Source organism: Zootoca vivipara, chromosome 12 (assembly GCF_965207765.1).
Source record: "Zootoca vivipara chromosome 12, rZooViv2.hap1.1, whole genome shotgun sequence".
In the NCBI taxonomy this organism is placed as follows: domain Eukaryota; kingdom Metazoa; phylum Chordata; class Lepidosauria; order Squamata; family Lacertidae; genus Zootoca; species Zootoca vivipara.
Window position 1 is genome coordinate 39,390,587 of NC_142595.1, and position 534,962 is coordinate 39,925,548.

Genomic DNA, 534,962 nt, shown 5'->3' on the forward strand with positions numbered 1-534,962 from the left:
TCACTGCTGGACTTTGTTCTTGGTCTTGGTTAGGTAAGTGTTCCTTGCCAGGGTTTCAGGCTGCAGCGCAGCCTGCTGGGCCTCCTGCAGCCAGAACCCAGCAACGGAGGCCGAATGGAGGCCGTGCTGGCGCCAGGGCCTAACTCCAGACAGCGGCACGGCCTACTGAGGCCTCATTCATATATGCCCAAAAAAGTTTGCAAGTAGTTCCGGGTTTGAAGTGTTCGTAATCCAAAAAGTTCGTTAACTGGGCTGTTCATAACCTGAGGGACCACTGCATATACAGCCTTTCTATTCTAGGAGTGCAAATTGATAACTATGAGGATGCTTATGGCACCGCTAATGGTTCCTCTTGCACAGAGAGTCACTCCCTTGTGTGGGAATGTTCAGGAATGTGGATGAGGAGATATTGTTAGATATATCCTATCCCCGCTTGCTCTAGCAAGCACCAAACTTTAGCAGAGTAAAAACATTCCCCTTTTGCAAAATGCACAGCAGAAAAGCGTTTGCGCAGGCTTGATTTAAGCCTGTAAAATAAAGTATATTTTCCTGGTATTTTCCCCTTTATCCCTCTTAAAAGAAAAGACACGACACAATGCTCTTAAAAGTATAAGATATGTTTACTTACAATCTTCCTGAGATACATCATACTCAAGAGGTAGACTTGCATAGGTAAAAAGTAATATATACATTGTGAAGTTCACTTATAGGAAGTGAGACTCCATCTCATCTCTCTCTAGGCTGGAGGCCTTGAGAGAGAGTAACCTCAGTAGATGTTGAGTCCTTGAAGTGAAGTGGTCCAAGAGTAAGAGTCCAAGAGAGGGAAATGGCTGCTTGCTTCAGAATTTATCTACCGCCTTTCCCATCTAATTAGCATGTGGAGGAACAGGAAACTAGGCTTAGTCATGTGTTCCTCCTCAGTCCTCCGAGTGGACTATCTAGGGATTGTTGTGACTTGACTGCATTTAACCCTTTGCATCCCACACCTTGCTGGCTCACCCTCGGAAGAGCATTTGGTTGCATCTGTGTGTGCGCGTGCGTGTAAAGCTTGCACCTGTTGAATGTCTGCCTGTCATGCGTTGAAAGCTTCTGACATGGGAGGGGGGAAAATTAAGTGGCGGGCTAGAGGTTCGCCCCGTCAGTCTATCAGAAAACTCAAGCGGAATATATGAAAGTCTCGCGCCTTAGGTTTATAGAAAAGGGATGACTTCTTTCGAGGTTTACAAGAACAAACCAGTGCGTCTGAGAGATTTACAAGAACAGACAAGTGCCTGGCTGTTCGCATGGCTTTCCTCTTTATTTCTTACAAACCTGCTCCGTCCCCCACTGGCAGAGGAAGGGGAATGGGGAGCACACCACCCCCTGAACCATCGGGGAGGGGGTACCATTACGGCCACCCCCGGACACAGGCTGTGCAAACCCCCACTGCGCAAGACACCCCCCCGCAAGACACACACCACACCCCAACGGGCAGCACCCCATGCCCCCAGGATGTGCGCCACACTCTCCCAGGCGGCGTGTCATGCCCCCGGGACACATGCCACACCCCTGTGGGTGGTGTGCCACGCCACTGGGGCATGCGTCACGCCCCCCAGGACACGCGCTAGCCACGCTCCCACCTGCTCTCTGCCCAGGACCGGCTCTAGGTAGAGTCCCGGTGGTGTGGGGCACCGGGCTGGCAGGCAGGGCACTGCGCGGCAAAGCCGCGCAGAAGCCATGCTGCGCCCTGCAAGGGCGGGGGCGGCGGAGCAATCTCCACCCCTCAGCGCCAGGGCGCTGGACCTGCTCGAGACTGCCCTGTCTCTGCCCCCGGTGTCGGAGCGTGCAGCTTCACCACTGCCGTTCCCCCAAGTTCCCCCAGCCCTAAAGGTAAAGGTACCCCTGACTATTAGGTCCAGTCGTGGACGACTCTGGGGTTGCAGCACTCATCTCATTCTATAGGCTGAGGGAGCCGGCAGACAGCTTCCGGATAATGTGGCCAGCATGACTAAGCCGCTTCTGGCGAACCAGAGCAGTGCATGGAAACGCCGTTTACCTTCCCACTGGAGCGGTACCTATTTATCTACTTGCACTTTGACGTGCTTTCGAACTGCTAGGTGGGCAGGAGCTGGGACCGAACAATGGGAGCTCACCCCGTCACGGGGAATCAAACTGCCGACCTTCTAATCGGCAAGCCCTAGGCTCTGTGGTTTACAGTGCCACAGAATTTCACTCCTGCAAAAGCTGTGTGCTGCAGACCCAAGTGTCCCTATTTTCAAAGGACAGTTCCGGATTTACAGGTTACTGATTTGATCTTGGAAGGTCCCGGTTTTCCTTAGGATGTCCCTATTTTCATCGGAGAAATATTGGAGGGTATGGAGTTTTGCGACCCCCTAGCCAAGGAGATATAACTAAGGAATCTAAAGGCAGCCTTGCATAGTTTTTTTTTAAAAAAGGTTAATGTTTTATTATTATTTTTATATATGTTGGAAGCCGCTCAGAGTGGCTGGGGAAACAGAGTCAGATGGACGGGGCATAAATAATGTTGTTGTTACAAAATAAAAAAATTCCTTCCAGCAGCACCTTAGAGACCAACTAAGTTTGTCATTGGTATGAGCTTTCGTGTGCATGCACACTTCTTCATATACCAAGTTGTTGTTGTTATTCCCCTATTTTCATCAGAGAAATGTTGGAGGGTAGGCCTGCAACAACTTGGTGCCTGGAAGCCTTTTGCAAGCGCGTGATCGTGCAAAAGCTTATGTTGTTGTTGTTTAGTCGTTCAGTCGTGTCCGACCCTTCGTGACCCCATGGACCATAGCACGCCAGGCACTCCTGTCTTGCACTGCCCCCCCCCCGCAGTTTGGTCAAACTCATGTTCGTAGCTTCGAGAACACTGTCCAACCATCTCGTCCTCTGTCGTCCCCTTCTCCTAGTGCCCTCAATCTTTCCCAACACCAGGGTCTTTTCCAGGGAGTCTTCTTTTCTCATGAGGTGGCCAAAGTATTGGAGCCTCAGCTTCACGATCTGTCCTTCCAGCGAGCACTCAGGGCTGATTTCCTTAAGAATGGATAGGTTTGATCTTCTTGCAGCCCATGGGACTCTCAAGAGTCTCCTCCAGCACCATTATACTGTACAGTAATGGTAAAGTCCGTCTCCGCCCAGCGCGCTGAGAAAAAGGACAGAGGAAAGAGCGGGAGAGTGCATTGTAACTATGCATGCATTGTAACTTTCACTCAGGTCACGCCTCTCTCCTCCTGCTGCACCAATCGGAGTCCGAAATCTCCCCCCCTCCCCGCGGCCAACGCAGCCCGGGCTTTGTATCAGGCACTATGCCCGCTTTCAATTTTGCAGCTTCCGCGAAGCGAGGTTGATTTCTTGGTGGTGGCTCTGAAGGCGCGCCATGGCGAAGAGCGCCCGGGACTGCCTGCTGGACAGCTTGGAGAACTTGGAGGAGAGCGAGCTGAAGAAGCTGAAGGTCAAGCTGAACGAATTCCCCGTGCGCAATGGCTACTCCAACATCCCCCGAGGGAAGCTGCAGAAGGCGGATGCGCTGGACCTGAAAGATCTTCTGGTCAGCTACTACACCGAGGAGTACGCCGTGCAGTTGACCGCCGAGGTGCTGGAAGCCATTAACTGCAAGGACCGCGCCGAGGAGCTACGGGCCGCCACCGGGAACAGTAAGGAGCGGCTGGGGAGGGAGAGCGGCGCCCGATCCTAAGGATCGCGAAGGTGGGTCTGGAGGGGAGCCAAACTTTCGCCTAGTCCCGAGTTCGGCGGGTTTGCAGCTGCTGCTGCTGCAGCCAGAGGAGATCTTCCGGAGGTGGGAAGAGGCGGTAAAGCTGGCTGAGGTTCATGGGCGCTTTTGCCACACATACTTAAGCAAAATTGGGGAGTGTGGGCCCTTCCACTTAAAAGCCTCTTCTCGCCGCGTAACTTGCCCTTTTCGCTTCTCTCCCTCTCGCTTTGTAACTGCGTGAAGTCAAACAAGGAGAATAAACTGCGATGAGAGAGGATTTCAAAATGAAATAGTAACTCTCTGATCGCTCATCTGCAGAACAGTTTTATTTGCCTTGAAGTAACTGAGAATTACATTACAGAGAGAATAAGATAGAAAATAATAAATCTTTTGTAAGCAAGGACTGTCATGCACCAAGCTTGAAGACTTTTTAAAAATGCATTCGTGGCTTTTTTTCTGCTTTCCTGGAAATGCCTCCGTTCAGTTGCTGTTGCTTTCGCTTTCGTGTATTTCATAACGATATTTCCATCTATGGACTTTAGAAACTGCCTTGTTCTTCTTAACTCATTCTTTACTTATATTCTGCCCCACGAGGGCTAAACTTAGTACTGCAACGAACTCCCGGATTTGCTCAGGTTTAAGTGAGCAATTTCCCACTATGAGACATTTCAACCTTAAAGCCATTATTTCATTTCCTGATTTGCTTTAGAAATGCAAGGCTGCTTCTCAGCTCATGCCAGAGAGGTTGCAGCAGCAATAAAAAGGAAGAACCAAACTGCTGATAGGCAGCTCTGAAAAATATGGATTGAACTTTGCCAGTTTATACTTGTTGGCACAGGGTGGGGCACAAGCACATCAGTGTCACCAAGAAACGAGGGAACAATTCCATGGAATAATTCCGATGACATGAAAAAACATGCATAGTTAGAGAAAGGATGGAGAAAATGTGTTCAGCTTCACTTCTTTAAAATATTTTTAATGGAAAGCTATTTAAGATCTTTTTCTTTAAGAGGGCCAAAATTTGCACCCAGGTTTTTTATGTCCCCTTGCACCACTGTCAGGGGCCAAGAGTAAGCAGTACTCATGAGAGCAAACTAAATTCACTCCTTCTAAACTGTGTCCACTCATGTGTAATCCATGGGGGCAGATCTGCCCAATAGATTCTCCTCGCCTCCGTGCTCCGTATTAGGAATTAAAAACGCAAAAGACGCCATAGAAAGTGACATGTTTAAGTTTCCCCTCTAGTTATGCCGTGGTTGGGCCTTTGATGCAATCATGAATGGGGGAAATGGAGGGCTGTTTATGTCCTCTTTGAGAAAGGTGTATGTACTCTTGAAGCTGACAGGTTCACCAGGTGGCAGCAGCAATAAAATACAGTCAATGACCAGACTGCTGATTTGCAGTGCTGAAAAATACAGGTTGAACTTTGTCCCTTTGTACTTGCTTGGATCATTATGGACAGGACTTATAGCTCTACGCTTCCTCCCCACCCTCCATTACCAACAACAGCAACCAACACATCTTCCATCAGTTTTGGTGTTTGCCAGTCCTGGTTTAATGGAGCCCATTAAATGAGGCCCAGACAACTCTAAATCTGCTCTGAGAAATAGCTGGCCTTTGATAACATTAGCCAATAATAAAAGACACACACAAAAATCCTTACAAAATATTCTTTTGTTTCCTGTTTACTTGAACTCTAAAAAAAGGTTTACATTGACAGCTTGATTTAATTGTAACGTTTTAAGATCTAATAGGCCACAAGTTGTTGTGAACCTGAAGTAATTGCATGTGGAAATTGGCTCCAAAAGCCTCTCCCATCCATCCAGTTCCACAAATTTAAGGTAAAAAATAGGATGGATGGAAGAACCTTTGCTCTATACAAATTTCTCTCTTTTCTATTGTGCCTCTTCCTGGCTTCTCTGGCTCCCACACTTGGGTATGGAACCTTTTGAGAATTCTGACATGAATCTAGGATACCCCATACTTTTCCTTCTGTGATCACATTTGCTTGTTTTGCACCTTTACAAATGCATTTTTTTCTCTATTGTCTCTCTGATATTTGCAGTTCAGTTCAGACCCCTGTGCCTTGCACCAATGCCTCTCGAGTCATAGTGTCGTCAAGGCGGGTCAAGTTGCTGTCATTATTTATTGGTTGATATACTGCTTAAGGCCTAAACTGGCTTTTAAGCAGTTCTCAAAACTTAAAAGCCAAATACAGAAAAACAATTCAAAAACAATTAGAATAAAATGAAACAGGCTCATAAAAACAATAGCACAGTAAAAAAAATCCAGGTTGAGGGACCAGTAAAATGCTGTTGTGTTGGCAACTGACACAGGAAATCCCACAAGCATCGCTCCCCTTCCCTGGCTGTAAATGTGAAATACAGTAGTAAATAATTAATTGCTTGGCAATTTGCTGCCATTTCATGATACTCCAAATTACGATGACGCCTCACTCTCCCCAATGATAGGGCTGGCCCCAGCGTTGGCTCCCTTGCACCTGCTCTCACTTACTGATTTTCAGCTTTATACTTCTTCAACAGTTATGGCTTTGCCCAAAGAATTCTGGGAACTGTAGGCAGATGAGCTACTAGGAATGCTCTGTTAGCAATTGCACCCCTTCATGGAACTACAATTCCCAGGGCGTGGGGGAGGAGGGAATGAGTTGGGCAACCAGTTTTAAGCCTGCAATGTGAACGTGTAGCAAGAGTTCCATTCTTTCTCTCTTTCCTGGCAGGGCCGCTGCTTCGAAACTCTTCCAACGTGCACTTCATTGAGCGGCACAGGGAGGCCCTAATCCAACGGACCACCCCAGTGGAACCGGTGCTGGATAAATTGTATGGCTCTGTCCTCACTAATGAGCAATACCAAAAAATCACTGCCAAGGAAACTAACCCAGAGAAGATGCGAGAGCTCTACAAGCTTGTGCCAAGCTGGAACCTCCGGTGCAAGGATATGCTGTATGAGGCACTGAAGGCCAATATCCCATTCGTCGTGGAAGACCTGGAAGGGCGATGAGGCCTCAAGGGAAGGCAGAAGGCAAGACCCTTTCAGGGCACCAGAAATCCACCTCCCTATTGCCAGGGGACTCCTACAGACAAAGCCATACCATGTATTTTCCCAAGCACTCACTATGCTCCAACCAGGACACCGTGCAAAGGCAAGAATAACCTGCAGCCATAAGCAGGGGTCTCACAGTCAGAGCTGCTGTGCAACCTTGGAAGGCAAGGGGGGAACCTGGTTCTGTTGTTCAGGCCTTTGGGGTGGGGCAGGGAACAGTTTTCAACATATATCCTAACACAACGCAGTGGTTCTAACTAGGCCTGCCAGGCCTCCCCATTTGGTTCACCCTGCTCTTTTGGCAAAGCCACACCCACCCGCCATGTACCTGCTGTCAGGCTTGGGGCAGGTAAAGATGCAGCTGGGCCATGCAAGGGCTCCCTGTCGCTTGATTGGAGGCAGCATCTGTGCAGTGGCACCTTGGTTCTCAAACTTAATCCGTTCCGGAAGTCCATTCCAAAACCAAAGCGTTCCAAAACCAAGGCACGCTTTCCCATAGAAAGTAATGCAAAATGGATTAATCTGTTCCAGACAATTAAAAACAACCCCTAAAACGGCAATTTAACATGAATTTTTCTATCTAACATGACCATTGATCCCTAAAATGAAAGCAATAAACAGTGTACTGCAGTCACACAATCAATCAATCAATCAGTAGCTGAACTGGGTTCCACACAGTCACAAAAACAAAACAAAAAGAGCCGCAAAAAGAAAAACGCAAAATAAAATAAATAGCAAAAGCAGACAGACCTCAGCGTAACACTCAAAACGGAAGCGTAGCACTCCAATCGGAAGTGTAACACTCAAAACCGAAGCATGGCACTCAAATCGGAAGTGTGGCACTCAAAACGGAGCACTTTCAGCTTCTGAAAAAAGTTTGCAAACCGGAACACTTAACTTCTGGGTTTGCAGTGTTTGGGTTCCACGTTGTTTGAGTACCAAGGCATTCGAGAACCAAGGTATCATTGTATAACACTTTGCAAGCTGCAATGAATGTTGGGGCTTGCTCAGCACTGTGCTAGGGAAACCTGATGATCAGCTGATAATTGGGGATTCTGGGCCCATTGCTATACCGAATGGGATCACCTGACTTCATTGTGACAATGGGTGATTGACATGTGGGGGGACTGAATCACAGAGTAGATGGATAGACCCATTCATTCTCTCCAAATTTCTTTCAGAACCACTCACTCTTTTGTGCTGGTAAGAGTGGAAGCTCAAGAGGTCCTTGCCAGGCCTTTTGGGGTTTTAAAAAGTCCACTTTTGAATCCCCAAATTTATGCACTTCACAGTTCAGGCAAGGAAGAAGGTGGCCGTTATAGGCACAGCCCAGTGTGAGCATCTTGAGTCATTTGGGTGTGAGATGATGCAAGAGTAGCAATCTGAACCCTTTAGGGCAGGAATATCTGGCATGTTGCTCTCCAGATGTTTTGCTCCACAGCTCCCATCAGCCCAACCAACAGGGGTAGAGGGGCCAGGTAAGCGGTGCTGAAAAAGAGAACATCAGTTTGCGTATAGTGATTTATATGCATGGGTGCAAATTTAGAAATAATTACTACAGTTTAAATAAAAATACATATCATGGTGGGGATGGCAGTCAGGCTAGGCTGCCTGCTCACCTACCTGCCAGGTGCTGCTGACACTGGACGGACAACTTCAAAGCTACCCATCTTTCTTTTTATGGTTCTTTATCTTAAAGCAGACTTGGACTGGGAAGTCCTCAAAAAGAGGACAGTCCTCTTTAATGGCTACCCTACGCCAGTAGTCAGGTGTGCGGGGAGTTGTAGTCCACCACACTGGCTAATCCCGCTCTATGGGGTGTCATTTTGTTTTGTATTCTGGGTAGAAAGCAGCTCTGAAGGCGAGCCCCTTGGTGCGGTTGTCAGGTTTCCTGGATTCCAGGCTTTCCTTCCAGTGCCCAGGTAGCACAATATTCTCCAATCTAGCTGTGAATCCCTATTGTGAATACCATTCCCTGCTCACGCCTCCCAGCGCCTTTCAAAGGAATAAGGAAGGGGCACAAAGGGTGAAATTAGGTTTTTGTCATGATAGCACATGATCTTGTAAATTGCTTTGAGGCGTTTCTTTAAACATCCATCAGCCCCAGCCAGCAAGGCCAGTGATCAGGGCTGATGGGAGTGGTGCAGAGTAACAATAAATGTTAAGAACTAAAATAAAGTTTTGAATACACAAGTTTTGATGCAAATCACTGTGGTACAAGGAGCCATCTTTGCCTCTCCTTGTTGTCATTCCTAGTTGTCATTCCATTAATCAGGCTGTTCTTGTCAATATTCCCTAAGATGTACCAACACAATGTGAATTTTTATGAAACTGGGAACAAAAACATGCTGCATCAACTCAGTATTTTATTACATGTAAAAAAAAGATATGGAGAAGGAATGTTTGTGGAGCGATGTTATATGCGCCTTACAGGTGGATTTTAGTAAATGTGACCTTCCTAATTCCAAGTTTGCTGTGTCCTCATTGGGTGAGAAGGTTGGGTGGAGTGGGGTTCGGCAACCCAGGAATTTCCTTGGAGATCAGTTCTGAGAAGTTCAGGACAGGGGGGGTTCTCATTGTGCAAGCAACTGCCAGCAACTGCATCCTTGGATTTCTTCAAGTCTATTATTGGGCTGGTCCCAGAGTATGCTCTGAAGGCACATGAGGCTACAAAAATGTTAATGATTATGCGATATATGAAATAGCTTAAATGCCTTGCAGAAGCTAAGCAGGTCTAAATCTGGTCAGTGCCTGGATAGTACTATAATACAATCTTGGACTTTAGGGCAGAAGAAAGGTGGCGTATGAATGTAAGAGAATAAACAAGAATAAAGCTACCAGTACAATTTCATGCATTTATACTCAAAAGTAGGTATTGTTATGCTACTACATAACTTTGACCACTGTCCTAAACACATTTACTAGCAGTTTGAAAACAAACACGTTGAACTGAATCCTAAGGATATCTGGCTCTTGTTAATTCTTGGGCAATGCACACCGATTCCCAGAGTGATTTAACTAGTGGTGTAGCCCTCTTCCCAGTAAATGGGGGATTTTATAGGGTTGCCATATTTCCTAACACCTGCAAAGCTGCTGAGCCTTTTTTGACATATGGAAAGCCTAGGATTATGGCTCTGTTAGGGGTACAGGGGCCTCCTCACAAGTGATCCACCTGGACTGGAGAGACAGTAAAAGGTAAAGGACCCCTGGACAGTTATGTCCAGTCAAAGGTGACTATGGGCTTGCGGCATTCATCCCGCTTTCAGGCTGAGTGAGCCGACATATGTCCACAAAAACAAACCCGTGTTGCAATACAGAATAATCTGCTCAAATACAGCTGCAACACATGGCTCTATACCTTTAAAAAATTTTTTACATTGTCCTTAATTATTTGTTCTTTCCCGCACCTGTGGATAACCTTTTAAGTTCTTTTCATCTCTTTTATCAGTATCAGTTAGCTAGACTGGTTAGTGAGCTCTGATCCACAAGTATTATATTTACCTGTATGGATATTTTATCTAAAACTAGTTACAGGTAGGTAGCCGTGTTGGTCTGATGCAGTCAAAACAAAATAAAAAAATCCTCCCAGTAGCACCTTAGAGACCAACAAAGTTTGTCATAGGTATGATATTTCGTGTATCTGAAGAAGTGTGCATGCACACGAAAGCTCATACCTATGACAAACTTTGTTGGTCTCTAATGTGCTACTGGGATGATTTTTTTAAATTTTGTTTTGACTATCTAAAACTATTTGGTATGTATTCCTCATTTATTATTTATTCATTATTTAATATGCAGGTTGCTCAGTATTATTTTTGTTGCCATTCACTGTATGTAATGTATTCAATTTCATCATCAGCTGACGAAGATTCCTCTTCGAAACAGTTGATTCAAACTGGATCTACTGTCTTGGACATGATCCATTGAAAGGCGTCGCGGTGTTCCTCGCCAGCAATTCATTTTGTTGACTGCTTCTTGGTTATGGACCAATATATATATTATTTTGAAGCTGATGAATTGTAAATTTTGAATGACATTCTACTACTACTAATAATAATGTGTTTACTATATTCATTAGCCACATGTTGCAGCTGTATTTGAGCAGACATTTGTCCACAGACAGCTTTTGGGTCATGCGACCAGCATGACTAACCCGCTTCTGGACAAACGGAACACTGTGACGGAAACCAGAGCGCACGGAAACGCTGTTTGCCTTCCCGCTGCAGTGGTACCTATTTTATCTATTTGCACTGGTATGCTTTCAAACTGCTAGGTTGGCAGGAGCTGGGACCGAGCAACAGGAGCTCACTGCCTCGTGGTGATTCGAACCGCCGACCTTCTGATCGGCAAGCTCAAGACGCTCAGTGGTTTAGAGTAGACCACATTGCCACCCACGCTGTTTGACAGTGGAACAGACTCCCACAAGAGGTGGCGGGCTCTCCTTCATTGGAGGTTTTTAAACAGACGTTGGACAGCCATCTGTCACGGATGCTTGGGTTGCGATTCATACATTTTGCACCAGGTGACCCTCAGGATTACTTCCAACTCTGTACAATTCTATGACCCCTACTTCCAGGTCCCTAACCAAGACAGGCAGCGATGTGTGTGTTCTTACCCCTAACACAAACTGGGTTCAGGCCCATCCTATACAGTACAGTTCTGATCTCCTGGAAAAAACAAGTCGGCTGAATTAGAGACATTGTTAAATATTCTTCCCTTGCGGGAACAATGAAATTACTCGGTTACCACATCCACTCAGATAAAGCTCGGATATTCCACATAATCCAAAATTACTACAAAACACTAATTAAAACAATGCAATATGATACAATATAACAAGTAAAATAAGATGACTTCAAAGTCCCGACTTTCCATTTAAGGCCAAAATCGCTCTAGGGAAGAAACTGTTCTTGAAATGGCTCATTCTTGCCTGCATTGTTCTATATCCCGATGGCAGGAGCTTGAATAAATGGTGATCAGGGTGCATTGGATCTCTTGATATGTCTAGTGCTTTTCTATGGCACCTGGTGGAGGTGTTCTAAGGTGGAGAGTGAGCAGCCAATAATGCTCTCTGCTGTTTTAATAATTCTGCACAGCCCTGTCCTATCCTGAGAAGTACAGCTTCCGTACCACACACATAAACCATACGTGAGCACGCTCTGTATGGCACAGTGATAGAAGGCAAGCAGCAGCTTTTGTGGAATATGGTTTTTCCTTAGAATTCTCAAAAAGTACAGTCTCTGCTGCGCCTTCTTCACAAGCCCCCTTGTATTAACACTCCAGGACAGATCCTCCTGTAGCTCAATGCCTAGAAATCTAAACCCTCTCCACACAGATTCCGTCGATCAAAAGTGGCTGGATCAAAAGTGGCTGGGCCTCGTTCTTCTGTCTCCTAAAGTCCACCACAAGCTCATCTTATTTTGCTTGTTATATTGTATCATATTGCATTGTTTTAATTAGTGTTTTGTAGTAATTTTCTTTGTATTTATGAGCAAGTTATTAACTCTGCACCACTCTGTCAGCCGTTTCACCCTCCTTATCAGAGATGAGCCCGATCACGGTTGTGTCATCTGCAAATTTGACAACCCTATTTCTAGGGTGAGCCACTCTGGGCGGCTTCCAACAGAAAAATGAAATAAAATAATCTATTAAACATTGGTTACAGGTAGGTAGCCGTGTTGGTCTGGATCGAAGTAAAATAAAAAAAATTCCTTCAGTAGCACCTTAAAGACCAACTAAGTTTTTATTTTGGTATGAGCTTTCGTGTGCATGCACACTTCTTCAGAACCTGAAGAATTCTGAAGAAGTGTGCATGCACACGAAAGCTCATACCAAAATAAAAACTTAGTTGGTCTTTAAGGTGCTACTGAAGGAATTTTTTTTATTTTACTATTAAACATTAAAAGCCTCCCTAAACAGGGCTGCCTTCAGATGTCTTCTAAAAATCTGGTGTTCCTGTGTTAGTCCTAAACATATTAGAGGTATAAGGGCTTAGGGGTGGGGGGGTTAGGGGTGCGGATAACTGCCATGGAAGAAGAGCTTAGAAACCCAGACAACCCTTTGTTGTCTACGTATTCCCTTCCCAGGACGGTGAGGCGGAATCTTTCTGGAGAAACGATGCGGGCTGCAACCTTCTGGAGGAGACAGCGGCGGCGGCTTTGTCTCGGGGACGCGCGTGTCGCAGCCCTCGAGTGGCCTCTGTCCTTTTAACCGCCGCAAATCCGACGCCGCCTCCTGGCACTGCGGCGAGCGAGCGGAGGGATGGGAAGGGGAGGGCTGGGCGGCGCCCTCCCGCGCAAGGGGAACGCCTGATGCCAGGATGGGATTTCCTGGGGACGGCCTTCGACGGGGCACACGGCCGCCTCTTGCGCCCGCAGTTGGGGGTTTCCCGGGAGTCTGGTGAGCGATTGCGAGCCTTCCTTGGGGGGGGGGCTGGTGTGGGGGAGGGAAGTGGGGAGGATCGGGTTGCTTTTCCGGGTTGGGGGGGGAGTTGCTACTGAGAAACAATAGGAAGGGGACAGGAATCGCGCTCTGCAGTCGCCTGGAGCTCTGCAAAAAAAAAAAAAGAGGGAGGGGATGGGGAAGGTTGTTGCTTGATCCTCCCCCGCCCCCGGTCTTCTTAGCCTGCACTGCAATCTCTTTGGAGGCCATTGCACGGAAACGCACCCCAGGACTTTGTTTCCCTTTCCCGCGCACTCCCTCCTTTTCCACACACACACACCCAACCTCACCCCATCTCAGTGATCCATGCGTGCAGCGCTGTGGGGCTGGAAAGAAGGGCGGGTAGGGGTTGTGTGGTCTTGCCCACCCTCTTCTCAAACTGGGGTGGCAGTCGCTTAAGGAAGGCGAGGAGAGGAGAGGGCAGGAGTCGTCTCTAGGGATTGATCCTCATCCTGTCGGTGGCTTTCCTTGATTTCCCGTCTCTGGCGATCTGTGGCTTCCCCTCTCCCTCTATAGGGGGTGGGCGTGCGCTGTAAGTATCGGTTTCATATTTTGCTCACAAAACCGAGCTGGTTTGTTTGGATTTCCCCCCCGCCCCCCCCGCTCTGGTCTGCTTCTTCCTTTCACAGTGACTCATTCTCTTTGAACTGCCGTCGTTGGCGGAAGCCGCAATTTGATATGGCGGGGTCAACCAACAGCAGGGAAGTTTTGCAGCTGGCTTCATTGTGGCTTGCGATCAGGGCAAGTGATTCAGAGGACACGGTTGCCGTAAGCGGCGTGCAGAACAAAACAAATGGCTAGCCATGGGCCGTGACATGCGAATAGGCCTTCTGCATTAGCTCCATTTTTAACTCGCTGTTAGGACCTCCTGCCCTGTCAACCTACCGTAGTTGATCGCAGAGGGTTCTATATATTTTTTTATTTACTCTAGCCTTCTGATTGTTTTGGTTGCCTTTTTCCGCACCTTTTCCAGCTCTACATGCACGTTGCCAGCCACCCTATGCTAGCCTAGCTTTATTTACTGTGACTAATACCTATGCAATTATCTTAATGACTGGTATTATGTTTATAGTAACTATAGAAAGTTCCACAGGCTATATGTTCTGAGGAATTGCACATTCATGATTGATTGTGTGTGTAGCAATAATTGTTTTCCCCTACATTGAAACATGCTTAGAACAGAGAGTGGACATGAAATCTTGATTCTGCATCTCTCACTAGCAGGTTTTCAGCTCAGCAAAGTGTGTTTTGCTCTTCTGGATGGCCCAGGTTGATGGAAATTATGTCCCAGAATTTCAGATTTCTGAGGATGGGGAGATCCCAAGGGGAACAATCTTTTCAGGTGAGAAATTGGGCATGATCACACTGTATTATTGACGAAAAATTATAATGCAATTATATAGCCCAATTAATTCACTCCAGATTGACAGATTCACTTCAGTTCTCTTAAAATAGGTTAACGGAATCATTGCCACAGGGGAATATTCACTTATTCAGATTTTTGGAACATAGTTTGTATTGTAGTCCTATTACAGAAATGTTAGTCTACTACACACCTCAGGAACACACAGTCATTTCTTTGTAGTGGTGGTGTTACTAATTCTCATTTATTATTATTAGATTTTACACTTGTCCTTCACCCATAAGGTCCCAGGGCAGGTTGCAACAACATAACATATAAGATTAAAAGCAGTTTTAAAATTTGCAATCTGAAGAATTGGGTCTCCCTCTCTCGTGTCAAAGGCCAAAGTAAATAGTGCATGTTCAGCATATGACTGTATATACTGTACCCAACAGTGAATCCCTCCTTTAATTTGGCTGAATAAATACTTGCACATGTATGTGTGGTCTGTACTTTGTGCTCCAAACCATCCCCCAAAACATATTCTATGACCTGGATGCCCATACAGTGGTACCTCGACAACTGAACGACTTGACTTCCGAAGGTTTTGACTTCCAAAGTCGACAACCCCGGAAGTCTTTTTGCGGCATGCACAGTCGACGCATGCACAGAAGCGCGATTTCGCGCTTCTGTGCATGCATCGACTGTGCGTGCCGCAAAAAGATTTCGCGCTTCACGCATGCGCAGAACGGGTGCTTCAAGAACCGAAGACTTTGACCTACAAAGACAGCCGCGGAATGGATCGTCTTCGTAAGTCAAGGTACCACTGTATTCTGAAATCAGAATGAATTATGCAAACTATGCATGCCTATGCATAAATACTAAGTTTTACATAATTTCTTCTGTTTCTGGGGCTGAAGCTTTGCTAAAAGATGGAATTTTTGATTAAGAAGTGAAGAAACACTGGGGGGAAATTAAATGAGGAAATTGAGATGTTTCCAAGCTCCTTTTCAAAAACTATGAGCAGTAGAAACTTAGTTTTTGCTGGTTGTTGCCAAATCCAGTGCTAGACAGAAAATGCAAAGGTTTCAGCTGAACTCCATAACTTGTTTTTAGTATCAGTCTTCAGCCCTGGAACATGTGTGGTATTATTAGACTTACCTTTGAGTATATGTATGTTCATGTTCTATCAAATATTATGTTTAATTACATGTTATTCTTACCCTTATCCTCACTACAGCGAGGGAGGTTAAGCTGAGAGAGAGCGATTTGATCAGCCACCCAGTGAGCTTTCAGGCTGAGTGTAAATTTGACCCTCGATCTCCCCGGTCATAGTCCATCCCTCGTAACAATTACATAACAGTTGTATACAACTGGGAATAGGGTGCACTGCAAGATATCAGGAGCTGCTTCCATGGTGGGAGCCCCAGCATCTCCCCTTACGACCCACCCACCTCCTACAGTTCTTAAGCAGGGCATCAATCTTGCGATCAATTTCCTGGTGTCAGCTGATTGGCTGTTTTTCACATGACAGAAGCCTGAGCAAAGTGAACAACTGGTCTGACGTAGCCTGGGATTTCCTAATCTCTGATGGCAACTTGTCCTCAATACCGGCAGGGAGCCAAGCTTTCTAAAGTACATATGGGGCTGAGATGCTAATAATATTGTCCACACAGGTGACGGGATGGTGAACGAGGAAGTGGGATTCCTTCCCAATGCGGCAGCTGTGGAAAATGCCCCCCGAACCCTTCAGAACATCTGCCGGGTAAACCCCCCGCCGTTCAGGCGTCGCCGCAGGAGATCGAACGCGCCGGCCATGGGGGGTTACATCAATGCCCTGGGCATCTTAGAGGCCCCGCCGAGCTCGCCCCGGCGTGCGCCCGAGAGGCCTTTCCACTGCACGGATTGCGGGAAGAGCTTCTCTCAGAGCTCCAACCTGATTGAGCACCAGAGGATCCACACGGGGGAGCGCCCCTTCACGTGCAGCGAGTGCGAGAAGAGCTTCAGCCGCAGCAGCACCCTGGTGGAGCACCAGCGCACACACACCGGCGAGAAGCCTTACACGTGCCTGGAGTGCGGGCGGGGCTTCAGCCGCAGCAGCACCCTGGTGGAGCACCAGCGCACCCACACCGGCGAGACGCCCTTCCCGTGCCGGGAGTGCGGGAAGGCCTTCAGCCGCACCTCCAACCTCATGAAGCACCTGCGCACCCACTCCGGGGAGAAGCCCTACACCTGTGCCCTGTGCGGCAAGTGCTTCTCGCTGAGCTCCAACCTGCTGAAGCACGAGCGCACCCACTCCGGGGAGAAGCCCTTCCCCTGCGCCCTGTGCGGCAAGCGCTTCAAGAAGAAGACCCACCTGGTGTCCCATCACCGGGTGCACACCGGGGAGCGGCCCTACCGCTGCGAGGAGTGCGGCAAGTGCTTCTCCCAGAGCTCCATCCTGATCGAGCACCAGCGCATCCACACCGGGGAGAAGCCCTACAAGTGCGCGGACTGCGGGAAGGGCTTCTGCGTCAGCTCAAACCTCATCAAGCACCAGAGGATCCACACGGGGGAGAAGCCGTACACCTGCTCGGTCTGTGGCAAAGCCTTCCGCTATAAGCCGCAGTTCACCCGTCACCAGAAACAGGCGCACCCGGCTGAGGAGGAGCCGGTGGCCACACTCGCCTTGCACCCCTGGGAGGAGACGCCCCCTCTGCTGCAAAATATCTGAGAAAGCATAGAGCAGGGCTGCCCTGCAGTTTCTTTATGATAGTAGCCCCTTTCACTTGCTTCCTGTCTCTCCCTCTAGGCCCCTTTAGAGCTGTGTCCCAGGCCTCTTTGACTAGCTTTAGCTCCTTGAACTTAAGAGCTTCTGATCGGACTCTCTACTTCATTCCTGCATTGCAAGGGGTTGGAATGGATGACCCTTGGTGTCCCTCCCAGCTCTACACTTCTATGATTCGACTCTGCTCCCATCAGATCTCTTCCCTGATCGTGACGGGCAGAGCTCACCCTGGCCATTTATGTGCTCCACCGTAGGTTGAGGTTGAGCACTCAAATTAAGAGTCCCAGCACGCACTTGTTGGAGCTCCAGAGCTTTCTCCCAAGTCCAGTGTTCGCTGTCATGGTTCTCATGCCCAGCATATGTAGCCATGTTGCAGGTGTGTGAGCAGTTGCACACCTCTGGAGAGTAGTACTTTCCTCCAGGTCACTAGGTGAAAAAGCATTAATCAAATGGAAGAGAATGGTTCTTTTTCTCCTGGTACTAACAGCAGAAAGTGGTCCAGTGAGCTAATGCTCTCTGTGTGCTAACCTGCCAATCTATCCTACTAGTTGCCTAACCCCTGCTTCTATGCTCTTCTCTCTCACTCACTTCATTCCTCTGCCTCCTCCTTACTCTTTATTACTCCTGCAGAGTATGCAGGTCCGTTTCACAGCCTGGCCCTGCTTCTCAAGACTTCTAGCTTGGCTTGCTGCAAAAGTGAAACTGGCAAAGGGCTTCTATACGCTTTGCCTTCAAGCCAATCAGTTTCAGCTCCCTGTGATAGGACAAAAGAGTGCTCCTCCTTTGTGTGCTGAAGCGCACATCGTCCCGCCTTTGGAGCGAGAGCGGGAGATCTTTGGCCCTCCAGCTGCTGCTGAACTACAGCTCCCATCAGCCCCAGCAAACATGGCCAACAGCTGGTGGTGGTAGAAGGGCCAAAGCTTCCACACATCTGCATGAGAGCAAAGGTGCAGAACCTGCTCTCCCCCCCCCCCCACAGCTTCCGTCATCCCCAATCATTGGCCATGCTGGCTGAGGCTGTTGGAGTTCAACATCTGGAAGGCTGCAAGGTCCTCAACGCTTCTTTAGAGGGAGCAGGGAATTTGAGTTGTGATTTCTAAGACTTTCCTGGAGAGGCTTCAAGATGAATGTGACCTCCCTTTTGGTTTCTCTCCGGGTCCCCTCTTTGCAGCTTGCACTGGCGTCCAGTGTGGGCACTGTGGGGAGTCGGGTCATTCACCATCCATGATGCCAAGGACACTACCGGCAACAACATGCACACAATCACATTTCAGATAGCACTTCAAATCAAAATGCCCCTGTGAGCTGGGCATGGAATGACATGTTCCCAGTGACAAGCAGATTTGAAAAATAAAAATAAAAATGCAATATCCTCCTAACAAAAAGCACTTCCCCAAGGAGTGAGGGGTTTGGAGCCCTCACACCAAAGGAGAAACTCAACACACATTTGTTGTGCTCGTGAGCATCCAGACTATCCGGACAGTCCCCAAAGCTTGACTTAAGCTTCTCTCCTTGTCAGCAGCAAGGAGATTTTATTAAGAGCATTAAACAAATGATGTATTGCTGCCTTAAAGTCATAGAGCAATTCTGAAAGAGTTGTAGTGTGAGTTGTGGCGGAATGGTGCCTGATGATGATTCTGGTTCATCATGGGTTAATCTATCACTCCCATTATAGGCAGGTGTTCCCTGGGAGGCGGAGCTAGAGGGGATTCTAAATGGCAGTTGGGGAGTTGGGGAGAGTGGAGTGTTAGAAAGAGATGCAGGAGCTGTGTTAACAAGTCTGTGTTATATGAAAAGAAGATATGTGCTTTTAAGAACCAGAGAAATTCATGTTTATAAGTTAAATAATAAAGTTAAATGTGCTTAAACGTTCACTGACTCGGCAGTGTCTCAGTACCTTCAGAGGTGTGACAAAGAGGGGAGAACAAAGCTTTCCTGTGGAAGAGGAAACTGTTTGCTTTTTCTCTTGTCATACAAAGGGCTGGTTAGCGAAGCCGAAGGAGCCACATAGTTGCCTAAGAGAGAGGTACATTGTAGCAGTAGGGATCCCAGGGAGGGAGACCCCACTGGTGGCAATAGGTTTCGAACGCAGTGCCTGAGGTACCCTGGAGATAAGTCCAATTTGGACACTGGAGGTTTTTTCTCCTGTTTGTAAGGAAGCACAGGGAGAGCCTCTGATGTTAAAGCAGTGAAGGGGGGGATCCATCACATGAGTCTGTAGCAGCCCTGGTCTCCTTTGGAAGGAAGGGCGGTATATAAAGAAAAAAAGAGGGAAAGAGCATAAAGTTCTCATGTACCATAATACCATATGGTATTACTCATACCATAATAAATCAATTGGTTTTTAAGGTGCAACAGGCTCTTTGGTTTTATTTTTTGACTCCCTTTGAAACTGTGTTTTTATTCCATGTACCAACTGCCCTTGAGAAAAATCAATTGTGAACAAATTGTGTATACTTAACCCCCCTTCATTGTAAGTTACCAAAATAAATGTTTTCACTCAGCAGTTCATTCTTGACCATCCTTTTGTCTAACTGTTTTGTGTAGGTGGAAGAGAGGAACATCCAAAACATGTGGAGAATCATACAATCATACAAAGCTGTCATGTGTTCTCCCTTGTAAGACCTACAGTCACTGAGGACTCTTCCATGAAGCAGCTCCATTAATTTATTTATATACACCACTTGATCCAAAATAGTTTTCTAAGTGGTATGGAAGTATGTTTATTTATTTAAGTCATTTATATAATGCTTAATTTGCATTTCTAAGCAGCATACATAAAAGTAAATCACACATAGTAAAACAATTAAAAGTCGCCGTAAAGGTAATGACTACCTCAAAATATAGAGTCTAACAACCAATTATGCAAGCATTTAAATAAAAACAGTTCAAATGTTTAATAAAGTAATGCTGTTAAAATAACACAGCAATTAAAACGAGTGGCTCAAGTGTTCAATGGGATTGCTGTGTAAATGGGAGTGCCATCTTGAAAAGCAGTTAAGAAGTTGGATTTCTTGACTGAAGGTCACATACAAATACTGTAGTAGTAAGGCAAGAACTCAGGCCGCCATAATAATGTATCCCTGTTGATGGTTCAAATGATACAATAGTTTCAAATAATAATCTCTTCTGTGGTTGGATTTTATTATAGAGTTTATAGTACGTCAGATGAAGTGTATATACCAGGACTTGCTGATGAAGAATCTCCGAAACAGGGCCCTCTTCCAACCACAGAAGAGACTATTTGAAACTATTGTATCATTGAACCACCAACAGGGATACATTATTATGGCGGCCTGAGTTCTTGCCTTACTACGATTTGTATGTGATATTGAAAAGCAGGACATTTTTTAAAATTTTTAACACTTTCATTTAACACATTTACGGTATATTTCACCTTTCTCCCAAGTCAGAATTCAAGGTGACTTGCAACATGTAAAAACATCAATGATAAAATACAGATCAAAATAAAGAAACTAGTTCAAAACAATAATTAAAATGCATCAGGATGCATTCTGATTATTTTAGAGACCAACTAAGTTTGTCATAGGTATGAGCTTTCGTGTGCATGCACACTTCTTCAGATACTTTTCGTGCATGCACACGAAAGCTCATACCTATGACAAACTTGGTTGGTCTCTAAGGTGCTACTGGAAGGAATTTTTTTTTAATTTTTTGTTTCAACTGTCAGACCAACACGGCTACCTACCTGTATCTGATTATTTTGTTCATTAAATTTGTTTACTGCCCTTCATCCAAAGACTGGCTTGATAGGTGATGCTCACGCAGCTGCTGGCAAGCTCAAGAGACAGGGCCTTTTTGGTGGTGGTCCACAGCTGTGGAACTCAGTTTCAAATTACTTGCACCTTGTTCAGGCATTTAAGCAAAACAGAAAGACCTTTCCCTTCACTCCTACCTTCAATAAAGGCTTTGAATGGCTTAACCAGAACAGTTTCCCTTAGTAGCATATTCCTTTCTGAAGTGCCTGCATTACTATTGTTGATGTGCATCCACAGCTAAACATTTTTTTAAAGCTAAACTATGCAGCTTATAAAAATATTCTTAATTAGACAAACAAACCAAATATATATGGCACCTCTTGCGTTTCAGCAGGAATTGCACCAGCAAAAAGGGGAAAAAAGCACTTTGCTTCACAAGAAGCTGGTACTATTATTATTTATTCATTAAATTTATATATTGCCCTTCAGAGATCACAGTGGCACAACTTTTACTTACTTACTTACTTCATAAACTGCCCCTTCATCTGAATATCATATATCTGCTATTTTCTCTGACGGGGGGTACAGATAAAACAGGTAATAGCTAAAAAACGAGGGTGGGTGGGGAAGGAACAAAAACTACAAAACAGTTAAACGTTAATAGAATCGAAAGTAGGTAGATTGATCGATTAAAACGTACAGATAATTTTTTAAAATAATTTTTATTAATTTTCAATTTTCGTCCAATAATAGCCTCATTATAACAATGCCAAATTATAACACAGTTACTAATACCAGTCATTCAAATACCAAATTATATAATTTAGGTCCCCCCCACCCCCAACCTGCGTGCTAGAATTTAAGGTTTGGTGATTTTCTTTATTTCTATGTCCCGAAATTCCTGTTTTCAATTACATTCCGGTCAAAACAATAAAATCCTTATGCAACAAGTGGAATATTAATAAATCATTTATCGTACAGATAACTAACGGGGGCGGGGGGAAGCTTCCCCAACCCTAACCTAGTGGATTCCCCTTTTTAATAAGAAAGAGGAGGACCTGTTCATTCTCTTAGCTACGTGGATATGGCAAACAACGGCTTGCTTTGTTTCATTTGGCCGCCTAAAACAAGGGACCCCTTTCCAGGATCTGCGCCCCAGACAAAAGCAACTTGGGGGCCCAGGAGGCTCCAGGCCTCGCGCGTTCCCTCCGGTATCCCGGCAACCGCCTCCAGGACCCCCCCTCCCTCCTCTCTGGTCCAGGTTCCCTCTGCATCACGTGGACGCCTGTGAGGATGTGACGTCATCTCTGGGTTCCCTCCTCCTCCGCTGGCGTTACCGACTCGCCAGCCTGCAAGGTTGTGGCAACTGCTGCCCGCGGGTGGCTTTTTTTTTTGCAACGGACCTCGCTTCCGTCTGCAGTGGGGAGTTCGTGAGAAAAGTCTCCCGGAAGATGGAAGGGGAGAGCTCGCAAGGTGCGGAAGGGAGGGAGAAATCCCCCGACCAAGGTAAGTAAGGGGGGAGCAAATCTCCGTTAGGGAGCAACGTTGGGAAAAGAAAAGGGGTGCGGTGGGGTGCAGCCAGAAGCTCAATGTTAGGTTGCAATTTAAAAAATAAAAAATTCCCCGAGTGAAGGGTTCGCGATCGCGATCGCGTTCTGCCCCACCGAACAAAACAAAAAAAGGAGCAAGCAAGCGAATGCCTTTTTTCTGTTAAAGGCAGCTAGTGTCGAAATTCTGGAAGCACAAGCTTTCTGAGTTGCACAGCTATGGTCGGACAGTGTTCTTGAAACTGCCAACGTGAGTCTGACCAAACTGTGGGAGGCAGTGGAAGACAGGAGTGCCTGGCGTGCTCTGGTCCATGGGGTCATGAAGAGTCGGACACGACAAAAAGATGAAACAACAACAGGTGTTCAGGACAGAAACATTATATGAACATGCATGAATGCATAGATTTTAGGGGGTATCTTACACGCCCAGGTTAATGGAGATGCATGGGATAAAAAGAATATTCAACTTAATCCATTTTGTGTGAGCAGTTATACTGATAAGCTAGGCAGCTTTAGAGATGCACAGGATCCTCTCCCCCCTCCTCCTGCACAAGACACTGTACTGTATTATTAAAAGTTTCTCAAGATTAAGACTGGCATTTAATTTAGTGATCTGATACAGGTTCATATTTTAGCAACCCAGGCAATCGGGGTGGGAGTAAAGTATAAGCAGTGATAAAGAACATAGACATATGGCCCTGAATGTTCTCTCATCCTAGGGAAAGCTCTCTGAGCACTGTAAGCTGGCATGTCAGTGGCTGAATCTCAGCACCCTAAGGTAGCTTTCCATAATAATGTGTCAATGGCTTCTTTGTTCTCAAAAGGGATATTGCACTGAATATTCTTCACTACCTAGATCACACATCCCCAACTGCAGCCCTCCAGATGTTTTGGCCTACAACTCCCATGATCCCTAGCTAACAGGACCAGTGGTCAGGGAAGATGGGAATTGTAGTCCAAAACATCTGGAGGGCCAAGGTTTGGGGATGCCTGACCTAGATAGTCAGTTTCCTTCACAGGTTCTACTTCTTCTGCTTTGTTCCTCTCAGCAGATGCTGGATTTGAAAGCCAGGCGGAGGCAGAAGATCTCAGAATAGAAGCCCCTGAAGGAAGAGGAGAGATGCAGGCGCTGGAAATGACTTTGAGCACTGAGCAGAGAGGAGAAGCACCAAAGAGCAGCAGAGGTGCTGGAAGACACCTGATGGACCGAGATGGTGAGGACACAACAGAGGCCGAGCCACATCCTCCAACCAGTTCCCAGAGTCCAAATGACTGCAACAGTCAGCCAAAGGTAGAGGAACAGAGATGGAGGAGCCAGGTGAGAAAGCGCCGGGCAAAGGAGACTTCCTATGATCCTCCAGGTTTTATCAACCTTTTGGGTATCCTGGAACCTCCTCCTCCCCCTGCCCCCCGCAAGCCGGTGGTGAAGCCCTACCACTGCACCGAGTGCGGGAAGAGCTTTTCGCAGAGCTCTGTGCTCATTGAACACCAGAGAATCCATACCGGGGAGCGCCCCTTTGTGTGCAACGTGTGCGGGAAACGCTTCTCCCAAAGCTCCACCCTGATGGGGCACCAGAGGATCCACACTGGCGAGAAGCCCTTTGCCTGCCCCGAGTGCGGGCGAGGCTTCAGCCGGAGCTCCGCCCTGACAGAACACCAGCGCACCCACACCGGCGAGACGCCCTTCCCGTGCCGGGAGTGCGGGAAGGCCTTCAGCCGCACCTCCAACCTGGTGAAGCACCTGCGCACCCACTCCGGGGAGAAGCCCTACACCTGCACCCTCTGCGGGAAACGCTTCTCCCTGAGCTCCAACCTGCTGAAGCACGAGCGCACCCACTCCGGGGAGAAGCCCTTCCCCTGCCCGCTCTGCGGCAAGTGCTTCAAGAAGAAGACCCACCTGGTTTCCCACAATCGGGTGCACACCGGGGAGCGGCCCTACCGCTGCGAAGAGTGCGGCAAGTGCTTCTCTCAGAGCTCCTCCCTCATCGAGCACCAGCGCATCCACACCGGGGAGAAGCCCTACAAGTGTGCCCAGTGCGGCCGAGGGTTCTATGTCAACTCCAAGCTCGTCAAGCACCAGAGGATCCACACGGGCGAAAAACCCTATGCCTGCTCTGCTTGCGGGAAGGCCTTCCGGTACAAGCAGCAGTTCCCGCGCCACGTGGCCCACGTCCACCCTGGGGAGGAACAGGTGTCTGTGCTCACCTTGGGCCCCAGTGTTAACGTGCTGCTCTCATAGAGCTGAAACAGGCCCCTGGCCTTTGGGGCTTCAGGTCCCCTGGCTTCCAATGAAAGGCATCCTGCAGTGCCAAATTTGGTAACTCTGTAGCCTGTCCGGTCTACCCTCTCATTGTGAAGCGGCTCCTGGGACCTCCAAGGGTCATTCTAGTGGCATAAAGACAGTCAGTGGCTCACAAGACTCGTTCCATCCTCCTGTAGAGGAGCTGTTTCCTGAAATGATGAGGGTGAGCAGCATTCATGGCTTGTCATTGGGAAAGGGGCTGAAGAAATCAAGGCCGCTTTGCTTCAGGGGGGTCCCAGACTAGTGTAAATATGCAGTAGCACCAAGGACAGCGGTAACCTGAGATCTTGTTTCAGAGGGGAATCTTGATCACTGCAGTGATTCCGTTACTGCCCATGCATTGTTTTATGAGGGGTATGGAGCGCAAAACGGTTCGCTACTGATACTGTGCCTTTCCGTTCCGTGAGGGTATCCCTGGTATCCGCCAGCAGCTCCCTTGTGGCATTTGTCCTTTCCGTCCTCGTTTTGAGGAAAGGCAAAAGGATTTCACGAGGGCCTCTTTTTCTCCTTTCCCTTCTTAGTTTGCAGTATTGCCGCATAAGTTAGGCAAGTGTGTATTTCCTAGGCCTTGTTTCATTTCTCAAGGAAAGGCAAAATCATAGTGTGCAGTTCTTTACCATATTATCTAAGAGACAGCCAGTTAATCTTTCAAGGACGTTTTTTCCATCAGTGTTGTGAAGGTCATTCTGAGAATGCATTTCTGTTGTCAAATGGAGGAGAACAGCAAACGAGTTCTGAGGTAAAAACTTCTACTGGTTTTAATGGTGATGGGGCCCCTCTGTTTGGTATTCAAGGCAATCCCTACATAGCCAGCATGTGAAATACTGAGGGTATCCATCTTGGTTGAGAGAAAATGCATTTTGACTGTTAATGGGTCTTTAGGATAACCATGGTAGCCTCCAAATGTTGCCCAGTTCTCACTGCGCGAGTCCAACTGAGTAAGCCATTCTTCTAGATCAGGCTGGGAGACCTTTTTCCAGTCCCAGGGCCTCGTTCCCTCATGGACAACCTTTGGGCTGCAGCATGGAAGGGAGGGCTGCAACAGATGTGACTAGATTCCAACCAAGCAAAAGTCACCAAGAAATGGTACACGCACAAATGTACTTTTCAGTCCAAGCAAGTAAGAGACATTATAACAGTTAAAGAGCACATTCCAATCTGACCAACATGGTCTGGGAAGTCTCAAGGGTCAAATAGAGATGACTAGAGGGCCACATTTAGGGTCAAAAAACAGCAAAGTGTGGTTCCTTTGTCCTCCTAGCAGACATAAAATTGCTAGACAAACAGAGTTACCTTTGGGGGGCGGAAATTGGGTATGATCCTGTCCAAGCCAAACACATCAAGTTCCACCTATTTCAGGAGAGAGGAGTTCATTGTTTCTCCCACTATAATCACAGACTTTAAGTTGTTAACTTTGGCTGGATTGTGAGAATTAGGAACGTAGGCGGCAGCCTTATACTGAGTCAGAGTATTGGCCCGTCTAGCTCAGTTTTGCCTCCACTGACTGGCAGTGGTTCTCTAGGTCAGTGGTTTTCAACCAGTGTGTCATGGCACCCTGGGATTCCTTGAATGATGGTCAGCGGTGCTGCAGGCAACACTGGCCTCTGTCCCTCTTCCCTCCCTCCCTCTGATGCCCTCTCGTGTCTCTGCCTCCTAAAGGCTTGCACAGCTGTATGTTGCGGCAGCCCTGGCTACAAGCTCCCTAGGTGAATGGTGCCTTTGTAGCTGGCCAGAGGGTGCTTCCCAGGCCCCTGTGGGGCAGTGTGAGGAGGTGCCTCTCACTGGGGCGGGGGGGGAGGGAGCTCAGAGACCAGGGGCAGCAGCTGTGGCTGCCTAGATGATTCCCAAGGAGAGGGGAGAAGAAAAGCTGAGGGAACACTCCACAGGGAGGGTGTTTGAAAAGGGGTGAGAGGCTGCCCGCTCTGCAGGCAAGAGGTGACATAACTGGGCTCCTGAGCCCCACAGGGGTGCCGCAGAAAGTATGTAGTTGGTCAAGGGAGCCGTGGACCCAAAAATGTTGAAAACTTCTGCTCTAGGTTTTCAGAGATGCCCAGGGAGTGAACCTGGGGCCTTCTTTATGCAAAACAAATCTCTACTGAACTAAAGCTCTTCCTCCCTTTTATTATTTTCTCCCCCTTTTCCAAAAACTCATTTGAGCAAGAAGTCACTCCTGCATCCCTCACTTAATTGCATTTAATTGAGGAGTTTGTCCTTTCCAGCAGAGAATTTCCTTGAATCATAAAGATCTTCACAAGGTCAGAATTTCATGAGGACTAGGATGGAAAAGCAAAGCTGTTCTACAGTTGAATGAATAGCAGGCATGCAAACCCTAAGCCACTTACCTGGAGGTCAGTTCCACTGGATTCCAGCAGGCAGCTGTGGTGAAACCACCACAGGGTGAGTATTAAATGCTCAGACGTACCTCAGACAACCAGTGAAAGCAGACTTCACTGTGTTGGGTAAGACATTTGAAAGATGGAGTGAGCTAAGTGAGTAGCAAGCAATCATGGCCATCTGCAGGGGGAGGGCAAGGGCAGCAGCTGTTCCCCCAGATGAGACAAACTCTCCAAATTCCCAGCTTGTGTTAAAAAAATAGAAGCACTTGAGGAACCCAAGATATGAGGCAAAGCACGTCAACACTAGGCACTGTCTTTGGTGGTGAGTTGTGGTTTTGTTTAGTTTTTGAGAAAGTAGATTGCCCCTGCCTTTCAGTGTTTTTAGCCAATGAATGAGGTCATAGTCGTGATAGACATTTGGGAAAGCAGATCTGGCCAATTAGACATAAAGGAGGCTAGAGTGAAACACCCATTGTCGAGGCCAGTCTTTCTTATATAGTGTTCAGCAAAACCCTGAGGTTCCACAAAGCAATCTAAGAAGCAAGTTGTAATGATGGGCATGCATGTCAGCTGCAGCCATTAAGTGCACTGCTGAAGCAACAGTCTTGGAAACTGTTATTATTTTTATTGTTGTTGTTATTTATTAAATTTGTATACCACCCTATACCTGCAGGTCTCAGGGTGGTTCCCTTCCCTTTCTTTCTTTCATTCCCTTGCAATTTCCAGGGGTTATATTTCAGTGGCACCCAACAGCACAGGCAGGGCTGTATGGCTTCCCTGGCTTCCTAATGCCATGCAGCAGAGCCAATCTGCCACTCCTCACTGCCTTGCCTCCTTCTAGGTAACCAGGATTAACCAGAATTGGGGAAATGTCCAGGGAAATCCAGACATTAACAACAGTGTCGTTTTTGCCAATTTCCCTTAAAAATAGCTCAATAACGTCTTTTTTGTGATTTTGCCCCAAAAGCTCAACAACTTTGCCCCCCAAAAGTTAAACTTTTGTGTCTGGATTTTCACTTTTTGAAATATGGCAACCCTGGGTAAGCATCCCACTATCCTTCCAGCACTGACCCTCCAGTGGTCTAGCGTCGGGGGAGGGGGCCCATGGCCCTGGGCGCGAAATTCTGAGAGGATACAAGAAGGCACCCCCAGGACAGCTGAATTCCACTGCTTCGTGTAATTTATTCTGTAGTCAATTTTGAGGGATTGACTCTGCTCATCTCCTTATTTTTCTGTGCAAATCCAAATTGGTTCAGCAGATCTGTGAGTAAATGTTATAGTCAGCAATTGAAGCAATGAAGAAATCGACACAGGAAGCTGCATTATACTGAGTCAGACCATTGGTCCATCTAGCTCAGTACTGTATACACTGACTGGTGGACATCCTAAGATGTCACACAGGGATTTCAAGGATTTCAGACAGAGCACATTCCCAGTACTACCTAGAGATGTCTAGGATTGAACCAGGGACCTTCTGCATGCAAAGCAATTGCTCTAGCCATGCCCCTTCCACCAAATGGCATGATGCTCAGTTGCCCAGATTGTGAAGCTAACAAATCAAAAAGAAGATAGACAAGGCAATTCCTACAAGAGATCTGAGAAATGTAGCCAAACTTGACATAACAGCACCTGGTCAATATGGAATCAGATTCCAAACATTTTACTCCAAAATAATCAAAGTATGTGTTTAATAACACCAACTTAAGCCTTATTTTAATTTCTGCTGGCTCTGTTAATAGGGAGCAATAGAGGTACCTACTTTCCCATTTAAGTGTGTTAGGTAAAAATAATAACAACTTAATTTACTTAGTGTTATCCTCCACAAAAGAGTAAAAAGGCTGTGTGGAATATCTGCCCTGTGTGTTTTAATAGTTTTGTACTGATTGTGTTTCAGACTGTGACTGTTTTCTTTCTAACCGCCCCCCCCCCTTAATGGCTCATTAAAAACCATAATTTCACACAACCTAAATGTTCTGGCTTTGTCTGCAACGCAGGGTTTGTTCTATCCACAAATAACACTGCATTTAGTTACGAGGGGGCCATTGGGGTGCATTCTGGAACAATGTATTTGAGATATATTGTGGGAGGCCTTCGAGCACTAATTCCCAACTATTTACTGTAATTTTAAAAGGTCTCCTGTGAAATCAAAGCACACACATGCCTACTGTGGCTTTGCATGATATATCATTTTGGATTTCTCTTCCAGTCCGCCTTTATTCAGGGCAGGTAATCCAGGTCTTTGTATGTATCAGAATTGACTGGGCATTAAATCCCCATTTCATTATTTGAGATACCTGCATCCCACTTTTCTAGTTCAGACGGAGGTGGCTAATATCAACTTTTTTAAAAAAAAGCACACAGAGCTATGAAGCATAGAAATACAAGAGATAGAGCCATTGCACACCTTCAGAGGAAGGTGTGTGTTGCATCTCTGAATGAGATATGCTCTGGACTTTGCTTGCTCCACTCAAGTTTCAGCTGGGAGGAACAAGGTTGGGTAATTTGCACTGGATGTGACTGCCTCATACAAGCGTACCCAGTGCAGAGGCTATGCTCTCTTACCCATCCTCTGGGAAGGCTGCCTGTTGCATCTCTGTGAGTCACTGCGCTACACTTGCCTCCTCCATAACTCCTGAGCAGGGCCGGATTTAGCTTTGATGAGGCCCTAAGCTACTGAAGGGGTAATGGGGCCCTTTATATGTCCAGCTGTCCTTTGTCAACAACAAACTGTGGCTGTTTTTTGTTGTTGAATAGGTATCTAAAGCCATTTACACATAACAAAATATGTGCTTTATCAAAGTAATTGTTGAACTGAAATACAATTAAGAAGTATATTAATAGTGAAATACACTTAAGAAGTATATTAATAGTGAAATAATTATTAAGCTCTAACTTAAAATGATTTTTTATTCATAACAAACTTAATAATGCAAACACACTGGCATTTGGCAATAACAAAAGTTCCTTTAGAAGCACAATTTACAAAGACTCATAATCTAGTCACTGGAAACTTGCTATAACATGAAATATTAATAGGTGTAAATATATTATGCAAACTACTAATAATTATAAATAGCAGAATGTAGGCACCCTATAGTATAAAGAAATGAGCAAACCAGTTATATTTTAGGGAGCAGGCTAGCAGACCATCATAGGAGCCTACACAAAACAAAACAAAACACTGTTGCTGTATGTAGGTTTTATTTTATTTGTTTTTATCTTTTATTTTGGAAATGTACGTCCAGGTTTTTTTTTATTGGGGGGGGGGGCAAACAGTGGGACCCTAAGCTATAGCTTGTTTAGCTTATGCGTAAATCGGCACTGCTCCTGAACGTATTGACTTGGAGGCAAGTTCAGTGGGACTTACTCCTAGGTAAGCGTTCATAGGATTGCCGCCTTAGGGAAGTACATGGGGGGTGTTTTTCTTAGAGTGGCTTGTTTTTATTCCTGAGTGATCTAAAAGAACAATTTTTTAAAACCTGAGATTTACAGCGCCCATTTCAGCCCAAAGTGACCCTCAACTTGGAAGCAGGAGTCTAGTAGTCGGTACCCGGTTTTATTTCGGGGAAGCAAGATCACCTTGCCCAGCCTCCCCACCTCCAGAGCCCGCATTGTCGCCTAGAGAGCTCCAGGCTTAAAGCGCCTGGCGCGGTGCATGCTGGGAGAGGGCCGCGGCTTTACCTTAATAGCTCTGGAGCCCGGCCTAACCTGACTTAAAACGGGCGCTTACGCGGCTTCTCCGTCTCCTAGCAACGTTCCGCCGCGCTGAGCGGCCTCTCGCGAGCGCCTTGCGTCACATGACCAGTGTAGCTGCTGACGCCATATTCTCGCGCCACCACCGTACGACAGTACCCCCCCTCCTTTTTTTGTTTCTTGTTTTAATCCGAAGAATTCACTTCCGGTTTGGGCCTTGGGAGGTTGGCGGGACCGTTAGGCGCGGGGGAAAGGGCGCGTGGGTTGTGAGCGCGAGTTCTCGCGGTGGCGGTTGTCATGGCAGCGGCTGCGGGGCCTGGAGGAGGCGAAGCGGCCTCGGCCTCCGCTGCTGACGAAGGCGGCGGCGGCTCGGACAGGGGGAGCCCCCCCGGCTCGGACCCACGACGCCTGGGGCCGGGGGGGCGAGAGGAAGAGGAGGCGCCGGGGCAAGGCAGCGCGGGGGGCCCGGCCAACCAAAGCCACGCGCCCTCGTCGTCGCCGCCGCCCCGCGAAGCCGAGGTCACCGTGGAGATCGGGGAGACTTACCTGTGTCGGCGCGGGGACGGGACATGGCGTAAGTACGTCTCCAGGACAACAGGAACGGCTCCCTCATCTCCCCCCCCCCCCAAAAAAAATCACCTGCTCGTCCCCAGGACAGTGGTGGCTCCGTCCAGGTGCCGTTGGCCTCCCCGTCAGCCCCATCCAGCATGGCCAGTGGTCAGGGATGATGGGAGTTGTAGTCCAGCAGCATATGGAGGGGGCCACAAGATCCTCGCTTATGTTGCATCACCGAGGCTTCTATGACCCTGCATTACTCCTCATGACAGCTGTTGTTTATTCAAAGCTTTTCTACTACCGCTAGTTGTTGTTGTTGTATAATTTTGATTGTTTTAAACATTTCCAAGGCAATCATTCCAAGGGGGGTGGGAAAGCATAATGAAACCCATGGCAAAGTTATATCGCACAGCAGCAAAATGGAGCAAAATAGAATGTGTTGTTATAAAATAAAAACGTTTCACCCAATCAAGCACAAACATGAGGTCACTACTAAAAGGTTCTGTTCCTGGTGGACATAAGCTGTCCCCTCAAACAAGCAGCAGGATATCAAAATGATGACCTGTGGCTGTGATCCTGTGTCCACTAACTTAAGAGTATATCTCATTAAATGCTATTGGACAACCTTTTGGGGTGTACATAGGTTTAGCCAGTGCATATTCTAGTTCTTCCTGTGTTGTATCATCCCTTAAAGTAGCCTTTTCAGAGAGTACTGTAGAGTTTTATGTGAAGACTTCTCTCTGCATACCTGCACTTCTGCAACATTGTGGCTCCCACAATCAAGGGTATAGGTTGGCTGCTCTTTTCTTCTGGAGTGCCCAATCTGTATTTTCCCTCAGTGTTTTTGCCACATTTGGATCTGAAAGATTCTTGTTAAAATATACTGAAATAAAAATGGACTAAGGCACTTTGACATACTTCCATTTTGTGCCTGTTACTTGGAAATTTTTAAAATTCTGTTATATCTTTAGCTCTACTGTCCAGTGCAGAATAATATATTTGGGCTACTCAAATGGGCTCTTGCTTTGACAAAACATGCACATCTGCACCCATGACCAACTATCACAGGTCCTTTCCACTTTTGCAGCTTGGTTGTGAGGAGTTTGGCAGAGGTGTATTAGAGTGAAACACTGTTATTAGATTCTTTTTTGGTCTTTCCTAATCTGAGATTAACTAGATTGAGTGTTGTCTTTCTTCCAGATTCTGCAGAAGTGATTCAGTCGCGGATCAATGAGCAAGAAGCCAGGGAGGAGTTTTATGTGCACTATGTTGGGTGTAAGTATCTTTTTGAGGTTTTCCATGTCTGCTGATGTGGTGGGGAGGAAGTGTGAGATGCCTTTATGGTCCAGAGGTAGCCCACATGATGTCCCCCAGATGTTGCTGGACTCCCATGCTTGCTGGGGTTGTTGGGAGTTGTAGTCCAGCAATATCTGGAAGACACCACACAGGCTACTCCTGGAATAAGAGCAGGTAATTCCTTCCTAACCCATCCAGAGTCCCTTTTATGCATATAAATGTTAGAGCTTATACTGAAATTGCATATCTTTCCAGGGATCTTACACTGATCCAAAAAATTATCAGCAGTCTAGATGGACAGGCAGATATTATATATATATATATATATATATATATATATATATATATATATATATATACTTGTTTTGTGGAGGTTTCGTAAAAATAACTTTTATTATTATTATTATTATTTGCCCATGAAGGGAGTGAAGTATCAAATAAGGTTAGCAATTGCACTCCTGTGTGTTATGTCCTTTCCACAAGAGAAAAGGACATGAAAATTTTCTTGAATTTACATCCCCTGCTGTCCTGAATTCATTGCAACTAGTGTTAAATGACATGTTCTTAAAAGTGATCTCTTCAGTCACCTGGAGTGATAAAACACCTGAGAACTATTAGAGTGATACTGTTGTTAGTAGGAGGGGAAGTGATCTCCAGTGGGTTAGATCAAGGGCAGATGGAATGGGAGATGTTTTAACCTTCAGCTGAATAACGTTTGGAGAAGCAGCTTCAAACTCTTTTTTATGATTGGTGGAAGATCTGTGACGGATACATATTTCTTCTCCTAATTTGCAGTCAATCGGCGTCTGGATGAGTGGGTGGACAAAAACCGCCTGGCCCTCACCAAGACAGTAAAAGATGCAGTACAGAAGAACACAGATCAGTACATGAATGAACTGTCTGAACAGCCAGAGCGCAAGATCACTCGGAACCAGAAGCGCAAACATGATGAAATCAACCATGTGCAAAAGGTGATGCTGGAAGATACACGGCTGGGGAGATTGAACTCTACTACAGAGTGTCAGTTCCGAGGCTGGTATCACCCAGGGTGTCTGGTTGTACCTCTGGAGCTATTCCTAACATCAGTCTGGCACTAGGGGATAGTGTTTTTAGGGAGTCTTGTCCAAGTAGGAATTGAACATTTGGCCACCTTGCTGTCTTTCCATTGCAGACATATGCTGAGATGGATCCCACCACAGCAGCTTTGGAGAAGGAGCACGAAGCAGTGAGTATTCACTAGCACTTGACCTGTCTTGTTGCCAGAATTAGGCAGAGAAAAGAACACAGCTGTGTTTAGTGGCTCCAGCTATTCTTCTCTCTCCTCAGATCACCAAGGTGAAATACGTGGACAAAATTCATATTGGGAACTATGAAATTGACGCTTGGTATTTCTCACCATTCCCAGAAGACTATGGGAAGCAGCCCAAGCTGTGGATCTGCGAGTACTGCCTCAAGTACATGAAATTTGAGAAGACATACCGCTATCATCTGGTACGCAAACGGAATGGGAGCTGTTGGGGATAGAGATGTATGAGAAAATCTGCTTCCCTAGTTAATGTTGTTATTAATGGACCACCCTGAAGATTTCAAGAGCTTCAGAATTCATTTATTTAAAGTACAGTGGTACCTCGGGTTAAGAACTTAATTCGTTCTGGAGGTCCGTTCTTAACCTGAAACTTTTCTTAACCTGAGGTACTACTTTAGTTAATGGGGCCTCCCGCTGCCACTGCACAATTTCTGTTCTCATCCTGAAGCAAAGTTCTTAACCCGAGGTACTATTTCTGGGTTAGCAGAGTCTGTAACCTGAAGCGTCTGTAACCCGAGGTACCACTGTATTTCTCTACTTTTCAGGTGGACTTCACAAAGCAGTTTACATAAAATTGTTAAAACAATAAAGATCCATAACATTTGAATAATTAAAAAATTAAAAAGAGATGGGTGAAGGAAACCCTTTTTTAAAAGCCCTGTGCTGCTGCTTTTTTCTTCCATCAGTAGAAGATGGTTTGTCAGAAGCTGCTGCATTGGTAGTCGAGGGAGATGGGTGGGGTATAAATAATAAATTATTATTATTATTATTATTATTGAGACCATGACGGGGGGCTGGATGTTGGTAGTTTACCAAGTTGTTGGTTTCCCCCTCCCCTCAAATAAGAAAAGTAGAGGCTGTTGGCCTTACCAGAACCCAGACAATTGGGGAAATTGTTGAAGCTGTATTGAGCAGCCCCAAGCAGTGGAATTGCTCAGAAGAATGCAGATTCATCTCTCTCTCTCTCTCTCTCTCTCTTGTTCAGGGACAGTGTCAGTGGCGGCAACCGCCAGGGAAGGAGATCTATCGCAAAAACAACATTTCAGTGTATGAGGTGGATGGCAAAGATCACAAGGTAGGGGTCCCAGCTTTTGTTTCTGTTTTCCACTACATCAGAAACCTGTTAGTTGCTATCCAACCTATCTTCCAAATAATTTCAGAGCCATGCCTCTACAAATATGAGCCCAATCTCTCCAACGGGCTATGAATAGTCATTAACATGTAAGCTCCTTCCAGAACTCCTCTTACTGTATCTTTGTGATTGAGGCAGCTTTTCATTTCTTGCTTTGGGTAGACTTACAAGGTTGGAGCACTCGCGTATAGAAATGATTTCCTGAGATTTCCAGTAATGGGGTTAGTGTCACTATCTATTCAGAAGAGAGTGATCCAATATAGAAACAGCTTTATCCAATCCTACTGGTCACGTGAAATTGAGGGCCATCACTGCTTACGTGATGGATGGGAATTTTAGGTTGCTTACAGAGTGCTCAGTGATATCCTAATTAACAGGCAAGATAATAGCTGACAGCAAATAGCACCAATATTGTGAGAGACCATTCAGCGCAAGGCCTGTGGGGTATGCCAGAGAACTTTTAACATGGAAATGGCCCAGAAGATCAACTGTCTCATGTAAACCCCTGACTCTGACCCTTGGCTTGGTTGCTAGGCTTGAAAACATCTAAGAGTACAGACTTTTGCCAGTTCAGACATTGCAATATGTCCTCTTGATTTATTTTTTTATGTGTGTCAATTAATAAATTGAGATTTGATCGTACTCTATAACTTCATTGAGGATTTTCTTAGAACAAAGTTGCAGGTTGAAATGAAATAATGTTTTCTGGGAAGAGGGGGTATTTAAAGATTTTGGGGGTATCCTCCATAGGGCACCTCTTTCCCTGGATTGGGAAATGAACTTACATTCACTGTTTCCTTCTTGCTGCTGTATTTATTTACTGGTGTTTGCTTCTCTCCCCCAGATTTACTGCCAGAATTTGTGTCTCTTAGCCAAACTGTTCCTAGACCACAAGACTCTCTACTTTGATGTGGAGCCTTTTGTCTTCTACATTCTCACTGAGGTCGACAGGCAAGGGGCTCATATAGTCGGCTACTTCTCCAAGGTGCTGGCCTGGCATAGGATGAGTGTTGCGAGAGGGTTCTAGCTGAACTTTAGAAGGGGCGTAAAAAGGAGGATGAGCAGTCATGATACTACTTTCCTTAAAACTAAATTCTGAATCCAGTAAAAATGAAAATTCTCATACGTCTGTTTATTTTGTATAACTTATTTTCCTTCTGCCATGGATGAGAGGAGGGTGATTGTGTGCTGGAAATCCTCCTCATCCTCCTTTTGAGTTCTGAGATATCACCAAAGTTACCTGTTTGCTAACATATACTCAAGATAGTTCACAGTATAATGCCTTACAGTTGAATAGATGTAATTCCAAAGAGACGATGGGTGGGATGAAAGAGGAAAATAAGTGAATTTAAATACTATGGCCACTGCAGGAGAGATTCTAGGGGCGGAAAGACACTAAGTGACACTTGCTTCCTGCTAGCCCAATAGAATAGGTTCTGCTGTATCACCTCTCCCACTAATGTAACCAGGTGAAATGGCTGCTGCTGAGAACAGATCTTGCTTTCAAAACAGTGAAAGCTGTGGTACTTGGGATTCATGAATCCCATGTCCAGTACAATATTCCCTGCTCCCTCATTTCACTTCTTTGTTTGATTTTCTGCCATCAGGAGAAGGAGTCGCCAGATGGCAACAATGTTGCCTGCATCCTCACCTTGCCCCCATACCAAAGAAGGGGCTATGGGAAGTTCCTCATTGCTTTCAGTAAGTTTGATTCTTTCAGTCATGTGCGATAACCACCAAAAGAAGTAGATTCACAACCTCTTAATCTCTTCCAGTTGCTGGAAATGAGGATAGTGCCTTCACTTAACCAGAACAGACTAGAAGTAACTGTGCAACATACGCCCTTGTATTCCACTTCAGTTAATCCAGTGTTTCTCAACCTTTTTTGGGCCAAGGCACACTTGTTCCATGAAAAAAATCACGAGGCACACCACCATTAAAAAAGTTAAAAAATTTAACTCTGTGCCGCCCTATATTGACTATATAATTATGACTGTAAGAAACACTTGCCAATTGCTGTGTTGGTTGCAATCTCCTGTAATAAGGCTTCACAAGCCGCTGATTTCTCTGCCAGCACAATCCTTTGCTCAGCAAGTTTCAGGTTGAGCTCATCCAGCCAGCTTCTTTAAGTTTGTCTAAAACCACCCTCCCGTGGTGGTGGCTGTTGAGAGCTGCGCTCGCTCCGCGTCGTGACCCGGCCGGCTTCCTTTCCGGCGGGTCAGTGATATTGGCGGCCGCCAGGCACGTGACAATGCAAATCACCCTTCTCGTCGCCGCACGTTGCGGCACACCAGCCAGCGTCTCGCGGCACACTAGTGTGCCGCGGAACAGCGGTTGAGAAACGCTGAGTAAATCTGCTATTATTTGGCTTCCTCTGATTCTGCACTGTATTACCAGATGGAACAATGTTTTAAACTGTAATTGCTTTCAGAAAGTTATAACTGCTTTAGAATGTTTTTGTTTTTTGAATTCTGATTTGGAACTAGAATTTCCACCCTTAAAATTGCACTAACTAAAAGTGGGGAGGAATCTGCTCTTTTTAACATGTTGACACCTCCCACACTCTTGGTTAAGTTAAAGGGTTTTAGGGGTAACTGAGTATGTGCCCTAAGATCTTCTGGAGGGCTCAGTTGAGAGTGAGCCTTCTTTACTGGGGCCGAGCTTTACCCAGGGGGAGCAGCTGCAAACGCATAGCTCTTGAGATGTCTGGATTCTGAGTTGTGACTGCTTATTGACATTAATCCTAAAGCTCTTGTTCCTCAGGCTATGAGCTCTCCAAACTGGAAAGCACAGTGGGCTCCCCAGAGAAGCCCCTCTCAGATCTAGGCAAGCTGAGCTACCGTAGCTACTGGTCGTGGGTCTTGCTAGAGATCCTCCGGGACTTCCGAGGTACCCTCTCCATCAAAGACCTCAGGTGAGAAAGAGTCCAGCTTGCTAGTAAGATGTGCTGTTTTGAGTAACAGTGCCCTCTAATTCCCCATTGTTGCTGAGAAGCACATATGCTTCTGTGATTTTGAGTGGTTTTCATAAGACCTCCCAGTTAAAATTGCCGGTCGCTGACCTTGCCTTGTTTTTCACTCCCCTACCCATTGCTTTCCTCCCCACTCCCCGGTGCAGTCAGATGACAAGCATCACACAAAATGACATCATCAGTACGCTGCAGTCTCTGAACATGGTCAAGTACTGGAAGGGGCAGCATGTTATCTGCGTCACACCCAAGCTGGTCGAGGAGCATCTCAAAAGTGCCCAGTACAAGAAGCCTCCCATCACAGGTACCATGGGAAGGGCAGTAGTTGTATCCTAAACTTGGTGGTGATTTACAGGAGTCTTTTACTCAAAAGCAAAGAATTGGCAGCCTAGTTCAAATCATTATGTGACATATAAGACCTGCCCAAACCCCACTCTCTTGGGTTGCATCTTGGATCTTACTGTTGTCTTTTGAGTTGTCAGGTCACAATGGCAGAATTGCCCTCTCAGGTTTTAGAGTCACTAGAGCTCTTGATTCCTTGTACACAGGGTAAAGGTAAAGGTAAAGGGACCCCTGACCATTAGGTCCAGTCATGACCGACTCTGGGGTTGCGATGTTCATCTTGCTTTATTGGCCAAGGAAGCAGGCGTACAGCTTCCAGGTCATGTGGCCCGCATGACTAAGCCAGCTTCTGGCGAACCAGAGCAGCACACGGAAACGCCGTTTACCTTCCCACCAGAGTGGTACCTATATATCTACTTGCATTTTGACGTGCTTTCAAACTGCTAGGTTGGCAGGAACTGGGACCGAGTTGGGACCGGGAGCTCGCCCCGTCGCGGGGTTTTGAACCGCCGATCTTCTGATTGGCAGTCTTGCACAATCCCAGCTCTTTATTTTTTGGCTTTTTTCTTCAGTTTCATGTTTTCTCCCTACAGGCGAAACTCGGAAAATTAGAATATCGTCGAAAAGTGCATTTATTTCAGTAATGCAACTTACTATTTTTTATTTTAATTTTATTTTTTACAAATGCTTTCTTTTGTAAATTCCACAGTACAGTAATAAAACAAACAGTTACAATACTACAAAAATAAACATCACTATTACATTTCATTAATTACATTCCATTTATAATTGACGTGCCTAACGACAAATAATTACAATTACAACAAATAAAGGCTTGACATATCTTGCTTTGCATGTCATGCACCTAAGTTGCATTACTGAAATAAATGCACTTTTTGATGATATTCTAATTTTCCAAGTTTCACCTGTACACATTAAACTTCTACAGGTGTTTTATCTTAACATATGAAGTGAGTGGGGGAGCTGCTACAAAGAGCACAGTAGTGTTTCTTCTTCCACCAGTGATGTGTAATTTTGGAGGCTTTCACTTTGGAATGTTGCCCTCTAACTTGTGGAGATGGCAACAGAGGAGAGCTAGAACATTTGTCTCCGTCTCTCTCGCACATCCCTTCACGTGTCAATATGAAGACAGAACTCCTGAAGAGGACCATTGTTTCCCCAGGTTCCTGCTTTTCAGCCTCCCTTGGTTTGCCACATTTCTTTTAGTCTCTTGACTGCTCACCTGCCTCACCATAGCATATAGCTTCTCCTTTAGTACTTTAAGATAATCTGAGATGGGCTTGGTGCATACTTCAATCTCCTGCCATTTTCCTTACGTCTCATTCTTAATCTTGCCAAGTCTCACCTCATTTTAGTCTCCTTGTCTCTGAGTTCCTTGTCCTTTTTTGCTTCCTTGTGACTTGGAACCTTCTCCGAGTTTTTGCCCTCCCTGTATGAGGTTTTATTGCCATTCAAACTGACAACCTCATTTTCTCTCAAAAGTTGGACTGAAAACTGCTTACATAAGGAACTAAACATTCCATTCTTTGTTACTGCACCACCTCAGCCAGTCTGGCCAGCTGCTTCACTTTAACAAGCACAATACAATACTATGAGAGTAGTTTATATTGCATGTCTGTCTGTAAGATCACCATATGAGTATGCAAATTTTGGGACAAAAGTTGACAGCAAGAGAGTCTCAGCCCCCCCCCCCCCATCTAGTTTCAAGTCTTCAAAATACGTGGATGCTGTCTGGCTGTTTCAGAAACCATAGAATGGAGATGTTTGTGACAAAGAATTAACGTGTTTCTACTTGTCCCTTTCAGTTAATACTGTATTCTTTCCTGTTACAACTGAGCTGGGAAATAGCATGTCTAATTCCAGTCCTTTCTGCTGCTATAACATTTGCAATAAGATATTCATATTCCTTGGAAGCTGAATCACCAGTGCAATTTAAATGTGGATAGGCTTAACTACTTTGCTTAATCAAATCTGAATGCAAACTTTATAGAATATTTGTCTCCCCTCTCCCCACGTACAGTTCTCTACATTTAAATCTGTTCCCGTGATAATTGGGTAGTATCCAACTAAATAGATCCACTAGCGCAAGGGCTTCCCTTTCCCCATGCACCCTCCATGTCCCCCTGATTCTGTACTGGGGATTCACCCTAACCCTCTGGAGCAGACATGGGGAAGGGTAGAGAGAAGAGGGAGGGGAATATCCTTTGTGCAGCCAAAAGCTAGTTGGATACCACCCACCTCCTGCTTTTGCTTTGTTCATTCTGTCATGGAGTGTGCCAGGCATTGCTGAGTGCAAACACAGAGCCACCTTGTGAGAGGTCAGGAAGTCAGAACCACTTTCAGTGGTTTCAGGTTTTGATCCCTGCTGAAAGAAGCATTGTTTGCCCCGGTGGGGCTGCTGACGTGCCAGTCAGTGCCAGTTATGTAAGAGGAGCTGCAGACAGAGTGCCAGTTTCCCCTTCTGAGCCTCTCTCTTTTTTAAAAGGAGCTGCTTGCTGTCAGTTGTTGCAGAGGAGCAATCTGCAGGGTGGGGCATGAAGGCTGATTATCAGCCACTTTCAAGATAAACGGGAGTATCATTTGCTTCTCTGAAATGCAGTTGTTTCCAGGATGGGTAGAACAGCAAACAGGCTGTCATAGAAGCTAAAATTATTTTGTCTCAGCAATCAGTATTTGCCTTTGTTACAATCCCAAGGCATTATTTCATTCATATTGGCATTCTACTGCTGCATTAAAAAAACGTTTAGCATTTTGAACTGGGATAGCCTTTTGAGACGCTTGTGTCAGCATTCTTAGCTGGCTAAAAGGCAGCACTGCTGCTTGTCCACCTGTCTCAAGTGCCTGCTCTACACCTATTGACTTTGCTTTTCCCTCCCCTCCTTCTTCGTCCCCCTCCAGTGGATTCCCTCTGTCTGCGATGGGCACCTCCAAAACACAAGCAAGCCAAGATTTCCAAGAAGTGAAGGAGAAACTGATCTAAGCAACGGAAGCAGCTCGGCTTCAATACACACCCACCCTTCGTTTTAAGAGATTGTCTAAGGCATTCTTTCTGGTATTGCATTGATCAGACATGTCTTGGAACAGATGTTTTCAGGGTGGCGGGGAGAGAAGGGTTGTTAGCAGTGTGACGCCAACTTTACTGTGCTCCACTAGAGTGAAGACTTCCCACTTCCTCCCCCACCCTCATCTCGCCTCCTGTCCCTTTCTGATTCTGCATGGCAAACTCCTTCCTTTTGGCTAAACCTGCTGTCTTGCTCTTGTAGGGTAGTAGAATTGGTGGCTTCCGTCTTAACCGGAAGAGGAAGGGGATACACACCTTCTCATCTGTTGTTTGTCACTGGCCCTGAGTTTCTGAGCTGCTCTAGCACAAAACCTTGGACTGCCTCTACTTCCATTGTCAGGCAGGTAGAGCAAAACAGGAGCAGTAAACACACATGAGGCAGGATATTTGGGAAGCAGTTAGTCAGCAAACATTGCAGATGGGGGGGATTCACTTTTAGCTATGACAGCTACCAACAGTTTGGAAAAAGAAGACTTGATTGTAGTTGCAATTTAGTTTTCCGCAGTCAAATTGCAATTTAGATCCATCACAGTCGAGAGTTTTGAGAGGGGCATGCCAAAGGGGGGCATTGTCAGAATTGTGCAAAGAAGCGCTTCATGCTCCCCTCAGCAGACGAGAGCACGACTGTGCAGAGTTGGGTTTGAAGCTGAAATTAAAAGCATGGATTTCCAAGAAACACAGCAGCTGAGAAGTCATTGTGCCACACCTGCCCTTGAGAATATCCCTGGCAGCTGTAGTGTCATAGCTAACAGGGTATCTGGCCTTTTGGGTTGACCTAGTTTATTTTTATTTTCTGCGGAGACCCTACATGAATGGGATGGTTCTAAATGCAACTATGATGTGGGGTTGTCTTAACCCAGGGGAATGTACAACCTCCAAACTGGAGGAAACCGAACAGTGGGATATTGTGGGTTAGTTGGTTCTGACAAGTTGCCCTACCATTGTATGAGCTACCTTTGCCAGAAATAAAATGAGAAGGAACTTTCTCAGAAGAATCGACATTCTCTTGGACAAAGCGCAGTAGAAGTAATGGAACCGAAGAGGGAGGCTGCCGCTGTTCTTCACATTCACAGAGATGCTTGCACCCCTTCTACACTGGGACTAGTTGAAAAGGAAGTCGGTATCAGTAGGGTGGGGCTGCATTTGATATTATGGGAGAAACTATCCACATGATGGTTCTGCTACAGATATTAGATTCATAGTCCATGTATGCAGTGTGTTTTCTTTTACTTTTCAGAAATATTTTAATTAATAAAACCACAAAACAAAGTATCTTTCTACGCTGCTTGTGTAATGATGGAATTATGCTGAGCACAGGCTTGGGTGGGGGAGGGAAGTTCTGGGCAAGGTGTGGAGGCCTTAGGCCATACTGGAAACATATATTCAGGATCCTGGAAATCTGCCACTGTCCACTTTATTGCTGTACTACCTGTACTGTACTGTGAAGTAAGAGAGCCAAAGCAGGCCCCTGTTGAGTGCAAATGTGTCGTCTGATATCCTGGCATCACTTGTTCATGTATATGTTTCTAGAATAGAAACACACCATGAAGGGAGTGACTGCTTTAGAAAGTGAAGCAGGAATTCCTCTGACAGCCTTCCTTGATCTGTAACTCAAAGAGGCACTTCACCTTGATGCAGCTTCTGTTGTAGCATGGTGTAAGCCAGGCATCCCCAAACTTCGGCCCTCCAGATGTTTTGGCACTACAATTCCCACCCCACCCCCCAACCACTGGTCCTGTTAGCTAGGGATCATGGGAGTTGTAGGCCAAAACCTCTGGAGGGCCGCAGTTTGGGGATGCCTGGTGTAAGCTGTACCAGATGAAATTCTGAATTTGGTGTAAGTTCTAAACCTGTAGGGTTCAAGGGAGTGATAATTCAACAACAGCTGGAATGCTTAAAAATATAGCTTCACTTCTTAAAATGACACTCAACATTTGCAGAATACCATCTATATGCCAGATTTCTTTCTAGCCAATTTATTTTGTGGACTTGCTGCTTATTCAGCATTGCTCACAGGATTTAAACAGGGTAAATTATATCGGGATTACCATTTAGGCTGCAATCCTAAACCCACTTACTTGGTAAGTGCCATTGAACCCAGTAGCATTTTCTTATGAGTAGACATGGTTAGGCATGTGTTTTTTGTAGCATAAGCACATTCTAGTCTATATAAAGTAGTGGCACAATATATGTGTTGTTAATCGTTAGAATCATGTTTTTGTCTTATAATTTGTGTGTTATTGCAAAGGAGTGCAGTCTTATCATGATTTAATTTCATGTAAGTGAAAGAACCAACAGCTTGCTTTGTGGTGTCGATAATTATTTTACAGGAATGGCTTAGAGGTGGGTACTAATGCAATCCTCTGCATTTTTATTGAGCTGTGAGTGTGTTCTGTGCAACTTACTCTCATCATGTTTAGTTAGGTGCTAAATATTTTTTTACGGTTGCCGTGCTTAGGTGTCCACAGTATCTTTGCCAGGAAGGTGGATAGGGCGGAAACCAGGCTTTAGCCTTTCCTGTGAACTTGGCTGCCATGCCACTGGACCAGCTGTAACAGAATGCATGGCTTATGGAGTGCATTCTGTCACCTTAGTGACTTATCTTGCTGGGACTCTGGTTGGTTCATCTTCCGTTCCAGTAGAAAACGGAGCAACTCCCATAAGCCTGAGAATCTGGTCTCATCATTATGCAGCCACTGCCAAGGGGATTTCCCCCCCAATTCTGTACAAAGGTATTTCAAGTGTTGCAAGCAGCCCCTTAACATGTTGAATTTGTCTCTGGATTCAGTGGTGGAAGTTAACACAACTACTACCTTCACTTTAGAATTACCATTCGCTTTATTAAAAACCCTTCATTGTGAGAGCAACATCTGATTCTCATCCTTCCCAATAAACAAATAGATGCTTACATACTTGTTTTAAAAAGATGTGCAAATACAGGTTGTCAGGGAAGACCAATAATATGTCTGTGACTCAGCGGCAGCAAACTTATGTAAAGCATCCCATTCCATTTCTGCCTCACATGCAAGTCATGCTGCACCATAAATAAATCTTCAAGCTAAGGCAGGACATTTCATTTAGCAGTAATGCTGCCCTGATTATTTTTCCTACAAGTTTTTATCACACACACACACACACACACACACACATATATATATATATATATATATATATATACATACATACACACACTCCACCAGTGGAGAGATTCATTGATCACACACAGAAACATAAGTGAGGCTACCATTCAAATAATCCAAGCCGGTCGAAGGAAGTTGCAGTCCGGTCAGCACACAAAGATGACTAAGTCCCCAGCCAGGGGTCAAAATGTGGCAGCTAATTGAGAAACAGGGTTCAGTCCCGTAATTCCTCTATCTTTTCAGTCTGAGCTTCAAGGAGGCATCAGGAAAACATGATGTCTTAGTTGCCCCATAAGGATCCTGGAAGCAAAGAGCAGATTTGGTGCCATGGAACCACCTGGAGTGTTACAGGTCCCCTAGAGACTGATGCTGCTTCCACAGACACATCGCTGAGTGTCACTTCTTTAACACTGGTCTTGATCCAATCACTGTGGACTACTGAGGCTTTAACACAAAGGCTGCGTTGGTTGGGCTCCCTACATGACACCCCACAGCTCACTACCTCCAGCCAGTAGGCAAGCTTGGAGAGGGGGTCCCCCCCATGTCAGCATAGAAGGGGGTGTTTGAGGGTATAGTTTATAGCGAATTGCCCAACTCCATGAGGTATCAGAATCACTGGACCCTAAGAAACGGGTGTAGGGTTCAGCTAACTGATTTGGCTTAGAGGGAGCCAGCTCACATTCTAGGATGAGACCAAGCAGCAAAAACACTGGTGTGGAGCCTCTCAGGACTGAAGCTGCAATGGTTTGCAGGAGCAAAGACCACAAAAAGAACCAAGAAGGCATTCTGTTACAGGCTGGAAAGGTTGGAGGGAAGCTGAGGGGCGATTACCAGAAGGCAGATTGAGAGAAAGGGATTTGGGTGAAGAATACATTGGTAACAACCCTGAAATCCAGGATTAATGAGAACCAAGACCCAGAGAACAGATCAGGTATTGGCATGATGAGGAGACAAAGACAGAACTTCACAACTTAATGTGAGTCTGCCCTCAACTAAGAGGCAAGGGGGTGGTTGCCATTTCTGGCTTCTGCAATTATGCTGAGGCAGGGTAAGTTCTCCAGCAGCAGGCTCATGGGATTGGCATAAATTAACGTCAAAGGGAACAAAAGGGAAGAATGAAACAGCAAGTTGGAATGTAAGGTATATATACTAAGCAGACCTCGAGTGCACATTGGACTGAACCTTCATGGCTTGGCGGAACCCTCTGCTCCATAACAAGGCTGCCGTTTTGTAATCATACCAAGAGCATCACATGCTTCCAGAGAGCAAAGCAAAAAAACCTGAGACATGGCAGAACGTGAAATAGTGGGACCACCCACTTGAGCATGGAGTAGGAAGGGACTGCTCTCCCCCCGCTACACAATCAGTCATTTGGCCTGCTTGAGGCACGATTTATAAGAAATAGTGGAAGGTCTGAAGGAAGAGGACAAGAAGAGGCAGGCTGGACATGCAGGCCCAGGACGCAGCACTCCCCGAGGCAGGGTTTGTCGGGTTGATGGGACGGGACCAGCCTGGCTGAGGCTGGATGTCATCGTAAGGTCCAGGCCGCCGAGTGCCAGGAGTGTCGGAGCACATGCCCTCCTCTGAAATGGGCTGCTCGTCGGAGGTCACTTGGCTGAGCTGCACCTCTGGAACATTGGCCTGAATCCAGTCGGCATAGGTTGAGATGCGGCTGTAGATACCAGGCCTGTTGGGGGCTCCACATTCATCCCCCCAACTCACCACTCCGGCCAGCAGCCAAGCATTGCCAATACGACAGGAAAGGGGTCCTCCAGAGTCACCCTAGGGGGGGGGAATTGTTATTAGATTGGGAATAAATAATAATAATTCATATGCCACCCATCTGACTGCATTGCCCCAATAACCCAGCCACTCTGGCTTCCAACTAATTATAAAACCACTGTAAAACAGAACACTATAAAACTTCCTTATACAGGTGTCTTTTAAAAGTCACATCATTGTTTATTTCCTTGACATCTGACTGGAGGGCGTTCCACAGTGCAGGCGCAACTACTGAAAAGGCCCTCTGTTTCCCTGTAACCTCACTTCTCTCAATGAGGGAAGCGCCAGAAGGCTGACTGTGAGCAGCTGGACATGAGAATACTCATCCACAGGCAGCTATTTGGAAGGATCCAAGTGAGTTAAGGGGGTTGGCATTACCCAAAGTACACCCTCAAGAACTATTCAATGTGGTCCCCACCTACATTGCGATGGAGAAACCCTAGCCCATCAGCCAATCGTAGCCTGCCAGGGCTTCCAGCTAAGCCCACAAGGCAGTTTTTCCAGAACCACCCTGGAATCAGGTGTCAATCAGGTAACCTAAGCTGAGAGGCAGGAGTTTGGTCCTGCTTGGTTCAGTCAGGTGAGCAAGTTTCCTGTCAGGAACTCATTGGCACAGGTGATCCCTGCAGAAATCAGGATCAAACACTCCTGCCCATCCGCTGAAGGGCAAGGGGTTCAATCCTGCTTTTTGACTATCTCCTCCTCTCCCCTGCTAGCCAACTTCGATAAAATCTCAGGTGGCTGACAGGTGAGTGAGTGGTTTTGCTCACCTAGCAAATTTGGCCAGCTAGAGCAGTCAGGGAGGGAGAAAAAGATCTGGCTCACTGGGCCAAAAAAGGACTCTGTACCCTGTTCTACCTGGAATAAAGATGGCGCAATTGAGGGGGCAGGACTTGGCAAGAACTGACCCCAGCTTCTGTCGCATGATCTCTTATAGACACAAGTATAGTGAATTGCCCGAGAAGGGCTACAAAGTGCCTCATAACCAAGGGTAAAAAGGGGCATAGTGCATGTTTATACAAGAAAAGGGGGTTCTAATCCATGAGTTGCTACAGCACAATCTTTTCCAGGCATCTATGCAATGTATAAACGGGTGCTGGCTGAAGCTAAACATCAAAAGGCCATCTCCCTTGGCCTTTTGTACAGTGCAGAATTTGGCTCTCACTGCCTCATTCTAAAATGCCACCCCCTTTCCTCAACGGACAGACATTCCCAGCCTCCCCCTCTCCTCCTGCCTGATCTCACCTGGCATGCATCCTTCATCCCCTCAGCAAAGCCAGCACAGATCATGTCATCATGGACGGTGAGGGGATCCTCGGGATCAGGGTTTCGCTTGTACAGGCACTTGCAAGTGTCTGTCCCGATAATGGGCACTTCAAGCTGCTGTAGCGTCTTGGGTGTGGGGAGGCTTGCTAAAGGAAGAAACGAAACTCAGTCAGTTCCCAGATGTGGAGAAAGGCTGTCCTGCAGTGGGGGACTGGTAGGGCAGGAGGCCAACAGTAGGGGCAGCCAGCACCAATGGCGGGCAAAGGCAAGGCAATCTAATTTTGTCCCCATCTTCCTCTCTGCCCAGTTCTATGAGGAGCAACAGAGTCCAAGGAGGAGGAGGAGGAAGCTGACAGCTGGTGCCACGCCTGGTCTGATTGGAAGCAAGGTTGCAGAGCAAGTGGGGGCTGGCTAAGGGCAGGCAGAGGTTGGTGGGACAGCTCCCCATTCACTCTAATGGTCTAGCCTATTTTTGTGTCCTGGGTGGCTGGGTCTTTGCCTTTGTGCTGGGAGTGCAGGTGGATAAGTGCCTCATCATTCTGGAAGCCAGACTCTATACGGACTCCTTTCCTACAGAGCTGAGGCTCTGTCTGCATCAAGATATGGACGAGAAAGAGAGGCACTCATTCCATATGCAGAGGCAACCACATGCTCTAGGCCTGAGCTTCCATGCTGAGATATGAAGGGAGGCCTTTTTGGGTGGAGGGGATGGAGGAGAGAGCCCTGACTGCACAAGGGAAACGGCATTACAGAGGATTAGCTGTGCCCCCCCCCCTATTCCAAATGTAGTCGTATCATAGTGCCAGAACAAGTTCCGTCACTCTAAGGACCATGATTCCAATAGGAAAACAATTTCTTGCTTACTGGAAACAAGCACGTTCCCCCAGCCGGTGACGGTACACTTCATGCCGGCTGGGAAGACAACAGAAGGTGCAGGCAGGCAGATGGGCCGGATTGTGCGGCTGTAGTTCACTGCCTTCTTGAGCTTCACCAGGGCAATGTCCCCTTTAGAGCCTTCTTCTTCCACGTAGTCAGGGTGCTTAATCACTTGCTCCACCTGCATAACTTCCAGGCCGTCTGGGGGGTCATTCAGCTGATGGGCCCCCAGGACAACATCGTAGTCTGCAATGTCAGATCTCCTGCAAAAAGGAGAAAAAGCAACATGCTTGTATTAAAATGCATTTCTAAGATGCAAAAGGAGGTCGTTGCTAAGGATCTAAGTCAGTACCTGTGCTAGGGTTCACATATCCAATAGGAGCCAGACTGATGTCTTTGGCACATGGGGAGGGAGAGAAACCAATAGTCTTCCATTTAATTCTGCCCCAGAAACTAGTATTTAGAGGTGAACTTTTCTTAACGTGGTGGAGGTTCCATTTAACCTGCATGGAGAGCAGTCATGGATTGACCTTTGTTTATGGCATTTGTATGCTGCCCTATAAAGTTATCTGGGATGCTTATGATAAATAAGAAAACCATTTTGAAATGGTTTTCTTTTTGAAACCATGAATTCAAAAAGATAAATATGTGAAAAACACACAGCCCAAATTAAGGCAATATATTTCAAAAATTGAAGGACCCAGATTGCAAGAGTTATTTAGAAAATCTTCTGAAACTAGAAATACCACAAATATAGCACCAAGCATATACAGGCTGGCCAATGGGAAGCCTGCTCCATTGGCCAGGGGGCCACTACTGAAAAGGCCCTCTCCCTGGTGGTTGTAGAGGTCCATTCTTCATGAATGTGTCTCCCCATTTTTCAGAAGCAATCTAGTAAGGGCTGTCCAAGTTAGAGATTCAGAACCATAAGAAGGGAAAGCAGAGACCTTGAAGTTGCTTGTTAACAAGTTAGCACTAGGCAGACACACAAGGGTATATTTTTGTCTGTCCTGGACTCTATAGGTAATGATTAAAATCTAACATAGCATAGTTCCTATGAGACTAAGCAGTGAGTTGGGCAGTGGGAAGGATCATGTCTCCAGCGCAAATCTTGCCTCTGCCATAGGTGGTGTTGTGAAAAACATTCTCTCTCACTATCTGAAAAAAATATATAATAGCACTGGCCCACCTTTCAGGGTCTTTTCATATTTCACATACAGGTGAAACTCGGAAAATTAGAATATCGTCGAAAAGTGCACTTATTTCAGTAATGCAACAAAAGGTGAAACCAATATATGAGATAAATGCATGACATGCAAAGCAAAATATGTCAAGCCTTTATTTGTTGTAATTATTTGTCGTTAGGCGGGTCAATTATAAATGGAATGTAATTAATGAAATGTAATAGCGATGTTTACTGTATTTTTGTTTATTTTTGTATTATTGTAACTATTTGTTGTATTACTGTGGAATTTCCAAAAGAAAGCATTTGTAAAAATTAAAAAATAAAAAGTTGCATTAGTGAAATAAATGCACTTTTCGATGATATTCTAATTTTCCAAGTTTCACCTGTATGTTATCTTCTGGCAGTGCTCTAAACAGTGCTCAGAAGCACCATGCAAATGCTAAAGCCAATATTTTTAGCATCCTCATCAGTAAACCGAGCTCTAGAATTATGAGAAGGCTGCAGGATAGTGTCAGCATGCCTCACCAGCTTTCTATTATTTAAACCCCCTGTCCCAAAGGCATTGCCTGCTCTCTTCCCCAACACCCCCAACGGCATCTTATTCTGTGGATGCCTTGCACTTACGCAGGGAAGCAATGTGCCGCTGTGACTAGCCACTGGGGGGCAATGAGAGATGCTCCGCAGAGGTGACGGTTGCTGCTGCTGCTGCTCAGGGATACCTGCCAGGGCCACTGTCCATGCTGGGCGTTCATGCCACCCATGATTCTCCCCATAGCGGGCACTCCACAGAATCCTGCAGACATAAAGACATTTTGCAGAGTGAAAATGCATTCTAGAACTCACCCATGTTCTTTTGTACATGTATCAGACAACATGATGGGCTTGTGTACCCACGGCTCTGCATCATATTATGTTTCTCCTTCTGTGTGGGGAAGGGCCATGGCTCGCCGGAAGGGCATCTATCTACCTTGCATGTGGAAGTTCCCAAGTTCAATCCCCGGTGTCTCCAGGTAGGGCCAGGGAATTCTGCCCAAAATCCCAGACAGCCATCAGGACTCAGTGTAAACAATACTGAGCTAAAGTGACCAAACGGTTTGACTTGCTTTAAGGAAGCTTCCTATGTTATTAGTTCATATAATTTATATACTGCTTGACTGTAAGAAGAACCCTAAAAGAGGTTCCTATATGCTTCTGGAGCTCCCACCATTCAATAAGAGGTAGAAAAGGCATTCTGAAAATCTCTCAGAACTGCATTTTAAAATATGGAAGTCTATATTTGTAGTTCTTATATGGCTGCGGAGATGTGACTGAATGTGTATGCACAATGCCTACTGAAATCTCACAAGGCCATGGAGCAACTGAAGAAGATTTCTACTGTGTTGAAGGCAGGGTTTTAGTGTCTATAAACAGTTGCTTTCTAGACTCTAGAAAGTGTATTTGGAACCCAAATAATAATTGGTGTGAGCAGAGGGAGGGTGGGTTAAATTAATATGTGATAGAATAGGGAAGGTAATCAATTTATGTCCACTGTTTCCATATTTAATGGTGTGCAGTGTTGTTCTTTAAAAAATAAAATAAAAATTCACACCCACTCATGCAAAATTCAGATATCTTATATCTTACCTTGTTGGGTGCTGTTGGCTCCAATGGCTGCAGAGTGGGAGCATGAGAAGAATACTGTGAAATTAAAAAAAGACTTAGAGTTATAAAGACAAGTTGCATTGTTTTGATTACAATAAAACAAATAGCACTTAAATATTTTCACATTAAATATATATATACATAAAAACAAATTACTTGAAAACTCTTTCCAACTATGACCTGGTTTGCACTTCAACACTAAAATGATCCATGGCTTAGCCTTAACACAATGAGCAAACATGCTGGCCCCTGGAAAAGGATCCTAGCTGCTGTGCTCCTCCTCTGCACCTCTTGTTGCTGTGCTGTTCTGAGCCAAGCCATGGTTTGGCTTATCATGTCCAAACCCAGGCTCATGGTCTCCTCTCTTGCTCCAGCAAAGGGTGAGCTATAACCAAGGTTTGTTCTAGGGTTTACAGCTTATGGGTTTGGACATGCTAAACTAAAGTTGAACTCAAAGAAGTGCAACAGCAGAGGAGGAAGACAGAAGCTGCTGTGATCCCCTCTTCAGGAGCCTGCATGTTGGCTTATTTGCCTTAAGCCATGGTTTAGCATGCACTGCTCTGGTTTGCCAGAAGCGGCTTTGTCATGCTGGCCACATGACCTGGAAGCTGTATGCCGGCTCCCTCGGCCAGTAAAGTGAGATGAGCGCCGCAACCCCAGAGTCGGTCACGACTGGACCTAATGGTCAGGGGTCCCTTTACTTCTACCTTTACATATGAACCAACATTTGTCTGATCAAGATCCCACTTTCATGTTTCTGTTTCCGAGTACTGTAAAGTCTGCAGGCCTCACTTTGTCTCAAGTAATCAAACACAAGAATCCTGTCCTCCACATTGATCTGTTAAAATTCACTAAAACCCTTGCCCATCCTAGAGTTGCTGGAATATTTCTTAGAATTTTGGAGAAATCAAGCAGAGTACTTGTTCCGATTGTATGATTTCAGGCTCCAGAGAGAGAGAGAGAGAGAGAGAGAGAGAGAGAGAGAGAGAGAGAGAGAGATCCCTCAAGGAGAAAGGAAAATTCTGCACACAGGACAAGGCTAAGTACAACCCTTCTTTTAACATGCTATTGTTTCAGTGGAATAGCATTTCAACTTGAAACCGGCATGGCAGCCATCAGTGGTGCAGCTTAAGAAAAGCTCTACCAAAATACCACTTGATTCTGCCAATCGTATAGGCTGGCGCTTCAATCCCAGGTCAGAAAGGTCAGATAGTAAGGCAGGTGAATGCAAATGAGCAGCAGTCAGAAATTACACAGGAATAACCTTCCCTCGCTGCTGCACCTCCAGACCAGGAAGCTGCACCTGCAGAATTTTTCCTCTGTTGCAATAGACACAGCTTGCCACCCAGGGGAAAAGAAAAAGAGGTGGCTGCAAAAGTACAGTAATGGTTTCTGAGCACATCTGGCCCCATGCATGTTTCACTTTGGAAATTACACACCAGGGGACGTCGTCATGCTGACGAAGAGAGAAAGGCGATTTCTCCCAGGCCATTTCTGACGTTTCCTCCTTAGGCTGCACTTTCTACAGCCTATGAGAAGGAAGCCAGGGTGTGCCTCTCTGCTCCTGCTGCTCCAGTTTCTCTTGCCACAGTTCTGCTTCCCAAGAATTTGTTTCCCGCCCTGCTTGTCAGCCTGGATTGGCTTTCTAAAATCCTGCAATGCCAATGATTTCTGGGAGATGAGTCTGAGCAGACTTGGCAGAGCATCCAGCTAGCAGGTCACTTGGGGACACGGAGAGGGAGAAGAGGGGAACTTGAATAGGCAAATGAGAATGAAGAAGTTCTTGACAGTTTCCCGAAGGCAACATCAAGGATAAGGCTATACATCATATTTAGCCCCTCTACAAGGCTCAAGCTGTCAGGGCTTGTGTTTTCACACATTTTTGTTTTTCAAATGTCAGGTGCTTTGTGCTTATGGGGAAAAAAATATGGACAGCACTGGCCATTTCATTTCCTGACTTTTTTGCTAAAAGCAAAATTGGGTGTCTGAGCAAACTACCACTGCTGATCCTAGAGGATCAGTAGCCATTGACAGTCTTATCCAGGGGTCCCCAAATTTACCCAGCTTTGGGCCGGTTCCTCCGGCGCCGATAGCGCGGCGGGCCGAAGAGTGGGGGAGCATGCGCAGACGTCATTTCCGGTGCACTTCTGGGTCGGCGTGGCTTCAGAAATAGCTTGTGCGTATGGGAGCGCGTTCCCCCGCCCTCCAGCCCACGCGTGTGCACAAACTATTTCTGGCGCTGCGCTGACCTGAAGATGGGCAACTGTGGTGCGGCGCACTGATAAGAATGGTGCCAGGGTTGGCGGGGGGCGCATCCAGCCCCCGGGCCTTAGTTTGGGGACCCTTGGTCTTATCTTATCCATTTGTCTATTGCACTCTTGACTCCATCAAAGTTGATGACCACCTTGTGGCATTCCAGGGAAGGTCTTCCTTTTAGCTTCTAAGGTGGCATTGCAAACTTTCAACCAACTGAATATGTGCCTTTCACAACAGGTCAGTATGCAGACATGAATGGGAAATATCAGTAAGTATTTCCATGCTGTCCAAAACTTCCTCTACCCGTTTCTGCACCCTGAGCAGTAAGGATGGGGAATGGGCCCTACAGATGCTGTTGGTACTCCCATCAGTCCCAGCCAACATAGCTAATGGTCAGGGATGGGAGTCATGGCCCTCCAGATGTTGGTGCCCTACAGGTTCCCTATCCCTATCTTAGAGACACAAGAGCAGGCCAGGTGGTTTCTTTCTGGTTCTCTGGATGATCAAACACTGGGCAAGCAGATATCTAAAATGCACCTCAGAGCAATATGGTTTTGTCACAACTACCGGTAGTCTGAAAACTGAAATGGCTCTTTGAGGAATAAAGAGCATCTTAGCCATTAAACCCCAGTGGTCTGTTTGTTGACCTCCTCTTTCATAATTAAAATATGACTTGGTGCCAAAGTTTACATGCTGTTGCCACAGCAAGTCCCTTGAGGTCCTACTAAGTTTCCAACTTATAAGGGGCCAGCGCTCTAGGGGCTGCTGGTTCCAATCTGGAAAGGGCATATTCTGGTCAAGTTTTACTTACAATTTACTTACTTTTGTACCTCAAAGGGGCTTACGGAATTAAAACAACAATTGAAATAGGAAGTATGCAGAATTATCAGAAGCACAAATCAATCGGAAGGAGCAGCAGATAAAAGACATATCCAAAGCTACATTAAACAAATACAAGTGTGGTATAAAAGGCAGGCTGAAACAAAGCAAGTCTTCAATAAACCCTAGAAGAAAAAGGTCCAGCAAAAATTCACAGGGAGAGAATTTTGCAGCACCATTACTGGAAAGGCCATGTCATGGGAGCTCTGATACAAGTAGACAAAGAATGCCTAAACCACATTTGATGCCCAAAGCATTTCTCTCTCTCCTTAACAGACATTTGCGGTTGGCCTCATCTTTTATCTTCCAGCTACATAATGTTGAACACGAGAATTAGCAGGTTTCGAACTGAGCTCTCAAGCATGAAAATCCTCTTCCAAGATGCCCAGTTGTGTTCTGTTGGTAGATGGAGGTGAGGAGGAAACTCAGCAACTGCTCAGAGGCACTCTTGATCAGGCATCCCCAAACTTCGGCCCTCCAGATGTTTTGGACTACAATTCCCATCTTCCCCAACCACTGGTCCTGTTAGCTAGGGATCATGGGAGTTGTAGGCCAAAACATCTGGAGGGCTGCAGTTTGGGGATACCTGCTCTTGATCCTTCACGTGTTCTAGTCCGGTTTATGGGACAGAGCCCCACCCACCCCTGGCTCAAACCATCCCCTATCTCCAATCTACCTACGATCCATTCCATTCCCCCCCCCCCAATATTTTCAATGATGATTCCTTGATAGCAAGGGTAAGGAAGCTCCAGGGAGGCTGTAATATTCTCCAGTTTGCCCATCCCCACCATGTTCCATTTTGGGAATGCCATGACTCATTCCAAACAAAAGTACTTTTGAGCCACCAACTCTGACCTCCTGTGAGTGCTCTTAAGTGAAAACATATAGCAACCCTCTAGGGGGCGCTACATTCAGCATGCACCTAGCCTCCATTTGCCCTCAAAATAACCTAGGTTTGGGCCAGATTTTGGTGAACTCACTCAGCTGATCAAAACAACAACAACAACAACAACAAGAGCCCTCCACCCACAAAGGCCCCACAAAACATCACAGCTTCAACAAGCTGGTTCCAGGCATCCTGGCCAGTCCTCATACACACACTGCTTGCTATTTTGGCTCCGCCATCAAGAGGTTGCGGTGAGATGAGCAAGTAGGGCATTTAAAAATAGAGGCAGGCTCAACTGGTTGGGTAACCTACCAATGACGTCCGAGCCTGCCACACCCTCAGAGACAAAATGTCACAGAAAGAAACCAGCCTGAACTATCCTTGCCCTCTTGCTCTGCCCCACCTCCTGGGGTCAGCCCTGTCAGGCAGGGCACACCTGCAGGACACCAGGCAGTTGAAGGTGGCCTTCTCAATTCACCCCCAGGGCAAATTTGCGCCATTCAGTGGGGTTCCCATCAATACACTTCCAACATGTCATATTTTGACCTGGATGGTTCCAGTTTGACTTGTTCTCTTTCTAGAGGGGTGGGGGAAGCAACTACAGAATGCCTTTTCCTGCCTTTACACCTTTCACAGCTACATGACGGACAGAATTTCAATATAGGTGAAGCTTTACGGGAAATTGAGTTGCAGTAACAGGGAAAGATGCCCCACAGTAAAATGTCTGTCTCCCTGTTAGGAACGTGGAGGATGTTTACAGGCGATTCGCATGAGGGATGTATTAGCAGAGATTTGCTGAAGAACAAAAAAAGCTTCAGGGGGAAACCGGAAGAGAGGGCAATCCCCCGAAACAGCTCAGTGAAGACCAAATGAGCTCATTGGCAACAGACCAAGCATCTGTTGAGAGGGGAACAGGGAACCTAGGGCAAGGGAATGGCGTATCCTAGAAAAAGACACGACTGACTAGTATCCTGAACAGCAGCACTACAGCAATTTATTGCAGGTTCTACAATAAACTTGAACTACCCTGATTCTGTACTGCCTGCTTTGCAAGTTTCCCTGTGAATACTGAAACAAGTTTCTAAGGAGAGAGGTGCCAGGAGAAGAAGATACCACTCTACAATCCCAGGGATAGAACCTGGCCATAATTCTTTAGTGGAAAGAAATAAGTACTCTGCACATGCTCAGAGGTGGCCTTTATTATCATATTCTAGGGATGGAGCATTGCTGCTGAATTCAAGCGTCAGAATTCCACCTTAATAAGCCTTGGTCAAATAAATTCCAGCCGAGACACCCTGGATCTTGTTCCCTTATTACTGTACATTTGGAAACAGAGTCAGACTCTTGCCAGAGGCTGAGGTCAGTACTGGACCCACACTCCAGTGCTGGATCATATCCTGTCCGTCTCCTACACACACACACACACACACACACACACTCCTTCCAGCTACTTTTCCCAAGGGTGTCAGGTTACAAAAGAGTTTCGGGGTTGTTAGAGGATAGATAACGGAAGTTTCACAAGTGGGTTGCGCTGTTTGAAAAAGAGTGTTGAGAGTGTTCTCGGAGCAGCAAAAAAAAGGCTTTATGCCCTTTGGCTCCTAGGCCAGATTTGTCCACCAGCTCACTAGACCCCACTGTGTTCCCAAGCCTTTGAGAAAGGACTCAGCCCAAGAGTCTTATTCTTTGACAAAAGAACAACTAACACCAGTTCCCACTTATCTTGGAGAAGACAATAGGGTGTTTGATTAGAGAGTATGCCTTCCATTGAGCACCATCTGTAGGTAACTTTTCTATATAGAGTTGCAACCTTTTCCTCCCTGGCAGCAACTCCTGTGCTTTTAACAGCTGCATGGCAGGAAGAAATTCAGCAGGTGCAGTTCTCTTTCCAGTATGAAGTTGCAGCATGAAATTATGAACAATTCACTTATGCAGCTTCTCCTGTTTTCCATTAAAGTCACAGGAGCTCCGACAGAGGAAGGGGGGAAAAAACCCACCATGGCAAAGTTCCCTCCCTCCCTCCCTCCTCCTTTACTTGGGACAGGTCCCAAGGAAGATACTTCTCTTCTTCCCCTTCCCTTTCTCTGTGTGTTTTCCCAAGACTGAAAAGACCTTTGTCCTCTAGGAATGTGGCACCTATTCCACCCCCAACCATGCATACACTGCTTTCAAGAAGGAAGGAAAGGAAGGAAGGCTGGGGTGTGTTTGTGTCAATTCTGCACTTTAAAAAGCCATCAGACCACCAGTCACACGCACACACACACACCCCTACCTCCCCTCCACACATAAACAGAACCTGTTCACCAACCACCAACTTAAACGTGCCACGCCGGCTTGTCATATGTTCCATTATTTTCGAGGATTCCTTTTAACAGTTGTCATGGTTTCCCTCCTTACAATTTAAGAGTGCAATAAAACTCATCTAGGGGGCATAATGAATCATCATACGTGCTGATAAATTTTGGGGCGTGTTAATTTTTTTAACAATTTGGCACTGCTCTGGAATTCAGTTTTAAGCTCTACATATGTCACACGGTGATGATTTTTTAAAAAATGGTGCGGAGCCACAAACCCCGACAAGAATCCCGTTGAGCATGTCCAGAATACCTTTTCTTGTGTACAACAGCTACACTCAGCCTCTGCAGATCCTAGGTACAGGGGTGGCCAACGCTAAAACAACAGATCTTCCAAACCAGTGCGAGTCCCCCACACCTCCCTTTTGAGATTGGCATATATAGCCACGGGTTAGTATTGAGGTAGAATGAATCACTCCACAGATACCATGACCAAACGCCATGCTATCCTACCGCCACCCCAACGCATAACACAGAATGGCTCAGCTTTGAGGTTGCCTCAATGTGCTCTGACCAAGTCACACGGGCTAATCTATTGCTCCAAGCAAGCAGGTGGCTGGGAGTCTCACAAAGCCACCCCAATGAGGACTTGAAACTTGGCCCCCATTGCATCGCACCTTCACCACGCGCACTTCCAGACAGCAGCTCTTCCCCCTCGTGCTTGCCAAACCGGCCACGGCTCTGAAAATGGGAGAGCAAGAGACGGGAAACGGCCGGCATAGCTGCCAAGTTATCCCTTTTTTTAAGGGATTTTCCCTTATGCTGAATAGGCTTCCTCGCGAGAAAAGGGAAAACTTGGCAGCTATGGGCCAAAGGGCTGGGCGCGGGTGGCGGAACGCAGCACCCAACCCGCACCCCGGTGCTAGGAAAGGATGAGGGCGGGAGGGAGGCGACGGAGGCCGCTAAATCTCGGGGGAGAGAGGCGCTTCTTTTTGTCCCGGTACTCACCAGAGCCGAAGAGCAGCAGGCCCAGGCCTCCCAGTAAACTCCCCATTTCCTTTGGTCCCCGGTGCGTTGCCGAAACCCGCAGCTGAAGTCAGGTGTGTGTGTGCAAGGGAGCGAGAGCGCGCCAGGTGAGCTCCTCCAGGTAGTCCCGACGGCAGGTGGAATGAAGGAGGGAGGCTGCGCTCGGGACTCTGCCTTCCTCGGCTGATGGACAAGTTACCCAACCTGCTGGTGACGGGACGGGCTCGCAGCCAGAGCCAGTCAGCTGCCTCTCCCGTGGCTCGTTTGCATGTTTTTACCTTGCTCACCTGCCTGCCCAGGCTCGGCTGCTTCGCCCCGCCTCCTCCTTTGAACTTGGTGACTTTTTCCAGGCCTGTCACGCCTTTGTTGTCTTGGGGGTGGGTAGGTGGTTTTTTTTGGGGGGGGCATGCTAGACCGACGGCCTTCTCAACCTGGGGTCGCCCTAAGATGTTGTTGAACTACAGCTCCCATCATTCCTAGCCAGTGGGGCCAGGGGCCAGGCATGGTGGGAATTGTGATTCAAGGGCATCTGCGCAGCCAAGAAGTGTGTAAGGAGACAGGAGAGGCCCCCCCAACATTTTAACATAGGAATGCCCATCTGGTCCAGTATTATTTGCTTTGTTTGGTTGAGGGCCCTTAAGGCAACAGCTTGTTGTGGTGTTAATTTGGGGGGGGGACCAACCAAGAGGTTAGATATGTAAATAAGAGGAGGGGGAAGGGGAGACCTTCCAAGTGAAGCTGATTTTCTCTGCTAGTGTTAAATAAACAGCTATGAGAGGTGCTACTGGCCCTTCCTGTGGGGTGAGAGGCTGGCCTACTTCATTGTAACCATAAGTGGCTTGCAAACTTCTTTAGGCCACTGCCCGCTTGGTTCCATAAACTCAAACTCATCCCCAGTGCACCCTCTAAAAAGCGTTATCCAGAAGAGCATTTTGCACAGCCCACTGACGAAGACAATCGCAATAACATTCCAAACAGTGACAATTCATTGCATTTATTCAAAGTCCATTTAAAGCTATTTAATTTAGTTAATGAAACGGGTGAACTTGATTAATACCAGCATTTCAAAGTCTGAATGTTATTTACCCCTCCCACACACCCCTGCTGCCCACTTGTCACTTAGCACCTGCCTAGATAACCCTACCACCACCACCTACTTTGGGAACCACTGATCTAACCTTTTACTTGTATTATTTTAATCAAAGGTTTATGCACACACAAACAAAAATTATAGACTCTTAGGCATGAGACACTGGGAGTCCAACTCCCATTAGCCCCAGCCAGTATGGCCATTGGTCAGGGATTTGTAGTTGAGTGAGGGCCACAGGCTTTCCCTCCCCCCCCACCTGCACATCAAATAGTTCAAGGCAGGCTCCAGAACACCTCAGATTTGTTGTCCCTTGTTTGTTTGGGTTCTTAACACTGAATATGGCCCGTGATGAGAGCCACAATCTGATGTAAAGTGTTGGCATCATCTGTGAGAGCCTAACTTCTTGATGTTGAATTATATCCTTTCCTTGTTTCTAAAACACTGTGGGGTGGGGGTGGGGGTGGGGAGAAACTTCTTCTTCTTCTTCTTCTTCGATAACTCATACAGTTCTTTCCACACATATTTTAACGTGATGCTTCTGCGCTCCCGTTTTAAAGATGAGTGCACTTAGTCAAAAGGTGCAGGTGATGTAAGCCTCTGTCAAGGTGAATAATGCAATAATACACATAGCAGCATGACAAAGCACAGCTCGTGCTTCGCTGCATTTTGAGTACTCTTACAATGACCACACTGGTTCCCATGATCACACTGAAATCCTGGTAGTACAGCAAAGCTCCCAATTGTGTGTGATTGTATTGTGCACTGCAGCATTGGACTGTTCCCTGCAGCACTGGCAAATGCAGAGTATTGGAGGATTTCTAATCATATTGCTCATGCTTTTGCAGGGTCCTTCTTCACAATAGTTGCCCACCAGTGCAATGCCTGCAGCTCTTCATAGTCAAATAATGTATTTCATAGTTATTTTAATCATAGGGAACAAGTCCCACAGGGTTGTTGTGGGGACAAAAAGGATTAACTTTGCACATTAAAGTGAATTATCACCATCACTTAACACACAGACACACATTCTGTCCCACTACTGTCTGGGCTGCTGGGCTGTCATGGAATGTTCACAAATGGTCTAAGTGCTCATGGGTAAGATATTAGCAATACAACGATGGTGAAGAGTGCAGTTTCTGAGAGTGAGGTGAAAGGTTCGTTTTGACTATGAGAAAAAAAGCTTAAGGACCAAGAAGATTTTTTATATTAATGGAAATACAGGAAGAAGGACAGGATGCTTGGAGCAACTCAGGTGCAAGATAAAGGGGAAGTATGGAAAGAGAGAAGTGCTTTGAGACCGAGGGGCTATAAATCAGGAAGGCAAAAGGGAATGCAACAACAAAAAAGGCAGGAGAGAACGGCAGGACTGAACTTAACAGGTTTATTTGAATGAAGAAGACGTATTTTGAGCCCCTCATCATATCATATCACTTACCATTTTTTCCATCTTTTTTTTACTTGGCTTGTAACGCCGCACGTTCTCACGGTATGGACGCCACTTTAATCCCCGTACATTCCAGGAGTTCCCAAGCTTTGTGTTGCTTGTCAAATGACACGCGCAAAAGTCTGACTCAGTGTCTCTCAGGAAGCGAGTGGAAAATTAAAGGTTTCCTGTCCCGCTGCACGTGAACTGGGGCCCATCACCTCGTGGGCGGGCAGGTGCCTCAGGGGACAAGAAAGGAAGAGGCAGGAGCCTTCTCCAGTTCTCCTACCTAGCGGCAGCTGCCCTCAGGGCTGAAATGGTCCTCTGTAGGGCATGTTGTTTTTTGCCAGGTAGGTGTGAAGGAAGTTTTCTGTTTCTCAGTAATGTGATGGAGCAGTTGACTTGATTAGAGAGAGAAAACAGATTCAAATTTCTGCCTAGCTATGAAGTTTTGTAAAGCAGGCCTTGGCTCAGCCGTTATCTCTCACACTAACCCAATTTCACACGGCTATTGTGACGAGCTTTTTGGGGAAGATACAAGATTGTGATGTGATATAATGTGATATGTATGAGGTCTGTTTCAATCAGGAATCACCACCCTTTTTGGAGTGATGGGCGCATACAGTAATTTGTGGGCAACACGCACACACACACACACACACACACACACACCGTATTCTCTTGGCTACAGTTTCTTTCATGCCTTATTTTGGAGGACGGCCCTCTGTACATATCGGCAGGTGAGCTCCACATTGGCAACTCCAAATCAATTTCAGGAGGAACAAGTCCTCCATTGAAAATTTGATTCAAAGCTTTTTTTTCATCCCGGCAGGGCTGCTGTAGCTCCAATCACTTCATGAAAGGGAAAAATTCGACAGGTGAAGCTTTTATCCCATCACTTTCTTACCTGGATAAAAAAAAGTGGCACCTGATGAAAGTCTGCCTATCACACAGCAACTCAGATACAATGTGGTGGGGGGGTGGGGGTGGAACGTGATGACTGGGTGCATCTTTTTTGTAACATACAGTTAATGACTCACACTTGCATGCATGAAAGGGTCGACCTGAGTGAAAATTACCAGGGGGTGGGTTTGGGCAGGCTCCCTCCTCTCTCGCTCTCTGCCGTTCCTGGAACAAGCAGAAGCCAAGCAATGGCGCATAGCTGCAAGGGAAAAAAGTGCATGAATGGAGATAGTGTCTGCAGACAGTGTCAGATTTAGAATTGTGTGGGTGGTTTCCCTGCACAGGGCACCAAGCTGAGGGGGCACAAAATTGAGAAGATCCATCATTGAGAAGATTCATTTGGGGTGCCAAATTTTGGCCTCACTCAGAGCGCCATACTACCAAAGATTACAAAATCCCCCCCCCCCATCCTGCTGCAAACTGCAGGATTCTTTTGTAGGAAACCTATTTATTTCTTTTAAAGTCATTTGGAACATTTTTCCCTTCTTCATTTTACTGCCAAAAGATGGAGACTTCTGTGCTGTAAGTCGTGAATTTCTGTAAGTAAAATCTTCACTTATTTGTAATGCTAAGTGCCTGTCATTTATTCTAGCCAAAGTATTTTTGTGGTGGAAAGTTATTTAAAGGTGGACAAGGGCAAATGTAAAATCTAACCAAGTTTTAATGTGCTTCAGGCATTTGCCATTGTACTAACTCTGCTTTGAGAGAGTAAGCATCTCTCTTCCAAACTTCTGCCAACGTATGTGTTCATGGTCACAGAGCTTTAATTTCTTTGCAACCTGTGTGGTTGTGGAGGCTGCATTGTTAAAGTGCTAACAAGGGGCAGTAATCCAGTAAAGTGCTAAACTAGTCACAGCAAGGAAGGTGTGATCTGGTCTCACTGTCCCCTTAGACATAAAAAGCCAAAGAAGTGATGGGAATAGCAGCACTCAGAGATGTGTTAACAGTGTAGCTGGGCACTTCAATAAGCACCCCCCACCCCACCCTGTATCTCATGCTGTCCCCCACCCAAAACACCCAATGAACCAGGAAGCGAGCAAATGGGGAGGCAATAGAAGAGGATGATGCAGAAGGGTGGGATCTTATTTCCTCTTAACACACCCATGCTAGTTCAAATAATCCTGATTTACATTATGGCATACAATCTCAGAACCGGAACATAGGAAAGCACATATTGATAAAGCCTTTTTCATAAAATAGGAATAGTGCCAAAAAATAAATGCACATTGCTGGGGCAAGGGCTGCCCCTTGGAAGTTGCTTTGAAGCGAATGGCTTCAGCACACGAATAGATTTGCCAGGCTGGGAACCTGGATACTCTCTTAACTTTGGACACTGTCAGCATAGCAAGAGAGAGACCTAAGGCTTGAGGTTGTACTTGACTTGAATGGCAGCTGAGGGAGGGAGCTTCTCATGTCCTTAGTGGCATGCATAGAATCACCAGGTGGTGTCTAAGGCAGCGCAAGGCCGACAGGCATGTATGGTGGGAACACCAGAGAAGCCCTTGTTGGTGGTCTAGGCTGGTCCTTTTTCTGTTTCCCTTTTGCCAGCAGGCAGATACCTTTTTGTCTAGACAGGCCATGGGCCACTAACTGGCTGCTTCAGGGTCTGTCAGTGGTGGGTGTTGTAGGTTTTCTTCACTTACTTTGCTTTTAAATGCTTTTAAGCTACTTTGATTCTGTGTTTTTAATGTGGTTACTCACGTGTCTCTTACATATTTACAACTGATTGGTATGTGTGTTTTTAGCTGTGTTTGTGTGAGCCTTGGGCCCTGCACGGAGAGAAAAGTGGATATAAAATAAATGAACAAATGAAGCATTTGCGCTGAATACAGAAGGGCCCTTGCTCAGTCCACAACATCTCCAAGCAGGAGAGACCCTTGTCTGAAATCCTGGAGGGCTGCTTCTAGTCTGTGTAGAACTGAGCCAGATGGACCAATGTTCCGACACTGTATAATACAGAGTCTGTATATTATATTCTTGATTTGGCAACTCTAGCCTGAAATTAAGCCCTAATGACAGAAGTGCCTTGGAGCACATGCAGAGTGTCTTTGCTTCAGCGTGCCAGCTTACTCAGTCTCTTCTGAAATTAGGGAGAAAGACTTCCCTGTCCAATAAGGTAATGAATAAGGCATAAATAAAACATCTGAAAAGTAACAGTGCCAGGATAATTTATAGGTCTGCCACACCACTCTTGCTCCTGTACCTGGTACATTGACATTTATCTAGTGGGGCTTTTCTAATGTCTCTAAGCCGAGAAAACATCCTTAATTTCTGTGCTTCAGGCTGATGTTCAAGACACGGCAGCGGAGCAAGTTTAAAAGGAAAAAGGAAATGTCATGGGCAATTCTGGGTTTCACCGGATTGCTATTTGGTAGGGTTACTCTCCACCTGATCTACTTCCACAAAGCCTTTCTTAGGCTTGTTCTGCTCTGTGCTCCTGCTGCTCATAGAAAAGACAAGGACTCCTTTGGCTTGCTAAACTCAAACAGAACAGATTGCCGAAATCCCAGATTTGCAGCCGTTATCTCCAAATGTCAATGCCACCTGACCTCAGCACCAGCTGTCCAGCCTACCTCCAGAGAACTGGGAACAGTTACGACTGGCTCCTGTAGATGTGGGGATCTTAAAATTACCTTTTTGTGTCATAAATGCGAGTGAGTGTAGGGAATTGAGAGTCCTGGTGTGTGGGTGTCTATAAGCCCCCTGCCTTTACAGGTGCTGTCACGGGAGGGTTACTGGCTACTCACAGCAATGACACCTCAGACCTCCGTGTCTTTTGGATTTTTATTGTGCATATTATTTACAGTGCAGCAGAGCCTCATATCATCACGTCTAGCTACCGTCTCCAGATTCACCCAATACCTGTTTCCGGGATCTTTGCCAGCATAACAGTCTTGGAGCTCCACCTCTCCTTTCCCTGTGCTTGCGTAATGCAAACCTCCTGAGTTCTGGTAGGAACTTGAAGGGACGCCCCTTGGCTTGCCCTCCGCTGGAGTTGCCTGAACTCACTTTCCCCTCCCTGCCTGCTGGCCTTGGCCTTGATGCTGTCAGAGCCCCGGCGCCCCCTGCTTCCCAGCTTCTCTCTGTCTTCCTCTATCTCACTGGAGCCCCCCTCCTTCCAGGCACCTTGCTGTAAGGGAGGTGGTCGGCTTCTGCCCGACCCCTCAGTTACAGGTTTGAAAGGCCCTTCATTTCAGCTTGAGGGCCACATGCCCTGATGTGCAGCCTCCCAAGGGCCACAGGCAGGGCAATGGTATATTACTTTTATGCTGTAGCCTAGTTTCTATACACATTCAAACAACAAACAGGACATTATCAAGAGTTCAAGGACGCAATCCAGCCAAGCAAAAACAGTGTGAAGCAGGACCGTTGAGAGGCATGGCCTAGGGAGGTGAGGCATACCGGTAGTTAAGGATTGTGACTTGGAAGAGTGTCTTGAGATCCAGGTAAGAGTCCCGTGGGCCTGATTCTAAACCCCACCCCCCTCTTCTTCCTCAATCAATGCTTGTCTTCTTCCCTGCCTCTGTCCTGCCTCTCTTACTTACAAGGAAGGTCCAACCTGCTACAAATGGGCTGCATTGCCCTGAGCTCTGTGCCTCCTGTCTAATGACCAGTCCATTTATGGGACTGCAGAATGTATTCTTAGGATACGCATCAGTTTCTAAATTTTCCAACCCGCAGCAGAGTGAGGCAACGTTTTATGAAGTTGACTTTTCCTTGTTCCCTGTGTGAGAAGTCATATAACTGCAGGCCCCAAATCACTGAGAGATGATAAATTCTCTGCTCAGGAGTGAGCCTCCCACCCCAGGAGTTTCCATTTTCGTATGTGCTTTGTTTGAGATCCGTATGATAAAGTGGAGGAGACGTTTTTCCGAGGGCAAGTAAGGGCACATCACCAGTTAGGAAGTGAGAATTGGGTTACACCAACACAATCAGGAGATGCTGGTAAATGCAAGGGTGTTCATTGAGGGGAGGAGTCCCCCTCTTCAATGAACCATAAAGGTGGGAAAATTTAAAATAAAGGTGGGAAAATTTCTAGCATTTGTGGAATCTGACCTATGGGGTAGAGACTATTTTTCTCTTTTTTGGGGGATGAGAAACTACTCTTCCTCTCTTTTCAGTTTTTCACTTTGCTACCCCCCCAAAAAAACCCCCTTCCAATGGGTGTCAAGGAGATGAGATTTTAAAATTGGGGATCTTCTATGTGCCACCTATAGGCTGGGAATACCAAGCCCCACCCCAGATTGAAGTGTCAAATTCCATTCTCCAGAGCCAGCATGTGCAATTGTTAACACAGTGCGAAAACACATTTGTATCATGCAGCCATCCAAAAAAGTATGTCACCAACTTGAAATGTTTGGAAAGCTCTGATCTAGCCAGTGTCCTTTGATGCAATACGACCCAGAACTCATTGAAGGAAAGGAGATATATAAATGCAAAAGAAAGTCTTGGGATGGATTTACAGGCATCCCCAAACTGCGGACCTCCAGATGTGTTGGCCTACAACTCCCATGATCCCTAGCTAACAGGACCAGTGGTCAGGGATGGGAATTGTAGTCCAAAACATCTAGAGGGCCAAAGTTTGGGGATGCCTGGATTATCATGTTTGGACAAGGATTAACATAAAAGGTGCTTTAGCTCAAACATGCCTGGGAATCTCTCCATTGCTGGTGGCCATGCTGCAAATACTCAATAGGATTTGAAATGCAGTCTCCCAGCTCACATCTGTTATCTCAGTTTTACACCTCCAGGACTGAAGTCTGGCTTTCAGGGCTGAACTTTGCTGGGCCCAAGTTCCCACTGTTGTTTCAGTGCTCAAAAGACTCTCCCAAGAGGCCTTTACTCAAAATGACAGGTGGCATACTTCTGGGGTGGAAGGACTAAAATCGATTGCATTATTTCAGCTAAAGTTCACTGTGGCTTAATTTAAGAACAGAGTTCTGCTGGAACTAGTCAAAAGCAGTTCAACATCCTGTTCTCAGAGGCCTATGGGAAGCCTGCAAGCAAAACGCAGCATTCTCCCCCCTGCAACGCAGGAAATCATGCCCACAGCCTTCACTGGGTGGGTTTAACTTTGATTGTTTTAAAAGAGAATTAGGCAAAGTTGGATTTGAGCCCAAGCAGCCTTGGAACATACATAATTAGAATACATGGGAGAGTACCTTCATACATCACCACCCACCCTTACAAGAGTAACACCTGGGATTAGGAGAGTTTTCAGGTCTAAGGTAGTTACCTTCAAAGGCAGCTGCATCCCTATGAAGTTGATCCTTGTGTCTGCCTCCCCATCACCTTTTCCAGATCAAAGCTAGGAACCCACACAAGGTACAAGTGGCAAATCCAGTTCTTCAGCACAAACATATCTCCCCTTCACCCCAGGACTAGTGTGCTTATCTCCATTCTTGGTCTTGGCCAAGAATAACATTTTTCCAGGAGCCACTAGAAACTGGTTTTACAAGCCTGGATGCACAAAGACCGCATGCCAGACAGATGAATGTACCTTAAGGGAGAATAACTTTGGGTAATAATTACAAAAGCTGCCAAGTTTCTTCTGACACTTTGCTTAGTAAAGGTTTTATATACAGTACATGCCCAGAGTGAACATAAGACAGAAATGAAGAAAACCAGAACTTGTGTGTGTTGTAAAAGTTTTCAGCCCAGCAAGATAATTTGTCCCAAAGGGAATTTAGCTGTATTATTACATTCAAATCCCCTCTTGCCCTGCAAAATATTGGCCCTTTTAAAAGTCACACCGTGGGGCCCCTTTCTTATCCCTCCTACATCCCAGAGTTGTGTATCACTAGTTCCAACTTTGATCTCTTAAAATGTAGTAGCTAGAATGTTGGGCCAATTCCAAAATTAAAGAGTATTGTGTATGACACCTGTTGTTCTGCCTTTCTTCAAAAAAAGTCTGCAACCTTAGGCTGAAGATACTTGCAGCTGACCCTCACTCACAAACTGAGGTTCATGCCTAAGCAGGTATATGAACCCAGGTATCTGATCTAAAGCCCACAATCTGTTGTTACATCAGTGATCATTGCCACAACCTGCTCCTGTTGTTTTGAGTCTACTTAATCCTCAAAAGATCATCTACATTACCAAAATCCCCTTTACTCAACCCTTAGTCACAAAGGGAATTGGTGGAATGCAGAGGGTTAACATGACAAGTGACATCACCACTGTTGTTACATAATGTCCAAAGGCAGACCGCACAGCAGATTGGATTCCCCGACAGCCGGAAACAGGCTATTATAGAACATCGTGGCCTCCAGTAATTGAGTAGTTAATTTACACGGCATCACTATTAACATCTTTCCATCCTGGAAGACGGAAGCAATTAATTGTGCAGATCTGTTCTCAGGCAGATGCAGCTGTCTCTAGGCTAAGGGAAGGTGGCTTTTACAGAAGGCTGGATGCTCTGCCCAAGGCTAACCACCTCCAGGGAGGAATGACCAGGCAACAGCTGCACACAGAGAAAGTCTTATCATAAAACGGAGGTTATCACTTGCATCCAGATTCAAACAATGGGGAGGGGGGCAGTTCCCAACAGATCTACTGTTGTATTTGTATGGTCTATGCTGAACCTGTTAGGCCACTGATGTGCCATGTAGAAAGACAAACCATTTTAAGCATAGATAACTTGTTCAGGGTTTCAGAACCGTGTCAGAATTTGAGATTTCTTACATGCATGTTCCAGTAGGGATAGTGGAAAGGCGCAGGCACGCGCACACGTGTGTGCATTCTCTTAAGTAGAAGCTGGACACTAATACAACAGGGCCTAGTTGAGGGTAATGAAACAGCAAAGGACCACTGAAGACGGATAAAGGACAGCGTGAAGGCCATTTTTGAGGAAAAGCTGCACTTGGGCTGTTGTACTATTTCAGTGGACAGGTTGAGACTTGCATGATTGTTCAACCCAACACCAAAACCTGCCTACAAGGAACATGCCAGAGAGTAATTTCAGCAAAGCCTTCTCCCTGGCATGAGCACTGTTGCTGCTTTTTGTATGGAAGATAATTTAGCAATAAGAGCCTTCATAGTCAAGGCCAGATTACAAATCTATCAAAGTCAATGAGTGTCCAAAGTACCAGTAGAGCCCACTCAGATGTTATAAAACCAAGCAAAATGAAAATACAAAGACTGGTTTGTGACTTAAAAAGTTTGGCTTTAGGCATCAAGCTTCGTTGCCTGTTCATTTGAGTCACAAAGGTCAAAGTACACTATTACGCGATGCAAAGCATTAATGAACTGTGCTAGCTGCACACCAAATTAACTTAGCAAAGGCTGGATTTAGTAGAGTGCAGTCAATGCTACTTCAAGACTACAAAACAGCAGTGTTTAACAGAGGATGTAAAAAGGCTTTGGCCTTAATATCCACGTTTCTGACAGTCAAGTGCAATTGTAATTATGGCCGACTTATCTCTCTCTCTCTCTCTCTCTGTGTGTGTGTGTGTGTGTGTGTGTGTGTGTGTGTGTGTGTGTAGTAAACAGCACTAGAGGAAATTGCCTCCCCCCTCATGCTTTTGAGACTTTTGTATCCAAATCACTATGAATAGCGTACATTTCAACGGCATTCCATGGAGATTTCATCAACAGCAGTGTATACATTGAGTCAGCGTCATCAGTGTTAACAGTGTAGCTAGACTTGTGCTTATTTATGTATGAATTTAGGCTTAAGCCATAGGTATGTGAACCTCACAATGGCAAGGGAAGGACTCTTAAGCACGCCACATTGAAGAATTTTGGCTGCATTCTTAAAAATGAGAAGGAAGTGAAACACTTCCACCCACCATGGAACAGCCACTGCCTTGGTATGCAAAAATACTTAATAGCAAAGGCTTATGTACTGAGATTTACCAAATCACATTAAATGAAGCACTCGCATGCTCTTATCAATTCACAGACATTACTGGTCTTGAGTAATAAGTAGCATGGACAGCTATACAACCCTCCTTTCATAAACACTACCAGATGATTCAAGAGTGAGTTGTTAAACATCACATGCCTACCATTAAACAGATTATGCTTTTAGCTATTTCTTGCTAAATCAAAACTAATGCAAGAGTCAAAAAGTGAGTTTTTCAGTTGAATGCAAACCTCCTCTCATACTACAACAGTTGAGATACTGTGCAGATTTGTTTTATAGTACTTCACATTTTCAAAATTATGTTTTAAAGTTGGAAAATTTATACAAATACAAAAGCTTTTCAAACAATGCTTTTTAAAGTCTTGTTACTTTTACAAAGTAAAATAAAACAATGTTATTTTTCAGAATTGACTGAAAACATCTTTATTATTCAAGTGCCCTATCCCACCCCACCCAGCAGTTATACATGCATGACTAAAACATATTGGCTTTTAAATGTATAGGATTACTTCCAAATACAGTCAACATAAAATAGAAGGGAATACAAAGTTTGTACACAAACGCAGCAAGGAATACACAAGTTTGCAACAAAGTTGGACATCATACAAAATAAAAAAGTTTATAAATTCACATGGTCTGGGATCCTATGCAGGCTCAATAGGGTCTCTCACGCCGGTCCTGCCTGTGGTCCCCTCTGCAAAGGAGACAGGAAAGAGTATACATTTTGAATTTGCATATTTGTATTGTTTGTTATATAATAATTATCAATAGCCGCAAGGTTAGGCTGCAAACCCAGGAAGTGGATCCAACCATCACAACATGGGTAGGCAAACTAAGGCCCAGGGCCGGATCTGGGAATCAGCATGTTTTTACGTGAGTAGAATATGTCCTTTTATTTAAAATGCATCTCTGGGTTATTTGTGGGGCATAGGAATTCGTTCACCCCCCAAAAAAATATAGTCCGCCCCCCCCCCAAGGTCTGAGGGACAGTGGACCGGCCCCCTGCTGAAAGTTTGCTGACCCGAGTCACAACCTCAGCCTCCCCCCCTTTCACTCAGAAACAGAACCCTTAGATTCCTATTCCTGAGCCTTTACAACATCCACCACTGAAGTAACCTTTACCTCGAATCCATTTTTCCTGGTCCAAAGCTGCCTCTGTCTCCGCCTCTTCCGCCTCTGAATCCTCCCCGGTCTCCGCCCCTGCCTCCCCGGAAGCCACCTCTGTCAAAGCCTCCTCTGCCCCCGCGTCGTTCTTCACCAAATCCACCCCCTGGGGAAAAAGCAGATTTGTATTGTGCAACTGTTCTGACATGAGAAATGTGCTTTTCTCACTGATGCCGTTGTGCCAATTAGGCAAACTATCTCACAGACGAACAAAAAGAATCTGCCGGCAAGGGAACACAGGGATATACAGTAATTTGTTTCACACAGACAGAAAAGTAAAACCTTAAACTTACCCATGTGTGGTCCTCCAGGCCCATCTGGCTTTGGTGCCTTACACTGGTTGCATTCATTACGCCATGAGAAGTTCATATTTTCACATGTCCTAAAAACACATTTGGGGAAGACAGATGATTTAGAGTTCCAATAGTCATTAACCCCATTTCTACCTTCATATCTAAACAACTAAGGAGCTGCTTACGGGTTGGGGCATTTCCAGTCTCCTGCACGTTGCTGACCACCTCCTCCACTGGGGAAGCCCCCCCTGCTGCCCCCGCTGGAACCACTGCTGCTGCCGCCACCTCCGCCGCCACCAAATCCACCACGGCCCATAGGTCCTAAAGGAAAGAGCCATGTAAAAATCAGTGGCAGCAGCCAAGTGAAAGTGATTTTTTGCAGAATGTTTCCTTGCTGATAAACATCTCATACTAGGTTACCTTTCTTCCCTATACAGACTGCAATTGTCTCCGAAAATTTTTACACATCACTTGGGAAGACAGGCAAACTAATATCAGTGTACTGGAAGAAGCAAAGATCACCAGTGTAGAAGCAATGATTCTTCAACATCAACTTTGTTGGACTGGTCATGTTGTGTGGATGCCTGATGATTGTCTTCCAAAGCAACTACTCTATTCCGAACTTAAAAATGGAAAGCGTAATGCTGGTGGTCAACAAAAGAGGTTTAAAGACTGTCTCAAGACAAATCTTTAAAAATGTAGAATAAACACTGACAACTGGGAAACACTGGCTTGCGAGTGCTCCAGTTGGAGAACAGCCTTTACCAAAGGTGTCATGGACTTTGAAGACACTTGAACTCAGGACGCAAGGGAGAAACGTGCTACGAAGGAGGCACGCTTGGCAAATCCACACTGTGATAAACTCCCGCCTGGAAACAAATATCCCCACTGTGGAAGGACATGTGGATCCAGAATTGGCCTCCACAGTCACTTACGGACTCATTGTTTATGGAAGACAATCTTACTCGGCTACCAGTGATCGCCAAAGACAAGACCCATACATCAACTCCCCCCTATTTCAGAATGGCTGCACAACACAAGTTGGTCCTCCTCCCCCTCCCTTGCTGAAACTCAATACAGGTATAACAAAAGCCAATACTGCTACAAGCAACACACTTCACTACTTATCAACCACAGCAATAACGTGGCATATACCTCCTCTACCGCCACGGCCTCTTCCTCCGCGGCCATTGCCGCCGCCCCCACCTCTGTTGAAGTCTGCCCGCCGGGTAGCAAATGATACTTTGATAGGGTTGCCGGAGAATTCTTTTCCTGGTTAAGAGAAGAGCAGGGGAAAAGATTAAATTTTCCCCAGTATAAAGATAGAAGGCTATTATTTCACTATTCTCTCCTCTAATTTCAATATTTATTCATCAATTTATATATCTCTCATCCTTTTCCCCCAAGCCGCCTAGTAGTGGAGACAGAAAGAAGCCTTCCAAGTACAAGCATAGGAACTCTCTCAAAATCCACCTCAGCAGCCAAAAAGTAATTCAAAGTCAGCACCATACCATCAAACCAGTCAATGGCAGCCTTTGCAGATGGAGGATCATCAAAGGAAACAGTGGCCTCTCCTTTCAGTTTTCCTGTCTCGCGATCGGTGTACAGGTTGATCATAGGCTGTCCTGTTTTCTTGTTTGTCTGTTTACAAAAATACACACACACACACACACAAAAGATTTTTGGAATAATAAATTTTCAGAGTAGTTTTTACAGTTATATCAAAAATTACTGATTTGGTTGTACTATTAGAAATACAAACAGATAATTATCAAATTATTGTGAGGTTTAATAAGTTAACTGTTGATATTTGGACAACTTTTCTGCTGTACTTTATTGGAAGGAGAAAAACAATCATTTCATTAACAACAATTTAAGCAATTTATTTAACTAAGCATATGTATCCATGTTTGTTAACTGATGTGGTTAAACGATTAAAAAAACAACTTAGACTGAGTTTTAGCACACATGAAAAACTTAAAACAAATCCTTATTTCCTGATGAATAGCCTTTGGACTATAATGTAACTTAAATAGAAAACTATCTTTAGAAAGATGTTTCCTCCAAAAGCATTTTATTTTAAAAATCCAATTTAAACAATAAAAATCTGATTTAAATAAAAAAAAAATCCAATTGGTACATCCTACCTAGTGCAGGCTTTTTAAAATTCGTAATGGGATCATCTCACAGGCATAACTAGCACAATTTACCTTAATGATGCCAATCTGCTTGAAGTAATCTGCTACCGACTCAATGGTTACGTTTTCACCAAGTCCCTGAACAAAGATGGTGTTGTTGTCTGAGTTATCCTGCTCGCCACCTGCAAGGAATGAGAATTAGCTCTATCTTCCATCATAATTTCTGCTTCCTTATAAAGTTCTTCCTACAGCCTCTAAATGAAAGTTCCAAACTTGTACTCCAATGAATACTGAACCACATGAAGCAGTTATCCAAACTGAGACAAAATTTTGGTTACACTGTCCAAAGACCTCAGTTGAACAGAACTCAAATCTGCACATTATCTTGCACATTTCATATATTTTGCAGTTTACAAAGTTTGTGGGTTTTTAAAAGGCAACTTGATTAAACTCTGTGCTGTTCACAGTAATGCAAAAAAAGGTTTTAAGTGTTAGAAAAGCAGTCTAAGGACACCATAGGCTTCTCTGGTTTTCCTTTGACATTTGTATCCCTCTCTTCAAACTGGAAGCCTGGAAATACTTTCCCACTAGCTTCACATTCAGGTTTGCAGCCACTTACCAGAATCATGGCGTGATCCTTGATCCCGTGGTCCTTTTGCACATGAAAATAAGGAAGGAGAGATTCAGTTAGCGAGTGAGAACTTCCAACCTGTTTTCTCACATCAGCACCACCATCACGACCACATCAGAAACAGGCCAGTGTTGGAACATGTGCTGTTCCAAGGTGCATTTTAGTGCAAAAGAAACACTCCCCTTCAGTCAGAAGTGGTCCACGTCTTAATTACAAGACTGCTTACTGCAAACCCAGTTTACAACTCTTTCCTCCAGGTCATACTAGACCTATTTTTTGCAGCTCTGCAGGGAGGCACATGGCCTCCAGACACACACCCAGAACACCATTGGAGAACCACTATTTTGACATATTTTATAGCATACATTATAGCCACTGCTACCCAGAGTCTTCTACTGACCCTTGTTCAGTCTTTTAAGTCTCCAGCACCATTGCAATCTATTCTGGATTTGGTTCATGAGACGAGACACTTTAACTTATGCACAGAGAACAAACCACCTTACACCATAGTACACATTTTGAATAAGCCCTTTAAAAATGAGAGCTTTATGTTCTTAGAAACCATCTGGTTATTTACTTGCATCACCACTCTACTATTAACATATTCTACACGTGTATATATGTATAAATATATTTACCATTTTGATACCTTTTATTGGACCCAATCTTAAATTTTTGAAAGCATATGCCCAACACTGGTCTCAAATGCATTATCAATCCTATATAAGTGTGTTTTACTGATCATGCCAAGCCTTTTTCAGCAAACCCTATGGGAACGGTTCCTTAAAAACAATTCTTTTGATTTGGTACAATCATGTTCAAAATGACCATTTGTGAAACTTCGTAATGTTATAACCAAACTCTCTTAAAATAGAAGCCCATGAAACCACTTATTTGTGAAAGAGCTCTTAAGAGTTTCATACAAACAAAGTTACACTTCCAAGTTTGAAGGGAGCGGTCCCTCCCTTGATTCCTGTACCAGTAACTTTTTAAGCAAGGTACCATAAACCTTTGTTTTACCATGTTTCCTCAGGACTGCATGCACTTCCATTAACACACTTTAACCCAACGTTCTCGTGTGTTTTTTAAAGGAGAGACAACAAACAAAACCAACACTTACAAAGTGATTTTCTCTCTCACATTCTCCCACAAAACACATCTTTTGGATTATTGATTTTCTCCCATCTTGTTGCAAAACATACAACCAAAATGTACTGTATTGGCACCAAGAACTTGGCTGAGTAGAAAGCCCCATAATGTGGAAGTCAACACCACAGATACAACCAACCATTTTGGCATATGTGCCACAACAGGGGGTGCTCCCATAGGTTTTTATCTGATAAACGGTGGCTTTTCAAACTCTTTGGCATACAAACATCAGTCTCTCCGAAAAATAATATATAGAAATACACTTTTGCGGTTCAAGTTTTTGAACTCTTTGGACTTACCACCAAATTTATTGAAGCCACCACCTCGCTCACCACCGCTGAGGAGATAAGTTAGAAGATAATGATGCTTTTTTTTCCACGACTAAAAAGTTTTGTTGCTAGAAACTACACCAGATCCATTAAGATGCTGGCCAACACTTTTGTTTGGTTCTTCCTGAAGATCTACAGACAACCTGCTCCACCTTTTCCTTGCCCTCAGCAGTTGTTTTTTAAAAAATGGATCAATACACCCTTGAGAAGGTTTGCATATGAAACAGCTATAGTGTTTTGTCATTCTTGCTTCCGATCTTGAAACGTTACACGAGGCGTCGTGGTGCAGCTTTCGAGACAATGTTGGTTTCCTTGTTGCCGTCCTATTCTTGGCATGATTGGTGAACCAAGCTCGTTTTTAAAATATTGTATACCGTGCACGCTGTTAATTCCAGTTCACCCTTCTCAAGTTTGTGCCTTGTATTTTTGCAAAGCTTTTGTTGTTTACAACCCTAAATGCAGATAACTGCTTTGAAAGCACGTAAAAACCCATTCCCTCATCATAGCATATTCGTAATAGTACTGTATGTTATTTCAGCTCTAAAGACTGCATTATCTGCCTGCCATAAGATCTCTCTCCCTTCCTCAGACCCTTAACTAACATGTGGAAGGTGGAGATTTGATTAAAGTTCATTGACTTTCACACCTGTGGCACACAAAATGCAGAATTTGTTAACAGTGCAGGTATTGTTAACAGATCAACAACTTTTCATAAGCAAAAACACTTCAGCTGCCCCCACCTATACTCACCTCTCTACTATTTCATCTCTCCCAGTCAACAGGAGCCCAGAGCCAATGTTGCTTAGCAACCATTGCCTCGTCAAATACCAATTTTAACCACCCCTTCACAAAAAAGGAAGCATAACGCACACCCAACAACATTAAGGATACTGCTTTGCAACACATAAACCACAAGTACAGAAAGTCCAGCTGCTATGTGGGAAAACCAAAACACATCCTTTTAGCCTACATTGGCACCCATTACATGGCTAGACCACAGCATTATGAGCCCAATGAAAGCTGGCTTACAACCTGCATAGAAACTTTGTCTTGCAAAATCTCTTTACTGAAGAGATTCATATAACCTTTGAATTACCAGCCTATACAAACCAGGCCCCCTCAGTGCACCTCATCAGGTTAACACTGGGGGGTTGAAGGATAACCCTAGTTTCTAGATACCGATTTTCCCCCATAAGAAGTACTAAAGTTCTTGTATATATTTGTATGGAACTGCAACATTGCTCAAAGAGGACCATAATTCACCTTTGAAGAACAGTAATTATGTTCATATCAAGTGCGCCTTTTGAGGTTGTCAACAGATCCAAGCTGAATTACAAGATGAAAATACGATTGTTTTGCCCCATGCACAGACTTGTTACTGCAATGGTTGATTTTCAGAAAGTAAGAGTTTTTAACTCCTTCACATGCATACAAGGAACAAAAACCATTTTGACATCCATTTAGATTCACCCCATAGAGAAAAACACACTGACCCCTAGCAGCATACATGGTGGTAGCCCACCCTTGATTACCAACAATTCTATATATTTCAGCTGTTCACACACTGCACCCTCCCAGAAGAAGTTAGCTTTTATGGAAAGTACTAGGAGATGCTAATTAAAGAAACCCACTCCCTCTCCCACCACTATAGACTGGACACCTACCCCATGCCTCCACGACCACCTCTGCTGCCACCTCTTCCACCACTCCGATCAAAGCCACCTCTACCGTATCCGCCACCGCCACCTCCTCCACTGCCTCTTCCACGGTTGCGGTCTTGCTGGCTGCCATATCCTCCTTGATCCTGGCTGCCGTAGCCTCCTCCACTACCACCTCCACTCATGGAAGACTGATCCTGTCCATAGCCACCAGCTGAGAAAGTTTTTATAAAAAAGGGTGTTAGCAATAGCTCTTAGTTTCTGCTAGCGAAGAGGCCTGGATTTTTTTTGGCGGGGGGAAAAGAATGAAGATTCAACAGATGCCCTTGTTTCTCACTGGGCGGCAGCCATTGGCTTCTACAGACAGCACTGCATGAAATTTGACTCATATTACTCATTTTTGGCTTTTGGAGGTAAAAGGAAAGGAAAAAGTACTCACATCCACTACCACCACCACCTCCTCCACTGCTACTGCCACTGCCATACTGACTCTGCTGGCCGTAGCTTTGGGGTGGGTTGTAAGAAGGCTGCTGCCCATAGCTGCTCTGCTGTTGGCTGCCATAGCTGGACTGCTGACCATAGCCTCCACTCTGGGGTTGTCCGTAGGTAGAGGTCTGAGAGCTGGTACCGTAACTGCTGATTTCAAGGTGACACAAACGAAGGACAAAGAGTTCAATACACAGACCATACAATACTGTTCCGGCTTTATACAAAGGCTGAGACTTTAAGCTCCAGGATTCCATTCGGAATACTGCTTAAGAATTCAGGCTGACTGTATGACTAAAGAGCAGAGTACACCTGGGGTTTGATCAGACAAATTTCAGCAGGAGATTTAATGTTTTTTTTAAAAAAGTACAGCCTAAAGCCTATGATAAAGATTTACACCACTATCCCTGCTATGAGAAGTTGTTTAGGATTTCTCAACTATTACCTTCCAGTAGTGGAACTGGCTGGCTGTTGTGAGTAGCTGGGATAGGATGACTGCTGTCCATAGGACGTCTGAGAAGTCTGACTGCTGCCATATCCTGTTGATGAGCCGTAGGCCTGTGGTGTTGACTGGGTGCCATAGCCAGCTGTTCAGAAAAACAATTCACTCTTGTTAATCTCAAATGGCATGCAATTTGTGTAGCAATAACTAATCAGTTCTTCAATCATAATATGTAACCACACGGATGCATCCCGAGATGTGACCAAATTAAACAGTGCTGAGATGAGCATGCTAGATTCGAATCCCTGCTTGTGCTTGTGTCACCTTTTTGCTACTTAAGGATTGCAAAATGAAAAGGCTGCACATTACAGTGTCCGGAAAGGACACTTTAAGTAACTGTTTTCCTTCCAGCCTCCTAGCTCCAGAAAGACGTGTGCTTCACAGCTTAGCCAATTTCCTCTCATATTTTCCTATACAGTCACAAGGACAAAAAACAAGATAAGCTACAATACTCACAGCTTTGAGTCTGGCCGTAAGAAGAACTGTAACTACTTTGGCCATATCCAGAAGTATCTGCTGATTGTCCATAACCACCATAGCTCTGCTGCCCGTAGGGCTGGCTGGTTTGCTGAGAATAACCTTGTGTGGGTGGAGTTGGGTAGGCCCCATAACTAAGGAAAAGCAAGAGAGAGAAAAATTCAGCAAAGGAACATATAACTAAACTGTAAACTGAATTCACAATCTTGTATTCCCAACTAGAATCAAGGTCGTCACTACCATTGTCGCCTGTCTTTTCAAATCCAGTGTGCTATGTCAACTGGTAGGCATCTGACTGAACTACCCTGTTTCTCCGAAAATAAGACGTAGCCATAAAATAAGCCATAGCAGGATTTTTAAGCATTCCAGGAATATAAGCCATACCCCGAAAATAAGACATAGTGATAGGCGTAGCAGCAATGCCGGCCGCGGGGTACTTATTCACCTTGTTCAAAAGACTAATGGCCAGAAATAAATTCCAATGCCGATTCTATTCAGAGTAGACCCACTGAAGTTAATAAACATGACTAACTTAGGTTCATGAATTTCAGTGGGTCTAGTATAGGATTTAGTGACTATAAACCACAAGTTTTTAAAACGGGCCTACTTTTTTAGTTTCAACAAAAGGCAAGTAAAAGGTATGTGACTGAAGTTTATAATGTTATGAATGACATGAAGAGAAAAAAATTTTCTCCTCTTGACACCAGAACTTGTGGACAGCCAAGGAAGCTGTATGTTGAAAGATTCAGGACAGATAAACGAAAGCACTTGGAAGAGGCAGCAACGACCACAAATTTGGATGTCTTTAAAAGGGGATTGGACAAATTCCTGGAGAAGGCTATCAATGGCTACTAGCCATGATGGCAACGAAAGTTTTATAACGTATACACACTGAATAAGACAAAACCTTTTAAATATGATGTTACAGCTTCCCTGGGAATGGATAAAAGTAATCCATTTCAAAGTCTGCATACACTACAGCAAATTTTAACTATTTTTCTAATTTTGGAAACAGCAGTGTTTTATCAGCTTCTTCATGAGATGTTATTTTTTCCCAAAAAAATTTCCAGTACTAAAACTACTTGAAAATTAGGATTTTCTGGTATTGGCAAATTAAGTTTAATCAAACCACACGTCTGATCTTGTCTATCTATTCCTCTGGGAATAGCTCACAGCACCCTAACATCCTTCATGTTTTTACAAAGGTGACTAGCATGACCTACTTCAAGATTACAGAGACATAAACATGCAATACATGGAGGATGAATTATACAAGAGTTTATTTACCTTTGTGTCGCTGACTGGCTATAATCTGTAGAGGGACAAAACAAAAATGTTTAAACTATTTTAAGAGCAGATTCCACACAAGTTATCTAACTGCTACAGAGTAGAAATGATTCATGTGGGATGTTGGATAAGGTACATTTGTCAAAACTGACATACATGGATGCTTGCTTCAGGCATCTACGCACTATGTGCATGCACAGAAGTCCCATTCAAATCGAAAGTCAAAGTGTCAGGGGGGGGGCATGTGCACCCCTGCCTCTCTACACACTTTTAACTTTCAAGAATTCAGGCAAATACTAAGGAGAGGGTTCAGATTCTCATAGTAACACGTTCACCTATCCAATGGGTACGGCACAAAATATACATATGTATGGAACACTCTTGCTAGCTTCATTGTGGGTAAGAGAATCTATTTTAAAAAGCAAGGCTGTGAGGCATGAACTTTGTTGGACAAAATTAGGAATGAATAGCAACTGTGAACGTTGACACTTCTCATACGAAGCACTTATTACTTAGTTACATTTATGCCACTGTTGCCTTATTTTCAGGAATGTTCACAATAATCAAAACCAGCAGCTAAGAAAAACCCAAAAATTAATAACAAAACCCAATCATGTGGGCAGGAGGAAGTTGTGGTGTCATCAGAAAAAAAATGTGTATATATTCCCCTTCCCCCAGGGATTTCACAGCAATAATTCAATTTTTCCCCATCCAAAAAACCTAGTTTAAGTGATGGTTAAAGAGTCAATGTAATTCCATGGTCAGTACGGAGGGAAAGAAAACTGACACGAGTTTGTTATGACGCCGGATTGTTACAAACAGAGCAGCCTGGTCCTTATAGGACCTAAACCCGAGATTTTAAGGGGGGGCGGGCGCTCCCTGGGCGAGCGAGTGGCAGTGGAGTACGCGGGCGACTGACGTTTGAACTAACGAATGATAGCGGCAGGCGGCTTGGGGGGGGGGGTAGGGGAAAACACCCGGATGTAACACTGCGGCAAAGGCAAGCCTCACACGCACGCGCAACAACGTACGCGTTTCTCGCCTAGGCGGAAAAGCGCATGCGTGATCGCAATTTTTACCGCCCCCACCTCCAATAAACCTTGCTCCGCCGACCATCACGTCAGACTGGATTTTTCCACTGCCCATATGGCCCCCGTCCCCCGAGCAGCTCAGGGGACGACCGCGCGCATGCGCAGCTACATAACGGCCTAACCTCTCCGTGCCCCTGGTGTCTGACTAGGAAACCCCGTCCGCCTCTTCCCCGGCTTCCTAGTTCTCACGCTATCACAAAATGGCGGCAAACTGCGCAGTTTAGAGATTGCGGCGCGGGGTGGAGGAAAGAAAGAGGCCCTTCCTGCTCTCTAGATGGCGGGCCCGCTTTTCATCCGGCACCACTTCTACAATAACGTCCACCTTTTGCCCTCGACTTTATCGCCACCCCGTTATTTTTGGAACGAAAACCTCGAAGCCTCCATTTAAAAAGGGTCTTCTAGAACTTTTGTCTAAAGCAGACGGGGGAGGCCGGAGAACCCTCCGCCCACCATTCCTACCCCACTGACGGGAGAAGACAGACATTTCGCCTCCTACCCTGGAACTGCAAGAATTAAAAATCCACGCAAAAGCCCCGTTCCCCTTCACCTGCCACGTGCAGTGATTTCCCTATCGGAGATTTAGCCTGAAACCCACCCAAGCCCCTAGGAAGGAAGCCCCCGAGTCTCGTCAGGAGGCGAAAATAACCCAAGACAAAAACGCAGCTCCTCCTTCAATTTCCATTTCGCACTTAACATGCCAGAACCAACCACTAAGTCTGCTCCCCCTTCACATTCCCTTTTAAACCCTCAGGTTAAACCCTTTTAAACATAAATCGGCCTCCCGTTCCCCATCGTCTGCACAGCCACGAGGACCAAAAACTTAGCTCCCCTGGAGGAAAGAAAGCAAAGGCTGCGGGGAGTTTCCCGTTCCCCCTGTTGTGACCCCGGTTGAAACGCGCCCAACGCCCTCCACTGCGAACTCCCTTCCCGCGAGGCCCTTCTCACCGTTGGATGCCATGGCTGCAGCCCTCTAAGCTTCGCTCCTCGAACGGCCTACGTAGCAGCAGCCTCGTCTCTCTTTCCCGCCCCCACCCTTTGCCCCAAATATACCCTCCCCCTCCCGTTTCCTCTGGGCTGCACCATGTCACATCGCAAGAGGGGGGGAGAGAGAAAGAAGAACAGGCGTTTCTTTTGTGGAGATATATATATAAAATGCAGGACTCCTACGCTTCTCGTCGTAACCATGCCTTCGACTACCGAGGTGTCTCTTTTACATTTAGGATATGTGTGAGCCCGCCTGTTTAGGAATTAAGGGACGGCGGTTGCAATGAAACGGACTTCCAAAGGAATGTCGTTGGGGTCCCTGCTTATGTGTGCCACTGGCCTCCCCTGCTGCCCGAGAATGGTACAGTCCAGACTGCAGCGTGGGCGTGAGATTACGGAGGGAAACTGGAAGCAACCAAATTAACAAACGAGGGGGGAGGAGAGGGGGGTTCAGGATAGAATAAATGCATTTTATTGAGCCGTCTGTTCCAGCTTTTAAAAAAAGTGGGGGAAGAGTGTTGTAAAGCCTTAGAGATTTACTGTAATAATAATCCTTCCATGAACTAGATCCCACACTTAGATCTGGTGATGAGAACTCTATTCCACAAAGCCTTGTGTCACCCACTATAATTCTAAAATAAAAAATTGTCCAGTAGCAACTAAGAGACCAACTAAGTTTAAAAAGGGGCTTTAAAAAGAGGCTACCTACCTCACTATAATTGTGTTAGATTCTGCCATAGGACTCTTTCTTTTGTTTTGTTGTAACAGACCAACACGCTTGCCAATCGGGATTAAATTTAGGGGGTTAAAGGGTCTTTACAACAGACATGCAGTACTTCCAACGGGCAAGGCTTTGCAGTCTATTTTATCACAATAAAATACCACCATTGCTATTTTACAACTCTTTTACAGTGTGATTGCTACTCTTCATATTTCACAGGTGGGGATCTGAGAAAGTTTGGCTTGCCAACTAAGTTTCACACAACTGATCAAAGCAAATGAAATTTGTAAAATGCGACAGAACCATTCATGACTTCACACTTTCAAGAAACAAAGAGGCTGTCAAGCCAAAGCAGGTACCGTAGTTGGTGGGATCCCTCACTTCATTCTCACTCACAAAATCACAGAATTTGAATGATTCCAAGGGTCTTCGAGTCCAACTGCAGGAATCACAGCTGAGATGGACCTTAAAGCCTTTCCTCCAGATCTCAGATATGTGGTGGCTCATTGTGGTCACTTGGAGGGTGTGGGAGAGACATTCTGCGCATGCATGGAGGCACCACCGTCTTATTACTTCATTTGTTGAAGGCTCAGTCTAGAGATTTCAAATGGATTTGAGAACAAATTATGCAATGGCTCCCTGCCACCACCGTCTCCTGGTGTGAGGCCACCATTCTCTCCCATAATAACCTAACAACATAGGAAGAGCTTTCTGGATCAGGCCCATCAAGACCAGCATCCTGTTTGCACCATGGGCAGCCAGATGCCTCTTTTGGAAAACTGACAAGCAGGATTAGAGCACAAGAGCAACTCCCCTCCTACAATTTCCAGCAGCTGATATCCTATATAATAATGTCCAAGTTGTCCCTGCGTCCAGTTGTCCCGTGTGTCCCTGGGGTACTGCGCATGGGCCCCAGGGACACAGGGATTGGACAGCAGAGACGACGTACACACACGCGCGCGCGCTCTCCCCCCCCACCTACCGTTTCCCTGCGGCCGCTCCCAACAATCATTTAACGGGTGCTAAATTTAATGGGCGGCCTCTTGGTGGTGGTGGCGGCGGGGCAGGCCCAAGGTGGAGGTGCTACTCTTGCCGCCTCCTCCGCCGCCCGAAGAGCAGCCAGCGCAGCAGGCCGAGGGAAGCAGCCCCGGCAGCAGCTACACTCTGCAGGCCACGCTGCTGGCACTATTGTAGTGAGAGAGAGAGAGAGAGGCTGAGCGGGGGAGGAGCGGAAACAGGCAGAGACCACCCCCGGTGCCCATCTCCGAGCCCAACGGCCCCACTCGCAAACACAGGGGCTACTGGAGACAAAGGCGACCTAACCGAAGCCCCCCCCCCCATCCAAATAAACCCCCGACTGCCGCGCTTCCCATACGCAGCGCACTTTCAACCGACACACACACAAAGCGGGGTGGGGGTGGGGGAAGGAATTATTTGTTATAGAAGCCGGAACTGGCAGTTTTCAATGCGGTGTGAGGAAGGCCAAGTGACGGGCAAAGAGCAGAGCTGGGTGGGGGGCGAATGTGTGGGGTTGGAGGCGGTGGACTGGCAAGCGAGGAAGTTCCTTCCAAGGGGCGCCTTGAAGGAGCGGGCGGGAGAGAAGAAGCACGTCTTTTGCCAGCAGTACAATTCTCTGTCCGCTTACACAGCAGTAAACCCCGCTGTCCCTATAGGATTGCTTCTCCCTCCCCCCACCCGACAGAGCCGGCAACCCCGGGATGTTCTAGCGCCGGCATCCTCAGTCTGCCGATGTGAACAAGAGGGGAAGAGTGAGAGCTGTGGAATGCCATCCTGCAATGTTGAAATTGCCATTGTAATTTCCACTCCCTTCTCCGTTGCCTCGCTCGCTTTCTCACCTCCTTGAACCTCCCCCGCCCTGTCCTTCTTTCTTCCTCCCCCCCCTTTTCAGCGATCCTATTTTCCTCTCCCCCCCCCCCCTGCACTCTGGGGTCTGATTAAACGAGAAGGAAGTTTGGGAGTGGAGGCTGCGAAGCTCTCCCCACGTTGGCCAAAAAGAATCCTGCATTGCAGGGGGTTGGACTAGATGACCCTGGGAGTCCCTCCCAGCTCTATGATTCTATCCATGTATTCTGAATTAAGTGATCAGGCATTGCTAATGTAATCGTCTAACTGCGGTCACTGAACCCTCCTGTCCAAACTGTTCTAAGGCTGCACCTCCGCTGCCCTTAGTACACAAGTTAAACATTATGTCTTATCATTAAAAGCATTTCTTTCTTTCTAGAGAGAGAGGGAAAGCCGCAGCCCCGCTGCTCCTCTCACATATCTTCTAGCGCCCGTTATTGAACGGGCTGAAATACACTAGTTATTCAGAAGCATCTCTGCCTCTGACTGAGGCAGAGCAGACCCATCATAGCTAGCAGACATCAATAGATGTCTCCTCCATAAATTTGTCCAGTCCTCTTTTAAAACCACCAAGTTGTTGGCCACTCCTGCCTTCTGTGACTGTGACTTGCACTGCATGAAGCATCACAGCCCCTTCCCCGCACTCACCCGAGTCCTTGGATGATGGCCTCCTTCAGGCTCACCCAGGTCAAGCGACCAGAGTAGGTCCCTCCCTGCTGGGAGTCCACTGGGAGTGTCCGCTGAGTTTGGTACATCCAGTCCCTGTTTGCTGGAGGCCACTGCTGCTATGGCAGCTGGTCCTTGGCAAAAGAAGAGCCTGTTATAAGGCCTGCCTAGTTTCACTGGTCTTGCAGTGGCTAACCAGATGCCCACATGGAAAGTCCACAAGCAGGACCTGAGCACAATAGCAACTGGTATTCAGAGACCAAGGGTGGCCCATCCCATTTTGCCGCCTGAGGTGAAACAGGAAAGTGCTTCCCAGCATCCACACCCCTCACCATTTGCTGCCCCCACTGAAGCCTTGCTAGCTGAGGTCACACATGATTTTGCGGGCTCTTGTGAGATCTTGCCACCATATCCTCCAACTTTTTCTCCGATGAAAATAGGGATGTCTCCTTCTATAAAGATAATTTTACTATTTATACCTCACACATCTTACTGGGTTGCCCCAGCGACTCTGGGCAGCTTCCAACATATATAATAACTTAATAAAACATTAAACATTTTTTTTTAAAAAACCTTCCCTATACAGGAAAACTCCATACCCTCCAACATTTATCCAACAAAAATAGGGACATCATAGGGAAAAGCAGGACATTCCGGGATCTAATCAGAAGTCAGGACGGCTTCTCCAAGTCAGGGACATCCCTGGAAAATAGGGACACTTGGAGGGTCTGTCATAACTGCTTCTCCTCACTTCTCCGGCAGCGCTGGGGGCATCCATGGCACCACCCCTTGGAATTTGCCACCCAAGGCAGCTGTCTCAGTCTGCCTCATGGAGGGGCCGGCTCTAGGCATCTTGCCTCAGACACTGCACAGAGAATGCAGAAATTCTGGCTAGAAGCCTCAGACGGCCTCATGCGCCATGAATTGCTTGCATGATCTTACTAGGGTATGGTCACATAAATCTATCAAGCTTTTGGGCCTCCTAAACACCTGTTTATGAGTTGGGGTACCTATATCTGTCATGGATGCATTAGGGGGTTGGACTACTAGATCCTTCCAACTCTACAATTCTATGATTTTTTAAAAAATTATTACCAATGACATTTATGCTATTGAAACAAACAAATAAATAAATAAAATTCCTTCCAGTAACACCTTAGAGACCAACTAAGTGTGTCATAGGTATGAGCCTTCGTGCTCCCCCCCTAAATATTGTATTATCTTTTTAATTTTTTATTATCAGCAGCAGCTTTACTAATCAAAACTCTGATTTCTCTGTTGCAAAATCTATCATCTCTCTTCGCTCCCTTTTGACATTAGAAAACTTGTACAGTATAATACTCGCAAAGATTCAGACCCGAAGGTTGCTTCCTTTCCGCCTCACAACCCCCCCCCCTCTACTGCTGCGAAATGGTTCCTCCCGTTGAACTGCCGCTTTCTCTCGGTCTGCGTCCTTGAAACCGGTTCAATCTAGTTTAGAGGCCCGGCCTGTCGGCTTTTGAATGGCCTTCGGGCGTTGGCATGGTAACCGTGGAAATTAGGTCAGTGGCTCAGACAGAGAACATGGCTTCTTCACCTTGCATGGCGATGGCATGAGGCGGACGAAATAAATCTGCCACAATCGCAGGATCTTCCCCCCCCCCGCCCCGCCCCACGTATTGTGCAGTAATTAATAAGAAATTAACGACCTGGTCAGGCAGAAATGATCAGAAAGCTTCTTCCCAGTGAGGAAATGCAGTGTTAGGAGAAAGATTTGCCAATTACTGTATGCTTCTATTCCAGACACTGGGTTTCTGCTCCTGAAGGTGGCAAACCACCTATGAAATTTTGTTCCACCTCTTAACAGGCTTTATTATTCTGATTATAATCACTCAACATGCAGAATAATGCACCAGGCAAGTACAGGGAAGATTTCTGTTTCTTGAAAGGCTGAGCAAAAGCCATGACTCCCTGCACTGAGCATGCCCACCAATGAAATTTGGGAGGAATTTCCTGCTGTGTTCTGCAAGGGGGGACAGCTACCTACCCCACATGCTCGGTGCTGAAAGCTATTGGTTGGCACATGTGGCTCTGATTCTTCCAGGTCCTTCCATATTACTTCTTTTCAGAACTATTTTTATAGAAAACTAGCTGGCTCTGCCACGCATTGCGGTGGCTCAGTTTGTTAAATGGAGCCTCAGAGTCCCAATTCAGACTCCCCTCACCTTCAGAGTCCCCGTTTTTCGCGTGCTATGTTTACATAGGCGCATCCCTGTGTCTCCCCCCACCCTGTTCTGACCAATTACCTATCCCTGTCCCCTATTCTGCCCCCCATCCACCCCAGGCAAGCCCCTACCTCCACTTGGCCTAGTCTATAAAGCGGCCTAGTCTGGAAAGCAGAGCCTGTGCAGAGGGTAGGTTTCCTAGGTGTAGTACCAGTGTAGCCGTCACTAGAGGGTGCTGTGTTGCAATCTCTCCTGTTGCTCCGAGCATGCACTTGCGGGTGATTTGTGAGTTCTGGAACACGGGTTTTTGGGTTTTTTACGTGGTGTAGGTGTGACATCTGTCTTAGTAAACTTTATAAGATTAATCTCACGGTAGCATGGGACATTGTGTGCAAATTTGAACGCTATCAGTCAAGCGGTTTCAGTGAAATGTGGAAACACACCCACATGCCCTTTTTACATTTACAGTCATACCTCGGTTTAAGTACGCCTCGGTTTGAGTATTTTCAGTTTAAGTACTCCACGGAACGTCTGGAACAGATTAATCCACTTTCCATTACTTTCAATGGGAAAGTTCGCTTCAGGTTAGGTACGCGTCAGGTTAAGTACAGACTTCCGGAACCAATTGTGTTTGTAAACCGAGGTACCACTGTATCTATATATATATAAATGTAGAGGGTGCATGTTTGTTCTGTTGTGTCGTGGGTTTCTTAATAGTAGTCATTCAGTGACAACATCTTCATGATAACAGCTCTTTATTTAAGGCAACAAGACAAGACTGACTCTGAGGACAGGAAAGCTACATTTATAGGGACAGGGGACTAGCTAGAAAGGGATACATTTTGGAGGGAACAATATCAGGCAATCACAGTGCTGCCTTTTGGAGGGAACCAATAAGATAGAGGATCCAAATACAGCAGCTTAAATGAACCAATAGTAGCTGAACCAAAAGGCAGTTACTTTACCCTAAAGCACATACAGACAATAGTAATGCAGATACTGTATAAAATCCTTTGACTCAATACACAACATGTTCCAACAAACCTTTCTCCACAACCGCTTACCCAATCGTCCTCCAATTTGCCCACAACATCGGGAGCGCATGTGAGAGTGCCCCTATCCACTTACATTGTCCATACACACACCTAGGGCAGGTAGAAACCTGGATTTGTACACAAAAAAATTGCCCCCTCCAATGGACATCCAACAAACAACATCCAACATACTGCCAAAATCCCGCCCACTCCCCATCCACCCCACCAAACAAAATCCAACATACACCGTAAATCCCGCCCACTCCCCATCCACCCCACCAAACAAAATCAAACATACACCCAAAATCCCACCCACTCCCCACCCACCCCACCAAACAAAATCAAACATACACCCTAAATCCCGCCCACTGGCAAAGTAACAGCCACCTCGGGACACAGGCTCACCCCGGAGAACAGACCTCTGCCAGGGACCAGGCCACCCCAACAGTAGCTCGCTCCCCAAGGACCCCCTCCCGCCATGGAGGTACCTACCCCAGAGATCCCCCCACTCCCCAGAGATCCCCCCCCATAGGTCTCAGCCTTCACCATCCTACCCAATCCACAATCCGTGCCCTCCGCTCATATCTCGCCTGATCCACAATCGCTGCCCTCTGCGGAGATCTCCCCACCGACACGAAACAGTCCAGTGGGGCCTACAGGGGAGTCTGAAGGGGGACTCTGAGGATCCATTTCACAGACTAAACCACAGTGGGGCATACAGGGGACTCTGTGTTGGCGTATATATAAGCAGAGTAGCTATTGCGCAACAAAAAGCGGTTGGAGGAGACTTGCAGAGTATAAATAGGAGTGGATTTAATTAAAGAAAAATAACAACAAAAGTTACACTAATCGTAGTTACATAATTACAGAGACATGACCCATTCAACAACCAGAGGATATAAAGAAAAAAGTAAGATCATGATTCTAGCTGGAATGGCAGTTATTGCTCTAGGATGGAAATAAAAAAACTAAATGGAATATGGAAAAATGGAACGACTATGTTTTTGAATACGTACAATCAGAAATATTTGCACAGATAATGGTAGAGGATAGATGGGAAAATAAATGCCAAAAAATCACAAATAAGTGGACATTTTACAGGAACTGGATAGAAAGGGGGGAAGTCAACCCGAATATACAAGCACAAATGAATAGACTGTGTACATGGCTAAAGATTTGAAGAAGGAAGGCCTGACTAGGGAAGAGGCTGGGAAGGGAGGGGGAAGGATTAGGGGAGAAAAATGGACTTTGTTATGTAAGCCAGGGGTCAGCAAACTTTTTCAGCAGGGGGCCGGTCCACTGTCCCTCAGACCTTGTGGAGGGCCAGACTATATTTTGAAAAAAAAACACGAACGAATTCCTATGTCCCAAAAATAACCCAGAGATGTGTTTTAAATAAAAGGACACATTCTACTCATGTAAAAACATGATGATTCCTGGACCATCCGCGGGCCGGATTGAGAAGGCGACTGGGCCGCATCTGGCCCCCGGGCCTTAGTTTGGGGACCCCTGATGTAAGCTTTTTTTATGTAAGCCTTTACAGGAACTATATACAAAAATGTTATATTGTTATGCATTGTAGTATGAAAATTAAATAAAATTCAATTTAACAACCAGAGGATAAGAGCATCAGAGGGAGAGAGATGGATACTGAGCAAGGTATGCAGACCTCCTCTTATACTGTATGTCAGGCATCCCCAAACTGTGGCCCTCCAGATGTTTTGGCCTACAACTCCCATGATCCCTAGCTAACAGGACCAGTGGTCAGGGAAGATGGGAATTGTAGTCCAAAACATCTGGAGGGCCAAAGTTTGGGGATGTCTGCTGTATGTGATTGCTGACACACCCCAATCAGTACAACTTGACATGAGCTGCTGTGCTGTCCCACAGCTGCATAACTGGCCAGTACTGTACATCTTTTTCTTTCTTTTAAAGCAATACACAGTTCTGTGGAACAATGATGAACCTAGACTGTAAAACACTCAACACACTGAGGGCCCATTTAGGGCCTGCAGGAGGGTCTGAAGGGAGACTCTGAGGGCCCATTTCACAGACTAAGCCACAGCAACGCGTGGCAGGGCCAGCTAGTATATATATATATATATATAGAAGAGGTGCTGGAAATCATCCTCGAACAGCTGCTGAGAGAGATTTGCAAGTTTTTGGCAGCCTCTTTCCACCATCAAAGCCAGACTGAGGTGGGTTAGCAGCTACTAATGAGTGGAGAGAAAAAAGTACAGGTATTAGCAGTTTACAGTTCGGCGAAGACCAGGCTTAGATTTTGCACGGCTCTTGGCCAAGGGTGGGAACCTTAGGCCTGGGGAACCGAATCATGCTGCCAGTGCCCTCCAGGCCTATATGTCTGGCCCTTAGGTTTTCCCCTGTTATAAGAATTCTGAAGTCTCAAATATAAAATAAACCTTCATAAATGTACAAGGCAAACACATACATAAGTATATAAACCACATGTCTGAAATAGTACAGGAGAGCAATCCTGAAGCCATTTTGACTCTTCCCAAATCATATTCTGTGGACATGACCAGTGCTTTTTTTCTTTTAAAAAATGTTTAGGGGTACTCTCATTTTGATGCAAGAAAATAACCATTTTATAGTTCAAATTGGGGAAAATAAATACAGTAAATGGACAAAAGTACAGAGAACATGCATTATCTCATATAACACAGCTGACAGCTCACAGTAACTTCCACATTGCCATGAGGTTGTGTGCACTAACATTTTCCCGATTCCTCTGCATGCTGTTGGTGTCCGTCAGAGGTGGTAACAACGGAACTGACCAATCAGTGTGCTAGATTCCAACTCCTACTTCACATATTAAACACTCACTTCCATCTGAGACTCAGGAAACACTGTGATGATGATGATGATGATAATAATAATTATTATTATTATTTATTATTTGTACCCTGCCCATCTGGCTGTCTCCCCAGCCACTCTGTGACAGGAAATGAGGCCGCCATCGGAGGTAGCAATGGAACCGACGATTTATTTATTTTTAAGTTTCTTCTCCCGTTAGATTCACAAAATGTTTAGGGGTATGCATACCCCTGCATACCCCAATAAAAACAAGTGCTGGACATGACCAAACTAGAGTTATAGAAGACACCTGAAGGCAGCCCTGTTTAGGGAGGCTTTTAATGTTTAATAGATTATTGTATTTTATTTTTCTGTTGGAAGCTGCCCCGAGTGGCTGGGGAAACCCAGCCAGATGGGCGGGGTATAAATTATTATTATTATTATTATTATTATTATTATTATTATTATTTAGACATTGCTGAGACAAGAGTGCAAACATGCTGGGAATGTGGGTTTGGGAGAGCATGTGATGCTCAAAATCTTCCTGACACAGAAAGAAAGATATCATTCAGGGATTTAGAGGTGGGGTAGATAACTTGGTGCCCTCCAGATATTGAAGTCCAGTGCCCATCATCTCCAGACAGTTCCTCACCCCTGCTGTAGTGAGTATTCTGTTACAGCCCTTACAACAGATACCCTACATTTTTTCAAAAGGCATCAACCTCGCCGCATCTGTTAATAAGTTCCATTATTTCTTTAACCCTTCCTGCAGGCACCTGTAACCACCATCTGTTTAAATGATTTGTGGTGTTGAAATGCCACCTTGACAGAATGGATACAAAAACTTATGGAATATGCAGAAATGGTGAAACTTACCGGAAGAATAAGAAATCAAGATACAGTAACAAACTCTTTATAAAAGAATGGAAATGGTTTATTGAATATTTACAGATAATATTGTAAATAGATTAAAACATTAGCAGGATTATTGTAATACCCTGCAGTTTTATAAGAGCATATATATTTACAGTAGATTAAATGAATTTGGATATGCAGAAGATAGGAAAAAATAAATGTAAAGAACCACAGAAAGAGGGGGAAGGAAGTCAAATTTTGAAATGTTAAATGGATTGTAAAACCATTGTAAAACTAATGAAATGTAGAAATTTGAGAAGAATAAATATAAAACTATAAAGAAAGAAAAAATGCCACCTTGATAATGCTTTATGCCGACCTCCGACCTTCAGGTATACTGGGCCGAGGCCGTTTAGGGCTTTAAAGGTCAGTACCAGCACTTTGAATTGTGCTCAGAAATGTACTGGGAGAATGCAAAGGAGAAGGACTTCATAGCAGCCAAGGTTTGCCAGACAGGGTAATTCATTTAGCATTCATTACCAAATTTACCTCACAGTAACATGAAAATATCAAGTAATAAAAAATATTAAAAATTTAAAGTAAGAATCTCTGAAAAGATGAAGAAACAGCAATAGCATTTTTTTAAAGTGTCTTTCAAACAGCAAAGAGAGCAACACAAAAAGTTGAAATAGTTTTAAAGGAGTTAGCAACAGAGGAAAATGTGAAAAAGCTATCGTGACTAGAAAATTCTTAGCCATCAGGCAAAGTTACCTGTGATATTTCTAAGTGCTTCCTGGCCTCTGGTGATCAGATCTGAGGAGGGAACCTTCATCTCCATGGGAATTCCATTGTCTTGGCAACCACCAAAGGGATTTTCAGTTGTCATGGCAACAAAGGAGTCCCAAGTCCTAGCAACTGTCCCCACCCTCCAATCTGGTAAGAAAAGCTTTAAAAACCACCACAGGTGTTTTCTGGATGTGGAGACAACTGGATGTGAAGGCAACCTGGGATGCTAGGAATCTTGATCTTGCAAATCATTTAACATAGGTATGTACCTATGTTCATGTAGGAACCAGTTTAGTTTGGGACCAGTGCGCCGAAGGAAGAAAGACTGATGTAAAATTATGATGATTTTGTTCCCAGTTCTGGAAGGCAGAAAACAGTGAATGCATAAAACCATTGTTTTGTCTGTCCTGTTTCCTGATAAGGCATGAATTAGACTCCCCTGGTCACATTTGCTTCCCGTCTTTCTTACACTCGCAACCTCCTTTCAGCCATGGCATCTCTTTAAGTGTTGGTGTTGACCTTTAAAGGCCTAAACAGCCTCGGTCCAGAATACCTGAAGGAGCACCTCCAACCCCATCGTTCTGCCTGGACACTGAGGTCCAGCGCCGAGGGCCTTCTGGCGGTTCCCTCACTGCAAGAAGTGAGGTTACAGGGAACCAGGCAGAGGGCCTTCTCTGTGGAACGCCCTCCCACCAGATGTCAAGGAAATAAACAAGTATCTGACGTTTAGAAGACATCTGAAGGCAGCCCTGTTTAGGGAAGTTTTTAATGATTGATGTTTTGATGTATTTTTAATCTTTGTTGGAAGCTGCACAGAGTGGCTGGGGAAACCCAGCCAGATGGGCAGGGCATTATTATTATTATTATTATTATTATTATTATTATTATTATTATTATTGAATAATTTGATCCATTTTGAACTTTGTTGTGGGAAGGAAGGAAAATATCATTACTTCAACTTAACTAACTCCTCACCAAGAAACAGTTACTCTAGGTAAAATAGTAAATGCCTCTGATCCAACTCCTGTGGTAATTTATTTCCCTTTTGTAATTACTCTCAGTGTAATATTTATTTATTGCGTTTTTAAATTTATTATGTTAACCTTTTACAAAAACACTCAGCACCAATACCCTCTGTGTTCTCGGCCTGTTATGTGAGAATTGGCAGACCATTCCTTCTCCTTAACCCCTCACAGGGGTAGGTGAGCCATGTCAGTTGTGGTTCTCTCCTTTTCTCATTTTTATAACCAGAAATTCAGTTTTCCACATTTCTGCTGAAATTTGTATGTTGGGAAAAAAATCCTCTCATTTTAGTGTGAATTTATCTTAATAAACACATTTTTTGTATGCAGTTTTGACAAATATACCGTACTTTTCCATGTATAAGACTAGGTTTTTTTACTTTAAAATTATGTGAAAAACTGGGGTCATCTTATACACGGGGCAATCTCCCCCCCCCTATTTTCTTAAATTAGAGTGGCGTCTTATATTTTCTTAAATTAGGGGGCATCTTATACACTCATTTTTGCAAAAACAAATAGCTTACAAAAATACATTTAAACAATTAAAAACACACCACTAATGTTACAGATATCAACAAATGGTATTGGGCAGTAGGATCAGTGCTATTCATCTGGGAAAGCCTGGGCAAACAATACAGTTTTTAGTAAAAGTCAGGCAGCCCCAACAGTCGGTGCCTCCCCAGTCCTCGGTGGGAGAGCGTTCCAGAGGGAATGTTACCACCAGGTGGCCTTCCACAGCTCAGGCACCTTCAGCAAGGCCTCCTCTGACAATCTCTGGGATCTGCTGGATGCATATAGAGAAAGGGTGGGGAATCTCACCCATGCAGTTGACCTTAGGGCACTTAGCAATGATGGGAGGAGCCAGATGCAGCAAGTGAGTGGTGTCAGAGAAGCAAAAAGGAAGTACTTCAATGGATACAATTTTCACATGTATACTGTGAACAGGGCCGGATTAAGGTTTGATGAGACCCTAAGCATTTCTCAACCTTTTTTGGGCCACGGCACACTTGTTCCGTGAAAAAAATCACGAGGCACACCACCATTAAAAAAGTTAAAAAAATTAACTCTGTGCCGCCCTATATTATAATTATGACTGTAAGAAACACTTGCCAAATATTGCTTTCCGGCGGGTCAGCGCTGCCGAGTTCTTAAAAGATCCGGGTTTCTGATCCACCCCACCCGACCCCGCCGTCCCGTATTTTACCCTGTGCGTGTTCTCGGACTTGTGAGAGGACAATTTGGTCTTCATGCCTCCGTGAATTAGCAACAAACTACCTTTTGAATGATGGAGATTGAATATTTTAAAAGTAGCTACTTGAAGTCCGCTCGATTTTCCAAAAAAGAGACACACGTGCGGCACTATTAGCTGCTGGGGGCTGCCATCTTGGCTAAAGGATTCTGGGATGATCCTGTCACGTGAGGCATGGGGAAAATGGAAATAATGAAAGCTGATTGGTCTGTGGAAACTAGAAGGGGCGAAGAAATAGGACGCCCAGGGAGGTGGAGTTTGCAGCTGCAAAATCGCCCTTCTCGTCGCCGCACGTCGCGGCACACCAGCCAGCGTCTCGCGGCACACTAGTGTGCCGCGGAACAGCGGTTGAGAAACGCTGCCCTAAGCTACTGAAGGTAATGGGGAACTTTATATGTCCAGCTGTCCTTTGTCAACAACAAATTGTCGCCGTTTTTTGTGTTTAATATATGCTATATGGTATTTTATGGACCTAATAGGTATCTAAAGCCATTTGCTGTATGTAGATTTTATCTTATATTTTGGGAATGTACATCCAGGTTTTTTCCCCTTTACATTTTTTTGGGGGGCCCCAAGAGAGTGGGGCCCTAAGCTATAGCTTGTTTAGCTTATATGTAAATCTGGCACTGACTGTAAGCTGCATTCCAGCAACATGAAAACCAGAGGTCCATGCAAAAGCACAGCCCTTCATCCATGCAAGCAAGAGAGGTCACTGGAGTCGAAGGATACAATTCCAGCCTAGCAAAAGCCACTGAGGAAGGGGTGGTGGAGGATCAGTGAGGGGTTCAGGAGGGAGGGCACCCTGGGGACAGGAGGGCCTGAGGTTCCCCATCCCTGATAGAGTAGAAGTAGGGTTGCCAGACTCAATAGAGGACAGGACTTCTGTGCCTTTAATTGCCCTGCTCTCTTTTGAGTCTGGAAACCTTAAAGAGAAACCAGCAGACCCTTTGCTTGGAAATTAAACAAAGGGTCTGCTGGTTTCTCTTTAAGGTTTCCAGACTCAAAAGAGAGCAGGGCAATTAAAGGCACAGAAGTCCTGTCCTCTATTGAGTCTGGCAACCCTAAGTAGAAGGAAATAGTTTAGGTAACCTGGTTCTAATTTTCCTAATTTCCCCCCCCAGAATCTTTCCTCGGTTTTCCACCAGCTGTGTGAGCCAGTGCCAAGGTGTAGAGGTTGCCCTCAGCCGTTGTGGTGGCCGCAATCCTTGTACAAAAGAATACCCAATAACCAATTGCACACCTTGATAACAAAGGCTGCCTCCTCTCCCGTTGCATCATGGATTCCGCCTCTTTCCACTCTGAACAATCATTACATTCTGATCAGCTCCCATCCAGAGGCACAGATACCAGGGAGCTGTCTCAGAGACGTGGGAAGGAGCCAGACAAAACTAGCCAAGAACCACAGGGCCTGATGAGGCTCCGCCGTCCCCTGAGAGCACTGGCAGAGGTAAGAGCAGATGTCCACTGTCAGTGTCTGAATTCTCCTGCCCCCCCAGTCGAACCGTGCTATTATCAAGTCAACTGGCCACAAGGAGTGCTACAGAGGTGGGCAAAGGAGAAGGAGGACAGGGAGAGAAATCTTTGCCTGGATGACTGCCAAGACGCAGCCGTCATGGGAAGCAACACATCGGACGAAGTCCCTGGGGAACAGCCGTCGGCGTATGGGGAGTTGGAGGCTAAGAAAAGCGACTCCTGGAGTACCTACCACTGAAATGAAACCCCGACACAGGTGCTTCGACAAGAAACAATTGTGATAATATTGCCTGGTGTGGCAAGTACATAGTAAAGAATTTTCTGGTTTCTGTATTGGCTTGTTCTGGTTTAGTCTTCCGGGATTCAGGGCAGACCTGTGAAAGTGACTGGGTATAGTGGGGTCCCAACAGAGAAGAGCACAACCAGATACTGGGCATGCCAGGCTAATCTCAAGTTTGATGGGGTTCCTTTGTTTTAAACATGTTTGCACAGCACAAAATCTGCTTGAAAGCAGGCCTGGCATCTTAGAATCCAGAAGAGGCTGAGCAGGATTTGGCGCCAGTGTCGGGCCTCAGGGCTCTGCGTGGCCCCTGCCTCATCCCCTTGTATAAGCATGAAACAGTAGCAAGGAAGGTCTCAGGAGTTGTTGGTGGGCAGGAGATACAGCAGGTAATTGGGTAGAATCAGGATCTGTCAAAACATTGGCCAGCTGAAGCTGTGCTCACACACACTTAAGCCAGGCCATTTTCAGATATCCTGTTGATTGAGCGTTTTGTCTGCACAAAATATGTGGGGCGGTTAGAGGATCTTGGCTCTTTATCGGGCATTCACTCTGTTATAGAAAAAACCCCTGCTCTTTTTCCCTAATGGGGTATCCAACAGCCCATATAGAGTCCTTAAGTGGGTTCCCTATTGGTAGGAGAAAATAACAAGAGGACAACCAGAGAATATTGAGAAGCAAAGCAGCTAGTAAGCCTGATCTTTATTAAACTGTTGCAACAGGGTCCTCACTCACCACATGCAGGAGGGACCCCGAACAATGGTGCACAAGCCCTTATATAGACTTTTGAAATTGCCCACCCTGTGGCTCAAGACCACCCCCCAAAAACATCATACATACATCACAGAAGGCGCGGTCTACAGCAGAAATCCTGTTTGCCAGGATATCTGTTAATGGTCACTGATTGCTTTACTTGGGCAGCCTGGCCATTCTTTTGTGATGGTAGATACTTTAATTCCTGAAACCAGGTCACAGGCTCACCCTGTTGTTGTTGTTGTTGTTTAGTCGTTTAGTCGTGTCCGACTCTTCGTGACCCCATGGACCATAGCACGCCAGGCACTCCTGTCTTGCACTGCCTCCCGCAGTTTGGTCAAACTCATGTTTGTAGCTTCGAGAACACTGTCCAACCATCTTGTCTTCTGACGTCCCCTTCTCCTAGTGCCCTCAATCTTTCCCAACATCAGGGTCTTTTCCAAGGATTCTTCTCTTCTCATGAGGTGGCCAAAGTATTGGAGCCTCAGCTTCACAATCTGTCCTTCCAGGGAGCACTCAGGGCTGATTTCCTTAAGAATGGATAGGTTTGATCTTCTTGCAGTCCATGGGACTCTCAAGAGTCTCCTCCAGCACCACAATTCAAAAGCATCAATTCTTCGGCGATCAGCCTTCTTTATGGTCCAGCTCTCACTTCCATACATCACTACTGGGAAAACCATAGCTTTAACTATACGGACCTTTGTCGGCAAGGTGATGTCTCTGCTTTTTAAGATGCTGTCTAGGTTTGTCATTGCTTTTCTCCCAAGAAGCAGGCGTCTTTTAATTTCGTGACTGCTGTCACCATCTGCAGTGATCAAGGAGCCCAAGAAGGTGAAATCTCTCACTGCCTCCATTTCTTCCCCTTCTATTTGCCAGGAGGTGATGGGACCAGTGGCCATGATCTTGGTTTTTTTGATGTTGAGCTTCAGACCATATTTTGCGCTCTCCTCTTTCACCCTCATTAAAAGGTTCTTTAATTCCTCCTCGCTTTCTGCCATCAAGGTTGTGTCATCTGCATATCTGAGGTTGTTGATATTTCTTCCGGCAATCTTAATTCCGGCTTGGGATTCATCTAGTCCAGCCTTTCGCATGATGAATTCTGCATATAAGTTAAATAAGCAGGGAGACAATATACAACCTTGTCGTACTCCTTTCCCAATTTTGAACCAATCAGTTGTTCCATATCCAGTTCTAACTGTAGCTTCTTGTCCCACATAGAGATTTCTCAGGAGACAGATGAGGTGATCAGGCACTCCCATTTCTTTAAGAACTTGCCATAGTTTGCTGTGGTCGACACAGTCAAAGGCTTTTGCATAGTCAATGAAGCAGAAGTAGACGTTTTTCTGGAACTCTCTAGCTTTCTCCATAATCCAGCGCATGTTTGCTATTTGGTCTCTGGTTCCTCTGCCCTTTCGAAATCCAGCTTGCACTTCTGGGAGTTCTCGGTCCACATACTGCTTAAGCCTGCCTTGTAGAATTTTAAGCATAACCTTGCTAGCGTATGAAATGAGCACAATTGTGCGGTAGTTGGAGCATTCTTTGGCACTGCCCTTCTTTGGGATTGGGATGTAGAGTGATCTTCTCCAATCCTCTGGCCATTGCTGAGTTTTCCAAACTTGCTGGCATATTGGGTGTAGCACCTTAACAGCATCATCTTTTAAAATTTTAAATAGTTCAGCTGGGATATCATCACTTCCGCTGGCCTTGTTATTAGCAGTGCTTTCTAAGGCCCATTTGACTTCACTCTCCAAGATGTCTGGCTCAAGGTCAGCAACCACACTACCTGGGGTGTACGAGACCTCCATATCTTTCTGGTATAATTCCTCTGTGTATTCTTGCCACCTCTTCTTGATGTCTTCTGCTTCTGTTAGGTCCTTACCACTTTTGTCCTTGATTATGGTAATCTTTGTACGAAATGTTCCTTTCATGTCTCCAATTTTCTTGAACAGATCTCTGGTTTTCCCCATTCTATTGTTTTCCTCTATTTCTTTGCATTGCTCATTTAAGAAGACCCTCTTGTCTCTCCTTGCTGTTTTTTGGAAATCTGCATTCAGTTTCCTGTATCTTTCCCTTTCTCCCTTGCATTTTGCTTGCCTCCTCTCCTCCGCTATTTGTAAGGCCTCGTTGGACAGCCATTTTGCTTTCTTGCATTTCCTTTTCCTTGGGATGGTTTTTGTTGTTGCCTCCTGTATAATGTTACGAGCCTCCATCCATAGTTCTTCAGGCACTCTGTCCACCAAATCTAAATCCTTTAACCTGTTCCTCACTTCCACTGTGTATTCATAAGGGATTTGATTCAGATTGTATCTTACTGGCCCAGTGGTTTTTCCTACTTTCTTCAGTTTAAGCTGGAATTTTGCTATAAGAAGCTGATGATCTGAGTTACAGTCAGCTCCTGGTCTTGTTTTTGCTGACTGTATAGAGCTTCTCCATCTTTGGCTGCAGAGAATATAATCAATCTGATTTCGATGCTGCCCATTTGGTGATATCCATGTGTAGAGTCGTCTCTTGTGTTGTTGGAAGAGAGTGTTTGTGATGACCAGCTTGTTCTCTTGACAGAACTCTATTATCCTTTTCCCTGCTTCATTTTGAACTCCCAGGCCAAACTTGCCAGTTGTTCCTTTTATCTCTTGATTCCCTACTTTAGCATTCCAATCCCCTGTAATGAGAAGAACATCCTTCTTTGGTGTCATTTCTAGAAGGTGTTGTAGGTCTTCATAGAATTGGTCAATTTCACTTTCTTCAGCACCGGTAGTTGGTGCATAAACTTGGATTACCGTGATGTTAAAAGGTCTGCCTTGGATTCGTATCGAGATCATTCTGTCATTTTTGAGATTGCATCCCATTACAGCTTTTGCCACTCTTTTGTTGACTATGAGGGCCACTCCATTTCTACTACGGGATTCTTGCCCACAGTAGTAGATATGATAGTCATCCGAACTGAATTCGCCCATTCCCTTCCATTTTAGTTCACTGATGCCCAGGATGTCGATATTTATTCTTGTCATCTCATTTTTGACCACATCCAGCTTACCTCCACTCATGGTTCTTACATTCCAGGTTCCTATGCAATATTTTTCTTTACAGCATCGGACTTTCCTTTCGCTTCCAGGCATATCCGCAACTGAGCGTCCTTTCGGCTTTGGCCCAGCCACTTCATCAGCTCTGAATCTACTTGTACTTGTCCTCCGCTCTTCCTCAGTAGCATGTTGGACGCCTTCCGACCTGAGGGGCTCATCTTCCAGCGTCATAACTTTTATATGCCTGTTGTCTTTGTCCATGGAGTTTTCTTGGCAGGGATACTGGAGTGGCTTGCCAGTTCCTTCTCCAGGTGGATCACGTTTAGTCAAAACTCTCCACTATGACCTATCCATCTTGGGTGGCCCTGCATGGCATAGCTCATAGCTTCTCTGAGTTATTCAAGCCCCTTCGCCACGACAAGGCATTGATCCATGAAGGCTCACCCTATTCCTGCACAAATATGCCCTTAAGACAGGTAAGCAAAAGAAAATGGGAAGGCATTCCCATTTCCTTCCTCCTTGCAAAGAAATATTTGAGGTCAATTTGGGAAGAGTCAAAATGGCTTCAGGATTGCTCTCCTGTACTATTTCAGACACGTGGTTTATATCCTTATGTGTTTGCCTTGTGCAACATTTTATATTTTATATTTGGGACCTTAGAATTCTTATAACAAATCTGACTTGACTGCGGGGCAGTTACAGGGCGTTGCATCAAGCAAATGCTGTCCCCCTCTTTCCATTGCATTTCCCTCTCCTAATCACAAGCATTTCGCTTTACTTATCAGAAAAAGTCTGAGATTTTTGGTGGGGAGAGTGCACTTGTTGTGCAAGGGTTGCAAAGCAACTTTAATTGCACAGCTTTACCGACTGAATCCACCAAAATAGCAACAGGACAATCAGAAATGCTGTGCTCACATTCATAGCAACTTGTCTTCCATTGTGAAGAGGCTAGCTTAGCTTCCAGATCTGCTTATCGGCCATTTATCCTGGTTTGTTTGCAGACAGGTCAGCCAACACTTGGGTATTGAATGAGCACTCGTCCATATTTGTTTGTGAGGAGGTTAGATGGATTGTGAGGCTAGCAAATGTTTCTCATTTTCTGGGGCATTTCCCCATCACTGCAAGAAATCTGATCTTTTGGGGGATTGGGTTTGTTTTACAAGAGGGGTCATTCCATATCAAGTGATCCAATTTTCAGGTAAGATTCAGTCACATGCCAGCAAATTCAGGCTGTGCAATTAAAGCTGATTCTCACCTGAAAATAGTCACAGGCTAGAAGTGCCCTAGACTTCTCCCACCTCTCTCAGTGGAAGGTGGAGTTTTTTTAGGGGCCTCATAGATGCACCAAGTTCCCCACCACTGCCACAATGTGCATCAGGAAATGCAACCAAGCAGAAAGCCGTGCCCCCACCCACATGGAATCAAGCATCCAAACATACAGCCTATGAAATTATAAAACACTTTTTCTTTATTAGTGCTGCTGGAATAGGCAAACCCCCTGAGGACATTGGCTGAGGTGAGCCTTCGCTTTTCAGGGAATCCTCTTTAAGGGATTCTGACATTGGACTTTTGGCTCTCAGAGCTCCATGGTGAATGTCAGGGTAGTATCAGCCATCTTTCTTTGGTAATCTTCATTGAACCGCTCATTCTGAGCCACCGTGAAGTGATTCTTCCAGTCCCCAACTGTCCCTATAAAAGAAACACACACACTCCACTCAGCGTATTGGGTAGAAGTTTTCAGCGGCACTGTCTGCTTTTATCCGCATAAATTACCAGGGTGGGTATATTCACAGCGCTCAATGTCGTTAGGATGTAGCAGTAATCCCTCAACGAGAGATTTTTGCAAGGGCATGGGGGGTGTTCAAAGAAAGAGTCTCTATATGTTGGGGACTTAGACATCCTTCTTGTATTTTCATGATGATTTGTGGTCACTTGAGATACCACTTTCAATGCTGTGTGCGGCCGCAAACATTTTGGAGCGGTCACAATGCTTCATTTACCACAACTGAAATCCTGCAACTTTTTATACCACAAATGTCCTGGTTCATTTTTGTTCCAGTTTTGCCTCACTATATCCCTCCAGACAGCAAACATGGGGTAGCATGGCAGAACAATGAATAAACCCACCACCAATGAACATTAAAACACCAGTCTGGAGGGCCCTCTAAGGCAATGCCCGTTTCCTTCAGGTGGCGTGACTTGTGGGATTTCAACGTTCTGCCTCTTGAGCATGGTTGGCACCGTCCAAAATAAGGACGTTGAGGGAGAAGCCCTACCTTTCCGCATGAATGGGGAAATGGACAGGTCCATGACCGAGGGGGGCACGCCAGCCCGGTTGGCCATGGGGTTGTCTTTCATGACTTCGAAGGAAGTGTGGCGGACAATCTTGTCCACGGTCGCCTCATCCAGTTGCTTCCCTATGAATTGCATCACCTTCTGGATCTCACGCTTTGGGTCCTGTGTGGAGATGGAGAAAGTGCAGCAGGGATTGGCCTGAGAAAAAGGATGCCGGGAAGGGGCAGGGTGGCGCTGAGAACAAGATCATTTAGGAGAAGTGCCTTGGCCTCCGAAGCAGACAGATCTGCTTGTAAGTCTTCCGCAATCTGCCCATTTTTTCAAACTGGCCTACATGGATTTATAATAGTGTAAAAGCCAGAAGGAAACCACGTTAACAGATTTTATTCCTTGTTTGCAGGGCTTGTTGCTGTGGTCAGTATATTCTTGTCCTCCCTCAAACGCAGTCCCCCTCAACCGTGAATCCTCCCATCACCCCTAGCCATAGCCCACGCCGGCTGGTGGTGAAGCGGAGGGCGGGTTATAGGCCACGGTGAAGGCTGCTGTAGTGCCAAAGGGTACCTGGGACATGTGAGCAGTGCCTGCAGGATCAGGCCCGGTAGTGCTAACATAGAACAAGGAGGAGGCAGGCAGGCAAGATGGGAAACCAAGGTTGGAGACACAACACAGGATCTGTTGAAAGCTTACAACAGGCATAGGCAAACTCAGCCCTCCAGATGTTTTGAAACTACAATCCCCATCATCCCTGACCACTGGCCCTGATAGCTAGGGATGATGGGAGTTGTAGTCCCAAAACATCTGGAGGGCCGAGTTTGCCTATGCCTGGCTTAGAAAGTGGCAGGTGAAGGTGGGGAAAGAGGACCAAGGATAGGCAGGCAAATATGTTTGTGGAGCTGTCCCACCCCCTAGCTTACTAGAAGCCTCTTCCTGCTTCCTTTTGGCAAGAGATGAGGGAGAGGAGATGCCAGAGCCGCCATCTGATTCTCACCAGCAATTCATTCTGAGTGTGGCAGATGGGACAGGCTTTTTGACACTTTCTCCCCTATGCAGATTCACTCCACATCATCCCTGCACTATTGCCAGGGTGCAGAGCAGAGTCTGACCTCCGCAAGGGATGCTGTCCAGAAGGCCCCACCGCCCTCCTGAATTGCTCACCTTTTTTATGTCTTCATAGAAGAGGTAGAGCACACGGTGCGTGTCTTTTGCCTTCCACCAGCCTTTCACGTGATCGTACCACGGGCCCCAGCCCACTGGAAGACACAGAGTGGGGGCAATGAGGGGCACACTGACAAATCCCCCAGCAGCAGCAAAAAAAACCCCACAATGCAATCGCTGCTGCTGCCATCACCACCAAATGCAATTTATAAACACTGTCACCAACTGCATCTGACCTTTTCCTTATTCTAACTTTCTCACACATGCAAAGTGTTGTCATTGCTAGAATCAAAAAGATAAAGGAGGGAAGGGTGTGTTGTTTTTAACTCACCTTTGCCTGCCATGAAAGTCTCAAAATATTCCTGCCATGTTCCGGGGGCAGGTACCACCTTGCTCATCCTTTGGAAATGGAAATAGGACACCATGCAGTCCTTGGCATTCCTTGCCACGTAAAGGAACTGATTGGGGAAGGCAAACGGGAGACATTAATGCATTTAGCTAGGAGATTCAGACATTAACCAGCTTTTGCTCCAGGAAGCTCCAAGACGACAGATCTAGGGCTCACCTGAGTATCCACTTTCACCCTCTCTACCCTTTCTCTCCTTCGCTTTGCTTGCACAAAGACATTAGACAAGGGGTGCTTCCAAACTGAATGCCATCCAAAAATAATGACAGTCGTGTAAAGAAATATTCAGGTTGCATGATTATACAGGTGAAACTCGGAAAATCAGAATATCGTCAAAAAGTGCATTTATTTCAGTAATGTAACTTATTTTTTATTTTTATTTTAATTTTACAAATGCTTTCTTTTGGAAATTCCACAGTAATAAAACAAATAGTTACAATAATAGAAAAATAAACATTGCTATTACATTTCATTAATTGCATTCCATTTATAATTGACCCGCCTAACGACAAAACAACAAGTAAAGGCTTGACATACCTTGCTTTGCGTGTCATGCATCTATCTTATATATTGGTTTCACCTTTTAAGTTGCATTACTGAAATAAATGCACTTTTCGACGATATTCTAATTTCCCGAGTTTCACCTGTAGTTGTCTTGGAGGCAACACACTTTTCACAGACTTAAAGCAGCTTCCTACCACTTGCCAACAACTCAGGGAAGCGTTGTAACCTTTCCTAAACACGATCCCAGACTCCTCAGCTGGACACAGCGGCAAATAAAAGCCCTCCAAATTCTATGGGTTGCTTGCAGCTGTGATCAGTCTGCATCCCCGCAATTATTGGATTTTTTGCAATAAGGAAAGTGAAGGGGAAATGTACTGGAAAGTGCGGGCTAGCACTTGCTTTGATTGATGCAACATCATCTAACCTTCATAACAAGTCAGGATGAATGATTACTAAATCTATGTCTGCTAAGCTCGCCACAAAACTAATCAGGATGAATGGTCAATAAACAGGTCATCTGGAAGCACCCACATTCCGGTCTTCACAAAGCATTTGTTTTGATTCGTTTTCAGGGAGTTTATACAACAATGGCATCCATCCTGTTTTGTTGCATGGTGGTTATACATTTTGCCGCTCATCATTCATTCATCCCAAACTTTGCAGTGCATATCCCCATCACTTTCCAAACTGCAAAAAGCACTTCAATCTATTTTAACTGCTGGCAGGGACTGGGCAGAGAAGGAGTGGTGGAGACTGCTTCCCCATCCTGACCCTTCCAGGGAGGAGGAAGAGGAAGACAGTATAGATTTACAACAAGAGTTTGAGGGAGGTCACAGCTCACAAGGCAGATGAGGGGGAAAGTTGAGAAGTCATGGGAGAGCCAGAGCAATACCTGGCTGACACGGTGTCATTAGAAAGCATTCCAGACCCTCCATCTCCCAGAACCCGGCAAGGCTTAAAAGCAGGAGAGCAAAGAGCTCGAAGACAGAGGACATGTAGCAGCACCCATAGAGGAGACGATGAGAATGACGAATGAGGAAGTGGGAGAGATGTGTGGGGGGGTGGAGATTCATTTGGGACAATGCCATTATCCTAGAGCAGGCATCCCCAAACTTTGGCCCTCCAGATGTTTTGGACTACAATTCCCATCATCCCTGACCACTGGTCCTGTTAGCTAGGGATCATGGGAGTTGTAGGCCAAAACATCTGGAGGGCCAAAGTTTGGGGATGCTTGCCTTAGAGGCTAGATCAGGGGTCGGAAAGGTTTACCTTGCCTGGGCCGGTTCACTCCAGCGGAGATCCCTTCGTGGGCTGGATCGTGTGTCTGTGTGAGTGCGTGTGCGTGTGCCCACTATTTCCAGTGCCTGCGCAGATGTGATTTACGGCATCTGTGCATGCGCAGAATGATTTCTGGTGGCGTTGAAGCGAGTCCCTGCACAGCGCTATTTTAGCGCAGCATGCGGGGACTCACCGAGCGGGTGGCTCAGTTTGAGGGCAGCTTTTGGGCCAGTTAAACAACCCCTGTGGGCCACTTGTGGCCCATGGGCCTTAGGTTGCCTACTGCTGGACTAGATTCTATAGCCTCTTTCTGTAAAGACTGAAATAAAAAGGATGGTAAGAAACTTTTCCTTGTCTTTATACTTTTCTGGTCAACCACCCAGGATCTGCTGACAGCACGCTGACAACTGCCGAGATCTAATGTTCTGGCATGTGCCTGAATCCCTCGTTCAGGATACAGTACAGACAGTCTGCAGCTGACCCTACCTAGCAATGCAACAACATCATATATCCTTGGACCATTCTCTTGCAAAAGTCACAAGAGGCTGAGATGCACCCCATGGAGTCCAGACACCTCTTTGCCACGTGGTGGCAGCTGAACCACATAGGACATGTGCAACCATCCCACAACAAAAAGACTTTCATCACATCCAGACAAACATCTGGAAATGTGAAGTAGCTGCTCTGGCAGTTGGGTTGAATCTGGTTTACAAGCCAAGTGGTAGAGAGCAGCCGAAGGGCCAAATTCGGGAATGGGAAACCTGTGCCCCCCCCAGATGTTGTCAGATTCCAACTCCCATCCGCCCCAGCCAATGTAGCCAACCGTCAGGGATAATGGGAGCTGTAGTTCAACAACATCTGGAGGGCATCAGATGTTGAAATTAATTATGCAAATACAATTTTTTAAAAAATGTAACGAGTGGATGCTGAGGGTGCTGGAACTACAGGGGGTAGAAAGGGAGAGTTTAGCCATTGCAATGGAGGGGAGAAGGAGCAGTCCTGCTTAGGGTATCTCACAGCTGCTATTGACATTTTTTTATATATTAAAAAGCATGCATGCTGATTGCCTTCCTGAAATTAGCATGGCACCTAGTTTAGCCCTATGACCTACCTCTCTCAGAATGAAGCAAAAGGGTGTCTCTTCCCAAAGTGTGAGGGCCCCCTTTCCTATCCCTTACCTTGCAGTTCTGCTCCCAAAAGGACCGAGGGAGCAACTGCACAGGGAGATGGGTTTTCAGAGTCCGTGGAGAAGGCATCGCATTTGCTTGATCAACCCCTGCTCAAAGAAGAGTGAGGCATTAGTGGCAGAACAGGGATAGGAGATCATCCTGTTCCATTTTGGAGGGCAAAATGAATCCATTTCAAAATCCAAATCAAGTTACATGATTGGCCTTTCCAGGAGACCTGGGGAAGGTAGTTATGCTAAGAAACCCATTTTATAATGTTATAGGATTTGAAGGAAACTTATGGGTTCCAACCGAGCAGCCTTTTACAAGAGGGAAGCTGCTGAACTGGTCAGAATGGTCTCTTTTTCAAATCAAGGGCCCTGGCCAAGTCTGTTAAGCATCCTATCTGCACATGCCTAGAAGCTGGCGAAGACCAGGTATGTTGCCATAGAATAGGGTTACCAGACATCCCCAGTTCCCGGGGACAGTCCCCAGATTTGCAAATCTGTCCCCAGACAAATTCCGTCCCCGGAATGTCCCCAGATTTGCAAATATGTCCCCGGGAAACATGACAGCGGCAGCCTCAGCAGCCTGGAGCCAGTCTGGTAGCGCAGTTGGCTCTGGCTGGTTTCAGGAGCTGCTCGCTGCTGCCGCCATTGCCGAAAGGGAACTGGGGACATCTGACCGTACAGATCTCCTTCCCCCTTCCCCCTTTGTTTTGACAGATCAGGCAGGGGAGGCTCGGGAGTCGCGGGCGGGCAGCCATTGCCCAGGAGGGGCGCAAGGGGCGTGGTTTCTCTGCCGGGCAAGGTGCAAACATAAATGCACAGAGTTTTTCCCCTTCATTTCGACTGATCAGGGGAGGCTCGGGAGTTGCGGCCGGCCGGCTGTTGTCCAGTTTTTTAAAAACTCTGCGCATTTATGTTTCACAGGGTGCAAAAGAAGGGCTTTGCGCCTTTCCTGGCAGAGAAACCGCCCACCATCCGCCCCTCCTGGGCAACGGCTTCCCGCCCGCGACTCCCAAGCCTCCCCCGACCTGTCAAAACAAAGGGGAAAGGGGGAGGAGATCGGGGAATGCTCAGGAGTCAGGAGTGGGTGGCACGCCATTGCCCAGTTTTTTAAAAACTGCGCATTTATGTTTCACAGGGTGTGAAAGAAGGGCTTTGCGTCTTTATGCAATATGCATGTGTGCTTGGGCCTAGGGTCTTTTGCCTCACCATCTCCACTACTGACTCCCTGTTGCTACTCAGCTTCCAAAAAAAAAAAAAAAAGGGTCCCCAGATTCATTGAAAAAAATCTGGTAACTATACCATAGAAACAACTGGAGATGCTTCTGGGACGAGAAGAGTGGGCCTTTCCCCATCTCACCTGGCTGGATACCATGTCATCCTAGAAAGGAGGGGGGAGGCCAGGGGGGCTAGTCTGGGGTGAGTTTTGGCTGGGCTGGAAGCTAGAGAAAGACAGGGATAGAGGCTCCCTGGAAACCTAAAGGGGAGGGTCAAGATGTGTTGGAGGTGTTCCTGCTGAGAGCCTATGCTCAGGTTGCACATCTGTGCAAGTAAAACCATATACAGTGGTACCTCTGGATGTGAACGGGATCCGTTCCGGAGCCCCATTCGCAACCTGAGCCGTGTGCAACCTGAAGCGCCGAATCTGCGCATGCTTGCTGTGTGATTTGGCGCTTCTGCGCATGTGCGAATCGCCGAACCCGGAAGTAACCCATTCCGGTACTTCTGGGTTCGGCACGTTCGTATTCCGTGATGTATGCAACCCACAGCAAACGTAACCAGAGGTCTGACTGTATCCTAAAGATGCCACAGTCTCCAGTGACCTTCATTCCAAGGAAAATGAGTAAAAGCAGGCACCCCGGAAGTCTCTCCCCACTCAGAGATTGGGTTGGGCACCACAGGAATATGGATGGTGCTGTCTTTGTCACCTGAGGGCTGGGGTGGCCGTGCCCACTCAATGAATGGGTGGCGATGATGCACAGGGGCCCGCTGGCATTTCTCCAGGTCGCCTTCTTGTTGGATCATATCCACTATCTCTTGTATCCAGGTGGTACCTGGCATAACGCACAAAGAGAGAGAAGGAAAATCAGCGCTCAGATATTCAGGCCCAGTCTTTTGCCCAGGACCTCAGCTCTCTTGCCCTGTCTGCTGTCTAAAACTTCAATCCCCTTTCCCCTCTGCTTACCCTCTTCTGCATGCTGTATACAGCTCAGCACCCGTGTGACTCCAGCCACTGATGCATATTACTTTCCATCTATCACTATGAACTAGCAGGTGCAAAGTTGTGCTGTGGATCTGTGCCCAGAAAGTTTACAGTAATCAGTAGCACCGGTAGCTAATTATTCTGCAACCTGAATAGATTTTGCATATTTACCACTATGTGCCAACTCTGCACACTTTATACTGCTACTGCTAGCTGTAAGAAAGGGAGACAGAGAGACCTTTAAAGCCCTCTCTGCACACATGGTTTTAAGCACAGCATTCAAACTCACTAGGACTAGGAACTTGGTTTTTTAATAATAATAATAATAATAATAATAATAATAATAATAATAATACACAAAAGAGGAACCTAGAGATTCTGACCCCTATGCATGGAAAGATCACCACCCACAGCGCTGAATGTAATAATCGTCTACCTGGCACAGGTCCTCCAGATGTTTTGGGACTACAACTCCCATGATCCCCAGCTAACAGGACCAGTGGTCAAGGATGATGGGAATTGTAGTCCCAAAACATCTGGAGGGCCGAGTTTGCCTATGCCTGACCTAGCAGAACTGTCTTTCTGAAGGCAATATAGGACTCTTGCTGGACTAATCTTGAGTTTTGTGCTTCTGCAACTCCCAAACTGGGTCCAGCTTTGTCCCCGGATAATTACCTGATTTGGGATATGTACAAATGAGCAGGTCGTCTGGCTTCGCCTGGAAGCTCTGGATCCGGCCCCATTCCTGACAGGTAGCCTTTGCCAGGGGAATCCCATCCACTTCGCCCAGCTCGGGGCGCCCCTCTGGTTGGGCATCTTTCCCTTGTCCTGTAGGCATTGCTCTCTGCTGGGGAAACAAGACCCAAGGAAAATACAGCACCTTGCATTATTATGCGTCTCTGTCTTTGAGGGAACAGACCTTCCATGGTTGCATTCGGGATTCCGTATGCATTCGGGATACGGTTGCCATCTCTCTCTTTGTTATATATATCAGGACTCTTGAGCCTTTAACAACAACAACAGGCGTGCACAACACAGCTGGAGGTGGGTTTCTGAGAAGGGCTTCTTCACCTTTTTAATTTCTGCCTGCCAAAAGGCGCAAGAGAAAAAGGAAGGCAGGAAGAGAAGAGGATACAGTCCCAGTCCCTGTGCATCCCCATTGGACCCACAGCCTCGCCCAGATAGCCCTGCCCCCTCCACAACCTCTTCCCCACCTTGGCCTTTCCTCACCTTTCCATCCACCAGGGTGCTGGGTATTATAGCTATTTGGGGGGTTAAACTACAGCTCCCAGTTTTCTTTTCTGGGTGGATAAGTGTTTTAAATGTGTGGCGTGTGTGGGAATGTCGTGGATAGTAGGAAAGTATATATTGATTAAATATGATCCTTTCTCACTCACACTTGTGAGTTAGTAGCAGAGTACATTCCCCAGAATATTGTAGGAAGCTAGTTGGTAGATTCGCTGGAATCTCTTTACTTCAGCAATCCAATCTGGCTTGCCTAAAATGTTGCCTAAAATGATGTACTGTATCTATTCCAAATGATACCGAGGTAGGCAGAGACTCTGCAGCAGACAAACTTAAAATGTTATAGGTGCAGAAAAATGTAAATTGAACGGGGCGGGGAAGAAGGCTCAGGTGTGAGTTTGAAACACCCTAAAATTCCTTGTCCAAGCAGAGAGTGGGCACCCATTTGGGGTTTAGCAGGAACCTATTGAAACAGACCACTTAGATTTAGATTGTACTACATGAGGCTTGTATCCTGCTTGATTGTAATGAAGCCCCAAAGCGGTTTGGAAAAAGAAGCCCTTAGACAATCAAATCATCAGTATAAAAAAACACACCAAACCAATTCAGTTAAAAACAACTATTATTTTTTTTGAATTTATTTTTATTTTTATTTTTTTATTTTATAAGCTTAAAAATACAAAAAGGAAAAAAACACCCAAAACACAAACCTGAAAATGAATACAATACAAGCATACAAAAATATATATAAAAAATATAGAAAACCAAAACAACAATAAAAAAGAGAAAGAGAGAGAAAGACTCTAATTATCTAATTATCTATCATGTGTTCTTACATTGTTGACTTCCCCCAGTACTTCCCAACTGCGTTACAATGTATATCATCTTCAGTACTTTCTACATCTTGTTCCCAGTCTTATTTATAGGTTATATAAACATACTAGTGTCATTCAGCCCGTTTAGAAAATGGGCGCTAGAAGATATGTGAGAGGAGCAGCGGGGCTCGCTCTCCTGTTGTGCCCCGCGGCCGAGCGCATAGAGGGAGGGAAGACCGCGGCCTCGCCACTCCTCTCACGGGCTCCTCCGTCGCTGCTCCGCATCCTCTAGGCGCCCATGGAGGCCAGCCCCCTGAGGGCGAGGAGCTCAGGACGGGCAGAGGCCAGGGAAGGTGAGGCATGCTCGGGCCGGGCTGCTCCCGCTGCTGTTGTTACTGTCGCTGCCTCCGCCTCCTTCCTTCGCCAGAACAACGGAGGCTGGTGACGAAGGTGGCTCCGGGGGCGCCCATGGCTGTCATGGGGCCGAAGCTGGGGTGGCGGTGGTGGGAGGGGGCAGGGGCGGGGATCCTCTTGGCGCCCATGGAGGCCAGCGCTGGGAGCGGCCCGCTAGCACAGCCTCCGGCGCCGCACGAGAGTGTCCTGGGCGTGCAACCGAGATATTGTCTCTGCGTCCAATCCCTGTGTCCGTGGGGCACATGCACAGTAGCGCGGACACAGGGACACAGGGACTGGATGCAGAGACACTTGCATATTATTATATAGGATTCTTCTCTGCTTAACTTCACTGTCAAATAATATCTCTTTTTACTTCCTTAACATACCAATCAATTTTACCTTGACATTTATATCTATTTTAAACATCCAACAATTAATTCAAGCTGTAAGCTAAAAGCCAGTTCAAAACACATGCCAGCACATGTCTGGGTAGGTTCGCCTAAACAGAAATAGTTTCAGCAGGCACTGAAAAGAGTACTTGTACAGGGAAACCAGGGAGCATTTCAAAGTGTGGGTGCTGCCACTCTAAAAGACCAACTTATTGCCATTATTATTATTATTTTTACCTTTAGTCCTTGCAGAGTTGATGTTGAGTTTCAGAGACTTCCCTGTTAGCTCTTTCCCTGCAGCAGCCACAACTAGTGGGAAGGAAACCAGGTCTGATTGGTTCCTAGTTGAAAAGCTTGTACGGTCCCTCCCAGAAGAGGTGGGTTAAAAGCTTCTCCCTTCAAAGCTTTGCAGCGTAAAAGCTACAGAGTTAAACTTCCTAGGTACTTTTGGGTTTTTTTCTTAACAGTCTAACCAGGCAGTTAGCTGCCGTCTGCCTCCAGCCTTGACAAAACAGATTCCGCTCCTCAGCTGCCTTCAAAATTAAATAGGACCACAGCAGGTGACATCAGTTTTGCATTCCTGGAAATGTGAAGGATCACTGAGCTGGACTTATGCAGAGCACTGCCAGTAAGTTTGCTCTTCAAACTTGGGGGGGGGGGAGTTTGGCTTAAGGTCTTTTCCACACCATGCCAGCCTTTTGCTGGAGTTCACAGGGTGTCTTTGGGGAGGAGATCTCCTAGCAAGGAAGTGCCATATATACTGTATAGTTTGGTCTCCAGGGGATTAGAAGCAAATACATGATTTTGGGAATGCAGAATTCTTTCCCAGATTGCCTGCCGCTCTGGAAGGCTTGGACTACTGCAATGCGCTCTACGTGGGGCTACCTTTGAAGGTGACCCGGAAACTGCAACTAATCCAGAATGTGGCAGCTAGACTGGTGACTGGGAGCAGCCGCTGAGACCACATAAGACCGGTCTTGAAAGATCTACATTGGCTCCCAGTACGTTTCCAAGAGCACAATTCAAAGTGTTGGTGCTGACCTTTAAAGCCCTAAATGGCCTCGGTCCTATATACCTGAAGGAGCGTCTCCGCCCCCATTGTTGATGTTTGGAAATTCGGAGTGGTGGGAGGCACCAGCTGGGGAACCCCCAAGGGAAGAAGGCTCAGAGCCCAGGGAGTGGTGGCGGGACAACAATGAGTGGTCAGAGGGAGCAGACGGGGGGGGGATGTGTCAGAAGCTGAAGAGGTAGCAGGGCTTAGTGAGCAGGAAGAGTCTGTGGCACAGAGCAGTCCGGTATCAGAGGCAGAAGCGGAGGCTGGAGGGGGGGGGCAAGAGACAGAGATGAGGCAGGCCATTGAAGTACAGTGGAACCTCGGTTTATGAACACCTTGGTTTATGAATTTTCGGTTTATGAACGCCGCGGACCCATCTGGAATGGATTAATTCACTTTCCATTACTTTTAATGGGAAAGTTCGCTTCAGTTTATGAACGCTTCAGTTTATGAACAGACTTCCGGAACCAATTACACCCATGTTTCAGTTTATGAACGCTTCAGTTTAAGTACTTCGCGGACCCGTCTGGAACGGATTAATCCACTTTCCATTACTTTCAATGGGAAAGTTCACTTCAGTTTATGAACGGTTACTCTGCGGACCGTCTGGAACGGATTAATCCACTTTCCATTACTTTCAATGGGAAAGTTCGCTTCAGTTTATGAACGCTTCAGTTTATGAACAGACTTCCGGAACCAATTGTGTTCATAAACCGAGGTACCACTGTAGCTGGGGTGGGCCAGCTCCCCATTCCCCTGGTGTCCCAGAACCAAAAGAGGTATGAAGAGGGAGGAGCAAAGACAGATACAGTGACAGAGTCTCAGATTGCTTGGGAAGGACCTGGGGGAGGAAGATACTTAGGCAACTGTGGAAAGGCACACCCACTTCCGACAGCCACCAGCTCAGAAACAATGACTGCATGATTTTTGAACTGGATCATCAGTTGCGCGCAACGTTGAAACCCCCCCCCCCCCAATCACACTCATGAGCTGGTGCCTTTGCTGTGAGGTAGGTTAGGCTGAGAGAGATAACTAGGCCCAAGGTCACCCAGTGAGCTTCATGGCTGAAAGCAGGAATTTGAACCCGTGTCTCCTCAGTCCTGGTCCAACACTCTACTGCTACACCACCCTGGCTCTCTTGTTCTCACAGTGGCCAACCAGATGCCTGGAGGAAGCCCACAAGCAGGACATGAACACACCAGCGCTCTCTTAATCCTTGGTGATTCCTTGCGTACTGCCTCCAACAGCAGAGGTAGACACAGTTATTGTAGAAGTTGGAAGATGAGCTATTTCCACCTCCGCAGCTCGGCAGCACACATTTCACACTTGGGGCCTTGAAGGGAAACATGATGTCTCTTGCTTACGCACAATGGAGGACTAGAGAGACTGAGTGATCAGAAGTGACAGGCCAGCATCAGACAACACTGCGTTTATAGGCACAAAACCGCTTCGGAAATCCTTCAGAATAAGGCCTGGTGAACTCGTGGGGAGCTGCAGTCACACCCAGACTTGCTCAGTTCCTGTTAATTCCAGTGAAGCTTGGCTGAAGAACACTGAGTCCACAGGTCTGGCCTCTCCCTCCTTCCCTGCCTCCCTCCCTCTCCAAGCTTAAGCAGAAAAATCACATCATGGTAGGTCTCTGCCTCTGGGTGGAATTATTTGCCTCTTAAGACACCTTAATTTGCAGCTTATCACACCCAGAATTTAGTGGCACATACTCCTATAACATCAAACTTGTTCAGTTCAGTCTGCCAACACCATTGAACAGATTTAAAAGGAGAAAGTGGCAAAGAGTCTCCTAGACATAGCTACCGTATATTCTGGCATATAAGACGACTGGGCATATAAGACGACCCCCAACTTTTCCAGCTAAAATATAGAGTTTGGGATATACTTGCCATATAAGAAATATGACCCGGCGTATAAGACGACCCCCGATTTTTGAGAAGATTTTCCTGGGTCAAAAAGTAGACTTATACGCAGTACTTACATTGATCTGTCCAACAGCCAAGTGCTCTGGGACTCCTGGAAATGGCAAGTGTGGCCTCAGTGGCCAATCTGAGTTTCCTTTTTACATTGAAACATACTGTAGGTCATTTGATTGGCAGAACCCTGACCCAATCACCATTGCTAGCATCCAAGAGACTTCGCTTTCCACAACCTGTTTGAGCTTAAACCCAGTTCCAAAGTCCATCTGCTTGGTTTGATCAGCGATATGGTTATGAATTGTATCAAGAACCCCCCCTTGTTTGTTCCTGGGCAAACCTGCCTAGATCACCAATGATTTATAGCCATCTCTTTGCCTTTGACGCCTTTCTGCATTCAAACTGCACCTGTTTCATCTAAAGCATGGTGTTGTAGTTCTGTAGAAAGGCAGAGAAAGTTCTGTATGGGGGGGAAGTGGCAGAATCTCAAGCTGGGCACCAGTCATCTTGCTGCTGCGAAAACACACACCAGAGTCTCAATTTCTAACTCTCTCATATGATAACAAGCCCTGCTGGATTAGGCCAAAGGCCCATCTAGACCAGCATCCTGTTCTCACTGTGACCAACCAAGGGAACAAAAAGGAACCAAGCCCGACAGTGCTTTCCCCATTTGTATTCCCCAGCAGCAGGTATACTGGCCTCCAGCAGTAGAGGTAGAATGTCATACGGTAGCTATGGATAGCCCTGTGCTTCATGAATTTGTCTAATACTCTTTTAATAAACCCACTCAAGTTGGTGACCACCGCTACATCTTGCGGTAGAGAATTCTAGAGGTTAGCTAGACCCTTTGTGGAATAGCTCATCCTTTTTTTTTTAGGGCCCAAATTGTCTAGTATTCAGTTCCATCAAACACTTCGCACTAAATCAGGCATGTCCAAAGTCCGTTCCGGGGGCCTGATCTGGCCCGCCGGTCGGTTTAATCTAGCCCCTGTGTCAGTTTATTTCCTGGGGTAAAATCCCAAAAAAACCTCAACAACTTCAACCCTAGAAAAAGCTCAACAACTTCAATCCTACAAAAAGCTCAACAACTTTGGGGTAAAATCCTTTAAAAAGCTCAATAACAGCAATCCTAAAAAAAAGGATAAAAACTTTGGTTGGCCCACACGGCCCTTCACTTCATCAAATCTGGCCCTCTTTGAAAAAAGTTTGGACACCACTGTACTAAATGCTTTGTTTGCACTACACTGAATTGCTCGATATTATTCTTGGGATAAAATGCCCCTGCTTTTTCAACAAATTCAACTGAATTAAACTTACACATTAAGCACCAATCTAAAGGAGACCAGAGAGGACGCACTGATTACAGATCCATTACCAAAATTAAGCAGATAGGAATTGACTCACTTCCTAGGGTCATGCCCACGCCACAAAGTTATCCACAGTCAAATCCTTTTCCTGAAACTCTGGGCGTTGTTGTTTTGTGAAGAGAGGCTAGGGACTTCTGAAAGAGGATTATTTGCACCTCATCAGAATTCAAATTCCCAGGATTTCTGATAGGCAAAATGATACAAAACCAATGTGTGTAGCATTCATACAGCCTAATCGCTGGATCACATATTATACGTGGTAAACTTGCCATTTCTTTTTCGATAGGCTTGTTCCTGTGTTACACTAAAGACAGGTAGGTACAAGCTATCTCTCTCTACATGTGCCCAAGCCTTTATGCAGATACAGACTGCAAGACTGCTCAGCTCAACCACTTATGCCACACAGATCACGTTCTCCTTTAATATACCGGTAACTGGAAAACACTCCTAATTTCTCTCTGCATGGCTAGCACATCACACCAGGGGTTGTGGAAGCTTTATTAAATTTGTAGCCCAACGTGGGAAAGTAGACCATAGGAGAAAGAAAACACTAGGCCTAAACCTCCATTGCCTTGGGGCTATACTCATTTGTGAGAAAGATTTCAGGTGTAAACCCCAAGGAAAAATCCATACCCACTGCCTTGCAGGACATCTTCAGGAGAAGAAAAGGCTAAGTAGTAAATCCTACACAATTCTGGAGTGGAGTCCCTAGGACAATTGGTGAGACAAAAGTCTTCAGAAATTTATGGCTTTTTTTTTTTTACTTGCTACTGCAAACGTGGCCCACCTTCTGTTTATCTTATTGTGGTGTGCCAACAGATTGCAAATACTATTGGTCAGGGTCCAGGAAAACTAAAATAGTTAGCATAGCATAAACCCTGTTACTGAACGGGAGTAAAAGGTGTAAGATTAAGACTTCTTCTTCTTATTAATCTATTGTGTTTATGCCACCCATCTGACAGGGATTGCCCTGGGCGGTGTCTAACAAATTAAAACACAGTAAGACATCAAACATTTAAAACTTCCCTATATAGAATTTAATATAATAATAATAATAATAATAATAATAATAATAATAATAATAATAATTTTTTATTTATACCCTGCCCTCCCCAGTCAAAACCGGGCTCAGGGTAGCTGACACTAGTAAAATTACAATAAGACATAAAGAAAGAAAAACAATTAGTTAAAATACAGGTTAAAATACAATTTACATTTAAAATTTAAAATGCAGCCTCATTTTTAAAAAGGCCCAAGTCAAAAACCACAAGGGAGGAAAATTTAGGGACATTTGGGGAAAATACAACACTCCCCACCCCCAAATAACAAACTTAACTTAGCCCAAGTTAAAATACTTTACCAACACTCTTTGTCCCCCAGAAGAGATGTTGCTCAAGGCACCTGTCAGGAAAGTGCAAACTTTTCTTTAAAAAAAATGTTTTTTATTAAAGATATTTTGATTTACACGTGCATTGTCTCTTTTTTTTTTCAGGTCGTCAAGTCTTTTCTGTAGATCAGTAACATTCCATGTGCGATATTAGTCCTGTATATAGGTAGCATAACATTAGGGGATGGGGGGGATGGGGTGGTAAAACTAGGAAAGTGAAAAGTGAAAAGGTGAATGAAAAGGGACAGAGAAACAAATATAAAATAGTCTCCTGAGAAAGGTTCATTCCAACCTTGATTTTATATTTGACTGGCATTTTATCCAATCTAATTGCTCAGTTTGGTTGGCACTGTATCCATTTCTTATGCATCCATTACTTTAGAAGTAATGTTTTCTTTAAAAAATGGAAAGCATTCCATACCAAATAGGGAGTAAAAAAGATAGCAGCAGAAAATTGTGTGCTTTGGATTTTTTTTCTCCCTGACTTCAATGGGCTCTTTAAAAAAGAGCAATCGGTGCATAAGCCACCATTTTCTAAATATTCAGAAATAGGCAGATCTTTCCAAGCTCATAGCCTTAGCTTTTCCAGACAGTAGAGGAACAAGTCATGCATTAATTCTATTTTTCCCAGCACCGTGTTGACCAGGCTCTCCACAAATTCCTGGGCATCATTCATATGACTCAGGCATAAACACTCGCCCTTTGTGAGAAGACCGTCCTCTTCTGCTATATTCAGAAATGCCTCTCGGTTTCTTTGAAGAGCAAAATTTTCTGTTAACTTCCCTTTAGACTTCTTTATACGATCAGCAGGCTTTTCACCAGAAGGCAGAGATTCCAAACAAATGGAGCTGAGAACCAAGGGGAAGCAACATTAGAACACACACACACAATATCTGTTTCCAGGGCCTCCCACCTGTCAATCACCTGAAATTGCAGTAAGGTCATCTTACTGCCCTTTCAGCAGCCTGTATCACTCAAACCACACAGGCAAAGACACAGATGTGTTGCTTTTGGCAGGTGGCTGCATCTTGGCCTGCCCCACATCTGATGTCAAGCACAACGTTATGGGGGAGGGGGGAAACACGTAGGGCAAATGGGTTTGGCTCGGCCAAAATGACCTTATGGGCCGAATAAAGAGGCTTGCCAAGCCCCAACTGCTGCCATAAATCTAATAATAATCTAAGCAGTGATAAAATCCAAGGATCCATAGTACAAAATCTCCAACCACCCATTAAAAGCCATTAAAAAATGGGAGGTCTTCAATCCCTCTTAAACACTTGAAGGAACGAGGCCTGTGTGTGATGTAATCTGTTGGAGATGTCAAATACAACATTCCTTGTTTCCCTAGAGTGGACACAGACAGGGGGATGTCACTCCAGCCAGTATAACTTCCTGTTACACCAGGTAGGTGGGCGTGACCCTTGCCAACCCCACCAAAGGTCCAGTCATGCAGCCATCTTTCTCTCTTTGGATTCTCTTGGACTGCACGGCTGGCTCTTGGCCAGCAGCACATGGGATCAATCCCCATATGGGATGAATCCACACCTTTCTCTGTAACTGTAACTACAAGCTAAAGCCTGCCTTCAAATCATACCGTGAACTGAATGTAAGTAAAGTTCTTGTTGCTTTTAAGGAAAGACTGTTGTGTCTTTATTCTTTTGAGAGGGATCCAAAGGGGACTTACCAGGAACAAATCCAATCTGGGCGTGGCAGCCTGGATTGCTTAATTTAAAGAGATTCAAACGAATCTGCAAATTAGCTTCCTGCTGCATTGAGGGGAATGTGCTCTGCTACATGACTCACTAGCGTGAGTGAGGAAGGATAACATTTAGTCAATATATCCTCTCCTACTACCCACAACATTCCCACAGCCTAATACACAGCTCTTTTCTCTCTTTCCTTCTTAGGCTGCTGGTGGGGAGACCAGATTACTCTAGCTAGCTTGGAGATGGCTATAGGTCACCTCCTCCCCACCCTAAACCCATAGCTGCCAAGTCTCCCGTATTCCCTGGGAAACCCCCATTTTCCCAGCCGTTTCCTGCTGGCAGCCCGGATTAAAAAAACCCCGTAAATCCCCTGGATTCTTACCGGCCCAGGAAGACTCCTTCTGCGCATGTCTGGAGTCTCTGGACATGCACAGAAGCGATTTCTGACGCTGTGGCCATTTTGGAAATGGGCAGAGCATGTGTAGAAGCGACTTCCGGTGCCACTCTGCCCAGTTCCAAAATGGCCACAGCGTGACTTCCGGTGCCACGTCACGCCGATCCCAGATTTTTAAATCTGGGAGTTGGCACCTATGCCCTAAACCTCATTTCTGTCCGGTTAATCCTCTCCACCCTCTTCCAACTGTCAAGTTTCTATGGCCACCCTAACTGCCTTTAAATATTTCTTTCAACATCCCCCACTGCCCCGGCCTCGCCCACTTACTGTGGCATCTCATAGTCTCCTCTCCGCTTCAGATGTGTGCCCCAGACACAGTTCCTTACAACAACATCATTCCAACCCATCCCAAATGTTTAACTCAGCCTCTGAAAACCAGCCAGTAGCCCCACATTTACCATAATAACACCATTGCATTTCACATGCGGCCTCAACCATCCAACTCAACACTACTTCCTTGCTGCGGATAACAGCCCTGTCCCAATCAAACAAGTCTTTGCCCGAAACTGACCTGTACTTCATTTCCCCATATTCTTACTACTGGCTGCCCCTGGGAGACAGCAAATGAGAGAGAACAGAAGAAGGAGGTGGACGTCCAGTCCTGGTGTAAACATGGTCCTTAGCGGGGTCCTCCAGCAATACCTGTGTGATACTGGGCAATGCCTCCGCTCAACACTTGAGCACAGAAATTACCCTTTGGTAGCTGTTATTGAAGAAGCGTCTCTCTCCGAATCCTCTTTCGACTCCATGGCACAGGGCATGGCACAGTCCACTTCTGACCAAGGCCGCATTCTTCTACTCTGATATCCAGCCTGGTCCTCAGCGACCCTTAAAGGGAGGGCTTTTGCTAGAAAGCAAACGCAGAGAAAGAGCTTTATTTAATCAACCCAATGGCATATCTGCCCTGAGGAAACTGGCCAATTATGTGCCCACCAGCGAAAGCTGGTGGGGACTCTGTTTATGAGGAGAGTGGCTTCCCCGCTCTCTGGACCAACAGCAAAAGCCATGGTGGTTCTTAAGAGATTGATTCAAAATGTTGGTTATTAGTTGGGACCTAATAGCGAGGTCCCAACTAAAGAAGAATCATAGAATCATAGAATCATAGAATCATAGAGTTGGAAGAGACCACAAGGGCCATCCAGTCCAACCCCCTGCCAAGCAGGAAACACCATCAAAGCATTCCTGACAGATGGCTGTCAAGCCTCTGCTTAAAGACCTCCAAAGAAGGAGACTCCACCACACTCCTTGGCAGCAAATTCCACTGCCGAACAGCTCTTACTGTCAGGAAGTTCTTCCTAATGTTTAGGTGGAATTTTCTTTCTTGTAGTTTGAATCTGTTGCTCCGTGTCCGCTTCTCTGGAGCAGCAGAAAACAACCTTTCTCCCTCCTTTATATGACATCCTTTTATATATTTGAACATGGTTATCATATCACCCCTTAACCTTCTCTTCTCCAGGCTAAACATACCCAGCTCCCTAAGCCGTTCCTCATAAGGCATCGTTTCCAGGCCTTTGACCATTTTGGTTGCCCTCTTCTGGACACGTTCCAGCTTATCAGTATCCTTCTTGAACTGTGGTGCCCAGAACTGGACACAATACTCCAGGTGAGGTCTGACCAGAGCAGAATACAGTGGTACTATTACTTCCCTTGATCTAGATGCTATACTCCTATTGATGCAGCCCAGAATTGCATTAGCTATTTTAGCTGCTGCATCACACTGCTGACTCATGTCAAGTTTGTGGTCAACCAAAACTCCTAGATCCTTTTCACATGTACTGCTCTCAAGCCAGGTGTCTCCCATCCTGTATTTGTGCCTTTCATTTTTTTTGCCCAAGTGTAGTACTTTACATTTCTCCTTGTTAAAATTCATCTTGTTTGCTTTGGCCCAGTTGTCTAATCTGTTAAGGTCATTCTGAAGTGTGATCCTGTCCTCTGGGGTGTTAGCCACCCCTCCCAACTTGGTGTCATCTGCAAACTTGCTCAGGATTCCCTCAAGCCCATCATCCAAGTCATTGATAAAGATGTTGAACAAGACTGGGCCCAAGACAGAACCCTGTGGCACCCCACTAGTCACTACTCTCCAGGATGAGGAGGAGCCATTGATGAGCACCCTTTGGGTTCGGTCAGTAATCCAGCTACAAATCCACTGAATGGTAGCATTGTCTAGCCCACATTTTACCAGCTTCTTTACAAGAATATCATGGGGCACCTTGTCAAAGGCCTTGCTGAAATCAACTTAAAAATGATGGAATATGTGCAGCTTGCGGACCTAAGATTCAGAATAAGAGAAGAAGGACATACGTTTAAAGAAGATTGGAAAATGTTTATTGAATATATGGGAGGAAATTGTGTGCACTTGAAAACATTGGCAGCATTAAGATAAATTCAGCAGTGTAAATAAGTTCTGATGGATGGAATAATGGAATACTGAATGGTCTGGTTTATATAAAATATGCAGGGATTTATGTTATGCAAAATGAAACACGGAAAGAGAAGAAGGGAAGTTTCTGATATTTTAAGGTTGCTTAAATGAATATTCTAAATTGTAAAACATATATATATATATAGATTAAAATTATGTGTGTGTGTGTGTGTGTTGGTTATTACTCCCTAGCTCAACTCATTTGGCTCCTTCACTGTTGACATCTAGTTAACATCGTCCTGCTCAAATGTGCTTTTGGTACACAGAACTGAGATTGGTATTATTATTATTATTATCATGATCATCATCATCATCATTACTGAACCAAAAACAACCCTATGAAGTAGGCTGACAGTCTGTGGCTGGCCCAAGCTCACCCTGAGAGCTTCATGGCTGAGTAGGGATTTGAACCCAGGTCTCCTATTTCCTCATCCAACACGCTAACCATTCTACCACAATGGTCTGTTGGCCCCATTTATCCTGAGCTTCTTTTGTTGCCTTATTTTCTGCCGCAGTAATCTTTTTAAATTTATTGTTCTATTTTTAAAAAATAATAATCTTGCCAGGCATCTCGGCCAACACCATGAGGAACAGAAAGGCTTGGCCACCTCATGAGAAGAGAAGAATCCTTGGAAAAGACCCTGATGTTGGGAAAGATTGAGGGCACTAGGAGAAGGGGACGACAGAGGACAAGATGGTTGGACAGTGTTCTCGAAGCTACGAACATGAGTTTGACCAAACTACGGGAGGCAGTGCAAGACAGGAGTGCCTGGCGTGCTATGGTCCATGGGGTCACGAAGAGTCGGACACGACTAAACGACTAAACAACAACTGCTACCTAGTGGATGGTTGAGAATACAAAAATGATATTACTACCTTTTGCCAAACTATCCTGGACTTCACGAACAGCAGTCTCAATGTGCGGCATGTAGCAGGAATAGATTTCCTCCATCTCTTGGCTGCAAACTGAGCAAAGTTGAAAAGTAAACAAAAGAACGACACACTTTTCCTGCACAGCTCTGACAGGGTTTTCTATCCATTGGGTCAGTCCCAAAGCACTTATAAATTCACTCACAGAGTCACATTTTGTGTTTTCACTTCTGACATTAAGTCAGGGTCACCAGGGCTCAACCCCAAAATCTGTTTTCAGTGCCTGGGTTTATCTAATGAACAAGAGGACCTTTGAAAATGTGCCATGTGCCACAACACTTTCTCCTCCATAAGTGCATTTCTTTGGTCTCACAAGTTCTGGGGTTAAAGAAGGGCTTCTGAATCAGAAGACTCAACTTTCAAAGAGGATAGAGGTCTAGCCCCTTTAAAATAATAAGGACTGATAGTCAGGGGCAGAGGAGAGGAGAGGTCACGTTTACCCTTGAAGGATGGTCTCTGGGCCTTTTCTTTCTGCCAGCACCTTTTCATTAGGCCGATCAGATTTTCCAGTTTCTCCACCTCGTGTATCTTCCCCTCCAGCTCCCGGGTGTTTGGCCTTTGATTCTCTTGGATTTGCATTCCGAAGATGGAGGTGTCTCTCTGAGGGTTGGCTGAGCAGGGATGGATATCGAGGCATTCAACAGAACATCTCCAAGACATATCGCTTGACACAGTCGTAAGCAGGGGTGGGGAACCTTTGCCACATCAGGCCTCGCTATTTGGCCCACCGCCCTATAGGTGATGCAGCAAAGGGGAGGCTGGGGCAAAGGGGGATTGCAACCACCGACTGGCTAATTGCCGGAGCCTGCATGGTGCCATGCACAGTGCTTTGAATGCTCCAACCATCAGCTGATCACATGGACCACCTGACAGGTGGGAAGCCCCACCCACTTGTTACACTTGGGCCATGGGGGTGGGGATAAGAGATAAGAATCTGGCACACCAGCCAGATCCAGTCCCCCTCCCCTGGTCTCAAGGCAACTTTAATTGCACAAGCCTTCTTTTCCCAGTATGTGCTTGAGACTCCCTGCCACAAGATGCTGTAGACACCATTGGAAGGGTGGCCATTTTTCTCTTGTGTTGGCTTCTCAGGGCACAACTGCATTGAATACAGTGGTACCTCTGGTTAAGAACTTAATTCGTTCTGGAGGTCCGTTCTTAACCAGAAACTGTTCTTAACCTGAAGCACCACTTTAGCTAATGGGGCCTCTTGCTGCTGCTGCGCCGCCAGAGCACGATTTCTGTTCTCATCCTGAAGCAAAGTTCTCAACCCGAGGTACTATTTCTGGGTTAGCGGAGTTTGTAACCGGAAGCATTTGTAACCTGAAGCGTTTGTAACCCGAGGTACCACTGTATATATTCTCTGTAATTCAGACAGGCAGAAATAAGCCATAGGCAGAAAGAGCACAACTCACATGGATAAGGTTCCTTGCCGGTTAGCACTGAGAACATGAGGATCCCATAGCTGAAAAGAAAAAAGCAAGTTGATTAAAAGCCCCTCCCAACTTCAACTGAGATCTTTCCTCTTGCTGTGGGACAGCAATATCAGTGGTCCCATGCCGTTTTCCATCTCCTGGGCTTCTACATTATCCTGTGCTATAGGTTAGTCAGCAGAAGGAACGCCGCAAGAGAGAGGTTAACCCAGGCACCCCCAAACTGCGGCCCTCCAGATGTTTTGGCCTACAACTCCCATGATCCCTAGCTAACAGGACCAGTGGTCAGGGATGATGGGAATTGTAGTCCAAAACATCTGGAGGGCCAAAGTTTGGGGATGCCTGGGTTAACCAATGCCAGGCTCACTGCCTTCATTCATTCACACAAGAAGCAGCCTTAGCAATCTAGTGCCCTCCAGATGTTTTGGAGTACAAATGCTGCAAGCTCCAGCTGGGGCTGCTGGGAATTGTAGTCCCAACATCATCAGGATGTGCAAGAGTATCCAACCCACAATATACTCCAAAGATAGGCACATAAGGAGAGCCTTTCTGGATCAAGCCAATGGCCCATCTAGTTGAGCGTCTGGTTCCCACAGCAGCCAGCCAGGTGCCTAAAGGAAAACCAAACGCAGGGCCCAAGCACAAGACCGCTCTCTCATCCTGCAGTTTCCAGCAACTGGTATTCAGAAGCGCTACTGCCTCTGGCTGCTCCCACGAGGAACTGAGTTGTGTGTCATGCTAACCTTTTCCTAATTCTATAGCGCTCATGTAATTGCGCCAACCCCCTTGTGCCCCACAGCAGACGCTTCTGTCCACCTGTAGACATCTGTGGCTGGGTCTGGCTTGTAGGACTCGGCAAAGGCTTCGGGGGGCATGTATTCGAGCGTCCCGCCAGATACTTCTGCGCTTTCAGAGGGGAGAGGGGAGCGCCGAGACGTCCCAAACTTGGACAAGCCAAAATCGGCCACCTGAACGGGGGAGACAAGGCAAAACAGTTAAGAGAACTCCCAACTGGGACAACATAGGAAGCTGCCTCCTGCCAAGTCAGACTATTGGTCCACCTGGCTCAGTCATGTCCACACTGACTGGCAGCAGCTCTCCAGAGCTTCAAGAAAGGGGACATTCCCAATCCTACCTGGAGATGCTGGCGACTGAACTGCAGGTGCTCTGCCTCTGAGCGACAGCTCCTTCCCAAGATATTGAGTTACCTGTGCTATGTCCTCTTTAGGATTACTAACCACGTTGATGCTCCACAAGCAACTGGGTTTTGCACCACTGCTCTGCATAGCAGGCAGACTCTCATCACTGAGGGAGAAGGTAGCTTCCTTGGAATACAGCATTCCCTCTTCTTTTCTCCAAGCAGGATACACTCGTAAAGAAACTTTATATTACAGAATTGAAAAGTATCAGAAGTCTAAGAGTTGGGTAGGAGAGCTGGGGGGCAGGGAACACATCTGGCAGCCAATGTGCCACTCTGGTTTCAGGTAGTACATGGGTAGACGAGTCTTAAAAGCCCAGGACACAAATTTTCACAGCCCTCTAGCAATTGTGGTGGCTCATTTACCAGAACTAATGTATTTAGTCAAAACAAAATAAAAAAATCCTTCCAGTAGCACCTTAGAGACCAACTAAGTTTGTCATAGGTATTGGTCATAGGTTGGTCTCTAAGGTGCTACTGGAAGGATTTTTTTATTTTGTTTTGACTGCGTCAGACCAACATGGCTACCTACCTGTAATGTATTTAGTGTTAACTCTGGAAGTGTATACAGTGGTACCTCTACTTACGAATAACTCTACTTACGAATGTTTCTACTTACGAATGGAGCTCTGTCCGCCATCTTGGATGCGGTTTAGATAGGATTTTTTCTACTTACAAATTTTTTCTCCCAATGCATTCCTATGCGATTCGACTTACAAATTTTTTCTACTTACAAATGTGCGTTTGGAACGCATTGAATTCGTAAGTAGAGGTACCACTGTACTTGATTCTGAGCAAACAAAACCTCCTAGAGCAAAAAATATACATCAGTATGACACCCCCGCCAAACATCATAGAATTATATAATTGTAGAGTTGGAAGGGACCCCAAAAATCATCTAGTCCACCCATTGCAAATTATGACCATAAACCCTTCATTTAATGATATGGGACTCAGCTAGGCCACAGCCTCATTTTTTTACTTATAATATGCAAAATTTCTAATACTTCTAATACTAAAATTTCTCTTTGTTTTAAGGCAAGTGGCATAAGGAACAAAAGCTGAGCCTATCATCAGGATGAAACATCACCACTGCGGAAAGTAGAGATTGCTGGTGTCTGCTTCAGAGGAAGACAGCAGATGACAAATAATGTCCATGAAGCGGGAACACGAATCGGCTGATGCTAGGACTGACCCTGCAGTGGCACAGTTTTTAAAGGGACATGTGTTTGTTATGCCAGAAGCATTCAAATGAGTGTTTAATTATTCCAAAGCATGAAGGTTACATTACAATGGCGAAGAATCTTGCCATTTTTTGCAAGCTTCCAACAATTGTAAGGAATTTGGATCAATTGTAAACGATGGATGTGGTCATTTGCAACGGCACCGTGAACATGCAAGCTGCAAGAGCACATGGTCTGGCGCGGACTTGCTTCAGGAGGAGTTAGCAGGAAGCTCGAGAGGCCTGCTTACACCCAAGAACACATTTCAGAATCTCAGCAACTTGCAAGTACTCCATGACACGGTTGCCCGGAGTCACTCAGCCACTAGAGAAAAACTTTCCCAGAAGCAGAAAGGGAGCACTGACTTTGACTGGTTCCAATTAAAAAGAGAGAGAGAGAGAGAGAGAGTATGGCTCACCTTCACATTCAGAGCTTCATCCAGCAGGATGTTGCTGGGCTTGAGATCCAGGTGGAACCGCGGAGGATGGAGGCAGTGCAGGAAGTCTATCCCCAGGGCTACCTGGTAGAGGATGCGGATTCGCAGGGCCCAGGGCAAGGCACTGGACAGCAAGCCAGACAAGTTGCCATTCTCCACATACTCCATCACTAGGCCCACTTCATTTCCCTTCTCGTAGAGACCATAAAGACGAGGGATGGGGGCGAAAGAGGCCTCATCCATGAAGCGGGCTTCATTCAGGGCTTGCTGTCGGATGCAGGACACATTCACGCTGGGTGCATTGGTGCTGGAGTGTGAAAGAAAGTCCATGGTGAGAGTCGAAGGAAAAGTTACACAATACTGTTGAGACACAGACTCATTGAATGATGACCTCAAGATGGGGTTGCCTGCTCAGAAGGTTTCAAGAGCTCCTGAGTCTGTCAAGAGCTGGTCTGAGTAGGTTGGGAGGAGATATGGAAAGTTGTCTCACATCAAGTCAGATCAATGGTCCACCTAACTCAGTACAGTTGAAAACAGCCTTCACCAACCCGTTTCCCACCAGAGTTTTTGGACTATAACTCTTATCAGCCACAGGCAACATCTGGAGGGAACCAGGTTTGTGAAGGCCAGTCTACACTGACTAGCAGTGGCTCTTCCAAGGTCTCAGGTAGGCCTCTCTCCCAGTCTGACCTAGAAAGGCAGCTCTTCCTCCATGAACTCCATGAGTAAGGAGCGTTAGCTACAAAACTCTGAACATGGAACAAGGGAGTCTGAATTGGCCTGCCCTTGGGGTTTCCTTTGAAGGATCCAGGATACAACTTGGCACCATCCAAAGAAGTCACAACATACATTCCCAAACCCTTCAAACTGCTGAGGGCAGGGGCCTGGGATTTGGGACCTTGTGGGTGCAAGGCCGAGGCTCTGCCATATCTGTACAACCAATTCCACCCTCAACCACACACCCAACCACCAGCTTTACCGGTGGAACATCTTCAATGCCACAATCCCCTTTTCTTTGTGCTGAGCTCGGAAGACGGTACCGAAGCCCCCGCTGCCGATGTGTTGCAAGTTCTTCAAGCAGTTCTGGGGGATCCACTCGTGGAACATCTCCAGACCAGGCGTCCTTTTCGAAGCAGCATGTGCCCCTGGCAAAGTCTCTCCATTCTGACTTGTGCACAAAGCAGATCTTAAGGAGGGAGAAGGAGAGGAGAGAATACCATTTACATATGTTGAGATATAGTATGAAAACAAGTGTGTGGTGTGCCGGGTAGACTGGTGAGTTGGAGCTGAGTTCAAATCCCTCCTCAACTTGGCAACTCGACTCAAGCCAAAGTGGTCTACCATTTTGTTGCCCACAGTAGCCAACTAAAGGCCACCAGGAAGCTCTAGCAGCGCACAAAGAAGATGCACTTCTAAGGCATTGTTCCTTGCTATTTGGAGATATGCTGTCACCACACAGCTAAACCATCATGGCTAGCAACTTGTTGCAAATGAATGAGCCTAATCCCATTGGATGGCCATCATCTTAATGTTAAGATAAGCTAATGGCCTTTGCCACATTCGGTGACAGTGAGCTCCACAAATCAGTTGTCTGAAGAAACCCTTTTATCTCTCCTGATGCCTCTACCAACGCTCAGATTTCCCTGGGTTGCCCCTTCAAATCCCACCTGAAAAAAATCCATCTTTCCTACAAAGATTATGGCAGTCTGCATACCCTGCTGTAAATAACCCTAAGAATGTTTAAATGAAATTGATCCACATTCTTATTCCGTACTCTCCTATCCCAGCTATGACACATGTATTAAATTATAGATTGCAAGCCCCTCTTGGCCACTGTAAATTATCATGCGTACTGAGGGTGCTATACAGTCATACCTCATGTTGCGTCTGTTTCATGTTGCATCTTTTCGGGTTTTGCTCAGCGCTGAACCCGGATGTACCAGAACGGGTTACTTCCAGGTTTTGGTGCGCACGCATGCGCAGAACCACTAAACTGCGCTTTGCGCATGCGCAGAAGCGTCAAATCGTGACCCGCGAGTACGCAGATGCGGGTTGCAAACGCTACGGGTTGCGAACGTGCCTCCCACATGGATCACGTTCGCAACCCGAGTGTCCACTGTACAAGCCCAAATTAAGAACCACATTTTGTCTATCCACTTTCTCCACAGTGCAAAAGCACCAAGGGACAGAACAGCAGACGCCTGAGCTACAGCTCTGTTGCAGGCATAGTCTTCAACAAGGTGTGATGGTTGGCAACACTCATCGCTTAAGCACAGAGATCACCTTTTGGCGGCTCCTCCTGATGAAACTTCTCTCCCCAGATCCTCCTCTTCAATTACGGATACATCTCCTGCTAGCATGTGGGAGAGCTCATTTCTTAAATTCTGGAAATTTGCAGCTGCCTCTGGAAATCTCATTACAGGTGACCCTGCTGAGAGAAGTTGAGAGAGCGCAGAGATAAACCAGACTTACAGTGCCATCCTAACCGGTCTGCTCAGAAGTAGGTCCTACTGAACTCAATGGGCCTCCCTCTAAAGTTAGAGGAGTTAGGATTGCAGCCTTGAACGATGGTCTCTCTCTCTCCATACTTCATGTGTATGCATGCTGGTTAATATGTTTCGGATATACGCTTAGTACACTTAAGTTTTGGTTTTCATTTTCATACATTGGGCCTGCAACTTATGCTCACTTTACTTATGTGATCTTAACCTTATGCAGGTGGGGGGAAATAAATAAATGGAGGGGGGAAAGCAGCCACTCCCTGTTCTCAATTTATTTATTCTTCCCCCCACCTGCACACTCCCTGGGCTTTCCTGCTGTGGAGAGAGTTTTTTTAGTCTTCTGGCTTGCCTGCTAGCTTCTGGGAAGGAGGCAAAACCTTCTCAGAGCCCAGTAAGCAGCAAAAAGAAAGGAAGGATACAGGAAGAGTTATGGGAGTGAAAGTATTCCAGAAAGAACATTGTGATTCAAGATTATTGCCCTTCCTAAGCACTTTATCGAATAATGTTTTTCCTTAGGAACACACTTGACCTTAAACATCTCTTTAAAAAAACGAGAAAACGCTTTTGCAAGGCTTTCATCCTATCCAAAGTCGTTTGAGAGAAGGCCCCATTAAACTAAGCAGATTTATCTCAAAGTACCGGTAAGTATGCACAAATAGTGCTGTTAAGGTGTTCAAACCACAAATGCACCATGAGAAACATAAGTGCAGTGGCCTAGCGCAAAAATATTTCACTTCTGTCCAATTGTTCCATACAGCTGGCGGAAGCCCATATATAATGAAAGTGTTAATTTTTTTCAAAAACGTCCCTACTAGACGCTCCAAATAGGACTCATTGTAAGTCTGAACACTTCTGACAAAGGCATGTGCTGAATAACTGGCTGTTTAAGAGTAGAACGGTGTCTTACCAATTATAGCCAAAGGGTTTAACTCATCAATGTCTTCAACTTCTTCATTCTCTTGTCCATTCTCAATCATTCTCTTTCTGATGCGCTTTCTGTTGCCAACCATTTCGGTCGAAGTGGATACACACTTGAAATCTCCCACCCCAAGAGCATCAAATGATGCAGAGAGTGAGAGAGAGAATGAAATAAGACCCCCTTGTCTCAAATAGCGAAGCGAAGTAAAATCCCTCCCAAAGGAAGGAAATCTACAGGAGGCAACAAAGGACCCACTTCCATCTCTTTTTCTGTTTCCACACTGCCATTGTCCATGACCACACCAGCCTGGGGAACAACAAGAATCATAATGAAAATGCTCTCTATAGACGTCAATAAGCTGGGCCTTAAAAAATTCCTTCCCTAAATTAGGATTTATTTTCTACACTGGTATTATGAAACAGAATCAAGGGGAAGGTGAGGGGGAAACAAATTTGAAAATATGGAATCAGAGGCTGTTGGTGTAAAAGCTCTTCTCCCACCACTGCCTATTGTAATAAAGAGTTCTGATGCACCTGGCCCAGGTAAAATACAAAAATTCCCCCTTTCTCCGAAATTCTGAAAGATCCTCTTTCAGATGAGATACTCTGGACCAGTGGTCCTCAACCTTGGGCCTCCAGATGTTTTGAGACCACAATTCCCATCATCCCTGACCACTGGTCCTGCTAGCTAGGGATCATGGGAGTTGTAGGCCAAAAACATCTGGAGGCCCAAGGTTGAGGACCACTGCTCTGGACTACCACGAACAGTCTTCTTTCACCTCAGACTCCCCACACCCAGCTCAGTGTACACCCGGGGCTCCTCTCTCCTTACCATCGTTCTCTGTGATTTCCAGGAGATTCCTCTCCAGATCTCTTCGGTTGATGGATTTCAACACCATGAGGACGACCTCCACAGCGTAATGCTCGGTGTAGTAGCCAAGCAGCAGCCGGGTCAGGTCAATGCAATCCGCCTTCTCCAATCGCCCTCTGGGGATGTTGCTGTAGCCCTCCTTGACTGGGAGCGAGTTGAGATGGTACCTGAATTTCCTAAAATTGTACTCTTCCAAGTTCTCCAGGGTGTCCAAAAGGCAGCTGCGGATGGTCTTCACCACTATACTCCTTTTGCAACAAAATGGCAAAGCAGAAGAAACGTCAAAGTTAGGCAGGACGGGGGAACAGCCTCAGTCTGCTGCAAAACCAACAGCTCTGTGTGATGCTGGCTGGAGGTAAAGGGCATGTCAGCATGAAACCTATACTTTCTCAAGCTTTCTATCCCCAGGGATATGCCAACAACAAAACAGTGGGAGATTGAGGCAGAATTCACTGTAATCAGCTGGCAGTTACTGGCATTATATCTATTCCAGCTTCAAAAATGACTATTTGCTGCTGCATTTTCCTTGTGGCTCAGTTTCCATCAGACTAAGTGCAGGTATCTGCTCTGGAAGTATTGTGACAGCATCCCCGTTTTAGGCAGAATTTGTGGATCCTGAGAGTTATTATAGCCAATGCTAGTCTCAATGGGTCAAAACAGGCGCAGAGAAACAAATGGATATAATTAATTTAGGTTTGGAAATTGCAATAGGTTTACTCTGAGTAGAACTTAGTTGAATAAGTTGATCCTAAGTGAAGAAAGCGCTTCTTTTCCATTTTCTTTTCCTTCTCACCTCCATGTGCCTCTCAAAGTACTTTTACCCACCTCCTATAATTTCTTCTCCAATTCTCATTTCACACTGCTTCCACCTTATTCTACTTAATACAAAACAGCAACGGAGAGGGACGGTGTTGTAGCGGTAGCCGAGGTGTAAGTGTGGCATGGAGCAAGGAGCGCAATAAAGTTGTGTGGTTCTTGGCAACAGTTCCATCCATCGCTTAAGTACTGAGATTACCTCCTGGTGTTTGTTCCTGATGAAACCTTTCCTGCCATATTGTCTTTCGTCTCTACCAAATGAGATAACTCTCCATCCAGCACTTCAGTAACCTTGATTTTTAAGTTCTTGCAACTGGCAATGGTCTCTGTCTCTCCGATGGTTGCAGATGATTCTGTTAATAAAAAAAATAAAAATGAGAGATAAGAACAGCCTTACTGAAGAATCTTTCCTGTGCAGGTAGATCCTCACAGAAAACAAATTCAGAGTCTACTCAAGATTACTTTTCATCTGCAATCATGTAAAATAAAGAGAGTGTTTAAAAAAATGCCCTATTCGGATAATCTCAGCAGGTGGAAATCTTAAAAAGGTAAAGGGACCCCTGACCATTAGGTCCAGTCACAAACGACTCTGGGGTTGCGGCACTCATCTCGCTTTACTGGCCAAGGGAGCCGGCGTACAGCTTCCTGGTCATGTGGCCAGCATGACTAAGCTGCTTCTGGTGAACCAGAGCAGCGCACGGAAACACCGTTTACCTTCCCGCCGGAGCCGTACCTATTTATCTACTTGCACTTTGACATGCTTTCAAACTGCTAGGTTGGCAGGAGCAGGGACTGAACAATGGGAGCTCACCCCATCACAGGGATTTGAACCGCCTACCTTTTGATCGGCAAGCCCTAGGCTCTGTGGTTTAACCCACAGAGCCACCCACGTCCCATTGTGGAAATCTTAATCCCCTGCAATTAAGTGAAAACCGGTATCATTAGTGCCAATGAGCTGTTTATACATCCTTTACCTTAGCAGCCATTTGAAGTCTTTCCAAAATGTTCCAATGGAATGCTCAAATTGGCATTCATTCAACATTTATGTTAAACACCTGCATTTAATAACTAGTTATTTAAAAGGAGAAACCACTTCTTACCATTTATAGCTAAAGTATTTGATTGGTCAACTTCGACGTCTACTCTTTCTTGTCCATTTTCAACCATCCTCCTCCTAGTAATGCTTTTGCCATCGACTATCTCCGTTCTAGTGGATGCAAACCTGAAGTCTCCCATCCCACAGCTGTCAAATGAAGTGAAGAGCCGGAGAGAGAAGGAAGGATCTCTCAAAGAACGAAGTGAAGCAACATCTCTCTCAAAAGGAGGAAATCCACAGCAGGCGACAGAGGAACCTATTCCACCAATGTTTCTGTTTCCGCCCTGCCATTGCCCCTGACCAAAGCAGCCATCCAGCTGACCTGGGGGGGGGGGGCGGCGCAGGGGAACATTAGAAGAAAAGATCACATTGAAAAGGGTCTCTGATTAAAAAACCAAACAGCAGCACAGAATTCCCCCTGTAGGAACTGGTGGGTTATAATCCATAAGGGGAAAAAAAAACCTTGAAAAATTATTAATTAATGAAAATGCAGAGATTATAGAACAAAATTAATCTGGTAGGTGAAGTGAAAGAAAGGTTAAGTCCTAAGATAAGGTTACCAGATGTCCCCGTTTCCCGGGGACAGTCGCCGGATTTACAAATCAGTCCCCATACAAAATCCATTGAAGTTGAAAAGTGTCCCCGGATTCATTGAAAAAAAATCTGGTAACCTTATCCTAAGCAGGTCTGCTGACTTAGGAGTTTTCATCCACATCTACCTGCAGCAAGGAAGAGGGATACACTTGGGCCAGGTAAAAACCCCAAACTTTCCTACTTTAGCCTGTCCCACTATCAGACGAGATGATCTGGAGTGGTCTCACCGCGAGCCGTTCCCCCCCCCCCAGCCCGGTGTGCTTCTGCGACCCCCCGCCCCTCTCCTTACCACCACCGCCGCCTTTGACTTGCAGGAGCTTCTCCCGCAGGTCTCTCCGGTTGATGCATTCCAGCACCTTGAGCGTCACCTCTATAGCGCCATCCTCGGCGTAGTAGCCGAGCAGCAGTCGATACAGGTCGAAGACATCCGCCTTCTGCAGCCGCCCCTTGGGGATGCTCCTGTAGCCCTCCTCGGCCGGGAGCGCGTTCAGATGGAACTTGAACTGCTTCAGATCGTACTCCTTCAAGTCCTCCAGGGCGTCCGCAAGGCGGTCGCGTACGGTCCTCTCCTCCGCTGCCGCCGCCATCGGGCGCTCTTCCTTCCTCGTAGAAAGAAATGGCGAGGAGAAAGGGAACAAAGAGAAGTCCGACTCCGCTGCAAAACTTGTCCCCGACGGCTGCGGGGGGAAGAAGGCAGCAGCTTGAAACCCCGTCGGGTTGGGCGCCGTCTGTTAAAGGCAAAAGCACCAGAGATCCACTTTCGCTTTCAGCTCTCTCCTCGCTCCTCCCTTTGTCCCGGAAGTACAAAAGTAAAGCGGGCTGGCAGTGTAAACCGAGGAAGAAATCGGGCCCCAGGCAAGCCGGTGCAGCAAGAAGCGGAGCGCCAGATTTGGGCAGCGAGGGGGCGAGTCGAAGGAGACGATCTTTCTTTTTGTTGCAGCCTAGAAATCCAAAGCAGGCTTAGCCCCCAGCGCCTAACCCCGCAGTATGAAACCACGGACTACATTGCAAGGTTGTCGTACTTTCCCATACCCTCCGACATTTCTCCGATGGAAATAGAGACATCCTAAGGAAAAGCGGGACATTCCCGGATCAAATCAGAAACTGGGATGGGCTTCTGAAAATTTGGGACTGTCCCTGGAAAATAGGGACACTTGCAGGGTCAGCTTTCTTCTCATTGACTACTCAGTTGCTGGACGCTGGGCTGAGTTGCAGGACTGTCATTGCCAATTTGTTTCTATATCCACTGGCAGGGAAATTTTTTAAATGTTAAAACAGGAAACATTTATTACATTGACACTTAAAGCACACAACTTCCTCCCAAGAATCCTGAGAGATTTACTTGGTTTGATTTTGGTTGTGGCTAATGGGAGTTGTAGTCCAACACACCTGGAAGGCACCAAGATGACAAAGGCTGGTCTGGAACCTATGTACTTGGGAGACTGTATCTCCCGGTCAAAACAAAATAAAAAAATTCCTTCCAGCAGCACCTTAAAGACCAACTAAGTTTTTTATTTTGGTATGAGCTTTCGTGTGCATGCACACTTCTTCAGATACACTGAAATAGAGGTCCCCAGATGCTTATATGTAGAGAAAGGGTGTGTGGGGGTATATCACTCAGAGAAAGGGTGGGGGGGTGTATCTCCCGGCTTAAGCAACAGCGCTTGCAATGTTACCTGAACCAGTGGAGGGCCATCAGACAGAAAGGCAACCTTGTACCATGAGGGATGCAGATGCCGTGGCTACAACAAGCACAGATTTTATCACAAGTCAGAGAACTAGTTGGGTTAAGAGCTTTAGACAAACCCTTTGCAATCCTCTGCAAATATTTCAGTTCTGTGCAGATTGAGAAGATTGCACATTGTGCAAAATCATGCTCTCCAGCTGCTTTGAGGGTGTGGCAGTGCTCAGAATTGTGTGGGGAAATTACCTATTCCTGAGAACAGACCAGAAGTTGTATGCTTTAAATCCCTGGTTCTCAAACTTTCCCCCCTCACAAACCATTTAAAAATTGCTGATGTTTTTGGTGAATCACTTGGGTCCCCTGCCTGTTGCAGCAGTTGTGATGTGCTAGATGCTGTAAACGGCATTTCCGTGCGCTCTGGCTTCCGTCACGGTGTCCCGTTGCGCCAGAAGTGGTTTCGTCATGCTGGCCACATGACCCAGGAAGCTGTTTGCGGACAAACGCCAGTTCCCTCGGCCTGAAAGCAAGATGAGCGCCACACCTCATGGTCGCCTTTGACTGAACTTAACCATCCAGGGGTCCTTTACCTTTTCCCTAGATGTTGTATGTGCTGAGAACCATTGTGGTGTAAAGGTTAGAGCATTGGAATGGCACATAGGAGACCAGGACTCAACTCCCTATTCAGTCATGAGGCTCACTGGGTGCCCCTGGGTCAGTCACTGTCCCTCCGCCTGACCTACCTCAGAGGGTTGTTGTGAGGATAAAATGGGAAGGGGGACACCCATGTATGTCACCTTGAACTTCTCGGAGGAAACATCAGTATATAAATAGCTAATATTTTAGTTTTATTGCTTCTTTTATTATATTGCACTTTATTGTATTACCCATTTGAATTCTATAGAATTCAGATTGCGAATGGTCTTCCAGGATGAAGCTCCCCAACCACAGTTTGCAAACCCCAGGTCTAAACAACTGCTGTGCACCATTTCAGCAAAAAGTTGCCCTAAAAGTTGCCCACAGGTGTGTGCTACAATGTGCATGTCTGAACCCACATGTTTGTCCAGGATGGACCTAAAATAGGAATGGAACTTTTGGCACAGAGTCAGGGTGTGCACTCATTAAAATGCATTTATACCTTTAACCCTTATACCCAATAAAGAATTTGTCACACCAGGAAAGCATGAAAGATTGGTTTATTACATGGAAAAGAAAGACAATGAATATATGTGCTGCGTTAGGCTGTGGATTACAAAATATGGGGGCAGCCTATAATCATGGATACAAATTTAAAAATTTAAAAATTGTCCAGTAGCACCTTAGAGACCAACTAAGTTTGTTCTGGGTATAAGCTAGAGTAAAAAAGTCCCTCACTATGACCCCTCATTAAAAAGGCTAGAGAGTGAACAATACAGTGGTAACCTTGGTTCTCGAACTTAAAATCATAGAATCATAGAGTTGGAAGAGACCACAAGGGCCATCCAGTCCAACCCCCTGCCGAGCAGGAAACACCATCAAAGCATTCTTGACATATGCCTGTCAAGCCTCTGCTTAAAGACCTCCAAAGAAGGAGACTCCACCACACTCCTTGGTAGCAAATTCCACTGCCGAACAGCTCTTACTGTCAGGAAGTTCTTCCTAATGTTTAGGTGTTTAACTTAATCCTAATGTTTAACTTAATCCATTCCGGAAGTCCGTTTGACTTCCTAAATGTTCAAAAACCAAGGCGTGGCTTCTGATTGGTGCAGTTGCCCCAGAAACAATAGTTGGACATTCGGCTTTGAAAAACAGTTGAAAACTGGAACAGTTCCGGTATATAACAGTAGCCGCAAGGCTATTAATAGCAAAAAAAACTGGAAGAGCACCCAAATACCATCAAAATTTGAATGGTTAGCAAAATTAATAGAATACCAGAATGTGATAAGATTAATGGGAAACATCGGAAGGGTCTCGAAGGAAAAAACAGAAAAAGAATGGAAAAATTCAAGGAATGTCTTAAAAATTATATTATATTAAATTAAAGCAGATTTGACAACAGATTAAGAGAAGTCCTGAAATCAGAAACTAGGAGGATAAGAAATTAGAGGATGAAAATAAAATAACATGATATAATAATTGAAGTAAGATGAAATGAAATATTGATTTAAAAGAATATAAGATGTATGTATAAAGGAAACAATATGCAAGAGGTACAAAGGAAAGAAATATATACTATGGATTAGGTGATTGGAAGTCTAGCACAAGTGGTGGGTGGTGGAGGGTGATGAAGATGATTGGGATTTTGATTATAGTTATGTATTTGAATTTTGTATGTAAGATGAGATATGTAAGAAGAAAGAGGTATGTATGTTAATTGTATGTATGTTAATAGTATGCATGTTTGCCAATTGTTTTTAATTTCTTTCTAATACAATGATATTTTTTTTTTAAAAGGAACAGTTCTGGGTTTTTGGTGTTTGGGAACCGAAGCATTTGAGAACCAAGGTACCACTGTATGTATGTAATCTATAATATGATGGAGCACATATATCACATAATTAAGTGGTTATAGACAACTAAGAATGAGTATGGCTACTGACTGTATGACTACTTTAACTCAAGGCATTTACACTTTTACCATAATCTGAAAAATGAAAACACACCATTGTTTTACTAATTTTAACATGTAACCTTGCCATATTATGCACAGTCACATTATGTTTGGCAGCTGTGCAGAACGACTGAGATTTTCATACAAAAATGGCACACATTTATTTAACAAAAATGGATGCAATCTGTGAATGCAAAAACTTGTTTGAAACTTTTGTTTCCAGGACTTTAAGGCAAGCATTCTGATGACAGGGTTGGTTGCAACTTGTATCTCTCTTTTAAGGCCTGCAGTGCCTGCTCTTTGGTTATATTTCCCCAGTCCTCTGGCAGATCGGCTGGTTTAGAATTGTATTCTCTGGCAAAGTCATCACTGAACATTTTGAAAACGTACTTCCAGTAATCAGAAGCATTGATACTGGGATCTGGTTGTATGCACCAGTCTGGATAATATGCACGATAATCTTTGTATGGATAGAGTTCCCAATTTGTGTCCTGATTTCTGAAGTGAGCGTTTGATGCCACAGCAGTGGAACAGATATCATAAACAAGCTTTTTGGACACTATTTCTCTGTACTCTCCCAGTCCTTTAGGCCGATGGACAGTTGCAAAATGCTCTTGATGAGCACTCCCTCCAGCTTCACAGGGGACTTTGCAGAAAGGACACTGCTTCCCACAGCCAAACATTTGCTTGAAGATCTCATCTTGGGGCTTCACAGGCAGTTTGGAGAGTTTGGATTTGATATCCAAGTCTCTAAATCTGCTTAATATTTGTTCTTGCAAATTAGGAAGGAAGCTTTCAACAAAAGCAAAAAACTGGTCAGGATCAAATGCCTGTTTCATGTGTATCCCCACTAAACTATCCTTAGGAATGACTAACTCCTTCTGCATTTCTTGGGAAAAATCCTCCACAAATTTTGAGATTGTCTCAGCATCTTGATGCCTCAGCTTGTTCAATGTTTTTCTAATTCTGTCTAGTATTGCAGAGAAAATGTTTTCCTCCAGATTCTTCAGATCCTCATTTTTTGTATAGTAATCCACCAATCTTTTCAATATCCAACTCTTGACAAACTTTTCATAGGTTGTGATGTATTCAACATATTGGTCAAAATTCCATTCATTCAACAGATCTTTCAGGATAGTAAACTGGAATAAACTCCGAGAGCTAAAGTCAATGGACTGCTCACTATTGTGAAAGTTGTCCACTATTCCCACCCCAAGTCTATTGTTGACATAATTCACTATAGCAGGAAGGAGACACATTTCACAGAAATCTTTAGCTTGAGTTTGTTGGGCATCTTTTTCCTGATAAAGATCTCTGAAAATTGCAAAATAGTGGAGTTTCAGTTTTCCCAGGCGCATGTGAGGATCATTTTCCTTAACAAATTCTTCGTGTCTCATTTGAAATGCATGAGCTGCTTCTCCAAAGATGTGGAGCTTAAGGTCCACTTCAAAGTGAGGGGTTGTATGAAGCCTTTGAACATCAGGCTGTTGAAGCTTCTCATCGATCATACACAAAAGGTCAATGCAGTAGGTTTCATCATAATCTCCTTTAGAATTGAGCTTTTCATCAATATATGAAGTGCATTTGGACAACAAGGAGTTAGCAAAAACTTTTATTATATGCATATAATCCATTTGAGAATTCCAAGGACTCATACGTTTCCAAAATCGTGATTGTACATGGTCATTTTTAATTTCAAAAGTCTGTATTCTGCAATTTAACAACCCTCTTTTTCCTGCTAATTTTTGTGTGTATAGTTTCAAATGAGCGCAGAAATTCTTTCTCAGATATGACTCAACTTCTGCATATATTTCACGTTTCTCTAAGGAAATGGGTGGTATTTCCAACAAGGTTTCTCTCCACATTTTATCAAACTCTGTTTCTAATTCTTTTTCTTGTAATTTCTGCTTATTGCCTCTGCATTTTTCAAGTAGCCTATCAACCTTTCCTTCAATTGTTTTCTTGTATTCTGCTTGAAGAGCATCAGTTTTGTGTAGACTCTTTCTAATCTGAATGGCATCTTGCACTTTGTTAGAAGAATAATTTTCAAGTTCACGCTTGAGGCTGTGGGCACTCCTGACAAAATCCTCCTTGTACTTTTCTACCAGATGCAGATTTGCTGCTTCGCTCCCGAAGTATTTATTCAAACTCTCCAAAATCTGCTCTTCCCCACACAATAGTTTCTTTTGAAGTTCACATTTCAAATTATTGAAAGCAATTTTATCAGGTGACACATTCTGAATCAGAGTTTCCTGCTCAGATACCCAGAGGTGCATCTCTCTGCGGAAATCCCTGTCCCATTCAGAATATTTAATGGAGAGGTTGTTGTATGCTTCAGCTATAAGACTATTTTGGAAGCTAAAGATAAAGTTCTCGTGTTTCACAGCATTCCAGAGACTTTTCACCCATTCAATAAACTGAGGGATGTCCTTGGGAGGTATTTTACATGAGCGGTTCTTTATGAATTCAAATAGGTACTTCTTTAATTCAAGGACTTTTTCACTGTATCCCATGTTAACTGGGGCCATGGGTGGGACTCCATGCCAAAGACCTGGGATGTACCAATTGTGCATTTCTGGGTCATAGTCCATGATGTCTGAAAACTTGATATCCCTATTGAGTTTTTCCATTTTTGCTGCAGCCTGGGTCATTTCATTCAGCTGTTCCAAAAGGTGCTTCCTGTCCCTCATGTTCTGGTCATGTGCAGAAATGTCACTGACGTTCTGATGAACAAACTGGCAGTTGGGTTTTTGCCCAATCCCCTCCATCCTGAGGAAGGCATGGGTCACAATTTGCAGGATATCCTTCATTTCGGTGGCATTCTCCATGGCCATGTTGACAATGGTGATGTCGCTCAGCCCAATCACTAGAGTGGCCAACTCATTGTCATGCTGATAGCTGTCTTCCAGTTTGGCCAGTTCAGGGGCTTTCAAGCCCTCTGTGTCTATCACCAGGATGAAGTCACAGCCAAGATCCTGAGCCAAATTCTCTCTGACGTTAAGAAGCGTCATGAAGGCACCTCGTGTGCACCGTCCACTGCTGACAGCAAACTGCAGGCCAAACATGGTGTTCAGAAGAGTGGATTTCCCAGTGCTTTGCACCCCCAGAACGGTTATCACCATCATCTTAGATTTCCCCCTAAGTTTGATATTGAGTTTATTCAGAACATCAGTTATCCACTGCAAGGGGATGTTGGATGCATCACCATCAATGAGCTCTATGGGAAGCCCTTCAAGCAATAGTTCAGCTGCAATGCTTGGGAAATGGGCAAACTGCCTTTTGTTTTCAGCTATTTTGCCCTCTTTAACCATGGAGCATTCTGCCTCATAAATCTGCCCAAGCTCACGCATGAAATGCTCAACTCCCAAGGAAGAGGATGATATCAACTGGTCTACCTCTGCAACTTTCCGCCCATCATCTCCCAACTTCTTGCATTTCTCTTTATAGTCAGCACGCAACTTGGAAAGATTTCCCCTAGCAATATGGTCCAGGTTGAACTTCATCCATTTCAAGAAGTAATTCCTCTCTGCATCCTTCAAATGTTTTATGCCCTTGATGAAATTAATCAAACCAATGGGGAGATCACATTGACTCTGCTGCCTACGCAATTCCAACCATTTGCCTCTCAATTCTGATCTGTATTTTTCCGAAGGCATGTCCCCTTGTCTTTCCATTCTGCATAGTTCTTTCTCCACTTTGGCCAGATTTTTCCAGAGATCACCTTGGAGTATCAATGTTTCTTTCTTGTAAACTGCTACATCTTTTATCTCTCCTGAAATTTCTGTGGCACATCTGAGGGCATCCTGACATTCTTTGTGGTCTTCATCCACCTGGATTGTAAGTTCATGGGCCGTTGTACACATCTTATCAACACTTACACACTTAGGATTTGAGGCTATTATTTTTCCAACTGCAGCTCGAAGGAGTTCTACAAATACTGCTTTATTTGTTGTGGCAGTCTTTGCCAATATATGTGAATTGTCAAGTTTAATAACCGGTGCCAGTTTATTTAAGAATTCCAAGGTACAATCAGATTTTATACTGCGATCTTCCAAGATAAAGTAGAACTGAGTTGACAAGTCCTTCAGTGACGACAAGAGAGTATATTCTCTCTCGCCAATACATTCAGCAAATATGAAGACAGCTGAGGAGACCTGTGTTAAAAAGCTGAACTGCACCCAGTGAGACTCAACATCTCCACGGAGATTTGCAACAGCAACTGGCTCTGGGAAGAGATCTGTGTTCGTCCGTCCTCCTGGGAAATACCAGGCAATCTCTACAAGCCCATCAGAAATTTCCCGAGGGACGTTCCCACTTTCCATATCTCGGTGTAGAAAGAAATCATTATGCTGCTGGGAAGGGCTGAGGAACTCATTGAGGATTTTGGACTTGGATAGGTTACAGTTCCCCATCCGTACAAAGGAAACAGTTGGCATGGATGTCAAAACCAGGCTGTCCTCCCAAAATCCTCTGCTTTCAGCCAAGGAATGTGGCCTCCATATTTTCACAATGTCCCTCATGGCCCAGAGCATCAGGGTGCACTTGGAGGTCTTGAGGGGAGGGAGAATCAAAGGCAGGGCAAACTGGCACATGGACATTTTGAGGAGGATCTCCTGTTGGAGGAAACTGTCAGAACAAAGCAGAACAGCACAAAGGACATCAAGGGGGTTGACAGAATGACTCTCACCCATTTCAAGAGTAAAGAAAAAGTCCTTATCAATCCTCTCATTCCCCTCATCTCGTCTAAGTACTTGAAACAACCTGTTTGAAGCTGTTGCATCAGAAACAACTTGTTTGAAACTGGTGCTCCTGGCTGTCACATTCAGAGCCAATATCTTCCTCAGGAAATACCAAGGCAAATCTTCCCGGGTTTGAGGTGTGAATTCCTTCAGGCTCCCCGTATTGATTTCCAGGACTTCTTGGAGGGAGAGTGCCTTGTTTTCATGTTTTTCTAGATTTAATTCACACAGAATATCCATAACTGCTTTTCTTCTCTCTGTAGAAAATGAGAAATGTATTTACTAAATATTAAAATTGATAATAACATAAAAAACCATAATAACAAATAAACAAATCCCCCCCATTTAAAAGGTCATGGATTGTTTAATTAGCAAAAGGCCTGAGAGAAGAAAAATGTTTTTTGCCTGGAGCCTAAAGATCATAGCTGCCAAGTTATCCCTTTTTTAAAGGGATTTTCCCTTATGCTGAATAGGCTTCCTCGCGAGAAAAGGGAAAACCTGGCAGCTATGCTAAAGATATGTAACAAAGGCACCAGGCAAGCCTCCCTAGGGAGAGCATTGCACAAGTGGGGAGCCATAGCAGAAAAGGCCCGTTCTCATGTTGCCTCCCTCCAGACCTCTCATGGAGGAGGCACAAGAAGATGGTGATGGCAGGATCTGGGTCGCTTTGTATGAGGAGAGGTATTGTGGTCCTGAACTGTTTCACGATGGTCCTACTTGGTGGTTTCTGTTGAATGGTTTAGGTTTTGAGGTTCATTATTGTTTCAAAAGATGTGTGTCTCTTTAAAAGCCAGAAGTAAATGTCATGACCTAGTTTTGCAGCTGTGGGGCAGTGATGTTAAGTTTGTGTGAATCAAGCTGTGTCAGCAAGTGAATATTGTATATAAGAAGCGTTGTGTACCTCTTTCAGGACCCTGTTGGGTGGGTGGGTCATTGGATGGGTCATGTTCTGTAACGTTTTGTAGAGTAAATGTAACTTCTATTATTATTATTTAATTAAAACAATTCTCCTAATTATACACAGAATGTATAGTCTCCTCAGCATGCTTTCTGCAGCGCAGTTACTCAGTTGAATTTCCGCAACAGTTTCATGTAGTTGTTAAACAGCAAAGGAGATAAAATTGAACCCCAAGGAACTCCACATTGATGGTTCCATGGAGCTGAACAGCACCCCTAAGCATCACCGCAAAGCAGTGCCACCCACTCCTAGCTTGGACAGCCGCTCCGGAAGGATACTATGGTAGATGGTATCAGGGCCGTCTTAAGCATACCTGGTGCCATGGTGTGACGGATCCCTCCGGTGCCCCCCCCCCATTTCCCAGTGCGGCGGGTGGGTGGGCGCAGTGCGGCTGCTGCCTGGAGGGCCAGCATCCTGCGCCACCCAGCCTGGCCGTAGGGCCGGCCCTGGCCCAGGGGGCGCTGCCCGCCCCCTGTTGCGACGCCCCTGCACGCGGCAGAGGCGGCCCCAGGCCTGCGTGCCTCCGGAGAGTGGCCTGAAGCCGCTGAACAGCTGAGAGGCGTGCCTGGAGCTGCATCCAGCGGGCCTGGGGCGGCCTCCGCCACGCCTCTCAGCGGGCGCAGCGGGTGCAGCAGCGCCCCTGGTGGCCTGGCACCCTGGTGCCCCGCGCCACCAGACCTGGGCCTAGAGACAGCCCTGGATGGTATTGAAAGATTGAGAAGAATTTACAACAGGGGTGAGCAAACTTTTTCAGCAGGGGGCCAGTCCACTGTCCCTCAGGCCTTGTGCGGGGCCGGACTATTATTTTTTTGGGGGGGGGGGGAATTGAACGAATTCCTATGCCCCACAGATAACCCAGAGATGCATTTTAAATAAAAGGACACATTCTACTTGTGTAAAAACATGCTGATTCCCGGACCGTCCGCAGGCTGGATTTAGAAGGTGATTAGGCCGCATCTGGCCCCTGGGCCTTAGTTTGGGAACCCCAGACTTACAAGAACACATTTCCCCAATCTCTCTCCTGACAGAGGTCATCATACAGGATGAAAAAAGCAGTTTCTGTGCCAAAAACAGGCTAAAATCCCAATTGAGATGGATCTAGAAAGTCAGTTAACATCCTTCCTCTGCACATGACGTCTGTGTCTTGGGGTGATTTGAGGCTGTCATTATTTCTGGGTGGGAGTCAACCACCTATCGACAAATTCAGCTTGTGCAATTAAAAAGCAGATTTCTCACTCTTGTGCAACAGACCTGCATCCCCTAAAAGGTGGACTGTTTGGGAGAAGATGGGACAACAACATCAACATGTGACATAATGTTAAATATCACTGCACTCTTCTGTTATGTTCAATAAGATTTTTGAAAAGGACGCAGCTAAATTCCTTTGTGGGTTACTTTCCAGAGACCGCAGGCCAATGGTTGGGTGAGGACACAGAGGCAGAAGTGGGCAGAGCAATGGGGCTCTTTCCAGCCACGCAAAGCTAAACCTTTCTCCCCACACAACCCACCAGCACATCCCTCCATCCTCCCATCAAGGCAGGCATACAGCATTATTGCAGTTCAAGGACCCCTTCCAGCCAATCAAACACACCCAAGAGGAGCTCAGAGCAAGACTTGTGAGGGGATGGCCTGGAGAGACTTTCAAGGACTAGGTAGACAGACTCTTGTGGGCATGAAAGGGTTAACCTGAGCTCAGGTTGACAGTGTGTGTGGGGGTGGCAGAGCTCCCTCGAATTCTCTCCCCACCTCCTTCGGCTCCCAGCTACAAGAAAAACCCATGTAAACTGAATCTCCCCAAAAGGTTTTAACGCCTGCATGTTTGCTAACTCAAACATTGCATGATCCTCCTTTTCTAAGGAAACCAATAACTTTTAAAGTCATTTAGAACATTTTCCACCTTTGTTTTACTGCCAGTGGATGGAGACTTGTTTGCTGTAACTTCTGTAGACTCTAGGAGCAAAACATTCACGTACTTATTTTCAAAGATAAGTATACATAATTTATTATGGCCTAGTTGTTTTTTTTTGGCTGAGGAATGTTTGTATAAAGGTGGTTGAGGGTAGAAATAACTAATGCAGTATTAATGTGGTTGGGGCAATCACCGTTCTACTTAACTCAACCCATGTACTTCTCCAGCAGATCATGTCATTGCTCCTGCTCTGAAAAAAGAACCCCAGAGCTGCACCCCCTCACTTTCTCCCTTCATTACACCATTGATTAGGTGGGATTACCGATTTCAATATCTTTCTTCTCTTCCTCTGGGTGTTTCTGAATTTCACCTTCCTCTTTACCGACTGAGCAACCTAGAAACAAACAAGTCGGAATAGCAAAATGGGGCAGACATTATGAACATTTGCAATTATACAGTATGCGAGATCAGGGGATGGGAAACCTGTGGACACGCCCTCCCAAGGTTGTTGGACTACAATAGGCATGTCCAACTTCAAACAGGTTGTGATCCACTACCAGTATAACAAACCGGCAGTGATCTACCACCTTCTGAAGTCATTTAAGTTTATTTATTTATTTAATACCCAACAAACAAACAAACAAATAAATAAATAAATAAATAAAGGATCTTTACTTCACAGATACAGTAGTTATGTTTGGAGATCTTCGTGATGGATTCAAATTGTTAGTAGATGGACAAGGAACTAAACAAGCGAGAAAAGTCAAACAGACCTGGGGAGTCTGTTGGAGCGCACAGGGCTTCTCTCCACCCCCCCACCCCAAAAGGAGGCCTTTCTCTCGGAGGAGACTGTGGGTGGTCCTGAACTGTTTCAGGATGATCCTACTCAGTGGTTTCATGTAGATGTTAAACAGTATAGGGCAGGCACCCCCAAACTGTGACCCTCCAGACGTTTTGGCCTACAACTCCCATGATCCCTAGCTAAGAGGACCAGTGGTCAGGGATGATGTGATTTGTAGTCCAATACATCTGGAGGGCCGAAGGTTGGGGATGTCTGGTATAGGGGATAAAATTGAACCCTGAGGTACTCCACACTAAAGGTTCCATGGAGCTGAAGACCACTCCCTAAGCATACAGCATTTACTCTGCTACGAGACCATGAGATCTCTCTTCCAAAACTCTCTCTCCAACACACCCTACATTCCCTTTCCACTGTGATGATGATTAGGAGGGATTACCTGTGGTGGGGTGTTTATTCTCTTCCTCCAATTCTTCCGGAACACCAGCTTCTTTCTCTTGACTTGGACAACCTAGAGACAGAAGCTCACATTAGCACAACCATCTAAACCTGCCTTCCCCAGTGTTGCAACCTATTTATATATTTCCTATGAAACATCTCAGAGCGGTTTAGCAACAAAAGCTACATGCTGGGATAAGAATCACCACTAAAAAGCCATGTCCCCATTAAGGGACCAGCAATGGGACAGACCTTTCTGCACCTTAACCAATATTCGTAACAGCACCTGAAACCACACAGCAGCAGCGATGGGGAATGAAAGTGTACTTGTAAATCGTTAGTTCAGGAGCTCCTCAACTACACATGTACTTCTCCAGCAGATCATGTCATTGCAACAAAAGCTACATGCTGGGTGTAAGGGGGAAGGCATATAGAGAACAACCCCCCCTCCCCATCAGGAGCAGCTCGTCTCAGAGCAGCCACGAGAGTGAAGGGTCTGATGGGCAGAGCCAGGAAACGGATCACTGCCAGATTTTAATTCTGAAAGAAGATCACAGTCTCTTGGGAGTTGGCCACCCCTGGTATAGGGGATAAAATTGAACCCTGAGGTACTCCACACTAAAGGTTCCATGGAGCTGAAGAGCACTCCAACACACGCTATATTCCCTTTCCACTGTGATGATGATTAGGAGATATTACCTGTGATGGGATGTTGATTCTCTTCCTCCAATTCTTCCGGAACACCATCTTCTTTCTCTTGACTTGGACAACCTAGAGACAGAAACTCACATTAGCACAACCATCTAAACCTGCCTTCCCCAATGTTGCAACCTATTTATATATTTCCCATGTAACATCTCAAAGTGGTTTAACAACAAAAGCTACATGCTGGGTGTAAGGGGGAAGGCTTATAGAGAACAGCCCCCCCCCCATCAGGAGCAGCTCGTCTCAGAGCAGCCACGAGAGTGAAGGGTCTGATGGGCAGAGCCAGGAAACGGAAAGGGAGTGCCAGCCCTCTAGCAACATCCAAGAGCCCTTGCTCCATAGGCAGGGAGAGAGAGAGAGGGAGAAAGAGGGGACAAGAGTCAGTCAATCCGCAGACCATTCCCCCCGACACCAGAACTGAGGAGGCGGAGAAAAGGGAAACGCTTCACAGTTCCGAGGCTTTTATGTTGGTCCAAAACGCGAAGATCGCCAGTGCAGGAATCTGAGACGGAGTGAGCAGACATGAAACAGCCAGCTCATTACACTGTGAATAATGTGCACTAATAAAAGCTTCTGAAAGACAAGCATGTGGAGGGTCGTTACTCAAGAGTAGCCACAACAACCCTGACACTGGGATAAGAATCACCACTAAAAAGCCATGTCCCCATTAAGGGACCAGCAATGGGACAGACCTTTCTGCAGCCATAACCAATATTCGTAACAGCACCTGAAACCACACCGCAGCAGTGATGGGGAGCGAAAGTTTACTCGTAAATTCTGTGGGATGGAATACTGGGGCAGACAAATTACAACAGTTCCTAGAGTGTCCACTAAGAGGAACTCACCTGGAGGGACACCTGACTAAGTTCAGTTCCTGTTCCTCCAGGCATGCAGATGAGATGGATTAGCTGGCAGATAAAAGCCCCAAGCCAGGAGCCATTCTGTCTCTTAGCCATCTCTTCTTCAATGGGAACACATCTCCAGAGAATCTACAGTTAGGATGCTTCTGTCAGGAGATTCAGTTCCACCTTAAGACTTAGGCATGTTGCTGCTGATATATGTCACATGTCTAGGTATATCCGTTTGGACTTTTACTTTCAGTTCTGTTTCTGTTCTGAGTTCTGTTCTGAACTGTTTGATCTGATGGAAGAGAGAAAGCATCGTTCGCTCTCTCTTCATGCTGTAATATAGCTGTAAATAAACCACTTAAAAATGCCTCTCTGCTGCCTTATCATCTCCGCTGAAACTGCGTGGGCATCTCTGCTCATTGCGTGCTCAGGTTGCTGAGACCCTGAGTCGTGTTCCATGGGAATCACCGGGACTGTGGCGAAGAGGGAGCTGCCGGCTGGACCTCCCAATGGTGAAATCCCAACAGGTTCTCTCTCTCGGCCTGCTGCCAAGAGAAAGACCAGATGGAGCCTTACTCTACTAAGTAGACTCCAGATGTATATATTTGTAACTTTTCTACAGAAGCCTGCCTTTCTGAGATTATGCTGTTAACTCAGGATGAACTTGTAAGTAAACTCTTATTTTATAAACACTGTGTTGTGTATTTCTTTTAGGAGGGACAAAGGGATTTGCCAGGAAGTATAATATTGTTGTAGAGGTTCTACCAAACCTAATGCTCACGTTTTGCTGCGCACAAAAGGGGAATGTCACTCTGCTGATATTGGAAGCTTGATAACACAAGCTTGGATAGGATCTATCTAATAATATATCCTAATCCACATCCCTAACATTCCCACAAATTCGTTAGTTCAGGAGCTCCTCAACTACACATGTACTTCTCCAGCAGATCATGTCATTGCTCCTGCTCTGAAAAAAGAATCCCAGAGCTGCACCCCCCTCACTTTCTCCCTTCATTACACCATTGATTAGGTGGGATTACCTATTTCAAGATCTTTCTTCTCTTCCTCTGGGTGTTTCTGAATTTCACCTTCCTCTTCACTGACAGAGCAACCTAGAAACAAACAAGTCGGAATAGCAAAATGGGGTAGACATTCTGAACATTTGCAGTTATACAGTATGCGAGATCAGGAGATGGGAAACCTGTCAACACGCCCCCCCCCCCAACTGCAATAGGCATGTACAACTTCAAATAGGTTGTGATCTACTACCAGTATAACAAACTAGTAGTGACACAACATACAGGTATACCGTGTTTCTCACATTTTAAGATGTGCCTATAAAATAAGCCATGGCACGATTTTCTCAAGGCAATAAAATATAAGGCATTCCCCCAAAATAAGGCATGCTGGGGTACCGGTACTATACCATGCTGGGAGCAGGTCCGGATGGCACTTCCATAAGGAACACGAAAAGGAAGATGCCTGTCCTTGCCGGAAGCGGATGCGCAACGTGCGCCGCGTGGAGCTCAGATGGAGCGGGAGCCGGCAGAAGCTGCAGCACGCCCCGCGCCGAGCCCCGACCCAGCAGGACCCTGCACGACCCGCAGCTCGCGCCGCGCCAAGTCCTGACCCAGCGGGAGCCGGCAAAGGCAGCAGTGCGCGCTTTGCCGAGCCCCGACCCAGTGGGAGCCGGCAAAGGCAGCAGCGCGTGCTTTGCCGAGCCCCGACTGAGCGGGAGCCGGCAAAGGCAGCAGCGCACGCTTTGCCGAGCCCCGACTGAGCGGGAGCCGGCAAAGGCAGCAGCGCACGCTTTGCCGAGCCCCGACTGAGCGGGAGCCGGCAAAGCGCGCGCTGCTGCCTTTGCCGGCTCCCGCTGGGTCAGGGTGCGGCGCGCGCTGCTGCTCTTGCCGGGTCCCACTGGGTCGGGAGCCGACGGAGCGGGAGCCGGCAAAGGCAGAAGTGCACGCTTTGCCGAGCCCCGACCCACTGGGAGCCGGCAAAGGCAGCAGCGCGCGCTTTGCCGAGCTCCAACCCGGCGGCGGGACGCGACAAGAGCTGCAGCACGCGCCGCACCGAGCCCCGACCTGGCGGCGGGACCCGGCAAGAGCCGCAACGTGCACCACTTGGAGCCCCGACCCGGCGGCGGGACACAGCAGCGTGCCCTGCTGAAGCACCAACAAAGCGCCCAGCAGCGCAGTAGCAGCAGCAGCAGCCAGTTCCGGGCACCAAGCCACAGCAGGAAGAGGAGGTAATTTTTTAAAAATAAGACACCCTCGAAAATAAGCCATAGGCTTATTTTCTTAAGTAAAATAAATATAAGACGGTGTCTTAAAATGTGAGAAACACGGTACAAGATGGTACGGTCTAATTCAATAAATAAAAAAACAAAAAAAACTAGCAGTGAAGCCTTTGACTGTGTCGACCACAGCAAACTATGGCAAGTTCTTAAAGAAATGGGAGTGCCTGGTCACCTCATCTGTCTCCTGAGAAATCTCTATGTGGGACAAGAAGCTACAGTTAGAACTGGATATGGAACAATTGATTGGTTCAAAATTGGGAAAGGAGTACAATAAGGTTGTATATTGTCTCCCTGCTTATTTAACTTATATGCAGAATTCATCATGCGAAAGGCTGGACTAGATGAATCCCAAGCCGGAATTAAGATTGCCGGAAGAAATATCAACAACCTCAGATATGCAGATGACACAACCTTGATGGCAGAAAGTGAGGAGGAATTAAAGAACCTTTTAATGAGGGTGAAAGAGGAGAGCGCAAAATATGGTCTGAAGCTCAACATCAAAAAAACCAAGATCATGGCCACTGGTCCCATCACCTCCTGGCAAATAGAAGGGGAAGAAATGGAGGCAGTGAGAGATTTCACCTTCTTGGGCTCCTTGATCACTGCAGATGGTGACAGCAGTCAGGAAATTAAAAGACGCCTGCTTCTTGGGAGAAAAGCAATGACAAACCTAGACAGCATCTTAAAAAGCAGAGACATCACCTTGCCGACAAAGGTCCGTATAGTTAAAGCTATGGTTTTCCCAGTAGTGATGTATGGAAGTGAGAGCTGGACCATGAAGAAGGTTGATTGCCGAAGAATTGATACTTTTGAATTATGGTGCTGGAGGAGACTCTTGAGAGTCCCATGGACTGCAAGAAGATCAAACCTATCCATTCTGAAGGAAATCAGCCCTGAGTGCTCACTGGAAGGACAGGTCGTGAAGCTGAGGCTCCAATACTTTGGCCACCTCACGAGAAGAGAAGACTCCCTGGAAAAGACCCTGATGTTGGGAAAGATGGAGGGCACTAGGAGAAGGGGACGACAGAAGACGAGATGGTTGGACAGTGTTCTCAAAGCTATGAACATGAGTTTGACCAAACTGCGGGAGGCAGTGCAAGACAGGAGTGCCTGGCGTGCTATGGTCCATGGGGTCACGAAGAGTCGGACACGACTAAACGACTAAACAACAACAAAGCAGTGAACTACCACCCTCCAAAGTAATTTAAGTTAGTTTATTTTATTTTATTTATTTATTTAATAAATGCCCAATCAATCAATCAAATGGATCTTTATTTCACAGATACAGTAGTTATGTTTGGAGATCTTCGTGACGGATTCAAATTGTTAGTAGATGGACAAGGAACTAAACAAGTGAGAAAAGTCAAACAGACTTGGGGAGTCTGTTGAAGTGCACAGGGCTTCTATCCACCCCCCCACCCCAAAAGGAGGCCTTTCTCTCTGAGGAGACTGTGGGTGGTCCTGAACTGTTTCAGGATGATCCTACTCAGTGGTTTAATGTAGATGTTAAACAGTATAGGGGATAAAATTGAACCCTGAGGTAATCCACACTAAAGGTTCCATGGAGCTGAAGAGCACTCTCTAAGCATACAGCATTTACTCTGCTATGAGACCATGAGATCTCTCTTCCAAAACTCTCTCTCCAACACACCCTACATTCCCTTTCCACTGTGATGATGATTAGGAGGGATTACCTGTGGTGGGGTGTTTATTCTCTTCCTCCAATTCTTCCGGAACACCATCTTCTTTCTCTTGACTTGGACAACCTAGAGACAGAAGCTCACATTAGCACAACCATCTAAACCTGCCTTCCCCAATGTTGCAACCTATTTATATATTTCCCATGAAACATCTCAAAGCGGTTTAACAACAAAAGTTACACGTTGGAATCACCACTAAAAATCACCACTAAAAAGCCATGTCCCCATTAAGGGACCAGCAATGGGACAGACCTTTCTGCGCCTTAACCAATATTCGTAACAGCACCTGAAACCACACAGCAGCAGCAATGGGGAATGAAAGTGTACTTGTAAATCGTTAGTTCAGGAGCTCCTCAACTACACATGTACTTCTCCAGCAGATCATGTCATTGCTCCTGCTCTGAAAAAAGAACCCCAGAGCTGCACCCCTCACTTTCTCCCTTCATTACACCATTGATTAGGTGGGATTACCGATTTCAATATCTTTCTTCTCTTCCTCTGGGTGTTTCTGAATTTCACCTTCCTCTTCACCGACTGAGCAACCTAGAAACAAACAAGTCGGAATAGCAAAATGGGGCAGACATTATGAACATTTGCAGTTATACAGTATGCGAGATCAGGGGATGGGAAACCTGTGGACACGCCCTCCCAAGGTTGTTGGACTACAATAGGCATGTCCAGCGTCAAATAGGTTGTGATCTATTACCAGTATAAAAAACTGGCAGTGATCTACCACCCTCCAAAGTAATTTAAGTTTGTTTGTTTGTTTGTTTGTTTATTCATTTATTTGAAATCCAGTCAATCAATCAATCAAATGGATCTTTATTTAACAGATACAGTATTTAATCAAACATTATTTGTGTAGCCAACAGGCCATAGCATCAAAAGGACAAACACTAACAAAAATACATTACATATATGGTTACCAATAAAACCTATTAAACCTATTAAAACCCAAGGTAAAAGCTGGGTTATCATTCATCCTTCTGTCCCATGGCCGGTGACCTTCACCCTGGATGGTTACTCTATGGGGCCCAAATCTGGACGGGAAATCATTGTAGCACACTGGAAACGGTCCGGTCCAAATTTTTAAGACAGATTCTAGCCGTTCCACCATGTGCACCAAATGCGGCCCCACGACTGGAGACACGAACCTCAGATACAGTAGTTATGTTTGGATATATTTGTGACAGATTCAGTATGCTAGATCAGGATGAGAAACCCGTGGATACACCCTCCCAAGGTTCAACAACTTCCATCATTCTTGACTACTGGCCATGCTGGCTGGGGGTGAGGGGAGATGGGAGGGCCACAGGTCCCCCACTCCTGGAAAGAGATGCCAAGGCCTGGTTTCCAGCCACACTGACAAATATGGTGCCTGCTCTCCTCTTCCCTCTGGGGCACTGGGGAGGTACAAACAGTGGTCAACTAGGTTTTTATGTGGTGAAATTGCTGGCAATGCTCCTCATGCGATACTGGGGAGTTCACTGTATCCCACGGTGTCGCTTAAGTCCAAGGCTGCCTAAACCAGGCACAGGCAAACTCCAGCCCTCCATATGTTTCGGACTACAATTCCCATCATCCCTGACCACTGGTCCTGTTAGCTAGGGATGATGGGAATTGTTGTTTATGTTTCAAATGATTCCCATTATTGACAATGTGAGTGTATTTAAAGAGTGGCAAAAAGCATTATATAAGTTTATCTGGCAAGGGGAAAAACCTAGAATTAAATTTAAGCTATTAACAGATGAAAAAGATAGAGGTGGTTTCTCCTTGCCAGATCTAAAGATTTATTTTGAAGCTGCAGCTTTTTGTTGGTTGAAAGAATGGTTTATGTTGGAAAATGCAGATGTATTCGATTTGGAAGGGTTTGATAATGTATTTGGTTGGCATGCATATTTATGGTATGACTAGATGGCCCGACCACGCGTTGCTGTGGCTCATCCCTGTGATTGCCCCCACCATGTTCCGACCCATGACCTATTCTGCCCCCTCCTCCTCCCCAGATCATCCCTGTGACTCCCCCCACCCTGTCCTGACCCATGACCTATTCTGTCCCCTCCTCCCCCCAACCCCCGGGTCATCCCTGTGATTCCCCCCACTCTGTCCCGACCCATGACCTATTCTGTCCCCTCCCCCGGCTCATCCCTGTGACTGGCGACACCCTGTCCCAACCCATGACCTATCCTGCCCCCTCCTCCCCCCACCCCGGCTCATCCCTGTGATTGGCCCCACCCTGTCCTGACCCGGAAACGGTATGCAAACCTTCACATATCCGCATGTGACATTGTCTCCACATTTGAACGCAATCAGTCAAGCGGTTTCAGAGAAAGGTCCAGAGCCACAAACATGGGCCTTTTACATTTATATATATATAGATAAGATAAAGGCCCATAGAGGTTTTAAAAAACATATACCGTATATTCCGGCGTATAAGACGACTGGGCGTATAAGACGACCCCCAACTTTTCCAGTAAAATATAGAATTTGGGATATATTCGCCATATAAGAAATACGACCCGGCATATAAGACGACCCCCGCCTTTTGAGAAGATTTTCCTGGGTTAAAAAGTAGTCTTATACGCATGAATATACAGTAATTAGGAAATCATTGTTCAATGTTTGGTCTAGGTATAATGATTTATTAGAAAGGAAAACACCCAGGTAGATTTCACCATTGGAGACTAAGGTTGAATATGGAAGTTAATTGGTTAAATTATCAGGATTTGTTGGTGGAAGAGGATGGAAAATTTAAATTAAAAACGTATGACCAGCTTAAAGATAAGTTAAATGATTGGTTACAGTATTATCAGATCAATGAAATGTTTAGAATGGATAATAAAAAACTAGGTTTTCAAATAGAAAAATCCAGATTGGAGACGGAATTATTGGATAATAAGATGAAAAATCTCTCTAAGATGTATAAATTGTTGCTGGAATAGCATACAAAAGATGAAGAAGTAAAAGCAGTGATTGGGCTAAAGAGGTGGGACACAATATCATGATGAATGATTGGGAGATGTTATGGAAAAAAGGTTTAAAATTTACAGCATGTACTGCATTGAAAGAAAACATTATGAAAATGATGTATAGATGGAACTTATGATAAAGGTAAAGGGACCCCTGACCATTAGGTTAGGTCCGGTCGTGTTATTGGCCGAGGGAGCCAGCGTACAGCTTCCAGGTCATGTGGCCAGCATGACAAAGCTGCTTCTGGCAAACCAGAGCAGCACACGGAAACACTGTTTACCTTCCTGCTGTAGCGTTACCTATTTATCTACTTGGTTGGATGGAACTTAACACAGGTAAAATTAGCAAAAATGTATCGTACATCAGATAACAAATGCTGGAAATGTAAAGAGAAAGAAGGAACCTTTTTTCATATGTGGTGGACGTGTCCCAAAGTAAAAGACTTATGGGAAAGGATTTATAATGAAATGAAAAAAGCGTTGAAAGACACTTTTATCAAAAAACCAGAAGCCTTTCTGATTGGAATAATTGGGGAAGAAATCCCCAAAAAGGATGTGACATTCTTTTTGTATGCCACAACAGCTGCTAGGATATTACTTGCCAAGAACTGGAAGAATCAAGAAATACCAACTATAGATGAATGGCAAATGAAAATGATGGACTTTATGGAACTCGCCGAACTGACTGGGAGACTCTGTGACCAAGAGGAAGAGATGGTGGAAGAAGACTGGAATTTTTTTTAAAAAAAATATTCAAAAAAATTTGTAATATTAAAAAAAATTAGTGAAGAAGTAAGAGGCTTTTGGGGTAGAAGTAGGAATTTAGTTTAGTTTTTATAGTATAGTGTTAAGAGATATGAATATGAAGAAATATAGATGTTTAGGGAAGCTTTTAATGTTTAATAGATTATTGCATTTTAATGTTCTGTTGGAAGCCACCCAGAGTGGCTGGGGAAACTCAGCCAGATGGGCGGGGTATAAATAATATATTTTATTATTATTATTATTATTATTATTAGGATAAAGGATGAAAAGTAGAAGTGAAATTCAGATGGGGGGGATTTGGGGAAGTCACCAAACGATGTGTAAGAAAAATTATGAATTTGAATGAAATATCTATTTTGTTTTTCCTGTTTTATGTCTGTGTTTGTTTATAAAATGAATAAAAATGATTTTCTAAAAAAAATATCCAGTTGCAGCAGACTTAACTTAAACTTACAGTAACTTAAAATAAGACTAAACCTTAACACTACCGGTATCTATTTAGTGAATGGCAAGTGGGAGGTCATGCACAGCACACTCTATAAGCTCCTCCACTTCAGCAGTCTATTAAGAACTTTCCTTTTCAGTTCTCTAATGCCAAATCTCTCAGAGGTCCTGCATAACATGAAGGTATAATGATGATGATGATAATTTTATATTTGTACCCTGCCCATCTGGCTGAGTCTCCGCAGCCAGTCTGGGTGGCTCCCAATTGGGTATAAAACAATACAGCATTAAATATTAAATATTAAAAACTTCCCTAAACAGGGCTGCCTTCAGATGTCTTTTAAAAATAGGATAACTGCTTATTTCCTTAACATCTGATGGAAGGGTGTTCCACAGGGCGGGTGCCACTACCGTGAAGGCCCTCTGTCTAGTTCCCTGTAACCTCACTTCTCGCAATGAGGGAACTGCCAGAAGGCCCTCGGCGCTGGATCTCAGTGTCCGGGCTAAACGATGGGGGTGGAGACGCTCCTTCAGGTATACTGGACCGAGGCCGTTTAGGGCTTTAAAAGTCAGCACCAACACTTTGATTTGTGCTCAGAAACGTACTGGGAGCCAATGTAGGTCTTTCAGGACCGGTGTTATGTGGTCTCGGCGGCTGCTCCCAGTCACCAGTCTAGCTGCCGCATTCTGGGTTAGTTGTAGTTTCCGGGTCACCTTCAAAGGTAGCCCCACGTAGAGCGCATTGCAGTAGTCCAAGCGGGAGATAACCAGAGCATGCACCACTCTGGTGAGACAGTCTGCAGGCAGGTAGGGTCTCAGCCTGCGTACCAGATGGAACTGGTAGACAGCCACCTGGACACAGAATTAACCTGTGCCTCCATGGACAGCTGTGAGTCCAAAATGACTCCCAGGCTGCACACCTGGTGCTTCAGGGGCACAGTTACCCCATTCAGAACCAGTGAGTCCCCCACACCTGCCTGCCCGTCCCCCCAAAACAGTAGCTACTTCTGTCTTGTCAGAATTCAACCTCAATCTGAACACTCATCCCCCACCACCACCTTCTGGACATGGCCCCGGAGAAAGGAGCGGAACCACTGTATGACAGTGCCCCCAGCTCCCAGCCCCTCTAGACGGTCCAGAAGGATGTTATGGACAATGGTGTCAAAGGCCGCTGAGAGATCCAGCAGAACTAGGAAACTAGTCTCTTTTTTAAAAAATGCATTGGTTGCTCCACCCACGTTTGCCTTTGGTCCCACCCACCACCAGCAGGGAAGGTTGCCCAGAAAGGAATGCAGCCCTCAGGCAGAAAAATATTTTCCTGGCCCTGCCTCAAGGAAATAGGTTTTTAAAAGGCAAAACCAAACCAATAGCTCCAGCCTCTGCTGCCAAGTTGCAAACTTACCTGGATGGGATTCTGACATCAGCACTGAGTGGCCAGAACTCTGGAGCGGATTTTGAGTCTCATCTGTAAAGTGATAAGTGGTTTCTTAACTCATATGGCTGTTGTGATAACAAGGTTTGGGAAGAATGGTGAGACTCACTGTGTTTTTGAACTTGCAGGGCATGATTTGAACCAGGACATGTGACTTCTAAGCATTCCAGGAACTGGCAACAGGCGGCTTCTCCTTTTGCTTGTATCAGAATGAGCAATTCTCTACTTTTTTTCTTTGAGTCTTCATATTTCTCCAGGCCCTCATATTCTTCTTTTGTGATGACAGTCTCTGAGCGTAACTCATCTAAAACATAGTCTATGTCCTTCTGAAGTATATCAATTAATTGCTTTCTCCCTTTGCGTATAATTTCATAGCTGGAAATCATCTTTCAAAGCAGCAGTCTGTGAAAGAAACATTTTATTTAAAGAATAAGAGGAGGGGTGAAAGAATTAGAACCTGTTCAGCTTTCGGGTGGGATTCAGTTGCTTACCAGCAAATTTAATTTGTGCAATTTCATTTTTAGCACTTGCACCACAAACTCCCTCCCCTCCTCTCCTCTGCCAGACATTTTTGAGCCCTTGCCAAGGGGCTGTATTGGCGCCTCTGAAGGTGGAATAGACCATGGACCAGAAATGTTTTATTTTTGTTGCCTTTCACTCTCTGCCAGTGACTTCCTCCACTGGGGTCAGATGTGCTCTGTTCTGCCTGCCTCCCCTCCTCCATCTATTCTACAGGTACCTGCCTGCCTTCCTGCTCCCATTCACTGCTTTCTCTTCTGCCTTCTACTCTCCTCCCTCCCTCCCTTTTCCCTCCTCCTGCAACTCATGCCCACCCTCTCTGCCTTTTTTCATTCTGAGCTGCTCACACTGGGTAGGGGCCACACAGGGCTGCTGCAATGGCCCATGCTGGTTTTCTCCACCAGGGTGCCTGCATGTCTCATCGCTGCCCCCCCCCCCCCAGCAGCAGAGGAGCATCCCGAGTAGTGTACTGACAGCCAGCCACTCTGGGAGTAGCCAGGATTTTTTGGGGGGGGGTCCCAAAAAGTTGTTGAGCTTTTTCGGGGAGATTGCCCCCCCAAAGTTGTTGAACTGGGGGGACATTATGCTAGAGGGGCAGGATTGAGTGTTTTAATGCTTTTCAATACTATCTAAGGATCTGCAGCTAACAGGAAGTGGTGATTCACTCTGTGCTGTGAAATGCTTCTCTGCCTCTGCAGCAAAAACCTCAGTAAAAGACACAGAGCACAGCATTTTTTATGATCAGTTGGCAACCATACTGATTATGCCTACCAATTTTTCATTGCCTTGTATAGGTTTTCAAATAGTAAGAACACAATGCAACCAATTTCCAATATATATATATATATATAAAATCTATTTTGTGTTGTTCCCCACAATATAGATAGATTAGTTAGATAGATCGATAGATGATAGATAGATATGCTACTGAAGGGACCACCTATTTGGACACACAGTGGATACTAATATCACCCCAAATGTAGAGCGGGATCTATCACAATTGGAAATTCCATTCAATAAGGATGAGTTTGTGAAATGTACACAAACTCTAAACATTCACGTAAGATCTGTATGCTTTGCATCTCAGGTAGAAAGGAATAGAACCTACCTTCTTTTCTCTGTAGGAGCAGCAAAAAGACTTCTCAGCTCCAGCTAGCAAACACCTGTCCTTCTCCTATATTTATAGGCAGAAGAAAGTGTCTATATATATAGCAGAGAAAGTGAAATGTGAAACGGAAAGCTTCACTCTGAGATGGGTTCTGAGTTAACACATGACTTCTAGTGAACTGTTTCTGTTGCAATTCCTCCCCTCCCCAAAAAAAGAATGTGTAGCATCTGCCTGCATGTTTCCAGACTGGTAAGAGAAGGAAATTGAGTACAGCGTTTGGGCTGGGTGGGTTAAGTAGCTCTCTCCTCCATTACAAATACCAGCAGCAAAGAAATGGTGGAAAGGAATTGGCTCACGGCCCTTTGGAGTTGGGGGTTCAGTTAGTCCTTTGCAGAAAAAGGCAGGGTCTTTCCCCCCCTTTCATGCAGATATTTTAAAAGGGACCTGAAAGGTCAGAAAACTTGCAGATCTTTTAAACCTCTCAGGTGTGCAGAAAGCTCCTTCCTACCAAGCTAGACTCTAGCTCCGTGTTGCTGTCACTGAGGGACAGAGACTTAAGGATTTCAAGAAAGCCTTTTCCAGCCCTAGCTGGAATACCGTACATACAAAGCAAATGTTCTAACCCCTGAATCAGAGTCTTCCAATGGCCTGCAATAGTATGCTGTGCTGCGTGTCATCAAGAGAGCAATGAGGCTCTTGTGGGAAAGTTGTTAAATAGCTTCTGAATAGTATGATAGGGATGCTATTTTAATTAATCAGAAAGACCACATGTGAAAATTACCTGACGTATCAGGCACGTGTTGGGATGTGGGTGTAGGTCCCTGTTTCGAAAGACGCAGCATGGAATTCTGGAGCACAGCTTCTCCTAAAGACCCCAAACCAAAACTTAGGTTTGTGAGAAAAACTGTCTCCATAACATGCGCGCGCGGGGAGGGCGGCTCTTGCTTCGCTCCCGGCCTTCGGGAGTGCCGCCAGGAAGGTGAGTACTGGGAGGCCACTTCAGACGTTCTCGCCTTCACGCGTCTCTCGCTGGGCGCCCTTTCCGTGTCACAAGACCTTTGGCCTCAACCAGCGGCATCTGCCAAGCCGCAGAGACGGTGCTTTCGGAGGACGGCAGCCCCGCCCGCCCGCCCGCCCGCTTCCTTCCTTGCTTTTTTTTCGATGCTGCAGCCTCGCGCCTTTTGCTGGAAGGGGCCAGCAACTAGCTACGGTTTTGCCCTTTCTCCCTGCCCAGTCGCCCTCGGGTGGATTCCCCCCCCCCCGTGCCCGGCTCCTGAAGACTCTGCCGGGTCTGGGCGAAGGCGACCTGAAGAAGTTCGCGGGCAAACTCCGCGGGATCCCTGTCTTGAAAGGCTGTGCCCATTTCCGCGAAGAGTATCCTGGAGGAGGCTGATGCTTGGCGCCTTACAGTCCTGTTGATCAGCTACCACTCTGCGTCCTAGACGGGATGGCCGATGCACCGAGGGACGCCGACAAGGTCCTCTCCTTCGCCAGGCCAGGTAAACCTGTGTGCGTCCTGATCGTCCCAGGACAGAGTTGAGTCTCCCCTGGCAGCACATCTCTTGGCTGCACGTGCCTTCATATGCAAAGCCTGTTGATAGCAATCGGAAACACAGAAGCCACCTCCTAGGGGCCCGAGGTCTTTGGCCATAAGCGTAGCCAGGGGGGTGCAGGAGGGCAGCTGCCTCCGCCAAGTCAAGTCAAGCAATAAAAATACTTAACTGACCAATTGCGTCACAGGTAGAGCGGTTCTCCCTCCCCCCAACAAAAGTCCTGCCCTCCCCTAACATAAATCCTGGCTACGCCCTTATTTGAAGGCTGCCTCTTCCCCCAAGTTGATGGGCATTGCCATTCAAATGGTGTGTGTGTGTGTGTACGCACAGCATCATGTGCTTGATTATGCGGGGAGGGGGTTACCTGCCCCTCCCCCAATGTTTTATTCAAGTTGGCACCTCTGACTTCAGTAAAGAGTTACTATTACTCCTTAAGACGTTACAAATACCTTCAACACCCTTAGGATACACAGAACAGCAAAAATGAATGCAAGGAAATGCCTCACAGTCCTTTGGACTAGGCCGGGTTCGGGTTGTCCTATGCAGAAGGCAAGGTCTTATTCCGCTCGTGTTTTAGCACTGCAAATATTTAACAACAGGCCTGTAATAAGTTCAGAAAGCTTGCAGGCCTTTCCAGACTCTGGAACACCAGAGGTTCCCATCTAATATCTGAATTGGTTCATCTAGTTCAGGGGTCAGCAACCTTTTTCAGCCGTGGGCCGGTCCACCGTCCCTCAGACCATGTGGTGGGCCAGACTATATTTTGAACAAAAATATGGACGAATTCCTATGCCCCATAAATACCCCAGAGATGCATTTTAAATAAAAGGATACATTCTACTCATGTAAAAACACACCAATTCCTGGACTGTCCACGGGCCGGATTTAGAAGGCGATTGGGCCGCATCCGGCCCATGGGCCTTAGGTTGCCTACCCCTGATCTAGTTAGTCCAGGATTGGACCTGGGGGCTTCTGCATGCAAAGCATGTCTGTCATGGATATGGCATGGGAGTTATAGTATGCACAACTCTGAATCCTTGGTCAAGAGCAATGGATGTTGGGAGAGACAGCAAGAGCAGGCTGGGCCTTTAACAAAACTTGCTAAGTCCCTCTCTGCTAGCCCCAATTAGCTGCCTGCAAAGGAATGTGGTAACTGCCTTTGGCTGGAGAAGAAACACCAGTGTTCCCTATTTCCTTATGGTACGGATGGGAGGGGGTTTAATCACTCTATCCTGTCCACCTGGGGTCGGCTTGACCCTGATGAGTTGGGAGGGAATGAGAGAACTGCCTTACTATCTGCTAGTATTAGATCAGAGTGTGAAGTAAGACAGGTGAAGACAAATGGGCAACACCTGAAATCATTGGTAAACTGCTAATTGGAGCCTCATTTCCATTGGTGGGAAAACGGAACCCCACCTGACCCTTTCCCCATAACTTGGGAGTTCTAGCATTAGAACTTTGCATTTTGCCACTTGCAATTTTGCCAGAGCTTCTGCGAGTATGAAGCTGTGAGAGGAGAAGGGGGGCCTGCGGGCTGCGCCTTCTGAAAGCTTTGCAACAAGTTATATCTGCGTAACCGTATGTATCCTTTAGTTAGAGCAATTTGAATGCTTATGTTTATTATTTGCGATCTCTGTAACCTCACAAGAAATGTGCACTGCTATTTTTAAGTTGTATGTTTTACACTTTTTAATAAAGCCTTGAAAAGGTATATTTTGGTTTGGACCTTGAGTATTGTTCAGGGTGGGGCAACTAGTCCGGTCCCTTGACCCTTTGGTCGCATACTGAGTGTTGGGCTGCACAAGGGAGTGTGCCTGGGTTTGAGTAAAGAAACCAAACCAGTTGAATTTCTGCCTGCTTTATTAAGAGTAGACAGAGGCTTGCAACCTTGAACAAGGCGGAGAAGCTTTCCCTTTTGGGCTCTCTGGCCAGGTGCAAGTGAGAAAGGGTGGTGGCAGCGAACTACCGGGAAATTGTTTTGACTACGGCTCACAAGAGAAGTGCCGAGTTGTGTGTTTCCCACACGTTGCAAAAGCCAGGAGATTGGCTGGGGCAGGCAAGTGAGAGCCACCGACCATTACATGGCTGGCAGCGGTTGGGATTAGTCCACCCCTGGGCAGAAGTTACAATTTTTGAAGGATTATTTTATTCCTGAGGAAAGTTACGTTTTTTAGAGCGTGCACTATTTCTTTGAGAGTTACAGACTTTGGTAACTTGTTAGTTAGGATGGCTGAGTCTGCCAGGAGAGCTGAAGCTGAAGACTCTGCCGCCCAGACTTTGCAAACTGTTGACCAGTGGGGGCAGGGAGAAGATTCAACTTTTCACCCCTGCTCGTCCAAAGCACCAAGCCGGGCTGCGTCGAAGGCGTCCTCCCCCTTGTTCTCGGATGATGAGGAAGAAAAGGGAGAAGTGACCAGCTTACAGCACCCGGGAGTTACAGGAGTCCTGAGGCTGGGAGCCTCTGAGCCTCGCAGAATTCGAGAAGAGAGGGTAACATCCAGTTATCCCAGAGAGGCGTTTGCTGCAGTTTCTGAACCAGTGGTGCGGGTGAGAGAGAGAGAGATGGGACAAGCCCCTCACCGAGAGTATGTACCTGGGGACCCCACCGATTTTCCAACCCGGCACCGGCATGCAGCGGAGGCCCGTTCAGTTTTTCCAGAGGATTACATCTACAGGGAACTGCCCCGTCCGGCAAGAGAGAGGCGTGCAGCTGAGAGAGGCTACGAAGAGCCCGGGAGGTACGCCAGAGACAGCCGGGATGCAGAGTTCCTGAGACTGCCCAGCCCACCTAGAGCCGCTTCACTGGAGCGTTACTGGGAGCCAAGAAGGTTGCCTCCTCGGCAGATGGAGGACGACTACTTTATGCGTCCCAGAGCTTTGCATCTCCAAGACGGTGAAGGCAGGCCAGTGGAGAGTCGGGCGCCAACTTACCAGGACTACCCTCCGCCGGACCGGCGTGGTGAGTTTTCCAGAGGCGCGCCTCTACAGGTGACGCTGAGAGACTTTAATCTTAAACTGTTTCCTACCTATCAGCCTAAAATGGATGCCTTGAGTTATTTCACTCTGTTTGAATTAACTTGCCAAGAGCTGGACGTGCCACAAAGATTGTATATGTCTATTTTGAGAGCCCTCCTGTCTGGGGAGCTGGCAGATTTGATGGGACAGCTGCCCATCACTCATGCTTTTGATTATTTTGCCTTCAAAAGACTTGTCATGCAGAGGTTTTCTCTGTGTCCGGAAACGTATCGCAGAATGTTCCGGAAGGTGGAGCGTGGCCCCACAAGTGAAAGTCTACCTTGGGTTGCTGCTAAGCTTGCCCAGCATTTTGATTTTTGGATGTCTGCAGAGAATGTTACAACTTATGAAGGCTTGAGGCAGAAAATCATTATGGAGCAGTTTAATAGACACTTGCCTCCAGAATTGTCCAGTTTAGTGGCTGACAACAACCCGACCAGTTTTGAGCAGGCCGCGGCTCTTGCGGAAAATTTCAAATTAAATCGCACCCATTTGGGGAAGAGCCAGTCGAGTGGGAACCGGGCCGTTGCCCCCCCTTCAACTGAGAGGGCTGCTTCCCAACATAAAGTGGAGAAGGCTGCTTTCCAATCCACGCAAGGGAAAAGTTCCCCTTTTACTCCAAAAGGGACTGTGTCAGCTGGTGGCGACCAGGCGAAGGCAGTGCCAAGCACAGTTATTTGCTTCCAGTGCAAAAATCCGGGGCACGTTCGTTCAGCTTGCCCCCTGTTAAAAAACAAGCCTCGCCCTGCCTTTACTTCCACCCCAGCTGTGAGAACCGTGCAGCAGATGCCGGAAAATTGGGAGCCTGAAGTTGCGGCCCCAAAGAGCGAAGGGACTGTTAAGCCTGAGGGGAAGGACCCCGTGCCACAATCTGTCGCTGGAGCCCCTGCTGGCAGTGTTCCTGTTGCACCTGCTGTCCCTGTTGCCAATCTGAGACCTGTTGGAGCTCCTGCTATGTCAGCCCCACACATTGATTGGGCTAACATGGAGTTTAGTGCCCCAGTGCGCATAAACAGAATTCTAGTGACTGCGTATCGTGACACAGGCTCAGACATCACCAGCGTGTCCAAGGACTTGGTCCTGCCACAGCAATATCAACCAGAAATGATAAAAATTAACCCCTACGGTGTAGATCCAATCTATCAACCCACGGCTGTTGTTCATGTTGAATATGACTGCTATGCTGGGGAGCACAAGGTGATAGTGCACGACCCCCAGAACTGTTCGATACCTGCCCTTATTGGGAATGACATTGGTTACCGGGTTCACCAGCAGAAGCTTGCCGCAAAAGCCTCAGTTAAAGCTTCCGAGGGGGATGAGCTGGCCCCCCCCGCGCTTGCTGTTAGCTGGGAACCAGGAGGGAGCAGAGGAGGAGAAAGGAATGTCAAGCCTCTCTGCCGAGCAGGAGTTGCCTGCGTTGCCTGGACAACCGCTGGGAGAAGACTTCGTATCTTCAGAAGCTTTTGCAGAGGAGCAAAAGGCTGACCCCTCCCTGCAAGTTTGCCGGGATGCTGCAACAGCTGAGCCGAGGGGAGAGAAGCGAGTTTGCTTTCTGTATGAGAAGGGATTGCTTTACAGAAAGTTCTGGCCAAAGAAGACCGGGGACAAAGACTTTGTCCTGCAGTTGGTGGTTCCTGCGTCTCTACGTTCCAAGGTCCTTGATCTTTCTCATCAGGACGCCCTTGCAGGACACATGGGGGTAAAAAAGACTCTAGAGAAAATCTCACGTTATTTTTATTGGCCAGATATTCATCAGTCTGTTAAGATTTATGTTAGATCGTGTGAAGCATGCCAGAGGGTGGGGAATGTTAGGGATCTTGTTCCTCATACCTTGCAGAGTGTACCCATGGAGGTGGGGGTTTTTGAGAAGTTTGGGGTTGATCTTGTAGGTCCTTTGCCAAAAACCCGCTCTCATAAACAATACATTTGTTTTCTGATTTGTTATGCCTCCAGGTATGCCTGGGCAATGGCTATCCCTAACACCTCTGCTAAATGTTTGGTAAATGCCTTGATGTCTGCTTTTTGTACTTTGGGGATTCCAAAGGTTTTGGTGAGTGATCTGGGAACTAATTTTGTGGCAGAGCTGACTCAGAAGCTCTTCCAAGCAGCTAAGATACAGCACCATACCAGCATTGCTCACTGCCACCTGTCTAATGCAATGATAGAGAGACTTCAGGGGTCAATTGTTCAGATGCTTAGGAAGTATGCTTTTGCCCATGAGGCCAATTGGGACCAGCACCTTCCTCTGGTGGTTGCCGCGTATAATGACGCACAACAGAGCAGCCTGGGTTTTGCACCAAATCAGCTTGTATTTGGTCGTCATTTGTCCACCCCACTGTCCATGCTTAAAAGGGAGTGGGAAAATTCTGAACAGGATTTCAGGCTGCCTTCTGTTGCTGAGTATTTTGCTAATTTGAGACAGACCTTGTCTGAAGTCTGGCACCTAGCTAAAGAGAATCTGGAAAAGGCCAGAGTGGAGCAGAAACGCTTTTACGATGCAAAAGCTGTGCCCAAGGAGTTTGAGGTGGGGGACCGTGTTTTGATCCTACGGCCTACCCGTCCTCATAAGCTTGCTGTTCAGTGGAATGGGCCTGGGGTAATCCGAGCTAGGCTGAGCCCTGTGCGCTATTTGGTGAAATGGCTTGGCCTGGTGTGGGCGCTGTCGAAACTGAGGGGGTGCCTTTGGGGGTGCCCGTTTTGAGACTCGCCACTCTGTTGGCTGGAAAGGATGAAACACAGCAATCAGAAGCTGTTGCGCTGGAGTCTTACACTCCAGGATTACCAATTTTCGGTGACGCATATTAAAGGAAAGGATAATGTTGTGGCCGATTGCCTTTCCCGGATGCATAATGTAATGGAGTAAGTGGCTGCTATTAGGAATGGCTTGCTCCTAGACGGAACAGAACTACCTCGGTACTGAAGGTGTTGAAAACCAAGGGACTTCACCCATAGTTTTCATCTTGGGGGGAGGATGTCATGGATATGGCATGGGAGTTATAGTATGCACAACTCTGAATCCTTGGTCAAGAGCAATGGATGTTGGGAGAGACAGCAAGAGCAGGCTGGGCCTTTAACAAAACTTGCTAAGTCCCTCTCTGCTAGCCCCAATTAGCTGCCTGCAAAGGAATGTGGTAATTGCCTTCGGCTGGAGAAGAAACACCAGTGTTCCCTATTTCCTTATGGTACGGATGGGAGGGGGTTTAATCACTCTATCCTGTCCACCTGGGGTCGGCTTGACCCTGATGAGTTGGGAGGGAATGAGAGAACTGCCTTACTATCTGCTAGTATTAGATCAGAGTGTGAAGTAAGACAGGTGAAGACAAATGGGCAACACCTGAAATCATTGGTAAACTGCTAATTGGAGCCTCATTTCCATTGGTGGGAAAACGGAACCCCACCTGACCCTTTCCCCATAACTTGGGAGTTCTAGCATTAGAACTTTGCATTTTGCCACTTGCAATTTTGCCAGAGCTTCTGCGAGTATGAAGCTGTGAGAGGAGAAGGGGGGCCTGCGGGCTGCGCCTTCTGAAAGCTTTGCAACAAGTTATATCTGCGTAACCGTATGTATCCTTTAGTTAGAGCAATTTGAATGCTTATGTTTATTATTTGCGATCTCTGTAACCTCACAAGAAATGTGCACTGCTATTTTTAAGTTGTATGTTTTACACTTTTTAATAAAGCCTTGAAAAGGTATATTTTGGTTTGGACCTTGAGTATTGTTCAGGGTGGGGCAACTAGTCCGGTCCCTTGACCCTTTGGTCGCATACTGAGTGTTGGGCTGCACAAGGGAGTGTGCCTGGGTTTGAGTAAAGAAACCAAACCAGTTGAATTTCTGCCTGCTTTATTAAGAGTAGACAGAGGCTTGCAACCTTGAACAAGGCGGAGAAGCTTTCCCTTTTGGGCTCTCTGGCCAGGTGCAAGTGAGAAAGGGTGGTGGCAGCGAACTACCGGGAAATTGTTTTGACTACGGCTCACAAGAGAAGTGCCGAGTTGTGTGTTTCCCACACGTTGCAAAAGCCAGGAGATTGGCTGGGGCAGGCAAGTGAGAGCCACCGACCATTACAATGTCGCCTGCCACTCAGCCCAGCCTGACTTACCTTGACTTTGAAACTGCTAGGAAGGGAAGGGGAATACATACTATATTTTATGCTGGTAAATGTGGGCTCACTGGATCCAACCCCCCCCCCCCAATCAATATTATTACGCAAAACAGTGAGAAGAGCATTGCCTTCACATACCATTCTACTGAACACTCTGAAAATATTGAAGGAGTCTGAGCTAAAGAAGTTCAAGGGCAAACTCCACCATTTCCCCATCAAGAAGGGCTTTGTGAATATCTTAAAAGGAGTTGCTGGAGGAAGCAAGTGTTTCGGACCTCAGCCAGCTGCTCCTTGTCTACTATGGCCTATGGACTTCCGGTCTGCCGCGCTGGAATGGAGGCGCAGAAACCTCACGCTGCGAGGTTTCTGGCATCGCGGAGGGGGGGGAAATCCGCGGGGGCACGCGGATCCCCGTAAATACCCCTGGTTGAGCGTCCAGGGGGCAAATTTTGCCTGGCGGAGCTCCAGAAGCGACTCCTCAGCTGCCCGGGAAGCCCGCAAGAGCTCCTGAGAGTCAGCCGAGTGGCAGTCGCGGGAGCCATTTTAGGCATACCATCGTTACCTCCAAGAAGCGAAGCTCCGAGCCTCCAACCTGCAAGCGGTGGATTCTTCCTGAAAAAGTTATGATCTGGACGAAGTAAGTTGAAATTAATCAATTTGGAACAAGAATTTGGCAGTGGGAGGCGGAGATTAAAAAGGGAAGTCATCTCCCCCCGATTGAGTAATTAAAGATCGCAGCAAGCTAGAAAACCCAGAAATACTGTAAAAAGAACTTTTTCCTGAGGCAGAGTAAAGGAAAAAGTAAGCGGTGTATTTATCTCTGCAAAAGACTGAGATCTAGTATGAGAAAAGCCCCCTGCGAGCCTGGAGTCGGGTCAAAGGAAAGATCAGTCACTCTGCTGAATGACGTCACAATACAAAGGAATGTGTCTGGCTGAATGTGAGAGACTGAGAGCTGTAAACAGTGAAAGAGGACTTGTTTTGCTTTGAGGCTGCTCAGTATTGACTCTGAGGAAAAGAAGGAGTAAAGAGAGAGATTTTGACCAAGTGGGACTAGATTCCTGGCTTTTTGTTTGTTTGTTCACTTTTCATTTATATTGGACCAAAACATCAACTCCACTGCCTGTCTGCATAAAGATGGAGGAGGTCTTAGACAAAGGACTAGGAGAGAAGGTTCCAGAGAGTGGACAGGAAGTCACACAGTGGGACTTAATATTGGCAACAATTTTGGATCTTACTAAGCAAGTGAGTATCTCCAAGCTTGATGTAAATTTCCTGAGAGAAGAGACTGTGGAGACATTTGTTTCTGACTTTAAAACACAGGAACCAACAGAAATAGAAAATCAGGAGAAGGGAGAAGAAAAAAGATTGGAAGACCAGGACCGTGCTGGAGTGACGCATATAAAAAACCTAGAAGAGGAGAAAGATAATATTGAAGGACAATATGCTGAACCAATGGATTTACTTCCTGAAAAGAACACTGTTCTACTGGTGGGAGGGGTGGAACAGGGAGGAAAAGTAGGAGAAAACACTGTTTCACTGGTGAGAGAAGTGAAACAGGAGAGGGTAAAAGCAAAAAAGCACCCCAAAAAAGAGGCTGGGAAAATCAGCGCCCCGGTGAGAGAGGGGAGGATGCAAACAGTTGGGGGGCAGAAAGAGGATGAAAAGGTGCAAAGATATAAAGTGATGGGATCACAGAAGAGGGGGGCAAGAGTTCGGCAAAAGTTGGAATGGGACAGACTAGGGGTGGGTTGAGGGGTTCTGGATTATTTAGTATTGTCTGAAATAATATGGTCTGATCTCGGAATGTATTAAGGATTGTATGAAGAACCTGGCTGATACATCTGGAGACTTCGATTTCAGGGAAGGGGGGGTGGGAACTTTGTTGTGTGGGTGGAAGTAAATGGGTAATAAATTTGGATGCGAATCTTATATATTTTTGGGTAAGGGAAAGAGATTAGGGGTTAGATAATAATAATTTTGGAGAGAGGATGTTAAGAGAAAAGAGGTCAAAGTATAAGGAGAATGGATAATAGCAATGAAAAAGTTGAAACTTATAAAAAAGAATGTGAAGTTAGAATGGGAAAATGCGAGAACTATTTTTAACAATAAGAACTCAAGAAGGGGAAATGAGGAAGCCTGAATCTGTTTTTTTCTTTTTCTTTTTTTGATTGTTGTATTTTTCTTTTTTGTGCTTTTTTCTTTTTTCCTGTATTTCTTGTTAAAATCTAATAAAAATTATATTAGAAAAAAAGAAGAAGGGCTTTGTGAATATCTTAAAAGGAGTTGCTGGAGGAAGCAAGTGTTTCGGACCTCAGCCAGCTGCTCCTTGTCTACTATGGCCTGGATTATGCCTTGGAAGTGATGGCCAGAGTTCTGGAAGCCATCAACTGTGAGCCGCAGGCAGACAGAGAAGGTAAGGAATTTGGGAATAAATAGCCATTGGTTTTGAACAATGGAGATTTGAACCCCGAAAGAAGTTTTGGGTCACACCAAATAGCCACAATATGTAGAAAAAGAAAGAGGAAGAGAACATGTGTACCCCAAAATAAGCTTAGGGTCACTTCAGATAATTTACTCACTATCCAGGTTACTGTCCTCTACAAGGTGGCATTGAGTTGTCTCCAGCCCAATGCTTTTGGGAGGCACAAAATGCCATTAAGGGTGTCTGCCCATGCTAATAATAGCCAAACTGTGAAAGAAAGGAAGAGGAGGAAGGCAGGAAATAAAAGGTTATTTCCCACAAATTTGCTGTGCAGTGAGTTGAAATGCAGTTTCCTCTAGACAGTTTACAATTCCCCCCTAATATTTTCTGTAACAGTTTTACTTTAAAATATTTATTGCTTAAAACTGAAAATCTTCAAACCCATAGCCTATTAAAGGAGGGGAAATTGTGTTGTTTACTCAATCTGAAGGGGCCAACATTTGCTGCACAGATAAATTCTGCCTCCTTTGAACAACTTCCGGCCCTGCGGTTTAGATGCAGTCAAGCATGCTTTGACAATACAGACATTATATGGACTCTGCATTCAACTCCACTCCCACTTGCCATACACACTGGAAATATATTTATATATTTGGGGTGGGGGGTGGGGAGTCAGTGTGACCCCCCCCCCATGCCCGGGGCATTGGATGGAGAGTAAGAACATAAATTGTTTAGCGCCAATAAATGTTTTTTTTTGGGGGGGCAATTAAACAAATAAGACTTGGGGGAGGGAATAAACAACTACTATGGCTCTTTCCCACCCGCAGATGACCTGGTCATGCCCGCTGATGTGGACAGAATGGAGAGAGAGGTGGGAAAGGAAAAAGTGTGGTAAGCCCATTGCTATTTTGCTTGGCAAAGGGCTAGGACTCCGTTCTGGAAGCATTTCAGGTTAGTTGGCATGAGGCAACATTAGAAATTTCCTTGGGAGGGAGATTCAACTAGAAACAAGGATGGACAAATCTGTTACTGTGCTAACGTTTTGGGTGATAAGTAATAGTTTTCTGGTGAATGTGGGGAGACTCATCTTTGAAGAAATCTTGGGTGCAAGGCCAGAGGGCAACCTATCAGCCAGTTCAAGCTTCTGTAAGCTCAGCCATTGGTCATGCTTTGCAAGCAGAAAATGTCACTAAGGCCAAGCAATGGGGTACAGCTTGGAGAAAGATGCAGAATGGACCACAAAGACTAGATCTATTCTTGACAGTTATTAAAGTGGTGGCAAATCACATCATAGTTTCTTTTCATTATGGATTATTTAAGCATGTTTTTCGGGCGGCAGATGAGAGTCAGATTGCAGATGGCCGAGACGGTCGGTGAGGGCAGGAGACCAGGGGTGGGGAACCTCAGGCCCAGCTTGTATCCTAACCAGATTCTAAGGCTTTCTTCCCCTGATGCGTAAAACAAATTGGACATTTCTGCGACAGGCCACTGGAAGGAGTCGCAATCTCTGCTAAGAAGATTATCTGCAAGGGAAGAAAAGAATTAATTGAAATTCTTGGAAGAAACATTTTACATGTGTTATACTCTCACTATATTATCACATGGAAAGAATACTGGGACTTGTTGGAAGCAGAGGAAGACTCCAAGGAGAAAAGTAAAAAATTGCTGCGTATGATCCAGGAAAGGGGGGAGCAAGCTTGTTGCCGGTTCCTTGAATGTGTAGAAATGGAACATCTGGGTTCCATCCAGAATGTGCTGCTTGCAATACATGGTGAGTTTGGCTTCCTAAATTTCAAGGACAATGCAGCTTCCTCCTTCCTCATTGCAACAATCAATTCAGGTAAAGAATTGTATTTCTTTTACAGGCTCAGGGCAAGATCCAATCTGGACTTCTGGCCACTTAGGGCTACAGTTAAAATCCCCCCTGTTTGCAGAGGATGGAAGGAGCAGGAAGATGGAAAACCCAGCAGGTTCTGGGGAAAGTGACCGGGGTAGCTGGTGCCCCAGTGAGGTAAGAGGATGCAGTTTTTTTAATCATTTGCATTACCAACCTATAGTAATGCACTGGTACTTTTAAAGCAAAGGTTCCGAATCTGAATTTCCAGTTCATTGTGTACATTAATTAATAAACTTGCTGTTCAATTCCAAAGGCTGGTAGTAGCAAGGCTGCCTCTAGACAGGTGGCTGCTGGTGCCAAGAAATCGTCACACTTCTGCAGAATTGCCAGCGGCATTGCAGTGGACTTTCCATGATGTGATTCCTGTTTAGCAGGGGTCCTCAAACTTTTTAAACAGGGGGCCAGTTCATTGTCCCTCAGACACTGTTGGGGGACGGACTTTGGTTTGGAAAAAATGCGAACAAATTCCTAGGCACACTATTTTATTTGTAGTGCACAAAAAACAGGAAAAGCAATACAATATTTAAAATGAAGAACGATTTTAATCAACATAAACTTGTAAGTATTTCAATGGGAAGTAAGTGTGAGGGGCTTCCGGTCTGTCGCGCTGGCAGAATAGGACGCAGGGACTTCGCGCTCCGCAGAGCGAGCGGACTCCCCGCAAAAACACCGGGAAGAGCGTCCCGGTGGCATAGCCGCCCAGCTGTTGCTCCAGACGCGATTCCTCCGCTGCCCGAGAGCTCAGTAGAGCGATCGAGAGCCAGCGGAGTGGAGTCGCGGGAGCCATTTTGGGAATCATCTTACCTCCTTGAAGCGAAGCTCTGAGTCCTTAGCCTGCAAGTGGCGGATTCTTCCAAGAAAATAAAAGATTTCTACAAAGTAAGTGAAATCTCCATTTGGACTCTAAAAATATTAATTTGGAAAATAGGGAGAGATTCCAAAAAAATGGAAGTCGATCTCTTCCTAACGGTTAATTAAGAGGCGCACTAAATATTCCAAAGCCGAAAGGAAATTTATTTGCTTTTGCAACCCAAGAGAAAGAATGACTTTTTACCCCTTCCCAAGCCCTGGAGTCGGCACCCCTTGAGGAACAGCAAGAGTGCAAAGGGGGAAAGAGCTTTGACAGCTGTCAAAGCTGTCAAAAGATAAGAAAAATTTACAAAGAGTTTTTGAAAGTTTAATTGGCTACATGAATATGCTAAAGGTAAAGCATTCGGACATGATATGGTTTATATGTGGAAAAGTTAAAGACAATAGAAGGATTAGCCAAGATGGAGGAGAGCGTGTGGTGAATGGAAATTTCCAGCGTGCTCTGTCCCCTAATCTCCTGCCTGCTTGTGGTTAAAAGAAGGAATGAAAACAATGTATTCACCAAACTTCCAGGAGGTGGTGTTGATCTATTTGGGAATTTTGAAGGATATTCACAGGACATTGCAACACTCCAGTTCAACATGTACAGAGACTTTGTTTCAAGATCAGGATTTAGAGGACGATGCTGAAAGCCAGTTTAAGATTAAAGAGCAAGAAATTGATACTGCTAAAACTGAGTTGGATTACAAAAAACAGGTTTTGGAGGAAGTACAATAAGGACTTGGAAAGAAAGAAGACGAGATCAAGGAGCAACAAAATGAAATAAAGATTCAAGAAAAGAAGACCCCTGGAGGGACTGAAATTTGGAGATGTGTAATAGAGGGAAAGGAAAGGCAGAAAGAGTGTGGGACAGAGGCCTGGATTGGGAAATGGGAAAGATGTGGGGTGGGGTGAAAATTTTTAGCTAAGAGATATTTAGGCTGAATGAACAACGGTTTCTGAAATCTTGGCTTGTTAAAGGAAATGCTGATCCGATTGGGGGAAAGGTACCGGGGGGGGGGGGAAGGGGGGGGAGTAAAAGTAAATTGTTAAGATCTAGATTAGAGAAAGGAGTAGATACAAAAATGGAGTTTTCTGGAGGGAGAGAAGAATGGCTGGGGAAAGGAATTTTAGATTTGTATTAAATGCTTATGTTTTGATAGGTGTCTGGGCAGAGAGCCACCTTTCTTCCTCTCTTTGCTCGGAAGCACCTGGTGGCAGGGGGTGCTCTGATGGGGGAGGAGGGGGGGAGGGAAACCCAGACACAAAAATGGATCTCCTTTGGAAGGCCGCACCTCATGGGTTCCCCTCGTGGCAGGAGGGGACCCGTGGGGAGGGGGCACGAAGAAGGAGGAGGATAAAGTGAATATTTAAAGGAAAAGATTTTAGTCAAGAATAGAAAATCCGCCATAATTATGTCAAGAAATTAAGAAGACCAGGAAGATGAGATTCGAGGAACCCATAAGTACAATGTTAAGATATAAAAATTGGAAAATTTATTTGTTTGTTTTATATGTGTTTGTTCAAGGTACAGCTGGGGGAAACCCAAACCATGCTACTCTTCCGTACCTGGCCTCCTGGTGGCAGGGGGGGGCTGGGGGTGGAGGAGGGGTGGAGGATGAACTCAGCCTTAAAATGGACCCCTTCAGCTCTCAACGCCTACTGGTCCTACTGGTGGCAGAAGTGGACTGGTGGGGGGAGGGAGGATGGAGGGACAGAATATATACATAATGTTGTGTCTTGTTTTTGTCTATATAAAAAACTAATAAAAACAATTATAAAAAAGGGAAGTAAGTGTGAGTTGCAGCAGTCCTATGCAGGCAATTCCCCATTTACATGGGGATTACATTCCAAGGCACCGCACACCTTTGTGAAATTGTGTGCAATTGGAACACCAATGGAAAAGCCTACAAACACTTAGTTCCATCCCTGCCCCTTTTTGTGATGTTTTTAGGTGTTTCTTTTTAAAATATTTTTTTATTAAAGATTTTCTTGGTTTACAAAAGTATATGTCTTGTCTCTTTTTTCAGTTTGTAAAGTCTTTTCCACAGATCCGTTACATTTGTTATGATACGTTAGTGTTGATTATAGTATAAGGTCAGGGAGGGGAGAGGAAGGGTGATGTGGTGAAACTTAAATTATTTTTTTATAGTGTAGGTACCATCATGTGTTTTTTTACGGCATTTCTGATACAGCGTTTCTGAGTCACTTCTGGGTTTGGCATAATGCATGCATGAGCAGTCTCACACATATTGGACTAGCGTAAATGGGGAGTCACGGTGTGTGTGTGTGTGTGTGTGTGTGTGTGTGTCAGATACCGATAAAAATGCCCTGTTTTCAGATGGGAAAAAAGATCTGGTATCCACACTAATGGTCACCATTTCCTTGTAGCAGCTTCCAGAAAAAATCAAACCAGACGTGGTTTGGGACTCAGAAAGGGGTCACGAAGCATACAGGTGAGTGAAATCTCTCTTGGATCTTTTAAGGATTTCTCACATCAGGAAACAGTTTCTACTGTGAAATGAATTTTGGGATTCTGACCCTTTGGAATCCTCTCCCATTACACATTGGACAGGTGACATAGCTCTGAAGATCTTCTTCCTTCAAAAAGAGTTTAGATCTTCATCTCTCCACCTGCATTGGAAGTACTTTCAAATGCTTTTGTATATGGATTTTTTAAAATGTTTATATAGTTTTTTTTAAAAATAAATATGTAACTATTTTAAACTGTTTTTATACTTTTCCTTACCTCGTGGTTCTAAATGTTTTGTTTTCATAATTGTATATTTCATTGTTATAACCTGCCCTGGGCCCTTATGGAAAAGAGCAAGTAAGGAAGCTAAAACAAACAAATAAATTCTCCCCATCTGCATTTTATCCTGTTTTTTGCCAGCTCTTGGCCTATTCAAATAACAAATAGAGGGCTGACTATGGGGCAAACTAGATGTGATGGTGACTGTCCACTTTTTTATACCTGAGTTTCTCCCAATCACTTTAAAGAAGTAATGGAGGGGGGGCTAGGTCCAGTTCTTGAGCAAAAAAGGATACATGTTGTAGAATATTCACCATGAGAATTTTCACTGAAATGCTAACAGACACCAACACACTGGTGAAACAAGGTGAGTAGCTACTATCCAGTTTACTTTGCAGCCACTCAGGCATTTTAAAGTCACCTTTTCGGTATTGGAAGAAAACGTTTATTTATCTGGCCGTCTCTTAGTGAAAGCGCTTCTCTATGGCAAAATGCTTGAGTGCAACAGAGCGATGTTTACCCAGGCAATTTCCTTCCCTAAACTTACTCCTTACTCGGCATATGAAGGGTCTCCTTGCAGAAATATCGATTAGAACAGCAGAAGAAGTTCTCTTGATCCATGTTCAAACCGCTTCCCCTTTCATCTTCCCCTTTGTGCCATTCAGAGTGTGCTCCACAAAGGCTGCCTCCTTCCATTGTTGGAGATACAGATCTCATATGTGAAGTGAAAGAAGCTGTGACCATAACATACCACTTTGATTCGTGGCCGAAGCTCCTGGAAGAACAGACCACTGAGGAGTTGTATGTCGCTGGCCCTCTGCCCAACATTCAAGTGGATGTACCGTGTTTCTCCTAAAATAAGACGGGCCTTAAAAATAAGCCATGGCAGGCTTTTCATGAGTAGAATAAATATAAGACATACCCCGAAAATAAGCTGGGGGGGAGCAGGTCTGGCAAGGAAAGGAAGGCATTTAAGCGCCTTCGGAAGAGCCGGCAAGAGGCAACAGCGCGCTTGCTGGCGACCTTCTTCTTTTCATGCCACTTGCAGTGGCCGTCTCCATCGCCGCTGCCGTGCTTTGGGGCTTGGCGCGTGCCCACAGCCACCTCCGCAGCCCCTGAGAGGCGGGCTGATCGGGCGCCTCTTCGCCACCGCCACAGTGCTCAGGGCGCTCGCCCCCAGTCGCCCACGCAGATCCCGGGCTTCACCTGCAGCCACTGCTGCCTCTCACCAGGCTCTTCGCGCTGCGCTGTGCTCCCCGAAGCGGCTCCCGTGCAGCCGCCTCTTGCCGGTCCCTCCACTGCTGCTTCTCTCACAGCTGCCTCCGCGGCTGCTTCCTACTCCGCCAACGCGTTTAGATCCTTGGATCACGGCGTTTCTTCTGCTCCCCAGCAGCATGCAAATGGGAGGGCCGAAACCCCGCTGAGCTCCGCATCTCCGCAGTATTATTATTGTGCTTTGTTACAAGGGCAGCCTTGCCATTTTTATTTTCTGCTCCCCGGCTCTCAACGGGTCCCACGCGGTGCACTGCTGCCGGCTCTCACCGGGTCAGGGCTCGGCGCAGCATGCTGTTGCCAGCTCCTGCTCGAAAAAATAAGACATCCCCCGAAAATAAGCCATGGTGTGTTTTTTGGGAGGAAAAATAAATATAAGACGTGTCTTATTTTAGGAGAAACACAGTAGTAGAGGCTGTGGCAGCCATTCACATCCCTCACTTCTTGTCTCTTTCAGGTATGGTGGAGGGAAGGAAATCTTCCAAGTGTATAACCGTAAAAGGAGATCCTAAGCAGGAATAGCTTTCATTGACAGGCTAAGAACGCTATGGGGCCAGTGGTATTGGTTCCATGGCCCAATAGTGCTGGCTTTCCTGTGACTTGTATCATTTTTGTGCTACAGTGGAACCTCAGTTGTTGAATGCTTCGGAAGTTGATCATTTCGGCTTTTGAACGATGACAACCTGGAAGTGAATGCTTGTTTTCCAATGCGCCTTGGAAGTCAAATGGCTTCCGAAGCACTTTTCTCCATTTTTCACAATTCTTCCGACCGGCAATTCAGCCTCGGTTGTCAAACATTTTAGAAGTTGAACAGTCTTCCGGAACAGATTACATTCAACAACTGAGGTTCCACTATATATTTTAACTGTGCAATTCCCATTGTTTTCCGTGGTTTATCATATTTTGTTTGCAAGCTGCCTTGAGAGGATATTGTTCCATAAAATGACATAAACCAACTTTAATTGAGAAGAATGATGATGACAACATAAATACTTGCATGAAACAGGCAGGTTGAAGTGATGAGTTTCGTCACTCAGTCCAACATGAGTGACCAACCAATGGTCAGGGCCGGTGCTAGGGTTTTTTGCACCCTAGGTGAGATCACCTTCTGGCGCGCCCCCCCCCGGCAAATCATATTTCAAACACAGATGTTTGAACACAGAATGAAAAGCACAGAATTTGAAATTATTAATTTATTTTTTACAAATTGTGAAAACAAGTCATAAAACAATTTCTGATTTATTTTCTCAAACAGAACACAGTTTTAGCAGCATACATTATAATTAATAATAATAATGGCTTAAAATATAGGAATATGTAACTTGGAAATGTCTCTCTTTTCCACCCTCCTGAGGGGAGGAAAAACTTCATTCAAATGTCTCCTGAACTGAGAGACAGTATGTCAGTTATGAATAATAATAATAATAATAATAATAATGGTGGCTAATAAATATAGTATATAAAATAGAAGCCTGTTTCCCCCTCTCATGAGATGAGCTTCCTTCAAATGTGCCCTAAATACACAGCATGTATGTGGCTGTTATAATTATTACTACAGATGCACACAAGAGCAGCTAATAAATAGGAATATATTAAATAGAAACCTATCTTCCCCCTCCTGAGGGGAGTAAAGCTTCCTTCAATCATGTATTGAACTGGGAGACAGCATGTATGTGTGTCTGCTGTGATTATTATTAGACACACACATTACTAATAATGTTAATATAGAAATATTTATACTTTGCTTTCCCCCAAGGGAAGCTTCCTTTAAATGCATCCTAAATAGGGAGGCAGTGTATATATAAAGAAAAGCTATTTTTTTTAAAAAAAAAATCCTAAAATGCAATTGTTTGTGAGGGGTGGCATTACATTCGCTGGCTACTATGTACATATATGTTGTTCTGAATAAAAATAGCAGGCACAGGGAAACCTGCGAAGGGGGTGGCTTTACATACGCCACATACTTTATACATACCGTATATACGCGAGTATAAGCCGACCCGAATATAAGCCAAGGCACCTAATTTTACCTCAAAAAACTGGGAAAACTTACTGACCTGAGTGCAGCTACTGGTACTGTCAGTGTCAACTTTGGGTATTTTCACACCTGAGGTTTTTGTTATTTTTAATTGTTTTATAGCCTGCTTTTCAGCTTCAAAACAAGCTCCTCAATGTGAGAAACAAAAAAGTTAAGAACTACCGTACTTATATAAAAATAAATTACCGTAAAACAAAAATCATAAACAAATTTTTTTAGAGAAGCAAATCTATACATGCACTGGTAGTCATTAAAGTACCACAAGACTGTGGCTTTCATGAACCATTTCATCAGCTGCATGGTAAGCTGTTATGAGATGAGAGGCAGATATTTGCTATTACAAATTCAGGCTGGAAAGACTAGCAATGCAAGATGTATGGTAAGTGTTACTTTGCAGGGCACAACTTCAATTCAAGATCCACAATTTTTTAAAAAAAGTTATCTGAGTGGTCTCTGAATTCCTGCATTGCAGGGGGTTAGACTAGATGTCTTCAGGGTCCCTTCCAACTCTATGATTCTATAGTCGTGTCATCTATGATTCTGTGTCATTGACTGAACCTGGGACTTTCTGTCTACACAGCATGTGTTCTACCACTGAGTTGTGAACCTCCCCCCTTTTATTTTTAAAATCCTGTTGCATTAATACTGTCACAGCTGTGTAAAGCAGCCTTTGTCAACCTGGTGCCCTCCAAGAGACTTTGAATCAGCACCAACCAGCAAGAGATTTATTGTATTGAAGTATGTATTGAAGGGGGAGAGAACTGATATTGCAGCTATAGAACAGAAGCAAGCAAAAAAAAGGGGGGGGTGAATGAAAGAACAGTGCTCAAGAATGTGAAGGGTAGGTTTATATTGTAGCAGAGCAGAAAGAAGAACTGATTCAAGCTCCAGTTCTGACATGCGAGAAGAGAGGGGAGGGGGACAAAATCTCTCTCTCTCTCTCTCTCTCTCTCTCTCTCTCTCTCTCTCTCTCTCTCTGTGTGTGTGTGTGTGTGGCAAAGGGGGGCAGAGAGAAGAAGGATGCAATGAGGATGTGGGGGGGATAGAAGAAAAGGAGGACCAGTTTGAGAGGGAAACACCGTGAGGGGGGGAGTGAGGCGAAAACTGAAAATCCTAAAAGGAATTTGGGGGGAGGAGGAGTGTGGGGAAAGAGAGAGAGAGAAGCATGGGGAAAGGGGTGGAAAGAGAAAATAAAAGAGAAAAGTCATTATCAGGTTTGGAATTGGAAAACAGCCTTACATCCTGTGGAATAAACTTCAAATGGTAGATCTTGTTAAAGGAAACCACTTTTTTATCATTCAAACAAAAGGTCAAAACACCCCAACATTTAATTGTTATTTCCTCCACCCTGTCATCAAAAGGGGACAGGAAAAAGGACCTTATACATTTTATGAATGAATAACAGATGGGACTCTAAGACTGAGGAAACCCGTTTTCAGCTCCGGACTTCAAAGGCGCTATGCTAATCTGGGTTTACACTTTCAATTGACACTCTCCATTGGGAGAGATCAAATAAGACAATAGGTGTGTGCATTCCGAACCCGCTGATGTTACAATGGACTGATCAACGAAAAGCAGCCAGTAAGGAGGCCTTACTTTAACAATTAATATAAAATTGAGATTTTAACCAATTCACAAAATTCCAGTGCCAGCTCCCCTCTGCTACACAGAACTCATAAATAAAGCGAACCAAGAGCACTCGACCACCCTCCTACCCCTCTTTCCTGGGGGGGGGGGGAGAGACGAGCCCCCACCCCTTACACACCTCTCCCGCTCGTCCCCACCTCCGCCTCCCGAGCAGGAGAGGCAGCAGCAACACCATTTCAGCGGCTCCTCAAAAGCTGCCCTTTCTCGCAGCCGCGCCTCTCTCTTTCCCAGCAAGCGTGTCTCTTTAACCCCATCAGGGCTGGGCTGTCCGTGCCTCAGCCACCCAACTCTTCCATTTTTTTTTGAATAATTTTTATTAATTTTTAGGGAAAAAAAGAGAAAAAAAGAACACATACAAAGTATACAACATAAACTCTGTCCCTTCATTTTCCCTCCACCCACAAGCCCACCTCTGCCACCAGTGAGCCCCATGGGTATTGGGGAACGAAGGGGTCCATTTTAAGCTGGGTTTGACCTCCCCCCTCCTTCCTCCCCCCTCATCCCCCCCCTGCCACTGAGAGGACAAAGGCGGAGGATCTCTGGGGATTGGCTTATCCCCCAGCTATTTCTTCACTGTACTGGAAAAAGGAAAAACAAAGAAAAAAGGAGAGAGAGAGAGAAAAAGCAAAAATATGAAAAGGGGGAAAAAAAGGGAAGGGAAAAAAAAGAAAAAAGGAAAAATATTAATGGCTTCCACGACTCTCCTCCTCCTGGATTTCCCAACCTCTTTACATAGTTATGGCGGGTTTTCTAATCCAATTCAGAATCTTATTCTTATAATATTAACACAATCCTCCTCCTTCTTCATGCTGTCCCCCTCTGAGCCCCCCCCCCCTGCCACTGGGGTAGCCCGAGGAGTCCAGCAGTCAAAAGGTTCCATTTTTGTGTCTGGGTTTCCCTCCACCCTTCCCTCTCCCCTCAAGGCACCCCCTGCCACTGGGTACCAAGAGTAAGAAGGGGGAGACAGGCAGTTTTCCACCCAAACACCTGATCACCAAAATTATTCAAAAACAAACTCTAAGCATATTTCCTCAGCCATTCTTTTTACTCCCTCCAGAAAGCTCTTAACCTTAAACTATAAAAATCTCTCCTTCCCCCCCCCCCAATGTCCCTCCTCCCAATTGGATCAGCATATCCTTTAACAAGCCAAGATTCCGACACCGTTGTTCATAGATCAAAAACAGTACCTTAAACTAAAATTTTTACCCCACTCCAATTCTTTCCCACATCCACTTCCAGACCTCTGCTCCTCCCTCTTTCTGCCTTTCCCTCCCTTCACTAACACCATTCAACATTTCAGTCTCTCCAGGATTTTCACTTCCATCAATCTTCTCTTCACTTTGCTTCTCCTTATCGGCCTCATCTCTTTGTTCTGATCTTTGTTTTTCATCATCCAACACATATTTTTTATAGTCTGAATCAGTCTCCAAATTGTCCTCAGATTGTTGCTCCTCACACACAATCTCATAATCAAAATTGTCCTCTAAATCTTGCTCTTGCACCTCATTCTCCTTTTCTGTTGGATTGAAACATTGCCTTTCCTTGTAGATATCTTCCCATGTTTGTAGATAACCCAGCACAGCTTCCTGGAAAGCTCGAGAGAATTTTGTTTTCATAGTTCACTTGACCACAGGCAGACCAGAGATAAGGGCAGAAGGGTACTGGAAAATTCCTCTCTACAACGTTTTCGGCTCCATTTTGGCTGTTCTTATCCTTTGTCTTTAACCTCATCAGATTTCAAATTTACAGTCCGCTTAAATCCTTTTAAAACCTTTTGAATCAATTTTTCCAATTCACAGGAATAAAATCATCTTTCTTAGCCCTTTAACAACTTGACAGCTTTTGACAGCTGTCAAAACGTCCTCCCCCTTGTTGCTGCTGAACCTCGAGGGGCAACGACACCGGGGGGCTGGGGAGGTTTGGAAAAGTCTTTCTTTCTCTCGGGTCCGCAATCTCGAAAGAAGTTTTCCCTTTTCGGCTTGGGAATATTTAATGCGCCTCCCGATTGTCCATTTGGAAGAGATCGGCTTCCGTTACTTTAGAATCTCTTCCTATCTTCAAATTTAAAATTTTTAAGATCCGAATAGAGATTTAACTTACTTTGAGGAAGTCTTTTATTGCCTTCTTTTATTGCCTTTTATTGCCTTTTATTGCCTTGGAAGAATTCGCCGCTTGCAGGCTGAGGACTCGGAGCTTCACTTCAAGGAGGTAAGATGAAACCCAAAAATGGCTCCCGCGACTCCACTCCGCTGGCTCTCGATTGCTCTACTGAGCTCTCGGGCAGCAGAGGATTCGCGTTCGGAGCAAACAGCTGGGCACTTTGTCACCGAGACTCTCTACTCGGTGTTTTTTCGGGGAGTCCGCTCGCTCTGCGGACTTCCCCCCCCTCCACGAAGTCCCTGCGTCCAACTTCACCAGCGCGACGAATCGGAAGCCAGCCACCCAACTCTTCCAGCCTCGGCAAGTCCACCATTTCGGAGCTGGCGAGTGGGAAGCCCCGATAGGGTTAAAGAGGCAAAAAGGGGATGGGGAGCCGAGTCGCAGCAGCAGCCAGTGCCTCGTTGGCTCTCTTTGCCATGCACGGCAGTGCTTCGCTGTGCCCTGCAGGGAAGCGCCTCTGCAGCAGGAGCAAAAGCGGCGGCAGAGAGAGCATTTGCGAGTGGGGAGACTCACCAGCGCCCCCTCCAGGTTGCCGCCCTAGGGCCTAGGCAATCGCCTAGTTTGCCTATATACACGCACCGGCCCTGCAAATGGTGAAGCCATTATCTCAGGGTGGCAGGCTTGGGACTCTTCCTCCATGCCGCTAACTGCTTTGGCTTCCTCCCCCTGCAGGCCTTCTTTTGCTGGGGGTTGGGGAGGAGGCAGCATGAGGACGGCACTTTCTGTTTTGCCTCAGTGGCACATTGTGCTGGGCCAGCCCTGTTGTCCCCCAGACTCAAGTCCACACTTACAAAACATTTATCTATGCTTCCTTTGCGCTCCTTTTAGCTGAAGACCATTCCAGGGTCTACATTGCACATTTTGTCAAAGGGGAGATGAAGCTGGAGAAGCCAGACCGAGTGGAGCCTCATCACGCTGTGCTGGAAAACCCCAAGTTCTCTTCCCTGGGAATCATTTTCAAAAAGTGGTTTAAGCAAAAGATCAACACCGTGGCGAGGCTCTATCAGATACTTCGATTCAAAATGCCAATATTCCACCTATACCTCTTACCCAATGACCCCTCCCTAATAAAGGTAAGCGGGAATCCCCAAGTTTGATTTGCTTGGATCATTTTCTTGATCATACTAATCCTGACACAATAGCAATGCAGAAATCATGCACCAGGGTGTGCCATTGTTAGCGAACTGCTTTAGTTGGGCTTCAGCTAATTTACCAAACTTCTTGTTATTGTTTAGTCGTTTAGTCGTGTCCGACTCTTCGTGACCCCATGGACCAGAGCACGCCAGGCACTCCTGTTGTCACAGTGGCCGGAGTAGGCTACTTCAGAGTAACGACGCTACACAGCTCTGCATTTTATTCTTTTATTGGTGCTGCGTATTTACAGTGCTGAAGTCATTGCTATTTACACGGAGTGATGTGGTCAGTCGGTATCAGAACCTCCGAATGACTTTTGGCGCGTCTTTCCCCAACACAAAAGCCTTGGAAGCCCCATCCTCTTTCCCCTCCTCTTTCTGCGTAATTCCGGAGTTGGGGGGATGGGTCTCCCCCCCTTACTTGCCCCTTCCTGTCCCCCCTGGGACCCTGGCTCCGCTACCTTGCCTGAGCCTCGGACCCGACTTCCTGCTTCCCCACTGGAATCGGAGCTCCCTCTGCTTTCCCCTGTGGTCGGTGATGGGCTTGAACTCAGGAGGGGAGGGACTTCGCGATATCCCCTGTCCCTCACATCCACCCCCCTCCCAAGCTCCCCTTCTCCCCTCCTCAGGTCCCCCCCGTTGTCGGTGACGACTGGAAGCCTAAGAACTCAGTGCTTTCCGAGCCCGTTGGTGTGAACACCTCCCCCCAGTCCTTCGAGCCCCCCCCTTCCGCCTGGGAGGACTGGAATCCCAAAAAGTCCGTGGCGTCCGAGCTGGTGGGGGTAAAGATGTGCTGCCAATCTGCTTCTGCCTCTGACTGGGTGGATCTCGGTGACACCCATACCTCGTCTCCCGATTCCTCAAACTCCGCTTCCCAGCGCCATGGTGAGCTGCTCTCCTGTGCCTCCTCCTCCTCCCCCTCCCTTTCCATGTGCCAGGGCTTGGGTCTGTGGGGAAAGAGGGCGTGAAATTCTTCCACCAAGAATTCCTCCTGTATCTGAGTGGCTGGGACCCATTCATTCTGGGACGGTGGAGCGTCCTCCCATGCCATGAGGTACTCCAGGCCCCCCACCCCTCTCCGTGAATCAAGGATGGCCGTGGCTTCATTAAGTTGCTCCCTGCCTCCCCTCTCCCCCCCTCCCTCGGGGGTTTGTTCGCTGTCTCGGAGCCTGCTGCTTTCCCTGTACGGCGACAGCAGCGATCTATGAAACACTGGATGCACCCTCATTTCCTCTGGCAGTGCTAGCCTGTATGCCACCGGGTTGACCTGTTGCGTGACCGTGAAGGGGCCCAGCCGTCTGGGTGCCAGCTTTTTGCACCTCCCTCTGGTGGGAAGGCCCTCCGAGGACAACCAAACCTTGTCCCCCACCCTGATGACCTCCCCTTGTCGCCTGTGGCGATCTGCCCCCTTTTTGTACGCTTCCTTGGCCCTCTCCAAGTGTTCTCTGAGCTGCTGGTGCACCGTCTCCAGTTCCTCTGCCCAATCCTCTGCCTGCGGGCCCTCCTCCTCCTCCTCCCCCTCCCTCTCTGGGAAAGATCTGAGGTCGCGCCCGTAATTGGCCTTAAAGGGCGACACCCCTGTGGAGACGTGCACCGCATTGTTGTAGGCAAATTCTGCCAGTGGCAGGCGATCCACCCAGTCTGTTTGCCGCTGGCTGACGTAGCATCTCAGGTACTGCTGCAGAATGGCGTTGACCCTCTCCGCCTGTCCGTTGGTCTGCGGGTGTCTAGCCGTCGACAAGCTGACCTCCACCTGCAGGAGGTTCATGAGCCGCCGCCAGAACCTGGAAACAAATTGGCGGCCAAGATCCGAAATAACCCTTAAAGGTAATCCATGCAGTCGGAATACGTGGTCAACAAACAGTTTGGCTGTCTCTTCTGCCGAGACCGCCCTGGCACACGGTATAAAGTGGCACATTTTGGACATGAGGTCCACCACCACCAACACTGCGGTCTTGCCCCTGGAAGAAGGCAGATCTGTGATGAAGTCCATGGACACCACTTCCCACGGCCTGTGTGGTGTGGCTAAGGGCTCCAGCAATCCTGGTGGCGCTGCTCTGACCACCTTTGCCCGCTGGCAGGTGTCACAGCCCCGTACATAGTCTCGAACATCTTCCCGCACCCCTGGCCACCAGAAGTGTCTCATGACTAGGTGAGCGGTTTTGTCCCTTCCAAAATGACCCGCCGTTGGGTTGTCGTGCATCTGCTTGAGGACCGTACGTCGAAGCTGGGTGGTGGGCAGGTACAGTGCACCCTTGTAGAAAAGCAGCCCCCTGCGTTCTGCAAAGTCTTTTGCCTGCTCCCTCCCCCCTCTCAGTTCTCTGAAGATGCGGTTGGCAAATTCATCCGCTGCCGTCAGTGCTGTGAGTTCTGCCTCGCTCACCACTGCTGCTCCGCAGGACCATGCTGACGGGGGGAAAATGTGCCTGGGTGCTGGTGGCTCCTCCTCCTCCATGTACTCTGGCTTGCGGGAGAGGGCATCCGCCCTGACATTCTGCTCTCCCGGGATGTAGTGGATGGAGAAGTTGAAGTTCGAGAAGAACTCTGCCCACCGTATCTGCCGCTGGTTGAGCACCCTGGCAGTTCTCCAGAACTCCAGGTTCTTGTGGTCTGTGCACACCTGGATGGGGTGCTTGGCGCCCACCAGGAAGTGTCTCCAATGCTTGAATGCCGCGTGGATCGCAAGAAGTTCCTTATCAAACACCGTGTAGTTGCGCTCTGGCTGGGTCAACTTCCTGGAGAAGAAGGCACAGGGTCTCCACTCTCTGTTGGCGTCCAGTTGCAACAAAATGGCGCCCACAGCTTTATCAGAAGCATCTGTCTCAACGCGTAGGGGCGCGTCCTGAACCACGTGGAACAGGTTCTGGTCTGAGGCGAACACCCTCTTGAGGCTTTCGAACGCTGCTTGCGCCTCTGGTGTCCACCTGAACTTCTGCTTGCCTCTCAGGCAGTCAGTGACGGGAGCCGTAACGCGAGAGAAATTCTTGATGAACTTCCTGTAGAAGTTGGCGAAGCCTAGTAGGCGTTGGGCATCTTTGCGCGTCCTGGGGCTGTGCCAGTCCAGGATGGCCTGCACCTTGTCCTTGTCCATCGCCAGCCCCTTGTCGGACAGCTTGTAGCCCAGGAAGTCCACCTCTTTGGTGTGAAACTTGCACTTCTCCAGCTTCACATACAGGTGGTTCTCCTTCAGGCGCTGCAACACCTCCCTGACATCTTTCACATGCTGCACTGGGTCATTGGAATAGATAAGGATGTCATCCAGGAAGACCAAGCAGTTCTTGAAAAGGAGGGACCCCAGGACGTGGTGCATGAAGGCCTGGAAGCATGCTGAGCCGAAGGGCAACCCGAAGGGCATCACCAGATATTCAAAAGAGCCCAGAGGCGTGAACATCGTGGTTTTCCATTCATCGCCTTCCCGGATCCTGATCAAGTTGTACGCCCCCCGTAGGTCCAGCTTGGTGAAAATCTTGCCCCTGCGTGCCGCTGTCAGGAGATCGTCCACTCTGGGCATGGGGAAAGCCACTGGCTCTGTCACTGAATTCAGCCGTCTAAAATCCACCACAAGACGGCGCTGTTGCGTGTCTTTCTTGTCCACCCAGAAGACCGGGCTGCCCCCTGCTGCCTTGCTTTCTCTGATGAACCCCCGCTTGAGGTTCTTGTCGATGAAAGCACGCAGATCCTCCAGTTCCTGGTCTGACATGGCGTACAGCTTGGCTGGGGGTATCGTTGCCCCTGGCACCAGGTTGATCTGGCAGTCAAAAGGCCTGTGCGGGGGTAGGTGGTCGGACTCCGCTTCGCTGAAGACCTCCTGCAGGTCCCAGTACGGCTTGGGTATCGCCTCACCCCCTTTGACATGCATGGTGGCCACCGTGGCTATCGGAGGCCCCTCCCCTGGTTGGTGCTGCATGCAATGTTCCAGACAAAAGTCTGACCCAAACGTGATGCATCTCTGGTGCCAACTGATGGAGGGGTCGTGGCGCGCCAGCCAGCTCATGCCCAAGACGATGGGGGGGTCTGAGATGGTGGTGACGTTGAACGCCAGTGTCTCTGAGTGTCTTCCCACCGTCATTCTCATGGGGGGGGGGGTTTGATGTGTGATGGCCCCTCCCAGCAACTCTCTGCCGTCAATGGTTGCCACGTGCAGAGGAAAATCCAGCTGCAGAAGCTGGATCTGGTGCTCTTCTGCAAAGTTTCTCGAGAAGAAGTTGGCTGAGGCACCACTGTCAATTAAGGCAAGGACCGTCAGGGGATAGCCATTTGGGAGCGTTAGCGTGACTTCTAGAACCACTCCTGCTCTGGGAGGGGTGGGCTGGCTCTGCTCCTCTCTGTGCGGGTAGGCGGGCTGGGGCTGTTGTCTGCTGACTGTGCCTGGCTGCTGCCCCTTGTCTCCTGCAGCCAGGCTTTCCCGTTTCCCTGCTGTGGTGCTGCGTCAGTGGGGGAGGGCACCACCGTTCCCGCCTTTCCTTGCCACTCCCTGCGATGTGGGCAGTCTCTGACGAGATGCTGGGGGGAGTTGCAGAGAAAGCAATTCCCGCCCCTTCCCTCCTTGCGTCTTGGCGCCGCTGGGGTTTGAAAAGCCCGCGCGCGCGCGCTATCAATCTGCATGGGCTCCTGGTCCTGGCTGGCCCCAGGCGTGGCTTGAAAGGGTTGTTGGGGGAGTGGCTTCTCCTGCGACCGTGGGAACCAAGCCCGCTTTGCGCGCGTTGCTTGCTTGTCGCTCCACCGGGATTCCTGTCTCACCCCCACCGCCAGCGCCGCTTTGCTCAGCTGATCCATAGTACTGGGCTTTGGACCTCTCGAGAGCTCATCCTTCACCTCCTCGTGCAAACCCAAGTAGAACGCCGCTTGCATAGGAGGCGACTCTAGTTCCCACCCCAGTCTGTGCACCAGCATGGTGAATTTCGCCCAATATGCGCGAACTGTCATATTTCCTTGGCGTAAATTGTGCAGTTCCTCCTTAGTCTGGTCCATATGACTATCGGACGAATACATCGTTCTCAAACCTTCTAGAAATTGTTTGACATTTTTCATGCAAGGATTCTTGGTTGCGATTAACGGTCTTAGCCACTCCCTGGCTGCCCCGGTAAGGTGCTCCACAATAAACGCTACCCTGTGCTCATCATCGGGGAACTCATTATGGTGCAGCTCAAGAGCATACACGATCTCAGTCTCAAAGCCATGATATTCCTTCGGGTCTCCATTGAACTTGCTTACTAGGGTCCCGGCTCTCCTTCCTGGCAGCACTTGGACTTGGGGGGCCCCTCCCGCCTTGTCTTTCTCTGCATCCAGCTTGCTTTGGAGGTCTACCGCCACCGCCCTTAATTGCTGCTCTCTTTCCTGAAGCGCTCTCACCTGTTCCGCAAGTTGTAGCCGGTCGTCCTGGACCTTCTTAGTCTCTTCTTTAGCTGCCTTTAATTCCCCCTGCGCCTGCAGCGACAGCTGCTGCAGCTCTTCCTGGGCTTGCTCCGCGATCTGCCGCCATCTCTCCGCCTCTGACACGCTCATCCCGGCAACTCCAAAGTAGCCCAAAAAAAAGATTCGGAGGTTGCTGTCACAGTGGCCGGAGTAGGCTACTTCAGAGTAACGACGCTACGCAGCTCTGCATTTTATTCTTTTATTGGTGCTGCGTATTTACAGTGCTGAAGTCATTGCTATTTACACGGAGTGATGTGGTCAGTCGGTATCAGAACCTCCGAATGACTTTTGGCGCGTCTTTCCCCAACACAAAAGCCTTGGAAGCCCCATCCTCTTTCCCCTCCTCTTTCTGCGTAATTCCGGAGTTGGGGGGATGGGTCTCCCCCCCCTTACTTGCCCCTTCCTGTCCCCCCTGGGACCCTGGCTCCGCTACCTTGCCTGAGCCTCGGACCCGACTTCCTGCTTCCCCACTGGAATCGGAGCTCCCTCTGCTTTCCCCTGTGGTCGGTGATGGGCTTGAACTCAGGAGGGGAGGGACTTCGCGATATCCCCTGTCCCTCACACCCGTCTTGCACTGCCTCCCGCAGTTTGGTCAAACTCATGTTTGTAGCTTCAAGAACACTGTCCAGCCATCTCGTCCTCTGTCGTCCCCTTCTCCTTGTGCCCTCCATCTTTCTCAACATCAGGGTCTTTTCCAGGGAGTCTTCTCTTCTCATGAGGTGGCCAAAGTATTGGAGCCTCAGCTTCACGATCTGTCCTTCCAGTGAGCACTCGGGGCTGGTTTCCTTCAGAATGGATAGGTTTGATCTTCTTGCAGTCCATGGGACTCTCAAGAGTCTCCTCCAGCACCATAATTCAAAAGCATAAATTCTTCGGCGATCAGCCTTCTTTATGGTCCAGCTCTCACTTATAGCACAAACTTATAGCCGACATGAAAATGCCACTAGAGATGAGATTATCAGCTGCTCTTCACGAAGTTACTTTGGTTCCTAACAACAGTGGTGCTGAGAAGCTGCAGCAGTACATGGAGCTGTCTGCTGACCAAATGCAAGAGAAGTTCAACTTCACACTGGTGGAGAAGCGCACAAATAAACTCATCTGGAAGGCCCATGTGAAACGAGGTACGTATGACCGAGGGAAGATCACAAGGTTGGACCGTAGGTTGGGAGGCAGGATGGCAAAGGGCATCCCAGTCACATTCCCTCTTTGACTGCCTCTTTCTTGTTCTCTTGCAGAAGAGTTAGATCCAGGTCAGATGAATTCCTCTATTCTACACCCAGTACAAGGTAAGCAAGTTTTATTTCCCTGTAGTTATATCCCAGCTCCCTCCCAAGGGGGCACAGAGCTGTGGGAATGTTCAGGAATGTGGATGAGGAGATATTGTTTAATACTGTATATCCCATCCCCGCTTGCGCTAGCAAGCACCAAACTTTAGCAGAGTAAAAACATTCCCCTTTTGCAAAATGCACAGCAGAAAAGCGTTTGCGCAGGCTTGATTTAAGCCTATAAAATAAAGTGTATTTCCCTGGTATTTCCCCCTTTTTCCCTCTTAAAAGTATAAAAGATGTTTACTTACAAGCATCTCGAGGTACAACACACTCAAGAGGTAGACTTGCTTAGGTATAAAGTAAAATATACATTGTGAAGTTCACTTATAGGAAGTGAGACTCCATCTCATCTCTCTCTGGGCTGGAAGCCTAGAGGGAGACTCACTAAGATGTTGCTTCTTAGATGTGTGTAGTCCAAGAGGTCTGGTCCAAGAGAAGGAAATGGCTTCTCGCTAGTGAATTTATCTGCCTCTTCCCCAACTCATTTGCATGATGACTGCACTTAACCCTTTGCATCCCACAAACCCCTTCTCAGGCAATTCACAACATACACAAAAACATACATAAACAACTTTAATCAACCACCCAAGAGTCCCAGCTTGCCACGAAGATCCTGGAACTTCTCTCTTGGCAGGGGCTTTGTTAGAATGTCTGCAGTCATCTGTTCAGTGTTGCAGTAACACATTTCAACAAGTCCATCCTCGATCACCTGGCGTATGTAGTGGTACCTGACCCCAATGTGTTTAGTGCGTGCAAGGAACTTTTTGCTTTGTGTCAGCTTCATACTGCTCTGATTGTCCTCCATCAAGCTGACAGGTCCCTTCCTTGGCACGCCAAAGTCCTTCAGGAGTTGATCCAGCCAGGCGATCTCTCTGCAAGCCTCCAAAGTTGCAATGTATTGGGATTCTGAGGACGATAAAACTATACATTTATGTTTATAACTTCCTCATGCAATAGCTCCGTCCCCATACATAAAAACATAACCACTGGTGGACTTATAATCCTTATTATCCCCAGCCCAATCCGCGTCAGTGTACCCAAGCAGTTTAGGGTCTCTGACAGCTGGCAGTTTTAATTTACAGTTCATGGTTCCCTTTAGATAACGAACAACCCTCTTAACACCAGCCCAATCATGCTCAGTGGGACAACTTACTTTCCCACTTAGGATCCCCACTGCACTTGCCAGGTCAGGTCTGCATGTGGTAACCAAATACAAAAGTTTACCAATCGCTGACCCGTATTGCGTGTTGTTTGGCAGCAACTTTAAACCTTGTTGATTCTTCAAGAAGTCTGTGGCCATTGGTGTCGCAACTGGGTGTGCGTCCTGCATCTGCATGCTTTCAATCAGTTCAGTTATCTTTTGCCTTTGGCTGAGTAAGAACGATCCATCCTCTGCTCTCTCAACTTGAATTCCCAAGTAGTATTTCACTTTTCCTAGTTCCTTGACCTCTACTTCCCTGTTGAGATGCTTGACTATGTCTTTATAGTCCTTCTCATTTGACGTAGAAATTAAAAGGTCAACAAAGGCTAAAATATACAAAAATTGTTCATTCCTTTGTTTGGTGTACAAGCACTTATCAGCAGTCCCTTGCTTGTACCCAAGCTGCACCAGCATCTCATGGAGTTTCTGGTTCCAAGCCCTCGCTGCTTGCTTCAAACCATAAAGTCCTTTCTGCAGCTTGCACACTAGATGCACCTCATTTGGTTTAATGAAACCTTTGGGCTGCTTCATATAAATCTGCTCAGAAATTTCGCCGTGAAGAAAGGCTGTCGCAATGTCAATATGGTAAACCGACATTTGCTTAGATGCTGCAATACTTAAAAGTAGTCTGACACTGCTGTATCAAACTGTCGGTGCAAACACTTGATCATAATCCTCACCATACTTCTGGGAAAAACCTTGTGCCACAAGCCTAGCTTTGTAGCGTTGCACCTCCCCTTCTGAACCCTTTTTAACCTTGAACACCCATTTACTTCCAATTGCTTCCTTACCAGGAGGTAGTTCTGTGAGTGTCCAGGTCCTGTTCCGATGAAGTGCATCTATCTCCTCCTGAGCAGCTTTCCTCCAGAGACTGGCTTCATCTGGTGGCATCCTCTCTATCTCTTCCCATTTGGAAGGTTCCTGTGGAGACGCCGACCTTGTAAGGTAGGACAGCCGTAATGGTGGAACACCTCTGTAGGTTCTGGATGAGTGTCTGACCTCTGGTCTTTCGACTGCATCACCTTCCTCATCCTCCTCCAGCAGTGGTATATCCCCATACAGCTGCTCCTCATCCTCTTCATCTCTGGTGCTGCCAGGGGCCTGGACCTCCGCGGCTCCTTGGGTGTCACCTATAGGGGGTGTTACAACACTAGAAGGTGGATTAGTGCTTTGTATTGGTTCAAAAGGATAAAATACAAACTCCTCACTCCTTGGTTCCACACTTGCTTGATCCCTTTTGCTTGGTTGGGCCATCCTTGTAGACTGGTTCCGCTGGTTCTCTGAAATATTAAGCTCATATACACCATCCTTTAGTTTGCCTTCAACATAAACTTCATCATGCTTAGTCACGATACATTGCCCTTTTTCAAATGTAATTTTAAAACCTTTCCTGTCCAAACTGGACACGCTGAGTAAGTTGCAGTTAAGCTTTGGTGCAAACTTAACTTCGGTTATCTTAGTATTAATTGTTTCATGATCTACGTTGAATTTTAAATTCACAGTTCCTGCACCAATTGCCTTTACTACGTTGCCATCAGCAATTTCAATTTCAGAGGTTTCATCCTCATTTAGCTCATTAAAATACTCCTTTTCATAAGAAACATGTGAACTCGCTCCACTGTCAAGAATCCACTTATTGCGCTTATTTTCATGATTCTGGACAGCTAGACTCCTCTCCTGCATCAACATGGTTTGCTCACGACTCCCCTTCTTAACGCCTTGTGGTTTTGAGGGGTGGGATTCAACTTTATCCCCATTTGGACCCTTGCAGTTCCTTGCTATGTGGTCTTTGCCATTGCATTTGAAACAATTTATTTCTCTAGACCAGGGGTCCCCAGACTACGGCCCCCGGGCCGGATGCGGCCCAATTGGCCTCCCAATCCGGCCCGCGACGACCCCCACCGCCCGCTGCCGCCGCCCGCTCTTACGGCATGCAGCGCGGCGGCGATCTTCCAAATTGGAAAAAAAAAATCGCCGAAAATCCTTTGTGTTCATGCATATGGGCCTCTCCCGACCCAGAAGAGGTCATTTCCGGTGCACTTCCGGGTCGGGGGAGGCCCATACGCATGCGCACAAGTGATTTTCGACGATTTTTTTCGACCGGGAAGCGCGCCAGTGCGCCAGTAAGTGTGTGTGCGCATGCGCACGGGTGCGCACTCCCCCACCCTCCGGTCCGCTGTGCGCGCACTCCCCTGCCCTCCGGCCCACCACGCAGTCGGCGCGGCGGGCACCGGCCCAAAGCCCAGTAAGTCTGGGGACCCCTGCTCTAGACGTCTCTCTGGACTTTCCAAAATGCTTGGATGCATAGCTGCTATCCTTCCTCCTTGGATTCCTTTCTTGAGAATCAAGGCTATCTCTGCATTCCTCTCTTAAATGGTTGATGAGCTCCAGGGTGGATTTGATTTAAATCAAACTGATTTAAATCATGATTTAAATCACGATTTAAATCACTAGTCAGTAAGGCTTGATTTAAATCATAGTTTTCTACATAAAGACTAATTCTTGCTGGTATAACTTTAATATGCAAGTAGATGAAGATTTTTAGAATAACAACTTTTCATATTAGGTTACTCATTCATATTTGGACAACTTTACTGTTGTACTTAGGAAGGAGAAAAATAATCATTACCTTAATAATAACAATTTAAATAAATTTATTCAACCAAAACAATAACATTACAGCATATGTTATTTGCTTAAACAAACATCCATGTTTGTTAACTAATTTGGCTAAACAAAAACAAAATGTATATATTTTAAGAAACTTAGACTGTCAGCCCAGCCTACAAATGAAAAACTTAAATACTGTCCACTCCAAACAATCAGAAAAATATTGTTTCTATTCTATTCACTGAACTTCTTGAAACTTAGCACTGAAGGGATTGTTTCTGTATTCATAGGTTTGTAGAACAATAGGATTAAGGTCTTTTTCTCAACTCTGTTCATGTTATAACATTTTTGCTGTGAAGAAGAGGCATGTGATCTCTGTTGAGTCAAATTCAGTTTTGAGAACTGCAAAAGTAAACCAAGCACCTGTGATAATATCTTGTAGGCAGAGAAACTGCCCAATAATCTTACAAAAACCTCTGGAAGAGCATGACATTGTGAATGGATTAATGGAATTTATTTAACCAAAAAATTAAACATATACAACCTTATTCTACATAATTAAAAAAACTAATCTTAATTTCATGATGGAATAACCTTTGGATGGTAATATATTTTCCTCAATAAGCATTTTATTTAAAAAAAATCAATTTAAATTAAAAAAATCGATTTAAATCAAAAAAAATCCGATTTAAATCAAAAAAATCCGATTTTTTGATTTTTTTAAAAAAAATCATTGATTTTTATCCACCCTGATGAGCTCATTAAAAGTTAGATCTTTTGTGTGATCCATTATACTTTTAAATGGAGCAAATTCCGGTCCCAATGATGCAAGCATAAACGTTACTTTAGTCACATCATCAAAGGCTCTGGGAGTAAGGGCAATTCTTTGAACAATCTCAGAAAAATTCTTAAAATGCTCTGTAAACTCTTCTCTAGAATTCATCTTCAACTTGAGTAACTTATCCAACAAATATCTATAGGAACTCTCTGTAGATTGTGCATAAATGCGTTCAATGTCCTCTAGGATCTTAGATGCATCATTTTCAAAATTTATCATCGATAGATGCTCATTCCTCAAGTTGCTCAAAATTATGTGCTTGGCTTCATCATTTTTAATACTCCAAGCTTCTATCTTGGCTAAAGCTTCTTCATCGGTTCCTGTAGACTTTTCTTCCTTAATGGCCTGCAGAACACGCCCAGCAGCAAGATAAACTAAAATGTGCTGCTTCCACTGCACAAAATTATTGTCATCCAGCAGCATAAAACTTGGTCTTGCCTCACTACCAAAACTGGAGCTTGCCATCTTAAAACTTCAAAAATTCCCAAAATTCCCAAAATTCAAGATCTTTCAAAAATCAAAATCTCAAAAATATCTTCACTACCTCTGAGCTTTCTCAGTACTGTAAACTCTGAGGGAAGGGAGGGGTAGTTAATCCCCCAAGCACACTGCAGAACAAAGAGACCATGTGCTCAACCAGGAAATCTTAACTGGAAAAATCCTACAGAGTTCAAAATCACAATCCAAATCAATCCTTCAAAAATACACAATATGAGTCCTTGAAGTCCAATAGAGTCTGATCCAAGAGGAGGAAATGGCTTCTCACTAGTGAATTTATCTGCCACTTCCCCAACTCATTTGCATGTGGAGGAACAGGAAACCAAGCTAGTCCTCCAAGTGGACTCTCTAGGGATTGTTGTGACTTGACTGCACTTAACCCTTTGCATCCCACAAAAGCAAGGGCTGAGGCGCTAAAGAAAGCTTGTTCATGCATAATGAGATAAGAATCCAATGTCTTAATTCATCCCAGGGGGCTCCATGGTTTTAAGCTTGGTAATGAGTTTGAATTCAGCATCTTCTCTTTCCTGTCTGTTCCTGAAATTTTCCTGTAATAAAACAGCTGCTTTGAGATCTTGTATAGAATGTCCTGGGAGATTGAAGTGTTCTCGTACTGATTTCTTGTGGTTCCTGATGTCAGATTTATGTCTATTTATCCTTTGGCGTAGGGTTTGGCCTGTTTGTCCAATATAGAGAGCTGAAGGGCACTGTTGGCATTTGATGGCATACACAATGTTAGAAGATGAGCAATTAAATAGTCCTGAGATGGTATGTTGGATGTTGTTGGGGCCAGTAATGATGTTGTCTGGGTGTATGTGGCAGCAAATTTGGCATCTGGGTTCATTGCAGGCTCTGGTACCAGTGTCCATGTTAAGTCTGGTGGTTGTATTGTTGTGGGTGAGGAGTTGATTAAGATTGGGTGGCTGTCTGTAGGCAATGAAAGGTCTTCCTCCCAGAGCTTGAGAAAGGGAGCTGTCATTGTCCAGGAGAGGCTGTAGATCTCTGATGATGCGTTCTGATGAGGAAAGGAGAATTAGACCAGGGGGTCAGCAGGGGTCAGCAGGACCTATTTTGATGAAACCAGTAACAACCAAATGCTTTCCCCACCCCAGCCTGATCACGAAAAGAGATACCTTCGGGGACTGCTTCTTCTGTCTCTCCCAATACTCTTGGGCTTTCAGGCTTCTCCTCTGGAGGCAAACACTCTAGGGAGCAAGATACAAGCTGCATTAGTTCCCTTCCAACTGCACAGTTCTACGATTCCTGGTCCAAAAAGCCATGTTAACAAACATTCTAAAGCAAACCACAACAATCCACTTGTTAGTATGTCATTAACTGGGAATGTGGGCGTAGGACTAAAATGGCCGTCTGGATGCAAAAGCTCTCCGTGCAACAATGAGACCTGATAAGATAAAACAGAGAGTCCAAGTCTCCTCTTACCATCTCTTTTAAAGAATACACTAACCACTGCTGTTTCCTTTTTTTTATTCTCTCTAATCTTTATTAAGTATTTCGGATAAAATTACATATGTACAATCTGCACACACGTATCCATAAACAAAATGATTACAAATCGTAACTCACAACGTTCATGGCAAAAAAGAAGAAAGATCTCTAAACAAAGCATATAAACAATTTACAGTGATGTACATAGAAAAAGAGAGAAAAAGAAAAGAGAGGTAAAAATAGAGATAAGAGAGCAAAAGAAAGAAGAAAAAGAAAATGAAGAAAAGTGAGAAGAAAAGAGAAAGATCCTGACTTCCACTGCTTCCTCATGCAGTAAGTAAAATAATATATTTTTATCTTAACTGTCTTCTTATCCTTTGCCAATAATAAAGTCAATTTTTATGCTTCCATTCTTTAAAGCTTTCGTTTCGTCGATGACAGGGTTAGTCCAGACATAGCCAGATTTTGGTTCCCAGACCTTGTTTACCTAGATAATTGTTTAAATATCCCCATTGTTTTCTTATTATGATTTTTGGTTTGTTGTTAATTACATCTGTCAATTTTGCTAGTTCCAGATATTCACATATTTTATTAATCCATTCACCCTTTGTCGGGATATCTGTACTTTTCCATTTACTTGACACTAGCATTCTGGCAGCTGTTGAAGCGTACATAAAAATATTTTTCATCTCACCTGGAATCTCATTATATAGAATGCCTAATAGATACATTTCCGCCTTTTTAGGGAAAGACATTTTTATCATTTTTTTTATCTCTTCATGAATTAATTCCCAGAATTTTTTACTTATGGGACATGCCCACCATTGCATCTCCAGCATTTATTGCTGCATGAATTATTCATTTTTGCCAGTTTACTCGGCACCAGAATACACTAACCACTGCTGTTTCCTAACTCCCCTGCTGGAGCTGGGGTGGTGAGAAAGTCCACCCCCCCAATTCATCTGCCTTTGGGACATGTAGTTAAAACAAAAATGTAAAATGAAGATATTACTGATTACTAATATCCATGGGATTCCACTTGCCAAATGATCTCTCTTGTCTAATAGCAAACTCAACTAGTGAATGCAAAGGCTAGGTAGCCCAAACAGGGTTACAAGAGAGAGAAATGAGAGAGAGAAACAAAATAGTTTTATTAAGAACTAAAGGGGTAATCCTGCTCCAAACAAAACACAGACCAATGAACATTTAGTATACAGAACATAACAGTTAAGCTGAGCAAATACTTTGTGCTTTGTTCACTGAACCACTGAAGAATTGCAAAAAGGAATTACTTAAGAGGTGCTGCTCCACCATTTCATAGATCGTATTTGGGAAAACACACAGCAAGGCATTGCTCTTCCCTGAGGATCTCAGCAAGGGCGTTTGAAGTGGAGGGCGGAGTTCCCCGGGTTCCACTTGGGGTGTGTGTGACAAGATGGCCCCTGCCTCCCCCAGCTGTAGAGTGGCCGAGGGCGCATGCAGTCAGTATGGGTGCCGCTTGCACGGCATCCATACAGGATGCCTCTCACATGGCGACCGTACAGGCTGCTGCGCGTGCACACTCCGTAGGGATGCCACACATGCGCAGTCCGTACAGACATCACGCATGCGTCACTGGGCAGTTCGTCCCGCCCCTCGGAGTCCCACCCCGGGTGCTGGAGAGGGTTCCTTCACCACTGGATCTCAGAAAAGGAAACTGATGAAAAATACTTTGTTCAAACTCACCATGTACTGAATTTTACTTCCTCCTGCAGGTGGAAGTAAAAACAGATCCTCCTGCAAAATCCCAGTCGAAACATTTGCATCATTAGCATCCAATACAAAATGTGATACGTGCATTTTCTCTTGTGAAGTAATCTTGAGCAAAAGCCTTAAGCTCTCATACTTCACATTTGGTGCAATAGTCTCAATGTTGTTTTCACCTTGAACCTGTGAAAACCCTGTTGTGACCAGTTTGGCTGTGTGCCTCGTTACCTTGCCATGTTGGTCAGTTTCGGCCTTAAAGACCCACCTGCTATCTACCAGCTTCATTCCTGGGACCATTTTAACCAGTTCCCAGGTCTGATTCCTATCTAAGCAATCAATCTCTGCTTTCATGGCAGCTAGCCATGGTTGAGCATCTTTTGAGGTCATTTCCTGAACCTCCTTGAAGCTTGCAGGTTCAAAAACCTTTTCTGAGCTTCTAAGAACAGCAACAGCAGTCTTAGCAAACTCATCAGCAAATCTCTCAGGCTGTTTGCCTGTTGTGGCCTCTTCAGATTTGCAAACACTCATGTCCTCTTTCTCTGGAGAAAAATGACCAATGGTGAGCAGTGATTCTACCAATTCAGTGTCAGAGTCAACTGCAGGTCTGAGTGAGGTTTCAACACCTTCGTAGCCTGCTGCATCACCAGCCACAGCAGTACCACTACCTCCCACTGAATTAGAACCATCCTGATCATCATCTGCAGCTTGTGCTGCACCATTCTCACCTTGATGAATTACACCACCACTTGGGTGAATCACATCATTTGCATGAACCAGGAAAATTCCCCCACCTTCCTCCCACTTGGGATTGGTAGCACCACCTAGGTGAACCAGGGAAAATTCCTCCTTTACCACCCCCTTGGGATTGACATCACCAGCTGGGTGAACCATGGAAATACCTCCCATTTGCACGTTCTCTGGATTGGCACTGTGCAACAAGGGTGTAAGTCCCTGCTGCATTAATTCTCCAGAATTCCCAGCTCCCTCACACAAACCACCCTCCCAAGAACTTTTGGGACGTGAGAGATCCTTTTGAATTCACTTCTCATCCAGGAAAGCATCTAGCTCCTGAGAAGTGAATTCACCTTCACTGGGACCGGAGCATTTCACTCCAATGGGATTGGCACCATCATCACTCCTGGTGTACCTTTCCTCACTCTCTGAGGGAGTCAGTTGACCATCTTGGTCATTTGCAACCTCATCCACTGAAAGTGTCATTTGATCAGCTAGATCAATATGAATCACTTCACAGGGTGTGGAAGTCTGTCTGCTAGACAGCTTCCCATCATCAGCAATTACATTATTGCATTCTGCAAAAGAATCACAGGGTTGAACCTTTAAACCCTCTCTATTCTCCTCCTTGGACACCTCCTGCAAACCCAGGTGACCATTGGTGTGATCAAAACCACCTGTAAGAAGAAGCTGATTAGTGTTAGCATCACAGGCAACTTCAGGCATATCAACCACATTTTAATCAACATAATCAAAAGTAAACACATATTGATTATCAACTCTTGGAGCATTCAGAAATTCCTCATCGCCTTTCTTGATGAGACAGCTTCCATTTTCAAAAGAAATTCCATACCCTTCTTCAGACATCTGTGAAATGGAAAGCAAATTATTTTGTGCATCTTGCACATACAAAACATCACATAGTGTCAAGTTCAGTCCTCCTAAGTAAACATGTCCAGTTCCTTGCACACTTAAAAGTCCTTCACTAGACTTCACGAAACCATCCTGTGAAGAAAAGCAAGCAAACAAACTTCTGTCACTGCAAATGTGCTTCTGAACTGTGGAACTGACAACAAACTTGCGTTGAACTTTTCGAGCCAGCAAAGTCCCGTTTTGCTGCTGTGTGGGCTTCTGCTCCTGGCCGCCCCCCTTCTCCTTGCCTTGTGACACTGTTGTGGGCTGCAATTCTCCCCCCTTCGGCTGGGCCTTGTCTACAAGCTTCACTTTTGTGGGCATCTCCTTGCCCCTCCTTCGCGACAAAGCTGCACCTGCAGGCTTGTGTTTACGTCTCGGCTTCTGGAAAGACTTTGAAGACTGACCTTGGTTCCCACGGGACTGCACGGCTGTGTGGGATGATGACGCCATCTCTCCCTGAGATTTGCAACTGGCGCCCTCAGCCATTTCCATTGAAGCACTCTGTGCAGCCACTTGTTCCAGGTCTGACATGACAGCCAGCTCCTGCTGCAATTCCCAAGTGGCGCCCTCAGCTCTTGCATTCACTGGAGACTGCACCCCCACCAGGTCTGACATCACAGCCAGCTCTTCCTGTGGTTTGCAACCGGGTGCCCCAGCACTCCAGCAATAATTTGGGGAATCGCCATCACAGCTTCCTCCCCCTCCAACTGCTAGCTTCAACGATTCCCACATCTCGCAAGCCGAATTGCATGCACCGACGTAAATCAATGGTCCCGGACACAAACTTAGGATAATCATTCCTCTCGCAAAAGAATCATCTGACTTCCAGCTGGGGAATTGGTCTGGGGAATTATCCCTCCCCCTCTTGGCGGCAATTGTGTACCACACTCCTGCATCCTGCAGCCTCTTCTGTGTACACTTTGCCCATTTCTGATAATTTTCTCCTTGAAGGAAAATTATCTGTTCAGAGCCAGAGCTGTGCAAAAACTCCATTTTCCCTTCTCTCTTACTAACTGGGAAAATGCTGCAGCTCCTCACTGTCCACTGTCCTCACAGTCATTAATCACTGTGAAAGTTTTACTGCCCGCCATAAAACTTCAGGCTGCGCAGATCAAAGTCTCTTGCTTGCGTGCCTGCTGTGGCATGCTTGTAAAAGCTCCAGCTTTTACATACCTTCTCTCCTCTTTGTCCGATGTTACCAGCATCCTGTAGCTGCATTCGGAAAACGCTGCTGCCTTTCTGCTGCCTGGGTCAGAACACCAGCCAGTTCTGCGACCTTCTAGGCGATTAGCCATTCCATTACTGGGCCCGGAACCCTTTGTTGGCATAACCGCAGAAGACCTGGGCCACCAAGCCCCCCGGTAAGCCTCTGCCGGGTGTCTTCTCTCCTGCGGTAGCCAGCTGTAACACGATCCAGGCTCCTTGGAGTCTGGACACGTTATCTGCAGAGCTCATCTCCAGCGTTAGCGTGGTTTGGCAGCATCAGCAGCATCAGAGAAAAGTCAGAGAAGTTCTTGCATATATACAAGCGTTTATTCTAAAGCATCTCGGAAGCAAGACCAAATGTGTCTGTCTCCATCAGCAAAGCGAAAGCAACTAACATTACAATAGTACAACAAACGGAAATATACATCATGTGACACAGTCAACATCCTCTTCCAAGCCTGTTCCTGTTTAAGGTGGAACAGAATCTACTATGAAATCCTAACATAATCCAGCTGTACACAGCTTCTCAGTATATAAGCCAGCAATCAGAAACACCCTTCAGCAGTCTTAGCAATAGCATTATAACATCACAACTAGGAGAGCTTTTACAGCCTTTTACCTAACCTTTTTCAAATAGCTATGATATTCATTATTTGAACTGTCTCATAGGATTAGCTAACCTTTAGTTTAAACAAAACTTGAGTCTTATTTTGGGGGATTTTGCCCCAGACTGCGGTGTAGCTTTCAGTTCTTTTCAGAGTCTACAGTTCCTGTCTAGTTTTTGATAAGAAAACCTCAGCCCCTAAATATTTGGGAGATTTAAGCTAGTTTTGTTTTTTTTGAACAATTTTTAGTTTAGTTTTAATATCATTCACTTTATCAATATCTCGTTTCAGGGATTTATCACGATATAGTATTGTTTTTGCGCTGAGTACACAGCTTCCCAGCAGAAATAACCAAAACATCAGAAACCTTTCCCACGTAGAAAAAAACCTTCTAGAACACTCCTGAACTAATCAGAATAGGAAAGATCTCTACCCATCAGATCAATACTATATGTACTAAGAAATGAAAACTGACACATGGGAAGAAGGCACTAAGGCATTGCTTTCTTATGTTGGGTCCTCACTGCAGCGGGCAGCCATTTTCTCCCAACCTTAGCAGGAGTCAAAATGGTTTTTAACCCCCCCCACCCTCATCCCCAGTGAAAATAAAATTTTATTGTTTCTTTTGTTTCCTTTATTTATTTTATTTATGACTTTGACCCGTATGCCATACTGTCTCTTTTATTTAAAATATTTATATTAATCAGGCTTTTGGCTGATGAATATTCTACAGCCTTTTAAATGTGTTTGTGGGAAGGGGAGTGTTACTGTTTTGCTGTTCTGTTTTACTTGTTTACTTGGTTTTATCCTGTATTTTATTTTGTGAAGTGCCCTGGAATGTTATGACGAAGGGCGGTATATAAATCCAATGAAAAATAATATATATACCTATAACACTCTAGAAGCATAACTCCCTGGGGAAGTCACAGCAGTTTACAAAAAACAACCATAAATTAAACATTATTATAAATCAATATGAATATTTCATGTGGACATGCCATGGACCACCTAAATGAAGGTTGTGAACCAGTGCTGATCGATCCACTGACCAGTGTTTGGGAACCCCTAATATAGGAGAAATCCTAAGATCTCTGGTCCAAATCTAGTCATATATTGAGAATGTTTGCTGCCATGTACACAGCTATAGTTAACTTCATTAGGGGAAGAATGACTACCTGGGGTTAAAGATCGGGTTCCATGATCACTGCAGATGGTGACAGCAGTCACGCAATTAAAAGACGCCTGCTTCTTGGGAGAAAAGCAATGACAAACCTAGACAGCATCTTAAAAAGCAGAGACATCACCTTGCCGACAAAGGTCCGTATAGTTAAAGCTATGGTTTTCCCAGTGAGAAGTGGAAAGTGAGAGCTTTCCCAGTGGAAGTGAGAGTTGGACCATAAAGAAGGCTGATCACCAAAGATTTGATGCTTTTGAATTATGGTGCTGGAGGAGACTCCTGAGAGTCCCATGGATTGCAAGAAGATCAAACCTATCCATCATGAAGGAAATCAGCCCTGACGGCTCACTGGAAGGACAGATCGTGAAGCTGAGGCTCCAATACTTTGGCCACCTCATGAGAAGAGAAGACTCCCTGGAAAAGACCCTGATGTTGGGGAAGATGGAGGGCACAAGGAGAAGGGGACGACAGAGGACGAGATGGTTGGACAGTGTTCTCGAAGCTACGAACATGAATCTGACCAAACTGCGGGATGCAGTGGAAAACAGGAGTGCCTGGCGTGCTCTGGTCCATGGGGTCACAAAGAGTCGGACACGACTGAACGACTAAACAACAACAACAACGAACCCATCAACCTAACCTATTTGACAGGGTTGTTGCGAGCCTAGCCCCCCCCCCCCGATCCTGAATTCACTTTGGAATGAGTTGTTCCCTTCTGTCTCCCTCCCTGAGTCTGGGACATGAAGGTCTTTCCTGAGATTCAAGTGATCTGAAAGCATCAGATGAAAAGCAAACAATAACAAAACAAAAAGGTCAGATTGGGGGGGAAGCTCAAAACTTTGTCATTACAAATTCAATTTCCTTCTTTTTACAATTAACTGCAGGTGATGCCGAATGACTTCTGTTGAAGCAGGGTGGATAAAAATCAATGATTTTTTTTAAAAAAATTTTATTTAAATTTGATTTTTAAAACAAAATGCTTTTGGAGGAAAAAAAATTCTAAAGATAGTTTCCTATTAAAGTTGCATTATAGTCCAAAGGCTATTCATCAGGAAATAAGGATTTGTTTTTAAGTTTTTCATGTGTGCTAAAACTCAGTCTAATATTTTTTTAAAAAAATTGTTTAACCACATCAGTTAACAAACATGGATACATATGCTATACTGTAATGTTATTGTTTTAGTTATATAAATTGTTTAAATTGTTATTAAGGAAATGATTATTTTTCTCCTTCCAATAAAGTACAGCAAAGTTAACAAAATATAAAGAGTTAACCTCAAAATAATTTCATAATTATCTGCCCATGTATTTGTAATAGTATAACCAAATCAGTAATTTTTGATATAACGGTAAAAACTCTGAAAATTTATTATTCGAAAAATGAAACCTTCATCTGGTTGTAAATATTAAGATTATACTAGCAAGAATGAGTCTTTTTTGTAAAAAAAATATTTAAATCAAAGTCTTACTGACTAGTGATTTAAATCGATTTAAATCAAATCCACCCTGTGTTGAAGCAAAATCAAAAGCATCTGAAAATCAAAAGCTAAACTGCACCCAGTGTGATTCAATGTTTCCACCAGGGGTGTTTGTTCTAACCCCCCCCCCCCCATCTTTTGCCAAGGTTGTTGGGGCAAGTGTTTATCTTTATTGTGACTTTATATTGACTGCTCAATTGCTCTCTTCCCCTCATTGCTCTCATTGCTCCTAGGCAGTGCCGGGATCAGCTGGCTTTGCTCTGTTCGTTCCTTTTTTAAGCCCTCTGTTTCCTCAAGTTCATTTGAGCAGCTTGCCCTCTTTTGCTGTGCGGAGGCACTGCACGTGGCGCTGGGGAGTTTATGCAGGCTCTTTCGAGCTTGCATATTTTCTCTCTATTTCCATTTTGCTTATTTGCGTTATTCAGTGTTTGTTTAATTTGATTTAGGCTTGCTCAGTACCAGAGAGCAATAGTACTGGTGGCTGGTTCTTCAGTCACAGCGAACACGGCTTCTCTGGGTCCTAGTGCCCCAATACTTTTACAAGGTTTCGCTTGTACCGTGAGTCTATTGCTGGCAGTGGCTTATGTTTATAAGTGACAGTTTTCCTGCTAAGTACTGGTACCTGCATGTCATAAGCATTTGAATTAAAATAACCATATTGAAATCAAATCTGATGTTTAATTTTAATTTGGTGTGCGGTGGGAGAGGGCTCATCTTATACGGTGAGTATATACCAAACTCTATATTTTAACTTGAAAATTAGGGGGTCATCTTATACCATAACAAACAAACAAATCCCCCTCCTGTTTAAAAGGCCATGGATTGTTTAATTAGCAAAAGGCCTGAGAGAAGGAAAATGCTTTTGCCCGGAGCCTAAAGATATGTAACAAAGGCACCAGGCAAGCCTTCCTAGGGAGAGCATTCCACAAGTGGGGAGCCATAGCAGAAAAGGCCCGTTCTCATTTTGCCTCCCTCCAGACCTCTCATGGAGGAGGCTCAAGAACAGGCATCCCCAAACTGCGGCCCTCCAGATGTTTTGGCCTACAACTCCCATGATCCCTAGCTAACAGCACCAGTGGTCAGGGATGGTGGGAACTGTAGTCCAAAACATCTGGAGGGCCGAAGTTTGGGGATGCCTGCTCAAGAAGATGGTGATTGCAGGAACTCGGTTGCTTTCTATGGGGAGAGGCTTTGTGGTCCTGAACTGTTTCAGGATGGTCCTACTCAGTGGTTTCATGTAGATGTTAAACAGCAAAGGAGATAAAAATTGAACCCTGAGGAATTCCACATTGATGCTTTCGTGGAGCTGAAGAGCACCCCCTAAGCATCACCGCAAAGCAGTGCCACCCACTCCTAGCTTGGACAGCCACTCCGGAAAGATACTATGGTAGATGGTATTGAAAGTTTGAGAAGAAGTTACAAGAACACATTTCCCCTATCTCTTGACAGAGATCATCATACAGGACAGGCATCCCCAAACTAAGGCCCGCGGACCAGATGCGGCCTACCAGGGTCCTGGACCCGACCCTCCCAGGGCCAGGAGGTGATTGCAGAGGAGAGAGGTACCCCGTGTGCCCTGGACCCCGTGTGCCCTGTCTCCCGCTCCAGGCATAGCTGCCAAGTTATCCCTTTTTAAAAGGGATTTTCCCTTATGCTGAATAGGCTTCCTCGCGAGAAAAGGGAAAACTTGGCAGCTATGGCTCCAGGCCTCCTCGCCTGCCTGTGAGCATGCTGCCTGGGCAACCTGGGCCTCTCCCAACCTGCCTCCCTGCCCCGGAGGCTGGCGATGCATAGCCTCTGCCACCTCCGCCTCCCTGGGCGCCCGTCGGATGGCTAAGTGTATGTGATTTATTGTAGCCTATTTTTTTGCGGGGGAATGTTTGTTTAAAGGTGGTTGAGGGTAGAAGTAAATATAATGCAGTTTTAATTCTACTTAATTCTGCTATTAGAGTGTAAGAGCTCTCTTCCAAAACTCTCTCTCCAACACACCCTGCATTCCCTTTCCACTGTGATGATGATGAGGAGCTCTCTGCGGCCAAAGGCCAGGCTCTCCACTTCAAATGCCGCCTCTGCTGGCCAAACACTTGTGAGCAGGTTTGCTTTGCAGAATCAAGGTGAGCAGAACAGAGAGCCACTGCCAGTGTGCACACAGTGCTTTGCAATGATCCCCCAAGGGGGAAGAAGCAGCGCTGGTCCAAGATACTTTGCTGCCTGAGGAAAAGGGCAAGATAGTGCCACACACCCTGTATCCTGACTGGACTGACTGTTGAATCTGACATTCCCACTGGTGGCAGGACAGTGTCCTTTACGGTACATGGGGCCAACGTCACCTGGGTGGGTGTAGGGCAGGCTGGGGGGCCCAGAAAGTTCTCTCCCTTCAGGCCCTTGTTGTCACTCTGCACCTCCAGCCCATGACACCTGAGGTACCTGCCTCACCCTGTCTCATAACAGGGCCAGCCTGGGGAAGGAGGGTTACACCTACTCACAGAAACTGCACTCCCTTCCAGGGACGAGGTGAACTATGAGCACCAGCTGCTCACTGCTGCTCATGTCTGCTCTTGCGGCTTCCAGGACCTCACAACTACATTCCCCATGTCATTGGTATCAACATGCACCCAGGCCACCAACTGCTCCCCAGCACTCTCTCTCAGGCTATCCACCAAATGGCTGAGGATGGCAGTCTTCACCAAGCTGCTACTGGCCTCAGTGTGTTCTGCCATTGGGGACATCAGGTGAATGGTAAGTGGGAGGTCATGCGCAGCACATTCTACAAGCTCCTCCCCTTTGGCAGTCTAGGAAGAACTTTCCTTTTCAGTCCTCTGAATGCCACATCCCTCGGAGGCCCCGCATGACATGAAGGTAATGTGTAGAAACTAGTCTTTGCACAAAAAATGCATTGGTTGCTCCACCCACGTTTGCCTTTGGCTCCACCCACTACCAGCAGGGAAGGTTGCCCAGAAAGAAATGCCGCCCTCAGGCAGAAAATTATTTTCCTGGCCCTGCCTCAAAGAAATAGGTTTTGAAAGGCAAAAACAAACCAATAGCTCCAGCCTCTGCTGCCAAGTTGCAAACTCACCTGGATGGGATTCTGACATCAGCACTGAGTGGCCAAAACTCTGGAGTGGATTTCGAGTCTCATCTGTAAAGTGCTAAGTGGTTTCTTAATTCATATGGCTGTTGTGATAACAAGGAAGAAGGAAGTTATATCTAAACACTTTTAAGGTTTGGGAAGAATAGTGAGACTCACCATTTTTTTGAACTTGCAGGGCATGTTTGTTTAAAGGTGGTTGAGTGTAGAAGTAAATATAATTCACCGAGTGGCCAGAAATCTGGAGCGGATTTTGAGTCTCATCTGTAAAGTGATAAGTGGTTATTAAAAACTTCCCTAAACAGGGCTGCCTTCAGATGTCTTTTAAAAATAGGATAACTGCTTATTTCCTTAACACCTGATGGAAGGGTGTTCCACAGGGTGGGTGCCACTGCCGAGAAAGCCCTCTGTCTGTTTCCCTGCAACCTCACTTCTTGCAATGAGGGAACCGCCAGAAGGCCCTCGGCGCTGGATCTCAGTGTCCGGGCTGAACGATGGGGGTGGAGATGCTCCTTCAGGTATACAGGACCGAGGCCGTTTAGGGCTTTAAAGGTCAGTGCCAACACTTTGAATTGTGCTTGGAAACATACTGGGAGCCAGTGTAGATCTCTCAGGACTGGTGTTATGTGATCCCGGCAGCCACTCCCAGTCACCAGTCTAGCTGCCGCATTCTGGATTAATTGCAGTTTCCAGGTCAATTTCAAAGGTAGCCCCACATAGAGCGCATTGCAGTAGTCCAAGCGGGAGATAACCAGAGCATACACCACTCTGGCGAGACAGTCTGCGGACAGGTAGGGTCTCAGCCTGCGTACCAGATGGAGCTGGTAGACTGCCACCCTGGACACAGAATTAACCTGTGCCTCCATGGACAGCTGTGAGTCCAAAATGACTCCCAGGCTGCACACCTGGTCCTTCAGGGGCACAGTTACCCCATTCAGAACCAGGGAGTCCCCCACACCCTGTCCCCCAAAACAGTAGCTACTTCTGTCTTGTCAGGATTCAACCTCAATCTGTTAGCCACCATGCATCCTCCAACTGCCTCCAGGCATTCACATAGGACCTTCACTGCCTTAACTGGCTCTGATTTAAAAGAGAGGTAGAGCTGGGTGTCATCTGCATACTGATGAACACCCAGCCCAAACCCCTTGATGATCTCTCCCAGCGGCTTCATATAGATATTAAAAAGCATGGGGGAGAGAACAGAACCCTGAGGCACCCCACAAGTGAGTGCCCAGGGGTCTGAACACTCATCCCCCAACACCACTTTCTGAACACGGCCCAGGAGGAAGGAGCGGAACCACTGTATGACGGTGCCCCCAGCTCCCAGCTCCTCTAGACGGTCCAGAAGGATGTTATGGTCAATGGTGTCAAAGGCCGCTGAGAGATCCAGCAGAACTAGGAAACTAGTCTTTTTTTCTTTTCTTTTTTTAAAAAATGCATTTGTTGCTCCACCCACGTTTGCCTTTGGCCCCACCCACCACCAGCAGGGAAGGTTGCCCAGAAAGGAATGCAGCCCTCAGGCAGAAATAGGGTTGCCAGACTCAATAGAGGACATGACTTCTGTGCCTTTAATTGCCCTGCTCTCTTTTGAGTCTGGAAACCTTAAAGAGAAACCAGCAGACCCTTTGTTTAATTTCCAAGCAAAGGGTCTGCTGGTTTCTCTTTAAGGTTTCCAGACTCAAAAGAGAGCAGGGCAATTAAAGGCACATAAGTCCTGTCCTCTATATTGAGTCTGGCAAGCCTAGGCAGAACCAGGGAGTCCCCCACACCCTGTCCCCCAAAACAGTAGCTACTTCTGTCTTGTCAGGATTCAACCTCAATCTGTTAGCCACCATGCATCCTCCAACTGCCTCCAGGCATTCACATAGGACCTTCACTGCCTTAACTGGCTCTGATTTAAAAGAGAGGTAGAGCTGGGTGTCATCTGCATACTGATGAACACCCAGCCCAAACCCCTTGATGATTTCTCCCAGCGGCTTCATATAGATATTAAAAAGCATGGGGGAGAGAACAGAACCCTGAGGCACCCCACAAGTGAGTGCCCAGGGGTCTGAACACTCATCCCCCAACACCACTTTCTGAACACGGCCCAGGAGGAAGGAGCGGAACCACTGTATGACGGTGCCCCCAGCTCCCAGCTCCTCTAGACGGTCCAGAAGGATGTTATGGTCAATGGTGTCAAAGGCCGCTGAGAGATCCAGCAGAACTAGGAAACTAGTCTTTTTTTCTTTTCTTTTTTTAAAAAATGCATTTGTTGCTCCACCCACGTTTGCCTTTGGCCCCACCCACCACCAGCAGGGAAGGTTGCCCAGAAAGGAATGCAGCCCTCAGGCAGAAATAGGGTTGCCAGACTCAATAGAGGACATGACTTCTGTGCCTTTAATTGCCCTGCTCTCTTTTGAGTCTGGAAACCTTAAAGAGAAACCAGCAGACCCTTTGTTTAATTTCCAAGCAAAGGGTCTGCTGGTTTCTCTTTAAGGTTTCCAGACTCAAAAGAGAGCAGGGCAATTAAAGGCACATAAGTCCTGTCCTCTATATTGAGTCTGGCAAGCCTAGGCAGAAAAATATTTTCCTGGCCCTGCCTCAAAGAAATAGATTTTTAAAAGGCAAAAACAAACCAATAGCTCCAGCCTCTGCTGCCAATTTGCAAACTCACCTGGATGGGATTCTGACATCAGCACTGAGTGGCCAAAACTCTGGAGCGGATTTTGAGTCTCATCTGTAAAGTGATAAGTGGTTTCTTAACTCATACGGCTGTTGTGATGACAAGGAAGAAGGAAGATATATCTAAACGTTTTTAAGGTTTGGGAAGAATGGTGAGACTCACCGTGTTTTTGAACATGCAGGGCATGATTTGAACCAGGACATGCGACTTCTAAGCATTCCAGGAACTGGCAACAGGCGGCTTCTCCTTTTGCTTGTATCAGAATGAGCAATTCTCTACTTTTTTTCTTTGAGTCTTCGTATTTCTCCAGGCCCTCATATTCTTCTTTTGTGATGACAATCTCTGAGCGTAACTCATCTAAAACACAGTCTATGTTATTCTGAAGTATATCAATTAATTGCTTTCTCCCTTTCCGTATAATTTCGTAGCTGGACATAATCTCTGAAAGCAGCAGTCTGTGAAAGAAACATTTTATTTAGAGAATAATGTTGTCTTATACCAAATTGAATTTTTGTTTTTCTACTTCAGCTGCAAACTGTGGGTGGTTCCAGACGTGCTATTTTAGGGTGGGATTCAGTTGCTAACCAGCAAATTTAATTTGTGCAATTTGATTTTTAGCACTTGCACCACAAACCCCCTCCCCTCCTCTGCCAGACATTTTTGAGCCCTTGGCAAGGGGCTGTATTGGCGCCTCCGAAGCTAGAAAAGACCATGGACCAGAAATGTTCTCTTTTTGTTGCCTTTCACTCTCTGCCAGTGACTTCCTCCACGGCCACTGGGGTCAGGTGTGTTCTGTTCTGCCTGCCTCCCCTCCTCCATCTATCTGCCTGTGTGATGGCCTGGGATTCAGACTCAGATGCTGAACCTGAGGGATCTCAGCCTGCACAGGATTCCCCACCTCCAGATCCAGCTGAGCCAGGACTAGGGCAGGAGCTTGAAGGGCCCTCACCTGTGCTGGATCCTCAGGTGCAGGGATCAGCTGAGTCTGCTCTGGTCCCAGATGTGCTGGAGGACCCATTGCCTGCAGTTGTCCCATTCTCAGCCCCATCAGAGGAAGCTGAGGCTACCCCTGGGTCCGGTAACCCACCCGCCTTTCCTGAGCTGCAGAGGCTCAGGGCAGAGAGGCAAAGGGAACTAAGTTCCTGCAGGAGGAGTGCTTGCCTCCAGGAGAGGCGAGTCACTGGAGGATCGGGGCCGCCCTATGCCTCGGGGCAGATAAAGGCCAGCCAGCCCAGCCCCAAGTTGCATGAGCAACGCAGTTGCTAACCTCTACCTGCCTGTGGCCACATCCCTGCTCCTGACCTGGACCTTGCCCTGCTTCCTGCCTTGCTCCTTGCCACACTGAACCCATGTAGGACTCCTGGAACTTGGACTGGACTTTGACTGTGCCTCATGGATTCCCCCCCCCCCCGGCATGTTCCTGAGCTTTGGCTACCCGGCTAGATCCACGGACTGTTTACTGACCCTGCTGCCTCGCCACTGGACATTGTTCCCACTGGACCTGTCCCTGTAGTCCGGGACTGCTGACCGCGGCCCTGCTCGGTCCTGGATGAGTACCTGAACTGCCCACCCGCTGGCTTCCTGCTCCCATTCACTGCTTTCCCTTCTGCCTTCTACCCTCCTCCCTCCCTCCCTCCTTTTTCCCTCCTCCTGCAACTCATGCCCACCCTCTCTGCCTTTTTTCATTCTGAGCTGCTCACACTGGGTAGGGGCCACACAGGGCTGCTGCAACGGCCCATGCTGGTTTTCTCCACCAGGGTGCCTGCATGTCTCATCGCTGACCCCCCCCCCCACCAGCAGAGGAGCATCCCAGGTAGTGTACTGACAGCCAGCCAATCTGAGCCACTCTGGGAGTAGCCAGGATTTTTGGGGGGGGGGTCCCCAAAAGTTGTTGAGCTTGTTTGGGGAGATTGCCCCCCAAAAGTTGTTCAACTGGAGGCACATGCTTATGCTAGAGGGGCAGGATTGGGTGTTTTTAATGCTTTTCAATAATTTCTGAGGATCTGCAGCTAACAGGAAGTGGAGAAACAAAAAATTAAAAAAATCCTTCCAGTATCACCTTTGAGACCAACTAAGTTTGTCACAGGTATGATAAACCCATGACAAACTTAGTTGGTCTCTAAGGTTCTACTGGAAGGAATTTTATTTACTTGTTTATTTTTTATTTATTGTTTCGACTACGTCAGACCAACACGGCTACCTACCTGTAGGAAGTGGTGATTCACTCTGTGCTGTGAAATGCTTCTCTGCCTCTTCCTGCGCAGCAAAAACCTCAATAAAAGACACAGAACACAGCATTTTTTAAAGATCAGTTGGCAACCATACTTATTATGCCTACCAATTTTTCATTGCCCTGTATAGGTTTTCAAATAGTAAGAACACAATGCAAGCAATCTCCTATATATATATATATATATATATATATATATATATATATATATATATTCTCTTTTGTGTTGTTCCCCACAATATAGATAGATAGATAGATAGATAGATAGATAGATAGATAGATAGATAGATGATAGATAGATATGCTACTAAAGGGACCACCTATTTGGACACACAGTGGATACTAATATCACCCCAAATGTAGGGCAGGATCTATCACAATGGGAAATTCCATTTAATAAGGAAGAGTTTGTGAAATGTACACAAACTCTAAGCATCCACACAAGATCTGTATGCTTTGCATATCAGGTAGAAAGCAATAGAACCTACCTTCTTTTCTCTGTAGGAGCAGCAGAAAGACTTCTCACCTCCTAGTAAACAGCTGTGCTTCTCCTATATTTATAGGCAGAGAGCAGGGAAAGTGAAATGTGAAACTGAAAGCTTCACTCTCTCAGATGGGTTCTGAGTTAACATATGACTTCTAGTCATGTAGCATCCGCCTGCTGTTTCCAGACTGATAAGAGTACAGCATTTGGGCTGGGTGGGCTAAGTTGCTCTCTCCTCCATTACAAATACCAATGAAGGGCCAATACCTTTATTTTAAGACACACATAATTGATATGAAAATAGTTGCATAGTATTTAGGGTTCAAATACACAGCACATTGTATACAGGGGCTTGAAGTGTGACAAAAGCAAGAGGCCATAAGCACGTAGCTTGCAAACTGTTATCAAATGCCTACCCTATACCCTACACACCCAGTAAAGGAAGGAGGGGAGTACAAGCTGGGCTCGCAGGACCAGATAAGAAGGGAGAAGGGTGTATGGCAGTTTGGAATACATGTGCTTTTTGTAGTTAAGGAAATCAGCTGTTGCCTGTTTGTGGCTGTATTAAAGAATTGTGCATCCACTAGTCGGTGTGCAGGTTGCGAGCTGATTGCACTGCACCTTTGGTTAGCATATGCTGAACAAATAAATCTTGTTGTATCCTGCCTGGCATGTTGCCTCTTTGTGTTGGTTCCATTGCTCCTATTACCCAGGTGGGACTTAGGTCCTACACCAACAGCAAAGAAATGGTGGAAAGGAATTGGCTCACAGCCCTTTGGAGTTGGGGGTTCAGTTTGTCCTTTGCAGAAGAAGGCAGGGTCTTTTTTTTTCTTTCATGCAGATATTTTAAAACGGACCTGAAAGGTCAGAAAACTTGCAGGTCTTTTAAACCTCTCAGGTGTGCAGAAAGCTCCTTTCTACCAAGCTAGACTCTAGCTCCGTGTTGCTGTCACTGAGGGACAGAGACTCCAGGATTTCAAGAAAGTCTTTTCCAGCCCTAGCTGGAGACTCCAAGGATTGAACCTGGGACCTTCTGCATACAAAGCAAATGTTCTAACCCCTGAATCAGAGTCTTCCAATGGCTTGCAATAGTATGCTGTGCTGCACGTCATCAAGAGAGCAATGAGGCTCTTGTGGGAAAGTTGTTGAGTAGCTTCTGAATAGTAGGACAGGAGTGCTATTTTAATTAATCAAAAAGACCACATGTGAAAATTATCTGACGTATCAGGCAGGTGTCGTGATGTGGGTGTAGGTCCCTGTTTCGAAAGACGCAGCATGGAATTCTGGTGCACAGCTTCTCCTAAAGACCCAAAACCAAAACTTGGGTTTGTGAGAAAAACTGTCTCCATAACATACGCGGGGGGGGGGGCCCTCTTGCTTCGCATCCGGCCTTCGGAAGCGCCGCCAGGAAGGTGAGTACCGGGGGGCCACTTCAGACGTTCTCGCCTTCACGCGTCTCTCGCTGGGCGCCCTTTCCGTGTCACGAGACCTTTGGCCTCAACAAGCGGCATCTGCCAAGCCGCAGAGACGGTGCTTTCGGAGGACGGCAGCCCCGCCCGCCCGCCCGCCCGCCCGCTTCCTTCCTTCCTTGCTTGTTTTTCGATGCTGCAGCCTCGCGCCTGTTGCTGGAAGGGGCCAGCAACTAGCTACGGTTTTGCCCCTTCCCCCTGCCCAGTCGCCCTCGGGTGGATTCGCCCCCCCCCCCGGTGCCCGGCTGCTGAAGACTCTGCCGGGTCTGGGCGAAGGCGACCTGAAGAAGTTCGCGGGCAAACTCCGCGGGATCCCTGTCTTGAAAGGCTGTGCCCATTTCCGTGAAGAGTATCCTGGAGGAGGCTGATGCTTGGCTCCTTACAGTCCTGTTGATCAGCTACCACTCTGCGTCCTAGACGGGATGGCCGACGCACCGAGGGACACCGACAAGGTCCTCTCCTTCGCCAGGCCAGGTAAACCTGTGTGCGTCCTGATCGTCCCAGGACAGAGTTGAGTCTCCCCTGGCAGCACATCTCGCTGCACGTGCCTTCATATGCGAAGCCTGTTGATAGCAATCGGAAACACAGAAGCCACCTCCTTGGGGCCCGAGGAGGTCTTTGGCCATAAGCGTAGCCGGGGGGGGGGTGCAGGAGGGCAGCTGCCTCCGCCAAGTCAAGTCAAGCAATAAAAATACTTAACTGACCAATTGCGTCACAGATAGAGTGGTTCTCCCTCTCCCCAACAAAGGTCCTGTCCTCGCCTAACATAAATCCGGCTATGCCCTTGCTTTGGCCTCCCCCAATAAAATATTTGAGGGCTGCCTCTTCCCCCAAGTTGATGGGCATTGCCATTCAAATGGTGTGTGTGTGTGTGCGCGCACACACACACACACACACACACACACAGCATCATGTGCTTGATTATGTTGGCACCTCTGACTTGAGTAAAGAGTTACTATTACTCCGTAAGGCGTTACAAATACCTTCAACACCATTAGGATACACAGAACAGCAAAAATGAAGACAAGGAAATGCCTCACAGTCCTTTGGACTTGGGGTTCGGGTTGTCCTATGCAGAAGGCAGAGTCTTGTTCCGCTCATGTTTTAGCACTGCAAATATTTAACAACAGGCCTGCACAGTCATACCTCGGTTTAAGTACACTTCGGTTTGACTACTTTCAGTTTAAGTACTCCGTGGACCTGTCTGGAACCGATTAATCCCCTTTCCATTACTTTCAATGGGAAAGTTCGCTTCAGGTTAAGTACGGATTTCCAGAACCAATTACACTTTTACTTCGGGTTAAGTATGCTTCAGGTTGAGTACTCTGCGGACCCGTCTGGAATGGATTAATCCACTCTCCATTACTTTCTCTTTTTTAATTTTTTAAATTAATTTTGCACAATAAAAAAAGAACATACATAACATATCTACTCCCTTCTTCCAACCCCCCCACGAGCCCCCTCCTGCCACGAGGGAGATCCGTGCAAGTGGATAGGCGAAGGCAGTCCATTTTATAATTGGATTTGTTCCCTCCCCCCTCTCCCCCCCCAGAGCCCCCTTTTGCCACCAGAGAGCCCTAAGGCAACTAGGGAAGATAAAGGAGGGTGTCCACCCAACCATTTATCCGTACTTATCTTATATAAAAGAGAAAAAAGGAAAAAAGAGAGAAAAAGAAAAACACAAGAAAAAAGAAAAGAAAAATACATTAGCAAATCAATATCCATAAACATTATTTTTTAAAGGCTTCCCCAACATCCCCCCTTCCCCGGTCTTCATTTTTAATTCTTCTTTAACAGTTTCCTTATCATTATCTCAATTCTCTTTAACAATTTTCCTGATCTTAATTTAATTATAATATTCCTTTTATTTATCTTATAACTTCTAAACTTAACTATTGTCACTTTCATAAAATATCTTGAATCCCCCTATTCAAAATCTATTTTTCTTCCCTTGCCTAATTTCCCCCTCAAATACACCTCCATAACTTTTAAACCCTTTTTTCATTCCCAATTTTAATTTCCAATATAACTATCCTCAATATACCCTCCCTTCCCCAATTCCTAGTTACCCCCCTCCATTCCAGCGAGGTCCATAATCAACCATCCAGTTTCAATCCTGTTAATCAATCCAATTAATCACATGTCCATTCTCCCCTCATCCCACCCCCTTTTTCCAATGTCTTGCAATCCAAGCATCGTTGTGGCCCCTCTGAGTTTTTCCACTTCTTTGATTGTCCTTTTCCTTTTCCTTGTGGGTGTTCTGAAATTCTGTCAGTTCCTGTCCTTCCCCCCACAAAAGAGGGGTATTCCTCATATCCTCTTGCTGTACGAAATCCTCTTTTCCTTCGTGGTGGACATCATTTTGATTTGTACTGTCACTGTCACTGTCATTGTCTTTCCATTCACAGTCACTGTCACTGTCACTGTGCGTGTGACCGAGGGAAGATCACAAGGTTGGACCGTAGGTTGGGAGGCAGGATGGCAAAGGGCATCCCAGTCACATTCCCTCTTTGACTCCCTCTTTCCTGTTCTCTTGCAGAAGAGTTAGATCCAGGTCAGATGAATTCCTCTATTCTGCGCCCAGTACAAGGTAACAAAGTTTTATTTCCCTGTAGTTATATCCCAGCTCCCTCCCAAGGGGGCACAGAGCAACTGGTGATACAGCGCTACACACATGGCAGAATAATAATAAAAAGTAAGCTTTGTAATGTCATGGAACAGCTGACCTGGCTTCATCATGTTCTTTGGTGCCAGATCAAGATCTTTAAAAACACCTAGGTTTTTAAAGTTTGGCTGAACTCAGCTACCTAGACATGCCAGAGGAATCCAGGGCATGGGCTCCCAATAACTCATCTCCCATCGTTATCAATTTCTTATAGTTCCTGTTTGCTTCATTCATTTCCTCTTTCTCTCTATCCTTTCCAGGTGATTGTGGGTCCTCACTGCACACTTACATGAAATCGTGTATAATCGGAACACCCATTGCTAAAGCCTGCAAACGCCCCGCTCCACCCCTTTCTTTTTTGACACTTTTTGGTCCCTTCTGGCTTTGTCAATATATGCAGCCATACACAAATCGGAGATGAATAAAACGGTCACTGCCTGTACAACACACAAGGGGAAGGGGGCGAGGAGAGAAAGGGGAAATAAAACTCCAGAACCCAGGCCCAATATCTAGACAGCTGCTCCCATATCTCCCACTGAGGCAGCCTGATTAAATGGCTGCCCCCAGAGGACTGTTGTGGGAGAGGAGGCATGATGGAACAGGCCTTTCGCAGCAGAGCTGATGAAGGGAATTCTGCTCCTCGGCTCTCCCATTGCTAGAATGGTCAGGCAGCAGTATAATGTGGAAATACAGTCCTTCTTTATCCCGTTTCGACTCCATGTAGCAGCCAACCTCTCCCCCTTTCCTCAGTGTCATTCCTAGTTATGGAAGTTGGCAGCATCTCCCAATGATCTGCCTCATTCCCAGGTCCATTTGCTGAGCTTCTCTTGTTTTGTGCCTGCTTTTCTCTGCTGCTGGGGGTGACATTGCAGAGCAACGGAGAAGACCATCGCAGACTGCCTGATGTCCACGCTGGAGAACTTGGAGGAGGACGAACTCAAGAGATTCAAGCTCAAGCTCCACGAGTTCCCCCTCAGGGAGGGCTATGACAACATTCCCCTAGGGACACTGGAGAAGGCAGATGTGGTGGACTTATGCCATCGCCTTCTGAGTTTCTACATGGAAGATTATGCTGTGCAGGTGACGGCCAATGTCCTCAGAGCCATCAACTGCAAGAATGAGGCACAGAAGCTCCTTGTCCTCACTGGGAAGGAGTAAGGAAAAAGGAATGCTGTCTCCTGGAACTCAACATGAGTTAAGGGGAAAGGATTGTCCTTTTCCTCAGCCCTCTGCAAATGGAGGGAGATTGATTCTGATCCTCTCTTCATGGGAGCCATGAGGGTGGAAGGAGGAAAGCTTTACACCAGGGGTAGCCAATCTGATGCCCTTCAGCTGTTCGTTTATTTCACTTTTAAAACAAAATTCATATACAGTGGTACCTCAGAAGTCCATTTGACTTTCGAAACGTTTGGAAACCAAGGCACGGCTTCCTGCAGCCAATCGGAAGCCATGGAAGCTGCGTCGGACATTTGGGTTCCAAAGAACGTTCGCAAACCGGAACACTCACTTCCGGGTTTGCAGCGTTTGGGAGCCAAAATGTTTGACTTGCAAGGCGTTTGGGATCCAAGGTATGGCTGTACTGCTTAGCTGTAAAAGCAGTTTGCAGAATATAAGATACATATTTAGAAAGTCAGAAGTTTAAAAAGTATGCAGAATCTTGTTCAGATTATATATCTGAACAATTCTGTATCTGCCTTTGCAAAGCACAGAAAATATAGGTTGCTAGACCTTTTAAATATCCCAGTATTAAGCATTGACAATGTGCTCTCCCGTCTCTACCCGTCTCGCAATGAATTAGATCAAACATTGAGTAAGTTTTAAAAGGTTTACTACTTCCATAACAGGAAGTCTCAGTCATAGATCTGAGTGTCACAGCAAAAGCAATGCAGGTAGACAAATTTATCGAGTACAAAATTACGAAGTCAGGTCCAAAATGGAGTCTGGGTTCAGGGAGGAGCTCAGACACTTGTTCTCTGATCTATGTTCCAAAAAGGAGAGAGAAAGAGAGGAACAGGAATAAAGTTTTACTTCCTCTCAGGAGGAGAGGGGGAGTGACCTCACAGAGCCTTCTCAAGCAATTAAGAAACTCTGTGAGGTTTAACCCCTTCATTCACTAACTAGCCATTCTTGCAGTTAAAATACTGGGCTGCAAGATCTTCCACAACGCCTCCATCATTGTCCTTGCAGCCGGAAACCCTTTCTATACCAAAACCTCTACATACAAATATTGTGATTTGGGGGGGGGGGTTCAGTCTGTATGATGCCTTAGTCCTGTGTAATTCCTGGGGTCCTGGATTCAGCAAGGATTAAATTGTAATGGAGGATTTGATTCCATTGCTGAACTAGTCAGGCACGTTTCTTTGTGATAGAACTGGGCATAGTCCCCACCTAAGGATCATCATCCTTAGTGTAACAGAAGAAGTGATGATGCTCTCTGGGCAAATGGACAAGCCTTTCTCTCTCCTCATCTGGCTGGTACTTAAAAGGACAATAGCTAGTGCAGGAATATTTGATGGCAGAGAGTGAGAACTATGCTTGATTTCTGTTTGAAATCGAAGGCTGTGACTATGGGAGAAGCAGGACCTTTTGGGGTGTTAATGCTATGAGCCCCTCCCTCGTAGGCTCAGGTTGTACATACGTGTAAATAAAGCATCTGCCATAAGGACATCAGAGTCTCTGCTGTCCCTCCTTGCCAGGAAGCTGGACCCAGGGTAAGTGCCTGGAATCTTGTACACCTCAAAGATTGGGGTGGCATGCAACAACATTTTCGATGACGCCACACATACAGATAGTCGCATTATCCAATATCTACCTCCAATCTAGTTGCTTACTGGAGCAAGACAGTTTGAGCTTATTACACCGATCCTGGTCTGACCGCACTGGCTACCAATTAGTTTCTGGGCCCAATTTAAAGTGCTGATTTTGACCTATAAAGCCTTAACCAGGGGTCAGCAAACTTTTTCAGCAGTTGGCTGGTCCACTATCCCTCAGATCTTGTGAATGGCTGGACTATATTTTTTTTGGGGGGGGGGGAATGAACAAATTCCTATGCCTCACAAATAACCCAGAGATACATTTTAAATAAAAGCACACATTCCAATCATGTAAAAACATGCTGATTCCTGGACTTAGAAGTGAAGATAAATGTCCTTAACTGGGAGACTTGGAAGGAACCATGGAAGGTTCTGAGTGATGCATCAGTAGATCAACCAAACTAAATCTCTCCACACCACCCAACCAATCAAGGCACTCTGAAAATGACTTTTGTGTCTCCGTGAAAACAGTCTGTTCTTCCAGAGAGAAGTCAAAGACTAATGGATTTTTTAAATTGGTAGAACTTTTAAAAATATATGTTTATTAATATTGTTTTCATTGCAAGGCAGTGCATTACAAAATATATTGCATTCCTGTAGACAATTACCTTCAGACATTCATTTTACTATCATTTTTATAAATGTCATTGCAAAAAGGAAGTGAAAATCAGCATTGGTAGACTCTTACCATTCCTAAAGGCTAAAGCTTACTAAATAAATTCTACTTGACAAAAATTTTCTTCCAAACATGAGAGTAGATAGGGAATTGCAATTATCATGATAACTGAGAGAGTAATAATAATAAACAGGAAGGGAAGCATGGTTATCATCTGAAGAACCCCCACTATGAGCAAACCTGAGTTGGGGGTGAGGTGCATTGCTGCCATCACCTGGTGAATTTCAAATTCCAAGTTAGAAGCAGTATTTTAATACAATGGAGGGGAAGAGGAAAGATTGCTGCTCAAGGTAAATAATATGCTCCGGATTAAGGGCACCGGGAAAGAGAAGACAACGAGATGGGGATAAATGTGCACCTGAACAGGGAAGATGAACACAGTGATACAGGTAGACAGACTAGCTGAAAACATTCCACCATATGTGGCACAAAACTTAAGGCATGGTGAAATAAATGGAAATCCAGCCAGGGACTTAGGAATGCAGAACCCTATTTGCCCTATATATCAGTGTTATCTGAAAATTAAGGATCCTTCAAACTTTCAAGGGGCCTTTTCTGCATTATGAAGACTTGCAAAATTTGTGGAATGCTTTCATGGGAAGAAGATCCATGTTTCTCTTCTGCCAAGATAAGAATGCTTACTTCATATTATAAATGTCCTTTAAGGCCTTCAGTGCTTGTTCTTCAGTAATGTTTTTCCAGTCCGCTGGCAGATCAGCTGGTTTAGCATCATATACTCTGGCAAAATCATGGTTGTATTTGTTCAAAATAAACTTCCAGTAATCTGAAGCATTGATACTGGGATCTGGTTGGATGCACCAGTCTGGATAATATGCACGATAATCTTTGTATGGGTAGAATTCCCCATTTGTGTCCTGATTTCTGAACTGAGTGTTTGATGCCACAGCAGTGGAACAGATATCATAAACCAGCTTTTCGGACACTATTTCTCTGTACTTTCCCAGTCCTTTAGGCCGATGGACAGTTGCAAAATGCTCTTGATGAGCACTCCCTCCAGCTTCACAGGGGACTTTGCAGAAAGGACACTGCTTCCCACAGCCAAACACCCGCTTGAAGATCTCATCCTGGGGGCTCACAGGCAATTTGGAAAGTTTAGACTGGATATCCAGGATATCATATTCAGATATTATTTGCTGTTGCAAATCGGCAAGGAAGCTTTCAACACAAGCAGAAAACTGTGCAGGATCAGTTGCATTCTTAAACTGTACCCCTAACAGACTGTCCTTAGAAATGACCAACTCCTTCTGCATTTCTCTGCAAAAACTGTCCAAAAATTCTGAGACCGTCTCAATATCTTGATGCTTTAATTTTTCCAGTGTTTCTATAATTTTCTTTACTATCGCAGAGAGAATCTCTTTCTCCAGTTTCTTCAGACACTCATTCTCTGCATAGTAATCCAAAATTTGTTCCTGGATCCAGTTTTTGACAAACATTTCATAAGCCCCAATGTATTTTACATAACCGTCAACATTACCCTCTTCCAACAGCTCCTTCAGGACAGTAAACTGGAAGAAGCTCCGACTGGCATACCCAATGGACTGTGCACTGTTGAGAATATCATCTACTATTTCTATCCCAAGTCTTTTGTTGATATAACTCACAAGGGCAGGATGGAGACACTGGTCACAGAAATCCTTGGCTCTGATTTGCTGGGCATCTTTTTCCAGATAAAGATCTCTGAAAATTGAGAAATAATGAGGCTTCAGTTTCTCTAAGCGTATATAGGGATCATTTTCCTTAATAAACTCTTCATGCATCTTCTGAAATTCATGAGCTGCTTCCCCCAAAATGTGAAGCTTTAGGTCCACTTCAAAGCATGTTGTTGTATGAAGTTTCTGAGCATCAGGCTGTTGAAGCGTTTCATTGATAATCTGTAAAAGTTCACCACAATATGTATCATCATAGTCTCCTTTAGAATCAACCTTTTTATAAATGTATGAACTGCATTTAACCATCAAGGAGTGGGCAAATTCTTCTATCTCATGCAAACGCTCCTTTTTAGCAAACAAGTGTTTGAAACGGTACCACAATGTAGAATCCAAATATTCAGATTTCATTTGAAAAGCATACATTCTGTAGCTTAACAAAGATTTTGCTCTCTGTACTTTTACATTGACTGAACTTCCTCGATGTGACAATTCCCTTCTCAAATGCAAGTCAATCTCTTCATCTATTTGTCGTTTCTCTAAGGGAACAGGTGATATTTCTGACAAAGTTTCCATCCACATTCTTTCAAACTCTTTTTCCAGTTCTTGATCTTCAAACCTATCTTCATTTTCCCGGCATTTTTTAAGTAGCCCATCAACCTTTCCTTCAATTACTTTCAAGAATTCAGTTTCTAGAGAGTGAATCTTGTGAAGCCCCTTTTTAATGCGAACAGCTTCCTGACATTTGTTGTAAGAATAACTTTCAAGTTCTTGCTTGAGGCTGTGAGCACTACGGACAAAATCTTCTCTGTACCTTTCTACCAAATGCAGATTTGCTGCTCTGCTTTCAAAGTATTGCTTCAAATTCTCCAGAATCTGCTGTTCTCCAGCCAACAGCTTCTGATGAAGCTCATTTTGCAAACTGCATATATCAAATTCATCGGGAGAAACATTGTGTATTGATGTTTCCTGTTCAGATGCCCAGAGGTGCATCTCTCAGCGAAAATGCCAGTCCCATTCAGAATATTTCGTGGAGAGCTGGTTATAAGCTTCTGCTATGAGGCTGTTTCGGAAGCTGAAGATGAAGTTCTCGTGTTTGACAGCATTCCAGAGACTTTTCACCCATTCAATAAACTGAGGGATGTCCTTGGGAGGTATTTTACATGAGCGCTTCTGTATGAATTCAAATATGTACTTCTTTAATTCAAGGACCTTTTCACTGTATCCCATGTTAACTGGGGCCATGGGTGGGACTCCATGCCAAAGACCTGGGATGTACCAATTGTGCATTTCTGGGTCATAGTCCATGATGTCTGAAAACTTGATATCCCCATTCAGTTTTTCCATTTTTGCTGCAGCCTGGGTCATTTCATTCAGCTGTTCCAAAAGGTGCTTCCTGTCCCTCATGTTTTGGTCATGTGCAGAAACATCACTGACGTTCTGATGAACAAACTGGCAGTTGGGCTTTTGCCCAATCCTCTCCATCCTGAGGAAGGCATGGGTCACAATTTGCAGGATGTCCTTCATTTCGGTAGCATTCTCCATGGCCATGTTGACAATGGTGATGTCGCTCAGCCCAATCACTAGAGTGGCCAACTCATTGTCATGCTGATAGCTGTCTTCCAGTTTGGCCAGTTCAGGGGCTTTCAAGCCCTCTGTGTCTATCACCAGGATGAAGTCACAGCCAAGATCCTGAGCCAAATTCTCTCTGACGTTAAGAAGCGTCATGAAGGCACCTCGTGTGCACCGCCCACTGCTGACAGCAAACTGCAGGCCAAACATGGTGTTCAGAAGAGTGGATTTCCCAGTGCTCTGCACCCCCAGAACGGTTATCACCATCATCTTGGATATCCCCCTTAGTTTGATATTGAGTTTATTCAGAACATCAGTTATCCACTGCAAGGGGATGTTGGATGCATCACCATCAATGAGCTCCAGGGGAAACCCTTCCAGCAGTAGTTCAGCTGCAATGCTTGGGAAATGGGCAAACTGCCTTTTGTTTTCAGCTATTTTGCCCTCTTTAACCATGGAGCATTCTGCCTCATAGAACTGCCCCAGCTCACGCATGAAATGCTCAACTCCCAAGGAAGAGGACGATATCAACTGGTCTACCTCTGCAATCTTCCGCCCATCATCTCCCAACTTCTTGCATTTCTCTTTATAGTCAGCACGCAACTTGGAAAGATTTCCCCTAGCAATATGGTCCAGGTTGAACTTCATCCATTTCAAGAAGTAATTCCTCTCTGCATCCTTCAAATGTTTTATGCCCTTGATGAAATTAATCAAACCAATGGGGAGATCACATTGACTCTGCTGCCTACGCAATTCCAACAATCTGCCTCTCAATTCTGATCTGTATTTTTCCGAAGGCATGTCCCCTTGTCTTTCCATTCTGCATAGTTCTTTCTCCACTTTGGCCAGATTTTTCCAGAGATCACCTTGGAGTATCAGTGTTTCTTTCTTGTAAACTGCTACATCTTTTATCTCTCCTGAAATTTCTGTGGCACATCTGAGGGCATCCTGACATTCTTTGTGGTCTTCATCCACCTGGATTGTAAGTTCATGGGCGGTTGTACACATCTTATCAACACTTACACACTTAGGATTTGAGACTATTATTTTTCCAACTGCAGCTCGAAGGAGTTCTACAAATACTGCTTTATTCGTTGTGGCAGTCTTTACCAATATATGTGAATTGTCAAGTTTAATCACTGGTGCCAGTTTATTTAAGAACTCCAAAGTACATTCAGATTTTCTACTGCGACCTTCCAAGATAAAGTAGAACTGAGTTGACAAGTCCTTCAGTGACGACAAGAGAGTATATTCTCTCTCATCAATACATTCAGCAAATATGAAGACAGCTGAGGAGACCTGTGTTAAAAAGCTGAACTGCACCCAGTGAGACTCAACATCTCCACGGAGATTTGCAACAGCAACTGGCTCTGGGAAGAGATCTGTGTTCGTCCGTCCTCCTGGGAAATACCAAGCAATCTCTACAAGCCCATTAGCAATTTCCCGAGGGACGTTCCCACTTTCCATATCTCGGTGTAGAAAGAAATTATTATGCTGCTGGGAAGGGCTGAGGAACTCGTTGAGGATTTTGGACTTGGATAGGTTACAGTTCCCCATCCGTACAAAAGAAACAGTCGGCATGGATGTCAGTACCAGGCTCTCCTCCCTGAAGCCTCTGCTTTCAGCCAAGGAATGGGGCCTCCATTTTTTCACAATGTCCCTCATGGCCCAGAGCATCAGGGTGCACTTGGAGGTCTTGAGGGGAGGCAGAATCAAAGGCAGGGCAAACTGGCACATGGACATTTTGAGAAGGATCTCCTGTTGGAGGAAACTGTCAGAACAAAGCAGAACAGCACAAAGGACATCAAGGGGGTTCATGGAATCTTTCTCATCTCTTTTGGTATCAAAGAAGATTCTCTCATCAACCCTTTTTTCCTTCTCCTTTAACGGCATTCCTTTATCGTCCAGTGTTTCATGTTGAAGGCTTGTGCTCCTGGCCGTCACATTCAAAGCCAAGACCTTCTTCAGAAAATGCCAAGGCAAGTCTCCAAATGTACACGGGCTGCAGTCTTTTAGATTTCCGGAACTGATTTCCAGAATTTCTTTCAGGGCAAGTTTCTTGCTTGAATACTTCCGAAACCTCAACTTAGCGATAATGTTCTTAAGCGCTTTTCTTCCTTCTACAGAATCATTAGAAAATAAGTATTATTCTTTTTGCACACATGTGTCTCCAAGATTACTATTTCAGTGCCAAATTTTCTAACGTTATGTTTAAGAATACAATTGTATGACTCTCTGTTTTTTAAACAAAAGATCAATGCCACTGCAAGTGATGTGTGTAATGTCACATGGACTTTGGCTCTTAGCCTCTGCATCTTTTTCTTCCCTACTGCATTTGCCCACACCCTGGTATATTTCTCTTTTGCATTCAAGGGATTGCTACAGTATTTACACTGCATGTATTTATTAAGAAAAAGGCAGCTGCTACTAGGGCAGTGGCAGAAACTGTAAGAAGGCAGCTTTTGCCGCTACAGCACATACGCTGCCTAAGGCAGCACCCGCCGGTGGGCTGGCCCAGAGAGAAGAAAACACATGGGAATGATCATATTCCTGACATGGTAAATAAACCATTTCAAACAATAAAGCTAGTCATCTGATAATGAAACTGAGTTTACCCTAACACAGAAATTTTCATTCAAGAATAAGGGCAACATGCAGCCATAGCTGCATTAACCAAGTGGCAGGATTTCCAGATTCTGCAACCAGAAAAATGAAATTCTGCAATCATCATAAAATGGGTAACCTAGATTAATATGTTTTTCTGAACAAATGAAAGAAAACTAAAGGCAACGAACTGCAAACACCCGATATAACTGGGGAATGCCTGGATAAGATGCTACCCACCCTGCACTGTTGGAGGGTACAAAATCAAGGTGCAAAAGACATAGAATTACCTTTGCTAGGATGTTTCTGTTTTTGCTCTGCTTCTGACTCAAGCTCATCTTCTTTCTCTTGTCCTGCAGGGACTGGAAACACATACCAACCTTTAACCATGTAATGTTAAACCATAGTTTACTGTTTGGGCATATTGTTCCTCCCTTTTCCTTTTTCCTCCTCCCAGTGCCCACCGCAGAAACAAATTAAGAGTCTGGCTTGCTACAGCATGCAAATTCTAAAAGAACTATGGTTTAATGTTGTATGAAAACACAGTCAAAGGTCATGTTCATGTCACATGGAAACCATAGTTAAAATAAATTATGGCTTATTGTGAACCTGCTGAAATCATGGGTGCTTTGTGTGGGATGTTACCTCACAAAAGCAGTCAAGTACAACATTTTCTGTTTGCCCAGAGTAGACACACAGGGGAATGTTGCTCCAGCACTTCCTGTCACACCTGGTCTGGAGCATCCTCCCCTGGTGTGTGACCAGGTAGATGGGTGTGACCCTGGGAGACCCCATAAAAGGGCTGGTCACGTAGCAGTCTTTCCTTTTTCTCTCTTGATGCTCTTTTGCTGTGCGCTGGCTCTCAGTCAGCAGCACATGGGCTCATCCCTCACAAGAGGATGAACCCACACTTTCCTCTGTTACTGTAACTACAAGCTAAAGCCTGCCTTCTGGATCACACTGTGGACTGAAAGTGAGTAAGCCTTATCATTACTTTTAAAGAAGACTGTTGTGTCATTGCTGTTTTTAAGAGGGAACAAAAGGGGATTTACCAGGAGCAAATCCAATCTGGACAAGCCAGGCTGGATTGCTTAACTCAAGTGCTTCTCACGAATCCAATCAACTAGCTCACTGCTGTGTACATGGGAATGTGTTCTGCTACAAGCTCACTAGTTTGTATATATATCCTCTCATCCTGTCCTCAACATCCCCACACTTTGCTTCCCCCACTCCTGCTGGGGAACAAACCATGGCCTGGCTTGTCACGTCATCCAAACAGGCTCATGGTTTGTTCCTCTCCAAACAAACCGTAAGCAGAAGCCAAGGCTTGTTTTTGCTTATCACGAATGGTTGGGTCTGAAGAGAAAGTTTGGGTTCAGGCAACAAGGCAAGCTGGACCACAGCTTGTTTTCCAGCAGTGTGGAAACAGCAGGAGCAGAGGAGGAGCTATTTCAGCACAGCTTAACAGCAGAGCAGATGCCTAAACAGAGATGAACAGTGAGGACGTACCCATTTTTTTGGCATGTTATCATCTTTCTTCCCCCAATCCTCAGTCTGGTTGGGAAAGGAGATTTGAAAGTTACACCCACACCATACATTTAAAGCCTAACTATACTGCTTTAGCAGTCATAGCTCCCCCCAGAGAACCCTGGGATTTGTAGGTTACCCACTCACAGAGTTACAACTCCCATCACCCTTAATAAACTACAATTCCCAGAATACTTTGGAGGGAGCCATATGCTTTAAATGTATGGTCAGGAGACTATTATCCAAACTTCATCAGACGTAGGATGAATCTTTCTCCCTTCAGCAGAGCCCAGGCTGCCCCATCCTTCCTGGCTTGCTTATGGCAAAGCAGGAAAGGAGAATTAGACCAGGGAGTCAGCAGGACCTATTTTGAAGAAACCAGTAACAACCAAATGCTTTCCCCACCCCACCCCGATCACGAAAAGAGATACCTTTGGGGACTGCTTCTTCTGTCTCTCCCAATACTCTTGGGCTTTCAGTCTTCTCCTCTGGAGGCAAACGCTCTAGGGAGAAAAATACAAGCTGCATTAGTTCCCTTCCAACTGCACAGTTCTACGATTCCTGATCCAAAAAGCCATGTTAACAAAAATTCTAAAGCAAACCACAACAATCCACTTGCTAGTATGTCATTAACTGGGAATGTGGGCGTAGGACTAAAATGGCCGTCTGAATGCCAAAAGCTCTCTATGCAACAATGAGACCTGATAACGTAAAACACAGAGTCCAAGTCTCCTCTTACCATCTCTTTTAAAGAATACACTAACCCCTCCTGTTTCCTAACTCCCCTGCTGGAGCTGGGATGGTGAGAAAGTCCCCCCCCCAAAAAAAATAATAATAATTCATCTGCCTTTGGGACATGTAGTTAAAACAAAAATGTAAAATGAAGACATTACTGATTACTAATATCCATGGGATTCCACTTGCTGAATGATCTTTCTTGTCTAATAGCAAGCTCAACTAGTGAATGCAAAGGCTAGGTAGCCCAAACAGGGTTACAAGAGAGAGAAATTATTCTGCCTGGGGAGAAACAAAACGGTTTTTTTAAGAACTAAAGGGGTAACCCTGCTCCAAAACAAAACACAGACCAATGAGCATTGAGTATACAGAACATAACAGTTAAGCTGAGCAAATACTTTGTGCTTTGTTCACTGAACCACTGAAGAATTGTGAAAAGGAATTACTTAAAAGGTGTTGCTCTACCATCTCATAGATCATATTTGGGAAAACACACAGCACAGCATCTCTCTTCCCTGAGGATCTCAGCAAGGGCTTACGAAGTGGGGGACGGAGCGCCCCGAGTTCCACTCGGGGTGTGTGTGTGACAAGATGGCCCCTGCCTCCCCCCAGCTGTAGAGTGGCCGAGGGTGCATGCAGTCAGCTGCCTCTCGCACAGCGACCGTACAGGCTGCCGTGCGTACACACTCCATAGGGATGCCACACATGCGCAGTCCGTACGGACATCACGTGTTTGTCACTGGGCGGTTCGCCCCGCCCTTCGGCGTCCCACCCCGGGTGCTGGAGAGGGTTCCTCTACCACTGGATCTCAGAAAAGGAAACTGATGAAAAATGCTTTGCTCAGACTCACCATGTACTGAATTTTGCAGAACCCGATTTGAACCTGGACAGGCAATTTCTAAACATTCCAGGAACTTGTCACAGGCTATTTCTCCCATTTTCTGTATCATTATCAACAGTTTCCGAATTTTCTTCTTGGAATCCTCCTCGGTTTTGTCTAAGGCCTCATATTCTTCCTCCGTTATAACGGACTGGGAGAATAACTCGTCTAGAACAAGTTCTAGGTCCTTCTGGAGGATTTCAATTAATTGTTTTCTCGCCTTGCGGATTATCTCACCACCAGAGACCATCACTGAATCGATTGATCTATGGTAGAATAAATGTATTTTATTGATTAATGGGAAAAGGGAAACAAAGATTAGAACTAGTAAGGAACTCTTTTCACTCATGCATGCTGATTAATGAACAATCCAATGCTCTCCGTCTCTGCACAGAATGAAATCTTATTGCCTTCAATGGCTCTTCCTCACAGGCAAGTGGGGCAGGGAAGACGGCAGCCTGATCTGGCAAACTGTCTGCCTAGCTGCTAGTGAATCTGCACTCATGGTTAGGAAGGACATTACGATCATAGGTCTCTACTACATACTAAACCATCTAATCCATTTTTAGGTTAATAGTCTCTGTTCTTATGAATGTTGGGTTGGGTACTGACTGTCGCTCATGGAAGGGGGAGCAGGAAGAAATCTAAACATGTACAGCAGAGTTCCCAAAAAATAGACCAGAGGCAATTGTACCTCATCCAGCAGAGCTTTACTGTTACTGAAGGCAAATGAGCATAAAGCAGGGGTGTCAAACTCAAATTCATCGGGGGGCCGCATCAGCAGTTTGGTCACCCTCAAAGGGCCGGTTGTATCTGTAGGACAATGTGTCCACTCTTTATTATCATAAATTATTGTCACTGCATTCAATTATTACTGTTTTTTTGTAATAATGTAAGTAATAACTAGCTCTGAAAGCAGAAACATAGTCAGAATAATGGCAAGTAGATATTCAAATGTACAATTATTGTACAATTTATTGAAAAATGATTTTTGGTAACTGCACTGGGTGGTGGAGGCTCACTAGGGTTTCATGCAGGAGCTTTGCAGAGCTACTGGTACCTGGAGATGCTGGGGTCCTTCTGCATGCAGGACAGATGTTCTGCCAGTGAGCCACCACCCTTCACCAAAGGGACTGGCTGAGGTTGACTCGCTGGAGCTGCTCTCCTGGTTCCAGGGTTTAAGGGCCAGAAGTATAAAGCAGCATCCTATGTTTCTGAGGAGAGGGAGAGGGAGGGAAGGAAGGAAGGAAGGAAGGAAGGAAGGAAGGAAGAAAAGAGGGAGTGGGAGGGAGAGAGGAAGGAAGGAAAGAGGGGAGAGAAAGAAGAGTAGGAAAGAAGGAAGGGAATAAAGAAGGAAAGAAAAAGAAAGAGGGAGAGAAGACGGAAAGGGAGAAAGAAGGAAGGAAGTAGAGAGGGAAAGAAAGAATAAGAATGAGGGAGAGGAAGAAAGATGGGAAGGAAGGAAGGAAGGAAGGAAGGAAGGAAGGAAGGAAGGAAGGAAGGAAGGAGTGGGAGGGAGAGAGGGAGGAAGGAAAGAGGGGAGAGAAAGAAGAGTAGGAAAGAAGGAAGGGAATAAAGAAGGAAAGAAAAAGAAAGACGGAGAGAAGACAGAGATAAAGAAGGAAGGAAGGAGAGGGAAAGAAAGAATAAGAACGAGAGAGAGGAAGGAAGAAAGGGAGGGGGGGGTCGCCGCCTTGATTCAACGCCAGAAAAGAGCGCAAAGGGACCCAGGGGCAAAAAACATTTCCTGTGCAGCGTGAGGCAGTGGGTGTCCGTTTTAGCAGACGTGCGTAAAGCCTCAGAGTTGCACGTTCATGAGGCTGAGCCGCTGCTGAGCTCACGTTCATGAGGCTGAGCCGCGGCAGGAGGAGGAGGTGAGGCAAGAGGAGGAGGAGGAGGCTTGTCGGGTCGGTGCCCGGCAGCACCGTACGGAGAGTGCCGAGCCTCTGGGACGCAGCAGTGCTCTGTAGCACTTTGAATCCTCCTCCTCCTCCACGCGGCGCTGCTGGGTGCTTTGTCTGTGCTTCAGCAGCAGCCATTTCCAGGTGCCGAGCCGTGGTAGGAGGAGGAGGATTCAAAGTGCTACAGAGCACTGCTGCGTCGCAGAGGCTTGGGACTCTCCGTGCAGTGCTGCTGGGCGCTGACCCGGCAAGCTGCCTCTTCCTTCTCCTGCTGTGGCTCGGGGCGCTCCACGCAGCGCTGCTGCAGCCGCCTTTCTACCCCCCCCCCAGGCCCCAGCTGTTTGTCGGCGCTTTGTCGGCGCGGCACTTCAGCAGCAGGGTCCCGCTGCTGGGTCCCGCTGGCTGGGGCTCTCGGCGGGCCACATGACGAGGTCTGGCGGGCCGGATTTGGCCCCCGGGCCTTGAGTTTGACACCTGTGCTATAGACTAAGATGTGGTCTAGAGTATCATGGTGGTTTTATTTTTTTTCTATATAAAAATCATATGAATTCATGAGGATCCGTGCCTCGGAACCACGTTTTTGTGGTGCTGCAGGGCAGCAAAGTTTTGGATCCACGTTTTTTATAGTCCAGTCTGTAGTCATGGCTTCCAGATGTGATATGACACTGGATTTGTTGGAGTTGTTTTTAAAAAAAGTGGAGGATCCATGAGGATCCGTGTAGATCCGCATTTTACCTTCTTCCGGCGCCTTACAGTCCTGTTGATAGCTACCACACTGTGTCCTGGGCGGGATGGCCGACGCACTGAGGGACACCGACAAGGTCCTCTCCTTCGCCAGGCCAGGTAAACCTGTGTGTGTCCTGATCGTCCCAGGACAGAGTTGAGTCTGCCCTGGCAGCACATCTCTTGGCTGCACGTGCCTTCATATGCAAAGCCTGTTGATAGCAATCAGATCCACAGAAGCCACCTCCTAGGGGCCCGAGGAGGTCTTTGGCCAGAATCCTAGCCGGGGGGGGGGGTGCAGGAGGGCAGCTGCCCCCACCAAGTCAAGTCAATCAATAAAAATACTTAACTGACCAATTGCGTCACAGGTAGAGCGGTTCTCCCTCCCCCCAACAAAAGTCCTGCCCTCCTCTAACATAAATCCTGGCTACACCCTTATTTGAAGGCTGCCTCTTCCCCCAAGTTGATGGGCATTGCCATTCAAATGGTGTGTGTGTGTGTGTACGCACAGCATCATGTGCTTGATTATGCGGGGAGGGGGTTACCTGCCCCTCCCCCAATGTTTTATTCAAGTTGGCACCTCTGACTTGAGTAAAGAATTACTATTACTCCTTAAGACGTTACAAATACCTTCAACACCCTTAGGATACACAGAACAGCAAAAATGAATGCAAGGAAATGCCTCACAGTCCTTTGGACTAGGCCGGGTTCGGGTTGTCCTATGCAGAAGGCAAGGTCTTATTCCGCTCGTGTTTTAGCACTGCAAATATTTAACAACAGGCCTGTAATAAGTTCAGAAAGCTTGCAGGCCTTTCCAGACTCTGGAACACCAGAGGTTCCCATCTAATATCTGAATTGGTTCATCTAGTTCAGGGGTCAGCAACCTTTTTCAGCCGTGGGCCGGTCCACCGTCCCTCAGACCATGTGGTGGGCCAGACTATATTTTGAACAAAAATATGGACGAATTCCTGTGCCCCATAAATAACCCAGAGATGCATTTTAAATAATACATTCTACTCATGTAAAAAAACACCGATTCCTGGACCGTCCATGGGCCGGATTGAGAAGGCGATTGGGCCACATCCGGCCCATGGGCCTTAGGTTGCCTACCCCTGATCTAGTTAGTCCAGGATTGAACCTGGGGCCTTCTGCATGCAAAGCATGTCGCCTGCCACTCAGCCCAGCCTTGACTTTGAAAGTGCTAGGAAGGGAAGGGGAATACATACTATATTTTATGCTGGTAAATGTGGGCTCACTGGATCCAACCCCCCCCCAATCAATATTACAGTATTACACAAAACAGTGAGAAGAGCATTGCCTTCACATACCATTCTACTGAACACTCTGAAAATATTGAAGGAGTCTGAGCTAAAGAAGTTCAAGGGCAAACTCCACCATTTCCCCATCAAGAAGGGCTTTGTGAATATCTTAAAAGGAGTTGCTGGAGGAAGCAAGTGTTTTGGACCTCAGCCAGCTGCTCCTTGTCTACTATGGCCTGGATTATGCCTTGGAAGTGATGGCCAGAGTTCTGGAAGCCATCGACTGTGAGCCGCAGGCAGACAGAGAAGGTAAGGAATTTGGGAATAAATAGCCATTGGTTTTGAACAATGGAGATTTGAACCCCGAAAGAAGTTTTGGGTCACACCAAATAGCCACAATATGTAGAAAAAGAAAGAGGAAGAGAACATGTGTACCCCAAAATAAGCTTAGGGTCACTTCAGATAATTTACTCACTATCCAGGTTACTGTCCTCTACAAGGTGGCATTGAGTTGTCTCCATAGCCTATTCATGGAGGAGAAATTTTGTTGTTTACTCAATCTGAAGGGGCCAACATTTGCTGCACAGATAAATTCTGCCTCCTTTGAACAACTTCCGGCCCTGCGGTTTAGATGCAGTCAAGCATGCTTTGACAATACAGACATTATATGGACTCTGCATTCAACTCCACTCCCACTTGCCATACACACTGGAAATATATTTATATATTTGGGGTGGGGGGTGGGGAGTCAGTGTGATCCCCCCCCATGCCCGGGGCATTGGATGGAGAGTAAGAACATAAATTGTTTAGCGCCAATAAATGTTTTTTTTGGGGGGGGCAATTAAACAAATAAGACTTGGGGGAGGGAATAAACAACTAGTATGGCTCTTTCCCACCCGCAGATGACCTGGTCATGCCCGCTGATGTGGACAGAATGGAGGGAGAGGTGGGAAAGGAAAAAGTGTGGTAAGTCCATTGCTATTTTGCTTGGCAAAGGGCTAGGACTCTGTTCTGGAAGCATTTCAGGTTAGTTGGCATGAGGCAACATTAGAAATTTCCTTGGGAGGGAGATTCAACTAGAAACAAGGATGGACAAATCTGTTACTGTGCTAACGTTTTGGGTGATAAGTAATAGTTTTCTGGTCAATGTGGGGAGACTCATCTTTGAAGAAATCTTGGGTGCAAGGCCAGAGGGCAACCTATCAGCCAGTTCAAGCTTCTGTAAGCTCAGCCATTGGTCATGCTTTGCAAGCAGAAAATGTCACTAAGGCCAAGCAATGGGGTACAGCTTGGAGAAAGATGCAGAATGGACCACAAAGACTAGATCTATTCTTGACAGTTATTAAAGTGGTGGCAAATCACATCATAGTTTCTTTTCATTATGGATTATTTAAGCATGTTTTTCGGGCGGCAGATGAGAGTCAGATTGCAGATGGCCGAGACGGTCGGTGAGGGCAGGAGACCAGGGGTGGGGAACCTCAGGCCCAGCTAGTATCCTAACCAGATTCTAAGGCTTTCTTCCCCTGATGCGTAAAACAAATTGGACATTTCTGCGACAGGCCACTGGAAGGAGTCGCAATCTCTGCTAAGAAGATTATCTGCAAGGGAAGAAAATAATTAATTGAAATTCTTGGAAGAAACATTTTACATGTGTTATACTCTTACTATATTATCACATGGAAAGAATACTGGGACTTGTTGGAAGCAGAGGAAGACTCCAAGGAGAAAAGTAAAAAAATGCTGCGTATGATCCAGGAAAGGGGGGAGCAAGCTTGTTGCCGGTTCCTTGAATGTGTAGAAATGGAACATCTGGGTTCCATCCAGAATGTGCTGCTTGCAATACATGGTGAGTTTGGCTTCCTAAATTTCAAGGACAATGCAGCTTCCTCCTTCCTCATTGCAACAATCAATTCAGGTAAAGAATTGTATTTCTTTTACAGGCTCAGGGCAAGATCCAATCTGGACTTCTGGCCACTTAGGGCTACAGTTAAAATCCCCCCTGTTTGCAGAGGATGGAAGGAGCAGGAAGATGGAAAACCCAGCAGGTTCTGGGGAAAGTGACCGGGGTAGCTGGTGCCCCAGTGAGGTAAGAGGATGCAGTTTTTTTAATCATTTGCATTACCAACCTATAGTAATGCACTGGTACTTTTAAAGCAAAGGTTCCGAATCTGAATTTCCAGTTCATTGTGTACATTAATTAATAAACTTGCTGTTCAATTCCAAAGGCTGGTAGTAGCAAGGCTGCCTCTAGACAGGTGGCTGCTGGTGCCAAGAAATCGTCACACTTCTGCAGAATTGCCAGCGGCATTGCAGTGGACTTTCCATGATGTGATTCCTGTTTAGCAGGGGTCCTCAATCTTTTTTAACAGGGGGCCAGTTCATTGTCCCTCAGACACTGTTGGGGGACGGACTTTGGTTTGGAAAAAATGCGAACAAATTCCTAGGCACACTATTTTATTTGTAGTGCACAAAAAACAGGAAAAGCAATACAATATTTAAAATGAAGAACGATTTTAATCAACATAAACTTGTAAGTATTTCAATGGGAAGTAAGTGTGAGGGGCTTCCGGTCCGTCGCGCTGGCAGAATAGGACGCAGGGACTTCGCGCTCCGCAGAGCGAGCGAACTCCCCGCATAAACACCGGGAAGAGCGTCCCGGTGGCATAGCCGCCCAGCTGTTGCTCCAGACGCGATTCCTCCGCTGCCCGAGAGCTCAGTATAGCGATCGAGAGCCAGCGGAGTGGAGTCGCGGGAGCCATTTTGGGAATCATCTTACCTCCTTGAAGCGAAGCTCTGAGTCCTTAGCCTGCAAGCGGCGGATTCTTCCAAGAAAATAAAAGATTTCTACAAAGTAAGTGAAATCTCCATTTGGACTCTAAAAATATTAATTTGGAAAATAGGGAGAGATTCCAAAAAAATGGAAGTCGATCTCTTCCTAACGGTTAATTAAGAGGCGCACTAAATATTCCAAAGCCGAAAGGAAATTTATTTGCTTTTGCAACCCAAGAGAAAGAATGACTTTTTACCCCTTCCCAAGCCCTGGAGTCGGCACCCCTTGAGGAACAGCAAGAGTGCAAAGGGGGAAAGAGCTTTGACAGCTGTCAAAGCTGTCAAAGCTGTCAAAAGATAAGAAAAATTTACAAAGAGTTTTTGAAAGTTTAATTGGCTACATGAATATGCTGAAGGTAAAGCATTCGGACATGATATGGTTTATATGTGGAAAAGTTAAAGACAATAGAAGGATTAGCCAAGATGGAGGAGAGCGTGTGGTGAATGGAAATTTCCAGCGTGCTCTGTCCCCTAATCTCCTGCCTGCTTGTGGTTAAAAGAAGGAATGAAAACAATGTATTCACCAAACTTCCAGGAGGTGGTGTTGATCTATTTGGGAATTTTGAAGGATATTCACAGGACATTGCAACACTCCAGTTCAACATGTACAGAGACTTTGTTTCAAGATCAGGACTTAGAGGACGATGCTGAAAGCCAGTTTAAGATTAAAGAGCAAGAAATTGATACTGCTAAAACTGAGTTGGATTACAAAAAACAGGTTTTGGAGGAAGTACAATAAGGACTTGGAAAGAAAGAAGACGAGATCAAGGAGCAACAAAATGAAATAAAGATTCAAGAAAAGAAGACCCCTGGAGGGACTGAAATTTGGAGATGTGTAATACAGGGAAAGGAAAGGCAGAAAGAGGGTGGGACAGAGGCCTGGATTGGGAAATGGGAAAGATGTGGGGTGGGGTGAAAAATTTTAGCTAAGAGATATTTAGGCTGAATGAACAACGGTTTCTGAAATCTTGGCTTGTTAAAGGAAATGCTGATCCGATTGGGGGAAAGGTACCGGGGGGGGAAGGGGGGGAGTAAAAGTAAATTGTTAAGATCTAGATTAGAGAAAGGAGTAGATACAAAAATGGAGTTTTCTGGAGGGAGAGAAGAATGGCTGGGGAAAGGAATTTTAGATTTGTATTAAATGCTTATGTTTTGATAGGTGTCTGGGCAGAGAGCCACCTTTCTTCCTCTCTTTGCTCGGAAGCACCTGGTGGCAGGGGGTGCTCTGATGGGGGAGGAGGGGGGAGGGAAACCCAGACACAAAAATGTATCTCCTTTGGAAGGCCGCACCTCATGGGTTCCCCTCGTGGCAGGAGGGGACCCGTGGGGAGGGGGCACGAAGAAGGAGGAGGATAAAGTGAATATTTAAAGGAAAAGATTTTAGTCAAGAATAGAAAATCCGCCATAATTATGTCAAGAAATTAAGAAGACCAGGAAGATGAGATTCGAGGAACCCATAAGTACAATGTTAAGATATAAGAATTGGAAAATTTATTTGTTTGTTTTATATGTGTTTGTTCAAGGTACAGCTGGGGGAAACCCAAACCATGCTACTCTTCCGCACCTGGCCTCCTGGTGGCAGGGGGGGGCTGGGGTGGAGGAGGGGTGGAGGATGAACTCAGCCTTAAAATGGACCCCTTCAGCTCTCAACGCCTACTGGTCCTACTGGTGGCAGAAGTGGACTGGTGGGGGGAGGGAGGATGGAGGGACAGAATATATACATAATGTTGTGTCTTGTTTTTGTCTATATAAAAAACTAATAAAAACTATTATAAAAAAGGGAAGTAAGTGTGAGTTGCAGCAGTCCTATGCAGGCAATTCCCCATTTACATGGGGATTACATTCCAAGGCACCGCACACCTTTGTGAAATTGTGTGCAATTGGAACACCAATGGAAAAGCCTACAAACACTTAGTTCCATCCCTGCCCCTTTTTGTGATGTTTTTAGGTGTTTCTTTTTAAAATATTTTTTTATTAAAGATTTTCTTGGTTTACAAAAGTATATGTCTTGTCTCTTTTTTCAGTTTGTAAAGTCTTTTCCACAGATCCGTTACATTTGTTATGATACGTTAGTGTTGATTATAGTATAAGGTCAGGGAGGGGAGAGGAAGGGTGATGTGGTGAAACTTAAATTATTTTTTTATAGTGTAGGTACCATCATGTGTTTTTTTACGGCATTTCTGATACAGCGTTTCTGAGTCACTTCTGGGTTTGGCATAATGCGTGCATGAGCAGTCTCACACATATTGGACTAGCGTAAATGGGGAGTCACGGTGTGTGTGTGTGTGTGTGTGTGTGTGTGTGTGTGTGTGTCAGATACCGACAAAAATGCCCTGTTTTCAGATGGGAAAAAAGATCTGGTATCCACACTAATGGTCACCATTTCCTTGTAGCAGCTTCCAGAAAAAATCAAACCAGACGTGGTTTGGGACTCAGAAAGGGGTCACGAAGCATACAGGTGAGTGAAATCTCTCTTGGATCTTTTAAGGATTTCTCACATCAGGAAACAGTTTCTACTGTGAAATGAATTTTGGGATTCTGACCCTTTGGAATCCTCTCCCATTACACATTGGACAGGTGACATAGCTCTGAAGACCTTCTTCCTTCAAAAAGAGTTTAGATCTTCATCTCTCCACCTGCATTGGAAGTACTTTCAAATGCTTTTGTATATGGATTTTTTAAAATGTTTATATAGTTTTTTTAAAAAAAATATGTAACTATTTTTAACTGTTTTTATACTTTTCCTTACCTCGTGGTTCTAAATGTTTTGTTTTCATAATTGTATATTTCATTGTTATAACCTGCCCTGGGCCCTTATGGAAAAGAGCAAGTAAGGAAGCTAAAACAAACAAATAAATGCTCCCCATCTGCATTTTATCCTGTTTTTTGCCAGCTCTTGGCCTATTCAAATAACAAATAGAGGGCTGACTATGGGGCAAACTAGATGTGATGGTGACTGTCCACTTTTTTATACCTGAGTTTCTCCCAATCACTTTAAAGAAGTAATGGAGGGGGGGCTAGGTCCAGTTCTTGAGCAAAAAAGGATACATGTTGTAGAATATTCGCCATGAGAATTTTCACTGAAATGCTAACAGACACCAACACACTGGTGAAACAAGGTGAGTAGCTACTATCCAGTTTACTTTGCAGCCACTCAGGCATTTTAAAGTCACCTTTTCGGTATTGGAAGAAAACGTTTATTTATCTGGCCGTCTCTTAGTGAAAGCGCTTCTCTATGGCAAAATGCTTGAGTGCAACAGAGCGATGTTTACCCAGGCAATTTCCTTCCCTAAACTTACTCCTTACTCGGCATATGAAGGGTCTCCTTGCAGAAATATCGATTAGAACAGCAGAAGAAGTTCTCTTGATCCATGTTCAACCTGCTTCCCCTTTCATCTTCCCCTTTGTGCCATTCAGAGTGTGCTCCACAAAGGCTGCCTCCTTCCATTGTTGGAGATACAGATCTCATATGTGAAGTGAAAGAAGCTGTGACCATAACATACCACTTTGATTCGTGGCCGAAGCTCCTGGAAGAACAGACCACTGAGGAGTTGTATGTCGCTGGCCCTCTGCCCAACATTCAAGTGGATGTACCGTGTTTCTCCTAAAATAAGACGGGCCTTAAAAATAAGCCATGGCAGGCTTTTCATGAGTAGAATAAATATAAGACATACCCCGAAAATAAGCTGGGGGGGAGCAGGTCTGGCAAGGAAAGGAAGGCATTTAAGCGCCTTCGGAAGAGCTGGCAAGAGGCAACAGCGCGCTTGCTGGCGACCTTCTTCTTTTCATGCCACTTGCAGTGGCCGTCTCCATCGCCGCTGCCGTGCTTTGGGGCTTGGCGCGTGCCCACAGCCACCTCCGCAGCCCCTGAGAGGCGGGCTGATCGGGCGCCTCTTCGCCACCGCCACAGTGCTCAGGGCGCTCGCCCCCAGTCGCCCACGCAGATCCCGGGCTTCACCTGCAGCCGCTGCTGCCTCTCACCAGGCTCTTCGCGCTGCGCTGTGCTCCCCGAAGCGGCTCCCGTGCAGCCGCCTCTTGCCGGTCCCTCCACTGCCGCTTCTCTCACAGCTGCCTCCGCGGCTGCTTCCTACTCCACCAACGCGTTTAGATCCTTGGATCACAGCGTTTCTTCTGCTCCCCAGCAGCATGCAAATGGGAGGGCCGAAGCCCCGCTGAGCTCCGCAGCTCCGCAGTATTATTATTGTGCTTTGTTACAAGGGCAGCCTTGCCATTTTTATTTTCTGCTCCCCGGCTCTCAACGGGTCCCACGCGGTGCACTGCTGCCGGCTCTCACCGGGTCGGGGCTCGGCGCAGCATGCTGTTGCCAGCTCCTGCTCGAAAAAATAAGACATCCCCCGAAAATAAGCCATGGTGTGTTTTTTGGGATGAAAAATAAATATAAGACGTGTCTTATTTTAGGAGAAACACAGTAGTAGAGGCTGTGGCAGCCATTCACATCCCTCACTTCTTGTCTCTTTCAGGTATGGTGGAGGGAAGGAAATCTTCCAAGTGTATAACCGTAAAAGGAGATCCTAAGCAGGAATAGCTTTCATTGACAGGCTAAGAACGCTATGGGGCCAGTGGTGTTGGTTCCATGGCCCAATAGTGCTGGCTTTCCTGTGACTTGTATCATTTTTGTGCTACAGTGGAACCTCAGTTGTTGAATGCTTCGGAAGTTGATCATTTCGGCTTTTGAACGATGACAACCTGGAAGTGAATGCTTGTTTTCCAATGCGCCTTGGAAGTCAAATGGCTTCCGAAGCACTTTTCTCCATTTTTCACAATTCTTCCGACCGGCAATTCAGCCTCGGTTGTCAAACATTTTAGAAGTTGAACAGTCTTCCGGAACAGATTACATTCAACAACTGAGGTTCCACTATATATTTTAACTGTGCAATTCCCATTGTTTTCCGTGGTTTATCATATTTTGTTTGCAAGCTGCCTTGAGAGGATATTGTTCCATAAAATGACATAAACCAACTTTAATTGAGAAGAATGATGATGACAACATAAATACTTGCATGAAACAGGCAGGTTGAAGTGATGAGTTTCGTCACTCAGTCCAACATGAGTGACCAACCAATGGTCAGGGCCGGTGCTAGGGTTTTTTGCACCCTAGGTGAGATCACCTTCTGGCACCCCCCCCCCGGCAAATCATATTTCAAACACAGATGTTTGAACACAGAATGAAAAGCACAGAATTTGAAATTATTAATTTATTTTTTACAAATTGTGAAAACAAGTCATAAAACAATTTCTGATTTATTTTCTCAAACAGAACACAGTTTTAGCAGCATACATTATAATTAATAATAATAATGGCTTAAAATATAGGAATATGTAACTTGGAAATGTCTCTCTTTTCCACCCTCCTGAGGGGAGGAAAAACTTCATTCAAATGTCTCCTGAACTGAGAGACAGTATGTCAGTTATGAATAATAATAATAATAATAATAATAATAATAATAATAATAATAATAATGGTGGCTAATAAATATAGTATATAAAATAGAAGCCTGTTTCCCCCTCTCATGAGATGAGCTTCCTTCAAATGTGCACTAAATACACAGCATGTATGTGGCTGTTATAATTATTACTACAGATGCACACAAGAGCAGCTAATAAATAGGAATATATTAAATAGAAACCTATCTTCCCCCTCCTGAGGGGAGTAAAGCTTCCTTCAATCATGTATTGAACTGGGAGACAGCATGTATGTGTGTCTGCTGTGATTATTATTAGACACACACATTACTAATAATGTTAATATAGAAATATTTATACTTTGCTTTCCCCCAAGGGAAGCTTCCTTTAAATGCATCCTAAATAGGGAGGCAGTGTATATATAAAGAAAAGCTATTTTTTTTAAAAAAAAAAACCTAAAATGCAATTATTTGTGAGGGGTGGCATTACATTCGCTGGCTACTATGTACATATATGTTGTTCTGAATAAAAATAGCAGGCACAGGGAAACCTGCGAAGGGGGTGGCTTTACATACGCCACATACTTTATACATACCGTATATACGCGAGTATAAGCCGACCCGAATATAAGCCAAGGCACCTAATTTTACCTCAAAAAACTGGGAAAACTTACTGACCTGAGTGCAGCTACTGGTACTGTCAGTGTCAACTTTGGGTATTTTCACACCTGAGGTTTTTGTTATTTTTAATTGTTTTATAGCCTGCTTTTCAGCTTCAAAACAAGCTCCTCAGTGTGAGAAACAAAAAAGTTAAGAACTACCATACTTATATAAAAATAAATTACCGTAAAACAAAAATCATAAACAAAATTTTTTAGAGAAGCAAATCTATACATGCACTGGTAGTCGTTAAAGTACCACAAGACTGTGGCTTTCATGAACCATTTCATCAGCTGCATGGTAAGCTGTTATGAGATGAGAGGCAGATATTTGCTATTACAAATTCAGGCTGGAAAGACTAGCAATGCAAGATGTATGGTAAGTGTTACTTTGCAGGGCACAACTTCAATTCAAGATCCACATTTTTTTTAAAGTTATCTGAGTGGTCTCTGAATTCCTGCATTGCAGGGGGTTAGACTAGATGTCTTCAGGGTCCCTTCCAACTCTATGATTCTATAGTCGTGTCATCTATGATTCTGTGTCATTGACTGAACCTGGGACTTTCTGTCTACACAGCATGTGTTCTACCACTGAGTTGTGAACCTCCCCCCTTTTATTTTTAAAATCCTGTTGCATTAATACTGTCACAGCTGTGTAAAGCAGCCTTTGTCAACCTGGTGACTTTGAATCAGCACCAACCAGCAAGAGATTTATTGTATTGAAGTATGTATTGAAGGGGGAGAGAGCTGATATTGCAGCTATAGAACAGAAGCAAGCAAAAAAGGGGGGGGGGGTGAATGAAAGAACAGTGCTCAAGAATGTGAAGGGTAGGTTTATATTGTAGCAGAGCAGAAAGAAGAACTGATTCAAGCTCCAGTTCTGACATGCGAGAAGAGAGGGGAGGGGGACAAACAAAGTCTCTCTCTCTCTCTCTCTCTCTTTCTCTCTCTCTGTGTGTGTGTGTGTGTGTGTGTGTGTTTGTGTGGCAAAGGGGGGCAGAGAGAAGGACCAGTTTGAGAGGGAAACACCGTGAGGGGGGGGAGTGAGGCGAAAACTGAAAATCCTAAAAGGAATTTGGGGGGAGGAGGAGTGTGGGGAAAGAGAGAGAGAGAAGCATGGGGAAAGGGGTGGAAAGAGAAAATAAAAGAGAAAAGTCATTATCAGGTTTGGAATTGGAAAACAGCCTTACATCCTGTGGAATACACTTCAAATGGTAGATCTTGTTAAAGGAAACCACTTTTTTATCATTCAAACAAAAGGTCAAAACACCCCAACATTTAATTATTTCCTCCATCCTGTCATCAAAAGGGGGCAGGAAAAAGGACCTTATACATTTTATGAATGAGTAACAGATGGGACTCTAAGACTGAGGAAACCCGTTTTCAGCTCCGGACTTCAAAGGCGCTATGCTAATCTGGGTTTACACTTTCAATTGACACTCTCCATTGGGATAGATCAAATAAGACAATAGGTGTGTGCATTCCGAACCCGCTGATGTTACAATGGACTGATCAACGAAAAGCAGCCAGCAAGGAGGCCTTACTTTAACAATTAATATAAAATTGAGATTTTAACCAATTCACAAAATTCCAGTGCCAGCTCCCCTCTGCTACACAGAACTCATAAATAAAGCGAACCAAGAGCACTCGACCACCCTCCTACCCCTCTTTCCTGGGGGGGGAGAGACGAGCCCCCACCCCTTACACACCTCTCCCGCTCGTCCCCACCTCCGCCTCCCGAGCAGGAGAGGCAGCAGCAACACCATTTCAGCGGCTCCTCAAAAGCTGCCCTTTCTCGCAGCCGCACCTCTCTCTTTCCCAGCAAGCGTGTCTCTTTAACCCCATCAGGGCTGGGCTGTCCGTGCCTCAGCCACCCAACTCTTCCAGCCTCAGCAAGTCCACCATTTCGGAGCTGGCGAGTGGGAAGCCCCGATAGGGTTAAAGAGGCAAAAAGGGGATGGGGAGCCGAGTCGCAGCAGCAGCCAGTGCCTCGTTGGCTCTCTTTGCCATGCACGGCAGTGCTTCGCTGTGCCCTGCAGGGAAGCGCCTCTGCAGCAGGAGCAAAAGCGGCGGCAGAGAGAGCATTTGCGAGTGGGGAGACTCACCAGCGCCCCCTCCAGGTTGCCGCCCTAGGGCCTAGGCAATCGCCTAGTTTGCCTATATACACGCACCGGCCCTGCAAATGGTGAAGCCATTATCTCAGGGTGGCAGGCTTGGGACTCTTCCTCCATGCCGCTAACTGCTTTGGCTTCCTCCCCCTGCAGGCCTTCTTTTGCTGGGGGTTGGGGAGGAGGCAGCATGAGGACGGTGATATAGGCAAAAATCTGCCTTTATTCCCTTATTGGGTTCTCCATCGGTTGGAGAATATAACAGAGGCCAACCAGAGAAGTTTGAGAAGCAAAGCCTTTATTTTCGCTGTTGCAACAGGGTCCTTCCTCTCACACAGGAGAACAAGGAAGGAACCCCAAACAAAGATGTCTTGCCCTTAAAAAGAGATTTGAAATTGGTTTCGGCCCACCCCCCAGAAGCATCATCCATATGTCACAGAAGGGGTGTAGCCCAAGACCCCCCCTCCCTAGATTCATCATAGGCACATCATGAACGGGGAGGTCTGGTGGCAGTAATCTGAGCATCCTGGACCCTGCCCCCTGCCCCCAAAACCTAATCAACAAAATTGAGAGATATTTACATTTCCCTGTTTCCCAGCCAAGTTAATCACACCCTTTTGTCTGGCAGTCAGGTATCAGGATGCCAGGGATTATCACTTTAATTCCTGAGACAATGAGAAGGTTCCCCCCACCCCACTTCTTCCTTGCAGAGGAACACCTGGTCAGAGAGAGTCAAAATGGTGTCAGTCAGGCCTGTTTTCCTGTGCTGCTTCAGACATGTTTCTGTACATTCATGTACATGTTTTATGAACAATTATTATATATATATATATATATGACCTCAAAATTCTTATAACAATCCCCCATTTGGGGCTATAATTTTTCTTAAAAATTGTTGCCCCACAAAAGAATAACCAGATGTGTTGTTTTAGTACTTTGGGAGAAGCATTTCTCAAAAATGGTCTATGTATTACAGTTAACAGGATGGTCCACCAATATTGACTGGAAAGTGCAGTTTGCTTGTTTACCCTTTTGTGTGTTCTCAGGTGTCAAAAGCTAGCTCTCCTCTGGTTGCACACCTCCATCGTGGCACAACAGCAACAATCCCTGGTGAATCCCCTTAGGGCTTTCATTTTGACCATGTCGCCTGGCACCCCCCATAGCTGCCACAGGTTTGGACATGTCATGAGAGAGATGCCTTTGCCTTGGGCTTCCTATGGGCCTTTATTATTATAGGCTCTGGCCTTGCACTGTAGGGAGTTGCCCAGTTGCTCTTAAAAGAAGAAAACTACTTGCACCTTGGATACACTTGCCCAATTAGAACTGAAGCCAAATTAAAATTTATACAGCCCCATAAAACATGTCCAAATTAGTCAAATTTAACTCTAAAAGGGATCATTCCTGTTAAATCAAGACATAAATACCTTCATTTATCTGGTGTTTCATGGATCTTGGAGCTTATTCTTGGTAAAATGAGTAAAAACAATTTTAAAAAATGTGTAGAGAAGGTTGACACACTGCAGAGTGCCAGGTGGGACAAGAAAACATGGTCATAAGTTGATCTAATCTAAATACTGGACTATGCAATATCCTGATCCTTTAAAAGGCATACAATGCATGGCAATAATACAAAAAAAAACATTGGGACACTATACATTAAACATAAAAAACAATTAAACACAAAATTGGGTCACACCCCCCCTCCTTGTGGAAATAACATACTGTCAGACATAGTTAAATGTTTCTGTCGAATATCACACAACATAAAACATAATCATATATCAGTTGCGTATCTTGAGGCCAATTCTTAATAGGGCACAGAGTCTTGAAGTCAAAAGAGAGCGTATGTCCTTGCAATTCACTTTCCCTTGCCCCTCTTCAGTCTGTTTCTTTTGGAAGGAGATTTTGAAGATGCTGTGGCTACTTTGGAAAATCTGATGTCTGTTGTTGTTGCAGATAATAAACAGTCTTATAGTCAAAATCCTTAAAACTTTTCAACAATAGTTCCCCCCTTTCTCCCCCCTCCCTTAAGTCCCAAAAAGTCCCAAAAAAGTCATTTATGGAAACAATGGCTGTGGGCTTTCTCATGCTGTTCAGCTGCTGTAGGTTCATTATTCAGTCTTCAGAAATACAGTCTGCAGAGGGACAGGAGTGCTTGGAACTAAAAGACAGTTAGGAAGGAAGGAGTGGGAAAACAAAAGGGGAGAATATCCTACAGTATTTCTAAAAAAATTGTCGGGAAGCTGTAAATGATAAACATCCTTTTGAAAATAGGCCTGCAGGGGGTTGGGGCCTGAAGATATAATTAGTTAAAAAATAATAATAATAGTCAAGAAAGGGGAGAATATTCTAGAAATTTCTTCTTGGGAAGCTGTAAATAATATAAGATCATAGTTAAGCATTTTATTCATTTAAATATTACTATTATCATTCATATTTAATTACTGCTGTTATTGTCTACTCAGTCAGTTTAATTTACTTCACCTAGTTTGGCTGTGGAGGAAACAAAGGACAAAATTTTTGTTAATTAGGACACAATCAATAAGTTATTAACATTTTCCTTATGTGGTTCTGAATTCTCTTTGAGGTTCACGTATCTTGTTTGAAAGGGATTATTATTATTATTATTATTATTATTATTATTTACAGGAAAGAATGAGTTAGATGCTACATTTGTATGCACAGAAAGAAAAAGTAGAAATACAAAAAAAAAGATACAAAAATAAAACAAAATAAAATTTAGATTACCACTCACACAACAATTTTTCAAATGAAATTGGACTTATCAGATTTAAAAAATATATATAAATGGAATCAGATTATTTATAAGCTAAAGAGAAGCGTCAAAGGCAAAGAGAAATGAAATTACTGTTTGTATCTCCTCACTCCTCACTTTCTTTCTTTCTTTCTTTTTTTTTTTGCTGTGGAAGAAAACACTCAATCATTGCTACATTAGAAAAGGGAGGGTTATATTAACGTAGGGTAATGCTTCAGGGCCCCTTCATGGATCAATGCCTTGTCGTGGCGAAGGGGCTTGAATAACTCGGAGAAGCTATGAGCTATGCCATGCAGGGCCACCCAAGATGGACAGGTCATAGTGGAGAGTTTTGACTAAACGTGATCCACCTGGAGAAGGAACTGGCAAGCCACTCCAGTATCCCTGCCAAGAAAACTCCATGGACAAAGACAACAGGCATATAAAAGTTATGACGCTGGAAGATGAGCCCCTCAGGTCGGAAGGCGTCCAACATGCTACTGAGGAAGAGCAGAGGACAAGTACAAGTAGATTCAGAGCTGATGAAGCGGCTGGGCCAAAGCCGAAAGGATGCTCAGTTGCGGATATGCCTGGAAGCGAAAGGAAAGTCCGATGCTGTAAAGAAAAATATTGCATAGGAACCTGGAATGTAAGAACCATGAGTGGAGGTAAGCTGGATGTGGTCAAAAATGAGATGACAAGAATAAATATCGACATCCTGGGCATCAGTGAACTAAAATGGAAGGGAATGGGCGAATTCAGTTCGGGTGACTATCATATCTACTACTGTGGGCAAGAATCCTGTAGCAGAAATGGAGTGGCCCTCATAGTCAACAAAAGAGTGGCAAAAGCTGTAATGGGATGCAATCTCAAAAATGACAGAATGATCTCGATACGAATCCAAGGCAGACCTTTTAACATCACAGTAATCCAAGTTTATGCACCAACTACCGGTGCTGAAGAAAGTGAAATTGACCAATTCTATGAAGACCTACAACAACTTCTAGAAATGACACCAAAGAAGGATGTTCTTCTCATTACAGGGGATTGGAATGCTAAAGTAGGGAATCAAGAGATAAAAGGAACAACTGGCAAGTTTGGCCTTGGAGTTCAAAATGAAGCAGGGCAAAGGCTAATAGAGTTCTGTCAAGAGAACAAGCTGGTCATCACAAACACTCTATTCCAACAACACAAGAGACGACTCTACACATGGATATCACCAAATGGGCAGCATCGAAATCAGATTGATTATATTCTCTGCAGCCAAAGATGGAGAAGCTCTATACAGTCAGCAAAAACAAGACCTGGAGCTGACTGTAACTCAGATCATCAGCTTCTTATAGCAAAATTCCAGCTTAAACTGAAGAAAGTAGGAAAAAGCACTGGGCCAGTAAGATACAATCTGAATCAAATCCCTTATGAATACACAGTGGAAGTGAGGAACAGGTTTAAGGATTTAGATTTGGTGGACAGAGTGCCTGAAGAACTATGGATGGAGGCTCGTAACATTATACAGGAGGCAGCAACGAAAACCATCCCAAGGAAAAGGAAATGCAAGAAAGCAAAATGGCTATCCAACGAGGCCTTACAAATAGCGGAGGAGAGGAGGCAAGCAAAATGCAAGGGAGATAGGGAAAGATACAGGAAACTGAATGCAGATTTCCAAAAAACAGCAAGGAGAGACAAGAGGGTCTTCTTAAATGAGCAATGCAAAGAAATAGAGGAAAACAATAGAATGGGGAAAACCAGAGATCTGTTCAAGAAAATTGGAGATATGAAAGGAACATTTCGTACAAAGATTACCATAATCAAGGACAAAAGTGGTAAGGACCTAACAGAAGCAGAAGACATCAAGAAGAGGTGGCAGGAATACACAGAGGAATTATACCAGAAAGATATGGAGGTCTCGTACACCCCAGATAGTGTGGTTGCTGACCTTGAGCCAGACATCTTGGAGAGTGAAGTCAAATGGGCCTTAGAAAGCACTGCTAATAACAAGGCCAGTGGAAGTGATGATATTCCAGCTGAACTATTTAAAATTTTAAAAGATGATGCTGTTAAGGTGCTACACCCAATATGCCAGCAAGTTTGGAAAACTCAGCAATGGCCAGAGGATTGGAGAAGATCAGTCTACATCCCAATTCCAAAGAAGGGCAGTGCCAAAGAATGCTCCAACTACCGCACAATTGCGCTCATTTCACACGCTAGCAAGGTTATGCTTAAAATTCTACAAGGCAGGCTTAGGCAGTATGTGGACCGAGAACTCCCAGAAGTGCAAGCTGGATTTCGAAAGGGCAGAGGAACCAGAGACCAAATAGCAAACATGCGCTGGATTATGGAGAAAGCTAGAGAGTTCCAGAAAAACGTCTACTTCTGCTTCATTGACTATGCAAAAGCCTTCGACTGTGTCGACCACAGCAAACTATGGCAAGTTCTTAAAGAAATGGGAGTGCCTGATCACCTCATCTGTCTCCTGAGAAATCTCTATGTGGGACAAGAAGCTACAGTTAGAACTGGATATGGAACAACTGATTGGTTCAAAATTGGGAAAGGAGTACGACAAGGTTGTATATTGTCTCCCTGCTTATTTAACTTATATGCAGAATTCATCATGCGAAAGGCTGGACTAGATGAATCCCAAGCCGGAATTAAGATTGCCGGAAGAAATATCAACAACCTCAGATATGCAGATGACACAACCTTGATGGCAGAAAGCGAGGAGGAATTAAAGAACCTTTTAATGAGGGTGAAAGAGGAGAGCGCAAAATATGGTCTGAAGCTCAACATCAAAAAAACCAAGATCATGGCCACTGGTCCCATCACCTCCTGGCAAATAGAAGGGGAAGAAATGGAGGCAGTGAGAGATTTTACTTTCTTGGGCTCCTTGATCACTGCAGATGGTGACAGCAGTCACGAAATTAAAAGACGCCTGCTTCTTGGGAGAAAAGCAATGACAAACCTAGACAGCATCTTAAAAAGCAGAGACATCACTTTGCCGACAAAGGTCCGTATAGTTAAAGCTATGGTTTTCCCAGTAGTGATGTATGGAAGTGAGAGCTGGACCATAAAGAAGGCTGATCGTCGAAGAATTGATGCTTTTGAATTATGGTGCTGGAGGAGACTCTTGAGAGTCCCATGGACTGCTAGAAGATCAAACCTATCCATTCTTAAAGAAATCAGCCCTGAGTGCTCCCTGGAAGGACAGATCGTGAAGCTGAGGCTCCAATACTTTGGCCACCTCATGAGAAGAGAAGAATCATTGGAAAAGACCCTGATGTTGGGAAAGATGGAGGGCACTAGGAGAAGGGGACGACAGAGGACGAGATGGTTGGACAGTGTTCTCGAAGCTACGAACATGAGTTTGACCAAACTGCGGGAGGCAGTGCAAGACAGGAGTGCCTGTCGTGCTATGGTCCATGGGGTCACGAAGAGTCGGACACGACTAAACGACTAAACAACAACAACAAATGCTTCAGGGTGAAATGCAAATGGGAGATAAGTATCCATCCTGAGTACCTGCTAGGAAAGGACAATGGAGCCTTTTGTTTGCATAGTCTGTCAACTGGTAGACAGCAATTTTCTATGAATTTCCAAGTGTGGAGGGGGCTTGTTTAGGTGGCGTCCCCCCCCCCCAATTGGGAGATAATTTTGCATTAAGGTTCTGAAAGAATTTCTCTGCACCCTGAATCTCAGCATCCTGCTGGAAGGGGGAAATTATTTCATGTGAAAATCTTGTCAGGAAATGTTGTTCCTAAAATGTATAGGTATACAGTGGGAGAACTGTGAAAAGTTTTGCATGTTGAACTGGAATTGGCAGCTTCTAAACAGTTGATGGTTCAATGGTTCTTTATCTATTTATTTTTACATAAGGAAATTAGAATTTAAGTTTCATGTGCAAAGCATAACCTTGAACCTCTTAATTAATTTATAAACTACTCAAGAGACAGACATATAGTAGGAGTACTCTGCTATTTATACCTGTGGAAAGAATCTGGCATGTTAAGATTTTGAAACTTGGCAACCATTTAACTTTGATGGACCAGTAACACACGAGGTTGTTTTCCCTCAGTGGTTCAAAGCTTTACATTAAGAAATTTGAATAATATTTCATGAGCAGATTATAACTTTTTCGCCCCTTAGTTAAAACCTCCTTTTTCTCCTCTATTTTCCTCTTCAAGCTGACATAGCCTCTGTGCATGTACAGAGTTCATGATTCGGCAGTCTATTATACCATTTTTTAAAGTGCTGCACCTCTTGACCAAATTTCCTAGTTTGGAGTCCTAATACAATTTGATACATTGTTTCTTGTTTCTTGCTGCTTAAGAAGCAGGCTTATAAACCTTAAACTAACTTGGAAGCTGCAATAAAAGTTGGGTCAGATTAAAGTCCTAATGAAGTCACCAAATAAACATCTCGTACCCCAGGCAAAATAAATCTCGATTTGCCCCCTTTATCTACAGGGTTCGGGGTGAATTCGTAATTGCAATTGTTTTTGTTTGTTTGTTTGTTTTTAATTAATTAATTTATTACAGCCATGGCAGACTAAATTCTCTGCCCCCTTATCTATGGTTAATATGGCCAGAGCAGACTTAGTGATATTCAACATTCTCACTCATCTCGGCCTCACCATCTTCCAGACTAATTCTTCTGGCCTTTATGTACAGGGATGGTCAAGGCTCATTCTGCTTGATTATGAATTTGTATGTGCTTGAACTGTTGGCTGGAGTTTTGCAGTTAAAAAATAGCTGACAATATGGTGGAAAAAATAACACCAGACATTCATTTTCAATGTATGATATACCATTTCTACCTCTTTCTAAGTGGCACCTCAAACTCTTCATGCCAAACTTTAAAAATCTGTCTTTCCATCCTTCTCCACCAAAGAGTAAAGCTTGACTGAATTCAGGTCATTTCACTAAGCCACCAGAGTTTAAACTCACTTTTCAGTGCTTGAGTAATCTAGTCCACCCCTTCTGAAATATGGGGATCTCAACACTATCACCGCCCTTAGGATACACATACATTTGAGTAGATGCCTGACTGGGAAGGAAACACGGGCTATGCCCTATCACGGAAGCACACGTGTGTACTAAGGGAAAAATAAGGAAGGGGAAGATTAAAAGTACCAACGTTATATAGAAGTCTTTAGCAAACCTTAAGATTGGATAAACAGTTTAAGAGGGAATTTACTTCCTTACTAAAACCATTCTGTCCATTTGAATCAAGGTTAAAGTGACTCAGATAGACATTTGCTGGCTATGGAGCATTTCCCTAGAAGGAACACCATATTTCATAGTCACATGGTGAAACATTACATACAGAGCACATGGCTCCCTTGTGACACAGACCTTAAATATTGTGAGTTCACAAACAAACATTTTCAAGGTTACAATTTCCCTTTTCCCTTCCAGCTCCCCCTTTCTGTAGTGAAAGGGGTAGGTATGCACATACACCCCTCTTTCACTCTCTAGAGAAAGATTGGGAAATGTTCAAGACTTTCATATGTGCTTAAACTTTAAACCTTAATAGACAAAGTGATAAAAACTTATATAATGACTCCATATAAAAACAACAATGACACTCTTGTTCCAACTCTGAAAACCAATAATCTTTCCTTGCCAGAAAGCAGAGCTGGGCTGAATTTCAACCCATCACCACATCAGACACATTGCCTTTCACATAGCTCTAAAATGGGAGTTAGAAGGGACCCTGAGGTCATTTAGTCTAACCCTCTAAGATACAGGATTCACAAGATTTGAATGAAAATACCAACTTCATACAGAACCCTTTAGCAGATGAATTTTTTCCTGAAGAGACTGATATCAGGAGCCCAACAATAACCCTTCTGTCCAACACAATTGAAGTTAAAACTAGACTCAGATAGACAATTCCTGGCTATGGAAGCTCTACTTTTGACAAACAAATCATCTTTATTGGAATAGCTGTTCAATTTTCCTTTAGTCAATATTCATCTAGTCACTTGGAGAAAGACTCCCCTTTGGAGCCTCTCTCAATAACAAACATTTGCACACCTCATTCTCATATTTATAATGTTTAAGATTGATCGGTTCAACATTGTTTCTATACTAGAAATTTAAACAAGTTGGCAGTTTTAACTATGCACACTTAAGAAGGCAGTCTATGGATGTTGTGGCAAATTTAAACACACCCCATAACATTTCTAAACCTTGAGCACATCTCTTATCCACTTATAGCTGGAGTTTATGAAGTGAACATTTTCAAGTTTAAAATATTTTCAAGGCATTGAGCAAGCATTTATTTTCCTTCATCCTGCCCCCTCTTTTTACTTTTGGAAAGGAAAAAATGGCCTTCTACAGCCTCTTTAAAACAAACCTTTACACACTATCTATAGCAGACACAAGGAACAGACGCACATACACGTAACAGACAACACAGACAACATGTAACATGCAAACATTCTGAGGGGGGTACTGGTCTTCCAGGGTCAATTTTAAAGTGGAGATTCTCTGTATGTTAAAGGAACCTCCTGGTAGCCATTTCCCCTCATCTGGGTGGTCCATGGTAAAGCGGACCCAGTGTTTTTTGCAAAGTTTTTGCAAGCGATTTCTGTCTAGCTTGTCCGCTCCAGGGATATCACTCCAACTTTGGAGGACAAATTGTAAAGGGGTTTCTCCCTCAAAGTCCTACCAGAGCCAAGCTTCCACTGTGCTTTGCTCCGGTTGGGAGTTTGGGGTAGGAATTCCTTAGAAGATTGGGCGCCCATGTTTAACTCTCTGGCCTATTTATACTGCAGTGCGGGTAGAAGACCCTCCAATCCGGGACACTCTATACCTTAAACTCCTGAGTCTAAGACTCACTCAACAGACGATACCGTCTCCTGCCTACCTGTTGCGTGCACTTGCTAACTAGGTGGCTGGTGTGGCTAGATACCTAAGGACCCCCTCCTGGTCATTAATTGCCTAGGGTCCTGCAGCAACTTTCCTGCCTCTTACACACTAGACTCAGATCCTACTGAACGCTTGCCTACGCAATGTCAGGTCGGAACTGAGGAATACAAAGTAGGAAAAAGGAACGGGCGCACTTGCAATCTCCGATCATGGGTCATACCCAACATGGCAGAGGGGCGTCTTCACCCGAAGATTAAGAGCAGAGGAACACGGAATAAGGTTGGGTAGATTGCTCAGAACTCCTGCGCAGATTGGCAGGAGCGAGCTGGGTCCGTCCTTCTAGGGATTTCGTTTTAACGAAAGGACGGATCCCAAAAGGCTCCAATTCTTCTTTATCCCTTATGCCTTTACAGCTTAGCTGCAACTAGAGCCCAAGATAAGAAACAGAAAAGGAGAGAACAGTGAAGAGTGAAGTTTTAGATTTTTAGTTGCTGCAGTAATAGCCCACCTGAGTGTCCCTATTAACCTATTAATACTCACTATACTCACTTCCGCCATCACACTCTGTTTCTGATGATTCCTTCTTGATTCTTGATTCCTTCTTGATTGGTTGTTTTAAGGCCGGCCTGATAAAACTTTGCTTCCTCTGGTTAGCCCCGCCAGAACTCCAGTTATTTCCAGACCCTGGGATCGCTGCAGGAGTGCTGCTCCTCCTGGCAAAATGCCTGGTGCGCGCTGGAGCATCATTCCCTCCTCGCCCCCAGAATCCGGGTAACCGAAAAGTCCCTCAAGTGGTCGCCATCTGATATAGGCAAAAATCTGCCTTTATTCCCTTATTGGGTTCTCCATCGGTTGGAGAATATAACAGAGGCCAACCAGAGAAGTTTGAGAAGCAAAGCCTTTATTTTCGCTGTTGCAACAGGGTCCTTCCTCTCACACAGGAGAACAAGGAAGGAACCCCAAACAAAGATGTCTTGCCCTTAAAAAGAGATTTGAAATTGGTTTCAGCCCACCCCCCAGAAGCATCATCCATATGTCACAGAAGGGGTGTAGCCCAAGACCCCCCCCTCCCTAGATTCATCATAGGCACATCATGAACGGGGAGGTCTGGTGGCAGTAATCTGAGCATCCTGGACCCTGCCCCCTGCCCCCAAAACCTAATCAACAAAATTGAGAGATATTTACATTTCCCTGTTTCCCAGCCAAGTTAATCACACCCTTTTGTCTGGCAGTCAGGTATCAGGATGCCAGGGATTATCACTTTAATTCCTGAGACAATGAGAAGGTTCCCCCCACCCCACTTCTTCCTTGCAGAGGAACACCTGGTCAGAGAGAGTCAAAATGGTGTCAGTCAGGCCTGTTTTCCTGTGCTGCTTCAGACATGTTTCTGTACATTCATGTACATGTTTTATGAACAATTATTATATATATATATATGACCTCAAAATTCTTATAACAACGGCACTTTCTGTTTTGCCTCAGTGGCACATTGTGCTGGGCCAGCCCTGTTGTCCCCCAGACTCAAGCCCACACTTACAAAACATTTATCTATGCTTCCTTTGCGCTCCTTTTTAGCTGAAGACCATTCCAGGGTCTATATTGCACATTTTGTCAAAGGGGAGATGAAGCTGGAGAAGCCAGACCGAGTGGAGCCTCATCACGCTGTGCTGGAAAACCCCAAGTTCTCTTCCCTGGGAATCATTTTCAAAAAGTGGTTTAAGCAAAAGATCAACACCGTGGCGAGGCTCTATCAGATACTTCGATTCAAAATGCCAATATTCCACCTATACCTCTTACCCAATGACCCCTCCCTAATAAAGGTAAGCGGGAATCCCCAAGTTTGATTTGCTTGGATCATTTTCTTGATCATACTAATCCTGACACAATAGCAATGCAGAAATCATGCACCAGGGTGTGCCATTGTTAGCGAACTGCTTTAGTTGGGCTTCAGCTAATTTACCAAACTTCTTGTTGTTGTTTAGTCGTTTAGTCGTGTCCGACTCTTCGTGACCCCATGGACCAGAGCACGCCAGGCACTCCTGTCTTGCACTGCCTCCCGCAGTTTGGTCAAACTCATGTTTGTAGCTTCAAGAACACTGTCCAGCCATCTCGTCCTCTGTCGTCCCCTTCTCCTTGTGCCCTCCATCTTTCTCAACATCAGGGTCTTTTCCAGGGAGTCTTCTCTTCTCATGAGGTGGCCAAAGTATTGGAGCCTCAGCTTCACGATCTGTCCTTCCAGTGAGCACTCGGGGCTGGTTTCCTTCAGAATGGATAGGTTTGATCTTCTTGCAGTCCATGGGACTCTCAAGAGTCTCCTCCAGCACCATAATTCAAAAGCATAAATTCTTCGGCGATCAGCCTTCTTTATGGTCCAGCTCTCACTTATAGCACAAACTTATAGCCGACATGAAAATGCCACTAGAGATGAGATTATCAGCTGCTCTTTACGAAGTTACTTTGGTTCCTAACAACAGTGGTGCTGAGAAGCTGCAGCAGTACATGGAGCTGTCTGCTGACCAAATGCAAGAGAAGTTCAACTTCACACTGGTGGAGAAGCGCACAAATAAACTCATCTGGAAGGCCCATGTGAAACGAGGTACGTATGACCGAGGGAAGATCACAAGGTTGGACCGTAGGTTGGGAGGCAGGATGGCAAAGGGCATCCCAGTCACATTCCCTCTTTGACTGCCTCTTTCTTGTTCTCTTGCAGAAGAGTTAGATCCAGGTCAGATGAATTCCTCTATTCTACACCCAGTACAAGGTAAGCAAGTTTTATTTCCCTGTAGTTATATCCCAGCTCCCTCCCAAGGGGGCAGAGAGCTGTGGGAATGTTCAGGAATGTGGATGAGGAGATATTGTTTAATACTGTATATCCCATCCCCGCTTGCGCTAGCAAGCACCAAACTTTAGCAGAGTAAAAACATTCCCCTTTTGCAAAATGCACAGCAGAAAAGCGTTCGCGCAGGCTTGATTTAAGCCTATAAAATAAAGTGTATTTCCCTGGTATTTCCCCCTTTTTCCCTCTTAAAAGTATAAAAGATGTTTACTTACAAGCATCTCGAGGTACAACACACTCAAGAGGTAGACTTGCTTAGGTATAAAGTAAAATATACATTGTGAAGTTCACTTATAGGAAGTGAGACTCCATCTCATCTCTCTCTGGGCTGGAAGCCTAGAGGGAGACTCACTAAGATGTTGCTTCTTAGATGTGTGTAGTCCAAGAGGTCTGGTCCAAGAGAAGGAAATGGCTTCTCGCTAGTGAATTTATCTGCCTCTTCCCCAACTCATTTGCATGATGACTGCACTTAACCCTTTGCATCCCACAAACCCCTTCTCAGGCAATTCACAACATACACAAAAACATACATAAACAACTTTAATCAACCACCCAAGAGTCCCAGCTTGCCACGAAGATCCTGGAACTTCTCTCTTGGCAGGGGCTTTGTTAGAATGTCTGCAGTCATCTGTTCAGTGTTGCAGTAACACATTTCAACAAGTCCATCCTCGATCACCTGGCGTATGTAGTGGTACCTGACCCCAATGTGTTTAGTGCGTGCAAGGAACTTTTTGCTTTGTGTCAGCTTCATACTGCTCTGATTGTCCTCCATCAAGCTGACAGGTCCCTTCCTTGGCACGCCAAAGTCCTTCAGGAGTTGATCCAGCCAGGCGATCTCTCTGCAAGCCTCCAAAGTTGCAATGTATTGGGATTCTGAGGACGATAAAACTATACATTTATGTTTATAACTTCCTCATGCAATAGCTCCGTCCCCATACATAAAAACATAACCACTGGTGGACTTATAATCCTTATTATCCCCAGCCCAATCCGCGTCAGTGTACCCAAGCAGTTTAGGGTCTCTGACAGCTGGCAGTTTTAATTTACAGTCCATGGTTCCCTTTAGATAACGAACAACCCTCTTAACACCAGCCCAATCATGCTCAGTGGGACAACTTACTTTCCCACTTAGGATCCCCACTGCACTTGCCAGGTCAGGTCTGCATGTGGTAACCAAATACAAAAGTTTACCGATCGCTGACCTGTATTGCATGTTGTTTGGCAGCAACTTTGAACCTTGTTGATTCTTCAAGAAGTCTGTGGCCATTGGTGTCGCAACTGGGTGTGCGTCCTGCATCTGCATGCTTTCAATCAGTTCAGTTATCTTTTGCCTTTGGCTGAGTAAGAACGATCCATCCTCTTCTCTCTCAACTTGAATTCCCAAGTAGTATTTCACTTTTCCTAGTTCCTTGACCTCTACTTCCCTGTTGAGATGCTTGACTATGTCTTTATAGTCCTTCTCATTTGACGTATAAATTAAAAGGTCGTCAACAAAGGCTAAAATGTACGAAAACTGTCCATTCTTTTGTTTGGTGTACAAGCACTTATCAGCAGTCCCTTGCTTGTACCCAAGCTGCACCAGCATCTCATGGAGTTTCTGGTTCCAAGCCCTCGCTGCTTGCTTCAAACCATAAAGTCCTTTCTGCAGCTTGCACACTAGATGCACCTCATTTGGTTTAATGAAACCTTTGGGCTGCTTCATATAAATCTGCTCAGAAATTTCGCCGTGAAGAAAGGCTGTCGCAATGTCAATATGGTAAACCGACATTTGCTTAGATGCTGCAATACTTAAAAGTAGTCTGACACTGCTGTATCAAACTGTCGGTGCAAACACTTGATCATAATCCTCACCATACTTCTGGGAAAAACCTTGTGCCACAAGCCTAGCTTTGTAGCGTTGCACCTCCCCTTCTGAACCCTTTTTAACCTTGAACACCCATTTACTTCCAATTGCTTCCTTACCAGGAGGTAGTTCTGTGAGTGTCCAGGTCCTGTTCCGATGAAGTGCATCTATCTCCTCCTGAGCAGCTTTCCTCCAGAGACTGGCTTCATCCGGTGGCATCCTCTCTATCTCTTCCCATTTGGAAGGTTCCTGTGGAGACGCCGACCTTGTAAGGTAGGACAGCCATAATGGTGGAACACCTCTGTAGGTTCTGGATGAGTGTCTGACCTCTGGTCTTTCGACTGCATCAGCTTCCTCATCCTCCTCCAGCAGTGGTATATCCCCATACAGCTGCTCCTCATCCTCTTCATCTCTGGTGCTGCCAGGGGCCTGGACCTCCGCGTCTTCTCGGGTGTCACCTATAGGGGGTGTTACAACACTAGAAGGTGGATTAGTGCTTTGTATTGGTTCAAAAGGATAAAATACAAACTCCTCACTCCTTGGTTCCACACTTGCTTGATCCCTTTTGCTTGGTTGGGCCATCCTTGTAGACTGGTTCCGCTGGTTCTCTGAAATATTAAGCTCATATACACCATCCTTTAGTTTGCCTTCAACATAAACTTCATCATGCTTAGTCACGATACATTGCCCTTTTTCAAATGTAATTTTAAAACCTTTCCTGTCCAAACTGGACACGCTGAGTAAGTTGCAGTTAAGCTTTGGTGCAAACTTAACTTCAGTTATCTTAGTATTAATTGTTTCATGATCTACATTGAATTTTAAATTCACAGTTCCTGCACCAATTGCCTTCATTACGTTGCCATCAGCAATTTCAATTTCAGAGGTTTCATCCTCATTTAGCTCATTAAAATACTCCTTTTCATAAGAAACATGTGAACTCGCTCCACTGTCAAGAATCCACTTATTGCACTTATTTTCATGATTCTGAACAGCTAGACTCCTCTCCTGCATCAACATGGTTTGCTCACGACTCCCCTTCTTAACGCCTTGTGGTTTTGAGGGGTGGGATTCAACTTTATCCCCATTTGGACCCTTGCAGTTCCTTGCTATGTGGTCTTTGCCATTGCATTTGAAACAATTTATTTCTCTAGACCAGGGGTCCCCAGACTACGGCCCCCGGGCCGGATGCGGCCCAATTGGCCTCCCAATCCGGCCCGCGACGACCCCCGCTGCCCGCTGCCGCCGCCCGCTCTTACGGAAGCAGCGCGGCGGCGATCTTCCAAATCGGAAAAAAAATCGCCGAAAATCCTTTGTGTGCATGCGTATGGGCCTCTCCCAACCCAGAAGAGGTCATTTCCGGTGCACTTCCGGGTCGGGGGAGGCCCATACACATGCGCACAAGTGATTTCCGACGATTTTTTCCGACCGGGAAGCGCGCCAGTGCGCCAGTAAGTGTGTGTGCGCATGCGCACAGGTGCGCACTCCCCCGCCCTCCGGTCCGCTGTGTGCGCACTCCCCTGCCCTCCGGCCCGCCACGCAGTCAGCGCGGCGGGCACCGGCCCAAAGCCCAGTAAGTCTGGGGACCCCTGCTCTAGACGTCTCTCTGGACTTTCCAAAATGCTTGGATGCATAGCTGCTATCCTTCCTCCTTGGATTCCTTTCTTGAGAATCAAGGCTATCTCTGCATTCCTCTCTTAAATGGTTGATGAGCTCCAGGGTGGATTTGATTTAAATCAAACTGATTTAAATCATGATTTAAATCACGATTTAAATCACTAGTCAGTAAGGCTTGATTTAAATCATAGTTTTCTACATAAAGACTAATTCTTGCTGGTATAACTTTAATATGCAAGTAGATGAAGATTTTTAGAATAACAACTTTTCATATTACCGTAGTTTTTTATCCCCAGTTTAATAGGTTACTCATTCATATTTGGACAACTTTACTGTTGTACTTAGGAAGGAGAAAAATAATCATTACCTTAATAATAACAATTTAAATAAATTTATTCAACCAAAACAACAACATTACAGCATATGTTATTTGCTTAAACAAACATCCATGTTTGTTAACTAATTTGGCTAAACAAAAACAAAATGTATATATTTTAAGAAACTTAGACTGTCAGCCCAGCCTACAAATGAAAAACTTAAATACTGTCCACTCCAAACAATCAGAAAAATATTGTTTCTATTCTATTCACTGAACTTCTTGAAACTTAGCACTGAAGGGATTGTTTCTGTATTCATAGGTTTGTAGAACAATAGGATTAAGGTCTTTTTCTCAACTCTGTTCATGTTATAACATTTTTGCTGTGAAGAAGAGGCATGTGATCTCTGTTGAGTCAAATTCAGTTTTGAGAACTGCAAAAGTAAACCAAGCACCTGTGATAATATCTTGTAGGCAGAGAAACTGCCCAATAATCTTACAAAAACCTCTGGAAGAGCATGACATTGTGAATGGATTAATGGAATTTATTTAACCAAAAATTTAAACATATACAACCTTATTCTACATAATTAAAAAAACTAATCTTAATTTCATGATGGAATAACCTTTGGATGGTAATATATTTTCCTCAATAAGCATTTTATTTAAAAAAATCAATTTAAATAAAAAAAATCCGATTTAATTCAAAAAAATCCGATTTTTTTGAAAAAATCATTGATTTTTATCCACCCTGATGAGCTCATTAAAAGTTAGATCTTTTGTGTGATCCATTATACTTTTAAATGGAGCAAATTCAGGTCCCAATGATGCAAGCATAAACGTTACTTTAGTCACATCATCAAAGGCTCTGGGAGTAAGGGCAATTCTTTGAACAATCTCAGAAAAATTCTTAAAATGCTCTGTAAACTCTTCTCTAGAATTCATCTTCAACTTGAGTAACTTATCCAACAAATATCTATAGGAACTCTCTGTAGATTGTGCATAAATGCGTTCAATGTCCTCTAGGATCTTAGATGCATCATTTTCAAAATTTATCATCGATAGATGCTCATTCCTCAAGTTGCTCAAAATTATGTGCTTGGCTTCATCATTTTTAATACTCCAAGCTTCTATCTTGGCTAAAGCTTCTTCATCGGTTCCTGTAGGCTTTTCTTCCTTAATGGCCTGCAGAACACGCCCAGCAGCAAGATAAACTAAAATGTGCTGCTTCCACTGCACAAAATTATTGTCATCCAGCAGCATAAAACTTGGTCTTGCCTCACTACCAAAACTGGAGCTTGCCATCTTAAAACTTCAAAAATTCCCAAAATTCCCAAAATTCAAGATCTTTCAAAAATCAAAATCTCAAAAATATCTTCACTACCTCTGAGCTTTCTCAGTACTGTAAACTCTGAGGGAAGGGAGGGGTAGTTAATCCTCCAAGCACACTGCAGAACAAAGAGACCATGTGCTCAACCAGGAAATCTTAACTGGAAAAATCCTACAGAGTTCAAAATCACAATCCAAATCAATCCTTCAAAAATACACAATATGAGTCCTTGATGTCCAATAGAGTCTGATCCAAGAGGAGGAAATGGCTTCTCTCTAGTGAATTTATCTGCCACTTCCCCAACTCATTTGCATGTGGAGGAACAGGAAACCAAGCTAGTCCTCCAAGTGGACTCTCTAGGGATTGTTGTGACTTGACTGCACTTAACCCTTTGCATCCCACAAAAGCAAGGGCTGAGGCGCTAAAGAAAGCTTGTTCATGCATAATGAGATAAGAATCCAATGTCTTAATTCATCCCAGGGGGCTCCATGGTTTTAAACTTGGTAATGAGTTTCAATTTAGCAACTTCTCTTTCTTTCCTGAAATTTTTCTGTAATAAAACAGCTGCTTTGAGATCTTGTATAGAATGTCCTGGGAGATTGAAGTGTTCTTGTACTGATTTCTTGTGGTTCCTGATGTCAGATTTATGTCGATTTATCCTTTGGCGTAGGGTTTGGCCTGTTTGTCCAATATAGAGAGCTGAAGGGCACTGCTGGCATTTGATGGCATACACAATGTTAGAAGATGAGCAATTAAATAGTCCTGAGATGGTATGTTGGATGTTGTTGGGGCCAGTAATGATGTTGTCCGGGTGTATGTGGCAGCAAAGTTGGCATCTGGGTTCATTGCAGGCTCTGGTACCAGTGTCCATGTTAAGTCTGGTGGTTGTATTGTTGTATACTCTTGGGCTTTCAGGCTTCTCCTCTGGAGGCAAACACTCTAGGGAGCAAAATACAAGCTGCATTAGTTCCCTTCCAACTGCACAGTTCTACGATTCGTGGTCCAAAAAGCCATGTTAACAAACATTCTAAAGCAAACCACAACAATCCACTTGTTAGTATGTCATTAACTGGGAATGTGGGCGTAGGACTAAAATGGCCGTCTGGATGCAAAAGCTCTCCGTGCAACAATGAGACCTGATAAGATAAAACAGAGAGTCCAAGTCTCCTCTTACCATCTCTTTTAAAGAATACACTAACCACTGCTGTTTCCTTTTTTTTAATTCTCTCTAATCTTTATTAAGTATTTCGGATAAAATTACATATGTACAATCTGCACACACGTATCCATAAACAAAATGATTACAAATCGTAACTACAACGTTCATGGCAAAAAAGAAGAAAGATCTCTAAACAAAGCATATAAACAATTTACAGTGATGTACATAGAAAAAGAGAGAAAAAGAAAAGAGAGGTAAAAATAGAGATAAGAGAGCAAAAGAAAGAAGAAAAAGAAAATGAAGAAAAGTGAGAAGAAAAGAGAAAGATCCTGACTTCCACCGCTTCCTCATGCAGTAAGTAAAATAATATATTTTTATCTTAACTGTCTTCTTATCCTTTGCCAATAATAAAGTCAATTTTTATGCTTCCATTCTTTAAAGCTTTCGTTTCGTCGATGACAGGGTTAGTCCAAACATAGCCAGATTTTGGTTCCCAGACCTTGTTTACCTAGATAATCGTTTAAATATCCCCATTGTTTTCTTATTATGATTTTTGGTTTGTTGTTAATTACATCTGTCAATTTTGCTAGTTCCAGATATTCGCATATTTTATTAATCCATTCACCCTTTGTCGGGATATCTGTACTTTTCCATTTACTTGACACCAGCATTCTGGCAGCTGTTGAAGCGTACATAAAAATATTTTTCATCTCACCTGGAATCTCATTATATAGAATGCCTAATAGATACATTTCTGCCTTTTTAGGGAAAGACATTTTTATCAATTTTTTGATCTCTTCATGAATTAATTCCCAGAATTTTTTACTTATGGGACATGCCCACCATTGCATCTCCAGCATTTATTGCTGCATGAATTATTCATTTTTGCCAGTTTACTGGGCACCAGAATACACTAACCACTGCTGTTTCCTAACTCCCCTGCTGGAGCTGGGGTGGTGAGAAAGTCCCCCCCCCCAATTCATCTGCCTTTGGGACATGTAGTTAAAACAAAAATGTAAAATGAAGATATTACTGATTACTAATATCCATGGGATTCCACTTGCCAAATGATCTCTCTTGTCTAATAGCAAACTCAACTAGTGAATGCAAAGGCTAGGTAGCCCAAACAGGGTTACAAGAGAGAGAAATGAGAGAGAGAAACAAAATAGTTTTATTAAGAACTAAAGGGGTAATCCTGCTCCAAACAAAACACAGACCAATGAACACTGAGTATACAGAACATAACAGTTAAGCTGAGCAAATACTTTGTGCTTTGTTCACTGAACCACTGAAGAATTGCAAAAAGGAATTACTTAAGAAGTGCTGCTCCACCATTTCATAGATCGTATTTGGGAAAACACACAGCAAGGCATTGCTCTTCCCTGAGGATCTCAGCAAGGGCGTTTGAAGTGGAGGGCGGAGTTCCCCGGGTTCCACTTGGGGTGTGTGTGACAAGATGGCCCCTGCCTCCCCCAGCTGTAGAGTGGCCGAGGGCGCATGCAGTCAGTATGGGTGCCGCTTGCACGGCATCCATACAGGATGCCTCTCACATGGCGACCGTACAGGCTGCTGCGCGTGCACACTCCGTAGGGATGCCACACATGCGCAGTCCGTACAGACATCACGCATGCGTCACTGGGCAGTTCGCCCCGCCCCTCGGAGTCCCACCCCGGGTGCTGGAGAGGGTTCCTTCACCACTGGATCTCAGAAAAGGAAACTGATGAAAAATACTTTGTTCAAACTCACCATGTACTGAATTTTACTTCCTCCTGCAGGTGGAAGTAAAAACAGATCCTCCTGCAAAATCCCAGTCGAAACATTTGCATCATTAGCATCCAATACAAAATGTGATACGTGCATTTTCTCTTGTGAAGTAATCTTGAGCAAAAGCCTTAAGCTCTCATACTTCACATTTGGTGCAATAGTCTCAATGTTGTTTTCACCTTGAACCTGTGAAAACCCTGTTGTGACCAGTTTGGCTGTGTGCCTCGTTACCTTGCCATGTTGGTCAGTTTCGGCCTTAAAGACCCACCTGCTATCTACCAGCTTCATTCCTGGGACCATTTTAACCAGTTCCCAGGTCTGATTCCTATCTAAGGAATCAATCTCTGCTTTCATGGCAGCTAGCCATGGTTGAGCATCTTTTGAGGTCATTTCCTGAACCTCCTTGAAGCTTGCAGGTTCAAAAACCTTTTCTGAGCTTCTAAGAACAGCAACAGCAGTCTTAGCAAACTCATCAGCAAATCTCTCAGGCTGTTTGCCTGTTGTGGCCTCTTCAGATTTGCAAACACTCATGTCCTCTTTCTCTGGAGAAAAATGACCAATGGTGAGCAGTGATTCTACCAATTCAGTGTCAGAGTCAACTGCAGGTCTGAGTGAGGTTTCAACACCTTCGTAGCCTGCTGCATCACCAGCCACAGCAGTACCACTACCTCCCACTGAATTAGAACCATCCTGATCATCATCTGCAGCTTGTGCTGCACCATTCTCACCTTGATGAATTACACCACCACTTGGGTGAATCACATCATTTGCATGAACCAGGAAAATTCCCCCACCTTCCTCCCACTTGGGATTGGTAGCACCACCTAGGTGAACCAGGGAAAATTCCTCCTTTACCACCCCCTTGGGATTGACATCACCATCTGGGTGAACCATGGAAATACCTCCCATTTGCACGTTCTCTGGATTGGCACTGTGCAACAAGGGTGTAAGTCCCTGCTGCATTAATTCTCCAGAATTCCCAGCTCCCTCACACAAACCACCCTCCCAAGAACTTTTGGGACGTGAGAGATCCTTTTGAATTCACTTCTCATCCAGGAAAGCATCTAGCTCCTGAGAAGTGAATTCACCTTCACTGGGACCGGAGCATTTCACTCCAATGGGATTGGCACCATCATCACTCCTGGTGTACCTTTCCTCACTCTCTGAGGGAGTCAGTTGACCATCTTGGTCATTTGCAACCTCATCCACTGAAAGTGTCATTTGATCAGCTAGATCAATATGAATCACTTCACAGGGTGTGGAAGTCTGTCTGCTAGACAGCTTCCCATCATCAGCAATTACATTATTGCATTCTGCAAAAGAATCACAGGGTTGAACCTTTAAACCCTCTCTATTCTCCTCCTTGGACACCTCCTGCAAACCCAGGTGACCATTGGTGTGATCAAAACCACCTGTAAGAAGAAGCTGATTAGTGTTAGCATCACAGGCAACTTCAGGCATATCAACCACATTTTAATCAACATAATCAAAAGTAAACACATATTGATTATCAACTCTTGGAGCATTCAGAAATTCCTCATTGCCTTTCTTGATGAGACAGCTTCCATTTTCAAAAGAAATTCCATACCCTTCTTCAGACATCTGTGAAATGGAAAGCAAATTATTTTGTGCATCTTGCACATACAAAACATCACATAGTGTCAAGTTCAGTCCTCCTAAGTAAACATGTCCAGTTCCTTGCACACTTAAAAGTCCTTCACTAGACTTCACGAAACCATCCTGTGAAGAAAAGCAAGCAAACAAACTTCTGTCACTGCAAATGTGCTTCTGAACTGTGGAACTGACAACAAACTTGCGTTGAACTTTTCGAGCCAGCAAAGTCCCGTTTTGCTGCTGTGTGGGCTTCTGCTCCTGGCCGCCCCCCTTCTCCTTGCCTTGTGACACTGTTGTGGGCTGCAATTCTCCCCCCTTCGGCTGGGCCTTGTCTACAAGCTTCACTTTTGTGGGCATCTCCTTGCCCCTCCTTCGCGACAAAGCTGCACCTGCAGGCTTGTGTTTACGTCTCGGCTTCTGGAAAGACTTTGAAGACTGACCTTGGTTCCCACGGGACTGCACGGCTGTGTGGGATGATGACGCCATCTCTCCCTGAGATTTGCAACTGGCGCCCTCAGCCATTTCCATTGAAGCACTCTGTGCAGCCACTTGTTCCAGGTCTGACATGACAGCCAGCTCCTGTTGCAATTCCCAAGTGGCGCCCTCAGCTCTTGCATTCACTGGAGACTGCACCCCCACCAGGTCTGACATCACAGCCAGCTCTTCCTGTGGTTTGCAACCGGGTGCCCCAGCACTCCAGCAATCATTTGGGGAATCGCCATCACAGCTTCCTCCCCCTCCAAGAGCTAGCTTCAACGATTCCCACATCTCGCAAGCCGAATTGCATGCACCGACGTAAATCAATGGTCCCGGACACAAACTTAGGATAATCATTCCTCTCGCAAAAGAATCATCTGACTTCCAGCTGGGGAATTGGTCTGGGGAATTATCCCTCCCCCTCTTGGCGGCAATTGTGTACCACACTCCTGCATCCTGCAGCCTCTTCTGTGTACACTTTGCCCATTTCTGATAATTTTCTCCTTGAAGGAAAATTATCTGTTCAGAGGCAGAGCTGTGCAAAAACTCCATTTTCCCTTCTCTCTTACTAACCGGGAAAATGCTGCAGCTCCTCACTGTCCACTGTCCTCACAGTCATTAATCACTGTGAAAGTTTTACTGCCCGCCATAAAACTTCAGGCTGCGCAGATCAAAGTCTCTTGCTTGCGTGCCTGCTGCGGCATGCTTGTAAAAGCTCCAGCTTTTACATACCTTCTCTCCTCTTTGTCCGACGTTACCAGCATCCTGTAGCTGCATTCGGAAAACGCTGCTGCCTTTCTACTGCCTGGGTCAGAACACCAGCCAGTTCTGCGACCTTCTAGGCGATTAGCCATTCCATTACTGGGCCCGGAACCCTTTGTTGGCATAACCGCAGAAGACCTGGGCCACCAAGCCCCCTGGTAAGCCTCTGCCGGGTGTCTTCTCTCCTGCGGTAGCCAGCTGTAACACGATCCAGGCTCCTTGGAGTCTGGACACGTTATCTGCAGAGCTCATCTCCAGCGTTAGCGTGGTTTGGCAGCATCAGCAGCATCAGAGAAAAGTCAGAGAAGTTCTTGCATATATACAAGCGTTTATTCTAAAGCATCTCGGAAGCAAGACCAAATGTGTCTGTCTCCATCAGCAAAGCGAAAGCAACTGACATTACAATAGTACAACAAACGGAAATATACATCATGTGACACAGTCAACATCCTCTTCCAAGCCTGTTCCTGTTTAAGGTGGAACAGAATCTACTATGAAATCCTAACATAATCCAGCTGTACACAGCTTCTCAGTATATAAGCCGGCAATCAGAAACACCCTTCAGCAGTCTTAGCAATAGCATTATAACATCACAACTAGGAGAGCTTTTACAGCCTTTTACCTAACCTTTTTCAAATAGCTATGATATTCATTATTTGAACTGTCTCATAGGATTAGCTAACCTTTAGTTTAAACAAAACTTGAGTCTTATTTTGGGGGATTTTGCCCCAGACTGCGGTGTAGCTTTCAGTTCTTTTCAGAGTCTACAGTTCCTGTCTAGTTTTTGATAAGAAAACCTCAGCCCCTAAATATTTGGGAGATTTAAGGTAGTTTTGTTTTTTTTTTGAACAATTTTTAGTTTAGTTTTAATATCATTCACTTTATCAATATCTCGTTTCAGGGATTTATCACGATATAGTATTGTTTTTGTGCTGAGTACACAGCTTCCCAGCAGAAATAACCAAAACATCAGAAACCTTTCCCACGTAGAAAAAAACCTTCTAGAACACTCCTGAACTAATCAGAATAGGAAAGATCTCTACCCATCAGATCAATACTATATGTACTAAGAAATGAAAACTGACACATGGGAAGAAGGCACTAAGGCATTGCTTTCTTATGTTGGGTCCTCACTGCAGCGGGCAGCCATTTTCTCCCAACTTTAGCAGGAGTCAAAATGGTTTTTAACCCCCCACCCTCATCCCCAGTGAAAATAAAATTTTATTGTTTCTTTTGTTTCCTTTATTTATTTTATTTATGACTCTGACCCGTATGCCATACTGTCTCTTTTATTTAAAATATTTATATTAATCAGGCTTTTGGCTGATGAATATTCTACAGCCTTTTAAATGTGTTTGTGGGAAGGGGAGTGTTACTGTTTTGCTGTTCTGTTTTACTTGTTTACTTGGTTTTATCCTGTATTTTATTTTGTGAAGTGCCCTGGAATGTTATGACGAAGGGCAGTATATAAATCCAATGAAAAATAATATATATACCTATAACACTCTAGAAGCATAACTCCCTGGGGAAGTCACAGCAGTTTACAAAAAACAACCATAAATGGACCACCTAAATGAAGGTTGTGAACCAGTGCTGATCGATCCACTGACCAGTGTTTGGGAACCCCTAATATAGGAGAAATCCTAAGATCTCTGGTCCAAATCTAGTCATATATTGAGAATGTTTGCTGCCATGTACACAGCTATAGTTAACTTCATTAGGGGAAGAATGACTACCTGGGGTTAAAGATCGGGTTCCATGATCACTGCAGATGGTGACAGCAGTCACGCAATTAAAAGACGCCTGCTTCTTGGGAGAAAAGCAATGACAAACCTAGACAGCATCTTAAAAAGCAGAGACATCACCTTGCCGACAAAGGTCCGTATAGTTAAAGCTATGGTTTTCCCAGTGAGAAGTGGAAAGTGAGAGCTTTCCCAGTGGAAGTGAGAGTTGGACCATAAAGAAGGCTGATCACCAAAGATTTGATGCTTTTGAATTATGGTGCTGGAGGAGACTCCTGAGAGTCCCATGGATTGCAAGAAGATCAAACCTATCCATCATGAAGGAAATCAGCCCTGACGGCTCACTGGAAGGACAGATCGTGAAGCTGAGGCTCCAATACTTTGGCCACCTCATGAGAAGAGAAGACTCCCTGGAAAAGACCCTGATGTTGGGGAAGATGGAGGGCACAAGGAGAAGGGGACGACAGAGGACGAGATGGTTGGACAGTGTTCTCGAAGCTACGAACATGAATCTGACCAAACTGCGGGAGGCAGTGGAAAACAGGAGTGCCTGGCGTGCTCTGGTCCATGGGGTCACGAAGAGTCGGACACGACTGAACGACTAAACAACAACAACAACGAACCCATCAACCTAACCTACTTGACAGGGTTGTTGTGAGCCTAGCCCCCCCCCCCGGATCCTGAATTCACTTTGGAATGAGTTGTTCCCTTCTGTCTCCCTCCCTGATACATTAACCAAGACATTCTTTTTTTGGCCCCAACCTTATATTCATGCACATACAAACTGTTAAGTGCCTAGATAACAAGAATCGGCACTATGTATACATATTTTCTGGGTTTTTTTTAATGAACGCACAGAAATCAGGGACTTCCCGATCATCTGCACAAGGCTTATGAGCCAAAATACGGTTTATCTATACCTGAGTAGTATCAAAGAAAAAAGAAAACTCATACCAGGTTTTCGCATTGAGCCAAGATTCTGCAGCCAGTAGACATGTAGCAGATTAAACATCCATGTATATATAATTATTCTGCTTCTAAGAAGTATATATTTGGCTAATAAGTATATATTTGTTACTCCCCAGATTTCTGTGCCCAAAACACCATGCAGTACTAAAGTGGTTTACAGCAAGGAAACGGAAGCTGCACACCAAATATATGCTGCACTGGAGTCAGATTTAGATACCCAGTTGTTTTTAAGTGACTTTCCTAAAAATTCACTTTTGCTATGTATGGTAAGTCGTCAATTTATTACAACTGGGGCTTTGGCCTACTGAGCAACAACTCATCCCATCCAGAGTTCCCTTTATTGTTGATACAAACCACCTTTTGAGTTCTCAAATCTTTCCCTTCTTGTGGGAAACCCGCTCGTCCTTTTTTTCTTGGAGGAATCCAGTTGTTGGGCTCCCTCTTCTTCTCCCTTTGATGCAGAGATGGCAGGAATTTGCACTCCACTTTCTATACCTTCAGATTTGCCACAGTTCCCATCGCTGGCTCCACTTCCTTTGCTAGAAGACAGAGGGGCACTTAGGCTCTCAGCCCCACTTCCTACCCGCGGAGATGCACAGCTCTCTAGATCCTCATCTCTACCTCCGTTCTCTGCGCCCATGGCAGCATCACTGGGGTTCTCCGCTACATCCAGGGAATCTGGAGTCTTGACTTCTCTCTCTTTGCTGGAGAGCAGGAGACTGGCATCATCTGGGTCCTCAGTGCTGCTTGCACCCCATGGAAGCATAATAGCATCATCTGGGCTCTGAGATCCACTTCCTGCCTCTGAGGATACAGGAGAACGTAGACTCTCAACCTCTCCTACGCCCTCTCGGGACCGGGGAGCATCCTGGTTTCCAGATCTAGCCAGATCCATGCTATTGGATCCACTTCTTTCCCCTGAAAATTCAACAGAGTCTGGGACATGAAGGTCTTTCCTGAGATTCAAGTGATCTGAAAGCATCAGATGAAAAGCAAACAATAGCAAAACAAAAAGGTCAGATTGGGGGGGGAAGCTCAAAACTTTGCCATTACAAATTCAATTTCCTTCTTTTTACAATTAACTGCAGGTGATGCCGAATGACTTCTGTTGAAGCAGGGTGGATAAAAATCAATGATTTTTTTTAAAAAAAATTTTATTTAAATTTGATTTTTAAAACAAAATGCTTTTGGAGGAAAAAAATTCTAAAGATAGTTTCCTATTAAAGTTGCATTATAGTCCAAAGGCTATTCATCAGGAAATAAGGATTTGTTTTTAAGTTTTTCATGTGTGCTAAAACTCAGTCTAATATTTTTTTAAAAAAATTGTTTAACCACATCAGTTAACAAACATGGATACATATGCTATACTGTAATGTTATATAAATTGTTTAAATTGTTATTAAGGAAATGATTATTTCTCTCCTTCCAATAAAGTACAGCAAAGTTAACAAAATATAAAGAGTTAACCTCAAAATAATTTCATAATTATCTGCCCATGTATTTGTAATAGTATACCCAAATCAGTAATTTTTGATATAACGGTAAAAACTCTGAAAATTTATTATTCGAAAAATGAAACCTTCATCTGGTTGTAAATATTAAGATTATACTAGCAAGAATGAGTCTTTTTTGTAAAAAAAATATTTAAATCAAAGTCTTACTGACTAGTGATTTAAATCGATTTAAATCAAATCCACCCTGTGTTGAAGCAAAATCAAAAGCATCTGAAAATCAAAAGCTAAACTGCACCCAGTGTGATTCAATGTTTCCACCAGGGGTGTTTGTTCTAACCCCCCCCCCCATCTTTTGCCAAGGTTGTTGGGGCAAGTGTTTATCTTTATTGTGACTTTATATTGACTGCTCAATTGCTCTCTTCCCCTCATTGCTCTCATTGCTCCTAGGCAGTGCCGGGATCAGCTGGCTTTGCTCTGTTCGTTCCTTTTTTAAGCCCTCTGTTTCCTCAAGTTCATTTGAGCAGCTTGCCCTCTTTTGCTGTGCGGAGGCACTGCACGTGGCGCTGGGGAGTTTATGCAGGCTCTTTCGAGCTTGCATATTTTCTCTCTATTTCCATTTTGCTTATTTGCGTTATTCAGTGCTTGTTTAATTTGATTTAGGCTTGCTCAGTACCAGAGAGCAATAGTACTGGTGGCTGGTTCTTCAGTCAAAGCGAACACGGCTTCTCTGGGTCCTAGTGCCCCAATACTTTTACAAGGTTTCGCTTGTACCGTGAGTCTATTGCTGGCAGTGGCTTATGTTTATAAGTGACAGTTTTCCTGCTAAGTACTGGTACCTGCATGTCATAAGCATTTGAATTAAAATAACCATATTGAAATCAAATCTGATGTTTAATTTTAATTTGGTGTGCGGTGGGAGAGGGGTCATCTTATACGGTGAGTATATACCAAACTCTATATTTTAACTTGAAAATTAGGGGGTCATCTTATACCATAACAAACAAACAAATCCCCCTCCTGTTTAAAAGGCCATGGATTGTTTAATTAGCAAAAGGCCTGAGAGAAGGAAAATGCTTTTGCCCGGAGCCTAAAGATATGTAACAAAGGCACCAGGCAAGCCTTCCTAGGGAGAGCATTCCACAAGTGGGGAGCCATAGCAGAAAAGGCCCGTTCTCATTTTGCCTCCCTCCAGACCTCTCATGGAGGAGGCTCAAGAACAGGCATCCCCAAACTGCGGCCCTCCAGATGTTTTGGCCTACAACTCCCATGATCCCTAGCTAACAGCACCAGTGGTCAGGGATGGTGGGAACTGTAGTCCAAAACATCTGGAGGGCCGAAGTTTGGGGATGCCTGCTCAAGAAGATGGTGATTGCAGGAACTCGGTTGCTTTCTATGGGGAGAGGCTTTGTGGTCCTGAACTGTTTCAGGATGGTCCTACTCAGTGGTTTCATGTAGATGTTAAACAGCAAAGGAGATAAAAATTGAACCCTGAGGAATTCCACATTGATGCTTTCGTGGAGCTGAAGAGCACCCCCTAAGCATCACCGCAAAGCAGTGCCACCCACTCCTAGCTTGGACAGCCACTCCGGAAAGATACTATGGTAGATGGTATTGAAAGTTTGAGAAGAAGTTACAAGAACACATTTCCCCTATCTCTTGACAGAGATCATCATACAGGACAGGCATCCCCAAACTAAGGCCCGCGGACCAGATGCGGCCTACCAGGGTCCTGGACCCGACCCTCCCAGGGCCAGGAGGTGATTGCAGAGGAGAGAGGTACCCCGTGTGCCCTGGACCCCGTGTGCCCTGTCTCCCGCTCCAGGCATAGCTGCCAAGTTATCCCTTTTTAAAAGGGATTTTCCCTTATGCTGAATAGGCTTCCTCGTGAGAAAAGGGAAAACTTGGCAGCTATGGCTCCAGGCCTCCTCGCCTGCCTGTGAGCATGCTGCCTGGGCAACCTGGGCCTCTCCCGACCTGCCTCCCTGCCCCGGAGGCTGGCGGTGCATAGCCTCTGCCACCTCCGCCTCCCTGGGCGCCCGTCGGATGGCTAAGTGTATGTGATTTATTGTAGCCTATTTTTTTGCGGGGGAATGTTTGTTTAAAGGTGGTTGACAGTAGAAGTAAATATAATGCAGTTTTAATTCTACTTAATTCTGCTATTAGAGTGTAAGAGCTCTCTTCCAAAACTCTCTCTCCAACACACCCTGCATTCCCTTTCCACTGTGATGATGATGAGGAGCTCTCTGCGGCCAAAGGCCAGGCTCTCCACTTCAAATGCCGCCTCTGCTGGCCAAACACTTGTGAGCAGGTTTGCTTTGCAGAATCGAGGTGAGCAGAACAGAGAGCCACTGCCAGTGTGCACACAGTGCTTTGCAATGATCCCCCAAGGGGGAAGAAGCAGCGCAGGTCCAAGATACTTTGCTGCCTGAGGAAAAGGGCAAGATAGTGCCACACACCCTGTATCCTGACTGGACTGACTGTTGAATCTGACATTCCCACTGGTGGCAGGACAGTGTCCTTTACGGTACATGGGGCCAACGTCACCTGGGTGGGTGTAGGGCAGGCTGGGGGGCCCAGAAAGTTCTCTCCCTTCAGGCCCTTGTTGTCACTCTGCACCTCCAGCCCATGACACCTGAGGTACCTGCCTCACCCTGTCTCATAACAGGGCCAGCCTGGGGAAGGAGGGTTACACCTACTCACAGAAACTGCACTCCCTTCCAGGGACGAGGTGAACTATGAGCACCAGCTGCTCACTGCTGCTCATGTCTGCTCTTGCGGCTTCCAGGACCTCACAACTACATTCCCCATGTCATTGGTATCAACATGCACCCAGGCCACCAACTGCTCCCCAGCACTCTCTCTCAGGCTATCCACCAAATGGCTGAGGATGGCAGTCTTCACCAAGCTGCTACTGGCCTCAGTGTGTTCTGCCATTGGGGACATCAGGTGAATGGTAAGTGGGAGGTCATGCGCAGCACATTCTACAAGCTCCTCCCCTTTGGCAGTCTAGGAAGAACTTTCCTTTTCAGTCCTCTGAATGCCACATCCCTCGGAGGCCCCGCATGACATGAAGGTAATGTGTAGAAACTAGTCTTTGCACAAAAAATGCATTGGTTGCTCCACCCACGTTTGCCTTTGGCTCCACCCACTACCAGCAGGGAAGGTTGCCCAGAAAGAAATGCCGCCCTCAGGCAGAAAATTATTTTCCTGGCCCTGCCTCAAAGAAATAGGTTTTGAAAGGCAAAAACAAACCAATAGCTCCAGCCTCTGCTGCCAAGTTGCAAACTCACCTGGATGGGATTCTGACATCAGCACTGAGTGGCCAAAACTCTGGAGTGGATTTCGAGTCTCATCTGTAAAGTGCTAAGTGGTTTCTTAATTCATATGGCTGTTGTGATAACAAGGAAGAAGGAAGTTATATCTAAACACTTTTAAGGTTTGGGAAGAATAGTGAGACTCACCATTTTTTTGAACTTGCAGGGCATGTTTGTTTAAAGGTGGTTGAGTGTAGAAGTAAATATAATTCACCGAGTGGCCAGAAATCTGGAGCGGATTTTGAGTCTCATCTGTAAAGTGATAAGTGGTTATTAAAAACTTCCCTAAACAGGGCTGCCTTCAGATGTCTTTTAAAAATAGGATAACTGCTTATTTCCTTAACACCTGATGGAAGGGTGTTCCACAGGGTGGGTGCCACTGCCGAGAAAGCCCTCTGTCTGTTTCCCTGCAACCTCACTTCTTGCAATGAGGGAACCGCCAGAAGGCCCTCGGCGCTGGATCTCAGTGTCCGGGCTGAACGATGGGGGTGGAGATGCTCCTTCAGGTATACAGGACCGAGGCCGTTTAGGGCTTTAAAGGTCAGTGCCAACACTTTGAATTGTGCTTGGAAACATACTGGGAGCCAGTGTAGATCTCTCAGGACTGGTGTTATGTGATCCCGGCAGCCACTCCCAGTCACCAGTCTAGCTGCCGCATTCTGGATTAATTGCAGTTTCCAGGTCAATTTCAAAGGTAGCCCCACATAGAGCGCATTGCAGTAGTCCAAGCAGGAGATAACCAGAGCATACACCACTCTGGCGAGACAGTCTGCGGACAGGTAGGGTCTCAGCCTGCGTACCAGATGGAGCTGGTAGACTGCCACCCTGGACACAGAATTAACCTGTGCCTCCATGGACAGCTGTGAGTCCAAAATGACTCCCAGGCTGCACACCTGGTCCTTCAGGGGCACAGTTACCCCATTCAGAACCAGGGAGTCCCCCACACCCTGTCCCCCAAAACAGTAGCTACTTCTGTCTTGTCAGGATTCAACCTCAATCTGTTAGCCACCATGCATCCTCCAACCGCCTCCAGGCATTCACATAGGACCTTCACTGCCTTAACTGGTTCTGATTTAAAAGAGAGGTAGAGCTGGGTGTCATCTGCATACTGATGAACACCCAGCCCAAACCCCTTGATGATCTCTCCCAGCGGCTTCATATAGATATTAAAAAGCATGGGGGAGAGAACAGAACCCTGAGGCACCCCACAAGTGAGTGCCCAGGGGTCTGAACACTCATCCCCCAACACCACTTTCTGAACACGGCCCAGGAGGAAGGAGCGGAACCACTGTATGACGGTGCCCCCAGCTCCCAGCTCCTCTAGACGGTCCAGAAGGATGTTATGGTCAATGGTGTCAAAGGCCGCTGAGAGATCCAGCAGAACTAGGAAACTAGTCTTTTTTTCTTTTCTTTTTTTAAAAAATGCATTTGTTGCTCCACCCACGTTTGCCTTTGGCCCCACCCACCACCAGCAGGGAAGGTTGCCCAGAAAGGAATGCAGCCCTCAGGCAGAAATAGGGTTGCCAGACTCAATAGAGGACATGGCTTCTGTGCCTTTAATTGCCCTGCTCTCTTTTGAGTCTGGAAACCTTAAAGAGAAACCAGCAGACCCTTTGTTTAATTTCCAAGCAAAGGGTCTGCTGGTTTCTCTTTAAGGTTTCCAGACTCAAAAGAGAGCAGGGCAATTAAAGGCACATAAGTCCTGTCCTCTATATTGAGTCTGGCAAGCCTAGGCAGAAAAATATTTTCCTGGCCCTGCCTCAAAGAAATAGATTTTTAAAAGGCAAAAACAAACCAATAGCTCCAGCCTCTGCTGCCAATTTGCAAACTCACCTGGATGGGATTCTGACATCAGCACTGAGTGGCCAAAACTCTGGAGCGGATTTTGAGTCTCATCTGTAAAGTGATAAGTGGTTTCTTAACTCATATGGCTGTTGTGATGACAAGGAAGAAGGAAGATATATCTAAACACTTTTAAGGTTTGGGAAGAATGGTGAGACTCACCGTGTTTTTGAACATGCAGGGCATGATTGTTTAAAGGTGGTTGAGTGTAGAAGTAAATATAATTCACCGAGTGGCCAGAAATCTGGAGCAGATTTTGAGTCTCATCTGTAAAGTGATAAGTGGTTATTAAAAACTTCCCTAAACAGGGCTGCCTTCAGATGTCTTTTAAAAATAGGATAACTGCTTATTTCCTTAACACCTGATGGAAGGGTGTTCCACAGGGTGGGTGCCACTGCCGAGAAAGCCCTCTGTCTGTTTCCCTGCAACCTCACTTCTTGCAATGAGGGAACCGCCAGAAGGCCCTCGGCGCTGGATCTCAGTGTCCGGGCTGAACGATGGGGGTGGAGATGCTCCTTCAGGTATACAGGACCGAGGCCGTTTAGGGCTTTAAAGGTCAGTGCCAACACTTTGAATTGTGCTTGGAAACATACTGGGAGCCAGTGTAGATCTCTCAGGACTGGTGTTATGTGATCCCGGCAGCCACTCCCAGTCACCAGTCTAGCTGCCGCATTCTGGATTAATTGCAGTTTCCAGGTCAATTTCAAAGGTAGCCCCACATAGAGCGCATTGCAGTAGTCCAAGCGGGAGATAACCAGAGCATACACCACTCTGGCGAGACAGTCTGCGGACAGGTAGGGTCTCAGCCTGCGTACCAGATGGAGCTGGTAGACTGCCACCCTGGACACAGAATTAACCTGTGCCTCCATGGACAGCTGTGAGTCCAAAATGACTCCCAGGCTGCACACCTGGTCCTTCAGGGGCACAGTTACCCCATTCAGAACCAGGGAGTCCCCCACACCCTGTCCCCCAAAACAGTAGCTACTTCTGTCTTGTCAGGATTCAACCTCAATCTGTTAGCCACCATGCATCCTCCAACCGCCTCCAGGCATTCACATAGGACCTTCACTGCCTTAACTGGTTCTGATTTAAAAGAGAGGTAGAGCTGGGTGTCATCTGCATACTGATGAACACCCAGCCCAAACCCCTTGATGATCTCTCCCAGCGGCTTCATATAGATATTAAAAAGCATGGGGGAGAGAACAGAACCCTGAGGCACCCCACAAGTGAGTGCCCAGGGGTCTGAACACTCATCCCCCAACACCACTTTCTGAACACGGCCCAGGAGGAAGGAGCGGAACCACTGTATGACGGTGCCCCCAGCTCCCAGCTCCTCTAGACGGTCCAGAAGGATGTTATGGTCAATGGTGTCAAAGGCCGCTGAGAGATCCAGCAGAACTAGGAAACTAGTCTTTTTTTCTTTTCTTTTTTTAAAAAATGCATTTGTTGCTCCACCCACGTTTGCCTTTGGCCCCACCCACCACCAGCAGGGAAGGTTGCCCAGAAAGGAATGCAGCCCTCAGGCAGAAATAGGGTTGCCAGACTCAATAGAGGACATGACTTCTGTGCCTTTAATTGCCCTGCTCTCTTTTGAGTCTGGAAACCTTAAAGAGAAACCAGCAGACCCTTTGTTTAATTTCCAAGCAAAGGGTCTGCTGGTTTCTCTTTAAGGTTTCCAGACTCAAAAGAGAGCAGGGCAATTAAAGGCACATAAGTCCTGTCCTCTATATTGAGTCTGGCAAGCCTAGGCAGAAAAATATTTTCCTGGCCCTGCCTCAAAGAAATAGATTTTTAAAAGGCAAAAACAAACCAATAGCTCCAGCCTCTGCTGCCAATTTGCAAACTCACCTGGATGGGATTCTGACATCAGCACTGAGTGGCCAAAACTCTGGAGCGGATTTTGAGTCTCATCTGTAAAGTGATAAGTGGTTTCTTAACTCATATGGCTGTTGTGATGACAAGGAAGAAGGAAGATATATCTAAACACTTTTAAGGTTTGGGAAGAATGGTGAGACTCACCGTGTTTTTGAACATGCAGGGCATGATTGTTTAAAGGTGGTTGAGTGTAGAAGTAAATATAATTCACCGAGTGGCCAGAAATCTGGAGCGGATTTTGAGTCTCATCTGTAAAGTGATAAGTGGTTATTAAAAACTTCCCTAAACAGGGCTGCCTTCAGATGTCTTTTAAAAATAGGATAACTGCTTATTTCCTTAACACCTGATGGAAGGGTGTTCCACAGGGTGGGTGCCACTGCCGAGAAAGCCCTCTGTCTGTTTCCCTGCAACCTCACTTCTTGCAATGAGGGAACCGCCAGAAGGCCCTCGGCGCTGGATCTCAGTGTCCGGGCTGAACGATGGGGGTGGAGATGCTCCTTCAGGTATACAGGACCGAGGCCGTTTAGGGCTTTAAAGGTCAGTGCCAACACTTTGAATTGTGCTTGGAAACATACTGGGAGCCAGTGTAGATCTCTCAGGACTGGTGTTATGTGATCCCGGCAGCCACTCCCAGTCACCAGTCTAGCTGCCGCATTCTGGATTAATTGCAGTTTCCAGGTCAATTTCAAAGGTAGCCCCACATAGAGCGCATTGCAGTAGTCCAAGCAGGAGATAACCAGAGCATACACCACTCTGGCGAGACAGTCTGCGGACAGGTAGGGTCTCAGCCTGCGTACCAGATGGAGCTGGTAGACTGCCACCCTGGACACAGAATTAACCTGTGCCTCCATGGACAGCTGTGAGTCCAAAATGACTCCCAGGCTGCACACCTGGTCCTTCAGGGGCACAGTTACCCCATTCAGAACCAGGGAGTCCCCCACACCCTGTCCCCCAAAACAGTAGCTACTTCTGTCTTGTCAGGATTCAACCTCAATCTGTTAGCCACCATGCATCCTCCAACCGCCTCCAGGCATTCACATAGGACCTTCACTGCCTTAACTGGTTCTGATTTAAAAGAGAGGTAGAGCTGGGTGTCATCTGCATACTGATGAACACCCAGCCCAAACCCCTTGATGATCTCTCCCAGCGGCTTCATATAGATATTAAAAGGCATGGGGGAGAGAACAGAACCCTGAGGCACCCCACAAGTGAGTGCCCAGGGGTCTGAACACTCATCCCCCAACACCACTTTCTGAACACGGCCCAGGAGGAAGGAGCGGAACCACTGTATGACGGTGCCCCCAGCTCCCAGCTCCTCTAGACGGTCCAGAAGGATGTTATGGTCAATGGTGTCAAAGGCCGCTGAGAGATCCAGCAGAACTAGGAAACTAGTCTTTTTTTCTTTTCTTTTTTTAAAAAATGCATTTGTTGCTCCACCCACGTTTGCCTTTGGCCCCACCCACCACCAGCAGGGAAGGTTGCCCAGAAAGGAATGCAGCCCTCAGGCAGAAATAGGGTTGCCAGACTCAATAGAGGACATGGCTTCTGTGCCTTTAATTGCCCTGCTCTCTTTTGAGTCTGGAAACCTTAAAGAGAAACCAGCAGACCCTTTGTTTAATTTCCAAGCAAAGGGTCTGCTGGTTTCTCTTTAAGGTTTCCAGACTCAAAAGAGAGCAGGGCAATTAAAGGCACATAAGTCCTGTCCTCTATATTGAGTCTGGCAAGCCTAGGCAGAAAAATATTTTCCTGGCCCTGCCTCAAAGAAATAGATTTTTAAAAGGCAAAAACAAACCAATAGCTCCAGCCTCTGCTGCCAATTTGCAAACTCACCTGGATGGGATTCTGACATCAGCACTGAGTGGCCAAAACTCTGGAGCGGATTTTGAGTCTCATCTGTAAAGTGATAAGTGGTTTCTTAACTCATATGGCTGTTGTGATGACAAGGAAGAAGGAAGATATATCTAAACACTTTTAAGGTTTGGGAAGAATGGTGAGACTCACCGTGTTTTTGAACATGCAGGGCATGATTGTTTAAAGGTGGTTGAGTGTAGAAGTAAATATAATTCACCGAGTGGCCAGAAATCTGGAGCAGATTTTGAGTCTCATCTGTAAAGTGATAAGTGGTTATTAAAAACTTCCCTAAACAGGGCTGCCTTCAGATGTCTTTTAAAAATAGGATAACTGCTTATTTCCTTAACACCTGATGGAAGGGTGTTCCACAGGGTGGGTGCCACTGCCGAGAAAGCCCTCTGTCTGTTTCCCTGCAACCTCACTTCTTGCAATGAGGGAACCGCCAGAAGGCCCTCGGCGCTGGATCTCAGTGTCCGGGCTGAACGATGGGGGTGGAGATGCTCCTTCAGGTATACAGGACCGAGGCCGTTTAGGGCTTTAAAGGTCAGTGCCAACACTTTGAATTGTGCTTGGAAACATACTGGGAGCCAGTGTAGATCTCTCAGGACTGGTGTTATGTGATCCCGGCAGCCACTCCCAGTCACCAGTCTAGCTGCCGCATTCTGGATTAATTGCAGTTTCCAGGTCAATTTCAAAGGTAGCCCCACATAGAGCGCATTGCAGTAGTCCAAGCGGGAGATAACCAGAGCATACACCACTCTGGCGAGACAGTCTGCGGACAGGTAGGGTCTCAGCCTGCGTACCAGATGGAGCTGGTAGACTGCCACCCTGGACACAGAATTAACCTGTGCCTCCATGGACAGCTGTGAGTCCAAAATGACTCCCAGGCTGCACACCTGGTCCTTCAGGGGCACAGTTACCCCATTCAGAACCAGGGAGTCCCCCACACCCTGTCCCCCAAAACAGTAGCTACTTCTGTCTTGTCAGGATTCAACCTCAATCTGTTAGCCACCATGCATCCTCCAACCGCCTCCAGGCATTCACATAGGACCTTCACTGCCTTAACTGGTTCTGATTTAAAAGAGAGGTAGAGCTGGGTGTCATCTGCATACTGATGAACACCCAGCCCAAACCCCTTGATGATCTCTCCCAGCGGCTTCATATAGATATTAAAAAGCATGGGGGAGAGAACAGAACCCTGAGGCACCCCACAAGTGAGTGCCCAGGGGTCTGAACACTCATCCCCCAACACCACTTTCTGAACACGGCCCAGGAGGAAGGAGCGGAACCACTGTATGACGGTGCCCCCAGCTCCCAGCTCCTCTAGACGGTCCAGAAGGATGTTATGGTCAATGGTGTCAAAGGCCGCTGAGAGATCCAGCAGAACTAGGAAACTAGTCTTTTTTTCTTTTCTTTTTTTAAAAAATGCATTTGTTGCTCCACCCACGTTTGCCTTTGGCCCCACCCACCACCAGCAGGGAAGGTTGCCCAGAAAGGAATGCAGCCCTCAGGCAGAAATAGGGTTGCCAGACTCAATAGAGGACATGACTTCTGTGCCTTTAATTGCCCTGCTCTCTTTTGAGTCTGGAAACCTTAAAGAGAAACCAGCAGACCCTTTGTTTAATTTCCAAGCAAAGGGTCTGCTGGTTTCTCTTTAAGGTTTCCAGACTCAAAAGAGAGCAGGGCAATTAAAGGCACATAAGTCCTGTCCTCTATATTGAGTCTGGCAAGCCTAGGCAGAAAAATATTTTCCTGGCCCTGCCTCAAAGAAATAGATTTTTAAAAGGCAAAAACAAACCAATAGCTCCAGCCTCTGCTGCCAATTTGCAAACTCACCTGGATGGGATTCTGACATCAGCACTGAGTGGCCAAAACTCTGGAGCGGATTTTGAGTCTCATCTGTAAAGTGATAAGTGGTTTCTTAACTCATACGGCTGTTGTGATGACAAGGAAGAAGGAAGATATATCTAAACGTTTTTAAGGTTTGGGAAGAATGGTGAGACTCACCGTGTTTTTGAACATGCAGGGCATGATTTGAACCAGGACATGCGACTTCTAAGCATTCCAGGAACTGGCAACAGGCGGCTTCTCCTTTTGCTTGTATCAGAATGAGCAATTCTCTACTTTTTTTCTTTGAGTCTTCGTATTTCTCCAGGCCCTCATATTCTTCTTTTGTGATGACAATCTCTGAGCGTAACTCATCTAAAACACAGTCTATGTTATTCTGAAGTATATCAATTAATTGCTTTCTCCCTTTCCGTATAATTTCGTAGCTGGACATAATCTCTGAAAGCAGCAGTCTGTGAAAGAAACATTTTATTTAGAGAATAATGTTGTCTTATACCAAATTGAATTTTTGTTTTTCTACTTCAGCTGCAAACTGTGGGTGGTTCCAGACGTGCTATTTTAGGGTGGGATTCAGTTGCTTACCAGCAAATTTAATTTGTGCAATTTGATTTTTAGCACTTGCACCACAAACCCCCTCCCCTCCTCTGCCAGACATTTTTGAGCCCTTGGCAAGGGGCTGTATTGGCGCCTCCGAAGCTAGAAAAGACCATGGACCAGAAATGTTCTCTTTTTGTTGCCTTTCACTCTCTGCCAGTGACTTCCTCCACGGCCACTGGGGTCAGGTGTGTTCTGTTCTGCCTGCCTCCCCTCCTCCATCTATCTGCCTGTGTGATGGCCTGGGATTCAGACTCAGATGCTGAACCTGAGGGATCTCAGCCTGCACAGGATTCCCCACCTCCAGATCCAGCTGAGCCAGGACTAGGGCAGGAGCTTGAAGGGCCCTCACCTGTGCTGGATCCTCAGGTGCAGGGATCAGCTGAGTCTGCTCTGGTCCCAGATGTGCTGGAGGACCCATTGCCTGCAGTTGTCCCATTCTCAGCCCCATCAGAGGAAGCTGAGGCTACCCCTGGGTCCGGTAACCCACCCGCCTTTCCTGAGCTGCAGAGGCTCAGGGCAGAGAGGCAAAGGGAACTAAGTTCCTGCAGGAGGAGTGCTTGCCTCCAGGAGAGGCGAGTCACTGGAGGATCGGGGCCGCCCTATGCCTCGGGGCAGATAAAGGCCAGCCAGCCCAGCCCCAAGTTGCATGAGCAACGCAGTTGCTAACCTCTACCTGCCTGTGGCCACATCCCTGCTCCTGACCTGGACCTTGCCCTGCTTCCTGCCTTGCTCCTTGCCACACTGAACCCATGTAGGACTCCTGGAACTTGGACTGGACTTTGACTGTGCCTCATGGATTCCCCCCCCCCCGGCATGTTCCTGAGCTTTGGCTACCCGGCTAGATCCACGGACTGTTTACTGACCCTGCTGCCTCGCCACTGGACATTGTTCCCACTGGACCTGTCCCTGTAGTCCGGGACTGCTGACCGCGGCCCTGCTTGGTCCTGGATGAGTACCTGAACTGCCCACCCGCTGGCTTCCTGCTCCCATTCACTGCTTTCCCTTCTGCCTTCTACCCTCCTCCCTCCCTCCCTCCTTTTTCCCTCCTCCTGTAACTCATGCCCACCCTCTCTGCCTTTTTTCATTCTGAGCTGCTCACACTGGGTAGGGGCCACACAGGGCTGCTGCAACGGCCCATGCTGGTTTTCTCCACCAGGGTGCCTGCATGTCTCATCGCTGACCCCCCCCCCCCACCAGCAGAGGAGCATCCCAGGTAGTGTACTGACAGCCAGCCAATCTGAGCCACTCTGGGAGTAGCCAGGATTTTTTGGGGGGGGGTCCCCAAAAGTTGTTGAGCTTGTTTGGGGAGATTGCCCCCCAAAAGTTGTTCAACTGGAGGCACATGCTTATGCTAGAGGGGCAGGATTGGGTGTTTTTAATGCTTTTCAATAATTTCTGAGGATCTGCAGCTAACAGGAAGTGGAGAAACAAAAAATTAAAAAAATCCTTCCAGTATCACCTTTGAGACCAACTAAGTTTGTCACAGGTATGATAAACCCATGACAAACTTAGTTGGTCTCTAAGGTTCTACTGGAAGGAATTTTATTTACTTGTTTATTTTTTATTTATTCTTTCGACTACGTCAGACCAACACGGCTACCTACCTGTAGGAAGTGGTGATTCACTCTGTGCTGTGAAATGCTTCTCTGCCTCTTCCTGCGCAGCAAAAACCTCAATAAAAGACACAGAACACAGCATTTTTTAAAGATCAGTTGGCAACCATACTTATTATGCCTACCAATTTTTCATTGCCCTGTATAGGTTTTCAAATAGTAAGAACACAATGCAAGCAATCTCCTATATATATATATATATATATATATATATATATATATATATATATTCTCTTTTGTGTTGTTCCCCACAATATAGATAGATAGATAGATAGATAGATAGATAGATAGATATGCTACTAAAGGGACCACCTATTTGGACACACAGTGGATACTAATATCACCCCAAATGTAGGGCAGGATCTATCACAATGGGAAATTCCATTTAATAAGGAAGAGTTTGTGAAATGTACACAAACTCTAAGCATCCACACAAGATCTGTATGCTTTGCATATCAGGTAGAAAGCAATAGAACCTACCTTCTTTTCTCTGTAGGAGCAGCAGAAAGACTTCTCACCTCCTAGTAAACAGCTGTGCTTCTCCTATATTTATAGGCAGAGAGCAGGGAAAGTGAAATGTGAAACTGAAAGCTTCACTCTCTCAGATGGGTTCTGAGTTAACATATGACTTCTAGTCATGTAGCATCCGCCTGCTGTTTCCAGACTGATAAGAGTACAGCGTTTGGGCTGGGTGGGTTAAGTTGCTCTCTCCTCCATTACAAATACCAATGAAGGGCCAATACCTTTATTTTAAGACACACATAATTGATATGAAAATAGTTGCATAGTATTTAGGGTTCAAATACACAGCACATTGTATAGAGGGGCTTGAAGTGTGACAAAAGCAAGGGGCCATAAGCACGTAGCTTGCAAACTGTTATCAAATGCCTACCCTATACCCTACACACCCAGTAAAGGAAGGAGGGGAGTACAAGCTGGGCTCGCAGGACCAGATAAGAAGGGAGAAGGGCGTATGGCAGTTTGGAATACATGTGCTTTTTGTAGTTAAGGAAATCAGCTGTTGCCTGTTTGTGACTGTATAAAAGAATTGTGCATCCACTAGTCGGTGTGCAGGTTGCGAGCTGATTGCACTGCACCTTTGGTTAGCATATGCTGAACAAATAAATCTTGCTGGTATCCTGCCTGGCATGTTGCCTCTTTGTGTTGGTTCCATTGCTCCTATTACCCAGGTGGGACTTAGGTCCTACACCAACAGCAAAGAAATGGTGGAAAGGAATTGGCTCACAGCCCTTTGGAGTTGGGGGTTCCGTTTTTCCTTTGCAGAAGAAGGCAGGGTCTTTTTTTTTCTTTCATGCAGATATTTTAAAACGGACCTGAAAGGTCAGAAAACTTGCAGGTCTTTTAAACCTCTCAGGTGTGCAGAAAGCTCCTTTCTACCAAGCTAGACTCTAGCTCCGTGTTGCTGTCACTGAGGGACAGAGACTCCAGGATTTCAAGAAAGTCTTTTCCAGCCCTAGCTGGAGACTCCAAGGATTGAACCTGGGACCTTCTGCATACAAAGCAAATGTTCTAACCCCTGAATCAGAGTCTTCCAATGGCTTGCAATAGTATGCTGTGCTGCACGTCATCAAGAGAGCAATGAGGCTCTTGTGGGAAAGTTGTTGAGTAGCTTCTGAATAGTATGACAGGAGTGCTATTTTAATTAATCAAAAAGACCACATGTGAAAATTATCTGACGTATCAGGCAGGTGTCGTGATGTGGGTGTAGGTCCCTGTTTCGAAAGACGCAGCATGGAATTCTGGTGCACAGCTTCTCCTAAAGACCCAAAACCAAAACTTGGGTTTGTGAGAAAAACTGTCTCCATAACATACGCGGGGGGGGGGGGGGCTCTTGCTTCGCATCCGGCCTTCGGAAGCGCCGCCAGGAAGGTGAGTACCGGGGGGCCACTTCAGACGTTCTCGCCTTCACGCGTCTCTCGCTGGGCGCCCTTTCCGTGTCACGAGACCTTTGGCCTCAACAAGCGGCATCTGCCAAGCCGCAGAGACGGTGCTTTCGGAGGACGGCAGCCCCGCCCGCCCGCTTCCTTCCTTCCTTGCTTGTTTTTCGATGCTGCAGCCTCGCGCCTGTTGCTGGAAGGGGCCAGCAACTAGCTACGGTTTTGCCCCTTCCCCCTGCCCAGTCGCCCTCGGGTGGATTCGCCCCCCCCCCCGGTGCCCGGCTGCTGAAGACTCTGCCGGGTCTGGGCGAAGGCGACCTGAAGAAGTTCGCGGGCAAACTCCGCGGGATCCCTGTCTTGAAAGGCTGTGCCCATTTCCGTGAAGAGTATCCTGGAGGAGGCTGATGCTTGGCTCCTTACAGTCCTGTTGATCAGCTACCACTCTGCGTCCTAGACGGGATGGCCGACGCACCGAGGGACACCGACAAGGTCCTCTCCTTCGCCAGGCCAGGTAAACCTGTGTGCGTCCTGATCGTCCCAGGACAGAGTTGAGTCTCCCCTGGCAGCACATCTCGCTGCACGTGCCTTCATATGCGAAGCCTGTTGATAGCAATCGGAAACACAGAAGCCACCTCCTTGGGGCCCGAGGAGGTCTTTGGCCATAAGCGTAGCCGGGGGGGGGGTGCAGGAGGGCAGCTGCCTCCGCCAAGTCAAGTCAAGCAATAAAAATACTTAACTGACCAATTGCGTCACAGATAGAGTGGTTCTCCCTCTCCCCAACAAAGGTCCTGTCCTCGCCTAACATAAATCCGGCTATGCCCTTGCTTTGGCCTCCCCCAATAAAATATTTGAGGGCTGCCTCTTCCCCCAAGTTGATGGGCATTGCCATTCAAATGGTGTGTGTGTGTGTGTGCGCGCACACACACACACAGCATCATGTGCTTGATTATGTTGGCACCTCTGACTTGAGTAAAGAGTTACTATTACTCCGTAAGGCGTTACAAATATCTTCAACACCATTAGGATACACAGAACAGCAAAAATGAAGACAAGGAAATGCCTCACAGTCCTTTGGACTTGGGGTTCGGGTTGTCCTATGCAGAAGGCAGTCTCTTATTCCGCTCATGTTTTAGCACTGCAAATATTTAACAACAGGCCTGTACAGTCATACCTCGGTTTAAGTACGCTTCGGTTTGACTTACTTTCAGTTTAAGTACTCCGTGGACCCGTCTGGAACCAATTAACCCCCTTTCCATTACTTTCAATGGGAAAGTTCGCTTCAGGTTAAGTACAGATTTCCAGAACCAATTACACTTTTACTTCGGGTTAAGTACGCTTCAGGTTGAGTACTCTGCGGACCCGTCTGGAACGGATTAATCCACTTTCCATTGCTTTCTTAAAAAAATTTTTTTTTATTAATTTTGCACAATAAAAAAGAACATACATAACATATCTACTCCCTTCTTCCACCCCCCCACGAGCCCCCTCCTGCCACGAGGGAGATCCATGCAAGTGGATAGGCAAAGGCAGTCCATTTTATAATTGGATTTGTTCCCTCCCCCTCCCCCCCAGAGCCCCCTTCTGCCACCAGAGAGCCCTAAGGCAACTAGGGAAGATAAAGGAGGGTGTCCACCCAACCATTTATCCGTACTTATCTTATATAAAAGAGAAAAAAGAGGGAAAAAGAAAAAGAAAAACACAAGAAGAAAAAAAGAAAAATACATTAGCAAATCAATATCCATAAACATAATTTTTTAAAGGCTTCCCCAACCTCCCCCCTTGCCTGGTCTTCATTTTTAATTCTTCTTTAACAGTTTCCTTATCATTATCTCAATTCTCTTTAACAATTTTCCTGATCTTAATTTAATTATAATATTCCTTTTATCTTATAACTTCTAAACTTAACTATTGTCACTTTCATAAAATATCTTGAATCCCCCTATTCAAAATCTATTTTTCTTCCCTTGCCTAATTTTTTCCTCAAATACACCTCCATAACTTTTAAACCCTTTTTTCATTCCCAATTTTAATTTACAATATAACTATCCTCAATATACCCTCCCTTCCCCAATTCCCAGTTACCCCCCTCCATTCCAGCGAGGTCCATAATCAACCATCCAGTTTCAATCCTGTTAATCAATCCAATTAATCACATGTCCATTCTCCCTTCATCCCACCCCCTTTTTCCAATGTCTTGCAATCCAAGCATCGTTGTGGCCCCTCTGAGTTTTTCCACTTCTTTGATTGTCCTTTTCCTTTTCCTTGTGGGTGTTCTGAAATTCTGTCAGTTCCTGTCCTTCCCTCCACAAAAGAGGGGTATTCCTCATATCCTCTTGCTGTACGAAATCCTCTTTTCCTTCGTGGTGGACATCATTTTGATTTGTACTGTCACTGTCACTGTCTTTCCATTCAATTTCTATGCTATCTTCGTCTGAAGAATCATTGTCAGTGTCCTCCACCTGTAATTGTTGTTTTAACTCTTGCAGTTGTATCTCATCACGACGTATTCCAATTCTCAGTTCCCACAAGCTTCTCAAAACAATTTGCTGGAACTTGGGTGAATACCCTTTTGTTGACATAGTTCAGTCCTTTCAAGGTCAAAACTTATCGTAGGGGATGGAAAATGGTCGCTGCTTATTTTCCCAGTCACATTTTAACAAACTGGCTGCATTCTCCACATCCTATTACATGAAAATCCAAACTAATATTTAATATAAGTTCCACAAAATCTGAAGACTCTTTTCTTTCTTCTCCTTTATAATGTCTTAATAAACTCGCTGGTCTGCCGATCTACCAATTCCCGGGAAGAGATAGGGTTTTCCCAATTCTGTTTCCTCTCTCTGCAGGGAATTTTAGTAGCCAATGTCCTTCTCCCCTTTTACCCTGCTTCCAGGGGAGAACTCTCTCCTTTTTTTAAGTCTTTGAGGATATCTTTATAATACAAAAATCTTCTAATCACGACTTCAGGTATTTTTATTAACTGTGTCCTAAGTTACCAGTGGGAGGAGATGGCTTCCGTTTTTTTCCTCTCTCTCCCAATTCCAAATTAGCTTCGAATAAAATATTTGGCAGTCCTTACTTACAATCTTAGGGACCCAGGTGGCGCTGTGGTTAAACCACTGAGCCCAGGGCTTGCTGATCAGAAGGTCGGCGGTTTGAATCCCTGTGACGGGGTGAGCTCCCGTTGCTTGGTCCCAGCTCCTGCCAACCTAGCAGTTCGAAAGCACGTCAAAATGCAAGTAGATAAATAGGAACCGCTATAGCGGGAAGGTAAACGGTGTTTCCATGTGCTGCTCTGGTTTGCCAGAAGCGGCTTTGTCATGCTGGCCACATGACCTAGAAGCTATATGCTGGCTCCCTCGGCCAATAATGCGAGATGAGCGCGCAACCCCAGAGTCGGTCACAACTGGACCTAATGGTCAGGGGTCCCTTTACCTTTACCTTACTTACAATCTTGTTTTCCAATTTGTTCTTTTGGAAGAATCCAGCGCTCTCCGCCTCCGGCTCGGAGCTTCCCTCCGCTAGGGTAACGCTGTCGCTCAAAATGCCCCCCGCTACTTATACCCTCCTCGCTCCGGGGCTCTTACTAGAGCTTACCGGGGAGTTGGGGAGTCCAGATTGGGGCTCCGCTGAGCAAATTCGCCCCCGGAACGCTCTACCCGGGGTTCTTAGGGGCGCAGCGTCGCTCTCGCTGCTCCCCCCCCTAGCGAAGACGGGTCGCCTCAGACACGAGACAAAACCCCGCCGATCGGTGCTGGCGCTGGACCGGAAGCCCACTTTCCATTACTTTCAATGGGAAAGTTCACTTCAGGTTAAGTACACTTCAGGTTAAGTACAGACTTCCGGAACCAATTGTGTACTTAAACCGAGCTACCACTATAATAAGTTCAGAAAGCTTGCAGGCCTTTCCAGACTCTAGAACACCAGAAGTTCCCATCTAATATCTGAATTGGTTCATCTAGTTCAGGGGTCAGCAACATTTTTCAGCCGTGGGCCGGTCCATCGTCCCTCAGACCATGTGGTGGGCCAGACTATATTTTGAACAAAAATATGAACGAATTCCTATGCCCCATAAATAACCCAGAGATGCATTTTAAATAAAAGGACACATTCTACTCATGTAAAAACACGCTGATACCCGCACCGTCCGCAGGCTAGATTGAGAATGTGATTGGGCCGCATCCGGCCCATGTGCCTTAGGTTGCCTACCCCTGATCTAGTTAGTCCAGGATTGAACCTGGGGCCTTCTGAATGCAAAGCATGTCGCCTGCCACTCAGCCCAGCCTTGACTTTGAAAGTGCTAGGAAGGGAAGGGGAATACGTACTATATTTTATGCTGGTAAATGTGGGCTCACTGGATCCAAACACCCCCTCCCATCAATATTATTACGCAAAACAGTGAGAAGAGCATTGCCTTCACATACCATTCTACTGAACACTCTGAAAATATTGAAGGAGTCTGAGCTAAAGAAGTTCAAGGGCAAACTCTACCATTTCTCCATCAAGAAGGGCTTTGTGAATATCTTAAAGGAGTTGATGGAGGAAGCAAGTGTTTCGGACCTCAGCCAGCTGCTCCTTGTCTACTATGGCCTGGATTATGCCTTGGAAGTGATGGCCAGAGTTCTGGAAGCCATCGACTGTGAGCCACAGGCAGACAGGGAAGGTAAGGAATTTGGGAATAAATAGCCATTGGTTTTGAACAATGCTCATCATTGCTATGTGGTGATTTGAACCCTGCAAGAAGTTTTGGGTCACACCAAATAGCCACAATATGTAGAAAAAGAAAGAGGAAGTGAACATGTGTACCCCAAAATAAGCTCAGGGTCACTTCAGATAATATGCTCACTATCCAGGTTACTGTCCTCTACAAGGTGGCATTGAGTTGTCTCCAGCCCAATGCTTTTGGGAGGCACAAAATGCCATTAAGGGTGTCTGCCCATGCCAATAATAGCCAAACTCTGTGAAAGAAAGGAAAAGGAGTAAGGCAGGAAATGAAAGGTTATTTCCCACAAATTTGCTGTGCAGTGAGTTGAAATGCAGTTTCCTCTAGACAGTTTACAATTCCCCCCTAATATTTTCTGTAACAGTTTTACTTTAAAATATTTATTGCTTAAAACTGAAAATCTTCAAACCCATAGCCTATTCATGGAGGAGAAATTTTGTTGTTTACTCAATCTGAAGGGGCCAACATTTGCTGCACAGATAAATTCTGCCTCCTTTGAACAACTTCCGGCCCTGCGGTTTAGATGCAGTCAAGCATGCTTTGACAATACAGACATTATATGGACTCTGCATTCAACTCCACTCCCACTTGCCATACACACTGGAAATATATTTATATATTTGGGGTGGGGGGGTGGGGAGTCAGTGTGATCCCCCCCCCGCCCAGGGCATTGGATGGAGATTGAGAACATAAATTGTTTTGCACCAATAATTTTTGGGGGGGGGGCAATTAAACAAATAAGACTTGGGGGGAGGGAATAAACAACTGGTATGGATCTTTCCCACCCGCAGATGACCTGGTCATGCCCGGCTGATGTGGACAGAATGCAGAGAGAGGTGGGAAAGGAAAAAGTGTGGTAAGTTCATTGCTATTTTGCTTGGCAAAGGGCTAGGACTCCGTTCTGGAAGCATTTCACGTTAGTTTGCATGAGGCAACATTAGAAATTTCCTTGGGAGGGAGATACAACTAGAAACAAGGATGGGCAAATCTGTTACTGTGCTAAGTTTTTGGGTGATAAGTAATAGTTTTCTGGTCAATGTGGGGAGACTCATCTTTGACGAAATCTTAGGTGTGAGGCCAGAGGGGAACCTATCAGCCAGTTCAAGCTTCTGTATGCTCGGCCATTGGTCATGCTTTGCAAGCAGAAAATGTCACTAAGGCCAAGCAATGGGGTACAACTTGGAGAAAGATGCAAAATGGACCACAAAGACTAGATATATTCTTGACAGTTATTAAAGTGGTGGCAAATCACATCATAGTTTCTTTTCATTATGGATTATTTAAGCACGTTTTCCGGGTGGCAGATGAGAGTCAGATTACAGATGGCCGAGACGGTCGGTGAGGACAGGAGACCAGGGGTGGGGGACCTCAGGCCCAGCTTGTATCCTAACCAGATTCTAAGGCTTTCTTCCCCTCTCCCGATGCCTAAAACAAATTGAACATTTCTGCGACAGGCCACTGGAAGGAGTCGCAATCTCTGCTAAGAAGATTATCTGCAAGGGAAGAAAAGAATTAATTGAAATTCTTGGAAGAAACATTTTGCATGTGTTATACTCTCGCTATATTATCACACGGAAAGAATACTGGGACTTCCCGGAAGCAGAGGAAGACTCCAAGGAGAAAAGTAAAAAATTGCTGCATATGATCCAGGAAAGGGGGGAGCAAGCTTGTTGCCGGTTCCTTGAATGTGTAGAAATGGAACATCCGGGTTCCATCCAGAATGTGCTGCTTGCAATACATGGTGAGTTTGGCTTAGAGCCCTTCCTAAACTTCAAGGACAATGCAACTTCCTCCTTCCTCCTTGCAACAATCAATTCAGGTAAAGAATTGTACAGTGGTACCTCTACTTACGAATTTAATGTGTTCCGAACACACATTTGTAAGTCGAAAAAATTTGTAAGTCGAATCCCATAGGAATGCATTGGGAGAAAAAATTCGTAAGTCGAAGCAACCCTATCTAAAAATTCGTAAGTAGAAAAAATCCTATCTAAACCGCATCCAAGATGGCGGACAGAGCTCCATTTGTAAGTAGAAAAATTCGTAAGTAGAATTATTTGTAAGTAGAGGTACCACTGTATTTCTTTTACAGGCTCAGGGCAAGATCCAGTCTGGACCTCTGGCCACTCAGGGCTACAGTTAAAATCCCCCCTGTTTGCAGAGGAAGGAAGGAACAGGAAGATGGAAAACCCAGCAGGTTCTGGGGAAAGTGACCGGGGTAGCTGGTGCCCCAGTGAGTTAAGAGGATCCAGGTTTTTTTTTAATCATTTGCATTACCAACCTATAGTAATGCACTGGTACTTCTAAAGCAAAGGTTCTGAATCTGAATTTCCAGTTCACTGTGTACATTAATTAATGAACTTGCTGTTCAGTTTCAAAGGCTGGTAGTAGCAAGGCTGCCTCTAGACAGGTGGCTGCTGGTGCTAAGAAATCGTCACACTTCTGCAGAATTGCCAGCGGTATTGCAGTGGACTTTCCATGATGTGATTCCTGTTTAGCAGGGGTCCTCAAACTTTTTTAACAGGGGGCCAGTTTGCTTTCCCTCAGACACTGTTGGGGGCCGGCTTTGGTTTGGCAAAAAATATGACCAGATTCCTAGGCACACTATTTTATTTGTAGTGCACAAAAAACAGGAAAAACAATACAATATTTAAAATGAAGAACGATTTTAATCAACATAAACTTGTAAGTATTTCAAGGGGAAGTAAGTGTGAGTTGCAGCAGTCCTATGCAGGCAATTCCCCATTTACATGGGGATTACGTTCCAAGGCACCGCACACCTTTGTGAAATTGTGTACAATTGGAACACCAATGGAAAAAGCCTACAAACACTTAGTTTCACCCCTGCCCCTTTTTGTGATGTTTTTAGGCATTTCTTTTTGAAATAATTTTTATTAAAGATTTTCTTGGTTTACAGAGTATGTGTCTTGTCGTTTTTTTCACCCCTCACTTCTTGTCTCTTTCAGGTATGGTGGAGGGAAGGAAATCTGTGTATAACCATAAAAGGAGATCCTAAACAGGAATAACTTTCATTGACAGGCTAAGAACACTATGGGGACAGTGGTCTTCTTTCCATGGCCCAATAGTGCTGGCTTTCCTGTGTCTTGTATCATTTTTGTGCTACAGTGGAACCTTGGTTGTCGAACGCTTTGGAAGTTGATCATTTTAGCTTTTGAACGCCGACAACCCGTAAGTGAATGCTTGTTTTCAAATGCGCCTTGGAAGTCAAATGGCTTCTGAAGCACGTTTCTCCATTTTTTCAATGGATCTTGCCGACCAGCAATTGCTCCTCGGTTGTCAAACATTTCAGAAGTTGAACGGTCTTCTGGAATGGATTACATTTGACAACTGAGGTTCCACTATATATTTTAACTGTGCTATTCCCATTGTTTTCTGTGGTCTATCATATTTTGTTTGCAAGCTGCCTTGAGAGGATATTGTCCCATAAAATGACATAAACCAACTTTGAGAAGAATGGTGACGACAACATAAATACTTGCATGAAACAGGCTGGTTGAAGTGATGCGTTTTGTCACTCAGTCCAACCATGAGGCATGAGGACGGCACTCTCTGTTTTGCCTCAGTGGCACATAGTGCTGGGCCAGCCCTGTTGTCCCCCAGACTCAGGTCCACACTTGTAACACATTTGTCTATGCTTCCTTTGTGCTCCTTTTTAGCTGAAGACCATTCCAGGGTCTACATTGCACATTTTGTCAAAGGGGAGATGAAGCTGGAGAAGCCAGACAGAGTGGAGCCTCATCACGCTGTTCTGGAAAACCCCAAGTTCTCTTCCCTTGGAATCGTTTTCAAAAAGTGGTTTAAGCAAAAGATCAACACCGTGGCGAGGCTCTATCAGATACTTCGATTCAACATGCCAATATTCCACCTATACCTCTTACCCAATGACCCCTCCCTAATAAAGGTAAGCGGGAATCCCCAAGTTTGATTTGCATTCCGGATTGCCTGGATCATTTTCTTGATCATTCTAATCCTGACACAATAGCAATGCAGAAATCATGCACCAGGGTGTGCCATTGTTAGTGAACTGCTTTAGTTGGGCTTCAGCTATGGTAATTTACCAAACTTATAGCCAACATGAAAATGCCACAAGAGATGAGGTTATCAGCTGCCCTTCACAAGGTTACTTTGGTTCCCAATAGCAGTGGTGTTTACTAAAAGTGAACTTTCCAATATTGAAATAAACAATTTTCATTTGTTTGGCAGTCTCCTTGCTAACGGCCAAAGGCCTTGCCTAGAGAACCAGTCAGCAGTTGTTGCCTGATTGTGAAAATGGAATATATTTATGCTACACTGAAGCCAGTGGGGGTTCCCTCAGAGAAAACACATTTCATGAAGAGCAAATTCCCCTTAGCTTATTTAGGAATAGACTTGGTACAGTGGTACCTCGGTTTATGAACTTAATCCATTCCGGAAGTCCGTTCTTAAACCGAAACTGTTCTTAAATCGAGGCGCTCTTTCCCTAATGAGGCCTCCCGCCACCGGTGCCCTTCCACCATTCGGATTCCGTTCCTAGACTGAGGTAAAGTTCTCAAATCGGGACACTACTTCCAGTACTGTTCTTAAGCCGAGGCACCACTATACTTCTGAGCTCTTGGAGGAAAACATCCCTCCTAGTTTGCAATGTTGGCATGTTGGAGATAAAGCACACTGTAATTTTGCCTTATCAATTTCAACTGCTCCTAGAAATGTTGCCTTATGTTTCATGGTAATATTGAAGTATAATTCCTTCTGTGGGTTCCTGCATTGTCTCATCAGGAGACTGACCCAGGGTTGCTGGTAGCTCTCTGCTGTGTCACAGTTCAAGGTAGCCAATCCAAGAGCCCCAACTTGAGTTTCTCATGTGGCCAATAAATCTCCTGTCCATATTTTAGTTTCTAGTGCCAAAGCAGTTTAGTTTTCCTTGCCCTGTGGATGCAGAACCTGTGTCCTTTCAGGTGTTGTTGGACTACAACATCCTGTGGATGCAGAACCTGTGTCCTTTCAGGTGTTGTTGGACTACAAAATCCATCATCCTTGCCCCATGCTGGCTGGGGTCGAAGGAAGGCCAACAGCATCTGGAAGGCAGTAGATTCCCTATCCCTGCCTTATCTACTGAAACAATGCCCAGAAAGTTGTGGGGCTTCGAGTAAAAAAGCTGAGCTTCTGCTCCAAATGCCCTTCATCCTATTTGAAAGGCACCCAGTATTGTAGGAATTTGCTGCCTTCTTTGCATGTCTCAAAAGTGACCTTGTTTGCCCTTCCCAGGCTGTTGATGAGCATGAAGCAAAGCACCATTACCAGAGAATAGTGAAACCCCCTGGGACCCTGAAAAGTCTGAAGATCGGCACTCAGGTCTTTGTGCAGACCTTAGACAACGTCACAATTTGCCCTGAGGTGAGACACAAAGATGATGAAATATTCTGTCAATGCAGAGCCAAGCTGTAACACATGAGAATGGGAAGGAACTAAACCAGGACCCCTGGTCGCCCTTTAATCTGACTCTCTTGGAATCATGGGGGGGGGGGCTAAGCCACATTCACACCTACAGAGGTTTCCCGCTTTCCCACAGGAAGTGAAGTTTCAATACCTGAGTGCCGAGAAGGAGCAGCACTTCGTGGAGCTGTCTGCTGGGCAAATGCAAGAGAAGTTCAGCTTCACGCTGGTGGAGAAGCGCACAAATGAACTCATCTGGAAGGCCCATGTGAACCAAGGTGCGTTTGACCGAGGGAAGATCACAAGGTTGGACCGTAGGTTGGGAGGCAGGATGGCAAAGGGCATCCCAGTCACATTCCTTTTTTGACTGCCTCTTTCCTGTTCTCTTGCAGGAGAGTTAGATCCAGGTCAGATGAATTCCTCTATTCTGTGCCCAGTAGAACGTAAGCAAGTTTTATTTCCCTGTAGTTATATCCCACCTCCCTCCCAAGGGGGCACAGTGCAACTGGTGATACAGCGCTACACACATGGCAGAATAATAATAAAAATTAACCTTTGTAATGTCATGGAAGAGCCTTCCTAGACAAGCTGACCTGGCTTCATCATGTTCTTTGGTGCCAGACCAAGATCTTTAAAAACACCTAGGTTTTTAAAGTTTGGTTGAACTCAGCTATCTAGACATGCCAGAGGAACCCAGGGCATGGGCCCCCAATAACTCATCTCCCATAGCCATCAATTTCTTATAGTTCCTGCTTGTTTCATTCATATCCTCTTTCTCTCTCTCCTTTCCAGGTGATTGTGGCTCCTCACTGCCCCATACACCATCCCAGAGAAAAGTAGAAAAAATCCCATCTAAACCGTAAGTAGAAACATTCATAAGTAGAATTATTCATAAGTAGAGGTACCACTGTAATAATAATTTATTCCTTTTTCCCCTCCCATCTGGCTGGGTTGCCCCAGCCACTCTGGGCAGCATCCAGTAAGATATAACAGAACCCAGAGAAACATCTGACATTAAACACCAGACACTTCCTACTGCCTAATTCTGCACTTCCTACCAGCCTTTGGAATTGCTGTTCAATTCCAAAGGCTGGTAGTAGCAAGGCTGCCTCTAGACAGGTGGCTGCTGGTGCCAAGAAATCGTCACACTTCTGCAGAATTGCCCGCGGCATTGCAGTGGACTTTCCATGATGTGATTCCTGTTTAGCAGGGGTCCTCAAACTTTTTAAACAGGGGGCCAGTTCATTGTCCCTCAGACACTGTTGGGGGACGGACTTTGGTTTGGAAAAAATGCGAACAAATTCCTAGGCACACTATTTTATTTGTAGTGCACAAAAAACAGGAAAAGCAATACAATATTTAAAATGAAGAACGATTTTAATCAACATAAACTTGTAAGTATTTCAATGGGAAGTAAGTGTGAGGGGCTTCCGGTCTGTCGCGCTGGCAGAATAGGACGCAGGGACTTTGCGCTCCGCAGAGCGAGCGGACTCCCCGCAAAAACACCGGGAAGAGCGTCCCGGTGGCATAGCCGCCCAGCTGTTGCTCCAGACGCGATTCCTCCGCTGCCCGAGAGCTCAGTAGAGCGATCGAGAGCCAGTGGAGTGGAGTCGCGGGAGCCATTTTGGGAATCATCTTACCTCCTTGAAGCGAAGCTCTGAGTCCTTAGCCTGCAAGCGGCGGATTCTTCCAAGAAAATAAAAGATTTCTACAAAGTAAGTGAAATCTCCATTTGGACTCTAAAAATATTAATTTGGAAAATAGGGAGAGATTCCAAAAAAATGGAAGTCGATCTCTTCCTAACGGTTAATTAAGAGGCGCACTAAATATTCCAAAGCCGAAAGGAAATTTATTTGCTTTTGCAACCCAAGAGAAAGAATGACTTTTTACCCCTTCCCAAGCCCTGGAGTCGGCACCCCTTGAGGAACAGCAAGAGTGCAAAGGGGGAAAGAGCTTTGACAGCTGTCAAAGCTGTCAAAAGATAAGAAAAAATTACAAAGAGTTTTTGAAAGTTTAATTGGCTACATGAATATGCTAAAGGTAAAGCATTCGGACATGATATGGTTTATATGTGGAAAAGTTAAAGACAATAGAAGGATTAGCCAAGATGGAGGAGAGCGTGTGGTGAATGGAAATTTCCAGCGTGCTCTGTCCCCTAATCTCCTGCCTGCTTGTGGTTAAAAGAAGGAATGAAAACAATGTATTCACCAAACTTCCAGGAGGTGGTGTTGATCTATTTGGGAATTTTGAAGGATATTCACAGGACATTGCAACACTCCAGTTCAACATGTACAGAGACTATGTTTCAAGATCAGGACTTAGAGGACGATGCTGAAAGCCAGTTTAAGATTAAAGAGCAAGAAATTGATACTGCTAAAACTGAGTTGGATTACAAAAAACAGGTTTTGGAGGAAGTACAATAAGGACTTGGAAAGAAAGAAGACGAGATCAAGGAGCAACAAAATGAAATAAAGATTCAAGAAAAGAAGACCCCTGGAGGGACTGAAATTTGGAGATGTGTAATAGAGCGAAAGGAAAGGCAGAAAGAGTGTGGGACAGAGGCCTGGATTGGGAAATGGGAAAGATGTGGGGTGGGGTGAAAAATTTTAGCTAAGAGATATTTAGGCTGAATGAACAACGGTTTCTGAAATCTTGGCTTGTTAAAGGAAATGCTGATCCGATTGGGGGAAAGGTACCGGGGGGGGAAGGGGGGGAGTAAAAGTAAATTGTTAAGATCTAGATTAGAGAAAGGAGTAGATACAAAAATGGAGTTTTCTGGAGGGAGAGAAGAATGGCTGGGGAAAGGAATTTTAGATTTGTATTAAATGCTTATGTTTTGATAGGTGTCTGGGCAGAGAGCCACCTTTCTTCCTCTCTTTGCTCGGAAGCACCTGGTGGCAGGGGGTGCTCTGATGGGGGAGGAGGGGGGGAGGGAAACCCAGACACAAAAATGGATCTCCTTTGGAAGGCCGCACCTCATGGGTTCCCCTCGTGGCAGGAGGGGACCCGTGGGGAGGGGGCACGAAGAAGGAGGAGGATAAAGTGAATATTTAAAGGAAAAGATTTTAGTCAAGAATAGAAAATCCGCCATAATTATGTCAAGAAATTAAGAAGACCAGGAAGATGAGATTCGAGGAACCCATAAGTACAATGTTAAGATATAAGAATTGGAAAATTTATTTGTTTGTTTTATATGTGTTTGTTCAAGGTACAGCTGGGGGAAACCCAAACCATGCTACTCTTCCGTACCTGGCCTCCTGGTGGCAGGGGGGGGCTGGGGGTGGAGGAGGGGTGGAGGATGAACTCAGCCTTAAAATGGACCCCTTCAGCTCTCAACGCCTACTGGTCCTACTGGTGGCAGAAGTGGACTGGTGGGGGGAGGGAGGATGGAGGGACAGAATATATACATAATGTTGTGTCTTGTTTTTGTCTATATAAAAAACTAATAAAAACAATTATAAAAAAGGGAAGTAAGTGTGAGTTGCAGCAGTCCTATGCAGGCAATTCCCCATTTACATGGGGATTACATTCCAAGGCACCGCACACCTTTGTGAAATTGTGTGCAATTGGAACACCAATGGAAAAGCCTACAAACACTTAGTTCCATCCCTGCCCCTTTTTGTGATGTTTTTAGGTGTTTCTTTTTAAAATATTTTTTTATTAAAGATTTTCTTGGTTTACAAAAGTATATGTCTTGTCTCTTTTTTCAGTTTGTAAAGTCTTTTCCACAGATCCGTTACATTTGTTATGATACGTTAGTGTTGATTATAGTATAAGGTCAGGGAGGGGAGAGGAAGGGTGATGTGGTGAAACTTAAATTATTTTTTTATAGTGTAGGTACCATCATGTGTTTTTTTACGGCATTTCTGATACAGCGTTTCTGAGTCACTTCTGGGTTTGGCATAATGCGTGCATGAGCAGTCTCACACATATTGGACTAGCGTAAATGGGGAGTACGGTGTGTGTGTGTGTGTGTGTGTGTGTGTGTGTGTGTGTGTCAGATACCGACAAGAATGCCCTGTTTTCAGATGGGAAAAAAGATCTGGTATCCACACTAATGGTTACCATTTCCTTGTAGCAGCTTCCAGAAAAAATCAAACCAGACGTGGTTTGGGACTCAGAAAGGGGTCACGAAGCATACAGGTGAGTGAAATCACTCTTGGATCTTTTAAGGATTTCTCACATCAGGAAACAGTTTCTACTGTGAAATGAATTTTGGGATTCTGACCCTTTGGAATCCTCTCCCATTACACATTGGACAGGTGACATAGCTCTGAAGATCTTCTTCCTTCAAAAAGAGTTTAGATCTTCATCTCTCCACCTGCATTGGAAGTACTTTCAAATGCTTTTGTATATGGATTTTTTAAAAATGTTTATATAGTTTTTTTAAAAAATAAATATGTAACTATTTTAAACTGTTTTTATACTTTACCTTACCTCGTGGTTCTAAATGTTTTGTTTTCATAATTGTATATTTCATTGTTATAACCTGCCTTGGGCCCTTATGGAAAAGAGCAAGTAAGGAAGCTAAAACAAACAAATAAATGCTCCCCATCTGCATTTTATCCTGTTTTTTGCCAGCTCTTGGCCTATTCAAATAACAAATAGAGGGCTGACTATGGGGCAAACTAGATGTGATGGTGACTGTCCACTTTTTTATACCTGAGTTTCTCCCAATCACTTTAAAGAAGTAATGGAGGGGGGGCTAGGTCCAGTTCTTGAGCAAAAAAGGATACATGTTGTAGAATATTCGCCATGAGAATTTTCACTGAAATGCTAACAGACACCAACACACTGGTGAAACAAGGTGAGTAGCTACTATCCAGTTTACTTTGCAGCCACTCAGGCATTTTAAAGTCACCTTTTCGGTATTGGAAGAAAACGTTTATTTATCTGGCCGTCTCTTAGTGAAAGCGCTTCTCTATGGCAAAATGCTTGAGTGCAACAGAGCGATGTTTACCCAGGCAATTTCCTTCCCTAAACTTACTCCTTACTCGGCATATGAAGGGTCTCCTTGCAGAAATATCGATTAGAACAGCAGAAGAAGTTCTCTTGATCCATGTTCAACCCGCTTCCCCTTTCATCTTCCCCTTTGTGCCATTCAGAGTGTGCTCCACAAAGGCTGCCTCCTTCCATTGTTGGAGATACAGATCTCATATGTGAAGTGAAAGAAGCTGTGACCATAACATACCACTTTGATTCGTGGCCGAAGCTCCTGGAAGAACAGACCACTGAGGAGTTGTATGTCGCTGGCCCTCTGCCCAACATTCAAGTGGATGTACCGTGTTTCTCCTAAAATAAGACGGGCCTTAAAAATAAGCCATGGCAGGCTTTTCATGAGTAGAATAAATATAAGACATACCCCGAAAATAAGCTGGGGGGGAGCAGGTCTGGCAAGGAAAGGAAGGCATTTAAGCGCCTTCGGAAGAGCCGGCAAGAGGCAACAGCGCGCTTGCTGGCGACCTTCTTCTTTTCATGCCACTTGCAGTGGCCGTCTCCATCGCCACTGCCGTGCTTTGGGGCTTGGCGCGTGCCCACAGCCACCTCCGCAGCCCCTGAGAGGCGGGCTGATCAGGGCTTCCGGTTCACTGCTGACATCTGTGGAAGCGCGGAATAACCCCTCTGGGGAATTCCGAGCTTTTTGGGGTGCAAAGAGGTACTGCAAAGGCTCTGCGGACCTCTAAAACCTCAGGGGGGGGTTACCCTGAGGGTCGTGGCACCCAGCGGTGCCCAGCGTGCTCTCCTGCACCCCAGATTTCTTGCGTTATTCGCGTGGGAGCTGGGGAAGGGATTGAGCTGCGGGTGCGAAGGGGAGAAGACCACTAACCTCATTAAGCGCAGTCTCTGGCTTCCAGTGTAAAGCGGTGAGCTTCCAAAATTTAATCAATTCATGGATTATAAAAGGGAAAGCAAGATGGATTTAAATCTGGCGAATTCGGATGGCTGAGGGCGTAAAAAGGGAGTCCGTCCCAGCAGCGGTGTGGAAAATGGCGCAGTAACAGATCGCAGGAATGGAGACGGGAAACTGAAACTATCTGCTGAGTGAGGTATGCTGAAGACCTCTGCTATTCTAGCGAGGCAACAGACTGTCTTTGCTTAAAGCTGCTTTAGAGCTTGCATAAAGTTACTTTGTTATCCTGCTGGGGGAACAGACCCTGCCGTAAATCTGAGATTGTACCTCTTTGATCTGCCTGACTTGAGCCCATAAAATTTAATTGCCTGCAACGCAGTATTTACCTAACTTTAACAACGTGAGCTTTAGGGTAAGAGGAGACAATTTTAACCCTATTTTTACTGGATTGCTGTGTGCTTTTGACTTTAAAACAGCGTTCTCTCCCACTTGGTGCCTTGGGATTTGGAAGTGGGTCCAATTGGATTAAGCCAGTAGCGGCTGAAGAGGAACTTCTCTCTTTGTGTTTTGCTCTGCTGTTTGTTTTCTCCTTGACTTTCCCAGCGGGATCCAGGCTTTCTTTGCTTTGTGCCTTTTGAGCTTTTGCGATGGAAATTTACATCCCCTAAAGATTTGGATTAAGCCTTATAAGAGGCTGAAGAGTTGCGGGACTTGGCTTCTTTTTTACAGGTATCGTTGTGGATTAAGCCAGCAAGTGGCTGAAGGGGAAAGAGAAACTAAACTCTAGAACAATAGACTGAATTATTATCATTGACTGTGTACAGAGTGGAAAACTACTGAGAGAAGGGAGGGGAAAATAGACATTGGTGCCACCTGGTGGGGAAATTATAATATTGTATGTTGTTTTAAATTTGAGAGTTGAAACGTTAGAGCTCCACCTAGAGGTCACTTGGGTATTACAACCAAATTTTTGTTTTGAACTGTGAGAGCGCCCCCTAGAGTTTAAGATAAAAATTACAGGTATAAATCAAAGTTAAAGATGGCAGGAAAGGATGCAAAAAATGGAAAAAAGGGACTGGCAACACCAGCGGAAAGAAGAGGTTCAAAACAAGAAGAAGTCAGAGACCTGGACGTTTTATGGCAAAAAATTAAAGAAGAATTAAGACATAATGAACAACGTATGGAGAAGAAATTAGGGGAAGTGCAAGATACATTAGATAAGAAATTCGAAAAAGTGGAAGGAGCAGTGGGTGAACTCACTACAAAAATAAAGGATTTATCAGTAAGGTCTAAAGTAACAGAAGAAGCGGTGAAGAAAAATCAGAAAGAAATTAAAGAAGTAAAAAAAGATTCAGATAAAGTCAAAGAAAAAATGGATAAATTAACAAATGTTAGATAACCTTGCGTTGATGGAGATGAAGCAAAAACAAATGAATCTGAAATTAAGGGGGATCCCAGAAGAACAAGATGAAGATATAAAGGCTAAAATCACCGCAGAATTGGCGAAATGGTTGGAAAAGACAGATGAAGAAGTGAGTAGCTCCATTGTTACTGCATTTAGAATAAGAGTTAAATCAGCAAAGGCCAAGACAAGGAGAGCACCAGGAGACTGTCTGGTTATCTTCAATTCAATGGACTTGAGAAATGAAATACTGAGACTGAGTTTCACGAACAAGTTGATTATAGGAGGAAGACCTATAATCATCTTTAAAGAAATACCAGGAAGATTCTTACGCAAAAGGGACTCTTATAAATCGATGGTGTCATTGCTGAAGAATAATGGAGTACAACATAAGTGGGAATACCCAGAAGGAATCTCGTTTTATTATAAGGACAAAAAACACGTTCTGACAAGTATGCCTGACATCAGAAAATTTCTAAGGAAGTACCAGAAGTTCCTTGGAACGTTAGAACCTAGCCTGGCATATTTAGCAGAGACAGCCGAAGAGGAAGAGGAAGAACCAAAACCAAGAAGGAAAAGGAAGAAGAAAAATGAGGAAGAGCAAGAAAAAGAAGAAGAATCAGGAGAAGACAAAAAATCAGAGGAGGAAATGGAAGAAGAGGAAGATAAAGATAGTAATATAACTCCCATCCAAGACTAAATTAGAATTTAAAGAGAAATAAAGATGGCACTGAAGGTGTTGTCATGGAATGTAAATGGATTAAATGATAAGAAGAAAAGAAATAAAATTGAACATCTTTTAAAGAAGAAAAAATTGGATGTAATTTGCCTTCAAGAAACACATGTTGCAAAGAAACATAGACATATCTTAATTAATAAAGGATTGGGAAAAGAATTTATTAATTCCGTTGCTAGTAAAAAGAGAGGAGTAGTTTTGTATATAAAGGAGAAGTTGGACCCGAAACTGATCTCAAGAGACGAAGAGGGAAGAGTGATTGCTGTACAGATAACATTTCAGGGAGAAAAATTGATCTTAGCTGGAATCTATGCACCTAATGAAAACAAAGCAGAATTTTTCAAGTTGTTAGAGGAAAGATTAATGGAATACATGGATCAGAAGATCATCTTAATGGGAGATTTCAACGGAGTGGCAATACCTGACATGGATAGAACAAGAAAGAGAAAGCATGATGGAAAATTACCAAAATCCTTTTTTAATCTTGTGGAAAACCTGGGACTAGTGGATATCTGGAGACTAAAACACCCGACGGTGAAGCAATTCACCTTCTTCTCTGAACCAAATCAAAGTTCGGGAAGAATTGACCATATGTGGATATCCAAGGAACTAGTGCCCAGGACAATACGTACAGAGATTACGCCACGGACGTTGTCGGATCATAACTCAATATTCATGGAGATGAGAGGAAAAGAACAGAATTCTTTCAGATGGAGGATGAATGAAGAGCTGCTGGAAAACAAAGAAATCGTTGAAAAGGCTAAAGAAATGTTGAAGGATTATTTCCAATGGAATTTACATAAAGAAACAGGATTGGATATGGTATGGGATGCAAGTAAAGCAGTAATGAGAGGCTTTCTAATACAGAAAAATAGCTTTTTAAAGAAGAAAAAGGAAAAGAAAAAGGAAGAAATCCTGAAGCATCTCATGGAAAATGAGAAGAATTTGACTGAGAAACCATATGATCAGCAAATCAAAAATAATATCAAGATGTTACAGACGCAATTCTCCATGTTGGTAAACCAGGAGATAGAATGGAAGATAAAACAGATGAGACAAAAAAAATTTGAATCAGCAAATAAAACGGGGAAATTATTGGCTTGGCAATTGAGAAAACGTCAAAGTTAAAATACAATAAACAAAATCAAAATTCAAGAAGAATTGATGGAAGACCCAAAGGAAATTAGAAAGGCTTTTCAAAAATATTATAAGAATTTGTATTCTAAAGGAAAAGAAGATGCCATAAAAATAAAATAGTATCTGGAAAAACATAAATTAAAGCAGATTTCAGAGAATGAAAGAAGTAAATTGAATGCCTCAATTACCGCTCAAGAAATTCAAAATGTGATAAAGAAGATGAAGTTGGGGAAAGCACCAGGCCCTGATGGACTGTCGGCAAAATATTATAAAGTATTGAATGAACAGCTGGCACCTGTCTTGGTGGAAGTAATGAACAATATACTTAAAGGAGGGAAGATCCCAGACACTTGGAAAGAAGCATACATAACATTGATACCGAAACCAGGTTCGGATGGTTTGGAAGTGAGGAATTACAGACCAATCTCTTTATTGAATAATGATTATAAGCTTTTTGCAGATATAATGGCAACAAGATTAAAAGAGATATTGAAACAATTGATTCATAAAGATCAAGCAGGTTTTCTACCTGGTCGGCAATTAAAAGACAATGTAAGACACATTATAGATGTGATAGAATATCTGGAGACCAGAATAGATAAACCTGTGGTATTAATGTTTATTGATGCAGAGAAAGCTTTTGATAATATATCTTGGCAATTTATGAAGACGAACCTGGAACAGATGAAAATAGAGGGATCTTTCATGAAGGGAATAGAAGCAATATATTCGGAACAAAGAGCAAAGTTGAGAATAAATAATGTATTAACAGATTACTTTGAAATCATGAAGGGTACAAGACAAGGATGCCCGTTGTCACCGTTATTGTTCATTATGGTCTTGGAGGTATTATTAAATCAAATTAGAGAAATTGAAAAAATAAAAGGGATAAAAGTAGGTGCAAAAGAATTCAAGATAAGAGCAATTGCGGATGATCTTGTATTGACTTTAGAAAACCCCAAAGAAAGCGTTGGAGAAGTACTAGAAGTAATAGAAGAATTTGGACTTTTGGCTGGTTTTAAGTTAAATAAACAAAAAACGAAGATGATGATAAAAAATCTAGAGAAAGAGGAAAAAGAAGAGTTGCAACAAAAACATGGTATTGCAATCGCAAAAAAGTACAATATTTAGGAATATGGATGACAGCAAAGAATATAAATCTATTCAATGATAATTATGAACCGGTTTGGAAAGAAATAAAGAAGGATTTAGAAGTATGGAACCGACTGAAGTTGTCGTTTCTTGGAAGAATAGCAGCAATAAAGATGAACGTGTTACCCAAAATGTTGTTCTTATTCCAAACAATACCGATCATAAAGGGGACAGGACAATTCAAAGAATGGCAAAAGGAATTGCAAAGATTTGTCTGGCAGGGGAAGAAGCCGAGAATAAAATATAAAATTTTGATTGATAGGAAAGAAAGAGGTGGTTTCTCCATGCCGGACTTAAAAACATATTTCGAAGCGTCCTGTCTCTGCTGGATAAAAGACTGGATAACATTGGGGAACACGGATTTATTAGACTTAGAAGGATTCAACAACAGAGCCGGTTGGCATGCATATTTATGGTATGATAAGAAAAAAACACATAAAGGATTTACAAATCATGTGATAAGAAGAACATTATTTGAAGTTTGGGAAAGGAATAAGATGCTGTTAGAGACTAAGACTCCATGGTGGATTTCACCAGTGGATGTATTTACTGTGAAAAAGGTGAATATGGAAGGAGAGAGATTAATATATGAAAAAATTCTAAGGAAATCAGAACAAGGATGGAAATTGAAAACATACGAAGAAATTAAAGACTCTCTAACTAGTTGGTTGCAATACCACCAAATAAATGATATATTTTCCAAAGATAAAAAGATAGGTTTTGAAGATAAAAAATCCAAATTCCACGTAGAGCTGCTAGAAGGCAAAACAAAATTATTGTCTAGAATGTATGATTTGTTGTTAGAATGGCATACAAAAGATGAATTGACAAAAGAGGCGATGATTAAGTGGGCAAAAGATTTTGGGCACAATATAGATTATGACTGTTGGTTGAAGTTGTGGAACCAAACATTAAAATTTACTGCATGTACCTCTTACCCAATGACCCCTCCCTAATAAAGGTAAGCGGGAATCCCCAAGTTTGATTTGCTTGGATCATTTTCTTGATCATACTAATCCTGACACAATAGCAATGCAGAAATCATGCACCAGGGTGTGCCATTGTTAGTGAACTGCTTTAGTTGGGCTTCAGCTAATTTACCAAACTTCTTGTTGTTGTTTAGTCGTGTCCGACTCTTCGTGACCCCATGGACCACAGCACGCCAGACACTCCTGTCTTGCACTGCCTCCCGCTGTTTGGTCAAACTCATGTTTGTAGCTTCAAGAACACTGTCCAGCCATCTCGTCCTCTGTCGTCCCCTTCTCCTTGTGCCCTCCATCTTTCTCAACATCAGGGTCTTTTCCAGGGAGTCTTCTCTTCTCATGAGGTGGCCAAAGTATTGGAGCCTCAGCTTCACGATCTGTCCTTCCAGTGAGCACTCGGGGCTGGTTTCCTTCAGAATGGATAGGTTTGATCTTCTTGCAGTCCATGGGACTTTCAAGAGTCTCCTCCAGCACCATAATTCAAAAGCATAAATTCTTCGGCGATCAGCCTTCTTTATGGTCCAGCTCTCACTTATAGCACAAACTTATAGCCGACATGAAAATGCCACTAGAGATGAGATTATCAGCTGCTCTTCACGAAGTTACTTTGGTTCCTAACAACAGTGGTGCTGAGAAGCTGCAGCAGTACATGGAGCTGTCTGCTGACCAAATGCAAGAGAAGTCCAACTTCACACTGGTGGAGAAGCGCACAAATAAACTCATCTGGAAGGCCCATGTGAAACGAGGTACGTATGACCGAGGGAAGATCACAAGGTTGGACCGTAGGTTGGGAGGCAGGATGGCAAAGGGCATCCCAGTCACATTCCCTCTTTGACTGCCTCTTTCTTGTTCTCTTGCAGAAGAGTTAGATCCAGGTCAGATGAATTCCTCTATTCTACACCCAGTACAAGGTAAGCAAGTTTTATTTCCCTGTAGTTATATCCCAGCTCCCTCCCAAGGGGGCAGAGAGCTGTGGGAATGTTCAGGAATGTGGATGAGGAGATATTGTTTAATACTGTATATCCCATCCCCACTTGCGCTAGCAAGCACAAAACTTTAGCAGAGTAAAAACATTTCCCTTTTGCAAAATGCACAGCAGAAAAGCGTTCGCGCAGGCTTGATTTAAGCCTATAAAATAAAGTGTATTTCCCTGGTATTTCCCCCTTTTTCCCTCTTAAAAGTATAAAAGATGTTTTCTAACAAGCATCTTGAGGTACAACACACTCAAGAGGTAGACTTGCTTAGGTATAAAGTAAAATATACATTGTGAAGTTCACTTATAGGAAGTGAGACTCCATCTCATCTCTCTCTGGGCTGGAAGCCTAGAGGGAGACTCACTAAGATGTTGCTTCTTAGATGTGTGTAGTCCAAGAGGTCTGGTCCAAGAGAAGGAAATGGCTTCTCGCTAGTGAATTTATCTGCCTCTTCCCCAACTCATTTGCATGATGACTGCACTTAACCCTTTGCATCCCACAAACCCCTTCTCAGGCAATTCACAACATACACAAAAACATACATAAACAACTTTAATCAACCACCCAAGAGTCCCAGCTTGCCACGAAGATCCTGGAACTTCTCTCTTGGCAGGGGCTTTGTTAGAATGTCTGCAGTCATCTGTTCAGTGTTGCAGTAACACATTTCAACAAGTCCATCCTCGATCACCTGGCGTATGTAGTGGTACCTGACCCCAATGTGTTTAGTGCGTGCAAGGAACTTTTCGCTTTGTGTCAGCTTTATACTGCTCTGATTGTCCTCCATCAAGCTGACAGGTCCCTTCCTTGGCACGCCAAAGTCCTTCAGGAGTTGATCCAGCCAGGCGATCTCTCTGCAAGCCTCCAAAGTTGCAATGTATTGGGATTCTGAGGACGATAAAACTATACATTTATGTTTATAACTTCCCCATGCAATAGCTCCGTCCCCATACATAAAAACATAACCACTGGTGGACTTATAATCCTTATTATCCCCAGCCCAATCCGCGTCAGTGTACCCAAGCAGTTTAGGGTCTCTGACAGCTGGCAGTTTTAATTTACAGTCCATGGTTCCCTTTAGATAACGAACAACCCTCTTAACACCAGCCCAATCATGCTCAGTGGGACAACTTACTTTCCCACTTAGGATCCCCACTGCACTTGCCAGGTCAGGTCTGCATGTGGTAACCAAATACAAAAGTTTACCAATCGCTGACCCGTATTGCGTGTTGTTTGGCAGCAACTTTAAACCTTGTTGATTCTTCAAGAAGTCTGTGGCCATTGGTGTCGCAACTGGGTGTGCATCCTGCATCTGCATGCTTTCAATCAGTTCAGTTATCTTTTGCCTTTGGCTGAGTAAGAACGATCCATCCGCTTCTCTCTCAACTTGAATTCCCAAGTAGTATTTCACTTTTCCTAGTTCCTTGACCTCTACTTCCCTGTTGAGATGCTCTTTATAGTCCTTCTCATTTGACGTAGAAATTAAAAGGTCGTCAACAAAGGCTAAAATATACAAAAATTGTCCATTCCTTTGTTTGGTGTACAAGCACTTATCAGCAGTCCCTTGCTTGTACCCAAGCTGCACCAGCATCTCATGGAGTTTCTGGTTCCAAGCCCTCGCTGCTTGCTTCAAACCATAAAGTCCTTTCTGCAGCTTGCACACTAGATGCACCTCATTTGGTTTAATGAAACCTTTGGGCTGCTTCATATAAATCTGCTCAGAAATTTCGCCGTGAAGAAAGGCTGTCGCAATGTCAATATGGTAAACCGACATTTGCTTAGATGCTGCAATACTTAAAAGTAGTCTGACACTGCTGTATCAAACTGTCGGTGCAAACACTTGATCATAATCCTCACCATACTTCTGGGAAAAACCTTGTGCCACAAGCCTAGCTTTGTAGCGTTGCACCTCCCCTTCTGAACCCTTTTTAACCTTGAACACCCATTTACTTCCAATTGCTTCCTTACCAGGAGGTAGTTCTGTGAGTGTCCAGGTCCTGTTCCGATGAAGTGCATCTATCTCCTCCTGAGCAGCTTTCCTCCAGAGACTGGCTTCATCCGGTGGCATCCTCTCTATCTCTTCCCATTTGGAAGGTTCCTGTGGAGACGCCGACCTTGTAAGGTAGGACAGCCGTAATGGTGGAACACCTCTGTAGGTTCTGGATGAGTGTCTGACCTCTGGTCTTTCGACTGCATCAGCTTCCTCATCCTCCTCCAGCAGTGGTATATCCCCATACAGCTGCTCCTCATCCTCTTCATCTCTGGTGCTGCCAGGGGCCTGGACCTCCGCGTCTTCTCGGGTGTCACCTATAGGGGGTGTTACAACACTAGAAGGTGGATTAGTGCTTTGTATTGGTTCAAAAGGATAAAATACAAACTCCTCACTCCTTGGTTCCACACTTGCTTGATCCCTTTTGCTTGGTTGGGCCATCCTTGTAGACTGGTTCCGCTGGTTCTCTGAAATATTAAGCTCATATACACCATCCTTTAGTTTGCCTTCAACATAAACTTCATCATGCTTAGTCACGATACATTGCCCTTTTTCAAATGTAATTTTAAAACCTTTCCTGTCCAAACTGGACACGCTGAGTAAGTTGCAGTTAAGCTTTGGTGCAAACTTAACTTCAGTTATCTTAGTATTAATTGTTTCATGATCTACGTTGAATTTTAAATTCACAGTTCCTGCACCAATTGCCTTCACTACGTTGCCATCAGCAATTTCAATTTCAGAGGTTTCATCCTCATTTAGCTCATTAAAATACTCCTTTTCATAAGAAACATGTGAACTCGCTCCACTGTCAAGAATCCACTTATTGCGCTTATTTTCATGATTCTGGACAGCTAGACTCCTCTCCTGCATCAACATGGTTTGCTCACGACTCCCCTTCTTAACGCCTTGTGGTTTTGAGGGGTGGGATTCAACTTTATCCCCATTTGGACCCTTGCAGTTCCTTGCTATGTGGTCTTTGCCATTGCATTTGAAACAATTTATTTCTCTAGACCAGGGGTCCCCAGACTACGGCCCCCGGGCCGGATGCGGCCCAATTGGCCTCCCAATCCGGCCCGCGACGACCCCCGCCGCCCGCTGCCGCCGCCCGCTCTTACGGCACGCAGCGCGGCGGCGATCTTCCAAATCGGAAAAAAAATCGCCGAAAATCCTTTGTGTGCATGCGTATGGGCCTCTCCCGACCCAGAAGAGGTCATTTCCGGTGCACTTCCGGGTCGGGGGAGGCCCATACGCATGCGCACAAGTGATTTTCGACGATTTTTTCCGACCGGGAAGCGCGCCAGTGCGCCATTAAGTGTGTGTGCGCATGCGCACGGGTGCGCACTCCCCTGCCCTCCGGCCCGCCACGCAGTCGGCGCGGCGGGCACCGGCCCAAAGCCCAGTTTGATTTAAATCAAATCCACCCTGGAGCTCATCAACCATTTAAGAGAGGAATGCAGAGATAGCCTTGATTCTCAAGAAAGGAAAATATTTTAGTCAAGAATAGAAAATCCGCCATAATTATGTCAAGAAATTAAGAAGACCAGGAAGATGAGATTCGAGGAACCCATAAGTACAATGTTAAGATATAAGAATTGGAAAATTTATTTGTTTGTTTTATATGTGTTTGTTCAAGGTACAGCTGGGGGAAACCCAAACCATGCTACACTTCCGCACCTGGCCTCCTGGTGGCAGGGGGGGGCTGGGGGTGGAGGAGGGGGGGAGGATGAACTCAGCCTTAAAATGGACCCCTTCAGCTCTCAACGCCTACTGGTCCTACTGGTGGCAGAAGTGGACTGGTGGGGGTGGGAGGATGGAGGGACAGAATATATACATAATGTTGTGTCTTGTTTTTGTCTATATAAAAAACTAATAAAAACTATTATAAAAAAGGGAAGTAAGTGTGAGTTGCAGCAGTCCTATGCAGGCAATTCCCCATTTACATGGGGATTACATTCCAAGGCACCGCACACCTTTGTGAAATTGTGTGCAATTGGAACACCAATGGAAAAGCCTACAAACACTTAGTTCCATCCCTGCCCCTTTTTGTGATGTTTTTAGGTGTTTCTTTTTAAAATATTTTTTTATTAAAGATTTTCTTGGTTTACAAAAGTATATGTCTTGTCTCTTTTTTCAGTTTGTAAAGTCTTTTCCACAGATCCGTTACATTTGTTATGATACGTTAGTGTTGATTATAGTATAAGGTCAGGGAGGGGAGAGGAAGGGTGATGTGGTGAAACTTAAATTATTTTTTTATAGTGTAGGTACCATCATGTGTTTTTTTACGGCATTTCTGATACAGCGCTTCTGAGTCACTTCTGGGTTTGGCATAATGCGTGCATGAGCAGTCTCACACATATTGGACTAGCGTAAATGGGGAGTCACGGTGTGTGTGTGTGTGTGTGTGTGTGTGTGTGTGTGTCAGATACCGACAAAAATGCCCTGTTTTCAGATGGGAAAAAAGATCTGGTATCCACACTAATGGTCACCATTTCCTTGTAGCAGCTTCCAGAAAAAATCAAACCAGACGTGGTTTGGGACTCAGAAAGGGGTCACGAAGCATACAGGTGAGTGAAATCTCTCTTGGATCTTTTAAGGATTTCTCACATCAGGAAACAGTTTCTACTGTGAAATGAATTTTGGGATTCTGACCCTTTGGAATCCTCTCCCATTACACATTGGACAGGTGACATAGCTCTGAAGACCTTCTTCCTTCAAAAAGAGTTTAGATCTTCATCTCTCCACCTGCATTGGAAGTACTTTCAAATGCTTTTGTATATGGATTTTTTAAAATGTTTATATAGTTTTTTTTAAAAAATAAATATGTAACTATTTTTAACTGTTTTTATACTTTTCCTTACCTCGTGGTTCTAAATGTTTTGTTTTCATAATTGTATATTTCATTGTTATAACCTGCCCTGGGCCCTTCTGGAAAAGAGCAAGTAAGGAAGCTAAAACAAACAAATAAATGCTCCCCATCTGCATTTTATCCTGTTTTTTGCCAGCTCTTGGCCTATTCAAATAACAAATAGAGGGCTGACTATGGGGCAAACTAGATGTGATGGTGACTGTCCACTTTTTTATACCTGAGTTTCTCCCAATCACTTTAAAGAAGTAATGGAGGGGGGGCTAGGTCCAGTTCTTGAGCAAAAAAGGATACATGTTGTAGAATATTCGCCATGAGAATTTTCACTGAAATGCTAACAGACACCAACACACTGGTGAAACAAGGTGAGTAGCTACTATCCAGTTTACTTTGCAGCCACTCAGGCATTTTAAAGTCACCTTTTCGGTATTGGAAGAAAACGTTTATTTATCTGGCCGTCTCTTAGTGAAAGCGCTTCTCTATGGCAAAATGCTTGAGTGCAACAGAGCGATGTTTACCCAGGCAATTTCCTTCCCTAAACTTACTCCTTACTCGGCATATGAAGGGTCTCCTTGCAGAAATATCGATTAGAACAGCAGAAGAAGTTCTCTTGATCCATGTTCAACCCGCTTCCCCTTTCATCTTCCCCTTTGTGCCATTCAGAGTGTGCTCCACAAAGGCTGCCTCCTTCCATTGTTGGAGATACAGATCTCATATGTGAAGTGAAAGAAGCTGTGACCATAACATACCACTTTGATTCGTGGCCGAAGCTCCTGGAAGAACAGACCACTGAGGAGTTGTATGTCGCTGGCCCTCTGCCCAACATTCAAGTGGATGTACCGTGTTTCTCCTAAAATAAGACGGGCCTTAAAAATAAGCCATGGCAGGCTTTTCATGAGTAGAATAAATATAAGACATACCCCGAAAATAAGCTGGGGGGGAGCAGGTCTGGCAAGGAAAGGAAGGCATTTAAGCGCCTTCGGAAGAGCCGGCAAGAGGCAACAGCGCGCTTGCTGGCGACCTTCTTCTTTTCATGCCACTTGCAGTGGCTGTCTCCATCGCCGCTGCCATGCTTTGGGGCTTGGCGCGTGCCCACAGCCACCTCCGCAGCCCCTGAGAGGCGGGCTGATCGGGCGCCTCTTCGCCACCGCCACAGTGCTCAGGGCGCTCGCCCCCAGTCGCCCACGCAGATCCCGGGCTCTCACCAGGCTCTTCGCGCTGCGCTGTGCTCCCCGAAGCGGCTCCCGTGCAGCCGCCTCTTGCCGGTCCCTCCACTGCCGCTTCTCTCACAGCTGCCTCCGCGGCTGCTTCCTACTCCGCCAACGCGTTTAGATCCTTGGATCACGGCGTTTCTTCTGCTCCCCAGCAGCATGCAAATGGGAGGGCCGAAACCCCGCTGAGCTCCGCAGCTCCGCAGTATTATTATTGTGCTTTGTTACAAGGGCAGCCTTGCCATTTTTATTTTCTGCTCCCCAGCTCTCAACGGGTCCCACGCGGTGCACTGCTGCCGGCTCTCACCGGGTCGGGGCTCGGCGCAGCATGCTGTTGCCAGCTCCTGCTCGAAAAAATAAGACATCCCCCGAAAATAAGCCATGGTGTGTTTTTGGGGAGGAAAAATAAATATAAGACGTGTCTTATTTTAGGAGAAACACAGTAGTAGAGGCTGTGGCAGCCATTCACATCCCTCACTTCTTGTCTCTTTCAGGTATGGTGGAGGGAAGGAAATCTTCCAAGTGTATAACCGTAAAAGGAGATCCTACGCAGGAATAGCTTTCATTGACAGGCTAAGAACGCTATGGGGCCAGTGGTATTGGTTCCATGGCCCAATAGTGCTGGCTTTCCTGTGACTTTTATCATTTTTGTGCTACAGTGGAACCTCAGTTGTTGAATGCTTCGGAAGTTGATCATTTCGGCTTTTGAACGATGACAACCTGGAAGTGAATGCTTGTTTTCCAATGCGCCTTGGAAGTCAAATGGCTTCCGAAGCACTTTTCTCCATTTTTCACAATTCTTCCGACCGGCAATTCAGCCTCGGTTGTCAAACATTTTAGAAGTTGAACAGTCTTCCGGAACAGATTACATTCAACAACTGAGGTTCCACTATATATTTTAACTGTGCAATTCCCATTGTTTTCCGTGGTTTATCATATTTTGTTTGCAAGCTGCCTTGAGAGGATATTGTTCCATAAAATGACATAAACCAACTTTAATTGAGAAGAATGATGATGACAACATAAATACTTGCATGAAACAGGCAGGTTGAAGTGATGAGTTTCGTCACTCAGTCCAACATGAGTGACCAACCAATGGTCAGGGCCGGTGCTAGGGTTTTTTGCACCCTAGGTGAGATCACCTTCTGGCACCCCCCCCCGGCAAATCATATTTCAAACACAGATGTTTGAACACAGAATGAAAAGCACAGAATTTGAAATTATTAATTTATTTTTTACAAATTGTGAAAACAAGTCATAAAACAATTTCTGATTTATTTTCTCAAACAGAACACAGTTTTAGCAGCATACATTATAATTAATAATAATAATGGCTTAAAATATAGGAATATGTAACTTGGAAATGTCTCTCTTTTCCACCCTCCTGAGGGGAGGAAAAACTTCATTCAAATGTCTCCTGAACTGAGAGACAGTATGTCAGTTATGAATAATAATAATAATAATAATAATAATAATAATAATAATAATAATAATAATGGTGGCTAATAAATATAGTATATAAAATAGAAGCCTGTTTCCCCCTCTCATGAGATGAGCTTCCTTCAAATGTGCCCTAAATACGCAGCATGTATGTGGCTGTTATAATTATTACTACAGATGCACACAAGAGCAGCTAATAAATAGGAATATATTAAATAGAAACCTATCTTCCCCCTCCTGAGGGGAGTAAAGCTTCCTTCAATCATGTATTGAACTGGGAGACAGCATGTATGTGTGTCTGCTGTGATTATTATTAGACACACACATTACTAATAATGTTAATATAGAAATATTTATACTTTGCTTTCCCCCAAGGGAAGCTTCCTTTAAATGCATCCTAAATAGGGAGGCAGTGTATATATAAAGAAAAGCTATTTTTTTTATAAAAAAAATCCTAAAATGCAATTATTTGTGAGGGGTGGCATTACATTCGCTGGCTACTATGTACATATATGTTGTTCTGAATAAAAATAGCAGGCACAGGGAAACCTGCGAAGGGGGTGGCTTTACATACGCCACATACTTTATACATACCGTATATACGCGAGTATAAGCCGACCCGAATATAAGCCAAGGCACCTAATTTTACCTCAAAAAACTGGGAAAACTTACTGACCTGAGTGCAGCTACTGGTACTGTCAGTGTCAACTTTGGGTATTTTCACACCTGAGGTTTTTGTTATTTTTAATTGTTTTATAGCCTGCTTTTCAGCTTCAAAACAAGCTCCTCAATGTGAGAAACAAAAAAGTTAAGAACTACCGTACTTATATAAAAATAAATTACCGTAAAACAAAAATCATAAACAAAATTTTTTAGAGAAGCAAATCTATACATGCACTGGTAGTCATTAAAGTACCACAAGACTGTGGCTTTCATGAACCATTTCATCAGCTGCATGGTAAGCTGTTATGAGATGAGAGGCAGATATTTGCTATTACAAATTCAGGCTGGAAAGACTAGCAATGCAAGATGTATGGTAAGTGTTACTTTGCAGGGCACAACTTCAATTCAAGATCCACATTTTTTTTTTAAGTTATCTGAGTGGTCTCTGAATTCCTGCATTGCAGGGGGTTAGACTAGATGTCTTCAGGGTCCCTTCCAACTCTATGATTCTATAGTCGTGTCATCTATGATTCTGTGTCATTGAACCTGGGACTTTCTGTCTACACAGCATGTGTTCTACCACTGAGTTGTGAACCTCCCCCCTTTTATTTTTAAAATCCTGTTGCATTAATACTGTCACAGCTGTGTAAAGCAGCCTTTGTCAACCTGGTGACTTTGAATCAGCACCAACCAGCAAGAGATTTATTGTATTGAAGTATGTATTGAAGGGGGAGAGAGCTGATATTGCAGCTATAGAACAGAAGCAAGCAAAAAAGGGGGGTGAATGAAAGAACAGTGCTCAAGAATGTGAAGGGTAGGTTTATATTGTAGCAGAGCAGAAAGAAGAACTGATTCAAGCTCCAGTTCTGACATGCGAGAAGAGAGGGGAGGGGGACAAAATCTCTCTCTCTCTCTCTCTCTCTCTGTGTGTGTGTGTGTGTGTGTGGCAAAGGGGGGCAGAGAGAAGAAGGATGCAATGAGGATGTGGGGGGGATAGAAGAAAAGGAGGACCAGTTTGAGAGGGAAACACCGTGAGGGGGGGAGTGAGGCGAAAACTGAAAATCCTAAAAGGAATTTGGGGGGAGGAGAAGTGTGGGGAAAGAGAGAGAGAGAAGCATGGGGAAAGGGGTGGAAAGAGAAAATAAAAGAGAAAAGTCATTATCAGGTTTGGAATTGGAAAACAGCCTTACATCCTGTGGAATAAACTTCAAATGGTAGATCTTGTTAAAGGAAACCACTTTTTTATCATTCAAACAAAAGGTCAAAACACCCCAACATTTAATTGTTATTTCCTCCACCCTGTCATCAAAAGGGGACAGGAAAAAGGACCTTATACATTTTATGAATGAATAACAGATGGGACTCTAAGACTGAGGAAACCCGTTTTCAGCTCCGGACTTCAAAGGCGCTATGCTAATCTGGGTTTACACTTTCAATTGACACTCTCCATTGGGATAGATCAAATAAGACAATAGGTGTGTGCATTCCGAACCCGCTGATGTTACAATGGACTGATCAACGAAAAGCAGCCAGCAAGGAGACCTTACTTTAACAATTAATATAAAATTGAGATTTTAACCAATTCACAAAATTCCAGTGCCAGCTCCCCTCTGCTACACAGAACTCATAAATAAAGCGAACCAAGAGCACTCGACCACCCTCCTACCCCTCTTTCCTGGGGGGGGGGAGAGACGAGCCCCCACCCCTTACACACCTCTCCCGCTAGTCCCCACCTCCGCCTCCCGAGCAGGAGAGGCAGCAGCAACACCATTTCAGCGGCTCCTCAAAAGCTGCCCTTTCTCGCAGCCGCGCCTCTCTCTTTCCCAGCAAGCGTGTCTCTTTAACCCCATCAGGGCTGGGCTGTCCGTGCCTCAGCCACCCAACTCTTCCATTTTTTTTGAATAATTTTTATTAATTTTTAGGAAAAAAAAGAGAAAAAAAGAACACATACAAAGTATACAACATAAACTCTGTCCCTTCATTTTCCCTCCACCCACAAGCCCACCTCTGCCACCAGTGAGCCCCATGGGTATTGGGGAACGAAGGGGTCCATTTTAAGCTGGGTTTGACCTCCCCCCTCCTTCCTCCCCCCTCATCCCCCCCCCTGCCACTGAGAGGACAAAGGCGGAGGATCTCTGGGGATTGGCTTATCCCCCAGCTATTTCTTCACTGTACTGGAAAAAGGAAAAACAAAGAAAAAAGGAGAGAGAGAGAGAAAAAGCAAAAATATGAAAAGGGGAAAAAAAAGGGAAGGAAAAAAAAGAAAAAAGGAAAAATATTAATGGCTTCCACGACTCTCCTCCTCCTGGATTTCCCAACCTCTTTACATAGTTATGGCGGGTTTTCTAATCCAATTCAGAATCTTATTCTTATAATATTAACACAATCCTCCTCCTTCTTCATGCTGTCCCCCTCTGAGCCCCCCCCCCCTGCCACTGGGGTAGCCCGAGGAGTCCAGCAGTCAAAAGGTTCCATTTTTGTGTCTGGGTTTCCCTCCACCCTTCCCTCTCCCCTCAAGGCACCCCCTGCCACTGGGTACCAAGAGTAAGAAGGGGGAGACAGGCAGTTTTCCACCCAAACACCTGATCACCAAAATTATTCAAAAACAAACTCTAAGCATATTTCCTCAGCCATTCTTTTTACTCCCTCCAGAAAGCTCTTAACCTTAAACTATAAAAATCTCTCCTTCCCCCCCCCCAATGTCCCTCCTCCCAATTGGATCAGCATATCCTTTAACAAGCCAAGATTCCGACACCGTTGTTCATAGATCAAAAACAGTACCTTAAACTAAAATTTTTACCCCACTCCAATTCTTTCCCACATCCACTTCCAGACCTCTGCTCCTCCCTCTTTCTGCCTTTCCCTCCCTTCACTAACACCATTCAACATTCCAGTCTCTCCAGGATTTTCACTTCCATCAATCTTCTCTTCACTTTGCTTCTCCTTGTCGGCCTCATCTCTTTGTTCTGATCTTTGTTTTTCATCATCCAACACATATTTTTTATAGTCTGAATCAGTCTCCAAATTGTCCTCAGATTGTTGCTCCTCACACACAATCTCATAATCAAAATTGTCCTCTAAATCTTGCTCTTGCACCTCATTCTCCTTTTCTGTTGGATTGAAACATTGCCTTTCCTTGTAGATATCTTCCCATGTTTGTAGATAACCCAGCACAGCTTCCTGGAAAGCTCGAGAGAATTTTGTTTTCATAGTTCACTTGACCACAGGCAGACCAGAGATAAGGGCAGAAGGGTACTGGAAAATTCCTCTCTACAACGTTTTCGGCTCCATTTTGGCTGTTCTTATCCTTTGTCTTTAACCTCATCAGATTTCAAATTTACAGTCCGCTTAAATCCTTTTAAAACCTTTTGAATCAATTTTTCCAATTCACAGGAATAAAATCATCTTTCTTAGCCCTTTAACAACTTGACAGCTTTTGACAGCTGTCAAAACGTCCTCCCCCTTGTTGCTGCTGAACCTCAAGGGGCAACGACACCGGGGGGCTGGGGAGGTTTGGAAAAGTCTTTCTTTCTCTCGGGTCCGCAATCTCGAAAGAAATTTTCCCTTTTCGGCTTGGGAATATTTAATGCGCCTCCCGATTGTCCATTTGGAAGAGATCGGCTTCCGTTACTTTAGAATCTCTTCCTATCTTCAAATTTAAAAATTTTAAGATCCGAATAGAGATTTAACTTACTTTGAGGAAGTCTTTTATTGCCTTCTTTTATTGCCTTTTATTGCCTTTTATTGCCTTGGAAGAATTCGCCACTTGCAGGCTGAGGACTCGGAGCTTCACTTCAAGGAGGTAAGATGAAACCCAAAAATGGCTCCCGCGACTCCACTCCGCTGGCTCTCGATTGCTCTACTGAGCTCTCGGGCAGCAGAGGATTCGCGTTCGGAGCAAACAGCTGGGCACTTTGTCACCGAGACTCTCTACTCGGTGTTTTTTCGGGGAGTCCGCTCGCTCTGCGGACTTCCCCCCCCTCCACGAAGCCAGGGACTTCAGAGCACGAAGTCCCTGCGTCCAACTTCACCAGCGCGACGAATCGGAAGCCAGCCACCCAACTCTTCCAGCCTCGGCAAGTCCACCATTTCGGAGCTGGCGAGTGGGAAGCCCCGATAGGGTTAAAGAGGCAAAAAGGGGATGGGGAGCCGAGTCGCAGCAGCAGCCAGTGCCTCGTTGGCTCTCTTTGCCATGCACGGCAGTGCTTCGCTGTGCCCTGCAGGGAAGCGCCTCTGCAGCAGGAGCAAAAGCGGCGGCAGAGAGAGCATTTGCGAGTGGGGAGACTCACCAGCGCCCCCTCCAGGTTGCCGCCCTAGGGCCTAGGCAATCGCCTAGTTTGCCTATATACACGCACCGGCCCTGCAAATGGTGAAGCCATTACCTCAGGGTGGCAGGCTTGGGACTCTTCCTCCATGCCGCTAACTGCTTTGGCTTCCTCCCCCTGCAGGCCTTCTTTTGCTGGGGGTTGGGGAGGAGGCAGCATGAGGACGGCACTTTCTGTTTTGCCTCAGTGGCACATTGTGCTGGGCCAGCCCTGTTGTCCCCCAGACTCAAGCCCACACTTACAAAACATTTATCTATGCTTCCTTTGCGCTCCTTTTAGCTGAAGACCATTCCAGGGTCTACATTGCACATTTTGTCAAAGGGGAGATGAAGCTGGAGAAGCCAGACCGAGTGGAGCCTCATCACGCTGTGCTGGAAAACCCCAAGTTCTCTTCCCTGGGAATCATTTTCAAAAAGTGGTTTAAGCAAAAGATCAACACCGTGGCGAGGCTCTATCAGATACTTCGATTCAAAATGCCAATATTCCACCTATACCTCTTACCCAATGACCCCTCCCTAATAAAGGTAAGCGGGAATCCCCAAGTTTGATTTGCTTGGATCATTTTCTTGATCATACTAATCCTGACACAATAGCAATGCAGAAATCATGCACCAGGGTGTGCCATTGTTAGCGAACTGCTTTAGTTGGGCTTCAGCTAATTTACCAAACTTCTTGTTGTTGTTTAGTCGTTTAGTCGTGTCCGACTCTTCGTGACCCCATGGACCAGAGCACGCCAGGCACTCCTGTCTTGCACTGCCTCCCGCAGTTTGGTCAAACTCATGTTTGTAGCTTCAAGAACACTGTCCAGCCATCTCGTCCTCTGTCGTCCCCTTCTCCTTGTGCCCTCCATCTTTCTCAACATCAGGGTCTTTTCCAGGGAGTCTTCTCTTCTCATGAGGTGGCCAAAGTATTGGAGCCTCAGCTTCACGATCTGTCCTTCCAGTGAGCACTCGGGGCTGGTTTCCTTCAGAATGGATAGGTTTGATCTTCTTGCAGTCCATGGGACTCTCAAGAGTCTCCTCCAGCACCATAATTCAAAAGCATAAATTCTTCGGCGATCAGCCTTCTTTATGGTCCAGCTCTCACTTATAGCACAAACTTATAGCCGACATGAAAATGCCACTAGAGATGAGATTATCAGCTGCTCTTCACGAAGTTACTTTGGTTCCTAACAACAGTGGTGCTGAGAAGCTGCAGCAGTACATGGAGCTGTCTGCTGACCAAATGCAAGAGAAGTTCAACTTCACACTGGTGGAGAAGCGCACAAATAAACTCATCTGGAAGGCCCATGTGAAACGAGGTACGTATGACCGAGGGAAGATCACAAGGTTGGACCGTAGGTTGGGAGGCAGGATGGCAAAGGGCATCCCAGTCACATTCCCTCTTTGACTGCCTCTTTCTTGTTCTCTTGCAGAAGAGTTAGATCCAGGTCAGATGAATTCCTCTATTCTACACCCAGTACAAGGTAAGCAAGTTTTATTTCCCTGTAGTTATATCCCAGCTCCCTCCCAAGGGGGCACAGAGCTGTGGGAATGTTCAGGAATGTGGATGAGGAGATATTGTTTAATACTGTATATCCCATCCCCGCTTGCGCTAGCAAGCACCAAACTTTAGCAGAGTAAAAACATTCCCCTTTTGCAAAATGCACAGCAGAAAAGCGTTTGCGCAGGCTTGATTTAAGCCTATAAAATAAAGTGTATTTCCCTGGTATTTCCCCCTTTTTCCCTCTTAAAAGTATAAAAGATGTTTACTTACAAGCATCTCGAGGTACAACACACTCAAGAGGTAGACTTGCTTAGGTATAAAGTAAAATATACATTGTGAAGTTCACTTATAGGAAGTGAGACTCCATCTCATCTCTCTCTGGGCTGGAAGCCTAGAGGGAGACTCACTAAGATGTTGCTTCTTAGATGTGTGTAGTCCAAGAGGTCTGGTCCAAGAGAAGGAAATGGCTTCTCGCTAGTGAATTTATCTGCCTCTTCCCCAACTCATTTGCATGATGACTGCACTTAACCCTTTGCATCCCACAAACCCCTTCTCAGGCAATTCACAACATACACAAAAACATACATAAACAACTTTAATCAACCACCCAAGAGTCCCAGCTTGCCACGAAGATCCTGGAACTTCTCTCTTGGCAGGGGCTTTGTTAGAATGTCTGCAGTCATCTGTTCAGTGTTGCAGTAACACATTTCAACAAGTCCATCCTCGATCACCTGGCGTATGTAGTGGTACCTGACCCCAATGTGTTTAGTGCGTGCAAGGAACTTTTTGCTTTGTGTCAGCTTCATACTGCTCTGATTGTCCTCCATCAAGCTGACAGGTCCCTTCCTTGGCACGCCAAAGTCCTTCAGGAGTTGATCCAGCCAGGCGATCTCTCTGCAAGCCTCCAAAGTTGCAATGTATTGGGATTCTGAGGACGATAAAACTATACATTTATGTTTATAACTTCCTCATGCAATAGCTCCGTCCCCAAACATAAAAACATAACCACTGGTGGACTTATAATCCTTATTATCCCCAGCCCAATCCGCGTCAGTGTACCCAAGCAGTTTAGGGTCTCTGACAGCTGGCAGTTTTAATTTACAGTCCATGGTTCCCTTTAGATAACGAACAACCCTCTTAACACCAGCCCAATCATGCTCAGTGGGACAACTTACTTTCCCACTTAGGATCCCCACTGCACTTGCCAGGTCAGGTCTGCATGTGGTAACCAAATACAAAAGTTTACCAATCGCTGACCCGTATTGCGTGTTGTTTGGCAGCAACTTTAAATCTTGTTGATTCTTCAAGAAGTCTGTGGCCATTGGTGTCGCAACTGGGTGTGCGTCCTGCATCTGCATGCTTTCAATCAGTTCAGTTATCTTTTGCCTTTGGCTGAGTAAGAACGATCCATCCTCTGCTCTCTCAACTTGAATTCCCAAGTAGTATTTCACTTTTCCTAGTTCCTTGACCTCTACTTCCCTGTTGAGATGCTTGACTATGTCTTTATAGTCCTTCTCATTTGACGTAGAAATTAAAAGGTCGTCAACAAAGGCTAAAATATACAAAAATTGTTCATTCCTTTGTTTGGTGTACAAGCACTTATCAGCAGTCCCTTGCTTGTACCCAAGCTGCACCAGCATCTCATGGAGTTTCTGGTTCCAAGCCCTCGCTGCTTGCTTCAAACCATAAAGTCCTTTCTGCAGCTTGCACACTAGATGCACCTCATTTGGTTTAATGAAACCTTTGGGCTGCTTCATATAAATCTGCTCAGAAATTTCGCCGTGAAGAAAGGCTGTCGCAATGTCAATATGGTAAACCGACATTTGCTTAGATGCTGCAATACTTAAAAGTAGTCTGACACTGCTGTATCAAACTGTCGGTGCAAACACTTGATCATAATCCTCACCATACTTCTGGGAAAAACCTTGTGCCACAAGCCTAGCTTTGTAGCGTTGCACCTCCCCTTCTGAACCCTTTTTAACCTTGAACACCCATTTACTTCCAATTGCTTCCTTACCAGGAGGTAGTTCTGTGAGTGTCCAGGTCCTGTTCCGATGAAGTGCATCTATCTCCTCCTGAGCAGCTTTCCTCCAGAGACTGGCTTCATCTGGTGGCATCCTCTCTATCTCTTCCCATTTGGAAGGTTCCTGTGGAGACGCCGACCTTGTAAGGTAGGACAGCCGTAATGGTGGAACACCTCTGTAGGTTCTGGATGAGTGTCTGACCTCTGGTCTTTCGACTGCATCACCTTCCTCATCCTCCTCCAGCAGTGGTATATCCCCATACAGCTGCTCCTCATCCTCTTCATCTCTGGTGCTGCCAGGGGCCTGGACCTCCGCGGCTCCTTGGGTGTCACCTATAGGGGGTGTTACAACACTAGAAGGTGGATTAGTGCTTTGTATTGGTTCAAAAGGATAAAATACAAACTCCTCACTCCTTGGTTCCACACTTGCTTGATCCCTTTTGCTTGGTTGGGCCATCCTTGTAGACTGGTTCCGCTGGTTCTCTGAAATATTAAGCTCATATACACCATCCTTTAGTTTGCCTTCAACATAAACTTCATCATGCTTAGTCACGATACATTGCCCTTTTTCAAATGTAATTTTAAAACCTTTCCTGTCCAAACTGGACACGCTGAGTAAGTTGCAGTTAAGCTTTGGTGCAAACTTAACTTCAGTTATCTTAGTATTAATTGTTTCATGATCTACGTTGAATTTTAAATTCACAGTTCCTGCACCAATTGCCTTTACTACGTTGCCATCAGCAATTTCAATTTCAGAGGTTTCATCCTCATTTAGCTCATTAAAATACTCCTTTTCATAAGAAACATGTGAACTCGCTCCACTGTCAAGAATCCACTTATTGCGCTTATTTTCATGATTCTGGACAGCTAGACTCCTCTCCTGCATCAACATGGTTTGCTCACGACTCCCCTTCTTAACGCCTTGTGGTTTTGAGGGGTGGGATTCAACTTTATCCCCATTTGGACCCTTGCAGTTCCTTGCTATGTGGTCTTTGCCATTGCATTTGAAACAATTTATTTCTCTAGACCAGGGGTCCCCAGACTACGGCCCCCGGGCCGGATGCGGCCCAATTGGCCTCCCAATCCGGCCCGCGACGGCCCCCACTGCCCGCTGCCGCCGCCCGCTCTTACGGCACACAGCACGGCGGCGATCTTCCAAATTGGAAAAAAAATCGCCGAAAATCCTTTGTGTGCATGCATATGGGCCTCTCCCGACCCAGAAGAGGTCATTTCCGGTGCACTTCCGGGTCGGGGGAGGCCCATACGCATGCGCACAAGTGATTTTCGACGATTTTTTCCTACCGGGAAGCGCGCCAGTGCGCCAGTAAGTGTGTGTGCGCATGCGCACGGGTGCGCACTCCCCCACCCTCCGGTCCGCTGTGCGCGCACTCCCCTGCCCTCCGGCCCGCCACGCGGTCGGCGCGGCGGGCACCGGCCCAAAGCCCAGTAAGTCTGGGGACCCCTGCTCTAGACGTCTCTCTGGACTTTCCAAAATGCTTGGATGCATAGCTGCTATCCTTCCTCCTTGGATTCCTTTCTTGAGAATCAAGGCTATCTCTGCATTCCTCTCTTAAATGGTTGATGAGCTCCAGGGTGGATTTGATTTAAATCAAACTGATTTAAATCATGATTTAAATCACGATTTAAATCACTAGTCAGTAAGGCTTGATTTAAATCATAGTTTTCTACATAAAGACTAATTCTTGCTGGTATAACTTTAATATGCAAGTAGATGAAGATTTTTAGAATAACAACTTTTCATATTAGTTTTTTATCCCCAGTTTAATAGGTTACTCATTCAAATTTGGACAACTTTACTGTTGTACTTAGGAAGGAGAAAAATAATCATTACCTTAATAATAACAATTTAAATAAATTTATTCAACCAAAACAATAACATTACAGCATATGTTATTTGCTTAAACAAACATCCATGTTTGTTAACTAATTTGGCTAAACAAAAACAAAATGTATATATTTTAAGAAACTTAGACTGTCAGCCCAGCCTACAAATGAAAAACTTAAATACTGTCCACTCCAAACAATCAGAAAAATATTGTTTCTATTCTATTCACTGAACTTCTTGAAACTTAGCACTGAAGGGATTGTTTCTGTATTCATAGGTTTGTAGAACAATAGGATTAAGGTCTTTTTCTCAACTCTGTTCATGTTATAACATTTTTGCTGTGAAGAAGAGGCATGTGATCTCTGTTGAGTCAAATTCAGTTTTGAGAACTGCAAAAGTAAACCAAGCACCTGTGATAATATCTTGTAGGCAGAGAAACTGCCCAATAATCTTACAAAAACCTCTGGAAGAGCATGACATTGTGAATGGATTAATGGAATTTATTTAACCAAAAATTTAAACATATACAACCTTATTCTACATAATTAAAAAAACTAATCTTAATTTCATGATGGAATAACCTTTGGATGGTAATATATTTTCCTCAATAAGCATTTTATTTCAAAAAAATCGATTTAAATCAAAAAAATCCGATTTTTTGATTTTTTTTTAAAAAAAATCATTCATTTTTATCCACCCTGATGAGCTCATTAAAAGTTAGATCTTTTGTGTGATCCATTATACTTTTAAATGGAGCAAATTCAGGTCCCAATGATGCAAGCATAAACGTTACTTTAGTCACATCATCAAAGGCTCTGGGAGTAAGGGCAATTCTTTGAACAATCTCAGAAAAATTCTTAAAATGCTCTGTAAACTCTTCTCTAGAATTCATCTTCAACTTGAGTAACTTATCCAACAAATATCTATAGGAACTCTCTGTAGATTGTGCATAAATGCGTTCAATGTCCTCTAGGATCTTAGATGCATCATTTTCAAAATTTATCATCGATAGATGCTCATTCCTCAAGTTGCTCAAAATTATGTGCTTGGCTTCATCATTTTTAATACTCCAAGCTTCTATCTTGGCTAAAGCTTCTTCATCGGGTCCTGTAGGCTTTTCTTCCTTAATGGCCTGCAGAACACGCCCAGCAGCAAGATAAACTAAAATGTGCTGCTTCCACTGCACAAAATTATTGTCATCCAGCAGCATAAAACTTGGTCTTGCCTCACTACCAAAACTGGAGCTTGCCATCTTAAAACTTCAAAAATCCCCCAAATTCCCAAAATTCAAGATCTTTCAAAAATCAAAATCTCAAAAATATCTTCACTACCTCTGAGCTTTCTCAGTACTGTAAACTCTGAGGGAAGGGAGGGGTAGTTAATCCCCCAAGCACACTGCAGAACAAAGAGACCATGTGCTCAACCAGGAAATCTTAACTGGAAAAATCCTACAGAGTTCAAAATCACAATCCAAATCAATCCTTCAAAAATACACAATATGAGTCCTTGAAGTCCAATAGAGTCTGATCCAAGAGGAGGAAATGGCTTCTCGCTAGTGAATTTATCTGCCACTTCCCCAACTCATTTGCATGTGGAGGAACAGGAAACCAAGCTAGTCCTCCAAGTGGACTCTCTAGGGATTGTTGTGAGTTGACTGCACTTAACCCTTTGCATCCCACAAAAGCAAGGGCTGAGGCGCTAAAGAAAGCTTGTTCATGCATAATGAGATAAGAATCCAATGTCTTAATTCATCCCAGGGGGCTCCATGGTTTTAAGCTTGGTAATGAGTTCCAATTTAGCATCTTCTCTTTCCTGTCTGTTCCTGAAATTTTTCTGTAATAAAACAGCTGCTTTGAGATCTTGTATAGAATGTCCTGGGAGATTGAAGTGTTCTCCTACTGGTTTCTTGTGGTTCCTGATGTCAGATTTATGTCCATTTATCCTTTGGCGTAGGGTTTGGCCTGTTTGTCCAATATAGAGAGCTGAAGGGCACTGTTGGCATTTGATGGCATACACAATGTTAGAAGATGAGCAATTAAATAGTCCTGAGATGGTATGTTGGATGTTGTTGGGGCCAGTAATGATGTTGTCCGGGTGTATGTGGCAGCAAAGTTGGCATCTGGGTTCATTGCAGGCTCTGGTACCAGTGTCCATGTTAAGTCTGGTGGTTGTATTGTTGTGGGTGAGGAGTTGATTAAGATTGGGTGGCTGTCTGTAGGCAATGAAAGGTCTTCCTCCCAGAGCTTGAGAAAGGGAGCTGTCATTGTCCAGGAGAGGCTGTAGATCTCTGATGATGCGTTCTGATGAGGAAAGGAGAATTAGACCAGGGGGTCAGCAGGGGTCAGCAGGACCTATTTTGATGAAACCAGTAACAACCAAATGCTTTCCCCACCCCAGCCTGATCACGAAAAGAGATACCTTTGGGGACTGCTTCTTCTGTCTCTCCCAATACTCTTGGGCTTTCAGGCTTCTCCTCTGGAGGCAAACACTCTAGGGAGCAAGATACAAGCTGCATTAGTTCCCTTCCAACTGCACAGTTCTACGATTCCTGGTCCAAAAAGCCATGTTAACAAACATTCTAAAGCAAACCACAACAATCCACTTGTTAGTATGTCATTAACTGGGAATGTGGGCGTAGGACTAAAATGGCCGTCTGGATGCAAAAGCTCTCCATGCAACAATGAGACCTGATAAGATAAAACAGAGAGTCCAAGTCTCCTCTTACCATCTCTTTTAAAGAATACACTAACCACTGCTGTTTCCTTTTTTTTATTCTCTCTAATCTTTATTAAGTATTTCGGATAAAATTACATATGTACAATCTGCACACACGTATCCATAAACAAAATGATTACAAATCGTAACTCACAACGTTCATGGCAAAAAAGAAGAAAGATCTCTAAACAAAGCATATAAACAATTTACAGTGATGTACATAGAAAAAGAGAGAAAAAGAAAAGAAAAAGAAAAGAGAGGTAAAAATAGAGATAAGAGAGCAAAAGAAAGAAGAAAAAGAAAATGAAGAAAAGTGAGAAGAAAAGAGAAAGATCCTGACTTCCACTGCTTCCTCATGCAGTAAGTAAAATAATATATTTTTATCTTAACTGTCTTCTTATCCTTTGCCAATAATAAAGTCAATTTTTATGCTTCCATTCTTTAAAGCTTTCGTTTCGTCGATGACAGGGTTAGTCCAGACATAGCCAGATTTTGGTTCCCAGACCTTGTTTACCTAGATAATTGTTTAAATATCCCCATTGTTTTCTTATTATGATTTTTGGTTTGTTGTTAATTACATCTGTCAATTTTGCTAGTTCCAGATATTCGCATATTTTATTAATCCATTCACCCTTTGTCGGGATATCTGTACTTTTCCATTTACTTGACACTGGCAGCTGTTGAAGCGTACATAAAAATATTTTTCATCTCACCTGGAATCTCATTATATAGAATGCCTAATAGATACATTTCCGCCTTTTTAGGGAAAGACATTTTTATCAATTTTTTGATCTCTTCATGAATTAATTCCCAGAATTTTTTACTTATGGGACATGCCCACCATTGCATCTCCAGCATTTATTGCTGCATGAATTATTCATTTTTGCCAGTTTACTGGGCACCAGAATACACTAACCACTGCTGTTTCCTAACTCCCCTGCTGGAGCTGGGGTGGTGAGAAAGTCCCCCCCCCCAATTCATCTGCCTTTGGGACATGTAGTTAAAACAAAAATGTAAAATGAAGATATTACTGATTACTAATATCCATGGGATTCCACTTGCCAAATGATCTCTCTTGTCTAATAGCAAACTCAACTAGTGAATGCAAAGGCTAGGTAGCCCAAACAGGGTTACAAGAGAGAGAAATGAGAGAGAGAAACAAAATAGTTTTATTAAGAACTAAAGGGGTAATCCTGCTCCAAACAAAACACAGACCAATGAACACTGAGTATACAGAACATAACAGTTAAGCTGAGCAAATACTTTGTGCTTTGTTCACTGAACCACTGAAGAATTGCAAAAAGGAATTACTTAAGAAGTGCTGCTCCACCATTTCATAGATCGTATTTGGGAAAACACACAGCAAGGCATTGCTCTTCCCTGAGGATATCAGCAAGGGCGTTTGAAGTGGAGGGCGGAGTTCCCCGGGTTCCACTTGGGGTGTGTGTGACAAGATGGCCCCTGCCCCCCCCCAGCTGTAGAGTGGCCGAGGGCGCATGCAGTCAGTATGGGTGCCGCTTGCACGGCATCCATACAGGATGCCTCTCACATGGCGACCGTACAGGCTGCTGCGCGTGCACACTCCGTAGGGATGCCACACATGCGCAGTCCGTACAGACATCACGCATGCGTCACTGGGCAGTTCGCCCCGCCCCTCGGAGTCCCACCCCGGGTGCTGGAGAGGGTTCCTTCACCACTGGATCTCAGAAAAGGAAACTGATGAAAAATACTTTGTTCAAACTCACCATGTACTGAATTTTACTTCCTCCTGCAGGTGGAAGTAAAAACAGATCCTCCTGCAAAATCCCAGTCGAAACATTTGCATCATTAGCATCCAATACAAAATGTGATACGTGCATTTTCTCTTGTGAAGTAATCTTGAGCAAAACCCTTAAGCTCTCATACTTCATATTTGGTGCAATAGTCTCAATGTTGTTTTCACCTTGAACCTGTGAAAACCCTGTTGTGACCAGTTTGGCTGTGTGCCTCGTTACCTTGCCATGTTGGTCAGTTTCGGCCTTAAAGACCCACCTGCTATCTACCAGCTTCATTCCTGGGACCATTTTAACCAGTTCCCAGGTCTGATTCCTATCTAAGGAATCAATCTCTGCTTTCATGGCAGCTAGCCATGGTTGAGCATCTTTTGAGGTCATTTCCTGAACCTCCTTGAAGCTTGCAGGTTCAAAAACCTTTTCTGAGCTTCTAAGAACAGCAACAGCAGTCTTAGCAAACTCATCAGCAAATCTCTCAGGCTGTTTGCCTGTTGTGGCCTCTTCAGATTTGCAAACACTCATGTCCTCTTTCTCTGGAGAAAAATGACCAATGGTGAGCAGTGATTCTACCAATTCAGTGTCAGAGTCAACTGCAGGTCTGAGTGAGGTTTCAACACCTTCGTAGCCTGCTGCATCACCAGCCACAGCAGTAGCACTACCTCCCACTGAATTAGAACCATCCTGATCATCATCTGCAGCTTGTGCTGCACCATTCTCACCTTGATGAATTACACCACCACTTGGGTGAATCACATCATTTGCATGAACCAGGAAAATTCCCCCACCTTCCTCCCACTTGGGATTGGTAGCACCACCTAGGTGAACCAGGGAAAATTCCTCCTTTACCACCCCCTTGGGATTGACATCACCAGCTGGGTGAACCATGGAAATACCTCCCATTTGCACGTTCTCTGGATTGGCACTGTGTAACAAGGGTGTAAGTCCCTGCTGCATTAATTCTCCAGAATTCCCAGCTCCCTCACACAAACCACCCTCCCAAGAACTTTTGGGACGTGAGAGATCCTTTTGAATTCACTTCTCATCCAGGAAAGCATCTAGCTCCTGAGAAGTGAATTCACCTTCACTGGGACCGGAGCATTTCACTCCAATGGGATTGGCACCATCATCACTCCTGGTGTACCTTTCCTCACTCTCTGAGGGAGTCAGTTGACCATCTTGGTCATTTGCAACCTCATCCACTGAAAGTGTCATTTGATCAGCTAGATCAATATGAATCACTTCACAGGGTGTGGAAGTCTGTCTGCTAGACAGCTTCCCATCATCAGCAATTACATTATTGCATTCTGCAAAAGAATCACAGGGTTGAACCTTTAAACCCTCTCTATTCTCCTCCTTGGACACCTCCTGCAAACCCAGGTGACCATTGGTGTGATCAAAACCACCTGTAAGAAGAAGCTGATTAGTGTTAGCATCACAGGCAACTTCAGGCATATCAACCACATTTTAATCAACATAATCAAAAGTAAACACATATTGATTATCAACCCTTGGAGCATTCAGAAATTCCTCATCGCCTTTCTTGATGAGACAGCTTCCATTTTCAAAAGAAATTCCATACCCTTCTTCAGACATCTGTGAAATGGAAAGCAAATTATTTTGTGCATCTTGCACATACAAAACATCACATAGTGTCAAGTTCAGTCCTCCTAAGTAAACATGTCCAGTTCCTTGCACACTTAAAAGTCCTTCACTAGACTTCACGAAACCATCCTGTGAAGAAAAGCAAGCAAACAAACTTCTGTCACTGCAAATGTGCTTCTGAACTGTGGAACTGACAACAAACTTGCGTTGAACTTTTCGAGCCAGCAAAGTCCCGTTTTGCTGCTGTGTGGGCTTCTGCTCCTGGCCGCCCCCCTTCTCCTTGCCTTGTGACACTGTTGTGGGCTGCAATTCTCCCCCCTTCGGCTGGGCCTTGTCTACAAGCTTCACTTTTGTGGGCATCTCCTTGCCCCTCCTTCGCGACAAAGCTGCACCTGCAGGCTTGTGTTTACGTCTCGGCTTCTGGAAAGACTTTGAAGACTGACCTTGGTTCCCACGGGACTGCACGGCTGTGTGGGATGATGACGCCATCTCTCCCTGAGATTTGCAACTGGCGCCCTCAGCCATTTCCATTGAAGCACTCTGTGCAGCCACTTGTTCCAGGTCTGACATGACAGCCAGCTCCTGCTGCAATTCCCAAGTGGCGCCCTCAGCTCTTGCATTCACTGGAGACTGCACCCCCACCAGGTCTGACATCACAGCCAGCTCTTCCTGTGGTTTGCAACCGGGTGCCCCAGCACTCCAGCAATCATTTGGGGAATCGCCATCACAGCTTCCTCCCCCTCCAAGAGCTAGCTTCAACGATTCCCACATCTCGCAAGCCGAATTGCATGCACCGACGTAAATCAATGGTCCCGGACACAAACTTAGGATAATCATTCCTCTCGCAAAAGAATCATCTGACTTCCAGCTGGGGAATTGGTCTGGGGAATTATCCCTCCCCCTCTTGGCGGCAATTGTGTACCACACTCCTGCATCCTGCAGCCTCTTCTGTGTACACTTTGCCCATTTCTGATAATTTTCTCCTTGAAGGAAAATTATCTGTTCAGAGCCAGAGCTGTGCAAAAACTCCATTTTCCCTTCTCTCTTACTAACTGGGAAAATGCTGCAGCTCCTCACTGTCCACTGTCCTCACAGTCATTAATCACTGTGAAAGTTTTACTGCCCGCCATAAAACTTCAGGCTGCGCAGATCAAAGTCTCTTGCTTGCGTGCCTGCTGTGGCATGCTTGTAAAAGCTCCAGCTTTTACATACCTTCTCTCCTCTTTGTCCGACGTTACCAGCATCCTGTAGCTGCATTCGGAAAACGCTGCTGCCTTTCTGCTGCCTGGGTCAGAACACCAGCCAGTTCTGCGACCTTCTAGGCGATTAGCCATTCCATTACTGGGCCCGGAACCCTTTGTTGGCACAACCGCAGAAGACCTGGGCCACCAAGCCCCCCGGTAAGCCTCTGCCGGGTGTCTTCTCTCCTGCGGTAGCCAGCTGTAACACGATCCAGGCTCCTTGGAGTCTGGACACGTTATCTGCAGAGCTCATCTCCAGCGTTAGCGTGGTTTGGCAGCATCAGCAGCATCAGAGAAAAGTCAGAGAAGTTCTTGCATATATACAAGCGTTTATTCTAAAGCATCTCGGAAGCAAGACCAAATGTGTCTGTCTCCATCAGCAAAGCGAAAGCAACTAACATTACAATAGTACAACAAACGGAAATATACATCATGTGACACAGTCAACATCCTCTTCCAAGCCTGTTCCTGTTTAAGGTGGAACAGAATCTACTATGAAATCCTAACATAATCCAGCTGTACACAGCTTCTCAGTATATAAGCCGGCAATCAGAAACACCCTTCAGCAGTCTTAGCAATAGCATTATAACATCACAACTAGGAGAGCTTTTACAGCCTTTTACCTAACCTTTTTCAAATAGCTATGATATTCATTATTTGAACTGTCTCATAGGATTAGCTAACCTTTAGTTTAAACAAAACTTGAGTCTTATTTTGGGGGATTTTGCCCCAGACTGCGGTGTAGCTTTCAGTTCTTTTCAGAGTCTACAGTTCCTGTCTAGTTTTTGATAAGAAAACCTCAGCCCCTAAATATTTGGGAGATTTAAGCTAGTTTTGTTTTTTTGAACAATTTTTAGTTTAGTTTTAATATCATTCACTTTATCAATATCTCGTTTCAGGGATTTATCACGATATAGTATTGTTTTTGCGCTGAGTACACAGCTTCCCAGCAGAAATAACCAAAACATCAGAAACCTTTCCCACGTAGAAAAAAACCTTCTAGAACACTCCTGAACTAATCAGAATAGGAAAGATCTCTACCCATCAGATCAATACTATATGTACTAAGAAATGAAAACTGACACATGGGAAGAAGGCACTAAGGCATTGTTTTCTTATGTTGGGTCCTCACTGCAGCGGGCAGCCATTTTCTCCCAACTTTAGCAGGAGTCAAAATGGTTTTTAACCCCCCCACCCTCATCCCCAGTGAAAATAAAATGTTATTGTTTCTTTTGTTTCCTTTATTTATTTTATTTATGACTCTGACCCGTATGCCATACTGTCTCTTTTATTTAAAATATTTATATTAATCAGGCTTTTGGCTGATGAATATTCTACAGCCTTTTAAATGTGTTTGTGGGAAGGGGAGTGTTACTGTTTTGCTGTTCTGTTTTACTTGTTTACTTGGTTTTATCCTGTATTTTATTTTGTGAAGTGCCCTGGAATGTTATGACGAAGGGCGGTATATAAATCCAATGAAAAATAATATATATACCTATAACACTCTAGAAGCATAACTCCCTGGGGAAGTCACAGCAGTTTACAAAAAACAACCATAAATTAAACATTATTATAAATCAATATGAATATTTCATGTGGACATGCCATGGACCACCTAAATGAAGGTTGTGAACCAGTGCTGATCGATCCACTGACCAGTGTTTGGGAACCCCTAATATAGGAGAAATCCTAAGATCTCTGGTCCAAATCTAGTCATATATTGAGAATGTTTGCTGCCATGTACACAGCTATAGTTAACTTCATTAGGGGAAGAATGACTACCTGGGGTTAAAGATTGGGTTCCATGATCACTGCAGATGGTGACAGCAGTCACGCAATTAAAAGACGCCTGCTTCTTGGGAGAAAAGCAATGACAAACCTAGACAGCATCTTAAAAAGCAGAGACATCACCTTGCCGACAAAGGTCCGTATAGTTAAAGCTATGGTTTTCCCAGTGAGAAGTGGAAAGTGAGAGCTTTCCCAGTGGAAGTGAGAGTTGGACCATAAAGAAGGCTGATCACCAAAGATTTGATGCTTTTGAATTATGGTGCTGGAGGAGACTCCTGAGAGTCCCATGGATTGCAAGAAGATCAAACCTATCCATCATGAAGGAAATCAGCCCTGACGGCTCACTGGAAGGACAGATCGTGAAGCTGAGGCTCCAATACTTTGGCCACCTCATGAGAAGAGAAGACTCCCTGGAAAAGACCCTGATGTTGGGGAAGATGGAGGGCACAAGGAGAAGGGGACGACAGAGGACGAGATGGTTGGACAGTGTTCTCGAAGCTACGAACATGAATCTGACCAAACTGTGGGAGGCAGTGGAAAACAGGAGTGCCTGGCGTGCTCTGGTCCATGGGGTCACGAAGAGTCGGACACGACTGAACGACTAAACAACAACAACAACGAACCCATCAACCTAACCTACTTGACAGGGTTGTTGTGAGCCTAGCCCCCCCCCCCCCCGGATCCTGAATTCACTTTGGAATGAGTTGTTCCCTTCTGTCTCCCTCCCTGATACATTAACCAAGACATTCTTTTTTTGGCCCCAACCTTATATTCATGCACATACAAACTGTTAAGTGCCTAGATAACAAGAATCGGCACTATGTATACATATTTTCTGGGTTTTTTTTATGAACGCACAGAAATCAGGGACTTCCCGATCATCTGCACAAGGCTTATGAGCCAAAATACGGTTTATCTATACCTGAGTAGTATCAAAGAAAAAAGAAAACTCATACCAGGTTTTCGCATTGAGCCAAGATTCTGCAGCCAGTAGACATGTAGCAGATTAAACATCCATGTATATATAATTATTCTGCTTTAAGAAGTATATATTTGGCTAATAAGTATATATTTGTTACTCCCCAGATTTCTGTGTCCAAAACACCATGCAGTACTAAAGTGGTTTACAGCAAGGAAACGGAAGCTGCACACCAAATATATGCTGCACTGGAGTCAGATTTAGATACCCAGTTGTTTTTAAGTGACTTTCCTAAAAATTCACTTTTGCTATGTATGGTAAGTCGTCAATTTATTACAACTGGGGCTTTGGCCTACTGAGCAACAACTCATCCCATCCAGAGTTCCCTTTATTGTTGATACAAACCACCTTTTGAGTTCTCAAATCTTTCCCTTCTTGTGGGAAACCCGCTCGTCCTTTTTTTCTTGGAGGAATCCAGTTGTTGGGCTCCCTCTTCTTCTCCCTTTGATGCAGAGATGGCAGGAATTTGCACTCCACTTTCTATACCTTCAGATTTGCCACAGTTCCCATCGCTGGCTCCACTTCCTTTGCTAGAAGACAGAGGGGCACTTAGGCTCTCAGCCCCACTTCCTACCCGCGGAGATGCACAGCTCTCTAGATCCTCATCTCTACCTCCGTTCTCTGCGCCCATGGCAGCATCACTGGGGTTCTCCGCTACATCCAGGGAATCTGGAGTCTTGACTTCTCTCTCTTTGCTGGAGAGCAGGAGACTGGCATCATCTGGGTCCTCAGTGCTGCTTGCACCCCATGGAAGCATAATAGCATCATCTGGGCTCTGAGATCCACTTCCTGCCTCTGAGGATACAGGAGAACGTAGACCAGGGGTGTCAAACTCAAATTCATCGGGGGGCCGCATCAGCAGTTTGGTCACCCTCAAAGGGCCGGTTGTATCTGTAGGACAATGTGTCCACTCTTTATTATCATAAATTATTGTCACTGCATTCAATTATTACTGTTTTTTTGTAATAATGTAAGTAATAACTAGCTCTGAAAGCAGAAACATAGTCAGAATAATGGCAAGTAGATATTCAAATGTACAATTATTGTACAATTTATTGAAAAATGATTTTTGGTAACTGCACTGGGTGGTGGAGGCTCACTAGGGTTTCATGCAGGAGCTTTGCAGAGCTACTGGTACCTGGAGATGCTGGGGTCCTTCTGCATGCAGGACAGATGTTCTGCCAGTGAGCCACCACCCTTCACCAAAGGGACTGGCTGAGGTTGACTCGCTGGAGCTGCTCTCCTGGTTCCAGGGTTTAAGGGCCAGAAGTATAAAGCAGCATCCTATGTTTCTGAGGAGAGGGAGAGGGAGGGAAGGAAGGAAGGAAGGAAGGAAGAAAAGAGGGAGTGGGAGGGAGAGAGGAAGGAAGGAAAGAGGGGAGAGAAAGAAGAGTAGGAAAGAAGGAAGGGAATAAAGAAGGAAAGAAAAAGAAAGAGGGAGAGAAGACGGAAAGGGAGAAAGAAGGAAGGAAGTAGAGAGGGAAAGAAAGAATAAGAATGAGGGAGAGGAAGAAAGATGGGAAGGAAGGAAGGAGTGGGAGGGAGAGAGGGAGGAAGGAAAGAGGGGAGAGAAAGTAGAGTAGGAAAGAAGGAAGGGAATAAAGAAGGAAAGAAAAAGAAAGACGGAGAGAAGACAGAGATAAAGAAGGAAGGAAGGAGAGGGAAAGAAAGAATAAGAACGAGAGAGAGGAAGGAAGAAAGGGAGGGGGGGGTCGCCGCCTTGATTCAACGCCAGAAAAGAGCGCAAAGGGACCCAGGGGCAAAAAACATTTCCTGTGCAGCGTGAGGCAGTGGGTGTCCGTTTTAGCAGACGTGCGTAAAGCCTCAGAGTTGCACGTTCATGAGGCTGAGCCGCTGCTGAGCTCACGTTCATGAGGCTGAGCCGCGGCAGGAGGAGGAGGTGAGGCAAGAGGAGGAGGAGGAGGCTTGTCGGGTCGGTGCCTGGCAGCACCGTACGGAGAGTGCCGAGCCTCTGGGACGCAGCAGTGCTCTGTAGCACTTTGAATCCTCCTCCTCCTCCACGCGGCGCTGCTGGGTGCTTTGTCTGTGCTTCAGCAGCAGCCATTTCCAGGTGCCGAGCCGTGGCAGGAGGAGGAGGATTCAAAGTGCTACAGAGCACTGCTGCGTCGCAGAGGCTTGGGACTCTCCGTGCAGTGCTGCTGGGCGCTGACCCGGCAAGCTGCCTCTTCCTTCTCCTGCTGTGGCTCGGGGCGCTCCACGCAGCGCTGCTGCAGCCGCCTTTCTACCCCCCCCAGGCCCCAGCTGTTTGTCGGCGCTTTGTCGGCGCGGCACTTCAGCAGCAGGGTCCCGCTGCTGGGTCCCGCTGGCTGGGGCTCTCGGCGGGCCACATGACGAGGTCTGGCGGGCCGGATTTGGCCCCCGGGCCTTGAGTTTGACACCCGTGACGTAGACTCTCAACCTCTCCTACGCCCTCTCGGGACCGGGGAGCATCCTGGTTTCCAGATCTAGCCAGATCCATGCTATTGGATCCACTTCTTTCCCCTGAAAATTCAACAGAGTCTGGGACATGAAGGTCTTTCCTGAGATTCAAGTGATCTGAAAGCATCAGATGAAAAGCAAACAATAACAAAACAAAAAGGTCAGATTGGGGGGGAAGCTAAAAACTTTGTCATTACAAATTCAATTTCCTTCTTTTTACAATTAACTGCAGGTGATGCCGAATGACTTCTGTTGAAGCAGGGTGGATAAAAATCAATGATTTTTTTAAAAATATTTTTTTATTTAAATTTGATTTTTAAAACAAAATGCTTTTGGAGGAAAAAAAATTCTAAAGATAGTTTCCTATTAAAGTTGCATTATAGTCCAAAGGCTATTCATCAGGAAATAAGGATTTGTTTTTAAGTTTTTCATGTGTGCTAAAACTCAGTCTAATATTTTTTTTAAAAAAATTGTTTAACCACATCAGTTAACAAACATGGATACATATGCTATACTGTAATGTTATATAAATTGTTTAAATTGTTATTAAGGAAATGATTATTTCTCTCCTTCCAATAAAGTACAGCAAAGTTAACAAAATATAAAGAGTTAACCTCAAAATAATTTCATAATTATCTGCCCATGTATTTGTAATAGTATACCCAAATCAGTAATTTTTGATATAACGGTAAAAACTCTGAAAATTTATTATTCGAAAAATGAAACCTTCATCTGGTTGTAAATATTAAGATTATACTAGCAAGAATGAGTCTTTTTTGTAAAAAAAATATTTAAATCAAAGTCTTACTGACTAGTGATTTAAATCGATTTAAATCAAATCCACCCTGTGTTGAAGCAAAATCAAAAGCATCTGAAAATCAAAAGCTAAACTGCACCCAGTGTGATTCAATGTTTCCACCAGGGGTGTTTGTTCTAACCCCCCCCCCATCTTTTGCCAAGGTTGTTGGGGCAAGTGTTTATCTTTATTGTGACTTTATATTGACTGCTCAATTGCTCTCTTCCCCTCATTGCTCTCATTGCTCCTAGGCAGTGCCGGGATCAGCTGGCTTTGCTCTGTTCGTTCCTTTTTTAAGCCCTCTGTTTCCTCAAGTTCATTTGAGCAGCTTGCCCTCTTTTGCTGTGCGGAGGCACTGCACGTGGCGCTGGGGAGTTTATGCAGGCTCTTTCGAGCTTGCATATTTTCTCTCTATTTCCATTTTGCTTATTTGCGTTATTCAGTGCTTGTTTAATTTGATTTAGGCTTGCTCAGTACCAGAGAGCAATAGTACTGGTGGCTGGTTCTTCAGTCACAGCGAACACGGCTTCTCTGGGTCCTAGTGCCCCAATACTTTTACAAGGTTTCGCTTGTACCGTGAGTCTATTGCTGGCAGTGGCTTATGTTTATAAGTGACAGTTTTCCTGCTAAGTACTGGTACCTGCATGTCATAAGCATTTGAATTAAAATAACCATATTGAAATCAAATCTGATGTTTAATTTTAATTTGGTGTGCGGTGGGAGAGGGGTCATCTTATACGGTGAGTATATACCAAACTCTATATTTTAACTTGAAAATTAGGGGGTCATCTTATACCATAACAAACAAACAAATCCCCCTCCTGTTTAAAAGGCCATGGATTGTTTAATTAGCAAAAGGCCTGAGAGAAGGAAAATGCTTTTGCCCGGAGCCTAAAGATATGTAACAAAGGCACCAGGCAAGCCTTCCTAGGGAGAGCATTCCACAAGTGGGGAGCCATAGCAGAAAAGGCCCGTTCTCATTTTGCCTCCCTCCAGACCTCTCATGGAGGAGGCTCAAGAACAGGCATCCCCAAACTGCGGCCCTCCAGATGTTTTGGCCTACAACTCCCATGATCCCTAGCTAACAGCACCAGTGGTCAGGGATGGTGGGAACTGTAGTCCAAAACATCTGGAGGGCCGAAGTTTGGGGATGCCTGCTCAAGAAGATGGTGATTGCAGGAACTCGGTTGCTTTCTATGGGGAGAGGCTTTGTGGTCCTGAACTGTTTCAGGATGGTCCTACTCAGTGGTTTCATGTAGATGTTAAACAGCAAAGGAGATAAAAATTGAACCCTGAGGAATTCCACATTGATGCTTTCGTGGAGCTGAAGAGCACCCCCTAAGCATCACCGCAAAGCAGTGCCACCCACTCCTAGCTTGGACAGCCACTCCGGAAAGATACTATGGTAGATGGTATTGAAAGTTTGAGAAGAAGTTACAAGAACACATTTCCCCTATCTCTTGACAGAGATCATCATACAGGACAGGCATCCCCAAACTAAGGCCCGCGGACCAGATGCGGCCTACCAGGGTCCTGGACCCGACCCTCCCAGGGCCAGGAGGTGATTGCAGAGGAGAGAGGTACCCCGTGTGCCCTGGACCCCGTGTGCCCTGTCTCCCGCTCCAGGCATAGCTGCAAAGTTATCCCTTTTTTAAAGGGATTTTCCCTTATGCTGAATAGGCTTCCTCGCGAGAAAAGGGAAAACTTGGCAGCTATGGCTCCAGGCCTCCTCGCCTGCCTGTGAGCATGCCGCCTGGGCAACCTGGGCCTCTCCCGACCTGCCTCCCTGCCCCGGAGGCTGGCGGTGCATAGCCTCTGCCACCTCCGCCTCCCTGGGCGCCCGTCGGATGGCTAAGTGTATGTGATTTATTGTAGCCTATTTTTTTGCGGGGGAATGTTTGTTTAAAGGTGGTTGACAGTAGAAGTAAATATAATGCAGTTTTAATTCTACTTAATTCTGCTATTAGAGTGTAAGAGCTCTCTTCCAAAACTCTCTCTCCAACACACCCTGCATTCCCTTTCCACTGTGATGATGATGAGGAGCTCTCTGCGGCCAAAGGCCAGGCTCTCCACTTCAAATGCCGCCTCTGCTGGCCAAACACTTGTGAGCAGGTTTGCTTTGCAGAATCGAGGTGAGCAGAACAGAGAGCCACTGCCAGTGTGCACACAGTGCTTTGCAATGATCCCCCAAGGGGGAAGAAGCAGCGCAGGTCCAAGATACTTTGCTGCCTGAGGAAAAGGGCAAGATAGTGCCACACACCCTGTATCCTGACTGGACTGACTGTTGAATCTGACATTCCCACTGGTGGCAGGACAGTGTCCTTTACGGTACATGGGGCCAACGTCACCTGGGTGGGTGTAGGGCAGGCTGGGGGGCCCAGAAAGTTCTCTCCCTTCAGGCCCTTGTTGTCACTCTGCACCTCCAGCCCATGACACCTGAGGTACCTGCCTCACCCTGTCTCATAACAGGGCCAGCCTGGGGAAGGAGGGTTACACCTACTCACAGAAACTGCACTCCCTTCCAGGGACGAGGTGAACTATGAGCACCAGCTGCTCACTGCTGCTCATGTCTGCTCTTGCGGCTTCCAGGACCTCACAACTACATTCCCCATGTCATTGGTATCAACATGCACCCAGGCCACCAACTGCTCCCCAGCACTCTCTCTCAGGCTATCCACCAAATGGCTGAGGATGGCAGTCTTCACCAAGCTGCTACTGGCCTCAGTGTGTTCTGCCATTGGGGACATCAGGTGAATGGTAAGTGGGAGGTCATGCGCAGCACATTCTACAAGCTCCTCCCCTTTGGCAGTCTAGGAAGAACTTTCCTTTTCAGTCCTCTGAATGCCACATCCCTCGGAGGCCCCGCATGACATGAAGGTAATGTGTAGAAACTAGTCTTTGCACAAAAAATGCATTGGTTGCTCCACCCACGTTTGCCTTTGGCTCCACCCACTACCAGCAGGGAAGGTTGCCCAGAAAGAAATGCCGCCCTCAGGCAGAAAATTATTTTCCTGGCCCTGCCTCAAAGAAATAGGTTTTGAAAGGCAAAAACAAACCAATAGCTCCAGCCTCTGCTGCCAAGTTGCAAACTCACCTGGATGGGATTCTGACATCAGCACTGAGTGGCCAAAACTCTGGAGTGGATTTCGAGTCTCATCTGTAAAGTGCTAAGTGGTTTCTTAATTCATATGGCTGTTGTGATAACAAGGAAGAAGGAAGTTATATCTAAACACTTTTAAGGTTTGGGAAGAATAGTGAGACTCACCATTTTTTTGAACTTGCAGGGCATGTTTGTTTAAAGGTGGTTGAGTGTAGAAGTAAATATAATTCACCGAGTGGCCAGAAATCTGGAGCGGATTTTGAGTCTCATCTGTAAAGTGATAAGTGGTTATTAAAAACTTCCCTAAACAGGGCTGCCTTCAGATGTCTTTTAAAAATAGGATAACTGCTTATTTCCTTAACACCTGATGGAAGGGTGTTCCACAGGGTGGGTGCCACTGCCGAGAAAGCCCTCTGTCTGTTTCCCTGCAACCTCACTTCTTGCAATGAGGGAACCGCCAGAAGGCCCTCGGCGCTGGATCTCAGTGTCCGGGCTGAACGATGGGGGTGGAGATGCTCCTTCAGGTATACAGGACCGAGGCCGTTTAGGGCTTTAAAGGTCAGTGCCAACACTTTGAATTGTGCTTGGAAACATACTGGGAGCCAGTGTAGATCTCTCAGGACTGGTGTTATGTGATCCCGGCAGCCACTCCCAGTCACCAGTCTAGCTGCCGCATTCTGGATTAATTGCAGTTTCCAGGTCAATTTCAAAGGTAGCCCCACATAGAGCGCATTGCAGTAGTCCAAGCAGGAGATAACCAGAGCATACACCACTCTGGCGAGACAGTCTGCGGACAGGTAGGGTCTCAGCCTGCGTACCAGATGGAGCTGGTAGACTGCCACCCTGGACACAGAATTAACCTGTGCCTCCATGGACAGCTGTGAGTCCAAAATGACTCCCAGGCTGCACACCTGGTCCTTCAGGGGCACAGTTACCCCATTCAGAACCAGGGAGTCCCCCACACCCTGTCCCCCAAAACAGTAGCTACTTCTGTCTTGTCAGGATTCAACCTCAATCTGTTAGCCACCATGCATCCTCCAACCGCCTCCAGGCATTCACATAGGACCTTCACTGCCTTAACTGGTTCTGATTTAAAAGAGAGGTAGAGCTGGGTGTCATCTGCATACTGATGAACACCCAGCCCAAACCCCTTGATGATCTCTCCCAGCGGCTTCATATAGATATTAAAAGGCATGGGGGAGAGAACAGAACCCTGAGGCACCCCACAAGTGAGTGCCCAGGGGTCTGAACACTCATCCCCCAACACCACTTTCTGAACACGGCCCAGGAGGAAGGAGCGGAACCACTGTATGACGGTGCCCCCAGCTCCCAGCTCCTCTAGACGGTCCAGAAGGATGTTATGGTCAATGGTGTCAAAGGCCGCTGAGAGATCCAGCAGAACTAGGAAACTAGTCTTTTTTTCTTTTCTTTTTTTAAAAAATGCATTTGTTGCTCCACCCACGTTTGCCTTTGGCCCCACCCACCACCAGCAGGGAAGGTTGCCCAGAAAGGAATGCAGCCCTCAGGCAGAAATAGGGTTGCCAGACTCAATAGAGGACATGGCTTCTGTGCCTTTAATTGCCCTGCTCTCTTTTGAGTCTGGAAACCTTAAAGAGAAACCAGCAGACCCTTTGTTTAATTTCCAAGCAAAGGGTCTGCTGGTTTCTCTTTAAGGTTTCCAGACTCAAAAGAGAGCAGGGCAATTAAAGGCACATAAGTCCTGTCCTCTATATTGAGTCTGGCAAGCCTAGGCAGAAAAATATTTTCCTGGCCCTGCCTCAAAGAAATAGATTTTTAAAAGGCAAAAACAAACCAATAGCTCCAGCCTCTGCTGCCAATTTGCAAACTCACCTGGATGGGATTCTGACATCAGCACTGAGTGGCCAAAACTCTGGAGCGGATTTTGAGTCTCATCTGTAAAGTGATAAGTGGTTTCTTAACTCATACGGCTGTTGTGATGACAAGGAAGAAGGAAGATATATCTAAACGTTTTTAAGGTTTGGGAAGAATGGTGAGACTCACCGTGTTTTTGAACATGCAGGGCATGATTTGAACCAGGACATGCGACTTCTAAGCATTCCAGGAACTGGCAACAGGCGGCTTCTCCTTTTGCTTGTATCAGAATGAGCAATTCTCTACTTTTTTTCTTTGAGTCTTCGTATTTCTCCAGGCCCTCATATTCTTCTTTTGTGATGACAATCTCTGAGCGTAACTCATCTAAAACACAGTCTATGTTATTCTGAAGTATATCAATTAATTGCTTTCTCCCTTTCCGTATAATTTCGTAGCTGGACATAATCTCTGAAAGCAGCAGTCTGTGAAAGAAACATTTTATTTAGAGAATAATGTTGTCTTATACCAAATTGAATTTTTGTTTTTCTACTTCAGCTGCAAACTGTGGGTGGTTCCAGACGTGCTATTTTAGGGTGGGATTCAGTTGCTAACCAGCAAATTTAATTTGTGCAATTTGATTTTTAGCACTTGCACCACAAACCCCCTCCCCTCCTCTGCCAGACATTTTTGAGCCCTTGGCAAGGGGCTGTATTGGCGCCTCCGAAGCTAGAAAAGACCATGGACCAGAAATGTTCTCTTTTTGTTGCCTTTCACTCTCTGCCAGTGACTTCCTCCACGGCCACTGGGGTCAGGTGTGTTCTGTTCTGCCTGCCTCCCCTCCTCCATCTATCTGCCTGTGTGATGGCCTGGGATTCAGACTCAGATGCTGAACCTGAGGGATCTCAGCCTGCACAGGATTCCCCACCTCCAGATCCAGCTGAGCCAGGACTAGGGCAGGAGCTTGAAGGGCCCTCACCTGTGCTGGATCCTCAGGTGCAGGGATCAGCTGAGTCTGCTCTGGTCCCAGATGTGCTGGAGGACCCATTGCCTGCAGTTGTCCCATTCTCAGCCCCATCAGAGGAAGCTGAGGCTACCCCTGGGTCCGGTAACCCACCCGCCTTTCCTGAGCTGCAGAGGCTCAGGGCAGAGAGGCAAAGGGAACTAAGTTCCTGCAGGAGGAGTGCTTGCCTCCAGGAGAGGCGAGTCACTGGAGGATCGGGGCCGCCCTATGCCTCGGGGCAGATAAAGGCCAGCCAGCCCAGCCCCAAGTTGCATGAGCAACGCAGTTGCTAACCTCTACCTGCCTGTGGCCACATCCCTGCTCCTGACCTGGACCTTGCCCTGCTTCCTGCCTTGCTCCTTGCCACACTGAACCCATGTAGGACTCCTGGAACTTGGACTGGACTTTGACTGTGCCTCATGGATTCCCCCCCCCCCGGCATGTTCCTGAGCTTTGGCTACCCGGCTAGATCCATGGACTGTTTACTGACCCTGCTGCCTCGCCACTGGACATTGTTCCCACTGGACCTGTCCCTGTAGTCCGGGACTGCTGACCGCGGCCCTGCTCGGTCCTGGATGAGTACCTGAACTGCCCACCCGCTGGCTTCCTGCTCCCATTCACTGCTTTCCCTTCTGCCTTCTGCCCTCCTCCCTCCCTCCCTCCTTTTTCCCTCCTCCTGCAACTCATGCCCACCCTCTCTGCCTTTTTTCATTCTGAGCTGCTCACACTGGGTAGGGGCCACACAGGGCTGCTGCAACGGCCCATGCTGGTTTTCTCCACCAGGGTGCCTGCATGTCTCATCGCTGACCCCCCCCCCCCACCAGCAGAGGAGCATCCCAGGTAGTGTACTGACAGCCAGCCAATCTGAGCCACTCTGGGAGTAGCCAGGATTTTTTTGGGGGGGGTCCCCAAAAGTTGTTGAGCTTGTTTGGGGAGATTGCCCCCCAAAAGTTGTTCAACTGGAGGCACATGCTTATGCTAGAGGGGCAGGATTGGGTGTTTTTAATGCTTTTCAATAATTTCTGAGGATCTGCAGCTAACAGGAAGTGGAGAAACAAAAAATTAAAAAAATCCTTCCAGTATCACCTTTGAGACCAACTAAGTTTGTCACAGGTATGATAAACCCATGACAAACTTAGTTGGTCTCTAAGGTTCTACTGGAAGGAATTTTATTTACTTGTTTATTTTTTATTTATTGTTTCGACTACGTCAGACCAACACGGCTACCTACCTGTAGGAAGTGGTGATTCACTCTGTGCTGTGAAATGCTTCTCTGCCTCTTCCTGCGCAGCAAAAACCTCAATAAAAGACACAGAACACAGCATTTTTTAAAGATCAGTTGGCAACCATACTTATTATGCCTACCAATTTTTCATTGCCCTGTATAGGTTTTCAAATAGTAAGAACACAATGCAAGCAATCTCCTATATATATATATATATATATATATATATATATATATATATATATTCTCTTTTGTGTTGTTCCCCACAAGATAGATAGATAGATAGATAGATAGATAGATAGATAGATGATAGATAGATATGCTACTAAAGGGACCACCTATTTGGACACACAGTGGATACTAATATCACCCCAAATGTAGGGCAGGATCTATCACAATGGGAAATTCCATTTAATAAGGAAGAGTTTGTGAAATGTACACAAACTCTAAGCATCCACACAAGATCTGTATGCTTTGCATATCAGGTAGAAAGCAATAGAACCTACCTTCTTTTCTCTGTAGGAGCAGCAGAAAGACTTCTCACCTCCTAGTAAACAGCTGTGCTTCTCCTATATTTATAGGCAGAGAGCAGGGAAAGTGAAATGTGAAACTGAAAGCTTCACTCTCTCAGATGGGTTCTGAGTTAACATATGACTTCTAGTCATGTAGCATCCGCCTGCTGTTTCCAGACTGATAAGAGTACAGCATTTGGGCTGGGTGGGCTAAGTTGCTCTCTCCTCCATTACAAATACCAATGAAGGGCCAATACCTTTATTTTAAGACACACATAATTGATATGAAAATAGTTGCATAGTATTTAGGGTTCAAATACACAGCACATTGTATACAGGGGCTTGAAGTGTGACAAAAGCAAGAGGCCATAAGCACGTAGCTTGCAAACTGTTATCAAATGCCTACCCTATACCCTACACACCCAGTAAAGGAAGGAGGGGAGTACAAGCTGGGCTCGCAGGACCAGATAAGAAGGGAGAAGGGTGTATGGCAGTTTGGAATACATGTGCTTTTTGTAGTTAAGGAAATCAGCTGTTGCCTGTTTGTGGCTGTATTAAAGAATTGTGCATCCACTAGTCGGTGTGCAGGTTGCGAGCTGATTGCACTGCACCTTTGGTTAGCATATGCTGAACAAATAAATCTTGCTGTATCCTGCCTGGCATGTTGCCTCTTTGTGTTGGTTCCATTGCTCCTATTACCCAGGTGGGACTTAGGTCCTACACCAACAGCAAAGAAATGGTGGAAAGGAATTGGCTCACAGCCCTTTGGAGTTGGGGGTTCAGTTTGTCCTTTGCAGAAGAAGGCAGGGTCTTTTTTTTTCTTTCATGCAGATATTTTAAAACGGACCTGAAAGGTCAGAAAACTTGCAGGTCTTTTAAACCTCTCAGGTGTGCAGAAAGCTCCTTTCTACCAAGCTAGACTCTAGCTCCGTGTTGCTGTCTCTGAGGGACAGAGACTCCAGGATTTCAAGAAAGTCTTTTCCAGCCCTAGCTGGAGACTCCAAGGATTGAACCTGGGACCTTCTGCATACAAAGCAAATGTTCTAACCCCTGAATCAGAGTCTTCCAATGGCTTGCAATAGTATGCTGTGCTGCACGTCATCAAGAGAGCAATGAGGCTCTTGTGGGAAAGTTGTTGAGTAGCTTCTGAATAGTAGGACAGGAGTGCTATTTTAATTAATCAAAAAGACCACATGTGAAAATTATCTGACGTATCAGGCAGGTGTCGTGATGTGGGTGTAGGTCCCTGTTTCGAAAGACGCAGCATGGAATTCTGGTGCACAGCTTCTCCTAAAGACCCAAAACCAAAACTTGGGTTTGTGAGAAAAACTGTCTCCATAACATACGCGGGGGGGGGGGGCTCTTGCTTCGCATCCGGCCTTCGGAAGCGCCGCCAGGAAGGTGAGTACCGGGGGGCCACTTCAGACGTTCTCGCCTTCACGCGTCTCTCGCTGGGCGCCCTTTCCGTGTCACGAGACCTTTGGCCTCAACAAGCGGCATCTGCCAAGCCGCAGAGACGGTGCTTTCGGAGGACGGCAGCCCCGCCCGCCCGCCCGCTTCCTTCCTTCCTTGCTTGTTTTTCGATGCTGCAGCCTCGCGCCTGTTGCTGGAAGGGGCCAGCAACTAGCTACGGTTTTGCCCTTTCTCCCTGCCCAGTCGCCCTCGGGTGGATTCGCCCCCCCCCCGGTGCCCGGCTGCTGAAGACTCTGCCGGGTCTGGGCGAAGGCGACCTGAAGAAGTTCGCGGGCAAACTCCGCGGGATCCCTGTCTTGAAAGGCTGTGCCCATTTCCGTGAAGAGTATCCTGGAGGAGGCTGATGCTTGGCTCCTTACAGTCCTGTTGATCAGCTACCACTCTGCGTCCTAGACGGGATGGCCGACGCACCGAGGGACACCGACAAGGTCCTCTCCTTCGCCAGGCCAGGTAAACCTGTGTGCGTCCTGATCGTCCCAGGACAGAGTTGAGTCTCCCCTGGCAGCACATCTCGCTGCACGTGCCTTCATATGCGAAGCCTGTTGATAGCAATCGGAAACACAGAAACCACCTCCTTGGGGCCCGAGGAGGTCTTTGGCCATAAGCGTAGCGGGGGGGGGGTGCAGGAGGGCAGCTGCCTCCGCCAAGTCAAGTCAAGCAATAAAAATACTTAACTGACCAATTGCGTCACAGATAGAGTGGTTCTCCCTCTCCCCAACAAAGGTCCTGTCCTCGCCTAACATAAATCCGGCTATGCCCTTGCTTTGGCCTCCCCCAATAAAATATTTGAGGGCTGCCTCTTCCCCCAAGTTGATGGGCATTGCCATTCAAATGGTGTGTGTGTGGGTGTGTGTGGGTGTGCACGCGCACACAGCATCATGTGCTTGATTATGTTGGCACCTCTGACTTGAGTAAAGAGTTACTATTACTCCGTAAGGCGTTACAAATATCTTCAACACCAATAGGATACACAGAACAGCAAAAATGAAGACAAGGAAATGCCTCACAGTCCTTTGGACTTGGGGTTCGGGTTGTCCTATGCAGAAGGCAGTCTCTTATTCCGCTCATGTTTTAGCACTGCAAATATTTAACAACAGGCCTGTACAGTCATACCTCGGTTTAAGTACGCTTCGGTTTGACTTACTTTCAGTTTAAGTACTCCGTGGACCCGTCTGGAACCAATTAACCCCCTTTCCATTACTTTCAATGGGAAAGTTCGCTTCAGGTTAAGTACGGATTTCCAGAACCAATTACACTTTTACTTCGGGTTAAGTACGCTTCAGGTTGAGTACTCTGCGGACCCGTCTGGAACGGATTAATCCACTTTCCATTGCTTTCTTAAAAAATTTTTTTTAAAATTAATTTTGCACAATAAAAAAAGAACATACATAACATATCTACTCCCTTCTTCCACCACCCCCACGAGCCCCCTCCTGCCACGAGGGAGATCCATGCAAGTGGATAGGCAAAGGCAGTCCATTTTATAATTGGATTTGTTCCCTCCCCCTCCCCCCCAGAGCCCCCTTCTGCCACCAGAGAGCCCTAAGGCAACTAGGGAAGATAAAGGAGGGTGTCCACCCAACCATTTATCCGTACTTATCTTATATAAAAGAGAAAAAAAGAGAGAAAAAGAAAAACACAAGAAAAAAAAAGAAAAATACATTAGCAAATCAATATCCATAAACATAATTTTTTAAAGGCTTCCCCAACCTCCCCCCTTCCCTGGTCTTCATTTTTAATTCTTCTTTAACAGTTTCCTTATCATTATCTCAATTCTCTTTAACAATTTTCCTGATCTTAATTTAATTATAATATTCCTTTTATCTTATAACTTCTAAACTTAACTATTGTCACTTTCATAAAATATCTTGAATCCCCCTATTCAAAATCTATTTTTCTTCCCTTGCCTAATTTTTCCCTCAAATACACCTCCATAACTTTTAAACCCTTTTTTCATTCCCAATTTTAATTTACAATATAACTATCCTCAATATACCCTCCCTTCCCCAATTCCCAGTTACCCCCCTCCATTCCAGCGAGGTCCATAATCAACCATCCAGTTTCAATCCTGTTAATCAATCCAATTAATCACGTGTCCATTCTCCCTTCATCCCACCCCCTTTTTCCAATGTCTTGCAATCCAAGCATCGTTGTGGCCCCTCTGAGTTTTTCCACTTCTTTGATTGTCCTTTTCCTTTTCCTTGTGGGTGTTCTGAAATTCTGTCAGTTCCTGTCCTTCCCTCCACAAAACAGGGGTATTCCTCATACCCTCTTGCTGTACGAAATCCTCTTTTCCTTCGGGGTGGACATCATTTTGATTTGTACTGTCACTGTCACTGTCTTTCCATTCAATTTCTATGCTATCTTCGTCTGAAGAATCATTGTCAGTGTCCTCCACCTGTAATTGTTGTTTTAACTCTTGCAGTTGTATCTCATCACGACGTATTCCAATTCTCAGTTCCCACAAGCTTCTCAAAACAATTTGCTGGAACTTGGGTGAATACCCTTTTGTTGACATAGTTCAGTCCTTTCAAGGTCAAAACTTATCGTAGGGGATGGAAAATGGTCGCTGCTTATTTTCCCAGTCACATTTTAACAAACTGGCTGCATTCTCCACATCCTATTACATGAAAATCCAAACTAATATTTAATATAAGTTCCACAAAATCTGAAGACTCTTTTCTTTCTTCTCCTTTATAATGTCTTAATAAACTCGCTGGTCTGCCGATCTACCAATTCCCGGGAAGAGATAGGGTTTTCCCAATTCTGTTTCCTCTCTCTGCAGGGAATTTTAGTAGCCAATGTCCTTCTCCCCTTTTACCCTGCTTCCAGGGGAGAACTCTCTCCTTTTTTTAAGTCTTTGAGGATATCTTTATAATACAAAAATCTTCTAATCACGACTTCAGGTATTTTTATTAACTGTGTCCTAAGTTACCAGTGGGAGGAGATGGCTTCCGTTTTTTTCCTCTCTCTCCCAATTCCAAATTAGCTTCGAATAAAATATTTGGCAGTCCTTACTTACAATCTTAGGGACCCAGGTGGCGCTGTGGTTAAACCACTGAGCCCAGGGCTTGCTGATCAGAAGGTCGGCGGTTTGAATCCCTGTGACGGGGTGAGCTCCCGTTGCTTGGTCCCAGCTCCTGCCAACCTAGCAGTTCGAAAGCACGTAAAAATGCAAGTAGATAAATAGGAACCGCTATAGCGGGAAGGTAAACGGTGTTTCCATGTGCTGCTCTGGTTTGCCAGAAGCGGCTTTGTCATGCTGGCCACATGACCTAGAAGCTATATGCTGGCTCCCTCGGCCAATAATGCGAGATGAGCGCGCAACCCCAGAGTCGGTCACAACTGGACCTAATGGTCAGGGGTCCCTTTACCTTTACCTTACTTACAATCTTGTTTTCCAATTTGTTCTTTTGGAAGAATCCAGCGCTCTCCGCCTCCGGCTCGGAGCTTCCCTCCGCTAGGGTAACGCTGTCGCTCAAAATGCCCCCCGCTACTTATACCCTCCTCGCTCCGGGGCTCTTACTAGAGCTTACCGGGGAGTTGGGGAGTCCAGATTGGGGCTCCGCTGAGCAAATTCGCCCCCGGAACGCTCTACCCGGGGTTCTTAGGGGCGCAGCGTCGCTCTCGCTGCTCCCCCCCCTAGCGAAGACGGGTCGCCTCAGACACGAGACAAAACCCCGCCGATCGGTGCTGGCGCTGGACCGGAAGCCCACTTTCCATTACTTTCAATGGGAAAGTTCGCTTCAGGTTAAGTACACTTCAGGTTAAGTACAGACTTCCGGAACCAATTGTGTACTTAAACCGAGCTACCACTATAATAAGTTCAGAAAGCTTGCAGGCCTTTCCAGACTCTAGAACACCAGAAGTTCCCATCTAATATCTGAATTGGTTCATCTAGTTCAGGGGTCAGCAACATTTTTCAGCCGTGGGCCGGTCCATCGTCCCTCAGACCATGTGGTGGGCCAGACTATATTTTGAACAAAAATATGAACGAATTCCTATGCCCCATAAATAACCCAGAGATGCATTTTAAATAAAAGGACACATTCTACTCATGTAAAAACACGCTGATACCCGCACCGTCCGCAGGCTAGATTGAGAATGTGATTGGGCCGCATCCGGCCCATGTGCCTTAGGTTGCCTACCCCTGATCTAGTTAGTCCAGGATTGAACCTGGGGCCTTCTGAATGCAAAGCATGTCGCCTGCCACTCAGCCCAGCCTTGACTTTGAAAGTGCTAGGAAGGGAAGGGGAATACGTACTATATTTTATGCTGGTAAATGTGGGCTCACTGGATCCAAACACCCCCTCCCATCAATATTATTACGCAAAACAGTGAGAAGAGCATTGCCTTCACATACCATTCTACTGAACACTCTGAAAATATTGAAGGAGTCTGAGCTAAAGAAGTTCAAGGGCAAACTCTACCATTTCTCCATCAAGAAGGGCTTTGTGAATATCTTAAAGGAGTTGATGGAGGAAGCAAGTGTTTCGGACCTCAGCCAGCTGCTCCTTGTCTACTATGGCCTGGATTATGCCTTGGAAGTGATGGCCAGAGTTCTGGAAGCCATCGACTGTGAGCCACAGGCAGACAGGGAAGGTAAGGAATTTGGGAATAAATAGCCATTGGTTTTGAACAATGCTCATCATTGCTATGTGGTGATTTGAACCCTGCAAGAAGTTTTGGGTCACACCAAATAGCCACAATATGTAGAAAAAGAAAGAGGAAGTGAACATGTGTACCCCAAAATAAGCTCAGGGTCACTTCAGATAATATGCTCACTATCCAGGTTACTGTCCTCTACAAGGTGGCATTGAGTTGTCTCCAGCCCAATGCTTTTGGGAGGCACAAAATGCCATTAAGGGTGTCTGCCCATGCCAATAATAGCCAAACTCTGTGAAAGAAAGGAAAAGGAGTAAGGCAGGAAATGAAAGGTTATTTCCCACAAATTTGCTGTGCAGTGAGTTGAAATGCAGTTTCCTCTAGACAGTTTACAATTCCCCCCTAATATTTTCTGTAACAGTTTTACTTTAAAATATTTATTGCTTAAAACTGAAAATCTTCAAACCCATAGCCTATTCATGGAGGAGAAATTGTGTTGTTTACTCAATCTGAAGGGGCCAACATTTGCTGCACAGATAAATTCTGCCTCCTTTGAACAACTTCCGGCCCTGCGGTTTAGATGCAGTCAAGCATGCTTTGACAATACAGACATTATATGGACTCTGCATTCAACTCCACTCCCACTTGCCATACACACTGGAAATATATTTATATATTTGGGGTGGGGGGGTGGGGAGTCAGTGTGATCCCCCCCCCCCGCCCAGGGCATTGGATGGAGATTGAGAACATAAATTGTTTTGCACCAATAATTTTTTTGGGGGGGGGCAATTAAACAAATAAGACTTGGGGGGAGGGAATAAACAACTGGTATGGATCTTTCCCACCCGCAGATGACCTGGTCATGCCCGGCTGATGTGGACAGAATGCAGAGAGAGGTGGGAAAGGAAAAAGTGTGGTAAGTTCATTGCTATTTTGCTTGGCAAAGGGCTAGGACTCCGTTCTGGAAGCATTTCACGTTAGTTTGCATGAGGCAACATTAGAAATTTCCTTGGGAGGGAGATACAACTAGAAACAAGGATGGGCAAATCTGTTACTGTGCTAAGTTTTTGGGTGATAAGTAATAGTTTTCTGGTCAATGTGGGGAGACTCATCTTTGACGAAATCTTAGGTGTGAGGCCAGAGGGGAACCTATCAGCCAGTTCAAGCTTCTGTATGCTCGGCCATTGGTCATGCTTTGCAAGCAGAAAATGTCACTAAGGCCAAGCAATGGGGTACAACTTGGAGAAAGATGCAAAATGGACCACAAAGACTAGATATATTCTTGACAGTTATTAAAGTGGTGGCAAATCACATCATAGTTTCTTTTCATTATGGATTATTTAAGCACGTTTTCCGGGTGGCAGATGAGAGTCAGATTACAGATGGCCGAGACGGTCGGTGAGGACAGGAGACCAGGGGTGGGGGACCTCAGGCCCAGCTTGTATCCTAACCAGATTCTAAGGCTTTCTTCCCCTCTCCCGATGCCTAAAACAAATTGAACATTTCTGCGACAGGCCACTGGAAGGAGTCGCAATCTCTGCTAAGAAGATTATCTGCAAGGGAAGAAAAGAATTAATTGAAATTCTTGGAAGAAACATTTTGCATGTGTTATACTCTCGCTATATTATCACACGGAAAGAATACTGGGACTTCCCGGAAGCAGAGGAAGACTCCAAGGAGAAAAGTAAAAAATTGCTGCATATGATCCAGGAAAGGGGGGAGCAAGCTTGTTGCCGGTTCCTTGAATGTGTAGAAATGGAACATCCGGGTTCCATCCAGAATGTGCTGCTTGCAATACATGGTGAGTTTGGCTTAGAGCCCTTCCTAAACTTCAAGGACAATGCAACTTCCTCCTTCCTCCTTGCAACAATCAATTCAGGTAAAGAATTGTACAGTGGTACCTCTACTTACGAATTTAATGTGTTCCGAACACACATTTGTAAGTCGAAAAAATTTGTAAGTCGAATCCCATAGGAATGCATTGGGAGAAAAAATTCGTAAGTCGAAGCAACCCTATCTAAAAATTCGTAAGTAGAAAAAATCCTATCTAAACCGCATCCAAGATGGCGGACAGAGCTCCATTTGTAAGTAGAAAAATTCGTAAGTAGAATTATTTGTAAGTAGAGGTACCACTGTATTTCTTTTACAGGCTCAGGGCAAGATCCAGTCTGGACCTCTGGCCACTCAGGGCTACAGTTAAAATCCCCCCTGTTTGCAGAGGAAGGAAGGAACAGGAAGATGGAAAACCCAGCAGGTTCTGGGGAAAGTGACCGGGGTAGCTGGTGCCCCAGTGAGTTAAGAGGATCCAGGTTTTTTTTTAATCATTTGCATTACCAACCTATAGTAATGCACTGGTACTTCTAAAGCAAAGGTTCTGAATCTGAATTTCCAGTTCACTGTGTACATTAATTAATGAACTTGCTGTTCAGTTTCAAAGGCTGGTAGTAGCAAGGCTGCCTCTAGACAGGTGGCTGCTGGTGCTAAGAAATCGTCACACTTCTGCAGAATTGCCAGCGGTATTGCAGTGGACTTTCCATGATGTGATTCCTGTTTAGCAGGGGTCCTCAAACTTTTTTAACAGGGGGCCAGTTTGCTTTCCCTCAGACACTGTTGGGGGCCGGACTTTGGTTTGGCAAAAAATATGACCAGATTCCTAGGCACACTATTTTATTTGTAGTGCACAAAAAACAGGAAAAACAATACAATATTTAAAATGAAGAACGATTTTAATCAACATAAACTTGTAAGTATTTCAAGGGGAAGTAAGTGTGAGTTGCAGCAGTCCTATGCAGGCAATTCCCCATTTACATGGGGATTACGTTCCAAGGCACCGCACACCTTTGTGAAATTGTGTACAATTGGAACACCAATGGAAAAAGCCTACAAACACTTAGTTTCACCCCTGCCCCTTTTTGTGATGTTTTTAGGCATTTCTTTTTGAAATAATTTTTATTAAAGATTTTCTTGGTTTACAAAGTATGTGTCTTGTCGTTTTTTTCATCCCTCACTTCTTGTCTCTTTCAGGTATGGTGGAGGGAAGGAAATCTGTGTATAACCATAAAAGGAGATCCTAAACAGGAATAACTTTCATTGACAGGCTAAGAACACTATGGGGCCAGTGGTCTTCTTTCCATGGCCCAATAGTGCTGGCTTTCCTGTGTCTTGTATCATTTTTGTGCTACAGTGGAACCTTGGTTGTCGAACGCTTTGGAAGTTGATCATTTTAGCTTTTGAACGCCGACAACCCGTAAGTGAATGCTTGTTTTCAAATGCGCCTTGGAAGTCAAATGGCTTCTGAAGCACGTTTCTCCATTTTTTCAATGGATCTTGCCGACCAGCAATTGCTCCTCGGTTGTCAAACATTTCAGAAGTTGAACGGTCTTCTGGAATGGATTACATTTGACAACTGAGGTTCCACTATATATTTTAACTGTGCTATTCCCATTGTTTTCTGTGGTCTATCATATTTTGTTTGCAAGCTGCCTTGAGAGGATATTGTCCCATAAAATGACATAAACCAACTTTGAGAAGAATGGTGACGACAACATAAATACTTGCATGAAACAGGCTGGTTGAAGTGATGCGTTTTGTCACTCAGTCCAACCATGAGGCATGAGGACGGCACTCTCTGTTTTGCCTCAGTGGCACATAGTGCTGGGCCAGCCCTGTTGTCCCCCAGACTCAGGTCCACACTTGTAACACATTTGTCTATGCTTCCTTTGTGCTCCTTTTTAGCTGAAGACCATTCCAGGGTCTACATTGCACATTTTGTCAAAGGGGAGATGAAGCTGGAGAAGCCAGACAGAGTGGAGCCTCATCACGCTGTTCTGGAAAACCCCAAGTTCTCTTCCCTTGGAATCGTTTTCAAAAAGTGGTTTAAGCAAAAGATCAACACCGTGGCGAGGCTCTATCAGATACTTCGATTCAACATGCCAATATTCCACCTATACCTCTTACCCAATGACCCCTCCCTAATAAAGGTAAGCGGGAATCCCCAAGTTTGATTTGCATTCCGGATTGCCTGGATCATTTTCTTGATCATTCTAATCCTGACACAATAGCAATGCAGAAATCATGCACCAGGGTGTGCCATTGTTAGTGAACTGCTTTAGTTGGGCTTCAGCTATGGTAATTTACCAAACTTATAGCCAACATGAAAATGCCACAAGAGATGAGGTTATCAGCTGCCCTTCACAAGGTTACTTTGGTTCCCAATAGCAGTGGTGTTTACTAAAAGTGAACTTTCCAATATTGAAATAAACAATTTTCATTTGTTTGGCAGTCTCCTTGCTAACGGCCAAAGGCCTTGCCTAGAGAACCAGTCAGCAGTTGTTGCCTGATTGTGAAAATGGAATATATTTATGCTACACTGAAGCCAGTGGGGGTTCCCTCAGAGAAAACACATTTCATGAAGAGCAAATTCCCCTTAGCTTATTTAGGAATAGACTTGGTACAGTGGTACCTCGGTTTATGAACTTAATCCATTCCGGAAGTCCGTTCTTAAACCGAAACTGTTCTTAAATCGAGGCGCTCTTTCCCTAATGAGGCCTCCCGCCACCGGTGCCCTTCCACCATTCGGATTCCGTTCCTAGACTGAGGTAAAGTTCTCAAATCGGGACACTACTTCCAGTACTGTTCTTAAGCCGAGGCACCACTGTACTTCTGAGCTCTTGGAGGAAAACATCCCTCCTAGTTTGCAATGTTGGCATGTTGGAGATAAAGCACACTGTAATTTTGCCTTATCAATTTCAACTGCTCCTAGAAATGTTGCCTTATGTTTCATGGTAATATTGAAGTATAATTCCTTCTGTGGGTTCCTGCATTGTCTCATCAGGAGACTGACCCAGGGTTGCTGGTAGCTCTCTGCTGTGTCACAGTTCAAGGTAGCCAATCCAAGAGCCCCAACTTGAGTTTCTCATGTGGCCAATAAATCTCCTGTCCATATTTTAGTTTCTAGTGCCAAAGCAGTTTAGTTTTCCTTGCCCTGTGGATGCAGAACCTGTGTCCTTTCAGGTGTTGTTGGACTACAACATCCTGTGGATGCAGAACCTGTGTCCTTTCAGGTGTTGTTGGACTACAAAATCCATCATCCTTGCCCCATGCTGGCTGGGGTCGAAGGAAGGCCAACAGCATCTGGAAGGCAGTAGATTCCCTATCCCTGCCTTATCTACTGAAACAATGCCCAGAAAGTTGTGGGGCTTCGAGTAAAAAAGCTGAGCTTCTGCTCCAAATGCCCTTCATCCTATTTGAAAGGCACCCAGTATTGTAGGAATTTGCTGCCTTCTTTGCATGTCTCAAAAGTGACCTTGTTTGCCCTTCCCAGGCTGTTGATGAGCATGAAGCAAAGCACCATTACCAGAGAATAGTGAAACCCCCTGGGACCCTGAAAAGTCTGAAGATCGGCACTCAGGTCTTTGTGCAGACCTTAGACAACGTCACAATTTGCCCTGAGGTGAGACACAAAGATGATGAAATATTCTGTCAATGCAGAGCCAAGCTGTAACACATGAGAATGGGAAGGAACTAAACCAGGACCCCTGGTCGCCCTTTAATCTGACTCTCTTGGAATCATGGGGGGGGGGCTAAGCCACATTCACACCTACAGAGGTTTCCCGCTTTCCCACAGGAAGTGAAGTTTCAATACCTGAGTGCCGAGAAGGAGCAGCACTTCGTGGAGCTGTCTGCTGGGCAAATGCAAGAGAAGTTCAGCTTCACGCTGGTGGAGAAGCGCACAAATGAACTCATCTGGAAGGCCCATGTGAACCAAGGTGCGTTTGACCGAGGGAAGATCACAAGGTTGGACCGTAGGTTGGGAGGCAGGATGGCAAAGGGCATCCCAGTCACATTCCCTTTTTGACTGCCTCTTTCCTGTTCTCTTGCAGGAGAGTTAGATCCAGGTCAGATGAATTCCTCTATTCTGTGCCCAGTAGAACGTAAGCAAGTTTTATTTCCCTGTAGTTATATCCCACCTCCCTCCCAAGGGGGCACAGTGCAACTGGTGATACAGCGCTACACACATGGCAGAATAATAATAAAAATTAACCTTTGTAATGTCATGGAAGAGCCTTCCTAGACAAGCTGACCTGGCTTCATCATGTTCTTTGGTGCCAGACCAAGATCTTTAAAAACACCTAGGTTTTTAAAGTTTGGTTGAACTCAGCTATCTAGACATGCCAGAGGAACCCAGGGCATGGGCCCCCAATAACTCATCTCCCATAGCCATCAATTTCTTATAGTTCCTGCTTGTTTCATTCATATCCTCTTTCTCTCTCTCCATTCCAGGTGATTGTGGCTCCTCACTGCCCCATACACCATCCCAGAGAAAAGTAGAAAAAATCCCATCTAAACCGTAAGTAGAAACATTCATAAGTAGAATTATTCATAAGTAGAGGTACCACTGTAATAATAATTTATTCCTTTTTCCCCTCCCATCTGGCTGGGTTGCCCCAGCCACTCTGGGCAGCATCCAGTAAGATATAACAGAACCCAGAGAAACATCTGACATTAAACACCAGACACTTCCTACTGCCTAATTCTGCTCCTCGGCTCTCCCATTGCTAGAATGGTCAGGCAGCAGTATAATGTGGAAATACAGTCCTTCTTTATCCCGTTTTGGCTCCATGTAGCAGCCAACCTCCCCTCAGTGTCATTCCTAGTTATGGAAGTTGGCAGCATCTTCCAATGAGCTGCCTCATTCCCAGGTCCATTTGCTGAGCTTCTCTTGTTTTGTGCCTGCTTTTCTCTGCTGCTGGGGGTGACATTGCAGAGCAACGGAGAAGACCATCGCAGACTGCCTGATGTCCACGCTGGAGAACCTGGAGGAGGACGAACTCAAGAGATTCAAGCTCAAGCTCCACGAGTTCCCCCTCAGGGAGGGCTATGACAACATCCCCCTAGGGAAACTGGAGAAGGCAGATGTGGTGGATTTATGCCAGCGCCTTCTGAGTTCCTACATGGAAGATTATGCTGTGCAGGTGACGGCCAAGGTCCTCAGAGCCATCAACTGCAGGAATGAGGCACAGAAGCTCCTTGCCCTCACTGGGAAGGAGTAAGGAAAAAGGAATGCCGTCTCGTGGAACTCAACATGAGTTAAGGGAAAAGGAAGGAGGATAGCTTTACACCAGGGGTAGCCAATCTGACACCCTTCAGCTGTTCGTTTATTTCACTTAATAATAATAAAAATTCATATGCAGTGGTACCTCGGAAGTCCATTTGACTTCCAAAATGTTTGGAAACCAAGGCACGGCTTCCTGCAGCCAATCGGCAGCCATGGAAGCTGCGTCGGACATTTGGGTTCCAAAGAACGTTTGCAAACTGGAACACTCACTTCCGTGTTTGCAGCATTTGGGAGCCAAAATGTTCGACTTGCAAGGCATTCGGGATCCAAGGTACGACTGTACTGCTTAGCTGTAAAAGCAATTTGCAGAATATAAGATAAATATTTTAAAAGTCAGAAGTTTAAAAAGCATGCTGAATCTTGTTCAGATTATATATCTGAACAATTATGTATCTGCCTTTGCAAAGCACAGGAAATATAGGTTGCTAGACCTTTTAAGTATCCCAGTATTAAGCATTGACAATGTGCTCTCCCGTCTCTACCCCTCTCACAATGAATTAGATCACATGTTGAGTAAGTTTTAAAAGGTTTACTACTTCCATAATATGAGGTCTCAGTCATAGATCTGAGTGTCACAGCAAAAGCAATGCAGGTAGACAAATTTATTGAGTACAAAATTACGAAGTCAGGTCCAAAATGGAGTCTGGGTTCAGGGAGGCGCTCAGACACTTGTTCTCTGATCTATGTTCCACAAAGGAGAGAGAAAGAGAGGAACAGGAAGAAAGTTTTACTTCCTCTCAGGAGGAGAGGGGGAGTGACCTCACAGAGTCTTCCCAAGCAATTAAGAAACTCTGTGAGGTTTAACCCCTTCATTCACTAACTAGCAATTCTTGCAGTTAAAATGATGGGGCGCAAAATATTCCACAACGCCTCCATCATTGTCCTTGCAGCCGGAAACCCTTTCTATACCAACACCTCTAGATACAAATATTGTGCGTTTTTTGGGGGTGGGGTTCAGTCTGTATGATGCCTTAGTCCTGTGTAATTCCTGGGGTCCTGGATTCAGCAAGGATTAAATTGTAATGGAGGATTTGATTCCATTGCTGAACTAGTCAGGCACGTTTCTTTGTGATAGAACTGGGCATAGTCCCCACCTAAGGATCATCATCCTTAGTATAACAGAAGAAGTGATGATGCTCTCTGGGCAAATGGACAAGCCTTTCTCTTTCCTCATGTGGCTGGTACTTAAAAGGACAATAGCTAGTGCAGGAATATTTGATGGCAGAGAGTGAGAACTATGCTTGATTTCTGTTTGAAATCGAAGGCTGTGACTATGGGAGAAGCAGGACCTTTTGGGGTGTTAATGCTATGAGCCCCTCCCTCGTAGGCTCAGGTTGTACATACTTGTAAATAAAGCATCTGCCATAAGGACACTAGAGTCTCTGCTGTCCCTCCTTGCCAGGAAGCTGGACCCAGGGTAAGTGCCTGGAATCTTGTACACCTCAAAGATTGGGGTGGCATGCAACAACATTTTCGATGACGCCACACATACAGATAGTCATATTATCCAATATCTACCTCCCATCTAGTTGCTTACTGGAGCAAGACAGTTTGAGCTTATTACACCGATCCTGGTCTGACCGCACTGGCTAACAATTAGTTTCTGGGCCCAATTTAAAGTGCTGATTTTGACCTATAAAGCCTTAACCAGGGGTCAGCAAACTTTTTCAGCAGTTGGCTGGTCCACTATCCCTCAGATCTTGTGAGTGGCTGGACTATATTTTGGGGGGGGGGGGGAATGAACAAATTCCTATGCCTCACAAATAACCCAGAGATACATTTTAAATAAAAGCACACATTCCAATCATGTAAAAACATGCCGATTCCTGGACTTAGAAGTGAAGATAAATGTCCTTAACTGGGAGACTTGGAAGGAACCATGGAAGGTTCTGAGTGATGCATCAGTAGATCAACCAACCTAAATCTCTCCACACCACCCAACCAATCAAGGCACTCTGAAAATGACTTTTGTGTCTCTGTGAAAACAGTCTGTTCTTCCAGAGAGAAGTCAAAGACTAATGGATTTTTTAAAGTGGTAGAACTTTTAAAAATATATGTTTATTAATATTGTTTTCATTGCAAGGCAGTGCATTACAAAATATATTGCATTCCTGTAGATAATTACCTTCAGACATTCATTTTACTATCATTTTTATAAATGTCATTGCAAAACGGAAGTGAAAATCAGCATTGGTAGACTCTTACCATTCCTAAAGGCTAAAGCTTACTAAATAAATTCTACTTGACAAAAATTTTCTTCCAAACATGAGAGTAGATAGGGAATTGCAATTATCATGATAACTGAATAATAAACAGGAAGGGAAGCATGGTTATCATCTGAAGAACCCCCACTATGAGCAAACCTGAGTTGGGGGTGAGGTGCATTGCTGCCATCACCTGGTGAATTTCAAATTCCAAGTTAGAAGCAGTATTTTAATACAATGGAGGGGAAGAGGAAAGATTGCTGCTCAAGGTAAATAATATGCTCCGGATTAAGGGCACCGGGAAAGAGAAGACAACGAGATGGGGATAAATGTGCACCTGAACAGGGAAGATGAACACAGTGATACAGGTAGACAGACTAGCTGAAAACATTCCACCATATGTGGCACAAAACTTAAGGCATGGTGAAATAAATGGAAATCCAGCCAGGGACTTAGGAATGCAGAACCCTATTTGCCCTATATATCAGTGTTATCTGAAAATTAAGGATCCTTCAAACTTTCAAGGGGCCTTTTCTGCATTATGAAGACTTGCAAAATTTGTGGAATGCTTTCATGGGAAGAAGATCCATGTTTCTCTTCTGCCAAGATAAGAATGCTTACTTCATATTATAAATGTCCTTTAAGGCCTTCAGTGCTTGTTCTTCAGTAATGTTTTTCCAGTCCGCTGGCAGATCAGCTGGTTTAGCATCATATACTCTGGCAAAATCATGGTTGTATTTGTTCAAAATAAACTTCCAGTAATCTGAAGCATTGATACTGGGATCTGGTTGGATGCACCAGTCTGGATAATATGCACGATAATCTTTGTATGGGTAGAATTCCCCATTTGTGTCCTGATTTCTGAACTGAGTGTTTGATGCCACAGCAGTGGAACAGATATCATAAACCAGCTTTTCGGACACTATTTCTCTGTACTTTCCCAGTCCTTTAGGCCGATGGACAGTTGCAAAATGCTCTTGATGAGCACTCCCTCCAGCTTCACAGGGGACTTTGCAGAAAGGACACTGCTTCCCACAGCCAAACACCCGCTTGAAGATCTCATCCTGGGGGCTCACAGGCAATTTGGAAAGTTTAGACTGGATATCCAGGATATCATATTCAGATATTATTTGCTGTTGCAAATCGGCAAGGAAGCTTTCAACACAAGCAGAAAACTGTGCAGGATCAGTTGCATTCTTAAACTGTACCCCTAACAGACTGTCCTTAGAAATGACCAACTCCTTCTGCATTTCTCTGCAAAAACTGTCCAAAAATTCTGAGACCGTCTCAATATCTTGATGCTTTAATTTTTCCAGTGTTTCTATAATTTTCTTTACTATCGCAGAGAGAATCTCTTTCTCCAGTTTCTTCAGACACTCATTCTCTGCATAGTAATCCAAAATTTGTTCCTGGATCCAGTTTTTGACAAACATTTCATAAGCCCCAATGTATTTTACATAACCGTCAACATTACCCTCTTCCAACAGCTCCTTCAGGACAGTAAACTGGAAGAAGCTCCGACTGGCATACCCAATGGACTGTGCACTGTTGAGAATATCATCTACTATTTCTATCCCAAGTCTTTTGTTGATATAACTCACAAGGGCAGGATGGAGACACTGGTCACAGAAATCCTTGGCTCTGATTTGCTGGGCATCTTTTTCCAGATAAAGATCTCTGAAAATTGAGAAATAATGAGGCTTCAGTTTCTCTAAGCGTATATAGGGATCATTTTCCTTAATAAACTCTTCATGCATCTTCTGAAATTCATGAGCTGCTTCCCCCAAAATGTGAAGCTTTAGGTCCACTTCGAAGCATGTTGTTGTATGAAGTTTCTGAGCATCAGGCTGTTGAAGCGTTTCATTGATAATCTGTAAAAGTTCACCACAATATGTATCATCATAGTCTCCTTTGGAATCAACCTTTTTATAAATGTATGAACTGCATTTAACCATCAAGGAGTGGGCAAATTCGTCTATCTCATGCAAACGCTCCTTTTTAGCAAACAAGTGTTTGAAACGGTACCACAATGTAGAATCCAAATATTCAGATTTCATTTGAAAAGCATACATTCTGTAGCTTAACAAAGATTTTGCTCTCTGTACTTTTACATTGACTGAACTTCCTCGATGTGACAATTCCCTTCTCAAATGCAAGTCAATCTCTTCATCTATTTGTCGTTTCTCTAAGGGAACAGGTGATATTTCTGACAAAGTTTCCATCCACATTCTTTCAAACTCTTTTTCCAGTTCTTGATCTTCAAACCTATCTTCATTTTCCCGGCATTTTTTAAGTAGCAAATCAACCTTTCCTTCAATTACTTTCAAGAATTCAGTTTCTAGAGAGTGAATCTTGTGCAGCCCCTTTTTAATGCGAACGGCTTCCTGACATTTGTTGTAAGAATAACTTTCAAGTTCTTGCTTGAGGCTGTGAGCACTACGGACAAAATCTTCTCTGTACCTTTCTACCAAATGCAGATTTGCTGCTCTGCTTTCAAAGTATTGCTTCAAATTCTCTAGAATCTGTCGTTCTCCAGCCAACAGCTTCTGATGAAGCTCATTTTGAAAACTGCGTATATCAAATTCATCGGGAGAAACATTCTGTATTGACGTTTCCTGTTCAGATACCCAGAGGTGCATCTCTCTGCGAAAATGCCAGTCCCATTCAGAATATTTCATGGAGAGCTGGTTATAAGCTTCTGCTATGAGGCTGTTTCGGAAGCTGAAGATAAAGTTCTCGTGTTTCACAGCATTCCAGAGACTTTTCACCCATTCAATAAAATGAGGGATGTCCTTGGGAGATATTTTACATGAGCGGTTCTTTATGAATTCAAATATGTACTTCTTTAATTCAAGGACTTTTTCACTGTATCCCATGTTAACTGGGGCCATGGGTGGGACTCCATGCCAAAGACCTGGGATGTACCAATTGTGCATTTCAGGGTCATAGTCCATGATGTCTGAAAACTTGATATCCCCATTCAGTTTTTCCATTTTTGCTGCAGCCTGGGTCATTTCATTCAGCTGTTCCAAAAGGTGCTTCCTGTCCCTCATGTTTTGGTCATGTGCAGAAACATCACTGACGTTCTGATGAACAAACTGGCAGTTGGGTTTCTGCCCAATCCTCTCCATCCTTAGGAAGGCATGGGTCACAATTTGCAGGATGTCCTTCATTTCGGTGGCATTCTCCATGGCCATGTTGACAATGGTGATGTCGCTCAGCCCAATCACTAGAGTGGCTAACTCGTTGTCATGCTGATAGCTGTCTTCCAGTTTGGCCAGTTCAGGGGCTTTCAAGCCCTCTGTGTCTATCACCAGGATGAAGTCACAGCCAAGATCCTGAGCCAAATTCTCTCTGACGTTAAGAAGCGTCATGAAGGCACCTCGTGTGCACCGCCCACTGCTGACAGCAAACTGCAGGCCAAACATGGTGTTCAGAAGAGTGGATTTGCCAGTGCTCTGCACCCCCAGAACGGTTATCACCATCATCTTGGATTTCCCCTTTAGTTTGATATTGAGTTTATTCAGAACATCTGTTATCCACTGCAAGGGGATGTTGGATGCATCACCATCAATTAGCTCTAGGGGAAACCCTTCCAGCAGTAGTTCAGCTGCAATGCTTGGGAAATGGGCAAACTGCCTTTTGTTTTTAGCTATTTTGCCCTCTTTAACCATGGAGCATTCTGCCTCATAGAACTGCCCCAGCTCACGCATGAAATGCTCAACTCCCAAGGAAGAGGACGATATCAACTGGTCTACCTCTGCAATCTTCCGCCCATCATCTCCCAACTTCTTGCATTTCTCTTTATAGTCAGCACGTAACTTGGAAAGATTTCCCCTAGCAATATGGTCCAGGTTGAACTTCATCCATTTCAAGAAGTAATGCCTCTCTTCATCCTTCAAATGTTTTATGCCCTTGATGAAATTAATCAAACCAATGGTGAGATCACATTTACTCTGCTGCTTACGCAGTTCCAACAATCTGCCTCTCAATTCTGATCTGTATTTTTCCGAAGGCATGTCCCCTTGTCTTTCCATTCTGCATAGTTCTTTCTCCACTTTGGCCAGATTTTTCCAGAGATCACCTTGGAGTATCAGTGTTTCTTTCTTGTAAACTGCTACATCTTTTATCTCTCCTGAAATTTCTGTGGCACATCTGAGGGCATCCTGACATTCTTTGTGGTCTTCATCCACCTGGATTGTAAGTTCATGGGCGGTTGTACACATCTTATCAACACTTACACACTTAGGATTTGAGGCTATTATTTTTCCAACTGCAGCTCGAAGGTGTTCTACAAATACTGCTTTATTTGTTGTGGCAGTCTTTACCAATATATGTGAATTGTCAAGTTTAATCACTGGTGCCAGTTTATTTAAGAACTCCAAAGTACATTCAGATATTCTACTGCGACCTTCCAAGATAAAGTAGAACTGAGTTGACAAGTCCTTGAGTGACGACAAGAGAGTATATTCTCTCTCGCCAATACATTCAGCAAATATGAAGACAGCTGAGGAGACCTGTGTTAAAAAGCTGAACTGCACCCAGTGAGACTCAACATCTCCACGGAGATTTGCAACAGCAACTGGCTCTGGGAAAAGATCTGTGTTCGTCCGTCCTCCTGGGAAATACCAGGCAATCTCTACAAGCCCATTAGCAATTTCCCGAGGGACGTTCCCATTTTCCATATCTCGGTGTAGAAAGAAATCATTATGCTGCTGGGAAGGGCTGAGGAACTCGTTGAGGATTTTGGACTTGGATAGGTTACAGTTCCCCATCCGTACAAAAGAAACAGTCGGCATGGATGTCAGTACCAGGCTCTCCTCCCTGAAGCCTCTGCTTTCAGCCAAGGAATGGGGCCTCCATTTTTTCACAATGTCCCTCATGGCCCAGAGCATCAGGGTGCACTTGGAGGTCTTGAGGGGAGGCAGAATCAAAGGCAGGGCAAACTGGCACATGGACATTTTGAGAAGGATCTCCTGTTGGAGGAAACTGTCAGAACAAAGCAGAACAGCACAAAGGACATCAAGGGGGTTCATGGAATCTTTCTCATCTCTTTTGGTATCAAAGAAGATTCTCTCATCAACCCTTTTTTCCTTCTCCTTTAACGGCATTCCTTTATCGTCCAGTGTTTCATGTTGAAGGCTTGTGCTCCTGGCCGTCACATTCAAAGCCAAGACCTTCTTCAGAAAATGCCAAGGCAAGTCTCCCAATGTACACGGGCTGCAGTCTTTTAGATTTCCGGAACTGATTTCCAGAATTTCTTTCAGGGCAAGTTTCTTGCTTGAATACTTCCGAAACCTCAACTTAGCGATAATGTTCTTAAGCGCTTTTCTTCCTTCTACAGAATCATTAGAAAATAAGTATTATTCTTTTTGCACCCATGTGTCTCCAAGATTACTATTTCAGTGCCAAATTTTCTAACGTTGTGTTTAAGAATACAATTGTATGACTCTCTGTTTTTTAAACAAAAGATCAATGCAACTGCAAGTGATGTGTGTAATGTCACATGGACTTTGGCTCTTAGCCTCTGCATCTTTTTCTTCCCTACTGCATTTGCCCATACCCTGGTACATTTCTCTTTTGCATTCAAGGGATTGCTACAGTATTTACACTGCATGTATTTATTAAGAAAAAGGCAGCTGCTACTAGGGCAGTGGCAGAAACTGTAAGAAGTCAGCTTTTGCAGCTTTTGCCGCTACAGCACATACGCTGCCTAAGGCAGCACCCGCCGGTGGGCTGGCCCAGAGAGAAGAAAACACATGGGAATGATCATATTCCTGACATGGTAAATAAACCATTTTAAACAATAAAGCTAGTCATCTGATAATGAAACTGAGTTTACCCTAACACAGAAATTTTCATTCAAGAATAAGGGCAACATGCAGCCATAGCTGCATTAACCAAGTGGCAGGATTTCCAGATTCTGCAACCAGAAAAATGAAATTCTGCAATCATCATAAAATGGGTAACCTAGATTAATATGTTTTTCTGAACAAATGAAAGAAAACTAAAGGCAACGAACTGCAAACACCCGATATAACTGGGGAATGCCTGGATAAGATGCTACCCACCCTGCACTGTTGGAGGGTACAAAATCAAGGTGCAAAAGACATAGAATTACCTTTGCTAGGATGTTTCTGTTTTTGCTCTGCTTCTGACTCAAGCTCTTCTTCTTTCTCTTGTCCTGCAGGGACTGGAAACACATACCAACCTTTAACCATGTAATGTTAAACCATAGTTTACTGTTTGGGCATATTGTTCCTCCCTTTTCCTTTTTCCTCCTCCCAGTGCCCACCGCAGAAACAAATTAAGAGTCTGGCTTGCTACAGCATGCAAATTCTAAAAGAACTATGGTTTAATGTTGTATGAAAACACAGTCAAAGGTCATGTTCATGTCACATGGAAACCATAGTTAAAATAAATTATGGCTTATTGTGAACCTGCTGAAATCATGGGTGCTTTGTGTGGGATGTTACCTCACAAAAGCAGTCAAGTACAACATTTTCTGTTTGCCCAGAGTAGACACACTGGGGAATGTTGCTCCAGCACTTCCTGTCACACCTGGTCTGGAGCATCCTCCCCTTGTGTGTGACCAGGTAGATGGGTGTGACCCTGGGAGACCCCATAAAAGGGCTGGTCACGTAGCAGTCTTTCCTTTTTCTCTCTTGATGCTCTTTTGCTGTGCGCTGGCTCTCAGTCAGCAGCACATGGGCTCATCCCTCACAAGAGGATGAACCCCACTTTCCTCTGTTACTGTAACTACAAGCTAAAGCCTGCCTTCTGGATCACACTGTGGACTGAATGTGAGTAAGCCTTATCATTACTTTTAAAGAAGACTGTTGTGTCATTGCTATTTTTAAGAGGGAACAAAAGGGGATTTACCAGGAGCAAATCCAATCTGGACAAGCCAGGCTGGATTGCTTAACTCAAGTGCTTCTCACGAATCCAATCAACTAGCTCACTGCTGTGTACATGGGAATGTGTTCTGCTACAAGCTCACTAGTTTGTATATATATCCTCTCATCCTGTCCTCAACATCCCCACACTTTGCTTCCCCCACTCCTGCTGGGGAACAAACCATGGCCTGGCTTGTCACGTCATCCAAACAGGCTCATGGTTTGTTCCTCTCCAAACAAACCGTAAGCAGAAGCCAAGGCTTGTTTTTGGCTTATCACGAATGGTTGGGTCTGAAGAGAAAGTTTGGGTTCAGGCAACAAGGCAAGCTGGACCACAGCTTGTTTTCCAGCAGTGTGGAAACAGCAGGAGCAGAGGAGGAGCTATTTCAGCACAGCTTAACAGCAGAGCAGATGCCTAAACAGAGATGAACAGTGAGGACGTACCCATTTTTTTGGCATGTTATCATCTTTCTTCCCCCAATCCTCAGTCTGGTTGGGAAAGGAGATTTGAAAGTTACACCCACACCATACATTTAAAGCCTAACTATACTGCTTTAGCAGTCATAGCTCCCCCCAGAGAACCCTGGGATTTGTAGGTTACCCACTCACAGAGTTACAACTCCCATCACCCTTAATAAACTACAATTCCCAGAATACTTTGGAGGGAGCCATATGCTTTAAATGTATGGTCAGGAGACTATTATCCAAACTTCATCAGACGTAGGATGAATCTTTCTCCCTTCAGCAGAGCCCAGGCTGCCCCATCCTTCCTGGCTTGCTTATGGCAAAGCAGGAAAGGAGAATTAGACCAGGGAGTCAGCAGGACCTATTTTGAAGAAACCAGTAACAACCAAATGCTTTCCCCACCCCACCCCGATCACGAAAAGAGATACCTTTGGGGACTGCTTCTTCTGTCTCTCCCAATACTCTTGGGCTTTCAGTCTTCTCCTCTGGAGGCAAACGCTCTAGGGAGAAAAATACAAGCTGCATTAGTTCCCTTCCAACTGCACAGTTCTACGATTCCTGATCCAAAAAGCCATGTTAACAAAAATTCTAAAGCAAACCACAACAATCCACTTGCTAGTATGTCATTAACTGGGAATGTGGGCGTAGGACTAAAATGGCCTTCTGAATGCCAAAAGCTCTCTGTGCAACAATGAGACCTGATAACGTAAAACACAGAGTCCAAGTCTCCTCTTACCATCTCTTTTAAAGAATACACTAACCCCTCCTGTTTCCTAACTCCCCTGCTGGAGCTGGGATGGTGAGAAAGTCCCCCCCCCCAAAAAATAATAATAATAATTCATCTGCCTTTGGGACATGTAGTTAAAACAAAAATGTAAAATGAAGACATTACTGATTACTAATATCCATGGGATTCCACTTGCTGAATGATCTTTCTTGTCTAATAGCAAGCTCAACTAGTGAATGCAAAGGCTAGGTAGCCCAAACAGGGTTACAAGAGAGAGAAATTATTCTGCCTGGGGAGAAACAAAACGGTTTTTTTAAGAACTAAAGGGGTAACCCTGCCCCAAAACAAAACACAGACCAATGAGCACTGAGTATACAGAACATAACAGTTAAGCTGAGCAAATACTTTGTGCTTTGTTCACTGAACCACTGAAGAATTGTGAAAAGGAATTACTTAAAAGGTGTTGCTCTACCATCTCATAGATCATATTTGGGAAAACACACAGCACAGCATCTCTCTTCCCTGAGGATCTCAGCAAGGGCTTACGAAGTGGGGGACGGAGCGCCCCGAGTTCCACTCGGGGTGTGTGTGTGACAAGATGGCCCCTGCCTCCCCCCAGCTGTAGAGTGGCCGAGGGTGCATGCAGTCAGCTGCCTCTCGCACAGCGACCGTACAGGCTGCCGTGCGTACACACTCCATAGGGATGCCACACATGCGCAGTCCGTACGGACATCACGAGTTTGTCACTGGGCGGTTCGCCCCGCCCCTCGGCGTCCCGCCCCGGGTGCTGGAGAGGGTTCCTCTGCCACTGGATCTCAGAAAAGGAAACTGATGAAAAATACTTTGTTCAAACTCACCATGTACTGAATTTTGCAGGACCTGATTTGAACCTGGACGTGCAATTTCTAAACATTCCAGGAACTTGCCACAGGCTATTTCTCCCATTTTCTGTATCATTATCAGCAGTTTCCGAATTTTCTTATTGGAATCCTCCTCAGATTTGTCTAAGGCCTCATATTCTTCCTCCGTGATAACTGACTTGGAAAATAACTCATCTAGAACAAGTTCTAGGTCCTTCTGGAGGATTTCAATTAATTGTTTTCTCGCCTTGCTGATTATCTCATCACCAGAGACCATCACGGAATCCATTGATCTGTGGTAGAATAAATGTGTTTTATTGATTAATGGAAAAAGGGAAACAAACATTAGCAGGGCCGGCTCTAAGACAAGGCTGGGTGGCACAGGGCGCCAGGGCGCCACCGTGTGGCTGCGCTGTGCGGCAGCCGTGCTACGCCCGCCAGACAGCTGCGGCAAGAAACAGGGTGGGGGGCGCTGGAGCGATCTTCGCACCACGGCGCCCGGGCGCCCAACATGCTCAAGACGGCCCTGAACATTAGAACTAGTAAGGAACTCTTTTCACTCATGCATGCTGATCAACGAACAATCCAATGCTCGCCATGTCTGCACAGAATTAAATCTTATTGCCTTCAATGGCTCTTCCTCACAGGCAAGTGGGGCAGGGAAGACGGCAGCCTGATCTGGCAAACTGGTCTGCCTAGCTGCTAGTGAATCTGTGCTTATGGTTAGAAATGACATTCTCATTATGGGTATCTACTACATACTAAACCATCTAATTCATTTTTAGGTTAATTATGTTCTTAAGAATGTTTGGTTGGGTACTGACTATCGCTCATGGAAGGGGGAGCAGGAAGAAACCTAAACACGTACAAGAGAGTTCCCAAAAAATAGACCAGAGGCAATTGTACCTCATCCAGCAGAGCTTTACTGCTACTGAAGGCAAATGAGCATAATGGTCACAAATCCAATACATTCAGGATTGGTACAGTCCATAAAAATCCAGTTGCAGCTGTGATGAAAAAGTTGGGTTTTGCTAGACAAGATGAATCAATAAATGTTTCTTTTCTTTTCTTTCTTTCTCTGCCAGCAAATGGTTAATGAACGGCAGGCTCTCATTGGCCATGGATCCAAGAGAGGGAGTTTAAAATTTTGATTTGAGGATTTGATGAGAGGGGTTAGGAGTTAAGGGAGTAAGAGGGTTGGAATTGAGGGAGACAGGTTAGGAGACAGGTTGAGGTATAAAGAGTGAACAGCTAATTCTCCCCTGGCCTCCTCACTGGCCCAAATAGGACTAATTTAGCCAGCTACCCCTGGTGACCATCTAATGTTTATTGGATGGATTTTCCCCCAAATTGATTTTTGAACTTTGAATTTATCGTTATTCATGCTTTTATACTGTATTTTATTCTGTTTTTATTGTATCACAATTAAGTGTTTAAAATTTGTTGTTAGCTGCCCTGAGCCTGGTTTTCTGAACCGGGAAGGGTGGGGTATAAATAAAAAATTATTATTTGTTATTATTTTTTAAAAAATGTTTTTTTATTTATTTCAGTCTTTAAAAACCATACAAGTAAGAAATAGATATTCATTTTGCAAAAAAAAACATTTTGTTATTATATACAAAAATTGTTCATTCAAAGAAAAAAAGTATAAAAAGAAAAAGAAAATGACGAAGAAAAAAGAAAAAAAGAAAAGAAAAAGATCTTCCAATCATATCCTTTGTAATTTATATATATCTGTCTTATTTCCCACACAAATTATACACACACACACACACACACACACACACACACACACACACACACATTCTCTTCCTTTAAGTTTCAGCATGGTTCAATTCTAGTGTACCTTCAGGATTTGTTTACTTTATTCATCGTTATATAATCATCAAAGATCCTCCACTCCTTTTTTATTTTTTGTTTTGTTTGCCCTCTGATTTTTCCAGTAACTTTTGCTAGCTGTGAATATTCCTTCATTAAAATTTGCCAATCTGTTATATTTGGTGTGCTCTTGTTTTTCCAAAATTATTATCTATTATTAAGAGGAGAAGGAGTTGGTTCTGGAAAATCAACTTCTACTCTGAGTGGATTGTGAAGGACAGAGTGTGGTGTCCTATAGGAGGAATGGGTACTGGGATTTTTACTGGGAGGTAGAGGTTGAGTCAGGAGAAGTAGGAGCTGGAAAGAAACAGCCTACTTGGGACTCAAATCTAGCCTGGAGGGGAGAAATTCCTCTTAGGAAAATAAGAAATTCCCAAACCCAATGAAGGGAGGGGGTGCGGAGAGCCCTTTGGTCTATGACTTACAGTACCTCAGGAGCAGGAGTGCTAAAGGGGGTGGATAACTGAAAGAAAGTATCACCGTATAAAGGAACCAAACCTGTAACGCAAAAGCAACTGAGGATGAATTAAAGTGAAATGACCCTGTATTCTTGAAGTAACCTAAATTTAATCCATTTGTGTTATATACTATCTTGCCTTAAATAAACCTTTTATTGTTTATTTAAAGAAAATCTGTCTGAGACTCCAACTTACTAGTTATCCCCTCCCAAAGGTCCCCCGCAGGATACTCTGGGCTTGAATTTTAAGAGGGAAGGAAGAAAAAACCTTCGGGTAAAGGGTTGTTCAGTGAGGTGGGGGCAATTCATCTGAGCGAGAGCGGGCCCAACAGCATGAGAGGAAAAAGAGATAGAAGAGTGAGAGCCAGCCTCCTCCAGGCCTTACTATTATAGTCAGCTCGACCTTGACAGAAACATAACAGAATGAGTTTAAACCAGCTGTACACAGCTTCCCAGCAGAAATAACCAAAACATCAGAAACCTTCCTGTTTCTCCCACATAGAAATAAACTTTCTAGAGCACTCCTGAACTAATCAGAATAGGAAAGATCTGGGTCCCGGGTTACCTCACTGCAGTGGGCAGCCATTTTCTCCCAACCTTAGCAGGAGTCAAAATGGTTTTTAACCCCCCACCCTCATCCCCAGTGAAAATAAAATTTTATTGTTTCTTTTGTTTCCTTTATTTATTTTATTTATGACTCTGACCCGTATGCCACACTGTCTCTTTTATTTATAAAAATATTTATATTAATCAGGCCTTTGGCTGATTAACAGTCTACAGACTTTTAAATGTCTGTGGGCAGGGGAATGTTATTGTTGGAAGTCACAGCAGTTTACAAAAATAAAAACAAAAACATAAATTAAACATTATTATAAATCAATATGAATATTTCATGTGGACATGCCATGGACCACCTAAATGAAGGTTGTGAACCAGTGCTGATCGATCCACTGAACCCCTAATATAGGAGAAATCCTAAGATCTCTGGTGCAAATCTAGTCATATATTGAGAATGTTTGCTGCCATGTACACAGCTACAGTTAACTTCATTAGGGGAAGAATGACTACCTGGGGTTAAAGATCCACTGAACTAGGAGGAACCCATCAGCCTAACCTACTTTACAGGGTTGTTGTGTGTGGAGACCCTTTAACCCAGGCCTAGAAATAAATTCAGACATGACTCATATTTTTGATTTGGCTTTTGGCCGAATTTAGGCCACAACTTTATTGATTACAAATCAAGTGAGTGGTTGCATAGGCTCTGGTTCGACTAGCTACCTAGGGTAGCACTGACTCAGGGTGCACCATGAATCAGGGGCCAGGTACACACCTGGGATGGGGTGCCTGACTGACGCTTGCCAGCCAGGCCCCAATTCCCCCACATGTGCCCAGAACACTGGAGCGGGCAACCCCGCTTGGGGGAATACCAACCATCGGTCCAATGGATTCCTTTTAAGAGGAATACCTGTAGATAGGGTGGTAAGGGATCATTCCACCCCTATCAGCATGAACCAGAGCCTATCCTTCAACCTTACAAGTTGTGACGATTTGCTATGCGGCAGGTGAAACCCAAGTGGCAACAGCCAATCAGCCAAGTGGGGAAAATTCCTGCCATGCCCCTGCAACAATGACGACACACGAAGGCACAGCAAGGTCAAGTGAAAGCCCTAAAACAGGGAGTGTTCTGATGCACTGTGCCGGAGAAGGAGGGTCTCTACGGCCATGTGCAGTGCTTAAATAGTGGTCCATCTGACTCTTTGATTGGCATGCCCTCAGCCCAATTGCACCCTGTCAGATGGACCACCAATAGGGTGTTGGGGCTGCTCCAATTGTCCCCGCCCCAACACCTAGACCTGCTTGCCGGGACCCGATTTTTGAGCCTAGCAACAACCCCCCCCCCCCCCGCGATCCTGAATTCACTTTGGAATAAGTTGCTTCCTTCTGTCTCCCTCCCCGATACATTAAGCAAGACATAAGACATTCTTTTCTTGGTTTTTGCTAGCCCCCTATTTTATCTGCACCTTCTAAACAAGTAAGAGAAGTTCAGTAAACACTCAGCCTCAAGGGGAAAAAAACAAGGGACTCTTGATTACTCTTGGGACCAATTTCAAAGTTGAACAGCTGTTCCCACACCAAGTCTCTGCTTAGTCACTTCCCCTTAACCAAGAGTCACCTTAAAAGGATCCTGAATCTTTTCAGACCAGAAAACGAATAGGCAGGATGGAGAGACAGGTGAAGTCATCCCCCCAATTGGGAGAGGATGCTGACGTACAGGTGACACACACAGCAGAGCCTCCAAAGAGGAAAGTTCAGGTACTCATATTTAGGAGTAAGAGATCTTTCAAGAGCAACACTGAAGGGATTGAATAATGCAGCCCTAGAGAACAGAATTCTAAAATAAAGTGCCAACTTTTTTATCAGCCCTGTTCCTACCCCTTTATTAGCAGACTAATTTGCAAAAAGAAAAAAAGCCAGCTTGCTCTCAATCCCAGAAAGGTTTGACAGTGCCTGTTTCTGCAGTTCAAGTGGATGTTTAATGCCCTTGTGATTATTGTTTTTTCTAATAAATTTACAACCTTAATGGAGACAGAACCAAAAAAAGAGGGCAATTAACAGCAGTTCTCTAGAGCAGTGGTCCTCAACCCCCGGGCCACGGACCGGGACCGGTCCGTGGATCAATTGGTACCGGGCCGCCCAAGAAACATTAAATACAATTAAATTAAAATTATTAAATCAAAACAATCTAAATAAAATATAAACAATCAACGTCCCCCCCTTAGCGGGCCGCGAAACAATCAACGTCCCCCCCCTCAGCGGGCCGCAGTAAAATGATCAAACGCTGACTGGTCCGTGGTGATAAAAAGGTTGGGGAGCACTGCTCTAGAGGACCTGTAAATCGCCCAATAGTGGTCTGCCTTTACAAATCAAAATCTTGATGATAATTTAAGTATAGACGTTACCCTTTGATGGTTCTTTCATTAGGAACATCCTCCTTCAGACTCCCTTTTGTCTTCCAGGAATGGGATTTCTTTTCAGCGGGGGTTAATTCAGGTGTAGCTTTCTTGAGCTGCATGCTGGCTGGATCCTCTGAGGTTTGGAAGAAGGCTGTGCCGAGAAATTAAGAAAGCACCAATAAACATCTTCAGTAACCCTGTTCAATTAGATCTCTGCATAAGATGAATGTGTAGAGGGAGTCAGGATCAGGCCCACGGACCCTGGCCCCAACCTTATATTCATGCACATAAAAGCTGTTAAGTGCCTAGATAACTAGAAAATGAGAATCAGCACTATGCATACATATTTTCTGTGTTTTTTGATGAACACACAGAAATCAGGGACTTCCCGGTCATCTGCACAAGGCTTATGAGCCAAAATACAGTTTATCTATACCTGAGTAATATAAAAGAAAAGAAAAGAAAACTCATACACCAGGTTTTCGCATCGAGCCAAGATTCTGAAGCCAGTAGACGTGCTGCAGATTAAACATCCATGTATATATAATTATTCTGCTTCTAAGAAGTATATATTTGGCTAAGAAGTATATATTTGTTACTCCCCAGATTTCTGTGCCCAAAACACCACTGTTGTACTAAAGTGGTTTACAGCAAGGAAACGGAAGCTGCACACAAAATATATGCTGCACTGGAGTCAGATTTAGATACCCAGTTGTTTTAAGTGACTTTCCTAAAAAATCACTTTTGCTATGGTAAGTCGTCAATTTATTACAACTGGGGCTTTGGCCTACTGAGCAACAACTTATCCCATCCAGAGTTCCCTTTATTGTTGATACAAACTACCTTTTGAGTTCTCAAATCTTTCCCTTCTTGTGGGAGACCCGCTCGTCCTTTTTTTCTTGGAGGAATCCAGTTTTTGGGCTCCCTCTTCTTCTCCCTTTGATGCAGAGATGGCAGGAATTTGCGCTCCACTTTCTATACCTTCAGATTTGCCACAGTTCCCATCGCTGGCTCCACTTCCTTTGCTAGAAGACGGAGGGGCACTTGGGCTCTCAGCCCCACTTCCTACCCGCGGAGATGCAGAGCTCTCTAGATCTTCATCTCTACCTCCATTCTCTGTGCACATGGCAGCATCACTGGGGTTCTCCGCTACATCCAGGGAATCTGGAGTCTTGACTTCTCTTTCTTTGTTGGAGAGCAGGAGACTGGCATCATCTGGGTCCTCAGTGCTGCTTGCACCCCCTGAAAGCATAATAGCATCATCTGGGCTCTGAGATCCACTTCCTGCCTCTGAGGATACAGGAGGCTCAACCTCTCCTACGCCCTCTCGGGACCGGGGAGCATCCTGGTTTCCAGATCTAGCCAGATCCATGCTCTTGGATCCACTTCTTTCCCCTGAAAATTCATCAGAGTCTGGGACATGAAGGTCATTCCTGAGATTCAAGTGATCTGAAAGCATCAGATGAAAAAACAAACAAATAACTAAACAAAAAGGTCAGATTTGGGGGGGGGCTCAAAACTTCATCATTACAAATTCAATTTCCTTCCTTTTACAAGTGGATAAAAATCAAGGATTTTTAAAAAATATTTTTTTAAAAAAATCAGATATTTTTATTTAAATTTGATTTTTAAAATAAAATGCTTTTGGAGGGAAAAAATTCTAGATAGTTTCCTATTTAAGTTGCATTATAGTCCAAAGGAAATAAGGAATTGTTTTTAAGTTTTTCATGTGTGCTAAAACTCAGTCGAAGAATTTTTTAAATCGTTTAACCACATCAGTTAACAAACATGGATACATATGCTATAATGTTATTGTTTTAGTTAAATAAATTGTTTAAATTGTTATTAAGGAAATGATTATTTTTCTCCTTCCAATAAAGTACAGCAAAGTTGTCCAAATTTGAAGAGTGAACTTATTAAACCTCAAAATAATTTTGTAATTATCTGTATTTCTAATAGTATAACCAAATCAGTAATTTTTGATATAACTGCAAAAACTCTGAAAATTTATTATTCCAAAAATGAAACCTTCATCTGGTTGTAAATAGTAAGGTTATACTAGCAAGAATGAGTCTTCTGTAAATAATAAAATATTTAAATCAAGTCTTACTGACTAGTGACTTAAATCGATTTGATTTAAATCAAATCCACCCTGTGTTGAAGCAAAATCAAAAGTATCTGAGAGGTCCTGGAGAACTATTAGGGTTGCCTTCCCTGCCAGGTCAGCTGGCAGAGAAACTCATTGCCATAACTCAGCTTGAAAACCAGGCCAAACCACACACAGTTATCCTAGCAACCTTCCAAATCCCAAATCTGTGTTCACACCTGGGGTGAGAGGAAGGACAGTTTTCTTGCATTGCCAAAGGCCCTCAATCACCCTGTATTGTTTCTTAATGGCCCTTGCCTGGCCAGGTCGTTTTGCATAAATTAGCGGAGGAATTCCTCTGCAACTTGTATTTCTCCCTTCACATCCCAAATAATCAAAATCCTACCATTTATTAATTTATAGGGTGTGGGGGAGGTCCCCCAAATTTATAATCATGATAAAGAAAGTTAAAAAGCAGTACAGTACTAACAGTCTTGGACCAAATTCAAGACGCAAGTAGAGTTGCCAGACTCAATAGAGGACAGGACTTCTGTGCCTTTAATTGCCCTGCTCTCTTTTGAGTCTGGAAACCTTAAAGAGAAACCAGCAGACCCCAGACCCATTGTTCAATTTCCAAGCAAAGGGTATGCTGGTTTCTCTTTAAGGTTTCCAGACTCAAAAGAGAGCAGGGCAATTAAAGGCACAGAAGTCCTGTCCTCTATTGAGTCTGGCAACCCTAGACACAAGAGAGGTCTTCAGGTCATAGAGCAAGAATTTGGTGCTGTTGCATGTGAGAATTTAACCCTTAGGAAAAACAGAAAGCACCTCCAGGTTTTAAAAAGTGTTACTCACCACCTCTTACATATTCAGAAATGGGCCGGAGCCTTGGGAAGGCGTGCCTCAGGTTTTCCAGGCAGTCCAAGAACAGTTCCTGCGTTGATTCTTTTTTCCCCAGCACTAACTCGATCAGGCATTCCACAAATGCTTGTGGATCCTTTATTTTACTCAGGGAGAAGAACTCCCCCTGTGTGAGAAGCAGGTGGGAATCTGCCACATCCAAGATCAGCTCAGAGTCGATTAGAATAAGATCTTCTGCTAATTTCCTTCTAGCCTTCCATATAATTTCAGATGGGTTTCTATTGGAAAATGCCATGGCTTCCAAACAGGTAGCCCTAAAAATGTTGAACTTAGAATGAACAAACACTGTCTTTGTATAAATAGCATTTCAAGAGGGCTCTCTAAGGATTTGGAGTAATTGATCCAGCAAATGTCCTACACCAAATCTGTAATTCAACAGAGACAGCGCCTATATGATATCACGACAGAATAATCTGGCCACAATTTTTGTTCATGGTATGATTATTTTCCACCTAGTCATTTTGATACTCTATTTGCAAAATTTAACAATTCTAAAATACAGACATGCTTTCACTTTTGCAAGACTGAATATGCTGCCTTCGGCTATACTAGAGGGTTAATTTCAAACAATTCCACTGGAGAAACGCTTATGTGCCTGTGGAGATGGCAGTATTGAGTCAGTGGCTCATGTGCTTCTGGCTTGCACTCTTTATAAAGATTTGAGGTGTTTATTACCCCTCTATTATTGTCCATGCTGGGCCACTCAACCATTGCTACTGTGTCCTTCTTGAGCAGATCAAGATGATCAGGTGACAGCGAAAACTGCAAGGTTTTTAGAAGGGGCAATTAGAATAAGATCTATTATTAGATTATTGATGTAAACCTCCAAAATGTATTTTCTGTAGTTACGTTTAAACCTCTATCTTCAGTACATTTTATTTCATTGCTATGGCTAGTGGCTGATGCAAATAAAGACTCTTCTTCTTCTGATCCAGCAAATGCTAATTGAACTATTTCCCTATCCTGAGCATTTATTTATTCAAGATGAGGCCTGCCACTAGCAGGATATAATAAATCTGACTGAATGAGCATTCACTTTCAATGGATTAAGTGGATATCCTCACAAATGAGTTGTTTGCCTGCCCTGTTGTTCCTGTCTAGCAGTATAGATTAGCTGCAAGAAAGGCTACAAATAGTGAGATTAGATTAAGATTACCACCTTCCTTTCTGGTGGGGGTTCTGTGTCTTTAGCAGCTAAGTGACAGGTAGAAATTCAGCAGGTTCTGCTCTTCCAGCACAGCACTGAGAAGCTGCATGTGTTGGTATCTGCCCGTTATGCAGTTTTTCAAGGCTTAGAGATTGTGTGCAAGCTTTTTTTTGGGGGGGGGGAGAATCTCCAATATTTAAAATATATTCAAAATAATATGCCAATCCTGAAATATTATAAATTATTTTAAAAACAATTCCAAATATAAAGCTTATCTGCAGCTTTAAGATTGCTTTTTAAAGGAGCAGAAAATCTCAAGTTTTCCACAAAAATGTTCAAAGTTCAAAGGAAGCCCAACTACAGTGCAAAAATGAATCCAGGGGGGGGTGACAATAAAAAGGTATTGACCATGTATATGTAGACATAATTGTTGTACAAAAACTTGGGAGCACCAGCACACAATGCTCTGATGAACATTAAATATTCGTGTTCTCAAGTTTGTTGTGCTAATTTAGGATTGCACTGATTTATGTTTGTTAAATTTACACCCTCTCCCTCCCTCCCTCCAAAATTTCGTTGATTTCCTTGCATCTCGAGGACCAAGGCTTCTTGTTTATCAGAGTATTTAATGCAACCGGTAACTTGTATTTTTGCAATTGCTAGTTGTTTTAGCTTTCGAATTGGCTATTATCTGAGAGCTGACTTTGTACCTCTGCATTATTAGCCGTGAAAGACTCCATTAGCTATTCTGCTTTCACACAAGCATACACAAAATCCACATATGTTTTTCTGTTTACTGCAAGCAGAGGTTAAGGAATAGGAACAGTCAGTAAAAATTATAGTTGACAACCTAAATCATCATCACAATTAAATGCATATACTTACGTGAGATGCAAAGCACAGAGCCTACATTCGTTCCCTGCGAGTTTAGTTTCTATGCTTTGTGCTTTCGCGTTTCCTGTAAAGTACCCCGACTCTAGAGAACAGAGGAAACGAAACTGAAGGTAGAAAAAGAAACACGTTTAACCCTTTCTATGACTGGATGGGCTGGGAGGAGTTGGGAGGAGATTGTGCTATTGCCTCTGACTGACTGCTTTGTTACATATTAGTTCATACCGCTGTTTATACACATTATATCCAATTGTTTTAAGTTGCTTTGAAACTTCATCTTCTTTAAGTTGCTATACTGTATCTTGTTTTATTTTCTATCTATAAATTCCACAATCTTTCATACCAGTGAACTTGTAGATCAATACTGTAAACTGAGTGATTTGTTTCAGTGACAAACCTTTTATGTGGTCTTACTGAAGAAAATAAAAATAAAATAGAAAAATTCCTTCCAGTAGCACCTTAGAGACCAACTAAGTTTGTCACTGGTATGAGCTTTTGTGTTCCACTTGGTTCCTGCTGAGCAAATTTGAACTTTGAATGAAAGTTAATGCATTGGCCAGGATTTGGCACGATATGCACCGGCCTTGATTGGATTTCCAAATTAACAACGGTCAACTGCCAATCAAACCCACCTGGATCACAGGTGCTTAAAATGCCACCATTTCTAACCTTCTCTCTCTCTCTCTTGACCCCCCCCCCTCAAACTACAACTGCTGCCCAAAGCCAACAGCACAAGAGGCGACAACTGCTTTTTGCTATGTTAACTTGTGATGGACATTTCCATTTTGTTCTGCATATTAAATTATCATTTGGGATAAGTTGCTGAATTGGATTTCTGAGCTCTGCCGAACTCTGGACACACTCAAGGGGTGTGTGTGTGTGTGTCCCCCCCCCCATCTCCTCCACCTCTCAGTGCTTGGGATAGGAGGTGGGTGGGCAGATTGAAGTCGGCAAGCAGGAGATTTGGGATTCATTTGGATGCTTCCCTGCTCCAGAGGAGACCCGTTTAATGATTTAATTTACCCAAATTGGGAATGCCTAAATGCATAAAGCAAGACGAGCGCCGCAACCCCAGAGTTGTCCACTACTGGACCTAATGGTCAGGGGTCCCTTTACCTTTAAATGCTTTATCGTGTGTGTTTAATTCTGGAATGCTCCCCATTAACTCTTGTGTGATTAAAATAAATTAAAAGGCAAAAGATTTATACGATCTGAAGAGAAACCAGAGTATAAAATAAATTTAAAAGTTATAAAATTGTCCAGTAGTGCCTTAGAGACTAACTAAGTTTGTCAATGGTATAAGCTTTTGTGTGCATGCACACTTCTTCAGATACACTGAAGCAGAAGTCACCAGACCCTGATATACAGTGGGAGGGTTGGGTGGGGTATTTCTCAGAAGGGTAGTAGGTGGTGGGTGATTGGCTCAATGGGTATGGTAAACCTGTTGACGACTGTTGACTGCAATTAGTCCTACAGGAAAAAGCAAGGGATAGTATGCAGATGACCAAAAATAGCTTTAGCATGTGTAATGATTAGTCAACTTCGGTCACAAAGGAGGCATCTTATTAACCTCTCCATTTTGTTTGGTGTGTGACTGCAATGGCTGCATCTTCATGAACACTGAAGAACACTGTAGAACTCTCACTCTAAATGCAGTAGAGGAGAGCTAATGTTTCTCTGTGAATGTACCATATTGGCCTGAAAATAAGCTATACCTTTAAAATTGGAGGCGGGGAGAAGAAATACCAGAATTTAAGATGCTCCATTCCTCACTGCTCCTGGCTGCATACTGCAGGGGGGGGGGGCGCACAGCATTGCCAGCGGCCTTTCCTTTCCCTCGCTCTCTCCCTCCCCAGCCTTGGGGGAGAGGATGGGGGACTATGCACAGAGCAGGAGCCGCTTTGCGCTCTTGCCTGCATACCGTAAGATCTCGGATATAAGCCGCACTTTAACTTTTCAGTTGGAATTTTGGGGGAAAGTGAGGCTTATATTCAGGCCAATACAGTATGCGGCAGAAAGATGTATGTATAGAAGTTGAAGTTCTCCCAAAGAAGCAGTAGTTCTGCTGGAAGGAGAAGTGGAAACCTCTCAGAAGGAACTGCATGGCCTGGCTGGGTCATAGACAGAAGGCTGAGTGCAAGGGAGAAAAAGACACAGTTTGTTTGAATGTTTAAGGAAGAAGCTGTAATCTTCAACTAAGAAAAACTAAGCCCATGCTTGGATAAGCATGCAAATGTAAATACTTTGCATATGTTCTTCTTTAGCTATATGTTCCACAAGTAAAAGCTTTTAACAATATTTTAACAAGTGTTTGGACATTGTTTTTAGAGCCAGTATTGCACATGATGTTGACTTCCTAGCTGCAAAATAAAAAAATTCCTTCAGTAGCACCTTAAAGACCAACTAAATTTATATTTTGGTATGAGCTTTCGTGTGCATGCACACTTCTTCAGATACAACTTCTTCAGATACCTGTTCCTAGCTGCAGTTTAGCTACTCTGTTAACCAGACCACCATAAAGTCCTTATTCTGGGCGACACTCTATGCAGGTGGTGGCAAACAGAGAGTCTGCCTGCAGGGTTGGCGCTGGAGTGGAGAGCGGCACCATCTGCTACAGAGCCCAGAGGAGCTGACTTCTGAGGAGACGTGTATTTAATTGCACCATTGTTTCCCAGTCTGCAGAGATGAGTAGCTGCTCACTCATTGCCTAGATCCAACCCTTCTCGCAAATTTGAGGACCTGCAAAATGTTTAGTTTGGACATAGCTACTGCTGCACGGATGGGACTTGCAAGCCCAGTTTCCTGAGGCCAGCTCCACACAGATATCAGCAGCAGTACCGGTACCATTGGAGTCAGCATGGTAACCTCCCAGGTTCAGCAAGCAGCAGCGGGAAGAAGATATTGTTGCACGCCGCCCCAATCTCCGAGCGCTGCAAGATTCCAGGGGTTCTGGGTCAGGGTTCATGTTTTGGGGATGAGGCACAACTGACACTGCGCTGTCTTTAGGCTACTGTATATGGTTTGTTTATGCACACATACGGTATATAACCTGAGCCTATGATGGAGGGGTTCACAGCATTAACCAGGGGCGTAGAAAGGGAGGGGCAATGGGGGTGCTCCACCCCGGGCAGCATGATCCCGAGGGTGCCATGGCGGCTGCCCCCGCTCGCCTGTGCTGGGTGCCCCGCTCCCAGAACGTGCGCCCCGCCCCTACGGGTGGCGCGCCACACCCCCAGAACGTGCGCCCCGCCCCTACGGGTGGCGCGCCACACCCCCAGAACGCGCGCCCGCCCTGCCCCGGTGCCGGAGAATGAAGCTCCGCCAGTGGCATTAACACCCAAAAAAGATCTTGTTTCTATCATAGCTGCAGTTTTGGATCCAAACAAAAAATAAAAGTTTTGGTGCTCTCTCTTTCCAGCCTGCAGCTTTTTATCCCAGCTTCTGGTTCACATCACTCAACTCTGACCTTTCGTCTTTCCAACTCTCCAGGGAGGGAGGCTGGCAAGTTCCCTTAAGGCAGAGCTTTCCAAACGCTTCACACTTTTTAGACATGCATCATTTCGTGACACAGTAATTCGGTTTTACTAGCAAACTGGAGGTTTAGCTAGCCCCTTTCCAGCCCTGGGAGGAACACATGGAGTGTTCACATGACACACCAACACATGTCACAACACAGTTTGGAAAACTCTGCCTTAAGGGCTCCTGCTGTGGGCCAATACCAGGTTGACTGGCTATTCCAGCCTTTGAATCCATGCTGGATCCAGGAATTAGAAGGGGTCAGACATTTAGCCTACCCCCCAAAAAAGTCATAATATATAGCCAGCAGAGGATTAATTCTTCCCAGGCAGCAGCAAAAGGAGGCTCAGCATGGACAGCCATCATTTTCCTCTTCTCCAAAGTGTGCTTGCAGAGAAGGGATTAACGGGGAGGCAGTCTGCAATCATCCATCTCTGACCACTTGCCTGTTGAACTATATCCCAGCAATGACATACCTTCTCTTCCCTAGGGCTGACGCCCCAGCTTTTCCCACAGTCTATTTTCAAACAATTTGATCAGTGATATGGTTAATAAATGGTATTCTTATAGGTGTGTGTGTGTGTGTGTGTGTGTGTGTGTGTGTGTGTGTGTGTATACTCTTCCAGCTATGAAACAAAGTGTTCTGCTTTTCTACGTCCTGGAAGTAGTTGGCTATCCCTGGTCATGTTTTTTCAAAGCAACATGTTGCCCTTTTTTCCTCTGTCTGCAGTGTTATTTCTCCAACCACTGTTGAATACAAGATTTGATGGATTTTCAGTCCTACTTTATTAACAAGGCACACAGGCCAGACCATGGAGATGACACAATGTTCGCTAGACTTGGGAATTTGCACTTTTTATTGGAGTATCACAGCAAAAAAATAAAATAAAAATCCCTCCAACACAGTGATGAGGGCAGAGGGAAACCCTTCGTCCTGATTTTTTTTCTTTTATAAAAAAGTTGATGGTAACGGAAAGATCGAGTGGAGAGAGGGAGGACGGAAATAATACATCATTGTGCAGCGAAGGGGAAGAACATTCTGTAATCCCACACCATTTGCGGCAAAGGTGGCAACTTGGTGTTGTGAAAGTCTTTTCCTCTCCAGGTGAAGGGGGTGTTTTTGGTGCTTGTGCAATGGAGAAAGTCTTCCCCGGCTGAAGACCGCTGTCTTGCTTTTGGTTCCCCCAAAGAGGGTGCAATAAAAACTCCTCCCCTGGCCGATGTAAGGGGGATTTTCTTTTGGCGCCAGGTGCTGCAAGGAAAGTATTTCCTGCGAGTTCAAGAACGGCCCGAGAGGGCCAAATGAGAATCAGTACATGCGACAGTAAAAGCTTCCGGCTCACCCAATCTTTGTATCCACGAGAAGAAACAGAGAAAACTTAAGCCGCACAAGAGCCTGGACGAGCTGGCTGTATACAACAGTTGTTTGATGGCTTCAGAAGTTTTCAAATGGGGGGGGAGGATGAAAGATGTCCACAGGCTGTCCCAGTAAATCTGGATTCGAGAGATCTGTCGTTAACCACAGAGCACGCCCACCCATCGCGAAAGGACTGGAATAACCAGCAGTAAGTGGATGATGACGTCCCGTCAGCAATTGCACAGGAAGAAGGAAACTACCTCAACTATTTTCTCAGCTTCAGTAGGATAGCATAGCACATTCGTAGGAATCCATAGGAGAACAAGCAGATCCATGGGGAATTAGGTTTGGTGTTATGTGCTGAAACATCCTCCTGCAGCCAAGTGAGGTTCAGCCCACACGACGAGAGAGGGGATCTCTAGATGCGGAAGCTCTCCTCTTTGCCATCAATGTGCTTGAGGCGCAGGTACACATCAGTGCCGATCCCCTGCATAGACTGGAGGGTCAGGGAGCCACCCAGATACTCGGCATAAGCACGAGAGGTCGGGAGTCCAAATCCAAACCTAGAGAGAGACAGACAGGCAAAGGAGTCCTTAGTTGCACAGCCAATTTCGCGGGGGAGAGCAAGGCCCAGTTGACTGGAGGGGGTCTGGAAGGAATACTCTGCAACACATTTATACAGCAGTTAAGTCTTAGTCCACGTAGCTTTCATTCCATGGAATGCTTTAGCCACATGATTTTTTTGGAAGGGGGGACATTTCAGGGAGAGCTGCCACTTGAGGAAAGCTCCAAAAAGGCCAGATTATCTTCTGACGAGTGCACTGCTGAATCTGTACAATTCCGTCTTTAATAATACATCTTTTTTTGCCAGGGCCCTGCATTATATGCTGCTGCACTGCATGTAAAAAACACTAAATTTTGCATTCAGATAATGAGAATCTCATTATCCTTCCCCCCTTTCCCCTACTTCAAATGGCAAGCTTCTAGGTCAACGATGGGGGAACCCATGGCCTCCCAGATGTTGCTAGACTACAAATCCCATCACCCTTTATTGGCCATGCTTGACCATGCCTGATGTGAGCTGGAGCCCAGTATCACCTTGGAAGCCCCCAGGTTCTCCAGCCCCCCCCCCCCAAGGTGGAAAGAAGTTTGAAAGAAAACCTGGTCCGATTAGTGCCACAAGTATTTATCTATTTACCACATTTCTGTCCCATCCTTCCACTCAAAGGAACACAAAGCAGCAAGTACAAAGTGCTTAGGTAATAATAATAATAATATTTATACCCCGCCCTTCCCAGTCAAGACCGGGCTCAGGGCAGCTAACAACAAAAATATAAAAACAAGCATAAAAGAAACAATTCAGTTAAAATACAGATTAAATACAATGTTAAAATTCAATTTTAAAATGGGAATCTACAAGTGGAACCTCATTTAAATATATGTAGGATAAAACCTTAGGGGAGGGTAACACCGGGGTCAGACTGAGTCAGTCCAAAGCCAAGCAGAACAGCTCTGTCTTGCAGGCCCTACGAAAAGATGGCAACTCCCACTGGGCCCTAGTCTCCTGAGAGAGAGCGTTCCACCAGGTCGGGGCTAGTACTGAGAAGGCCCTGGTCCTGGTCGAGGCCAGTCTAACCACCTTGTGAATCGGGATCTCCAGTATGTTATTATTTGTGGACCTTAATGTCCTCTGCGGGGCATACCGGGAGAGGCGGTCCCGCAAGTGCGAGGGTCCTAAGCCGCATAAGGCTTTAAAGGTCAAAACCTGTTTCTATTTTTAGTACTCATGATGTCTGCAGATTGACTGGTGCTTTCTTCCTAGATATGTATCATTCTTTCCTACTAAGAAAACACCCTTCGTGCAGCAGCTGCTGGAAATCCCATTTGCACCTCTTGCTCCCTCCCCCTTCTCCTCACCCATGCATGGGTCCCGACTGGGCGCTGTTCCCCATTTCCACCATGTTCCCAAAGAGGGTGTTCATGCGGGGGTCCTGGGCGCTCGCTTCTGCTGTGGTGAAGTGGTAATCTGACACCTTCTCAACGTGGTCATGAGGAATTCCGGCACCTCGGTCTGAAATCCTGCCGAGAGAAAGAGGAGCGTGGCGTTAAGGGGCCACACATTACGGTTCCCAAGATGCTGTAGTCCCTCTTCACCTGCCAACGCCCGTCCCTCCCCACCAAGAGGAAGATCATCTCAAGTTGTCCGCCTCAACGGCAGGACCCCCCCCCCACATTTTCAAGGGTCCCTGGTATTTGGCCGCTGTTGCCAAGTTCCCACCAAGATGGCGGAAACGGGTGGTGGCCTAAAACCTCTAGGAAAGACATACGAGGGGAGAAACTGAAGAGGCTTCCCTGGTAAACCATACCGTATGATCAGGTCAATGTCATTGTTGGCAATGGTGATGATGATATCTGGCACGTTGTAAGGGGTATCCAAGTGAGACTCCATCGTGGCTCTGAAAGGAAGGGAATGGCAAGGGAATAGGTCTCCATCCTACCTAAGCAGGACCCCAACACCCTTTACCACTTGTGATGAAGCTCTCCTCCATTCACAAAGTCTTGCAAACCTATCCTCATTGCCAAAGATTTGGTAGAATACTTCCAATCAGCACACCAAATCCTACCAAAACTTCTGCAGCCACTGGCCACAAACCCCTCTCCTCTCTGCAAATTCCTTCACCCAGTTAGAGTCAGGAGACTTTGTTTGGTCAGAATTCAGTGTATGCTTCCAGAGTTAATGCTAAATACATTACCTCTGGTGAATGAGCCACCATACCTGCTAGAGGGCAATGAAAATTTGTGCCCTGGGCTTTTTAGACTTGTCTACCCATGTACTGAGGGACGCGGGTGACGCTGTGGGTTAACCCACACAGCCTAGGGCTTGCCGATCAGAAGGTCGGCGGTTCGAATCCCCGTGACGGGGTGAGCTCCCGTTGCTCGGTCCCTGCTCCTGCCAACCTAGCAGTTCAAAAGCACAAGTAGATAAATAGGGACCGCTCCTGCGGGAAGGTAAACGGCGTTTCCGTGTGCTGCTCTGGCTCGCCAGAAGCGGCTTTGTCATGCTGGTCACATGACCTGGAAGCTGTACGCCGGCTCCCTCGGCCAATAACGCAAGATGAGTGCCGCAACCCCAGAGTCGGTTACGACTGGACCTAATGGTCAGGGGTCCCTTTACGTTTACCTTTACCCATGTACTATCTGAAACCAAAGGGTTGCCGGATGTGAAATATTTTGGCATTTTTTTCCAGCTCTCCCCACCCCACTAAATTTTCACTTTTTAAAGCCAGCATTTGTAAACTTTAGTTCAGGGATGATGGGAGTTGTAGTCCAGCAACATCCAGGGACCAAAGGTTGAAGCCAATAGTTTCACCCCTCTGTGTTTATGTATTCCAACCCAACCCAACCTAGTGCCCTTCAGGCTACAGCTCCAATCATCCCTGACTCACCAGCCAGGACTGATGGGAGTTGTAGTCCAACAACATCTGGAGAACACCAAGCTTGAGTAAGGTTGATCTATTCCTTTCAAAATGAAATAAGCAACTTTTGAGATAGGAAGGGCTTTGCACCAGATTGGCCTTATAAAAAAGGGAGTGGATCAGTGCTATGGGCTTTTATATTTCATTATTAATATAGGTATTTATATACCATCTTCTAAAAAACAACAACATCAGGGCAGTGGAAGAGCCCCAAAACCATTTCCCTCACAGATTCTACCCTGCGTCTCATCCTGTGCTACGAAGAGTAGGATAAATGGCTCACCTCATGGCATTCTTGAGCAGCTCTGGAAGGATGTAGTCAAGAGGCATCGGGATAAAAGGGAAGCGGGCAGCCACGTGGCCGTTGATCCGCACCCGAGGCGCATTCCCGTACTTGTGCTCACAGAGGCGCCTGTGAGGAAATACGGAAGCAGGATTACTCCACTGCTGGTGGCTTCCCTGGGAGCAAGCTGTATTTGAGTGGACAGGGCCAAACACAGTCTCCAAACCCCACCCCTGTGCCCTACATACGTTCATTTAATGGGATTCCCTACCTGTCCCTCCCCAAAAGGTCACAACAATGTAATATAGTGTTATAAAAAGGACAAATCCATTACAGCTATAAAAACAAGTGAACTGTTCCCAAATGGAACTCAGCATTATTATTTAAGCCAAAAAAGTGGGTCCTAAGAAACAAAAATACCCTCAGTTTCAAAGACCAGGGTTAAGATGCGCCCACCCAAGAACTTTGGAGGGTGGCAGAACTGCTGAAGGGCTGATTGTGTACAGCTGAAAATGCTGGCAGCATTAAGATAAATTTGACAGCGTAAATAAGTTTTGATGGAGCCAATAATGGAAAAAACCGATTGGTATAGTTTTTGTAAAATATGCAGGGATATAAGATATGCAAAATGAACCATGGAAAAAGAAGAAGGGAAGTCATTGATATCTTAAGTATGTAAAATGTTTATCTGAAATTGTAAAACATTACAAATTAAAAATAGAAAACCCTTATTAATTTTTTAAAATAAGATTATTACATTCCATTATTGCCACAATTAATTGGCTTTCATTTAAAACAAAAAAGCAATGGGAAAAAAGTTAAACCGTCAGAAAGAAATGCAGCAGAATGAGGAAGATGGAGCCACAGAATATGGCCATGAGAGGGAGCCATAGACTGCTGGACACACATAGCCAATATGATAACAGGATGATTTGAAATAATCCACAGAACTGAGTACCTGGCAAAATCTACCCATTTCTCAATTATTTTCTTTGGAGACAAGCGGGTGCAGATGATCCCAACAAAGTCTGGCTGCAGGAAGATGAGAGAAGGAGATGGTGACATTTCAATGTAGGATCAAGACCTAGAATAACGGTTCCTAAACATTTCCCCCACGGACCACTGGAAAATAGATGAGGGCAGGTCACTTAATGATTTTCCGTCAGGCTTTGAATGCAGTCTCCAGTCTAATCTGTGCCATCTCTAGTTACTCAAAAGATTTCTTAGAAAACGGGGCCAGGGGGAAACCTCTTACCCAAGGCCCCGAAGAGCTGTTGTGGGTTATAGGAGCAAAAACAGCATTAGACGAGCCAGTGTTATGTATGGGCTACTATAATGCGGCAGCTACATGCATTCACATGCACAGAAAATGCAGAGGACACCAAATGTTAAGTATCAGTTCTGGGTCCTCTCCCTCTCTGGTCACATAGCTGTTCACAAAATCTATGTCCTATTCAAGGAAGAAGGAAAGCTGTACCTTGTCTTCATGCAAGGCAAGATGATGAGTGGCCAACATCCGGATGCCCAGGCGAGAGGTGAGGGTCTTGTCCAGGAAGGAACGGATCAGCTTCTCATCCTGAGAAGGGAACAGGAAAAGCTCACCATCTGCAGAGGAGCCAGGCCCTCATAAGTGGTGGCCCTAACCTGTCCGGGAAGCAGCATGCCTACTTTCTTCCAAGCCCTTTCATCTGAGGGAAGGGGACATGTGAAGAGGCACGTGTGTGTGTGTGTGTGTGTGTGTGTGTGTGTGTGTGTGCGTGTGTGTGTGTCACATGTGAAGACAGACTAACCTCTCACCATGTCCCCTGCTTAGGGCAAATCAACTGCAGTTCGAAAGATGACACTGAAGGTGCCAGGGTGGATTTGATTGAAATTAAATCAATTTAAATCACTAGTCAGTAAGACTTGATTTTTTTTTTTTTACAGAAAGACTCATTCTTGCTGGTATAATCTTAATGTTTACAACCAGATGAAGGTTTCATTTTTGAAACAAAAATTTTTCCGAGTTCTTTTCACAGTTATATATATATAAAATACTGATTTGGTTATACTATTAGACAGATAATTATGAAGTTATTGTGAGGTTTAATAAGTTAACTGTTTATATTTGGACAACTTTTCTGCTGTACTTTGTTGGAAGGAGAAAAATTATCATTTCCTTAACAATTTATTTAACTAAAACAATAACATTATAGCATATGTATCCATGTTTGTTAACTGATGTGGTTAAACAGTTTTTTTAAAAAACCAACACCACCACCTTAGACTAAGTTTTAGCACACATGAAAAAATTTAAAACAAATCCTGATTTCCTGATGAATAGCCTTTGGACTATAATGAAACTTAAATAGAAAACTATCTTTAGAAAGATTTTTCCTCCAAAATGATTTTATTTTAAAAATAAATTAAAATTTTAAAAAATCTGATTTAAATAAAAAAAATCTGATCTTGATTTAAAACAACAACAACAACACCACACACATTGACTTTTATCAATCCTGGAAGGTGCTGAAGTAACAAGGATCAGGATGAGGATCTATGGCAGGCCTGGGTAAACATCTCAGGAGTCCGCACTCTTCTCTTCGAAGCCCACCCTCCTCCCAGAAGCGCTGCCCTGCCCAAACCCACCAACCCTACTTTCCCAAGTCTTTCTTCCTCCCAAGCATGTTGTAAGGATCTTGAGCGGCAGGCATCCGACCTAAGCTACCCAAACAGACCAGGAAAACGGTACCTGTATGTGCTTCCGACATTCCCGCAAGCCCTCGGCCAGCAACGTCACCACGTCCTTGTGGTCGTCTAGGAGCTGCCGGACCAGTTTGCAATACTGGGCCTCCGACTCTTGGTCCTTGATCTGTAAGCAGAGAAGAGGGAGAGGAAAGGGAGAGTGCGCATCAAAAAGAGATGGAACGTGGGGAGGGAGGTGAGCAGAAGCAGGCAGGAGCCAGCCATTTCATCCCACTCACCCCAGAACCAGCAGCCCCATATTTATCACCTTACAGAGCAGGGATGGGGAACCTTTTTTCAGCCTGAGGACCCTCTTCCCACACTGCCAGTGGTGGGTGGAGCAACAGATTTGACTCTAATAGGTAGAAGTCCAGCCACACAACAGCTGAAGGTTCCTATATGTACATCTCTCTACCCAGGCAAGCCAGAGGCGTTACGACCATTCAAGGACAGGGCCACCGAGGGGTGTGGCTTATGGAGAGAGCAGAAGCCGACATAGAGAGACCAGGAGGGCCACATTGGTCTCTGGGCCTGAAATTTCCCATCTCTTCCATAACAGCACCTTGACCCAAGACTGCAGGCCATTTTGATGAATTATAAAAATAGGAACTTCCTGAATTGAAAACAACACCGTGCCCCTTTGTTTATAGAAATGACATACACGAGGCCTGATTAAGTTTGTTTGTTACTGTTGCCTGTATTATACAAAACCAGTAAAATATGTCTGGGTAAACAACAAGGTCCACATCCCTGTGTGCTCTGGTTGCCATTCATGCCATTCATGCCATTCATTCTATTAAATAAAAAACCAACTCAATAGGACTCAGGACACGTGTAGCAACTTCTCATTCAAGGACGCAGCACATGCTTACCGGGGGAAATTCGCTCAGTTTCTGGAATGCTCGGATGTAAAGCTCGTGCTGAAAGAAGAGGACAGAAGTGAATAAAGGAGAGGCAAAACAGATTTGACACTGAGGCCCTGAATCCCTCTGCTAGCTTCTGAGAAGGTTGTAGGGTGGGAAAAGGTTAAAAGCCAGAGGGGCTAGGAGCCCCTACTCCAGGGTGGGCTGCGATATATTGCATTTATATGGGGCACCGGGCAGCTTTGAAAGCAGATTAGACAAATCCACGAAGGGAAAGGCCATTATTCATAGCTCCACTGTTGAGGCAGTATGCTTGCAGGCTTCCCATAGCCCAAGATGGGCCTTGGGCCTGAACCGGCCAAGCTCTTTTTATGCTCTTTTGCTAGATGCCCTAAGACTCACATCTGTGTGGAATACAGTGGTACCTCAGGTTAAGAACTTAATTCATTCTGGAAGTCCGTTCTTAACCTGAAACTGTTTTTAACCTGAGGTACAACTTTAGCTAATGGGGCCTCCCGCTGCTACCGCCTCACGGTTTCTGTTCTCATCCTGAAGCAAAGTTCTTAACCCAAGGTACTATTTCTGGGTTAGCGGAGTCTGTAACCTGAAGTGCCTGTAACCTGAGGTACCACAGCATATGTTTATTCTCTTCTGCATTATTGCCATTTGTTTTAAACCACCTTGGTGACCATTTAATTCAAAGGCAGAGAACTAAGATGCATGCTGTGGTAAAAAAGGATAAAACTGGTCATTATTATGCACTTTTATTTTCTATTATTTGAATACCAGCTGTCCTGGTACCTCAAGGGCTGTCCCATGGAGGATGAAGCAAGCTTGTTTCTCCTGCTCCAGAGGTCGGAACCCCAACCAAAGACTTCAAGTTACAAGAAAGGAGATTCTGACTAAACATCGGGAAGAACTTTCTGACGGTAAGAGCTGTTCTGTAGTGAAACGGTCTCCCTCAGGAGGTTGTGGATTCTCCTTCCCTTGGAAGTTTTCAAGCAGAGGTCCTCTGTCCTGAACGCTTTAGTTGAGATTCCTGCATTGCAGGGGGTTGGACTAGATGACCCTCAGGGTCCCTTCCAACTCTATGATTCTAAGAGTCTATAAGGTTTTGAAACTATCCCTCAGTTATCAACCATCTCTTATGGTCAGCCCCTGCCAACCTGGTTCCCTCCAGATGTTTCGGACTCCCGTCAGCCCCAGCCAGCTGTGGCAGAGGCTGTTTCAGGCGCTTTCCTGGCAGGCACCTACCACATGAAGGATGGTGGGGTTGCACCCAATAATGAAGGGGAGACTCCGAAAGCCTTTGATGCGATGAGCAATGCGGACGGGGAGTTCGTGGTGCAGGTAGCGGGCGCTTTTCTGTAACAGAGCGCAAGGACATGTTAGTGGATAGAAGTTCCCAGAAGGAGGAGAGCAGCTGGGTTCTCTCCCATGCCCTGCGATACAGACTGTATTAGAATGATGGGTAAAAGGCCACTTTGCTTCGTGTGCAGAAGGTGTCAGGCTCAATCTCTGGCATCTCCAAGTAGGGCTGGGAGGGAACCTTGCCTGAAACCCTGGAGAGCTGCTGCCAATCGGTGTAGAGATACAATACTGAGCTACATGGCCCAATGGCCCGACTTGGTATAAGGCAGGTTCCTCCTGTGTATCTATGTTCCATCTCACTCTGCCTAAGGATAGGGCCGGCCCTGTTCTTTTGGGCTCTTAAGGCCACCAGAGTGCTACAAATTGACCATTGTGCTTATGTGCACCCAGGCAGGCTCAAAGAGACTGTTTCACGCGGTGGTCTTCCTTTTCAGGCAGAGTTACATTAGCTAAGCAGCTTCAGATAGTTGGGGGCAATTAAGTCTACATTGAAGGAACCCTCCTTCCTTCAAAATGGAGTGTGCAGAGCTTACAAGCACAGGCATGGCACCAGTTTCCCCCTAAGGGCATTCAGGGAGACAACAGCTACCGAGTTATGGGGTTGCTGCAGCTACAGGTTTTCGTCTCCTGGAGAAGTGGGGGTAGAGATCCCGCTCTGAGCCAAAACTGGCTCTGGAGGTATTGTGGGCTTCCTAGCCGCTTGGGCTGAAGCAAAAAACGAACGCAAAGCAGACCTAGAAAGAAGTCTCCCGTCCCCAGAGAAGCAATGGGGAAACAGGGATTCCTCTACCAATGGGCGTAAGTGGGATTCCATGTTATGTCCACTACAAAACTAGCATCCTGCCCATAGGAAGCGAGTCTAGAAGACAGGACTTTGCAGAGTTGAAAATGAGAAGGGGGTGATGCAGTGATAAGGCCTAAGCAATTAAGAGTACAGTCATACCTCGGTTTAAGTACGCCTCGGTTTGAATATTTTCAGTTTAAGTACAGTACTCCGCGGACCTGTCTGGAATGGATTAATCCACTTTCCGTTACTTTCAATGGAAAAGTTCGCTTCAGGTTAAGTACGCTTCAGGTTAAGTACAGACTTCCAGAACCAATTGTGTTTGTAGACCGAAGTACCACTGTAGTGAAGGGAAAGAATGGGGCTGGTAGCCAGGAGTTCCAAATTCAACCTGCAGCTCTGAGGATTTGAGGGCAGACGTTAATCTCACACCTACCAGCAGGTGGCTCCCATCTTGGGACCGTCCAGAATACAACATGGTGGTTGGAGTCAACCTCACAGAGGGCTGGGAAGAGAGAAGAGGGAACAAGTGTTTGCAAAGGTTCCAGGGCGCCCCCATGAGGTAAGGAAGAACAGTGCCAGCATTGAGCATCGTCAGCCGCAAAAATACCTATCATTACTTAATGCCTTCCTCTCCTGTGGTACGAAGGGCAGTTTCCCCCCAAGCTCATGGCTTCTTAAGGATGCCCTCTCCACACACCAGAGATTGGCAACTTTTGGCCCTCCAGGTATTGCTGAACTACAACTTCCATAAGGCCCAGGAAGTGTGGCCAACGGCCAGAGATGATGGAAGCCATAGTTCAGCAACATCTGGAAGACCAGAGGTTCCCATACACTCTCACTTGAACAGAGAGCACTAGAAATCGGACCCATCTTACTTCCTGCTGAGAAAAACAACTGACTGGTTGCAATAGCTACCCTTCAAATCTTCCATAATTCCCACTCGTCCTCGCAGTCCAATCTTAAGCACGGTTTATCACTGGGGAGCAAGGTTCCCAGTATTCATTCATTCATTTATAAGATTTCTTACTAGCTCTTCGCCACATGATCCCAGCGCAGCTGTTACAGCGATACAATCGGACAATTAAGAACAAACGCAGCCTTTCAGATATTTGGGTCTTAAGTCGCTAGGCTTCAGTTCCCTGTACGGCTCACTGCCACCATTACCATAGCAGCCAGGAGTAAAATAAAAAGTACCTGCTTCATAAGCAAATATGTGGAACTGGTTTTCTTATTAACAGAAACTGCTTTGTTATCAAGCAAACGGTGGTTGCCACCTCTGGCACTGCACCTGCGACTTTCAGGAGCTGCGAGGATGTATAAGTGCTTTCCCCCAGCGCAGAGCTGCAACGAGGGGGGAAAACTGCACCAGTTGCATTTCTGCCTGCCAGAAATGCATGGAAGCCCAAGGTGGGGGGGGGGGAGGAAGGAAAGGGTGTGATAACACTGGCAAGTGGTTCCTCCAGACATGTGAGGGCACCTCTTTCCCCACGCTACACCTAAAACAAGGACGCTGCAGTAAGCAGGCGATGGGTTACTGCAAGGAGACATATCAGGAACTTCTCCTGCCAGGCCTCTGCATAATGGCAGGCAGGTGGTTTATTTAATTAACCAGCACTCTCCCCAGGGCAGGCTCCAGACAACGGGAAAAAGATTAGGCCTCTCTTCTCCCCAAAGCCCATACTGTGGACTGCCTCTCCAGAGCCAATGCCAAGTTGTTAGGGGAGCTCATTAAACAGTAGCGATTAGCAAAACGGGGACCGAAGGCTGAGGGATCATACTGCTCAAAACAATAGCTGGAGGGATTTCAGGGGGGGGGGGGGAACGAACACAGAGAACTCTCTGCTACATGCTACATGCACACACCCATCCCTCACGTCTCATCCTGCCCCATGAGCACTCAAACAGCACTGGCCTTGCCAAAATCAACAGCCTTCTCAGGCTGCTGAAGGCCATCTGTTTTTCCACTAGGCCAGAAACCGGCACCAAAGGAATGCAATCCACCTGCTCAGACCTGTCCTTCATACAACACTCCTTTCTTGAGGAGAACTTCTGCTGCCAAGGAGCATAAGCGTGGAAAAGCCTAGACCGGCTCCTGGCTCCCGGCCGACAGTTTTAGGAAGGCAAGGCAGAACCTGCCCTCAGAGGGGCGCCGGTTGAGGAAACGGGAGCGGCCTTGTTTGTGCCCACCTTCTCGGCCGCGATGTCAATGGCCGACTGGTTGTAGAAGGAGGTAACGGTCTTGGATCGCTCGCGGGCCAGTTCGTGGTGCTGGTCAATGGCCGAAGAGGACCGGTACCGCAGGACCGAGGGGAAGGAGGGGAGAGCACAGGGGGCACGGCCCCCTGCTCCCCCCAGCTCCAGCATCAGCAATGTCTTCCACATCATTCTCTCTTCCGTAGAAACCTGCAGGCGGAAAGACAGACAACGCAGCGCTAGGGGATTAGCGAGGCAGAAAACTTTTCCAGCGTTTTCTTTTCCAGCGGTGTCCCCCACCCCGTTTCGCAAGTTCATTAGTAACGGTGAACAGATGCCAAATGTCTAATGCAGTATTAGGCAAGCCCTGCAATTTCCTGGCTTGTTTGGTTTTTAAGGTTCATTTACTAAATACAGGTAAAACAAACATGCTAAAATGGATCACCCGCGAGGCCAGGGATGGGGGACCTGCAGCCTGCCAGCTGTTGTACCTTGGCTGCAAACCTTGCAATCTCTCTCCCTCTCCAGTATGTGTGTACACACACACACACACACACACACACACACACACACACACACAAATACAGCTTTACTCTGTGTGAAAGAGAGAGGTAGACACAGAGATAGAAAGAGACTCAGAATGCAATTCCACTCCAATTGTGAAGTTCTTTGAGACATCTGGCTGAGGTCAGAATTGTTAAGTTCGATAGTGCACTGATCTGACCCAGGTTAATTCTCAGATTCCTTTTTTTAAAAATTATCTGTTTTACAATCACATATCCAACATACAACATAAAAACAAGATTCCAGAGAACCTCTTGGACTTCCCTCCTTCCCTTTGTGGGTCCTATTGCTAATCATTTCCACCTGCAACTTTTATGATAATCTTTTACATCTCCCTTATGTCCAAAAACCCACCATTAAACTACAAGTGTTATTCTGATCCTACTAACGATTTACAATGCTGTTTACAATGGTTTTTAAGATAAATTATAAATTTTCTCCATTCCTTGTTAAAATTTTGGTCTTCCTGATTGCTGACTCTTCCAGTCGTTTTAGCCATTTTGGCATAATCCATCAACTTAATGTGCCATTCTTCTCTGGTAGGTACTTTATCTTCTTTCCATCTCTGGGAACTCAATTGCCCAGAGGTGTAATTCTCAGATTCCTATGGCATCTCCCACTCACCACACCCTGATGCCTTGTATTTCCTGAAATGTTTAGCTACTAGCCATTTCGGCTATACAGGAGTACCTTGGAAGTCGAATGGAATCCATTCTGGAAGTCTGTTCGACTTCCAATTTGTGGCTTCTGATTGGCTGCAGGAAGCTCCCACAACCAATCAGAAGCCGCGGAAGCCCCGCCAGACGTTCGGCTTCCAAAAGAACGTTCGGAAACTGGAACAGTCACTTCCGGGTTTTGATTGTTTGGGAGTCAAAACGTCCGAGTTCCAGGGCGTTTGACAACCAAGGTACGACTGTACTCCAGTCGGATGCAGCTTGCTTATGAATACCAGTGGCTGGAAACCACAAGGGGGAGAATGCTCTTGTGAGCTTGGTTTCTGCCTGCTGACTTCCCTAGCAGCCATTGTGAGAACAGGATGCTTAGCTAGATGGGCCATTGGCCTGATCCAGCAGGCTCTTCTTATGACCATAGAGGCAGTGAAGAGTCTGCCTCGTGTGGCAAGCTTTGGCTGCCATCCAGTGCAGCAAGGGGGGGGGGGTAGACAGAAAGATCTATAAATAAGTAGGCGTAAGTCAGAAAGATCTATAAATGAGTCGACATAAATCTGACTCATTGGACTTCATCCACTGGGAAGCTGCCCTGAAAACACCCCACCAAAGTGAACAGGGGCACAGCAAGTTTGCCCCACGGTCTTCTGAGCCCCTAAAAATGTGGGCCCAGATTTCCAGTCAAGGGCATTAAATTATGATCAGCTTCTGGGGTGCTGCAGGAGGGTAAGAAGCAAACAAGAAATATGTGCTGTATGTATGGTTATACAGTGAGGCAGTTAGAGGGAAAAAATCATAGCGTATATAATAAAACAGGGTAGGAAGTTAAGGCAGCCCGATAGCCAAGGGGCATACTAAGCCAAGAAGCCTGGGTTGGTCTCAAAGGTGCTACTGGACAAATTTATTTAAATTTTTAATATATTTCGACTGCGACAGACCAACATGGCTACCTACCTGAATCTAGACACACACACACACACACACACACACACACACACACACACACACTGTCCTCCCAGCTCTGACAACTCCAGATGGGTTTCAAATTCGGAAGTGTGCAAGAAGAGGGTCGTCTTTCTCTCGCCAAGAGGCGGTTTTCCCTTTCGTCCAATCATCTGGCAGTTAAGAGCCCCATGGAATGCCGCAACATTCTGAGAAGCCTTCCAATTATGAGGCCACGTGCTCCAAGCATGCCACAAATGCCATGTCTCCCACAGCCGGCCTGTCGTCATCCAAACACTGAATCAGCACCGTCTCTCCCCGGGTGACAGATACACCTATTTCTCTGCCCTCCTCCTGTTCACTTAACGCCACAGAGTCCAATATCCCTGGGTTCACAGCGAGGTTTTATTAACTCAAGGCTTAAACGTTAGCATCTTAGAAACAGGAAATCACATCCCATTAAAACACCAAAGAAAACCTGGAGGGGATCCCGCAGAGACCCTACTTACCTCAAGTAAACTTGGTTATCTTATGCCAGCTTCCTTGCTTGCACAAAAGGGCAGGTAGCTCCGTTTCCATCTGGGAGGGGCAGAAGCAGGGGAGAGATCCAGTGATCATAAAGACAGTGGATTGCAGAGGAGATGCTTTCGAGCTGTGAACTGTTGGGATAGCAAACGGATTCACATGGGTTTGTTTTTTTTAATACACAGGATTGCTTCTGATAGTTGATCCTGGCAAGAACCAACCACAGTAATAACCATTCAAACGAGACCTTGCAAAGGCCTACAGTTGGAATGCAGAGTTATTTTGGTCCAGTTCCATTGTGTACCGCCACTGCGTTCCAGGTGGGAAAGTGGGTGGAGCAATGGATGCCTTTCTACCATAACGCTACAATTCGGCCATGCAAAACTCTCATGTACACACACTTGCAGTGGGGTTGGTAAGGAGTGTGCCTTAGGGAAAGGGGTGTGCATGTGAAGAGGTGTCTGATAAGAGATGCCTGGAGATGCTAAGACTCCCTATGCCTGACCTAGTAAAAAGGTAAAGGTAAAGGGACCCCCTGACCATTAGGTCCAGTTGCGGACGACTCTGGGGTTGCACGCTCATCTTGCATTATTGGCCGAGGGAGCCAGCGTACAGCTTCCAGGTCATGTGGCCAGCATGACAAAGCCGCTTCTGGCAAACCAGAGCAGCACATGGAAACACTGTTTACCTTCCCGCTGTAGCGGTTCCTATTCATCTACTTGCATTTTGACATGCTTTCGAACTGCTAGGTTGGCAGGAGCTGGGACCAAGCAACGGGAGCTCACCCCGTCACAGGGATTCGAACCGTTGACCTTCTGATCAGCAAGCCCTAGGCTCAGTGGTTTAACCCACAGCGCCGCCTGACCTAGTGCACCACTGCAAATTAACCTCCGGCTTTGCCAATCTAAACACATTTCTCTTTACACAGGTCCCCTGGAGCAGAATTAATCTGACTAGTGATGGAGGCATAACCAAGTAGCTGAAAGATGTTATATTTAATATAAATAAATAATAATGGGGTGGAGGGGAGGAACAGCTATTATGGCTTCTTTGATACAACCTGAAATCTGTTCTTTTGGCTATTCTTAAATTTACTCAATTGATTAGTTACTTGCTACAAAGGAATCTCTAAGCAACTTGGAAAATGTTAAGCATAGCATAAACATCAGAAAATAAGCAATATACTGCAGCAGACGCCATACTATAACAACCCACAGAACAGACCCAATAAAATGGTGGCAAGCACCTATCATCATCAACAAATTCATTAGCACCTAACAGAGGCTATTTAACACCCAGCAGAGGCTCATCTCATCAAATCTGCATGGTTCCTCCTGCAGTTCACCTTAAGACTTAACAGACTCTGGGGTTCCAAGTAGCATCAGTCCTAAAAGAAACAGCTAGAGAACTTGCTCACTTGCTTTGTGACATTTTACCTGGTGCTACTTTTTTTAGGTCCAACGCAACGTGGTAGTCAGCAAGTTTAATACCTGATTTTAGCTTCTGATTTAATTTCCCCACTAATGGACCAACGAAACTGCCTACAATTTTTGTGTGATGTCAGGATTGTCAGAGGAAAAGCTACACGGTTGACCCAGACCTGGAAAGAGTAAATGAAAGACGGCAGGAGCAGGGGATCCATAGCATCCTTCTTCTGGATTTATTTACTTCCTTCATCCTTTGCCAACCTGGTGCTCTCCAACTGTTTTGGACTACAACTCCCATCAGCACTGGCTGGGGCTGATGGGAGCTGTAGTCCAAAACAGCAGGGTTGCACGAGGTTGACAGAGACTGAAGGGAATATACTTACGATATTTAAATCAGCTTCCCAGTAACTTTGTTATTTAGTCACTCAACAAATGTAAAAATGTTTTAAAATACAAGCCATAAAACAGCAATAACACTCCATATAAAAATGTATCGGCACAGAGGGACCTGAAACTAGTTTACGGCACAAGTACAAATATACAAGTGGTGGCTAAAAAAGATTAAAGATTCTTTCAAGGCGACAGATGTAAAAGGATAAAATGACTACAGAGGAGGTGTCAGGCGAGCCTCTCTGGGCCTCACTCCCTACTTCATCAGAGAAGCTCTGAGTTTTCGCTTCCAGCTCCCACACTGTGTAACCCCTAGCCTGTGCTACCCAGGCATCCAGACGTTATTTGTTACTACATTTCAAGCCTGCATTTTCTCCAATCAGTTCAAGGAACCAAACATGCTTCTCCCCCTCCCCATTTTATCCTCACAACAACCCTGTGAGGTGGGTCAGGTTGACAGACTGCAACTGGCCCAAGGTCACTCTAGTGCAGGCATCCCCAAACTGCGGCCCTCCAGATGTTTTGGCCTACAACTCCCATGATCCCTAGCTAACAGGACCAGTGGTCAGGGATGATGGGAACTGTAGTCCAAAACATCTGGAGGGCCGAAGTTTGGGGATGCCTGCTCTAGTGAGTTTCATGGCTGAGTGGGGACTTGAACCCTGGTCCCCCCAGGCCCTAACCTAGTCCAACACTCTTACACCACACTGAAACATTATTCTCCCTGCTCCAACCACTAGATACACCTTCATGAGCTACCACAAAAAAAACCTTCTGTGCCCATTTAGCGCAGGCCCTGCCAGTATGATTTATTGCTCTTGAGAAATATGCCAAGAAAAATGCAGACATGAAATGGAGACTAAAGATTGGAATTGCACTTCCATCAAACTGGGGTGGAATGATGAATAATATATTTAATACATAAAATCAAGCAGGAAAACAAGGTTGGAAGGTGGGCAGGGGAGAAGGCAATATTGCTGAACAGTCCTGCCCCAACCTAGGCTGATCTCTCATATGTCCTCAACCTGGACCTGAGCCTTCAAGCGAGTGTGGGGGCTCCTCCATACAAACAAACTCCATGCACATAGAAAGCTAGCATGACAGGGTTGCAGCCTCCTCTTCTGCCTGATACCCTTTAATGCTCAGGGGATTTTTATTTGCAGGGAAAACAACAGAAAGGCGCGGGATGGTGGTGGAGGTGGACGGTAACCCAAGGACCACATGCAGCTTGGAGCGGAAAAACCGCAGAGGGAAGGTATTGTGGCATCCACTTTGCCCAAGGCCCCAGGTTCAAATCCCCAGCATCTCCAGTCAGACAAGGGCTGGGGGCAGCTCTCCTGTCTGAAAACCCTGGAGAGTCTCTGGCAGACAGTGTGGGCAGCGCTGAGCCAGGTGGATAAACGGCTGTTTTTGCTGGTGGCAAAGCGGAAGGGAAAGGGGTTGGGAGAAAGAGAGAGAGAAGGTTGCACGAGCCAGCTAGGAAGCAGCGACCCAAGGAATTAGGCCACAAGATTCCAGGACTCCTGGGTTCTCTGGGGCTTCAAACAAGAGGGGCGGGGAGCCCCAGGACACCTGGGTTCCATTTCCAGCTCCGAGAAGCCGGGAGAGGAGGCCTTGCGGGCTCTAGGAAGCCAAACCCTGGACTCATTCCCGGGAGAGGGGAGGAAGGAGCACGGGGGGGGGGGGTCCTCCGGAACACAAGCACCCACCTCCTGCTCAAGCAGCTCGGGGTCGTTTTCCATATGGCGCTCCCGGGATCCCACGGGCGATGCAACGCCACAAAGAAGAAGACGAGGAGGAGGAGCAAAAAGGAGGAGGAGGATAAGCAGCCGCTGCCCTCTTTTAATCCGGGCCAAGTGTACACGCGCACAGCAGCCAGGCTGGCCCCGCCCTCAGGCTCCGACCTCATTTCACCCCAAGCAGCTGAAACCTGCAAGCGCGGGGGAGGAAACGGAGCAGCGCCATGCAAACAAGAGAGATGCCAGAGATCTTGCAGGTTCTAGAACGCGCAGGCAACTTCAAGAACGCCCCAAGATCGCGACGTGCGGATCTCACCACGCGCTGCACTTATGCATGCACACATGCACACCGCGAAGTCCGTCTACAAACTGGGTAGCCAATCAACAGTCGAGATTTTGCTCGGAAAAGAAAGCGCGAGGGGGGGGAGGGAAGCGCGCGCGTTATAAAAGGAGCTGCCTCCCTCTCGACGTTTCACTTTCAATTCCTCTCGACGTTTCACTTTCAATTAACTTGTAATCGTGAGCTGTCGAAATAGAAGTCACAGTGTGGGGGCACCGAGGCTGCTAGCTCTGAATTGCTGGTTCACATCTAATTTAAACAAGAGGCCAAAACCACCCCATCTCAGTCTATCCTAGAATAATTCTAGCCTAGTTACAGGTAGGTAGCCGTGTTGGTCTGGCGTAGTCAAAACAAAATATTCCTTCCAGTAGCACCTTAGAGACCAACTAAGTTTGTCATTGGTATGAGCTTTCGTGTGGTACGAGCTTTCAAGAAGTGTGCATGCACATGAAAGCTCATACCAACGACAAACTTAGTTAAATTCTAGCCTACTTCACCGACCACTTGCAAGGAATACCAATATAGATTTTCCAAGCATTATGCAGAAAAATGTGGCTTATAAATGTCAATTATCATGATGAACATGAATTTTAAATATCATGTTCACAGTACATTTCGGATACCCGCATGGCTCTCACCCTTTTTCTTGCTTATGAAGTTCTCACTGCAAAAGCACAAATTTAGATGGGCCTGGATCTGATTTCATTTCCACCCCTCACCCCAACTTCCATGAAGTCCCCTACATAGGGCACCTTCAGCTGAGCAGCTACGCCTGATTTTCAAAATCTGCTTCTGGCCACCTTGATATACCAGCCAGTTATTTAAAAGAAAAAGTTAACAGGCTACTCTTTACTAACAGATTAAGGAAGGTGAGCTACCGGTATTTACATGCTAGTCATTTTTTAACTAGTGATTACTTTCACTTAGGCAGAATGTTTTAAAACCAATCTGTCTTTCATCTTTGCAGCTCTATTATTCTAACTGCCGTAAGCTGAGACCAAGATATACTATCTTTCCAAGACTCAGGGGGGATTTGGCCCCAGATCTATTAGACCTTTGTTGAAAACTAAGGCATCTTATCAGTGGCTTTCAAAGCTTCTGTTTCCTGGGGACCTATTTTCACTTGTCTGTCAAAGAACTTCTGTGTGTCTGCTATAGGACCTCCATGTATGTACTGTGGAGGATTCCAGAGGGGACAACATTCCAAAACACAAAATGCCAGGCCTGTTAGGCCTCATTGCCGTCTCTTGGGAGTTGAAAGCATGCCCAAAATTGGCATGTGGCTGCACATTTTAGGCTGGCTGTCCTAGGCAAAGTGTCTATAAGGGAAATCCATGTGTCTTTACCAACCGTCTCTTTTTTAAAAATAAATTATAATTTTCATTTATATACTGTACATTGCAACAATTATTTAACCAAGTTTTAACATTTTCAATTTCGACTCCCTCCCCCCTCTTTCTGCGGTTCCTTACATTTATTTTTGTCCTTTCCTGCATACTCCAAATTGCCTTATTCTTTTAATTGTCTATTCTCATATTTATCTCATTCACACACACACACACACACACGTATGTATATATTTTGCAGGTTTTTGCAATAATCCAGCCAGTGTTTTGATCTGTTTACTGTTTGTTTGTAAACACTCAATAAGCCACTTCCATTCCTTTCTAAAAAGTTTGTTGTCCTGATTTCTTATTCTTCCGGTAGGTTTCACCATTTCTGTATACTCCATTAGTTTCTGTATCCAATCTTATTTTGTCAGGACCTCTTCATCCTCCCACTTTTTGGCAAATAACATTATTGCAACTGTAGTTGCATCTCTCTCTCTCTCTCTCTCTCTCTCTCTCTATATATATATATATAAATGTAAACTGGGTATGTTCCTTCATCTCCAATGTTCAACAAAACCGCTTGACCAATAGCATTGAAATTTGGACACAAAGTCAAATGTGACTACCCGAGTGACCCCATACCGTTTTCAAAGACAGATGTGTCACCTACGCCAGGTAACCCCCCCCCAAACCCCGTCTTTCAGAACTCACAAATCACCCTCAAGTGCATGCTGGGAGCACAGGAGAGGTTGCAAAACAGCGCCCTCTAGCGACGGCTACACTGGTACTGCACCTAGGAAAGCTTCCCTCTCCACAGCATCCCTGCTTGGCTTTGCAAACTAGGCCGCTTTCCAGACTGAGTGGAGGTGGGGGCTTGTGTGAGTGGGGGAGGGGCGGTATAGGTCATGGGTCGGGACAGGGTGGGCCCAATCACAGGGATGAGCTGGGGGGTGGGGGGAGTCGGGGGCGGGATAGGTAATGGGTTGGAACAGGGTGGGGGGAGTCACAGAGATGCACCTGTGTAAACATAACACACATAAAACAGGGGGACTCTGAAGGTGAGGCGAGTCTGAAGGGGGACTCTGAGGCTCCATTTAACAGACTGAGCCACAGCAACCTGTGGCAGGGCCAGCTAGTACATAAATAAATTATTTGGGTCATTCTAATCCTATAATTCCCAAAAGAAAAACTTCTGGGTTGTGTGTGTGTTTTTTTTTTAACGAATGTTATCTTAAACATCTTTTTCAAGATGTTCTTCTGATAGTGCATTGTATTATTCTATCTTTGACTCTTTTCGAATTGCAAAAGACTATACAGTCACCCAGCAGTTGTTGTTTTTTGCTTTTGCATACTTTGATTTTACTTGAAAAAATTTTATCCACTGCCGCACTGACCTCATTTTCTCTTTACCGACTGTCTCACTGAGGAATCCCAGATAAGTAAATCCCAGGATTCTCCAAGGCACAGACTGAAAACTCACTGAATTAATTCAGTGGCTCTTCAACTACTTTGACTGCCAATCCTAACAACTTTAAAGCAATGCACCAGACTCCTTCCTTGTTCATTCAAAATATTTATCTCCTTCCTTTCCGTCAGAAAAATGAGGTATTTGAGGCAGCTAACAAAATGCCTTTGTTTTAGAAACAAACTCTCTCAAACTACCAGACTCTACAAATGGATTTAGGTGCTCTGAGCTCTTTATATATTACAGTATCTAGATTTATCTCTCACCTCTCAGCATAATATTTTATGGGAACATGGAACATGGTACGTTACAGAACATAAGCTAAAAAGAGAGATGAAAAGTGGTGCAGGGGGTAGATCCATCCTGAATATTGACTATCCACCGCACCTCATTTTTATGCCTTTTTTGAGCATTCATTTGTAGGAACTGCTGCCTCGTGCCAAGAGTTTTAGAACAACCATCCCTCCCTTGCCAAGACCAGTGTTTACATTCCCAGGTTGCAGCAGGCTAAGGGGGAAGGAGCAACACAGAACATCTTGGATGCCAGCCTCAGCCTATCGCAATGCCCTAGGTCTTGGTTTCAATGGCAAAGAACGAACGAACAGAGCCAGCCCATGCCAGCAGCTGCAGACTTTTCTCCCTGGAGTCCCCTTGCTTTAACCTACTGGCCTCAGGGCTGAAAGTCAATGACTTCAATTCTCTAGGCTCCAATCCAACGCAGATCCCAGATCCGTCATTAGGGGAACTGTTTATAGCACCACCAACGAGCATGGTGCTTTATGGAGCAAGCCAATCAGCAGCAGCAACAAAGTGCCCCAATGAGCTTACAATCTGAATATTGGAAGTAATAGTGGTGGCTGCGGCAGCATGGGGTTGTGTGTGTGTGTGTAAGAAAACCAGGGAACAGGAGAAAGAAACGGGTGTAAAAAAAATAAAATAACAGAGGGAACTGGAGGTGAATGGATCACAGGAAAATAATCCTGGCACTTTGGCCTCATAAATTTCCCACCCAGTCCAGGGGATCAGACACACGGGGGGGGGGGGCAGGAGTCGTTAACCCAAAGATCTACCCAAGAGTCCTCGCCCATAGATTAGAGGAGTTTAAACTCTCATCATCGCCTGCTCTAATCTGGCCCGCCCCAAACTCAAAGAAGCACGCAATACCCTCCTGAGTGAAGAGGACCCAGGATCCCCAACCCCACCTGTCTATAACACCTCCTGCTGTCTTCCCTTCCGGAGATCCCAAGGAATCCTGGCTCCCCAACGCCACCTCCATTTACCAGCCCACCAGGCTCCTCCCTATGCTGAGAAGCGAACCCAATGACGATCGCGGCTCCCTCCCAGTCGTCTCCCTCCTAACCCGCTTCTTCCTTGCTAGAAATCCAGCAGTTTTGCATCCTGTTCTCCACCCTCGGGGTAGAGACTGTAACGCACGAGCCTCCACCCACCCACCCCCGGCAGCGTTCACAATGGTACTTTCCACAGAGGATCCCTTACCGCCAATTCCAAACACCGCAGCAGCTCCCGCACTTGGGGACCGGACTGAACCAGCTGTCTCCTTCTCGTTAGGGGTGGGTGGCTGGGTGGGTGCGGGGAAGGGGACTGACGACAAGGCAGTCTCTGACGGAGGAAGGGAGCGATGCAGCATGGGAAATGTAGTTCATCAACGCGCGCTCCGGATGCCCGAAGTGCACTGAGGAAAACTACGATACCCAGAAACCCCTGCGCGATAAGGCGGAATTGTGGTGGGGGAAAGTTTGCTTAAGTTAGTGCCTCATAGGAAATGCAGTCCGTCAATCAGGCAAAACAGGGAACAAGGCAAGCTGAAAACAATTCCTGCTAAAAGACGAGAGGGCGTAAGGCGGGCGTTTTCAGCACATTTTTGGGACACAGGTTAACTGCTGCGTTCAAAGAGGAGCACCTTACAAACCAGCCAATGTTATTATGGTGTAAGCTAGCTTCATAATGCAGTAATGGCAGCATGGTGTAGTGGTTAGAAACGTTGGACGAGGGCCTGGAAGACCAGGGTTCAAATCCTCATTCAGTCATGATGCTCACTGGGTTACCTTGGGCTTGTCTGTCTCTCAGCCTGACCTGCCTCACAGGGTTGTTGTGGGGATAAAATGGGGCTGGAGGGAGCCATGTATATGCCAGCTTCTTGGAGGAAAGGTGGGATATCAGTAATAAATAACAGTGGAAGGGTTTGAGTGTGCTTATGTGTGTATCAGAAAACTGGTCCCCCACTACAAAGTGCAAATCTGAAGCCTCTGACAAGAATCAAATTCAAAGCAGAATATTTGTGAAAGAGAAGACTTTATCAAATAATTAAAATTTTGATGTAGTATTTTGGCTGGCATGCATCGTGCCGCAACAAGGAACTTATTTCACAAATGAGATACCTTCCCCTTTTAAAAACAACACACAATTAAGCCTGACCTATGCAGAATTCCTATGCCAATTGCCACTGGAGTTTGGGCTATAAATGTTAGAAATAAAAGGGTTTTGGCTTGCCTATCTCTGTGAAGGATGGCCAGGTTGCCATGTCACAGAGGTGGAAACTAATTTACACACGTATATACCGTAGGATCGATCTCTTAACTGTAGCATAAACATTTCATGAGCAGTGAAGTGTGTGAAAGCTGCATAGCAGGAACGGGGATTCTGATTGAAGGAATACTTATAGTTTCCTTCATGTTGGGAGACAAATGCAACCCTAAGCACATTTACTCAGGAGTCCCACTGGAACATAGGAAGCTGCCTTATTTCGGATGATCAGCCCTTTGGTCCATCTAGCTTAGTACTGCCTACACAGGCTGGCAGCCAAGGTTTCAGGCAAGGAATCTTTCAAAGCCCTACCTGGAGATGCCAGGGATCAAAGCTACGACCTTCAGCATGCAAAACTGATGTTCTACCACTGAGCTACATCCCTTTCCCATTGAGTTCAATGGGACATACTCAAAAGTGTGCCTAGAATTTTAGACAGAACAAGGCTAAAGTGAAGCACAACCTGAATTTTTGGTAATATTTGAAACACTGTTGACTCTGATCCTGTATTACATTATCTTCAGTGACAAAGCTGGGAAATCAGAGAAAGCACTAGGGTTACTCAATAAGCCAGCTCAGGTGTTGACTATGAACAAGTTACACGGACAGAGTGGGGCTGAAATAATGTCGACATTGTGAAATTCCCATCAGAGGAATGGTAGGCACAGCTGTGAAGTCACAATCCTTTGGGATGCAAGCATATGAGGATCATAGAATTTTAGAGTTGGAAGGGACCCTGAGAGTCATCTAGTCCAACCCCCTGTGATGGAGGAATCTCAACACGCAGTCTCCCAATTTGAAACCATTACTGGATGAATGTTATGTTGTGAGCTCTTGACATGGCAATCACTACAAAAGTCCAAGAGGTTGCAAGGGGAGGTTTCTAAAACCCCAGAAGCTCCCCTGGAAGAACATTGGGAAGATCAAGAAGGGACTGTTCAAAATGAAGGACTTTAAAGAGATGCTTCTGAAGACTATGCGTCTCTGCTGAGAAACAAACTTCTGCAGCTGGAACAGGAGCAGCACAAGCGAACTCTGTCAGAGGTGGTTAAATTCAGTGGCACAACAGGATGTTTGTTTCCAGCTGATAAGCATTGCTTCTGCTGCGGCTGAAACATTGTTTTGATTGTGTGAGGAGGGGAAACTTTTCTAAACCACAGGCTACATGTAAGGCAGAATGTCTTGTTATTGGTGAAGCCATGCATAGGTCGAGAGTCCAGTGAGCTGATCCCAGACCGTTCCTTAGGGGCTGAACACTTTGTGGAAGAGATGAGCCAGTTCTACAAGAAAGCAGCAATTTGCTCATCTTGCGATTTGATGCTGGAAGAGCTTCCATTGGATTAGGCTGGGAGAGATGTGTCCAGTTCCCAATGACAGTGGATTCCCAATGTGCTGTTCAAGCTCCATGCCAAGCTAGGGGGCAAATCTAGGCTGCCCTGTTCACAGTGCACATTCATACATGAAGTGAATTCAGGACATGCCTAGTTGCAAAAAAAAAAAAAAACCTCTCAAGAAGAATTTAGTTGGAATGTCATCCAGGTGATAGACAAAGAGGGCAATTTCTGCAGTGACAGAACCTTTATTGTGGTCACAGCAGCTTTGTGGGATTATGTTCCACTGACAACCAGGCACCTTTCATTTTCTCTTTCAGAAGCCTACCAAATACTTTTCTACTTAATGCTTCTGTCAACTAAACTGTTATTAGTTTTGCCTGTGGGTGACATAATGAAGGAATCTTGTATGTTGCGTGATAATGTTTTACTGAGGGATGTTATGCATTTTGTTCGCCACTTGGATATTTTTTATGAGCAAGCGGTCTATAACTTCTCATAAAAAAAACTAATATGGAAAGGCAGGGTATCAATATCATATTTAAAATGTAATAATCTAATGGGTGGATTTGTGTGACCCTGTTTATCCCTGCAAACACACTTTTAAAGTCTTTATGAACTTTTTCTGAAGAGCCTGAAACTAAAAATGAAGTACCACCCACAAAAAAATTAAGGCTAGGAATTCAAGAGGCTGGTTTCTCCAGAGATTTTTTATTGGTATAGAGGTTTTTCTTTCTGCCAGGATTGCTATTTAAATTGGTCAATCAGTTTAATCAAATATCCTTTGACTAATTGTTGTTTTTACAGTGCTCTTGATAATCTGGGAAGCAAAGCAGTGTGGTGGACCCTATTAATACAAGCACTTATTTAAAAAGTTAAGGCTGCACCTTAGGAAAAAAACAATTCCCTTTTCTGTTTCATGCAGGACTCACTACCTCTTCTAAGATGTGACCTGATGCAACAACACTGAAATGCAAAGTACATTCAGAAGAAAAAGTTGTGTTTGTTTTTGTTCATATGTAACTTTATGCTGATTGAATCAATCGAGACTCTCATTATCAATCATGATTTCTCGAATTAGGTGGCAAGCTGTTTTCTTTCTTAGAAAGAATCCGGGAACACTTTTTTTTTTTGAAAAGTGAAAAAAAAGTTATTTTAAAAAATTATTTAAAAATATATATTAAGAAGTAATATCTTCTCTTCTGTGGTCTCCTCTGTCGCGCGGCCTTCCTCTGGGCCCCAGCCTGCTCTCTTGGAGCGCTAGCCGGCGTGGAATAGGCTCGGGTCGGACCTGGGCTCGGCCATGTGTCCTTGCCCTCCCGGTGCTCTCCTCCCTCTCTTCCTCAGCAGTGGTGGCGGCAGCGGCACGGCAAGGTTGGGGCTCCCCTCTTTTTTCTCCTTCCTCTTTTTCTCTCTTCCTTCTCCTTCTCCTCTCCTGCTTCTCCCTGCCTCAGCTCTGGGGTTTTCCCGGCCCCGGAGTGCCGCTGGGCGGGTGACCGGGTGCTCTTGCACCCGCCTCGATTTGGGTCACTGGTGGGGGGGGGTCAGCGGTTCCCCCAGTTGATGCGCCGGGTGTCCCCGGTTCCTCCTTGGCAGTGGCGGCAGCAGCGGCAGTCTCAGCAGCCCGGAAGCGCAGTTGGCTCTGGCTGGCTTCAGGAGCTGCTCACTGCTGTGCCGCCTGCCATTTTGCCTCGCCGGAAGTCCCCATATGATGTATCTTGTGCCGTTGAACCAATCACGCAACATCCATTCCCTACTAATAAATCTACAACACTTAAAATATAAATCCGGGGACATTAAATGAAATCCGGGGACATTCCGGGGATAGATTTTTTCCAGGGACAGATTTGTAAAGCCGGGGACTGTCCCTGGGAAACGGGGATATCTGGTAACCATATTCTTGGATGGCTCTATTGTGCTTTATACAAAAAAAACAATTTCTTGCTTTCACTTCCAAGCTGTTATCGGTGGCTTTACAGTGACCCCTGCAGTTGGCTGGGAGCACATACGGAGAAATATAACCACCATTTCAAATTGGAAAAAAGTTAAGTCATTCACTTTCAACTTTATAGTGTATGCCAACCATCGTCAACCTGGTGTTTGCCAGATGTTCTGGACCACAACTTCCATCAGCTCCAACCAGCTGCTGGCTGAGACTGAAGAGAGTTGCAGTCTTAGGCTTCTGGGGGGGCCCCAGGGTGCCTAAGTCAGCTGCATGGTCCCGGTCCCCCCCACCAGATAGTTCTAAGGTACAAAGATGTTCTAAGGCAGGCATCCCCAAACTGCGGCCCTCCAGATGTTTTGGCCTACAACTCCCATGATCCCTAGCTAAGAGGACCAGTGGTCAGGGATGATGGGAATTGTAGTCCAAAACATCTGGAGGGCCGAAGTTCGGGGATGCCTGTTCTAAGGTATACTCTGCCTTACTTTCTCTGAAAATGGGTATTGACAGCTGTGCTGAAACCTGCAGAAAACAAATTGAAAAGTGTCTGCTCACCCATATTTTGCCAGACCCAGGTTTTTTGGTACCTAAGGCTGCAAAACCAAATTTCCCATCCCACTGTAGTGGTACAAATATAATGGTAAACATGTAGTGGTTGCTGGGCTCAATCAGCCCCAGGCAGCATGGCCAGGGGTGATGGGAACAAGAGTCCAAAAACAACTCGAGGGGCCATCCTTGGCCTTGCGGTTTCAATCCTAATGAAAATAATTTACAGTTTGCTAGCTTTTTAAAGGTACCTCACAATCTGTGGCCTGCCTCAGCCTTCCTAACAGAAGGGCCCTCCTTTTATGTAAAAATGATGGGGAGAAAGGATGAGCTTTCGTTTGTGCTTCAAGAACGTAAGCCAGGCCCAGTCACAAGCTGGTTCTGCCCAATTTTGAGAAGAGACGTAACAGCTTTTCAACGCTTTTCAAAGTGATCACGATTAGCTGTATTTTACAAACTGATCTGTATACATTTCCCCCCCTAAAAAGAGCTATAAAAATTGTATTAAAAAGAAACAAGGAAAGGAACAAAGGGCTTGATTTACATATCTGTAGGTCGGCCCAACCAAAAACTGCATCCATTTAAGTTCCAAAATGGAGGTTCATAAGCTAATCTGAATGGAGTCCGAAGGCTCAGAGAAGTGGAATGCTGATCTCATCGATTTCAGGGAAGACGTTTTCCAAGCTGGAAGAGCATTCAGGTGACGTAGAAACAGTTAACGGGTTGGATCCTGACCAAGCTACTTGCATTTAGTTCCCACTGAAGTCCATAAGACTAATGACAAACTTTTCACCTTGAATTTCAATGGGACCTAACCGCAATGAATTTGGTTCAGATCCAACCCAGTGCTTAAGAAAACACCAGAGGTAAGCGAGACCCCCTGGGAAACCTTCACCCTTGCAGGACTTCCCAGTCTGACATGCCGCCTTCATTCACCGCCTCTTGGCTTTGGCCACGGGGCGCTTCCAGGCCTGGTTGAGGTAGCCGAGGCGCTTATAGTTGAGCAAGAGGAGGGCAAAGTTGAGGAGGTAGGTGCTGATGCAGACCACGCAGAAGTCGTGGAGCACAAAGAACAGAATGTAGGCCAGGTACAGTGAGCCAACCATGGAGACGACCGAAGAGCCCAGCAGAGCAATGGCCGCCAGGCCGCTGTTGGAGAAGCCTGTGTGGACAAATGGGTCTGGGTCACTTTTGTGTTCAGCTGCAGAAGGGGAAATCATGCTGGCAAGATGAGATTGAAAGCTAAAACCGGCCTCCAACCTTTCGGCTGACCAACCCAACTTTGGATTTCCAGTCCCCACCTGTGAATCATCTGAAGGAAACAAAGGTTTTTGACCATATATGCGAATGCCAACAAAACATTGCAGTATATCCTTCCCTCCTAATGTTCTTGTTTGGGGTTCTGGTTAGCTCCTCCCTCTGAGCAGGGCATTCCATTTTCTCCATCCATCCCATTCAGTGTCTGTCTGCTTTATCACTACCCAAAGGAGTCTCAAAGCGGCTAACATTCTCCTTCCCTTCCTCTCCCCACAACAAACACTCTGTGAGGTGAGTGGGGCTGAGAGACTTCGGAGAAGTATGACTAGCCCAAGGTCACCCAGCATCTGCATGTGGAAGAGCGGAGATGTGAACCCGGTTCCCCAGATTACGAGTCCACCGCTCTTAACCACTACACCACACTGGCACTCAGAGGGAATACACTGGAGGTAGCACACAGCAGGAGTGTGCAACAGCTCTGGTTTACTCCGAATTGCGAAATGTTGCTAAAACCTGATGTACTTGTCAGGGGAGGACAACACACCTGGTAACATACAGAGTTGAAAACATGGGCAGCTAGATTCTCCTCTGCCCAGTGTTTGGATTGGATGCTGTGTTAGCGACACCCACATCCATGTGTTCTCTTTGACGCATCCACCTGCATGTGTCACTCACCCAGAAGGATTTGCAGGGTGTAGAAAGCGATCCCAAAGACACTATTAGGCTGGTTGAACGCGCTACGAGGTCCCAGAAACGTGGCCACCAAGCCAAAACCACGACCCCACCTGTAACGGGAGGAGATGGTGCAGAACGTTAGCAATAAGGAATAATTATGATACTTGTCTTTATATAACACTGTGGATTGTCTAAGATCATCCAATGACAGTGTCCAGTTGGCTGCCTAAGGCAAACTGGGCCAATATAAAGAAGCATCTTACCAATGTCAAGATATTTTATAGACCACAGAAGGCCCATTCTGTGTCACCTCCAGCATACACAAGGGACACGTCATCCCTTTCATTCACATTCTCCAGCCAAATAATAAAGGGTCAGTTACCCTGGGGACGTCCTTCCTGGCTGTTTACAGAAGATTAGGCGAGCATCCCCGTGACTTCTGCTAACGATTTCCCCCCTCCTCTCCTGCCACCCGTTTAGAGACCCCCTTTCTCAGTTGTGCTGCAAGGGGGAAAGGATTCAGAAGATCGATTGGAGCTTTTCAGTGGAACTGAGGAAACTCCAGGACAAATAATACTTTCCTAAAAGAAGTGGAATTTTAACCCAACGCGGGCAGGGGCAGTCCACACCTTGAATTCCACTGGGTGGTAGGGAGAGAGTTTAACCGGCAAGTCCCCTTTGCATTTCGTCCCGAGAAAGCATGCCAATTGCACAGGGTCAGGCTGCAATCCCACGCACGCTTACTCGGAAGTAAATCCCAGCGGGGCCTCTTTTTGGAAACAAGCACGCGCGGGATCCGGCTGTGGGCGGGCGAGATGGCATCAGGGTGCAAATCGCAGGAGACCCCACAAGATCTGGGGCTCCGGGCGCTGGAGCAGCCGGCATAGCTGTCAAGTTCTCCCTTTTTTAAGGGAAATTCCCTTATGCTGAATAGGCTTCCTCGCGAGAAAGGGGAAAACTTGACAGCCATGGCAGCCGGGTGTGTGCGGAGCATTCAATCACCTGGAAGTAAAGACGCGGGAGCAGCTGACGGCTGCGCTGATGTCGCACATGGCCCGGTAGGCGGCGTCCCGCTCCTTCGAGGTCTCCACGTGGAAAGCGTAAGCAGACAGCGCCAGCCCCGCCGCGCAGAGCAGGAGCCGGGCCGCGCGCTCCCAGCCGGGCACCGCCATCCTTCCGCGAGCGAGCGAGGGGCGCAATGGGCCGCTTCCCTCTTGCAGGACGGCGCGCCCCTTCCAGCCTGGCGCTGGAGTCTTGAGCCGTCCCTCATTGCGCACCGATCCTGCCAATCAGGCACAGCCGCCATTCAGCGAGCAGCGGGCGGTACGAGAGGCAGCAAGGCGTGCCGGGAGTTGTAGTCAGTGCGGGGGGAAGGGCGCGCGGCGACGTAGTCGTGCTGTTTACGTGTCCAACTCCCTCCAGCCGCCAGCAATCCAGGAAAGTTTATGTCCCGATCCAACTGCTGTTGCGCAATGGCACTGAATGTTTGCTGTGAACCTGTTAAGTAGGGTTAGGACAGCAGGGGCAGGGAAATGTGGTACAGGATTGTAGGCTTAATCGTTAATTTTTTTTATAAAAGCAGCATAAAAACTATATAGCCCATTAATCATAATATTTTTTTCTTCTTTTCAAAGTATCTGATTCATTTGTAACTGAAAAGCAATAAAATACAAACTATAACCATAGCCCAGATAAAATTAATATGGAGCCAAGGCATTAAAAGGCTTAGGAAAATAAGGCTAGTAAGGCTCTCAGCTAGTCTAAGTTGCCTTTTCTCCATGCCCCTTCCTGCCTGGACTTCTGCAACGCATTTATTGCACACATCTTGTCTAAAAGATGCTCCAGAAATTTCCTTTTAATTCAGAGCACAGCTGCAAGATTTGTAATCAGGTAGAAAGAGTATACTGTATCACTTTGAATGGGGCCATGGGCGTAGCCAGGATTTTTGTTAGAGGGGCAGAATCTTGGCTATGTATTTTTATTGATTTTTATAGATGGGGGGCAGCTGTCCCTCCCTGCCCCGCTCCTTGGCTACACCCATGAATGGGGCCCAGAAACAGTCTGCTTGCAAACTTCACTGGCTCCCAGTCTGCTTGGGGCTCCGATACACAGGTCAGATTTTGGCCTTCAAGGCTCGGGAGCAGGAAACCATGAGGATTGTTTGCACCAAATCAACTGTCCAGCCAGCTCCCATCAGGTCCCCAAAAAGCTTTAGAACTAAGGTGAAAACAGCACCAGAAATAGCTCAGTGAGAGCTGAGCATGCTCTGTGGACAGGGAATGCTGACTTTGTGGGGTGGGGGTTACAGAAAATAGGGGTGGTGGTGGATGAACTGGAATGGAGTATCATAAAATAGTGCATGGCAGTCCCCATCCACATTGCAACTTTCTTCCAAGCTCCCTTGTAAAAGAAGTAAACCTGTTCCTACTTTCCAATGTTCTGACTATGGCAAAAACACTAGGAGAACACCTGGTACTTATTTCTCAATGATTTTTAAAGATTACATTGTATTTTATTAATATTTAACTTTAAACATACCGTATCTAAAGACATATCTGAAATGTATCTGAAGAATGTGTGCATGCATACGAAAGCTCATACCAATGACAAACTTAGCTGGGAAGCGGGTGGCGCTGTGGGTTAAACCACTGAGCCTAGGGCTTGCCTATCAGAAGGTCGGCGGTTTGAATCCCCACAACGGTGTGAGCTCCAGTTGCTCGGTCCCAGCTCCTGCCAACCTAGCAGTTCAAAAGCACGTCAAAGTGCAAGTAGATAAATAGGTACTGGTACCGCTACAGTGGGAAGGAAAACGGCGTTGCCGTGTACTGTTCTGGTTCGCCAGAAGCGGCTTAGTCATGCTGGCCACATGACCTGGAAGCTGTACGCCGGCTCCCTCGGCCAATAACGCGAGATGAGCGCCGCAACCCCAGAGTCAGTCACGACTGGACCTAATGGTCAGGGGTCCCTTTACCTTTACCTTAAGGTGCTACTAGAAGGAATTTTTTCATTTTGTATCTGAAGAAGTGTGAATGCACACGAAAGCTTATACCAAGAACAAACTTAGTTGGTCTCTAAGTTTGTCTTAGGTGCTACTGGACATTTTATTATTATTATTATTTTAAAAAATAGTGTGTGTGTGTGTGTGTGTGTGTGTGTGTGTGTGTGTGTGTGTATTATTTTGACTGCATCAGACCAACATGGCTACCTACCTGAATCTAGAACTTTAACCATATTACCGGTAGTTTCTGGCTGCTCTGTACTAATTCTACTCATTCTTTTTCTCTGTCACACACACCTGTGTGCAATCTCAGGTCCTTTCACCACAAAATGTTTGGGCTACAGACCTGCTTTAATCTAACCCTGAAGACGTATGAACATACACAGAGTTCTTTCACCACTCCACAGCCACAGTCGGCTCTTCCCCATCAGTGACAGGAGCAAGGGCTGCCAGACATCTTCTGGCAGGTATTTGCTTTTTAAAATAACTACTGTATTTGCTATTAATTGTTTCCACAGCACTATATACTTGGAAGGTGAACTAGGTCCACTGTATGTAGCAGAATGTCTGATAAATTTGTGTGTGTGTGTGTGTTGTGTGTGTGTGTGTGTGTGTGTGTGTGTGTTTAATGCTTTATTATAAAATAGACTGTGTATACAGGAATGACTCTGTGATTGCCATCAGCAGCAGCCTCTTACTGCACAAGTTCAGAGAGCCTTTATAGTGCGGTGTTGGACTAGGATTGTGAAGACTAACCTACTACAGAGTTGTTATGTGAATAAGGAGGAGAAACCCATATTTTCTACCTTGAGCTTTTTAGACAAACGGTGAACAATTGCTTTAACAGCATTATAGTATCTTATTTTTAAAAGAAACTAGTTGCTCCCCCGACACCACTTATGGTCATAGCTGTCAACCCTCCCTTTTTTTTTGCGGGAAATTCCCCCTTATTCCAAGCCACAGCTGTCAGCCTTCCCTTTTTTTTGCTGGAAATTCCCTTATTCCAGCACTGTATCCCGCTGCTATCCTGGATTGTTAGATACACCGTAGACTGTCCCCGGGGCAGGTGAGGCTGCTGGGCCCTTATTTTCAAATCCGAAAGTTGACAGCTATGCTTATGGTTGAAATGTCCACTGTGTTGAAACCACAGTGGCCTCATCCTTCAAGATTTGCCCATTGGCTGGGACTCCACATTCTCTTAGTTTGCCCTCCTCCCACCAACCCTGTGACAAATTCATCATTACTTCCATTGCAGTCCAAAATTTTGCAAGCAGACGGATATGGTAAGGTTAAGATAATCATTCTAGGTTTTCCTGTTCCAGAACTGCTTTCTTAACTTGCACAGACCAGTCTAAGGTAAACCTGCATCTTTAAAAGTTGCCACAACTCTCCGCTGTTTCTGCCGTGAGAAACAGCTACGGTACTCCTCTGACTGCATTTATAGGGATGCCATTCCATCTCTATGACCATATTACTTAAGTGAACACGCAAAATGACCTCAGAGCTCTTTTGTTTTATGAATTCTGACGCCTGAGGTTGATGAGCTGGCAAAGTGCTTGCGTGGTCCGACTGCTCCTTCCAGCTCCACAGGGCACATAACAGAAGGGGCACTGCTTCCTTCCTTGGGATTCCCAGTAACTGGTATTCAGAGGCATCTCACCTCCCATGGTTGAGGTAGAACTTAAGCCACCATCGCTGGAAGTCATCTTATCCTCTGTGAATTTGTCTAATATTTCAAAGCCAAGAGACCGATACTGATGAATTAGAAGAACAGAGATACGATTCCCCTTAATCAATGGCTTGACAACATGGCAACATTGGCGAGCTGCAAATTGTAGGCTAGGCTTTATAAATCAAGAAAGAATGTATGAATACACAGAAATATGTATCTCAAAAAGAACAAGCAAGGCAGCCACTATGTTTTGTGAACCAGTTCTGAATAGGGAGACATCCATTACATCCTGTCATACATTTTTCTATGTTGATTTTAAAGGCACTTAAGGCTTCCATGTAGGATACAGATGCTAAGCAAATTGCTATACTGTACTGGGTACCTGGCAGTGTATAATAGCTCTGCCTGTTTACCCTTAAAAACTTTTTAAAAACAAAAATCCTTAATGATCAATCGGCATTTACAAAACAATAATTCCATAACTGAATCAGGCACTTGAGTATCAGATTAAAATGGTGGCAGCTGTTACCTATTATTTCATATTAAATTATTCTTGGGTGCTCACCAGCACTTGCTCCTTGGTTATTTTTTTCCAATCCTGAGGGAGATCTGCAGGGAGAGCATGAAGCGGACACGAAGCAATGGATTCAAACTACAAGAAAGAAGATTCCACCTAAACATTAGGAAGAACTTCCTGACAGTAAGAGCTGTTCGGCAGTGGAATTTGCTACCAAGGAGTGTGGTGGAGTCTCCTTCTTTGGAGGTCTTTAAGCAGAGGCTTGACAGGCATATGTCAAGAATGCTTTGATGGTGTTTCCTGCTTGGCAGGGGGTTGGACTGGATGACCCTTGTGGTCTCTTCCAACTCTATGATTCTATGATTCTATAACATTGAGCAAAATGCTGACTGAACTTCTTGAACACAAACTTCCAGTAGTCTGAGACTGTGATCAGGCTGGATACGCCAGTTGGGATGAAGGGGCCCCTGACCATCAGGTCCAGTCGTGTCTGACTCTGGGGTTGCGGCGCTCATCTCGCTCTATAGGCTGAGGGAGCCGGCGTTTGTCCGCAGACAGCTTCCAGGTCATATGGCCAGCATGACAAAGCTTCTTCTGGCGAACCAGAGCAGCGCACGGAAACGCCGTTTACCTTCCCGCCGGAGCAGTCCCTATTTATCTACTTGCACTTTGATGTGCTTTCGAACTGCTAGGTGGGCAGGAGCTGGGACCGAGCAACGGGAGCTCACCCCATTGCAGGGATTCGAACCGCCGACCTTCTGATCAGCAAGCCCTAAACTCTGTGGTTTAACCCACAGCGCCACCTGGGTCTGTGATCAGGCTGGATACGCCAGTTGGGATAATACTGGCTATATGTTTATATACGGCTGCCATTCTCCACCTGTGTGCCTGTTTCTGAAACTGACATTTGAGATGACACCAGAGGAGCATAAGGAATATGCAAGCTTTCTAGTTTCATGGTTTCTGTGCCTCCCTACCCCTTGAGGCCGATGAACTGATGCAAAATGTTCCTGGTGACTGGTTCCACCTCCAGCTTCACAGGGGACTTTGCAGAAGGGACACTGCTTCCCACAGCCAAACACCCGCTTCAAGATTTCATCCTGGGGCTTGATTAGAATGTTTGAAAGTATCATCTCAACATTCATGTTGAACTTCTCTGAAGGGATTCCTTCCATCATCTCAGCAACATAGGTCTGTACCTCAGCTAAGAAAGGTCCAGCCTTGGCACTATTGTTGAACAAAATGATATACAAAGAGTCCTTGGATATTGCAAGTTCTTCACTCATCTCGTTTGTTTTGCAGAGATCTCCTGAGCCTCTCTTGTTTTCTTTTATCACAGAGGATAGGATTCCTCTCTCCAAGACTGTCATGTCCTCCCTGTAATGGTCTAACTCTAACAGGTTTGCCTGTATCCAAGATTTCATTTCAGTGGTGTTCTCCATAGCCAGGTTAACTATTGTTATGTCACTGAGCCCAATCACCAGGGTGGCTGGCTCATTGTCATGTTCGTAACTGTCCTCCGACTTAGCTAATTATGGGGCTTTCAGACCTTCTGTGCCAATCACCAGAATGAAAATCCTCTGTGACTCTAAGGAGTGTCATGAATGCTCCTAGTGTACATCGCCCGCTGCTGACTGCAAACTACAGTCCAAACATGGCATTGAGAAGGGTGGATTGGCCAGTGCTCTGTACAACAAGAACAGTTAGAACTTGCATCCTGGATTTCCACATAAGCTTAGCATGTCAAACACTTGTTAATAGAGTGAACCTGTGGCTTCCTCTAATTAGCAGGCTTGAGTGCCAGAAACTTTGCAGTTAAAACAGGCAACTGAGAAACATCAGGTATCAGCATTTTCAGAGGCAGGTTGGATAAAAATCAATGATTTTTTTAAAAAATAATAATTTAAAAAATTAGATTTTTTTATTTAAATAGGATTTTTAAAATAAAATGCTATTGGAGGGAAAATCTTTCTAAAGATAGTTTTCTATTTAAGTTACATTATAGTCCAAAGGCTATTCATCAGGAAATAAGGATTTATTTTAAGTTTTTCATGTGTGCTAAAACTCAGTCTAAGTTTTTTTATAAAAAAAATTGTTTAACCACATCAGTTGTTAACAAACATGGATACATATGCAATAATGTTATTGTTTTAGTTAAATAAATTGTTTAAATTGTTATTAAGGAAATGATTATTTTTCTCCTTCCAATAAAGTACAGCAGAAAAGTTGGCCAAATATAAACAGTTAACTTATTAAACCTCACAATAATTTCCTAATGTATTTCTAGTATTTCTATGTATTTCTAGTAATATAATCAAATCAGTAATATTTGATATAACTGTAAAAACTACAGTACTCTGAAAATTTATTATTCCAAAAATGAAACCTTCATCTGGTTGTAAATATTAAGATTATACCAGTAAGAATGAGTCTTTCTGTTAAAAAAATGATTTAAATCAAGGCTTACTGACTAGTGATTTAAATAAATTTGATTTAAATCAAATCCACCCTGTTCAGAGGACCCTTAAAGTTTGTGGAAGTGTGTGTGAGAGAGAGTCTGAATAAATTTAAAGAAGAAAAATACCCCCCCCCCCAATTATCACAGGCCAGTGAGGATTGAGCATGCTCAATAGCCATGGAATATAGTCAGGAGAAAATGAAAAAGCAGGTGGGCATGCATTTGTATGTGGGAAAAGGCAAAAGAAGAGAGCAGAAGGCATGTATTCTGCAAGCCAAACAGTTTGGCATAGTCAAAGGTGGATTTTTTTTTTAAAAGAAGCCCAGCAAGCTCTTGATGCAAGAGGCAGTCCAATGTGGCCAAACTGGATCAAAACCACTGAATTTTGTGCACAAATCCATTTCAAATGGATTCTTCCTTCATCCCTAGTGGCGGAGTGGACCTGCTGCCTAGCAGAGCACCTGTTTGCCTGCACCTCTACCTGTATACCTGCAAACAAAGCAAAATGCTGGGAGTTTTCAATGCTCTCTCTGCCACTGGAATCCCAAAATCCAGTTACAGTACTGCTGTCCCTGGAACTCACTGTTTAGAAGTGGGGTTTTGCCCTTTTGTGGCTCCTTGGCTCCCTCACAAACCCAAGAGTTCTTAACAGCAAAATAAAATGCAGGGATTTTTTTTGGGGGGGGGAAACATGTCTCCTTTATATAAACAATTATGGGTATCTTAATTCCTTTTCCTGAATGAACCACCACAAGCCCCTCAAAGCCCCAAAACCATTATTTTGGCACCTTCAAATTTTAAGAGGTGTTTTCTGTTCATGTACACAAGCTTTTTCTTCAATCCACAAAAATATACCATCTGTCAATTTAAACCTTCAGAAAAGTATGGACTGTTACTTGACAGGAAGGGTGAGGCCTGAAGCAGCAGCTCACCCTCAACCAAGATGGCTCCCTGAGGTAAAAACAAGCTGTCAACTTCCATTATTACTATCCTATGAAAAGCCACACCAAAAAATGGATGTCTCATTATTTTAGTCTTCCCTACAATCCAGAGCTGGTGACCAGAGGTTGACAGGGAGGGAAATATCTGAAGAAAATGGACTGAACTATGTTACACCAAACATGCTTATAAAAACATGTGCTTTAAGATTACCACTTTTATTTTAAAAGAAGAACAGGCCCAGGGTCCTCCCTGCTGGTGTGCTCCTGATTCGGATCTGAGCACCGTACCAGTTTCCGCCAAAATTTATTTCCCCACCCTTCCTATTTCCCCACCAAAAGGTGCTGGTTAGTGCAGAAGAGGAGTTTTTTTGGGCACAAAACCAGCACAAGGCCCTGATTCAGACCGGGAGGGTGGTATAGTGTGGGGGCCCTGTGCCTATTTCCTTTTGGGGGGATATCACAGCTCAAATAGAATTTGGAATCTATTATGTTCTGCTCTTGCTTCCGTTCACCATTCACCTGAAGCAAAGACAGTGCTGGCCCTAAGGTATGGCAAATTGGGGCAATGGCCTCAGGCCCTGTGCTCTGGGAGGGGGCACATAGGGCAGGCAAAAGGCATTGCGCCACCCAAGGCGGGTGCCATCACCACCACTCCTCCTCTCCTCATTGGGATGTTGGAAAATTCCTGCGAAAATGGAAACAGTGGAAATTGCTGATGTTCACACATTTTTGTCCCATGTCCAGGACAAAGATCAATCTAGTGAATAAGATAGCTACTTGTTGCTGTTGTTGTTGCTTTCAGTCAGCCAATGATACAGAATTGATTAACCACCCTCGTTGACATTGTTTCCTTTGCATTGAAGTAGAACGGGTGGAACAGTGAAAGAACAATATTGTTTGCAAAATTAATTATGTAAGTTACATAATTTTGCCACAGCAGAGAGCAAGGCAAATAACATAGGCTTGGGTAGAAGACAACTTGCAGTTGAACGGAAACGACTGACACACACCCACACACACCACACCACACCCACAGTGTGCAATGGGAAAGGATGCCTAAGACTCTTGCAGCAAAAAGGGGGGAATTTGAGCTTCCTTACGCACCTAGCCTACAAGAGATAACGACTGCCTTTACTTATGTCTCATGGGCTACTGTATCCAGTCAGAACATGAAAATATGTTGCCCTCAGCAGCTTAATTGAGACAGAAGCTCCTTCCTCTGTATCCAGCATGAAAGCACTTGGTCAAACATGCAACTTGCCTGGGACTAAGATAAGATCCTCTCCTTTTGAGAGCCAGGGGGTCAGGGAAAAGGCTTGTTTAGCAATATTAGTAGCTACAAGATTAATTAAGCACACGTCTTGTTTGCACCGTCAGTGACAGCCTGTTTAAAGAGCCAAGCCAAAAACCAGTTATACTCCCTGACATTCCAGCTTCGCTCCTTCTACTGACCTGTTTAAAACCTTATCTTTTCACTCTGGCATGCTCAAACCCATCTCCCTACACTACCTTTTCCTTTCACCCCCCATTCCCTTGCATGTCCACTTATAACTAGATGTTATCCCAGCACACAGATCATTCAGAATCCCAATTGCTTGAGATAAAGGGAAGATGGGAGCAGTTGCTTAACCACAGGAAACTCTTATGCAAATTCAGGCCACTGACCCACCAAACTCAGTGCTGTCTCTGGTGACTGACAGCATCTCTCCAGGATTTTGGACAAGCTACCTTCCACAGCCCTACCCGGAGATTGAATCTGGGACCTTGTGCAAGCAAAGCAGCTCATCCACCATGGAGCTGTGGTGCTTCCCCCAAAGGGGAAGTAAACATACCCCTCCCAGGTCTGGATATTCCTGGATGCAAATGCCCCACTCACTAGGGACATTTCCCCCACTTCCTGTAAGCCTAGATTTTGGAGGGATGGATTTACTCCCACTGCTCCTGCCTGTCAATTCTCCCCTGTAAGTATGCCCCATATGAGGGAAACATAAGCAGCATTAAGGCATTTTGAGAGAGGATTGATCTGCACACACAAGTCCTACCCTGAACATCTTCATTAACTGTAGTCTCAGACCTTCATGCATTGGGCAGACGTTATGAAGGAGTATTTTCCGTGTATTCTGCTGAACGCACTAAGAACCCACCTTCAGATTTTCCTGATCAGTGCTCTTTATCCCTGCTCAGGGCCATCTCGAGCAGGTCGGGCGCCCTGGCGCTGAGGCGCGGAGATCGCTCCGGCGCCCCCGCCCTCGAAGCGCGCAGCGCCCCCCCTGCCGACCTGGCGCCCTGGCGCCCCGCGCCACCAGGAGTGCACCTAGAGCCGGGCCTGTCCCTGCTGTATGAAGGCGCAAACAGGCCTATGGGGGGGTTTTGTTGTTGTTTAGTCATTTAGTCGTGTCCGACTCTTCATGACCCCATGGACCAGAGCACGCCAGGCACTCCTGTCTTCCACTGCCTCCCGCAGTTTGGTCAGACTCAGGTTGGTGGCTTCGAGAACACTGTCCAACCATCTCGTCCTCCATCTTTCCCAACATCAGGGTCTTTTCCAGGGAGTCTTCTCTTCTTATGAGGTGGCCAAAGTATTGGAGCCTCAGCTTCACGATCTGTCCTTCCAGTGAGCACTCAGGGCTGATTTCCTTAAGCATGGATAGGTATTTCCTTAAGCATGGATAGGTTTGATCTTCTTGTACTCCATGGAACTCTCAAGAGTCTCCTCCAGCACCATACTGTAATTCAAAAGCATCAATTCTTCGGCGATCAGCCTTCTTAATGGTCCAGCTCTCACTTCCATACATCACTATTGGGAAAACCATAGCTTTAACTATACGGACCTTTGTCGGCAAGGTGATGTCTCTGCTTTTTAAGATGCTCTCTAGGTTTGTCATTGCTTTTCTCCCAAGAAGCAGGCGTCTTTTAATTTTGTGACTGCCGTCACCATCTGCAGTGATCAAGGAGCCCAAGAAAGTAAAATCTCTCACTGCCTCCATTTCTTCCCCTTCTATTTGCCAGGAGGTGATGGGACCAGTGGCCATGATATATAGCATATATGCAACACAAAAACCAGCAACAATTTATTGTTGACAAAGGAGAGCTGGACCTATAAAGGCCCCATTACCGTATCTTCAGGAGCTTAGGACCTCATCAAACCTAAATACGTCCTTGAGAAGAACTATGTCTCTGAATAGCTGTTGCTGGGGAACATGATCAGGTGAGTCCTATTGCACCCATATCCTGCATCTGATTTGGCCACTGTGGGAAAACAGGGTGCTGGACAAAGTAAGCCTTTTGTCTAATCTGCCAGGGTTCTTGTTATGTTCTTAACCTTGTTTCCTTACCATTCAAAATGCCTTGCTCCATCTTTGTCACTTCCATATCAAGATCTTGCTCAGTCGATATGTTTGACGATTCTGTATGTAAACACAGAAACAAAAGACCGTTAAGCAGAAAATAAGTATCCCTCATTCTTCCAAGCCACATTCAGGATAAGGGACGGATTACACGTCTGAAGAAATTAGTGCGTCTGTGTTTGAATGTCAGTGACACCCTCACTTCCCCACCCAAAACGGGGGTGCTGCGATATTCCAGAATGTGCTGAGAGGGGAAGGTTCAGTGGGGGAAAGTTTAACTGCTGAGCTACTGTGAGGAAAGCAAAATAAATGTTTTGATAGAAAGAAACCTTGGGGCTTAGGCTTTGTTTTTCAGGTTAGTTGGAGAGGTAGAAAAAGCAGATGGGCAAAAGCTTAAGCATGACCTAGGGGGTAATGAGGAGCCCTACATTATTCTTCACAAAGCATGTTAAAAAATTGAGGGTTGCGTGTGTGCTTTTTCATAGGATGAATCGGAATAAATGCTGTTACTTGTTGCACTATAAACCAGTATTGCATGTGGACCAAATGGTCTGAGAAGCTTCAGTATTTTCATTTTAATGGATGTTCCTAGACCTCATGGCTTCTGAGAAGAATGAAGGCAGTGTTATGACTTATATTTAGACATTGCAAAGGGTTACAAACAGTTCTGGAACATCAGTAAAGAGCAAGGACTCATCCACACATCCCTTTGTCCCGCTGCTTCCCGCCCAGGGAAAACTGCTCTTTTAGTGCTCAGTCAGAGCAAATGCCAATTGGAGTTTTCTCTGGGTTGATGTTTGCTCTGAGTTAGCACTTAATGGCAGGTTTTTTCCTGGGAAAGGAGGGGAATTGCTCAGACCTGTGCCTAGAAACTGGAGGTGAAGTGGAAAATCACAGGGCATACCGTACCTTCTGAGTCTTTGCTGCCACTCAGCATAGAAAACAGCACATTGATTGGAATTCCTGGCCCATTCTTTTCCAAAGTGTCTGGGGAACAACCTACCTGTTGGTTTGGGTACGCTGCAGGAGAAGAGCAAGACCTTCAGAATTAACAACTATAGAATTTTACGGCTAAGACTCCTACGCAGTAGTTCATCCTCTCAAGGTTGAAAAGAGCTCTCTCTCTTTCTCCCCCTCTTCCTCACAAGCATGTGCACACACAAACACACACAATTTGGATTTTCTCTGGACCTATGCATGCTCTGATTTAAAGCTAAAGAGCAGGGCTTCTTGGGGAAAGGAGTGGGGCATGGAGAAAACCACCCGGATCTGTGCTTTCTCTGCACAGGACAAGCAGAAGTGTGGACAGCCCTAAGCGAAGAAGTCCCATATCTTGCTACCCTTCCTGATAGGGGAATTGTTCCATCCCCTCGATCATTTGGTTGCCCTCTTCTGAACCTTTTCTACGTCTACAATGTACCCTCTTTGAGGCAAGGCAACCAAACTGTACACACTATTCCTAATGTGGTCAAAGACTAGATTTGTATGATGGCATACAGTTTTATTTTCAGTTTCTTTCCTAATCTTCCACGGCAGGGAATTTGCCTTTTCCACTGCTTCTACACAGTCAGTTGATGTCTTCATCAAGCTATCTACTACCGCCCCAGCTTCTTGTCCCTGGTTAGTCACTAGCAGTTCACACCACATTAGCATATTTGTGAAATTAAGATGCATGCAAGGCAGATTCCCAAATGCACTCCAACTCCCACTGGCCCCAGCCAATATGGCTAATGGTGAGGGGTAATAGGAATTGTAGCCCAGAAACATATTGAAGAGCACAGGTCCCCCATCCTTGAGCTAGCACGTTGGTGAACAGAATTTATTTATTTTTTTTACACTCTCCTCTCCAGCAGAACCAGCTCGATTCGGACTTTGGCATAACATTAAGACATAAAATGTTGAGAATAAGGCAGAGAGGGGCATTCTCTTTGCTTCTTCCCACATTATGATCTCTTCCAGGGAATCTTGGCTGGCTTTCCCTAAGAAAACCTAGACCTCCCATGGAGAAGCAGGGAAGGGCCAAATTAAGTAGTCCAAAGTTGTTGCTGAAAGAGGGGAAGTGGGAAAGGTAGAGGATGCCCCTGGGCTTGCAAAAATTTTGGCGCTTCCCTGAATGTCGATGAATAAGTTGCAATAAAGGAAGTTCCATATCCTGTCGTCGATGACAAAAAAGCAGGGAAAGCTTAAAACAACAATTTGGAACAAAAAAATGGTCTAAAAGTGAAAATAAGAAAATATACCTTAAGCAATTCAGTATTATGCAAAAGAGAAAAAACCCCAAAGATGACAAATTGTGTTCATTGTTTGAAATGATGACATTTCAGAGGAAAGAATATCACAAATATTTCATCAGTGGGAACTAGAAATGCAAGTGTTGCTCAAATTTATCAAGGGGAAGTTGGTTCCTTGGGGTCATTGTAACACACATTGGAGAGGTCAGATCCTTTCTGCTTTTTTTAAACATCCCAAAGTATGCTTAACCCTGGAAGTGCATGATGAAATTGAATTTGCTCACGTTCCTCTCTCGTCATCTCTTCTTCTCTCAGTATTTAGTTTATAAACTCCTTAGGGCAGAAAGCTGACTTTTCTACTTACGTTAGTATGTAAATACAGTATCTAATTCATAGCACTGTATGAAATATTATTAATTTCCTTAAGTATATTCACGGCAGAAGCAGCAGCATGAGCCCCCCCCCCTGTAATCACTGCTCTGGGCTGTTGTTGTTTTGGGGGGAGGCATGCTCAATGTTTATTACTTTATTACTTTTTAAAAAGAAGATTCTAGACCTCATGGCAGAGATGAATTTCTTGCATCCGTTTTTCAAGCTCTCCGAAAGCAAACTACCCAAAATCAACTAGCCAGGTGCAATGTTGTCATTTCATTTCATTTCATTCCGATCTGGGTGTTATGCTTCCTGGGATGTTGTTGTTGTTTAGTCGTGTCTGACTCTTCGTGACCCCATGGACCAGAGCACGCCAGGCACTCCTATCATTCCCTGGCATAACTGTAGTTCAGTGTTCTTTTTCCATCGTAGTTTTCTGTTCTGAACAAAGTTGCCTCCTGCCTGATCATAGGAATGAACTAATAGCTATTATCAATGCAAGGACCAAAATTACTACACACTCAAGAAGCCACTAAAAATAAATTGAATATATATATATTCATATATATGATGACACTTCGCATTTGGAGCCAGACAGACATGCAAGTTGAGATAAAGGCACATGAGGGAAGGGGGGAATAATGCTCTTGCATTGGGACCCTGATCAGTGGCTTCCTTGCCAGCAGTAGGAGACATGCTGGCCCCACTATTCCATATTTGTAAATAATATTACTGACACCGCAAGTCTCCTGTGCAGCGTGCTTACTCACCCAAAAGAAACAACATGCAGCAATACTGCTATTGGGGCAATGGGGAATGGAGTGCTGAGCAATACTTTTCACACTGCACACAAAATAGGAAGCATATTTGTGTCACTGGGTTCAAAATTGAAAATTTCTGCTGGTACTGCTGCTTCTTGCCGTGCTGAGTCACCAGAAAGAAAGGAAAACAGCTGCCCCGGAGAAATCAAAACTCAGAGGAACTAGATTAAATTACCCGATGCTAGCAGCCCAAGGGGTATATGAGATTCTGGGAAACTTGCTCCTAGTGCTTACGTACACCAGACACACCTCCCTCCCATTTCCTCCAGAATCTCCAGGGTCGGATAGGTAGGGTCACAGGTTCCCCCACCCCCCCGCTCTAAAATCTGCTGCTTGCCTTAAAGCAGGCACCCCCAAACTTCAGCCCTCCAGATGTTTTGGACTACAATTCCCATCTTCCCTGACCACTGGTCCTGTTAGCTAGGAATCATGGGAGTTGTAGGCCAAAACATCTGGAGGGCCGCAGTTTGGGGGTGCCTGCCTTAAAGCATGGATTGGCAAACTAAGGCCCAAGGGCCGTATCCAGCCCAATTGCCTTCTAAATCTGGCCCACAGACGGTCTGGGAATCAGCGTCTTTTTGCATGAGTAGAATGTGTCCTTTTATTTAAAATGCATCTCTGGGTTATTTGTGGGGCATAGAAATTTGTTCATCCCCCCCCCAAAAAAAATATAGTCCGGCCCTCCACAAGGTCTGAGGGACAGCTGACCGGCCCCCTGCTGAAAAAGTTTGCTGACGGAACTAGCAAGACTGACTAGCAGGATCCGAAACCAGGGAGAATCAAGGTTCCAAAAGGATTGGAGTAAATTTGTGGACTATATGGAGAAGAACTGTAGAAGTTTAAAGACACAACTGTAGAAGTTTAAAGACACTACGAACTGACTTTAAGTAAAAGGAATACAGGAACTGCGAGATAGGAGTGGACAAGAAAACCGAATGGGGGGGAAGGAGGGAAGTCAAAGCTCGGCAGAGCAAAGTAAATTGTAATAATTGATTAGATGTCAAGAAGAGGAAATTTTGTGTCTATTATGTGTTGTTGTGTGAGTGGTTGAATGTTTTTTTTTGTTTAATGTGTTTAATTGCAAAATTTAATAAATTGTCTTTTAAAAAAGAAGAAGAAAAAGTTTGCTGACCCCTGCCTTAAAGGCACCGAGTTTGGGAAAGTGCTGCAAAGTGCTTGTTTTGTTCATTCGTTTCCCTGCAAATGAAGCCTCTAAGCAGTTTACAAAGACTAAAAATCATACATTTGATTTTTACAGACTGTCAATAAAAATCAACGTTAAGGACAGGTTGATAAAAAGCAAAATGAATAAAACAACAACAGTTAAAAAGTATACTTTTCAAGCAAAAATTACGAATTAATATGCACATCAAGTTTGGGTCCCAGGACTCAAACACACCTTTGACCCAAAGGCCCTTCCCTCCAATTCTGATGAAGACTGACTGGAATTCCTCAGTGGCCCTTTTTCTGCCCAGGCCACACTCTGCCTTCTTGCTCCCTCCCTCAAGTGTGGCCCGGCTGAGTCTTTCTCCTGGAGCTGAGCCTGGCTCAGATTAAGCATGACTGTGCCTAAATGCTGAACTCACCAGGTACTAGTAAGTCACCATCTCTCGGTCTCGGTTACCCTGTCTTTGAAATGGGGATAATAGTGGCCTACGCTCATAGGCTTGTTGCAAGGATAGCTTTTACAAGGTCATAAAACAGTGTGGAGTTAAGGTGCAGCACTCATAACTAATAGTTATTATAATAATCATCAGGTGGTATAAGCAAAGCCACAGGCATCCTGCAGAAAACCTTGGCAATGAATTTTTCATTTTCACCGTACAGGAGACAGACAGATTGGGCAACTCAAACCATCCGGGTTCTGTTAAGGCAGGGTTGGGGAACCACCTTCCTGCATGCCTTATTAGGCTTAGACACAGGCCCCAATTTGACTTGGTTTGCCCCCCAAACCACACCCACTTCCCCCACATTTGACGTCAGATGAGACATCAGGAGTGGGCTGGTAGAGATCTGACTGCAAAAAATGTGGGGGGGGGAGCGCTTAAAGCATTTTATTGATTGTCCCTTGCCAAGGGATATTTGTGGTCACTACCAATCAGCGGATCATCAGTGATAGCAAGGCTGTGGGATCAGCTGCGCTATGGAATTTGCCATAACTCTGTAGCATAACCAATTCTTGCTGAAAGCGGGGCTTGAAGTCAGCACCTATCACCTGCTTGGTAGATGCTGCACTTGAGCTCAAGCCACACAACAAAGGGGGGGGGAAATGAGGCACTTGATGCCGTGATGGTGTCACGTGATTGACAGGTGGCTAGCCCCACCCACCTGTCAAAGTGCCCCGCTTGGGCAAGGGAACCCAGGGTCCGGCCTGCTGGCTGGAAAATGTTCCCTAACCCTGAGTGGATGTGGAGCTTTTTGAAGGACACACTAAACCTGGAGATCTGGAGAACCAAATTCCAGAAAACGGAGAGTATTGCTGAGCATTTACTCACCGCTTGCTGGAGGCCATAAGTCCGGAGGCAAATTTGGAAAGAGGCTCCTTGTGCCTTCCAAGAACTGCTGGCAACTCTGCTCCCCTTTGACCTGGATCTTCACTGGGAGTTTTCATATCTTCTCCTTTGGGGTTTGCATCTTATCCAGAGCTTCATAATCCCTCTCTGGGAGACTGCATCAACTAAGATTACATCAGGTGCTCTTTGAAGGAAGCCGATGAGTTTCTCACCGGATTGTCTCAAAGGCCATGGGTGGAGACACCGGTGGCTGCCTTGGAGAAGAAACAGGCATGTTGCTATTAGTCTGCGATAGCACCTCTCGCCCCGTTTTCTCCTGAGAAACCCTAATGTGCAACATCAAGATATTATAAACCACTCTGTGGTCCACGGATGAAGGGTGGCATAGAAATTTAATAAATAAACTAAGATAAATAAACACCAGTTTCCTGTATGAGCAGGAGCATAATTCAAAGTGTTGGTGCTGACTTTTAAAGCCCTAAATGGCCGTGGCCCAGTATACCTGAAGGAGCGTCTCCACCCCCATCATTCAGCCCAGACACTGAGGTCCAGGGCCGAGGGCCTTCTGGCGGTTCCCTCACTGCAAGAATGCCCTCCTGTCAAGGAAATAAGCAACTACAGTATCTGACTTTTAGAAGACATCTGAAGGCAGCCTTGTTTAGGGAAGTTTTTAATGTTTGGTGTTTTATCGTGTTTTTAATTTTCTGTTGGGAGCTGCCCAGAGTGGCTGGGGAAACCCAGCCAGATGGGCAGAGTATAAATAATAAAATATTTATTATTATTATTATTATTATTATTATTATTATTATTATTATTAGGAATACCTCTTCTTAGATGGTGCCTGCAGTGAAAGGGAGTTAAAAATCAGAGAGTGGATGCGTCCTCACCTCCCCCTTCAGAACCATTGATTCATTTATATGTCAACCTAATAAATTAGGAGGTGATGATAAATCTTTACAATCTGTAACAGGATTCATGGGCCAGATGTGTCTGCCAACTCCCATTCCTTTATCTCCTGATCTGAAGACGAAGCACTCCACCTGCTCTTTAGACATCTGGTTCTTAAAGAGCAAGCAGAGGGCTTTATCTCCTCTCTTCACGGCAGGTACCACAGATCAGAGATAAAGCCCTCCGCCTGCTCTTTTAAAGTAAAGGACAGCATTTCCAAGCACCACTTAAACGGTGCTTGCCGAAATTGTCTGTGAGTGAGAGCGCTGAGTCCGCATGTCTGTTATGCGCCTGCTGTAGGTGTGGCGAGTGTTCGTGTATGAACATATGCGCTGGCTGTACTCACTGCTGCTGGCATATGACTCATGGATGTGTGGCTGCCCCCATCACAACATCCCTGGACTAAAAAAGGTTAGCGCCCCCCCCCCAAAATCCATAAGATCAGGAAGCTAAGATCTATTTAACTGGACAACCATTCTACAAAATCTGCACCACTATCCACAAGTGTGGCTGTTCTATATAGCTCCCTTCCAGGACTTCTTAGAGTTTTGAGTCAGGGGGTTAGCAAACTTTTTCAGCAGGGGGGCCGGTCCACTGTCCCTCAGACCTTGTAGGGGGCCAGACTATATTTTTTTTGGGGGGAATGAACAAATTCCTATGCCCCACAAATAACCCAGAGATCCATGGCTTGCATTTTAAATAAAAGGACACATTCTACTCATGCAAAAACACGCTGATTCCCAGACCATCCGCGGGCCGGATTTAGAAGGCGATTGGGCCGGATCCGGCCCCTGGGCCTTAGTTTGCCTACCCATGGTTTCGACCATCAAGGTGTTTGACCCAAGCAGGGAAAAATGCTTGGTAGCCAGGAATAACAGGTTTCTGCATGGATGGTGCAATATTGGGGGAAAGCTTTCTCAGGCAAAGCAGGACATAACATGGAGTTACCACTTTATTTTTCCCTGGGCAGTGGTCCCGTGTTTTGCACAACAGGCAGAAATTCAACAAGTCAGCTTCACCTGCTTGTTTTTGGCCAAGCACAGAACTTCTCTGCAGAAAAAGTAGCAGCAACTCCGCTCTGTATTACATGATCCAATCTACTTGCAGTAGCTCAGATTGTGCTGTGAGGGACAGGTCTTGCCATGAACAATGAATGCATCAGAGAAAATAACAATACACACATAGAGAAAGAGGCAGGCAAGGAAGTGGACAGGAGAGAAGAGCAGGTTCTGCTTTGCGCATTGGTGGTGGGAGGCTTCCCTCCGTTCTCTGCCTTCCCTTACGAAGAAGCCCGCAGCGAGTACGCTAGGGCTGGGGAAATTGTGGCATTCCAGGTGTTGTTGACCATTGGCTGGACCTGGCAGGGGCTGATGGGAGCTGTAGTCCACCAGCAATATCTGGAGGGCCAAAGGTTCCCCATCTCTATGGCAGGCAGACACTCCTCCACGAGAGCTGTGGTTCTGTTTACTCCATTCCTCTCCCTTGGAGAAGGAAGGAATTAATATGGAGATGGGGACAGAGAAAGATTAAAAGTTGCGAGAGGCAGCGTGCGTTGATGGGTGTGTGTGTGTGTTTTGGAATTCACTAGCCAAACTGTGAGCTGCTGCTAGTTTGTTATATAACAAGATTCTGTTTTGTGATTGCCTTGGCAATTATCTTCCCGGTGATAATGAAGAACCACCTCTGTGGTGGGAAGGAAGGGGCTGTGTGTCACTTCACCTGCGAGTCCTTCAGAAGCTTCCAGAACCACTCGCCAGCCTGTTATTCTGTCTCTGCCACGGCCAGTTGGCTGGAAGGGATCCTTTGAAGGAAATAAAGCACATCCCTAAATGTTGTATGTGTATAGCTCGTTCACATGATCCAAAAACAAATTGTTGTTTTAGCTCCGTAAACATTTCTGCCCTTTTCTTCACAAGGAAGCTAGCTTACATCAAGTTAACTCATTGCTGCTCATACCTTTAACAAATAAGGACTGTTTTATATCTGTAAACATTTCTCTGCGTTTCCCCGAAGGAAGCCTACCTCACCCATTTATTATTTGAACTCCCAAAAGGAAATACTGCCGGAAGGAAAGAAGAAGATATTTGTGTGTGTGTGTGTGTGCGCGCGCGCACGCATGCACGCAATATTAGGAGCTTGTTTGAGAATACCCCACCACACCATTAACAACACCCAAACCTTTGTAGCTCTGCTCCACCTATTCTCTGATAGCAAGAACTTACCCAGCTCTCTTCCATAGAAAGAAAAAGGGAAGCCATAATTCTAGACCCTTTTTAAACTAGGCTCCACCGGTCTACCACATTTTAGAGAAGTGACTACCCACGGCCAAAAGTCATTTGGCCTAATATGTGACCCTTTAACAGAGGGTAAATAAGAACAATTCAGCAAGTAACACTTTTCACAGCACGGAGATAAATGTGACCACCTGCAACTTGCTGTCCCTCAAACTGTGATGAAGGGGCCCCCTTTCAGAAGGTAATCCAGTCACGTCAATCCATTGCAACTCCCCTTTTGTCATTCTCTGGTCTTGTTTGGACCCAGCAATCCCTCAAATAAAACATAAAGGATTTGGATGTTTCCCTTTAATAACCAGGTGCTTTGCAACAACAGTGAAAGACACAATTGATCCCTCTTCTTGTTTGCAGGACTCCTCATCTCAGAGTCGTGGGTTTGAGTCCCATGTTGGGCAAAAGATTCCTGCACGGCAGGCCGTTCGACCAGATGATCTGCATGGTCCCTTTCAACTCTACAATTTTGTGGTTCTGTGTTGTGGCTGCCCCGTCTCAAAACAAATATTGTAGAAGATTGGGATGCAGAAAAATAGCAATTGACAATCACAAGGGGGTGAGAGCTCTTTGCCTAGGAGGAGAGATGGGGACGTTTGGAGACTGTTTACTTTAGAGGGGGAAAGATGAGTGGATAAAATTATAAAGCTCTGTTTTGACACACACACACACCCTCTTACTCTCTGCATGCTGCCTCTCAAGGAGCGGCATGTGGTGGAATCAATTGCATTTATCACATATTGCATCTGCCCATGAGCAACAAAAATAGCACATCTGACTTTATTCATTTATGTTTTTGGCTCTGCATCTAACACTTCTAGTAGCAGAACTAAAGTTATTGGTGGATCTATATGATTCTGTCTGGGTGGCATCCCTAAGCCCTGGACACTGAAGGATACATTGGACCGTATTGATCCGCAACGCCCAAGACAGATTATCCTGGATCACCAAGATGGACCCACAGTTACTTTTAGCATATGGGGCTATCCCAAGATCTGATTATGGGAGCACACCCTATGGTTGCCTAGCAACTATGACAGGCTTCACACGCACACAACCCCGCCCATAAATCTCCCGGAGTGTAATGACGTGGTTACCCTGAGATGAAGCTTGATAGGCAACCCCCCCCCCCAAACTGGAATCTCTCGTCAAAGGCTGGACATGAGCATCCTCTGTTTGATCTCAGTATCCTTCCATCAGCAGTAAATGGGAATTAGGGCTGGGCGATAATCTGGTTTTCAACCTCGCAAAAAATTGCCACTAAACATCGCGATGTACCGATATATCGTGATGTCTGAAATAAGGATGGAACTATGTAGAGGTGAAGACGGAAAACGCAGATTTCGTTGATCTAGTTGGGAACTCCAACTTTCCCCAAAGACCACCAGAAATGTAAGCATAGGAAGCTGCCATGCAAAGTCAGACATACAATCCATCTAGCTCAGTACGGTCTGCTCTGACCGGCAGTGGCTCACCTGAGTTTCAGGCTGGGAGGACATTCCCAGCCCCTGCCTAGATATGCCAGGGCTTGAACCTGGGTCTTTCTGGCTGTTAAGGGGTCAATCTCTCCCATTTCATATCCCAGTTGCATGGGTGATCTCTGGCTTTGGCATTCGGATGCTCTTGCCTCATGCTATATGCGTAGAATTCCCAGGGGCTCTGCAAGCCAAGGCAGGCATTTTCCTCGTCTCCTTTGCCCCTGGGGAACAATTCACATCGTCCTCATCCTAATCATGCACGTGGGGTTCCTCCCTCTCCTTGCCCAAATCTCAGTCAAGTTGCCTTAATTGACAGCCGCCGCTCAGTCTCAAATGGATGGATCTGGCGATACTATCTAGCCTAGCAGGCAAAATGCAAATTCAGCTGGGAATCTTGCCTCCTTGTGACCTCCTGAGGCGGAGGGGGAGTTCAAACACGCATGCAATCGGCATGTATGATAAAGAAAATGACATAAATTAATGATATATCACAAGGGAGAGGCCTTGGCTGAAAGGTGACTATCCTCCTTACGTGTTTGATTCTAGCAAACTTTGACTTGGTGCCTGCTTTTAAGGCCTGGTGAACCCTGGCATGAACTATGCCAGCGGTACCCAGGTCCATATTAGGAATAAATCCAATGAAAAGAATCCAAGAGCTCTGGCCAGGTAGGGGAATAAATTTTAGAAAGTTTTAAGTTGAGAATAATAAGATAAATTCCAGTAGAAATCCAGTTTTTAGAAATCCAGGACAAGGCCCTGTTTCGGTTTATTCTTCATCAGCTCTAGTTTCATAGTTTCAAGGTCAAAGCGTACCATTCATGTTTTTTCTAACGAACTCAATCTGTTTGCAGGATTACTACTGGAATTTGTCTTATTATTCTCAATTTAAAACTTTCTAAAAATTATTCTACTACCTGGCCAGAGCTCTTGGATTCTTTTCATTTGATTTTCTCAACTCTCCAAGGACTCCAATTTATCCATATTAGGAATAAAGCATTCTATCACAGCAAAAAGCCCTTTGATAAAGGAACGTCCCCCAACCAATGGCCTCCTCATGTCCTTGGACTACAATTCCCATCATCCCTTGCTACTGGCCATTCACGCAGGGGCTGATGGGTGTCGGAGTCCAACCACGCCAGGTTGTGAAAGGCTGAGCCAAAGAATTGGCTCGTTTTCTCAAATCAGAGCCTGCTCCCTTGTTTTCTGACCACCCACACCCCTTTCCTTCTGCCCATTCTCATTCTTTTTTCCATTATGTCTCAGACTTCTGGGTCTGGTCTTCTCTTCCCCACATGCCTCTGGGCAGCTCACTCTGCCATGTCTCAGCTGTCATTTCCTAGCCCAAGGATGGAGAAGCTGTTCCCCTCCAGGTGTTGCTGGACCTCGGCTTCCATCATCCCTGACCAGTGAGCCAAACTGATAGTTCCAAATAAGCCCATTGGCCCCTGGTCTCAGCTGTTCCACCAATGGCAGCCAGAAGCATCCCTGCTCTCTGTGGCATATGGGCGGCTTCCTCGGTCCCACGGCAGCCCCTCCTCACGTGTCTCCATCTGTCTGGAAGTTTTATTTTTGTTATGGCACAAAAACAACCCCACCACCGCCAGGATTTGGTAGGCTCCAGAGTAAAGCTGGTGCTTTCTAGCTGCAAGGTCTTCACCATTGCAGGGCATATGAATGTTGGAGCACTGCACACAGATGATAAATAATAATAATAATAATAATAATAATAATAATAATAATAATAATAATATATTTACTTATTTATACCCCGCCCACCTGGCTGGGTTTCCCCAGCCACTCTGGGCGGCTTCCAACAGAAAAATGAAATAAAATAATCTATTAAACATTAAAAGCCTCCCTAAACAGGGCTGCCTTCAGATGTCTTCTAAAAATCTGGTAGCTGTTTTTCTCTTTGACATCTGATGGGAGGGCGTTCCACAGGGCGGGCGCCACCACCAAGAAGGCCCTCTGCCTGGGCCTATAAGAGATTATGTTCACTTACATATTACCTAACTATCACACACAACGTTTGGGATTTTGTGCGATCCAGCTGACGGGGAACAGAGAACAGGGCTCTTTCTGTGGTGAAATCCTATTTCTGGAATACTCTCCCTGGCTCTCTGTTCCTGTCATCTTCTGTTATATGTTTCCAGCAGCTGGTGAATCCTTGTTATTTTCTAAATTAATTCTGTATGCTGATATGTTGCTTTATTGTTGCTGTTCCGTTTCAGTGTTTTATTGGTGCTTTATTCTTCTTATATCCTGCTACGATGGGTCAGGTTTTAAAGTGATTTCTTTATTACAGGTGGCATCTGATGAAGTCATCATAATAATAGTAATAATTTATTATTTCTACCCCGCCCATCTGGCTGGGTTTCCCCAGCCACTGGTCAGCTCCCAACGGAATACTAAAAACACGATAAAGCCATCAAACATTAAAATTTTCCCTAAACAGGACTGCCTTCAGATGTCTTCTAAAAGTCAGATAGTTGCTTATTTCCTTGACATCTGGTGGGAGGGCGTTCCACCGGGTGGGCGCCACCACCGAGAAGGCCCTCTGCCTGGTTCCCTGTAACCTCACTTCTCGCAGTGAGGGAACCGCCAGAAGGCCCTCTGAGCTGGACCTGTGTCCAGACTGAACGATGGGGGTGGAGACGCTCCTTCCGGTATACTGGGCCGAAGCCGACTTCATACTTGAAGTCACTGAAATAAATGAACTTAACTTTGTGATGGGTGGTAGTAAGTAGAGCATCTCCTTTGTGTGCTGAAGGCCCCAGGCTCCAGCCCTGACAACTAAGAAAGACCCCTCTGAAGTCTTCGACAGCTCCTGCCACTCAGTGTAGACAGAACTGAGCTGGTCTGACTCTATAAACCCACTTCTTATGTTCCTGTGTTCACAAGCTGCTCACTCAGAAAGTGAGAAGCAAAGAACAACAGAGAGGTGTGCTCCCCCTCCTATTTTTCCTCTTTCTCTGTTTTCTCCCTTCTCTCTCCCCCTCAACCCCACATTGCCTACAACAAAAAATGTCTCAGGTGGACTGTAATTGAGCTGTATGATTTGAAAACAGAGACACTGAATATACTCTTGCTACTTATGGGAAATCTTTCAATAAAAATTTATTTATTTTTATTGAAGGAATGCTTAGTTATTTGTAAATTGCCAGTGTTCTGGGAATTTATAGTAAGAACAACAACAACAATGGTTGATGGTGGTTTTGTTGTTGCCGTACCACTGAATTTAACAAACATTCATTATTGTTGCTATCAATGATCGATTCTAATAATAATGACTGATTATTACGATAAGCTGACAATGCATGTCAGTAATGCTTCTCATGTTAGTGCCTTATCCTTTTCCATGTGAAAAAAGAAACCTATCTCTTGCCAAAGCACCATTTAGCCACTGAGACTGTCATCAGTTTGTTTTCCTCTTTCTGTCAGGTCAGCAAGACCAGTGCTATCAATACGCTGCTAAAAAGCATACCGAGTTCCAGGGAAATAAAGATGACTAAATGTGCTTCTTACACACGCAGAGAAATGCCACATTGTGCAAGACTAATGAGGTGTGGTGGGGCGGGGAGACCCAGACTGCCTCCTCCTGCAAGGGCCCCATGGCGCATATAAATCCCAGAACGTGCAGGGAGCGGGCAGATACAAAGAGAAGATCTGCAAAGATGAGAGGACAGACAAGAAGCTCTGCCAGTGCTGGGCTGCTTTTGCTGTTGGTCCTGATGGGTGAGTTCCTGGGCACGGCCTCTTGCATGCGCAGCCGAGAGTTGGGTGAGAACGGAATGATGCACACAGATGGGCACATAGGCAGGCTTGATGGCGTGGGCGGGATGGGGTGGAAGGATAAGTGCCTCCGAGGACGGGAGGGATAAAAGGGGCAGCAGGGCACCACAGGGAAGGATGCTCAGCCCGGGAACCCAAACCAGGATGCAAACCAGCTGGCTGAAAGTGGGCAGTAGTCCCAGAAATAGCTGCTCCCACAATAAACCCTTAAGCACTTTCAGTGTCACGAGACGTCCTGTTGTTTTTGCTGCAAGCCTGGCAAGAGAAGAGAAGAGCTGCCCTCCTGGAAATAGGCAGGCAGATGATGGGCAAGATATAGGCAAGATGAATGGATGGGCGGGTAAGCGGATACAATACCTAAGGTGGCTGGCAAGAGACATTTGGCCCACGCTGGCTGGAGCTGACGAGAACTGGAGCACAATGCCTTGAGGGCTACAGATTTGCTAACCATACTACAGATCAGGAGGGGAGAGACTTAGACGGGGGGGAATGCGGCCCTCCAGACCTCTCCATGTGGCCCTTGGGCCACCTCTTGGCTGGCTACACCTCTCCCCAGCCCTGCGGTGTGCCTTCCTTAAATGATTTTTGCTTGGGTAGAGGATGGACCCTACTGTACAAAAGTAATCGCCTGCCTGCGGCCCTTGGAAGGCTGCCAGCGAGGGAATGTGGCCCTTGGGCTGGAAATGATTCCCTCACCGCTGCTGTCGATCAATCTGCTGCTAATGGCACAAGGCGTGGAGAGGAGTTATTTTTACGGAAAAATAATAATAATTGGCAACTCTGCAGAGGTTTTGAGGAAGGAAAGACTTCCTCCATTCACTGTGTTGCAACATAAGTGGGGCAATGGTAGCGGTGATGGTGGTTGTGGTGGTTGTGGTGGTGAGGATCTTTCCCCTCCTCTGATACGTAGATGAACTTAAGGCAAAGGGCTCAGGAAGACAAAGATTGGGGGTTGGTGGAAGGTTGCATTGCATTTTCCCTTCCCCTTATTGTGACTGATCTCCTGCTCCTTGTCACAGCTGTGCAGCAGCTTTATATTGCTTGCCTTTCCGCCAAAGTGCTGGCATCTAAGCAACTGGTGGCAATATTTACAACAAGCCACTAGTCAGAGCTGCTTTGCCTGAAATGAAGCGATTTGGCCAATAAAGCTTTTTCTAGCATGGAGGCACAGTGATTGGGGGGGGGGGACTGCAGTTTTCAATTTGGGCAGGGACTGCTGCCCTAGTTCCAGACATTAGGGGTGAGATGCCACTGAAAGTGACAGAAGTTTAAAGCAACTAAGCATATTTTTAAGGTAAAGGGACCCCTGACCATTAGGTCCAGTTGCGGACAACTCTGGGGTTGCGGCGCTCATCTCACTTTATTGGCCAAGAGAGCCAGCATACAGCTTCCAGGTCATGTGGCCAGCATGACTAAGCTGCTTCTGACGAACCAGAGCAGCGCACGGAAACGCCGTTTACCTTCCCACTGTAGCGGTACCTATTTATCTACTTGCACTTTGATGTGCTTTCGAACTACTAGGTTGGCAGGAGCTGGGACTGAACAATGGGAGCTCACCCCATCACGGGGATTCGAACCGCCGACCTTCTGATCGGCAAGCCCTAGGCTCTGTGGTTTAACCCACAGCGCCACCCACATCCCTAGCATCTTTTTAGTTATTGCTTATTGCTGTGAACCACCCTGAGATCTTTGGATGCAGGGCAGGATACCAATTAAATAAAAATAAAAGAATTGTAAGCTTTCATGAGCTAGGCCTGACTTCAACAGAGGCATGAACTGTAATCCTCAGCGAAAAACAAAATATGTCAGAGTCTGTTAGATAGCTGAGGACCATGAAAATTGATACACATAAGGGCGTAAAACATGGGGGTGCAGAAACAGGAGTTGAATGGCAATGGAGTGCAAAAAAGGACACAGCCTGTGAAATATGTCAGCTAGAGCTAAAATGTACATGAAATAAGCACAGCTATCCTTCTTAAGAGTTGTAACTGGTGACAACACTGCCATCTTTGCATTACTAAGCAATTTAACATCTGTAGTAGGACAGGGAACTATTGCCTCTACTGAGGCACAAATAGGATCGAACTTGTGGATAAATTGCAATTCAGCAGTTTCCTGCTGGAGTTTCCCCTTTGAAGCTCCTTTGGTCAAGGATGGCCATTCGGTTACTACTACTACTACTACTACTACCACTACTATTATATTTATACCCTGCCCATCTGGCTGGGTTTCCCCAGCCACTCTGGGCAACTTCCAACAAAAGATTAAAATCACGACCAACTTCTCACATTGATCTCAGTGGGATCTCAGTGTGACTAAGGACTAGTTGAAACAAAAATAAAAATAAAAATCCTTCCAGTAGCACCTTAAAGGGACCCCTGACCATTAGGTCCAGTTGTGACCGACTCTAGGGTTGCACACTCATCTCGCATTATTGGCCGAGGGAGCCGGCGTATAGCTTCCAGGTCATGTGGCCAGCATGACAAAGCCGCTTCCGACAAACCAGAGCAGCTCACACAAAAACGCCGTTTACCTTCCCGCTGTAGCGGTTCCTATTTATCTACTTGCATTTTGACGTGCTTTCGAACTGCTAGGTTGGCAGGAGCTGGGACCAAGCAACGGGAGCTCACCCCGTCACAGGGATTCGAACTGCTGACCTTCTGATCAGCAAGCCCTAGGCTCAGTGGTTTAACCCACAGCGCCACCTGGGTCCCAGTTTGTCATAGGTTGGTCTCTAAGGTGCTACTGGAAGGAATTTTTTATTTTTTTTATTTTTTATTTTTATTTTTTGTTTCGACTACGTCAGACCAACACGGCTACCTACCTGTAACTAAGGACTAGTTCATTAGTTGGATCGTTGGGTATATAGGAAGACAAGATAGAATCTCCCACCCCACCTCATTTTGGCCTGGCAATTGCAGACGATGAACCTGCATCCTTTCTAGCCGTTGTCGGAGGGCCACAGGTTTTTCATTCCTGGCTATTGATACTGTTGGGGTGGCCGCACTATGCCTTTAAAAGCTGCGTCATGGGCATGTTCAACATCTCCCTGCACAGAGAGATGCTGTGTTGGGGAAGTTCGTTCCCTCTTGAATGTTGCCCTGCCTTGGAGACATTAAAACCACAGAACCCATGCCGGGAAAAACAAGATCTCAAGCTCATCCAGGTCAGTTGATGCAAGGCTGGTCATCCAGGCTCCTCTTTCTCTGCATGAGGTTTTCCTTTACCCCGCAAAGCCCCCAGAAGCTATTTGTTGGAAAATGTCTGAAGATGAGAACAAACCCAAGTAGATAACATTTGTGCCAAAATAATGTGGTCAACCCAGTTTTTTTTAAAGAGAGTCCAGCCTTTCTCCCTGGGAAAGGTCAGGTAACCAAGAAGGATCTCAAACACACACAGAGAGAGAGACACACACAGTTTGCTAGCTGTATAACCTGTTTTTAAATTCCAGAGGTCAAACCTGCAGCTAAGAGTAAAAAGGACCATCCCTGAACACTTCCATATCATCATTCTCCACCCAAATCTGGTATCAGACTAAAAGGGCTTTCTGTATTTTAATATTTCAGCTCCAAAGTCAAAGGTTGCTTTGCACAGAGAGCAGGGACATTGTTGGGGATTAACCGCCCAGGAGGGCTGAGCCCCAGGTCTTTTGCCCTGGCCCCCAGATCCGCTGTGCACCATACATTTAAAGTGCATTACTTCCCCCCCCCCAAAAAAGAGTCCTGGGAACGGTATTTTGTTCAGGGTCCTGGGAGTTACAGCTCTATGGGGATAAACTACAATTCCCACGATTCTTTTGTGGGCATGCTTTAGATGTATGGTGTGTGTGCATAGAGAAATCGTTCCTTGATCCCCTTGATTTCTGTGGTGGATCAAAGTGTTCCTCTGAAGTCACTGGGCTCTTGTAGCAATCCCAGTTCCCAAGAACAGAATGACAACTGAGGCGGGGCTAAAGGCGCCAACAGTCTGGCCTCTTGTGCAAAAGCTAATTATGATAAGCTGGTACATTATAAATAGCTGTGTTCCAAATTGTTGTGATAAGGAACAGGGCGGCTTCCTTCCTTTCTTTCCTTGTCCCTTCCCTCCTTCATTCCAAGGAAATGCTTGGCACACAGCTGTACAAAACAATTCGGCAGAGGAGAAGCGTTGTTTACCTCACTCTTGGGCGGTCCCCCCTGGCCTGCTCAGATCCAGTTCAGTTCATCCCTTGCCAGCAAAATTTAAATAAAATTGAGAAACATTCGCACAAAATTGGCATTCATCGTTATTTGCTTGTGCATCTTCCCATTAATCAACCATTGATCCCACACTTGTCAGTGCATTTTCCCATCACTGTTGTGTGTGTTGTTGTTTTTAAGTGTGTCATAGAGATAGGTTAAGTCAGGCTTCCTCAACCCTCGGCCCTCCAGATGTTTTTGGCCTACGACTCCCATGATCCCTAGCTAGCAGGACCAGTGGTCAGGGATGCTGGGAATTGCAGTCTCAAAACATCTGGAGGGCCGAGGTTGAGGAAGCCTGGGCTAAGTCAAGGGAGACCTTTCACTTCTGGAATCGTCAAACCTAAAGCTCCAGGATGCACTTGATTCCCTCCTGCAAAATAGTGGCAGTCTGGAGGGAGCGAAAAAAGGTGCCACTTGAAGTTCTAGATAGGGGAAATAGTTAAAAAATAAATAAATAAATCCAAACGCCCTGCAAAGGGAAATCAAGCATAGCAGGGTGTGCGGTAGGCTAGATGGAACCTGCCTCCCTCAGCATAGCTGTCAAATTTTCCCTTTTCTTGCGAGGAAGCCTATTCAGCATAAGGGAAATTCTCTTTAAAAAGGGGGAGAACTTGACAGCTATGTCCCTCAGTCGCTAGATTTTAACCAGCATGGAGGGTTTTGCTTTAAAAACAAAGGCATATGGGAAAGTATTTTAAAATACGCCTGACCCCAGCTCCTCACAAGCAAAGATCAATCCACTGTACCATATCAGATCTCGTTTAACTACATGCGTCAACCAGCCTGGGTTAAAAAACCAGGAAGTGGTCCTAATCTTGGTGAAGGATGTTGACCTTGTGTTATGTGGCAAACTATACAAACAAACACTGCCCATTCAAATTTGGAGGGAGATTGCCGTTTCCTCTTTCCTGGGGGAAATTTTCAACCAGGCACAGTGTTGCTCCAGGAAACTGACCCTGGGCGATAGGCGCTGGCTGAGTCACTGCTTGCTAGAGAGCTTTGCTTTCTCTTATGAGAGTGCATCTGACTCATGAAGGGCCAGGAGACAGTGCACTGGGAATGAGATAAAGACTGTCATATAATCCCATCAACCACGGTCTCCTGGATCTTCAGCAGCTTTGGACTGCATGGACTGTCACTCATTTCTAGGACTGTTCCCACCATTGACGTAGCAAAGCGTTAAAAGGAAGCTGTGGTGGAAACCCTCATGCAGGTCCTACCAGGCCTGGAAGAATTTATAAGCAGGGATGGGGAGCCTGTGGCCCTCCAGGTGTGTGGCTGGACTCCCAGGTCCCATCAGCCACAGCCAGCATGGCCAATGGTCAGAGATGGAGGGAGCTGGAGTCCTGCAATACCCGAAGAGTCACAAGTTCCTTGAGAGCTTCAGCCTGGCTAGGTGGGCCCATGTGCAGAAAGAAGCTCAGTAGTGGCTGAGATGTTAAGGGAGCAGGGTGGCAAAACAATGGATGGAGACAAATGTTGCTAAGCATTTGTGGCTGTTAGAGGCCAGTTATGCTTTGTGCTAAAAGGGGGGGGGGAACCAATTTGTATTGAATTTGCATGTGGTAATTTGTATGCACGTTTAGAAATAATTACTCGTTGCATCTTGGTGATAGATACGTCTTGTGTGCTTGCTCAGCCTGGTGACCAGGTGTTCTTAACTGTTGATGGGCAACTTCAAGGCTCCTGATCTCCCTTTTGATGGTTCCTTGTCTTTAAAGCAGACTTGGACTGGACAGCCCTCAATCAGAGGGCACCTTCCAAGAGGGGATAGTCCTCTGGTAGCCCTTCCAGACAGAAAACTGTACTTTGTAAAGAGGGGTGCATACCTCTTAATTAACATGCATGCCACTAAAGAGGGCAGCTGAAGGATCGGAAAGCCAAAGCGAAGAGTCAGTACCTCCATGGATGTTTCAGGAAAGGTCGGGAAGTCCCCTCTTGCGGAATCAGTCTTGTGAAATTGCAGCCCATCTGCTAACATTGCAAGATACTGGAAACGGACAGTTGCAAAAATGTGTAGCCCTTCTGACGGCTGGCTAACAGATGAGTGGACCTTGTGGCTTATCAGCATTCATGTTGCCTTGATGGCCGTTGGAATAAACTCACTCACTCAGCTGCCAGTAAGTGATCAAATGGGCATAGCTAAGTGGACTGAGGTTTGGTGTTTTTAGTCTGCTGTCCTATTCCCAAGGTGATCTGGTGCTTCTGCAGTCTGTGTCTCTCCACGCCAGCCTTCACTGACCTGGTACCCTCCCAGAGTTTTGGATTACAACTCCCATATTCCTCATCAGCTGTGCTAGCTGGTTCTGGTGGGAATTGCAAACTGAAACATCTGGAAATCACCAAATTTGCGAAGGCTGCTCTGCATTCTCGCTGGCTTTGCGTAATGGACACTGATGAACCGGAGGGGGGAAACATTAAAAAAAACTCAACCATTTTTCTATTTCCACCAGGTCTTCAGCAAGGATCATCTGCCCAAGGTATGTGCCCTGAACTTGGAGCTTTTCCTTATTCCGTTCTGTTCTTTTTTATTTTATTTCTTTTAAAATCCTCCTTAGTGAAACATCGTAGCCTGGATAATATTACTGTTGGTTGGCCCTGTTAAAAATGTGTTTTTTAGAGTCTCAGAAGAAAGGAAAGTCAACAGCTGGTTGCCCCAAGGAGCTTACAATCAGCAGCTCTGGAGAGATGAAACTTGTTGTTCTTATCTGGCAATTTGATTACATAATGGGCTGAAAATATCTTAAATGATTCACAAGAGATGAATCTAAGCAAAGGGAGTCACATTTATGTGTGACTTCATAACCAGTCAGGATGTTGACTAAGGGGGTTAGGACAGTCCTTGTTGGTTAGACCAATGGCTTTGTGAAAAAGATGGATAACTGATGCACAAAAGGGCAAATCTGGCATGCAAACTTGTACCACTTTCAGTTAGCAGATTCTCCAAAAGAACCCTAGGAACTGTTGTTTGGGAAGTGGGGGGAGGGCTGATTCTTCGTCATGGAATCTTCACATTAACATCATTCCTATGGCTATGAGATCCTCTTAAAACTGCTATTCTAAACGCTCTTACTAAGGAGCGAACTTCACTTAATGCAGTGGGACTTACCTCTGGCTAATTCATGCATAGGGTTGCATTGTGAGTCTGTAGCTATAGATCTGCTGTCACGACAGGTATTTCTATAGGGTGTGTGTGAGTCACTTTGCTCTCTGCTTTTCCCCCCAGCACTAAACTGTGGCATTCAAAGGCCCGTTATCCGGATAGCAGGTGGACTGAATGCCCAGCGTGGCGAGTGGCCGTGGCAAGTCAGCCTCCAGTACCGTGGAGAGCACTTTTGCGGCGGAAGCCTCATTAATGAGAGATGGGTCCTGACTGCTGCCCACTGCTTCTTTGAGTAAGTCAAGATGGAATGCCCCCTCTTGGTACCCTCAGGAATTGCATCCTAAAAGGCACCCAGCATCTTCTCTGAAGATGCATTTTCACTCTTCTGTCTCCCATTGGAGGAGTCTGTAATCACCTGCAATTTTTCCAAGTACAGTCGCACCTTGGTTGTCGCACGGAATCTGTTCCGGAAGTCTGTCTGACTTCCGAAAACTTTCGACAACCAAGGCATGGCTTCCAATTGGCTGCAGGAGCTTCTTGTGCTCCACTGGAAGCTACAGAAGCTGCGTCAGACTTTCAGGTTCCAAAGAACATTGGCAAACTGGAACACTCACTTCCGGGTTTGTGGCGTTTGGGAGCCAAAACGTTTGAGTCGCCAGGCGTACGGGATCCAAGGTTGTTAGAAAACAAACAAAACAAAAATGTTTTGATTGAATAAAAAAGTGCCTCTATTGAAACACCCTGCAGAATTCTTTTTTTAAAAAAAAACACCCACAGTTTTAGCCTATTAAACAAACTGATTGACAAAACACGGCAACCCTAATATTTATAGATCTGTCTTCATTATCAGTGCTTTCTGTGATTTTAAGCTACCGTATCCAAAGCGAGGTTTTTGCTACATACAAACACATTTAAGGCGATTGGAGGATGGGTGGTGGCTAACAGATTGAGGTTGAATCCTGACAAGACAGAAGTAATGTTTTTTGGGGACAGGGGGCGTGGGGGCGTGGGGGACTTCCTGGTCCTGAATGGGATAACTGTGCCCTTGAAGGACCAGGTGCGCAGCCTGGGAGTCATTTTGGACACATGGAGGCACAGGTTAATTCTGTGTCCAGGGCAGCTGTCTACCAGCTCCATCTGGTATGCAGGCTGAGACCCTACCTGCCCGCAGACTATCTCACCAGAGTGGTGCATGCTCTAGTTACCTCCCGCTTGGACTACTGCAATGTGCTCTACGTGGGGCTATCTTTGAAGGTGACCCGGAAACTGCAATTAATCCAGATGCGGCAGCTAGACTGGTGACTGGGGTAAAATACCAACAAAAAGGAGGCAACACGTCGACCAATTCCACGGGCGAAATATATCTGTTTTTTTCTTTGCAAAATATAACAACATGCGAGACAGTGATCCAAGGTAATCCTCCTGTTTCGGTTTGGTCTTCTTCAGTTTTTTAACTTAGCGTTTGTAAGCGATCTGCAGAACAGGGGTCATACACATATGTAACCCCTGCTTCCGCAGTTTTTAATCTGTGATACTTTAATGTATTTTGGTATTTGTTGGAAGCCGCCCAGAGTGGCGGGGAAAACCCAGCCAGGTGGGCGGGGTATGTATGTATGTATAAATAAAAAAATAAATAAATAAGAAAAATAAAGTTATATCCCCACAACAGGGATAGGAAGCTGAAACAGAGAGAGGGGGATTGCTGAGGCTACCTTATTAAGGAAAGTAAGAAGCAGGGCTTTTTTTCCAGCCGGAGCTCAGTTCCAGCACACCTCAGGTGGGCACCATTGCCATTATAAGAGAACTAAGGAGGTGTTTGTGGTGAGTTCCAGCACCTCTCCCAAAGGTTTCAGCCAGGGAATCTTTTCCAGACATTACCTGGAAATGGCGAGGATTAAACCTGAGCCCTTTTGCATGCAGCCCCTGTGTTCTGCCTCTGAGCCATGGCACTTCCCTTATTGACTTGCAGCTGAGGTGAGGTTTAAACCTCTGCTGGAGCTTCCAAGTTACAACACACGGCAGAAGTTGAGACGAAAAGAGACTGGCGGGTAGGAAGGGGGTCATCGCATCAGCTCGTGAACAAAGCAGGTGAGGGGCCCATGCACCCCTTCTGCAGATTCAAGAGTCTGCTGCAATAGATTCTCAAACACGGTCCTTTCTCTTCTCCTCCAGGCTGGGAATCAAAATCTGCGCATCCGACTGGAAAGTGGTGCTGGGCCGTGTGAGACTGGCAGGCAGGTCTCAAAGGGGGCTGGTGCGCAACGTTTCTGACATCATCCCTCACAAGGACTACGTCAATTTCGACCAAGGCGACGACATCGCGCTGGTGCGTCTCAGCGAGCCTGTGAGCTATGGCCGGGACATCGCTCCCATCTGCCTGCCTTATGCCAACCACCGCTTTGCCTTTGGGACGCAGTGCTGGCTGAGCGGCTGGGGAGAAATTGCCAGTAATGGTGAGTGAGGAACGGGGAGGTCAGAGGGGGAGGAACATGTGGGTCTTGCTTGAGCTATGGGTGCAGAAGGTTCCAGGTTCGGCCCCTGCCCCCTGCCAGCTCTGCTTAAAAGGATCAGGCAGCAGGTAGGCCTGGGAGAAAGAGTTCGATTCAGCTCACATGTGAGGCCCAGTCTATCAAATCCACACTTTCCGAAACAGTACGGGAACCGAAACTGCAGCCATCTTTTGAAACGTGTGCTTATCCAGACTTTGCAATGTGGTTGTGCAACCATGGAACCTTTACCGAAATGCGTGTGTTCGGGGGGAAAGTGTGCGATAAAACAGGGATATATTGGTGAAAAGAACATGCAAAAGTGCATGACGTTAGGAGAAATTGCTTGCAAAATATTAGACAAAACTGCATGCAAAAATGTGTGTGTTAAGATAAATTCACACTGAGATGCTGAAGAGTTTTCGGGAGAATTTTTAAAAGGGAAAAATCCACAAATTGCTGCAGAAAAGTAGCAAAGTGAATTTAAGTCTGTGGAAATAAGAAGCTGAGAGAAAGGAGAAATGACAGATTCTTCCATCCCTAGACTGCCTGGTGATGGAAATGGGCCCATGCTGAGAGCCACTACCAGTCAGAGGAGGCAATACTAGCCTAGGTGGACTAAGGGTTCTACATAGGGCAGGGAATTTTTTTACATTCATAATTCAGGTGCTGGCTTCACCTGGCCTTACGGGAAGGGCCATAGTTCAGCAGCAGAGTATCTGCTTCACATGCAAACGGTCCTAAGGTTCAATCTATGACATCTCCCAGTAGGGCTGGGAATGTCCCCTGGGAGAAACCCTGGACAGCTGCTGCCAGTCAGCGTGGACAATACTGAGACAGATGGACCCGTGGTCTGCCTCAGTATAAGATCATCAGATCTTTGGCAGTGTGTGTGTGATTAGGGGCCAACCAACATGATCAGGGCTTGCTCCAAGCATCTTCTGCCCAGCTGCCTGGGACCAGCTAATAATATTCTAACTGCGCCCCTTGCTCCCCTCCAGTCACCCTGCCAAAACCCATGAACCTCCAGGAGATGACCGTAGACCTGCTGACCAGTGACACCTGCAACTGCATCTACAGCAACCTACGCAACAGGAGGATCGTCAGCCCAGCTCGGCCTGGCATGGTCTGTGCCATGACTCCTGACCGCAAGAGGGGTCCTTGCAAGGTCAGCAAAAGATGAGTGAAACTGTCAAAGGAAGGATGTGGGTGGACCTGTGCTTCCCAACAAGATAGGCCCTGCCTTGCCAGATCAGGCCTAAATGCTTTGTGTTTAAAGCAAGTTCATAGCCCTTACAGACATGCCAATAGGAGCACATGTGAACAATGCCTGGCAAGACATCAGAAGCCACCTGGCAGCTCAGCAAGGCTTCCAATAGCGAAGGGGTGCGGCTGCTACAGGGCATGGTCTAAGTCTCCACCATCACATTGGCTAGCATAGATAAAACACAGAACCATCAAGAGAATGGGCGCAACAGCACATCCCCATGCATTTATATGCAGAAACAAGTATTATTTCAGGGGCGGGGAACCTGTGGCTCTCCATAAGGGTCACTGGGCTCCAACTCTGATAATCCTTGGCCCATTGGCCATGCTGGTTGTTGCTGATCCAACAATGTCTGGAGGGCAGCAGGTTGGCACATCTGATTTAGTGGGCCTTACGCCCAGGATGGCATGTTTAGGGTTTGCAGCCTACACTTGGTAAATGTACTGTATACTGTTTGAAAGATTTGGTTTTCTTGGCGTAGGAATAGATCTCCAGCCCATGGTTCTAACTCAGGTTAGATTCAAGTCAAGAATGCAAAGAATCTTCTTAAATCTAAAAAGTTTGGGCACTTTCTCCCTGACACGTACAATATCATTATGCATTCCCCATTTTCCCAAGTATGATTGTGCCAGAGTTAGAGCGACCAGTTTTAGATTGCAATCCTCCACCCCATATATCTGTGAGTAAATGTCATGGAATTGAGCAGGACTTATACCTGAGTGGGGCTGGAGGCAATGCTAGTCTTACTTAGAGTAGACCATTGAAATGAATGAACACAATGACCATGGGTCCATTTGCTTCAATGGGTCTACTCTGTTTAGCATTGGATACAACTCTATTTTTCCCTTTTGAAGGCAGAGCAGTGAAGACTGGTGATTGTCTTCGCCATGTCCAGCTAATTGACAAATTTTATTATTGATTGATTGATTGAATTTATATACCCGGAGGTCTCAGGGCGGTTCACAGAAAAGATCACACAAGAGAAGGCAAAAGAGATGCTTTTGAAAGGCGGCAGAGGTGGCACCTCACACCAGGTCCCAACTATCAGGAGCCCAACTCTATCCATTAGTTGCTACTGGCAAAAAATCAGCCAACCACCCTGGGCCATGGGCGTAGGCAGGGGGGGCAGGAGGGGGCAATTGCCCCCCCCTAGAAGCAGGGCCACTGGCCAGCCTGCCCCACTGCCCGCCCGGTGCCGTCTCCCTTCTCCCTGGCTGGCTGTGGGGCGGGCGGCGGGAAAGCACCAGAGCCGCGCAAAGCGTTTGGCTGGCTTTCCCTCCCTCCGCCCCACAGCCAGCAAGGGAGAAGGGAGACGTCCCTTCTAGCCGGCTGGCTGTGGGGCGGGCGGAGGGAAAGCCAGGCAACCGCTTTGCGCGGCTCTGGGGCTTTCCCTCCACCTGCCCCAGCGATTGCAGAGGGGGAGGAGGGGATCGGAGCAGCCCGATTTCGGGCTGATCCTGGCTCCCCCTCTTCCCTTCCGATCGTGGAGGGGGAGGAGGGAGTCGGAGCAGCCCGATTTCGGGCTGATCCTGGCTCCCCCTCGTCCCTTCCTATCGCGGAGGGGGAGGAGGGAGTCGGAGCAGCCCGATTTCGGGCTGATCCTGGCTCCCCCTCGTCCCTTCCGATCGCGGAGGGGGAGGAGGGAGTCGGAGCAGCCCGATTTCGGGCTGATCCTGGCTCCCCCTCGTCCCTTCCGATCGTGGAGGGGGAGGAGGGAGTCGGAGCAGCCCGAAATCGGGCTGCTCCGATGTGGCCCCGCCCCGCCCCTTGGCCCCGCCCCTTGCTCCCCGCCCCTTGCCCCCCCCTGATTTTCATCCTGGCTACGCCCCTGCCCTGGGCCATTCAGTAGTGAAACCAGCAGCCAGCATAGCAACAAAACATTATGCACACCTATGTTACAAAGCTCCTCTTTCCACCCCAGGGCGATTCAGGTGGCCCTCTGGTCTGCATGGAGGATGGCTATTGGTTCCAGGCAGGGATCTTGAGTTTCTCTATGGGCTGCAAACAGTTCTTTGGCCCCACCATCCTGACCGACACCGCTTTCTACGCCGACTGGATCAAGCAGTATGTCGAAAACGCCACCTTCGCCAAGCAGCCCGAACCCCGGCCCAATACCACCGACAAGTACATGTGCACAGGTATGGGTCTTTGCCTAGGATTGCTGCAAAAATATGGCTTCACAGCATGGGTTGGGGAGTCTGTGGCCCTTCAGGTATCGCTGGGACTCCAATTCCCACCAGCCCAAGCCAGCGTGGCTCCTGGTCAGGGATGATGGGAGCTGTAGCCTAGCAACATCTGAAAGGGCTACAGCAGGGCTTCCCAAACTTGGGTCTCCAGCTGTTTTTGTACCACAACTCCCATCATGCCCAGCTAGCAGGACCGGTGGCCGGGGATGATGGGAATTGTTGCCCAAAAACAGCTAGAGACCCAAGTTTGGGAAACCCTTGTTTTCAACCCTAACCTACCCATATCAAGCTTTCAGCCCAAACCGTTTCTCCTGGGGTTCTGATTTAAGACAGGCATGGTTGAGGAAAGACCAGGCCTCTTGAAACCATCATTGCCACTCCAGTGCTCAGGAAGAGTAATTGCAAGCCTATTTTTGTGACAGGCCACACTCATCTTTAGCCATTCCACCACTAACAGCATCAACGGCCACAGCCTTGCTGCCTGTTCTCAGGGACTGAGCCCGGGGCACCCACTCCAACATGAGAGCTAAGTGGGGAAAGAAGCAAATGCGCAGGCTGAAGTGCAAAAGGAGAAAGATGAGGCAGAGGTCCAAGTAGATGTCTCAAAGTGCTACTGAAGCTGCAGAACCAGAGCATGGAAGGGTGGAGCTTGAAAAGCTGATTTCCAGATAACACCTTCTACTTGCTGCTGCTAGAAGACTCCTTGCCTATCTTCAAGAGATTCCATCTTAAAGCTTAGGAGCAGTGATCTTTCAAGGGGTGTGTGGGCCCCTAAGCGTTACTCTTCTGGACTGATCTTGTTCTTTGTGGCTTGATGTAGTGACTTGTATACAATAAAAATAGACAGACAGGTGGGCAGGAAAAAGAATCCCCACTTCCCTTGTGTAGCTTGATAGGTTTGGGCTCCCATCCAGATTATAACAGGGTTATATGGCTGGCGAGACCATATAACACCGGTCCTGAAAGACCTACATTGGGTCCCAGTACGTTTCCGAGCACAATTCAAAGTGTTGGTGCTGACCCTTAAAACCCTAAACGGCCTCAGCCCAGTATACCTGAAGGAGCATCTCCACCTCCATTGCTCAGCCCAGACACTGAGGTCCTCCGAAGGTCTTCTGCTGGTTCCCTCACTGTGAGAAGTGAGGTTGCAGGGATCCAGGCAGAGGGCCTTCTCGGTAGTGGCACCCTCCCCGTGGAACGCCCTCCCATCAGATGTCAAGGAAATAAACAACTATCTGACTTCTAGAAGACATCTGAAGGCAGCCCTGTTTAGGGAAGTTTTTAATGTTTGATTCTATTTTTAATATTCTGTTGGGAATCACCCAGAGTGGCTGGGGAAACCCAGCCAGATGGGTGGAGTATAAATAATAAATTATTATTATTATTATTATTATTATTATTATTATTATTATTATTATTAAGGAGCATTTGTGCATCTTGGTGGCTTTGTAGAAGGTGATGCAAGTTTCTTGGCAGTAGGCCTCTGAATACCAGTTGCTGTTGCACTCAGGTCATGCATATGAGCTTCCTTTGGGCATCTGGCTGACCACCGTGAGAATAAGAAGCTTGATACTGGGGTAGCTCAGTTGGCAGAGCATGATACACTTAATCTCAGGGTTGTGGGTTTGAGCCCCACGCTGAGCAAAAGATTCCCGTAGTGCAGGGATTGGTCTAGAGTTGGTCTTGCGGCCCTTTACAACTCTACAATTCTATGATAGAATAGGCCCACCGATCTGACAGGATTCTTCTTATGTTATTCTGACACCACATTTTCCTCTGCACCGGTTTCCAGGCTGCGGGGTGATGAAAGCGGACAGGCCTGGCGGAGGGGCAGAGGGTCTCTGGCCCTGGTACGTGAGCCTCCGGCGCAACGGTCAGCACAAATGTGGAGCCACCTTGGTCGCTGAGGACTGGGTCATCACCTCTGCGCAGTGCTTCATTGGGTGAGTGGAGATTGCATGGGCAAAGTTTTCCTGGTGGTCTCTGGGCATCTGACATCCTGTGTCATGCCAGCCTACCTTGGATTCTTGTTGATGGAATCTTCTTCTGCAGCAGCAGCTTCTATAACCTTCATGGCTTCCCCCATGGCTGGAGCTGCTTACGATGGAGTGAGCAGAGGGTGCTGGGTTTCTTGATATTCACTGCTGGTTTTGACTGCTCTCTGCAATATGTTCTTTAGCGTTCTTTTAGGTAAGACATTCTGAAACAATTATAACATAATAACTCAGGGAACCTGGCATCGTTGATTCAGGCTATGGAATAAACCACCCTGAGTGGACTTCACAATAAATTAATCCAGTTAAGGGTTTCTCTGCCTGAAAGCCAGGATGTTGATGGCCTTCCTTTTTTGGCTGGCATGCCTGCTGTATCTTTTGTTAACAGACAGAAAAATCTCAACCGGTGAAGCTTTCTCCAGTCAATTTCAGTTGTTGAATTTCTGCCCAATGCCCAGCTGTTAAAGGTACACAGCTGTCCTCCCAATGGGAAAAAGGTATGCCAAATTCTGGCTGCAGAGTGCAGGAAGTTAATCCCACTTAGTCATATAGACAGTATTTTGGTCTGTCTTGAGAGCTCAATGACTGAGGGCATGTAGATGCAGTGTAGCAGCTAAGAATTATGAATCAGGGCATCCCCAGGTGAAATCTCTCCTCTGCTGGGGAGGTGGCCTTAGGCAAGCTCCTGAATCTCATGTGTGGCATGCGGGTGAGGGGGGTTACCTCACAAGGCTGTTGTAAGCATTCACAAGATAACATTTGTGAAGTGCTTCGTGCATTCTAAATTGCTCTGCCATACTTAAGTAGTATTATTACGCTCAGGAGTCATGGCTCCCCTAATTCCTGACTGCGGCCTGCTGGACCTGTCTTGGCGTGTGCAAAACATATCAAGGCCAACCAAGGCCAACGCAAATTCTGCAACCCAAATGCATGCTTCAATTCCTCCCATCTCTTGTTTGCCAGGCACCAGGAACCCGAGGGCTGGGAGGTGCTGCTGGGTGAGCAGCGGGAAGAGGGCAAGCAGACATGGCAGGAGAAGAGGGCCATCCAGCGGATTGAACTCCACGGTGCCTATGTTGAGGCAAAGGAAGGTGACAACATTGCGATGGCCAAGCTGTCCCAGCCTGTGGTGTTCAATGACAGAATCCGGGCCATCTGTGCCCCGTATGCCAACCACCAGTTCCCCTTTGGCTCTACCTGCTGGACCCGCGGACGGAGAATCGGTATGTCGGGGAGGAGCATGATTATCCTAATAATAATATATTATTATTTATACCCCGCCCATCTGGCTGGGTTTCCCCAGCCACTCTGGGTGGCTCCCAACAGAATATAAATAACAACAAAAAAGCAATAAAACATCAAACATTAAAAGCTTCCCTAAACAGGGCTGCCCTAAGACGTCTTCTAAAAGTCAGATAGTTGTTTATTTCCTTGACATCTGATGGGAGGGCGTTCCACAGGGCGGGCGCCACTACCAAGAAGGCCCTCTGCATGGGTGGGGAATCCTTTCCTGCCAGAAAAGACCACCTTCTCTCTCTTCCAGAAGCCACGTGTGGGTGGTGGGCAGGGCCAGAAGCTAAAACAAGCAGAGGAACAAATGTTTATTTTGCCCCTGGGCGAAGGGTTGCTTCTGCACACGCTCACACATCGCACTGGACTCTTCATCCAGGCAGGCAAGAAGCACCCTCTGAGTTCCAGTGCACATTCTAGGCAGGCATGAATATGCAAAGCGGGGCTAGTGAGGAGGCATGGCCTGTGGGAGAGTCCCTTGCGGGGCAGACAGAGCAGACTGGAGGGCTGCATTCTGAGCCCTAGGCCTTAGATTCCACACACAAACACCCCGCCGGGGTTAAAAGGATGGGGGAAAGCGCCGCAGTCTTAGGGAGGTGGGATCCCTGGCACAGCTTACCAACCCACGATCTTTCCATCTTTATCTAGATGGCAATTCGAGTTTTCCAGGCAGCGTGGAGGTCAAACTCCTTGGCCCCAAGGAATGCAACTGCATCTATAACAAGACCAGCGACGTGGGGCAAGAGATCCCCATCACCTCTCAGATGATGTGTGCCACGCCCAGTAAAAGCAACATGCGCTGCCAGGTAAGGAGAGATCACCACCTCTTGTGCTTAAAGGATGCTTGAAACAGATAGGGGAGGAAATATGGTCAGTTATAGCCAAATCATCCCACATTTTGGGTACTAAATAGCACCTCCCTCTTCCACTGAGCTCATGGCACAGCCTGCCAGGATGGTCCCTGTTGTGTCTTCCTGCATGTGTCACCAGCAGCAGTGCTTTATGGCAGGGTGCTTTGTGGCAGAACTGCTTAGTTCGTGCAGTTTTGCAGCAGTTTTGCAGCACTCTGATTCAGCCCTATGTATACCCTGTTTCCAAGCAGTAATCACATGAGTTGCAACATCCTCCCTCTAAGGAGGTGGATTAAACTAGGGTCTCCAAAGCAGGTTGTTCGTTCTTTTTTTAATTGCAGGGTTCTAACTTCCAACAACACAACAGGTCTTTGATACACACTTCTGCTGTCTCCAGATGCGTGCACAGTTCATAAAAAGAAATCTGAATGCTTATAATTTAAAGCCATTTCATACCAGAACAAGAAATAATGTAGAATTTCAGATCAATTGTTTTTTTTTAAAAAAATTGTACTGTACTGTATAACTTAATGGAACAATGTCTGTCAAAATAATCCTCAGCGTAGAAGCCAAATGCCATCACAGTAGAAAAGCCTCTATTTTCAGGATAACAAGAAAACAACACTTTCACCAGCTATCAATCTTAAGAGGTGTTTCTGTTGCTCAGCTTACGAAATAGTTGGAAATTGCTGCTGAAATACAGTTGCATGGCTATACCGTAAACACACAGCCAAGTAAATCCGGTGTTTCTATATAACGCTAAGGCATTTCTTCAACAAATAGGGTTAGCAGAGGAGGCAATCCATTGCTTTGCTCTCACATCCCTTGCCCAAACATTGTTTCTTCCAGTAGGGCTCACACAGCAGAATTTCCCTGTAGAAACTCCACACAAAAATGAGGAAGCATTTAGCTGGCCAGTAAAGGATCTTTCAGCCCACAGAGCTGTCCATACTTGGTGTGGTGCTGAAATGCTTATTCTCTAGTTGTGCACAGCTGCAAATTTGGAAGCGCCAAATGGTTTTGGGGTTGTTGTTGTTTTTTGGATATTTGAGAAGTCCCACTGAGAAACATACTACTGCTTTCTGTCATTTCCCCCTCCTTTCACACAACGTATTTAAATACCACCTGGTAGACTCCTATTCAGTGAGCAGAAATTAGGAGCCCAGGTTGTTACCCATCTTTCATCCATGGCAGTGTTCCCTTTGAAGACTAGGAAATGTGATCCCATGTTTCTGCTTCTGATTCCTTCCTTTTACTGAGGGATAGGCAACATGATGCCATCCAGATGTTGCTGAACTCCAACTCCCATCATTTCTATTAGCCATGCTGGCTGGGGAAGATGGGAGTCCGCGTCCAACAACATTGGGAGCGCACCATGTTGACTACCCCAGTTCACTCACTCACTCATTCATTCTGTTTGTTATTAACTCCCCCCCCCCCGAGTGACCCAAAGGGACTTACATTAAAACCAATTAAGAATACCCAGTAAAAATCTAAAAACACACACACCTGATTTGGATGGCATCATGCTCTGTATTTTGGCTCCTGTTGGACCACTATGTTAAGATTTTCATTCTTTGACCTCTAGGATAGCACCGGTGAGCCTCTGGTTTGCAAGGAGAATGGGACGTGGTTCTTGGCAGGCATCGCAAGCTTTGGAAAGGGCTGTGGGACTGTGGTCCGTCCAGGTGTTTACACATCAGTCAGTAGCTTTCAGGAGTGGGTCATGCAGCTGTCCTGGTCTGCTTACTTTGATGTGCAGAAGCCTCCTATTCCAGTGGCCAACGACTCAGAAACCTGCATGAAGGTGCCTCTTCCAAGTAAGGAGCAGCCCTCTTGAATATCCTTGTGGTGGGCGGGTGGCAGTTCACAGAATCAACAGGGACCTTTCAGTACAATTCAGAATCCCAGGGCAGGCATCCCTGTCTCAGAAGCAGTACTAATCTCTGGGTGTAACCTGCCACTCATGAATGCATTGATTCACCTTATCGTCAAGAGGACATCGGCACAAGACATTTAAAGTGTTGTTACACCACTTTAACCATCATGGTTTCCCTCAAAGGAGACTGGGAACTGTCGGTTGTTAAGGGTGCTGCTTAGAGTTTTTAGGAGACCCCGTATTCCGCTCAAATAGCCACCATTCTCAGAGTACCCCAGGAAGAGAAATTGGTCATTAAACAGATAGCCCAGTACAATGGCTAGCGCTGATTGACAGATGAGAAGGAAAGGCAAAGGCTGCTCATCTCTCAGTAGAGCAGAGCTCTGCTTCCCTTCTCTCTCTCTCTCTCTCTCTCTCTCTCTCTCTCTCTCTCTCTCTCTCTCTCTCTCCTGCAATAGTTAAAGCTGGAGGTGCGGAAAGCTTCCCCAGCCAAATTTCTGCCTGCCTGGTCACTTTTATAAGGATGGTAGCCCTGCTCAAGAGGGCTACATTTGCACCCCATCCTATCGCCTTAACTCAAAGCATCCCTTCAATATTGCTTTCTGTCCCCTAAAGAGCTCACAGTCTAAGCCACCCTGGCATTCTTTCCAGATCCCCCACACCTTGAGTATGAAAGGCACTGGATTGTTTCCAGCCAAGTCCTACTCAGAGTAGACCCACTGAAAGCAATGAACCCAGGTTAGTCACATCCATGGACTTCAGCGAGTAGGGCTGGACTAGGATACAATCCATTGCCTTACTCTTCATAAACCCCATCTCCTGAAGCCATAGGAGTAAATAAACTGAGGCTGCTTCTCTTTTTTTCCAGGACCCAGCCGTGTTTAATAAGACAAAGAAAAAAAGGACAAAACTGGACACGGAACAGACCAAGCCTGGCTGAATGAAAAACTTGGTGGCACCCCTTCTCGTCCGCCTCTGGTTCTGCCTCCCACTCAAGAAATGATCTGAGAGCGTTGCTGGCTCCCACCACACAGCAGAGTCCGGGGAGGTGGACTCATTCCAGCTACCAGACTGACAGTTCTTTGTTCCCATCTCAGAACAATCCAGGGGAACTGCATTTTGGTTTGTCGGGGAGGGGGGAACAACACCCATCACACCTGATGCCAACCCTGCAAAATAACACTAAGTGCCCTGCCATGCTGGGCAAAACGGAGGGGGGCAGAATATAGCAAGATGCAATTGCTTCTCGGGATATTTCCCCTCTCCTTTCCTAGACTGCATAATTGGAACCAAGAGGCCAGCCAGGTGCTCACACACTAAGACTGGCCTTGGACAAGCCCCCCCCCTCTTTCAACCTACCTCACAGGTGTGTTGCGAAGGGTAAAATGAGGCAGGTATATGAGGGTCCTCAGAAGCAAGGCCAGAGACCTGCCACTGCCATAACTGTCTGCTTCAGTGGGCGAAAGAAATCACAGGGCCAAACTCGAGACCTTGTCCGCTGGAGTGAATCTGAATTAGCATCATAATAGGCTGGGTCCTAAACTTTATTCATATGGTGAAATCCAGCTTGTAATCTGCAAACGCAGCTGCATTTTTCAGAAGGCAGAGGACCACGTGACTCAGAAGTATGAGGAGGCAACAGGCCAGCATTCCTTTGCACAGGTGGTTTTCCTTGTTCTGTGCGGAACTGCTGCCCACCTTTGCAAAGGGAATTCTAGCAGGGCGGCAGGGCAGGGGATATACAGCACCTCTTATCGGTTTTTCTAGTAATTGGGGTGTTTTATTCTATTTATTTAAATCATCCGTACATATGGTGTGACACTACTAAACCAAATCTCAGATTTCTAGCTCAGGTGGAAATAGTACTCTCAGCGGTCACTCACCTATAGCGTAATCAAGTGTACATACTTCTTTCGAGAGTCGGTGTTTTAGTATCTCAAAAACTCTTTAGCGTAGGCTGGCTAAGAGACTGAATTTGGTAATCATACAACTGACAGAGATGAATGTGAGTGGCTGTGTGTGTGTGTGTGCGTGCGCGTGCACGCACATTTATCTTAATATTTCATTGTACAAAATAAATTATTTGAAGGTGTGGAACATTTTCAAGAGATTCACTCTTCCATTTCTATGCCTAAGCAGAGAACACAGGCATTTCTGTTCAGAACAGAAAGTTTCAACTGGGAGGTACCAGGCCCAGCAACGTTTCACTGGCGACACCGCAGTTGTCGAATTCTCTCCTGGGGAAGATCTAACACTGTTTTTACACAGCTGCTGAAAATTATTTCTATTCCGGAAGGCATGCTACTTTATCTTACAATCGTTTTTGAACTTTTTAATACGGTTTTAATGCTGCTGTGTTTTTATTTATATATTTATACTTGATCAACCAGATGTTGTATGTTGTTATATTTTGGTGTCTTTTGGCAATGCTTCGAACAATTGTGTGGGAAAGGGGGAAATAAATATTTTTGAGAATCCAAGCGCTGTAGTTGTCTGTGCCAGAAAAGCAAAAATAAGAGCCCACCTCCACCTCAAGAATCCATAACATAGCTTTCATGGCTGTTATCATTAATGCATTACTATTAAACTTAAGAGCTAGTAGCTGTTGATAGTCTTATCCCCATTAATTTGTAGAATCCTCTTTCAAAGCCATCCAAACAGCTCACCATCGCTATACTGTATGTTGTAGGAGCTAAGAACGTTTTGTACACCTCTATTGCGTCACCCCTTCCAGTACTCAGGAATAAATTCCACTAAACTTGCCAGAACTGGTTTCTTAGTAGGACTGGGCTGTGCACTGATGGGTTGTGGAAAAATACCCACAGATTAAAATATGTTGCCTGAGGCAAGCGGCTTGTGTGTGCTAACTCTGGCAACCTTTGTCATCCTGGTGCCCTCCATGCGTTTTTGACTGGATAGCTCAGTTGGTTAGAGCGCGGTGCTGATAATGCCAAGGTTGCATGTTCAAACCCCGTTAGGGACAGCTGCATATTCCTGCGTTGCAGGGGGTTGGACTAGATGACCCTCAGAGTCCCTTCCAACTCTGCAAATCTATGATTCTGTAACTGGAACTCCCATCAGCCCCAGTCAGCATGTGTAGCACGGCTGTGTGCAGGACTTGGCTTTCCCCTGGGCCTAATGACAAATCCTGTGTGAAGCAGTGATCACCCACCAGCAGATTTGCTTGGATCCACCCTGTGCAGTCTGTCCGTCCCCCAGCCCTTTTACCTGATCTATTTTATGCCCGCCCACAGCTATGAGGAGACCTTGTGAATGCAGGTCTCTGCATGCTCAGGGTCAAACCTGTGGGCTTTCTCCTTGTTCTTTTAAAAGCATCTAGTCGGTTTGAGGAAGACAGCAAATCAGAGAGTGAGAGTGAGAGGAAACACTTCTTTTTAGAAACCAAGAACAATTTATTTGCAGTTTTAAGTGTTTCACAGATCAGGTATGGCCACCAGGTGGCGCCAAGTACCGTGTGAAAATTGATTCCTTCCTATTACAGTACTGTACTTGGGCAAGGTGTTTGGGGGCGGGGAGAGGTCCTACGAGGGATCTAGAGACCTGGGATGTTGCTCCATCTCTGGAAGGGCAGTGAGAACTAGTACATTAGAGCAGGTGAGGAAAGGAAAATGGCTTCTTATGTTTTAAACGTTTTGTCCCCGCCCGCCCTTAAAAAAAGAGAAAGAAATCCCAGCAGCGTTCACAGTGAAGTGCATGTTAAGTAACATACCGAATGGTGATATTTAGAGAACTGGATTAAGGAGAAAGAGAAGTGGGTGGGGAAAACATTTCAAAACATAAGAAATCAGAACAAAATCATTTTAATTCCATAAAGGTTTTGGCTGACCAAAAGCCAGAAATGTCAGTTGTTGAAAACAGCAGCATAAAACAGGACTGTTTAGTACATCTGAGTGTGCCATAAAAATAAAAACTGAGAGGGGGGGGGATATAACAAAATAAACAAACACATATATATGTCCCTCCCTCCCCAATAAAAAATATTACCCAACTATGTTAGAAATTCTATAAAACGTTCATCACAATAGAGAATTCTCAGCTACTTAAAAATGACTACTCTTTCTCTGATCCGAACCCACTGAAGAACTTGGATGGCTTTCACTCGGACCCCCTGCACCGCACACAGGTTTATCTGTGGCAGGCCGAGAAATTCTGCCTGGATGCGAAAAGCGTGGAGGTTGGCCTCGGAACAGCAGTGAACCCTTTGCCCACGCCAGCCAACCCCCCACAACAGAAGAGGAAAGACGCAGCAGTCAAGTTTCTAGTCTGCTTGTTTCAAAAATAGCTTAAAAGGTTCTTCGGAAAGGATTCCCCATCCCCTGCCCCTAGCCTATCACTACAAACATGGCCACCCCTTTTACAAGTTTTAGATCGTGCGAGTAGGAATCCACCCAAGTATTACAGCCAGCTAGTGCCCCATTAGGAAGGTACCACTTTGGGCTGAGGAAGGGATGGAGGCATGCTTTGTTTTATTAAAACCATTGCTGTATTTGGGGAATTAGCACATTGAGGAGAAAGGTTTAGGGCGCTGTGCTAGTTTTCGAGAAGCCAGGAAGAGTTCAAATGCGGAAGGTTTCAAACCTCCAATTCTTTATTTGCAGCCCCGACCAGGTGTCTTGCCCTGCATGCCCGGTATCTGCTTAGAGCCTTGCGGAGAACCAAAATATCTTATTAATAAAATTTAAAAGATAGGTTTAAGAGATCAAGCCGGGAAAACGTTCCAGAAGTTCTCGAGAGAGAGAAGCCCCTGTTTCCCTCAAGGCACACACCCGAGCTTCATCAAAGCATAGAGCTGACTGCATGTATCATTTGCCATAGCGCCATAAAAGTCTTGCCAGGGCAGAAGAAAGGAGAGGAGGCCTCAGGAGGGGTGCAGGAGACAATCAACTGCCCAAGGCATTCTGAGTCTCCTCAAGCACCAAAACCAGATGCAATTATTAACGAGCCTTCATACTTAACATCTAGGGTTATTTAACCCTACCTTCCGGTGGGAAAAGAGACTGACAATTACTAAGATCCTAGCAGGCATGGAAGGAGACTTCTCACTCCACTGACGTAAATCAGTGGAGGCTGGTCCACTCATACAAGCAGGGCGCTGCCCCATCAACTCCAATGTGCCCTCGGCCAACCCACCTGCCCGCTTTCTGCCCGCTTTCTTCTTTCGGCTTGTTTTGCCATCAGGGAGACGGATGGGCTGGCTCTGCCTGTCATTGTCACCTGCTGTTGGGCCTCTCCAAAGACACCAGATGCCCCTGGAGAAGGGAGCTTCCCTTCTTCTGGGGAGGGAGAGGGCTAAATCGCCCCTCTGCACCTGCCGCCATCCTAATCGCTATCAGCTCCCTGCCCCACATAGCGGCACGCTGATGCGTTTACTGCGCTCAGTGTGACATGCCGTTTGATCCGGATTCACTTCCTCCATGCATCTCGGAACAAGGACTGAGTCAGAACCAAACCAAACGTGACGTTTAGTGGCGGCACTGCACGACTCCTTCTCTTTTAACTGCACAGGGGGGGCGTGTTCCTTCCCACTGCCATAAACATGGCAAAAGGACACGGGAGATCCTGCTGGAGTTCCCACGTAGAACAGAAGGTTAAATCCACTCTCTCTCTCTCCCCCCCCCCAGTCTGATCTGGCTTGACCATGCCACCCGTCAGTACATCAGCAGGTTAAAGGCAAATGAACAGTGCCACGCCATACAACCTAATAAACGCCACCTTTAGTTTGGCCCTCAGAATCGCCCTTAAAGGAGAGCTGCGATGCTCGAAGAAGCGTTGGGCAATGAGCTGTTATCTTGGTACATCTGGGAGGTCTCCTCCTCTGGCCCCCACTTTCGTTCCTGCATTTGGGGTCTTCTCTTCCTTCCTCTGGCACAGAGGTGCCTTAGAACTACACATCTGTAGAGACCTCTACAGGTCAGGTGATCCCTGTACCACAGGGGCAGAGGTGGTTTTAGAGAAAATACACACAGAGAGGCGGGGGTACCTGCAAAACCTTTCTTTTTTTTCCTGAGGGTTAGGAGCAGAAGTAACCTGTCCAATTGATTGCGGACATTTGTTCTTTCATCATGCTCCCGCTGGTTCCACTAGGGCCTGTGTGAGGAGACCGTTCCAGGTCCAATTTTACAAAGATTAAGGTCAACATCCAGACTGTACACTGAGTACACTTTCAGTGCACATCGTTTCCTCAAAGAACCCTAGGAACTGTAGTTTGCTAAAGATGCTGGGAGCTGCAGCTCCGTGAGGGCAAACTACCGCTCCCGGGATTCTTTAGGGGAAGCCGTGTGAATTAAATGTGCTTTACATGTATATCCTGCGCATGTGACCTTAATTTCCTCACCTAAACTCAAAGCTTTAAGTCAATCACCTCTAGGAATCCATTCTAGTAATAAACACAATAATCTTTTAGTGACTTTTCTCCAGAACCCGCTTCGAAAAGACGTCAAAGCCTACAAATTTGGACAAGTTGTAAAAACTCTCTTTTGCACCAAGAAAACGTATACAATTTTCCAGTTAAGGAGGTAGTAGTAATCCAAAGTTACTCCACACCAAGGATGCTTGTTTGTACTCATTCAGCAACTAAAACTGAGCTCACCCCCCCCCCAATTTGTTTTTGTTTGTTTGTTTAGGACAGTACGTTTTTGATTCTACTTTTGTTTTTATTTAAAAAACCCAGGACTTTAAATACCATATGCAGCTTAAACACAAACTTGCTAACTCATCTGACTTTCAAAATGGATTTTAGAAGTATAAAAAACAGTTTGAAAACTCAAATCAGTACGGGGTTTAAGCACATGCCTGAAAGGTTCCAAGGGGGGCTAAAATTCAGTTCTCAAAACAGGATCCAAGTTTACGAAGGTTGCCGGAAGGGAGCATTTCCAAGTGACACAAAAGAGGTATCGTTGGAGTGCTCAATACAACATTCCATCGAAAGTTTGCCCCACCCCTCAGTGTCTTTGGACCCTGGTGTTCTAGAGAGAAATGGGGGGGGGGGTTGTCGTGCACCCAATTTCCTCCACATTTCACCCGCTGGGTATCCCTGACCTTCTTCCTCCCCCCCCCTCCCCAATGCATGGACAATTGATCCCAGGGGTACAGCAGCTCCCCACCCAGCCTTTCAAATTTCCCTGCAGCTGGATGTCCTTGCCCTACCATCCTTGGCACATGTGGTCCCCACACGGGCTGCCCACCCTCAGCTCACGTCCCCCGGAGCACCGCCCCTAGCAGCAGGGTACCCGCCATCCTTGGCATGCGACAGCAGGTGTTGCCGGAAGCTGAGCTGGTGGGAGAATCCCTTGGAGCAGACGGCACAGGAGAAACGGCCTTCCTCCTTGAGGCCGCTGTGAGCCTTGGCGTGGGCGGCTAAGCGGCGGGCGGTCCGGAAGGCTTTGCCGCAGTGGGGGCAGCGGTGGCGCCTCTTGTCCGTGTGGACGTGGAGGTGGTTCTTGAGGGCCAGGAGGTTGTGGAACTCCTTCTGGCAGGTGGGGCAGCGGTAGAGGCCGGTGGCGTGTGCCTTCTTGTGGTTGAGGAGACTACCAGCATGGCGGTATGTCCGCTCGCAACTGTTGCACTTGTAGGGCCGCTCGTCCGGCGGCTGGCCGGCTGCTGCTGCACAGGAGGAGGAGGAGGGATCAGCCGCTTTCTCTTCAGCGACATCCACTGCCACCTCAGACTGGTGTCTCCGCAGGTGGCGCATGAGGCTCCGAGACGCTCGGAAAGTCTTGCCGCACTCCGAACACTGGAAGCGTTTCTTCGCGTGGACGCGGCTGTGGTTCCTCAGAGCGGCACGGTTGGGGAAGTGTTTGGGGCACGTCTGGCACTGGAAAGAGCCCGGAGGGGGCCCCCCTGGGCTGCTGCCCCCCTGCTCCCTTTGGGGAACGGTCAGGCTCCCCTCTCGCTCTTGGCCTGGAGCACTCTGGCCGCACGGGTGAGGCCTGCGCTGATGCCGCAGAAGCTGCCGCTGCCACTTGAAGGCCTTGCCGCAATCTGGGCACCGGTGGCGTTTCACTTCGTAGTGGATGCGCTGGTGGTTCTTGAGGGACATGAGGTTGGGGTAGGCCTTGCTGCACAGCGAGCAAGCAAAGTGCCCCGTCTTGTGGCTCTTCTGGTGGTTCAGCAGGCTACCCGCGTGGCGGTACGTGCGCCCGCACTCCCCACACCGGTAAGGGCGCTCTTCGGGGTCCGGGCGGCGCTTGGTGGCGCTGCCGAGAGAGTGGGCCGAATTGACCCCCTTGGCCGCTCGCTTGGCATGAGCGGACCTCCGGGGAGGGTGGGAGGAGGAGAGGTCCCGCTTCCGGTCGCGGTGGACGTGCTGGTGGCTGGCCAGCTGCTTCTGGAGCCGGAAGGCCTTGGGGCATTCGGGGCAGCGGTAGCGTTTGGTTTCGAAGTGGGTGCGGTTGTGGTTCTTGAGGGCCATGAGGTTGAAGAACTGCTTCTGGCAGATGCCACAATGGAACAGGCCGGTCTTGTGTGTCTGTTTGTGGTTGATCAGGCTGCCTGCATGCTTGTAGCTCCGCTCGCAAATGTCACACTGGAAGGGGCGCTCCAAAGGAGAACCCTCCTCTTCAGCAGACGGACCACCGTTTTCGTCTCCCTCCTCTTTCCCAACCTCTTGGTCAAAATGCAGAGCCTGGTGGGCCTCCAAGCCAGCTAGTCCCTCACAGGCCTCCCTGCAGACACCATACGCTTGCATATCTCTCTTCTCAGACTGGCCAGCGGCCAATGCTTCCTGTCCCAATTTTTCCTCCACAACGGGAGATGGGAGAGGGGAGGAGGAAGTGTTTGGTAGATCTTCCCCCTTTTGCAGCGCCACACCCCTCCCTTCAAGGGACTCCTCCTTCGGCGCCTCACAAACAACAGGTGGGTCCCCTGCTCCCGCAGGGTCTGGTTGCCGGAGTTCCGGCACGCTGCCGTTCAGCTTACATCTCGGGTGGTTCCGGAGGTGGTTCCGGTAGGCAGACAGATTGGGGTACTGCCGGCAGCAGAAGCCACACTGGTAATCTCCAATCTGGTGGATCTTCTTGTGATTGACCAAGCTGCCACCGTGCCGGTAAGTTTTGCCGCACTGACCGCAGGCGTAAGGCCGGCTGTCCAGGGGTTCGACGGCAGCAGCCGGTAATTCTGCTGGGGGCAGAGGCTCCTGTTCCTCCTCCAGGCGTGGGGCTCGTCGGAGCTGGATCGAAGTGTCAGCCAAGGCAGCGGCCTTCTCCTCCTGGTGCCCTTCGCTGTGTTCTTCCAAGCTGGCCATATCGTCAAACGTCTGGCCACAATAGCCGCAGATGTGAGAGAGGAGCTGCTCCTCTTCCTGGTCACCTGCCCTGTCCAGCCGTTCGCCCGCTTCCCTTTCGAGCACCGCCTCCTGCTCCTCCCCCTGGTTTTCGCCCTCTTCATGCAGGAGGCTGTGATGGTGCTCGAGGTCCTCCTCGCTGGGGAAGATCATGCCACAGAGGCTGCAGAGAAAGGGCTGCTCTTCGGCGCTGCCATCCCCACCCGGGCTGCCCCAGCCAGACGCTGTGGCTTTGGTGTGACCGTGGAAGTGGTTTTTCAAAGCCAGAAGACTGGGATACTCCTTGGGGCAGAGGGAGCACTGGTAGATGCCAAGCTGGTGGGTCTCCTTATGACTCATCAAGCTGCTCACCTGGTTGAAGCCGAGCCCACACTGCTCGCAGAGGTAGGGGAGCACCTCAACGTCACCAGGCAATGGCGAGGGGGCCTTTGATTGGGACGGCCAGCCGTTCATGGCAGCGCCTTCTTCTAGAATGCCGTAGGTGTCCTGGAACTCGTCGCCTGAGAACAATGCCCCAGGCACAGTGGCTCCGTCTTCGGCATCCTCCTCCTCGTTCGTAGCCACAGCAACCTCCGATGGTCCCCTCCGAGGCCTCTGATGCCCGCGCAAGTGGCTCTTCAGGGAGGCAACATTCTGGAAGTGCTTCCCGCAAAGCGAGCAGCTGAAGTCGCCTGTCTGGTGAGTCTGCTTGTGGTTGATGAGGCTCCCTGAGTGCCGGTATGACTTGCCGCACTGATCGCACCCGTACAGCCGCTGGATGGGCGACTCGGGCCTCTCGGCTGTCCCTTCGGACCACTCCCCTTCGCTCCTGTGCTGGAGGGTGTGATTCTGTAGTCCGTCCATGCTGGCAAAGGTCATCCCGCATTGGGGGCAGGCATGCGCCACCTCAGAGGAAGGCAGGACGTCCTCGGCAACAGCTGCCCCGTTCTCCAGATCTTCCACATCCTGCCTGATAGCCTGGAGGAGATCAGCTTCCTGCGGGTGAAAGACCCCCAGTCTGGGGACCGCCGCCACCTCTATGTCTTCCGTACACGGCAGGTGGCGCAGCTGATGGAGCTGGAACTCGGCCTCCTCCTCGAAGCACTCCCCACAGCTGCTGCACGTCAAGCCACCCCCTTGCTCCCGGCTGCGCAGGCGGGCTGCCCGCAGATGCACACGGACGTGATTCCGGAGCGCCATGAGGTTGGAGTACTGCTTGGGGCAGATGGAGCACTGGAAGACCCCGGTCTGGTGGGTGTGGCGGTGGTTCACAAGGCTGCCGCGGTGCCGGTAACTCCTCCCACAGTCCGTGCACCGGTACGGCCGCTCTTCATCTCCGGCGCCTCTTTCCTCCTCTTCCTTTGGACAGGAGGCTCCTCTCCAGGCTTCCGGTGGCTGTGGATGGCAGTCCCCGGAGTCCCCAGGGCTGTCCTCCAGTTTTGGTGGGCCCGGGAGGCCAGCTGCATGCTGGGAAGCCTCTTCCGGAACCGGCAAACCAAGCTTGGACTTGAGGTGGACCCGCAAGTGGTTTTTCAAGGCAGCCAAGTTGTACAGCTGCTTCGAGCAGATGCTGCAGCTATACACCCCGGTTTGGTGGCTCTTCTTGTGATTGATGAGGCTCCCTGCGTGCCGGTAAGTCCTGCCACAATCCCCGCAGCGGAAGGGCCGCTCTTCAAACGCGGCGGAGCCACCCTCTCCTTTCAAACTTGCTTCCCATGCTCCATTGGAGCCAGGCGCCAGTGGCAAGGGACTGCGGCCTTCCTCCTCCTCTTCTTCGTCAGCTTCCTCTGGATAGAGGCAGCTGTGCCCCTTTAGCTCCTCATCGTCGCCAAAAGCCCCGCCGCAGCGGACACAGAGCTCCCCGTCCGGGTTGCAGCGCTCGCCGCCCCCTGCTTTGGAAGCGTCTTTCAGGCTGCAGGGGGCGCTGTCTCCAAAGTGTGTTGTTCCTGCCGGCGGGGGCTGGTAGATGTCCAGTTTCGCCGAGGTCTCTATGGAGTCCTCCTCCCACAGACCCTGCTCTGAGCTTTCCCAGGCCGGCAGGCCCGCTGCCTGGCTTGGGTCCTCGTCATGGGCTTTCTGGTGGCTCAGCAGTTCGGAGGGGAGTCGGAAGGCCTTGTGGCAGAAGCGGCACTTGTAGGGCCGGTACTCCGAGTGGAGGCGAGTGTGGCTCTTGAGAGCCATGAGGTTGGAGAACTCCTTGTGGCACATGCCACACTGGTACACGCCCAGCGTGTGGCTCTGCTTGTGGTTGGTCAGGCTGCCAGCGTGCTTGTAGGCTTTGTCGCACTGGTTGCACTTGAAGCGGCGCTCGTCCGCAGCAGCAGCCTGGAGCCCCGCCTCTTCCTCCTCCTCCTCCTCCCCCATCGGGAGTGGCTCCTCTGTCTCCGCTTCCCCCCGGACAGGGAACTCCAGCTGAGAAAAGTCAGCCGGCACCACCGACTCGGCGATGTACTTCTCTAGGTTGCTCAGCAAGCTCCCGCTGCTGCCTTCCATCCCGGAAAAAGTATCGGCGTCCGACGAAGATGTGTCCTGGCTCCTATGGAAGGCGTAGCTCCCGCCATTGCAGCCCTCTTCCCCCTCCTGGTCCCGGGCAGCACGAGCCAGGCAGTGGTGGCCAGTAAGCTGGGAGAAGGCCCGGAAGCTGCACCCACAGTCCCGGCACTTGTAGCGCTTCTCCTCGGTGTGGGTGCGCAGGTGGCTCTTGAGAGCCATGGGGTTGGAGAAGTCCTTGTGGCACAGCAGGCAGCAGAAGAGGCCCACCTCATGGGTGCGCCGGTGGTTCACCAGGCTGCCGGCGTGGCGGTAGCTCCGTGGGCACTGCTTGCACTTGTACGGACGCTCCTCCTGCCCGCTGGCGGGCTGCTCGCAGGTCAGGGCGGCGTCCCCCTCAGCCATTGCTCACATAAGAAGGCGGCGCTCTGCCCACTTCTTTAAAGAGGAAGCCCTGGGTGCTCTGGGGTGCAGCACGGTCCCATAGTGTGGTCTCGGGGTCCCGTTTTTCTCCCCCAAGCGCTCCGAAGCCAAAACCTACGGACACAAGGCAAGGACAGAATAGATGAGAAAACCTGGTTGAGCAAGTTGAGGTTCATTGCAACTGGAAAAGTGGGGAAATAGCACATATCCTGCAGATCAGATATGCCTACATCAACCTAGATCAGTGGTTTTTAACCCATGTGCCGTGGCACCCTGGGGTGCCTTGAAGGATGGCCAGGGGTGCCACAAGCAGCACTGGCCTCTGTCCCTCTTCCCTCCCTTCCTCTCGTGTCTCTGCCTCTGAAAGGCTAGCCCTGGCGACAAGCTCTCCAGGCGAATGGTGCCTCTGGGGCTGGCCAGGGGGTGCTGGTTGCCAGGAGCTGAGGTAGCCTCAGGGTAAGCAAGCAAACAAATGGGTGAGAGAGCCTAGCCAGCCAGTCCGCCAGCTCTTGCTGTTGGGAATGGACGGACAAGTGGGAAGCCGACAGGCAGGCACCGCGCTGGCCTTTCTTATGCTTGCTGTGTGAAAGGCCTGCCTAGGAGCTGAGTGCCTGGTGCTGAAGCGAAGCCCTTCCATCATGCAGGCCTGGCAGCGCCTGCTGCCGCCACTGCTGCCTCCCAAGGTAAGGAGCTGGCCTCATGTTCACCTTTGGCCAGTCTCCATTGGGCCACTAAGGCTGCGGGCATCCTCTTCCCAGGTCCCTGTGGGCCAGTGTGAGGAGGCAGCTCTCTTTGGGGCAGGGGAGGCAGCTCAGAGACCAGAGGCGGCAGCTGCAGCTGCCCAGAGCACTCCCAAGGAGAGAGGAGTGGAGAGGAGGCTGAGGGAATAATCCAGAAGGGAAGGTCTTCCAAAAAGGGTGAGAGGCTGCCAGCTTTTCAGGCAAGGGGTGACATAACTGGGCTCCTTAGCCCAACTGGGGTGCCACAGAAAGGGTGTAGTTCGTCAAGGGAGCCGTGAACTCAAAAGGGTTGAAAACCTCTGGCCTAGATGATTCCTCCCAACCCTCTTTCATTCCCCTCGCCCAGGGAGTTAGGAGCGCAAGTCAATGCCTTATAGTATATGCTTCTGGGATTTGCCTGCGAAACACTCAGACGTCAAGCGTCTCCTCCCAGACTGGTGCTGGTGGCAGCTGTCATCCAAAACATCTGGAGGGGCACCAGGTTGGGGAAGGTTGGAATAGTCTACACTGGGAGCCTGTGGTCCTCTAGATGTCCTTGGACAAAACTCCCATTCTCCCTGCCCATTGGATGGAGTTGAGGGGAGATGGACTTCAAAACTTCTGGTTGGGTTCAAGCTACCCATGCCTGGTCTACACAGATGGCGAGGGGCACCTGTGTATCTGCAGAACTACTCTTTCAAAGCAGAAGGTCTCAGCTTCAATTCCCCAATGGCTCCAGTTTTGTGGATTTTTTTGTTTAAGGATCCAACAGTATAGGGAAAGATATCCCAAGATCCCAGAGAGTTGCTGCCAATCAGAGTAGACACCACTGGGGTAGACTGATCAACAGTCAGATACGGGCACAATCAGCCTCCCATGTGCCTAGGCAGGCAGGCCAATGGTCAGACTCAATGAGACAGCTTAAGGTTCCGGTTTCCGCCTGCAGGAATGGCGGACCTGTTTTCCATCTCTCTGACCTTTGTAAGGAATTTGGCGGTTGCTAGGGGAGTAAATGGCAACCCCCTACCCTCTCCGGGGGTTACGGAGAGGGGCCGCTGGCCCGCGATGCCCCCAGACCCACTCCGACTGTTTTTGGAGTGGGGGGAGCTTGGGCTGAGCACTTACAAGGGCCAGGACTCCCGGACGCTAATCTGCATGGCGGGGATTTCCATGGTTAAAGAAGATAATTAGGCTTAAATCTATGGACATACTTCAGAAGGAGGGAAAGAAGCGCTGTTTACTGCTGAGAAATTTATGCTGCCGAGTGAGAGGAGTCAAAGATTGTACTGCATCTGGAAGAAGGATTGATGGGGACGGAGCGATAAGGGGAGTGAGTTTTTATTTTATTTTTTTTCTTCATATTGTTGCCTCGTACCTTCCCGGACGCGATGTCCTGGCTTGTTTGGAGTGAAAGAGAAGCAAAAGACTGTGTGAGTTGAACCTTATAACTGTTGTTACTGAGCATATTTTTTTAAAGATGTGGAGTTGCCGATGAGAAAAGCCCCCCCCTAGTCGGACGGAAGGAGTTCTGAATGCGTTCGGAGGATTTATGAGCTGTGACGCACTTTAAATTGGAGCAGCGACCTGAAGCTAAGTTCAGCTATAGGGCAAGGAGATCCATTAATTTACCAAGAGTCTATGGTTTGATGTTTGGGTCTCCTGCCTGGAAAAGCTGTAAATTCTATAATGATCGTAAATCTTCATGGCTAAAAGCGAAAGTGATTTGAGCTTTTTAAGATGGCGCTACTTCGAATTGCTTCAACGTAACAGGAGCTCCATTAAGAAGATTTATGGGGAGGCTGGACTGATTAACTCACACAGGAGAAAGAACATCTGTGAGACTTTGTTTGATATTTATATCAGCAGCTGGGAAACAATCGTGAAAGTGGAAAACATCTATGTGACTGTAAGGGGAGGATCTGGATTATTATGAACTTGAAGGACGATTTGAACTTTAGAAAAAAGACGGCAGTGGACAGTTGCGAGGAATTCCCAATTTCTTGAAGCATGGGAACCCAAATAAAAAATTCTTTAGATGATTTGGCATAACATTCGGTCTGATTGATATATATATGTGTATAATTTGAAATATTGAATGTGATATAATTGGTTTTAATTGGAAAATTAATAAAAATATTTAAAAAAAAAAAAAAAAGAGACAGCTTAAGAAACACAAGTAATCCATGCTTCAGTGCAAGAGACTCACTTTGGCCAGGGCTGATATCAGCACCCAATGTCCTCAGGCTGCTCTGGGTCTCCCATTAAAAAAATTAGTATTAATCTTTGAGCCCCCACTTTAATTTCCCAGTATGTCCACTTATAACAGTACTCCAAGTATCCATTGGAAAACTTAAATTGCTTCCAGGGCAGCCTGCTAAAGGGTACTTTTCTCAGGGTCCCCTCAAACCCAGCATTGGTGTGGCTCAAAATTTCAGAAGAAATTTGCCTTCTGGTGCTATGAATATACAAATTCTCTTAGCCATATGGTTGGCCACTGTGAGAGAACAGGATGCTGGACTAGATATGGAATTCCCTCCCCGACAGAGGTGCACTTGTGCTATATAGCTGCAGGCAAAAGCTAAAGACACACCTCTTTACCCTGGCCTTTGACACCTGGTCTTCAGGAACCACCCTATTCCTGTGGCTGGAATTTGTTTTAACTGTTATTAATAACTGAATTTTAAATGGTTGTAACCTGCCAACGGGTGACAACATAACCTGCTGGTGAAGAGCAGGTAATAACAACAAGAATAATAATAATAGATGTTGGAATAGGTGGTCCAGCAAAGCTCTTCGAATGGGTCTAGGTCTGCAAATCTACCTTGTATTCAACATTTAATTTCATGCAGGTGAGGAAGGACGCTGCTAGAGGAAACAGAGGACACCCTCTCCCTTCCGCCATAGGGAAGTCTCTGCCTCCCATAAGCAGCACAGAAACATCACAGAGTGGCAAAGGGTGGGGGTGTTTACTAAAAGGCTTCTCTTTTTTTTAAAAAAAAACCAAACTTAGTAACAGGCTACTTTCCATGATAGCCATAAAGAAGAGGGTCTTCTGTGGCCACTGTGGAAATTCAGTTAGTTAGCTAATTAAATTTCTATACCACTCTTCACCTGAGGATAACAGGGCATTTTACAATACAGTGGTACCTTGGTTCTCGAACTTAATCTGTTCCGGGAATCCGTTCAACATCCGAAACCGTTCTAAAACCAAGGCGCGGCTTCCGGTTGGCTGCAGGAGCTTCCTGCACTCAAGCGGAAGCCGCGTCAAGACGTTCAGCTTTCGAAAAACGTTTGCAAGCTGGAACATTCACTTCCGGGTTTGCGGCATCCGAGAGCCGATTTGTTTGGCAACTAAAGCCATTCGAGAACTAAGGTACCACTGTATATAGTATACAGATATGCAGGCTAATTTTGTAAACTGGCAAATTTTGTGGCCTTCTTTATCGGGCTACTGTAACTTCACATTCCAGTTACAGAAAGTGATACAAAGAGCAGAATTCAGCATCCTGAAAGCTTTGGACTTTTATTAATTATTAAAATGAATGAAGCCTTTATATTTGAAGGCAGTACACCACTGATTACCAGTTGCTTGAGAAAAGTGTTCCCATGCAGGATTCCTGGAACTCTAGTAGCAGAATTCCTATTCTTTACACATTGGCTGCACTTGGATGTCATTGTAAAGCATGGTTTACTGTGACAGAACATAGGTCTCTTGAACTCCCTTGCCCCTCATTTGTCTAACACGGTCACAAGGAGGAGTTTGCAAACTCTCACTTTTATTTTTTATTCATCAGAGCTTGTTGCGCTGTCAAAGCCCTCTAAAAATGTGGGTGAATTTAACTATGATTTGTTTGAAAAAAGCCAGCTTCAAGCCATGGGTTTGTAAACATTAACCACAGTTTAGAATTCAGACAAAACACTATAGTTTTCTGAAAAACAGAAGTGAAAGGTGCTATGGGCATCTTATATGGAAAGGAAAGGCATAGGTGTACTCACTCAATCAATCAACTCATGTCCTGATTTCATCCTCACAACCAAACTGGTGTGGGTAGGGGTGTGCAACCATTGGTTATCGTGACAGGAGGTGGCTGAAAGGAGCATTTGTTTCACATGACGGAAACTCTTTAACTCGCCTCCCATCCAGTTAATAAAGGGTTGGGACAGTTGCAGGCAGGAATTGGCCAAGAGGATTTCTACCATGCTATCCAAAGGCAGCCATTGCCATCTGATGAAACCCTCTGCCGCAGTCAGCTCAGTTGCTTTAAGTGTGGTGCTGATAATGCCAAGGTTGTGGGTTTGATCCCCATATGGGCCAAGCTGCATATTCCTGCATAGCAGCGAGTTGTGGAGCCTTCAGCTACAGAGACAGACTACCTTGGAATTCCACAATACGGAGAAATCTCCTAATTAGTCTCATGGCCTCAGAGGCTGGCCTTCCAGACTGCTTTGGGCAAACCACATTCCAAGGTCTGGCATGACGTCAGGCAAGGGAAAGTTCAAGCTGCAGCTAAAGGGAAGAACAACTGAATTCAAGCCAAGGAATCAAAGGAACATTTTCCCTTTTCAAGCCATGTCCTGATTCAAGTTCGACAGCAAATCTTCCTTTGCACAAGCCAGGTTACTCCCAATTATTTCCTTTGAATTTGTCACCTAATGAGTGACCTGTTAGGGGCTCATGCGGGGCAGAGGAGGTTAGGATCTGGCCTTCCTGTCTTCACATAATAGAACTATAATGGATCCAAACAAACAGGACCTGGGAATCCAGGACTCTATCCCCATCTCTGTTAGGAAAGTAGTGAGGCTGAATAATGTGCTAGGTGTTTTCCATACCTATGAAAGCAGAATGGTGAAGATGGGAGATTTTACCCAGGGGTGCAGTAAAGCATGCAAGCCAAAAAACTGCCTTTTAAACATACCTTTCTGCAGACTGCACAAACAGATAAGCTCTGTTTTTGCAAAAACAAGGATAGGTCACACAAAGGTTAAAGTGTAGGACTCCAGACACATTTACAAAGAAGGTTGCTTTCTTACCTCTCAGATCACACTGAGCATCCCAGCTGAGCACCGCACTTCTCTAACATGAGAAGTAAACAGAAGGCAGGGAATAAAGTCCAGGAGACTGGCATGTTGAACTGTGCTTAAAATAAAAATAATACGAGAGTGGGAAGTGACTTTTCTAAATTGGGACAGGTAGTTTCACATGGTTTAAGCCACTAAATATATTGCTTGGATTTTCCATAAGGAAAGGGAAATGTACAGATCTTCAGGATGCAGGAGAGTCTGATTTTCAGTTCAAGACATATTAACGGAACAAGTACCTTGAGTGTACAGGGACTAGTATTCAGACCTCAAAATGCTATGTTCAAGTAGAGATTCCAGATTCACAATGGGTCTGAATACCAAACTTAAAAGTACAGATGGAAATCTCAGGCTCTTCACATCAGGTAGCTTCAAGTACTGCAGGTCCCCAGGTGGAGATATTGAAACATTGTTTCATAAGAGTTCAAACCACATGCTCCGTCGGAGAGGCAGCATTTTGTGGGGAGATTCGACACCTAGATCACCCAGGAGTCAGGGAGAGCAGCTAGCATCTGTCTGTATTTACTCCAGGACCTCTAAGGCATGAGGGATGAAAGCTCCCAGGGAGGCTGGACCTGCGAGGTCACAGGGAGAGGCAGTGGTCAGCAATTATACTTCAGGAAAGGGAGAAGGCAGCAAACCCTCGGGATTCTGGGTGCAGGCTGAGGATATGGGGTGCCAGGTCTTCTTCTTCCAGCTGTAGGGGACAAGCAGAAGAACTCCAGAGTCCACTCAGGATCCAGCCATGAGGTAGAAGAGACGCCCCACGTAGTTGCCTCAGTTTCCTGGAAGACAAACGCACACAGTTCTCTTCCTCGTCCTCCCAAGGGGCGATGGGCGAGTTTGCTCGAGGCAAGCGAGGAGAAGCGAAACGTGGGAGGGGAACTCCTGCTGCTGCCCAGCCCCTTTGGAGCCCCCAGGAGCAAAAGCTGGCCCTTCAGGCGCCCCCTACTTCTCCCCGAGGCGCCTCACTCGAAGGGGCCGGCACTCCAGAAAACCTCCTTCCTTAAGAGCTGAGGATTTGGATTCGAAGAAGTCACAGAGGCTGGGGCAACAACAAATACTTCCTTTTGTTGCTAGGAAACAGGAAATGTGCACCCGCCAAAGCTCTCCCCCGCCAATCAAGATGGGGCTCCACTTCCGGCGACTTTCTGCCGCCTGCGGTGGAGAGAAGAGGTGTAACGCCCAAAGTCTTCCCCCGCCAGAACTTGGCACCCACGCAGAGAGATACTCCCTCGAAAAAGAAATGATAATCGGGTAAGCAAAAAAAGGAGCTACGGCAAACTATTGGTCTTCTGTAGATGCTGAGTGGCGTTGCTGTAGATCTCGGCATCTCCAGGATGAAAACTATCTTCAAACTCTGACTCTGCGCTGGAAATTAGCTCTTCGTTAAGTTACCTTAAAACGGATGCAGCGTACGGCTCTGCGCTTTGGGCATCTCTATGAGAACTAACCGGAACTTCCTGTCCAAATTTCAACGGCGGTTCCGCTCTAGCAGTGCAAAGTATAGAGCGGTTTCGTTCGCCATAGAGATTCCGATAGAAGAGTGTCGCCGCCGCTGCTGGAGAAGAGAACGCGGACACAAAGGGAGGCTTCGATTTCACAGAAAGTTTCCCGCTCGTGCCTTTCTGGTTCCTCTCCCTACGGTCGCCTCATGTGGTGTGTTACAGAGATACAGGTCCCAACAACAACAGTTCCACTCGGAACGTATATTTAGTTCCGTGCTTCCGAAGCCATAGCGAAGGCCGCATTACAACCGCAGCAAATCTCATCCCCACCCCATTACACACCTTGCCAGTCCAGGATGCGCCTCCGGCCAACGCAACTGAAAAGCAGAACGACCCCAAATTTGGAACCAGGGTTTTTGTTTTTATAAAAGCAGAGGGGTCAAAAGGTATCGGGAAATGCCACACACCACTCGGTGTAACAGCCAAACTCTTCCCCGCCACACTTCTTGTCCGTCGCGAAGCTTCGCCCCGCTTTCCGATGCCACACTTCCGTCCCCCGTGCAATTCCGAACCCCTTCCCCGCTGCATCCTCGGCCATGCCACACTTCCTGTCCGCGCTGCTACCCCGCCCCGTCCCTTGCAATCCAACGAAGCTGGTTAAACGGCCTCCGCCTTGAATACAAAATGCATTTTTTTCATTTAACCTTAGGCTGAAGCAGAGATGGTAGCTGAATCCATGCTCCGCCTAGTGACTAGTCAACGGGACTTGGGCTAAGTAGCAATTCCTGCCCCCCCCGCGGTCCTCCCCTTTCTGCCTCCGTTTCCTCCGGGGTCCTAGCGCTCCTCCTCTTTCTCCTCCTCCTCCCGATGGAGCCGCAGACGAAGGAGAAAGCCAATAGACAAAGGAGAGAGCAGGTAAGGAGAGAGCAAGAAATGCAGGTTGGGGCAGCCTTCCTGAGCCTTGACTTAATGCCTTCTCTCTGTTTATTAATGCATTTTTTTAAAAATGAGAAAATTAAAAATTGAAAAGCAGATCGGTCCTGGTGCAAAGCCTCGCGTTGGACCCTGCTCCCCCTCCTTGCGCCCAGGCGGCCACCTCCCCTGGTCCTAAAGACAGCCATTTTGCCGGGGAGTCTCCGGAGATGCGTCTTTGGCTCGGGTGCCAGGCGCTGCCGGGACCTGCCCGGGCATCGCGGACCTTGAGAGGGGACCTGGAGGGGTGGGGTGGGGGGCTGAGAGCCTTTTGCTTTGTATGGGGGTTCGGAGGGGGGAAGCAAAGGAGATGCGGGTTTCTCCCCCTCCCTCCTCCTCTTTTTGTTTGTTGGTCCCTCGGTCCTAGAGACAGCCATTTTGCAGGGAGGCTCTTCGGCCGGAGCAAACCTTTTGTGCGTCTCTGGGTTGCTCTCCCGGCCCCCGGAGCATCCAGCGGCAAACATCTGCTAGCAATTGTTCTCCCGGCAGACGCGCAAACGTCCAGACGTCCCCTTTGTTGCTGGAATCTATTAAGCCAAGGAGGTGGGAATTCCTTTGCAAAGGCTGTCTCTTAGGAGAGCAGTTTCTGCAACAGATCTGTCCATCTGCGAGAACATTTTGCTAAAAAAAGAAAAAAGAAAAGGAGATGGATGGACAGCTCTAGCTGTCCGAAGGATTTATTCTCTTAACTAGAACTGCTCCATCCCGCATTTTACAGATGAACACGGAGAGAGCCTTTTGCCCGACGATTTTCAATGCGAGCATAAGAGAGCAGTTCACGTTAAAAGGAGGGACAAACCCTTTTGGGTGTTTCAAAATATCGTTTAATCTCACACTGCTTACATTAGTATATGGAAAAGCTGCAATCCCCAAGTACATTCCACGGCAATGACGACCTCCATAGGCGGTGATGGGGATGTAAGCAAAGTTGTGTACATGCAAATATAGCCATAGCGCCCCCCCCCAATTTGAAGCTTTATCTTCTAGAGACCCCAGTCTCCTCTTCTCCCCCTTCCCTTTCCGCAAACAGTTTTTAACCAGGGAAGAGAGACTCAGAAATAGGAATTATTTATGGTAAATAGAGAGGTTCTGGATTTGTGCAGCATCAGATTGTCTCCACTTCAAATTGGGTTCCAAATAGATCACTGCAACTTCAAAGTGTTTGTCTCTCCAGCCTCCCTCAAATCTGCAACCTAAGAAGCACCTAGATCTCTTCCCTAGATTCAGATCAATTTACATGATGCATTTCTTTCGCTTCCACATCAAACTTTTATTTTGGGGGTTCAGGCATTGAGTGGCAGTTTTTTTCTTCTTCCTGAAAAGAGAGGTGCCTTGACTCCTTGGATGAGAAGCCTGTACCTTCTGCCTAGGAAAGCTTCACTTCTGCTCCCAGATGTACGAAGGCTGGCTGTGGTCCTGTAGTGTGAAACGGGCATTCCAGATGTGCTCAGAGGCACTCCTCTCTTTCTACCAACCTTTGAAGTGGGTTCCTTAGCTCAGATTATGCCCTGGGGAGGGGAAAGACTTTCTCTTGCATGTTCTATTGTCCAGCCAGTCTCTCTCCTCTGCAAACTCCTCTCCATGGTTTGCAAACCTTTGCTGCCTTTCCCTCGCTGGGGTCTTAGAGACAGCCATTTTACATCCCAGGCCTTCAGCCCATACAAAGGGAATAGAATTCTTCCTGTGTATACATCTCTGATTGCCTTTGCAAATCCCAGAAACTCCACCGGAAAGAGAATTGTAGATGATGTTTATTATTTTTATTTTTATTTACTCTGAGATTGTTCTTCCATCTTCCATAAAGATGCATTTTTAGCTGTTTTCTCGTCCCTTTATCCTCTCCCCGTCCCCACCCCCAGATCTTAATCCAGCCATTTTGCGAGGAGCACCATCCAGGCTCGGGGGAGGCAAGCAAAATTCCTCCACAATCTGTCTTTGTTGAGCAGAGAAACGTATCATTTCCACCGCTTCCCCACCCCAAACATACTCTCCTGTCTGGATTTTGAACTTTGTTCCTACCAGCTGTCCTTTTCCTTTCCTCCTGGGGGCCAAATATGGGTCCCTGTACCCCAGATAGCCATTTTGCAAGTATTCTGCATAAGGCAGAGAGAATTTTTTTGGGGGGTGGTGGTGGTGTTTAGTTGCATGCGCCTTGCAAACTGCCTGCAGAGCAGAGTCTCTCTTGCGCTAAGGGAATTTCTGCATTCCAAAACTCTGTCCCTTCCTAGGTTCAAAGATAACCGTGGCTTCTCAGAGCCCAGGCAAGCCCCAGTGACACCAGAAGCTATAGGTCCCACTCGCAACACAAACAGCTTACATATATAGTAAACAGAATATATGTTATTATTCCCCCCTCCCCCCCAAAATGCTGTACCATTTAGCCCCATGGAATAAATACCTTCCACCCACATGCTTATTATTGTCTGGTTTTTACTGGATGCATTTAATTTATTTTTGTTTGGTTGGTGAGTTTTACCCTTCTAGCCTTAGACCACAAATCTTTAATTTACAGCAGCACTCGGGATTTCCCCCTGCCTCCATGCAGTCCCTCTTCTTTGGCAAATCTAACCCCATGAGGTTGGGCAATCAACTCCCCGGCCATACTAATGATTCTTTAAGGGGTGAGTGCTGATGAGCCCTGACTCAGTTTGCTTGCACTATATTTCTTCTCTACAACCCAGAACTTGTGGCTCTGCTTGTCCCGCATCTGTCTTTCAAGCAGTTGCAGCCTTGTGACTAGAAGAGGGAAGGATGACTCTAGGCCAGGCACCCCCAAACTAGGCCCTCCAGCTGTTTTGGGACTACAACTCCCATCATCCCTAGCTAACAGGACCGGTGGTCAGGGATGATGGGGATTGTAGTCCCAAAAGAGCTGGAGGGCCAAATTTGGGGGTGCTTGCCTTAGGCCCACCACCCCATCACTTAGGGCCTGTGGGTGATGCTGCGGAGGAGGAGTGATGGTGGGTGATGCTAATGGAGGAGCCAGCTCCAACAGGCTGCTAGACCTCATGAAGCTAGGTAAGAGATTTTCTTTCTGCAGGCAGCCGTGGGTTGCTTCTTGGGGAATGCAAGTGGGGAGAGTTCCTGTTGCTCTTAGGTCCCTGGTTGGCCACCGTGAAAACTAGGTAGGACTGGACTAGGTAGCCATGATTCAGCTGGGCTCTTCTTCATGGTTGTAGGCGCACAGTGTTGAAGAAGAGTCCTGCAGGATCAGGCCAATGGCCCATCTAGTCCAGCCATCTAGTCCTGGGGGAAACCTGGGACCAGAATGTGAGCACAAGAACACTCTCCCCTCGTGTGGTTTCCAGCCACTGGTATTCAGCTTGGGGGTAATCCTGGATCCTTTGCTGTCATTTGAGGCTCAGTGGCCTTCCCTCAGCTTCGGCTGGTGGCCTACCCGGACAGGGACAACCCAACTACTCTTGCCTATGCTCTGGTAACCTTGAGGTTCTTCAATGCATTATACATACAACTGCCTCTGAAGACGGCTTGGGAACTTCAGCTGGTGCAGAATTCAGCGGTCGTACATCAGGAGGTGAGACTGCCTCTCCATATGAACCAGCCTTGATCCTGTGGTCATCCTCTTAGGCCCTTCTTCGTGTGCCTCCTCCTCGAGAGGTCCGGAGGGTGGCAATAAAAGAACGGGCCTTTTCTGCAGTGGCTCCCCGTCTGGGGAATGCTCTCCCCAGGGAGGCTCGCCTGGCACCTTCATTATACGCCTTTAGGCGCCAGGCGAAAACATTCCTCTTCAAGCAGGCCTTTGGCAAATTGACATCCTGTACCGTTTTTAAATGTGAGAGGGGATTGGGGGAGGGCGGTTTATTGACTTGTGGTGTTTTTTTGTTCTTGTTTTTACAACGTTTCTTGTGTTTTCATCTTGTATTCTTATGTTGCCAACCACCCTGAGATCTGTGGAGGAAGGGCGGTGTACAAATCAAACCAACCAACAAATATTCGGAAGCGTTTATGCCTCCAACTTTTAGCTTCCTTCTGCTTGTTTCTTTCAGGCAGAGGCCTCTCCAAAAATGGCGGAAGCTGTGGAGGAGGAGGAGTCAGGGGTGGAGGTGAAGCTGGAAGACGACGAGGAGGAAGAGCCCGGCTATATCCAATCCGGCCGGCGCTACAAGTGCCTAACGTGCAGCAAGACCTTTCCAAACGCGCCCCGCGTGCTGCGCCACCTGAAGTCCCACGCGGCCGGCGCCGGCTTGGACGGCAAGCTGTCCTGCCCCAGCTGCAGGAAGGAGTTCCCTGACCGCGGGCAGCTCCGCAAGCACCAGCTCAGCCACCAGACAGAGCGGCCCTTCCAGTGCCAGCTGTGTGCCAAGGCCTACAAGACGGCGCCCGAGCTGCGGAACCACGGGCGCAGCCACAGCGGCGAGAAGCCCTTTGTGTGCCACGAGTGCGGCAAGGCCTTCATGCAGCCGGTCTGCCTGCGGGTGCACATGGCCCGCCACACGGGGGACCTCCCCTTCCGCTGCCAGCAGTGCCACAAGGGCTACGGCACGCTCTCCAAGCTGAAGATCCACCAGCGCTCCCACACGGGCGAGAAGCCCTACTCGTGCAGCGAGTGCGGCAAGCGCTTCGCCGACCCCTCGGTCTTCCGCAAGCACCGCCGGACCCACGCCGGGCTGCGCCCCTACCAGTGCCAGGCGTGCCACAAGACCTACGCCGAGCTCAAGGACCTGAAGAACCACGAGCGCTCGCACACGGGCGAGCGGCCCTTCCTGTGCCAGGACTGTGGCAAGGCCTTCTCGCGCTCGTCGTCGCTGGCCTGCCACCAGCGCATCCATGCGGCCCACAAGCCCTACCGCTGCAGCCTGTGTGGCAAGGGCTTCACGCAGCTCTCCTCCTTCCAGAGCCACCAGCGCACACACTCCGGGGAGAAGCCCTTCCTGTGTCCGCAGTGCGGGCGCATGTTCAGCGACCCCTCCAGCTTCCGGCGGCACCAGCGGGCGCACCAGGGCCTCAAGCCCTACGCCTGCGACAAGTGCGGCAAGGCCTTCCGCCAGCCGGCCGACCTGGCCATGCACCAGCGCATTCACACGGGCGAGAGGCCCCACAAGTGCCCCCAGTGCGACAAGAGCTTCGTGGCCTCGTGGGACCTCAAGCGCCACCTGCTGGTGCACTCGGGGCAGCGGCCCCACCAGTGCGGCGAGTGCGGCAAGAGGTTCGCCGAGCGCGCCAGCCTCACCAAGCACTACCGCGTCCACTCCGGGGAGAGGCCCTTCAAGTGCGGCCGCTGCGGGAAGGCCTTTGTGGTCTCGTCCAGCCTCAGGAAGCATGAGCGCACCCACGGCAATGAGGGCGGCGACAAGCCTGCCCCCCTCACCAACCAGGACCTCCTCGCCACAGACCAAGCAGCCATTGTGGTCGCCACGGTGATGCCCGCTTGCGGGGAGTGTGGCGAGGCCTTTGGCTCCACCCAGGAGCTGCGGCGCCACGAGCGGCTGCTCCACCCTTCCCTGCGCCCATTCCCCTGCCCCGAGTGTGGCAAGGGGTTCTCGGACCGGGCCGGGCTGCGCAAGCACGAGCGCATCCACTCCGGGGTCCGCCCCCACGCCTGTCCCCAGTGCCCCAAGGCCTTCCTGGGCGCCTCTGACCTGCGCAAGCACCTCAAGACGCATGCGGCCCCCGAAAACAAGAGCTCTGACGACACCGTGGTGACCGCCACCATCACGACCTACGAGCAGCTGCTCCCCGCCCACATCCACCCCCATCACGATGACGACGGGATGGAGACAGACAAGGATTCTCCCTCGGACTGTCTTCCGGAGGCTCTCACTGAACCTTCCTAAGCGCAGTCTCTTCTTTCCTGACGTGTGACTGGGCAGCTTGGCTTGTTGGTATCATGGCCTCCCCACACCATGGTGGCATGTTTTTATGAACCCCATAGTCCTTCCTTCCTTCCTTCCTTCCTTCCTTCCTTCCTTCCTTCCTTCCTTCCTTCCTTCCATGCCTCCCCTTAGGGGTACAGCTCTTGCTCCCCCAGCACTTCTCCTTGTAGAAGCAGGCTTGGCTATGGGCGCTTCGTAAGCCATGCCTCTTACAGGTGAAACTTGGAAAATTAGAATATCGTCGAAAAGTGCATTTATTTCAGTAACACAACTTAAAAGGTGAAACCAATATATGAGATAGATGCATGACATGCAAAGCGAGATATGTCAAGCCTTTATTTGTTGTAATTGTAATTATCTGTCGTTAAGCGGGTCAATTATAAATGGAATGTAGTTAATGAAATGTAATAGCGATGTTTATTTTTGTATTATTGTAACCATTTGTTTTATTACTGTGGAATTTCCAAAAGAAAGCATTTGTAAAAATTAAAAGAAAAATTAATAAACCAATAAGTTGGATTACTGAAATAAATGCACTTTTCGACAATATTCTAATTTTCCGAGTTTCACCTGTAAGTGGGTGTGGCTTTAGTCTCCCTTGCTAGCCCTGCTCCTTCCCCCAGCATCAGACATTTGCCTACCTGGTGGGGGATGAACTTTTAAAACACGGACACCCCCTCACACACACCAAAAGAAGTCCATATTTGTTGCGTCTGTGCATGTGCTTCTGCCCCCTGCAGACCCATCCTGCTGTCGGGTTATGTGCGCATCTGTGGCAATCCATTGGTTTACTGACACCGTGTGGGGTTTTTTTGGGGTGTGTGTGGAGTTAAATTAGGGGAGTTGGGGGGGAAAGCAAGGAACTTCCCCCTGCCCTATCAACTCCCAGGACAATTAACTCTACTCAATCCGGGTCATGCTGTCTGAACAGATAAAATAAAAGCCTTGTGGTTTTTTTAAAAAAAAGGGGGTGGAGAAAGTGCTCAATCCTATATGAGTTGCAAGTTGTGGTTATGGGGCAACAGGACCCCAAAGCCTTTTTACTCCCCTTCCCTGACCTACTGAATCTAGCTCCTCTTCCAGAGCTGAGGATGGAATTCGGACGTCCTGCTCCTTTCCGGCCGGCTGCTACAAACCTTCCCAGGGAGCACAGCAGTCTTAGGCCATCCATATTGCGTGGCCCTTGTTACTAGCCCTTGTTACTGCGAAGCCTCTGCTGCTGATTGGCTGGGCTGCTGTGACGGCTCAGAATGCTCAGCTGCTCATGGAACCGAGCGGTTTGCTGGGCGGCTTGCCTGGGAGAAGGGAAATTTGTCAGTTTGGTTGGGGTTTAAACACAGAGAGAGGCGAGGAAGAGAACACACGAGGGCAGGGGGGCCTTAAGGACAGGGGGCCTTAGGCAAGGGAGCTGGAGGAGAAATGCGGCAACAATTACACACACAGCTTGTACAAAATGTACACACACGGTGCATCGGCGGGAAGGAAGTGGGCAGGCAATGTGTGAGAGGCGGATGCTAGGCCCTGACTAGAGCAGGGTGTGGGGGACAACCTTTTTCATGTATGTCAGGGGGGTGCTAACTTGTCTGAAGTTAGTGGCTCTGGCTGGTGGAACACGTCATGCAGCCTCTTGCTCACAGGCGATTGTGGCGTTAATAAGAATAATAATTTTATTATTTATATGCCTCCCATCTGACTGGGTTCCCCCGGCCGCTCCGGGTAGCTTCCAACAGAATATTAAAACACAAAAGCGTATTAAGGCCTGACCCTGTAGTCAAAGACAGTTGTCTTCTGGGCTTCACCTCTCCCTGTGGGTGGCTGGTGATTAAGGGTTCCTGCAGTCAAGTCATGAAATGGCTTGCGAACATCTTTTCTGCGCCAGGAGGTGTCAAAAGCAATTGTCTCCCCATGGCAGGGCCAGTGGTTGGGGCCTCTCACTCATGATGTTTGGCCAACCCAGACCAGGATGGGATTAGGGTGCTTCGTTTCCACTAGAGGCCCTGTGCCTTTTCAGCTGCACGGCAGGCAGAAATTTAGCAGGCCAAGCTGCTGTGTCTTTGAGTCGGACCACAGGATCCTGCCTTAGACCGAGGCAGACTATTGGTACATCTAGATCAGTACTGTCTACACTAACTGGCAGCAGATTTGGGGGATTTTGGATGAAGATGTTTCTCCTAGCGCATCCTGGAGCTGCCAGGGATTGAACCTGGGGCCTTCTGCACGCCAAGCACATGCTCTGCCAGTCTGACCAGTCTCTGCTTTGACAGGCAGCAGCTCCCCACTGAATCTGCGACAGAACTGCATGCCTTAAACCTCTCCGTTTCCCCTAGCAATACTTCTCTGCAGTAGGAGCAGCTCCGTCTGTTGAATGTTCACTTAGCAGATATTAAAGGTGTGCAGCCTTTGCCTGTAGAAAGACAGGTGAGATTTAGGAGTTCCAGGGCACCAACCTCTGTTCCAAAACCCCAGCTCTTTGGGCCAGAGATAGCCAATGTAGCCCCTTCCAGATGCTGTGGACTACAACTCCCATCACCCCAGATCATTGGCCATGCTCATTGGGGCCAGTGGGACATTGGAGGACCCCGGCTGCTCCTGCTCTGCACTCAGGAGGATGGTGCAGGGTGCAGCCCTCCAGCTGCCATTGGATACCTTCAGTCCCCACCTGCGTGGTGCAGGGTGAAGGATGATGGGAGTTGTAGTCCAACAACATCAGAACATTTCTCTCTCCTGCAGAACGACCTGGCAAGGTTGTCTTTTGCTTCAGCAGAGCTCAGTCTTTGCAGATAGAAGCTCCAAGATTCAACCTTGGGCATCCTCAAAGACCTTCCATGTTGACAATACTGAGCTAAGTGGACCAGTAAGAGGCAGCTTCCCTGTCGAGCTTAATTCCCAGCAATTCCAGCTAAAAGGATAATATAAAAAGCTGGTGTTTGCTGCTGCAGTCAGATCAAATATAATGTTCTCCATTAGCTAGGAAACATTTGCATCCCAAGGGCCACATTCCCTTCTGGGCAACCTCCTGAGGGCTATGTCGCAGTGCTGGGTGGGGCCTGGGATAAAGGTGAGCAATAAACATACCCCTCCCACCTTCTGTCATAGGTTAGTTTATTTATACAGCCCCACAGGGCCAAGGTGGTGGTGGTCCAAAAAGAGAATTAGAGGCCAGAACAAGAGGCTTGGATGGCCCCAATTGAGATTTGGGTTCTCCCCCTCAGTGTGCCTCTTGAGCAAAACTACTACAACAACTACTACTACTATACCCCACATATCTGGCTGGGTTTCCTCAGCCACTCTGGGCTGCTTCCAATACATAAAGAAACATAATATAACATTAAACATTAAAAACTTGAACCTGGGAACATTTGCATGCAAAGCAGAAACTGTTAACTGTGGGCTACATCCCTTCTCTCCTTCCCTCCCTCTGTCCTATGGTCAGGGAAATACACCCAGAAATGTTCAATTCAGCCTTGAAAATAGCTGTTCACCTATGGTGACTAGAAAGAGCCTCAAGGTGAGCAGACAGTCATTTTTGAAAGTCATAGAATCATAGAGTTAGAGGAAACCACAAGGGCCATCCAGTCCAACCCCCTGCCAAGCAGGAAACACCATCAAAGCATTCCTGACAGATGGCTGTCAAGCCTCCGCTTAAAGACCTCCAGAGATGGAGACTCCGCCACACTCCTTGGCAGCAAATTCCACTGCCGAACAGCTCTTACTGTCAGGAAGTTCTTCCTAATGTTTAGGTGGAATCTTCTTTCTTGTAGTTTGAATCCATTGCTTTGTGTCCGCTTCTCTGAAGAAGCAGAAAACAACCTCTCTCCCTCCTCTATATGACATTCTTTTATATATTCGAACATGGCTATCATATCACCCCTTAACCTTCTCTTCTCCAGGCTAAACATACCCAGCTCCCTAAGCTGTTCCTCATAAGGCATCATTTCCAGGCCTTTGACCATTTTGGTTGCCCTCCTCCGGACACGTTCCAGCTGTTCAGTATCCTCCTTGAACTGTGGTGCCCAGAACTGGACACAGTACTCCAGGTGAGGTCTGACCAGAGCAGAATACAGTGGTACTATTACTTCCCTTGAACTAGATGCTATACTCTTATACTCCTGCATTGGCTTTTTTAGCTGCTGCATCACACTGTTGACTCATGTCAAGTTTGTGGTCTACCAAGACTCCTAGATCCTTTTCACATGTACTGCTCTCAAGCTAGGTGTCACCCATCCTGTATTTGTGCCTTTCATCCCCCCCCCAAGTGTAGTACTTTACATTTCTCCCTGTTAAAATTCATCTTGTTTGCTTTGGCCCAGTTGTCTAATCTGTTAAGGTCATTTTGAAGTGTGATCCTGTCCTCTGGGGTATTAGCCACCCCTCCCAATTTGGTGTCATCTTCAAACTTGCTCAGGATGCCCTCAAGCCCATCATCCAAGTCATTGATAAAGATGTTGAAGAAGACTGGGCCCAAGACAGAACCATTTTGTTCTCTCTCTCAAACACCCTGCATTTTGGTAATTTTGTAGTTTTCTGTGGCTAGTGTTTATCAGAACAGGACTCGAGAGACCACAGTTTAAAATCCCCACTTGGGCATGAGGTGTCTTTGAACTATTCGTGTTCTCTCTCAGCCTAGCCTATTTCTTTCTTCTTCTTTTTTTAATAGATTTTATTTGCATTTCAAATCATTACAAATTATATCAACACCAACAGAGGAAGGAGAAAGAAAGAGTAAGAAACCTATTATAAATTATAAGCAGTTATAAATCAAGAAATCATATAAAATGGAAAATCATATAACATGTTATAAATAAATAAAAGTAAACTTCAACAAATTGATGACCAACAGAGCAAACTTCAGTTATGAAGAAACAGGTAAATGAAGAACATGGATAAAAAGAATAAGATAAAAAGGTAACTAAAAAGAGAAAAATAAAGAATTATATATAGAAAAGATATATATATATATATATATATATATATATATATATATATATAGGGGAGGGCGAGATGATGCTTAAAGGGAAGATGAGACAAAAACAATGCAACAAATAAGAATAAATAAATTAGCAGCGCTGTAAATGTTGATGTCCTTCTCCCCTAACATGCAATGTTCCCTTTAGCAACCCACACACAACGGCTTGTGATGAGTGTGTCAACCTCAGAATCCCACCTGCTCTCCTTTTCTCAGCTGCCTGGTGATCGATGACTCTTGTCACATCTGAGGTTAAGTTTCTTTTTCCCCTTTCTGAACTGTGACATCCTGTCTCTGGGAGACAAATATATGCACACACAGACACCAGCCGTAGTCGAGCAACACGCGGACCCACCAGCCGACACGCTGGCTTTCCTTCTCCTTCTGAAGGTAGGTATTTGTGGGTGGATATTAGAAGAAAGGAAGTTGGATCAGTAGCCTACATTATTTGTTGACTTTCTTTGCGTGACCTGGGAGTGCAGACCCTCCCAAGTGTCCCTATTTTCCAGGGATGTCCCTGATTTAGAGAAACCGTTTCGGTTTCTGATTTGATCCTAGAATGTCCCGCTTTTCCTTAGGATGTCCCTATTTTCATTGGAGAAATGTTGGAGGGTATGGTGGGGTGTCCCTATTCTCATTGTAATGTTTTTGGAGGGTATGGAGTTATCTGGCCCCCGAGCCGTCTGGAGGCAATCCTGTATAGGGAAGTTTATTTAAATGTTTTATTATGTTTTTTACATATGTTGGAAGCTGCCCAGAGTGGTTGGGGCAACCCAGTAAGATGTGTGGGGTATAAATAGTAGAATTGTCATTATGGAATGGGACGTCCCTATTTTCATTGGAGAAACGGGGGGGGGGGGTATGGGAGTGTGACAAGGGGTGTGGGTTTTGCCCAAGAAAAACCTCTCACGTCCCCTTCATTGCTCCACTGCAACACAACAGCCCTACTTTCCAGTAGTTACTGCTACCCCCCCCCCCCGCCTTTACTCTTGCAATCCCAGATTGGAGGGAACCTGGGAGGCACTCAAGCAATGGCTTCTTCAACATGCACCTTTGTGGTTTACTCAGAGTGTAAAGGCAGCCCGCATTCTCTCCAAGCCTCTCCTAAATCTCGTATGAGTGTGATGCCCACTTACAGCTCCAATCCTAAACTCCAAGTAGCTTGTAGCATCTAGACCATGGGTAGGCAAACTAAGGCCCGGGGGCCGGATCCAGCCCAGTCGCTTTCTCAAGGCCCGGGGGCCGGATCCAGCCCAGTCGCTTTCTCAATCCGGCCCATGGACGGTCTGGGAATCAGCATGTTTTTACATGACCTTTTATTTCAAATACATCTCTGGGTTATTTGTGGGGCCCTGGGGTTTTTACATGAGTAGAATGTGTGCTTTTATTTAAAATGCATCTCTGTTTTATTTGTGGGGCATAGGAATTAGTTCTTTTTTTTTCTTTCCAAAATATAGTCCGGCCCCCCGCAAGGTCTGAGGGACAGTGGACCGGCCCCCTGCTGAAAAAGTTTGCTGACCCCTGATCTAGACACAAGAAGATTCTCAGTCCTCGAGTCTGGCAAAGGTACACATTTCAGCAATCAAGTTAAGAAACTTTTCTTGCAAAAGTTGGAAGCCACCTCCAGTTTCTGCCGAGCTGTGGCAATATTCTGGGGAGGGGTGCTCCCCAGGGTCTGTGTTCCTTTGAGAATCAATATGTAGCAGAGGCTGTTGTAGTTTTAAGAAATATACCATAATTTATTCACCTATTTACACCTTCAGTCCTCATGGAGAGGGTCCAGATCTTACAGCATGGTCATCTCAAGAGGGTCTTGTTCCCCACAGCAGTGCAGTGCAAGAGTCCGAGGCATCTCCTGCCAAAATTGTTCTCGCCTTTGTTCCCAGCTATTCCATGCCTCCTGCCAAAGGGCCCAAAACCTTCTTGTGGCATCACACCGTTCCGTTCCTCTCAATCAGGCATCCCCAAACTTTGGCCCTCCAGATGTTTTGGACTACAATTCCCATCTTCCCTGACTGCTGGTCCCGTTAGCTAGGGATCATGGGAGTTGTAGGCCAAAACATCTGGAGGGCCAAGTTTGGGGGTGCCTGCTCTCAATGCCTGCTCTTCCTGCCTTATCTCAAGTTAATGACTGGGACAGCTCCTCTGACAGGGGTCTCCCATCACAGAAAAACTGGCCTGGCCTGGATTGTGGCACTTTTTGCCAAATCCAGCAAAGTCTGGGTCCTAAGCCTTTATTGCATTTAAGAACTTTAGGGACTCTGCCCATCCCCAGCCCCCAAAGAAAACCTAAAACACTTTAGCCAAGAGGTTTTGAAAGGAAGGTTAGAGGGCTGTGAAGTTGCTGAGCTGCACAAAAGGGGTATTGCCCCAATTACTCTACAGAGCTATGTAGGTAGGTAGGTAGGTAGGTAGGTAGGTAGGTAGGTAGGTAGGTAGGTAGGGGTGTGTGTGTGTACACACAGGGCTTTTTTCAACAGGAACCCACTGGAACTCAGTTCCAGCATCTCTCAGGTGGGTGCCATTGCCATTCTAAGAGAACAAGGAAGACGTTTATGGTGAGTTGCGGCACCTCTGTTTCCAGAAAAATAGCCAGGACTGATGGGATGTGGAGTCCAACAACACCTCAAGGGCCACAGGTTAATCACCTATTGTTTAGTTATTTTATTACAGAGGTGGCCAACTCCCAAGAGACTGCAATCTACTCACAGAGTTAAAAATTGGCAGTGATCTACCCCCTTTTGGCGGGTTCAGGTCAAGGTTGCTGAGCTTTTTTTAGGGAGGAAAGCCACATTTGGGGGGGGTGAAAATGTTGGGCTTTTTTTAGGGGAGCCAAAGTTGTTGAGCTTCTTTGGGGGAGCCAGTGATCTACCACAGACGTCCAGTGATCTACCAGTAGATCACGATCTACCTGTTGGACGTGCCTGTTTTATTACATTTGTATGGTTCTCCCTCTCCCTAGGTTACAACCCTGTGAGGTAGACTAGGCAGAGAGATTAAGACCTCCCCAAGGTCAAGCTTTGTGGCTGAGTGGGGATTCAAACCTGGGTTTTTTGCTCTTTGTCCAGCACACCACACTGGCTCCAACTTCACACAAACCACTTCTCATATACATCATCATGAAACACAATAAGGACACATGCGAGAAAGTTTAATACAGATGCAGACGGAATGCAGAAACAGGATGAAAGTTTCTGCACTTGAAAGTTGGGAAATGAAGCTGTTTAATAGGCACTGACAAGACCATAGAGGCGGCCCCTGCCTGATAGGCAGTAGCGAGGAGTTCCAAAGGGCAAGGCTGCCACATGAAGTGTCTGATTCTGAGAGCACACAGAGCAGACCTCCTGATGAGACGGCACCTGCAGAGTGCAGTGACTGTGTTGGGTATATTATGGGTGAAATCAGGTATACTGGTGGTTCCCTGTTGTATAGGGTTTTTGTACACTAAATCCCTGAACTTAGCCTGGTAGTGAATTTGCAGCCGGTGCCTCAAAGTTCTTCCTCAGAATCACTCCTTCCCACATTGCAACGGACTAACTTCAAGCATGTACCGCATCCCAGGACGATCCGAGTTATCAGTTCCTTTCTCATTGCAGGCTGTCTTCCCGGAGGGCCGGCCATGCTGAAAGCGAGCCCTGCATCCTCCGTGCCTCTCCTCTTCCTCTTCCTCCTCTTCCTCGGCGTCTCCCCGCAATGCCACAAGGCCACGGAGGATGAATGCCAGGAACACAAGGACTTCGTCCCTGGGCACAGCTTGGCCGGCGAGGGCATCGACATCACCACTCTGGAGAAGAAAGGGGCAAAGGTCCTGGATATGAACCAGTGGCAGAGGCCGGACGGGAGCTGCACCCTGTGCCGGAACCCCCTGCTGGAGGGGAAGCCGCTTCAGAGGCTCCCGGTGGCTGCCATCGACTGGGAAGCCAAAGCCTCGTGCCAAAGGAGCGTGCATGCCTCCTTGCAGGAGTCTGGCATCTCTCTGGTCCAGGCAGAAGGATCTGACGTGAAGAATGACTGGAAGGCAGGGCTGGAGGTGGAGGTGAAGCCCCAAGCCCAGGCCCAGGTGGCCCTGGCAGGATCCCGCTCCAAGATGGCCGAATTCAGCCGGGAGAAGAGCTCTCAGGACAAGTACAGTTTTGCCAGCCATGAGGTCTCCTGCTCCTACTACAGGTGATGAAGGCAGGGAATGGGGAAAGGCAGCGTAGAGGAACGGCTTGGGGGGCAGGCAGGGAGAAAGGGCCCTGGCTGGCTTTTCGTGCTGATTTGTTAAGGGCGCCGGGAAATGTAGATCTGGGAGGCAGCGCCGGCCCGAGACGTTTCGGCACCCGAGGCAAACCACAAAACGGCTCCCCTTCATTTGGGGTGAGTGAAGATCTACATTGGGAACCAGGGAGGGAATCAAATCAACTTTACCCAATGGTGGAAGTGGACAGGGCTGTCTTTCTAGAAAAAGAGATGCCGGAGCTCACCATGAACTTCTCCATTGTTCTCTTGGAATGGAAATGGTGCAGGAGATGAGCTCCCGTGAGCTGAAAAAAAGGTCCTGGAAGTGGGAATCAAAGGTCTTTGCAGAGGGGAAAGGGGCAGCTGTTCTGAATCAAGCCAGCCGGGTGCAGAGCCATGGGCATAGCCAGGAATTTTGTTAGGGGGTGAACCTCAGTTTGCTATGTATTTTTATTGATTGGGGGGGCAGCTGCCCCTCCCCGCCCCCCACCCGGCTATGCCCATGTGCAGAGCTCAGGGAGATCTCAAAGGGCAGTGCCCACTATTTCCTCCCTGGGGTGGGAAGAGACCAGCAGCGCCTCCTGTTCACCGAGAGACCCCCGTAGAAGTAGCATTTGGAAGAGGCAGCAGATCCAGCCTCCAAGGAGCGCTTTGCAACCATGGCTGCCGCAACCATGAGTGATGCATTCCTTAGAAGCCGGATCTGCTGCCCCTGTGGATCCTGTCGCCTAAGGCGCTCTCCTCACCTTGCCTTATGGGTGGGAGGGGTCAGCTGCAGGCCCTGGAAGCAGGCCAATCAAATCAAGAAGCCACATTTAAGCAATTGCTACCCCACACTCCTATTTGCCCAATCTGTGAGCGGGGAGAGGGGGGAATGGTTTTGTTCCGCAAGAATTCCAGATCAACCTTACTATCCCCACCCAAATTTTGCTGGCCTGCAACCCATCAGTGCCGACTGCCTGGGAGCTCCCTGAATAACCTCCTCCTTTCCCCTGCAGCTTCCGTGTTGGCCATTACTTGCCGCAGAGCAGCCATTTCAAATACGCTGTGAAGACCCTTCCAAAAAAGTACCGGCCTGACTCCCGGCTGGAATATCGCCAGCTGATCCAAACCTACGGGACCCATTTCATACACCAGATTCACTTGGGGGGCCGTGTGAGGGACGTGACGGCTGTGCGGGTGTGCGAGGCAGCACTGGACGGGGCGACCACGGACGAGGTCAAGGATTGCCTCAGCCTGGAGGCCGCTGCCAGCCTCGGCAAAGTCAAGATGGACGCCACCTTCCAGAAGTGTGAGGAGCTGAGGAAGAAGGGGAATTTCAAGGGCTCTTTCCACCAGACGTACAGCGAGCGGCAGACGGAGATTGTGGGCGGGAACAGCCAGGCGGACGTGCTCTTCTGCGATGGGCAGAGCACGGAGCCCTTCAAGGACTGGTTGGAAAGCCTCAAATCCTTCCCCGGCCTGGTCTCCTACTCCCTGATGCCCATCCACACCTTGGTGACCAAGGGGGACCCCAAGAGAGAGGGTTTGCGGCAGGCGCTGAGTGAGTACGTGAGAGAGCGGGCGATGTGGAGGAACTGCTCCCAGGCCTGCCCACCGGGGTCGCGGCGCAGCACCCGGGACGCCTGCTCATGCGTGTGCGCCAGTGACAGCGCCACCAATGACATGTGCTGCTCGCGGGCGCGAGGCCTGGGCAAGCTGACGGTGACGATTGTGCGCGCCAGGAACTTGTGGGGAGATTACTGGACACGGACCGACGCCTTCGTCAAGGTGTTCTACAACGGCAGGGAGATGCGCACTCCCACCATATGGAACAACGACAACCCAGAATGGAAGGTCCACTTGGATGTGGGGGACATCCAAGTCTTGGGGGAGACCAGCAAGGTGCGGGTACAGGTCTGGGACGAAGACAACAGATGGGATGACGACCTGCTGGGGTCGTGCGACGAATCCCTGCAAGCTGGGAAGCTGCAAAAGAAAATCTGTTATCTTAATCATGGGAGCCTGGAGTTCCAATACCACTTGGAGTGTGGCCCCTTTCTGGGAGGTCCCTACTGCTTGGATTATGTCCCTCAGAAGCCGAACTATGTAGGTGACTTGTTGCAATGGAATGACTAAGTGGACACCGTCAAGCAAAGGCTCCTTGAGACGGTGGGCCCAGTGGATTTCTCCCTCAAGCATGGAGGACCCCAGTTTTTTAATGTTCAATGTTTTAGTATATGCTGGAAGCAACCCAGTCAGATGGACAGGGTACAAACAATAAATTTATTATTCTTAGTTGTTGTTGTTTCTGCATGTGCTACTTATCCCTAAAACACAATCCGTCTTTCTTCTCACTTGCTAACATTCAAATTACCAAATTCCAGCCTTAGAGTTGTAGCCGTGGCTAGTCCTGCTCAGAGAAGACCCACTCAAATGAACGAGCCCAAGATGAAGTCATGTTAACTTCAATGGGCCTACTCTTGAGTTAAGATAATTAACAAGAATACCTCACAAGGTCAGCCAAGCCGGAGCCAATTTTGTGAGAGGGTGTCACGTATACCCCTGAAATGTGAGATATTCATAATGATGGACGCTTCTGACCATTTGCTAGTCCCCAGCACCCCCTGCAAATAGATGGGACATATAGATATAGGACAGGAAATGCAAGGATTGAAAAGGTTGGTATGGGTTTCTTTGGGGTCGTTAGTGAATGGCACTGCATTAAAGCTCTTTGGAAAGAGGCCAGATCTTCAATTAGCACATTTCACACAACCCAAACGATCACTTTAAAACTAGAGAGTTATCACCAGTCAGACCTATTTAGAGTTAGAACCAGCAGTGATTGGCAAGCGCGGAATATGTTCTGCAAAATGATGGCAATTTGAACTGCTCCGGGACAAGGATAAGTCTCTGGGCTACGGTAGTTTATATCATAGAATCATAGAGTTGAAAGAGACCACAAGGGTCATCCAGTCCAACCCCCTGCCAAGCAGGAAACACCATCAAAGCATTCTTGACATATGCCTATCAAGCCTCTGGTTAAAGACCTCCAAAGAAGGAGACTCCCCCACACTCCTTGGTAGCAAATTCCACTGCCGAACAGCTCTTACTGTCAGGAAGTTCTTCCTAATGTTTAGGTGGAATCTTCTTTCTTGTAGTTTGAATCCATTTCTCCGTGTCCGCTTCTCTGGAGCAGCAGAAAACAACCTTTCTCCCTCCTCTATATGACATCCTTTTATATATTTGAACATGGCTATTATATCACCCCTTAACCTTCTCTTCTCCAGGTTAAACATACCCAGCTCCCTAAGCCTTTCCTCATAAGGCATTGTTTCCAGGCCTTTGGCCATTTAGCGAACCTCTCTCTGTCTCTCTCACACACAATATTTTTTTGTTATAAAAGTGATTAGACTGACGAGAAAGCACCTTACATCTCAACTGGAAAAGCATGTTGCATCTTCTTTGAAATCGCTGTACCAAATATTCAGCCACAAATGTCAAAAAGAGCACACAGTCCACATCACAGTTTAGCCCCCCGCCCCCACCACAGTCTTCAGTAAGAGGCTGAGGCAGGAAGTGGCAAGAGAGGCAAAAAGCAATATACGTCAGAGCTTACCACAAGTAGAAAGAAACCTTAAAATAATTGGGAGGGCAGTGGGGTGGAGGGTGGGGAGAGAAAGAAAGAAGCCGGCGGGAGACTTAAACTTCTCAGACCAGATTTTCTCTCTATGCTTCTGCTACAAAACCTTGGGCGCAAGGGACGCTACACAGACAATTTGTTCTGCTTATCGCCTTTTTTTTAATATAACTTGCAGAGTTGAAACTTGCAGGTCTGTGTGTGTGTAAATGCTGATGTTCTCAGGATGCTTAGGTCCAATGCTACACTTTGCAGAGAATGACCAAACTCAAAGTTCTTTTAGTGCACCAAATTAAAGACAATTTCTTTGTAAAACAAAACAAAAAAAACCCTTCCCTGATTTACCGGTAGTTAAGAAAAAGGACATGGTGCCCCCTATTGGCCAACATAAAGTCAAAGCTACTTCTATCAAGAGCTCTTCCCCTCAACCCATCCACATAAGCGCAGTCAGTTCTCAAAATTAAGTAGTTTATATTGGGAGGCACCAGTTTTTAATAGCTAAGAAGCAGTGCTCCCCCCCCCAAAATGTTTAGGGGTACTCTCATTTTCCTATTCATATTGAAATACTGCCCCTCAATGAGGCCAAACTTAGATTCACAAAATGTTTAGGGATATGAGTACCCCTGCGTCGTCCCTCCAGAAAAAAAAGCTATGGTTAGAAGCCAAGTAACACAGGAGGAAAATTTTGCACAGGAGGAAAATTTACTTTGTTCCTTTTATCACTGGTTTGGGGAATATGCTTTCATCAAGTTCCTCCATACCCTATCTCAGAATGTATCTTTGGATTCAATCTTTCTCAGCCGAGAAGTGTTAGCAGCTAAGGTGATATTGCTTTGCTGGGTCTGAGGGGTCCTCTGTGTAGAAACTGCTGCTTCCCATTGTGAGCATGTAAAAATAAGAAGGGGAAACGGAGATCCCGAGTCACAACCAAGGCTCCTTCGCAGATTGTATCTAGCTGTGTTTATCTTCCCTTCACACTCAAGGTGCTTTCTGGGGAACACAGCAGTGTAAAACAGCTGCTCTCTTAAAAAGGCTCTTGAATTACATTTGGAAGAGGCATTTAAACTTGTACCTTGGGGCGATACTTTAAAATGCAGTTTGAGACCCCTCTTCAAGAAAGATCCCTCGAAGTATCCTCTCTTGCCTGTGCCCCAGGAGCGAAGCACACTCATAGCCGTACAAGAGAAGCAGGGGGGTGGGCAAATGAATCACTACTGAAATTATGGCTTCTTCTGTGTGGCGAGACAACAGCTATAATGCAAACAAGCAGAGAGGTGTCAAACTGGAATTAACTTGTTCCAGGGTCTCAGAAGTTCCACAACTTCACAGCTAAGGCCTGGAATATGTGACGCATTAATAAAACTAAAGGTTTCAAGCGTACATGCAAGTGTAACTCTTACTCCCTGCCAAGTTATTCTCACAGTCTCTTCCTTCCAGTTTCAGTCAAAGGCATCCAAGACTGACAGAATGGTGGGAAGGAGCTTCTCGCATTGGGGACAACAATGAAACCACGACTTTGCAGACATTCTAGAAAGTGCTTTTATTTTTATATTACAAAATAATTTGAGGCAGGCTGCTTTTCTTTTCTTTACATTCAATCTCCAAGGCAACTGGAACAGTTTGCTAAATGCTTTGATCTGGACAAGTCCTCTTTTTCCAAAGTAGAAAAATATCAAATTTTCAGGAACAAGGCCAAAAGGTCCTGGCTTCCATTTTCTCCATGATTTGCCCAACCCAATTCAGCTAGATTTGCAGACAGACAAACCCAAGGAGCTCGGACTCCTACTCCATCCTATAACCCTCCTTTCAAGATCTTGATTCCCCCTGGCCTCTTGGGCAATTTTTCCAGGTGGCTAATTCGAGGCCTGCAATCGGGTTTCCTGAGGGAGCAAAGAACATTGTGTGGTTTCGTCCCAATACTTTTTTTAGGTTGGCACTGGGATTATCTCTCATTTCATTGTACAAAGAGAGAAAAGAGATCTAAAGAAAAGATGAAGATAATACACAGGGCTCAGAAGGGGTGTGAGCACACAACCCCTTAGGCACCAGGGACATGGCGGCTGGGAGGAGGGCCACACAGATAAAGGAGGCATGGAAAAAGTGTCAACTTTAAAAGTTGAGAGCAGGAGGCAAACAGCTTGGTAAAAAGCAATAGAAGGTATTTTAGCCATGTGAACCTGGAGGTCCTGGCTTGCTGCCCTTTGCTTCAGCTGAAACAGGCCCCATGTACTTACCAAAGGCCTCCAAAAATCCAACAAACAAGGTCAGGGCGAAGGCAGCAGGTTAGAAAAAAATTAACAGAGCTGCATGTTGCTTCCCTCATATGCACATCCAACAGAGTTGAGTGTGGGAATGAAGGACCAGACATACCACCACCAAGTTCTGTACAATATCCATCTGTCCCCTTGTAAAGATGTACAATATACTGTGTGATAAGGGGGAAGCTTAAAAAAACTGACATGGCTTGTAGCAAGACGCATGATAAATAACTAAGGCAGGCAGAGATTTTAGAAGGCAGGAACTATAAAAAGGGTAAGGAAAACTCACAGCTGTCATGACCAGAATGGGAGAGTTGGGGTTCCTTAAGATAAGGAGCCATCTAGAATTCATTGCAAGGGAGGATACTGTTGAGGAGGAGGCCAAGACAGGAACTGGCCATCTGCTTGTGAATGGGTCAAGGCCACAGAATGTATTGGGGGAGAAACACAGGACCCAAACACAAGCCATGAAACAAAATAAACTAGGAAGTCCAAAATAAACACAGCAGAGACTTTGCTCTAGAATAGATCTTGAGAGCTATAGACATCTGGAAACAGTTTTGGATGCAGGGAAATCAGGGGCTTCTTGTTTCTGGACAACAGGAAAGGAGGCAGCCATAGGCAGCATGTGCTTTCAGGACTGGGTGAAAGGCAGGATGCATCTCCACCAGCCATCTATCAGTGCAAAGGCCTCCCAAGAGAGGGCAGACGTTCCAGAACCATGATGAAGCCAGAGATGGAGCCCTGAGAAGGGAAAATTCCAAAATTCACAAGAAAGGAAAGGGCAGAGTCAGAACTCTTCACTGCAGTTTCCAACTGAAGCCCTTCACCTAGCAAAATACCTCTCCCACCACTCCCTCCTCCTACCTAGCAGGTCTAGGTGCCATTGCAAGAAGCATAAGGCATTTGAGGTGCAGTGACTTATTCCTCAGCCATCACTAGCTGCAGGCAGCTCCTCTAGCTCTGTCATGTGGTGCAGACCAGGTCAGAAAGAGCTGGAAATGACTATGCCCCACCCATGCTTAACAGCAGCAAGAGATTGTTGCAAAAGTGCACTGGAGCTACATCAAGGCTGTTGGAACCCAGAGGGAAGAACCTGCCTCGGCATGAGATAAGGCACCTCTTGAGCATGAGCCTCTAGAGGCCCAGATGTTGACCATGCCTCTCCCCTCAAATGTGCAGCCGTTCCTTGCATCTTTGTCCCCTATACTCACCATCGGGCTCCAGCCAACGCAGCACGAAAGGAGAGGCAGAAATGGGAGCCCTCCTAGCCAACTGCAATGGATACACCAATGATGACGATGATGATCAGCGCTGTGACTGTCAGGCAGATGGCAATCATGAACTTCTTCTGCAGAGCCCCAAAGCAGAGAACAGGCAAAAAAAGGTATTAAGGCAGATGGCCAGGGAGAGAGCTCTCAGCTCTTGCTATATTTTTCATTCATCTGCTAGCCACAGGGAGGAAGAGTAAGGCACTTGACAAAGCACCAAAACACTTTGGTCATGGGAAGCCTTGCTCAACGAACCCCCCTCCCCTCCCTTCTTCCAAGATTTCATCACACATTGCCCATCATCTCAAACATCTATTTGGAACAATAAAGGCTTGACAAGTGCTTTCCCTCCTTAAGTCAAAGCAGATGTCCCCAGGTTGCCAACTTTTGCCATTTGCACAGCACAGTTGCATGTAAGCATGATACAAACGAGATCTTTTCATTTTAAAGAAGATACAACCCAAATTTCACCAGAGAACACAGTAAATTTACCTTGCGAGCTTTCTTTTGGTTCTCTTGAGCCATGTGGAGGTGGACCTGCCCTTTCTTGACGTAGTCCTCTGAATCCAGGATGTTCTTCTCTATCCTGTCAATCATCTCTCCCTAAATGCAGTCAAAGGGGTGGGGATGAGGTATGAAGAAACCTCTGAGCTGAGTGGGAGAGGTGGGGTGGGGAGAAGAGACAACAGACAACAAGCGCTGGGGCAAGGGAGGGTGGCCAGGGAAAATATGTGAAGGGGGCAAAGAAGCTACCCCTGGGTAGTAAGAGGTGGGTCTGGGTCTGCATGGGGTCACTAGGAATAGAGAGAACAAGGTCAAACAAAACAGTGAGAGTACATAAGAAATCATCCAGTACAGGCAAGGGAAAAAAAAAGGTGAGCACACTTCCTCAAATTCTAGCAACCTCATCATAATAACTAAGCCCATATTAAAGCTGTGTAAAAACTCCTAGGAGGCACGGATGGGAAGTGTACTTGGCAAGAAGAGTGATGGAAAGGAGCTTGAAGGTTGGTAAGAAGCCAAAGCAGAAACAAGATGGAACTGTGAGTTGACCCCTTCCCACGAGGGAAGGAAGAGTGGGGAAGGACTCGGCGCCTGCAGACAGCACTGTATCTTCCGGTAGGGCTGAGAACAACATGTGACTGTTGCCAGTCAGTGCAGAGAACGCCGAGCTAGTTGGACCAATGGTCTAACTTGGCTTAACGCAGCTTCCTGTATTCCCAAGAGCACCTGGATCCCGCCCGAGTACCTTCTTTCTCCTCCCCCCACTGCCATACCTGCAGCTCCACTTCAGTGGCCAGGTACAAGAACATTTCGTGTAGTTCCTGGATGCTGCGCTCCAGCTTGAGGATTTCACTGTGCCGTGTCTCAATTTCGTTCAGAGCCTGCTTCGTCACTTGCGTGTCCTTCATGATCTGTGGGGGAGCAAGTGCGGCTGGATAAGTTAACCGAGGGCCCAGACCCCCTTTTCTATCTTATGCCCTCCAAAGGCTTTGCCTTCTGGTACTCACATTGGAAACAAACACCTCCGTCTGACCACTCTCCAGCATCTGGTCCAGCTCTTCATCGGAAACTGCCCCGCTGTTAGCTGAAGGGGAATGAAGAAAGCAGCCTCAGGACCAAAGCAAGGTTTCCTGCCCAAAATAAGAAGCAAAGCCAGACTCCCTCACTCTCAGCAGCCTACCTTTAACCCTTTCACTACCCCTCCTGTCTAAAGGCACTAAATCCCACACACCTCCAAAATCAGAACTCAAGGGCCACACAGTGCTTGTTATTTGGCTGTGGTGCCGCAAAGCCTTCTATTGTGATGTACTGCCTAGCTGAAGGGAGGTGAAGCTCTCTGCCTGAAGTCTACATTTTATTCTCTAAACTCCAACATGCTGCATTCTTCTATGGTGGTTTAAATATTTGCTTTGCTTTATTCTAGGTTACTGAGGTTTTCAAAACTTTTTACCTTCAGGGAACTGATTCCACATCAACAGGCCTGAAAAGCATTAAATCTTCCTTCATTTTTTACAGTGCAATCCTATGCATGATGGCTCATAAATAATTCGCAGTGAGCTCAGTGGGGCTTATTCCCAGGTAAATGTATACAGGATTGCAGCCTCAGTGCAATCCTGAACTAAAAGATTAACGTAACTTTAACAAAACCCACTGTGGATACGATTTAGTAGAAAGAGAATATACATTTATAAATAAAGCTTCCAAAGTTCTGTGGAGCTCTGGAAAAACACTAATCTAGTTAGACAGTTTGGTATCCTCTCTTCCCTTCCCCCCTCTATATTTAGATTTTTGCCTCAGCTTTATGTTAAAGTCGAGTATAGATGAAATGAGACACCATAGACACTGGTGGTGAGGACGAAGCCAAAATCTAGACTTTACAAGGAGGGATTGGGCTGATGCTGAGTGATGGGTCATCACTGACCAGTTATTAAAAGCTGTCCTGAAAGCTCTTTTTGAAAAGCCTTTTTGAAAAATCTGTTCACATATTTGCAAGCTTTCCCCCTCTACAGTGAGATGCAGAAAGTTTTATGGTGAAATATGAAACAGCCTACTCTCTGCAGGCAGAACACTGGAGTAGGGCAGGCTTGGGGGCTTCCAGGGTAAGAGTTCACACTTCTTCCCACACCTCCTTCACACCTCCTTCCACAGAGCTGGTAGCGAGGACCCAACTCTTTAGTTTGTTTCAAGCCCTGCTTAAATATTAGTGGTGCCTTTGGTGCATATTCGCTAGAAAATTGTTAAGGGGGAGCCCTGATACAGCTCACACTTTTCCTGAAGATTGTTATTAAATCTTAGCATCACAAACACTCCTGTGAGATCTTTCAGAATGGGGATCTTCCAGCTGCCCCTACTCCGATTCAGCACTCTACACAACTGGTACCTCTTTTAGCTTTCAAATTCATCTGAAGGATGGGGCAGCTGGATTAAAGCATATTTCTTGACAAACCATCTTTATTTGCTGTTGGAGACTAGGAGAGCCTTCACATCAGGGATTTCAGACAATGTTTTGGTTTGTGTGATCTGGCCTATCTGAAATGAAAGGAATGCTGGAAAACTTTCCTCCCATCCCTACCCTCATTTGGCTGTGAAACCCCAGGCCAAGTGTGCTTTGTGCAGCTTACCCTTCCAACTCTTCTGCCTTTCAAGGTCATTTTCCTTTAGAGGGCAGCAGACAGACGCTATCTGTCTCCACAGGAAGATGACTTGGCCCATGTACAACTAGCAGCACGTCACTGAATATATATATATATATATATATATATATATATATATATATATATATATATATATGACTGTTTGAAAGCAAAAGGGCCTTCAAGGTTTTACAATACCTGTGAGGTGGAGGGTTCAATTAGGAGCCAGGGTTGTACTAACCCTTCCCCACCACCACCCCACACAACAGGATACCTTTGAAACTGCTTCAGGAAGAAAAACTTGCCCGTTGGAAGACAGCCAGCCTTTAGCAAAACCAGGTCTCCTAGTACTGATTTTTTAAAAATGTGCATCTTATCTACCCTCCTCCTTTGAGCCCCATGCCTTCCCAATTCACACCCTAAAACGAATCTCATTACCAGCAGCTATTTCTCCACTGCTTTGCTAACCCTGTACCTGAAATTAGTCACAGAAGGGAGGAAATGGGGCAAATCTCTTCCTCACAAAGACCACCAGTGTTCTCAACTTCCCCCCAACTAGAAATGTTGCCAGTGCTCCCCTGCCTTGTGTCCCAAGTTTTGGAAATTTTAACAGTCCCCGTGCAGGGTGGTAGTTGAGCCTAGGCTCAACAAAAAAGTGCTCTCAAGGCCAATATTCATAGTCATTTTCTCCAAAGCATAAAGTGCTATAGCCTTGGGCAGACTTCACCATTCTAGGAATCACTGCAGCTGTATCCTTGAATTGCTCAGTTCCGCTTGTCTTAGGAGCACAGGCCTGAACACACACTTGCATGAATGGGAAAGAAACTGTGCAAAAAACAGCAGTTATGAGCTTGGAAGTTACCTATGCAATGGTCACAGGCTTTCTCTTTTTAAAGCCAATGTAATGTATCCTCTGCTCTGTAAAATGACTCTGCATCTAAAATGTGCAATGCAAATCAAGTTTGCTTGCTTGTTTATTTTGCATGTTTTCCACTTCTGCTAGCTGATGGAAAGTGTAAAGAATAGGCCTTAAAGAACATCATCTGACCAGTGGAAACGTTACTGGGCCCTGCACCATGCACAGTTTACATGTTTTCACTGCCCACTTCCTAAGATCTAGGAACTTGCCTTATAAACAAAAATCAACAAAACTGCCAGAATCCACTTATACAGAGAGATTGCAAAGACATAAAGCCCCCATGTGTCCCTGACCAGCATTACAAACACAACAGCTCATGTGTTTCTGAGACATCTCTAACAGCAGCATCGTGAGAAGAATAGGGCACCATATCCAAGCTTAGGATACTCCTCATAGCCACCAGGCAACCCAGATGACTTTGGGCAAATCACAACCTTCCCAGCTACTTAGGGCTGGTACCATGGCTTGTTCCCATAACTTATGGGACGACTCTAGTAAGTAGGAACCTTGCAGCAACCGAGATTGCTGATTTGGCACTGAAATGCAGTCCTCTCTGGAGCCAGTGGGAAAAAAGAGCAGACACTCACTGATCTGCAGCTGTCTCCTGATGCGCTCCAGATTCTTGTCTCGGTAGTCAGACTGCGTTGCATTGCACTGGTTGATCAGATCCAAGAACTGTTGGGACAGGATCCCATGCTGAGGCAGAAATGGAAAGAAAGGGTTAAGTACACTTCTCTAGCCTCCTCCTCACCAGCACCCAAGTGAGCTAGCTGGGCTGCATCTGACCTGGGTTCTCTTCATACGAACGTTGATGGAATTTTTGTTCTCATCTTCCCCATCCTTCTTGGGCTCAATTTCTATATTAAAAAATAAACAGGGCTGCAATCAAGACACATCACTTTCTACTGGAGACAAGAGAGAAGGCCTCCTCCTAGTTTCAGTGCAGTGAGCACACAGACAAAGCTGGAGAGCAGAAGCTAGGAGGTCCGACATGCAGCACTCTTCCCTTTTATGCATTAAGGCCCAATCCTCCTCCCACACTCACTTTTCAGGCGGGTCCGAATGTCTTTTGCCAGCTCCTTGATTTCCTCACGTAGCTTTTGCAGGTCTTGCTTCATGCCTAGAAAACACCAAGGTTAAAAAGTCAACAGCTGGGATTGTGCCAGAGAAGAATTAGATGACATTTGCATGTGGCTTTTGCTAAGGTGTTATGTATGTAGGTGCTTCTTTGCCACATCCCTTTCCCGCAGGCCATTTGGTCAACTGAAGGGAACATGGACTACAGTTGCTCTGCCCACATTCAATCCATTGCTAGGCCATATCATTTCTTCTTGAAGAACACTGCAAAAATGGCTGTTTCTCCATATTGTTTTGGCTAAAGCTCTATGCTTCCACCTGAACTAGAACCTCGTCTCCTCACCTCAATGCAAAACTCCTTTATTATTCATTTATCCTGTTTCTTTCAGCTTTTGTTCTTCAATATATCCCACCAACAACTCCACCCATTTCCCCAGCTGCCCTCTTCAAGAGGGCCCTTCTTCTCTGAACGTGAACTTGGCACATCTGCTCATTCAACTCTTTCCTCACCCTTTCTCCTTTATGCATGGACTTTGGCTTTTCCTCTTATTTACTTTAGAGTACTTCAATTCTACCAACCAATCAAAGTTCTCAAGGCTGCTTGCAATGTATTTCATTCCCACCCCCCTCTGGTTTTCTAATGCAGTGTTTCCCAACCTTGTGCCTCCAGATGTTTTGGGACTACAACTCCCATCATTCCTGACCACTGGTCTTGCTAGCTAGGGATGATGGGAGTTGTAGTCCCAAAACATCTGGAGGCACAAGGTTGGGAAACACTGTTCTAATGTTCTAACAATTGGCCCTGTGCAGCTAAATCTCTTAACTGTGAACTGACAGTTGAACCACCCATCTGAATCCTCACTCCAAAAGCTTTTAACAATCCAGAATAGCATTTGCCTCTATCCACTTCTTCCTACCCTTGTTTGCCTTTCCATCCTTCTGTTGTTCCCTTGCTGTCTATTTTAGGCTGTAAGCAACTCTGGAGCATGAATCTGTCTACTGTGCTCATACACACACTGATGGAAAACTGTCGCAATCCATAATCTGGCCTGAAGGCACATAATGCAGTATCCTTGCTAAACCTAATCAGGTCTAGTCTGGTCAGTGCTTTGATTGGAGGTTGCCTAAGAATACTATGCACATTAATGTGAATTCCACAGAAGAAAGATGGAATATACATCAATTATATTTTGGAAATTTGCTTAATTTCTATGCATTTGGACACCTCTTAAAATATCATGACCAATTTTTGCATGATGGCAATTGAAATTAAGGAGCAGGTTTTCGTTTAGATACAACTGGATTTCATTTTGAATCAATATAGTACTCTGAACCTTTTCAAACTATAATTCTTAAGAAAAGCAAGATATGAGGCTGTTAGGAGTAAAAACAGCAATGTGCACTTTGCGACAAGGTAATTCTAATTTTGCACCACTTTAAATCATGAAATTTAAATACCACTAAACTCTGCCCCTAAATTTCACCATTTTCTGCAACTTTTCTTGGCCAATTACCTCCAAGAGCTTCTTTGTCCAGTTTTCCCACAGCCCATATCTTCTACTTCACCACCCGCACTCCCCCACTGCTAACTTACTATCCTCAGGGAGAGGTGTGGCCAAAATGGTAGTTTGATGTTTCTCTAGATCTTTTACTTTGCTTCCCAGAGTCCTCAAGGCTTCACGGATCCCACGTGTCTGAGAAGGCAATAAAAAATGATATGATGAGAAGGAGCCAATTCTAACCAGCTGAACCCTGACCTCCATCAATTAAGTGGGTTGCCAATTAAGAGATATCTCCATAGTATGAAACCCACCCATATCTCACTACGTATAACTACAAGCCACCAGCACAGGGAAATGGCTGACTAGATCTATTTACATAAGCAGAAAGCATAATCTGTCTGCTCCATAGAGTTCTAGAAAATGCTCAAGTGATTTGCACCCTCAAGGAATCACACAAAAACTCTACTGTGTGCGGGCAATACTGATGCAGCTTCAGTTTACCAAAAACTGTTCACGGATGCCAGAATTCAAATTATCTCCTCTTATTGTATTTAAAATATTTCTTCCCATACAGCTCACAGCACATTAAAAATCAAATACAATTCATAAAAACAGGAACATTAAAACTGCATGATATATAAAAACAACATAGAAATTCAGCATAAAACCAATTTCAGAGGGAATGAAACTATTAAATGGTTGGGAAAATAGAACTTTTTTGTCTGGCACTGAAAAGATAACAAGGAAGTCAGTGGGCAAATCTTCCACATCCACATCCAGGGCACCTCCAAAGCGAAGGTGCTCTCTCTTTCTCCTGTTGCCACCTGCCTCACCTCATTGGGTAGTGGCAGCTGGAGGATGGTCTCCAAAGCTTAACATAAGGAAAGGAGGACAGGGAGGTAAGCACTGTCTTATTGTTCTTCAGATGTGCAGCTAAAAGATCTCCAACTCCTCTGACACATTACAGCAACAAACCAATAGCATGCAATAGCAACTGTAGCAAGAAAAAAGTCAAGTGGTCGTGGAAGACTTTCCATGGGATAGTGAAAACAAAGATGATCATGCTGATAGATGCAATTTTTGGCACCAGAAGCGGGTGGGACGTTGGTAGATGCAGGATGGGACAGGCTTATGTGTGTCCCGCCAATGCACACAGCGCCTGGAATGCACGCGCGTGCACACACACACTCACACAGGGAGATAGTTCTAAAGTCAGCTCCGCACATGCTTAGAAAGAAAGATTGTGGTACCGTTCGGAAGAATTCGTCAGTTGGATCTGGAGAGCCATTGGGTCTTGCTGATCCTGGCTGTGGGACCAGAGTATCGAGTTCAGTCTCTTCACAGTCCGAGTCGACATCCTTCTGTTAAAGAGAGATGTAGAGTGAAGAGATCGGATGCACCAAAGCACTCATTGCACACATGTTGCAAATGACAATGGGGAAACACAGACCCAAAAACCCCACACTGCTCTTAGACAAGATTCATTTTCATTCATTTACAAACATTTCTATCCAAACCAACTTCCAAATCAGCTAACAATTTAAAACCAATCTTTTCATTCCATTTTGCATAGTACAGAAGATACCTGTCCTAAGAGTGAACAGAATCTAACATTTCATGGTTGCTTAAAAAGCTGAGTTGGCACCAGTCAGCTGTGAAGAAGAACAGACAAAACTGTCTTGTGTATTCAGTTTTTCTCCCTATTCTCTATCAACACACACTGTTGTACTCTTAATACAGAACTTTTGAGAGCTATGGGCATCTGTGAGAAGATGTGCAATTGGCACTGGATGTTCATCTGGCCATAACATGTGGAAAACTGGCATGTAGATTGGGTACCTGCATCTATTGCTGGATGAGATGCATAACAATGTTGCATGTAAACAGTGTTAGAAACTGAGATATGAAAGCTAGGAGTTAAATGGCACCTTAAACCTAGATTATGGGCGCAACAACGGAATGTCTAGGCGCGCTTTTTTTATAACAAGGATACAAAGCTGAAAATCAGTGAACTGCAGCTAAAATCTTATGTTCATTTTTCACATGGCCTAGTCCTTCCTCTGCGCCCCCCCCCCTTAATATTCTTAAGAGGGTCTCTTCTCCAGTCTTTCCTTGTTGCAAAATGCACCTAGAACAATGGGAGTTTCAAACACTGCATATAATGTAACACACATTTCTCTGTGTGGATGCCAACCTGGTCACTACATTTTGCTGCACAGCAAATCTGACTAATTTTAAAACATGTAATCTTGTACAAAAGGGAGAAAAATCTGTAACTAGGAAACATGGAAGACAAGTTGGACACTGAGGGCTTCCTCTGTTGGAGAACACTCTTGCCTCAGTCTTTAATTCAACATAAGCAAGAACAAAAAAAATGTGCTTTGCTCCTATATTGGAAATTGGCTATGACACATACTACTCATGAAGGATTTGGGATGAAGACCTGGATTTGGGATGAAGACCTCAACCAGCGGGGCTGGGATGTGCCTCTGTGTACTTTGGCTGAATGCTGCTCCAACTCACTTGGACCTCAAATTTCCTTGTGTCAGTAGCAATGGCAATTTTTGCCCCCAGTTAAGAAGATGCACAACACAGGTCTTATTAGTAATATGCATATGGGCCAGGGTTCTGCTGGAGCAAATCAAACCCCAAGATGTGACCTAGGGTATAGAATCCAGTTCCAAAAACCTTTCATTTGATTACCTTTCATTTGAATAAATTTTAAAAGCACAACATCACTAGCTAGTTTCTAGCTCTCATGATTGATAAGAAAGGCTTGAATGTACATGTTCAACACCAGGTGAAATGTCAATAGCCAAACAATGGTTGATCAAAGTTTCTAGCAGTTGGGGCAGGGCTTCAGCACCCTCCATAATTCCATGCCCCTCTATTTCATGCAGAATATTTATGCAAATGTGCACTCTCCTGTGCTAGAGATCCATGCTGGCTGAATCTCTTTCTAATGCTGCACTGTACTTACAAGGCAGTGACAGAATTGTCATTTGAATTACCTTTGTGCAGAATTCCATTTAGTTTGCTTTTTTTTAAATAATAAAAAGGAATAAAGATAATCCTGCTTGTGAGACACTTTCTCAAACAGAAATGTTATGAAAAGAACCAACTATATATTCCAAAAAGTAGATGACTCCAGAAGAACTATGGTGGCATCTTTAAAACTAATTTATTTTAATTGTGGCATAAGCTTTCAAAGGCCAACAATCTTCTTTATCAAAAATAATCTATATAGGTAGTAGGAACATTACTATTCTTTAATTAGGGCTGCAAGCTTTAGCCAATTAAACTTAAACCACAGATTATGATTCAGCCCCTGCTTAATTGGAATATACAATTGTGCATGGCATGGTGCAGATGTGCCAGCTCACTCCCTTCCTGTGTCAAATTTGACAACGGACTTGAAAGGAAAAAACAAAACTAGCAGCTAGTTTGTATATTAGTGTGAAACCACCCTGGTTTCCTTTCTAGTAAGAACGACAAACATCTGAAACTGACATGAGAAGTCAACAATATTTTTCCTAAATCTGAATTTTCTTGCTACTGATAAAGATGGGGTGACAAAGGGACGAACGGTCAAGACAGAGACACTGAGATCTTAACAAAGTAAAGCCTAGAACAGGCATCCCCAAACCGTGGCCCTCCAGATGTTTTGGCCTACAACTCCCATGATCCCTAGCTAACAGGACCAGTGGTCGGGGAAGATGGGAATTGTAGTCCAAAACATCTGGAGGGCCGAAGTTTGGGGATGCCTGGCCTAGAAATTTCATGTTGATACACAGCAGCTGAAGCATTCTGGAGGACAAGAAAGGCAACGGGAATACAGCCATAGTATTGTTTGCAGACACCGAAAAGCATCTTAAATGTAATGCATAACTAAGTGGAAGGTGATTTTTACAATAAGCTATCTGCAAACATTGTTCAAACCCTAAGACAAAATCAAACTTGGCCCCTCTATCTCTCCCTCTCAAACCACTTACCATTTTGGAATCTTGTAACAAGTGAGTCCCTAAATGTAACTTCTTAATGTAATATCAGTTACATTCTGGTTCTTTTTTAATACTGTATTTCTATCCTACCCTTCCTCCAAGGAGATCAGGGCAGCAGCCACACGAAAGGCTGAGAGTTGAGGACCTAAGGTCACCTGGTAAGATGCATGGCTGAGCTGGATTTTACACATTTCCCCAACCAAAACCACCACCACCAGTTGCTGTCTCCCAAAAACAAAAGACCAATGCAACATCCAGTGGCGTTATTTGGGGTTGGGTATTGCTTTGGTGTGCAATATTGCCTTGCCCAAATGAGTTAACATCTCCAACTTCTTCTTTCGATCTCTGGAAATTCCTGGGGCCCTAATGTGCTCTACCCCAACTCCTTTCCATGGTGTTTCCCACTTAAACATTGGGGTGGGGGGCAGAAGCTAAGAGAAAGCCTATGAAGAGAGCGGATGAGAAGACGAGTGAAGAGGGAACCAATGCAAGGAGGGACAAGGGATTGTTATGTGAATATGGGGGACAAAAGGAGCACAGTGTGAGGACAAATGGGGGAAGAAATATAACAATGCTGAGAGGCAGCCTGTGGAAAAGGGAGGGCAGAGATGAAGATACTTTCAGGAGGGCAACCCAAAGAGTGGATGGAATAATGAGGGTGACAGAGAAGGGGAAATAACTGGCGGCAGCAATAGGAGGATACAGTACAGGGATGAAGAGAGCAGATAAACCCAGAACTGGGAGGGGGGGAGGCGAGTAGAAAAGTGGGAGACCATGATCATGGGAGGAAGGGAGGGAAAACAGCGCCCTCCAAAGGAGCCTGAGAGAAAAAACGCGCATTTGGAAAGGAAAGCTTTTATGACTGTCAAGGGGAAGGGAAGTTTGAAATTTATGAAATCCAGGCAGCGAATAACAAAAACGAAAATGGCAAACTCCTGGCTGTGTTTTTTGGGGTGGGGGAGGTGCGCACCTGACACCCTGCGCGGGGGCAGCAATGAAGCCCCTTGAGGAGGTCGGGGTCAGTGAGGGGGAGGTGGAAATCGGCCTTCAGAGGTCGAGGGGCTAAGATTGGGGTGAGGTTTAGGAGGCCTAAAATTTGGGGTGAGGTTTAGGGAGGACGAGAAGAGCAAAAGGGGAGGGGGGACGAGAAGGAAGGGAGAGCGAACAGCCTATAAAAGGCGAGGGGAAAGCGGCGCGCGGGGTGAGAGCGCGGCCGTCGGCGCAAAGGAGATACGGAAAGGGGAGGAGCAAAAGTGACCGTTGTGGGCGTGGCCAGTCACGCGAGGATTCTCACCCCTCTGATCTCGTCCGTTCGGTCCCTCATAGCTGTTTCCCCCTCCTTTTTTTCTTTTTCGCACTCCCGGGGACGAAGCGGCGCGGGGGAGGAGGGGGTTATTCAGAATGGAGGGGCAGGAGCAGACTGCGCACGCGCGCTGGAGGTCCCTCCTCCACCTCTTACTTCGCCTCCGCTTCCTCCCCCTCCTTCCTCGCGGGTAGGTTGCTTGAGAGGCAAAAGAGAGAGAGAGAGAGAGAAACGCTCCGTCCCCAACTAGCTCGCACTGCGCATGCGCTTTCTCGCCCGGCCGCTCGACAAGGCGATTTTCACCCTCAACCCCACAGCCAGTGGAGAAGCAACGGAAAAGGGAAGGCAGACCGGAAGTATCAGCCACCAGGGATTGATTTAGTGTGTTTATTGATATTATGGAGTCTACCCGGCCCCGCTTTTCTCTGTCAGTCGAAAGTCAGTACAACGGAGGATTTTTTTAAAAAAACACACAACAACAATAGCAACAGGAGGAGGAAGTGACTTGGGACTCCCATAATAAATGTTCCTTTCTTGACTTCAATATGGCCGCTGCCGGAAGTTCATCTGCGTCTACCGGATGTCGTTTTTCATCGGCCGTCATTGAGAACCATAGAGCTACGTGTAGGCTTAGAATTTCCCACTAATTCTGGCCATCGCTCAATTAATACAGTACTGTAGTCACTTGCTAAAAAGTCGTGTCATGTGGAAATGATTTGGAATGTGCAGCTCCGAATTTTTGTTTTTAAAATAACCGTCAGTTTTGGGATACTGACTATTTAAATTTCGCACATATTTTAAATGAATTAAAACGGGCCAATAGGCAACTGGTTCCCTTTCTCACCTATGGAAAATGGTAGTCTTTCCTCACACGCCACCACCTTTAATTCACAGAAATTCAGCTGGTGAAGCCCGAAATGCAGGGGTTGTAATGGGAAGTAAATCTTCGCCCACTGAATTACTGGCTGTCAAAGCTGCTACATGAACCTTTGCCAGAAAAAAAGTTGGCAACTCTTTGCTTCCATTGGTAATTTGAAAGAAAGTTGCTTTGTTCATTTTTCTGTCAATGTGCTATAAATTACTAATAATGTATGTTCTGATCATCCCATCTCCAAAAGGGCACTTTTGAGGAAAGCCTAAACACATTGAGGCTTTTAGTTTAAGAAAAAAGATGACTAAAAGGAAGGTATACACACACACACACACTTATTAAGTGGTGCATAGTGTAGAGCATGTAGCTAGAAAGAAGTTTTTCTCCTGCTGCTGTAATGTTAGAACTTGGGATCATCCAATGAATGAAACTGGTCGGCCTTGCGATAGATTCAGGAGAGGGAAGAATGGACGGTGTCAAGATGTGTCCCGAAAATGCTACTTTTAGAAAGTAAGCTGTAAAATGAACACCAGGTTTTTCTGTGGCAATGGTAGTAAATAGCAGAGGCACTTGTTAATTATGCTGTGAAAGATTGGAATAGATTAGTATTAAAATATGAGAGAATATTCCCTATTGAATATGTGCAACCTTTATGCTCTGGGTAGTACTACATTGGCTGCCAGCTGCACCTGGTTGGCCAATTTGGGATAAAAGATGGAGTAGATGTAAATGGACCTTTGGTTTGATTCACCAGATCCCTTCTTACAGAGTGTGCTTCATTTATTTTAGTAACAGAGTTACATCTACCATTCATATATTTTTCAGAGCAGCTTGCACAACCTTTAGATTAATGAAATAATCTGTGGTAGTCTTCAGAACAGTCCTGGGCATAGCCTGCTTCTGTAGTCCAATGTCAAATTATATTGGCTTCTGCACTTCAATAAAATGTACAGGTATTCCATAAAATAAACCCTATTTATTTCTGGGATTTAATATCTGCAGGACTTGTAACCCTGACTCAGATTTGTTTGTCATGGCAGATTTGTATGTTTCATTTTGAAATAATTGTTTTCTGTTGTAGAAGTAGTGGTGTTAAGACAGGCACCCCCAAACTCGGCCCTCCAGCTGTTTTGGGACTACAATTCCCATCATCCTTGACCACTGGTCCTGTTAGCTAGGGATGATGGGAGTTGTAGTCCAAAAACAGCTGGAGGGCAAAGTTTGGGGGTGCCTGCCTTAAGAGCAATCCTATAGCAATATCCACTGGGATGAGTAGGGTTATTATCCAGTGGATCTCTGGCTGAGCTGGGAGGTTCCCAGCACAACTGGGCTACACCAGCATAGCTTGCCATCCTTGGCTCAGCTGGAGATACCTGGCTCAGCCAAAGTCTGGCATATCTTAAACTGGAATAAGCTTTGTAAAAGGGGTGTTTTGTGGCAGAACCAGAGAGGTGACATAGGCTGGGTCCTAAACTTGTTGGCTTGGCAACCCAGCATAAGTTAAGCCAGCAAAAAAGGGTGGTGTAACCCAAACACTAGGGGACTTAGGTGGCCCTGTGGCTTAAACCACAGAGCCTAGGGCTTGCCAATCAGAAGGTCGGCAGTTCGAATCCCCGTGACGGGGGGAGCTCCCGTTGCTCGGTCCCAGCTCCTGGCAACCTAGCAGTTCGAAAGCATGTCAAAGTGCAAGTAGATAAATAGGTACCGCTACAGCGGGAAGGTAAATGACATTTCTGGTTCACCAGAAGCAGCTTAGTCATGCTGGCCACATGACCTGGAAGCTGTACGCCGTCTCCCTCGGCCAATAACGCAAGATGAGCGCCGCAACCCCAGAGTCGGTCACGACTGGACCTAATGGTCAGGGGTCCCTTTACCTTTAACCCAAACACTTTTAAAGCCTCATTTTCCCTCTGTCAGGCTTAGGCCAGCTCAGCCAGGAGCAGCCCTGCTACTTTGCTGTACTTTGCACCAGCTTAATTTACACCAGTTTGTTTCATGCCAGCTTCTTGTAAAAAGGTTGATCCCTTACATTGAGTAAGGCCATTGGTCCATCTAGTTCACTATTGTCTACACTGGCTGGCAGTGGTTCTCCAGGGTTTCAAACAGGGTACGTACCTAGCCTTACCTAAAGATGTTGGGGATTGGAGCTGGGGCCTTCTTCCTTCAAAGAGAATGCCGTAGCCCTGAGCCATGGCCCTTCCCCATGCTAATCAGTAAAGAGGGTGAGCAGGTGTAAAGAAACACAAAGGTTTATTGTCCTTTGGATAGCTGTGTAGCATACATACTGGCAGGTGCAGGTTTATCAAGCTAGGCTTACAAAATCTGTACCAGCTGAAATTTCTTCATCTATGCTGCTCTTAAAAGTGGCACTGTCCTGCTTTCCATTTTAAATAAACCAGAGCATAGCTGTCAAGTTCTCCCTTTTTTTAAAGGGAAATTCCCTTATGCTGAATAGGCTTCCTCGTGAGAAAAGGGAAAACTTGACAGCTATGAACCAGAGATAGGTTTGCCTCCTTGCATTGAGCTGATGATCCAAGAGGATCAGTTGCCATCTCTTCAATGAGAACTAATGACTAGGCGATGTTTCCTTAATTAGCAATCTACCTGCAGTGTGGGATCTAAGAAGAGTGTTCTCTTGGTCGCTGGGATGTGGGCCAAAAAAATAAGCAGTTTGACTTTGGGCAGATGGAGAAACCAGGAGCTTTATGAGTTCTAGCAAACACCTGGGGTGAGTGCCATAGCCTTGGAGTGTCTGCGTGTGTTTGCACTGCAACTATTCCTCTTTGAAAATCTGCTGCAAGATGAGCAGTTGTTCTGCCTGCTGTCGGGGGTGGGGGGTCTGCTTATAGATTTATAAATAAGCAGAGTCTCCAGAGCTCCCTCCCTTTCGTATTGCAAGGAAACAGACTCTGGAGCGAGGCAAACCTCCCCCACCCTTCCTATCGGGAGTGAGCTGAGATGCTTTCATTTTTGTGGTAATGTCTAGCTTTACTGGGGTCTCTCTGTGTGTGAAAGGGGTTGGTAGATTGTGGGTGGGGTGTTGTTGTTTTTTCTTGCTGCTTTGCAGGTGGAGGGGCTTGGGCTTGTTGTGGCTTGGAGGACCGACGGAGCTGTGTGGTGGCTCCATCCCTGCGTCAGGCCAGTCCCCTTGCTGGCTGCCTTGGCAGCTTGCCCTGGCTGTCTGTGTCAATAGCGCAGCCGGTGACTCAGGAGGTTGCAAAGCTCCGTGACGGGAACAGGGATGAACTGATCCCTGCAGCCAAGGCGGAAGAGGTGTGTGTGGGGGGGGGGAATTAGTGTGGTTCAGAGTGGCAGGATAGGAGGAATTGTCCCCTGCAGTAAGGGACCCATTGTCTACTAAGGTTGCAGTCCTAAACACATAAATGAGAAAGTCCTATTGAACACAATGGGAATACTTTCTGAGCAAATGCACATGTACTTGTACTGTTAAAATGGGGGAAATGGTGTGACACAGCTGCATGGTGGCTTATGTCTGGCCCCAGCTTTTGTTAGTATGTGTTGGTTATTGTGACAATTATTATTATTATTATTATTATTCATTTCATTTCTATACCGCTTTATATTTTTCAGAAAACAACCTCAAAGCGGTTTAGAGCACATAAAAACATCAAATAAAACAACCCAGAATAAAAAAATTACTGTAGAAAGTCAAACTATACATTCAAAGCAACACAATTAACAGGAAACTAAAATATTATCTCAAAGATTTCGGAATAAAACATCACAGACGAGTTCAACTACAGAGTGCACATTTAATGTAGCAAACAACATTTATCACAGTTGTTGTTGTTTAGTCGTTTAGTCGTGTCCGACTCTTCGTGACCCCATGGACCATAGCACGCCAGGCACTCCTGTCTTGCACTGCCTCCCGCAGTTTGGTCAAACTCATGTTCGTAGCTTCGAGAACACTGTCCAACCATCTTGTCCTCTGTCGTCCCCTTCTCCTAGTGCCCTCAATCTTTCCCAACATCAGGGTCTTTTCCAAGGATTCTTCTTTTCTCATGAGGTGGCCAAAGTATTGGAGCCTCAGCTTCACGATCTGTCCTTCCAGGGAGCACTCAGGGCTGATTTCCTTAAGAATGGATAGGTTTGATCTTCTTGCAGTCCATGGGACTCTCAAGAGTCTCCTCCAGCACCATAATTCAAAAGCATCAATTCTTCGGCGATCAGCCTTCTTTATGGTCCAGCTCTCACTTCCATACATCACTACTGGGAAAACCATAGCTTTAACTATACGGACCTTTGTAGGCAAGGTGATGTCTCTGCTTTTTAAGATGCTGTCTAGGTTTGTCATTGCTTTTCTCCCAAGAAGCAGGCGTCTTTTAATTTCGTGACTGCTGTCACCATCTGCAGTGATCAAGGAGCCCAAGAAAGTAAAATCTCTCACTGCCTCCATTTCTTCCCCTTCTATTTGCCAGGAGGTGATGGGACCAGTGGCCATGATCTTGGTTTTTTTGATGTTGAGCTTCAGACCATATTATCACAGTTAACAACAACAATTATATCGAACATGTCGAAAGAAAAGATTGCTAAAGGAAGTCAAATATAAAATACACATTTAAGACAGCACAATTAACGAGAAAATAAAATACATCTTAAGCATAGGAACCTGTCTGCTGCTGTTGCTGCCAATCTTGCCAATGATGGTTCATGGCGGGTGGCAGCTGCGGAAGCTCAGGCTCCATGACCTGGGTCTGAGAGACAGCCAATATATTTCCATCCATGGGGTGAAAAGTTGCTATTGCACTCAGGTCCTGCCTTCAGGTTTCCCATAAGCCTCTGGATGGCTGCTGTGAGAACAGGATACTGGAGTAGATCCTGCAGGGCTCTTGTGTTCCTATGTTCTGGTTCACTTTAGTAGTGCTTGCGTAGGAGAACCTTTGTGCCTGGTTGAAGGTCATGCCCTCTAGGCGGTGCTGGATTACCTAATAGGCAGATTAAGCATGTGCTTTAAAAAAGAAGAATTCAACATTTCAAAGAAAACACTGAAGTGAGAAATCAGACTTCCTTACACTCAACTGCACACCGTTTCTCCTTTCCCTTTTTATTAGTTATCCTCACCTAAACCAGGAGGCACCCTACTGATGTAGATCAAAATAATGTGAGGAAATCAGATCCTGTCATGTGTTGCATATTATGTTCTATTTATTTTTTAAAAAAATATTTGACGGTTCAGTATTGCCCTTACCTGTGTAACACCTTTATTCCCACCCCTACCCCCACCCACCCCAAATCTGATGCCTGAGGCCGATTGATCTTGTTGTCCAACAGGGGGGGGGGTGAACCTCCTTCCGGTGTCCGACTGCAGTCCCTCTGCATAAGTTATGTATTTCTGGCGCCAAGCCCTGCATGCTGTTTCATTTTCAGGAAACTATTCCTGGCAAGTTGGGAACTGTGACACGTTTTTTTGCTCAGCAGTGGAATCTTCCTGCCAACTAGGGTAGGCCTGAATGTGCTTGACTCCCAGCAGACTTGGAATTGTGATCCATTCTCCCCAACACACACACACAAAGTGAAAAATGTAAGACATGCTTCGAAATCACCAGATTTGAACTGCAAGGGATTTGTGTATGTTTCTTTGGACCAGCTTTGTGGACTGAAAACAGTACAGGGACATGCTGCCTCCATACGTTTCCAAACTCGGCGTCCTTGACTTGCGGAAGCCAAAAACATTATTTCAAAAGTAACAGGAGCTGAGATGCCAAATGTTCTTTTTTAAGGTGGCTTGTGGGATGCATTTTCCACGAAGCACACATGGATCCCAGGTCTCCTTAAGGAACACAGGGTGAGGGGTGCTGGGTCACTCTCCTGCAGCTTAGAACTGGGGACTCCGCTGAGGGGAGCTGAGGAGCAGTGTCTGTCAGTGGGTAGAGCTTGATGTGGTATGTGTGGAGCCCCCTAGTGGCATCTAGTTAGGGCAAAGAGTGACAGTTTTGGGGAAGAGCCTGCCTGTGCCTCAGGGGTGGAGCTTGATGGAAGTGGGGGCGAGCGTAGACTCCATTTTATCCTAACAACCTAGTTAGGTAGCTTATGTGGATAGATTTGAACCCAAGAGCTCTCTAGTACGGCAAACAGGCACTTGTCTGGCAACGGAGATTTTGCAAACTGGAAGGTAGCTGTGAGAGATTCCCCTACCCATCTTCTATTGATGTGCCACGAATCTATAACACAAGTGTGTGGGGATAGCAGGCTACTAAAAATTCTGGTAGACCGGTGACCTTGGTGGACTTCCTTGCAAGGCCGCTCTGCAGTGTCTGCACCCTGCTGGGTTCTCCTAGCCTGTGTGACATGCACCTCCCACCCAGCTCTAGGCAAAGATGCTTGTTGTTGTTTTCTCCAACACTTTATTTATAGATTGCCTTTGTTTTAAATTACAGCCCTGTGGATTACAAATAATGTCATACCCCAAGAAAAAAAGGATTCGGGGCTTGAAATCTGAAGAAGTGTCTGTGTGGGTCGGATCCAAGTAAATCAGGTTCAGGAAAGAGACAAGTGCAACACAGGGAGGGGCTGGTCTGTAAAAGACATGGGAAAGGGGAGGAGGAAGGCAGGCTGTAGGACTGGAATAAAAGGATTGTGTGTCATTTTGCTGAAATGGGCAAGGCCTAAGTGGGCAATTGGTGTGGTCCTTGATTCCTGTTTGTTGCTCCCTCCGCACAGCTATGGGTTGGCTGCTGGGGTGTGTAGGGGTGCAGCAGGGCAGGGAAGAGGCCTAGCCCAGTGGAGAACAGTTCCTGATCCCAAGTATGTAGCTATGGGCAACCTATGATGGAAGGACCTCCTGCAGCCATTTGCCTAATTTCAGGCAATTGGATGGAGCCCAGAGGGACAGAAATAATAGAAATCATAGAATTGTAGAGTTGGAAGGGACCCTGAGGATCATCTAGTCCAGGGTTTTCCAAACTTCGGTCTCCAGCTGTTTTTTGGACTACAACTCTCATCATCCCTAGCTAGCAGGACCAGTGGTCAGGGATGATGGGAATATGCATTTGGCCCATAAGGGGATCGAACCTGCGACCTTAGCATTATCAGCGCCACACCCTAACCAACCGAGCTATCCAGGATGAAACTTGAAAGGTGGGGGGGGGGAATGGAGGGAGCTTAAATGGATGTGGCAGCTGAAAAAGAAGATGTGGGGGAAGCTCTCTGCAAGTAATTACAGTGGTACCTCAGTTTATGAACACAATTGGTTCCGGAAGTCTGTTCATAAACTGAAGCGTTCATAAACTGAAGCGAACTTTCCCATTGAAAGTAATGGAAAGTGAATTAATCCGTTCCAGATGGGTCCGCGGCGTTTGTAAACCGAAAATTCGTAAACCGAGGTGTTCATAAACCGAGGTTCCACTGTAGTTCGTATTACATGGTGGTCTGATGCCAGCCGGGAGTTCTGCAGGACCACAGATAGCTCCAAGGAAGTGATGGGGTTTGACAATGGCTGCATGCAAGCCACACATTTAAAGCACATTTCCCCGCCCCAAAGAATCATGGGAACTATAGTTTACCTCTTACAGAGCTGCGATTCCAAGGACCCTTATCAAGCTACAGTTCCCAGGATTTGGTGCGTGCGTGTGAAAATGTGCTGGAAATGTATGATGTATCCACAGCCAAAGTTTGAGAGCAGACTGAGCCTTTTCAAGCCTCTCTCTTCCAGGCTGTGCCCGTCTCCTGGTGGATTCCTAGGACCAATCCCCCCTGTCTGATCCTGCTTTGTTCTTAGTAATTAGAGTTTAAGCAAACCACACTTCTGCCCTGAACAGGAACACTGATCTGTTGAAAACTGTAAGCAGAAATTAATCTCTTAATTTCAGGCATGGAGAAGGAGGTGAGAGGAGAGGTGAATGTGCGAACCCAGGGTTCACCATAGCTTGTTCAGGTAATGGGAAACCACGATTTACGATTATGTCTGAACTGGGCCATTGAAACTGATGACATTAATTATCTTTTGAAGATCTTAAAAAAACAAAAACCCTGTCTTTGTCAACCTTTCTATTGTACAGTATATAAGAACCAAGTACAACTTACCGGTAGAACATAGAAGTTGTCATTCCTCCACATATAAATTATGGTTGTTTTTTTTTGCATTCATCTTTGACATTATCCTTCCTTGCCACTTCTTTAAGGAACATGCAAAAAAAAAAAATCCAGCTACCCTGTAAAAATTGTAGTGCTGGTGATTCCACACATGAAGTAGGATTTGGAAGGTGTTTTTGCAGAAGTTTGTAAGTCCAATCCATCACTTTCCCCTCTCCCGAGGATTTGCTTCTCAATCAAGTGCGGCTATTATTGCCCTCCCTTCCACCTGCTGAAAATAGATTCTGGAGCTGATCCCGCGGAGAAGGTTGCCCAGTTAAGTTTTTCTCCAGCCTCCCTCTTTCCCAATTTGCCGCCTTGTTTTTACACACGACCCCTTTGTTATGTCGCGCTCCCGTTCACACGCATGTGCGCACGACTATGCAACCAGCGGCCTTCTCCCCCACCCCCAATTTCACAGCTGCACGATCTCAGGTTGTAACAAGCTTGTTCGCTTCGGTTGCGGGTTTTTTTGTCCCCAGCAGGGGGCAGTGCTGCATTCTGTCATGCAGCGGGGACGCATCCAAGGCAGGCGCACGCATTGACCAGGGAACATCATTGTACCGAGTACGCTCGCAGGCAGCGCATAACCAGCAACACAAATTCCCTGCTTGGGAATGCTTGGGTGGACCTCAAAGCACTTCCTATTTCAGTCACACATACCCCCCCCCCCCAGGCTCTGTATATGCCCAAATGCATATTCCAGTTGCATTATGGAATATGCTGGGGTTCTCTTTATACTTCCATCTGTGTAAGCCAGTGATTATAGCTCCATACAGGAGGCAGAGATGGGATACAGGAATCTGCTGGCTCAGACCATTGGTCATTTTGAGCTCAGTATTGCCCACACTGACCAGTGGCAGTTCTCTAGGATTTAAGACAAACAATTCCCCCAGCCTTACATGGAGCCTGGGACCTTGTGCACAATGACTAGGGGCAGTGCTGTTGCTCTCGGGTCCTGCTTCCGGACTTCCCCTGGGACGGGGGCCTTTGACTTGATGCAGCTACAGGGTTTCCTTAGGTGACGGATTCTACCGGTAGCTTCACGTGCTCGTCCGCGTACACACACTCCCTGTGGTCAAGAAACAAGCATAGTGTGGAGGAAAAAGTCAAGCCCCAGCTCTGGGCCTTTCTGTGCTGGCTTTCTACATGCAAGGAGGAGCATGTGGAAATGCGGCCAGCCATCTGCCACATGAAGAGGTGCGGTATGTTCTTCCATCTCACTCTTCCACTTCATTGCCTCACTGGGCTGCTCTGTGTATACCTGACCTAGTCTGTGCTTACTACTTTGAGGAGGGGGAGAGAGATCATTGGGACAACCCCCTTCCCACCGCTGCCACTCTAGATCTGCTCTCCAAAGTGGTGGCAAGCAAACCCTATTGCCACAGCCTCCATATTGACTCTCTCTCCTTGGTGGGACAGAAGAGACCAAACGTAGCCCGGTTTATTGATTTTTATTTTGGTTTTTTAAATTATTTATTCCTCCCTTGCTCCACGGGGAGCTCTGTTTTGTTTTGTTGCTCATTTGCAATGCTATAAATTAGGTAAGGCTGAGAGATAGTGGACTGGGTGAGCTTAACGACTGAGTGAAGGATATGAACTCCTGTTTTCTCAGTCTTAAGTCCAAATCATGCACTACGCTGCCTGATTATAATAATTGGTGCTCCCTAAGACAACTTCTGTCCTTGTAGACACCACCTGCTCCCACTATAGAACATTATTAATTAATTTAATTAATTAATTAATTAAAGATGTATACCGCCCTATACCTTCAGGTCTCAGGGCAAATCACAATATAAAAATACAAAATACATAATAAAAATAAAAACAACCAAATAACCATAGAATCATAGAATAATCATAGAGTTGGAAGAGACCACAAGGGCCATCCAGTCCAACCCCCTGCCAAGCAGGAAACACCATCAAAGCATTCTTGACATATGGCTGTCAAGCCTCTGCTTAAAGACCTCCAAAGAAGGAGACTCCACCACACTCCTTGGCAGCAAATTCCACTGCCGAACAGCTCTTACCGTCAGAAGTTCTTCCTAATGTTTAGGTGGAATCTTCTTTCTTGTAGTTTGAATCCATTGCTCTGTGTCCGCTTCTCTGGAGCAGCAGAAAACAACCTTTCTCCCTCCTCTATATGACATCCTTTTATATATTTGAACATGGCTATCATATCACCCCTTAACCTTCTCTTCCTCATAAGGCATCGTTTCCAGGCCTTTGACCATTTTGGTCAAACCCTACCTGAACACATTTTAACAGGGGTTTGGATGTCAACCATCCACATCTCATAAGAAGATTCTGCTGGATCAGACCAGTGGCCCCTCTAGCCCAGCATCCTGTTCTCACAGTGGCCAACCAGGTGCCTGCAGGAAACTGGCAGGCAGGACCCAAACACAAGAGCCCTCTCCCCTCCTGCAATTTCTAGTGACATATTCAGAAGCATCGCTGCCTCTGAGTCTGGAGGCACAGCCCAGCCATAATGACGTGTAGACATCGATATCCTTATCAGCTACGAATATGCTGATATTCAGCTTTATATGGCATTTCCCGCATATTTCTAGTGGTGTATGTCACCCGCTTTAATCATGGTCTTCCATCCAGCTATAGCCAGGGCTGCTCGGCATATTCTCTGCTTTGCGATGATGACAATGTTAACAGCGACAGCAAGCATGATTCTAAAAAAACTCCCTCCAAAGCTTAACCAAGTTCTGCCCCAACCCTAAAACCACCACGCAGGACTCGTGCTTTGCTTATTTAGGAAAATATGCTTTGTTTCTGTTAGCCACGAGAAAAGGAATGTAACCTATTGAAATTCTGCCCCCAGCATCTTTCTTGAGTTTTTCACCAGTCACTGCCTGCACACTTCAAATTTTTCTGTCCTTAATGGCTAGAAACTTGCTGGGTTCCCCCTCTTTTTAAAAAGTCGAGACTTTCAGAATGCAGACTTCTCTGCCCACTGCCTGTGCCCCTGCCAAATACACAGAGGCCCTGGTTGTAATTATTAATATCGGCTCTGTCTTGTTATATATGTTATGGACAGCAGCTGGCAGCCTGACTAGCCCTTTCCAAAATTTATTATTGTTAATGTCATGCCCTCAGTTATGCACAGCACTTTACAGAAGAAGAGGAAGAAGAAGAAGAAGAAGACCACGAGGGACAGGACTTTAACACATCATCTAAAACAGTCTCCCCGCATCTGGTGTTTTCCAGATGTTCTGGAGTGCCTCAGCCAGCACAGCTGTACTCCAAAACATCTGGGAGGCTGATCAAAAATTTGACACATGGAGCCAACAGAGGGAGGTGAGAGCAAAATGCATTTGGTTCAGGCTTAGTTTTGATCGCCGTTGAAGACTACCTGTTCCTTCCGATGGCAGCGAACCCATCATTGCTTTCTGCTCCTGGGAAACAGAAATGTGTTCATTAGCAGAAGCATGCCCCTTTCGCAAGGCCTGGCTCTTGAGAAAAGTGCTGCCATAGGCTGTCATGCCTGGCGGGAGCAGTAAGTCTAATATAGGTCCTAATTGGCCCTGGACTTTTAAGTCGCTGCTATGCTTGGCGTTGGGCCTCTTGATACCAACACCCAGTTGACAGCTGGGCATGTCGTCCGGAGCCTGTGGCAGATGTCCTGTCTGTCAGATGGATGAGCTGGTCCAGAACATCTGTCTCTGCGGAGCTGCCGTGTGTATGGTAACGTTACTGATTTTTTAAGGCGTTCCCACACTGAAACAGGAAACCTTGGCAAATGCTTAGAAAATGCTCCCATCACTGGGCTTGTTCTTAGGGCTATCTAGGACGCTGAAAGCAGGGTTATACCCAAAGAATTCTGGGAACTGTAGTTTGTTAAGGGTCCTGAGAGATGTTAGGAGACTGCCTATTACCCTCAAATAGCTAATGTTTCCAGAGTGGTTTGGCAATCAGTTTACATCCCCCAGAAACTCTGGGAACTCTGAGCACCCTTAAGTACAGTTCCCAGGATTCTTCGTAGGAAGCCATGACACTTAAAGTGGTTCAATAGTGCTTTAGAATGTACAGTGCGGCTGTGGACCTAGTTAACCACCAGCACGTTTTTTCAAACACACCTTTCTACTCATAATCAGGTTCATTAAAAAGGACAGGATTGTTCCCCAGCCCCTTCAGCACATGGCTCATGTTCACAGTAGGGAGATTTTGATCCATGTCAGTCACCATATTGTGCCCCATACACAAACCCACACCCCTTTTAGACATACAAATAACGAGCCTGAAACAATTACTGGGTACATAATCTAGAGACTGCAGCGTGAATCAATCAGCCCTTTAATCATTCTGCTATGTTTTTCAGGCTTTCTAGCTTCAGCGAAGCATCTCTTCGCCAACCTGTCCACTGAGGAAGCTGTGTGAATTTGTGGGGGTCACTGCACACGGGACAATCCGCCGCCTTTCATGGGTGGCTCTCTCAAGATTCGTTGGCCATATCCAGCTTCTTGTGGAAACTGAGCATGCGCCCAGAACGCACTAAGATGCTCCTCCTGGAACAAGCTCATTTGGAGGTGAACGCTGGTAGGATTGGGCAATCTGTCCTTCTGGGAAGCTTGCCTGCCATTGATCTCCTGATCGAGGAATCCCCTAATAAGCTTTGGAGGGATGTCCAAGGCCCCACCAAAAGCAAAGCTTAAAAGCCTCTGCTTGGTTGCACCCACAGCCTGGGTGGCAAAAGGGTGGGCTGTGTTTTCCTACACTACGCTTGTGAGTGAAGTGGAAGTTCAAATCAGCACGAGGGGTTGTGAGTACAGAGGAGGATGCCACCACATATGGATCATAGCCTTGTACTCTGTATTAATTAACCCAGAATAACTGGCCTCCCCTTCCCGTGTAAAAACATGAAGAACATAAAAAGAGCCTTTCTAAAGCCGCCCAGTGGCCCATCTAGTCCAGCATCCTGTTCTCATGGCAACTAACCAGATGCCCATGGGAAACCCACAAGCAAGAGAGCCAGTGTGGTATAGTGGTTAAGAGCGGTAGACTCATAATCTGGGGAACCGGGTTCGCGTCTCCGCTCCTCCACATGCAGCTGCTGGGTGACCTTGGGCTAGTCACACTTCTCTGAAGTCTCTCAGCCCCACTCACCTCACAGGGTGTTTGTTGTGGGGGAGGAAGGGAAAGGAGAATGTTAGCCGCTTTGAGACTCCTTCGGGTAGTGATAAAGCGGGATATCAAATCCAAACTCCTCCTTCTTCTTCTTCCTGCGGTTCCCAGCAAATGGTATTGAGAAGCATCACTGCATCTGACCATGGAGGCAGAGCTGGAGCCATCATGGCTAGCAGCGACTGATAGCCTTTGTCCTCCGTGAATTGGTTAGATTCTCTTTGAAAGCCATCCAAGTTGGTGGCCAACACCGCCATGAGAAATGGTTTGGAATCCCTACCATAAGTCCATGTTGAAAGAACTGACCATTCCTTATCGCTCACTCTCTGTCCACCTTGGTTGTGAGCAGCGCTAGCATCGCATCCGAGACAGATTATTATTTTGCTGGGTGGCGCTGTGGTCTAAACCACGGAGCCTCTGGGGCTTGCTGATCAGAAGGTTGGTGGTTCGACTCCATATGATGGGGATAGCTCCCGTTGCTCTGTCCCAGCTCCTGCCAACCTAGCAGTTCAAAAGCATACCAGTGCAAGTAGATAAATAGGTGGTGGGAAGGTAAACACCATTTCCATGCACTCTGGTTTCTGTCACGGTGTTCCATTGCGCCAGAAGCGGTTTAGTCATGCTGGCCACATGACCCGGAAAGCTGTCTGTGGACAAACGCCAGCTCCCTTGGCCTGAAAGCTAGATGAGCACCGCAACCCCATAGTTGCCTTTGACTTGACTTGACTGTCCAGGGGTCCTTTACCTTTTACCTTTTTTTGGCATCCAAGATGCAAAATTCCACAAGCACCTTTCCCCCTCCCCATCTAGCGGTAAAAAGAAAATAATGGCCATAACTTCCTTTTTGGACAACTTGCTGCCTGAGACACCCACCTCACTCTGCCCGATGGTAGGACCGGCCCTGGTTATGAGCAGCAGAATGTGATGTTAAAAGGGAGGAAACCACAAAGAGTCCAATAGCCCCTCAGAGACTAAGAAA

The 534,962-nt window shown here is 45.8% G+C and overlaps 26 protein-coding genes and 2 long non-coding RNA genes across 70 annotated transcripts; 12 read left to right on the plus strand and 16 right to left on the minus strand.

Annotated features, from left to right (window-relative positions):
* The first annotated feature begins 3,269 nt into the window (after positions 1–3,269).
* On the plus strand, positions 3,270–9,237 carry LOC118095381 (apoptosis-associated speck-like protein containing a CARD). The gene is made up of 2 exons (XM_035136601.3): positions 3,270–3,656; positions 6,453–9,237. Exons 1-2 carry the CDS (start codon positions 3,380–3,382, stop codon positions 6,731–6,733), a joined length of 558 nt encoding a protein of 185 aa, XP_034992492.3. The 5' UTR covers positions 3,270–3,379; the 3' UTR covers positions 6,734–9,237.
* Positions 9,238–12,998: 3,761 nt separating this feature from the next.
* On the plus strand, positions 12,999–29,192 carry LOC118094317 (uncharacterized). The gene is made up of 5 exons (XM_088654735.1): positions 12,999–13,174; positions 14,441–14,558; positions 16,235–17,268; positions 22,091–22,550; positions 23,641–29,192. Exons 2-5 carry the CDS (start codon positions 14,477–14,479, stop codon positions 24,828–24,830), a joined length of 2,766 nt encoding a protein of 921 aa, XP_088510861.1. The 5' UTR covers positions 12,999–13,174; positions 14,441–14,476; the 3' UTR covers positions 24,831–29,192.
* A 1,872-nt stretch (positions 29,193–31,064) lies between these two features.
* On the plus strand, positions 31,065–42,873 carry KAT8 (lysine acetyltransferase 8). The gene is made up of 11 exons (XM_035134553.3): positions 31,065–31,496; positions 32,678–32,752; positions 33,569–33,744; positions 33,945–33,998; positions 34,100–34,264; positions 35,065–35,154; positions 36,056–36,196; positions 36,819–36,912; positions 37,975–38,125; positions 38,329–38,483; positions 41,441–42,873. The coding sequence occupies exons 1-11, from the start codon at positions 31,220–31,222 to the stop codon at positions 41,503–41,505; spliced, it is 1,443 nt and encodes a 480-aa protein (XP_034990444.1). The 5' UTR covers positions 31,065–31,219; the 3' UTR covers positions 41,506–42,873.
* A 1,549-nt stretch (positions 42,874–44,422) lies between these two features.
* PRSS8 (serine protease 8) lies at positions 44,423–59,010 on the minus strand. The gene is made up of 6 exons (XM_035134557.3): positions 58,815–59,010; positions 51,477–51,530; positions 50,478–50,646; positions 48,656–48,930; positions 47,771–47,937; positions 44,423–46,525 (listed from the first exon to the last, which is right to left on the minus strand). The coding sequence occupies exons 1-6, from the start codon at positions 58,858–58,860 to the stop codon at positions 46,136–46,138; spliced, it is 1,101 nt and encodes a 366-aa protein (XP_034990448.3). The 5' UTR covers positions 58,861–59,010; the 3' UTR covers positions 44,423–46,135.
* Positions 59,011–70,572: 11,562 nt separating this feature from the next.
* Positions 70,573–82,399, minus strand: FUS (FUS RNA binding protein). 2 transcript variants are annotated; one of them, XM_035134551.3, is made up of 15 exons: positions 82,326–82,399; positions 80,290–80,314; positions 78,982–79,136; positions 78,469–78,610; positions 77,977–78,170; positions 77,544–77,751; positions 75,850–75,887; positions 74,390–74,422; positions 73,843–73,952; positions 73,144–73,273; positions 72,788–72,904; positions 71,818–71,953; positions 71,633–71,721; positions 71,298–71,445; positions 70,573–70,869 (listed from the first exon to the last, which is right to left on the minus strand). In XM_035134551.3, exons 1-15 carry the CDS (start codon positions 82,336–82,338, stop codon positions 70,830–70,832), a joined length of 1,578 nt encoding a protein of 525 aa, XP_034990442.1. In that variant the 5' UTR covers positions 82,339–82,399; the 3' UTR covers positions 70,573–70,829. The 2 variants fall into 2 exon arrangements, with proteins under 2 accessions (XP_034990442.1, XP_034990441.1); XM_035134550.3 differs by having other exon boundaries at positions 77,977–78,173.
* A 20,150-nt stretch (positions 82,400–102,549) lies between these two features.
* LOC118094312 (sulfotransferase 1C2) lies at positions 102,550–116,163 on the minus strand. Of its 4 annotated transcripts, none has more exons than XM_035134573.3 (8): positions 116,009–116,163; positions 110,795–110,966; positions 109,845–109,970; positions 107,921–108,018; positions 104,886–105,012; positions 104,555–104,649; positions 103,381–103,561; positions 102,550–102,793 (listed from the first exon to the last, which is right to left on the minus strand). In XM_035134573.3, exons 2-8 carry the CDS (start codon positions 110,955–110,957, stop codon positions 102,681–102,683), a joined length of 903 nt encoding a protein of 300 aa, XP_034990464.3. In that variant the 5' UTR covers positions 110,958–110,966; positions 116,009–116,163; the 3' UTR covers positions 102,550–102,680. The 4 variants fall into 4 exon arrangements, with proteins under 4 accessions (XP_034990464.3, XP_034990467.3, XP_060137746.2 ...); XM_035134576.3 differs by having other exon boundaries at positions 110,795–110,963; positions 116,009–116,162; XM_060281763.2 differs by lacking the exon at positions 116,009–116,163 and adding an exon at positions 113,202–113,268 and having other exon boundaries at positions 110,795–110,963.
* Positions 116,164–118,386: 2,223 nt separating this feature from the next.
* Positions 118,387–136,100, minus strand: LOC118094287 (uncharacterized). 2 transcript variants are annotated; one of them, XM_060281733.2, is made up of 14 exons: positions 135,585–136,100; positions 134,706–135,023; positions 133,805–133,958; positions 132,751–133,037; positions 131,908–132,225; positions 130,783–130,930; positions 129,479–129,685; positions 128,482–128,806; positions 126,459–126,610; positions 125,625–125,674; positions 124,650–124,820; positions 124,156–124,245; positions 121,551–121,704; positions 118,387–119,545 (listed from the first exon to the last, which is right to left on the minus strand). In XM_060281733.2, exons 1-14 carry the CDS (start codon positions 135,880–135,882, stop codon positions 119,266–119,268), a joined length of 2,952 nt encoding a protein of 983 aa, XP_060137716.2. In that variant the 5' UTR covers positions 135,883–136,100; the 3' UTR covers positions 118,387–119,265. The 2 variants fall into 2 exon arrangements, with proteins under 2 accessions (XP_060137716.2, XP_060137718.2); XM_060281735.2 differs by having other exon boundaries at positions 130,783–130,927; positions 135,585–136,035.
* Positions 136,101–138,155: 2,055 nt separating this feature from the next.
* On the minus strand, positions 138,156–350,823 carry LOC118095527 (interferon-induced very large GTPase 1-like). 7 transcript variants are annotated; one of them, XM_088655417.1, is made up of 24 exons: positions 350,781–350,823; positions 350,280–350,347; positions 348,239–348,544; positions 348,068–348,130; positions 346,382–346,486; positions 285,434–285,496; positions 283,748–283,852; positions 283,577–283,639; positions 281,891–281,995; positions 281,720–281,782; positions 280,034–280,138; positions 279,863–279,925; positions 278,177–278,281; positions 212,979–213,041; positions 210,482–210,586; positions 210,311–210,373; positions 159,542–159,604; positions 154,433–154,504; positions 153,956–154,027; positions 151,003–151,074; positions 149,109–149,180; positions 148,411–148,482; positions 147,495–147,566; positions 138,156–144,562 (listed from the first exon to the last, which is right to left on the minus strand). In XM_088655417.1, the coding sequence occupies exons 3-24, from the start codon at positions 348,510–348,512 to the stop codon at positions 139,794–139,796; spliced, it is 6,609 nt and encodes a 2,202-aa protein (XP_088511543.1). In that variant the 5' UTR covers positions 348,513–348,544; positions 350,280–350,347; positions 350,781–350,823; the 3' UTR covers positions 138,156–139,793. The 7 variants fall into 7 exon arrangements, with proteins under 7 accessions (XP_088511543.1, XP_088511544.1, XP_088511545.1 ...); XM_088655418.1 differs by lacking the exon at positions 210,311–210,373 and having other exon boundaries at positions 348,239–348,531; positions 350,281–350,347; XM_088655419.1 differs by lacking the exon at positions 149,109–149,180 and having other exon boundaries at positions 348,239–348,531; positions 350,281–350,347.
* Positions 162,727–172,120, plus strand: LOC148684001 (uncharacterized). The gene is made up of 2 exons (XM_088655442.1): positions 162,727–171,111; positions 171,190–172,120. The coding sequence occupies exon 1, from the start codon at positions 164,978–164,980 to the stop codon at positions 167,249–167,251; it is 2,274 nt and encodes a 757-aa protein (XP_088511568.1). The 5' UTR covers positions 162,727–164,977; the 3' UTR covers positions 167,252–171,111; positions 171,190–172,120.
* On the plus strand, positions 172,151–185,977 carry LOC132593053 (uncharacterized). 3 transcript variants are annotated; one of them, XM_088655470.1, is made up of 6 exons: positions 172,151–172,282; positions 173,119–173,182; positions 173,776–174,062; positions 174,157–174,302; positions 177,429–177,493; positions 185,735–185,977. In XM_088655470.1, the coding sequence occupies exons 1-6, from the start codon at positions 172,231–172,233 to the stop codon at positions 185,736–185,738; spliced, it is 618 nt and encodes a 205-aa protein (XP_088511596.1). In that variant the 5' UTR covers positions 172,151–172,230; the 3' UTR covers positions 185,739–185,977. The 3 variants fall into 3 exon arrangements, with proteins under 3 accessions (XP_088511596.1, XP_088511594.1, XP_088511595.1); XM_088655468.1 differs by lacking the exon at positions 185,735–185,977 and adding an exon at positions 178,455–178,592; XM_088655469.1 differs by lacking the exon at positions 185,735–185,977 and adding an exon at positions 178,455–178,592 and having other exon boundaries at positions 177,432–177,493.
* On the plus strand, positions 192,386–311,958 carry LOC148684002 (uncharacterized). Of its 2 annotated transcripts, XR_015946590.1 has the most exons (6): positions 192,386–192,575; positions 192,690–192,740; positions 199,572–199,708; positions 259,310–259,596; positions 266,151–266,287; positions 311,592–311,958. It is a non-coding gene; the product is annotated as an uncharacterized LOC148684002 (long non-coding RNA). The 2 variants fall into 2 exon arrangements; XR_015946591.1 differs by lacking the exons at positions 259,310–259,596; positions 266,151–266,287; positions 311,592–311,958 and having other exon boundaries at positions 199,572–207,903.
* On the minus strand, positions 196,621–202,081 carry LOC132593050 (uncharacterized). Its single transcript, XM_088655454.1, has 3 exons — positions 201,101–202,081; positions 199,063–199,134; positions 196,621–198,944 (listed from the first exon to the last, which is right to left on the minus strand). The coding sequence occupies exons 1-3, from the start codon at positions 202,079–202,081 to the stop codon at positions 198,582–198,584; spliced, it is 1,416 nt and encodes a 471-aa protein (XP_088511580.1). The 3' UTR covers positions 196,621–198,581.
* Positions 223,170–230,458, minus strand: LOC118078984 (up-regulator of cell proliferation-like). Its single transcript, XM_088655425.1, is given in 2 exon segments — positions 223,170–228,683; positions 229,458–230,458. Coding segments are annotated over 2 exon segments (4,821 nt in total). The 5' UTR covers positions 229,558–230,458; the 3' UTR covers positions 223,170–223,962.
* LOC148684003 (uncharacterized) lies at positions 237,520–242,445 on the minus strand. Its single transcript, XR_015946592.1, has 2 exons — positions 242,321–242,445; positions 237,520–237,790 (listed from the first exon to the last, which is right to left on the minus strand). It is a non-coding gene; the product is annotated as an uncharacterized LOC148684003 (long non-coding RNA).
* On the plus strand, positions 237,895–242,629 carry LOC148684004 (uncharacterized). The gene is made up of 4 exons (XM_088655472.1): positions 237,895–238,038; positions 238,133–238,278; positions 241,415–241,479; positions 242,439–242,629. The coding sequence occupies exons 2-4, from the start codon at positions 238,205–238,207 to the stop codon at positions 242,627–242,629; spliced, it is 330 nt and encodes a 109-aa protein (XP_088511598.1). The 5' UTR covers positions 237,895–238,038; positions 238,133–238,204.
* LOC132593055 (uncharacterized) lies at positions 260,199–265,245 on the minus strand. 2 transcript variants are annotated; one of them, XM_060281767.2, is made up of 3 exons: positions 261,634–265,245; positions 260,874–261,168; positions 260,199–260,544 (listed from the first exon to the last, which is right to left on the minus strand). In XM_060281767.2, the coding sequence occupies exons 1-3, from the start codon at positions 262,529–262,531 to the stop codon at positions 260,382–260,384; spliced, it is 1,356 nt and encodes a 451-aa protein (XP_060137750.2). In that variant the 5' UTR covers positions 262,532–265,245; the 3' UTR covers positions 260,199–260,381. The 2 variants fall into 2 exon arrangements, with proteins under 2 accessions (XP_060137750.2, XP_088511579.1); XM_088655453.1 differs by having other exon boundaries at positions 260,199–261,168.
* Positions 289,547–303,736, plus strand: LOC148684005 (NACHT, LRR and PYD domains-containing protein 1a allele 5-like). 5 transcript variants are annotated; one of them, XM_088655463.1, is made up of 9 exons: positions 289,547–290,064; positions 293,953–294,216; positions 295,068–295,132; positions 295,731–296,017; positions 297,951–298,195; positions 299,539–299,667; positions 299,843–299,984; positions 300,099–300,149; positions 300,499–303,736. In XM_088655463.1, exons 3-9 carry the CDS (start codon positions 295,068–295,070, stop codon positions 300,567–300,569), a joined length of 990 nt encoding a protein of 329 aa, XP_088511589.1. In that variant the 5' UTR covers positions 289,547–290,064; positions 293,953–294,216; the 3' UTR covers positions 300,570–303,736. The 5 variants fall into 5 exon arrangements, with proteins under 5 accessions (XP_088511589.1, XP_088511587.1, XP_088511591.1 ...); XM_088655461.1 differs by having other exon boundaries at positions 293,953–295,132; XM_088655465.1 differs by lacking the exon at positions 295,068–295,132.
* On the minus strand, positions 312,481–315,783 carry LOC132593052 (uncharacterized). 2 transcript variants are annotated; one of them, XR_015946589.1, is made up of 2 exons: positions 313,156–315,783; positions 312,481–312,826 (listed from the first exon to the last, which is right to left on the minus strand). XR_015946589.1 is itself a non-coding variant. In XM_060281760.2 (2 exons), the coding sequence occupies exons 1-2, from the start codon at positions 314,802–314,804 to the stop codon at positions 312,498–312,500; spliced, it is 1,227 nt and encodes a 408-aa protein (XP_060137743.2). In that variant the 5' UTR covers positions 314,805–315,103; the 3' UTR covers positions 312,481–312,497. The 2 variants fall into 2 exon arrangements, 1 of the variants encoding a protein (XP_060137743.2); XM_060281760.2 differs by having other exon boundaries at positions 313,907–315,103.
* LOC118078987 (NACHT, LRR and PYD domains-containing protein 1a allele 5-like) lies at positions 322,999–366,953 on the plus strand. 9 transcript variants are annotated; one of them, XM_060281754.2, is made up of 10 exons: positions 350,960–352,709; positions 356,598–356,861; positions 357,716–357,780; positions 358,379–358,665; positions 360,600–360,844; positions 362,188–362,316; positions 362,491–362,632; positions 362,747–362,797; positions 363,147–363,213; positions 363,631–366,953. In XM_060281754.2, the coding sequence occupies exons 3-10, from the start codon at positions 357,716–357,718 to the stop codon at positions 363,914–363,916; spliced, it is 1,272 nt and encodes a 423-aa protein (XP_060137737.1). In that variant the 5' UTR covers positions 350,960–352,709; positions 356,598–356,861; the 3' UTR covers positions 363,917–366,953. The 9 variants fall into 9 exon arrangements, with proteins under 9 accessions (XP_088511585.1, XP_060137737.1, XP_060137738.1 ...); XM_060281755.2 differs by having other exon boundaries at positions 356,705–356,861; XM_088655455.1 differs by having other exon boundaries at positions 356,598–357,780.
* LOC118078985 (uncharacterized) lies at positions 326,496–341,831 on the minus strand. 8 transcript variants are annotated; one of them, XM_088655448.1, is made up of 6 exons: positions 341,020–341,826; positions 340,494–340,772; positions 334,245–335,864; positions 332,203–332,274; positions 327,933–332,084; positions 326,496–327,467 (listed from the first exon to the last, which is right to left on the minus strand). In XM_088655448.1, the coding sequence occupies exons 5-6, from the start codon at positions 328,828–328,830 to the stop codon at positions 326,884–326,886; spliced, it is 1,482 nt and encodes a 493-aa protein (XP_088511574.1). In that variant the 5' UTR covers positions 328,831–332,084; positions 332,203–332,274; positions 334,245–335,864; positions 340,494–340,772; positions 341,020–341,826; the 3' UTR covers positions 326,496–326,883. The 8 variants fall into 8 exon arrangements, with proteins under 8 accessions (XP_088511574.1, XP_088511576.1, XP_088511577.1 ...); XM_088655450.1 differs by lacking the exon at positions 334,245–335,864 and having other exon boundaries at positions 326,496–326,843; positions 327,173–327,467; positions 340,230–340,772; positions 341,020–341,814; XM_088655451.1 differs by lacking the exon at positions 334,245–335,864 and having other exon boundaries at positions 326,496–326,843; positions 327,091–327,467; positions 340,230–340,772; positions 341,020–341,814.
* Positions 366,020–385,605, minus strand: LOC118095532 (interferon-induced very large GTPase 1-like). Of its 3 annotated transcripts, none has more exons than XM_060281727.2 (8): positions 385,459–385,605; positions 383,361–383,680; positions 381,266–381,871; positions 380,429–380,573; positions 375,131–375,426; positions 373,975–374,046; positions 372,307–372,378; positions 366,020–371,523 (listed from the first exon to the last, which is right to left on the minus strand). In XM_060281727.2, exons 2-8 carry the CDS (start codon positions 383,659–383,661, stop codon positions 366,803–366,805), a joined length of 6,213 nt encoding a protein of 2,070 aa, XP_060137710.2. In that variant the 5' UTR covers positions 383,662–383,680; positions 385,459–385,605; the 3' UTR covers positions 366,020–366,802. The 3 variants fall into 3 exon arrangements, with proteins under 3 accessions (XP_060137710.2, XP_060137709.2, XP_088511550.1); XM_060281726.2 differs by having other exon boundaries at positions 383,361–383,791; positions 385,459–385,550; XM_088655424.1 differs by lacking the exons at positions 381,266–381,871; positions 383,361–383,680 and having other exon boundaries at positions 385,459–385,519.
* A 4,209-nt stretch (positions 385,606–389,814) lies between these two features.
* Positions 389,815–412,992, minus strand: BCKDK (branched chain keto acid dehydrogenase kinase). 5 transcript variants are annotated; one of them, XM_035135266.3, is made up of 13 exons: positions 412,923–412,992; positions 404,718–404,787; positions 402,029–402,244; positions 400,275–400,343; positions 398,938–399,048; positions 397,693–397,740; positions 396,828–396,947; positions 395,574–395,672; positions 395,055–395,128; positions 394,097–394,225; positions 392,704–392,793; positions 392,255–392,416; positions 389,815–390,900 (listed from the first exon to the last, which is right to left on the minus strand). In XM_035135266.3, the coding sequence occupies exons 3-13, from the start codon at positions 402,224–402,226 to the stop codon at positions 390,756–390,758; spliced, it is 1,245 nt and encodes a 414-aa protein (XP_034991157.1). In that variant the 5' UTR covers positions 402,227–402,244; positions 404,718–404,787; positions 412,923–412,992; the 3' UTR covers positions 389,815–390,755. The 5 variants fall into 5 exon arrangements, with proteins under 5 accessions (XP_034991157.1, XP_034991155.1, XP_088511586.1 ...); XM_035135264.3 differs by having other exon boundaries at positions 404,718–404,867; XM_088655460.1 differs by having other exon boundaries at positions 412,628–412,992.
* Positions 412,993–415,992: 3,000 nt separating this feature from the next.
* VKORC1 (vitamin K epoxide reductase complex subunit 1) lies at positions 415,993–421,186 on the minus strand. The gene is made up of 3 exons (XM_035135279.3): positions 420,723–421,186; positions 419,721–419,830; positions 415,993–418,950 (listed from the first exon to the last, which is right to left on the minus strand). Exons 1-3 carry the CDS (start codon positions 420,890–420,892, stop codon positions 418,721–418,723), a joined length of 510 nt encoding a protein of 169 aa, XP_034991170.1. The 5' UTR covers positions 420,893–421,186; the 3' UTR covers positions 415,993–418,720.
* Positions 421,187–445,813: 24,627 nt separating this feature from the next.
* PRSS53 (serine protease 53) lies at positions 445,814–467,849 on the plus strand. Its single transcript, XM_035135252.3, has 11 exons — positions 445,814–446,036; positions 452,767–452,793; positions 453,540–453,708; positions 455,589–455,869; positions 456,904–457,070; positions 459,091–459,307; positions 461,148–461,298; positions 462,313–462,572; positions 463,288–463,445; positions 465,079–465,310; positions 466,238–467,849. The coding sequence occupies exons 1-11, from the start codon at positions 445,814–445,816 to the stop codon at positions 466,252–466,254; spliced, it is 1,902 nt and encodes a 633-aa protein (XP_034991143.2). The 3' UTR covers positions 466,255–467,849.
* Positions 467,850–469,174: 1,325 nt separating this feature from the next.
* On the minus strand, positions 469,175–484,431 carry ZNF646 (zinc finger protein 646). The gene is made up of 2 exons (XM_035135227.3): positions 483,313–484,431; positions 469,175–477,676 (listed from the first exon to the last, which is right to left on the minus strand). Exon 2 carries the CDS (start codon positions 477,542–477,544, stop codon positions 472,577–472,579), a length of 4,968 nt encoding a protein of 1,655 aa, XP_034991118.3. The 5' UTR covers positions 477,545–477,676; positions 483,313–484,431; the 3' UTR covers positions 469,175–472,576.
* A 1,106-nt stretch (positions 484,432–485,537) lies between these two features.
* Positions 485,538–492,580, plus strand: ZNF668 (zinc finger protein 668). The gene is made up of 2 exons (XM_035135253.3): positions 485,538–485,723; positions 489,788–492,580. The coding sequence occupies exons 1-2, from the start codon at positions 485,676–485,678 to the stop codon at positions 491,573–491,575; spliced, it is 1,836 nt and encodes a 611-aa protein (XP_034991144.2). The 5' UTR covers positions 485,538–485,675; the 3' UTR covers positions 491,576–492,580.
* A 4,074-nt stretch (positions 492,581–496,654) lies between these two features.
* PRF1 (perforin 1) lies at positions 496,655–503,078 on the plus strand. Of its 2 annotated transcripts, XM_035135255.3 has the most exons (4): positions 496,655–496,970; positions 498,038–498,146; positions 500,177–500,747; positions 501,800–503,078. In XM_035135255.3, the coding sequence occupies exons 3-4, from the start codon at positions 500,200–500,202 to the stop codon at positions 502,917–502,919; spliced, it is 1,668 nt and encodes a 555-aa protein (XP_034991146.1). In that variant the 5' UTR covers positions 496,655–496,970; positions 498,038–498,146; positions 500,177–500,199; the 3' UTR covers positions 502,920–503,078. The 2 variants fall into 2 exon arrangements, with proteins under 2 accessions (XP_034991146.1, XP_088512220.1); XM_088656094.1 differs by lacking the exon at positions 498,038–498,146 and having other exon boundaries at positions 496,840–496,970.
* A 2,863-nt stretch (positions 503,079–505,941) lies between these two features.
* STX4 (syntaxin 4) lies at positions 505,942–519,991 on the minus strand. The gene is made up of 11 exons (XM_035135282.3): positions 519,880–519,991; positions 515,835–515,945; positions 514,677–514,776; positions 513,051–513,125; positions 512,792–512,862; positions 512,593–512,701; positions 509,461–509,537; positions 509,227–509,364; positions 508,442–508,552; positions 507,893–508,029; positions 505,942–507,422 (listed from the first exon to the last, which is right to left on the minus strand). Exons 1-10 carry the CDS (start codon positions 519,907–519,909, stop codon positions 507,946–507,948), a joined length of 906 nt encoding a protein of 301 aa, XP_034991173.1. The 5' UTR covers positions 519,910–519,991; the 3' UTR covers positions 505,942–507,422; positions 507,893–507,945.
* Between the last annotated feature and the right edge of the window lie 14,971 nt (positions 519,992–534,962).

Bases quoted from the DNA above. Each gene is read 5' to 3' on its own strand.
- ZNF668 (XM_035135253.3), top strand. From the start codon at position 485,676: ATGGAGCCGCAGACGAAGGAGAAAGCCAATAGACAAAGGAGAGAGCAG. The intron at 485,724-489,787 runs GTAAGGAGAGAG...TGTTTCTTTCAG, and splicing joins ATAGACAAAGGAGAGAGCAG to GCAGAGGCCTCTCCAAAAAT.
- BCKDK (XM_035135266.3), bottom strand. From the start codon at position 402,226: ATGATGTGGAAGACATTGCTGATGCTGGAGCTGGGGGGAGCAGGGGGC. The intron at 397,741-398,937 runs GTAGGTGCCTGC...CTCTTCTTTCAG, and splicing joins ACCCCACCATCCTTCATGTG to CACGAGCTTTACATCCGAGC. The intron at 396,948-397,692 runs GTAAGCATGTGC...CTCTGCTTACAG, and splicing joins AACTGAGCGAATTTCCCCCG to ATCAAGGACCAAGAGTCGGA.
- LOC148684005 (XM_088655461.1), top strand. From the start codon at position 295,047: ATGGATCTTTCCCACCCGCAGATGACCTGGTCATGCCCGGCTGATGTG. The intron at 298,196-299,538 runs GTAAGCGGGAAT...TGCCCTTCCCAG, and splicing joins ATGACCCCTCCCTAATAAAG to GCTGTTGATGAGCATGAAGC. The intron at 299,668-299,842 runs GTGAGACACAAA...GCTTTCCCACAG, and splicing joins ACGTCACAATTTGCCCTGAG to GAAGTGAAGTTTCAATACCT.
- LOC132593052 (XM_060281760.2), bottom strand. From the start codon at position 314,804: ATGTTGATGCAGGAGAGGAGTCTAGCTGTCCAGAATCATGAAAATAAG. The intron at 312,827-313,906 runs GTAAGGAAGCAA...TATCGTCCTCAG, and splicing joins ACTCACAGAACTACCTCCTG to AATCCCAATACATTGCAACT.
- LOC118095527 (XM_088655417.1), bottom strand. From the start codon at position 348,512: ATGTCCAGCTACGAAATTATACGGAAAGGGAGAAAGCAATTAATTGAT. The intron at 151,075-153,955 runs GTAATCCCTCCT...GTTTGTTTCTAG, and splicing joins GAATAAACACCCCACCACAG to GTTGCTCTGTCAGTGAAGAG. The intron at 144,563-147,494 runs GTAATCCCACCT...CATTTTCTACAG, and splicing joins GAAGAAAGATATTGAAATCG to AGAGAAGAAAAGCAGTTATG.
- LOC118078987 (XM_035102993.3), top strand. From the start codon at position 357,695: ATGGATCTTTCCCACCCGCAGATGACCTGGTCATGCCCGGCTGATGTG. The intron at 357,781-358,378 runs GTAAGTTCATTG...TTTCTGCGACAG, and splicing joins GTGGGAAAGGAAAAAGTGTG to GCCACTGGAAGGAGTCGCAA. The intron at 362,317-362,490 runs GTGAGACACAAA...GCTTTCCCACAG, and splicing joins ACGTCACAATTTGCCCTGAG to GAAGTGAAGTTTCAATACCT.
- ZNF646 (XM_035135227.3), bottom strand. From the start codon at position 477,544: ATGGCTGAGGGGGACGCCGCCCTGACCTGCGAGCAGCCCGCCAGCGGG.
- LOC132593053 (XM_088655468.1), top strand. From the start codon at position 172,231: ATGGCCAGAGTTCTGGAAGCCATCAACTGTGAGCCGCAGGCAGACAGA. The intron at 174,303-177,428 runs GTAAGAGGATGC...ATTTCCTTGTAG, and splicing joins GTAGCTGGTGCCCCAGTGAG to CAGCTTCCAGAAAAAATCAA. The intron at 177,494-178,454 runs GTGAGTGAAATC...TGTGCCATTCAG, and splicing joins AGGGGTCACGAAGCATACAG to AGTGTGCTCCACAAAGGCTG.
- LOC118078985 (XM_088655448.1), bottom strand. From the start codon at position 328,830: ATGTTGATGCAGGAGAGGAGTCTAGCTGTCCAGAATCATGAAAATAAG. The intron at 327,468-327,932 runs GTAAGGAAGCAA...TGTATATTTTAG, and splicing joins ACTCACAGAACTACCTCCTG to CCTTTGTTGACGACCTTTTA.
- FUS (XM_035134550.3), bottom strand. The intron at 78,174-78,468 runs GTAATAGTTGAG...CCTTGAAATCAG, and splicing joins GCCAGTTCCACTACTGGAAG to CAGTTACGGTACCAGCTCTC. The intron at 75,888-77,543 runs GTAGGTGTCCAG...TTATCTCCTCAG, and splicing joins GGTGGTCGTGGAGGCATGGG to CGGTGGTGAGCGAGGTGGTG.
- LOC148684001 (XM_088655442.1), top strand. From the start codon at position 164,978: ATGGCTGAGTCTGCCAGGAGAGCTGAAGCTGAAGACTCTGCCGCCCAG.
- PRSS53 (XM_035135252.3), top strand. From the start codon at position 445,814: ATGTGCTTCTTACACACGCAGAGAAATGCCACATTGTGCAAGACTAAT. The intron at 453,709-455,588 runs GTAAGTCAAGAT...CTTCTCCTCCAG, and splicing joins GCTGCCCACTGCTTCTTTGA to GCTGGGAATCAAAATCTGCG. The intron at 462,573-463,287 runs GTATGTCGGGGA...ATCTTTATCTAG, and splicing joins GACCCGCGGACGGAGAATCG to ATGGCAATTCGAGTTTTCCA.
- PRF1 (XM_035135255.3), top strand. From the start codon at position 500,200: ATGCTGAAAGCGAGCCCTGCATCCTCCGTGCCTCTCCTCTTCCTCTTC. The intron at 500,748-501,799 runs GTGATGAAGGCA...TTTCCCCTGCAG, and splicing joins GTCTCCTGCTCCTACTACAG to CTTCCGTGTTGGCCATTACT.
- LOC118095532 (XM_060281727.2), bottom strand. From the start codon at position 383,661: ATGGCATTTTCCAATAGAAACCCATCTGAAATTATATGGAAGGCTAGA. The intron at 381,872-383,360 runs GTGAGTAACACT...TGATGCTTTCAG, and splicing joins TTCTGAATATGTAAGAGGTG to ATCACTTGAATCTCAGGAAT. The intron at 371,524-372,306 runs GTAATTCTATGT...ATGATTCTGTAG, and splicing joins ACAGAAACATCCTAGCAAAG to AAGGAAGAAAAGCGCTTAAG.
- VKORC1 (XM_035135279.3), bottom strand. From the start codon at position 420,892: ATGGCGGTGCCCGGCTGGGAGCGCGCGGCCCGGCTCCTGCTCTGCGCG. The intron at 419,831-420,722 runs GTGATTGAATGC...CTCCCGTTACAG, and splicing joins TCCCGCGTCTTTACTTCCAG to GTGGGGTCGTGGTTTTGGCT. The intron at 418,951-419,720 runs GTGAGTGACACA...TTGTCCACACAG, and splicing joins CACCCTGCAAATCCTTCTGG to GCTTCTCCAACAGCGGCCTG.
- LOC118094317 (XM_088654735.1), top strand. From the start codon at position 14,477: ATGGCCCAGGTTGATGGAAATTATGTCCCAGAATTTCAGATTTCTGAG. The intron at 14,559-16,234 runs GTGAGAAATTGG...TTGTCCACACAG, and splicing joins AAGGGGAACAATCTTTTCAG to GTGACGGGATGGTGAACGAG. The intron at 22,551-23,640 runs GTAAGTAAGGGG...TGTTCCTCTCAG, and splicing joins GGAGAAATCCCCCGACCAAG to CAGATGCTGGATTTGAAAGC.
- LOC132593055 (XM_088655453.1), bottom strand. From the start codon at position 262,531: ATGTTGATGCAGGAGAGGAGTCTAGCTGTTCAGAATCATGAAAATAAG. The intron at 261,169-261,633 runs GTAAGGAAGCAA...CGTACATTTTAG, and splicing joins ACTCACAGAACTACCTCCTG to CCTTTGTTGACGACCTTTTA.
- PRSS8 (XM_035134557.3), bottom strand. From the start codon at position 58,860: ATGGGGAGTTTACTGGGAGGCCTGGGCCTGCTGCTCTTCGGCTCTG. The intron at 48,931-50,477 runs GTAAGTGCAAGG...TCCTTTTTGCAG, and splicing joins GCGGCACATTGCTTCCCTGC to GAGATCTGACATTGCAGACT. The intron at 46,526-47,770 runs GTGAGATCAGGC...CCCCCCCCCTAG, and splicing joins GGATGAAGGATGCATGCCAG to GGTGACTCTGGAGGACCCCT.
- LOC148684004 (XM_088655472.1), top strand. From the start codon at position 238,205: ATGGAAGGAGCAGGAAGATGGAAAACCCAGCAGGTTCTGGGGAAAGTG. The intron at 238,279-241,414 runs GTAAGAGGATGC...ATTTCCTTGTAG, and splicing joins GTAGCTGGTGCCCCAGTGAG to CAGCTTCCAGAAAAAATCAA. The intron at 241,480-242,438 runs GTGAGTGAAATC...TGTGCCATTCAG, and splicing joins AGGGGTCACGAAGCATACAG to AGTGTGCTCCACAAAGGCTG.
- LOC132593050 (XM_088655454.1), bottom strand. From the start codon at position 202,081: ATGCAGCAGGGACTTACACCCTTGTTGCACAGTGCCAATCCAGAGAAC. The intron at 199,135-201,100 runs GTGAGTTTGAAC...CTTGCTCCCTAG, and splicing joins GAAGTAAAATTCAGTACATG to AGTGTTTGCCTCCAGAGGAG. The intron at 198,945-199,062 runs GTATCTCTTTTC...TTTCCTCATCAG, and splicing joins AGAAGAAGCAGTCCCCGAAG to AACGCATCATCAGAGATCTA.
- LOC118095381 (XM_035136601.3), top strand. From the start codon at position 3,380: ATGGCGAAGAGCGCCCGGGACTGCCTGCTGGACAGCTTGGAGAACTTG. The intron at 3,657-6,452 runs GTAAGGAGCGGC...CTTTCCTGGCAG, and splicing joins ACGGGCCGCCACCGGGAACA to GGCCGCTGCTTCGAAACTCT.
- LOC118094312 (XM_035134573.3), bottom strand. From the start codon at position 110,957: ATGCCTACAGGACAAGGGAAAGATGCCCAACCAGAGGGGCGCCCCGAG. The intron at 108,019-109,844 runs GTGACAAAGACA...TTCTTTGAGCAG, and splicing joins ACGGCCACCCCAGCCCTCAG to GGGTTGATCAAGCAAATGCG. The intron at 104,650-104,885 runs GTGAGTTAAAAA...TGTGTCTTCCAG, and splicing joins GACTTTCATGGCAGGCAAAG to TGGGCTGGGGCCCGTGGTAC.
- KAT8 (XM_035134553.3), top strand. From the start codon at position 31,220: ATGGCAGCGGCTGCGGGGCCTGGAGGAGGCGAAGCGGCCTCGGCCTCC. The intron at 36,197-36,818 runs GTGCTGGCCTGG...TTCTGCCATCAG, and splicing joins TAGTCGGCTACTTCTCCAAG to GAGAAGGAGTCGCCAGATGG. The intron at 36,913-37,974 runs GTAAGTTTGATT...CTTGTTCCTCAG, and splicing joins GAAGTTCCTCATTGCTTTCA to GCTATGAGCTCTCCAAACTG.
- LOC118094287 (XM_060281733.2), bottom strand. From the start codon at position 135,882: ATGGCGGCGGCAGCGGAGGAGAGGACCGTACGCGACCGCCTTGCGGAC. The intron at 132,226-132,750 runs GTAAGGAGAGAG...GTTGTTCCCCAG, and splicing joins GGAAATCACAGAGAACGATG to GCTGGTGTGGTCATGGACAA. The intron at 126,611-128,481 runs GTGAGCCATACT...TCCCCCGTTCAG, and splicing joins ATGAAGCTCTGAATGTGAAG to GTGGCCGATTTTGGCTTGTC.
- STX4 (XM_035135282.3), bottom strand. From the start codon at position 519,909: ATGAGGGACCGAACGGACGAGATCAGAGGG. The intron at 509,538-512,592 runs GTGAGTGTCTGC...ATTCCCCTTCAG, and splicing joins CAGGAGACAGCTGCAGATCA to CTAACAGCGGGGCAGTTTCC. The intron at 508,030-508,441 runs GTAAATTTACTG...GGGGCTCTGCAG, and splicing joins ACCAAAAGAAAGCTCGCAAG to AAGAAGTTCATGATTGCCAT.